The following is a 576716-nucleotide window of genomic DNA, read 5'->3' as shown; positions in this document are numbered from 1 at the left end:
CTCCGGCTTGTAGTAGCCCTTGTTTGCTGATGCCGTCTCAGCTTTGTTAGCGGTCACAAGTTCTCCCTTGCCGCCAAACAATCCCATGGAGCCATGCTCCTTTTGAATTTGGTTACAGACATCATCAAGGCTAGGGAGCTTGTCCGACCGTAGAATATGCTTGATAAGGTCATTGTAGGAGGGGTTCAAGGTCAAGAGAAGGCCGAACACCTTATCTTGTTCACGCCTCTCATTCAGAATGGCCGGATCTATAGTCGCCGGCCGAAGCATCTCTAGTTCAGCCCAAAGGGACCTAAACTTCCCAAAGTGCTTGGTGAACTCCATGTCTTCTTGGTTGAGGTTGTTGATGGCCCTCTTAATCTCAAAAATTCGGTTTACATTTGTAACATTCCCAAAAACATTCTTGAGAGTGTCCCACAAGTCTTTTGCTGTCTCGCAATAAGAGTAAGCTTCAAGTATAGGTGCATCTAGGGAGTTTTGAATGATAGCTAGGACTCCCTGATCTTCTTGAAACCACTTGTTCTTCTCATCGACAAGATCCTTGCCGTCTTTGGTGGTCTCGCCACTAGGAGCTTCGCTCGTTTCAACATGGGACCAAAGTCCTCGGCCGCATAGGGCTGTCTTTGTGGTTCTAGCCCACAGTAAGTAATTCTCTCCCTTGAGAGTAACTGGAACAATGAGAGTTTTGGTAGTTTCCATGGAAAAAGATGAAGAGACCGTTGGTTAAAGCTATTGTCCAACGGTTAAAGAAAGAAGATTCAAGAACAAGAAATTTCAAGAACAAGAAAGAGAATGTGGAAGGGAGTGATGGAAATTTGAGGCAAGAACAGAATCAAATCTGCTCTGATACCATGTAAGATTTAAGGTAGAAAGATTTGAGAAAGAGAAAGAGTTTGAATTCGGTCAAGGGTGAGAGGTGTAGAGTGTATGCGAGTGTAAAGAAGAGTAGAGAGGAGAAAGAGAGTTAAACTCTTTTTCTTACTTCTATTAGTATAATACTTACAAACTATTTAAAGACATATACAAATAGGATATTCTCTTAGGATCCTATGCACACTAATATGAGGAGAAAGCGACATCTCCATATTCTAACATGTGATCTCCTCTTCTCTCTTACAACTTGCTCCAACGGCTACAAAGGAAGGATCGAGATGAATGGCGACCGTTGGAGGATCTCTTTGGTGGATTGGGCTCATGAAGACTTCTATTTGAGGATGGCCCGTTGGTTGGTCGTACGGACGTCCGTACGGTCGTACGGACAAGTGTGTGTGCCGGTTCATAAGCCTGTTTTGGGATAAAATGGGTATAAGTGGCTTTTAAAACTCTCCACATTCATCTCAAACTCTTATAATTAGTTAGTTGCATTGGATTAAGACACATTTTAACCCCATAAACACTAACATAACTGTTTATAGCTTCTAAGCAATGTTTTCTTGGTTTTAGCCTGTTTTGGGACAAAATGGGTATAAGTGGCTTTTAAACTCTCCACATCTATCTCAAACTCTTATACTTAGTTAGTTGCATTGGATTAAGACACATTTTAACCCCATAAACACAAACATAGCTGTTTACAGCTACTAAGCAATTTTTTCTTGCTGTTAGTTTGTTTTGGGACAAAATGGGTATAAGTGGCTTTTAAACTCTCCACATCTATCTCAAACTCTTATAATTAGCTATTTGCATTGGATTAAGACACATTTTAACCCCAGAAACACTAACATAGCTGTTTACAGCTTCTAAGCAATTTTTTTCTTGCTGTTAGCCTTTTTTTGGGACAAAATGGGTATAAGTGGCTTTTAAACTCTCCACATCTATCTCAAAATCTTATAATTAGTTAGTTGCATTGGATTAAGACACATTTTAACCCCAGAAACACTAACATAGCTGTTTACAGCTTCTAAGCAAAGTTTTCTTGGTTTTAGCCTGTTTTGGGACAAAATGGGTATAAGTGGCTTTTAAACTCTCCACACATCTATCTCAAACTCTTATAATAAGTTAGTTGCATTGGATTAAGACACATTTTAACACCATAAACACTAACATAGCTGTTTAGTGCTTCTAAGCAATGTTTTCTTGGTTTTAGCCTGTTTTGGGACAAAATAGGTATAAGTGGCTTTTAAACTCTCCACATCTATCTCAAAGTCTTATAATTAGTTAGTTGCATTGGAATAAGACACATTTTAACCCCATAAACACTAACATAGCTGTTTACAGCTACTAAGCAATGTTTTCTTTGTTTTAGCCTGTTTTGGGACAAAATGGATATAAGTTGCTTTTAAACTCTCCACATCCATCTCAAACACTTATAACTAGTCAGTTGCATTGGATTAAGACACATTTGAACCCCAGAAACACTAACATAGCTATTTACAGCTTCTAAGCAATGTTTTCTTGGTTTTAGCCTGTTTTGGGACAAAATGGATATAAGTGGCTTATAAACTCTCCACATCTATCTCAAAGTCTTATAATTAGTTAGTTGCATTGGACTAAGACACATTTTAACCCCATAAACACTAACATAGCTGTTTACAGCTTCTAAGCAATGTTTTCTTAGTTTTAGCCTGTTTTGGGACAATATGGGTATAAGTGGCTTTTAAACTCTCCACATCTATCTCAAACTCTTATAATTAGTTAGTTGCATTGGATTAAGACACATTTTAACCCCAGAAACACTAACATAGCTATTTACAGCTTCTAAGCAATGTTTTCTTGGTTTTAGCCTGTTTTGGGACAAAATGGGTATAAGTGACTTTTCAACTCTCCACATCTATCTCAAACTCTTATAATTAGTTAGTTGCATTGGATTAAGACACATTTAAATCCCATAAACACTAACATAGCCCTTTACAGCTTCTAAGCAATGTTTTCTTGGTTTTAGCCTGTTTTGGGACAAAATGGGTATAAGTGGCTTTTAAACTCTCCACATCTATCTCAAACTCTTATAATTAGTTAGTTGCATTGGATTAAGACACATTTTAACCCCATAAAAACTAACATAACTGTTTACAGCTTCTAAGCAATGTTTTCTTGGTGTTAGCCTGTTTTGGGATAAAATGGGTATAAGTGGCTTTTAAAACTCTCCACATTCATCTCAAACTCTTATAATTAGTTAGTTGCATTGGATTAAGACACATTTTAACCCCATAAACACTAACATAGCTGTTTATAGCTTCTAAGCAATGTTTTCTTGGTTTTAGCCTGTTTTGGGACAAAATGGGTATAAGTGGCTTATAAACTCTCCACATCTATCTCAAAGTCTTATAATTAGTTAGTTGCATTGGATTAAGACACATTTTAACCCCATAAACACTAACATAGCTGTTTACAGCTACTAAGCAATGTTTTTTTGGTTTTAGCCTGTTTTGGGACAAAATGGATATAAGTGGCTTTTAAACTCTCCACATCCATCTCAAACTCTTATAATTAGTTAGTTGCATTGGATTAAGACACAATTTAACCCCATAAACACTAACATAGCTGTTTACAGCTTCTAAGCAATGTTTTCTTGGTTTTAGCCTGTTTTGGGACAAAATGGGTATATGTGGCTTTTAAACTCTCCACATCTATCTCAAACTCTTATAATTAGTTAGTTGCATTGGATTAAGACACATTTTAACCCCATAAACACTAACATAGCTGTTTACAGCTGCTAAGCAATGTTTTCTAGGTTTTAGCCAGTTTTGGGACAAAATGGATATAAGTTGCTTTTAAACTCTCCATATCCATCTCAAACACTTATAACTATTCAGTTGCATTGGATTAAGAAACATTTGAACCCCAGAAACACTAACATAGCTATTTACAGCTTCTAAGCAATGTTTTCTAGGTTTTAGCCTGTTTTGGGACAAAATGGATATAAGTGGCTTATAAACTCTCCACATCTATCTCAAAGTCTTATAATTAGTTAGTTGCAATTGATTAAGACACATTTTAACCCCATTAACACTAACATAGCTGTTTAAAGCTACTAAGCAATGTTTTCTTGGTTTTAGCCTGTTTTGGGACAAAATGGATATAAGTGGCTTTTAAACTCTCCACATCCATCTCAAACACTTATAACTAGTCAGTTGCATTGGATTAAGACACATTTGAACCCCAGAAACACTAACATAGCTATTTACAGCTTCTAAGCAATGTTTTCTTGGTTTTAGCCTGTTTTGGGACAAAATGGATATAAGTGGCTTATAAACTCTCCACATCTATCTCAAAGTCTTATAATTAGTTAGTTGCATTGGATTAAGACACATTTTAACCCCATAAACACTAACATAGCTGTTTACAGCTTCTAAGCAATGTTTTCTTAGTTTTAGCCTGTTTTGGGACAATATGGGTATAAGTGACTTTTAAACTCTCCACATCTATCTCAAACTCTTATAATTAGTTAGTTGCATTGGATTAAGACACATTTTAACCCCATAAACACTAACATAGCTGTTTAGTGCTTCTAAGCAATGTTTTCTTGGTTTTAGCCTTTTTTGGGACAAAATAGGTATAAGTGGCTTTTAAACTCTCCACATCTATCTCAAAGTCTTATAATTAGTTAGTTGCATTGGATTAAGACACATTTTAACCCCATAAACACTAACATAGCTGTTTATAGCTACTAAGCAATGTTTTCTTGGTTTTAGCCTGTTTTGGGACAAAATGGATATAAGTGGCTTTTAAACTCTCCACATCCATCTCAAACACTTATAACTAGTCAGTTGCATTGGATTAAGACACATTTGAACCCCAGAAACACTAACATAGCTATTTACAGCTTCTAAGCAATGTTTTCTTGGTTTTAGCCTGTTTTGGGACAAAATGGATATAAGTGGCTTTTAAACTCTCCATATCCATCTCAAACACTTATAACTAGTCAGTTGCATTGGATTAAGACACATTTGAACCCCAGAAACACTAACATAGCTGTTACAGCTTCTAAGCAATGTTTTCTTGGTTTTAGCCTGTTTTGGGACAAAATGGGTATAAGTGGCTTTTAAACTCTCCACATCTATCTCAAACTCTTATAATTAGTTAGTTGCATTGGATTAAGACACATTTTAACCCCAGAAACACTAACATAGCTTTTTACAGCTTCTAAGCAATGTTTTCTTGGTTTTAGCCTGTTTTGGGACAAAATGGGTATAAGTGGCTTTTCAACTCTCCACATCTATCTCAAACTCTTATAATTAGTTAGTTGCATTGGATTAAGACACATTTTAACCCCATAAACACTAACATAGCTTTTTACAGCTTCTAAGCAATGTTTTCTTGGTTTTAGTCTGTTTTGGGACAAAATGGGTATAAGTGGCTTTTAAACTCTCCACATCTATCTCAAAGTCTTATAATTAGTTAGTTGCATTGGAATAAGACACATTTTAACCCCATAAACACTAACATAGCTGTTTACAGCTACTAAGCAATGTTTTCTTTGTTTTAGCCTGTTTTGGGACAAAATGGATATAAGTTGCTTTTAAACTCTCCACATCCATCTCAAACACTTATAACTAGTCAGTTGCATTGGATTAAGACACATTTGAACCCCAGAAACACTAACATAGCTATTTACAGCTTCTAAGCAATGTTTTCTTGGTTTTAGCCTGTTTTGGGACAAAATGGATATAAGTGGCTTATAAACTCTCCACATCTATCTCAAAGTCTTATAATTAGTTAGTTGCATTGGATTAAGACACATTTTAACCCCATAAACACTAACATAGCTGTTTACAGCTTCTAAGCAATGTTTTCTTAGTTTTAGCCTGTTTTGGGACAATATGGGTATAAGTGGCTTTTAAACTCTCCACATCTATCTCAAACTCTTATAATTAGTTAGTTGCATTGGATTAAGACACATTTTAACCCCAGAAACACTAACATAGCTATTTACAGCTTCTAAGCAATGTTTTCTTGGTTTTAGCCTGTTTTGGGACAAAATGGGTATAAGTGACTTTTCAACTCTCCACATCTATCTCAAACTCTTATAATTAGTTAGTTGCATTGGATTAAGACACATTTAAATCCCATAAACACTAACATAGCCCTTTACAGCTTCTAAGCAATGTTTTCTTGGTTTTAGCCTGTTTTGGGACAAAATGGGTATAAGTGGCTTTTAAACTCTCCACATCTATCTCAAACTCTTATAATTAGTTAGTTGCGTTGGATTAAGACACATTTTAACCCCATAAAAACTAACATAACTGTTTACAGCTTCTAAGCAATGTTTTCTTGGTGTTAGCCTGTTTTGGGATAAAATGGGTATAAGTGGCTTTTAAAACTCTCCACATTCATCTCAAACTCTTATAATTAGTTAGTTGCATTGGATTAAGACACATTTTAACCCCATAAACACTAACATAGCTGTTTATAGCTTCTAAGCAATGTTTTCTTGGTTTTAGCCTGTTTTGGGACAAAATGGGTATAAGTGGCTTATAAACTCTCCACATCTATCTCAAAGTCTTATAATTAGTTAGTTGCATTGGATTAAGACACATTTTAACCCCATAAACACTAACATAGCTGTTTACAGCTACTAAGCAATGTTTTTTTGGTTTTAGCCTGTTTTGGGACAAAATGGATATAAGTGGCTTTTAAACTCTCCACATCCATCTCAAACTCTTATAATTAGTTAGTTGCATTGGATTAAGACACAATTTAACCCCATAAACACTAACATAGCTGTTTACAGCTTCTAAGCTATTAGAATGTACCAAGGAGGAGAGAGGAGAGGCCGGTAAGGCCGAGCCTTGGAAGAAGAGAAGAAAGGCCGGAAAGGCCATGTAAAGGCCGGTAAGGCCATGTCCGTGTCCGTGAGCTACCATGTACCGTGTCCGGTACCATGTACCGTGTCCGTGAACGGACCCATGTCCGGTGAGCGGCCAGTTAGGCCGTGAACACATTGAAGAGAAGGCCCGTCCGTACAGGCCCGTCCGTACAGGCCCGTCCGTACAATGAAGAGAAGGCCCGTCCGTACGGTCTCGGCCCTTAGGCCTACGCTCGGTCCAGTAGATAGAGAGGCCGAGTTTGAGAGGCTTGGGAGAAAGGAAAACGAGGCCTTACAAGGGAGAGAGGCCCATAAAGAAGAAGAAAGGAAAACCCACAAGGAAAAGGAAGGAAGGGAGAAGATTCACGTGAGCGTTTGGTGAAGGAAGGAAGTCGCTTTCACCAAGTTGAATTGAGAACGTCCCTATCACCTTCTTCTTCTCTCCTTGTGTCTAACGGTCATATGACCTTCTTCTCCTATATTAATGTATAATCTCTCATATGTAAAACATCACAACATTATCTAATAGAAGAGATCCGATTTCCCCTCTTTTACCTTGTGTTCTTGTTCTTAGCTTCAATGTAGATAGTTTAGGGAATCAGTTAGGGGCTGCCCTTTATTAGAATGTACCAAGGAGGAGAGAGGAGAGGCCGGTAAGGCCGAGCCTTGGAAGAAGAGAAGAAAGGCCGGAAAGGCCATGTAAAGGCCGGTAAGGCCATGTACCGTGTCCGTGAACGGACCCATGTCCGGTGAGCGGCCAGTTAGGCCGTGAACACATTGAAGAGAAGGCCCGTCCGTACAGGCCCGTCCGTACAGGCCCGTCCGTACAATGAAGAGAAGGCCCGTCCGTACGGTCTCGGCCCTTAGGCCTACGCTCGGTCCAGTAGATAGAGAGGCCGAGTTTGAGAGGCTTGGGAGAAAGGAAAACGAGGCCTTACAAGGGAGAGAGGCCCATAAAGAAGAAGAAAGGAAAACCCACAAGGAAAAGGAAGGAAGGGAGAAGATTCACGTGAGCGTTTGGTGAAGGAAGGAAGTCGCTTTCACCAAGTTGAATTGAGAACGTCCCTATCACCTTCTTCTTCTCTCCTTGTGTCTAACGGTCATATGACCTTCTTCTCCTATATTAATGTATAATCTCTCATATGTAAAACATCACAACATTATCTAATAGAAGAGATCCGATTTCCCCTCTTTTACCTTGTGTTCTTGTTCTTAGCTTCAATGTAGATAGTTTAGGGAATCAGTTAGGGGCTGCCCTTAAGGCAGCCTATTCTCTTCTCAAATCCCACCTAAACTCTTCTTATTTATTGCTTTACTAAGTCTAGATTATGGGGAGTTCATCACAAGTTGATGTTCTCTCCTCCCCCTTGAGAATGAGTTAGTTTGTTGTGGGTAAAGGGGGATTCATTCACCAAGTGTTTGTCTACCCTCTCTTGTGAGCTTTGTCTCATAAATCCCAACATGGTATCAGAGCAGGTTCTGTTCTTGGTGTTTTAAACTCATTCTCAAAGTCGTTTTCTTAGGAGTTAGCTTAGTTAAAGTTTTAGACTTTGCTTAGGTGTTAAATCGCTTAGCTTAGTTTCTTTAAAGCTTTAATTTTGCTTTTGTTGATTAAATCGATTCTCTAGCAGCTCATTGTTGAGTAAGCTTGGTCTCTTGTCTTGTTAGAATTTGTAGACCAAGTGTGTGGAAAGAAATCGATTTTACAAGCCCCATCCTTAAGCTTTACCGATTTGGTAATAGCTTTGTTTATTTTGGGATGTGTGGTTAGTGATGAACCATTGAGCAAATTGTGTTGTTCATGGTGAGGATTCACGGTTCTTGTGTGCTTGTATGAGCCACGAAATTCTTAGGATTTAGTTCTCTTAGGATTTAGTTAATTTTCCTTTAAAGGTTTAATTTTGCTTTAGTTAATTTTCCTTTAAAGGTTTAGTTGCTAAATCGCTTCTTCTTCTTCTCAATGTTGAGAAAGCTTTGTTTCTGGCCGTGGTGTGTCCAGATTCGAGCTTGAGGAAGAGAGAGGTCTTGTTTTTAGCATATATGGTCCGCTTGGTCAAATAGATTAAAGCTGGTCCAAGATGCAGTCTTTTAACCGATGGACACAAGGGTGTTCCAAAGGTGTTTTTTTTTTTAGCTTTTATTTGAATCTGACCACAAAATCATCTTCAATATGATTTCTTGTGGGATGTGTTCAATTTAAACCATCGAAATACACTTGTTCATGTGATTTCGTGGATCTTGAAGGATTTAATCTTGGAGAACACTCTGTTTAGGTGATTCTTCCATGAATTATGTCATTAAAACCGTGTGGGATTTATTATCCAACGGTTCTTAGAAGTTGCAGCCACTAAAACGCCCATGTTCTTGAGTAAACAAACACCATAGTGTGATACTCTCTAAAGTTCTGGGCTGTTCAAAGCTGTTTAAAGCTTCTTTCAACTCGAGAAAACAGAGTTAAACTCTGTCCATAAGAACTCTTGAGCAAAATCCCCCCAACTCTTCCATAATCTTTAATACTTCATACTCTTGGTTACCCTATACTCTATACTCTTTGGTTACTAATACTCTCGGTTACTCTATACTCTCTAAACTCTCTTTTATTTTTCAGTAATATACTCTACACTCTACACTCTAATCTCTCACAATCTCTTGTTTTAGAATCTGTCCCATTGAATTTGGTTTCAGTTTCAACCTTGAAGATTGTGTGGAGCTCGCTTGCTATCTCTAGAAGAAGTGGCGAGGTTGAAGGCTACAAGAAAGCCATGAGGAGGCGCAGCACAATGCCTGGAGTTAGAACCAAGGGCCACCAAGTCTTTGTTAAGCTGGTGGAAGGTGATGAATCAGCCCAAGAGCATGTGTGTTAGTGCCAAGTTGTTGATCGGATGTGCACAAGACTTTAAGGAAGGCCAAGCACAAGGTTTCAAGTGAAATGATGAGATGTCAGCTCATCATCAAGTCAAGGGTACGGGGGAGATCGACTTTCAAGTGACTTCACCGCACCTCACAGTCTATGGTTTCAAATTCACGGCAACAAACAAAAGCTTTGCCGATGCGTCTCAAAGATCGGCTCGGACGAAAGCCTTCCACTGCGATTCAGCTTCCGCGTTCTTCACAAAAGTTCTAGAACATAAAGTCACCTTGCCAGTGGAAGTGAAATCATACCAATCCGAGCAGCCGTTCGAAAGTTATGTCCGAAACAGTGGGCATATATCATTCTGACGCGTTTTAAAGAAGCGGTCTCAAGAAGAGAGTTCAAACCGCAACAATGATAAACTCTCTTCCTCTTCTCCATCAAAGACACCGAAATAAAAAGGCTGTGCTCTAAACTCTACTCTATTTAAATTATTATCTTAAATTCATTATATTAGCTCCATTACTAGCCTTTACTCTCTCATGTGATCTCTTAAATTGTCACTTTTGAAATTGTCTTTGATATTCCTCATATTGTTTTATGAGAGCCTCAAAGAAATATACTTTGATATTCCTCATACATTGTTTTATGAGAGCCTCAAAGAAATTTACTTTGATATTCCTCATACATTAGATTATGAGAGCCTCAAAGAAATTGTCTTTGATATTCCTCATACATTATTGTTTTATGAGAGCCTCAAAGAAATTTACTTTGATATTCCTCATACATTAGATTATGAGAGCCTCAAAGAAATTGTCTTTGATATTCCTCATACATTATAGACTATGAGAGCCTCAAAGAGATTTGAAAAATTGTCTTTGATATTCCTCATAACATACACTTATTCTTGCTTCTTTATCACTTGTTTCAAGGGTAAAGGAGATTATGAGAGCCTCAAAGAAATTCTAAAGGTGCAAAGATGGAGATCATAAGAAGTGTGCTAAAGGCAAGATGGACTAAGGAGTAGGAGCGGTTCAAATCATGAAGAGAAGGGAGCTAGTTCTTTGCAAACCAAGGTCAAGGGACATCATGGATAGTGGAGTCTATACTCTTTTTCCCTTAACAAAGTTTTATCCCAAGAGGTTTTCTTTGTTGAGGTTTTTTAATGAGGTAGATGACACTAGTCCACCCTTGATCTTTGGTCCCCATGGTGTCCCACCGATCAAGCGTGCGGGGGAGTATTAGAATGTACCAAGGAGGAGAGAGGAGAGGCCGGTAAGGCCGAGCCTTGGAAGAAGAGAAGAAAGGCCGGAAAGGCCATGTAAAGGCCGGTAAGGCCATGTACCGTGTCCGTGAACGGACCCATGTCCGGTGAGCGGCCAGTTAGGCCGTGAACACATTGAAGAGAAGGCCCGTCCGTACAGGCCCGTCCGTACAGGCCCGTCCGTACAATGAAGAGAAGGCCCGTCCGTACGGTCTCGGCCCTTAGGCCTACGCTCGGTCCAGTAGATAGAGAGGCCGAGTTTGAGAGGCTTGGGAGAAAGGAAAACGAGGCCTTACAAGGGAGAGAGGCCCATAAAGAAGAAGAAAGGAAAACCCACAAGGAAAAGGAAGGAAGGGAGAAGATTCACGTGAGCGTTTGGTGAAGGAAGGAAGTCGCTTTCACCAAGTTGAATTGAGAACGTCCCTATCACCTTCTTCTTCTCTCCTTGTGTCTAACGGTCATATGACCTTCTTCTCCTATATTAATGTATAATCTCTCATATGTAAAACATCACAACATTATCTAATAGAAGAGATCCGATTTCCCCTCTTTTACCTTGTGTTCTTGTTCTTAGCTTCAATGTAGATAGTTTAGGGAATCAGTTAGGGGCTGCCCTTAAGGCAGCCTATTCTCTTCTCAAATCCCACCTAAACTCTTCTTATTTATTGCTTTACTAAGTCTAGATTATGGGGAGTTCATCACAAGTTGATGTTCTCTCCTCCCCCTTGAGAATGAGTTAGTTTGTTGTGGGTAAAGGGGGATTCATTCACCAAGTGTTTGTCTACCCTCTCTTGTGAGCTTTGTCTCATAAATCCCAACACCCTTAAGGCAGCCTATTCTCTTCTCAAATCCCACCTAAACTCTTCTTATTTATTGCTTTACTAAGTCTAGATTATGGGGAGTTCATCACAAGTTGATGTTCTCTCCTCCCCCTTGAGAATGAGTTAGTTTGTTGTGGGTAAAGGGGGATTCATTCACCAAGTGTTTGTCTACCCTCTCTTGTGAGCTTTGTCTCATAAATCCCAACATAAGCAATGTTTTCTTGGTTTTAGCCTGTTTTGGGACAAAATGGGTATATGTGGCTTTTAAACTCTCCACATCTATCTCAAAGTCTTATAATTAGTTAGTTGCAATTGATTAAGACACATTTTAACCCCATTAACACTAACATAGCTGTTTATAGCTACTAAGCAATGTTTTCTTGGTTTTAGCCTGTTTTGGGACAAAATGGATATAAGTGGCTTTTAAACTCTCCACATCCATCTCAAACACTTATAACTAGTCAGTTGAATTGGATTAAGACACATTTGAACCCCAGAAACACTAACATAGCTATTTACAGCTTCTAAGCAATGTTTTCTTGGTTTTAGCCTGTTTTGGGACAAAATGGATATAAGTGGCTTTTAAACTCTCCACATCCATCTCAAACTCTTATAATTAGTTAGTTGCATTGGATTAAGACACAATTTAACCCCATAAACACTAACATAGCTGTTTACAGCTTCTAAGCAATGTTTTCTAGGTTTTAGCCTGTTTTGGGACAAAATGGATATAAGTGGCTTATAAACTCTCCACATCTATCTCAAAGTCTTATAATTAGTTAGTTGCAATTGATTAAGACACATTTTAACCCCATTAACACTAACATAGCTGTTTATAGCTACTAAGCAATGTTTTCTTGGTTTTAGCCTGTTTTGGGACAAAATGGATATAAGTGGCTTTTAAACTCTCCACATCCATCTCAAACACTTATAACTAGTCAGTTGAATTGGATTAAGACACATTTGAACCCCAGAAACACTAACATAGCTATTTACAGCTTCTAAGCAATGTTTTCTTGGTTTTAGCCTGTTTTGGGACAAAATGGATATAAGTGGCTTATAAACTCTCCACATCTATCTCAAAGTCTTATAATTAGTTAGTTGCATTGGATTAAGACACATTTTAACCCCATAAACACTAACATAGCTGTTTACAGCTTCTAAGCAATGTTTTCTTAGTTTTAGCTTGTTTTGGGACAATATGGGTATAAGTGACTTTTAAACTCTCCACATCTATCTCAAACTCTTATAATTAGTTAGTTGCATTGGATTAAGACACATTTTAACCCCATAAACACTAACATAGCTGTTTAGTGCTTCTAAGCAATGTTTTCTTGGTTTTAGCCTTTTTTGGGACAAAATAGGTATAAGTGGCTTTTAAACTCTCCACATCTATCTCAAAGTCTTATAATTAGTTAGTTGCATTGGATTAAGACACATTTTAACCCCATAAACACTAACATAGCTGTTTATAGCTACTAAGCAATGTTTTCTTGGTTTTAGCCTGTTTTGGGACAAAATGGATATAAGTGGCTTTTAAACTCTCCACATCCATCTCAAACACTTATAACTAGTCAGTTGCATTGGATTAAGACACATTTGAACCCCAGAAACACTAACATAGCTATTTACAGCTTCTAAGCAATGTTTTCTTGGTTTTAGCCTGTTTTGGGACAAAATGGATATAAGTGGCTTTTAAACTCTCCATATCCATCTCAAACACTTATAACTAGTCAGTTGCATTGGATTAAGACACATTTGAACCCCAGAAACACTAACATAGCTGTTACAGCTTCTAAGCAATGTTTTCTTGGTTTTAGCCTGTTTTGGGACAAAATGGGTATAAGTGGCTTTTAAACTCTCCACATCTATCTCAAACTCTTATAATTAGTTAGTTGCATTGGATTAAGACACATTTTAACCCCAGAAACACTAACATAGCTTTTTACAGCTTCTAAGCAATGTTTTCTTGGTTTTAGCCTGTTTTGGGACAAAATGGGTATAAGTGGCTTTTCAACTCTCCACATCTATCTCAAACTCTTATAATTAGTTAGTTGCATTGGATTAAGACACATTTTAACCCCATAAACACTAACATAGCTTTTTACAGCTTCTAAGCAATGTTTTCTTGGTTTTAGCCTGTTTTGGGACAAAATGGGTATAAGTGGCTTTTAAACTCTCCACATCTATCTCAAACTCTTATAATTAGTTAGTTGCATTGGATTAAGACACATTTTAACCCCATAAAAACTAACATAACTGTTTACAGCTTCTAAGCAATGTTTTCCTGGTGTTAGCCTGTTTTGGGATAAAATGGGTATAAGTGGCTTCTAAGCAATGTTTTCTTGGTTTTAGCCTGTTTTGGGACAAAATGGGTATAAGTGGCTTTTAAACTCTCCACATCTATCTCAAACTCTTATACTTAGTTAGTTGCATTGGATTAAGACACATTTTAACCCCATAAACACAAACATAGCTGTTTACAGCTACTAAGCAATTTTTTCTTGCTGTTAGTTTGTTTTGGGACAAAATGGGTATAAGTGGCTTTTAAACTCTCCACATCTATCTCAAACTCTTATAATTAGCTAGTTGCATTGGATTAAGACACATTTTAACCCCAGAAACACTAACATAGCTGTTTACAGCTTCTAAGCAATTTTTTTCTTGCTGTTAGCCTTTTTTGGGACAAAATGGGTATAAGTGGCTTTTAAACTCTCCACATCTATCTCAAAATCTTATAATTAGTTAGTTGCATTGGATTAAGACATATTTTAACCCCAGAAACACTAACATAGCTGTTTACAGCTTCTAAGCAAAGTTTTCTTGGTTTTAGCCTGTTTTGGGACAAAATGGGTATAAGTGGCTTTTAAACTCTCCACATCTATCTCAAACTCTTATAATTAGTTAGTTGCATTGGATTAAGACACAATTTAACCCCATAAACACTAACATAGCTGTTTACAGCTTCTAAGCAATGTTTTCTTGGTTTTAGCATGTTTTGGGACAAAATGGGTATATGTGGCTTTTAAACTCTCCACATCTATCTCAAACTCTTATAATTAGTTAGTTGCATTGGATTAAGACACATTTTAACCCCATAAACACTAACATAGCTGTTTACAGCTGCTAAGCAATGTTTTCTAGGTTTTAGCCAGTTTTGGGACAAAATGGATATAAGTGGCTTTTAAACTCTCCATATCCATCTCAAACACTTATAACTAGTCAGTTGCATTGGATTAAGACACATTTGAACCCCAGAAACACTAACATAGCTATTTACAGCTTCTAAGCAATGTTTTCTAGGTTTTAGCCTGTTTTGGGACAAAATGGGTATAAGTGGCTTATAAACTCTCCACATCTATCTCAAAGTCTTATAATTAGTTAGTTGCAATTGATTAAGACCCATTTTAACCCCATAAACACTAACATAGCTGTTTATAGCTACTAAGCAATGTTTTCTTGGTTTTAGCCTGTTTTGGGACAAAATGGATATAAGTGGCTTTTAAACTCTCCACATCCATCTCAAACACTTATAACTAGTCAGTTGCATTGGATTAAGACACATTTGAACCCCAGAAACACTAACATAGCTATTTACAGCTTCTAAGCAATGTTTTCTTGGTTTTAGCCTGTTTTGGGACAAAATGGATATAAGTGGCTTATAAACTCTCCACATCTATCTCAAAGTCTTATAATTAGTTAGTTGCATTGGATTAAGACACATTTTAACCCCAGAAACACTAACATAGCTGTTTACAGCTTCTAAGCAATGTTTTCTTGCTGTTAGCCTTTTTTAGGACAAAATGGGTATAAGTGGCTTTTAAACTCTCCACATCTATCTCAAAGTCTTATAATTAGTTATTTGCATTGGATTAAGACACATTTTAACCCCATAAACACTAACATAGCTGTTTACAGCTTCTAAGCAATGTTTTCTTAGTTTTAGCCTGTTTTGGGACAATATGGGTATAAGTGGCTTTTAAACTCTCCACATCTATCTCAAACTCTTATAATTAGTTAGTTGCATTGGATTAAGACACATTTTAACCCCATAAACACTAACATAGCTGTTTAGTGCTTCTAAGCAATGTTTTCTTGGTTTTAGCCTTTTTTGGGACAAAATAGGTATAAGTGGCTTTTAAACTCTCCACATCTATCTCAAAGTCTTATAATTAGTTAGTTGCATTGAATTAAGACACATTTTAACCCCATAAACACTAACATAGCTGTTTATAGCTACTAAGCAATGTTTTCTTGATTTTAGCCTGTTTTGGGACAAAATGGATATAAGTGGCTTTTAAACTCTCCACATCCATCTCAAACACTTATAACTAGTCAGTTGCATTGGATTAAGACACATTTGAACCCCAGAAACACTAACATAGCTATTTACAGCTTCTAAGCAATGTTTTCTTGGTTTTAGCCTGTTTTGGGACAAAATGGATATAAGTGGCTTATAAACTCTCCACATCTATCTCAAAGTCTTATAATTAGTTAGTTGCATTGGATTAAGACACATTTTAACCCCATAAACACTAACATAGCTGTTTACAGCTTCTAAGCAATGTTTTCTTGGTTTTAGCCTGTTTTGGGACAAAATGGGTATAAGTGGCTTTTAAACTCTCCACATCTATCTCAAACTCTTATACTTAGTTAGTTGCATTGGATTAAGTAACATTTTAACCCCATAAACAAAAACATAGCTGTTTACAGCTACTAAGCAATGTTTTCTTGCTGTTAGCCTGTTTTGGGACAAAATGGGTATAAGTGGCTTTTAAACTCTCCACATCTATCTCAAACTCTTATAATTAGTTAGTTGCATTGGATTAAGACACATTTTAACCCCAGAAACACTAACATAGCTATTTACAGCTTCTAAGTAATGTTTTCTTGGTTTTAGCCTGTTTTGGGACAAAATGGGTATAAGTGGCTTTTCAACTCTCCACATCTATCTCAAACTCTTATAATTAGTTAGTTGCATTGGATTAAGACACATTTTAACCCCATAAACACTAACATAGCTTTTTACAGCTTCTAAGCAATGTTTTCTTGGTTTTAGCCTGTTTTGGGACAAAATGGGTATAAGTGGCTTTTAAACTCTCCACATATATCTCAAACTCTTATAATTAGTTAGTTGCATTGGATTAAGACACATTTTAACCCCATAAAAACTAACATAACTGTTTACAGCTTCTAAGCAATGTTTTCCTGGTGTTAGCCTGTTTTGGGATAAAATGGGTATAAGTGGCTTTTAAAACTCTCCACATTCATCTCAAACTCTTATAATTAGTTAGTTGCATTGGATTAAGACACATTTTAACCCCATAAACACTAACATAACTGTTTATAGCTTCTAAGCAATGTTTTCTTGGTTTTAGCCTGTTTTGGGACAAAATGGGTATAAGTGGCTTTTAAACTCTCCACATCTATCTCAAACTCTTATACTTAGTTAGTTGCATTGGATTAAGACACATTTTAACCCCATAAACACAAACATAGCTGTTTACAGCTACTAAGCAATTTTTTCTTGCTGTTAGTTTGTTTTGGGACAAAATGGGTATAAGTGGCTTTTAAACTCTCCACATCTATCTCAAACTCTTATAATTAGCTAGTTGCATTGGATTAAGACACATTTTAACCCCAGAAACACTAACATAGCTGTTTACAGCTTCTAAGCAATTTTTTTCTTGCTGTTAGCCTTTTTTGGGACAAAATGGGTATAAGTGGCTTTTAAACTCTCCACATCTATCTCAAAATCTTATAATTAGTTAGTTGCATTGGATTAAGACACATTTTAACCCCAGAAACACTAACATAGCTGTTTACAGCTTCTAAGCAAAGTTTTCTTGGTTTTAGCCTGTTTTGGGACAAAATGGGTATAAGTGGCTTTTAAACTCTCCACATCTATCTCAAACTCTTATAATAAGTTAGTTGCATTGGATTAAGACACATTTTAACACCATAAACACTAACATAGCTGTTTAGTGCTTCTAAGCAATGTTTTCTTGGTTTTAGCCTGTTTTGGGACAAAATAGGTATAAGTGGCTTTTAAACTCTCCACATCTATCTCAAAGTCTTATAATTAGTTAGTTGCATTGGATTAAGACACATTTTAACCCCATAAACACTAACATAGCTGTTTACAGCTACTAAGCAATGTTTTCTTGGTTTTAGCCTGTTTTGGGACAAAATGGATATAAGTGGCTTTTAAACTCTCCACATCCATCTCAAACACTTATAACTAGTCAGTTGCATTGGATTAAGACACATTTGAACCCCAGAAACACTAACATAGCTATTTACAGCTTCTAAGCAATGTTTTCTTGGTTTTAGCCTGTTTTGGGACAAAATGGATATAAGTGGCTTATAAACTCTCCACATCTATCTAAAAGTCTTATAATTAGTTAGTTGCATTGGATTAAGACACATTTTAACCCCATAAACACTAACATAGCTGTTTACAGCTTCTAAGCAATGTTTTCTTGGTTTTAGCCTGTTTTGGGACAATATGGGTATAAGTGGCTTTTAAACTCTCCACATCTATCTCAAACTCTTATAATTAGTTAGTTGCATTGGATTAAGACACATTTTAACCCCAGAAACACTAACATAGCTATTTACAGCTTCTAAGCAATGTTTTCTTGGTTTTAGCCTGTTTTGGGACAAAATGGGTATAAGTGACTTTTCAACTCTCCACATCTATCTCAAACTCTTATAATTAGTTAGTTGCATTGGATTAAGACACATTTAAATCCCATAAACACTAACATAGCCCTTTACAGCTTCTAAGCAATGTTTTCTTGGTTTTAGCCTGTTTTGGGACAAAATGGGTATAAGTGGCTTTTAAACTCTCCACATCTATCTCAAACTCTTATAATTAGTTAGTTGCATTGGATTAAGACACATTTTAACCCCATAAAAACTAACATAACTGTTTACAGCTTCTAAGCAATGTTTTCCTGGTGTTAGCCTGTTTTGGGATAAAATGGGTATAAGTGGCTTTTAAAACTCTCCACATTCATCTCAAACTCTTATAATTAGTTAGTTGCATTGGATTAAGACACATTTTAACCCCATAAACACTAACATAACTGTTTATAGCTTCTAAGCAATGTTTTCTTGGTTTTAGCCTGTTTTGGGACAAAATGGGTATAAGTGGCTTTTAAACTCTCCACATCTATCTCAAACTCTTATACTTAGTTAGTTGCATTGGATTAAGACACATTTTAACCCCATAAACACAAACATAGCTGTTTACAGCTACTAAGCAATTTTTTCTTGCTGTTAGTTTGTTTTGGGACAAAATGGGTATAAGTGGCTTTTAAACTCTCCACATCTATCTCAAACTCTTATAATTAGCTAGTTGCATTGGATTAAGACACATTTTAACCCCAGAAACACTAACATAGCTGTTTACAGCTTCTAAGCAATTTTTTTCTTGCTGTTAGCCTTTTTTGGGACAAAATGGGTATAAGTGGCTTTTAAACTCTCCACATCTATCTCAAAATCTTATAATTAGTTAGTTGCATTGGATTAAGACACATTTTAACCCCAGAAACACTAACATAGCTGTTTACAGCTTCTAAGCAAAGTTTTCTTGGTTTTAGCCTGTTTTGGGACAAAATGGGTATAAGTGGCTTTTAAACTCTCCACATCTATCTCAAACTCTTATAATAAGTTAGTTGCATTGGATTAAGACACATTTTAACACCATAAACACTAACATAGCTGTTTAGTGCTTCTAAGCAATGTTTTCTTGGTTTTAGCCTGTTTTGGGACAAAATAGGTATAAGTGGCTTTTAAACTCTCCACATCTATCTCAAAGTCTTATAATTAGTTAGTTGCATTGGATTAAGACACATTTTAACCCCATAAACACTAACATAGCTGTTTACAGCTACTAAGCAATGTTTTCTTGGTTTTAGCCTGTTTTGGGACAAAATGGATATAAGTGGCTTTTAAACTCTCCACATCCATCTCAAACACTTATAACTAGTCAGTTGCATTGGATTAAGACACATTTGAACCCCAGAAACACTAACATAGCTATTTACAGCTTCTAAGCAATGTTTTCTTGGTTTTAGCCTGTTTTGGGACAAAATGGATATAAGTGGCTTATAAACTCTCCACATCTATCTAAAAGTCTTATAATTAGTTAGTTGCATTGGATTAAGACACATTTTAACCCCATAAACACTAACATAGCTGTTTACAGCTTCTAAGCAATGTTTTCTTGGTTTTAGCCTGTTTTGGGACAATATGGGTATAAGTGGCTTTTAAACTCTCCACATCTATCTCAAACTCTTATAATTAGTTAGTTGCATTGGATTAAGACACATTTTAACCCCAGAAACACTAACATAGCTATTTACAGCTTCTAAGCAATGTTTTCTTGGTTTTAGCCTGTTTTGGGACAAAATGGGTATAAGTGACTTTTCAACTCTCCACATCTATCTCAAACTCTTATAATTAGTTAGTTGCATTGGATTAAGACACATTTAAATCCCATAAACACTAACATAGCCCTTTACAGCTTCTAAGCAATGTTTTCTTGGTTTTAGCCTGTTTTGGGACAAAATGGGTATAAGTGGCTTTTAAACTCTCCACATCTATCTCAAACTCTTATAATTAGTTAGTTGCATTGGATTAAGACACATTTTAACCCCATAAAAACTAACATAACTGTTTACAGCTTCTAAGCAATGTTTTCTTGGTTTTAGCCTGTTTTGGGACAAAATGGATATAAGTGGCTTATAAACTCTCCACATCTATCTAAAAGTCTTATAATTAGTTAGTTGCATTGGATTAAGACACATTTTAACCCCATAAACACTAACATAGCTGTTTACAGCTTCTAAGCAATGTTTTCTTGGTTTTAGCCTGTTTTGGGACAATATGGGTATAAGTGGCTTTTAAACTCTCCACATCTATCTCAAACTCTTATAATTAGTTAGTTGCATTGGATTAAGACACATTTTAACCCCAGAAACACTAACATAGCTATTTACAGCTTCTAAGCAATGTTTTCTTGGTTTTAGCCTGTTTTGGGACAAAATGGGTATAAGTGACTTTTCAACTCTCCACATCTATCTCAAACTCTTATAATTAGTTAGTTGCATTGGATTAAGACACATTTAAATCCCATAAACACTAACATAGCCCTTTACAGCTTCTAAGCAATGTTTTCTTGGTTTTAGCCTGTTCTGGGACAAAATGGGTATAAGTGGCTTTTAAACTCTCCACATCTATCTCAAACTCTTATAATTAGTTAGTTGCATTGGATTAAGACACATTTTAACCCCATAAAAACTAACATAACTGTTTACAGCTTCTAAGCAATGTTTTCTTGGTGTTAGCCTGTTTTGGGATAAAATGGGTATAAGTGGCTTTTAAAACTCTCCACATTCATCTCAAACTCTTATAATTAGTTAGTTGCATTGGATTAAGACACATTTTAACCCCATAAACACTAACATAGCTGTTTATAGCTTCTAAGCAATGTTTTCTTGGTTTTAGCCTGTTTTGGGACAAAATGGGTATAAGTGGCTTTTAAACTCTCCACATCTATCTCAAACTCTTATAATTAGTTAGTTGCATTGGATTAAGACACATTTTAACCCCAGAAACACAAACATAGCTGTTTACAGCTTCTAAGCAAAGTTTTCTTGCTGTTAGTTTGTTTTGGGACAAAATGGGTATAAGTGGCTTTTAAACTCTCCACATCTATCTCAAACTCTTATAATAAGTTAGTTGCATTGGATTAAGACACATTTTAACACCATAAACACTAACATAGCTGTTTAGTGCTTCTAAGCAATATTTTCTTGGTTTTAGCCTGTTTTGGGACAAAATAGGTATAAGTGGCTTTTAAACTCTCCACATCTATCTCAACGTCTTATAATTAGTTAGTTGCATTGGATTAAGACACATTTTAACCCCATAAACACTAACATAGCTGTTTACAGCTACTAAGCAATGTTTTCTTGGTTTTAGCCTGTTTTGGGACAAAATGGATATAAGTGGCTTTTAAACTCTCCACATCCATCTCAAACACATATAACTAGTCAGTTGCATTGGATTAAGACACATTTGAACCCCAGAAACACTAACATAGCTATTTACAGCTTCTAAGCAATGTTTTCTTGGTTTTAGCCTGTTTTGGGACAAAATGGATATAAGTGGCTTATAAACTCTCCACATCTATCTCAAAGTCTTATAATTAGTTAGTTGCATTGGATTAAGACACATTTTAACCCCAGAAACACAAACATAGCTGTTTACAGCTTCTAAGCAAAGTTTTCTTGCTGTTAGTTTGTTTTGGGACAAAATGGGTATAAGTGGCTTTTAAACTCTCCACATCTATCTCAAACTCTTATAATAAGTTAGTTGCATTGGATTAAGACACATTTTAACACCATAAACACTAACATAGCTGTTTAGTGCTTCTAAGCAATATTTTCTTGGTTTTAGCCTGTTTTGGGACAAAATAGGTATAAGTGGCTTATAAACTCTCCACATCTATCTCAAAGTCTTATAATTAGTTAGTTGCATTGGATTAAGACACATTTTAACCCCATAAACACTAACATAGCTGTTTACAGCTTCTAAGCAATGTTTTCTTGGTTTTAGCCTGTTTTGGGACAATATGGGTATAAGTGGCTTTTAAACACTCCACATCTATCTCAAACTCTTATAATTAGTTAGTTGCATTGGATTAAGACACATTTTAACCCCAGAAACACTAACATAGCTGTTTATAGCTACTAAGCAATGTTTTCTTTGTTTTTGCCTGTTTTGGGACAAAATGGATATAAGTGGCTTTTAAACTCTTCACATCCATCTCAAACACTTATTATTGATCAAGAATAAGCCTATGGCGTCCGTACAGTCCGTACCGTCCGTACGTGCAAGCAATAAGGCCGAGTGAAGCACTAAGGCCGAGTCATCTATGTGTGAGGATAGTGAGGAGGCCTGCTTACCTTCAGCCCATGAGAAGGATCGAGAATCCCTTGTGTAGCCGTTAGGGAGAAAGCGCAAGTGGACAAGAGTGGAAGACTAGGACAAGTCGCTATCACCGATCACCTACCCCCTCTCTCTCCTAATTGTCGATTTCTTTTGTCTCTATTTTAGGTCATGCGGTCGCCCTAGCTGCCTCCCTATTTAAACCTTTGTCATGTGTTGTATTTGGGATAATATACCTAATTCTAATCTATTATCACTCTCTTTCATACTATTCGCCACCAACTCTTCTTCTTCATTCTAAACCTCTCAAATCTCTCTAAGTCTTCCGCTTATTTCAACATGGTATCAGAGCTAGGTTGTCGTTCTTGATAACCTATCTCTTCTATTCTTCCATTCTTCATTCTTGTTCACTCGATTCTCAGTCCTATTTCTCTTTATTCTCCGGGTAAAAGCTTTGTCCATCGGTCCATAGCGGTTAAACCATGGAAAACGCCAAACCCATTGTCATGCCGGTTGTTCTCAAAGGAACAAACTACTTGCTGTGGACTAGAACCACAAGAACTGCCCTTGGAGGTCGTGGTCTTTGGAGTCATGTCGAGAGTGACTATGCTCCAAAACAAAACCTCAAAGGAGAAGATGAAGGCGCTTCCGAGGAGGAAGTAGAAGAAGAGAGCGAGAGGAAGGCCAAGTGGTTCCAAGAAGACCAAGTTGTCCTATCTGTTTTCCAAAACTCTCTTGACACACCAATCCTTGAGGCCTACTCATATTGCGAGACGGCCAAGGAGTTGTGGGAGACACTTAAAGGTGTCTATGGCAATATCTCCAACTTGACTCGGGTCTTTGAGGTCAAGAAGGCCATAAATGAGCTTAACCAAGATGATGTGGAGTTCACTAAACATCTTGGCAAGTTTCGAGCTTTATGGTCCGAGCTTGACATGTTGCGGCCGAGTACACTCGATCCGAGTGTGTTGACTGAAAGAAAGGAGCAAGACAAGATCTTTGGTCTCCTTCTTACTTTAAACCCATCCTTCAACGATCTCTTGAAGCACATCCTCAGGGCAGAGAAACTTCCCTCTTTTGAAGACATTTGTTCACAAATCCAAAGAGAGCAAGGTTCTCTTGACTTGTTTAGCGGTAAGGGGGAGCTTGCTACGGCTAATAAAGGAGTGTACAAGCAAGAGGAGAGGAAGGTGTGGATATGCGACCACTGCAAGAGGCGGGGTCACCTGAAAGACAAGTGCTGGGTCCTCCACCCTCATCTCAAACCGGCCAAGTTCAAAGCAAACCTATCAAAGGAAGCGGTTAGCGACAAGGGAGCCGGGCCGTCAAAGCAAGGAGATGAGGCAGCCATGACCGCAGCCTATGGAGAAGTGGTTAGGAAATCAGACCTTGAGGCGCTCATCCGTTCCATTGCCTCACTCAAGGAGTCTGGTATCTCTTTCTTTACCTCTAAGCCTAGTAAATCTCTTGTCATAGACTCGGGTGCTTCTCACCACATGATTAGTAATCCTAGTCTAATTGACAATATAAAACCGGCTTTAGGAAATGTTATAATTGCAAATGGAGAACAAATACCAGTGAAAGGAATAGGGGACTTGAAACTATTTGATAAAACCACAAAAGCTTTCTTTATGCCTACCTTCACATCTAATCTTCTATCGGTTAAGAGAACCACTAATGATTTGAATTGTTATGCAATCTTTGGTCCTAATAGTGTTCATTTTCAGGATATTGAGACTGGAAAAGTTCTTGGAGAGGGACAAGGGAGTGGAGATCTCTATGTCCTAGAGAAAACCTCGCCAAGTTTATCTACTAAATCTTGTTTTGTTGTTAATTTGGATAGTGTGTGGCATGCTAGATTAGGCCATCCTCATTCTCGTGCCCTTGCTTTAATGTTACCAAGTGTTTCTTTTGATAGTTCAATGTGTGAGTCTTGTATTCTTGGTAAACATTGCAAATCTATTTTTCCCAAGTCTAAAACTATTTATGAGCATTGTTTTGATTTAGTGCACTCGGATGTGTGGACTTCACCATGCCTTTCTAGAGATAATAACAAATATTTTGTGACTTTTATTGATGAAAAATCTAAGTACACATGGATTACTTTGTTGCCTTCAAAGGATAGAGTGTTTGATGCTTTTATAAACTTTCAAAATTATGTTACTAATCATTTCAATGCTAAAATTAAGGTACTTAGATCAGACAATGGTGGAGAGTATACAAGTCACAAATTCAGAGAACACCTAGCAAAACACGGCATACTACACCAAACGAGTTGTCCCTATACGCCCCAACAAAATGGTGTGGCCGAGAGGAAGAACCGACATCTAATGGAGGTGGCACGGTCGATGATGTTCCATTCACACGTTACAAGGCGATATTGGGGTGATGCTGTGATGACAGCATGCTACTTGATCAATCGGACACCAACCAAAGTCCTTAATGACCTATCGCCATTTGAGGTATTGAATGGATTTAAACCATCTCTAGAGCACTTACGGGTCTTTGGGTGTGTTTCTTTTGTACTTGTGCCAGGAGAACAGCGGAGTAAGCTCGATCCCAAAAGCATAAGGTGTATGTTCATCGGCTACTCCACTACTCAAAAGGGATACAAGTGTTTTGACCCAAAGACAAGCCGGCTGTATGTATCAAGAGATGTTCGGTTCTTGGAAAATGTGGGTTATTTTGATAACAAAGACTGGAACAGCTTGAAGGATCTTTCATCATCACCAAATGATAGAGCCTCCAGCCTTAAGTTTCTCCTTGACCATCTCGGAAATCCGCCTACGGCCACAGCCCTTCCTCAGCCAGAACCCAACCCGAGCTCCATTGACCATACGCTCGAGCCGGAAGGTGCTATGCCCGAGATGATATCCCCGGACCATGAGATGCCCGAGCCAAACCAGAGCATGACCGAGGCACATGAGATGCCCGAGCCAAACTCAAGCCTGACCGAGACACGACCTGATGCTGAACCGGTCATCGAAGATGTCACTCAGTCCAGCCAATCAGTGCCGCCAGCTCAACCAGCTCCACGACGAAGCACGCGTGTCCGGTCTCACCCCTCTACATGGAAAGATAAGAGGGTCTACTACAACAGTCAAGCCGTCGCACATCCTATCCAAGCCATATGTTCGCTCGAGCTGCTTCCGACCGAGCACCAAGCCTTCTTCGGCCAAGTTGATGAACACTGGGTTCCCCAAACGTACGAGGAGGCCAAAGAACATAAGGTATGGGTAGATGCTGTGGAGGATGAAGCTGGTGCAATGATCAGAAATCACACATGGGATGAGGCTGACCTCCCCAAAGGGAAGAAGGCCGTAAGTTCAAAGTGGGTATTCACCATCAAGTTCTTGAGCACGGGAGAGATTGAAAGGCATAAGGCACGGCTGGTGGCCCGAGGGTTCACTCAAACCTATGGAGATGACTACACGGCAACGTTTGCTCCCGTGGCCAAATTGCATACCGTGCGAGTAGTGCTATCGGTGGCCGTGAACCTTTCTTGGGACTTATGGCAAATGGATGTGAAGAACGCGTTCCTCCAAGGCGAGCTAGATGAAGAAGTGTACATGACTCCTCCGCCTGGCCTTGAGGACATTGTTGCTCCCGGGAAGGTCTTACGGTTACGCAAGGCCATCTATGGCCTCAAACAGTCACCACGCGCCTGGTACCATAAGCTCAGCTCCACTCTTAAGGCGAATGGCTTTAGACGATCGGAGGCTGACCACACTCTTTTCACTCTCAAGACATCACTTGGCCTGGTTGTGGTGCTGGTTTATGTCGATGACATCATCGTGACTGGCGATGACAAGGCCGGTATTGTTGCCATTAAAGACTCTCTCAAGTCTGCCTTTGACATTAAGGACCTCGGAGAGCTCAAATACTTCCTCGGCATCGAAATCTGCCGTTCCCCGGAGGGTATCTTCCTCTCACAACGCAAGTATGCTCTTGACTTGCTTGCTGAGACAGGCAAACTTGGTACGGTTCCAGCTACTACACCACTGGATGAAGATTACCAGCTCAAGCGAAAGGGGGAGAGCATTCGGGCGAAGGAAGGCAAACCACGCGAACCATTGGACGAGCCGTTCCCGGACGTCACACGCTACCGACGGCTTGTAGGTAAGTTGATCTATTTAACTATCACACGACCTGATATCTCTTATGCTGTGAATCAGGTGAGTCAGCACATGCAAGCTCCAAGCAAGTATCAATGGAGTCAAGTGGAGAGGATTTTGAGCTATCTCAAGGGCAGCCCTGGTCAAGGCATTTGGATGGGTAAAAACGGCAACACTGAGATCGTGGGTTATTGTGATGCGGACTATAATGGAGACACATTGGATAGGCGGTCAACTACTGGATATTGCACCTTTGTTGGAGGAAACCTAGTTACATGGAGGTCTAAGAAGCAAAAGGTGGTGTCATGTTCAAGTGCCGAGGCTGAGTACCGAGCTATGAGGAAGCTAACTAATGAGATGACATGGTTGAAAGGTCTACTTAAGGATCTCGGCATTGAAACAAGACAGCCGATGACAATGCATTGTGACAATGAGGCAGCGATCCACATAGCCACTAACTCAGTCTTCCATGAACGGACCAAGCACATTGAGAGCGACTGCCACAAGGTTAGGGAGAGGATCGAAGAGGGAGCGGTTCTACCATGCCACACAAGGAGTCAAGACCAGCTAGCCGACATCTTCACCAAATCTGCAAGTCCCAAGGTTTGTGATTATATTCATAGCAAACTTGGACTTGTAGACATCACACGGCCGTGATCAACTTTCCTAATCCGTGGACAGCACACTCTTTTTCCCTTGGCTTAGTTTTGTCCCATGAGGTTTTCTAAGTCAAGGTTTTTTTAATGAGGTGCTGCTTCACGGGTTCCAAGCTTAGCCATTTCATCAGGCTAAGCTTGAGGGGGAGTATTGATCAAGAATAAGCCTATGGCGTCCGTACAGTCCGTACCGTCCGTACGTGCAAGCAATAAGGCCGAGTGAAGCACTAAGGCCGAGTCATCTATGTGTGAGGATAGTGAGGAGGCCTGCTTACCTTCAGCCCATGAGAAGGATCGAGAATCCCTTGTGTAGCCGTTAGGGAGAAAGCGCAAGTGGACAAGAGTGGAAGACTAGGACAAGTCGCTATCACCGATCACCTACCCCCTCTCTCTCCTAATTGTCGATTTCTTTTGTCTCTATTTTAGGTCATGCGGTCGCCCTAGCTGCCTCCCTATTTAAACCTTTGTCATGTGTTGTATTTGGGATAATATACCTAATTCTAATCTATTATCACTCTCTTTCATACTATTCGCCACCAACTCTTCTTCTTCATTCTAAACCTCTCAAATCTCTCTAAGTCTTCCGCTTATTTCAACACTTATAACTAGTCAGTTGCATTGGATTAAGACACATTTGAACCCCAGAAACACTAACATAGCTATTTACAGCTTCTAAGCAATGTTTTCTTGGTTTTAGCCTTTTTTGGGACAAAATGGATATAAGTGGCTTATAAACTCTCCACATCTATCTCAAAGTCTTATAATTAGTTAGTTTCATTGGATTAAGACACATTTTAACCCCAGAAACACTAACATAGCTGTTTACAGCTTCTAAGCAATGTTTTCTTGCTGTTAGCCTTTTTTGGGACAAAATGGGTATAAGTGGCTTTTAAACTCTCCACATCTATCTCAAAATCTTATAATTAATTAGTTGCATTGGATTAAGACACATTTTAACCCCAGAAACACTAACATAGCTGTTTACAGCTTCTAAGCAATGTTTTCTTGCTGTTAGCCTTTTTTGGGATAAAATGGGTATAAGTGGCTTTTAAAACTCTCCACATTCATCTCAAACTCTTATAATTAGTTAGTTGCATTGGAAAAAGACACATTTTAACCCCATAAACACTAACATAACTGTTTATAGCTTCTAAGCAATGTTTTCTTGGTTTTAGCCTGTTTTGGGACAAAATGGGTATAAGTGGCTTTTAAACTCTCCACATCTATCTCAAACTCTTATACTTAGTTAGTTGCATTGGATTAAGACACATTTTAACACCATAAACACAGACATAGCTGTTTACAGCTACTAAGCAATTTTTTCTTGCTGTTAGTTTGTTTTGGGACAAAATGGGTATAAGTGGCTTTTAAACTCTCCACATCTATCTCAAACTCTTATAATTAGTTAGTTGCATTGGATTAAGACACATTTTAACCCCAGAAACACTAACATAGCTGTTTACAGCTTCTAAGCAATGTTTTCTTGGTTTTAGCCTATTTTGGGACAAAATAGGTATAAGTGGCTTTTAAACTCTCCACATCTATCTCAAAGTCTTATAATTAGTTAGTTGCATTGGATTAAGACACATTTTAACCCCATAAACACTAACATAGCTGTTTACAGCTACTAAGCAATGTTTTCTTGGTTTTAGCCTGTTTTGGGACAAAATGGATATAAGTGGCTTTTAAACTCTCCACATCCATCTCAAACACTTATAACTAGTCAGTTGCATTGGATTAAGACACATTTGAACCCCAGAAACACTAACATAGCTATTTACAGCTTCTAAGCAATGTTTTCTTGGTTTTAGCCTGTTTTGGGACAAAATGGATATAAGTGGCTTATAAACTCTCCACATCTATCTCAAAGTCTTATAATTAGTTAATTGCATTGGATTAAGACACATTTTAACCCCATAAACACTAACATAGCTGTTTACAGCTTCTAAGCAATGTTTTCTTGGTTTTAGCCTGTTTTGGGACAAAATGGATATAAGTGGCTTTTAAACTCTCCACATCTATCTCAAACTCTTATAATTAGTTAGTTGCATTGGATTAAGACACATTTTAACCCCATAAACACTAACATAGCTGTTTAGTGCTTCTAAGCAATGTTTTCTTGGTTTTAGCCTGTTTTGGGACAAAATAGGTATAAGTGGCTTTTAAACTCTCCACATCTATCTCAAAGTCTTATAATTAGTTAGTTGCATTGGATTAAGACTCATTTGAACCCCATAAACACTAACATAGCTGTTTATAGCTACTAAGCAATGTTTTCTTGGTTTTAGCCTGTTTTGGGACAAAATGGATATAAGTGGCTTTTAAACTCTCCACATCCATCTCAAACACTTATAACTAGTCAGTTGCATTGGATTAAGACACATTTGAACCCCAGAAACACTAACATAGCTATTTACAGCTTCTAAGCAATATTTTCTTGGTTTTAGCCTTTTTTGGGACAAAATGGATATAAGTGGCTTATAATCTCTCCACATCTATCTCAAAGTCTTATAATTAGTTAGTTGCATTGGATTAAGACACATTTTAACCCCATAAACACTAACATAGCTGTTTACAGCTTCTAAGCAATGTTTTCTTGGTTTTAGCCTGTTTTGGGACAAAATGGGTATAAGTGGCTTTTAAACTCTCCACATCTATCTCAAACTCTTATACTTAGTTAGTTGCATTGGATTAAGACACATTTTAACCCCATAAACATAAACATAGCTGTTTACAGCTACTAAGCAATGTTTTCTTGCTGTTAGCCTGTTTTGGGACAAAATGGGTATAAGTGGCTTTTAAACTCTCCACATCTGTCTCAAACTCTTATAATTAGTTAGTTGCATTGGATTAAGACACATTTTAACCCCATAAACACTAACATAGCTGTTTACAGCTACTAAGCAATGTTTTCTTGGTTTTAGCCTGTTTTGGGACAAAATGGATATAAGTGGCTTTTAAACTCTCCACATCCATCTCAAACACTTATAACTAGTCAGTTGCATTGGATTAAGACACATTTGAACCCCAGAAACACTAACATAGCTATTTACAGCTTCTAAGCAATGTTTTCTTGGTTTTAGCCTGTTTTGGGACAAAATGGATATAAGTGGCTTATAAACTCTCCACATCTATCTAAAAGTCTTATAATTAGTTAGTTGCATTGGATTAAGACACATTTTAACCCCATAAACACTAACATAGCTGTTTACAGCTTCTAAGCAATGTTTTCTTGGTTTTAGCCTGTTTTGGGACAATATGGGTATAAGTGGCTTTTAAACTCTCCACATCTATCTCAAACTCTTATAATTAGTTAGTTGCATTGGATTAAGACACATTTTAACCCCAGAAACACTAACATAGCTATTTACAGCTTCTAAGCAATGTTTTCTTGGTTTTAGCCTGTTTTGGGACAAAATGGGTATAAGTGACTTTTCAACTCTCCACATCTATCTCAAACTCTTATAATTAGTTAGTTGCATTGGATTAAGACACATTTAAATCCCATAAACACTAACATAGCCCTTTACAGCTTCTAAGCAATGTTTTCTTGGTTTTAGCCTGTTTTGGGACAAAATGGGTATAAGTGGCTTTTAAACTCTCCACATCTATCTCAAACTCTTATAATTAGTTAGTTGCATTGGATTAAGACACATTTTAACCCCATAAAAACTAACATAACTGTTTACAGCTTCTAAGCAATGTTTTCTTGGTGTTAGCCTGTTTTGGGATAAAATGGGTATAAGTGGCTTTTAAAACTCTCCACATTCATCTCAAACTCTTATAATTAGTTAGTTGCATTGGATTAAGACACATTTTAACCCCATAAACACTAACATAGCTGTTTATAGCTTCTAAGCAATGTTTTCTTGGTTTTAGCCTGTTTTGGGACAAAATGGGTATAAGTGGCTTTTAAACTCTCCACATCTATCTCAAACTCTTATAATTAGTTAGTTGCATTGGATTAAGACACATTTTAACCCCAGAAACACAAACATAGCTGTTTACAGCTTCTAAGCAAAGTTTTCTTGCTGTTAGTTTGTTTTGGGACAAAATGGGTATAAGTGGCTTTTAAACTCTCCACATCTATCTCAAACTCTTATAATAAGTTAGTTGCATTGGATTAAGACACATTTTAACACCATAAACACTAACATAGCTGTTTAGTGCTTCTAAGCAATATTTTCTTGGTTTTAGCCTGTTTTGGGACAAAATAGGTATAAGTGGCTTTTAAACTCTCCACATCTATCTCAAAGTCTTATAATTAGTTAGTTGCATTGGATTAAGACACATTTTAACCCCATAAACACTAACATAGCTGTTTACAGCTACTAAGCAATGTTTTCTTGGTTTTAGCCTGTTTTGGGACAAAATGGATATAAGTGGCTTTTAAACTCTCCACATCCATCTCAAACACATATAACTAGTCAGTTGCATTGGATTAAGACACATTTGAACCCCAGAAACACTAACATAGCTATTTACAGCTTCTAAGCAATGTTTTCTTGGTTTTAGCCTGTTTTGGGACAAAATGGATATAAGTGGCTTATAAACTCTCCACATCTATCTCAAAGTCTTATAATTAGTTAGTTGCATTGGATTAAGACACATTTTAACCCCAGAAACACTAACATAGCTGTTTACAGCTTCTAAGCAATGTTTTCTTGCTGTTAGCCTTTTTTGGGACAAAATGGGTATAAGTGGCTTTTAAACTCTCCACATCTATCTCAAAATCTTATAATTAATTAGTTGCATTGGATTAAGACACATTTTAACCCCAGAAACACTAACATAGCTGTTTACAGCTTCTAAGCAATGTTTTCTTGCTGTTAGCCTTTTTTGGGATAAAATGGGTATAAGTGGCTTTTAAAACTCTCCACATTCATCTCAAACTCTTATAATTAGTTAGTTGCATTGGAAAAAGACACATTTTAACCCCATAAACACTAACATAACTGTTTATAGCTTCTAAGCAATGTTTTCTTGGTTTTAGCCTGTTTTGGGACAAAATGGGTATAAGTGGCTTTTAAACTCTCCACATCTATCTCAAACTCTTATACTTAGTTAGTTGCATTGGATTAAGACACATTTTAACACCATAAACACAGACATAGCTGTTTACAGCTACTAAGCAATTTTTTCTTGCTGTTAGTTTGTTTTGGGACAAAATGGGTATAAGTGGCTTTTAAACTCTCCACATCTATCTCAAACTCTTATAATTAGTTAGTTGCATTGGATTAAGACACATTTTAACCCCAGAAACACTAACATAGCTGTTTACAGCTTCTAAGCAATGTTTTCTTGGTTTTAGCCTATTTTGGGACAAAATAGGTATAAGTGGCTTTTAAACTCTCCACATCTATCTCAAAGTCTTATAATTAGTTAGTTGCATTGGATTAAGACACATTTTAACCCCATAAACACTAACATAGCTGTTTACAGCTACTAAGCAATGTTTTCTTGGTTTTAGCCTGTTTTGGGACAAAATGGATATAAGTGGCTTTTAAACTCTCCACATCCATCTCAAACACTTATAACTAGTCAGTTGCATTGGATTAAGACACATTTGAACCCCAGAAACACTAACATAGCTATTTACAGCTTCTAAGCAATGTTTTCTTGGTTTTAGCCTGTTTTGGGACAAAATGGATATAAGTGGCTTATAAACTCTCCACATCTATCTCAAAGTCTTATAATTAGTTAATTGCATTGGATTAAGACACATTTTAACCCCATAAACACTAACATAGCTGTTTAGTGCTTCTAAGCAATGTTTTCTTGGTTTTAGCCTGTTTTGGGACAAAATAGGTATAAGTGGCTTTTAAACTCTCCACATCTATCTCAAAGTCTTATAATTAGTTAGTTGCATTGGATTAAGACTCATTTGAACCCCATAAACACTAACATAGCTGTTTATAGCTACTAAGCAATGTTTTCTTGGTTTTAGCCTGTTTTGGGACAAAATGGATATAAGTGGCTTTTAAACTCTCCACATCCATCTCAAACACTTATAACTAGTCAGTTGCATTGGATTAAGACACATTTGAACCCCAGAAACACTAACATAGCTATTTACAGCTTCTAAGCAATATTTTCTTGGTTTTAGCCTTTTTTGGGACAAAATGGATATAAGTGGCTTATAATCTCTCCACATCTATCTCAAAGTCTTATAATTAGTTAGTTGCATTGGATTAAGACACATTTTAACCCCATAAACACTAACATAGCTGTTTACAGCTTCTAAGCAATGTTTTCTTGGTTTTAGCCTGTTTTGGGACAAAATGGGTATAAGTGGCTTTTAAACTCTCCACATCTATCTCAAACTCTTATACTTAGTTAGTTGCATTGGATTAAGACACATTTTAACCCCATAAACATAAACATAGCTGTTTACAGCTACTAAGCAATGTTTTCTTGCTGTTAGCCTGTTTTGGGACAAAATGGGTATAAGTGGCTTTTAAACTCTCCACATCTGTCTCAAACTCTTATAATTAGTTAGTTGCATTGGATTAAGACACATTTTAACCCCAGAAACACTAACATAGCTGTTTACAGCTTCTAAGCAATGTTTTCTTGGTTTTAGCCTGTTTTGGGACAAAATGGGTATAAGTGGCTTTTCAACTCTCCACATCTATCTCAAACTCTTATAATTAGTTAGTTGAATTGGATTAAGACACATTTTAACCCCATAAACACTAACATAGCTTTTTACAGCTTCTAAGCAATGTTTTCTTGTTTTTAGCCTGTTTTGGGACAAAATGGGTATAAGTGGCTTTTAAACTCTCCACATCTATCTCAAACTCTTATAATTAGTTAGTCGCATTGGATTAAGACACATTTTAACCCCATAAAAACTAACATAACTGTTTACAGCTTCTAAGCAATGTTTTCTTGGTGTTAGCCTGTTTTGGGATAAAATGGGTATAAGTGGCTTTTAAAACTCTCCACATTCATCTCAAACTCTTATAATTAGTTAGTTGCATTGGATTAAGACACATTTTAACCCCATAAACACTAACATAACTGTTTATAGCTTCTAAGTGTAAGACTTTGTAGAATAAAGAAGAGAATCAAGAGAATGGAGATAGGTTTCGGTAGACAAAGAGAATGAGGAAGGAGAAAAGATTAGGTTTTCTTATTCCATAAGAAGCGATAATACAAGGTGGCTATGAGCCTATTTAAGGAAACACAAACTAGGGCTACACCCTTGACCGAGACACACAAGTGGGATAGGGACATTAGGAGAGAGACACACTACATCCCAAGGTGAAAGCGACAGCCCATCCTTACCAAACATGTGACTATTTCCTTCCCTTCTCTCTAACGGTTATAATGTGCTTCTCGATCCTTCTAGTGGGCTTCAGGCCTCCTCTCCATTCCTTATCACTAGAAGACTCGGCCATTTCACCACACTTGTACGGACAGCCCATATTCAACACTCGTACGGACGGCCATGGCTGCCTTAGGCTTATTCTTTTGATCAATACTCCCCCTCAAGCTTAGCCTAATGAAATGGCTAAGCTTGGAACCCGTGAAGCAGCACCTCATTAAAAACCTTGACTTAGAAAACCTCATGGGACAAAACCAAGTCAAGGGAAAAAGAGTGTGCTGTCCACGGATTAGAGAAGCTTGATCATGGCCGTGTAATGTCTACAAGTCCAAGTTTGCTATAGATGTGATCACAAACCTTGGAGCTTGCAGACTTGGTGAAGATGTCAGCTAGCTGATCTTGACTCCTTGTGTGGCATGGTAACACCACTCCTTCTTCAATCTTCTCTCTCACCTTGTGGCAATCGCTTTCTATGTGCTTGGTCCTCTCATGAAAGACCGAGTTTGTGGCAATGTGGATGGCCGCTTCATTGTCGCAATGCATGGTCATGGGCTGCTTTGTTTCGATGCCTAAGTCCTTGAGTAGACCCTTCAGCCATGTCATCTCGTTAGTGAGCTTCCTCATAGCTCTATACTCGGCCTCGGCGCTAGAGCATGAAACCACCTTTTGTTTCTTAGACCTCCATGTAACCATGTTGCCTCCAACGAACGTGCAGTACCCAGTAGTGGATCTTCTATCCAGCGTGTCGCCATTGTAATCCGCATCACAGTAGCCAACAATCTCGGTGTTGTCATTCTTGCCCATCCAAATACCTTGACCCGGACTGCCCTTGAGATAGCTTAGGATCCTCTCGACTTGACTCCATTGGTACTTGCTTGGTGCCTTCATATGTTGGCTAACCTGATTCACAGCATAACATATGTCAGGTCGTGTGATAGTAAGGTATATTAGCTTACCTACAAGCCGGCGGTAGCGTGTGACGTCTAAGAATGGCTCGTCCATTGGTTCCTTAGGTCGGCCTTCTTTTTCCCGTAAGCTCTCCCCCTTTCGCTTGAGCTGGTAGTCTTCATCAAGTGGCGTAGCGACCGGAGACACACCAAGCTTGCCAGTCTCCTCTAACAAGTCAAGAGTGTACTTGCGTTGTGAGAGGAAGAGTCCTTCCGGTGAGCGACAAATTTCAATACCAAGAAAGTATTTGAGTTCCCCAAGGTCCTTGATGTCAAATGCCGACTTGAGGGAGTCCTTGGTGTCCTGAATGGCCGCCTTATCATCACCAGTCACGATGATGTCGTCGACGTATATGAGCACCACCACCCAACCAATAGAGGTGCGACGTGTGAAGAGAGTATGATCAGCCTCCGATCGCTTAAAACCATAAGTCTTGAGAGTAGAGCTTAGTTTGTGGTACCAAGCTCGTGGGGACTGCTTAAGGCCATAGATGGCCTTACGTAGCCTCAAGACTTTTCCGGGTGTAACCATGTCTTCAAGGCCGGGAGGAGGCGTCATGTACACTTCTTCATCAAGTTCACCTTGAAGAAAGGCGTTCTTCACATCCATCTGCCATAAGTCCCATGATAGGTTGACAGCAAGAGACAGCACAACCCGAACCGTATGGAGCTTGGCCACGGGTGCAAAGGTGTCCGTGTAGTCCGCACCATAGGTTTGGGTGAAGCCACGGGCCACTAACCGGGCTTTATGCCGTTCAATGTCACCATTGCTCAAATACTTTATGGTGAACACCCATTTGGAGCTAACTGCCCGCTTGCCTTGAGGAAGATCCGATTCGTCCCACGTATGATTCCGGATCATGGCGCCGGTTTCATCCTTGACCGCATCTAACCAAACCTGATGCTCCTTGGCTTCATCATATGTCTGCGGGATCCAATTGGCGTCAACTTGGCCAAAGAAAGCTTGGTGATCAGCAGGTAACAGCTCAAGGGAACAAACGGACTGGATGGGATGAGCGACGGCTTGACTGTTGTAATATACACGCTTGTTCTTCCAAGTGGAGGGGTCAGATCGAGGTCTGGTGCTCCGACGCAGGACTGGTGCAGGAGGTGGATCCGTCCTAGGCAACTCCGTTGACGTACCGTCCGTAAGAACCGTCTCCGTGTTTTCCTCGGTAGGAGCCGCTGCCGGAGCATGTGTGTCCGGTGTAGGGCCAGGAACAGGAACACCGGCTATGGGTAGGCCAGACTCAAGGGACACACTATCTTGGGCTGAAACATTGTTATTCGTATCTCCTTGGTCAGACCCACCGTCGGTAGGAGTTTGGCGTAGCATAGGCTGCACGACACCCGTTGGTGGAGACGGGTTGCCAAGGTGATCAAGAAGGAACCTTAGACTTGAAGCTCGGTCATTAGGTGAGTGAGAGAGGTCTTTAAGGTTGTTCCAGTCCTTCTTGTCATAGTAGCCCACATTCTCTAGGAACCGGACATCTCGGGAGACATATAGACGACTTGTGGCCGGATCATAACATTTGTACCCCTTTTGTGTGGTAGAGTAGCCAATGAACATGCACTTTGTACTCTTGTCATCCAGCTTACTCCTTTGTTCTCCTGGTACTAACACAAAACAAACACAACCAAAAACGCGTAAGTGATCAAGGGATGGTTTAAATTTGTTTAGTACTTCAAATGGAGATAAGTCATGAAGAACTCGGGTTGGTGTCCGGTTGATGAGATAGCATGCAGTCATCACAGCATCACCCCAATATCGTTTGGGAACACTAGAGTGGAACATGATTGCCCGCGCCACTTCCATGAGATGCCGGTTCTTTCTCTCGGCCACACCATTTTGTTGTGGCGTGTAGGGACAACTAGTTTGATGGAGAATGCCATGCTTGGAGAGATGTTCTTTGAACTTGCAACTTGTGTATTCTCCACCATTATCAGACCTAAGTACCTTAAGTTTTGCATTAAAATGATTAGTCACATAGTTTTGAAAGTTGACAAAGGCATCAAACACTCTATCTTTAGAAGGCAATAAGGTAATCCAAGTATATTTTGATTTTTCATCAATAAAAGTCACAAAATACTTGTTATTATCTCTAGATAGGCATGGTGAAGTCCAAACATCTGAGTGAACTAAATCAAAACAATTTTCATAAATAGTAGTTGACTTAGGAAAGATAGACTTGCAATGTTTTCCAAGAATACAAGGTTCACAAGTAGAATTATCAAAAGAAATATTAGGAAACATTAGTCCTAAAGCACGCGAATGAGGGTGGCCTAGCCTAGCATGCCACACCATATTCGAATCAACAACAAAACAAGACTTAATAGAAGATAAATTTGGATCGGTTTTCTCTAGGACATAGAGATCTCCACTCCCTTGCCCTTCTCCAAGAACCTTTCCAGTCTCAATATCCTGAAAATGAACACTGTTAGGACCAAAAATTGCATAACAATTCAAATCATTTGTGGCCCTCTTAACCGATAGAAGATTGGAGGTAAATGTAGGCATAAAGAAAGCTTTTGAGGTTTTATCAAAAAGTTTCAAGTCCCCTATCCCTTTTACTGGTATTTGATCTCCATTAGCAATAACAACATTCCCTAAAGCCGGTTTTATGTTGTCAATTAACCTAGGGTTGCTAATCATATGATGTGAAGCCCCCGAGTCAATAACAAGCGATTTACTAGGCTTAGAGGTAAAGAAAGAGATACCAGACTCCTTGAGTGAGGCAATGGAGCGGATGAGAGCCTCAAGGTCTGACTTCCTCACCACATCTCCATAGGCTGCGGTCATGGCCACCTCATCTCCCTGCTTTGATGATCCGGCTCCCTTGTCGCTAACCGCTTCCTTTGAGAAGTTGGCTTTGAACTTGGCCGGCTTGAGATGAGGATGGAGAACCCAGCATTTGTCTTTCAGGTGGCCCCGCTTCTTGCAGTGGTCGCATACCCACACCTTCCTCTCCTCTTGCTTGTACACTCCTTTGTTGGCCGTAGCAAGCTCCCCCTTACCGCTAAACAAATCAAGAGATCCTTGTTCTTTCTGAATTTGGGAGCAAATATCTTCAAAGGAGGGAAGCTTCTCTGCCCTTAGGATGTGCTTCAAGAGGTCATTGAAGGATGGGTTCAAGGTAAGGAGGAGTCCAAAGATCTTGTCTTGCTCCTTCCTTTCGTTTAGCACACTCGCCTCAAGTGTACTTGGCCGCAACATGTCAAGCTCGGACCATAGTGCACGGAACTTACCAAGATGCTTAGTGAACTCCACATCATCTTGGTTAAGGTCGTTTATGGCCTTCTTGACCTCAAAGACTCTAGTCATGTTAGAGACATTACCATACACGCCTTTAAGTGTTTCCCACAGTTCCTTGGCCGTCTCGCAGTATGAGTAGGCCTCAAGGATAGGCGTGTCCAGAGAGTTTTGGAGAACAGATAGGACAACTTGGTCTTCTTGGAACCATTTGGCCTTCCTCTCGCTCTCTTCCTCCGCTTCCGCCTCGGAAGCATCTTCTTCTTTGGGGTTTTGCTTTGGGACATAGTCGGACTCGACATGACTCCAAAGGCCACGACCTCCAAGGGCGGTTCTTGTGGTTCTTGTCCACAGCAAGTAGTTTGTCCCCTTTAGGACAATCGGTGAAACGATGGGCTTGGCGTTTTCCATGGTCGGATTTCTATGGACCGATGGATAAAGCTTTTACCCGGAGAATAAACAAAAGAATGCGAGTGAGAAGAAAAGAAGGAAAGGAGACTAGAGAATAGAAACAAGTAGAAGAATGAGATTAGACTGTAGAGAATCGAACAACTTGCTCTGATACCATGTAAGACTTTGTAGAATAAAGAAGAGAATCAAGAGAATGGATATAGGTTTCGGTAGACAAAGAGAATGAGGAAGGAGAAAAGATTAGGTTTTCTTATTCCATAAGAAGCGATAATACAAGGTGGCTATGAGCCTATTTAAGGAAACACAAACTAGGGCTACACCCTTGACCGAGACACACAAGTGGGATAGGGACATTAGGAGAGAGACACACTACATCCCAAGGTGAAAGCGACAGCCCATCCTTACCAAACATGTGACTATTTCCTTCCCTTCTCTCTAACGGTTACAATGTGCTTCTCGATCCTTCTAGTGGGCTTCAGGCCTCCTCTCCATTCCTTATCACTAGAAGACTCGGCCATTTCACCACACTTGTACGGACAGCCCATATTCAACACTCGTACGGACGGCCATGGCTGCCTTAGGCTTATTCTTTTGATCAATACTAAGCAATGTTTTCTTGGTTTTAGCCTGTTTTGGGACAAAATGGGTATAAGTGGCTTTTAAACTCTCCACATCTATCTCAAACTCTTATACGTAGTTAGTTGCATTGGATTAAGACACATTTTAACCCCATAAACACAAACATAGCTGTTTACAGCTACTAAGCAATTTTTTCTTGCTGTTAGTTTGTTTTGGGACAAAATGGGTATAAGTGGCTTTTAAACTCTCCACATCTATCTCAAACTCTTATAATTAGTTAGTTGCATTGGATTAAGACACATTTTAACCCCAGAAACACTAACATAGCTGTTTACAGCTTCTAAGCAATGTTTTCTTGCTGTTAGCCTTTTTTGGGACAAAATGGGTATAAGTGGCTTTTAAACTCTCCACATCTATCTCAAAATCTTATAATTAGTTAGCTGCATTGGATTAAAACACATTTTAACCCCAGAAACACTAACATAGCTGTTTACAGCTTCTAAGCAAAGTTTTCTTGGTTTTAGCCTGTTTTGGGACAAAATGGGTATAAGTGGCTTTTAAACTCTCCACATCCATCTCAAACTCTTATAATAAGTTAGTTGCATTGGATTAAGACACATTTTAACACCATAAACACTAACATAGCTGTTTAGTGCTTCTAAGCAATGTTTTCTTGGTTTTAGCCTGTTTTGAGACAAAATAGGTATAAGTGGCTTTTAAACTCTCCACATCTATCTCAAAGTCTTATAATTAGTTAGTTGCATTGGATTAAGACACATTTTAACCCCATAAACACTAACATAGCTGTTTACAGCTACTAAGCAATGTTTTCTTGGTTTTAGCCTGTTTTGGGACAAAATGGATATAAGTGGCTTTTAAACTCTCCACATCTATCTCAAAGTCTTATAATTAGTTAGTTGCATTGGATTAAGACACATTTTAACCCCAGAAACACAAACATAGCTGTTTACAGCTTCTAAGCAAAGTTTTCTTGCTGTTAGTTTGTTTTGGGACAAAATGGGTATAAGTGGCTTTTAAACTCTCCACATCTATCTCAAACTCTTATAATAAGTTAATTGCATTGGATTAAGACACATTTTAACACCATAAACACTAACATAGCTGTTTAGTGCTTCTAAGCAATATTTTCTTGGTTTTAGCCTGTTTTGGGACAAAATAGGTATAAGTGGCTTTTAAACTCTCCACATCTATCTCAAAGTCTTATAATTAGTTAGTTGCATTGGATTAAGACACATTTTAACCCCATAAACACTAACATAGCTGTTTACAGCTACTAAGCAATGTTTTCTTGGTTTTAGCCTGTTTTGGGACAAAATGGATATAAGTGGCTTTTAAACTCTCCACATCCATCTCAAACACATATAACTAGTCAGTTGCATTGGATTAAGACACATTTGAACCCCAGAAACACTAACATAGCTATTTACAGCTTCTAAGCAATGTTTTCTTGGTTTTAGCCTGTTTTGGGACAAAATGGATATAAGTGGCTTATAAACTCTCCACATCTATCTCAAAGTCTTATAATTAGTTAGTTGCATTGGATTAAGACACATTTTAACCCCATAAACACTAACATAGCTGTTTACAGCTTCTAAGCAATGTTTTCTTGGTTTTAGCCTGTTTTGGGACAATATGGGTATAAGTGGCTTTTAAACACTCCACATCTATCTCAAACTCTTATAATTAGTTAGTTGCATTGGATTAAGACACATTTTAACCCCAAAAACACTAACATAGCTGTTTATAGCTACTAAGCAATGTTTTCTTTGTTTTAGCCTGTTTTGGGACAAAATGGATATAAGTGGCTTTTAAACTCTCCACATCTATCTCAAAGTCTTATAATTAGTTAGTTGCATTGGATTAAGACACATTTTAACCCCAGAAACACTAACATAGCTGTTTACAGCTTCTAAGCAATGTTTTCTTGCTGTTAGCCTTTTTTGGGACAAAATGGGTATAAGTGGCTTTTAAACTCTCCACATCTATCTCAAAATCTTATAATTAATTAGTTGCATTGGATTAAGACACATTTTAACCCCAGAAACACTAACATAGCTGTTTACAGCTTCTAAGCAATGTTTTCTTGCTGTTAGCCTTTTCTGGGATAAAATGGGTATAAGTGGCTTTTAAAACTCTCCACATTCATCTCAAACTCTTATAATTAGTTAGTTGCATTGGATAAAGACACATTTTAACCCCATAAACACTAACATAACTGTTTATAGCTTCTAAGCAATGTTTTCTTGGTTTTAGCCTGTTTTGGGACAAAATGGGTATAAGTGGCTTTTAAACTCTCCACATCTATCTCAAAGTCTTATAATTAGTTAGTTGCATTGGATTAAGACACATTTTAACCCCAGAAACACTAACATAGCTGTTTACAGCTTCTAAGCAATGTTTTCTAAGTTTTAGCCTGTTTTGGGACAAAATGGGTATAAGTGGCTTTTAAACACTCCACATCTATCTCAAACTCTTATAATTAGTTAGTTGCATTGGATTAAGACACATTTTAACCCCAAAAACACTAACATAGCTGTTTATAGCTACTAAGCAATGTTTTCTTTGTTTTAGCCTGTTTTGGGACAAAATGGATATAAGTGGCTTTTAAACTCTCCACATCTATCTCAAAGTCTTATAATTAGTTAGTTGCATTGGATTAAGACACATTTTAACCCCAGAAACACTAACATAGCTGTTTACAGCTTCTAAGCAATGTTTTCTTGCTGTTAGCCTTTTTTGGGACAAAATGGGTATAAGTGGCTTTTAAACTCTCCACATCTATCTCAAAATCTTATAATTAATTAGTTGCATTGGATTAAGACACATTTTAACCCCAGAAACACTAACATAGCTGTTTACAGCTTCTAAGCAATGTTTTCTTGCTGTTAGCCTTTTCTGGGATAAAATGGGTATAAGTGGCTTTTAAAACTCTCCACATTCATCTCAAACTCTTATAATTAGTTAGTTGCATTGGATAAAGACACATTTTAACCCCATAAACACTAACATAACTGTTTATAGCTTCTAAGCAATGTTTTCTTGGTTTTAGCCTGTTTTGGGACAAAATGGGTATAAGTGGCTTTTAAACTCTCCACATCTATCTCAAACTCTTATACTTAGTTAGTTGCATTGGATTAAGACACATTTTAACCCCATAAACACAGACATAGCTGTTTACAGCTACTAAGCAATTTTTTCTTGCTGTTAGTTTGTTTTGGGACAAAATGGGTATAAGTGGCTTTTAAACTCTCCACATCTATCTCAAACTCTTATAATTAGTTAGTTGCATTGGATTAAGACACATTTTAACCCCAGAAACACTAACATAGCTGTTTACAGCTTCTAAGCAATGTTTTCTTGGTTTTAGCCTATTTTGGGACAAAATAGGTATAAGTGGCTTTTAAACTCTCCACATCTATCTCAAAGTCTTATAATTAGTTAGTTGCATTGGATTAAGACACATTTTAACCCCATAAACACTAACATAGCTGTTTACAGCTACTAAGCAATGTTTTCTTGGTTTTAGCCTGTTTTGGGACAAAATGGATATAAGTGGCTTTTAAACTCTCCACATCTATCTCAAAGTCTTATAATTAGTTAGTTGCATTGGATTAAGACACATTTTAACCCCATAAACACTAACATAGCTGTTTACAGCTTCTAAGCAATGTTTTCTTGGTTTTAGCCTGTTTTGGGACAAAATAGGTATAAGTGGCTTTTAAACTCTCCACATCCATCTCAAACACATATAACTAGTCAGTTGCATTGGATTAAGACACATTTGAACCCCAGAAACACTAACATAGCTATTTACAGCTTCTAAGCAATGTTTTCTTGGTTTTAGCCTGTTTTGGGACAAAATGGATATAAGTGGCTTATAAACTCTCCACATCTATCTCAAAGTCTTATAATTAGTTAGTTGCATTGGATTAAGACACATTTTAACCCCATAAACACTAACATAGCTGTTTACAGCTTCTAAGCAATGTTTTCTTGGTTTTAGCCTGTTTTGGGACAATATGGGTATAAGTGGCTTTTAAACTCTCCACATCTATCTCAAACTCTTATAATTAGTTAGTTGCATTGGATTAAGACACATTTTAACCCCATAAACACTAACATAGCTGTTTATAGCTACTAAGTGTTGGGATTTCAAGAGAGATGGCTCTTGACAAAGGAGAGACAACTCCCAAGGATTGAATCTCCTTATACCCACAACAAACTAGCTCATTCTCAAGGGGGAAGGAGAGGACATCAACTTGTGATGAACTCCCCACAAACAACCTCAATAGACCCCAAATACTAGATATAAATCGGATCTATGAGGAACAAACAGCCTAGTTTGAGACTTATCCTCTTCTAGTATCACAACACTCAAGTTTGTGTACTTAGGAGAAAGAGGATTAAGAATCAGTAATCTAGGCTATATAAAACAGTAAATAAGGAAGATTTTAGGTGGATTTGAGAAGAGAATAGGCTGCCTTAAGGGCAGCCCCTAAATCGTTTACCCTAATCTCTCTACATTGGTGACATGAACAAGAACACAAGGTAGAGAGAGGAAAAATCGTTTCTCTTCTTTTATTCAATATTGTTGTTGTGTTATTTCATATGAGAGTGTATACAATGTAATATATGAGTACAAAATGTTATATGACCGTTAGAGAGAGAAGAAGGGAGATAGGGACATAAAGTGGTCTTCTCTTGGGCAAGACAATGGTGAAAGGGACAGCTCCTTCCTTCACCAACCAAAGGCCACGTGATTCTTCCTTCCCTTCCTTCCTTGTGCGCTTTTCCCTTCTTCTTCTTCCCATTGGCCTCTCTTTTCTTCTCTTCTTCCCATGGGCCTCTCTCTCTTGTAAGGCCTTGTTTTCCTTCTCTCAAACTCGGCCTTTCTCTTGTGAGGCCCCTTGGACCAAGCGCAGGCCGTACGGACGTAACAGGCCGAGACCGTACGGACGGGCCTGTACGGACGGGCCTGTACGGACGGGCCTGTACGGACGGACCTGTACGGACGGGCATCTTCATGGGCCTTCTCTTCCTGGTGTTCACGGCCTACCTGGCCGCTCACCGGACATGGGTCCGTTCACGGACACGGTACATGGTACCGGCCTTTACATGGCCTTTCCGGCCTTTCTTCTCTTCTTCCAAGGTTCGGCCTTACCGGCCTCTCCTCTCTCCTCCTTGGTACATTCTAATACTCCCCCGCACGCTTGATCGGTGGGACACCATGGGGACCAAAGATCAAGGGTGGACTAGTGTCATCTACCTCATTAAAAAACCTCAACAAAGAAAACCTCTTGGGATAAAACTTTGTTAAGGGAAAAAGAGTATAGACTCCACTATCCATGATGTCCCTTGACCTTGGTTTGCAAAGAACTAGCTCCCTTCTCTTCATGATTTGAACCGCTCCTACTCCTTAGCCCACCTTGCCTTTAGCACATTCCTTATGATCTCCATCCTTGCGCCTTTAGAATTTCTTTGAGGCTCTCATAGTCTCCTTTACCCCTTAAACAAGTGATAAAGAAGAAAAGAATAAGGGTTTGCTATGAGGAATATCAAAGAAAATTTCTAAAAGTGTGACCATTTAAGAGAACATATTAAAGACTAAAGACTAGTAATGAAACTAAGGTAATGAATTTATGAATTAAAATAGAGAAGAGTTTAGAGCACAGCCTTTATGGTGTTTTGATGGATAGGAGGGAGAGAGTTGATCACTGTTGCGGTTTGGAATTCCTCCTTGAGACCGCTCCTACTCTAACCATGGTTTTTAAACCTGGTCAGTTTTATTTGTCAGACTGACACATGCCCACTGAATCGGACATAACTTTCGAACGGCTGCTCGGATTGGTATGATTCCACTTCCACTGGCAAGATGACTCTGTGGTCTCGAACTTTAATGAAGAACGCGGAAGCCGAATCGCAGTGGAAGGGTTTCGTCCGAGTCGATCTTTGAGACGCTTCGGCTGAGCTTTAAGTAAAGACTTTTGCTTGTGGCCGAGCAGAATCTGTGAGGTACGGTCTGAAGTCACTTGATCTCCCCCGTAACCTTTACTTGATGATGGGCTGAAACCTCATCACCTCAGTTGAAGCCTTGTGCATCACCTTTCCTAAAGACCATTGTGCACATCCGATCAACAACTTGGCACTAATACACATGTCCTTGGGCTGATTCATCACCTTCCACCAGCTCTCTCCACTAGAACTTCCTCCATAGCTTTATCTCTCTCGGTCAGCCTTAAATAGACCACCTCGCTCAAAAGAGTCTTCTGCTCTCCTCGGATGAGTCTAACCGCCGGAGTTTAATACCCAAAGCTTTATCTCTCTCGGTCAGCTTAATAGGTTACCTCGCTCAAAAGAGTCTTCTGCTCTCCTCGGGTAAACCTGACCGCCGGAGTTTATTACTATGGTGGTGAAACGTGTGGTCTAAGAAGCTTGATGGCCATTGGTTCTAACTCCAAGCATTGTGCTGCGCCTTCTCATGGCTTCTTTGTAGCCTTCAACCTCGCCACTTCTTCTTGAGATAGCAAGTGAGCTCCACACAATCTTCAAGTTTGAAACTGAAACCAAAATTTAATGGGACAGATTCTAAACAAGAGATTGTTAGGGGTTAGAGTATAGAGTGTAGAGTAGAGTATAGAGTGTAAATGGAGAATAAGTAACCAAAGAGAGTATAATAGAGTATATATATAAGAGAATGGGGGGTAGTATAAGATGGATGGAGTGTAGAATTGGACTCAAGAGTTCCAATGGACAGAGTTATACTCTGTTTTCTTGAGTTTGAGACAACTTTGACAGCCAAGAACAACCAACAAGACAATCTCTTTTGGTGCTTTAGTGGCTGAAACACATGGACCGATTGGAAAATTAATCTCTCCAACGGTTTAGACAAATTTCATGGTAGAATCACTTAAACAAAGTGTTCTCCAAGATCTTAAGGCTTTAGATCCACGAAAATAACATAAAGAAGATGCTTTTCGTGGTCACAAGCAAACAAGAAACAAAAGAGCCTTTGGAACACCCTATTGTCCATCGGTTAAAACAAAGCATTCTTGGACCAGCTTTAATCTCTTTGACCAAGCAGACCATATATGCGAAAAACAAGGTCTCTCTCTTCCTCAAGCGTGAATCCTAACCATGAACACAACCGATTTGCTCATTAGTTCATCACTACCTCATTTTGTACCCAACTTTCACCAAATCGGTAAAGCTTAAGAATGAGGCTTTTAAAGCTTAAGGATGGGGCTGTAAAATCGATTTCTCTTTACACACTTGGTCTACAAGTTCTAACAAGACAAGAGACCAAGCTTACTCAACATTGAGCTGTTAGAGAATCGTTTTTAACAACAAAAGCAAAGTTAAAGCTTTAAAGAACAAGGCTAAGCGAATTAACACTTAAGCAAAGTTTAAAACTTTCACTAAGCTATCTCCTAAGAGATTTAAACCTTGAGAACGAGTTTGAATCACCAAGAACAGATCCTGCTCTGATACCATGTTGGGATTTCAAGAGAGATGGCTCTTGACAAAGGAGAGACAACTCCCAAGGATTGAATCTCCTTATACCCACAACAAACTAGCTCATTCTCAAGGGGGAAGGAGAGGACATCAACTTGTGATGAACTCCCCACAAACAACCTCAATAGACCCCAAATACTAGATATAAATCGGATCTATGAGGAACAAACAGCCTAGTTTGAGACTTATCCTCTTCTAGTATCACAACACTCAAGTTTGTGTACTTAGGAGAAAGAGGATTAAGAATCAGTAATCTAGGCTATATAAAACAGTAAATAAGGAAGATTTTAGGTGGATTTGAGAAGAGAATAGGCTGCCTTAAGGGCAGCCCCTAAATCGTTTACCCTAATCTCTCTACATTGGTGACATGAACAAGAACACAAGGTAGAGAGAGGAAAAATCGTTTCTCTTCTTTTATTCAATATTGTTGTTGTGTTATTTCATATGAGAGTGTATACAATGTAATATATGAGTACAAAATGTTATATGACCGTTAGAGAGAGAAGAAGGGAGATAGGGACATAAAGTGGTCTTCTCTTGGGCAAGACAATGGTGAAAGGGACAGCTCCTTCCTTCACCAACCAAAGGCCACGTGATTCTTCCTTCCCTTCCTTCCTTGTGCGCTTTTCCCTTCTTCTTCTTCCCATTGGCCTCTCTTTTCTTCTCTTCTTCCCATGGGCCTCTCTCTCTTGTAAGGCCTTGTTTTCCTTCTCTCAAACTCGGCCTTTCTCTTGTGAGGCCCCTTGGACCAAGCGCAGGCCGTACGGACGTAACAGGCCGAGACCGTACGGACGGGCCTGTACGGACGGGCCTGTACGGACGGGCCTGTACGGACGGACCTGTACGGACGGGCATCTTCATGGGCCTTCTCTTCCTGGTGTTCACGGCCTACCTGGCCGCTCACCGGACATGGGTCCGTTCACGGACACGGTACATGGTACCGGCCTTTACATGGCCTTTCCGGCCTTTCTTCTCTTCTTCCAAGGTTCGGCCTTACCGGCCTCTCCTCTCTCCTCCTTGGTACATTCTAATACTAAGCAATGTTTTCTTGGTTTTAGCCTGTTTTGGGACAAAATGGATATAAGTGGCTTTTAAACTCTCCACATCCATCTCAAACACTTATAACTAGTCAGTTGCATTGGATTAAGACACATTTGAACCCCAGAAACACTAACATAGCTATTTACAGCTTCTAAGCAATGTTTTCTTGGTTTTAGCCTTTTTTGGGACAAAATGGATATAAGTGGCTTATAAACTCTCCACATCTATCTCAAAGTCTTATAATTAGTTAGTTGCATTGGATTAAGACACATTTTAACCCCATAAACACTAACATAGCTGTTTACAGCTTCTAAGCAATGTTTTCTTGGTTTTAGCCTGTTTTGGGACAAAATGGGTATAAGTGGCTTTTAAACTCTCCACATCTATCTCAAAGTCTTATAATTAGTTAGTTGCATTGGATTAAGACACATTTTAACCCCATAAACACTAACATAGCTGTTTACAGCTACTAAGCAATGTTTTCTTGCTGTTAGCCTTTTTTGGGACAAAATGGGTATAAGTGGCTTTTAAACTCTCCACATCTATCTCAAAATCTTATAATTAGTTAGTTGCATTGGATTAAGACACATTTGAACCCCAGAAACACTAACATAGCTATTTACAGCTTCTAAGCAATATTTTCTTGGTTTTAGCCTTTTTTGGGACAAAATGGATATAAGTGGCTTATAAACTCTCCACATCTATCTCAAAGTCTTATAATTAGTTAGTTGCATTGGATTAAGACACATTTTAACCCCATAAACACTAACATAGCTGTTTACAGCTACTAAGCAATGTTTTCTTGCTGTTAGCCTGTTTTGGGACAAAATGGGTATAAGTGGCTTTTAAACTCTCCACATCTGTCTCAATTCTTATAATTAGTTAGTTGCATTGGATTAAGACACATTTTAACCCCAGAAACACTAACATAGCTGTTTACAGCTTCTAAGCAATGTTTTCTTGGTTTTAGCCTGTTTTGGGACAAAATGGGTATAAGTGGCTTTTCAACTCTCCACATCTATCTCAAACTCTTATAATTAGTTAGTTGAATTGGATTAAGACACATTTTAACCCCAGAAACACTAACATAGCTGTTTACAGCTTCTAAGCAAAGTTTTCTTGGTTTTAGCCTGTTTTGGGACAAAATGGGTATAAGTGGCTTTTAAACTCTCCACATCTATCTCAAACTCTTATAATAAGTTAGTTGCATTGGATTAAGACACATTTTAACACCATAAACACTAACATAGCTGTTTAGTGCTTCTAAGCAATGTTTTCTTGGTTTTAGCCTGTTTTGGGACAAAATAGGTATAAGTGGCTTTTAAACTCTCCACATCTATCTCAAAGTCTTATAATTAGTTAGTTGCATTGGATTAAGACACATTTTAACCCCATAAACACTAACATAGCTGTTTACAGCTACTAAGCAATGTTTTCTTGGTTTTAGCCTGTTTTGGGACAAAATGGATATAAGTGGCTTTTAAACTCTCCACATCCATCTCAAACACATATAACTAGTCAGTTGCATTGGATTAAGACACATTTGAACCCCAGAAACACTAACATAGCTATTTACAGCTTCTAAGCAATGTTTTCTTGGTTTTTGCCTGTTTTGGGACAAAATGGATATAAGTGGCTTATAAACTCTCCACATCTATCTCAAAGTCTTATAATTAGTTAGTTGCATTGGATTAAGACACATTTTAACCCCATAAACACTAACATAGCTGTTTACAGCTTCTAAGCAATGTTTTCTTGGTTTTAGCCTGTTTTGGGACAATATGGGTATAAGTGGCTTTTAAACTCTCCACATCTATCTCAAACTCTTATAATTAGTTAGTTGCATTGGATTAAGACACATTTTAACCCCATAAACACTAACATAGCTGTTTATAGCTACTAAGCAATGTTTTCTTGGTTTTAGCCTGTTTTGGGACAAAATGGATATAAGTGGCTTTTAAACTCTCCACATCCATCTCAAACACTTATAACTAGTCAGTTGCATTGGATTAAGACACATTTGAACCCCAGAAACACTAACATAGCTATTTACAGCTTCTAAGCAATGTTTTCTTGGTTTTAGCCTTTTTTGGGACAAAATGGATATAAGTGGCTTATAAACTCTCCACATCTATCTCAAAGTCTTATAATTAGTTAGTTGCATTGGATTAAGACACATTTTAACCCCATAAACACTAACATAGCTGTTTACAGCTTCTAAGCAATGTTTTCTTGGTTTTAGCCTGTTTTGGGACAAAATGGGTATAAGTGGCTTTTAAACTCTCCACATCTATCTCAAAGTCTTATAATTAGTTAGTTGCATTGGATTAAGACACATTTTAACCCCATAAACACTAACATAGCTGTTTACAGCTACTAAGCAATGTTTTCTTGCTGTTAGCCTTTTTTGGGACAAAATGGGTATAAGTGGCTTTTAAACTCTCCACATCTATCTCAAAATCTTATAATTAGTTAGTTGCATTGGATTAAGACACATTTTAACCCCAGAAACACTAACATAGCTGTTTACAGCTTCTAAGCAAAGTTTTCTTGGTTTTAGCCTGTTTTGGGACAAAATGGGTATAAGTGGCTTTTAAACTCTCCACATCCATCTCAAACACTTATAACTAGTCAGTTGCATTGGATTAAGACACATTTGAACCCCATAAACACTAACATAGCTGTTTACAGCTACTAAGCAATGTTTTCTTGGTTTTAGCCTGTTTTGGGACAAAATGGATATAAGTAGCTTTTAAACTCTCCACATCCATCTCAAACACTTATAACTAGTCAGTTGCATTGGATTAAGACACATTTGAACCCCAGAAACACTAACATAGCTATTTACAGCTTCTAAGCAATGTTTTCCTGGTTTTGCCTGTTTTGGGACAAAATGGATATAAGTGGCTTATAAACTCTCCACATCTATCTCAAAGTCTTATAATTAGTTAGTTGCATTGGATTAAGACACATTTTAACCCCATAAACACTAACATAGCTGTTTACAGCTTCTAAGCAATGTTTTCTTGGTTTTAGCCTGTTTTGGGACAATATGGGTATAAGTGGCTTTTAAACTCTCCACATCTATCTCAAAGTCTTATAATTAGTTAGTTGCATTGGATTAAGACACATTTTAACCCCAGAAACACTAACATAGCTGTTTACAGCTTCTAAGCAATGTTTTCTTGCTGTTAGCCTTTTTTGGGACAAAATGGGTATAAGTGGCTTTTAAACTCTCCACATCTATCTCAAAATCTTATAATTAATTAGTTGCATTGGATTAAGACACATTTTAACCCCAGAAACACTAACATAGCTGTTTACAGCTTCTAAGCAATGTTTTCTTGCTGTTAGCCTTTTTTGGGATAAAATGGGTATAAGTGGCTTTTAAAACTCTCCACATTCATCTCAAACTCTTATAATTAGTTAGTTGCATTGGATAAAGACACATTTTAACCCCATAAACACTAACATAACTGTTTATAGCTTCTAAGCAATGTTTTCTTGGTTTTAGCCTGTTTTGGGACAAAATGGGTATAAGTGGCTTTTAAACTCTCCACATCTATCTCAAACTCTTATACTTAGTTAGTTGCATTGGATTAAGACACATTTTAACCCCATAAACACAGACATAGCTGTTTACAGCTACTAAGCAATTTTTTCTTGCTGTTAGTTTGTTTTGGGACAAAATGGGTATAAGTGGCTTTTAAACTCTCCACATCTATCTCAAAGTCTTATAATTAGTTAGTTGCATTGGATTAAGACACATTTTAACCCCAGAAACACTAACATAGCTGTTTACAGCTTCTAAGCAATGTTTTCTTGGTTTTAGCCTATTTTGGGACAAAATAGGTATAAGTGGCTTTTAAACTCTCCACATCCATCTCAAACACTTATAACTAGTCAGTTGCATTGGATTAAGACACATTTGAACCCCAGAAACACTAACATAGCTATTTACAGCTTCTAAGCAATGTTTTCTTGGTTTTAGCCTTTTTTGGGACAAAATGGATATAAGTGGCTTATAAACTCTCCACATCTATCTCAAAGTCTTATAATTAGTTAGTTGCATTGGATTAAGACACATTTTAACCCCATAAACACTAACATAGCTGTTTAAAGCTTCTAAGCAATGTTTTCTTGGTTTTAGCCTGTTTTGGGACAAAATGGGTATAAGTGGCTTTTAAACTCTCCACATCTATCTCAAAGTCTTATAATTAGTTAGTTGCATTGGATTAAGACACATTTTAACCCCATAAACACTAACATAGCTGTTTACAGCTACTAAGCAATGTTTTCTTGCTGTTAGCCTTTTTTGGGACAAAATGGGTATAAGTGGCTTTTAAACTCTCCACATCTATCTCAAAATCTTATAATTAGTTAGTTGCATTGGATTAAGACACATTTGAACCCCAGAAACACTAACATAGCTATTTACAGCTTCTAAGCAATATTTTCTTGGTTTTAGCCTTTTTTGGGACAAAATGGATATAAGTGGCTTATAAACTCTCCACATCTATCTCAAAGTCTTATAATTAGTTAGTTGCATTGGATTAAGACACATTTTAACCCCATAAACACTAACATAGCTGTTTACAGCTACTAAGCAATGTTTTCTTGCTGTTAGCCTGTTTTGGGACAAAATGGGTATAAGTGGCTTTTAAACTCTCCACATCTGTCTCAATTCTTATAATTAGTTAGTTGCATTGGATTAAGACACATTTTAACCCCAGAAACACTAACATAGCTGTTTACAGCTTCTAAGCAATGTTTTCTTGGTTTTAGCCTGTTTTGGGACAAAATGGGTATAAGTGGCTTTTCAACTCTCCACATCTATCTCAAACTCTTATAATTAGTTAGTTGAATTGGATTAAGACACATTTTAACCCCAGAAACACTAACATAGCTGTTTACAGCTTCTAAGCAAAGTTTTCTTGGTTTTAGCCTGTTTTGGGACAAAATGGGTATAAGTGGCTTTTAAACTCTCCACATCTATCTCAAACTCTTATAATAAGTTAGTTGCATTGGATTAAGACACATTTTAACACCATAAACACTAACATAGCTGTTTAGTGCTTCTAAGCAATGTTTTCTTGGTTTTAGCCTGTTTTGGGACAAAATAGGTATAAGTGGCTTTTAAACTCTCCACATCTATCTCAAAGTCTTATAATTAGTTAGTTGCATTGGATTAAGACACATTTTAACCCCATAAACACTAACATAGCTGTTTACAGCTACTAAGCAATGTTTTCTTGGTTTTAGCCTGTTTTGGGACAAAATGGATATAAGTGGCTTTTAAACTCTCCACATCCATCTCAAACACATATAACTAGTCAGTTGCATTGGATTAAGACACATTTGAACCCCAGAAACACTAACATAGCTATTTACAGCTTCTAAGCAATGTTTTCTTGGTTTTAGCCTGTTTTGGGACAAAATGGATATAAGTGGCTTATAAACTCTCCACATCTATCTCAAAGTCTTATAATTAGTTAGTTGCATTGGATTAAGACACATTTTAACCCCATAAACACTAACATAGCTGTTTACAGCTTCTAAGCAATGTTTTCTTGGTTTTAGCCTGTTTTGGGACAATATGGGTATAAGTGGCTTTTAAACTCTCCACATCTATCTCAAACTCTTATAATTAGTTAGTTGCATTGGATTAAGACACATTTTAACCCCATAAACACTAACATAGCTGTTTATAGCTACTAAGCAATGTTTTCTTGGTTTTAGCCTGTTTTGGGACAAAATGGATATAAGTGGCTTTTAAACTCTCCACATCCATCTCAAACACTTATAACTAGTCAGTTGCATTGGATTAAGACACATTTGAACCCCAGAAACACTAACATAGCTATTTACAGCTTCTAAGCAATGTTTTCTTGGTTTTAGCCTTTTTTGGGACAAAATGGATATAAGTGGCTTATAAACTCTCCACATCTATCTCAAAGTCTTATAATTAGTTAGTTGCATTGGATTAAGACACATTTTAACCCCATAAACACTAACATAGCTGTTTACAGCTTCTAAGCAATGTTTTCTTGGTTTTAGCCTGTTTTGGGACAAAATGGGTATAAGTGGCTTTTAAACTCTCCACATCTATCTCAAAGTCTTATAATTAGTTAGTTGCATTGGATTAAGACACATTTTAACCCCATAAACACTAACATAGCTGTTTACAGCTACTAAGCAATGTTTTCTTGCTGTTAGCCTTTTTTGGGACAAAATGGGTATAAGTGGCTTTTAAACTCTCCACATCTATCTCAAAATCTTATAATTAGTTAGTTGCATTGGATTAAGACACATTTTAACCCCAGAAACACTAACATAGCTGTTTACAGCTTCTAAGCAAAGTTTTCTTGGTTTTAGCCTGTTTTGGGACAAAATGGGTATAAGTGGCTTTTAAACTCTCCACATCCATCTCAAACACTTATAACTAGTCAGTTGCATTGGATTAAGACACATTTGAACCCCATAAACACTAACATAGCTGTTTACAGCTACTAAGCAATGTTTTCTTGGTTTTAGCCTGTTTTGGGACAAAATGGATATAAGTAGCTTTTAAACTCTCCACATCCATCTCAAACACTTATAACTAGTCAGTTGCATTGGATTAAGACACATTTGAACCCCAGAAACACTAACATAGCTATTTACAGCTTCTAAGCAATGTTTTCCTGGTTTTGCCTGTTTTGGGACAAAATGGATATAAGTGGCTTATAAACTCTCCACATCTATCTCAATGTCTTATAATTAGTTAGTTGCATTGGATTAAGACACATTTTAACCCCATAAACACTAACATAGCTGTTTACAGCTTCTAAGCAATGTTTTCTTGGTTTTAGCCTGTTTTGGGACAATATGGGTATAAGTGGCTTTTAAACTCTCCACATCTATCTCAAAGTCTTATAATTAGTTAGTTGCATTGGATTAAGACACATTTTAACCCCAGAAACACTAACATAGCTGTTTACAGCTTCTAAGCAATGTTTTCTTGCTGTTAGCCTTTTTTGGGACAAAATGGGTATAAGTGGCTTTTAAACTCTCCACATCTATCTCAAAATCTTATAATTAATTAGTTGCATTGGATTAAGACACATTTTAACCCCAGAAACACTAACATAGCTGTTTACAGCTTCTAAGCAATGTTTTCTTGCTGTTAGCCTTTTTTGGGATAAAATGGGTATAAGTGGCTTTTAAAACTCTCCACATTCATCTCAAACTCTTATAATTAGTTAGTTGCATTGGATAAAGACACATTTTAACCCCATAAACACTAACATAACTGTTTATAGCTTCTAAGCAATGTTTTCTTGGTTTTAGCCTGTTTTGGGACAAAATGGGTATAAGTGGCTTTTAAACTCTCCACATCTATCTCAAACTCTTATACTTAGTTAGTTGCATTGGATTAAGACACATTTTAACCCCATAAACACAGACATAGCTGTTTACAGCTACTAAGCAATTTTTTCTTGCTGTTAGTTTGTTTTGGGACAAAATGGGTATAAGTGGCTTTTAAACTCTCCACATCTATCTCAAACTCTTATAATTAGTTAGTTGCATTGGATTAAGACACATTTTAACCCCAGAAACACTAACATAGCTGTTTACAGCTTCTAAGCAATGTTTTCTTGGTTTTAGCCTATTTTGGGACAAAATAGGTATAAGTGGCTTTTAAACTCTCCACATCTATCTCAAAGTCTTATAATTAGTTAGTTGCATTGGATTAAGACACATTTTAACCCCATAAACACTAACATAGCTGTTTACAGCTACTAAGCAATGTTTTCTTGGTTTTAGCCTGTTTTGGGACAAAATGGATATAAGTGGCTTTTAAACTCTCCACATCTATCTCAAAGTCTTATAATTAGTTAGTTGCATTGGATTAAGACACATTTTAACCCCATAAACACTAACATAGCTGTTTACAGCTTCTAAGCAATGTTTTCTTGGTTTTAGCCTGTTTTGGGACAAAATAGGTATAAGTGGCTTTTAAACTCTCCACATCCATCTCAAACACATATAACTAGTCAGTTGCATTGGATTAAGACACATTTGAACCCCAGAAACACTAACATAGCTATTTACAGCTTCTAAGCAATGTTTTCTTGGTTTTAGCCTGTTTTGGGACAAAATGGATATAAGTGGCTTATAAACTCTCCACATCTATCTCAAAGTCTTATAATTAGTTAGTTGCATTGGATTAAGACACATTTTAACCCCATAAACACTAACATAGCTGTTTACAGCTTCTAAGCAATGTTTTCTTGGTTTTAGCCTGTTTTGGGACAATATGGGTATAAGTGGCTTTTAAACTCTCCACATCTATCTCAAACTCTTATAATTAGTTAGTTGCATTGGATTAAGACACATTTTAACCCCATAAACACTAACATAGCTGTTTATAGCTACTAAGCAAAGTTTTCTTGGTTTTAGCCTGTTTTGGGACAAAATGGATATAAGTGGCTTTTAAACTCTCCACATCCATCTCAAACTCTTATAATAAGTTAGTTGCATTGGATTAAGACACATTTGAACCCCAGAAACACTAACATAGCTATTTACAGCTTCTAAGCAATGTTTTCTTGGTTTTAGCCTTTTTTGGGACAAAATAGGTATAAGTGGCTTATAAACTCTCCACATCTATCTCAAAGTCTTATAATTAGTTAGTTGCATTGGATTAAGACACATTTTAACCCCATAAACACTAACATAGCTGTTTACAGCTTCTAAGCAATGTTTTCTTGGTTTTAGCCTGTTTTGGGACAAAATGGGTATAAGTGGCTTTTAAACTCTCCACATCTATCTCAAAGTCTTATAACTAGTCAGTTGCATTGGATTAAGACACATTTTAACCCCAGAAACACTAACATAGCTATTTACAGCTTCTAAGCAATGTTTTCTTGGTTTTAGCCTGTTTTGGGACAAAATGGGTATAAGTGGCTTATAAACTCTCCACATCTATCTCAAACACTTATAACTAGTTAGTTGCATTGGATTAAGACACATTTTAACCCCATAAACACTAACATAGCTGTTTACAGCTTCTAAGCAATGTTTTCTTGGTTTTAGCCTGTTTTGGGACAATATGGGTATAAGTGGCTTTTAAACTCTCCACATCTATCTCAAACTCTTATAATTAGTTAGTTGCATTGGATTAAGACACATTTTAACCCCATAAACACTAACATAGCTGTTTATAGCTACTAAGCAATGTTTTCTTGGTTTTAGCCTGTTTTGGGACAAAATGGATATAAGTGGCTTTTAAACTCTCCACATCCATCTCAAACACTTATAACTAGTCAGTTGCATTGGATTAAGACACATTTGAACCCCAGAAACACTAACATAGCTATTTACAGCTTCTAAGCAATGTTTTCTTGGTTTTAGCCTTTTTTGGGACAAAATGGATATAAGTGGCTTATAAACTCTCCACATCTATCTCAAAGTCTTATAATTAGTTAGTTGCATTGGATTAAGACACATTTTAACCCCATAAACACTAACATAGCTGTTTACAGCTTCTAAGCAATGTTTTCTTGGTTTTAGCCTGTTTTGGGACAAAATGGGTATAAGTGGCTTTTAAACTCTCCACATCTATCTCAAAGTCTTATAATTAGTTAGTTGCATTGGATTAAGACACATTTTAACCCCATAAACACTAACATAGCTGTTTACAGCTACTAAGCAATGTTTTCTTGCTGTTAGCCTTTTTTGGGACAAAATGGGTATAAGTGGCTTTTAAACTCTCCACATCTATCTCAAAATCTTATAATTAGTTAGTTGCATTGGATTAAGACACATTTTAACCCCAGAAACACTAACATAGCTGTTTACAGCTTCTAAGCAAAGTTTTCTTGGTTTTAGCCTGTTTTGGGACAAAATGGGTATAAGTGGCTTTTAAACTCTCCACATCCATCTCAAACACTTATAACTAGTCAGTTGCATTGGATTAAGACACATTTGAACCCCATAAACACTAACATAGCTGTTTACAGCTACTAAGCAATGTTTTCTTGGTTTTAGCCTGTTTTGGGACAAAATGGATATAAGTAGCTTTTAAACTCTCCACATCCATCTCAAACACTTATAACTAGTTAGTTGCATTGGATTAAGACACATTTTAACCCCATAAACACTAACATAGCTGTTTATAGCTACTAAGCAATGTTTTCTTGGTTTTAGCCTGTTTTGGGACAAAATGGATATAAGTGGCTTTTAAACTCTCCACATCCATCTCAAACACTTATAACTAGTCAGTTGCATTGGATTAAGACACATTTGAACCCCAGAAACACTAACATAGCTATTTACAGCTTCTAAGCAATGTTTTCTTGGTTTTAGCCTTTTTTGGGACAAAATGGATATAAGTGGCTTATAAACTCTCCACATCTATCTCAAAGTCTTATAATTAGTTAGTTGCATTGGATTAAGACACATTTTAACCCCATAAACACTAACATAGCTGTTTACAGCTTCTAAGCAATGTTTTCTTGGTTTTAGCCTGTTTTGGGACAAAATGGGTATAAGTGGCTTTTAAACTCTCCACATCTATCTCAAAGTCTTATAATTAGTTAGTTGCATTGGATTAAGACACATTTTAACCCCATAAACACTAACATAGCTGTTTACAGCTACTAAGCAATGTTTTCTTGCTGTTAGCCTTTTTTGGGACAAAATGGGTATAAGTGGCTTTTAAACTCTCCACATCTATCTCAAAATCTTATAATTAGTTAGTTGCATTGGATTAAGACACATTTTAACCCCAGAAACACTAACATAGCTGTTTACAGCTTCTAAGCAAAGTTTTCTTGGTTTTAGCCTGTTTTGGGACAAAATGGGTATAAGTGGCTTTTAAACTCTCCACATCCATCTCAAACACTTATAAATAGTCAGTTGCATTGGATTAAGACACATTTGAACCCCATAAACACTAACATAGCTGTTTACAGCTACTAAGCAATGTTTTCTTGGTTTTAGCCTGTTTTGGGACAAAATGGATATAAGTAGCTTTTAAACTCTCCACATCCATCTCAAACACTTATAACTAGTCAGTTGCATTGGATTAAGACACATTTGAACCCCAGAAACACTAACATAGCTATTTACAGCTTCTAAGCAATGTTTTCCTGGTTTTGCCTGTTTTGGGACAAAATGGATATAAGTGGCTTATAAACTCTCCACATCTATCTCAAAGTCTTATAATTAGTTAGTTGCATTGGATTAAGACACATTTTAACCCCATAAACACTAACATAGCTGTTTACAGCTTCTAAGCAATGTTTTCTTGGTTTTAGCCTGTTTTGGGACAATATGGGTATAAGTGGCTTTTAAACTCTCCACATCTATCTCAAAGTCTTATAATTAGTTAGTTGCATTGGATTAAGACACATTTTAACCCCAGAAACACTAACATAGCTGTTTACAGCTTCTAAGCAATGTTTTCTTGCTGTTAGCCTTTTTTGGGACAAAATGGGTATAAGTGGCTTTTAAACTCTCCACATCTATCTCAAAATCTTATAATTAATTAGTTGCATTGGATTAAGACACATTTTAACCCCAGAAACACTAACATAGCTGTTTACAGCTTCTAAGCAATGTTTTCTTGCTGTTAGCCTTTTTTGGGATAAAATGGGTATAAGTGGCTTTTAAAACTCTCCACATTCATCTCAAACTCTTATAATTAGTTAGTTGCATTGGATAAAGACACATTTTAACCCCATAAACACTAACATAACTGTTTATAGCTTCTAAGCAATGTTTTCTTGGTTTTAGCCTGTTTTGGGACAAAATGGGTATAAGTGGCTTTTAAACTCTCCACATCTATCTCAAACTCTTATACTTAGTTAGTTGCATTGGATTAAGACACATTTTAACCCCATAAACACAGACATAGCTGTTTACAGCTACTAAGCAATTTTTTCTTGCTGTTAGTTTGTTTTGGGACAAAATGGGTATAAGTGGCTTTTAAACTCTCCACATCTATCTCAAACTCTTATAATTAGTTAGTTGCATTGGATTAAGACACATTTTAACCCCAGAAACTGTTGGTTTAAATTGAGTATGCGGAAGCAAATTAGAGAGAATGTGAGATAAAATGAGAGCTTGTATTAGAATGGCTTTTACAATGTCGGCCAAAGGCCTTAAATAGAATGAAAACTAGGTTAACAATCCCACCAACTCGACAACTTGTAGATAGAGACATGAAGAGAGAGAAGGGAGCGATCCCAAGATAGAAAGCGACGTGACCTTGTCTCCCCAAGGGAAGCTATCTCGTGACTCTTATCCTCCAACGGTCACATTCTTCTTCGAGATCCTTCTAATGGGCTTGGTATTGTTTCCAACCCCAAGCCTTCTCATTTCTCTCAATAGGCCTCAACCTTAAGGGTGGCCATTAGGACGATCGTACGGACGTCCGTACGGACAACCTCCAAGTCTTGAGTAACATGGTCAATACTCCCCCTCAAGCTTAGCCAAGTGAAACGGCTAAGCTTGGAACCCGCACAAGACCACCTCGTTAAAAACCTTAATATGGAAAACCACATGGGACAAAACCATATCAAGGAAAAGAGTGTGCTCTCCACGGGTTAGAGGAGTCTTCTCATGGATGTGTAGGATCGACTAGTCCAAGTTTGCTAGAGATATACTCGCAAATCTGTGGACTAGTGGCTTTTGTGAAAATATCGGCCAGTTGGTCCTTGCTCGGCGTGTGACACGGTAAGACAACCCCTTCTTCAATCTTCTCTCGCACTGTGTGGCAGTCTACTTCGATATGCTTGGTCCTCTCATGGAAAACAGAGTTGGTTGCTATATGTATTGCAGCCTTGTTGTCACAGTGCATAGTGATGGGTTCATCTATCTCCACTCCAAGGTCCTTGAGAAGACCTTTGAGCCAAGTTAGCTCGTTTGTGAGCTTCTTCATGGCCCTATATTCTGACTCGGCACTTGATTGAGACACCACCTTCTGTTTCTTCGACTTCCAAGTGACTAGGTTCCCACCAACAAACGTACAGTATCCTGTTGTAGACCTTCTATCGGTTGTGTCGCCCGCATAATCCGCGTCGCAATAGCCAACAAGCTCGTTATTGTTGTTCTTTCCCATCCAAATGCCGCGGCCAGGGCTTCCCTTTAGATAGCATAGGATCCTCTCAACAGTGTTCCAATCAAAGTTTGTTGGTGCTTTCATGTGCTGGCTTACTTGGTTCACAGCATAGCACAGATCCGGCCGTGTGATGGTGAGGTAAATCAGCTTCCCAACCAGCCGCCTATATCTGCCCACGTCCTCATATGGCTCAGCCAACTTGTTCGGTAACGTCTTCATCTCCCCCTTTCGCTTGACCTGGTAGCCTTCTTCTAGTGGCGTAGAGACCGGTTTAGCCCCCAGCTTACCAGTTTCCTCGAGCAAGTCCAGCGTGTACTTCCGTTGGGAGAGAAAGAGTCCTTCCGGCGATCGGGAGATTTCAATCCCAAGAAAATATTTCAGTTCGCCGAGGTCCTTGATGTCAAAGGCTGAGTGAAGGAGAGTCTTGGTAGTGGAAATACCTTCCTTGTCATCGCCAGTGATGATTATATCATCGACATAGACGAGCACCACGACGCTACCGCCGGCAGTCCGTAGAGTGAACAATGTGTGGTCGGCTTCCGAGCGTCGAAAACCATTGGTGCGAAGTGTCGAGCTGAGTTTGTGGTACCACGCCCGAGGGGATTGTTTGAGGCCGTAGATGGCCTTGCGAAGGCGGAGAACTTTACCCGGAGCCACAAGATGTTCGAAGCCCGGAGGTGGGTGCATATACACTTCTTCTTCAAGCTCCCCCTGAAGGAAGGCATTCTTGACGTCCATCTGCCAAAGGTCCCACGAGAGGTTTGTAGCCAAGGAGAGAATGACACGAACGGTGTGCAGCTTGGCGACCGGGGCAAACGTGTCCGTATAGTCGGTACCGTATGTTTGTGTGAAACCGCGAGCCACAAGGCGAGCCTTATAGCGCTCCACGTCACCATTGCTCAGGTACTTAATTGTGAAGACCCATTTTGAGCTGACCACCTTCTTTCCCTTGGGAAGATCCGCTTCGTCCCAAGTGTGGTTCCGGATCATAGCATCGGTCTCAGCATCAACCGCCGCTAACCACTCTTTGTGCTCTTTGGCTTCATCATAGGTTTGAGGAACGAATTGAGCATCAATCTTGGTGAGGAAGGCAGCGTGTTCCTGAGGAACCAGGTCAAGTGAACACACCGCTTGGATAGGATGGGCCACGGCCTGATTGTTGTAGTAGACCCGCTTATCTTTCCATGTCGAAGGATGAAACTTTAGACGTTGACTTCGCCGGGGAAGAGCAACCATAGATTCCCGTGGGAGAGCATCGGTTGAGGTCACGAGATGATCATTGTCCTCATGAGTAGGCTCGGCACATGGTTCAGCCGGAGGAGGAACAAGCGGCACGGAGGCATTTTCTTGAACTTCTTCTTCTACGGGTGAGATAGCGGGTACATCCGGTTCATGTGAGGTCGGAGTAGGCTGAGCATGGCTCGACGGGCTTGATGGAGTGGTGATGCCGAGGTGATCGAGGAGGAATCGTAGGTTGGCCGAACGATCAGAGTTGGACCGAGAGAGATCCTTGAGACTGTCCCAATCCTTTGTCGCATAGTATCCTTGGTGTTCAAGGAACCGCACTTCTCGAGAGATATGTAGGCGGCCAGCAGCTGGATCATAGCACTTATAGCCCTTCTGACTTGTCGAGTAGCCAATGAACATACATTTGGTGCTTTTGGCGTCGAGCTTAGTCCTTTGTTCCCCTGGAACCAAAACAAAGCATACACACCCGAAAACGCGTAAGTGATCCAAAGATGGTTTAAATTGATTGAGTACCTCATATGGAGATTTGTCGTGTAGAACTTTGGTAGGAGTCCTATTAATCAAGTAGCAAGCCGTCATGACAGCATCTCCCCAGAATCGTTTGGTGACATTGGTTTGGAACATCATCGACCTCGCCACTTCCATAAGGTGCCGGTTCTTCCTCTCGGCCACGCCATTCTGTTGGGGCGTATATGGACAACTCGTTTGTTGTAGAATGCCGTGTTTGGACAAATGATCTTTGAGTCTATGACTGATGTACTCTCCCCCATTATCTGATCTTAGTACCTTTATTTTTGCATTGAAATGATTAGTAACATAATTCTGAAAATTAACAAATGCATCATAAACCCTATCTTTAGATGGTAACAATGTGAGCCAAGTATATTTTGATTTTTCATCAATAAAAGTCACAAAATACTTGTTATTGTCTCTAGATAGGCAGGGTGAGGTCCAAACATCAGAATGTACTAAGTCAAAACAATGTTCATAAATGGTAGTAGATTTAGGGAAAACCGATTTGCAATGTTTGCCAAGAATACAAGGTTCACAACTTGAACTATCAAAAGAAAATTTAGGCAACATTAATTGAAAAGCTCTAGAGTGAGGGTGGCCTAGTCTAGCATGCCACACTTCACTTGAAATACTACTAAGGTCCGATTTAAAAGAAAACATATTAGGTGAACTTGATGAGTTTTTCTCTAGGACATAGAGATCTCCCTTAGCATCTCCACCTCCAAGAATCTTGCCAGTCTCAATATCCTGAAAATGCACACTGTTAGGACCAAATATGGTATAACAATTCAAATCGGTTGTAGCTCTCTTAACCGATAATAGGTTAGAAGTAAAAGTAGGCATAAAGAAGGCCTTTGAGTTCTTATCAAACAACTTTAAATCTCCTACACCTTTAACTGGTATCCTATCCCCATTTGCAATAATCACATTTCCCACCGTCGGCTTTATGTTGTGTATAAGGCTCGGGTTACTTATCATGTGATGAGAAGCACCCGAGTCTACAACAAGCGTTTTACTAGGTTGTGAAGCGAAGAAAGTGATACCAGATTCCTTTAGGGCTGCGATGGACTTGATGAGGGCCTCCAGGTCTGATTTCCTCACAAGATCTCCAAGAGAAGCCGCCATGGCCGTAGCCGCCGCGTTGCCTTGGTTTGCTGCACCGAAACCTTGGCCGCTTGGTCCTTCTTGCGAGATATGCGCCTTGAACTTAGCCGGTTTGAGATGAGGGTGAAGGATCCAGCACTTGTCCTTCATGTGTCCCTTCTTCTTGCAATGGTCGCACACCATTGTTTTCCGGTCATCTTGCTTGTAGACTCCTTTGTTCGCGGTAGCCAAGTCGTCCTTTCCACAAAAGAGACCAAGTGAACCTTGTTCCTTTTGCACTTGAGAACACACGTCTTCAAGAGTAGGTAGCTTGTCTCCACGGAGGATGTGCTTAATCAGGTCATTGAACGCCGGATTGAGAGTGAGCAGGAGACCAAACACCTTGTCTTGCTCCTTTCGTTCATTGAGGATGGCCGGATCGATAGTACTTGGCCGGAGCATCTCCAACTCGGCCCACAATGACCGGAACTTCCCAAAATGCTTGGTAAACTCCAAGTCTTCTTGATGGAGACCGTTGATAGCCTTCTTGACCTCAAATACCCGAGTCAAGTTGGTCACGTTCCCATACACATTCGCTAGCGTCTCCCATAGTTCTTTGGCCGTCTCGCAGTACGAGTAGGCTTCAAGAATCGGTGCGTCTAGCGAGTTTTGGAGAATGGCAAGCACGGTCTGATCTTCTTGGAACCACTTGACTTCCTTCTCGAGATCAGCCTCCTTGTCTTCTTCCGTTCCTTCTTTACCGTCCTCCTTAGTGGCTTTCTTGGGGAGTTGGTCCGTTTCTACATGGATCCAAAGTCCTCGGCCACTGAGAGCGGTCTTTGTGGTTCTTTTCCACAACAGGTAGTTTGCTCCTTTGAGCACCACCGGGGTAACAATAGGCTTGTTGTTGTCCATTGTTAGGTAGAGTAGCGAGAAAAACGATAGAGTAGCGGATAGAATGAAGCGCGAATGAGTGAGTAGAATGAAGAATAGAGTAAAGGAGTAGTATACGAGTAGAGAATGCAAAGTAGAATCAAATAAGAACAAGAAAAAGAAGAGGAGAAAGTTTATAGAACCATGGATCAATAAACTTGCTCTGATACCATGTTGGTTTAAATTGAGTATGCGGAAGCAAATTAGAGAGAATGTGAGATAAAATGAGAGCTTGTATTAGAATGGCTTTTACAATGTCGGCCAAAGGCCTTAAATAGAATGAAAACTAGGTTAACAATCCCACCAACTCGACAACTTGTAGATAGAGACATGAAGAGAGAGAAGGGAGCGATCCCAAGATAGAAAGCGACGTGACCTTGTCTCCCCAAGGGAAGCTATCTCGTGACTCTTATCCTCCAACGGTCACATTCTTCTTCGAGATCCTTCTAATGGGCTTGGTATTGTTTCCAACCCCAAGCCTTCTCATTTCTCTCAATAGGCCTCAACCTTAAGGGTGGCCATTAGGACGATCGTACGGACGTCCGTACGGACAACCTCCAAGTCTTGAGTAACATGGTCAATAGAAACACTAACATAGCTGTTTACAGCTTCTAAGCAATGTTTTCTTGGTTTTAGCCTATTTTGGGACAAAATAGGTATAAGTGGCTTTTAAACTCTCCACATCTATCTCAAAGTCTTATAATTAGTTAGTTGCATTGGATTAAGACACATTTTAACCCCATAAACACTAACATAGCTGTTTACAGCTACTAAGCAATGTTTTCTTGGTTTTAGCCTGTTTTGGGACAAAATGGATATAAGTGGCTTTTAAACTCTCCACATCTATCTCAAAGTCTTATAATTAGTTAGTTGCATTGGATTAAGACACATTTTAACCCCATAAACACTAACATAGCTGTTTACAGCTTCTAAGCAATGTTTTCTTGGTTTTAGCCTGTTTTGGGACAAAATAGGTATAAGTGGCTTTTAAACTCTCCACATCCATCTCAAACACATATAACTAGTCAGTTGCATTGGATTAAGACACATTTGAACCCCAGAAACACTAACATAGCTATTTACAGCTTCTAAGCAATGTTTTCTTGGTTTTAGCCTGTTTTGGGACAAAATGGATATAAGTGGCTTATAAACTCTCCACATCTATCTCAAAGTCTTATAATTAGTTAGTTGCATTGGATTAAGACACATTTTAACCCCATAAACACTAACATAGCTGTTTACAGCTTCTAAGCAATGTTTTCTTGGTTTTAGCCTGTTTTGGGACAATATGGGTATAAGTGGCTTTTAAACTCTCCACATCTATCTCAAACTCTTATAATTAGTTAGTTGCATTGGATTAAGACACATTTTAACCCCATAAACACTAACATAGCTGTTTATAGCTACTAAGCAATGTTTTCTTGGTTTTAGCCTGTTTTGGGACAAAATGGATATAAGTGGCTTTTAAACTCTCCACATCCATCTCAAACACTTATAACTAGTCAGTTGCATTGGATTAAGACACATTTGAACCCCAGAAACACTAACATAGCTATTTACAGCTTCTAAGCAATGTTTTCTTGGTTTTAGCCTTTTTTGGGACAAAATGGATATAAGTGGCTTATAAACTCTCCACATATATCTCAAAGTCTTATAATTAGTTAGTTGCATTGGATTAAGACACATTTTAACCCCATAAACACTAACATAGCTGTTTACAGCTTCTAAGCAATGTTTTCTTGGTTTTAGCCTGTTTTGGGACAAAATGGGTATAAGTGGCTTTTAAACTCTCCACATCTATCTCAAAGTCTTATAATTAGTTAGTTGCATTGGATTAAGACACATTTTAACCCCATAAACACTAACATAGCTGTTTACAGCTACTAAGCAATGTTTTCTTGCTGTTAGCCTTTTTTGGGACAAAATGGGTATAAGTGGCTTTTAAACTCTCCACATCTATCTCAAAATCTTATAATTAGTTAGTTGCATTGGATTAAGACACATTTGAACCCCAGAAACACTAACATAGCTATTTACAGCTTCTAAGCAATATTTTCTTGGTTTTAGCCTTTTTTGGGACAAAATGGATATAAGTGGCTTATAAACTCTCCACATCTATCTCAAAGTCTTATAATTAGTTAGTTGCATTGGATTAAGACACATTTTAACCCCATAAACACTAACATAGCTGTTTACAGCTACTAAGCAATGTTTTCTTGCTGTTAGCCTGTTTTGGGACAAAATGGGTATAAGTGGCTTTTAAACTCTCCACATCTGTCTCAATTCTTATAATTAGTTAGTTGCATTGGATTAAGACACATTTTAACCCCAGAAACACTAACATAGCTGTTTACAGCTTCTAAGCAATGTTTTCTTGGTTTTAGCCTGTTTTGGGACAAAATGGGTATAAGTGGCTTTTCAACTCTCCACATCTATCTCAAACTCTTATACTTAGTTAGTTGCATTGGATTAAGACACATTTTAACCCCATAAACACTAACATAGCTGTTTATAGCTTCTAAGCAATGTTTTCTTAGTTTTAGCCTGTTTTGGGACAAAATGGGTATAAGTGGCTTTTAAACTCTCCACATCTATCTCAAACTCTTATAATTAGTTAGCTGCATTGGATTAAGACACATTTTAACCCCAGAAACACTAACATAGCTGTTTACAGCTTCTAAGCAATGTTTTCTAGGTTTTAGCCTGTTTTGGGACAAAATGGGTATAAGTGGCTTTTAAACTCTCCACATCTATCTCAAACTCTTATAATTAGTCAGTTGCATTGGATTAAGACACATTTTAACCCCATAAACACTAACATAGCTGTTTACAGCTTCTAAGCAATGTTTTCTTAGTTTTAGCCTGTTTTAGGACAAAATGGGTATAAGTGGCTTTTAAACTCTCCACATCTATCTCAAACTCTTATAATTAGTTAGTTGCATTGGATTAAGACACATTTTAACCCCAGAAACACTAACATAGCTATTTACAGCTTCTAAGCAATGTTTTTAAACTCTCCACATCTTATAATTAGTTAGTTGCATTGGATTAAGACACATTTAACCCCAGAAACACTAACATAGCTGTTTACAGCTTCTAAGCAATGTTTTCTTGGTTTTAGCCTGTTTTGGGACAAAATGGATATAAGTGGCTTTTAAACTCTCCACATCTATCTCAAACTCTTATAATTAGTTAGTTGCATTGGATTAAGACACATTTTAACCCCATAAAACACCAACATAGCTGTTTACAGCTTCTAAGCAATGTTTTCTTGGTTCTAGCCTGTTTTGGGACAAAATGGGTATAAGTGGCTTTTAAACTCTCCACATCTATCTCAATCTCTTATACTTAGTTAGTTGCATTGGATTAAGACACATTTTAACCCTATAAACAATAACATAGCTGTTTACAGGTACTAAGCAATGTTTTCTTGCTTTTAGCCTGTTTTGGGACAAAATGGGTATAAGTGGCTTTTAAACTCTCCACATCTATCTCAAACTCTTATAATTAGTTAGCTGCATTGGATTAAGACACATTTTAACCCCAGAAACACTAACATAGCTGTTTACAGCTTCTAAGCAATGTTTTCTAGGTTTTAGCCTGTTTTGGGACAAAATGGGTATAAGTGGCTTTTAAACTCTCCACATCTATCTCAAACTCTTATAATTAGTCAGTTGCATTGGATTAAGACACATTTTAACCCCATAAACACTAACATAGCTGTTTACAGCTTCTAAGCAATGTTTTCTTAGTTTTAGCCTGTTTTAGGACAAAATGGGTATAAGTGGCTTTTAAACTCTCCACATCTATCTCAAACTCTTATAATTAGTTAGTTGCATTGGATTAAGACACATTTTAACCCCAGAAACACTAACATATCTGTTTACAGCTTCTAAGCAATGTTTTCTTGGTTTTAGCCTGTTTTGGGACAAAATCGGTATAAGTGGCTTTTAAACTCTCCACATCTATCTCAAACTCTTACAATTAGTTAGTTGCATTGGATTAAGACACATTTTAACCCCATAAACACTAACATAGCTGTTTATAGCTTCTAAGCAATGTTTTCTTGGTTTTAGCCTGTTTTGGGACAAAAAGGGTATAAGTGGCTTTTAAACTCTCCACATCTATCTTAAACTCTTATAATTAGTTAGTTGTATTGGATTAAGACACATTTTAACCCCATAAACACTAACATAGCTGTTTACAGCTTCTAAGCAATGTTTTCTTAGTTTTAGCCTGTTTTGGGACAAAATGGGTATAAGTGGCTTTTAAACTCTCCACATCTATCTCAAACTCTTATAATTAGTTAGTTGCATTGGATTAAGACACATTTTAACCCCAGAAACACTAACATAGCTGTTTACAGCTTCTAAGCAATGTTTTCTAGGTTTTAGCCTGTTTTGGGACAAAATGGGTATAAGTGGCTTTTAAACTCTCCACATCTATCTCAAACTCTTACAATTAGTTAGTTGCATTGGATTAAGACACATTTTAACCCCATAAACACTAACATAGCTGTTTATAGCTTCTAAGCAATGTTTTCTTGGTTTTAGCCTGTTTTGGGACAAAAAGGGTATAAGTGGCTTTTAAACTCTCCACATCTATCTTAAACTCTTATAATTAGTTAGTTGTATTGGATTAAGACACATTTTAACCCCATAAACACTAACATAGCTGTTTACAGCTTCTAAGCAATGTTTTCTTAGTTTTAGCCTGTTTTGGGACAAAATGGGTATAAGTGGCTTTTAAACTCTCCACATCTATCTCAAACTCTTATAATTAGTTAGTTGCATTGGATTAAGACACATTTTAACCCCAGAAACACTAACATAGCTGTTTACAGCTTCTAAGCAATGTTTTCTAAGTTTTAGCCTGTTTTGGGACAAAATGGGTATAAGTGGCTTTTAAACTCTCCACATCTATCTCAAACTCTTATAATTAGTTAGTTGCATTGGATTAAGACACATTTTAACCCCATAAACACTAACATAGCTGTTTACAGCTTCTAAGCAATGTTTTCTTAGTTTTAGCCTGTTTTATGACAAAATGGGTATAAGTGGCTTTTAAACTCTCCACATCTATCTCAAACTCTTATAATTAGTTAGTTGCATTGGATTAAGACACATTTTAACCCCAGAAACACTAACATAGCTATTTACAGCTTCTAAGCAATGTTTTTAAACTCTCCACATCTTATAATTAGTTAGTTGCATTGGATTAAGACACATTTTAACCCCAGAAACACTAACATAGCTGTTTACAGCTTCTAAGCAATGTTTTCTTGGTTTTAGCCTGTTTTGGGACAAAATGGGTATAAGTGGCTTTTAAACTCTCCACATCTATCTCAATCTCTTATACTTAGTTAGTTGCATTGGATTAAGACACATTTTAACCCCATAAACAATAACATAGCTGTTTACAGGTACTAAGCAATGTTTTCTTGCTTTTAGCCTGTTTTGGGACAAAATGGGTATAAGTGGCTTTTAAACTCTCCACACATCTATCTCAAACCCTTATAATTAGTTAGTTGCATTGGATTAAGACACATTTTTAACCCTAGAAACACTAACATAGCTGTTTACAGCTTCTAAGCAATGTTTTATTGGTTTTAGCCTGTTTTGGGACAAAATGGGAATAAGTGGCTTTTAAACTCTCCACATCTATCTCAAACTCTTACAATTAGTTAGTTGCATTGGATTAAGACACATTTTAACCCCATAAACACTAACATAGCTGTTTATAGCTTCTAAGCAATGTTTTCTTGGTTTTAGCCTGTTTTGGGACAAAAAGGGTATAAGTGGCTTTTAAACTCTCCACATCTATCTTAAACTCTTATAATTAGTTAGTTGTATTGGATTAAGACACATTTTAACCCCATAAACACTAACATACCTGTTTACAGCTTCTAAGCAATGTTTTCTTAGTTTTAGCCTGTTTTGGGACAAAATGGGTATAAGTGGCTTTTAAACTCTCCACATCTATCTCAAACTCTTATAATTAGTTAGTTGCATTGGATTAAGACACATTTTAACCCCAGAAACACTAACATAGCTGTTTACAGCTTCTAAGCAATGTTTTCTAGGTTTTAGCCTGTTTTGGGACAAAATGGGTATAAGTGGCTTTTAAACTCTCCACATCTATCTCAAACTCTTATAATTAGTTAGTTGCATTGGATTAAGACACATTTTAACCCCAGAAACACTAACATAGCTGTTTACAGCTTCTAAGCAATGTTTTCTAAGTTTTAGCCTGTTTTGGGACAAAATGGGTATAAGTGGCTTTTAAACTCTCCACATCTATCTTAAACTCTTATAATTAGTTAGTTGTATTGGATTAAGACACATTTTAACCCCATAAACACTAACATACCTGTTTACAGCTTCTAAGCAATGTTTTCTTAGTTTTAGCCTGTTTTGGGACAAAATGGGTATAAGTGGCTTTTAAACTCTCCACATCTATCTCAAACTCTTATAATTAGTTAGTTGTATTGGATTAAGACACATTTTAACCCCATAAACACTAACATAGCTGTTTACAGCTTCTAAGCAATGTTTTCTTAGTTTTAGCCTGTTCTGGGACAAAATGGGTATAAGTGGCTTTTAAACTCTCCACATCTATCTCAAACTCTTATAATTAGTTAGTTGCATTGGATTAAGACACATTTTAACCCCAGAAACACTAACATAGCTGTTTACAGCTTCTAAGCAATGTTTTCTAAGTTTTAGCCTGTTTTGGGACAAAATGGGTATAAGTGGCTTTTAAACTCTCCACATCTATCTCAAACTCTTATAATTAGTTAGTTGCATTGGATTAAGACACATTTTAACCCCATAAACACTAACATAGCTGTTTACAGCTTCTAAGCAATGTTTTCTTAGTTTTAGCCTGTTTTATGACAAAATGGGTATAAGTGGCTTTTAAACTCTCCACATCTATCTCAAACTCTTATAATTAGTTAGTTGCATTGGATTAAGACACATTTTAACCCCAGAAACACTAACATAGCTATTTACAGCTTCTAAGCAATGTTTTTAAACTCTCCACATCTTATAATTAGTTAGTTGCATTGGATTAAGACACATTTTAACCCCAGAAACACTAACATAGCTGTTTACAGCTTCTAAGCAATGTTTTCTTGGTTTTAGCCTGTTTTGGGACAAAATGGGTATAAGTGGCTTTTAAACTCTCCACATCTATCTCAATCTCTTATACTTAGTTAGTTGCATTGGATTAAGACACATTTTAACCCCATAAACAATAACATAGCTGTTTACAGCTACTAAGCAATGTTTTCTTGCTTTTAGCCTGTTTTGGGACAAAATGGGTATAAGTGGCTTTTAAACTCTCCACACATCTATCTCAAACTCTTATAATTAGTTAGTTGCATTGGATTAAGACACATTTTTAACCCTAGAAACACTAACATAGCTGTTTACAGCTTCTAAGCAATGTTTTATTGGTTTTAGCCTGTTTTGGGACAAAATGGGAATAAGTGGCTTTTAAACTCTCCACATCTATCTCAAACTCTTACAATTAGTTAGTTGCATTGGATTAAGACACATTTTAACCCCATAAACACTAACATAGCTGTTTATAGCTTCTAAGCAATGTTTTCTTGGTTTTAGCCTGTTTTGGGACAAAAAGGGTATAAGTGGCTTTTAAACTCTCCACATCTATCTTAAACTCTTATAATTAGTTAGTTGTATTGGATTAAGACACATTTTAACCCCATAAACACTAACATACCTGTTTACAGCTTCTAAGCAATGTTTTCTATTGATCAAGAGAATAAGCCTAAGGCAGCCATGGCCGTCCGTACAATTATGGGGCCGTCCGTACAACCAAGCAATAAGGCCGAGTCATGTAAGTGTGTAAAGACAATGAGGAGGCCTGCTCTCCTTAGGCCCATGAGAAGGATCTAGAATGTCGCTTGTAGCCGTTAGAGAGGAGGAACAAGTGGAGTCACGGGTTATGTTGTGTTTAAGGAGACTAGGACGGGTCACTATCACCGTTGGGATTAGTTCTATCTCTCTCCTTGTCCCTATCACTTATACGATCGGTTGGTAGAGGGTGTAGCCCTAATTTTCCCTTGATATATATATAGGCTTTAGCCTACATTGTAATAAGTATTCTTATGGAACAATAACCTAATCTTTTCTTCTTCCTCATTCTCTTTGTCTACCGATATCTCTCATCAATCTCTTGATTCTCTTCTTTATTCTACAAAGTCTTACATGGTATCAGAGCAAGTTCTTCGATTCTCTACAGTCTAATCTCATTCTCCTACTCATTTCTACACTCTAGTCTCCTTATCTTCGTTTCTTCTTACTCGCATCTCTTTTATTCTCCGGGTAAAAGCTTTACCCATCGGTCCATAGAAATCCGACCATGGAAAATGCCAAGCCCATTGTTTCACCGGTTGTCCTAAAGGGGACAAACTACTTGCTGTGGACAAGAACCACAAGAACCGCCCTTGGAGGTCGTGGCCTTTGGAGTCATGTCGAGTCCGACTATGTCCCAAAGAAAAACCCCAAAGGAGAGGACGCTTCCGAGGCGGAAGCGGAGGAAGAGAGCGAGAGGAAGGCCAAATGGTTCCAAGAAGACCAAGTTGTCCTATCTGTTCTCCAAAACTCTCTGGACACGCCTATCCTTGAGGCCTACTCATATTGCGAGACGGCCAAGGAACTGTGGGAAACACTTAAAGGCGTGTATGGTAATGTCTCTAACATGACTAGAGTCTTTGAGGTCAAGAAGGCCATAAATGACCTTAACCAAGATGATGTGGAGTTCACTAAGCATCTTGGTAAGTTCCGTGCACTATGGTCCGAGCTTGACATGTTGCGGCCAAGTACACTTGAGGCAAGTGTGCTAAACGAAAGAAAGGAGCAAGACAAAGTCTTCGGACTCCTACTTACCTTGAACCCGTCCTTCAACGACCTCTTGAAGCACATCCTAAGGGCAGAGAAGCTCCCCTCCTTTGAAGATATTTGCTCCCAAATTCAGAAAGAGCAAGGATCCCTTGATTTGTTTAGCGGTAAGGGGGAGCTTGCTTCGGCCAACAAAGGAATGTACAAGCAAGAGGAGAGGAAGTTGTTGGTGTGCGACCACTGCAAGAAGCGGGGTCATCTGAAAGACAAGTGCTGGGTTCTCCATCCTCATCTCAAGCCGGCCAAGTTCAAAGCCAACCTCTCAAAGGAAGCGGTTAGCGATAAAGGAGCCGGATCATCAAAGCAGGGAGATGAGGTGGCCATGACCGCAGCCTACGGAGATGTGGTGAGGAAGTCAGACCTTGAGGCTCTCATCCGCTCCATTGCTTCACTCAAGGAGTCTGGTATCTCTTTCTTTACTTCTAGGCCTAGCAAATCGCTTGTTATTGACTCGGGAGCCTCACATCATATGATTAGTAACCCTAGTTTAATTGACAACATAAAACCGGCCTTAGGAAATGTTGTTATTGCAAATGGAGAACAAATACCAGTAAAGGGAATAGGGGACTTGAAACTATTTGATAAAACCTCAAAAGCTTTCTTTATGCCTACCTTTACCTCCAATTTACTATCGGTTAAGAGGGCCACAAATGATTTGAATTGTTATGCAATCTTTGGTCCTAACAATGTTTATTTTCAGGATATTGAGACTGGAAAGGTTCTTGGAGAAGGGCAAGGGAGTGGAGATCTCTATGTCCTAGAGAAAACCGATCCAAATTTATCCTCTACTAAGTCTTGCTTTGTTGTTGATTCGAATATGGTGTGGCATGCTAGGCTAGGCCACCCACATTCACGTGCTTTAGGGTTGATGTTTCCTAATATTTCTTTTGATAATTCTACTTGTGAACCTTGTATTCTTGGAAAACATTGCAAGTCTATCTTTCCTAAGTCAACTACTATTTATGAGAATTGTTTTGATTTAGTTCACTCAGATGTTTGGACATCACCATGCCTATCTAGAGATAATAACAAGTATTTTGTGACTTTTATTGATGAAAAATCAAAATACACTTGGATTACCTTGTTGCCATCTAAAGATAGAGTATTTGATGCCTTTATCAATTTTCAAAATTATGTGACTAATCACTTCAATGCTAAACTTAAGGTACTTAGGTCTGATAATGGGGGGGAATACACAAGTTGCAAGTTCAAAGAACATCTCTCCAAGCATGGCATTCTCCATCAAACTAGTTGTCCCTACACGCCACAACAAAATGGTGTGGCCGAGAGGAAGAACCGGCACCTCATGGAAGTGGCGCGGGCAATCATGTTCCATTCGAGTGTTCCTAAACGATATTGGGGTGATGCCGTGATGACTGCATGCTACCTAATCAACCGAACACCAACTAGAGTTCTTCATGACTTATCTCCATTTGAAGTACTAAACAAATTTAAACCATCTCTTGATCACTTACGAGTTTTCGGCTGTGTTTGTTTTGTGTTAGTACCAGGAGAACAAAGGAGTAAGCTGGATGCCAAAAGTACAAAGTGTATGTTCATTGGCTACTCCACCACACAAAAGGGGTACAAATGTTATGATCCGGCCACAAGTCGACTATATGTCTCTCGAGATGTCCGGTTTCTAGAACATGTGGGCTACCATGACAAGAGGGATTGGAACAGCCTTAAAGATCTCTCTCACTCACCTAATGACCGAGCTTCGAGTCTACGGTTCCTTCTTGATCACCTTGGCAACCCATCTCCACCAACGGGTGCCGTGCGGCCAACACTAAGTCAAATTTCTACCGATGGTGGGTCTGACCAAGGAGATGCAAATGACAATGGTTCAGCCCAAGATGGTGAATCTCTCGAGTCTGGCCTACCCATAACCGGTGTTCCCGTCCCTGGCCCTACAACGGACACGCATGCTCCGGCGGCGGCCTCTACCGAGGAAAACACGGAGACGGCTCCTACGGACGGTACGTCCACCGTGTTGCCTAGCGTGGATCCACTTCCGGCACCAGTCCTGCGTCGGAGCACCAGACCTCGATCGGATCCCTCCACTTGGAAGAACAAGCGTGTCTATTACAACAGCCAAGCTGTCGCTCATCCCATTCAGTCCGTTTGTTCCCTTGAGCTGTTACCTGCTGATCACCAAGCTTTCTTCGGCCAAGTGGACGCCAATTGGATCCCGCAGACATATGATGAAGCCAAGGAACATCAAGTTTGGTTAGATGCGGTCAAGGATGAAACTGGCGCCATGATCCGGAATCATACGTGGGACGAATCGGATCTTCCTCAAGGCAAGCGGGCAGTTAGCTCCAAATGGGTGTTTACCATAAAGTATTTGAGCAATGGTGACATTGAACGGCATAAAGCCAGGTTAGTGGCCCGTGGCTTCACCCAAACCTATGGCGCGGACTACACGGACACCTTTGCACCCGTGGCCAAGCTCCATACGGTTCGGGTTGTGCTGTCCCTTGCTGTCAACCTCTCATGGGACTTATGGCAGATGGATGTGAAGAACGCCTTCCTTCAAGGTGAACTTGATGAAGAAGTGTACATGACGCCTCCTCCCGGCCTTGAAGACATGGTTACACCCGGAAAAGTCTTGAGGCTACGTAAGGCCATCTATGGCCTTAAGCAGTCCCCACGAGCGTGGTACCACAAACTAAGCTCCACTCTCAAGACTGATGGTTTTACGCGATCGGAGGCTGATCATACTCTCTTCACGCGTCGCACCTCTATTGGTTGGGTGGTGGTGCTCATATACGTCGACGACATCATCGTGACTGGTGATGATAAGGCGGCCATTCAGGACACCAAGGACTCTCTCAAGTCGGTATTTGACATCAAGGACCTTGGGGAACTCAAATACTTTCTTGGTATTGAGATTTGTCGCTCACCGGAAGGACTCTTCCTCTCACAACGCAAGTATACTCTTGACTTGTTAGAGGAGACTGGCAAGCTTGGTGTGTCTCCGGTTGCTACGCCCCTTGATGAAGATTACCAGCTCAAGCGAAAGGGGGAGAGCTTACGGGCAAAAGAAGGCCGACCTAAGGAACCAATGGACGAGCCATTCTTAGACGTCACACGCTACCGCCGGCTTGTAGGTAAGCTGATATACCTTACTATCACACGACCTGACATATCCTATGCTGTGAATCAGGTTAGCCAACATATGAAGGCACCAAGCAAGTACCAATGGAGTCAAGTCGAAAGGATCCTAAGCTATCTCAAGGGCAGTCCGGGTCAAGGTATTTGGATGGGCAAGAATGACAACACCGAAATCGTTGGCTATTGTGATGCGGATTACAATGGCGACACGCTGGATAGGAGATCCACCACTGGGTACTGCACGTTTGTTGGAGGCAACTTGGTTACATGGAGGTCTAAGAAACAAAAGGTGGTTTCATGCTCTAGCGCCGAGGCCGAGTATAGAGCTATGAGGAAGCTCACTAACGAGATGACATGGCTGAAGGGCCTACTCAAGGACTTAGGCATCGAGACAAAGCAGCCCATGACCATGCACTGCGACAATGAAGCGGCTATCCACATTGCCACAAACTCAGTCTTTCATGAGAGGACCAAGCACATAGAAAGCGATTGCCACAAGGTGAGAGAGAAGATTGAAGAAGGAGTGGTGTTACCATGCCACACAAGGAGTCAAGATCAGCTAGCTGACATCTTCACCAAGTCTGCAAGCTCCAAGGTTTGTGATCACATCTACAGCAAACTTGGACTTGTAGACATTACACGGCCATGATCAAGCTTCCCTAATCCGTGGACAGCACACTCTTTTTCCCTTGACTTGGTTTTGTCCCATGAGGTTTTCTAAGTCAAGGTTTTTAATGAGGTGCTGCTTCACGGGTTCCAAGCTTAGCCATTTCACTCGGCTAAGCTTGAGGGGGAGTATTGATCAAGAGAATAAGCCTAAGGCAGCCATGGCCGTCCGTACAATTATGGGGCCGTCCGTACAACCAAGCAATAAGGCCGAGTCATGTAAGTGTGTAAAGACAATGAGGAGGCCTGCTCTCCTTAGGCCCATGAGAAGGATCTAGAATGTCGCTTGTAGCCGTTAGAGAGGAGGAACAAGTGGAGTCACGGGTTATGTTGTGTTTAAGGAGACTAGGACGGGTCACTATCACCGTTGGGATTAGTTCTATCTCTCTCCTTGTCCCTATCACTTATACGATCGGTTGGTAGAGGGTGTAGCCCTAATTTTCCCTTGATATATATATAGGCTTTAGCCTACATTGTAATAAGTATTCTTATGGAACAATAACCTAATCTTTTCTTCTTCCTCATTCTCTTTGTCTACCGATATCTCTCATCAATCTCTTGATTCTCTTCTTTATTCTACAAAGTCTTACATTTTCTTAGTTTTAGCCTGTTTTGGGACAAAATGGGTATAAGTGGCTTTTAAACTCTCCACATCTATCTCAAACTCTTATAATTAGTTAGTTGCATTGGATTAAGACACATTTTAACCCCAGAAACACTAACATAGCTGTTTACAGCTTCTAAGCAATGTTTTCTAGGTTTTAGCCTGTTTTGGGACAAAATGGGTATAAGTGGCTTTTAAACTCTCCATATCTATCTCAAACTCTTACAATTAGTTAGTTGCATTGGATTAAGACACATTTTAACCCCATAAACACTAACATAGCTGTTTACAGCTTCTAAGCAATGTTTTCTTAGTTTTAGCCTGTTTTAGGACAAAATGGGAATAAGTGGCTTTTAAACTCTCCACATCTATCTCAAACTCTTATAATTAGTTAGTTGCATTGGATTAAGACACATTTTAACCCCAGAAACACTAACATATCTGTTTACAGCTTCTAAGCAATGTTTTCTTGGTTTTAGCCTGTTTTGGGACAAAATGGGTATAAGTGGCTTTTAAACTCTCCACATCTATCTCAAACTCTTACAATTAGTTAGTTGCATTGGATTAAGACACATTTTAACCCCATAAACACTAACATAGCTGTTTATAGCTTCTAAGCAATGTTTTCTTGGTTTTAGCCTGTTTTGGGACAAAAAGGGTATAAGTGGCTTTTAAACTCTCCACATCTATCTTAAACTCTTATAATTAGTTAGTTGTATTGGATTAAGACACATTTTAACCCCATAAACACTAACATAGCTGTTTACAGCTTCTAAGCAATGTTTTCTTAGTTTTAGCCTGTTTTGGGACAAAATGGGTATAAGTGGCTTTTAAACTCTCCACATCTATCTCAAACTCTTATAATTAGTTAGTTGCATTGGATTAAGACACATTTTAACCCCAGAAACACTAACATAGCTGTTTACAGCTTCTAAGCAATGTTTTCTAGGTTTTAGCCTGTTTTGGGACAAAATGGGTATAAGTGGCTTTTAAACTCTCCACATCTATCTCAAACTCTTACAATTAGTTAGTTGCATTGGATTAAGACACATTTTAACCTCATAAACACTAACATAGCTGTTTATAGCTTCTAAGCAATGTTTTCTTGGTTTTAGCCTGTTTTGGAACAAAAAGGGTATAAGTGGCTTTTAAACTCTCCACATCTATCTCAAACTCTTACAATTAGTTAGTTGCATTGGATTAAGACACATTTTAACCCCTTAAACACTAACATAGCTGTTTATAGCTTCTAAGCAATGTTTTCTTGGTTTTAGCCTGTTTTGGGACAAAAAGGGTATAAGTGGCTTTTAAACTCTCCACATCTATCTCAAACTCTTATAATTAGTTAGTTGCATTGGATTAAGACACATTTTAACCCCATAAACACTAACATAGCTGTTTACAGCTTCTAAGCAATGTTTTCTTAGTTTTAGCCTGTTTTAGGACAAAATGGGAATAAGTGGCTTTTAAACTCTCCACATCTATCTCAAACTCTTATAATTAGTTAGTTGCATTGGATTAAGACACATTTTAACCCCAGAAACACTAACATATCTGTTTACAGCTTCTAAGCAATGTTTTCTTGGTTTTAGCCTGTTTTGGGACAAAATGGGTATAAGTGGCTTTTAAACTCTCCACATCTATCTCAAACTCTTACAATTAGTTAGTTGCATTGGATTAAGACACATTTTAACCCCATAAACACTAACATAGCTGTTTATAGCTTCTAAGCAATGTTTTCTTGGTTTTAGCCTGTTTTGGGACAAAAAGGGTATAAGTGGCTTTTAAACTCTCCACATCTATCTTAAACTCTTATAATTAGTTAGTTGTATTGGATTAAGACACATTTTAACCCCATAAACACTAACATAGCTGTTTACAGCTTCTAAGCAATGTTTTCTTAGTTTTAGCCTGTTTTGGGACAAAATGGGTATAAGTGGCTTTTAAACTCTCCACATCTATCTCAAACTCTTATAATTAGTTAGTTGCATTGGATTAAGACACATTTTAACCCCAGAAACACTAACATAGCTGTTTACAGCTTCTAAGCAATGTTTTCTAGGTTTTAGCCTGTTTTGGGACAAAATGGGTATAAGTGGCTTTTAAACTCTCCACATCTATCTCAAACTCTTACAATTAGTTAGTTGCATTGGATTAAGACACATTTTAACCTCATAAACACTAACATAGCTGTTTATAGCTTCTAAGCAATGTTTTCTTGGTTTTAGCCTGTTTTGGAACAAAAAGGGTATAAGTGGCTTTTAAACTCTCCACATCTATCTCAAACTCTTACAATTAGTTAGTTGCATTGGATTAAGACACATTTTAACCCCTTAAACACTAACATAGCTGTTTATAGCTTCTAAGCAATGTTTTCTTGGTTTTAGCCTGTTTTGGGACAAAAAGGGTATAAGTGGCTTTTAAACTCTCCACATCTTTCTTAAACTCTTATAATTAGTTAGTTGTATTGGATTAAGACACATTTTAACCCGATAAACACTAACATACCTGTTTACAGCTTCTAAGCAATGTTTTCTTAGTTTTAGCCTGTTTTGGGACAAAATGGGTATAAGTGGCTTTTAAACTCTCCACATCTATCTCAAACTCTTATAATTAGTTAGTTGCATTGGATTAAGACACATTTTAACCCCAGAAACACTAACATAGCTGTTTACAGCTTCTAAGCAATGTTTTCTAGGTTTTAGCCTGTTTTGGGACAAAATGGGTATAAGTGGCTTTTAAACTCTCCATATCTATCTCAAACTCTTACAATTAGTTAGTTGCATTGGATTAAGACACATTTTAACCCCATAAACACTAACATAGCTGTTTACAGCTTCTAAGCAATGTTTTCTTAGTTTTAGCCTGTTTTAGGACAAAATGGGTATAAGTGGCTTTTAAACTCTCCACATCTATCTCAAACTCTTATAATTAGTTAGTTGCATTGGATTAAGACACATTTTAACCCCAGAAACACTAACATATCTGTTTACAGCTTCTAAGCAATGTTTTCTTGGTTTTAGCCTGTTTTGGGACAAAATGGGTATAAGTGGCTTTTAAACTCTCCACATCTATCTCAAACTCTTACAATTAGTTAGTTGCATTGGATTAAGACACATTTTAACCCCATAAACACTAACATAGCTGTTTATAGCTTCTAAGCAATGTTTTCTTGGTTTTAGCCTGTTTTGGGACAAAAAGGGTATAAGTGGCTTTTAAACTCTCCACATCTATCTCAAACTCTTATAATTAGTTAGTTGCATTGGATTAAGACACATTTTAACCCCTTAAACACTAACATAGCTGTTTATAGCTTCTAAGCAATGTTTTCTTGGTTTTAGCCTGTTTTGGGACAAAAAGGGTATAAGTGGCTTTTAAACTCTCCACATCTTTCTTAAACTCTTATAATTAGTTAGTTGTATTGGATTAAGACACATTTTAACCCGATAAACACTAACATACCTGTTTACAGCTTCTAAGCAATGTTTTCTTAGTTTTAGCCTGTTTTGGGACAAAATGGGTATAAGTGGCTTTTAAACTCTCCACATCTATCTCAAACTCTTATAATTAGTTAGTTGCATTGGATTAAGACACATTTTAACCCCAGAAACACTAACATAGCTGTTTACAGCTTCTAAGCAATGTTTTCTAGGTTTTAGCCTGTTTTGGGACAAAATGGGTATAAGTGGCTTTTAAACTCTCCATATCTATCTCAAACTCTTACAATTAGTTAGTTGCATTGGATTAAGACACATTTTAACCCCATAAACACTAACATAGCTGTTTACAGCTTCTAAGCAATGTTTTCTTAGTTTTAGCCTGTTTTAGGACAAAATGGGTATAAGTGGCTTTTAAACTCTCCACATCTATCTCAAACTCTTATAATTAGTTAGTTGCATTGGATTAAGACACATTTTAACCCCAGAAACACTAACATATCTGTTTACAGCTTCTAAGCAATGTTTTCTTGGTTTTAGCCTGTTTTGGGACAAAATGGGTATAAGTGGCTTTTAAACTCTCCACATCTATCTCAAACTCTTACAATTAGTTAGTTGCATTGGATTAAGACACATTTTAACCCCATAAACACTAACATAGCTGTTTATAGCTTCTAAGCAATGTTTTCTTGGTTTTAGCCTGTTTTGGGACAAAAAGGGTATAAGTGGCTTTTAAACTCTCCACATCTATCTTAAACTCTTATAATTAGTTAGTTGTATTGGATTAAGACACATTTTAACCCCATAAACACTAACATAGCTGTTTACAGCTTCTAAGCAATGTTTTCTTAGTTTTAGCCTGTTTTGGGACAAAATGGGTATAAGTGGCTTTTAAACTCTCCACATCTATCTCAAACTCTTATAATTAGTTAGTTGCATTGGATTAAGACACATTTTAACCCCAGAAACACTAACATAGCTGTTTACAGCTTCTAAGCAATGTTTTCTAGGTTTTAGCCTGTTTTGGGACAAAATGGGTATAAGTGGCTTTTAAACTCTCCACATCTATCTCAAACTCTTACAATTAGTTAGTTGCATTGGATTAAGACACATTTTAACCTCATAAACACTAACATAGCTGTTTATAGCTTCTAAGCAATGTTTTCTTGGTTTTAGCCTGTTTTGGGACAAAAAGGGTATAAGTGGCTTTTAAACTCTCCACATCTATCTTAAACTCTTATAATTAGTTAGTTGTATTGGATTAAGACACATTTTAACCCCATAAACACTAACATAGCTGTTTACAGCTTCTAAGCAATGTTTTCTTAGTTTTAGCCTGTTTTATGACAAAATGGGTATAAGTGGCTTTTAAACTCTCCACATCTATCTCAAACTCTTATAATTAGTTAGTTGCATTGGATTAAGACACATTTTAACCCCAGAAACACTAACATAGCTATTTACAGCTTCTAAGCAATGTTTTTAAACTCTCCACATCTTATAATTAGTTAGTTGCATTGGATTAAGACACATTTTAACCCCAGAAACACTAACATAGCTGTTTACAGCTTCTAAGCAATGTTTTCTTGGTTTTAGCCTGTTTTGGGACAAAATGGGTATAAGTGGCTTTTAAACTCTCCACATCTATCTCAATCTCTTATACTTAGTTAGTTGCATTGGATTAAGACACATTTTAACCCCATAAACAATAACATAGCTGTTTACAGGTACTAAGCAATGTTTTCTTGCTTTTAGCCTGTTTTGGGACAAAATGGGTATAAGTGGCTTTTAAACTCTCCACACATCTATCTCAAACTCTTATAATTAGTTAGTTGCATTGGATTAAGAAACATTTTTAACCCTAGAAACACTAACATAGCTGTTTACAGCTTCTAAGCAATGTTTTATTGGTTTTAGCCTGTTTTGGGACAAAATGGGAATAAGTGGCTTTTAAACTCTCCACATCTATCTCAAACTCTTACAATTAGTTATTTGCATTGGATTAAGACACATTTTAACCCCATAAACACTAACATAGCTGTTTATAGTGTTGAAATAAGCGGAAGACTTAGAGAGATTTGAGAGGTTTAGAATGAAGAAGAAGAGTTGGTGGCGAATAGTATGAAAGAGAGTGATAATAGATTAGAATTAGGTAGAATATATCAAATACAACACATGACAAAGGTTTAAATAGGGAGGCAGCTAGGGCGACCACATGACCTAAAATAGAAACAAAAGAAATCGACAATTAGGAGAGAGAGGGGGTAGGTGATCGGTGATAGCGACTTGTCCTAGTCTTCCACTCTTGTCCACTTGCGCTTTCTCCCTAACGGCTACACAAGGGATTCTCGATCCTTCTCATGGGCTGAAGGTAAGCAGGCCTCCTCACTATCCTCACACATAGATGACTCGGCCTTAGTGCTTCACTCGGCCTTATTGCTTGCACGTACGGACGGTACGGACTGTACGGACGCCATAGGCTTATTCTTGATCAATACTCCCCCTCAAGCTTAGCCTGATGAAATGGCTAAGCTTGGAACCCGTGAAGCAGCACCTCATTAAAAACCTTGACTTAGAAAACCTCATGGGACAAAACTAAGCCAAGGGAAAAAGAGTGTGCTGTCCACGGATTAGGAAAGTTGATCACGGCCGTGTGATGTCTACAAGTCCAAGTTTGCTATGAATATAATCACAAACCTTGGGACTTGCAGATTTGGTGAAGATGTCGGCTAGCTGGTCTTGACTCCTTGTGTGGCATGGTAGAACCGCTCCCTCTTCGATCCTCTCCCTAACCTTGTGGCAGTCGCTCTCAATGTGCTTGGTCCGTTCATGGAAGACTGAGTTAGTGGCTATGTGGATCGCTGCCTCATTGTCACAATGCATTGTCATCGGCTGTCTTGTTTCAATGCCGAGATCCTTAAGTAGACCTTTCAACCATGTCATCTCATTAGTTAGCTTCCTCATAGCTCGGTACTCAGCCTCGGCACTTGAACATGACACCACCTTTTGCTTCTTAGACCTCCATGTAACTAGGTTTCCTCCAACAAAGGTGCAATATCCAGTAGTTGACCGCCTATCCAATGTGTCTCCATTATAGTCCGCATCACAATAACCCACGATCTCAGTGTTGCCGTTTTTACCCATCCAAATGCCTTGACCAGGGCTGCCCTTGAGATAGCTCAAAATCCTCTCCACTTGACTCCATTGATACTTGCTTGGAGCTTGCATGTGCTGACTCACCTGATTCACAGCATAAGAGATATCAGGTCGTGTGATAGTTAAATAGATCAACTTACCTACAAGCCGTCGGTAGCGTGTGACGTCCGGGAACGGCTCGTCCAATGGTTCGCGTGGTTTGCCTTCCTTCGCCCGAATGCTCTCCCCCTTTCGCTTGAGCTGGTAATCTTCATCCAGTGGTGTAGTAGCTGGAACCGTACCAAGTTTGCCTGTCTCAGCAAGCAAGTCAAGAGCATACTTGCGTTGTGAGAGGAAGATACCCTCCGGGGAACGGCAGATTTCGATGCCGAGGAAGTATTTGAGCTCTCCGAGGTCCTTAATGTCAAAGGCAGACTTGAGAGAGTCTTTAATGGCAACAATACCGGCCTTGTCATCGCCAGTCACGATGATGTCATCGACATAAACCAGCACCACAACCAGGCCAAGTGATGTCTTGAGAGTGAAAAGAGTGTGGTCAGCCTCCGATCGTCTAAAGCCATTCGCCTTAAGAGTGGAGCTGAGCTTATGGTACCAGGCGCGTGGTGACTGTTTGAGGCCATAGATGGCCTTGCGTAACCGTAAGACCTTCCCGGGAGCAACAATGTCCTCAAGGCCAGGCGGAGGAGTCATGTACACTTCTTCATCTAGCTCGCCTTGGAGGAACGCGTTCTTCACATCCATTTGCCATAAGTCCCAAGAAAGGTTCACGGCCACCGATAGCACTACTCGCACGGTATGCAATTTGGCCACGGGAGCAAACGTTGCCGTGTAGTCATCTCCATAGGTTTGAGTGAACCCTCGGGCCACCAGCCGTGCCTTATGCCTTTCAATCTCTCCCGTGCTCAAGAACTTGATGGTGAATACCCACTTTGAACTTACGGCCTTCTTCCCTTTGGGGAGGTCAGCCTCATCCCATGTGTGATTTCTGATCATTGCACCAGCTTCATCCTCCACAGCATCTACCCATACCTTATGTTCTTTGGCCTCCTCGTACGTTTGGGGAACCCAGTGTTCATCAACTTGGCCGAAGAAGGCTTGGTGCTCGGTCGGAAGCAGCTCGAGCGAACATACGGCTTGGATAGGGTGTGCGACGGCTTGACTGTTGTAGTAGACCCTCTTATCTTTCCATGTAGAGGGGTGAGACCGGACACGCGTGCTTCGTCGTGGAGCTGGTTGAGCTGGCGGCACTGATTGGCTGGACTGAGTGACATCTTCGATGACCGGTTCAGCATCAGGTCGTGTCTCGGTCAGGCTTGAGTTTGGCTCGGGCATCTCATGTGCCTCGGTCATGCTCTGGTTTGGCTCGGGCATCTCATGGTCCGGGGATATTATCTCGGGCATAGCACCTTCCGGCTCGAGCGTATGGTCAATGGAGCTCGGGTTGGGTTCTGGCTGAGGAAGGGCTGTGGCCGTAGGCGGATTTCCGAGATGGTCAAGGAGAAACTTAAGGCTGGAGGCTCTATCATTTGGTGATGATGAAAGATCCTTCAAGCTGTTCCAGTCTTTGTTATCAAAATAACCCACATTTTCCAAGAACCGAACATCTCTTGATACATACAGCCGGCTTGTCTTTGGGTCAAAACACTTGTATCCCTTTTGAGTAGTGGAGTAGCCGATGAACATACACCTTATGCTTTTGGGATCGAGCTTACTCCGCTGTTCTCCTGGCACAAGTACAAAAGAAACACACCCAAAGACCCGTAAGTGCTCTAGAGATGGTTTAAATCCATTCAATACCTCAAATGGCGATAGGTCATTAAGGACTTTGGTTGGTGTCCGATTGATCAAGTAGCATGCTGTCATCACAGCATCACCCCAATATCGCCTTGTAACGTGTGAATGGAACATCATCGACCGTGCCACCTCCATTAGATGTCGGTTCTTCCTCTCGGCCACACCATTTTGTTGGGGCGTATAGGGACAACTCGTTTGGTGTAGTATGCCGTGTTTTGCTAGGTGTTCTCTGAATTTGTGACTTGTATACTCTCCACCATTGTCTGATCTAAGTACCTTAATTTTAGCATTGAAATGATTAGTAACATAATTTTGAAAGTTTATAAAAGCATCAAACACTCTATCCTTTGAAGGCAACAAAGTAATCCATGTGTACTTAGATTTTTCATCAATAAAAGTCACAAAATATTTGTTATTATCTCTAGAAAGGCATGGTGAAGTCCACACATCCGAGTGCACTAAATCAAAACAATGCTCATAAATAGTTTTAGACTTGGGAAAAATAGATTTGCAATGTTTACCAAGAATACAAGACTCACACATTGAACTATCAAAAGAAACACTTGGTAACATTAAAGCAAGGGCACGAGAATGAGGATGGCCTAATCTAGCATGCCACACACTATCCAAATTAACAACAAAACAAGATTTAGTAGATAAACTTGGCGAGGTTTTCTCTAGGACATAGAGATCTCCACTCCCTTGTCCCTCTCCAAGAACTTTTCCAGTCTCAATATCCTGAAAATGAACACTATTAGGACCAAAGATTGCATAACAATTCAAATCATTAGTGGTTCTCTTAACCGATAGAAGATTAGATGTGAAGGTAGGCATAAAGAAAGCTTTTGTGGTTTTATCAAATAGTTTCAAGTCCCCTATTCCTTTCACTGGTATTTGTTCTCCATTTGCAATTATAACATTTCCTAAAGCCGGTTTTATATTGTCAATTAGACTAGGATTACTAATCATGTGGTGAGAAGCACCCGAGTCTACGACAAGAGATTTACTAGGCTTAGAGGTAAAGAAAGAGATACCAGACTCCTTGAGTGAGGCAATGGAACGGATGAGCGCCTCAAGGTCTGATTTCCTAACCACTTCTCCATAGGCTGCGGTCATGGCTGCCTCATCTCCTTGCTTTGACGGCCCGGCTCCCTTGTCGCTAACCGCTTCCTTTGAGAGGTTTGCTTTGAACTTGGCCGGTTTGAGATGAGGGTGGAGGACCCAGCACTTGTCTTTCAGGTGACCCCGCCTCTTGCAGTGGTCGCATATCCACACCTTCCTCTCCTCTTGCTTGTACACTCCTTTATTAGCCGTAGCAAGCTCCCCCTTACCGCTAAACAAGTCAAGAGAACCTTGCTCTCTTTGGATTTGTGAACAAATGTCTTCAAAAGAGGGAAGTTTCTCTGCCCTGAGGATGTGCTTCAAGAGATCGTTGAAGGATGGGTTTAAAGTAAGAAGGAGACCAAAGATCTTGTCTTGCTCCTTTCTTTCAGTCAACACACTCGGATCGAGTGTACTCGGCCGCAACATGTCAAGCTCAGACCATAAAGCTCGAAACTTGCCAAGATGTTTAGTGAACTCCACATCATCTTGGTTAAGCTCATTTATGGCCTTCTTGACCTCAAAGACCCGAGTCAAGTTGGAGATATTGCCATAGACACCTTTAAGTGTCTCCCACAACTCCTTGGCCGTCTCGCAATATGAGTAGGCCTCAAGGATTGGTGTGTCAAGAGAGTTTTGGAGAACAGATAGGACAACTTGGTCTTCTTGGAACCACTTGGCCTTCCTCTCGCTCGCTCTCTTCTTCTACTTCCTCCTTGGAAGCGCCTTCATCTTCTCCTTTGAGGTTTTGTTTTGGAGCATAGTCACTCTCGACATGACTCCAAAGACCACGACCTCCAAGGGCAGTTCTTGTGGTTCTAGTCCACAGCAAGTAGTTTGTTCCTTTGAGAACAACCGGCATGACAATGGGTTTGGCGTTTTCCATGGTTTAACCGCTATGGACCGATGGACAAAGCTTTTACCCGGAGAATAAAGAGAAATAGGACTGAGAATCGAGTGAACAAGAATGAAGAATGGAAGAATAGATGAGATAGGTTATCAAGAACGACAACCTAGCTCTGATACCATGTTGAAATAAGCGGAAGACTTAGAGAGATTTGAGAGGTTTAGAATGAAGAAGAAGAGTTGGTGGCGAATAGTATGAAAGAGAGTGATAATAGATTAGAATTAGGTAGAATATATCAAATACAACACATGACAAAGGTTTAAATAGGGAGGCAGCTAGGGCGACCACATGACCTAAAATAGAAACAAAAGAAATCGACAATTAGGAGAGAGAGGGGGTAGGTGATCGGTGATAGCGACTTGTCCTAGTCTTCCACTCTTGTCCACTTGCGCTTTCTCCCTAACGGCTACACAAGGGATTCTCGATCCTTCTCATGGGCTGAAGGTAAGCAGGCCTCCTCACTATCCTCACACATAGATGACTCGGCCTTAGTGCTTCACTCGGCCTTATTGCTTGCACGTACGGACGGTACGGACTGTACGGACGCCATAGGCTTATTCTTGATCAATATATAGCTTCTAAGCAATGTTTTCTTGGTTTTAGCCTGTTTTGGGACAAAAAGGGTATAAGTGGCTTTTAAACTCTCCACATCTATCTTAAACTCTTATAATTAGTTAGTTGTATTGGATTAAGACACATTTTAACCCCATAAACACTAACATAGCTGTTTACAGCTTCTAAGCAATGTTTTCTTAGTTTTAGCCTGTTTTGGGACAAAATGGGTATAAGTGGCTTTTAAACTCTCCACATCTATCTCAAACTCTTATAATTAGTTAGTTGCATTGGATTAAGACACATTTTAACCCCAGAAACACTAACATAGCTGTTTACAGCTTCTAAGCAATGTTTTCTAGGTTTTAGCCTGTTTTGGGACAAAATGGGTATAAGTGGCTTTTAAACTCTCCATATCTATCTCAAACTCTTACAATTAGTTAGTTGCATTGGATTAAGACACATTTTAACCCCATAAACACTAACATAGCTGTTTATAGCTTCTAAGCAATGTTTTCTTGGTTTTAGCCTGTTTTGGGACAAAAAGGGTATAAGTGGCTTTTAAACTCTCCACATCTATCTTAAACTCTTATAATTAGTTAGTTGTATTGGATTAAGACACATTTTAACCCCATAAACACTAACATAGCTGTTAACAGCTTCTAAGCAATGTTTTCTTAGTTTTAGCCTGTTTTGGGACAAAATGGGTATAAGTGGCTTTTAAACTCTCCACATCTATCTCAAACTCTTATAATTAGTTAGTTGCATTGGATTAAGACACATTTTAACCCCAGAAACACTAACATAGCTGTTTACAGCTTCTAAGCAATGTTTTCTAGGTTTTAGCCTGTTTTGGGACAAAATGGGTATAAGTGGCTTTTAAACTCTCCACATCTATCTCAAACTCTTATAATTAGTTAGTTGCATTGGATTAAGACACATTTTAACCCCATAAACACTAACATAGCTGTTTACAGCTTCTAAGCAATGTTTTCTTAGTTTTAGCCTGTTTTAGGACAAAATGGGTATAAGTGGCTTTTAAACTCTCCACATCTATCTCAAACTCTTATAATTAGTTAGTTGCATTGGATTAAGACACATTTTAACCCCAGAAACACTAACATAGCTATTTACAGCTTCTAAGCAATGTTTTTAAACTCTCCACATCTTATAATTAGTTAGTTGCATTGGATTAAGACACATTTTAACCCCAGAAACACTAACATAGCTGTTTACAGCTTCTAAGCAATGTTTTTTTGGTTTTAGCCTGTTTTGGGACAAAATGGGTATAAGTGGCTTTTAAACTCTCCACATCTATCTCAAACTCTTATAATTAGTTAGTTGCATTGGATTAAGACACATTTTAACCCCATAAAACACCAACATAGCTGTTTACAGCTTCTAAGCAATGTTTTCTTGGTTCTAGCCTGTTTTGGGACAAAATGGGTATAAGTGGCTTTTAAACTCTCCACATCTATCTCAATCTCTTATACTTAGTTAGTTGCATTGGATTAAGACACATTTTAACCCCATAAACAATAACATAGCTGTTTACAGGTACTAAGCAATGTTTTCTTGCTTTTAGCCTGTTTTGGGACAAAATGGGTATAAGTGGCTTTTAAACTCTCCACACATCTATCTCAAACTCTTATAATTAGTTAGTTGCATTGGATTAAGACACATTTTTAACCCTAGAAACACTAACATAGCTGTTTACAGCTTCTAAGCAATGTTTTATTGGTTTTAGCCTGTTTTGGGACAAAATGGGAATAAGTGGCTTTTAAACTCTCCACATCTATCTCAAACTCTTATAATTAGTTAGTTGCATTGGATTAAGACACATTTTAACCCCAGAAACACTAACATATCTGTTTACAGCTTCTAAGCAATGTTTTCTTGGTTTTAGCCTGTTTTGGGACAAAATGGGTATAAGTGGCTTTTAAACTCTCCACATCTATCTCAAACTCTTACAATTAGTTAGTTGCATTGGATTAAGACACATTTTAACCCCATAAACACTAACATAGCTGTTTATAGCTTCTAAGCAATGTTTTCTTGGTTTTAGCCTGTTTTGGGACAAAAAGGGTATAAGTGGCTTTTAAACTCTCCACATCTATCTTAAACTCTTATAATTAGTTAGTTGTATTGGATTAAGACACATTTTAACCCCATAAACACTAACATAGCTGTTTACAGCTTCTAAGCAATGTTTTCTTAGTTTTAGCCTGTTTTGGGACAAAATGGGTATAAGTGGCTTTTAAACTCTCCACATCTATCTCAAACTCTTATAATTAGTTAGTTGCATTGGATTAAGACACATTTTAACCCCAGAAACACTAACATAGCTGTTTACAGCTTCTAAGCAATGTTTTCTAGGTTTTAGCCTGTTTTGGGACAAAATGGGTATAAGTGGCTTTTAAACTCTCCACATCTATCTCAAACTCTTATAATTAGTTAGTTGCATTGGATTAAGACACATTTTAACCCCATAAACACTAACATAGCTGTTTACAGCTTCTAAGCAATGTTTTCTTGGTTTTAGCCTGTTTTAGGACAAAATGGGTATAAGTGGCTTTTAAACTCTCCACATCTATCTCAAACTCTTATAATTAGTTAGTTGCATTGGATTAAGACACATTTTAACCCCAGAAACACTAACATAGCTGTTTACAGCTTCTAAGCAATGTTTTCTTGCTGTTAGCCTGTTTTGGGACAAAATGGGTATAAGTAGCTTTTAAAGTCTCCACATCTATCTCAAACTCTTATAATTAGTTAGTTGCATTGGATTAAGACACATTTTAACCTCAGAAACACTAACATAGCTGTTTACAGCTTCTAAGCAATGTTTTCTTGGTTTAGCCTCTTTTGGGACAAAATGGGTATAAGTGGCTTTTAAACTCTCCACATCTATCTCAAACTCTTATAATTAGTTAGTTGCATTGGATTAAGACACATTTTAACCCCAGAAACACTAAGATAGCTGTTTACAGCTTCTAAGCAATGTTTTCTTGGTTTTAGCCTTTATTGGGACAAAATGGGTATAAGTGGCTTTTAAACTCTCCACATCTATCTTAAACTCTTATAATTAGTTAGTTGCATTGGATTAAGACACATATTAACCCCATAAACACTAACATAGCTGTTTACAGCTTCTAAGCAATGTTTTATTGGTTTTAGCCTGTTTTGGGACAAAATGGGTATAAGTGGCTTTTAAACTCTCCACATCTATCTCAAACTCTTATACTTAGTTAGTTGCATTGGATTAAGACACATTTTAACCCCATAAACACTAACATAGCTGTTTACAGCTACTAAGCAATGTTTTCTTGCTGTTAGCCTGTTTTGGGACAAAATGGGTATAAGTGGCTTTTAAACTCTCCACATCGATCTCAAACTCTTATAATTAGTTAGTTGCATTGGATTAAGACACATTTTTAACCCCAGAAACACTAACATAGCTGTTTACAGCTTCTAAGAAATGTTTTCTAGGTTTTAGCCTGTTTTGGGACAAAATGGGTATAAGTGGCTTTTAAACTCTCCACATCTATCTCAAACTCTTATAATTAGTTAGTTGCATTGGATTAAGACACATTTTCACCACATAAACACTAACATAGCTGTTTACAGCTTCTAAGCAATGTTTTCTTGGTTTTAGCCTGTTTTAGGACAAAATGGGTATAAGTGGCTTTTAAACTCTCCACATCTATCTCAAACTCTTATAATTAGTTAGTTGCATTGGATTAAGACACATTTTAACCCCAGAAACACTAACATAGCTGTTTACAGCTTCTAAGCAATGTTTTCTTGCTGTTAGCCTGTTTTGGGACAAAATTGGTATAAGTGGCTTTTAAACTCGCCACATCCATCTCAAACTCTTATAATTAGTTAGTTGCATTGGATTAAGACACATTTTAACCCCAGAAACACTAACATAGCTGCTTACAGCTTCTAAGCAATGTTTTCTTGGTTTAGCCTGTTTTGGGACAAAATGGGTATAAGTGGCTTTTAAACTCTCCACATATATCTCAAACTCTTATAATTAGTTAGTTGCATTGGATTAAGACACATTTTAACCCCATAAAAACTAACATAGCTGTTTACAGCTTCTAAGCAATGTTTTCTTAGTTTTAGCCTGTTTTGGGACAAAATTGGTATAAGTGGCTTTTAAACTCTCCACATCTATCTCAAACTCTTATAATTAGTTAGTTGCATTGGATTAAGACACATTTTAACCCCAGAAACACTAACATAGCTGTTTACAGCTTCTAAGCAATGTTTTCTTGGTTTTAGCCTTTATTGGGATAAAATGGGTATAAGTGGCTTTTAAACTCTCCACATCTATCTCAAACTCTTATAATTAGTTAGTTGCATTGGATTAAGACACATTTTAACCCCATAAACACTAACATAGCTGTTTACAGCTTCTAAGCAATGTTTTAATGGTTTTAGCCTGTTTTGGGACAAAGTGGGTATAAGTGGCTTTTAAACTCTCCACATCTATCTCAAACTCTTATACTTAGTTAGTTGCATTGGATTAAGACACATTTTAACCCCATAAACACTAACATAGCTGTTTACAGCTACTAAGCAATGTTTTCTTGCTGTTAGCCTGTTTTGGGACAAAATGGGTATAAGTGGCTTTTAAACTCTCCACATCTATCTCAAACTCTTATAATTAGTTAGTTGCATTGGATTAAGACACATTTTTAACCCCAGAAACACTAACATAGCTGTTTACAGCTACTAAGCAATGTTTTCTAAGTTTTAGCCTGTTTTGGGACAAAATGGGTATAAGTGGCTTTTAAACTCTCCACATCTATCTCAAACTCTTATAATTAGTTAGTTGCATTGGATTAAGACACATTTTAACCCCATAAACACTAACATAGCTGTTTACAGCTTCTAAGCAATGTTTTATTGATTTTAGCCTGTTTTGGGACAAAATGGGTGTAAGTGGCTTTTAAACTCTCCACATCTATCTCAAACTCTTATACTTAGTTAGTTGCATTGGATTAAGACACATTTTAACCCCAGAAACACTAACATAGCTGTTTACAGCTTCTAAGCAATGTTTTCTTGGTTTTAGCCTTTTTTGGGACAAAATGGGTATAAGTGGCTTTTAAACTCTCCACATCTATCTCAAACTCTTATAATTAGTTAGTTGCATTGGATTAAGACACATTTTAACCCCATAAACACTAACATAGCTGTTTACACCTTCTAAGCAATGTTTTATTGGTTTTAGCCTGTTTTGGGACAAAATGGGTATAAGTGGCTTTTAAACTCTCCACATCTATCTCAAACTCTTATACTTAGTTAGTTTCATTGGATTAAGACACATTTAAACCCCATAAACACTAACATAGCTGTTTACAGCTACTAAGCAATGTTTTCTTGCTGTTAGCCTGTTTTGGGACAAAATGGGTATAAGTGGCTTTTAAACTCTCCACATCTATCTCAATCTCTTATAATTAGTTAGTTGCATTGGATTAAGACACATTTTTAACCCCAGAAACACTAACATAGCTGTTTACAGCTTCTAAGCAATGTTTTCTTGGTTTTAGCCTGTTTTAGGACAAAATGGGTATAAGTGGCTTTTAAACTCTCCGCATCTATCTCAAACTCTTATAATTAGTTAGTTGCATTGGATTAAGACACATTTTAACCCCAGAAACACTAACATAGCTGTTTACAGCTTCTAAGCAATGTTTTCTTGCTGTTAGCCTGTTTTGGGACAAAATGGGTATAAGTGGCTTTTAAACTCTCCACACATCTATCTCAAACTCTTATAATTAGTTAGTTGCATTGGATTAAGACACATTTTTAACCCTAGAAACACTAACATAGCTGTTTACAGCTTCTAAGCAATGTTTTATTGGTTTTAGCCTGTTTTGGGACAAAATGGGAATAAGTGGCTTTTAAACTCTCCACATCTATCTCAAACTCTTATAATTAGTTAGTTGCATTGGATTAAGACACATTTTAACCCCAGAAACACTAACATATCTGTTTACAGCTTCTAAGCAATGTTTTCTTGGTTTTAGCCTGTTTTGGGACAAAATGGGTATAAGTGGCTTTTAAACTCTCCACATCTATCTCAAACTCTTACAATTAGTTAGTTGCATTGGATTAAGACACATTTTAACCCCATAAACACTAACATAGCTGTTTATAGCTTCTAAGCAATGTTTTCTTGGTTTTAGCCTGTTTTGGGACAAAAAGGGTATAAGTGGCTTTTAAACTCTCCACATCTATCTTAAACTCTTATAATTAGTTAGTTGTATTGGATTAAGACACATTTTAACCCCATAAACACTAACATAGCTGTTTACAGCTTCTAAGCAACGTTTTCTTAGTTTTAGCCTGTTTTGGGACAAAATGGGTATAAGTGGCTTTTAAACTCTCCACATCTATCTCAAACTCTTATAATTAGTTAGTTGCATTGGATTAAGACACATTTTAACCCCAGAAACACTAACATAGCTGTTTACAGCTTCTAAGCAATGTTTTCTTGGTTTTAGCCTTTTTTGGGACAAAATGGGTATAAGTGGCTTTTAAACTCTCCACATCTATCTCAAACTCTTATAATTAGTTAGTTGCATTGGATTAAGACACATTTTAACCCCATAAACACTAACATAGCTGTTTACACCTTCTAAGCAATGTTTTATTGGTTTTAGCCTGTTTTGGGACAAAATGGGTATAAGTGGCTTTTAAACTCTCCACATCTATCTCAAACTCTTATACTTAGTTAGTTTCATTGGATTAAGACACATTTTAACCCCATAAACACTAACATAGCTGTTTACAGCTACTAAGCAATGTTTTCTTGCTGTTAGCCTGTTTTGGGACAAAATGGGTATAAGTGGCTTTTAAACTCTCCACATCTATCTCAATCTCTTATAATTAGTTAGTTGCATTGGATTAAGACACATTTTTAACCCCAGAAACACTAACATAGCTGTTTACAGCTTCTAAGCAATGTTTTCTAGGTTTTAGCCTGTTTTGGGACAAAATGGGTATAAGTGGCTTTTAAACTCTCCACATCTATCTCAAACTCTTATAATTAGTTAGTTGCATTGGATTAAGACACATTTTAACCCCATAAACACTAACATAGCTGTTTACAGCTTCTAAGCAATGTTTTCTTGGTTTTAGCCTGTTTTAGGACAAAATGGGTATAAGTGGCTTTTAAACTCTCCGCATCTATCTCAAACTCTTATAATTAGTTAGTTGCATTGGATTAAGACACATTTTAACCCCAGAAACACTAACATAGCTGTTTACAGCTTCTAAGCAATGTTTTCTTGCTGTTAGCCTGTTTTGGGACAAAATGGGTATAAGTGGCTTTTAAACTCTCCACACATCTATCTCAAACTCTTATAATTAGTTAGTTGCATTGGATTAAGACACATTTTTAACCCTAGAAACACTAACATAGCTGTTTACAGCTTCTAAGCAATGTTTTATTGGTTTTAGCCTGTTTTGGGACAAAATGGGAATAAGTGGCTTTTAAACTCTCCACATCTATCTCAAACTCTTATAATTAGTTAGTTGCATTGGATTAAGACACATTTTAACCCCAGAAACACTAACATATCTGTTTACAGCTTCTAAGCAATGTTTTCTTGGTTTTAGCCTGTTTTGGGACAAAATGGGTATAAGTGGCTTTTAAACTCTCCACATCTATCTCAAACTCTTACAATTAGTTAGTTGCATTGGATTAAGACACATTTTAACCCCATAAACACTAACATAGCTGTTTATAGCTTCTAAGCAATGTTTTCTTGGTTTTAGCCTGTTTTGGGACAAAAAGGGTATAAGTGGCTTTTAAACTCTCCACATCTATCTTAAACTCTTATAATTAGTTAGTTGTATTGGATTAAGACACATTTTAACCCCATAAACACTAACATAGCTGTTTACAGCTTCTAAGCAATGTTTTCTTAGTTTTAGCCTGTTTTGGGACAAAATGGGTATAAGTGGCTTTTAAACTCTCCACATCTATCTCAAACTCTTATAATTAGTTAGTTGCATTGGATTAAGACACATTTTAACCCCAGAAACACTAACATAGCTGTTTACAGCTTCTAAGCAATGTTTTCTAGGTTTTAGCCTGTTTTGGGACAAAATGGGTATAAGTGGCTTTTAAACTCTCCACATCTATCTCAAACTCTTATAATTAGTTAGTTGCATTGGATTAAGACACATTTTAACCCCATAAACACTAACATAGCTGTTTACAGCTTCTAAGCAATGTTTTTTTGGTTTTAGCCTGTTTTAGGACAAAATGGGTATAAGTGGCTTTTAAACTCTCCACATCTATCTCAAACTTTTATAATTAGTTAGTTGCATTGGATTAAGACACATTTTAACCCCAGAAACACTAACATAGCTGTTTACAGCTTCTAAGCAATGTTTTCTTGCTGTTAGCATGTTTTGGGACAAAATGGGTATAAGTAGCTTTTAAAGTCTCCACATCTATCTCAAACTCTTATAATTAGTTAGTTGCATTGGATTAAGACACATTTTAACCTTAGAAACACTAACATAGCTGTTTACAGCTTCTAAGCAATGTTTTCTTGGTTTAGCCTCTTTTGGGACAAAATGGGTATAAGTGGGTTTTAAACTCTCCACATCTATCTCAAACTCTTATAATTAGTTAGTTGCATTGGATTAAGACACAATTTAACCCCATAAACACTAACATAACTGTTTACAGCTTCTAAGCAATGTTTTCTTGGTTTTAGCCTGTTTTGGGACAAAATGGGTATAAGTGGCTTTTAAACTCTCCACATCTATCTCAAACTCTTATAATTAGTTAGTTGCATTGGATTAAGACACATTTTAACCCCAGAAACACTAAGATAGCTGTTTACAGCTTCTAAGCAATGTTTTCTTGGTTTTAGCCTTTATTGGGACAAAATGGGTATAAGTGGCTTTTAAACTCTCCACATCTATCTTAAACTCTTATAATTAGTTAGTTGCATTGGATTAAGACACATATAAACCCCATAAACACTAACATAGCTGTTTACAGCTTCTAAGCAATGTTTTATTGGTTTTAGCCTGTTTTGGGACAAAATGGGTATAAGTGGCTTTTAAACTCTCCACATCTATCTCAAACTCTTATAATTAGTTAGTTGCATTGGATTAAGACACATTTTAACCCCATAAACACTAACATAGCTGTTTACAACTTCTAAGCAATGTTTTCTTGGTTTTAGCCTGTTTTGGGACAAAATGGGTATAAGTGGCTTTTAAACTCTCCGCATCTATCTCAAACTCTTATAATTAGTTAGTTGCATTGGATTAAGACACATTTTAACCCCAGAAACACTAACATAGCTGTTTACAGCTTCTAAGCAATGTTTTCTTGCTGTTAGCCTGTTTTGGGACAAAATGGGTATAAGTGGCTTTTAAACTCTCCACACATCTATCTCAAACTCTTATAATTAGTTAGTTGCATTGGATTAAGACACATTTTTAACCCTAGAAACACTAACATAGCTGTTTACAGCTTCTAAGCAATGTTTTATTGGTTTTAGCCTGTTTTGGGACAAAATGGGAATAAGTGGCTTTTAAACTCTCCACATCTATCTCAAACTCTTATAATTAGTTAGTTGCATTGGATTAAGACACATTTTAACCCCAGAAACACTAACATATCTGTTTACAGCTTCTAAGCAATGTTTTCTTGGTTTTAGCCTGTTTTGGGACAAAATGGGTATAAGTGGCTTTTAAACTCTCCACATCTATCTCAAACTCTTACAATTAGTTAGTTGCATTGGATTAAGACACATTTTAACCCCATAAACACTAACATAGCTGTTTATAGCTTCTAAGCAATGTTTTCTTGGTTTTAGCCTGTTTTGGGACAAAAAGGGTATAAGTGGCTTTTAAACTCTCCACATCTATCTTAAACTCTTATAATTAGTTAGTTGTATTGGATTAAGACACATTTTAACCCCATAAACACTAACATAGCTGTTTACAGCTTCTAAGCAATGTTTTCTTAGTTTTAGCCTGTTTTGGGACAAAATGGGTATAAGTGGCTTTTAAACTCTCCACATCTATCTCAAACTCTTATAATTAGTTAGTTGCATTGGATTAAGACACATTTTAACCCCAGAAACACTAACATAGCTGTTTACAGCTTCTAAGCAATGTTTTCTAGGTTTTAGCCTGTTTTGGGACAAAATGGGTATAAGTGGCTTTTAAACTCTCCACATCTATCTCAAACTCTTATAATTAGTTAGTTGCATTGGATTAAGACACATTTTAACCCCATAAACACTAACATAGCTGTTTACAGCTTCTAAGCAATGTTTTTTTGGTTTTAGCCTGTTTTAGGACAAAATGGGTATAAGTGGCTTTTAAACTCTCCACATCTATCTCAAACTTTTATAATTAGTTAGTTGCATTGGATTAAGACACATTTTAACCCCAGAAACACTAACATAGCTGTTTACAGCTTCTAAGCAATGTTTTCTTGCTGTTAGCATGTTTTGGGACAAAATGGGTATAAGTAGCTTTTAAAGTCTCCACATCTATCTCAAACTCTTATAATTAGTTAGTTGCATTGGATTAAGACACATTTTAACCTTAGAAACACTAACATAGCTGTTTACAGCTTCTAAGCAATGTTTTCTTGGTTTAGCCTCTTTTGGGACAAAATGGGTATAAGTGGGTTTTAAACTCTCCACATCTATCTCAAACTCTTATAATTAGTTAGTTGCATTGGATTAAGACACAATTTAACCCCATAAACACTAACATAACTGTTTACAGCTTCTAAGCAATGTTTTCTTGGTTTTAGCCTGTTTTGGGACAAAATGGGTATAAGTGGCTTTTAAACTCTCCACATCTATCTCAAACTCTTATAATTAGTTAGTTGCATTGGATTAAGACACATTTTAACCCCAGAAACACTAAGATAGCTGTTTACAGCTTCTAAGCAATGTTTTCTTGGTTTTAGCCTTTATTGGGACAAAATGGGTATAAGTGGCTTTTAAACTCTCCACATCTATCTTAAACTCTTATAATTAGTTAGTTGCATTGGATTAAGACACATATTAACCCCATAAACACTAACATAGCTGTTTACAGCTTCTAAGCAATGTTTTATTGGTTTTAGCCTGTTTTGGGACAAAATGGGTATAAGTGGCTTTTAAACTCTCCACATCTATCTCAAACTCTTATAATTAGTTAGTTGCATTGGATTAAGACACATTTTAACCCCATAAACACTAACATAGCTGTTTACAACTTCTAAGCAATGTTTTCTTGGTTTTAGCCTGTTTTGGGACAAAATGGGTATAAGTGGCTTTTAAACTCTCCACATCTATCTCAAACTCTTATAATTAGTTAGTTGCATTGGATTAAGACACATTTTAACCCCAGAAACACTAACATAGCTGTTTACAGCTTCTAAGCAATGTTTTCTTGGTTTTAGCCTTTTTTGGGACAAAATGGGTATAAGTGGCTTTTAAACTCTCCACATCTATCTCAAACTCTTATAATTAGTTAGTTGCATTGGATTAAGACACATTTTAACCCCATAAACACTAACATAGCTGTTTACACCTTCTAAGCAATGTTTTATTGGTTTTAGCCTGTTTTGGGACAAAATGGGTATAAGTGGCTTTTAAACTCTCCACATCTATCTCAAACTCTTATACTTAGTTAGTTTCATTGGATTAAGACACATTTTAACCCCATAAACACTAACATAGCTGTTTACAGCTACTAAGCAATGTTTTCTTGCTGTTAGCCTGTTTTGGGACAAAATGGGTATAAGTGGCTTTTAAACTCTCCACATCTATCTCAATCTCTTATAATTAGTTAGTTGCATTGGATTAAGACACATTTTTAACCCCAGAAACACTAACATAGCTGTTTACAGCTTCTAAGCAATGTTTTCTAGGTTTTAGCCTGTTTTGGGACAAAATGGGTATAAGTGGCTTTTAAACTCTCCACATCTATCTCAAACTGTTATAATTAGTTAGTTGCATTGGATTAAGACACATTTTAACCCCATAAACACTAACATAACTGTTTACAGCTTCTAAGCAATGTTTTCTTGGTTTTAGCCTGTTTTAGGACAAAATGGGTATAAGTGGCTTTTAAACTCTCCGCATCTATCTCAAACTCTTATAATTAGTTAGTTGCATTGGATTAAGACACATTTTAACCCCAGAAACACTAACATAGCTGTTTACAGCTTCTAAGCAATGTTTTCTTGCTGTTAGCCTGTTTTGGGACAAAATGGGTATAAGTAGCTTTTAAAGTCTCCACATCTATCTCAAACTCTTATAATTAGTTAGTTGCATTGGATTAAGACACATTTTAACCTCAGAAACACTAACATAGCTGTTTACAGCTTCTAAGCAATGTTTTCTTGGTTTAGCCTCTTTTGGGACAAAATGGGTATAAGTGGCTTTTAAACTCTCCACATCTATCTCAAACTCTTATAATTAGTTAGTTGCATTGGATTAAGACACATTTTAACCCCATAAACACTAACATAACTGTTTACAGCTTCTAAGCAATGTTTTCTTGGTTTTAGCCTGTTTTGGGACAAAATGGGTATAAGTGGCTTTTAAACTCTCCACATCTATCTCAAACTCTTATAATTAGTTAGTTGCATTGGATTAAGACACATTTTAACCCCAGAAACACTAAGATAGCTGTTTACAGCTTCTAAGCAATGTTTTCTTGGTTTTAGCCTTTATTGGGACAAAATGGGTATAAGTGGCTTTTAAACTCTCCACATCTATCTCAAACTCTTATAATTAGTTAGTTGCATTGGATTAAGACACATTTTAACCCCAGAAACACTAAGATAGCTGTTTACAGCTTCTAAGCAATGTTTTCTTGGTTTTAGCCTTTATTGGGACAAAATGGGTATAAGTGGCTTTTAAACTCTCCACATCTATCTTAAACTCTTATAATTAGTTAGTTGCATTGGATTAAGACACATATTAACCCCATAAACACTAACATAGCTGTTTACAGCTTCTAAGCAATGTTTTATTGGTTTTAGCCTGTTTTGGGACAAAATGGGTATAAGTGGCTTTTAAACTCTCCACATCTATCTCAAACTCTTATAATTAGTTAGTTGCATTGGATTAAGACACATTTTAACCCCATAAACACTAACATAGCTGTTTACAACTTCTAAGCAATGTTTTCTTGGTTTTAGCCTGTTTTGGGACAAAATGGGTATAAGTGGCTTTTAAACTCTCCACATCTATCTCAAACTCTTATAATTAGTTAGTTGCATTGGATTAAGACACATTTTAACCCCAGAAACACTAACATAGCTGTTTACAGCTTCTAAGCAATGTTTTCTTGGTTTTAGCCTTTTTTGGGACAAAATGGGTATAAGTGGCTTTTAAACTCTCCACATCTATCTCAAACTCTTATAATTAGTTAGTTGCATTGGATTAAGACACATTTTAACCCCATAAACACTAACATAGCTGTTTACACCTTCTAAGCAATGTTTTATTGGTTTTAGCCTGTTTTGGGACAAAATGGGTATAAGTGGCTTTTAAACTCTCCACATCTATCTCAAACTCTTATACTTAGTTAGTTTCATTGGATTAAGACACATTTTAACCCCATAAACACTAACATAGCTGTTTACAGCTACTAAGCAATGTTTTCTTGCTGTTAGCCTGTTTTGGGACAAAATGGGTATAAGTGGCTTTTAAACTCTCCACATCTATCTCAATCTCTTATAATTAGTTAGTTGCATTGGATTAAGACACATTTTTAACCCCAGAAACACTAACATAGCTGTTTACAGCTTCTAAGCAATGTTTTCTAGGTTTTAGCCTGTTTTGGGACAAAATGGGTATAAGTGGCTTTTAAACTCTCCACATCTATCTCAAACTGTTATAATTAGTTAGTTGCATTGGATTAAGACACATTTTAACCCCATAAACACTAACATAACTGTTTACAGCTTCTAAGCAATGTTTTCTTGGTTTTAGCCTGTTTTAGGACAAAATGGGTATAAGTGGCTTTTAAACTCTCCGCATCTATCTCAAACTCTTATAATTAGTTAGTTGCATTGGATTAAGACACATTTTAACCCCAGAAACACTAACATAGCTGTTTACAGCTTCTAAGCAATGTTTTCTTGCTGTTAGCCTGTTTTGGGACAAAATGGGTATAAGTAGCTTTTAAAGTCTCCACATCTATCTCAAACTCTTATAATTAGTTAGTTGCATTGGATTAAGACACATTTTAACCTCAGAAACACTAACATAGCTGTTTACAGCTTCTAAGCAATGTTTTCTTGGTTTAGCCTCTTTTGGGACAAAATGGGTATAAGTGGCTTTTAAACTCTCCACATCTATCTCAAACTCTTATAATTAGTTAGTTGCATTGGATTAAGACACATTTTAACCCCATAAACACTAACATAACTGTTTACAGCTTCTAAGCAATGTTTTCTTGGTTTTAGCCTGTTTTGGGACAAAATGGGTATAAGTGGCTTTTAAACTCTCCACATCTATCTCAAACTCTTATAATTAGTTAGTTGCATTGGATTAAGACACATTTTAACCCCAGAAACACTAAGATAGCTGTTTACAGCTTCTAAGCAATGTTTTCTTGGTTTTAGCCTTTATTGGGACAAAATGGGTATAAGTGGCTTTTAAACTCTCCACATCTATCTCAAACTCTTATAATTAGTTAGTTGCATTGGATTAAGACACATATTAACCCCATAAACACTAACATAGCTGTTTACAGCTTCTAAGCAATGTTTTATTGGTTTTAGCCTGTTTTGGGACAAAATGGGTATAAGTGGCTTTTAAACTCTCCACATCTATCTCAAACTCTTATACTTAGTTAGTTGCATTGGATTAAGACACATTTTAACCCCAAAAACACTAACATAGCTGTTTACAGCTACTAAGCAATGTTTTCTTGCTGTTAGCCTGTTTTGGGACAAAATGGGTATAAGTGGCTTTTAAACTCTCCACATCGATCTTAAACTCTTATAATTAGTTAGTTGCATTGGATTAAGACACATTTTTAACCCCAGAAACACTAACATAGCTGTTTACAGCTTCTAAGAAATGTTTTCTAGGTTTTAGCCTGTTTTGGGACAAAATGGGTATAAGTGGCTTTTAAACTCTCCACATCTATCTCAAACTCTTATAATTAGTTAGTTGCATTGGATTAAGACACATTTTAACCCCATAAACACTAACATAGCTGTTTACAGCTTCTAAGCAATGTTTTATTGGTTTTAGCCTGTTTTGGGACAAAGTGGGTATAAGTGGCTTTTAAACTCTCCACATCTATCTCAAACTCTTATACTTAGTTAGTTGCATTGGATTAAGACACATTTTAACCCCATAAACACTAACATAGCTGTTTACAGCTACTAAGCAATGTTTTCTTGCTGTTAGCCTGTTTTGGGACAAAATGGGTATAAGTGGCTTTTCAACTCTCCACATCTATCTCAAACTCTTATAATTAGTTAGTTGCATTGGATTAAGACACATTTTTAACCCCAGAAACACTAACATAGCTGTTTACAGCTACTAAGCAATGTTTTCTAAGTTTTAGCCTATTTTGCGACAAAATGGGTATAAGTGGCTTTTAAACTCTCCACATCTATCTCAAACTCTTATAATTAGTTAGTTGCATTGGATTAAGACACATTTTAACCCCATAAACACTAACATAGCTGTTTACACCTTCTAAGCAATGTTTTATTGGTTTTAGCCTGTTTTGGGACAAAATGGGTATAAGTGGCTTTTAAACTCTCCACATCTATCTCAAACTCTTATACTTAGTTAGTTTCATTGGATTAAGACACATTTTAACCCCATAAACACTAACATAGCTGTTTACAGCTACTAAGCAATGTTTTCTTGCTGTTAGCCTGTTTTGGGACAAAATGGGTATAAGTGGCTTTTAAACTCTCCACATCTATCTCAAACTCTTATAATTAGTTAGTTGCATTGGATTAAGACACATTTTAAGCCCATAAACACTAATATAGCTGTTTACAGCTTCTAAGCAATGTTTTCTTGGTTTTAGCCTGTTTTAGGACAAAATGGGTATAAGTGGCTTTTAAACTCTCCACATCTATCTCAAACTCTTATAATTAGTTAGTTGCATTGGATTAAGAAACATTTTAACCCCAGAAACACTAACATAGCTGTTTACAGCTTCTAAGCAATGTTTTCTTGCTGTTAGCCTGTTTTGGGACAAAATGGGTATAAGTGGCTTTTAAACTCTCCACATCTATCTCAAACTCTTATAATTAGTTAGTTGCATTGGATTAAGACACATTTTAACCCCAGAAACACTAACATAGCTGTTTACAGCTTCTAAGCAATGTTTTCTTGGTTTAGCCTGTTTTGGGACAAAATGGGTATAAGTGGCTTTTAAACTCTCCACATCTATCTCAAACTCTTATAATTAGTTAGATGCATTGGATTAAGACACATTTTAACCCCATAAACACTAACATAGCTGTTTACAGCTTCTAAGCAATGTTTTCTTGGTTTTAGCCTGTTTTGGGACAAAATGGGTGTAAGTGGCTTTTAAACTCTCCACATCTATCTCAAACTCTTATACTTAGTTAGTTGCATTGGATTAAGACACATTTTAACCCCATAAACACTAACATAGCTGTTTACAACTACTAAGCAATGTTTTCTTGCTGTTAGCCTGTTTTGGGACAAAATTGGTATAAGTGGCTTTTAAACTCTCCACATCTATCTCAAACTCTTATAATTAGTTAGTTGCATTGGATTAAGACACATTTTAACCCCATAAACACTAACATAACTGTTTACAGCTTCTAAGCAATGTTTTCTTGGTTTTAGCCTGTTTTGGGACAAAATGGGTATAAGTGGCTTTTAAACTCTCCACATCTATCTCAAACTCTTATAATTAGTTAGTTGCATTGAATTAAGACACATTTAAACCCCAGAAACACTAAGATAGCTGTTTACAGCTTCTAAGCAATGTTTTCTTGGTTTTAGCCTTTATTGGGACAAAATGGGTATAAGTGGCTTTTAAACTCTCCACATCTATCACAAACTCTTATAATTAGTTAGTTGCATTGGATTAAGACACATATTAACCCCATAAACACTAACATAGCTGTTTACAGCTTCTAAGCAATGTTTTATTGGTTTTAGCCTGTTTTGGGACAAAATGGGTATAAGTGGCTTTTAAACTCTCCACATCTATCTCAAACTCTTATACTTAGTTAGTTGCATTGGATTAAGACACATTTTAACCCCATAAACACTAACATAGCTGTTTACAGCTACTAAGCAATGTTTTCTTGCTGTTAGCCTGTTTTGGGACAAAATGGGTATAAGTGGCTTTTAAACTCTCCACATCGATCTCAAACTCTTATAATTAGTTAGTTGCATTGGATTAAGACACATTTTTAACCCCAGAAACACTAACATAGCTGTTTACAGCTTCTAAGAAATGTTTTCTAGGTTTTAGCCTGTTTTGGGACAAAATGGGTATAAGTGGCTTTTAAACTCTCCACATCTATCTCAAACTCTTATAATTAGTTAGTTGCATTGGATTAAGACACATTTTCACCACATAAACACTAACATAGCTGTTTACAGCTTCTAAGCAATGTTTTCTTGGTTTTAGCCTGTTTTAGGACAAAATGGGTATAAGTGGCTTTTAAACTCTCCACATCTATCTCAAACTCTTATAATTAGTTAGTTGCATTGGATTAAGACACATTTTAACCCCAGAAACACTAACATAGCTGTTTACAGCTTCTAAGCAATGTTTTCTTGCTGTTAGCCTGTTTTGGGACAAAATTGGTATAAGTGGCTTTTAAACTCTCCACATCTATCTCAAACTCTTATAATTAGTTAGTTGCATTGGATTAAGACACATTTTTAACCCCAGAAACACTAACATAGCTGTTTACAGCTACTAAGCAATGTTTTCTAGGTTTTAGCCTGTTTTGGGACAAAATGGGTATAAGTGGCTTTTAAACTCTCCACATCTATCTCAAACTCTTATAATTAGTTAGTTGCATTGGATTAAGACACATTTTAACCCCATAAACACTAACATAGCTGTTTACAGCTTCTAAGCAATGTTTTCTTGGTTTTAGCCTGTTTTAGGACAAAATGGGTATAAGTGGCTTTTAAACTCTCCACATCTATCTCATACTCTTATAATTAGTTAGTTGCATTTGATTAAGATACATTTTAACCCCAGAAACACTAACATAGCTGTTTACAGCTTCTAAGCAATGTTTTCTTGCTGTTAGCATGTTTTGGGACAAAATGGGTATAAGTGGCTTTTAAACTCTCCACATCTATCTCAAACTCTTATAATTAGTTAGTTGCATTGGATTAAGACACATTTTAACCCCAGAAACACTAACATAGCTGTTTACAGCTTCTAAGCAATGTTTTCTTGGTTTAGCCTGTTTTGGGACAAAATGGGTATAAGTGGCTTTTAAACTCTCCACATCTATCTCAAACTCTTATAATTAGTTAGTTGCATTGGATTAAGACACATTTTAACCCCATAAACACTAACATAGCTGTTTACAGCTTCTAAGCAATGTTTTCTTGGTTTTAGCCTGTTTTGGGACAAAATGGGTATAAGTGGCTTTTAAACTCTCCACATCTATCTCAAACTCTTATAATTAGTTAGTTGCATTGGATTAAGACACATTTTAACCCCAGAAACACTAACATAGCTGTTTACAGCTTCTAAGCAATGTTTTCTTGGTTTTAGCCTTTTTTGGGACAAAATGGGTATAAGTGGCTTTTAAACTCTCCACATCTATCTCAAACTCTTATAATTAGTTAGTTGCATTGGATTAAGACACATTTTAACCCCATAAACACTAACATAGCTGTTTATAGCTTCTAAGCAATGTGTTATTGGTTTTAGCCTGTTTTGGGACAAAATGGGTATAAGTGGCTTTTAAACTCTCCACATCTATCTCAAACTCTTATAATTAGTTAGTTGCATTGGATTAAGACACATTTTAACCCCATAAACACTAACATAGCTGTTTATAGCTTCTAAGCAATGTGTTATTGGTTTTAGCCTGTTTTGGGACAAAATGGGTATAAGTGGCTTTTAAACTCTCCACATCTATCTCAAACTCTTATACTTAGTTAGTTGCATTGGATTAAGACACATTTAAACCCCATAAACACTAACATAGCTGTTTACAGCTACTAAGCAATGTTTTCTTGCTGTTAGCCTGTTTTGGGACAAAATGGGTATAAGTGGCTTTTAAACTCTCCACATCTATCTCAAACTCTTATACTTAGTTAGTTGCATTGGATTAAGACACATTTTAACCCCATAAACACTAACATAGCTGTTTACAGCTACTAAGCAATGTTTTCTTGCTGTTAGCCTGTTTTGGGACAAAATGGGTATAAGTGGCTTTTAAACTCTCCACATCTATTTCAAACTCTAATAATTAGTTAGTTGCATTGGATTAAGACACATTTTAACCCCATAAACACTAACATAGCTGTTTACAGCTTCTAAGCAATGTTTTCTTGGTTTTAGCCTGTTTTGGGACAAAATGGGTATAAGTGGCTTTTAAACTCTCCAAATCTATCTCAAACTCTTATAATTAGTTAGTTGCATTGGATTAAGACACATTTTAACCCCAGAAACACTAACATAGCTGTTTACAGCTTCTAAGCAATGTTTTCTTGGTTTAGCCTGTTTTGGGACAAAATGGGTATAAGTGGCTTTTAAACTCTCCACATCTATCTCAAACTCTTATAATTAGTTAGATGCATTGGATTAAGACACATTTTAACCCCATAAACACTAACATAGCTGTTTACAGCTTCTAAGCAATGTTTTATTGGTTTTAGCCTGTTTTGGGACAAAATGGGTGTAAGTGGCTTTTAAACTCTCCACATCTATCTCAAACTCTTATACTTAGTTAGTTGCATTGGATTAAGACACATTTTAACCCCATAAACACTAACATAGCTGTTTACAACTACTAAGCAATGTTTTCTTGCTGTTAGCCTGTTTTGGGACAAAATGGGTATAAGTGGCTTTTAAACTCTCCACATCTATCTCAAACTCTTATAATTAGTTAGTTGCATTGGATTAAGACACATTTTTAACCCCAGAAACACTAACATAGCTGTTTACAGCTACTAAGCAATGTTTTCTAGGTTTTAGCCTGTTTTGGGACAAAATGGGTATAAGTGGCTTTTAAACTCTCCACATCTATCTCAAACTCTTATAATTAGTTAGTTGCATTGGATTAAGACACATTTTAACCCCATAAACACTAACATAGCTGTTTACAGCTTCTAAGCAATGTTTTCTTGGTTTTAGCCTGTTTTAGGACAAAATGGGTATAAGTGGCTTTTAAACTCTCCACATCTATCTCATACTCTTATAATTAGTTAGTTGCATTTGATTAAGATACATTTTAACCCCAGAAACACTAACATAGCTGTTTACAGCTTCTAAGCAATGTTTTCTTGCTGTTAGCATGTTTTGGGACAAAATGGGTATAAGTGGCTTTTAAACTCTCCACATCTATCTCAAACTCTTATAATTAGTTAGTTGCATTGGATTAAGACACATTTTAACCCCAGAAACACTAACATAGCTGTTTACAGCTTCTAAGCAATGTTTTCTTGGTTTAGCCTGTTTTGGGACAAAATGGGTATAAGTGGCTTTTAAACTCTCCACATCTATCTCAAACTCTTATAATTAGTTAGTTGCATTGGATTAAGACACATTTTAACCCCATAAACACTAACATAGCTGTTTACAGCTTCTAAGCAATGTTTTCTTGGTTTTAGCCTGTTTTGGGACAAAATGGGTATAAGTGGCTTTTAAACTCTCCACATCTATCTCAAACTCTTATAATTAGTTAGTTGCATTGGATTAAGACACATTTTAACCCCAGAAACACTAACATAGCTGTTTACAGCTTCTAAGCAATGTTTTCTTGGTTTTAGCCTTTTTTGGGACAAAATGGGTATAAGTGGCTTTTAAACTCTCCACATCTATCTCAAACTCTTATAATTAGTTAGTTGCATTGGATTAAGACACATTTTAACCCCATAAACACTAACATAGCTGTTTATAGCTTCTAAGCAATGTGTTATTGGTTTTAGCCTGTTTTGGGACAAAATGGGTATAAGTGGCTTTTAAACTCTCCACATCTATCTCAAACTCATATAATTAGTTAGTTGCATTGGATTAAGACACATTTTAACCCCATAAACACTAACATATCTGTTTATAGCTTCTAAGCAATGTTTTCTTGGTTTTAGCCTGTTTTGGGACAAAATGGATATAAGTGGCTTTTAAACTCTCCACATCTATCTCAAACACTTATAACTAGTCAGTTGCATTGGATTAAGACACATTTAAACCCCATAAACACTAACATAGCTGTTTACAGCTACTAAGCAATGTTTTCTTGGTTTTAGCCTGTTTTGGGACAAAATGGATATAAGTGGCTTTTAAACTCTCCACATCTATCTCAAACTCTTATAATTAGTTAGTTGCATTGGATTAAGACACATTTTAACCCCATAAACACTAACATAGCTGTTTACAGCTACTAAGCAATGTTTTCTTGCTGTTAGCCTGTTTTGGGACAAAATGGGTATAAGTGGCTTTTAAACTCTCCACATCTATTTCAAACTCTAATAATTAGTTAGTTGCATTGGATTAAGACACATTTTAACCCCATAAACACTAACATAGCTGTTTACAGCTTCTAAGCAATATTTTCTTGGTTTTAGCCTGTTTTGGGACAAAATGGGTATAAGTGGCTTTTAAACTCTCCAAATCTATCTCAAACTCTTATAATTAGTTAGTTGCATTGGATTAAGACACATTTTTGTTGGGATTTATGAGACAAAGCTCACAAGAGAGGGTAGACAAACACTTGGTGAATGAATCCCCCTTTACCCACAACAAACTAACTCATTCTCAAGGGGGAGGAGAGAACATCAACTTGTGATGAACTCCCCATAAACAAGCTAGATAGAACCCAAATACTAGAGAGTAAGCGGATCCTAACTAGGAGAAGCACTAGTTTGAGACTTATCCTCTTCTAGTATCACAACACTTAGAGTTTGTGTACTTAGGAGAAGGAGGATTAAGAATCAGTAATCTAGGCTAAGTAAAGCAGTAAATAAGAAGAGTTTAGGTGGATTTGAGAAGAGAATAGGCTGCCTTAAGGGCAGCCCCTAACCGCTAATCACCTAAACAATCTACATTGTGAATATGAACAAGAACACAAGTAGAGAGGGGAAATCGGATTCTCTTATTAGAATAATGTTGTGATATATTACATATGAGAGAATTACAGCTTAATATAGAGAAAACAAAGGCATAGAGCCGTTAGGCACACAAGGGATTCAAAGGAGAGATGAAAGGGACAGCTCCTTGTCTTTGGTTGACTCGCTATGCTTCCCAACCAAAGCCACACGTGATTTCCTTCCCTTCCATGCCTTGTGACCGTTAGATCTCCTTCCCTTATGGCCATTGGATCCTTCTTCCCTTCCTTGTGAGATATTTCCTTCTTCTTGGGCTTCTTCTTCTTATAAGGCCTTTGTTCTTCTTATATTGCACTTATGGCCTTGCTGACCACTCTCCTTGCTCTCACGGCCCACATGGCCTTATTGGCCACTCTTATTGTGCTCACGGCCTTACTGGCCGCTCCCACACCACTCATGGCCTTACCGGCCACACTTCTTGTACTAGCAGCCTTACCGGCCACTCTCTTCTTCCTTGTGCAGCTCGGCCTCACCGGCCTCACTCTCTCTTCTCCTTCATATATACTAATAGTACGGACGGGCCTGTACGGACGGGCCTGTACGGACGGGCCTGTACGGACGGGCCTGTACGGACGGGCCTGCTCTTCAATGTGTTCACGGCCTAACTGGCCGCTCTCCGGACATGGGTCCGTTCACGGACACGGTACATGGTACCGGACACGGTACATGGTCGCTCACGGACACGGACATGGCCTTACCGGCCTTTACATGGCCTTTCCGGCCTTTCTTCTCTTCTTCCAAGGTTCGGCCTTACCGGCCTCTCCTCTCTCCTCCTTGGTACATTCTAATACTCCCCCGCACGCTTGATCGGTGGGACACCATGGGGACCAAAGATCAAGGGTGGACTAGTGTCATCTACCTCATTAAAAAACCTCAACAAAGAAAACCTCTTGGGATAAAACTTTGTTAAGGGAAAAAGAGTATAGACTCCACTATCCATGATGTCCCTTGACCTTGGTTTGCAAAGAACTAGCTCCCTTCTCTTCATGATTTGAACCGCTCCTACTCCTTAGCCCACCTTGCCTTTAGCACATTCCTTATGATCTCCATCCTTGCGCCTTTAGAATTTCTTTGAGGCTCTCATAGTCTCCTTTACCCCTTAAACAAGTGATAAAGAAGAAAAGAATAAGGGTTTGCTATGAGGAATATCAAAGAAAATTTCTAAAAGTGTGACCATTTAAGAGAACATATTAAAGACTAAAGACTAGTAATGAAACTAAGGTAATGAATTTATGAATTAAAATAGAGAAGAGTTTAGAGCACAGCCTTTATGGTGTTTTGATGGATAGGAGGGAGAGAGTTGATCACTGTTGCGGTTTGGAATTCCTCCTTGAGACCGCTCCTCTAACCATGGTTTTAAACCCGGTCAGTTTTATTTGTCAGACTGACATATGCCCACTGAATCGGGCATAACTTTCGAACGGCTGCTCGGATTGGTATGATTCCACTTCCACTGGCAAGATGACTCCATGGTCTAGAACTTTTGTGAAGAACGCGGAAGCTGAATCGCAGTGGAAGGGTTTCGTCCGAGTCGATCTTTGAGACGCTTCGGCTGAGCTTTAAGTAAAGACTTTTGCTTGTGGCCGAGCAGAATCTGTGAGGTACGGTCTGAAGTCACTTGATCTCCCCCGTAACCTTTACTTGATGATGGGCTGAAACCTCATCACCTCAGTTGAAGCCTTGTGCATCACCGTTCTTGTGCACATCCAATCAACAGTTGAAACCTTGTGCATCACCTTTCCTAAAGACCATTGTGCACATCCGATCAACAACTTGGCACTAACACACATGCTCTTGGACTGATTCATCACCTTCCACCAGCTTAACAAAGACTTGGTGGCCCTTGGTTCTAACTCCAGGCATTGTGCTGCGCTCTTACATGGCTATCTTGTAGCCTTCAACCTCGCCACTTCTTCTCCTTGAGATAGTGAGCGAGCTCCACACAATCTTCAATGCTGAAACTGAAACCAAAAAAAAAACAATGGAACAGATTCTAAACAAGAGATTGTTAGAGATTAGAGTATAGAGAATATTACTGAAATTAAATAGAGAATTTAGAGAATTAATAAGAGTATATATGGAGAATAGAAAGTGAGAGTATAAGGGAGAGTATTGGCGGTAGTATAAGATGAATGGAGAGTAGAATAGAGAATCTGCTCAAGAGTTCTTATGGACAGAGTTTAACTCTGTTTTCTTGAGTTGAAAGAAGCTTTGACAGCCAAGAACATCCAAGAAGACAATCTCTTTTGGTGCTTTAATGGCTGAAACACAATGGACCTTATGGAAAATTAGTTTCTCCAAAGGTTTAACAACAAAACTCCTTGTAGAATCACTTAAACAAGTGTTCTACAAGAGATTAAGGCTTTAGATCCACGAAGATAACATATAGAAGATGTTTTTCGTGGTCCCAAGCAAAGAAGAAACAACAAAAGCCTTTGGAACAGCCTATTGTCCAACGGTTAAAAGAATGCATCTTGGACCAACTTGAATCTATTTGACCAAGCGGGCTCTACATGCTAAAACAAAGTCTCTCTCTTCCTCAAACTCGAACCTGGACACACCATATGACCAGAAACAAAGCTTTCTCAACCTTGAGAAGAAGAAGAAGTGATTTAGTAATTAAACTTTAAAGGAAATTTAACAAAAGCAAAATTAAACCTTTAGAGGAAAATTAACTAAATCCTAAGAGAACTAAATCCTAAGAATTTCGTGGCTCATACAAGCACACAAGAACCGTGAATCCTCACCATGAACAACACAATTTGCTCAATGGTTCATCACTTCCCACACATCCCAAAATAAACAAAGCTATTACCAAATCGGTGAAGCTTAAGGATGGGGCTTGTAAAATCGATTTCTTTCCACACACTTGGTCTACAAATTCTAACAAGACAAGAGACCAAGCTTACTCAACAATGAGCTGCTAGAGAATCGATTTAATCAACAACAGCAAAATTAAAGCTTTAAAGAAACTAAGCTAAGCGATTTAACACCTAAGCAAAGTCTAAAACTTTAACTAAGCTAACTCCTAAGAAAACGACTTTGAGAATGAGTTTAAATCACCAAGAACAGAACCTGCTCTGATACCATGTTGGGATTTATGAGACAAAGCTCACAAGAGAGGGTAGACAAACACTTGGTGAATGAATCCCCCTTTACCCACAACAAACTAACTCATTCTCAAGGGGGAGGAGAGAACATCAACTTGTGATGAACTCCCCATAAACAAGCTAGATAGAACCCAAATACTAGAGAGTAAGCGGATCCTAACTAGGAGAAGCACTAGTTTGAGACTTATCCTCTTCTAGTATCACAACACTTAGAGTTTGTGTACTTAGGAGAAGGAGGATTAAGAATCAGTAATCTAGGCTAAGTAAAGCAGTAAATAAGAAGAGTTTAGGTGGATTTGAGAAGAGAATAGGCTGCCTTAAGGGCAGCCCCTAACCGCTAATCACCTAAACAATCTACATTGTGAATATGAACAAGAACACAAGTAGAGAGGGGAAATCGGATTCTCTTATTAGAATAATGTTGTGATATATTACATATGAGAGAATTACAGCTTAATATAGAGAAAACAAAGGCATAGAGCCGTTAGGCACACAAGGGATTCAAAGGAGAGATGAAAGGGACAGCTCCTTGTCTTTGGTTGACTCGCTATGCTTCCCAACCAAAGCCACACGTGATTTCCTTCCCTTCCATGCCTTGTGACCGTTAGATCTCCTTCCCTTATGGCCATTGGATCCTTCTTCCCTTCCTTGTGAGATATTTCCTTCTTCTTGGGCTTCTTCTTCTTATAAGGCCTTTGTTCTTCTTATATTGCACTTATGGCCTTGCTGACCACTCTCCTTGCTCTCACGGCCCACATGGCCTTATTGGCCACTCTTATTGTGCTCACGGCCTTACTGGCCGCTCCCACACCACTCATGGCCTTACCGGCCACACTTCTTGTACTAGCAGCCTTACCGGCCACTCTCTTCTTCCTTGTGCAGCTCGGCCTCACCGGCCTCACTCTCTCTTCTCCTTCATATATACTAATAGTACGGACGGGCCTGTACGGACGGGCCTGTACGGACGGGCCTGTACGGACGGGCCTGTACGGACGGGCCTGCTCTTCAATGTGTTCACGGCCTAACTGGCCGCTCTCCGGACATGGGTCCGTTCACGGACACGGTACATGGTACCGGACACGGTACATGGTCGCTCACGGACACGGACATGGCCTTACCGGCCTTTACATGGCCTTTCCGGCCTTTCTTCTCTTCTTCCAAGGTTCGGCCTTACCGGCCTCTCCTCTCTCCTCCTTGGTACATTCTAATAATTTTAACCCCAGAAACACTAACATAGCTGTTTACAGCTTCTAAGCAATGTTTTCTTGGTTTAGCCTGTTTTGGGACAAAATGGGTATAAGTGGCTTTTAAACTCTCCACATCTATCTCAAACTCTTATAATTAGTTAGATGCATTGGATTAAGACACATTTTAACCCCATAAACACTAACATAGCTGTTTACAGCTTCTAAGCAATGTTTTCTTGCTTTTAGCCTGTTTTGGGACAAAATGGGTATAAGTGGCTTTTAAACTCTCCACATCTATCTCAAACTCTTATAATTAGTTAGTTGCATTGGATTAAGACACATTTTAACCCCAGAAACACTAACATAGCTGTTTACAGCTTCTAAGCAATGTTTTCTTGGTTTTAGCCTTTATTGGGACAAAATGGGTATAAGTGGCTTTTAAACTCTCCACATCTATCTCAAACTCTTATAATTAGTTAGTTGCATTGGATTAAGACACATTTTAACCCCATAAACACTAACATAGCTGTTTACAGCTTCTAAGCAATGTTTTATTGGTTTTAGCCTGTTTTGGGACAAAATGGGTGTAAGTGGCTTTTAAACTCTCCACATCTATCTCAAACTCTTATACTTAGTTAGTTGCATTGGATTAAGACACATTTTAACCCCATAAATGAAAGAATTAATAGGATCGATTATGAGTTTAGTGAGAAGATTTGAATAACAAGAGAGTGAGAATCGTTGAGAGTATAGTAAGAGAGTATAGAGAGAGTATTGTGGAGAAAGAGATATTATCTCTTCTTACCTCATTTAGAACATAATTACAATCTACTTATAGACATATACAAAAGAATATACTAAGATGATCCTAGGCACATTTACATATAAAGATAGCGACATGTCCTTAAGAAGACATGTGATCCTTCCCACTTGCGCACTCTACACTAACGGCTATGAGGAGAAGGATCGAGAAGCTCTTGTGACCGTTGGAGGCTGGTGAACATGGAATGGACTCGTGATCCTCATGGGTTGAGCTTGGTAGGCCTTTAGCTGTACGGACGGCCCAATGGTGATGGTTGTACGGACGGATGTACGGACAAGGTGTGTGTGCGGTTTCATACTCCCCCTCAAGCTTGATCATGAGCATTGATCAAGCTTGGACTCATGCACACCCACCTCATTAAAAAAACCTTAGTATAGAAAACCACTTGGGAAAAACTATACTTAAGGGAAAAAGAGTGTGGGTATCATGTGAAGACAATCATGGCCGAGTAAGATCTTTGAGGCCAAGTTTGGGGTGAATGTACTCACACACTTGTGGACTGGCCGCCTTGGTGAGAACGTCAGCCAATTGTTCAGAGCTCTCGGTGTGACATGGTAGAACAACTCCAAGTTTAATTTGCTCTCGGACTTTGTGGCAGTCGACTTCAATGTGCTTGGTTCTCTCATGGAACACCGAGTTTGTTGCGATGTGAATAGCTGCCTCATTGTCGCAATGCATAGTAATAGGCTTAGGTGACTCGATTCCAAGGTCCTTGATGAGTGCCTTGAGCCACATCAACTCGGTTGTTAACTTTCTCATGGCTCTATACTCCGATTCAGCACTTGATAGGGATACCACCTTTTGTTTCTTGCTCTTCCATGTGATCAAGTTGCCTCCTAGGAACGTGCAGTAGCCTGTAGTGGAGCGACGGTCTCCACGGTCTCCGGCGTAATCCGCATCACAATACCCTACTAGCTCCGTGCTTTCATTTCGACCCATCCATATGCCTTGCCCCGGCGAGCCCTTGAGATATTTGAGGATGCGGTTCACCATACCCCAATGATGCACGGTAGGACTTTGCATGTGTTGGCTCACCTGATTAACAGCAAAGCAAATATCAGGTCTAGTGATAGTAAGGTATATAAGCTTACCTACTAGCCGCCGGTATCGCTTGACGTCTTGAAATGGAGCTGCATCAAACTCCCCCTTTCCTCCGGCCTTATAGTTTTCATCAAGGGGTGTAGATACAGCTTTTGAACCTAGCTTCCCTGCTTCACTCAATAAATCAAGAGCATATTTTCTTTGTGATAAAAACAATCCTTCATTAGTCCTATATACTTCTATACCAAGAAAATATTTAAGTTCTCCTAGGTCTTTGATATCAAAAACTGACTTAAGGTAAGCCTTAGTCTCTTGAATGCCTACCTTGTCACTTCCAGTTATGATGATATCATCAACATAAACTAGAATGACTATAATACCTTTTTCACTTGGTAAGGTGAATAGAGTGTGGTCAGCCTCTGATTTGCGGAAGCCTTTCTCAAGGAGTGTGGTGCTTAACTTGTGATACCAAGCCCTAGGGGACTGTTTGAGTCCATAAATCGCCTTGTTCAGTTTTAATACTTTCCCGGGACCAATGATGTCTTCTAAACCCGGAGGTGGCCTCATATAAACTTCATCCTCGAGCTCTCCTTGTAAGAAGGCGTTCTTAACATCCATTTGCCATAAGTTCCAGTCAAGGTTGGTTGCAAGAGAGAGAACAACTCGAACCGTGTGAAGTTTGGCCACCGGTGCAAACGTATCTTGGTAGTCCTCCCCATACGTTTGAGTGAACCCTCTTGCAACGAGTCTGGCTTTGTAGCGTTCGATCTCCCCATCACTCTTATATTTAATGGTAAAGATCCACCTGGATGTCACAGCCTTCTTGCCTTTGGGTAAGTCAGCCTCGTCCCATGTATGATTGGCCTCCATTGCATTCTTCTCGGCATTGACAGCATCACACCATTCCTTATGATTCTTGGCTTCTTCATAGTCTTTGGGAATCCAATGAGCATCAATCTTGCCAAGAAACACTTGATGGTGTGGAGGAAAATGAGCCAAGGTGCATACCGCTTGAATCGGATGAGCTACAGCAACGTTGTTGTAGTAGACCCGAGTGTTTCGCCAATTGGAGAGGGGAAACTTGAGGCGTTCACTGCGGCGAAGTGGGATAACTTCCTGTGGTGTGGCCTCATCGTCATTGTCTTCCTCGGTGGGCACATAATCCTCATCACCGGAAGCATTGTCCACCGGAACTGAATTTAAACCATTTTCATCATCGGATTGTTCATCAAGTTCAGCCGAGTGTTCATCAAGTGCAGCCGAGGGATCATTGTCTAGAGACTCCGGCGGTGAAGTGGCCGGTGCATTGACTGGGGGTGCAGGTGTTGACGCGGGGGCATTGTCAACACCGAGTCTCTCGAGAAGGATGCGAAGGTTGTTAGCTCGGTCAGATGGTGAGGTGGACAAGTCTCGAAGGCTCTCCCAGTTCTTTTCCTCATAGAAGCCTTTAGACTCCACGAACTTAACATCACGAGAGACAAAAACGCGCTTCATGTTTGGCTCGTAGCACTTGTAGCCTTTTTGAGTCGTCGAGTACCCAAGGAACATGCTCTTAACACTCTTAGTATCAAGCTTGTCGCGTAGTTCTCCTGGCTTCAACACATAACACACGCAGCCAAATACTCTTAAATGATCAAATGAGGGTTTTACCTTGTTTATTACCTCAAACGGTGAACTGTCTTGAAGAACTTTGGTTGGTGTCCGGTTAATGAGGTAGCAAGCCGCAAGAACAGCATCTCCCCAAAACTTCTTTGGAACATTGGTGTGAAACATCATGGATCTTGCCACTTCCATGAGGTGCCTATTCTTCCTTTCAGCAACACCATTTTGTTGGGGTGTATATGGACAGCTTGTTTGATGAATAATCCCATGGTTTGCTAGGTATTGTTTGAAGGCATGGCTTGTATACTCTCCTCCATTATCTGATCTCAAAATTTTAATCTTTGCATTATAATGGTTAGTCACATATTTTTGAAAATTAGTGAAGGCTTCAAGAACTCTATCTTTAGAGGGAAGCAAGGTCAGCCAAGTATATTTTGATTTTTCATCAATAAAGGTCACAAAATATTTTTGATTTTCTCTAGACAAGCAAGGGGAAGTCCAAACATCTGAATGGATTAAATCAAAACAATTTTCATAAATAGTCATAGATTTAGGAAAAACAGCCTTGCAATGTTTACCAAGAATACATGCCTCACACTCATCATTTTTAAAAGAAATATTAGGAAACATTAATGATAAAGCTCTAGTATGAGGATGTCCTAGCCTAGCATGTAAAATAGAATCACTAGGTTTAATAATAACCGAATTAAAACAAGATGCAGTAGAAGAAGATAGATTCAAGTCCTCAAGCACATATAGATCATCCTTGGAACCTCCTTGACCAAGAACTTTACTTGTCTCAATATCCTGAAAATGAACCTTGTTAGGACCAAATATTGCATAACAATTTAAATCAGTGGTGGCCCTCTTAACTGATAGCAAATTAGATGTGAAATTTGGCATATAGAAAGCTTTAGTTTCTTTGTTAAATAACTTTAAATTCCCTATGCCTTTAATTGGAACTTTCTCACCATTAGCTATCACAACATTACCATTAGCAGGCTTAATATCACTCATTAACCTAGAATCACTAATCATGTGATGAGATGCACCAGAATCAACAATAAGAGACTTAGTTTTGTTTGAAGTAAGAAACGCCTTACCGGTGGCCTCCTTGAGGGCTTTGATGAGCGCATCAAGGTCGGACCGCCTTACCAGCTCGGACGATGCTGCAGCAAGAGCAGTTCCACCGGTCACTTGTTGAGGCTGCTCAGAGATCAATGGCTCCCCCACGGCAGTTGCTTGGTGAGCTCTCGGTTGTCCTCCGCGGTTTGGTCGTCCACCTCGGATTGTTCCCGGTGGTGGTGCTAGATGCGGATGTAGGATCCAGCAGCGGCTCTTGAAGTGGCCAAGTTTCTTACAGTGCTCACAAACCGGCGGGTTGTTCTTGTCCTCCGGTCGGTAGTAGCCTTTGTTTGCTGATGCCATCTCAGCTTTGTTAGCGGTCACCAGCTCTCCCTTGCTGCCGAACAATCCCATGGAGCCACGCTCCTTTTGAATTTGGTTACAAACATCATCAAGGCTTGGGAGTTTATCTGACCGCAAGATGTGTTTGATGAGATCATTGTAGGAGGGGTTTAGGGTCAAGAGCAGCCCAAACACTTTGTCTTGTTCACGCCTCTCGTTCAGTATGGCCGGATCAATTGTCGCCGGTCGCAGCATTTCTAGTTCAGCCCAAAGGGACCTAAACTTCCCAAAATGCTTTGTAAACTCCATATCCTCTTGATTGAGGTTATTGATGGCCCTTTTAATCTCGAAGATACGATTGACATTGGTAATATTACCAAAAACGTTCTTGAGGGTGTCCCACAAGTCCTTCGCCGTCTCGCAGTAGGAGTAGGCTTCAAGAATGGGGGCATCTAGAGAGTTTTGAATGATGGCTAAGACCCCTTGGTCTTCTTGGAACCATTTGTTCTTTTCATCTCCGGCAAGTTCCTTGCCGTCCTTGGTGGCCTCACCACTCGGAGCTTCGCTCTTCTCAACGTGAGACCAAAGGCCTCGGCCACAAAGGGCAGTTTTCGTGGTCCTCGCCCACAGCAGATAGTTCTCTCCCTTGAGAGTCACCGGAACAACCATGGTTTTGACACTTTCCATGATGAAGAGACCGTTAGGTAAAGCTATTATCCAACGGTTAAAGAAAATGACTTTCAAGTCAAAACAGAAAATGAGAGAGAAGGAGAAGCGGAAGTAAGTGATGATCAAAAACTTTAGAATGACGAGCAACCAGGCTCTGATACCATGAAAGAATTAATAGGATCGATTATGAGTTTAGTGAGAAGATTTGAATAACAAGAGAGTGAGAATCGTTGAGAGTATAGTAAGAGAGTATAGAGAGAGTATTGTGGAGAAAGAGATATTATCTCTTCTTACCTCATTTAGAACATAATTACAATCTACTTATAGACATATACAAAAGAATATACTAAGATGATCCTAGGCACATTTACATATAAAGATAGCGACATGTCCTTAAGAAGACATGTGATCCTTCCCACTTGCGCACTCTACACTAACGGCTATGAGGAGAAGGATCGAGAAGCTCTTGTGACCGTTGGAGGCTGGTGAACATGGAATGGACTCGTGATCCTCATGGGTTGAGCTTGGTAGGCCTTTAGCTGTACGGACGGCCCAATGGTGATGGTTGTACGGACGGATGTACGGACAAGGTGTGTGTGCGGTTTCATAATAAACACTAACATAGCTGTTTACAACTACTAAGCAATGTTTTCTTGCTGTTAGCCTGTTTTGGGACAAAATGGGTATAAGTGGCTTTTAAACTCTCCACATCTATCTCAAACTCTTATAATTAGTTAGTTGCATTGGATTAAGACACATTTTTAACCCCAGAAACACTAACATAGCTGTTTACAGCTACTAAGCAATGTTTTCTAGGTTTTAGCCTGTTTTGGGACAAAATGGGTATAAGTGGCTTTTAAACTCTCCATATCTATCTCAAACTCTTACAATTAGTTAGTTGCATTGGATTAAGACACATTTAAACCCCATAAACACTAACATAGCTGTTTACAGCTACTAAGCAATGTTTTCTTGGTTTTAGCCTGTTTTGGGACAAAATGGATATAAGTGGCTTTTAAACTCTCCACATCTATCTCAAACTCTTATAATTAGTTAGTTGCATTGGATTAAGACACATTTTAACCCCATAAACACTAACATAGCTGTTTACAGCTACTAAGCAATGTTTTCTTGCTGTTAGCCTGTTTTGGGACAAAATGGGTATAAGTGGCTTTTAAACTCTCCACATCTATTTCAAACTCTAATAATTAGTTAGTTGCATTGGATTAAGACACATTTTAACCCCATAAACACTAACATAGCTGTTTACAGCTACTAAGCAATGTTTTCTTGCTGTTAGCCTGTTTTGGGACAAAATGGGTATAAGTGGCTTTTAAACTCTCCACATCTATCTCAAACTCTTATAATTAGTTAGTTGCATTGGATTAAGACACATTTTAACCCCAGAAACACTAACATAGCTGTTTACAGCTTCTAAGCAATGTTTTCTTGGTTTTAGCCTTTATTGGGACAAAATGGGTATAAGTGGCTTTTAAACTCTCCACATCTATCTCAAACTCTTATAATTAGTTAGTTGCATTGGATTAAGACACATTTTAACCCCATAAACACTAACATAGCTGTTTACAGCTTCTAAGCAATGTTTTATTGGTTTTAGCCTGTTTTGGGACAAAATGGGTGTAAGTGGCTTTTAAACTCTCCACATCTATCTCAAACTCTTATACTTAGTTAGTTGCATTGGATTAAGACACATTTTAACCCCATAAACACTAACATAGCTGTTTACAACTACTAAGCAATGTTTTCTTGCTGTTAGCCTGTTTTGGGACAAAATGGGTATAAGTGGCTTTTAAACTCTCCACATCTATCTCAAACTCTTATAATTAGTTAGTTGCATTGGATTAAGACACATTTTTAACCCCAGAAACACTAACATAGCTGTTTACAGCTACTAAGCAATGTTTTCTAGGTTTTAGCCTGTTTTGGGACAAAATGGGTATAAGTGGCTTTTAAACTCTCCACATCTATCTCAAACTCTTATAATTAGTTAGTTGCATTGGATTAAGACACATTTTAACCCCATAAACACTAACATAGCTGTTTACAGCTTCTAAGCAATGTTTTCTTGGTTTTAGCCTGTTTTAGGACAAAATGGGTATAAGTGGCTTTTAAACTCTCCACATCTATCTCATACTCTTATAATTAGTTAGTTGCATTTGATTAAGATACATTTTAACCCCAGAAACACTAACATAGCTGTTTACAGCTTCTAAGCAATGTTTTCTTGCTGTTAGCATGTTTTGGGACAAAATGGGTATAAGTGGCTTTTAAACTCTCCACATCTATCTCAAACTCTTATAATTAGTTAGTTGCATTGGATTAAGACACATTTTAACCCCAGAAACACTAACATAGCTGTTTACAGCTTCTAAGCAATGTTTTCTTGGTTTAGCCTGTTTTGGGACAAAATGGGTATAAGTGGCTTTTAAACTCTCCACATCTATCTCAAACTCTTATAATTAGTTAGTTGCATTGGATTAAGACACATTTTAACCCCAGAAACACTAACATAGCTGTTTACAGCTTCTAAGCAATGTTTTCTTGGTTTTAGCCTTTATTGGGACAAAATGGGTATAAGTGGCTTTTAAACTCTCCACATCTATCTCAAACTCTTATAATTAGTTAGTTGCATTGGATTAAGACACATTTTAACCCCATAAACACTAACATAGCTGTTTACAGCTTCTAAGCAATGTTTTATTGGTTTTAGCCTGTTTTGGGACAAAATGGGTGTAAGTGGCTTTTAAACTCTCCACATCTATCTCAAACTCTTATACTTAGTTAGTTGCATTGGATTAAGACACATTTTAACCCCATAAACACTAACATAGCTGTTTACAACTACTAAGCAATGTTTTCTTGCTGTTAGCCTGTTTTGGGACAAAATGGGTATAAGTGGCTTTTAAACTCTCCACATCTATCTCAAACTCTTATAATTAGTTAGTTGCATTGGATTAAGACACATTTTTAACCCCAGAAACACTAACATAGCTGTTTACAGCTACTAAGCAATGTTTTCTAGGTTTTAGCCTGTTTTGGGACAAAATGGGTATAAGTGGCTTTTAAACTCTCCACATCTATCTCAAACTCTTATAATTAGTTAGTTGCATTGGATTAAGACACATTTTAACCCCATAAACACTAACATAGCTGTTTACAGCTTCTAAGCAATGTTTTCTTGGTTTTAGCCTGTTTTAGGACAAAATGGGTATAAGTGGCTTTTAAACTCTCCACATCTATCTCATACTCTTATAATTAGTTAGTTGCATTTGATTAAGATACATTTTAACCCCAGAAACACTAACATAGCTGTTTACAGCTTCTAAGCAATGTTTTCTTGCTGTTAGCATGTTTTGGGACAAAATGGGTATAAGTGGCTTTTAAACTCTCCACATCTATCTCAAACTCTTATAATTAGTTAGTTGCATTGGATTAAGACACATTTTAACCCCAGAAACACTAACATAGCTGTTTACAGCTTCTAAGCAATGTTTTCTTGGTTTAGCCTGTTTTGGGACAAAATGGGTATAAGTGGCTTTTAAACTCTCCACATCTATCTCAAACTCTTATAATTAGTTAGTTGCATTGGATTAAGACACATTTTAACCCCATAAACACTAACATAGCTGTTTACAGCTTCTAAGCAATGTTTTCTTGGTTTTAGCCTGTTTTGGGACAAAATGGGTATAAGTGGCTTTTAAACTCTCCACATCTATCTCAAACTCTTATAATTAGTTAGTTGCATTGGATTAAGACACATTTTAACCCCAGAAACACTAACATAGCTGTTTACAGCTTCTAAGCAATGTTTTCTTGGTTTTAGCCTTTTTTGGGACAAAATGGGTATAAGTGGCTTTTAAACTCTCCACATCTATCTCAAACTCTTATAATTAGTTAGTTGCATTGGATTAAGACACATTTTAACCCCATAAACACTAACATAGCTGTTTATAGCTTCTAAGCAATGTGTTATTGGTTTTAGCCTGTTTTGGGACAAAATGGGTATAAGTGGCTTTTAAACTCTCCACATCTATCTCAAACTCTTATAATTAGTTAGTTGCATTGGATTAAGACACATTTTAACCCCATAAACACTAACATAGCTGTTTATAGCTTCTAAGCAATGTGTTATTGGTTTTAGCCTGTTTTGGGACAAAATGGGTATAAGTGGCTTTTAAACTCTCCACATCTATTTCAAACTCTAATAATTAGTTAGTTGCATTGGATTAAGACACATTTTAACCCCATAAACACTAACATAGCTGTTTACAGCTTCTAAGCAATATTTTCTTGGTTTTAGCCTGTTTTGGGACAAAATGGGTATAAGTGGCTTTTAAACTCTCCAAATCTATCTCAAACTCTTATAATTAGTTAGTTGCATTGGATTAAGACACATTTTAACCCCAGAAACACTAACATAGCTGTTTACAGCTTCTAAGCAATGTTTTCTTGGTTTAGCCTGTTTTGGGACAAAATGGGTATAAGTGGCTTTTAAACTCTCCACATCTATCTCAAACTCTTATAATTAGTTAGATGCATTGGATTAAGACACATTTTAACCCCATAAACACTAACATAGCTGTTTACAGCTTCTAAGCAATGTTTTCTTGCTGTTAGCCTGTTTTGGGACAAAATGGGTATAAGTGGCTTTTAAACTCTCCATATCTATCTCAAACTCTTACAATTAGTTAGTTGCATTGGATTAAGACACATTTAAACCCCATAAACACTAACATAGCTGTTTACAGCTACTAAGCAATGTTTTCTTGGTTTTAGCCTGTTTTGGGACAAAATGGATATAAGTGGCTTTTAAACTCTCCACATCTATCTCAAACTCTTATAATTAGTTAGTTGCATTGGATTAAGACACATTTTAACCCCATAAACACTAACATAGCTGTTTACAGCTACTAAGCAATGTTTTCTTGCTGTTAGCCTGTTTTGGGACAAAATGGGTATAAGTGGCTTTTAAACTCTCCACATCTATTTCAAACTCTAATAATTAGTTAGTTGCATTGGATTAAGACACATTTTAACCCCATAAACACTAACATAGCTGTTTACAGCTTCTAAGCAATATTTTCTTGGTTTTAGCCTGTTTTGGGACAAAATGGGTATAAGTGGCTTTTAAACTCTCCAAATCTATCTCAAACTCTTATAATTAGTTAGTTGCATTGGATTAAGACACATTTTAACCCCAGAAACACTAACATAGCTGTTTACAGCTTCTAAGCAATGTTTTCTTGGTTTAGCCTGTTTTGGGACAAAATGGGTATAAGTGGCTTTTAAACTCTCCACATCTATCTCAAACTCTTATAATTAGTTAGATGCATTGGATTAAGACACATTTTAACCCCATAAACACTAACATAGCTGTTTACAGCTTCTAAGCAATGTTTTCTTGGTTTTAGCCTGTTTTGGGACAAAATGGGTATAAGTGGCTTTTAAACTCTCCACATCTATCTCAAACTCTTATAATTAGTTAGTTGCATTGGATTAAGACACATTTTAACCCCAGAAACACTAACATAGCTGTTTACAGCTTCTAAGCAATGTTTTCTTGGTTTTAGCCTTTATTGGGACAAAATGGGTATAAGTGGCTTTTAAACTCTCCACATCTATCTCAAACTCTTATAATTAGTTAGTTGCATTGGATTAAGACACATTTTAACCCCATAAACACTAACATAGCTGTTTACAGCTTCTAAGCAATGTTTTATTGGTTTTAGCCTGTTTTGGGACAAAATGGGTGTAAGTGGCTTTTAAACTCTCCACATCTATCTCAAACTCTTATACTTAGTTAGTTGCATTGGATTAAGACACATTTTAACCCCATAAACACTAACATAGCTGTTTACAACTACTAAGCAATGTTTTCTTGCTGTTAGCCTGTTTTGGGACAAAATGGGTATAAGTGGCTTTTAAACTCTCCACATCTATCTCAAACTCTTATAATTAGTTAGTTGCATTGGATTAAGACACATTTTTAACCCCAGAAACACTAACATAGCTGTTTACAGCTACTAAGCAATGTTTTCTAGGTTTTAGCCTGTTTTGGGACAAAATGGGTATAAGTGGCTTTTAAACTCTCCACATCTATCTCAAACTCTTATAATTAGTTAGTTGCATTGGATTAAGACACATTTTAACCCCATAAACACTAACATAGCTGTTTACAGCTTCTAAGCAATGTTTTCTTGGTTTTAGCCTGTTTTAGGACAAAATGGGTATAAGTGGCTTTTAAACTCTCCACATCTATCTCATACTCTTATAATTAGTTAGTTGCATTTGATTAAGATACATTTTAACCCCAGAAACACTAACATAGCTGTTTACAGCTTCTAAGCAATGTTTTCTTGCTGTTAGCCTGTTTTGGGACAAAATGGGTATAAGTGGCTTTTAAACTCTCCACATCTATCTCAAACTCTTATAATTAGTTAGTTGCATTGGATTAAGACACATTTTAACCCCAGAAACACTAACATAGCTGTTTACAGCTTCTAAGCAATGTTTTCTTGGTTTAGCCTGTTTTGGGACAAAATGGGTATAAGTGGCTTTTAAACTCTCCACATCTATCTCAAACTCTTATAATTAGTTAGTAGCATTGGATTAAGACACATTTTAACCCCATAAACACTAACATAGCTGTTTACAGCTTCTAAGCAATGTTTTCTTGGTTTTAGCCTGTTTTGGGACAAAATGGGTATAAGTGGCTTTTAAACTCTCCACATCTATCTCAAACTCTTATAATTAGTTAGTTGCATTGGATTAAGACACATTTTAACCCCAGGAACACTAACATAGCTGTTTACAGCTTCTAAGCAATGTTTTCTTGGTTTTAGCCTTTTTTGGGACAAAATGGGTATAAGTGGCTTTTAAACTCTCCACATCTATCTCAAACTCTTATAATTAGTTAGTTGCATTGGATTAAGACACATTTTAACCCCATAAACACTAACATAGCTGTTTATAGCTTCTAAGCAATGTGTTATTGGTTTTAGCCTGTTTTGGGACAAAATGGGTATAAGTGGCTTTTAAACTCTCCACATCTATCTCACACTCTTATAATTAGTTAGTTGCATTGGATTAAGACACATTTTAACCCCATAAACACTAACATAGCTGTTTATAGCTTCTAAGCAATGTGTTATTGGTTTTAGCCTGTTTTGGGACAAAATGGGTATAAGTGGCTTTTAAACTCTCCACATCTATCTCAAACTCTTATACTTAGTTAGTTGCATTGGATTAAGACACATTTTAACCCCATAAACACTAACATAGCTGTTTACTGTTGGGATTTATGAGACAAAGCTCACAAGAGAGGGTAGACAAACACTTGGTGAATGAATCCCCCTTTACCCACAACAAACTAACTCATTCTCAAGGGGGAGGAGAGAACATCAACTTGTGATGAACTCCCCATAAACAAGCTAGATAGAACCCAAATACTAGAGAGTAAGCGGATCCTAACTAGGAGAAGCACTAGTTTGAGACTTATCCTCTTCTAGTATCACAACACTTAGAGTTTGTGTACTTAGGAGAAGGAGGATTAAGAATCAGTAATCTAGGCTAAGTAAAGCAGTAAATAAGAAGAGTTTAGGTGGATTTGAGAAGAGAATAGGCTGCCTTAAGGGCAGCCCCTAACCGCTAATCACCTAAACAATCTACATTGTGAATATGAACAAGAACACAAGTAGAGAGGGGAAATCGGATTCTCTTATTAGAATAATGTTGTGATGTGTTACATATGAGAGAATTACAGCTTAATATAGAGAAAACAAAGGCATAGAGCCGTTAGGCACACAAGGGATTCAAAGGAGAGATGAAAGGGACAGCTCCTTGTCTTTGGTTGACTCGCTATGCTTCCCAACCAAAGCCACACGTGATTTCCTTCCCTTCCATGCCTTGTGACCGTTAGATCTCCTTCCCTTATGGCCATTGGATCCTTCTTCCCTTCCTTGTGAGATATTTCCTTCTTCTTGGGCTTCTTCTTCTTATAAGGCCTTTTGTTCTTCTTATATTGCACTTATGGCCTTGCTGACCACTCTCCTTGCTCTCACGGCCCACATGGCCTTATTGGCCACTCTTATTGTGCTCACGGCCTTACTGGCCGCTCCCACACCACTCATGGCCTTACCGGCCACACTTCTTGTACTAGCAGCCTTACCGGCCACTCTCTTCTTCCTTGTGCAGCTCGGCCTCACCGGCCTCACTCTCTCTTCTCCTTCATATATACTAATAGTACGGACGGGCCTGTACGGACGGGCCTGTACGGACGGGCCTGTACGGACGGGCCTGTACGGACGGGCCTGCTCTTCAATGTGTTCACGGCCTAACTGGCCGCTCTCCGGACATGGGTCCGTTCACGGACACGGTACATGGTACCGGACACGGTACATGGTCGCTCATGGACACGGACATGGCCTTACCGGCCTTTACATGGCCTTTCCGGCCTTTCTTCTCTTCTTCCAAGGTTCGGCCTTACCGGCCTCTCCTCTCTCCTCCTTGGTACATTCTAATACTCCCCCGCACGCTTGATCGGTGGGACACCATGGGGACCAAAGATCAAGGGTGGACTAGTGTCATCTACCTCATTAAAAACCTCAACAAAGAAAACCTCTTGGGATAAAACTTTGTTAAGGGAAAAAGAGTATAGACTCCACTATCCATGATGTCCCTTGACCTTGGTTTGCAAAGAACTAGCTCCCTTCTCTTCATGATTTGAACCGCTCCTACTCCTTAGCCCACCTTGCCTTTAGCACATTCCTTATGATCTCCATCCTTGCGCCTTTAGAATTTCTTTGAGGCTCTCATAGTCTCCTTTACCCCTTAAACAAGTGATAAAGAAGAAAAGAATAAGTGTTTGCTATGAGGAATATCAAAGAAAATTTCTAAAAGTGTGACAATTTAAGAGAACATATTAAAGACTAAAGACTAGTAATGAAACTAAGGTAATGAATTTATGAATTAAAATAGAGAAGAGTTTAGAGCACAGCCTTTATGGTGTTTTGATGGATAGGAGGGAGAGAGTTGATCACTGTTGCGGTTTGGAATTCCTCCTTGAGACCGCTCCTCTAACCATGGTTTTAAACCCGGTCAGTTTTATTTGTCAGACTGACACATGCCCACTGAATCGGACATAACTTTCGAACGGCTGCTCGGATTGGTATGATTCCACTTCCACTGGCAAGATGACTCTGTGGTCTCGAACTTTAATGAAGAACGCGGAAGCCGAATCGCAGTGGAAGGGTTTCGTCCGAGTCGATCTTTGAGACGCTTCGGCTGAGCTTTAAGTAAAGACTTTTGCTTGTGGCCGAGCAGAATCTGTGAGGTACGGTCTGAAGTCACTTGATCTCCCCCGTAACCTTTACTTGATGATGGGCTGAAACCTCATCACCTCAGTTGAAGCCTTGTGCATCACCGTTCTTGTGCACATCCAATCAACAGTTGAAACCTTGTGCATCACCTTTCCTAAAGACCATTGTGCACATCCGATCAACAACTTGGCACTAACACACATGCTCTTGGACTGATTCATCACCTTCCACCAGCTTAACAAAGACTTGGTGGCCCTTGGTTCTAACTCCAGGCATTGTGCTGCGCTCTTACATGGCTATCTTGTAGCCTTCAACCTCGCCACTTCTTCTCCTTGAGATAGTGAGCGAGCTCCACACAATCTTCAATGCTGAAACTGAAACCAAAAATCAATGGAACAGATTCTAAACAAGAGATTGTTAGAGATTAGAGTATAGAGAATATTACTGAAAAATAAAATAGAATTTAGAGAATAATTAAGAGTATAAATAGAGAACAGAGAATCAGTAACCAAGAGTATAGAAAGTGAGAGTATAAGGGAGAGTATAGGCGGTAGTATAAGATGAATGGAGAGTAGAATAGAGAATCTGCTCAAGAGTTCTTATGGACAGAGTTTAACTCTGTTTTCTTGAGTTGAAAGAAGCTTTGACAGCCAAGAACATCCAAGAAGACAATCTCTTTTGGTGCTTTAATGGCTGAAACACAATGGACCTTATGGAAAATTAGTTTCTCCAAAGGTTTAACAACAAAACTCCTTGTAGAATCACTTAAACAAGTGTTCTACAAGAGATTAAGGCTTTAGATCCACGAAGATAACATATAGAAGATGTTTTTCGTGGTCCCAAGCAAAGAAGAAACAACAAAAGCCTTTGGAACAGCCTATTGTCCAACGGTTAAAAGAATGCATCTTGGACCAACTTGAATCTATTTGACCAAGCGGGCTCTACATGCTAAAACAAAGTCTCTCTCTTCCTCAAACTCGAACCTGGACACACCATATGACCAGAAACAAAGCTTTCTCAACCTTGAGAAGAAGAAGAAGTGATTTAGTAATTAAACTTTAAAGGAAATTTAACAAAAGCAAAATTAAACCTTTAGAGGAAAATTAACTAAATCCTAAGAGAACTAAATCCTAAGAATTTCGTGGCTCATACAAGCACACAAGAACCGTGAATCCTCACCATGAACAACACAATTTGCTCAATGGTTCATCACTTCCCACACATCCCAAAATAAACAAAGCTATTACCAAATCGGTGAAGCTTAAGGATGGGGCTTGTAAAATCGATTTCTTTCCACACACTTGGTCTACAAATTCTAACAAGACAAGAGACCAAGCTTACTCAACAATGAGCTGCTAGAGAATCGATTTAATCAACAACAGCAAAATTAAAGCTTTAAAGAAACTAAGCTAAGCGATTTAACACCTAAGCAAAGTCTAAAACTTTAACTAAGCTAACTCCTAAGAAAACGACTTTGAGAATGAGTTTAAATCACCAAGAACAGAACCTGCTCTGATACCATGTTGGGATTTATGAGACAAAGCTCACAAGAGAGGGTAGACAAACACTTGGTGAATGAATCCCCCTTTACCCACAACAAACTAACTCATTCTCAAGGGGGAGGAGAGAACATCAACTTGTGATGAACTCCCCATAAACAAGCTAGATAGAACCCAAATACTAGAGAGTAAGCGGATCCTAACTAGGAGAAGCACTAGTTTGAGACTTATCCTCTTCTAGTATCACAACACTTAGAGTTTGTGTACTTAGGAGAAGGAGGATTAAGAATCAGTAATCTAGGCTAAGTAAAGCAGTAAATAAGAAGAGTTTAGGTGGATTTGAGAAGAGAATAGGCTGCCTTAAGGGCAGCCCCTAACCGCTAATCACCTAAACAATCTACATTGTGAATATGAACAAGAACACAAGTAGAGAGGGGAAATCGGATTCTCTTATTAGAATAATGTTGTGATGTGTTACATATGAGAGAATTACAGCTTAATATAGAGAAAACAAAGGCATAGAGCCGTTAGGCACACAAGGGATTCAAAGGAGAGATGAAAGGGACAGCTCCTTGTCTTTGGTTGACTCGCTATGCTTCCCAACCAAAGCCACACGTGATTTCCTTCCCTTCCATGCCTTGTGACCGTTAGATCTCCTTCCCTTATGGCCATTGGATCCTTCTTCCCTTCCTTGTGAGATATTTCCTTCTTCTTGGGCTTCTTCTTCTTATAAGGCCTTTTGTTCTTCTTATATTGCACTTATGGCCTTGCTGACCACTCTCCTTGCTCTCACGGCCCACATGGCCTTATTGGCCACTCTTATTGTGCTCACGGCCTTACTGGCCGCTCCCACACCACTCATGGCCTTACCGGCCACACTTCTTGTACTAGCAGCCTTACCGGCCACTCTCTTCTTCCTTGTGCAGCTCGGCCTCACCGGCCTCACTCTCTCTTCTCCTTCATATATACTAATAGTACGGACGGGCCTGTACGGACGGGCCTGTACGGACGGGCCTGTACGGACGGGCCTGTACGGACGGGCCTGCTCTTCAATGTGTTCACGGCCTAACTGGCCGCTCTCCGGACATGGGTCCGTTCACGGACACGGTACATGGTACCGGACACGGTACATGGTCGCTCATGGACACGGACATGGCCTTACCGGCCTTTACATGGCCTTTCCGGCCTTTCTTCTCTTCTTCCAAGGTTCGGCCTTACCGGCCTCTCCTCTCTCCTCCTTGGTACATTCTAATATTTACAGCTACTGAGCAATGTTTTCTTGCTGTTAGCCTGTTTTGGGACAAAATGGGTATAAGTGGCTTTTAAACTCTCCACATCTATCTCAAACTCTTATAATTAGTTAGTTGCATTGGATTAAGACACATTTTTAACCCCAGAAACACTAACATAGCTGTTTACAGCTACTAAGCAATGTTTTCTAGGTTTTAGCCTGTTTTGGGACAAAATGGGTATAAGTGGCTTTTAAACTCTCAACATCTATCTCAAACTCTTATAATTAGTTAGTTGCATTGGATTAAGACACATTTTAACCCCATAAACACTAACATAGCTGTTTACAGCTTCTAAGCAATGTTTTCTTGCTTTTAGCCTGTTTTAGGACAAAATGGGTATAAGTGGCTTTTAAACTCTCCACATCTATCTCATACTCTTATAATTAGTTAGTTGCATTTGATTAAGACACATTTTAACCCCAGAAACACTAACATAGCTGTTTACAGCTTCTAAGCAATGTTTTCTTGCTGTTAGCCTGTTTTGGGACAAAATGGGTATAAGTGGCTTTTAAACTCTCCACATCTATCTCAAACTCTTATAATTAGTTAGTTGCATTGGATTAAGACACATATTAACTCCAGAAACACTAACATAGCTGTTTACAGCTTCTAAGCAATGTTTTCTTGCTGTTAGCCTGTTTTGGGACAAAATGGGTATAAGTGGCTTTTAAACTCTCCACATCTATCTCAAACTCTTATAATTAGTTAGTTGCATTGGATTAAGACACATTTTAACCCCATAAAAACTAACATAGCTGTTTACAGCTTCTAAGCAATGTTTTCTTGCTGTTAGCCTGTTTTGGGACAAAATGGGTATAAGTGGCTTTTAAACTCTCCACATCTATCTCAAACTCTTATAATTAGTTAGTTGCATTGGATTAAGACACATTTTAACCCCAGAAACACTAACATAGCTGTTTACAGCTTCTAAGCAATGTTTTCTTGGTTTAGCCTGTTTTGGGACAAAATGGGTATAAGTGGCTTTTAAACTCTCCACATCTATCTCAAACTCTTATAATTAGTTAGATGCATTGGATTAAGACACATTTTAACCCCATAAACACTAACATAGCTGTTTACAGCTTCTAAGCAATGTTTTTTTGGTTTTAGCCTGTTTTGGGACAAAATGGGTATAAGTGGCTTTTAAACTCTCCACATCTATCTCAAACTCTTATAATTAGTTAGTTGCATTGGATTAAGACACATTTTAACTCCAGAAACACTAACATAGCTGTTTACAGCTTCTAACCAATGTTTTATTGGTTTTAGCCTTGATTGGGACAAAATGGGTATAAGTGGCTTTTAAACTCTCCACATCTATCTCAAACTCTTATAATTAGTTAGTTGCATTGGATTAAGACACATTTTAACCCCATAAACACTAACATAGCTGTTTACAGCTTCTAAGCAATGTTTTATTGGTTTTAGCCTGTTTTGGGACAAAATGGGTGTAAGTGGCTTTTAAACTCTCCACATCTATCTCAAACTCTTATACTTAGTTAGTATTGACCATGTTACTTAAGACTTGGAGGTTGTCCGTACGGACGTCCGTACGATCGTCCTAATGGCCACCCTTAAGGTTGAGGCCTATTGAGAGAAATGAGAAGGCTTGGGGTTGGAAACAATACCAAGCCCATTAGAAGGATCTCGAAGAAGAATGTGACCGTTGGAGGATAAGAGTCACGAGATAGCTTCCCTTAGGGAGACAAGGTCACGTCGCTTTCTATCTTGGGATCGCTCCCTTCTCTCTCTTCATGTCTCTATCTACAAGTTGTCGAGTTGGTGGGATTGTTAACCTAGTTTTCATTCTATTTAAGGCCTTTGGCCGACATTGTAAAAGCTATTCTAATACAAGCTCTCATTTTATCTCACATTCTCTCTAATTTGCTTCCGCATACTCAATTTAAACCAACATGGTATCAGAGCAAGTTTATTGATCCATGGTTCTATAAACTTTCTCCTCTTCTTTTTCTTGTTCTTATTTGATTCTACTTTGCATTCTCTACTCGTATACTACTCCTTTACTCTATTCTTCATTCTACTCACTCATTCGCGCTTCATTCTATCCGCTAATCTATCGTTTTTCTCGCTACTCTACCTAACAATGGACAACAACAAGCCTATTGTTACCCCGGTGGTGCTCAAAGGAGCAAACTACCTGTTGTGGAAAAGAACCACAAAGACCGCTCTCAGTGGCCGAGGACTTTGGATCCATGTAGAAACGGACCAACTCCCCAAGAAAGCCACTAAGGAGGACGGTAAAGAAGGAACAGAAGAAGACAAGGAGGCTGATCTCGAGAAGGAAGTCAAGTGGTTCCAAGAAGATCAGACCGTGCTTGCCATTCTCCAAAACTCGCTAGACGCACCGATTCTTGTATTGATCAAGAGAATAAGCCTAAGGCAGCCATGGCCGTCCGTACAATTATGGGGCCGTCCGTACAACCAAGCAATAAGGCCGAGTCATGTAAGTGTGTAAAGACAATGAGGAGGCCTGCTCTCCTTAGGCCCATGAGAAGGATCTAGAATGTCGCTTGTAGCCGTTAGAGAGGAGGAACAAGTGGAGTCACGGGTTATGTTGTGTTTAAGGAGACTAGGACGGGTCACTATCACCGTTGGGATTAGTTCTATCTCTCTCCTTGTCCCTATCACTTATACGATCGGTTGGTAGAGGGTGTAGCCCTAATTTTCCCTTGATATATATAGGCTTTAGCCTACATTGTAATAGGTATTCTTATGGAACAATAACCTAATCTTTTCTTCTTCCTCATTCTCTTTGTCTACCGATATCTCTCATCAATCTCTTGATTCTCTCCTTTATTCTACAAAGTCTTACATGGTATCAGAGCAAGTTCTTCGATTCTCTACAGTCTAATCTCATTCTCCTACTCATTTCTACACTCTAGTCTCCTTATCTTCGTTTCTTCTTACTCGCATCTCTTTTATTCTCCGGGTAAAAGCTTTACCCATCGGTCCATAGAAATCCGACCATGGAAAACGCCAAGCCCATTGTTTCACCGGTTGTCCTAAAGGGGACAAACTACTTGCTGTGGACAAGAACCACAAGAACCGCCCTTGGAGGTCGTGGCCTTTGGAGTCATGTCGAGTCCGACTATGTCCCAAAGAAAAACCCCAAAGGAGAGGACGCTTCCGAGGCGGAAGCGGAGGAAGAGAGCGAGAGGAAGGCCAAATGGTTCCAAGAAGACCAAGTTGTCCTATCTGTTCTCCAAAACTCTCTGGACACGCCTATCCTTGAGGCCTACTCATATTGCGAGACGGCCAAGGAACTGTGGGAAACACTTAAAGGCGTGTATGGTAATGTCTCTAACATGACTAGAGTCTTTGAGGTCAAGAAGGCCATAAATGATCTTAACCAAGATGATGTGGAGTTCACTAAGCATCTTGGTAAGTTCCGTGCACTATGGTCCGAGCTTGACATGTTGCGGCCAAGTACACTTGAGGCAAGTGTGCTAAACGAAAGAAAGGAGCAAGACAAAGTCTTCGGACTCCTACTTACCTTGAATCCGTCCTTCAACGACCTCTTGAAGCACATCCTAAGGGCAGAGAAGCTCCCCTCCTTTGAAGATATTTGCTCCCAAATTCAGAAAGAGCAAGGATCCCTTGATTTGTTTAGCGGTAAGGGGGAGCTTGCTTCGGCCAACAAAGGAATGTACAAGCAAGAGGAGAGGAAGTTGTTGGTGTGCGACCACTGCAAGAAGCGGGGTCATCTGAAAGACAAGTGCTGGGTTCTCCATCCTCATCTCAAGCCGGCCAAGTTCAAAGCCAACCTCTCAAAGGAAGCGGTTAGCGATAAAGGAGCCGGATCATCAAAGCAGGGAGATGAGGTGGCCATGACCGCAGCCTACGGAGATGTGGTGAGGAAGTCAGACCTTGAGGCTCTCATCCGCTCCATTGCTTCACTCAAGGAGTCTGGTATCTCTTTCTTTACTTCTAGGCCTAGCAAATCGCTTGTTATTGACTCGGGAGCCTCACATCATATGATTAGTAACCCTAGTTTAATTGACAACATAAAACCGGCCTTAGGAAATGTTGTTATTGCAAATGGAGAACAAATACCAGTAAAGGGAATAGGGGACTTGAAACTATTTGATAAAACCTCAAAAGCTTTCTTTATGCCTACCTTTACCTCCAATTTACTATCGGTTAAGAGGACCACAAATGATTTGAATTGTTATGCAATCTTTGGTCCTAACAATGTTTATTTTCAGGATATTGAGACTGGAAAGGTTCTTGGAGAAGGGCAAGGGAGTGGAGATCTCTATGTCCTAGAGAAAACCGATCCAAATTTATCCTCTACTAAGTCTTGTTTTGTTGTTGATTCGAATATGGTGTGGCATGCTAGGCTAGGCCACCCACATTCACGTGCTTTAGGGTTGATGTTTCCTAATATTTCTTTTGATAATTCTACTTGTGAACCTTGTATTCTTGGAAAACATTGCAAGTCTATCTTTCCTAAGTCAACTACTATTTATGAGAATTGTTTTGATTTAGTTCACTCAGATGTTTGGACATCACCATGCCTATCTAGAGATAATAACAAGTATTTTGTGACTTTTATTGATGAAAAATCAAAATACACTTGGATTACCTTGTTGCCATCTAAAGACAGAGTATTTGATGCCTTTATCAATTTTCAAAATTATGTGACTAATCACTTCAATGCTAAACTTAAGGTACTTAGGTCTGATAATGGGGGGGAATACACAAGTTGCAAGTTCAAAGAACATCTCTCCAAGCATGGCATTCTTCATCAAACTAGTTGTCCCTACACGCCACAACAAAATGGTGTGGCCGAGAGGAAGAACCGGCACCTCATGGAAGTGGCGCGGGCAATCATGTTCCATTCGAGTGTTCCTAAACGATATTGGGGTGATGCCGTGATGACTGCATGCTACCTAATCAACCGAACACCAGCTAGAGTTCTTCATGACTTATCTCCATTTGAAGTACTAAACAAATTTAAACCATCTCTTGATCACTTACGAGTTTTCGGCTGTATTTGTTTTGTGTTAGTACCAGGAGAGCAAAGGAGTAAGCTGGATGCCAAAAGTACAAAGTGTATGTTCATTGGCTACTCCACCACACAAAAGGGGTACAAATGTTATGATCCGGCCACAAGTCGACTATATGTCTCTCGAGATGTCCGGTTTCTAGAACATGTGGGCTACCATGACAAGAGGGATTGGAACAGCCTTAAAGATCTCTCTCACTCACCTAATGACCGAGCTTCGAGTCTACGGTTCCTTCTTGATCACCTTGGTAACCCATCTCCACCAACGGGTGCCGTGCGGCCAACACTAAGTCAAATTTCTACCGATGGTGGGTCTGACCAAGGAGATGCAAATGACAATGGTTCAGCCCAAGATGATGAATCTCTCGAGTCTGGCCTACCCATAACCGGTGTTCTCGTCCCTGGCCCTACAACGGACACGCATGCTCCGGCGGCGGCCTCTACCGAGGAAAACACGGAGACGGCTCCTACGGACGGTACGTCCACCGTGTTGCCTAGCGTGGATCCACTTCCGGCACCAGTCCTGCGTCGGAGCACCAGACCTCGATCGGATCCCTCCACTTGGAAGAACAAGCGTGTCTATTACAACAGCCAAGCTGTCGCTCATCCCATTCAGTCCGTTTGTTCCCTTGAGCTGTTACCTGCTGATCACCAAGCTTTCTTCGGCCAAGTGGACGCCAATTGGATCCCGCAGACATATGATGAAGCCAAGGAACATCAATGTTGGTTAGATGCGGTCAAGGATGAAACTGGCGCCATGATCCGGAATCATACGTGGGACGAATCGGATCTTCCTCAAGGCAAGCGGGCAGTTAGCTCCAAATGGGTGTTTACCATAAAGTATTTGAGCAATGGTGACATTGAACGGCATAAAGCCAGGTTAGTGGCCCGTGGCTTCACCCAAACCTATGGCGCGGACTACACGGACACCTTTGCACCCGTGGCCAAGCTCCATATGGTTCGGGTTGTGCTGTCTCTTGCTGTCAACCTCTCATGGGACTTATGGCAGATGGATGTGAAGAACGCCTTCCTTCAAGGTGAACTTGATGAAGAAGTGTACATGACGCCTCCTCCCGGCCTTGAAGACACGGTTACATCCGGAAAAGTCTTGAGGCTACGTAAGGCCATCTATGGCCTTAAGCAGTCCCCACGAGCGTGGTACCACAAACTAAGCTCCACTCTCAAGACTGATGGTTTTACGCGATCGGAGGCTGATCATACTCTCTTCACGCGTCGCACCTCTATTGGTTGGGTGGTGGTGCTCATATACGTCGATGACATCATCGTGACTGGTGATGATAAGGCGGCAATTCAGGACACCAAGGACTCTCTCAAGTCGGTATTTGACATCAAGGACCTTGGGGAACTCAAATACTTTCTTGGTATTGAGATTTGTCGCTCACCGGAAGGACTCTTCCTCTCACAACGCAAGTATACTCTTGACTTGTTAGAGGAGACTGGCAAGCTTGGTGTGTCTCCGGTTGCTACGCCCCTTGATGAAGATTACCAGCTCAAGCGAAAGGGGGAGAGCTTACGGGCAAAAGAAGGCCGACCTAAGGAACCAATGGACGAGCCATTCTTAGACGTCACACGCTACCGCCGGCTTGTAGGTAAGCTGATATACCTTACTATCACACGACCTGACATATCCTACGCTGTGAATCAGGTTAGCCAACATATGAAGGCACCAAGCAAGTACCAATGGAGTCAAGTCGAAAGGATCCTAAGCTATCTCAAGGGCAGTCCGGGTCAAGGTATTTGGATGGGCAAGAATGACAACACCGAAATCGTTGGCTATTGTGATGCGGATTACAATGGCGACACGCTGGATAGGAGATCCACCACTGGGTACTGCACGTTTGTTGGAGGCAACTTGGTTACATGGAGGTCTAAGAAACAAAAGGTGGTTTCATGCTCTAGCGCCGAGGCCGAGTATAGAGCTATGAGGAAGCTCACTAACGAGATGACATGGCTGAAGGGCCTACTCAAGGACTTAGGCATCGAGACAAAGCAGCCCATGACCATGCACTGCGACAATGAAGCGGCTATCCACATTGCCACAAACTCAGTCTTTCATGAGAGGACCAAGCACATAGAAAGCGATTGCCACAAGGTGAGAGAGAAGATTGAAGAAGGAGTGGTGTTACCATGCCACACAAGGAGTCAAGATCAGCTAGCTGACATCTTCACCAAGTCTGCAAGCTCCAAGGTTTGTGATCACATCTACAGCAAACTTGGACTTGTAGACATTACACGGCCATGATCAAGCTTCCCTAATCCGTGGACAGCACACTCTTTTTCCCTTGACTTGGTTTTGTCCCATGAGGTTTTCTAAGTCAAGGTTTTTAATGAGGTGCTGCTTCACGGGTTCCAAGCTTAGCCATTTCACTCGGCTAAGCTTGAGGGGGAGTATTGATCAAGAGAATAAGCCTAAGGCAGCCATGGCCGTCCGTACAATTATGGGGCCGTCCGTACAACCAAGCAATAAGGCCGAGTCATGTAAGTGTGTAAAGACAATGAGGAGGCCTGCTCTCCTTAGGCCCATGAGAAGGATCTAGAATGTCGCTTGTAGCCGTTAGAGAGGAGGAACAAGTGGAGTCACGGGTTATGTTGTGTTTAAGGAGACTAGGACGGGTCACTATCACCGTTGGGATTAGTTCTATCTCTCTCCTTGTCCCTATCACTTATACGATCGGTTGGTAGAGGGTGTAGCCCTAATTTTCCCTTGATATATATAGGCTTTAGCCTACATTGTAATAGGTATTCTTATGGAACAATAACCTAATCTTTTCTTCTTCCTCATTCTCTTTGTCTACCGATATCTCTCATCAATCTCTTGATTCTCTCCTTTATTCTACAAAGTCTTACATCTTGAAGCCTACTCGTACTGCGAGACGGCCAAAGAACTATGGGAGACGCTAGCGAATGTGTATGGGAACGTGACCAACTTGACTCGGGTATTTGAGGTCAAGAAGGCTATCAACGGTCTCCATCAAGAAGACTTGGAGTTTACCAAGCATTTTGGGAAGTTCCGGTCATTGTGGGCCGAGTTGGAGATGCTCCGGCCATCCTCAATGAACGAAAGGAGCAAGACAAGGTGTTTGGTCTCCTGCTCACTCTCAATCCGGCGTTCAATGACCTGATTAAGCACATCCTCCGTGGAGACAAGCTACCTACTCTTGAAGACGTGTGTTCTCAAGTGCAAAAGGAACAAGGTTCACTTGGTCTCTTTTGTGGAAAGGACGACTTGGCTACCGCGAACAAAGGAGTCTACAAGCAAGATGACCGGAAAACAATGGTGTGCGACCATTGCAAGAAGAAGGGACACATGAAGGACAAGTGCTGGATCCTTCACCCTCATCTCAAACCGGCTAAGTTCAAGGCGCATATCTCGCAAGAAGGACCAAGCGGCCAAGGTTTCGGTGCAGCAAACCAAGGCAACGCGGCGGCTACGGCCATGGCGGCTTCTCTTGGAGATCTTGTGAGGAAATCAGACCTGGAGGCCCTCATCAAGTCCATCGCAGCCCTAAAGGAATCTGGTATCACTTTCTTCGCTTCACAACCTAGTAAAACGCTTGTTGTAGACTCGGGTGCTTCTCATCACATGATAAGTAACCCGAGCCTTATACACAACATAAAGCCGACTGTGGGAAATGTGATTATTGCAAATGGGGATAGGATACCAGTTAAAGGTGTAGGAGATTTAAAGTTGTTTGATAAGAACTCAAAGGCCTTCTTTATGCCTACTTTTACTTCTAACCTATTATCGGTTAAGAGAGCTACAACCGATTTGAATTGTTATACCATATTTGGTCCTAACAGTGTGCATTTTCAGGATATTGAGACTGGCAAGATTCTTGGAGGTGGAGATGCTAAGGGAGATCTCTATGTCCTAGAGAAAAACTCATCAAGTTCACCTAATATGTTTTCTTTTAAATCGGACCTTAGTAGTATTTCAAGTGAAGTGTGGCATGCTAGACTAGGCCACCCTCACTCTAGAGCTTTTCAATTAATGTTGCCTAAATTTTCTTTTGATAGTTCAAGTTGTGAACCTTGTATTCTTGGCAAACATTGCAAATCGGTTTTCCCTAAATCTACTACCATTTATGAACATTGTTTTGACTTAGTACATTCTGATGTTTGGACCTCACCATGCCTATCTAGAGACAATAACAAGTATTTTGTGACTTTTATTGATGAAAAATCAAAATATACTTGGCTCACATTGTTACCATCTAAAGATAGGGTTTATGATGCATTTGTTAATTTTCAGAATTATGTTACTAATCATTTCAATGCAAAAATAAAGGTACTAAGATCAGATAATGGGGGAGAGTACATCAGTCATAGACTCAAAGATCATTTGTCCAAACACGGCATTCTACAACAAACGAGTTGTCCATATACGCCCCAACAGAATGGCGTGGCCGAGAGGAAGAACCGGCACCTTATGGAAGTGGCGAGGTCGATGATGTTCCAAACCAATGTCACCAAACAATTCTGGGGAGATGTTGTCATGACGGCTTGCTACTTGATTAATAGGACTCCTACCAAAGTTCTACAAGACAAATCTCCATATGAGGTACTCAATCAATTTAAACCATCTTTGGATCACTTACGCGTTTTCGGGTGTGTATGCTTTGTTTTGGTTCCAGGGGAACAAAGGACTAAGCTCGACGCCAAAAGCACCAAATGTATGTTCATTGGCTACTCGACAAGTCAGAAGGGCTATAAGTGCTATGATCCAGCTGCTGGCCGCCTACATATCTCTCGAGAAGTGCGGTTCCTTGAACACCAAGGATACTATGCGACAAAGGATTGGGACAGTCTCAAGGATCTCTCTCGGTCCAACTCTGATCGTTCGGCCAACCTACGGTTCCTCCTCGATCACCTCGGCATCACTACTCCATCAAGCCCGTCGAGCCATGCTCAGCCTACTCCGACCTCACATGAACCGGATGTACCCGCTATCTCACCCGTAGAAGAAGAAGTTCAAGAAAATGCCTCCGTGCCGCTTGTTCCTCCTCCGGCTGAACCATGTGCCGAGCCTACTCATGAGGACAATGATCATCTCGTGACCTCAACCGATGCTCTCCCACGGGAATCTATGGTTGCTCTTCCCCGGCGAAGTCAACGTCTAAAGTTTCATCCTTCGACATGGAAAGATAAGCGGGTCTACTACAACAATCAGGCCGTGGCCCATCCTATCCAAGCGGTGTGTTCACTTGACCTGGTTCCTCAGGAACACGCTGCCTTCCTCACCAAGATTGATGCTCAATTCGTTCCTCAAACCTATGATGAAGCCAAAGAGCACAAAGAGTGGTTAGCGGCGGTTGATGCTGAGACCGATGCTATGATCCGGAACCACACTTGGGACGAAGCGGATCTTCCCAAGGGAAAGAAGGTGGTCAGCTCAAAATGGGTCTTCACAATTAAGTACCTGAGCAATGGCGACGTGGAGCGCTATAAGGCTCGCCTTGTGGCTCGCGGTTTCACACAAACATACGGTACCGACTATACGGACACGTTTGCCCCGGTCGCCAAGCTGCACACCGTTCGTGTCGTTCTCTCCTTGGCTACAAACCTCTCGTGGGACCTTTGGCAGATGGACGTCAAGAATGCCTTCCTTCAGGGGGAGCTTGAAGAAGAAGTGTATATGCACCCACCTCCGGGCTTCGAACATCTTGTGGCTCCGGGCAAAGTTCTCCGCCTTCGCAAGGCCATCTACGGCCTCAAACAATCCCCTCGGGCGTGGTACCACAAACTCAGCTCGACACTTCGCACCAATGGTTTTCGACGCTCGGAAGCCGACCACACATTGTTCACTCTACGGACTGCCGGCGGTCGCGTCGTGGTGCTCGTCTATGTCGATGATATAATCATCACTGGCGATGACAAGGAAGGTATTTCCACTACCAAGACTCTCCTTCACTCAGCCTTTGACATCAAGGACCTCGGCGAACTGAAATATTTTCATGGGATTGAAATCTCCCGATCGCCGGAAGGACTCTTTCTCTCCCAACGGAAGTACACGCTGGACTTGCTCAAGGAAACTGGTAAGCTGGGGGCTAAACCGGTCTCTACGCCACTAGAAGAAGGCTACCAGGTCAAGCGAAAGGGGGAGATGAAGACGTTACCGAACAAGTTGGCTGAGCCATATGAGGACGTGGGCAGATATAGGCGGCTGGTTGGGAAGCTGATTTACCTCACCATCACACGGCCGGATCTGTGCTATGCTGTGAACCAAGTAAGCCAGCACATGAAAGCACCAACAAACTTTGATTGGAACACTGTTGAGAGGATCCTATGCTATCTAAAGGGAAGCCCTGGCCGCGGCATTTGGATGGGAAAGAACAACAATACCGAGCTTGTTGGCTATTGCGACGCGGATTATGCGGGCGACACAACCGATAGAAGGTCTACAACAGGATACTGTACGTTTGTTGGTGGGAACCTAGTCACTTGGAAGTCGAAGAAACAGAAGGTGGTGTCTCAATCAAGTGCCGAGTCAGAATATAGGGCCATGAAGAAGCTCACAAACGAGCTAACTTGGCTCAAAGGTCTTCTCAAGGACCTTGGAGTGGAGATAGATGAACCCATCACTATGCACTGTGACAACAAGGCTGCAATACATATAGCAACCAACTCTGTTTTCCATGAGAGGACCAAGCATATCGAAGTAGACTGCCACACAGTGCGAGAGAAGATTGAAGAAGGGGTTGTCTTACCGTGTCACACGCAGGGCAAGGACCAACTGGCCGATATTTTCACAAAAGCCACTAGTCCACAGATTTGCGAGTATATCTCTAGCAAACTTGGACTAGTCGATCCTACACATCCATGAGAAGACTCCTCTAACCCGTGGAGAGCACACTCTTTTCCTTGATATGGTTTTGTCCCATGTGGTTTTCCATATTAAGGTTTTTTAACGAGGTGGTCTTGTGCGGGTTCCAAGCTTAGCCGTTTCACTTGGCTAAGCTTGAGGGGGAGTATTGACCATGTTACTTAAGACTTGGAGGTTGTCCGTACGGACGTCCGTACGATCGTCCTAATGGCCACCCTTAAGGTTGAGGCCTATTGAGAGAAATGAGAAGGCTTGGGGTTGGAAACAATACCAAGCCCATTAGAAGGATCTCGAAGAAGAATGTGACCGTTGGAGGATAAGAGTCACGAGATAGCTATTGATCAAGAATAAGCCTATGGCGTCCGTACAGTCCGTACCGTCCGTACGTGCAAGCAATAAGGCCGAGTGAAGCACTAAGGCCGAGTCATCTATGTGTGAGGATAGTGAGGAGGCCTGCTTACCTTCAGCCCATGAGAAGGATCGAGAATCCCTTGTGTAGCCGTTAGGGAGAAAGCGCAAGTGGACAAGAGTGGAAGACTAGGACAAGTCGCTATCACCGATCACCTACCCCCTCTCTCTCCTAATTGTCGATTTCTTTTGTTTCTATTTTAGGTCATGTGGTCGCCCTAGCTGCCTCCCTATTTAAACCTTTGTCATGTGTTGTATTTGATATATTCTACCTAATTCTAATCTATTATCACTCTCTTTCATACTATTCGCCACCAACTCTTCTTCTTCATTCTAAACCTCTCAAATCTCTCTAAGTCTTCCGCTTATTTCAACATGGTATCAGAGCTAGGTTGTCGTTCTTGATAACCTATCTCTTCTATTCTTCCATTCTTCATTCTTGTTCACTCGATTCTCAGTCCTATTTCTCTTTATTCTCCGGGTAAAAGCTTTGTCCATCGGTCCATAGCGGTTAAACCATGGAAAACGCCAAACCCATTGTCATGCCGGTTGTTCTCAAAGGAACAAACTACTTGCTGTGGACTAGAACCACAAGAACTGCCCTTGGAGGTCGTGGTCTTTGGAGTCATGTCGAGAGTGACTATGCTCCAAAACAAAACCTCAAAGGAGAAGATGAAGGCGCTTCCAAGGAGGAAGTAGAAGAAGAGAGCGAGAGGAAGGCCAAGTGGTTCCAAGAAGACCAAGTTGTCCTATCTGTTCTCCAAAACTCTCTTCACACACCAATCCTTGAGGCCTACTCATATTGCGAGACGGCCAAGGAGTTGTGGGAGACACTTAAAGGTGTCTATGGCAATATCTCCAACTTGACTCGGGTCTTTGAGGTCAAGAAGGCCATAAATGAGCTTAACCAAGATGATGTGGAGTTCACTAAACATCTTGGCAAGTTTCGAGCTTTATGGTCTGAGCTTGACATGTTGCGGCCGAGTACACTCGATCCGAGTGTGTTGACTGAAAGAAAGGAGCAAGACAAGATCTTTGGTCTCCTTCTTACTTTAAACCCATCCTTCAACGATCTCTTGAAGCACATCCTCAGGGCAGAGAAACTTCCCTCTTTTGAAGACATTTGTTCACAAATCCAAAGAGAGCAAGGTTCTCTTGACTTGTTTAGCGGTAAGGGGGAGCTTGCTACGGCTAATAAAGGAGTGTACAAGCAAGAGGAGAGGAAGGTGTGGATATGCGACCACTGCAAGAGGCGGGGTCACCTGAAAGACAAGTGCTGGGTCCTCCACCCTCATCTCAAACCGGCCAAGTTCAAAGCAAACCTCTCAAAGGAAGCGGTTAGCGACAAGGGAGCCGGGCCGTCAAAGCAAGGAGATGAGGCAGCCATGACCGCAGCCTATGGAGAAGTGGTTAGGAAATCAGACCTTGAGGCGCTCATCCGTTCCATTGCCTCACTCAAGGAGTCTGGTATCTCTTTCTTTACCTCTAAGCCTAGTAAATCTCTTGTCGTAGACTCGGGTGCTTCTCACCACATGATTAGTAATCCTAGTCTAATTGACAATATAAAACCGGCTTTAGGAAATGTTATAATTGCAAATGGAGAACAAATACCAGTGAAAGGAATAGGGGACTTGAAACTATTTGATAAAACCACAAAAGCTTTCTTTATGCCTACCTTCACATCTAATCTTCTATCGGTTAAGAGAACCACTAATGATTTGAATTGTTATGCAATCTTTGGTCCTAATAGTGTTCATTTTCAGGATATTGAGACTGGAAAAGTTCTTGGAGAGGGACAAGGGAGTGGAGATCTCTATGTCCTAGAGAAAACCTCGCCAAGTTTATCTACTAAATCTTGTTTTGTTGTTAATTTGGATAGTGTGTGGCATGCTAGATTAGGCCATCCTCATTCTCGTGCCCTTGCTTTAATGTTACCAAGTGTTTCTTTTGATAGTTCAATGTGTGAGTCTTGTATTCTTGGTAAACTTTGCAAATCTATTTTTCCCAAGTCTAAAACTATTTATGAGCATTGTTTTGATTTAGTGCACTCGGATGTGTGGACTTCACCATGCCTTTCTAGAGATAATAACAAATATTTTGTGACTTTTATTGATGAAAAATCTAAGTACACATGGATTACTTTGTTGCCTTCAAAGGATAGAGTGTTTGATGCTTTTATAAACTTTCAAAATTATGTTACTAATCATTTCAATGCTAAAATTAAGGTACTTAGATCAGACAATGGTGGAGAGTATACAAGTCACAAATTCAGAGAACACCTAGCAAAACACGGCATACTACACCAAACGAGTTGTCCCTATACGCCCCAACAAAATGGTGTGGCCGAGAGGAAGAACCGACATCTAATGGAGGTGGCACGGTCGATGATGTTCCATTCACACGTTACAAGGCGATATTGGGGTGATGCTGTGATGACAGCATGCTACTTGATCAATCGGACACCAACCAAAGTCCTTAATGACCTATCGCCATTTGAGGTATTGAATGGATTTAAACCATCTCTAGAGCACTTACGGGTCTTTGGGTGTGTTTCTTTTGTACTTGTGCCAGGAGAACAGCGGAGTAAGCTCGATCCCAAAAGCATAAGGTGTATGTTCATCGGCTACTCCACTACTCAAAAGGGATACAAGTGTTTTGACCCAAAGACAAGCCGGCTGTATGTATCAAGAGATGTTCGGTTCTTGGAAAATGTGGGTTATTTTGATAACAAAGACTGGAACAGCTTGAAGGATCTTTCATCATCACCAAATGATAGAGCCTCCAGCCTTAAGTTTCTCCTTGACCATCTCGGAAATCCGCCTACGGCCACAGCCCTTCCTCAGCCAGAACCCAACCCGAGCTCCATTGACCATACGCTCGAGCCGGAAGGTGCTATGCCCGAGATAATATCCCCGGACCATGAGATGCCCGAGCCAAACCAGAGCATGACCGAGGCACATGAGATGCCCGAGCCAAACTCAAGCCTGACCGAGACACGACCTGATGCTGAACCGGTCATCGAAGATGTCACTCAGTCCAGCCAATCAGTGCCGCCAGCTCAACCAGCTCCACGACGAAGCACGCGTGTCCGGTCTCACCCCTCTACATGGAAAGATAAGAGGGTCTACTACAACAGTCAAGCCGTCGCACACCCTATCCAAGCCGTATGTTCGCTCGAGCTGCTTCCGACCGAGCACCAAGCCTTCTTCGGCCAAGTTGATGAACACTGGGTTCCCCAAACGTACGAGGAGGCCAAAGAACATAAGGTATGGGTAGATGCTGTGGAGGATGAAGCTGGTGCAATGATCAGAAATCACACATGGGATGAGGCTGACCTCCCCAAAGGGAAGAAGGCCGTAAGTTCAAAGTGGGTATTCACCATCAAGTTCTTGAGCACGGGAGAGATTGAAAGGCATAAGGCACGGCTGGTGGCCCGAGGGTTCACTCAAACCTATGGAGATGACTACACGGCAACGTTTGCTCCCGTGGCCAAATTGCATACCGTGCGAGTAGTGCTATCGGTGGCCGTGAACCTTTCTTGGGACTTATGGCAAATGGATGTGAAGAACGCGTTCCTCCAAGGCGAGCTAGATGAAGAAGTGTACATGACTCCTCCGCCTGGCCTTGAGGACATTGTTGCTCCCGGGAAGGTCTTACGGTTACGCAAGGCCATCTATGGCCTCAAACAGTCACCACGCGCCTGGTACCATAAGCTCAGCTCCACTCTTAAGGCGAATGGCTTTAGACGATCGGAGGCTGACCACACTCTTTTCACTCTCAAGACATCACTTGGCCTGGTTGTGGTGCTGGTTTATGTCGATGACATCATCGTGACTGGCGATGACAAGGCCGGTATTGTTGCCATTAAAGACTCTCTCAAGTCTGCCTTTGACATTAAGGACCTCGGAGAGCTCAAATACTTCCTCGGCATCGAAATCTGCCGTTCCCCGGAGGGTATCTTCCTCTCACAACGCAAGTATGCTCTTGACTTGCTTGCTGAGACAGGCAAACTTGGTACGGTTCCAGCTACTACACCACTGGATGAAGATTACCAGCTCAAGCGAAAGGGGGAGAGCATTCGGGCGAAGGAAGGCAAACCACGCGAACCATTGGACGAGCCGTTCCCGGACGTCACACGCTACCGACGGCTTGTAGGTAAGTTGATCTATTTAACTATCACACGACCTGATATCTCTTATGCTGTGAATCAGGTGAGTCAGCACATGCAAGCTCCAAGCAAGTATCAATGGAGTCAAGTGGAGAGGATTTTGAGCTATCTCAAGGGCAGCCCTGGTCAAGGCATTTGGATGGGTAAAAACGGCAACACTGAGATCGTGGGTTATTGTGATGCGGACTATAATGGAGACACATTGGATAGGCGGTCAACTACTGGATATTGCACCTTTGTTGGAGGAAACCTAGTTACATGGAGGTCTAAGAAGCAAAAGGTGGTGTCATGTTCAAGTGCCGAGGCTGAGTACCGAGCTATGAGGAAGCTAACTAATGAGATGACATGGTTGAAAGGTCTACTTAAGGATCTCGGCATTGAAACAAGACAGCCGATGACAATGCATTGTGACAATGAGGCAGCGATCCACATAGCCACTAACTCAGTCTTCCATGAACGGACCAAGCACATTGAGAGCGACTGCCACAAGGTTAGGGAGAGGATCGAAGAGGGAGCGGTTCTACCATGCCACACAAGGAGTCAAGACCAGCTAGCCGACATCTTCACCAAATCTGCAAGTCCCAAGGTTTGTGATTATATTCATAGCAAACTTGGACTTGTAGACATCACACGGCCGTGATCAACTTTCCTAATCCGTGGACAGCACACTCTTTTTCCCTTGGCTTAGTTTTGTCCCATGAGGTTTTCTAAGTCAAGGTTTTTAATGAGGTGCTGCTTCACGGGTTCCAAGCTTAGCCATTTCATCAGGCTAAGCTTGAGGGGGAGTATTGATCAAGAATAAGCCTATGGCGTCCGTACAGTCCGTACCGTCCGTACGTGCAAGCAATAAGGCCGAGTGAAGCACTAAGGCCGAGTCATCTATGTGTGAGGATAGTGAGGAGGCCTGCTTACCTTCAGCCCATGAGAAGGATCGAGAATCCCTTGTGTAGCCGTTAGGGAGAAAGCGCAAGTGGACAAGAGTGGAAGACTAGGACAAGTCGCTATCACCGATCACCTACCCCCTCTCTCTCCTAATTGTCGATTTCTTTTGTTTCTATTTTAGGTCATGTGGTCGCCCTAGCTGCCTCCCTATTTAAACCTTTGTCATGTGTTGTATTTGATATATTCTACCTAATTCTAATCTATTATCACTCTCTTTCATACTATTCGCCACCAACTCTTCTTCTTCATTCTAAACCTCTCAAATCTCTCTAAGTCTTCCGCTTATTTCAACAATAGCTTCCCTTAGGGAGACAAGGTCACGTCGCTTTCTATCTTGGGATCGCTCCCTTCTCTCTCTTCATGTCTCTATCTACAAGTTGTCGAGTTGGTGGGATTGTTAACCTAGTTTTCATTCTATTTAAGGCCTTTGGCCGACATTGTAAAAGCTATTCTAATACAAGCTCTCATTTTATCTCACATTCTCTCTAATTTGCTTCCGCATACTCAATTTAAACCAACAGTTAGTTGCATTGGATTAAGACACATTTTAACCCCATAAACACTAACATAGCTGTTTACAACTACTAAGCAATGTTTTCTTGCTGTTAGCCTGTTTTGGGACAAAATGGGTATAAGTGGCTTTTAAACTCTCCACATCTATCTCAAACTCTTATAATTAGTTAGTTGCATTGGATTAAGACACATTTTTAACCCCAGAAACACTAACATAGCTGTTTACAGCTACTAAGCAATGTTTTCTAGGTTTTAGCCTGTTTTGGGACAAAATGGGTATAAGTGGCTTTTAAACTCTCCACATCTATCTCAAACTCTTATAATTAGTTAGTTGCATTGGATTAAGACACATTTTAACCCCATAAACACTAACATAGCTGTTTACAGCTTCTAAGCAATGTTTTCTTGGTTTTAGCCTGTTTTAGGACAAAATGGGTATAAGTGGCTTTTAAACTCTCCACATCTATCTCAAACTCTTATAATTAGTTAGTTGCATTGGATTAAGACACATTTTAACCCCAGAAACACTAACATAGCTGTTTACAGCTTCTAAGCAATGTTTTCTTGCTGTTAGCCTGTTTTGGGACAAAATGGGTATAAGTGGCTTTTAAACTCTCCACATCTATCTCAAACTCTTATAATTAGTTAGTTGCATTGGATTAAGACACATTTTAACCCCAGAAACACTAACATAGCTGTTTACAGCTTCTAAGCAATGTTTTCTTGGTTTAGCCTGTTTTGGGACAAAATGGGTATAAGTGGCTTTTAAACTCTCCACATCTATCTCAAACTCTTATAATTAGTTAGTTGCATTGGATTAAGACACATTTTAACCCCATAAACACTAACATAGCTGTTTACAGCTTCTAAGCAATGTTTTCTTGGTTTTAGCCTGTTTTGGGACAAAATGGGTATAAGTGGCTTTTAAACTCTCCACATCTATCTCAAACTCTTATAATTAGTTAGTTGCATTGGATTAAGACACATTTTAACCCCAGAAACACTAACATAGCTGTTTACAGCTTCTAAGCAATGTTTTCTTGGTTTTAGCCTTTTTTGGGACAAAATGGGTATAAGTGGCTTTTAAACTCTCCACATCTATCTCAAACTCTTATAATTAGTTAGTTGCATTGGATTAAGACACATTTTAACCCCATAAACACTAACATAGCTGTTTATAGCTTCTAAGCAATGTGTTATTGGTTTTAGCCTGTTTTGGGACAAAATGGGTATAAGTGGCTTTTAAACTCTCCACATCTATCTCAAACTCTTATAATTAGTTAGTTGCATTGGATTAAGACACATTTTAACCCCATAAACACTAACATAGCTGTTTATAGCTTCTAAGCAATGTGTTATTGGTTTTAGCCTGTTTTGGGACAAAATGGGTATAAGTGGCTTTTAAACTCTCCACATCTATCTCAAACTCTTATACTTAGTTAGTTGCATTGGATTAAGACACATTTTAACCCCATAAACACTAACATAGCTGTTTACAGCTACTAAGAAATGTTTTCTTGCTGTTAGCCTGTTTTGGGACAAAATGGGTATAAGTGGCTTTTAAACTCTCCACATCTATCTCAAACTCTTATACTTAGTTAGTTGCATTGGATTAAGACACATTTTAACCCCATAAACACTAACATAGCTGTTTACAGCTACTAAGCAATGTTTTCTTGCTGTTAGCCTGTTTTGGGACAAAATAGGTATAAGTGGCTTTTAAACTCTCCACATCTATTTCAAACTCTTATAATTAGTTAGTTGCATTGGACCACATCTATCTCAAACTCTTATAATTAGTTAGTTGCATTGGATTAAGACACATTTTAACCCATAAACACTAACATAGCTGTTTACAGCTTCTAAGCAATGTTTTCTTGGTTTTAGCCTGTTTTAGGACAAAATGGGTATAAGTGGCTTTTAAACTCTCCACATCTATCTCAAACTCTTATAATTAGTTAGTTGCATTGGATTAAGACACATTTTAACCCCAGAAACACTAACATAGCTTTTTACAGCTTCTAAGCAATGTTTTCTTGCTGTTAGCCTGTTTTGGGACAAAATGGGTATAATTGGCTTTTAAACTCTCCACATCTATCTCAAACTCTTATAATTAGTTAGTTGCATTGGATTAAGACACATTTTAACCCCAGAAACACTAACATAGCTGTTTACAGCTTCTAAGCAATGTTTTCTTGGTTTAGCCTGTTTTGGGACAAAATGGGTATAAGTGGCTTTTAAACTCTCCACATCTATCTCAAACTCTTATAATTAGTTAGTTGCATTGGATTAAGAAACATTTTAACCTCATAAACACTAACATAGCTGTTTACAGCTTCTAAGCAATGTTTTCTAGGTTTTAGCCTGTTTTGGGACAAAATGGGTATAAGTGGCTTTTAAACTCTCCACATCTATCTCAAACTCTTATACTTAGTTAGTTGCATTGGATTAAGACACATTTTAACCCCATAAACACTAACATAGCTGTTTACAGCTTCTAAGCAATGTTTTATTGGTTTTAGCCTGTTTTGGGACAAAATGGGTGTAAGTGACTTTTAAACTCTCCACATCTATCTCAAACTCTTATACTTAGTTAGTTGCATTGGATTAAGACACATTTTAACCCCATAAACACTAACATAGCTGTTTACAGCTACTAAGCAATGTTTTCTTGCTGTTAGCCTGTTTTGGGACAAAATGGGAATAAGTGGCTTTTAAACTCTCCACATCTATCTCAAACTCTTATAATTAGTTAGTTGCATTGGATTAAGACACATTTTAACCCCATAAACACTAACATAGCTGTTTACAGCTTCTAAGCAATGTTTTCTTGGTTTTAGCCTGTTTTAGGACAAAATGGGTATAAGTGGCTTTTAAACTCTCCACATCTATCTCAAACTCTTATAATTAGTTAGTTGCATTGGATTAAGACACATTTTAACCCCAGAAACACTAACATAGCTGTTTACAGCTTCTAAGCAATGTTTTCTTGCTGTTAGCCTGTTTTGGGACAAAATGGGTATAAGTGGCTTTTAAACTCTCCACATCTATCTCAAACTCTTATAATTAGTTAGTTGCATTGGATTAAGACACATTTTAACCCCAGAAACACTAACATAGCTGTTTACAGCTTCTAAGCAATGTTTTCTTGGTTTAGCCTGTTTTGGGACAAAATGGGTATAAGTGGCTTTTAAACTCTCCACATCTATCTTAAACTCTTAAAATTAGTTAGATGCATTGGATTAAGACACATTTTAACCCCATAAACACTAACATAGCTGTTTACAGCTTCTAAGCAATGTTTTCTTGGTTTTAGCCTGTTTTGGGACAAAATGGGTATAAGTGGCTTTTAAACTCTCCACATCTATCTCAAACTCTTATAATTAGTTAGTTGCATTGGATTAAGACACATTTTAACCCCAGAAACACTAACATAGCTGTTTACAGCTTCTAAGCAATGTTTTCTTGGTTTTAGCCTTTATTGGGTCAAAATGGGTATAAGTGGCTTTTAAACTCTCCACATCTATCTCAAACTCTTATAATTAGTTAGTTGCATTGGATTAAGACACATTTTAACCCCATAAACACTAACATAGCTGTTTACAGCTTCTAAGCAATGTTTTATTGGTTTTAGCCTGTTTTGGGACAAAATGGGTGTAAGTGGCTTTTAAACTCTCCACATCTATCTCAAACTCTTATACTTAGTTAGTTGCATTGGATTAAGACACATTTTAACCCCATAAACACTAACATAGCTGTTTACAGCTACTAAGCAATGTTTTCTTGCTGTTAGCCTGTTTTGGGACAAAATGGGAATAAGTGGCTTTTAAACTCTCCACATCTATCTCAAACTCTTATAATTAGTTAGTTGCATTGGATTAAGACACATTTTAACCCCATAAACACTAACATAGCTGTTTACAGCTTCTAAGCAATGATTTATTGGTTTTAGCCTGTTTTGGGACAAAATGGGTGTAAGTGGCTTTTAAACTCTCCACATCTATCTCAAACTCTTATACTTAGTTAGTTGCATTGGATTAAGACACATTTTAACCCCATAAACACTAACATAGCTGTTTACAGCTACTAAGCAATGTTTTCTTGCTGTTAGCCTGTTTTGGGACAAAATGGGAATAAGTGGCTTTTAAACTCTCCACATCTATCTCAAACTCTTATAATTAGTTAGTTGCATTGGATTAAGACACATTTTAACCCCAGAAACACTAACATAGCTGTTTACAGCTTCTAAGCAATGTTTTTAAACTCTCCACATAGCTTTTTACAGCTTCTAAGCAATGTTTTCTTGCTGTTAGCCTGTTTTGGGACAAAATGGGTATAATTGGCTTTCAAACTCTCCACATCTATCTCAAAATCTTATAATTAGTTAGTTGCATTGGATTAAGACACATTTTAACCCCAGAAACACTAACATAGCTGTTTACAGCTTCTAAGCAATGTTTTCTTGGTTTAGCCTGTTTTGGGACAAAATGGGTATAAGTGGCTTTTAAACTCTCCACATCTATCTCAAACTCTTATAATTAGTTAGTTGCATTGGATTAAGAAACATTTTAACCTCATAAACACTAACATAGCTGTTTACAGCTTCTAAGCAATGTTTTCTAGGTTTTAGCCTGTTTTGGGACAAAATGGGTATAAGTGGCTTTTAAACTCTCCACATCTATCTCAAACTCTTATAATTAGTTAGTTGCATTGGATTAAGACACATTTTAACCCCAGAAACACTAACATAGCTGTTTACAGCTTCTAAGCAATGTTTTCTTGGTTTTAGCCTTTATTGGGTCAAAATGGGTATAAGTGGCTTTTAAACTCTCCACATCTATCTCAAACTCTTATAATTAGTTAGTTGCATTGGATTAAGACACATTTTAACCCCATAAACACTAACATAGCTGTTTACAGCTTCTAAGCAATGTTTTATTGGTTTTAGCCTGTTTTGGGACAAAATGGGTGTAAGTGGCTTTTAAACTCTCCACATCTATCTCAAACTCTTATACTTAGTTAGTTGCATTGGATTAAGACACATTTTAACCCCATAAACACTAACATAGCTGTTTACAGCTACTAAGCAATGTTTTCTTGCTGTTAGCCTGTTTTGGGACAAAATGGGAATAAGTGGCTTTTAAACTCTCCACATCTATCTCAAACTCTTATAATTAGTTAGTTGCATTGGATTAAGACACATTTTAACCCCATAAACACTAACATAGCTGTTTACAGCTTCTAAGCAATGATTTATTGGTTTTAGCCTGTTTTGGGACAAAATGGGTGTAAGTGGCTTTTAAACTCTCCACATCTATCTCAAACTCTTATACTTAGTTAGTTGCATTGGATTAAGACACATTTTAACCCCATAAACACTAACATAGCTGTTTACAGCTACTAAGCAATGTTTTCTTGCTGTTAGCCTGTTTTGGGACAAAATGGGAATAAGTGGCTTTTAAACTCTCCACATCTATCTCAAACTCTTATAATTAGTTAGTTGCATTGGATTAAGACACATTTTAACCCCAGAAACACTAACATAGCTGTTTACAGCTTCTAAGCAATGTTTTTAAACTCTCCACATAGCTTTTTACAGCTTCTAAGCAATGTTTTCTTGCTGTTAGCCTGTTTTGGGACAAAATGGGTATAATTGGCTTTCAAACTCTCCACATCTATCTCAAAATCTTATAATTAGTTAGTTGCATTGGATTAAGACACATTTTAACCCCAGAAACACTAACATAGCTGTTTACAGCTTCTAAGCAATGTTTTCTTGGTTTAGCCTGTTTTGGGACAAAATGGGTATAAGTGGCTTTTAAACTCTCCACATCTATCTCAAACTCTTATAATTAGTTAGTTGCATTGGATTAAGAAACATTTTAACCTCATAAACACTAACATAGCTGTTTACAGCTTCTAAGCAATGTTTTCTAGGTTTTAGCCTGTTTTGGGACAAAATGGGTATAAGTGGCTTTTAAACTCTCCACATCTATCTCAAACTCTTATAATTAGTTAGTTGCATTGGATTAAGACACATTTTAACCCCATAAACACTAACATAGCTGTTTACAGCTTCTAAGCAATGTTTTCTTGGTTTTAGCCTGTTTTAGGACAAAATGGGTATAAGTGGCTTTTAAACTCTCCACATCTATCTCAAACTCTTATAATTAGTTAGTTGCATTGGATTAAGACACATTTTAACCCCAGAAACACTAACATAGCTGTTTACAGCTTCTAAGCAATGTTTTTTTGCTGTTAGCCTATTTTGGGACAAAATGGGTATAAGTGGCTTTTAAACTCTCCACATCTATCTCAAACTCTTATAATTAGTTAGTTGCATTGGATTAAGACACATTTTAACCCCAGAAACACTAACATAGCTGTTTACAGCTTCTAAGCAATGTTTTCTTGGTTTAGCCTGTTTTGGGACAAAATGGGTATAAGTGGCTTTTAAACTCTCCACATCTATCTTAAACTCTTAAAATTAGTTAGATGCATTGGATTAAGACACATTTTAACCCCATAAACACTAACATAGCTGTTTACAGCTTCTAAGCAATGTTTTCTTGGTTTTAGCCTGTTTTGGGACAAAATGGGTATAAGTGGCTTTTAAACTCTCCACATCTATCTCAAACTCTTATACTTAGTTAGTTGCATTGGATTAAGACACATTTTAACCCCATAAACACTAACATAGCTGTTTACAGCTACTAAGCAATGTTTTCTTGCTGTTAGCCTGTTTTGGGACAAAATGGGAATAAGTGGCTTTTAAACTCTCCACATCTATCTCAAACTCTTATAATTAGTTAGTTGCATTGGATTAAGACACATTTTAACCCCAGAAACACTAACATAGCTGTTTACAGCTTCTAAGCAATGTTTTTAAACTCTCCACATAGCTTTTTACAGCTTCTAAGCAATGTTTTCTTGCTGTTAGCCTGTTTTGGGACAAAATGGGTATAAGTGGCTTTTAAACTCTCCACATCTATCTCAAACTCTTATAATTAGTTAGTTGCATTGGATTAAGACACATTTTAACCCCATAAACACTAACATAGCTGTTTACAGCTTCTAAGCAATGTTTTCTTGGTTTTAGCCTGTTTTAGGACAAAATGGGTATAAGTGGCTTTTAAACTCTCCACATCTATCTCAAACTCTTATAATTAGTTAGTTGCATTGGATTAAGACACATTTTAACCCCAGAAACACTAACATAGCTGTTTACAGCTTCTAAGCAATGTTTTTTTGCTGTTAGCCTATTTTGGGACAAAATGGGTATAAGTGGCTTTTAAACTCTCCACATCTATCTCAAACTCTTATAATTAGTTAGTTGCATTGGATTAAGACACATTTTAACCCCAGAAACACTAACATAGCTGTTTACAGCTTCTAAGCAATGTTTTCTAGGTTTTAGCCTGTTTTGGGACAAAATGGGTATAAGTGGCTTTTAAACTCTCCACATCTATCTCAAACTCTTATAATTAGTTAGTTGCATTGGATTAAGACACATTTTAACCCCATAAACACTAACATAGCTGTTTACAGCTTCTAAGCAATGTTTTCTTGGTTTTAGCCTGTTTTAGGACAAAATGGGTATAAGTGGCTTTTAAACTCTCCACATCTATCTCAAACTCTTATAATTAGTTAGTTGCATTGGATTAAGACACATTTTAACCCCAGAAACACTAACATAGCTGTTTACAGCTTCTAAGCAATGTTTTTTTGCTGTTAGCCTATTTTGGGACAAAATGGGTATAAGTGGCTTTTAAACTCTCCACATCTATCTCAAACTCTTATAATTAGTTAGTTGCATTGGATTAAGACACATTTTAACCCCAGAAACACTAACATAGCTGTTTACAGCTTCTAAGCAATGTTTTCTTGGTTTAGCCTGTTTTGGGACAAAATGGGTATAAGTGGCTTTTAAACTCTCCACATCTATCTTAAACTCTTAAAATTAGTTAGATGCATTGGATTAAGACACATTTTAACCCCATAAACACTAACATAGCTGTTTACAGCTTCTAAGCAATGTTTTCTTGGTTTTAGCCTGTTTTGGGACAAAATGGGTATAAGTGGCTTTTAAACTCTCCACATCTATCTCAAACTCTTATAATTAGTTAGTTGCATTGGATTAAGACACATTTTAATCCCAGAAACACTAACATAGCTGTTTACAGCTTCTAAGCAATGTTTTCTTGGTTTTAGCCTTTATTGGGTCAAAATGGGTATAAGTGGCTTTTAAACTCTCCACATCTATCTCAAACTCTTATAATTAGTTAGTTGCATTGGATTAAGACACATTTTAACCCCATAAACACTAACATAGCTGTTTACAGCTTCTAAGCAATGTTTTATTGGTTTTAGCCTGTTTTGGGACAAAATGGGTGTAAGTGGCTTTTAAACTCTCCACATCTATCTCAAACTCTTATACTTAGTTAGTTGCATTGGATTAAGACACATTTTAACCCCATAAACACTAACATAGCTGTTTACAGCTACTAAGCAATGTTTTCTTGCTGTTAGCCTGTTTTGGGACAAAATGGGAATAAGTGGCTTTTAAACTCTCCACATCTATCTCAAACTCTTATAATTAGTTAGTTGCATTGGATTAAGACACATTTTAACCCCAGAAACACTAACATAGCTGTTTACAGCTTCTAAGCAATGTTTTTAAACTCTCCACATAGCTTTTTACAGCTTCTAAGCAATGTTTTCTTGCTGTTAGCCTGTTTTGGGACAAAATGGGTATAATTGGCTTTTAAACTCTCCACATCTATCTCAAAATCTTATAATTAGTTAGTTGCATTGGATTAAGACACATTTTAACCCCAGAAACACTAACATAGCTGTTTACAGCTTCTAAGCAATGTTTTCTTGGTTTAGCCTGTTTTGGGACAAAATGGGTATAAGTGGCTTTTAAACTCTCCACATCTATCTCAAACTCTTATAATTAGTTAGTTGCATTGGATTAAGACACATTTTAACCACCTAAACACTAACATAGCTGTTTACAGCTTCTAAGCACTGTTTTCTTGGTTTTAGCCTGTTTTGGGACAAAAAGGGTATAAGTGGCTTTTAAACTCTCCACATCTATCTCAAACTCTTATAATTAGTTAGTTGCATTGGATTAAGACACATTTTAACCCCAGAAACACTAACATAGCTGTTTACAGCTTCTAAGCAATGTTTTTTTGCTGTTAGCCTATTTTGGGACAAAATGGGTATAAGTGGCTTTTAAACTCTCCACATCTATCTCAAACTCTTATAATTAGTTAGTTGCATTGGATTAAGACACATTTTAACCCCAGAAACACTAACATAGCTGTTTACAGCTTCTAAGCAATGTTTTCTTGGTTTAGCCTGTTTTGGGACAAAATGGGTATAAGTGGCTTTTAAACTCTCCACATCTATCTTAAACTCTTAAAATTAGTTAGATGCATTGGATTAAGACACATTTTAACCCCATAAACACTAACATAGCTGTTTACAGCTTCTAAGCAATGTTTTCTTGGTTTTAGCCTGTTTTGGGACAAAATGGGTATAAGTGGCTTTTAAACTCTCCACATCTATCTCAAACTCTTATAATTAGTTAGTTGCATTGGATTAAGACACATTTTAACCCCAGAAACACTAACATAGCTGTTTACAGCTTCTAAGCAATGTTTTCTTGGTTTTAGCCTTTATTGGGTCAAAATGGGTATAAGTGGCTTTTAAACTCTCCACATCTATCTCAAACTCTTATAATTAGTTAGTTGCATTGGATTAAGACACATTTTAACCCCATAAACACTAACATAGCTGTTTACAGCTTCTAAGCAATGTTTTATTGGTTTTAGCCTGTTTTGGGACAAAATGGGTGTAAGTGGCTTTTAAACTCTCCACATCTATCTCAAACTCTTATACTTAGTTAGTTGCATTGGATTAAGACACATTTTAACCCCATAAACACTAACATAGCTGTTTACAGCTACTAAGCAATGTTTTCTTGCTGTTAGCCTGTTTTGGGACAAAATGGGAATAAGTGGCTTTTAAACTCTCCACATCTATCTCAAACTCTTATAATTAGTTAGTGGCATTGGATTAAGACACATTTTAACCCCAGAAACACTAACATAGCTGTTTACAGCTTCTAAGCAATGTTTTTAAACTCTCCACATCTTATAATTAGTTAGTTGCATTGGATTAAGAAACATTTTAACCCCAGAAACACTAACATAGCTGTTTACAGCTTCTAAGCAATGTTTTCTTTGTTTTAGCCTGTTTTGGGACAAAATGGGTATAAGTGGCTTTTAAACTTTCCACATCTATCTCAACCTCTTATAATTAGTTAGTTGCATTGGATTAAGACACATTTTAACCACATAAACACTAACATAGCTGTTTACAGCTTCTAAGCACTGTTTTCTTGGTTTTAGCCTGTTTTGGGACAAAAAGGGTATAAGTGGCTTTTAAACTCTCCACATCTATCTCAAACTCTTATAATTAGTTAGTTGCATTGGATTAAGACACATTTTAACCCCATAAACACTAACATAGCTGTTTACAGCTTCTAAGCAATGTTTTCTTGGTTTTAGCCTGTTTTAGGACAAAATGGGTATAAGTGGCTTTTAAACTCTCCACATCTATCTCAAACTCTTATAATTAGTTAGTTGCATTGGATTAAGACACATTTTAACCCCAGAAACACTAACATAGCTTTTTACAGCTTCTAAGCAATGTTTTCTTGCTGTTAGCCTGTTTTGGGACAAAATGGGTATAATTGGCTTTTAAACTCTCCACATCTATCTCAAACTCTTATAATTAGTTAGTTGCATTGGATTAAGACACATTTTAACCCCAGAAACACTAACATAGCTGTTTACAGCTTCTAAGCAATGTTTTCTTGGTTTAGCCTGTTTTGGGACAAAATGGGTATAAGTGGCTTTTAAACTCTCCACATCTATCTCAAACTCTTATAATTAGTTAGTTGCATTGGATTAAGAAACATTTTAACCTCATAAACACTAACATAGCTGTTTACAGCTTCTAAGCAATGTTTTCTAGGTTTTAGCCTGTTTTGGGACAAAATGGGTATAAGTGGCTTTTAAACTCTCCACATCTATCTCAAACTCTTATAATTAGTTAGTTGCATTGGATTAAGACACATTTTAACCCCATAAACACTAACATAGCTGTTTACAGCTTCTAAGCAATGTTTTCTTGGTTTTAGCCTGTTTTAGGACAAAATGGGTATAAGTGGCTTTTAAACTCTCCACATCTATCTCAAACTCTTATAATTAGTTAGTTGCATTGGATTAAGACACATTTTAACCCCAGAAACACTAACATAGCTGTTTACAGCTTCTAAGCAATGTTTTCTTGGTTTAGCCTGTTTTGGGACAAAATGGGTATAAGTGGCTTTTAAACTCTCCACATCTATCTTAAACTCTTAAAATTAGTTAGATGCATTGGATTAAGACACATTTTAACCCCATAAACACTAACATAGCTGTTTACAGCTTCTAAGCAATGTTTTCTTGGTTTTAGCCTGTTTTGGGACAAAATGGGTATAAGTGGCTTTTAAACTCTCCACATCTATCTCAAACTCTTATAATTAGTTAGTTGCATTGGATTAAGACACATTTTAATCCCAGAAACACTAACATAGCTGTTTACAGCTTCTAAGCAATGTTTTCTTGGTTTTAGCCTTTATTGGGTCAAAATGGGTATAAGTGGCTTTTAAACTCTCCACATCTATCTCAAACTCTTATAATTAGTTAGTTGCATTGGATTAAGACACATTTTTATTAGAATGTAAGGAAGAGAAGAGAGAAGAGGCCGGTAAGGCCGAACCATAGAAGAAGAAGAGAAGTGGCCGGTGAGGCTGCCAACACAAGAAGAACGGCCGGTAAGGCCGTGTGCACCAAGAAGAGTGGCCGTGAGGCCATGAATGGCATGAGAACGGCCGGTTAGGCCGTGAATACAATGAGTAAGGCCATGTGGGCTGAATGAAGAATAAGAGAAGGCCATAAGTGCAATGAGAAGGGCAAAGGCCTTATAAGAAGAAGAAGCCCAAGAGGAAGTCTCACAAAGGAAAGAAGGAAGGAATGAGGCCGAGTGTGAGTGATGAGAAGAAGGAAGACTCGGCCCACCATGTGATCAAGAAGCTGCCAAAGGAAGAAGATGCCAAAGGAAGAAGGAAGGAAGTCGCTTTCAAGGAGGAAGAACCTAACGGTCACAAGAAAAGAATCACATGTGCAAGGAAGGGAAGGATGTCACTATCACCTTCACCAAATCGAGAGAATGTCCCTATCAACACTCTCTTCCTCTCTCTAACGGTCATAAGCATTGTATTCCCTATATTAAGTTGTAATTCACTTCAATATAACAAAATACAACAATCTAATAAGAAGAGAATCCGATTTCCCCTCTCTACTTGTGTTCTTGTTCATATTCACAATGTAGATTGTTTAGGTGATTAGCGGTTAGGGGCTGCCCTTATGGCAGCCTAATTCTCTTCTCAAACCCACCTAAACTCTTCTTTATTTACTGCTTTACTTAGCCTAGATTACTGATTCTAATCCTCCTTCTCCTAAGTACACAAACTCTAAGTGTTGTGATACTAGAAGGGGATAGTCTCAAACTAGTGCTTCTCCTAGGTAGGATCCGCTTACTCTCTAGTATTTGGGTTCTATTTAGCTAGTTTATGGGGAGTTCATCACAAGTTGATGTTCTCTCCTCCCCCTTGAGAATGGGTTAGTTTGTTGTGGGTAAAGGGGGATTCATTCACCAAGTGTTTGTCTACCCTCTCTTGTGAGCTTTGTCTCATAAATCCCAACATGGTATCAGAGCAGGCTCTGTTCTTGGTGACTCAAACTCGTTCTCAAGTTGGTTCTCTTAGGAGTTAGCTTAATTAAAGTTTTAATCCTAGCCTAGGTGTTAAATCGCTTAGCTTAGTTTCTTTAAAACTTTAATTTTGCTTTTGTTGTTAAATCGATTCTCTAGCAGCTCAATGTTGAGTAAGCTTGGTCTTGGGTCTTTGTAGAGTTCATAGACCAAGTGTGTGAAAGAAATCGATTTTAAAACCTCATCCTTAGGCTTCACCGATTGGGTAAAAGCTTGGGTTTAAATTGAGGTGGTGATGAACCAAGGAGCAAATTGTTCTTGTTCTTGGTAAGGATTCACGTGTTTTTAGGCTTGTATAGAGCCACGAAATCCTTAGGATTTTTCCTAGGATTCTCTTAAGATTTAGTTAATTTTCCTTTAAAGGTTTAATTTTGCTTTTGTTAAATTTCCTTTAAAGTTTAATTACTAAATCACTTCTTCTTCTTCTCAAGGTTGAGAAAGCTTTGTTTCTGGTCATATGGTGTGTCCAGGTTCGAGTTTGAGGAAGAGAGAGACTATTTTAGCATGTAGAGCCCGCTTGGTCAAATAGATTCAAGTTGGTCCAAGATGCATTCTTTTAACCGTTGGACAATAGGCTGTTCCAAAGGCTTTTGTTGTTTCTTCTTTGCTTGGGACCACGAAAAACATCTTCTATATGTTATCTTCGTGGATCTAAAGCCTTAATCTCTTGAAGAACACTTGTTTAAGTGATTCTACAAGGAGTTTTGTTGTTAAACCTTTGGAGAAACTAATTTTCCATAAGGTCCATTGTGTTTCAGCCATTAAAGCACCAAAAGAGATTGTCTTCTTGGATGTTCTTGGCTGTCAAAGCTTCTTTCAACTCAAGAAAACAGAGTTAAACTCTGTCCATAAGAACTCTTGAGCAGATTCTCTATTCTACTCTCCATTCATCTTATACTACCGCCAATACTCTCCCTTATACTCTCACTTTCTATTCTCCATATATACTCTTATTAATTCTCTAAATTCTCTATTTAATTTCAGTAATATTCTCTATACTCTAATCTCTAACAATCTCTTGTTTAGAATCTGTTCCATTGATTTTTGGTTTCAGTTTCAGCATTGAAGATTGTGTGGAGCTCGCTCACTATCTCAAGGAGAAGAAGTGGCGAGGTTGAAGGCTACAAGATAGCCATGTAAGAGCGCAGCACAATGCCTGGAGTTAGAACCAAGGGCCACCAAGTCTTTGTTAAGCTGGTGGAAGGTGATGAATCAGTCCAAGAGCATGTGTGTTAGTGCCAAGTTGTTGATCGGATGTGCACAATGGTCTTTAGGAAAGGTGATGCACAAGGTTTCAACCGTTGATTGGATGTGCACAAGAACGGTGATGCACAAGGCTTCAACTGAGGTGATGAGGTTTCAGCCCATCATCAAGTAAAGGTTACGGGGGAGATCAAGTAACTTCAGACCGTACCTCACAGATTCTGCTCGGCCACAAGCAAAAGTTTTTACTTAAAGCTCAGCCGAAGCGTCTCAAAGATCGACTCGGACGAAACCCTTCCACTGCGATTCAGCTTCCGCGTTCTTCAACAAAGTTCGAGACCATGGAGTCATCTTGCCAGTGGAAGTAGAATCATACCAATCCGAGCAGCCGTTCGAAAGTTATGTCCGATTCAGTGGGCATATGTCAGTCTGACGATAAAACTGACCGGGTTAAAAACCATGGTTAGAGAAGCGGTCTCAAGGAGGAATTCCAAACCGCATCAGTGTTCAACCCTCTCCTTCCTATCCATCAAAACACCATAAAGGCTGTGCTCTAAACTCTACTCTATTTAAATTTCTTAAATTCATTATCTTAGCTCTATTACTAGTCTTTACTCTTTAATATGTTCTTTTAAAGTTTTCTTTAGAATTTTCTTTGATATTCCTCATAGCAAACACTTATTCTTTTCTTCTTTATCACTTGTTTCAAGGGTGAAGGAGACTATGAGAGCCTCAAAAGAAAATTCGAGAAGTGCAAGCTTGGAGAGATCATATGAAGTGAGTTCAAGGCAAGAAGGGCTAAGGAGTGTAGCGGTTCAAATAATGAAGAGAAGAGAGCTGGTTCCTTTTAAACCAAGGTCAGGGGACATCATGGATAGTGGAGGCTATACTCTTTTTCCCTTTAACAAAGTTTTATCCCAAGAGGTTTTCTTTGTTGAGGTTTTTAATGAGGTAGACTACACTACTCCACCCTTGATCTTTGGTCCCCATGGTGTCCCACCGATCAAGCGTGCGGGGGAGTATTAGAATGTAAGGAAGAGAAGAGAGAAGAGGCCGGTAAGGCCGAACCATAGAAGAAGAAGAGAAGTGGCCGGTGAGGCTGCCAACACAAGAAGAACGGCCGGTAAGGCCGTGTGCACCAAGAAGAGTGGCCGTGAGGCCATGAATGGCATGAGAACGGCCGGTTAGGCCGTGAATACAATGAGTAAGGCCATGTGGGCTGAATGAAGAATAAGAGAAGGCCATAAGTGCAATGAGAAGGGCAAAGGCCTTATAAGAAGAAGAAGCCCAAGAGGAAGTCTCACAAAGGAAAGAAGGAAGGAATGAGGCCGAGTGTGAGTGATGAGAAGAAGGAAGACTCGGCCCACCATGTGATCAAGAAGCTGCCAAAGGAAGAAGATGCCAAAGGAAGAAGGAAGGAAGTCGCTTTCAAGGAGGAAGAACCTAACGGTCACAAGAAAAGAATCACATGTGCAAGGAAGGGAAGGATGTCACTATCACCTTCACCAAATCGAGAGAATGTCCCTATCAACACTCTCTTCCTCTCTCTAACGGTCATAAGCATTGTATTCCCTATATTAAGTTGTAATTCACTTCAATATAACAAAATACAACAATCTAATAAGAAGAGAATCCGATTTCCCCTCTCTACTTGTGTTCTTGTTCATATTCACAATGTAGATTGTTTAGGTGATTAGCGGTTAGGGGCTGCCCTTATGGCAGCCTAATTCTCTTCTCAAACCCACCTAAACTCTTCTTTATTTACTGCTTTACTTAGCCTAGATTACTGATTCTAATCCTCCTTCTCCTAAGTACACAAACTCTAAGTGTTGTGATACTAGAAGGGGATAGTCTCAAACTAGTGCTTCTCCTAGGTAGGATCCGCTTACTCTCTAGTATTTGGGTTCTATTTAGCTAGTTTATGGGGAGTTCATCACAAGTTGATGTTCTCTCCTCCCCCTTGAGAATGGGTTAGTTTGTTGTGGGTAAAGGGGGATTCATTCACCAAGTGTTTGTCTACCCTCTCTTGTGAGCTTTGTCTCATAAATCCCAACAATTTTAACCCCATAAACACTAACATAGCTGTTTACAGCTTCTAAGCAATGTTTTATTGGTTTTAGCCTGTTTTGGGACAAAATGGGTGTAAGTGGCTTTTAAACTCTCCACATCTATCTCAAACTCTTATACTTAGTTAGTTGCATTGGATTAAGACACATTTTAACCCCATAAACACTAACATAGCTGTTTACAGCTACTAAGCAATGTTTTCTTGCTGTTAGCCTGTTTTGGGACAAAATGGGAATAAGTGGCTTTTAAACTCTCCACATCTATCTCAAACTCTTATAATTAGTTAGTTGCATTGGATTAAGACACATTTTAACCCCAGAAACACTAACATAGCTGTTTACAGCTTCTAAGCAATGTTTTTAAACTCTCCACATAGCTTTTTACAGCTTCTAAGCAATGTTTTCTTGCTGTTAGCCTGTTTTGGGACAAAATGGGTATAATTGGCTTTTAAACTCTCCACATCTATCTCAAAATCTTATAATTAGTTAGTTGCATTGGATTAAGACACATTTTAACCCCAGAAACACTAACATAGCTGTTTACAGCTTCTAAGCAATGTTTTCTTGGTTTAGCCTGTTTTGGGACAAAATGGGTATAAGTGGCTTTTAAACTCTCCACATCTATCTCAAACTCTTATAATTAGTTAGTTGCATTGGATTAAGACACATTTTAACCACCTAAACACTAACATAGCTGTTTACAGCTTCTAAGCACTGTTTTCTTGGTTTTAGCCTGTTTTAGGACAAAAAGGGTATAAGTGGCTTTTAAACTCTCCACATCTATCTCAAACTCTTATAATTAGTTAGTTGCATTGGATTAAGACACATTTTAACCCCAGAAACACTAACATAGCTGTTTACAGCTTCTAAGCAATGTTTTTTTGCTGTTAGCCTATTTTGGGACAAAATGGGTATAAGTGGCTTTTAAACTCTCCACATCTATCTCAAACTCTTATAATTAGTTAGTTGCATTGGATTAAGACACATTTTAACCCCAGAAACACTAACATAGCTGTTTACAGCTTCTAAGCAATGTTTTCTTGGTTTAGCCTGTTTTGGGACAAAATGGGTATAAGTGGCTTTTAAACTCTCCACATCTATCTTAAACTCTTAAAATTAGTTAGATGCATTGGATTAAGACACATTTTAACCCCATAAACACTAACATAGCTGTTTACAGCTTCTAAGCAATGTTTTCTTGGTTTTAGCCTGTTTTGGGACAAAATGGGTATAAGTGGCTTTTAAACTCTCCACATCTATCTCAAACTCTTATAATTAGTTAGTTGCATTGGATTAAGACACATTTTAACCCCAGAAACACTAACATAGCTGTTTACAGCTTCTAAGCAATGTTTTCTTGGTTTTAGCCTTTATTGGGTCAAAATGGGTATAAGTGGCTTTTAAACTCTCCACATCTATCTCAAACTCTTATAATTAGTTAGTTGCATTGGATTAAGACACATTTTAACCCCATAAACACTAACATAGCTGTTTACAGCTTCTAAGCAATGTTTTATTGGTTTTAGCCTGTTTTGGGACAAAATGGGTGTAAGTGGCTTTTAAACTCTCCACATCTATCTCAAACTCTTATACTTAGTTAGTTGCATTGGATTAAGACACATTTTAACCCCATAAACACTAACATAGCTGTTTACAGCTACTAAGCAATGTTTTCTTGCTGTTAGCCTGTTTTGGGACAAAATGGGAATAAGTGGCTTTTAAACTCTCCACATCTATCTCAAACTCTTATAATTAGTTAGTGGCATTGGATTAAGACACATTTTAACCCCAGAAACACTAACATAGCTGTTTACAGCTTCTAAGCAATGTTTTTAAACTCTCCACATCTTATAATTAGTTAGTTGCATTGGATTAAGAAACATTTTAACCCCAGAAACACTAACATAGCTGTTTACAGCTTCTAAGCAATGTTTTCTTTGTTTTAGCCTGTTTTGGGACAAAATGGGTATAAGTGGCTTTTAAACTTTCCACATCTATCTCAACCTCTTATAATTAGTTAGTTGCATTGGATTAAGACACATTTTAACCACATAAACACTAACATAGCTGTTTACAGCTTCTAAGCACTGTTTTCTTGGTTTTAGCCTGTTTTGGGACAAAAAGGGTATAAGTGGCTTTTAAACTCTCCACATCTATCTCAAACTCTTATAATTAGTTAGTTGCATTGGATTAAGACACATTTTAACCCCATAAACACTAACATAGCTGTTTACAGCTTCTAAGCAATGTTTTCTTGGTTTTAGCCTGTTTTAGGACAAAATGGGTATAAGTGGCTTTTAAACTCTCCACATCTATCTCAAACTCTTATAATTAGTTAGTTGCATTGGATTAAGACACATTTTAACCCCAGAAACACTAACATAGCTTTTTACAGCTTCTAAGCAATGTTTTCTTGCTGTTAGCCTGTTTTGGGACAAAATGGGTATAATTGGCTTTTAAACTCTCCACATCTATCTCAAACTCTTATAATTAGTTAGTTGCATTGGATTAAGACACATTTTAACCCCAGAAACACTAACATAGCTGTTTACAGCTTCTAAGCAATGTTTTCTTGGTTTAGCCTGTTTTGGGACAAAATGGGTATAAGTGGCTTTTAAACTCTCCACATCTATCTCAAACTCTTATAATTAGTTAGTTGCATTGGATTAAGAAACATTTTAACCTCATAAACACTAACATAGCTGTTTACAGCTTCTAAGCAATGTTTTCTAGGTTTTAGCCTGTTTTGGGACAAAATGGGTATAAGTGGCTTTTAAACTCTCCACATCTATCTCAAACTCTTATAATTAGTTAGTTGCATTGGATTAAGACACATTTTAACCCCATAAACACTAACATAGCTGTTTACAGCTTCTAAGCAATGTTTTCTTGGTTTTAGCCTGTTTTAGGACAAAATGGGTATAAGTGGCTTTTAAACTCTCCACATCTATCTCAAACTCTTATAATTAGTTAGTTGCATTGGATTAAGACACATTTTAACCCCAGAAACACTAACATAGCTGTTTACAGCTTCTAAGCAATGTTTTCTTGCTGTTAGCCTGTTTTGGGACAAAATGGGTATAAGTGGCTTTTAAACTCTCCACATCTATCTCAAACTCTTATAATTAGTTAGTTGCATTGGATTAAGACACATTTTAACCCCAGAAACACTAACATAGCTGTTTACAGCTTCTAAGCAATGTTTTCTTGGTTTAGCCTGTTTTGGGACAAAATGGGTATAAGTGGCTTTTAAACTCTCCACATCTATCTCAAACTCTTATAATTAGTTAGATGCATTGGATTAAGACACATTTTAACCCCATAAACACTAACATAGCTGTCTACAGCTTCTAAGCAATGTTTTCTTGGTTTTAGCCTGTTTTGGGACAAAATGGGTATAAGTGGCTTTTAAACTCTCCACATCTATCTCAAACTCTTATAATTAGTTAGTTGCATTAGATTAAGACACATTTTAACCCCAGAAACAGTAACATAGCTGTTTACAGCTTCTAAGCAATGTTTTCTTGGTTTTAGCCTTTATTGGGTCAAAATGGGTATAAGTGGCTTTTAAACTCTCCACATCTATCTCAAACTCTTATAATTAGTTAGTTGCATTGGATTAAGACACATTTTAACCCCATAAACACTAACATAGCTGTTTACAGCTTCTAAGCAATGTTTTATTGGTTTTAGCCTGTTTTGGGACAAAATGGGTGTAAGTGGCTTTTAAACTCTCCACATCTATCTCAAACTCTTATACTTAGTTAGTTGCATTGGATTAAGACACATTTTAACCCCATAAACACTAACATAGCTGTTTACAGCTACTAAGCAATGTTTTCTTGCTGTTAGCCTGTTTTGGGACAAAATGGGTATAGGTGGCTTTTAAACTCTCCACATCTATTTCAAACTCTTATAATTAGTTAGTTGCATTGGATTAAGACACATTTTTAACCCCAGAAACACTAACATAGCTGTTTACAGCTTCTAAGCAATGTTTTCTTGGTTTTTGCCTGTTTTGGGACAAAATGGGAATAAGTGGCTTTTAAACTCTCCACATTTATCTCAAACTCTTATAATTAGTTAGTTGCATTGGATTAAGACACATTTTAACCCCAGAAACACTAACATAGCTGTTTACAGCTTCTAAGCAATGTTTTTAAACTCTCCACATCTTATAATTAGTTAGTTGCATTGGATTAAGACACATTTTAACCCCAGAAACACTAACATAGCTGTTTACAGCTTCTAAGCAATGTTTTATTGGTTTTAGCCTGTTTTGGGACAAAATGGGTATAAGTGGCTTTTAAACTTTCCACATCTATCTCAAACTCTTATAATTAGTTAGTTGCATTGGATTAAGACACATTTTAACCACCTAAACACTAACATAGCTGTTTACAGCTTCTAAGCACTGTTTTCTTGGTTTTAGCCTGTTTTGGGACAAAAAGGGTATAAGTGGCTTTTAAACTCTCCACATCTATCTTAAACTCTTATAATTAGTTAGTTGCATTGGATTAAGACACATTTTAACCCCATAAACACTAACATAGCTGTTTACAGCTTCTAAGCAATGTTTTCTTGGTTTTAGCCTGTTTTGGGACAAAATGGGTATAAGTGGGTTTGAAACTCTCCACATCTATCTCAAACTATCTCAAACACTTATAATTAGTTAGTTGCATTGGATTAAGACACATTTTAACCTCAGAAACACTAACATAGCTGTTTACAGCTTCTAAGCAATGTTTTCTTGCTGTTAGCCTGTTTTGGGACAAAATGTGTATAAGTGGCTTTTAAACTCTCCACATCTATCTCAAACTCTTATAATTAGTTAGTTGCATTGGATTAAGACACATTTTAACCCCAGAAACACTAACATAGCTGTCTACAGCTTCTAAGCAATGTTTTCTTGGTTTTAGCCTGTTTTGGGACAAAATGGGTATAAGTGGCTTTTAAACTCTCCACATCTATCTCAAACTCTTATAATTAGTTAGTTGCATTAGATTAAGACACATTTTAACCCCAGAAACACTAACATAGCTGTTTACAGCTTCTAAGCAATGTTTTCTTGGTTTAGCCTGTTTTGGGACAAAATGGGTATAAGTGGCTTTTAAACTCTCCACATCTATCTCAAACTCTTATAATTAGTTAGTTGCATTGGATTAAGAAACATTTTAACCTCATAAACACTAACATAGCTGTTTACAGCTTCTAAGCAATGTTTTCTAGGTTTTAGCCTGTTTTGGGACAAAATGGGTATAAGTGGCTTTTAAACTCTCCACATCTATCTCAAACTCTTATAATTAGTTAGTTGCATTGGATTAAGACACATTTTAACCCCATAAACACTAACATAGCTGTTTACAGCTTCTAAGCAATGTTTTCTTGGTTTTAGCCTGTTTTAGGACAAAATGGGTATAAGTGGCTTTTAAACTCTCCACATCTATCTCAAACTCTTATAATTAGTTAGTTGCATTGGATTAAGACACATTTTAACCCCAGAAATATTAGAATGTACCAAGGAGGAGAGAGGAGAGGCCGGTAAGGCCGAACCTTGGAAGAAGAGAAGAAAGGCCGGAAAGGCCATGTAAAGGCCGGTAAGGCCATGTCCGTGTCCGTGAGCGACCATGTACCGTGTCCGGTACCATGTACCGTGTCCGTGAACGGACCCATGTCCGGAGAGCGGCCAGTTAGGCCGTGAACACATTGAAGAGCAGGCCCGTCCGTACAGGCCCGTCCGTACAGGCCCGTCCGTACTATTAGTATATATGAAGGAGAAGAGAGAGTGAGGCCGGTGAGGCCGAGCTGCACAAGGAAGAAGAGAGTGGCCGGTAAGGCTGCTAGTACAAGAAGTGTGGCCGGTAAGGCCATGAGTGGTGTGGGAGCGGCCAGTAAGGCCGTGAGCACAATAAGAGTGGCCAATAAGGCCATGTGGGCCGTGAGAACAATGAGAGTGGTCAGCAAGGCCATAAGAGCAATGTGAGAAGAATTGTGAAGTAAAGGCCTTATAAGAAGAAGAGGCCCAAGAAGAAGTTAAATGTCTCACAAAGGGAAAAGAAGGGAAGGAAGGAAGCATGTGAGACCTTGGTTGGTGAAGAATGAGACAACCAAGGGAAGGAGCTGTCCCTGTCACCATACACCCACTTGTGCACCAACGGCTATATGTCACTCTCACCTCTCATTTATCTCAAACGGCCATATACATTTGTTCTCCTATATTAAGCATTGTAATCTCTCATTTTGGAACACATCACAATATTATTAAAAGAAGAGAAACCGTTTTCCCTCTCTACTTGTGTTCTTGTTCATATCAACAATGTAGAGTGTTTAGGAGATTAGCGGTTAGAGGCTGCCCTTAAGGCAGCCTATTCTCTTCTCAAATCCACCTAAACTCTTCTTATTTACTGCTTTACTTAGCCTAGATTACTGATTCTTAATCCTCCTTCTCCTAAGTACACAAACTCTAAGTGTTGTGATACTAGAAGAGGATAAGTCTCAAACTAGTGCTTCTCCTAGTTAGGATCCGCTTACTCTCTAGTATTTGGGTTCTATCTAGCTTGTTTATGGGGAGTTCATCACAAGTTGATGTTCTCTCCTCCCCCTTGAGAATGAGTTAGTTTGTTGTGGGTAAAGGGGGATTCATTCACCAAGTGTTTGTCTACCCTCTCTTGTGAGCTTTGTCTCATAAATCCCTACATGGTATCAGAGCAGGTTCTGTTCTTGGTGATTCAAACTCATTCTCAATGTCGTTTTCTTAGGAGTTAGCTTAGTTAAAGTTTTAATCCTAGCTTAGGTGTTAATTCGCTTAGCTTAGTTCTTTAAAGCTTTAATTTTGCTTTTGTTGTTAAATCGATTCTCTAGCAGCTCATTGTTGAGTAAGCTTGGTCTCTTGTCTTGTTAGAATTTGTAGACCAAGTGTGTGAAAGAAATCGATTTTAAAACCTCATCTTTAGGCTTACCGATTTGGTGAAAGCTTGGGTTTAAATGAGGTGGTGATGAACCAAGGAGCAAATCGGTTTTGTTCTTGGTAAGGATTCACGTTTTTGTGTGCTTGTATGAGCCACGAAATTCTTAGGATTTAGTTCTCTTAGGATTTAGTTAATTTTCCTCTAAAGGTTTAATTTTTGCTTTTGTTAAATTTCCTTTAAAGGCTTAATTACTAAATCGCTACTTCTTCTTCTCAATGTTGAGAAAGTTTTGTTTCTGGCCCTATGGTGTGTCCAGATTCAAGCTTGAAGAAGAGAGAGATCTTAATTTTCGCATCTCATGTCCGCTTGGTCAACTAGACTAAAGCTGTTCCAAGATGCATTCTTTTAACCGTTGGACAATAGGCTGTTCCAAAGGCTTTTGTTGTTTCTTCTTTGCTTGGGACCACGAAAAACATCTTCTATATGTTATCTTCGTGGATCTAAAGCCTTAATCTCTTGAAGAACACTTGTTTAAGTGATTCTACAAGGAGTTTTGTTGTTAAACCTTTGGAGAAACTAATTTTCCATAAGGTCCATTGTGTTTCAGCCATTAAAGCACCAAAAGAGATTGTCTTCTTGGATGTTCTTGGCTGTCAAAGCTTCTTTCAACTCAAGAAAACAGAGTTAAACTCTGTCCATAAGAACTCTTGAGCAGATTCTCTATTCTACTCTCCATTCATCTTATACTACCGCCAATACTCTCCCTTATACTCTCACTTTCTATTCTCCATATATACTCTTATTAATTCTCTAAATTCTCTATTTAATTTCAGTATTATTCTCTATACTCTAATCTCTAACAATCTCTTGTTTAGAATCTGTTCCATTGATTTTTGGTTTCAGTTTCAGCACTGAAGATTGTGTGGAGCTCGCTCACTATCTCAAGGAGAAGAAGTGGCGAGGTTGAAGGCTACAAGATAGCCATGAGGAGAGCGCAGCACAATGCCTGGAGTTAGAACCAAGGGCCACCAAGTCTTTGTTAAGCTGGTGGAAGGTGATGAATCAGTCCAAGAGCATGTGTGTTAGTGCCAAGTTGTTGATCGGATGTGCACAATGGTCTTTAGGAAAGGTGATGCACAAGGTTTCAACTGTTGATTGGATGTGCACAAGAACGGTGATGCACAAGGCTTCAACTGAGGTGATGAGGTTTCAGCCCATCATCAAGTAAAGGTTACGGGGGAGATCAAGTGACTTCAGACCGTACCTCACAGATTCTGCTCGGCCACAAGCAAAAGTCTTTACTTAAAGCTCAGCCGAAGCGTCTCAAAGATTGACTCGGACGAAACCCTTCCACTGCGATTCGGCTTCCGCGTTCTTCATTAAAGTTCGAGACCACAGAGTCATCTTGCCAGTGGAAGTGGAATCATACCAATCCGAGCAGCCGTTCGAAAGTTATGTCCGATTCAGTGGGCATGTATCAGTCTGACAGATAAAACTGGCCGGGTTTAAAAACCATGGTTAGAGAAGCGGTCTCAAGGAGGAATTCCAAACCGCATCAGTGATCAACTCTCTCCTTCCTATCCATCAAAACACCATAAAGGCTGTGCTCTAAACCCTTCTCTATTTTAATTCATAAATTCATTACCTTAGCTTCTTTACTAGTCTTTACTCTTTAATATGTTCTCTTAAATTGTCACATTTTTAGAAATTTTCCTTGATATTCCTCATAGCAAACACTTATTCTTTTCTTCGTTATCACTTGTTTAAGGGGTAAAGGAGACTATGAGAGCCTCAAAGAAATTCTAAAGGCGCAAGGATGGAGATCATAAGGAATGTGCTAAAGGCAAGGTGGGCTAAGGAGTAGGAGCGGTTCAATTCATGAAGAGAAGGGAGCTAGTTCTTTGCAAACCAAGGTCAGGGGACATCATGGATAGTGGAGTCTATACTCTTTTTCCCTTAACAAAGTTTTATCCCAAGAGGTTTTCTTTGTTGAGGTTTTTAATGAGGTAGATGACACTAGTCCACCCTTGATCTTTGGTCCCCATGGTGTCCCACCGATCAAGCGTGCGGGGGAGTATTAGAATGTACCAAGGAGGAGAGAGGAGAGGCCGGTAAGGCCGAACCTTGGAAGAAGAGAAGAAAGGCCGGAAAGGCCATGTAAAGGCCGGTAAGGCCATGTCCGTGTCCGTGAGCGACCATGTACCGTGTCCGGTACCATGTACCGTGTCCGTGAACGGACCCATGTCCGGAGAGCGGCCAGTTAGGCCGTGAACACATTGAAGAGCAGGCCCGTCCGTACAGGCCCGTCCGTACAGGCCCGTCCGTACAGGCCCGTCCGTACAGGCCCGTCCGTACTATTAGTATATATGAAGGAGAAGAGAGAGTGAGGCCGGTGAGGCCGAGCTGCACAAGGAAGAAGAGAGTGGCCGGTAAGGCTGCTAGTACAAGAAGTGTGGCCGGTAAGGCCATGAGTGGTGTGGGAGCGGCCAGTAAGGCCGTGAGCACAATAAGAGTGGCCAATAAGGCCATGTGGGCCGTGAGAACAATGAGAGTGGTCAGCAAGGCCATAAGAGCAATGTGAGAAGAATTGTGAAGTAAAGGCCTTATAAGAAGAAGAGGCCCAAGAAGAAGTTAAATGTCTCACAAAGGGAAAAGAAGGGAAGGAAGGAAGCATGTGAGACCTTGGTTGGTGAAGAATGAGACAACCAAGGGAAGGAGCTGTCCCTGTCACCATACACCCACTTGTGCACCAACGGCTATATGTCACTCTCACCTCTCATTTATCTCAAACGGCCATATACATTTGTTCTCCTATATTAAGCATTGTAATCTCTCATTTTGGAACACATCACAATATTATTAAAAGAAGAGAAACCGTTTTCCCTCTCTACTTGTGTTCTTGTTCATATCAACAATGTAGAGTGTTTAGGAGATTAGCGGTTAGAGGCTGCCCTTAAGGCAGCCTATTCTCTTCTCAAATCCACCTAAACTCTTCTTATTTACTGCTTTACTTAGCCTAGATTACTGATTCTTAATCCTCCTTCTCCTAAGTACACAAACTCTAAGTGTTGTGATACTAGAAGAGGATAAGTCTCAAACTAGTGCTTCTCCTAGTTAGGATCCGCTTACTCTCTAGTATTTGGGTTCTATCTAGCTTGTTTATGGGGAGTTCATCACAAGTTGATGTTCTCTCCTCCCCCTTGAGAATGAGTTAGTTTGTTGTGGGTAAAGGGGGATTCATTCACCAAGTGTTTGTCTACCCTCTCTTGTGAGCTTTGTCTCATAAATCCCTACAAGAAACACTAACATAGCTGTTTACAGCTTCTAAGCAATGTTTTCTTGCTGTTAGCCTGTTTTGGGACAAAATGGGTATAAGTGGCTTTTAAACTCTCCACATCTATCTCAAACTCTTATAATTAGTTAGTTGCATTGGATTAAGACACATTTTAACCCCAGAAACACTAACATAGCTGTTTACAGCTTCTAAGCAATGTTTTCTTGGTTTAGCCTGTTTTGGGACAAAATGGGTATAAGTGGCTTTTAAACTCTCCACATCTATCTCAAACTCTTATAATTAGTTAGATGCATTGGATTAAGACACATTTTAACCCCATAAACACTAACATAGCTGTCTACAGCTTCTAAGCAATGTTTTCTTGGTTTTAGCCTGTTTTGGGACAAAATGGGTATAAGTGGCTTTTAAACTCTCCACATCTATCTCAAACTCTTATAATTAGTTAGTTGCATTAGATTAAGACACATTTTAACCCCAGAAACACTAACATAGCTGTTTACAGCTTCTAAGCAATGTTTTCTTGGTTTTAGCCTTTATTGGGTCAAAATGGGTATAAGTGGCTTTTAAACTCTCCACATCTATCTCAAACTCTTATAATTAGTTAGTTGCATTGGATTAAGACACATTTTAACCCCATAAACACTAACATAGCTGTCTACAGCTTCTAAGCAATGTTTTCTTGGTTTTAGCCTGTTTTGGGACAAAATGGGTATAAGTGGCTTTTAAACTCTCCACATCTATCTCAAACTCTTATAATTAGTTAGTTGCATTAGATTAAGACACATTTTAACCCCAGAAACAGTAACATAGCTGTATACAGCTTCTAAGCAATGTTTTCTTGGTTTTAGCCTTTATTGGGTCAAAATGGGTATAAGTGGCTTTTAAACTCTCCACATCTATCTCAAACTCTTATAATTAGTTAGTTGCATTGGATTAAGACACATTTTAACCCCATAAACACTAACATAGCTGTTTACAGCTTCTAAGCAATGTTTTATTGGTTTTAGCCTGTTTTGGGACAAAATGGGTGTAAGTGGCTTTTAAACTCTCCACATCTATCTCAAACTCTTATACTTAGTTAGTTGCATTGGATTAAGACACATTTTAACCCCATAAACACTAACATAGCTGTTTACAGCTACTAAGCAATGTTTTCTTGCTGTTAGCCTGTTTTGGGACAAAATGGGTATAGGTGGCTTTTAAACTCTCCACATCTATTTCAAACTCTTATAATTAGTTAGTTGCATTGGATTAAGACACATTTTTAACCCCAGAAACACTAACATAGCTGTTTACAGCTTCTAAGCAATGTTTTCTTGGTTTTTGCCTGTTTTGGGACAAAATGGGAATAAGTGGCTTTTAAACTCTCCACATTTATCTCAAACTCTTATAATTAGTTAGTTGCATTGGATTAAGACACATTTTAACCCCAGAAACACTAACATAGCTGTTTACAGCTTCTAAGCAATGTTTTTAAACTCTCCACATCTTATAATTAGTTAGTTGCATTGGATTAAGACACATTTTAACCCCAGAAACACTAACATAGCTGTTTACAGCTTCTAAGCAATGTTTTATTGGTTTTAGCCTGTTTTGGGACAAAATGGGTATAAGTGGCTTTTAAACTTTCCACATCTATCTCAAACTCTTATAATTAGTTAGTTGCATTGGATTAAGACACATTTTAACCACCTAAACACTAACATAGCTGTTTACAGCTTCTAAGCACTGTTTTCTTGGTTTTAGCCTGTTTTGGGACAAAAAGGGTATAAGTGGCTTTTAAACTCTCCACATCTATCTTAAACTCTTATAATTAGTTAGTTGCATTGGATTAAGACACATTTTAACCCCATAAACACTAACATAGCTGTTTACAGCTTCTAAGCAATGTTTTCTTGGTTTTAGCCTGTTTTGGGACAAAATGGGTATAAGTGGGTTTGAAACTCTCCACATCTATCTCAAACTATCTCAAACACTTATAATTAGTTAGTTGCATTGGATTAAGACACATTTTAACCTCAGAAACACTAACATAGCTGTTTACAGCTTCTAAGCAATGTTTTCTTGCTGTTAGCCTGTTTTGGGACAAAATGTGTATAAGTGGCTTTTAAACTCTCCACATCTATCTCAAACTCTTATAATTAGTTAGTTGCATTGGATTAAGACACATTTTAACCCCAGAAACACTAACATAGCTGTCTACAGCTTCTAAGCAATGTTTTCTTGGTTTTAGCCTGTTTTGGGACAAAATGGGTATAAGTGGCTTTTAAACTCTCCACATCTATCTCAAACTCTTATAATTAGTTAGTTGCATTAGATTAAGACACATTTTAACCCCAGAAACACTAACATAGCTGTTTACAGCTTCTAAGCAATGTTTTCTTGGTTTAGCCTGTTTTGGGACAAAATGGGTATAAGTGGCTTTTAAACTCTCCACATCTATCTCAAACTCTTATAATTAGTTAGTTGCATTGGATTAAGAAACATTTTAACCTCATAAACACTAACATAGCTGTTTACAGCTTCTAAGCAATGTTTTCTAGGTTTTAGCCTGTTTTGGGACAAAATGGGTATAAGTGGCTTTTAAACTCTCCACATCTATCTCAAACTCTTATAATTAGTTAGTTGCATTGGATTAAGACACATTTTAACCCCATAAACACTAACATAGCTGTTTACAGCTTCTAAGCAATGTTTTCTTGGTTTTAGCCTGTTTTAGGACAAAATGGGTATAAGTGGCTTTTAAACTCTCCACATCTATCTCAAACTCTTATAATTAGTTAGTTGCATTGGATTAAGACACATTTTAACCCCAGAAACACTAACATAGCTGTTTACAGCTTCTAAGCAATGTTTTCTTGCTGTTAGCCTGTTTTGGGACAAAATGGGTATAAGTGGCTTTTAAACTCTCCACATCTATCTCAAACTCTTATAATTAGTTAGTTGCATTGGATTAAGACACATTTTAACCCCAGAAACACTAACATAGCTGTTTACAGCTTCTAAGCAATGTTTTCTTGGTTTAGCCTGTTTTGGGACAAAATGGGTATAAGTGGCTTTTAAACTCTCCACATCTATCTCAAACTCTTATAATTAGTTAGATGCATTGGATTAAGACACATTTTAACCCCATAAACACTAACATAGCTGTCTACAGCTTCTAAGCAATGTTTTCTTGGTTTTAGCCTGTTTTGGGACAAAATGGGTATAAGTGTCTTTTAAACTCTCCACATCTATCTCAAACTCTTATAATTAGTTAGTTGCATTAGATTAAGACACATTTTAACCCCAGAAACACTAACATAGCTGTTTACAGCTTCTAAGCAATGTTTTCTTGGTTTTAGCCTTTATTGGGTCAAAATGGGTATAAGTGGCTTTTAAACTCTCCACATCTATCTCAAACTCTTATAATTAGTTAGTTGCATTGGATTAAGACACATTTTAACCCCATAAACACTAACATAGCTGTTTACAGCTTCTAAGCAATGTTTTATTGGTTTTAGCCTGTTTTGGGACAAAATGGGTGTAAGTGGCTTTTAAACTCTCCACATCTATCTCAAACTCTTATACTTAGTTAGTTGCATTGGATTAAGACACATTTTAACCCCATAAACACTAACATAGCTGTTTACAGCTACTAAGCAATGTTTTCTTGCTGTTAGCCTGTTTTGGGACAAAATGGGTATAAGTGGCTTTTAAACTCTCCACATCTATTTCAAACTCTTATAATTAGTTAGTTGCATTGGATTAAGACACATTTTTAACCCCAGAAACACTAACATAGCTGTTTACAGCTTCTAAGCAATGTTTTCTTGGTTTTTGCCTGTTTTGGGACAAAATGGGAATAAGTGGCTTTTAAACTCTCCACATTTATCTCAAACTCTTATAATTAGTTAGTTGCATTGGATTAAGACACATTTTAACCCCATAAACACTAACATAGCTGTTTACAGCTTCTAAGCAATGTTTTTAAACTCTCCACATCTTATAATTAGTTAGTTGCATTGGATTAAGACACATTTTAACCCCAGAAACACTAACATAGCTGTTTACAGCTTCTAAGCAATGTTTTATTGGTTTTAGCCTGTTTTGGGACAAAATGGGTATAAGTGGCTTTTAAACTTTCCACATCTATCTCAAACTCTTATAATTAGTTAGTTGCATTGGATTAAGACACATTTTAACCACCTAAACACTAACATAGCTGTTTACAGCTTCTAAGCACTGTTTTCTTGGTTTTAGCCTGTTTTGGGACAAAAAGGGTATAAGTGGCTTTTAAACTCTCCACATCTATCTTAAACTCTTATAATTAGTTAGTTGCATTGGATTAAGACACATTTTAACCCCATAAACACTAACATAGCTGTTTACAGCTTCTAAGCAATGTTTTCTTGGTTTTAGCCTGTTTTGGGACAAAATGGGTATAAGTGGGTTTGAAACTCTCCACATCTATCTCAAACTATCTCAAACACTTATAATTAGTTAGTTGCATTGGATTAAGACACATTTTAACCTCAGAAACACTAACATAGCTGTTTACAGCTTCTAAGCAATGTTTTCTTGCTGTTAGCCTGTTTTGGGACAAAATGGGTATAAGTGGCTTTTAAACTCTCCACATCTATCTCAAACTCTTATAATTAGTTAGTTGCATTGGATTAAGACACATTTTAACCCCAGAAACACTAACATAGCTGTTTACAGCTTCTAAGCAATGTTTTCTTGGTTTAGCCTGTTTTGGGACAAAATGGGTATAAGTGGCTTTTAAACTCTCCACATCTATCTCAAACTCTTATAATTAGTTAGTTGCATTAGATTAAGACACATTTTAACCCCAGAAACACTAACATAGCTGTTTATAGCTTCTAAGCAATGTTTTCTTGGTTTTAGCCTTTTTTGGGACAAAAAGGGTATAAGTGGCTTTTAAACTCTCCACATCTATCTTAAACTCTTATAATTAGTTAGTTGCATTGGATTAAGACACATTTTAACCCCATACACACTAACATAGCTGTTTACAGCTTCTAAGCAATGTTTTCTTGGTTTTAGCCTGTTTTGGGACAAAATGGGTATAAGTGGCTTTTAAACTCTCCACATCTATCTCAAACTCTTATAATTAGTTAGTTGCATTAGATTAAGACACATTTTAACCCCAGAAACACTAACATAGCTGTTTACAGCTTCTAAGCAATGTTTTCTTGGTTTTAGCCTTTATTGGGTCAAAATGGGTATAAGTGGCTTTTAAACTCTCCACATCTATCTCAAACTCTTATAATTAGTTAGTTGCATTGGATTAAGACACATTTTAACCCCATAAACACTAACATAGCTGTTTACAGCTTCTAAGCAATGTTTTCTTGGTTTTAGCCTGTTTTAGGACAAAATGGGTATAAGTGGCTTTTAAACTCTCCACATCTATCTCAAACTCTTATAATTAGTTAGTTGCATTAGATTAAGACACATTTTAACCCCAGAAACACTAACATAGCTGTTTACAGCTTCTAAGCAATGTTTTCTTGGTTTAGCCTGTTTTGGGACAAAATGGGTATAAGTGGCTTTTAAACTCTCCACATCTATCTCAAACTCTTATAATTAGTTAGTTGCATTGGATTAAGAAACATTTTAACCTCATAAACACTAACATAGCTGTTTACAGCTTCTAAGCAATGTTTTCTAGGTTTTAGCCTGTTTTGGGACAAAATGGGTATAAGTGGCTTTTAAACTCTCCACATCTATCTCAAACTCTTATAATTAGTTAGTTGCATTGGATTAAGACACATTTTAACCCCATAAACACTAACATAGCTGTTTACAGCTTCTAAGCAATGTTTTCTTGGTTTTAGCCTGTTTTAGGACAAAATGGGTATAAGTGGCTTTTAAACTCTCCACATCTATCTCAAACTCTTATAATTAGTTAGTTGCATTGGATTAAGACACATTTTAACCCCAGAAACACTAACATAGCTGTTTACAGCTTCTAAGCAATGTTTTCTTGCTGTTAGCCTGTTTTGGGACAAAATGGGTATAAGTGGCTTTTAAACTCTCCACATCTATCTCAAACTCTTATAATTAGTTAGCTGCATTGGATTAAGACACATTTTAACCCCAGAAACACTAACATAGCTGTTTACAGCTTCTAAGCAATGTTTTCTTGGTTTAGCCTGTTTTGGGACAAAATGGGTATAAGTGGCTTTTAAACTCTCCACATCTATCTCAAACTCTTATAATTAGTTAGATGCATTGGATTAAGACACATTTTAACCCCATAAACACTAACATAGCTGTCTACAGCTTCTAAGCAATGTTTTCTTGGTTTTAGCCTGTTTTGGGACAAAATGGGTATAAGTGGCTTTTAAACTCTCCACATCTATCTCAAACTCTTATAATTAGTTAGTTGCATTAGATTAAGACACATTTTAACCCCAGAAACACTAACATAGCTGTTTACAGCTTCTAAGCAATGTTTTCTTGGTTTTAGCCTTTATTGGGTCAAAATGGGTATAAGTGGCTTTTAAACTCTCCACATCTATCTCAAACTCTTATAATTAGTTAGTTGCATTGGATTAAGACACATTTTAACCCCATAAACACTAACATAGCTGTTTACAGCTTCTAAGCAATGTTTTATTGGTTTTAGCCTGTTTTGGGACAAAATGGGTGTAAGTGGCTTTTAAACTCTCCACATCTATCTCAAACTCTTATACTTAGTTAGTTGCATTGGATTAAGACACATTTTAACCCCATAAACACTAACATAGCTGTTTACAGCTACTAAGCAATGTTTTCTTGCTGTTAGCCTGTTTTGGGACAAAATGGGTATAAGTGGCTTTTAAACTCTCCACATCTATTTCAAACTCTTATAATTAGTTAGTTGCATTGGATTAAGACACATTTTTAACCCCAGAAACACTAACATAGCTGTTTACAGCTTCTAAGCAATGTTTTCTTGGTTTTTGCCTGTTTTGGGACAAAATGGGAATAAGTGGCTTTTAAACTCTCCACATTTATCTCAAACTCTTATAATTAGTTAGTTGCATTGGATTAAGACACATTTTAACCCCATAAACACTAACATAGCTGTTTACAGCTTCTAAGCAATGTTTTTAAACTCTCCACATCTTATAATTAGTTAGTTGCATTGGATTAAGACACATTTTAACCCCAGAAACACTAACATAGCTGTTTACAGCTTCTAAGCAATGTTTTATTGGTTTTAGCCTGTTTTGGGACAAAATGGGTATAAGTGGCTTTTAAGCTCTCCACATCTATCTCAAACTCTTATAATTAGTTAGTTGCATTGGATTAAGACACATTTTAACCCCAGAAACACTAACATAGCTGTTTACAGCTTCTAAGCAATGTTTTCTTGGTTTAGCCTGTTTTGGGATAAAATGGGTATAAGTGGCTTTTAAACTCTCCACATCTATCTCAAACTCTTATAATTAGTTAGTTGCATTAGATTAAGACACATTTTAACCCCAGAAACACTAACATAGCTGTTTATAGCTTCTAAGCAATGTTTTCTTGGTTTTAGCCTTTTTTGGGACAAAAAGGGTATAAGTGGCTTTTAAACTCTCCACATCTATCTTAAACTCTTATAATTAGTTAGTTGCATTAGATTAAGACACATTTTAACCCCATACACACTAACATAGCTGTTTACAGCTTCTAAGCAATGTTTTCTTGGTTTTAGCCTGTTTTGGGACAAAATGGGTATAAGTGGCTTTTAAACTCTCCACATCTATCTCAAACTCTTATAATTAGTTAGTTGCATTAGATTAAGACACATTTTAACCCCAGAAACACTAACATAGCTGTTTACAGCTTCTAAGCAATGTTTTCTTGGTTTTAGCCTTTATTGGGTCAAAATGGGTATAAGTGGCTTTTAAACTCTCCACATCTATCTCAAACTCTTATAATTAGTTAGTTGCATTGGATTAAGACACATTTTAACCCCATAAACACTAACATAGCTGTCTACAGCTTCTAAGCAATGTTTTCTTGGTTTTAGCCTGTTTTGGGACAAAATGGGTATAAGTGGCTTTTAAACTCTCCACATCTATCTCAAACTCTTATAATTAGTTAGTTGCATTAGATTAAGACACATTTTAACCCCAGAAACACTAACATAGCTGTTTACAGCTTCTAAGCAATGTTTTCTTGGTTTAGCCTGTTTTGGGACAAAATGGGTATAAGTGGCTTTTAAACTCTCCACATCTATCTCAAACTCTTATAATTAGTTAGTTGCATTGGATTAAGAAACATTTTAACCTCATAAACACTAACATAGCTGTTTACAGCTTCTAAGCAATGTTTTCTAGGTTTTAGCCTGTTTTGGGACAAAATGGGTATAAGTGGCTTTTAAACTCTCCACATCTATCTCAAACTCTTATAATTAGTTAGTTGCATTGGATTAAGACACATTTTAACCCCATAAACACTAACATAGCTGTTTACAGCTTCTAAGCAATGTTTTCTTGGTTTTAGCCTGTTTTAGGACAAAATGGGTATAAGTGGCTTTTAAACTCTCCACATCTATCTCAAACTCTTATAATTAGTTAGTTGCATTGGATTAAGACACATTTTAACCCCAGAAACACTAACATAGCTGTTTACAGCTTCTAAGCAATGTTTTCTTGCTGTTAGCCTGTTTTGGGACAAAATGGGTATAAGTGGCTTTTAAACTCTCCACATCTATCTCAAACTCTTATAATTAGTTAGTTGCATTGGATTAAGACACATTTTAACCCCAGAAACACTAACATAGCTGTTTACAGCTTCTAAGCAATGTTTTCTTGGTTTAGCCTGTTTTGGGACAAAATGGGTATAAGTGGCTTTTAAACTCTCCACATCTATCTCAAACTCTTATAATTAGTTAGATGCATTGGATTAAGACACATTTTAACCCCATAAACACTAACATAGCTGTCTACAGCTTCTAAGCAATGTTTTCTTGGTTTTAGCCTGTTTTGGGACAAAATGGGTATAAGTGGCTTTTAAACTCTCCACATCTATCTCAAACTCTTATAATTAGTTAGTTGCATTAGATTAAGACACATTTTAACCCCAGAAACACTAACATAGCTGTTTACAGCTTCTAAGCAATGTTTTCTTGGTTTTAGCCTTTATTGGGTCAAAATGGGTATAAGTGGCTTTTAAACTCTCCACATCTATCTCAAACTCTTATAATTAGTTAGTTGCATTGGATTAAGACACATTTTAACCCCATAAACACTAACATAGCTGTTTACAGCTTCTAAGCAATGTTTTATTGGTTTTAGCCTGTTTTGGGACAAAATGGGTGTAAGTGGCTTTTAAACTCTCCACATCTATCTCAAACTCTTATACTTAGTTAGTTGCAATGGATTAAGACACATTTTAACCCCATAAACACTAACATAGCTGTTTACAGCTACTAAGCAATGTTTTCTTGCTGTTAGCCTGTTTTGGGACAAAATGGGTATAAGTGGCTTTTAAACTCTCCACATCTATTTCAAACTCTTATAATTAGTTAGTTGCATTGGATTAAGACACATTTTTAACCCCAGAAACACTAACATAGCTGTTTACAGCTTCTAAGCAATGTTTTCTTGGTTTTTGCCTGTTTTGGGACAAAATGGGAATAAGTGGCTTTTAAACTCTCCACATTTATCTCAAACTCTTATAATTAGTTAGTTGCATTGGATTAAGACACATTTTAACCCCATAAACACTAACATAGCTGTTTACAGCTTCTAAGCAATGTTTTTAAACTCTCCACATCTTATAATTAGTTAGTTGCATTGGATTAAGACACATTTTAACCCCAGAAACACTAACATAGCTGTTTACAGCTTCTAAGCAATGTTTTATTGGTTTTAGCCTGTTTTGGGACAAAATGGGTATAAGTGGCTTTTAAACTTTCCACATCTATCTCAAACTCTTATAATTAGTTAGTTGCATTGGATTAAGACACATTTTAACCACCTAAACACTAACATAGCTGTTTACAGCTTCTAAGCACTGTTTTCTTGGTTTTAGCCTGTTTTGGGACAAAAAGGGTATAAGTGGCTTTTAAACTCTCCACATCTATCTTAAACTCTTATAATTAGTTAGTTGCATTGGATTAAGACACATTTTAACCCCATAAACACTAACATAGCTGTTTACAGCTTCTAAGCAATGTTTTCTTGGTTTTAGCCTGTTTTGGGACAAAATGGGTATAAGTGGGTTTGAAACTCTCCACATCTATCTCAAACTATCTCAAACACTTATAATTAGTTAGTTGCATTGGATTAAGACACATTTTAACCTCAGAAACACTAACATAGCTGTTTACAGCTTCTAAGCAATGTTTTCTTGCTGTTAGCCTGTTTTGGGACAAAATGGGTATAAGTGGCTTTTAAACTCTCCACATCTATCTCAAACTCTTATAATTAGTTAGTTGCATTGGATTAAGACACATTTTAACCCCAGAAACACTAACATAGCTGTTTACAGCTTCTAAGCAATGTTTTCTTGGTTTAGCCTGTTTTGGGACAAAATGGGTATAAGTGGCTTTTAAACTCTCCACATCTATCTCAAACTCTTATAATTAGTTAGTTGCATTAGATTAAGACACATTTTAACCCCAGAAACACTAACATAGCTGTTTATAGCTTCTAAGCAATGTTTTCTTGGTTTTAGCCTTTTTTGGGACAAAAAGGGTATAAGTGGCTTTTAAACTCTCCACATCTATCTTAAACTCTTATAATTAGTTAGTTGCATTGGATTAAGACACATTTTAACCCCATACACACTAACATAGCTGTTTACAGCTTCTAAGCAATGTTTTCTTGGTTTTAGCCTGTTTTGGGACAAAATGGGTATAAGTGGCTTTTAAACTCTCCACATCTATCTCAAACTCTTATAATTAGTTAGTTGCATTAGATTAAGACACATTTTAACCCCAGAAACACTAACATAGCTGTTTACAGCTTCTAAGCAATGTTTTCTTGGTTTTAGCCTTTATTGGGTCAAAATGGGTATAAGTGGCTTTTAAACTCTCCACATCTATCTCAAACTCTTATAATTAGTTAGTTGCATTGGATTAAGACACATTTTAACCCCATAAACACTAACATAGCTGTTTACAGCTTCTAAACAATGTTTTATTGGTTTTAGCCTGTTTTGGGACAAAATGGGTGTAAGTGGCTTTTAAACTCTCCACATCTATCTCAAACTCTTATACTTAGTTAGTTGCATTGGATTAAGACACATTTTAACCCCATAAACACTAACATAGCTGTTTACAGCTACTAAGCAATGTTTTCTTGCTGTTAGCCTGTTTTGGGACAAAATGGGTATAAGTGGCTTTTAAACTCTCCACATCTATTTCAAACTCTTATAATTAGTTAGTTGCATTGGATTAAGACACATTTTTAACCCCAGAAACACTAACATAGCTGTTTACAGCTTCTAAGCAATGTTTTCTTGGTTTTTGCCTGTTTTGGGACAAAATGGGAATAAGTGGCTTTTAAACTCTCCACATTTATCTCAAACTCTTATAATTAGTTAGTTGCATTGGATTAAGACACATTTTAACCCCAGAAACACTAACATAGCTGTTTACAGCTTCTAAGCAATGTTTTTAAACTCTCCACATCTTATAATTAGTTAGTTGCATTGGATTAAGACACATTTTAACCCCAGAAACACTAACATAGCTGTTTACAGCTTCTAAGCAATGTTTTATTGGTTTTAGCCTGTTTTGGGACAAAATGGGTATAAGTGGCTTTTAAACTTTCCACATCTATCTCAAACTCTTATAATTAGTTAGTTGCATTGGATTAAGACACATTTTAACCACCTTGTTAGACTTTGTAGAATAAAGAAGAGAATCAAGAGATTGATGAGAGATATCGGTAGACAAAGAGAATGAGGAAGAAGAAAAGATTAGGTTATTGTTCCATAAGAATCTATATTACAATGTGGGCTAAAGCCTATATATATCAAGGGAAAATTAGGGCTACACCCTCTACCAACCGATCGTATAAGTGATAGGGACAAGGAGAGAGATAGAACTAATCCCAACGGTGATAGTGACTCGTCCTAGTCTCCTTAAACACAACATAACCCGTGACTCCACTTGTTCCTCCTCTCTAACGGCTACAAGCGACATTCTAGATCCTTCTCATGGGCCTAAGGAGAGCAGGCCCCCTCATTGTCTTTACACACTTACATGACTCGGCCTTATTGCTTGGTTGTACGGACGGCCCCATAATTGTACGGACGGCCATGGCTGCCTTAGGCTTATTCTCTTGATCAATACTCCCCCTCAAGCTTAGCCAAGTGAAATGGCTAAGCTTGGAACCCGTGAAGCAGCACCTCATTAAAAACCTTGACTTAGAAAACCTCATGGGACAAAACCAAGTCAAGGGAAAAAGAGTGTGCCGTCCACGGATTAGGGAAGCTTGATCATGGCCGTGTAATGTCTACAAGTCCAAGTTTGCTGTAGATGTGATCACAAACCTTGGAGCTTGCAGACTTGGTGAAGATGTCAGCTAGCTGATCTTGACTCCTTGTGTGGCATGGTAACACCACTCCTTCTTCAATTTTCTCTCTCACCTTGTGGCAATCGCTTTCTATGTGCTTGGTCCTCTCATGAAAGACTGAGTTTGTGGCAATATGGATGGCCGCTTCATTGTCGCAGTGCATGGTCATGGGCTGCTCTGTCTCGATGCCTAAGTCCTTGAGTAGGCCCTTCAGCCATGTCATCTCGTTAGTGAGCTTCCTCATAGCTCTATACTCGGCCTCGGCGCTAGAGCATGAAACCACCTTTTGTTTCTTAGACCTCCATGTAACCAAGTTGCCTCCAACAAACGTGCAGTACCCAGTGGTGGATCTCCTATCCAGCGTGTCGCCATTGTAATCCGCATCACAATAGCCAACGATTTCGGTGTTGTCATTCTTGCCCATCCAAATACCTTGACCCGGACTGCCCTTGAGATAGCTTAGGATCCTTTCGACTTGACTCCATTGGTACTTGCTTGGTGCCTTCATATGTTGGCTAACCTGATTCACAGCGTAAGATATGTCAGGTCATGTGATAGTAAGGTATATCAGCTTACCTACAAGCCGGCGGTAGCGTGTGACGTCTAAGAATGGCTCGTCCATTGGTTCCTTAGGTCGGCCTTCTTTTGCCCGTAAGCTCTCCCCCTTTCGCTTGAGCTGGTAATCTTCATCAAGGGGCGTAGCAACCGGAGACACACCAAGCTTGCCAGTCTCCTCTAACAAGTCAAGAGTATACTTGCGTTGTGAGAGGAAGAGTCCTTCCGGTGAGCGACAAATCTCAATACCAAGAAAGTATTTGAGTTCCCCAAGGTCCTTGATGTCAAATACCGACTTGAGAGAGTCCTTGGTGTCCTGAATGGCCGCCTTATCATCACCAGTCACGATGATGTCGTCGACGTATATGAGCACCACCACCCAACCAATAGAGGTGCGACGCGTGAAGAGAGTATGATCAGCCTCCGATCGCGTAAAACCATCAGTCTTGAGAGTGGAGCTTAGTTTGTGGTACCACGCTCGTGGGGACTGCTTAAGGCCATAGATGGCCTTACGTAGCCTCAAGACTTTTCCGGGTGTAACCATGTCTTCAAGGCCGGGAGGAGGCGTCATGTACACTTCTTCATCAAGTTCACCTTGAAGGAAGGCGTTCTTCACATCCATCTGCCATAAGTCCCATGAGAGGTTGACAGCAAGAGACAGCACAACCCGAACCGTATGGAGCTTGGCCACGGGTGCAAAGGTGTCCGTGTAGTCCGCGCCATAGGTTTGGGTGAAGCCACGGGCCACTAACCTGGCTTTATGCCGTTCAATGTCACCATTGCTCAAATACTTTATGGTAAACACCCATTTGGAGCTAACTGCCCGCTTGCCTTGAGGAAGATCCGATTCGTCCCACGTATGATTCCGGATCATGGCGCCAGTTTCATCCTTGACCGCATCTAACCAAACTTGATGTTCCTTGGCTTCATCATATGTCTGCGGGATCCAATTGGCGTCCACTTGGCCGAAGAAAGCTTGGTGATCAGCAGGTAACAGCTCAAGGGAACAAACGGACTGAATGGGATGAGCGACAGCTTGGCTGTTGTAATAGACACGCTTGTTCTTCCAAGTGGAGGGATCCGACCGAGGTCTGGTGCTCCGACGCAGGACTGGTGCTGGAAGTGGATCCACGCTAGGCAACACGGTGGACGTACCGTCCGTAGGAGCCGTCTCCGTGTTTTCCTCGGTAGAGGCCGCCGCCGGAGCATGCGTGTCCGTTGTAGGGCCAGGGACGGGAACACCGGTTATGGGTAGGCCAGACTCGAGAGATTCACCATCTTGGGCTGAACCATTGTCATTTGCATCTCCTTGGTCAGACCCACCATCGGTAGAAATTTGACTTAGTGTTGGCCGCACGGCACCCGTTGGTGGAGATGGGTTGCCAAGGTGATCAAGAAGGAACCGTAGACTCGAAGCTCGGTCATTAGGTGAGTGAGAGAGATCTTTAAGGCTGTTCCAATCCCTCTTGTCATGGTAGCCCACATGTTCTAGAAACCGGACATCTCGAGAGACATATAGTCGACTTGTGGCCGGATCATAACATTTGTACCCCTTTTGTGTGGTAGAGTAGCCAATGAACATACACTTTGTACTTTTGGCATCCAGCTTACTCCTTTGTTCTCCTGGTACTAACACAAAACAAACACAGCCGAAAACTCGTAAGTGATCAAGAGATGGTTTAAATTTGTTTAGTACTTCAAATGGAGATAAGTCATGAAGAACTCTAGTTGGTGTTCGGTTGATTAGGTAGCATGCAGTCATCACGGCATCACCCCAATATCGTTTAGGAACACTCGAATGGAACATGATTGCCCGCGCCACTTCCATGAGGTGCCGGTTCTTCCTCTCGGCCACACCATTTTGTTGTGGCGTGTAGGGACAACTCGTTTGATGGAGAATGCCATGCTTGGAGAGATGTTCTTTGAACTTGCAATTTGTGTATTCCCCCCCATTATCAGACCTAAGTACCTTAAGTTTAGCATTGAAGTGATTAGTCACATAATTTTGAAAATTGATAAAGGCATCAAATACTCTATCTTTAGATGGCAACAAGGTAATCCAAGTGTATTTTGATTTTTCATCAATAAAGGTCACAAAATACTTGTTATTATCTCTAGATAGGCATGGTGATGTCCAAACATCTGAGTGAACTAAATCAAAACAATTCTCATAAATAGTAGTTGACTTAGGAAAGATAGACTTGCAATGTTTTCCAAGAATACAAGGTTCACAAGTAGAATTATCAAAAGAAATATTAGGAAACATCAACCCTAAAGCACGTGAATGTGGGTGGCCTAGCCTAGCATGCCACACCATATTCGAATCAACAACAAAACAAGACTTAGTAGAGGATAAATTTGGATCGGTTTTCTCTAGGACATAGAGATCTCCACTCCCTTGCCCTTCTCCAAGAACCTTTCCAGTCTCAATATCCTGAAAATAAACATTGTTAGGACCAAAGATTGCATAACAATTCAAATCATTTGTGGCCCTCTTAACCGATAGTAAATTGGAGGTAAAGGTAGGCATAAAGAAAGCTTTTGAGGTTTTATCAAATAGTTTCAAGTCCCCTATTCCCTTTACTGGTATTTGTTCTCCATTTGCAATAACAACACTTCCTAAGGCCGGTTTTATGTTGTCAATTAAACTAGGGTTACTAATCATATGATGTGAGGCTCCCGAGTCAATAACAAGCGATTTGCTAGGCCTAGAAGTAAAGAAAGAGATACCAGACTCCTTGAGTGAAGCAATGGAGCGGATGAGAGCCTCAAGGTCTGACTTCCTCACCACATCTCCGTAGGCTGCGGTCATGGCCACCTCATCTCCCTGCTTTGATGATCCGGCTCCTTTATCGCTAACCGCTTCCTTTGAGAGGTTGGCTTTGAACTTGGCCGGCTTGAGATGAGGATGGAGAACCCAGCACTTGTCTTTCAGATGACCCCGCTTCTTGCAGTGGTCGCACACCAACCACTTCCTCTCCTCTTGCTTGTACGTTCCTTTGTTGGCCGAAGCAAGCTCCCCCTTACCGCTAAACAAATCAAGGGATCCTTGCTCTTTCTGAATTTGGGAGCAAATATCTTCAAAGGAGGGGAGCTTCTCTGCCCTTAGGATGTGCTTCAAGAGGTCGTTGAAGGACGGGTTCAAGGTAAGTAGGAGTCCGAAGACTTTGTCTTGCTCCTTTCTTTCGTTTAGCACACTTGCCTCAAGTGTACTTGGCCGCAACATGTCAAGCTCGGACCATAGTGCACGGAACTTACCAAGATGCTTAGTGAACTCCACATCATCTTGGTTAAGATCATTTATGGCCTTCTTGACCTCAAAGACTCTAGTCATGTTAGAGACATTACCATACACGCCTTTAAGTGTTTCCCACAGTTCCTTGGCCGTCTCGCAATATGAGTAGGCCTCAAGGATAGGCGTGTCCAGAGAGTTTTGGAGAACAGATAGGACAACTTGGTCTTCTTGGAACCATTTGGCCTTCCTCTCGCTCTCTTCCTCCGCTTCCGCCTCGGAAGCGTCCTCTCCTTTGGGGTTTTTCTTTGGGACATAGTCGGACTCGACATGACTCCAAAGGCCACGACCTCCAAGGGCGGTTCTTGTGGTTCTTGTCCACAGCAAGTAGTTTGTCCCCTTTAGGACAACCGGTGAAACAATGGGCTTGGCGTTTTCCATGGTCGGATTTCTATGGACCGATGGGTAAAGCTTTTACCCGGAGAATAAAAGAGATGTGAGTGAGAAGAAACGAAGATAAGGAGACTAGAGTGTAGAAATGAGTAGGAGAATGAGATTAGACTGTAGAGAATCGAAGAACTCGCTCTGATACCATGTTAGACTTTGTAGAATAAAGAAGAGAATCAAGAGATTGATGAGAGATATCGGTAGACAAAGAGAATGAGGAAGAAGAAAAGATTAGGTTATTGTTCCATAAGAATCTATATTACAATGTGGGCTAAAGCCTATATATATCAAGGGAAAATTAGGGCTACACCCTCTACCAACCGATCGTATAAGTGATAGGGACAAGGAGAGAGATAGAACTAATCCCAACGGTGATAGTGACTCGTCCTAGTCTCCTTAAACACAACATAACCCGTGACTCCACTTGTTCCTCCTCTCTAACGGCTACAAGCGACATTCTAGATCCTTCTCATGGGCCTAAGGAGAGCAGGCCCCCTCATTGTCTTTACACACTTACATGACTCGGCCTTATTGCTTGGTTGTACGGACGGCCCCATAATTGTACGGACGGCCATGGCTGCCTTAGGCTTATTCTCTTGATCAATACACCTAAACACTAACATAGCTGTTTACAGCTTCTAAGCACTGTTTTCTTGGTTTTAGCCTGTTTTGGGACAAAAAGGGTATAAGTGGCTTTTAAACTCTCTACATCTATCTTAAACTCTTATAATTAGTTAGTTGCATTGGATTAAGACACATTTTAACCCCATAAACACTAACATAGCTGTTTACAGCTTCTAAGCAATGTTTTCTTGGTTTTAGCCTGTTTTGGGACAAAATGGGTATAAGTGGGTTTGAAACTCTCCACATCTATCTCAAACTATCTCAAACACTTATAATTAGTTAGTTGCATTGGATTAAGACACATTTTAACCTCAGAAACACTAACATAGCTGTTTACAGCTTCTAAGCAATGTTTTCTTGGTTTTAGCCTTTTTTGGGACAAAATGGGTATAAGTGGCTTTTAAACTCTCCACATCTGTCTCAAACTCTTATAATTAGTTAGTTGCATTGGATTAAGACACATTTTAACCCCATAAACACTAACATAGCTGTTTACAGCTTCTAAGCAATGTTTTATTGGTTTTAGCCTGTTTTGGGACAAAATGGGTATAAGTGGCTTTTAAACTCTCCACATCTATCTCAAACTCTTATACTTAGTTAGTTGCATTGGATTAAGACACATTTTAACCCCATAAACACTAACATAGCTGTTTACAGCTACTAAGTAACGTTTTCTTGCTGTTAGCCTGTTTTGGGACAAAATGGGTATAAGTGGCTTTTAAACTCTCCACATCTTTCTCAAACTCTTATAATTAGTTAGTTGCATTGGATTAAGACACATTTTTAACCCCAGAAACACAAACATAGCTGCTTACAGCTTCTAAGCAATGTTTTTAAACTCTCCACATCTTATAATTAGTTAGTTGCATTGGATTAAGAAACATTTTAACCCCAAAAACACTAACATAGCTGTTTACAGCTTCTAAGCAATGTTTTCTTGGTTTTAGCCTGTTTTGGGACAAAATGGGTATAAGTGGCTTTTAAACTTTCCACATCTATCTCAAACTCTTATAATTAGTTAGTTGCAATGGATTAAGACACATTTTAACCACATAAACACTAACATAGCTGTTTACAGCTTCTAAGCACTGTTTTCTTGGTTTTAGCCTGTTTTCGGACAAAAAGGGTATAAGTGGCTTTTAAACTCTCCACATCTATCTCAAACTCTTATAATTAGTTAGTTGCATTGGATTAAGACACATTTTAACCCCATAAACACTAACATAGCTGTTTACAGCTTCTAAGCAATGTTTTCTTGGTTTTAGCCTGTTTTAGGACAAAATGGGTATAAGTGGCTTTTAAACTCTCCACATCTATCTCAAACTCTTATAATTAGTTAGTTGCATTGGATTAAGACACATTTTAACCCCAGAAACACTAACATAGCTTTTTACAGCTTCTAAGCAATGTTTTCTTGCTGTTAGCCTGTTTTGGGACAAAATGGGTATAATTGGCTTTTAAACTCTCCACATCTATCTCAAACTCTTATAATTAGTTAGTTGCATTGGATTAAGACACATTTTAACCCCATAAACACTAACATAGCTGTTTACAGCTTCTAAGCAATGTTTTCTTGGTTTTAGCCTGTTTTAGGACAAAATGGGTATAAGTGGCTTTTAAACTCTCCACATCTATCTCAAACTCTTATAATTAGTTAGTTGCATTGGATTAAGACACATTTTAACCCCAGAAACACTAACATAGCTTTTTACAGCTTCTAAGCAATGTTTTCTTGCTGTTAGCCTGTTTTGGGACAAAATGGGTATAATTGGCTTTTAAACTCTTCACATCTATCTCAAACTCTTATAATTAGTTAGTTGCATTGGATTAAGACATATTTTAACCCCAGAAACACTAACATAGCTGTTTACAGCTTCTAAGCAATGTTTTCTTGGTTTAGCCTGTTTTGGGACAAAATGGGTATAAGTGGCTTTTAAACTCTCCACATCTATCTCAAACTCTTATAATTAGTTAGTTGCATTGGATTAAGAAACATTTTAACCTCATAAACACTAACATAGCTGTTTACAGCTTCTAAGCAATGTTTTCTAGGTTTTAGCCTGTTTTGGGACAAAATGGGTATAAGTGGCTTTTAAACTCTCCACATCTATCTCAAACTCTTATAATTAGTTAGTTGCATTGGATTAAGACACATTTTAACCCCATAAACACTAACATAGCTGTTTACAGCTTCTAAGCAATGTTTTCTTGGTTTTAGCCTGTTTTAGGACAAAATGGGTATAAGTGGCTTTTAAACTCTCCACATCTATCTCTATTAGAATGTACCAAGGAGGAGAGAGGAGAGGCCGGTAAGGCCGAGCCTTGGAAGAAGAGAAGAAAGGCCGGAAAGGCCATGTAAAGGCCGGTAAGGCCATGTCCGTGTCCGTGAGCGACCATGTACCGTGTCCGGTACCATGTACCGTGTCCGTGAACGGACCCATGTCCGGTGAGCGGCCAGTTAGGCCGTGAACACATTGAAGAGAAGGCCCGTCCGTACAGGCCCGTCCGTACAGGCCCGTCTGTACAGGCCCGTCCGTACAGGCCCGTCCGTACAGGCCCGTCCGTACAGGCCCGTCCGTACGATGAAGAGAAGGCCCGTCCGTACAATGAAGAGAAGGCCCGTCCGTACGGTCGTGCTCTTAGGGCTGCTCTCGGTCCATGTGATGGAAAGGCCGAAGTTTGAGTGGCTTAGGAGAAGGAAAACGAGGCCTTACAAGAGAGAGAGGCCCATCTCACAAGGAAAAGGAAGGAAGAAGGAAAAGGAAGGAAGGGAGATTCACGTGTGCTTTTGGTTAGGTGAAGGAAGAGAGAAGTCGCTCTCTTCTTCCTCTACTCGAGACAAACGGCTACAAGTCACTTTCATACCTTCCCCTTCTCTCTTTGTGTCTAACGGTCATATGACCTTGTTTTTCCTATATTAAGATGTAATCTCTCATATGTAAAACAAAAACATCAACATATTATTCAATAGAAGAGAAACCGATTTCCTCTCTATACTTGTGTTCTTGTTTCATATTAACAATGTAGAGAGTTTAGGATTAGCGGTTAGGGGCTGCCCTTAAGGCAGCCTATTCTCTTCTCAAATCCACCTAAACTCTTCTTATTTACTGCTTTACTTAGCCTAGATTACTGATTCTTAATCCTTCTTCTCCTAAGTACACAAACTCTAAGTGTTGTGATACTAGAAGAGGATAAGTCTCAAACTAGTGCTTCTCCTAGTTAGGATCCGCTTACTCTCTAGTATTTGGGTTCTATCTAGCTTGTTTATGGGGAGTTCATCACAAGTTGATGTTCTCTCCTCCCCCTTGAGAATGAGTTAGTTTGTTGTGGGTAAAGGGGGATTCATTCACCAAGTGTTTGTCTACCCTCTCTTGTGAGCTTTGTCTCATAAATCCCAACATGGTATCAGAGCAGGTTCTGTTCTTGGTGATTTAAACTCATTCTCAAAGTCGCTTTCTTAGGAGTTAGCTTAGTTAAAGTTTTAGACTTTGCTTAGGTGTTAAATCGCTTAGCTTAGTTTCTTTAAAGCTTTAATTTTGCTTTTGTTGATTAAATCGATTCTCTAGCAGCTCATTGTTGAGTAAGCTTGGTCTCTTGTCTTGTTAGAATTTGTAGACCAAGTGTGTGGAAAGAAATCGATTTTACAAGCCCCATCCTTAAGCTTTACCGATTTGGTAATAGCTTTGTTTATTTTGGGATGTGTGGGAAGTGATGAACCATTGAGCAAATTGTGTTGTTCATGGTGAGGATTCACGGTTCTTGTGTGCTTGTATGAGCCACGAAATTCTTAGGATTTAGCTCTCTTAGGATTTAGTTAATTTTCCTCTAAAGGTTTGATTTTGCTTTTGTTAAATTTCCTTTAAAGGCTTAATTACTAAATCACTACTTCTTCTTCTCAATGTTGAGAAAGCTTTGTTTCTGGCCCTATGGTGTGTCCAGATTCAAGCTTGAAGAAGAGAGAGATCTTAATTTTCGCATCTCATGTCCGCTTGGTCAACTAGACTAAAGCTGTTCAAAGATGCATTCTTTTAACCGTTGGACAATAGGTTGTTCCAAAGGCTTTTGTTGTTTCTTCTTTGCTTGGGACCACGAAAAACATCTTCTATATGTTATTTTCGTGGATCTAAAGCCTTAAGATCTTGGAGAACACTTTGTTTAAGTGATTCTACCATGAGTTAGGTCCAAACCGTTGGAGAAATTAATTTTCCAAACGGTCCATGTGTTTCAGCCATTAAAGCACCAAAGTCTTGTTGAATGTTGGATGCTCTTGGCTGTCAAAGCTTCTGCAAACTCAAGAAAACAGAGTATAACTCTGTCCATAAGAACTCTTGAGCAAATTCTCTATTCTACTCTCCACTCACCTTATACTTCCGCCCATATACTCTACTATACTCTATTCTCTCTGGTTACTTATTCTCTAAATTCTATTTTATTTTCAGTAATATTCTATATTCTCTATTCTCTAATCTCTAACAATCTCCTGTTTAGAATCTGTTCCATTGAATTTGGTTTCAGCTTCAGCCTTGAAGATTGTGTGGAGCTCGCCTACTATCTCAAGAAGAAGAAGTGGCGAGGTTGAAGGCTATAAGATAGCCATGAGGAGAGCGCAGCACAATGCCTGGAGTTAGAACCAAGGGCCACCAAGTCTTTGTTAAGCTGGTGGAAGGTGATGAATCAGTCCAAGAGCATGTGTGTTAGTGCCAAGTTGTTGATCGGATGTGCACAATGGTCTTTAGGAAAGGTGATGCACAAGGTTTCAACTGTTGATTGGATGTGCACAAGAACGGTGATGCACAAGGCTTCAACTGAGGTGATGAGGTTTCAGCCCATCATCAAGTAAAGGTTACGGGGGAGATCAAGTGACTTCAGACCGTACCTCACAGATTCTGCTCGGCCACAAGCAAAAGTCTTTACTTAAAGCTCAGCCGAAGCGTCTCAAAGATCGACTCGGACGAAACCCTTCCACTGCGATTCAGCTTCCGCGTTCTTCACAAAAGTTCTAGACCATGGAGTCATCTTGCCAGTGGAAGTGGAATCATACCAATCCGAGCAGCCGTTCGAAAGTTATGCCCGATTCAGTGGGCATATGTCAGTCTGACGAATAAAGCTAGCCGGGTTTAAAACCATGGTTAGAGAAGCGGTCTCAAGGAGGAATTCCAAACCGCATCAGTGATCAACTCTCTCCTTCCTATCCATCAAAACACCATAAAGGCTGTGCTCTAAACCCTTCTCTATTTTAATTCATAAATTCATTACCTTAGCTTCATTACTAGTCTTTAGTCTTTAATATGATTCTTCTTAAATTGTCACACTTTTAGAATTTTTCTTTGATATTCCTCATAGCAAACACTTATTCTTTTCTTCTTTATCACTTGTTTAAGGGTAAAGGAGACTATGAGAGCCTCAAAGAAACTCTAAAGGCGCAAGGATGGAGATCATAAGGAATGTGCTAAAGGCAAGGTGGGCTAAGGAGTAGGAGCGGTTCAAATCATGAAGAGAAGGGAGCTAGTTCGTTGCAAACCAAGGTCAAGGGACATCATGGATAGTGGAGTCTATACTCTTTTTCCCTTAACAAAGTTTTATCCCAAGAGGTTTTCTTTGTTGAGGTTTTTAATGAGGTAGATGACACTAGTCCACCCTTGATCTTTGGTCCCCATGGTGTCCCACCGATCAAGCGTGCGGGGGAGTATTAGAATGTACCAAGGAGGAGAGAGGAGAGGCCGGTAAGGCCGAGCCTTGGAAGAAGAGAAGAAAGGCCGGAAAGGCCATGTAAAGGCCGGTAAGGCCATGTCCGTGTCCGTGAGCGACCATGTACCGTGTCCGGTACCATGTACCGTGTCCGTGAACGGACCCATGTCCGGTGAGCGGCCAGTTAGGCCGTGAACACATTGAAGAGAAGGCCCGTCCGTACAGGCCCGTCCGTACAGGCCCGTCTGTACAGGCCCGTCCGTACAGGCCCGTCCGTACAGGCCCGTCCGTACGATGAAGAGAAGGCCCGTCCGTACAATGAAGAGAAGGCCCGTCCGTACGGTCGTGCTCTTAGGGCTGCTCTCGGTCCATGTGATGGAAAGGCCGAAGTTTGAGTGGCTTAGGAGAAGGAAAACGAGGCCTTACAAGAGAGAGAGGCCCATCTCACAAGGAAAAGGAAGGAAGAAGGAAAAGGAAGGAAGGGAGATTCACGTGTGCTTTTGGTTAGGTGAAGGAAGAGAGAAGTCGCTCTCTTCTTCCTCTACTCGAGACAAACGGCTACAAGTCACTTTCATACCTTCCCCTTCTCTCTTTGTGTCTAACGGTCATATGACCTTGTTTTTCCTATATTAAGATGTAATCTCTCATATGTAAAACAAAAACATCAACATATTATTCAATAGAAGAGAAACCGATTTCCTCTCTATACTTGTGTTCTTGTTTCATATTAACAATGTAGAGAGTTTAGGATTAGCGGTTAGGGGCTGCCCTTAAGGCAGCCTATTCTCTTCTCAAATCCACCTAAACTCTTCTTATTTACTGCTTTACTTAGCCTAGATTACTGATTCTTAATCCTTCTTCTCCTAAGTACACAAACTCTAAGTGTTGTGATACTAGAAGAGGATAAGTCTCAAACTAGTGCTTCTCCTAGTTAGGATCCGCTTACTCTCTAGTATTTGGGTTCTATCTAGCTTGTTTATGGGGAGTTCATCACAAGTTGATGTTCTCTCCTCCCCCTTGAGAATGAGTTAGTTTGTTGTGGGTAAAGGGGGATTCATTCACCAAGTGTTTGTCTACCCTCTCTTGTGAGCTTTGTCTCATAAATCCCAACAATCTCAAACTCTTATAATTAGTTAGTTGCATTGGATTAAGACACATTTTAACCCCAGAAACACTAACATAGCTGTTTACAGCTTCTAAGCAATGTTTTCTTGCTGTTAGCCTGTTTTGGGACAAAATGGGTATAAGTGGCTTTTAAACTCTCCACATCTATCTCAAACTCTTATAATTAGTTAGTTGCATTGGATTAAGACACATTTTAACCCCAGAAACACTAACATAGCTGTTTACAGCTTCTAAGCAATGTTTTCTTGGTTTAGCCTGTTTTGGGACAAAATGGGTATAAGTGGCTTTTAAACTCTCCACATCTATCTCAAACTCTTATAATTAGTTAGATGCATTGGATTAAGACACATTTTAACCCCATAAACACTAACATAGCTGTCTACAGCTTCTAAGCAATGTTTTCTTGGTTTTAGCCTGTTTTGGGACAAAATGGGTATAAGTGGCTTTTAAACTCTCCACATCTATCTCAAACTCTTATAATTAGTTAGTTGCATTAGATTAAGACACATTTTAACCCCAGAAACACTAACATAGCTGTTTACAGCTTCTAAGCAATGTTTTCTTGGTTTTAGCCTTTATTGGGTCAAAATGGGTATAAGTGGCTTTTAAACTCTCCACATCTATCTCAAACTCTTATAATTAGTTAGTTGCATTGGATTAAGACACATTTTAACCCCATAAACACTAACATAGCTGTTTACAGCTTCTAAGCAATGTTTTATTGGTTTTAGCCTGTTTTGGGACAAAATGGGTGTAAGTGGCTTTTAAACTCTCCACATCTATCTCAAACTCTTATACTTAGTTAGTTGCATTGGATTAAGACACATTTTAACCCCATAAACACTAACATAGCTGTTTACAGCTACTAAGCAATGTTTTCTTGCTGTTAGCCTGTTTTGGGACAAAATGGGTATAAGTGGCTTTTAAACTCTCCACATCTATTTCAAACTCTTATAATTAGTTAGTTGCATTGGATTAAGACACATTTTTAACCCAGAAACACTAACATAGCTGTTTACAGCTTCTAAGCAATGTTTTCTTGGTTTTTGCCTGTTTTGGGACAAAATGGGAATAAGTGGCTTTTAAACTCTCCACATTTATCTCAAACTCTTATAATTAGTTAGTTGCATTGGATTAAGACACATTTTTAACCCCAGAAACACTAACATAGCTGTTTACAGCTTCTAAGCAATGTTTTTAAACTCTCCACATCTTATAATTAGTTAGTTGCATTGGATTAAGAAACATTTTAACCCCAGAAACACTAACATAGCTGTTTACAGCTTCTAAGCAATGTTTTCTTGGTTTTAGCCTGTTTTGGGACAAAATGGGTATAAGTGGCTTTTAAACTTTCCACATCTATCTCAAACTCTTATAATTAGTTAGTTGCATTGGATTAAGACACATTTTAACCACATAAACACTAACATAGCTGTTTACAGCTTCTAAGCACTGTTTTCTTGGTTTTAGCCTGTTTTGGGACAAAAAGGGTATAAGTGGCTTTTAAACTCTCCACATCTATCTCAAACTCTTATAATTAGTTAGTTGCATTGGATTAAGACACATTTTAACCCCATAAACACTAACATAGCTGTTTACAGCTTCTAAGCAATGTTTTCTTGGTTTTAGCCTGTTTTAGGACAAAATGGGTATAAGTGGCTTTTAAACTCTCCACATCTATCTCAAACTCTTATAATTAGTTAGTTGCATTGGATTAAGACACATTTTAACCCCAGAAACACTAACATAGCTTTTTACAGCTTCTAAGCAATGTTTTCTTGCTGTTAGCCTGTTTTGGGACAAAATGGGTATAATTGGCTTTTAAACTCTCCACATCTATCTCAAACTCTTATAATTAGTTAGTTGCATTGGATTAAGACACATTTTAACCCCAGAAACACTAACATAGCTGTTTACAGCTTCTATGCAATGTTTTCTTTGTTTAGCCTGTTTTGGGACAAAATGGGTATAAGTGGCTTTTAAACTCTCCACATCTATCTCAAACTCTTATAATTAGTTAGTTGCATTGGATTAAGAAACATTTTAACCTCATAAACACTAACATAGCTGTTTACAGCTTCTAAGCAATGTTTTCTAGGTTTTAGCCTGTTTTGGGACAAAATGGGTATAAGTGGCTTTTAAACTCTCCACATCTATCTCAAACTCTTATAATTAGTTAGTTGCATTGGATTAAGACACATTTTAACCCCATAAACACTAACATAGCTGTTTACAGCTTCTAAGCAATGTTTTCTTGGTTTTAGCCTGTTTTAGGAAAAAATGGGTATAAGTGGCTTTTAAACTCTCCACATCTATCTCAAACTCTTATAATTAGTTAGTTGCATTGGATTAAGACACATTTTAACCCCAGAAACACTAACATAGCTGTTTACAGCTTCTAAGCAATGTTTTCTTGCTGTTAGCCTGTTTTGGGACAAAATGGGTATAAGTGGCTTTTAAACTCTCCACATCTATCTCAAACTCTTATAATTAGTTAGATGCATTGGATTAAGACACATTTTAACCCCATAAACACTAACATAGCTGTCTACAGCTTCTAAGCAATGTTTTCTTGGTTTTAGCCTGTTTTGGGACAAAATGGGTATAAGTGGCTTTTAAACTCTCCACATCTATCTCAAACTCTTATAATTAGTTAGTTGCATTAGATTAAGACACATTTTGACCCCAGAAACACTAACATAGCTGTTTACAGCTTCTAAGCAATGTTTTCTTGGTTTTAGCCTTTATTGGGTCAAAATGGGTATAAGTGGCTTTTAAACTCTCCACATCTATCTCAAACTCTTATAATTAGTTAGTTGCATTGGATTAAGACACATTTTAACCCCATAAACACTAACATAGCTGTTTACAGCTTCTAAGCAATGTTTTATTGGTTTTAGCCTGTTTTGGGACAAAATGGGTGTAAGTGGCTTTTAAACTCTCCACATCTATCTCAAACTCTTATACTTAGTTAGTTGCATTGGATTAAGACACATTTTAACCCCATAAACACTAACATAGCTGTTTACAGCTACTAAGCAATGTTTTCTTGCTGTTAGCCTGTTTTGGGACAAAATGGGTATAAGTGGCTTTTAAACTCTCCACATCTATTTCAAACTCTTATAATTAGTTAGTTGCATTGGATTAAGACACATTTTTAACCCCAGAAACACTAACATAGCTGTTTACAGCTTCTAAGCAATGTTTTCTTGGTTTTTGCCTGTTTTGGGACAAAATGGGAATAAGTGGCTTTTAAACTCTCCACATTTATCTCAAACTCTTATAATTAGTTAGTTGCATTGGATTAAGACACATTTTAACCCCAGAAACACTAACATAGCTGTTTACAGCTTCTAAGCAATGTTTTTAAACTCTCCACATCTTATAATTAGTTAGTTGCATTGGATTAAGACACATTTTAACCCCAGAAACACTAACATAGCTGTTTACAGCTTCTAAGCAATGTTTTATTGGTTTTAGCCTGTTTTGGGACAAAATGGGTATAAGTGGCTTTTAAACTTTCCACATCTATCTCAAACTCTTATAATTAGTTAGTTGCATTGGATTAAGACACATTTTAACCACATAAACACTAACATAGCTGTTTACAGCTTCTAAGCACTTATTTCTTGGTTTTAGCCTGTTTTGGGACAAAAAGGGTATAAGTGGCTTTTAAACTCTCCACATCTATCTTAAACTCTTATAATTAGTTAGTTGCATTGGATTAAGACACATTTTAACCCCATAAACACTAACATAGCTGTTTACAGCTTCTAAGCAATGTTTTCTTGGTTTTAGCCTGTTTTGGGACAAAATGGGTATAAGTGGGTTTGAAACTCTCCACATCTATCTCAAACTATCTCAAACACTTATAATTAGTTAGTTGCATTGGATTAAGACACATTTTAACCCCAGAAACACTAACATAGCTGTTTACAGCTTCTAAGCAATGTTTTCTTGGTTTTAGCCTTTTTTGGGACAAAATGGGTATAAGTGGCTTTTAAACTCTCCACATCTGTCTCAAACTCTTATAATTAGTTAGTTGCATTGGATTAAGACACATTTTAACCCCATAAACACTAACATAGCTGTTTACAGCTTCTAAGCAATGTTTTATTGGTTTTAGCCTGTTTTGGGACAAAATGGGTATAAGTGGCTTTTAAACTCTCCACATCTATCTCAAACTCTTATACTTAGTTAGTTGCATTGGATTAAGACACATTTTAACCCCATAAACACTAACATAGCTGTTTACAGCTACTAAGTAACGTTTTCTTGCTGTTAGCCTGTTTTGGGACAAAATGGGTATAAGTGGCTTTTAAACTCTCCACATCTTTCTCAAACTCTTATAATTAGTTAGTTGCATTGGATTAAGACACATTTTTAACCCCAGAAACACAAACATAGCTGTTTACAGCTTCTAAGCAATGTTTTTAAACTCTCCACATCTTATAATTAGTTAGTTGCATTGGATTAAGAAACATTTTAACCCCAGAAACACTAACATAGCTGTTTACAGCTTCTAAGCAATGTTTTCTTGGTTTTAGCCTGTTTTGGGACAAAATGGGTATAAGTGGCTTTTAAACTTTCCACATCTATCTCAAACTCTTATAATTAGTTAGTTGCATTGGATTAAGACACATTTTAACCACATAAACACTAACATAGCTGTTTACAGTGTTGGGATTTATGAGACAAAGCTCACAAGAGAGGGTAGACAAACACTTGGTGAATGAATCCCCCTTTACCCACAACAAACTAACTCATTCTCAAGGGGGAGGAGAGAACATCAACTTGTGATGAACTCCCCATAAACAAGCTAGATAGAACCCAAATACTAGAGAGTAAGCGGATCCTAACTAGGAGAAGCACTAGTTTGAGACTTATCCTCTTCTAGTATCACAACACTTAGAGTTTGTGTACTTAGGAGAAGGAGGATTAAGAATCAGTAATCTAGGCTAAGTAAAGCAGTAAATAAGAAGAGTTTAGGTGGATTTGAGAAGAGAATAGGCTGCCTTAAGGGCAGCCCCTAACCGCTAATCCTAAACTCTCTACATTGTTAATATGAAACAAGAACACAAGTATAGAGAGGAAATCGGTTTCTCTTCTATTGAATAATAATGTTGATGTGTTGATATATTGAAGTGAATTACAACTTAATATAGGGAATACAATGCTTATGACCGTTAGAGAGAGGAAGAGAGTGTTGATAGGGACATTCTCTCGATTTGGTGAAGGTGATAGTGACATCCTTCCCTTCCTTGCACATGTGATTCTTTTCTTGTGACCGTTAGGTTCTTCCTCCTTGAAAGCGACTTCCTTCCTTCTTCCTTTGGCATCTTCTTCCTTTGGCAGCTTCTTGATCACATGGTGGGCCGAGTCTTCCTTCTTCTCATCACTCACACTCGGCCTCTCTATCTACTGGACCGAGCGCAGGCCTAAGGGCCGAGACTGTACGGACGGGCCTTCTCTTCATCGTACGGACGGGCCTTCTCTTCATCGTACGGACGGGCCTGTACGGACGGGCCTTCTCTTCATCGTGTTCACGGCCTAACTGGCCGCTCACCGGACATGGGTCCGTTCACGGACACGGTACATGGTACCGGACACGGTACATGGTCGCTCACGGACACGGACATGGCCTTACCGGCCTTTACATGGCCTTTCCGGCCTTTCTTCTCTTCTTCCAAGGCTCGGCCTTACCGGCCTCTCCTCTCTCCTCCTTGGTCCATTCTAATACTCCCCCGCACGCTTGATCGGTGGGACACCATGGGGACCAAAGATCAAGGGTGGACTAGTGTCATCTACCTCATTAAAAACCTCAACAAAGAAAACCTCTTGGGATAAAACTTTGTTAAGGGAAAAAGAGTATAGACTCCACTATCCATGATGTCCCTTGACCTTGGTTTGCAAAGAACTAGCTCCCTTCTCTTCATGATTTGAACCGCTCCTACTCCTTAGCCCACCTTGCCTTTAGCACATTCCTTATGATCTCCATCCTTGCGCCTTTAGAGTTTCTTTGAGGCTCTCATAGTCTCCTTTACCCCTTAAACAAGTGATAAAGAAGAAAAGAATAAGTGTTTGCTATGAGGAATATCAAAGAAAATTTCTAAAAGTGTGACAATTTAAGAAGAATCATATTAAAGACTAAAGACTAGTAATGAAGCTAAGGTAATGAATTTATGAATTAAAATAGAGAAGGGTTTAGAGCACAGCCTTTATGGTGTTTTGATGGATAGGAGGGAGAGAGTTGATCACTGTTGCGGTTTGGAATTCCTCCTTGAGACCGCTCCTCTAACCATGGTTTTAAACCTGGTCAGTTTTATTTGTCAGACTGACACATGCCCACTGAATCGGACATAACTTTCGAACGGCTGCTCGGATTGGTATGATTCCACTTCCACTGGCAAGATGACTCTGTGGTCTCGAACTTTAATGAATAACGCGGAAGCCGAATCGCAGTGGAAGGGTTTCGTCCGAGTCGATCTTTGAGACGCTTCGGCTGAGCTTTAAGTAAAGACTTTTGCTTGTGGCCGAGCAGAATCTGTGAGGTACGGTCTGAAGTCACTTGATCTCCCCCGTAACCTTTACTTGATGATGGGCTGAAACCTCATCACCTCAGTTGAAGCCTTGTGCATCACCGTTCTTGTGCACATCCAATCAACAGTTGAAACCTTGTGCATCACCTTTCCTAAAGACCATTGTGCACATCCGATCAACAACTTGGCACTAACACACATGCTCTTGGACTGATTCATCACCTTCCACCAGCTTAACAAAGACTTGGTGGCCCTTGGTTCTAACTCCAGGCATTGTGCTGCGCTCTTACATGGCTATCTTGTAGCCTTCAACCTCGCCACTTCTTCTCCATGAGATAGTGAGCGAGCTCCACACACTTAGAGTTTGTGTACCAACCGATTTCCTCTCTATACTTGTGTTCTTGTTTCATATTAACAATGTAGAGAGTTTAGGATTAGCGGTTAGGGGCTGCCCTTAAGGCAGCCTATTCTCTTCTCAAATCCACCTAAACTCTTCTTATTTACTGCTTTACTTAGCCTAGATTACTGATTCTTAATCCTCCTTCTCCTAAGTACACAAACTCTAAGTGTTGTGATACTAGAAGAGGATAAGTCTCAAACTAGTGCTTCTCCTAGTTAGGATCCGCTTACTCTCTAGTATTTGGGTTCTATCTAGCTTGTTTATGGGGAGTTCATCACAAGTTGATGTTCTCTCCTCCCCCTTGAGAATGAGTTAGTTTGTTGTGGGTAAAGGGGGATTCATTCACCAAGTGTTTGTCTACCCTCTCTTGTGAGCTTTGTCTCATAAATCCCAACATGGTATCAGAGCAGGTTCTGTTCTTGGTGATTTAAACTCATTCTCAAAGTCGTTTTCTTAGGAGTTAGCTTAGTTAAAGTTTTAGACTTTGCTTAGGTGTTAAATCGCTTAGCTTAGTTTCTTTAAAGCTTTAATTTTGCTTTTGTTGATTAAATCGATTCTCTAGCAGCTCATTGTTGAGTAAGCTTGGTCTCTTGTCTTGTTAGAATTTGTAGACCAAGTGTGTGGAAAGAAATCGATTTTACAAGCCCCATCCTTAAGCTTTACCGATTTGGTAATAGCTTTGTTTATTTTGGGATGTGTGGGAAGTGATGAACCATTGAGCAAATTGTGTTGTTCATGGTGAGGATTCACGGTTCTTGTGTGCTTGTATGAGCCACGAAATTCTTAGGATTTAGCTCTCTTAGGATTTAGTTAATTTTCCTCTAAAGGTTTAATTTTGCTTTTGTTAAATTTCCTTTAAAGGCTTAATTACTAAATCGCTACTTCTTCTTCTCAATGTTGAGAAAGCTTTGTTTCTGGCCCTATGGTGTGTCCAGATTCAAGCTTGAAGAAGAGAGAGATCTTATTTTTCGCATCTCATGTCCGCTTGGTCAACTAGACTAAAGCTGTTCAAAGATGCATTCTTTTAACCGTTGGACAATAGGTTGTTCCAAAGGCTTTTGTTGTTTCTTCTTTGCTTGGGACCACGAAAAACATCTTCTATATGTTATTTTCGTGGATCTAAAGCCTTAAGATCTTGGAGAACACTTTGTTTAAGTGATTCTACCATGAGTTAGGTCCAAACCGTTGGAGAAATTAATTTTCCAAACGGTCCATGTGTTTCAGCCATTAAAGCACCAAAGTCTTGTTGAATGTTGGATGCTCTTGGCTGTCAAAGCTTCTGCAAACTCAAGAAAACAGAGTCTAACTCTGTCCATAGGAACTCTTGAGCTCTATTCTACTCTCCATTCATCTTATACTACCGCCAATACTCTCCCTTATACTCTCACTTTCTATTCTCCATATATACTCTTATTAATTCTCTAAATTCTCTATTTAATTTCAGTAATATTCTCTATACTCTAATCTCTAACAATCTCTTGTTTAGAATCTGTTCCATTGATTTTTGGTTTCAGTTTCAGCATTGAAGATTGTGTGGAGCTCGCTCACTATCTCATGGAGAAGAAGTGGCGAGGTTGAAGGCTACAAGATAGCCATGTAAGAGCGCAGCACAATGCCTGGAGTTAGAACCAAGGGCCACCAAGTCTTTGTTAAGCTGGTGGAAGGTGATGAATCAGTCCAAGAGCATGTGTGTTAGTGCCAAGTTGTTGATCGGATGTGCACAATGGTCTTTAGGAAAGGTGATGCACAAGGTTTCAACTGTTGATTGGATGTGCACAAGAACGGTGATGCACAAGGCTTCAACTGAGGTGATGAGGTTTCAGCCCATCATCAAGTAAAGGTTACGGGGGAGATCAAGTGACTTCAGACCGTACCTCACAGATTCTGCTCGGCCTCATTCCTTCCTTCTTTCCTTTGTGAGACTTCCTCTTGGGCTTCTTCTTCTTATAAGGCCTTTGCCCTTCTCATTGCACTTATGGCCTTCTCTTATTCTTCATTCAGCCCACATGGCCTTACTCATTGTATTCACGGCCTAACCGGCCGTTCTCATGCCATTCATGGCCTCACGGCGACTCTTCTTGGTGCACACGGCCTTACCGGCCGTTCTTCTTGTGTTGGCAGCCTCACCGGCCACTTCTCTTCTTCTTCTTGGTTTTCAACTCAAGAAAACCTCTCAAAAAAAAAAAAAAAAAAAAAAAAAAAAAAAAAAAAAAAAAAAAAAAAAAAAAAAAAAAAAAAAAAAAAAAAATGTTGGGATTTATGAGACAAAGCTCACAAGAGAGGGTAGACAAACACTTGGTGAATGAATCCCCCTTTACCCACAACAAACTAACTCATTCTCAAGGGGGAGGAGAGAACATCAACTTGTGATGAACTCCCCATAAACAAGCTAGATAGAACCCAAATACTAGAGAGTAAGCGGATCCTAACTAGGAGAAGCACTAGTTTGAGACTTATCCTCTTCTAGTATCACAACACTTAGAGTTTGTGTACTTAGGAGAAGGAGGATTAAGAATCAGTAATCTAGGCTAAGTAAAGCAGTAAATAAGAAGAGTTTAGGTGGATTTGAGAAGAGAATAGGCTGCCTTAAGGGCAGCCCCTAACCGCTAATCCTAAACTCTCTACATTGTTAATATGAAACAAGAACACAAGTATAGAGAGGAAATCGGTTTCTCTTCTATTGAATAATAATGTTGATGTGTTGATATATTGAAGTGAATTACAACTTAATATAGGGAATACAATGCTTATGACCGTTAGAGAGAGGAAGAGAGTGTTGATAGGGACATTCTCTCGATTTGGTGAAGGTGATAGTGACATCCTTCCCTTCCTTGCACATGTGATTCTTTTCTTGTGACCGTTAGGTTCTTCCTCCTTGAAAGCGACTTCCTTCCTTCTTCCTTTGGCATCTTCTTCCTTTGGCAGCTTCTTGATCACATGGTGGGCCGAGTCTTCCTTCTTCTCATCACTCACACTCGGCCTCTCTATCTACTGGACCGAGCGCAGGCCTAAGGGCCGAGACTGTACGGACGGGCCTTCTCTTCATCGTACGGACGGGCCTTCTCTTCATCGTACGGACGGGCCTGTACGGACGGGCCTTCTCTTCATCGTGTTCACGGCCTAACTGGCCGCTCACCGGACATGGGTCCGTTCACGGACACGGTACATGGTACCGGACACGGTACATGGTCGCTCACGGACACGGACATGGCCTTACCGGCCTTTACATGGCCTTTCCGGCCTTTCTTCTCTTCTTCCAAGGCTCGGCCTTACCGGCCTCTCCTCTCTCCTCCTTGGTCCATTCTAATATACAGCTTCTAAGCACTGTTTTCTTGGTTTTAGCCTGTTTTGGGACAAAAAGGGTATAAGTGGCTTTTAAACTCTCCACATCTATCACAAACTCTTATAATTAGTTAGTTGCATTGGATTAAGACACATTTTAACCCCATAAACACTAACATAGCTGTTTACAGCTTCTAAGCAATGTTTTCTTGGTTTTAGCCTGTTTTAGGACAAAATGGGTATAAGTGGCTTTTAAACTCTCCACATCTATCTCAAACTCTTATAATTAGTTAGTTGCATTGGATTAAGACACATTTTAACCCCAGAAACACTAACATAGCTTTTTACAGCTTCTAAGCAATGTTTTCTTGCTGTTAGCCTGTTTTGGGACAAAATGGGTATAATTGGCTTTTAAACTCTCCACATCTATCTCAAACTCTTATAATTAGTTAGTTGCATTGGATTAAGACACATTTTAACCCCAGAAACACTAACATAGCTGTTTACAGCTTCTATGCAATGTTTTCTTGGTTTAGCCTGTTTTGGGACAAAATGGGTATAAGTGGCTTTTAAACTCTCCACATCTATCTCAAACTCTTATAATTAGTTAGTTGCATTGGATTAAGAAACATTTTAACCTCATAAACACTAACATAGCTGTTTACAGCTTCTAAGCAATGTTTTCTAGGTTTTAGCCTGTTTTGGGACAAAATGGGTATAAGTGGCTTTTAAACTCTCCACATCTATCTCAAACTCTTATAATTAGTTAGTTGCATTGGATTAAGACACATTTTAACCCCATAAACACTAACATAGCTGTTTACAGCTTCTAAGCAATGTTTTCTTGGTTTTAGCCTGTTTTAGGACAAAATGGGTATAAGTGGCTTTTAAACTCTCCACATCTATCTCAAACTCTTATAATTAGTTAGTTGCATTGGATTAAGACACATTTTAACCCCAGAAACACTAACATAGCTGTTTACAGCTTCTAAGCAATGTTTTCTTGCTGTTAGCCTGTTTTGGGACAAAATGGGTATAAGTGGCTTTTAAACTCTCCACATCTATCTCAAACTCTTATAATTAGTTAGTTGCATTGGATTAAGACACATTTTAACCCCAGAAACACTAACATAGCTGTTTACAGCTTCTAAGCAATGTTTTATTGGTTTTAGCCTGTTTTGGGACAAAATGGGTATAAGTGGCTTTTAAACTCTCCACATCTATCTCAAACTCTTATAATTAGTTAGATGCATTGGATTAAGACACATTTTAACCCCATAAACACTAACATAGCTGTCTACAGCTTCTAAGCAATGTTTTCTTGGTTTTAGCCTGTTTTGGGACAAAATGGGTATAAGTGGCTTTTAAACTCTCCACATCTATCTCAAACTCTTATAATTAGTTAGTTGCATTAGATTAAGACACATTTTGACCCCAGAAACACTAACATAGCTGTTTACAGCTTCTAAGCAATGTTTTCTTGGTTTTAGCCTTTATTGGGTCAAAATGGGTATAAGTGGCTTTTAAACTCTCCACATCTATCTCAAACTCTTATAATTAGTTAGTTGCATTGGATTAAGACACATTTTAACCCCATAAACACTAACATAGCTGTTTACAGCTTCTAAGCAATGTTTTATTGGTTTTAGCCTGTTTTGGGACAAAATGGGTGTAAGTGGCTTTTAAACTCTCCACATCTATCTCAAACTCTTATCCTTAGTTAGTTGCATTGGATTAAGACACATTTTAACCCCATAAACACTAACATAGCTGTTTACAGCTACTAAGCAATGTTTTCTTGCTGTTAGCCTGTTTTGGGACAAAATGGGTATAAGTGGCTTTTAAACTCTCCACATCTATTTCAAACTCTTATAATTAGTTAGTTGCATTGGATTAAGACACATTTTTAACCCCAGAAACACTAACATAGCTGTTTACAGCTTCTAAGCAATGTTTTCTTGGTTTTTGCCTGTTTTGGGACAAAATGGGAATAAGTGGCTTTTAAACTCTCCACATTTATCTCAAACTCTTATAATTAGTTAGTTGCATTGGATTAAGACACATTTTAACCCCATAAACACTAACATAGCTGTTTACAGCTTCTAAGCAATGTTTTATTGGTTTTAGCCTGTTTTGGGACAAAATGGGTGTAAGTGGCTTTTAAACTCTCCACATCTATCTCAAACTCTTATCCTTAGTTAGTTGCATTGGATTAAGACACATTTTAACCCCATAAACACTAACATAGCTGTTTACAGCTACTAAGCAATGTTTTCTTGCTGTTAGCCTGTTTTGGGACAAAATGGGTATAAGTGGCTTTTAAACTCTCCACATCTTTCTCAAACTCTTATAATTAGTTAGTTGCATTGGATTAAGACACATTTTTAACCCCAGAAACACAAACATAGCTGTTTACAGCTTCTAAGCAATGTTTTTAAACTCTCCACATCTTATAATTAGTTAGTTGCATTGGATTAAGACACATTTTAACCCCAGAAACACTAACATAGCTGTTTACAGCTTCTAAGCAATGTTTTATTGGTTTTAGCCTGTTTTGGGACAAAATGGGTATAAGTGGCTTTTAAACTTTCCACATCTATCTCAAACTCTTATAATTAGTTAGTTGCATTGGATTAAGACACATTTTAACCACATAAACACTAACATAGCTGTTTACAGCTTCTAAGCACTTATTTCTTGGTTTTAGCCTGTTTTGGGACAAAAAGGGTATAAGTGGCTTTTAAACTCTCCACATCTATCTTAAACTCTTATAATTAGTTAGTTGCATTGGATTAAGACACATTTTAACCCCATAAACACTAACATAGCTGTTTACAGCTTCTAAGCAATGTTTTCTTGGTTTTAGCCTGTTTTGGGACAAAATGGGTATAAGTGGGTTTGAAACTCTCCACATCTATCTCAAACTATCTCAAACACTTATAATTAGTTAGTTGCATTGGATTAAGACACATTTTAACCCCAGAAACACTAACATAGCTGTTTACAGCTTCTAAGCAATGTTTTCTTGGTTTTAGCCTTTTTTGGGACAAAATGGGTATAAGTGGCTTTTAAACTCTCCACATCTGTCTCAAACTCTTATAATTAGTTAGTTGCATTGGATTAAGACACATTTTAACCCCATAAACACTAACATAGCTGTTTACAGCTTCTAAGCAATGTTTTATTGGTTTTAGCCTGTTTTGGGACAAAATGGGTATAAGTGGCTTTTAAACTCTCCACATCTATCTCAAACTCTTATACTTAGTTAGTTGCATTGGATTAAGACACATTTTAACCCCATAAACACTAACATAGCTGTTTACAGCTACTAAGTAACGTTTTCTTGCTGTTAGCCTGTTTTGGGACAAAATGGGTATAAGTGGCTTTTAAACTCTCCACATCTTTCTCAAACTCTTATAATTAGTTAGTTGCATTGGATTAAGACACATTTTTAACCCCAGAAACACAAACATAGCTGTTTACAGCTTCTAAGCAATGTTTTTAAACTCTCCACATCTTATAATTAGTTAGTTGCATTGGATTAAGAAACATTTTAACCCCAGAAACACTAACATAGCTGTTTACAGCTTCTAAGCAATGTTTTCTTGGTTTTAGCCTGTTTTGGGACAAAATGGGTATAAGTGGCTTTTAAACTTTCCACATCTATCTCAAACTCTTATAATTAGTTAGTTGCATTGGATTAAGACACATTTTAACCACATAAACACTAACATAGCTGTTTACAGCTTCTAAGCACTGTTTTCTTGGTTTTAGCCTGTTTTGGGACAAAAAGGGTATAAGTGGCTTTTAAACTCTCCACATCTATCTCAAACTCTTATAATTAGTTAGTTGCATTGGATTAAGACACATTTTAACCCCATAAACACTAACATAGCTGTTTACAGCTTCTAAGCAATGTTTTCTTGGTTTTAGCCTGTTTTAGGACAAAATGGGTATAAGTGGCTTTTAAACTCTCCACATCTATCTCAAACTCTTATAATTAGTTAGTTGCATTGGATTAAGACACATTTTAACCCCAGAAACACTAACATAGCTTTTTACAGCTTCTAAGCAATGTTTTCTTGCTGTTAGCCTGTTTTGGGACAAAATGGGTATAATTGGCTTTTAAACTCTCCACATCTATCTCAAACTCTTATAATTAGTTAGTTGCATTGGATTAAGACACATTTTAACCCCAGAAACACTAACATAGCTGTTTACAGCTTCTAAGCAATGTTTTCTTGGTTTAGCCTGTTTTGGGACAAAATGGGTATAAGTGGCTTTTAAACTCTCCACATCTATCTCAAACTCTTATAATTAGTTAGTTGCATTGGATTAAGACACATTTTAACCTCATAAACACTAACATAGCTGTTTACAGCATCTAAGCAATGTTTTCTAGGTTTTAGCCTGTTTTGGGACAAAATGGGTATAAGTGGCTTTTAAACTTTCCACATCTATCTCAAACTCTTATAATTAGTTAGTTGCATTGGATTAAGACACATTTTAACCACATAAACACTAACATAGCTGTTTACAGCTTCTAAGCACTTATTTCTTGGTTTTAGCCTGTTTTGGGACAAAAAGGGTATAAGTGGCTTTTAAACTCTCCACATCTATCTTAAACTCTTATAATTAGTTAGTTGCATTGGATTAAGACACATTTTAACCCCATAAACACTAACATAGCTGTTTACAGCTTCTAAGCAATGTTTTCTTGGTTTTAGCCTGTTTTGGGACAAAATGGGTATAAGTGGGTTTGAAACTCTCCACATCTATCTCAAACTATCTCAAACACTTATAATTAGTTAGTTGCATTGGATTAAGACACATTTTAACCCCAGAAACACTAACATAGCCGTTTACAGCTTCTAAGCAATGTTTTCTTGGTTTTAGCCTTTTTTGGGACAAAATGGGTATAAGTGGCTTTTAAACTCTCCACATCTGTCTCAAACTCTTATAATTAGTTAGTTGCATTGGATTAAGACACATTTTAACCCCATAAACACTAACATAGCTGTTTACAGCTTCTAAGCAATGTTTTATTGGTTTTAGCCTGTTTTGGGACAAAATGGGTATAAGTGGCTTTTAAACTCTCCACATCTATCTCAAACTCTTATACTTAGTTAGTTGCATTGGATTAAGACACATTTTAACCCCATAAACACTAACATAGCTGTTTACAGCTACTAAGTAACGTTTTCTTGCTGTTAGCCTGTTTTGGGACAAAATGGGTATAAGTGGCTTTTAAACTCTCCACATCTTTCTCAAACTCTTATAATTAGTTAGTTGCATTGGATTAAGACACATTTTTAACCCCAGAAACACAAACATAGCTGTTTACAGCTTCTAAGCAATGTTTTTAAACTCTCCACATCTTATAATTAGTTAGTTGCATTGGATTAAGAAACATTTTAACCCCAGAAACACTAACATAGCTGTTTACAGCTTCTAAGCAATGTTTTCTTGGTTTTAGCCTGTTTTGGGACAAAATGGGTATAAGTGGCTTTTAAACTTTCCACATCTATCTCAAACTCTTATAATTAGTTAGTTGCATTGGATTAAGACACATTTTAACCACATAAACACTAACATAGCTGTTTACAGCTTCTAAGCACTGTTTTCTTGGTTTTAGCCTGTTTTGGGACAAAAAGGGTATAAGTGGCTTTTAAACTCTCCACATCTATCTCAAACTCTTATAATTAGTTAGTTGCATTGGATTAAGACACATTTTAACCCCATAAACACTAACATAGCTGTTTACAGCTTCTAAGCAATGTTTTCTTGGTTTTAGCCTGTTTTAGGACAAAATGGGTATAAGTGGCTTTTAAACTCTCCACATCTATCTCAAACTCTTATAATTAGTTAGTTGCATTGGATTAAGACACATTTTAACCCCAGAAACACTAACATAGCTTTTTACAGCTTCTAAGTGTAAGTTTGAGAGTAGAGTAATCAAGAGATTATGGAAGAGAGTGAAATCGTGTAAAGAGTGAGGAGAGTGAACGATTGAGAGAGAGAGTGTTGGAGAAAGAGAATAAACTCTTTTCTTACTTCTATTAGTATGATACTTACAAACTATTTAAAGACATATACAAATAGGATATTCTCTTAGGATCCTATGCACACTAATATGAGGAGAAAGCGACATCTCCTTATTCTAACATGTGATCTCCTCTTCTCTCTTACAACTTGCTCCAACGGCTACAAAGGAAGGATCGAGATGAATGGCGACCGTTGGAGGATCTCTTTGGTGGATTGGGCTCATGAAGACTTCTATTTGAGGATGGCCCGTTGGTTGGTCGTACGGACGTCCGTACGGTCGTACGGACAAGTGTGTGTGCCGGTTCATACTCCCCCTCAAGCTTGACTTGGGGAACTAGTCAAGCTTGACAACATAGGCACCCACCTCATTAAAAACCTTAGTATAGAAAAACCTCTTGGGAAAACTATACTTAAGGGAAAAAGAGTGTAGGCGCCAAAACAAAGCAAGTCATGGCCGAGTGAGGTTTAGGAGGCCAAGCTTAGGATGGATGTATTCACACACTTGGTGGCTCGCAGCTTTAGTCAGGACGTCTGCAAGTTGTTCTTTGCTTTCGGTATGGCAAGGTAAGACAACTCCAAGCTTGATTTGTTCTCGGACCTTATGGCAATCCACTTCAATGTGCTTGGTCCGCTCATGGAACACTGAATTGGTTGCTATATGAATGGCTGCTTCGTTATCACAGTGCATGGTGATCGGCTTTGTTGATTCTATTCCAAGATCCTTGAGTAACATCTTCAGCCACATTAGCTCCGTCGTTAGCTTCCTCATAGCTCTATACTCGGATTCGGCACTTGAGAGTGAGACGACCTTTTGCTTCTTGCTCTTCCATGTGACCAGGTTCCCTCCAAGGAACGTGCAATAGCCTGTGGTTGAGCGTCGGTCCCCACGATCTCCGGCATAGTCAGCGTCGCAGTAGCCTACCAACTCAGTGCTCTTGTTGCGTCCCATCCATATGCCTTGGCCGGGTGAGCCCTTGATGTACTTGAGGATCCGTGTCAGCATGTTCCAATGGTGCACGGTGGGGTTCTTCATATGCTGGCTTACCTGGTTCACGGCAAAGCAAATGTCAGGCCGTGTGATAGTCAAATAAATGAGCTTACCGACTAGCCGCCGGTAGAGGCTAACGTCCTCGAATGGAGCGGTGTCAAGCTCCCCCTGTCCTCCATCCTTGTAATTCTCTTCTAGGGGCGTTGTTACTGCCTTAGCTCCTAGTTTTCCTGTTTCACTCAATAAGTCTAGTGCATACTTTCTTTGAGACAACAATAACCCTTCATTTGATCTATAAACTTCTATCCCAAGAAAGTATTTCAACTCTCCAAGATCTTTAATATCAAAAACTGATTTCAAGAATGTTTTAGAGTCTTGAATACCTACCGAGTCACTTCCAGTGATGATGATATCATCAACATACACTAGAATGACTACTATACCTTTGGCGCTTGGTAAGGTGAACAAGGTGTGGTCAGCTTCGGATTTGCGAAAGCCTTTGTCAAGGAGTGTGGTGCTAAGCTTGTGATACCAAGCCCTTGGTGACTGCTTCAAGCCATAGATAGCTTTGTTGAGTTTCAAGACCTTTCCCGGACCAATAGTATCCTCCAAACCCGGTGGTGGTCGCATATACACTTCATCCTCCAGTTCTCCTTGCAAGAAGGCGTTCTTCACGTCCATTTGCCAAAGTTCCCAGTCGAGGTTGGTGGCGAGAGAGAGTACAACTCGAACCGTGTGAAGCTTAGCCACCGGAGCAAACGTATCAAGATAGTCCTCCCCATACGTTTGCGTGAACCCTCGTGCGACTAGGCGGGCTTTGTGGCGTTCAATCTCCCCATTGCTCTTATATTTGATTGTGAAGATATACCGAGAGGTGACAGCCTTCTTGCCCTTGGGTAAGTCAGCCTCGTCCCATGTATGATTTTGCACCATGGCCGTATTCTCGGCATCCACTGCATCTCTCCATACTTTGTGCTGCTTAGCCTCATCATAGGTCTTGGGGATCCAATCCTCATCAATATGGCCAAGAAACACTTGATGCTCTATCGGAAAATGAGCCAAGGTGCACACGGCCTGAATCGGATGAGCAACGGCCATGTTGTTGTAGTACACACGGGTGTTCTTCCAATGACTAGGAGGATACCTAATACGTTGGCTGCGCCGAAGAGGAACTATAGCCCCAGCTTCGGAGTTGGCTCGTCCTGGAGTAATGATCTCCTCAAGCTGTTCAGCCGTCTCCTCGGTTGTTTCGGCCGTGTTGTCCGCGAGTGACTCGGGTGCTTCCTCATGCTGCTCAGTATGGTCATCGGCATGTGTAGCAGGCTCAGGCTCAGTAAATGGCTCAGGTTGCTCTGGTGATGCTGGTCTGGCTGACTCGGTAGTGATCCGATCGTTTTCAAGACCTAGTCGCTCAAGGATTACTCGGAGGTTGCGCGTCCGATCAGATGGTGAATCAGAGAGGTTACGGAGCTCATCCCAATTCTTCTCATCGTAAAAACCTTGTGTCTCCATGAACTTGACATCACGAGATACTAGAACCCTCCTTGTTGTAGGTTCATAGCACTTATACCCCTTTTGTGTGGTAGAGTAGCCAAGAAACATAGCCTTTGTACTCTTTGCATCAAGCTTGTCTCTTAGCTCACCTGGTCGCAACACATAGCACACACAACCACACACTCGTAAGTGATCAAATGTAGGTTTGTCATTCGTTAATACCTCAAATGGAGACACATCCTTTAGGATCTTTGTTGGTGTGCGGTTAATAAGATAACAAGCGGCTAGCACAGCATCTCCCCAAAACCTCTTTGGAACCCTTGTGTGAAACATCATAGACCTTGCTACTTCCATGAGATGCCTATTCTTTCTCTCAGCCACTCCATTTTGTTGTGGTGTGTAAGGACAGCTAGTTTGATGAAGAATTCCATGTTTGGCTAGATATTGCTTAAAGGCATGGCTTGTGTATTCTCCACCATTATCTGATCTCAAAATTTTAATCTTGGCATGAAAGTGGTTAGTGACATAATTTTGAAAATTAGTAAAGGCCTCAAGGACTCTATCCTTAGAGGGAAGTAAAGTTATCCAAGTATATTTTGATTTTTCATCAATAAAAGTCACAAAATACTTTTGATTATCTCTAGATAAGCAAGGAGATGTCCAAACATCAGAATGAATTAAATCAAAACATTTTTCATAAATAGTAATAGATTTAGGAAAAACAGCCTTGCAATGTTTACCAAGAATACAAGCCTCACACTCATCATTTTGAAAAGAAACATTAGGAAATATTAAAGATAAAGCTCTTGTGTGAGGGTGTCCTAGCCTAGCATGTAAAATAGAATCACTAGGTTTCATAATAACCGAATTAAAACAAGATGCATTAGAAGATAAGTTCAAGTCCTCAAGCACATAGAGGTCATCCTTGGATCCTCCTTGACCAAGAACCTTACTTGTCTCAATATCCTGAAAATGAACATTGTTAGGACCAAATATAGCATAACAATTTAAATCAGTAGTGGCTCTCTTAACTGATAGCAAGTTAGAAGTAAAGTTTGGCATATAAAATGCCTTAGTCTCCTTATCAAATAGTTTCAAGTTTCCAATGCCTTTAACTGGTACTTTCTCACCATTTGCTATTATCACATTACCATTAGCAGGTTTAATATCACTAATTAGCCTAGAATCACTAATCATGTGATGGGATGCACCAGAATCAACTATGAGGGGTTTAATTTTGTTTGAGGCAAGAAACGCCTTACCGGTGGCCTCTTTGATGGCTTTGATGAGCGCATCAAGGTCGGACCGCCTTACCAGCTCGGACGATGCTGCAGCAAGAGCAGTTCCACTGGTCACTTGTTGAGGTTGCTCAGAGATTGATGACTCCCCCATGGCTACTGCTTGATGAGCTCTCGGTGGTCCTCCGCGGTTTGGTCGTCCACCTCGGATGGTACCCGGCGGTGGTGCTAGATGAGGGTGTAGAATCCAGCAGCGGCTCTTGAAGTGACCAAGCTTCTTACAATGCTCACAAAATGGCGGGTTGTTCTTGTCCTCCGGCTTGTAGTAGCCCTTGTTTGCTGATGCCGTCTCAGCTTTGTTAGCGGTCACAAGTTCTCCCTTGCCGCCAAACAATCCCATGGAGCCATGCTCCTTTTGAATTTGGTTACAGACATCATCAAGGCTAGGGAGCTTGTCCGACCGTAGAATATGCTTGATAAGGTCATTGTAGGAGGGGTTCAAGGTCAAGAGAAGGCCGAACACCTTATCTTGTTCACGCCTCTCATTCAGAATGGCCGGATCTATAGTCGCCGGCCGGAGCATCTCTAGTTCAGCCCAAAGGGACCTAAACTTCCCAAAGTGCTTGGTGAACTCCATGTCTTCTTGGTTGAGGTTGTTGATGGCCCTCTTAATCTCAAAAATTCGGTTTACATTTGTAACATTCCCAAAAACATTCTTGAGAGTGTCCCACAAGTCTTTTGCTGTCTCGCAATAAGAGTAAGCTTCAAGTATAGGTGCATCTAGGGAGTTTTGAATGATAGCTAGGACTCCCTGATCTTCTTGAAACCACTTGTTCTTCTCATCGACAAGATCCTTGCCGTCTTTGGTGGTCTCGCCACTAGGAGCTTCGCTCGTCTCAACATGGGACCAAAGTCCTCGGCCGCATAGGGCTGTCTTTGTGGTTCTAGCCCACAGTAAGTAATTCTCTCCCTTGAGAGTAACTGGAACAATGAGAGTTTTGGTAGTTTCCATGGAAAAAGATGAAGAGACCGTTGGTTAAAGCTATTGTCCAACGGTTAAAGAAAGAAGATTCAAGAACAAGAAATTTCAAGAACAAGAAAGAGAATGCGGAAGGGAGTGATGGAGATTTGAGGCAAGAACAGAATCAAATCTGCTCTGATACCATGTAAGTTTGAGAGTAGAGTAATCAAGAGATTATGGAAGAGAGTGAAATCGTGTAAAGAGTGAGGAGAGTGAACGATTGAGAGAGAGAGTGTTGGAGAAAGAGAATAAACTCTTTTCTTACTTCTATTAGTATGATACTTACAAACTATTTAAAGACATATACAAATAGGATATTCTCTTAGGATCCTATGCACACTAATATGAGGAGAAAGCGACATCTCCTTATTCTAACATGTGATCTCCTCTTCTCTCTTACAACTTGCTCCAACGGCTACAAAGGAAGGATCGAGATGAATGGCGACCGTTGGAGGATCTCTTTGGTGGATTGGGCTCATGAAGACTTCTATTTGAGGATGGCCCGTTGGTTGGTCGTACGGACGTCCGTACGGTCGTACGGACAAGTGTGTGTGCCGGTTCATACTAAGCAATGTTTTCTTGCTGTTAGCCTGTTTTGGGACAAAATGGGTATAATTGGCTTTTAAACTCTCCACATCTATCTCAAACTCTTATAATTAGTTAGTTGCATTGGATTAAGACACATTTTAACCCCAGAAACACTAACATAGCTGTTTACAGCTTCTAAGCAATGTTTTCTTGGTTTAGCCTGTTTTGGGACAAAATGGGTATAAGTGGCTTTTAAACTCTCCACATCTATCTCAAACTCTTATAATTAGTTAGTTGCATTGGATTAAGACACATTTTAACCTCATAAACACTAACATAGCTGTTTACAGCTTCTAAGCAATGTTTTCTAGGTTTTAGCCTGTTTTGGGACAAAATGGGTATAAGTGGCTTTTAAACTCTCCACATCTATCTCAAACTCTTATAATTAGTTAGTTGCATTGGATTAAGACACATTTTAACCCCATAAACACTAACATAGCTGTTTACAGCTTCTAAGCAATGTTTTATTGGGTTTAGCCTGTTTTGGGACAAAATGGGTATAAGTGGCTTTTAAACTCTCCACATCTATCTCAAACTCTTATACTTAGTTAGTTGCATTGGATTAAGACACATTTTAACCCCATAAACACTAACATAGCTGTTTACAGCTACTAAGTAACGTTTTCTTGCTGTTAGCCTGTTTTGGGACAAAATGGGTATAAGTGGCTTTTAAACTCTCCACATCTTTCTCAAACTCTTATAATTAGTTAGTTGCATTGGATTAAGACACATTTTTAACCCCAGAAACACAAACATAGCTGTTTACAGCTTCTAAGCAATGTTTTTAAACTCTCCACATCTTATAATTAGTTAGTTGCATTGGATTAAGAAACATTTTAACCCCAGAAACACTAACATAGCTGTTTACAGCTTCTAAGCAATGTTTTCTTGGTTTTAGCCTGTTTTGGGACAAAATGGGTATAAGTGGCTTTTAAACTTTCCACATCTATCTCAAACTCTTATAATTAGTTAGTTGCATTGGATTAAGACACATTTTAACCACATAAACACTAACATAGCTGTTTACAGCTTCTAAGCACTGTTTTCTTGGTTTTAGCCTGTTTTGGGACAAAAAGGGTATAAGTGGCTTTTAAACTCTCCACATCTATCTCAAACTCTTATAATTAGTTAGTTGCATTGGATTAAGACACATTTTAACCCCATAAACACTAACATAGCTGTTTACAGCTTCTAAGCAATGTTTTCTTGGTTTTAGCCTGTTTTAGGACAAAATGGGTATAAGTGGCTTTTAAACTCTCCACATCTATCTCAAACTCTTATAATTAGTTAGTTGCATTGGATTAAGACACATTTTAACCCCAGAAACACTAACATAGCTTTTTACAGCTTCTAAGCAATGTTTTCTTGCTGTTAGCCTGTTTTGGGACAAAATGGGTATAATTGGCTTTTAAACTCTCCACATCTATCTCAAACTCTTATAATTAGTTAGTTGCATTGGATTAAGACACATTTTAACCCCAGAAACACTAACATAGCTGTTTACAGCTTCTAAGCAATGTTTTCTTGGTTTAGCCTGTTTTGGGACAAAATGGGTATAAGTGGCTTTTAAACTCTCCACATCTATCTCAAACTCTTATAATTAGTTAGTTGCATTGGATTAAGACACATTTTAACCTCATAAACACTAACATAGCTGTTTACAGCTTCTAAGCAATGTTTTCTAGGTTTTAGCCTGTTTTGGGACAAAATGGGTATAAGTGGCTTTTAAACTCTCCACATCTATCTCAAACTCTTATAATTAGTTAGTTGCATTGGATTAAGACACATTTTAACCCCATAAACACTAACATAGCTGTTTACAGCTTCTAAGCAATGTTTTATTGGTTTTAGCCTGTTTTGGGACAAAATGGGTATAAGTGGCTTTTAAACTCTCCACATCTATCTCAAACTCTTATACTTAGTTAGTTGCATTGGATTAAGACACATTTTAACCCCATAAACACTAACATAGCTGTTTACAGCTACTAAGTAACGTTTTCTTGCTGTTAGCCTGTTTTGGGACAAAATGGATATAAGTGGCTTTTAAACTCTCCACATCTTTCTCAAACTCTTATAATTAGTTAGTTGCATTGGATTAAGACACATTTTTAACCCCAGAAACACAAACATAGCTGTTTACAGCTTCTAAGCAATGTTTTTAAACTCTCCACATCTTATAATTAGTTAGTTGCATTGGATTAAGAAACATTTTAACCCCAGAAACACTAACATAGCTGTTTACAGCTTCTAAGCAATGTTTTCTTGGTTTTAGCCTGTTTTGGGACAAAATGGGTATAAGTGGCTTTTAAACTTTCCACATCTATCTCAAACTCTTATAATTAGTTAGTTGCATTGGATTAAGACACATTTTAACCCCAGAAACACTAACATAGCTGTTTACAGCTTCTAAGCACTGTTTTCTTGGTTTTAGCCTGTTTTGGGACAAAAAGGGTATAAGTGGCTTTTAAACTCTCCACATCTATCTCAAACTCTTATAATTAGTTAGTTGCATTGGATTAAGACACATTTTAACCCCATAAACACTAACATAGCTGTTTACAGCTTCTAAGCAATGTTTTATTGGGTTTGGCCTGTTTTGGGACAAAATGGGTATAAGTGGCTTTTAAACTCTCCACATCTATCTAAAACTCTTATACTTAGTTAGTTGCATTGGATTAAGACACATTTTAACCCCATAAACACTAACATAGCTGTTTACAGCTTCTAAGCAATGTTTTCTTGGTTTTAGCCTGTTTTAGGACAAAATGGGTATAAGTGGCTTTTAAACTCTCCACATCTATCTCAAACTCTTATAATTAATTAGTTGCATTGGATTAAGACACATTTTAACCCCAGAAACACTAACATAGCTTTTTACAGCTTCTAAGCAATGTTTTCTTGCTGTTAGCCTGTTTTGGGACAAAATGGGTATAATTGGCTTTTAAACTCTCCACATCTATCTCAAACTCTTATAATTAGTTAGTTGCATTGGATTAAGACACATTTTAACCCCAGAAACACTAACATAGCTGTTTACAGCTTCTAAGCAATGTTTTCTTGCTGTTAGCCTGTTTTGGGACAAAATGGGTATAAGTGGCTTTTAAACTCTCCACATCTATCTCAAACTCTTATAATTAGTTAGTTGCATTGGATTAAGACACATTTTTAACCCCAGAAACACTAACATAGCTGTTTACAGCTACTAAGCAATGTTTTCTAGGTTTTAGCCTGTTTTGGGACAAAATGGGTATAAGTGGCTTTTAAACTCTCCACATCTATCTCAAACTCTTATAATTAGTTAGTTGCATTGGATTAAGACACATTTTAACCCCATAAACACTAACATAGCTGTTTACAGCTTCTAAGCAATGTTTTCTTGGTTTTAGCCTGTTTTAAGACAAAATGGGTATAAGTGGCTTTTAAACTCTCCACATCTATCTCATACTCTTATAATTAGTTAGTTGCATTTGATTAAGACACATTTTAACCCCAGAAACACTAACATAGCTGTTTACAGCTTCTAAGCAATGTTTTCTTGCTGTTAGCCTGTTTTGGGACAAAATCGGTATAAGTGGCTTTTAAACTCTCCACATCTATCTCAAACTCTTATAATTAGTTAGTTGCATTGGATTAAGACACATTTTAACCCCAGAAACACTAACATAGCTGTTTACAGCTTCTAAGCAATGTTTTCTTGGTTTAGCCTGTTTTGGGACAAAATGGGTATAAGTGGCTTTTAAACTCTCCACATCTATCTCAAACTCTTATAATTAGTTAGTTGCGTTGGATTAAGACACATTTTAACCCCATAAACACTAACATAGCTGTTTACAGCTTCTAAGCAATGTTTTCTTGGTTTTAGCCTATTTTGGGACAAAATGGGTATAAGTGGCTTTTAAACTCTCCACATCTATCTCAAACTCTTATAATTAGTTAGTTGCATTGGATTAAGACACATTTTAACCCCAGAAACACTAACATAGCTGTTTACAGCTTCTAAGCAATGTTTTCTTGGTTTTAGCCTGTTTTGGGACAAAATGGGTATAAGTGGCTTTTAAACTCTCCACATCTATCTCAAACTCTTATAATTAGTTAGTTGCATTGGATTAAGACACATTTTAACCCCATAAACACTAACATAGCTGTTTACAGCTTCTAAGCAATGTTTTCTTGGTATAGCCTGTTTTGGGACAAAATGGGTATAAGTGGCTTTTAAACTCTCCACATCTTTCTCAAACTCTTATAATTAGTTAGTTGCATTGGATTAAGACACATTTTTAACCCCAGAAACACAAACATAGCTGTTTACAGCTTCTAAGCAATGTTTTTAAACTCTCCACATCTTATAATTAGTTAGTTGCATTGGATTAAGAAACATTTTAACCCCAGAAACACTAACATAGCTGTTTACAGCTTCTAAGCAATGTTTTCTTGGTTTTAGCCTGTTTTGGGACAAAATGGGTATAAGTGGCTTTTAAACTTTCCACATCTATCTCAAACTCTTATAATTAGTTAGTTGCATTGGATTAAGACACATTTTAACCACATAAACACTAACATAGCTGTTTACAGCTTCTAAGCACTGTTTTCTTGGTTTTAGCCTGTTTTGGGACAAAAAGGGTATAAGTGGCTTTTAAACTCTCCACATCTATCTCAAACTCTTATAATTAGTTAGTTGCATTGGATTAAGACACATTTTAACCCCATAAACACTAACATAGCTGTTTACAGCTTCTAAGCAATGTTTTCTTGGTTTTAGCCTGTTTTAGGACAAAATGGGTATAAGTGGCTTTTAAACTCTCCACATCTATCTCAAACTCTTATAATTAATTAGTTGCATTGGATTAAGACACATTTTAACCCCAGAAACACTAACATAGCTTTTTACAGCTTCTAAGCAATGTTTTCTTGCTGTTAGCCTGTTTTGGGACAAAATGGGTATAATTGGCTTTTAAACTCTCCACATCTATCTCAAACTCTTATAATTAGTTAGTTGCATTGGATTAAGACACATTTTAACCCCAGAAACACTAACATAGCTGTTTACAGCTTCTAAGCAATGTTTTCTTGGTTTAGCCTGTTTTGGGACAAAATGGGTATAAGTGGCTTTTAAACTCTCCACATCTATCTCAAACTCTTATAATTAGTTAGTTGCATTGGATTAAGACACATTTTAACCTCATAAACACTAACAAAGCTGTTTACAGCTTCTAAGCAATGTTTTCTAGGTTTTAGCCTGTTTTGGGACAAAATGGGTATAAGTGGCTTTTAAACTCTCCACATCTATCTTAAACTCTTATAATTAGTTAGTTGCATTGGATTAAGACACATTTTAACCCCATAAACACTAACATAGCTGTTTACAGCTTCTAAGCAATGTTTTCTTGGTTTTAGCCTGTTTTAGGACAAAATGGGTATAAGTGGCTTTTAAACTCTCCACATCTATCTCAAACTCTTATAATTAGTTAGTTGCATTGGATTAAGACACATTTTAACCCCAGAAACACTAACATAGCTGTTTACAGCTTCTAAGCAATGTTTTCTTGCTGTTAGCCTGTTTTGGGACAAAATGGGTATAAGTGGCTTTTAAACTCTCCACATCTATCTCAAACTCTTATAATTAGTTAGTTGCATTGGATTAAGACACATTTTAACCCCAGAAACACTAACATAGCTGTTTACAGCTTCTAAGCAATGTTTTCTTGGTTTAGCCTGTTTTGGGACAAAATGGGTATAAGTGGCATTTAAACTCTCCACATCTATCTCAAACTCTTATAATTAGTTAGATGCATTGGATTAAGACACATTTTAACCCCATAAACACTAACATAGCTGTTTACAGCTTCTAAGCAATGTTTTCTTGGTTTTAGCCTGTTTTGGAACAAAATGGGTATAAGTGGCTTTTAAACTCTCCACATCTATCTAAAACTCTTATAATTAGTTAGTTGCATTGGATTAAGACACATTTTAACCCCAGAAACACTAACATAGCTGTTTACAGCTTCTAAGCAATGTTTTCTTGGTTTTAGCCTTTATTGGGACAAAATGGGTATAAGTGGCTTTTAAACTCTCCACATCTATCTCAAACTCTTATAATTAGTTAGTTGCATTGGATTAAGACACATTTTAACCCCATAAACACTAACATAGCTGTTTACAGCTTCTAAGCAATGTTTTATTGGTTTTAGCCTGTTTTGGGACAAAATGGGTGTAAGTGGCTTTTAAACTCTCCACATCTATCTCAAACTCTTATATTTAGTTAGTTGCATTGGATTAAGACACATTTTAACCCCATAAACACTAACATAGCTGTTTACAGCTACTAAGCAATGTTTTCTTGCTGTTAGCCTGTTTTGGGACAAAATGGGTATAAGTGGCTTTTAAACTCTCCACATCTATCTCAAACTCTTATAATTAGTTAGTTGCATTGGATTAAGACACATTTTTAACCCCAGAAACACTAACATAGCTGTTTACAGCTACTAAGCAATGTTTTCTAGGTTTTAGCCTGTTTTGGGACAAAATGGGTATAAGTGGCTTTTAAACTCTCCACATCTATCTCAAACTCTTATAATTAGTTAGTTGCATTGGATTAAGACACATTTTAACCCCATAAACACTAACATAGCTGTTTACAGCTTCTAAGCAATGTTTTCTTGGTTTTAGCCTGTTTTAAGACAAAATGGGTATAAGTGGCTTTTAAACTCTCCACATCTATCTCATACTCTTATAATTAGTTAGTTGCATTTGATTAAGACACATTTTAACCCCAGAAACACTAACATAGCTGTTTACAGCTTCTAAGCAATGTTTTCTTGCTGTTAGCCTGTTTTGGGACAAAATGGGTATAAGTGGCTTTTAAACTCTCCACATCTATCTCAAACTCTTATAATTAGTTAGTTGCATTGGATTAAGACACATTTTAACCCCAGAAACACTAACATAGCTGTTTACAGCTTCTAAGCAATGTTTTCTTGGTTTAGCCTGTTTTGGGACAAAATGGGTATAAGTGGCTTTTAAACTCTCCACATCTATCTCAAACTCTTATAATTAGTTAGTTGCGTTGGATTAAGACACATTTTAACCCCATAAACACTAACATAGCTGTTTACAGCTTCTAAGCAATGTTTTCTTGGTTTTAGCCTATTTTGGGACAAAATGGGTATAAGTGGCTTTTAAACTCTCCACATCTATCTCAAACTCTTATAATTAGTTAGTTGCATTGGATTAAGACACATTTTAACCCCAGAAACACTAACATAGCTGTTTACAGCTTCTAAGCAATGTTTTCTTGGTTTTAGCCTGTTTTGGGACAAAATGGGTATAAGTGGCTTTTAAACTCTCCACATCTATCTCAAACTCTTATAATTAGTTAGTTGCATTGGATTAAGACACATTTTAACCCCATAAACACTAACATAGCTGTTTATAGCTTCTAAGCAATGTGTTATTGGTTTTAGCCTGTTTTGGGACAAAATGGATATAAGTGGCTTTTAAACTCTCCACATCTATCTCAAACTCTTATACTTAGTTAGTTGCATTGGATTAAGACACATTTTAACCCCATAAACACTTACATAGCTGTTTACAGCTACTAAGCAATGTTTTCTTGCTGTTAGCCTGTTTTGGGACAAAATGGGTATAAGTGGCTTTTAAACTCTCCACATCTATCTCAAACTCTTATAATTAGTTAGTTGCATTGGATTAAGACACATTTTAACCCCATAAACACTAACATAGCTGTTTACAGCTTCTAAGCAATGTTTTCTTGGTTTTAGCCTGTTTTGGGACAAAATGGGTATAAGTGGCTTTTAAACTCTCCACATCTATCTAAAACTCTTACAATTAGTTAGTTGCATTGGATTAAGACACATTTTAACCCCAGAAACACTAACATAGCTGTTTACAGCTTCTAAGCAATGTTTTCTTGGTTTTAGCCTTTATTGGGACAAAATGGGTATAAGTGGCTTTTAAACTCTCCACATCTATCTCAAACTCTTATAATTAGTTAGTTGCATTGGATTAAGACACATTTTAACCCCATAAACACTAACATAGCTGTTTACAGCTTCTAAGCAATGTTTTATTGGTTTTAGCCTGTTTTGGGACAAAATGGGTGTAAGTGGCTTTTAAACTCTCCACATCTATCTCAAACTCTTATATTTAGTTAGTTGCATTGGATTAAGACACATTTTAACCCCATAAACACTAACATAGCTGTTTACAGCTACTAAGCAATGTTTTCTTGCTGTTAGCCTGTTTTGGGACAAAATGGGTATAAGTGGCTTTTAAACTCTCCACATCTATCTCAAACTCTTATAATTAGTTAGTTGCATTGGATTAAGACACATTTTTAACCCCAGAAACACTAACATAGCTGTTTACAGCTTCTAAGCAATGTTTTCTTGGTTTTAGCCTGTTTTGGGACAAAATGGGTATAAGTGGCTTTTAAACTCTCCACATCTATCTCAAACTCTTATAATTAGTTAGTTGCATTGGATTAAGACACATTTTAACCCCATAAACACTAACATAGCTGTTTACAGCTTCTAAGCAATGTTTTATTGGTTTTAGCCTGTTTTGGGACAAAATGGGTGTAAGTGGCTTTTAAACTCTCCACATCTATCTCAAACTCTTATATTTAGTTAGTTGCATTGGATTAAGACACATTTTAACCCCATAAACACTAACATAGCTGTTTACAGCTACTAAGCAATGTTTTCTTGCTGTTAGCCTGTTTTGGGACAAAATGGGTATAAGTGGCTTTTAAACTCTCCACATCTATCTCAAACTCTTATAATTAGTTAGTTGCATTGGATTAAGACACATTTTTTGTTGGGATTTATGAGACAAAGCTCACAAGAGAGGGTAGACAAACACTTGGTGAATGAATCCCCCTTTACCCACAACAAACTAACTCATTCTCAAGGGGGAGGAGAGAACATCAACTTGTGATGAACTCCCCATAAACAAGCTAGATAGAACCCAAATACTAGAGAGTAAGCGGATCCTAACTAGGAGAAGCACTAGTTTGAGACTTATCCTCTTCTAGTATCACAACACTTAGAGTTTGTGTACTTAGGAGAAGGAGGATTAGGAATCAGTAATCTAGGCTAAGTAAAGCAGTAAATAAGAAGAGTTTAGGTGGATTTGAGAAGAGAATAGGCTGCCTTAAGGGCAGCCCCTAACCGCTAATCCTAAACTCTCTACATTGTTAATATGAAACAAGAACACAAGTATAGAGAGGAAATCGGTTTCTCTTCTATTGAATAATATTGTGATGTGTTACATATGAGAGTGTATACAAAGCTTAATATAGAGATACAAATGCCATATGACCGTTGGAGAGAAGAAGAGAGTGATGAAAGTGACATTCTCGATTTGGTGTTGGTGAGAGTGACCTTTCCTTCCTTCACCAACCAAGGGCACATGTGATCTTCCCATAAGCCTCTCTCTCTTGTAGGGCCTCGCTTTCCTCCTCTCAAACTCGGCCTCTCTATCTACTGGACCGAGCGCAGGCCTAAGGGCCGAGACTGTACGGACGGGCCTTCTCTTCATCGTACGGACGGGCCTTCTCTTCATCGTACGGACGGGCCTGTACGGACGGGCCTGTACGGACGGGCCTGTACGGACGGGCCTTCTCTTCATCGTGTTCACGGCCTAACTGGCCGCTCACCGGACATGGGTCCGTTCACGGACACGGTACATGGTACCGGACACAGTACATGGTCGCTCACGGACACGGACATGGCCTTACCGGCCTTTACATGGCCTTTCCGGCCTTTCTTCTCTTCTTCCAAGGCTCGGCCTTACCGGCCTCTCCTCTCTCTTCCTCCTTACTCTCTAATACTCCCCCGCACGCTTGATCTGCAGGGCACCATGGGGACCAAAGATCAAGGGTGGACTAGTGTCATCTACCTCATTAAAAACCTCAACAAAGAAAACCTCTTGGGATAAAACTTTGTTAAGGGAAAAAGAGTATAGACTCCACTATCCATGATGTCCCTTGACCTTGGTTTGCAACGAACTAGCTCCCTTCTCTTCATGATTTGAACCGCTCCTACTCCTTAGCCCACCTTGCCTTTAGCACATTCCTTATGATCTCCATCCTTGCGCCTTTAGAGTTTCTTTGAGGCTCTCATAGTCTCCTTTACCCTTAAACAAGTGATAAAGAAGAAAAGAATAAGTGTTTGCTATGAGGAATATCAAAGAAAAATTCTAAAAGTGTGACAATTTAAGAAGAATCATATTAAAGACTAAAGACTAGTAATGAAGCTAAGGTAATGAATTTATGAATTAAAATAGAGAAGGGTTTAGAGCACAGCCTTTATGGTGTTTTGATGGATAGGAAGGAGAGAGTTGATCACTGATGCGGTTTGGAATTCCTCCTTGAGACCGCTCCTCTAACCATGGTTTTAAACCTGGTCAGTTTTATTTGTCAGACTGACACATGCCCACTGAATCGGACATAACTTTCGAACGGCTGCTCGGATTGGTATGATTCCACTTCCACTGGCAAGATGACTCTGTGGTCTCGAACTTTAATGAATAACGCGGAAGCCGAATCGCAGTGGAAGGGTTTCGTCCGAGTCGATCTTTGAGACGCTTCGGCTGAGCTTTAAGTAAAGACTTTTGCTTGTGGCCGAGCAGAATCTGTGAGGTACGGTCTGAAGTCACTTGATCTCCCCCGTAACCTTTACTTGATGATGGGCTGAAACCTCATCACCTCAGTTGAAACCTTGTGCATCACCGTTCTTGTGCACATCCAATCAACAGTTGAAACCTTGTGCATCACCTTTCCTAAAGACCATTGTGCACATCCGATCAACAACTTGGCACTAACACACATGCTCTTGGACTGATTCATCACCTTCCACCAGCTTAACAAAGACTTGGTGGCCCTTGGTTCTAACTCCAGGCATTGTGCTGCGCTCTTACATGGCTATCTTGTAGCCTTCAACCTCGCCACTTCTTCTCCATGAGATAGTGAGCGAGCTCCACACAATCTTCAATGCTGAAACTGAAACCAAAAATCAATGGAACAGATTCTAAACAAGAGATTGTTAGAGATTAGAGTATAGAGAATATTACTGAAATTAAATAGAGAATTTAGAGAATTAATAAGAGTATATATGGAGAATAGAAAGTGAGAGTATAAGGGAGAGTATTGGTGGTAGTATAAGATGAATGGAGAGTAGAATAGAGAATCTGCTCAAGAGTTCTTATGGACAGAGTTTAACTCTATTAGAGAGTAAGGAGGAAGAGAGAGGAGAGGCCGGTAAGGCCGAGCCTTGGAAGAAGAGAAGAAAGGCCGGAAAGGCCATGTAAAGGCCGGTAAGGCCATGTCCGTGTCCGTGAGCGACCATGTACCGTGTCCGGTACCATGTACCGTGTCCGTGAACGGACCCATGTCCGGTGAGCGGCCAGTTAGGCCGTGAACACGATGAAGAGAAGGCCCGTCCGTACAGGCCCGTCCGTACAGGCCCGTCCGTACAGGCCCGTCCGTACAGGCCCGTCCGTACGATGAAGAGAAGGCCCGTCCGTACGATGAAGAGAAGGCCCGTCCGTACAGTCTCGGCCCTTAGGCCTGCGCTCGGTCCAGTAGATAGAGAGGCCGAGTTTGAGAGGAGGAAAGCGAGGCCCTACAAGAGAGAGAGGCTTATGGGAAGATCACATGTGCCCTTGGTTGGTGAAGGAAGGAAAGGTCACTCTCACCAACACCAAATCGAGAATGTCACTTTCATCACTCTCTTCTTCTCTCCAACGGTCATATGGCATTTGTATCTCTATATTAAGCTTTGTATACACTCTCATATGTAACACATCACAATATTATTCAATAGAAGAGAAACCGATTTCCTCTCTATACTTGTGTTCTTGTTTCATATTAACAATGTAGAGAGTTTAGGATTAGCGGTTAGGGGCTGCCCTTAAGGCAGCCTATTCTCTTCTCAAATCCACCTAAACTCTTCTTATTTACTGCTTTACTTAGCCTAGATTACTGATTCCTAATCCTCCTTCTCCTAAGTACACAAACTCTAAGTGTTGTGATACTAGAAGAGGATAAGTCTCAAACTAGTGCTTCTCCTAGTTAGGATCCGCTTACTCTCTAGTATTTGGGTTCTATCTAGCTTGTTTATGGGGAGTTCATCACAAGTTGATGTTCTCTCCTCCCCCTTGAGAATGAGTTAGTTTGTTGTGGGTAAAGGGGGATTCATTCACCAAGTGTTTGTCTACCCTCTCTTGTGAGCTTTGTCTCATAAATCCCAACATGGTATCAGAGCAGGTTCTGTTCTTGGTGTCTCAAACTCGGCCTCTCTATCTACTGGACCGAGCGCAGGCCTAAGGGCCGAGACTGTACGGACGGGCCTTCTCTTCATCGTACGGACGGGCCTTCTCTTCATCGTACGGACGGGCCTGTACGGACGGGCCTGTACGGACGGGCCTGTACGGACGGGCCTTCTCTTCATCGTGTTCACGGCCTAACTGGCCGCTCACCGGACATGGGTCCGTTCACGGACACGGTACATGGTACCGGACACGGTACATGGTCGCTCACGGACACGGACATGGCCTTACCGGCCTTTACATGGCCTTTCCGGCCTTTCTTCTCTTCTTCCAAGGCTCGGCCTTACCGGCCTCTCCTCTCTCTTCCTCCTTACTCTCTAATATTTTTAACCCCAGAAACACTAACATAGCTGTTTACAGCTACTAAGCAATGTTTTCTAGGTTTTAGCCTGTTTTGGGACAAAATGGGTATAAGTGGCTTTTAAACTCTCCACATCTATCTCAAACTCTTATAATTAGTTAGTTGCATTGGATTAAGACACATTTTAACCCCATAAACACTAACATAGCTGTTTACAGCTTCTAAGCAATGTTTTCTTGGTTTTAGCCTGTTTTAAGACAAAATGGGTATAAGTGGCTTTTAAACTCTCCACATCTATCTCATACTCTTATAATTAGTTAGTTGCATTTGATTAAGACACATTTTAACCCCAGAAACACTAACATAGCTGTTTACAGCTTCTAAGCAATGTTTTCTTGCTGTTAGCCTGTTTTGGGACAAAATGGGTATAAGTGGCTTTTAAACTCTCCACATCTATCTCAAACTCTTATAATTAGTTAGTTGCATTGGATTAAGACACATTTTAACCCCAGAAACACTAACATAGCTGTTTACAGCTTCTAAGCAATGTTTTCTTGGTTTAGCCTGTTTTGGGACAAAATGGGTATAAGTGGCTTTTAAACTCTCCACATCTATCTCAAACTCTTATAATTAGTTAGTTGCGTTGGATTAAGACACATTTTAACCCCATAAACACTAACATAGCTGTTTACAGCTTCTAAGCAATGTTTTCTTGGTTTTAGCCTATTTTGGGACAAAATGGGTATAAGTGGCTTTTAAACTCTCCACATCTATCTCAAACTCTTATAATTAGTTAGTTGCATTGGATTAAGACACATTTTAACCCCAGAAACACTAACATAGCTGTTTACAGCTTCTAAGCAATGTTTTCTTGGTTTTAGCCTGTTTTGGGACAAAATGGGTATAAGTGGCTTTTAAACTCTCCACATCTATCTCAAACTCTTATAATTAGTTAGTTGCATTGGATTAAGACACATTTTAACCCCATAAACACTAACATAGCTGTTTATAGCTTCTAAGCAATGTGTTATTGGTTTTAGCCTGTTTTGGGACAAAATGGATATAAGTGGCTTTTAAACTCTCCACATCTATCTCAAACTCTTATACTTAGTTAGTTGCATTGGATTAAGACACATTTTAACCCCATAAACACTTACATAGCTGTTTACAGCTACTAAGCAATGTTTTCTTGCTGTTAGCCTGTTTTGGGACAAAATGGGTATAAGTGGCTTTTAAACTCTCCACATCTATCTCAAACTCTTATAATTAGTTAGTTGCATTGGATTAAGACACATTTTAACCCCATAAACACTAACATAGCTGTTTACAGCTTCTAAGCAATGTTTTCTTGGTTTTAGCCTGTTTTGGGACAAAATGGGTATAAGTGGCTTTTAAACTCTCCACATCTATCTAAAACTCTTATAATTAGTTAGTTGCATTGGATTAAGACACATTTTAACCCCAGAAACACTAACATAGCTGTTTACAGCTTCTAAGCAATGTTTTCTTGGTTTTAGCCTTTATTGGGACAAAATGGGTATAAGTGGCTTTTAAACTCTCCACATCTATCTCAAACTCTTATAATTAGTTAGTTGCATTGGATTAAGACACATTTTAACCCCATAAACACTAACATAGCTGTTTACAGCTTCTAAGCAATGTTTTATTGGTTTTAGCCTGTTTTGGGACAAAATGGGTGTAAGTGGCTTTTAAACTCTCCACATCTATCTCAAACTCTTATATTTAGTTAGTTGCATTGGATTAAGACACATTTTAACCCCATAAACACTAACATAGCTGTTTACAGCTACTAAGCAATGTTTTCTTGCTGTTAGCCTGTTTTGGGACAAAATGGGTATAAGTGGCTTTTAAACTCTCCACATCTATCTCAAACTCTTATAATTGTTGGGATTTATGAGACAAAGCTCACAAGAGAGGGTAGACAAACACTTGGTGAATGAATCCCCCTTTACCCACAACAAACTAACTCATTCTCAAGGGGAAGAAGAGAACATCAACTTGTGATGAACTCCTCATAAACTAGGCTAGATAGAACCCAAATACTAGAGAGTAAGCGGATCCTATCAAGGAGAAGCACTAGTTTGAGACTTATCCTTGTTCTAGTAACACAACACTAAGAGTTTGTGTACTTAGGAGAGGAGGATTAAGAATCAGTAATCTAGGCTATATGAAAGAGTAAATAAGAAGACTTTAGGTGAGATTTGGGAAGAGAATAGGCTACCTTAAGGGCAGCCTCTAACCGATTCCCTAAACTATCTACATTGAAGCTAGAACAAGAACACAAGGTAAAAGAGGGGAAATCGGATTCTCTTATTGAATAATGTTGTGATGTGTTACAAAATGAGAGATTACAATGCTTAATATAGGAGAACAAATGTATATGGCCGTTTGAGATAAATGAGAGGTGAGAGTGACATATAGCCGTTGGTGCACAAGTGGGTGTATGGTGAAAGGGACAGCTCCTTCCCTTGGTTGTCTCATTCTTCACCAACCAAGGTCTCACATGCTTCCTTCCTTCCCTTCTTTTCCCTTTGTGAGACATTTAACTTCTTCTTGGGCCTCTTCTTCTTATAAGGCCTTTACTTCACAATTCTTCTCACATTGCTCTTATGGCCTTGCTGACCACTCTCATTGTTCTCACGGCCCACATGGCCTTATTGGCCACTCTTATTGTGCTCACGGCCTTACTGGCCGCTCCCACACCACTCATGGCCTTACCGGCCACACTTCTTGTACTAGCAGCCTTACCGGCCACTCTCTTCTTCCTTGTGCAGCTCGGCCTCACCGGCCTCACTCTCTCTTCTCCTTCATATATACTAATACTCCCCCGCACGTTTGATCTGCAGGGCACCATGGGGACCAAAGATCAAGCGTGGACACGTGAGGACTACCTCATTAAAAACCTTAACAAAGAAAACCACTTGGGAGAAAACTTTGTTAAGTAAAAAGAGTGTAGTCTCCACGTTCCTTGATGTCGCAATGATCTTGGTTTGTCAAGAACCAGCTCTCTTCGCTTTAAGCCTTTGAACCGCTACACTTCCTTAGCCCTCCTTGCCTTTAGCACATTCCTTATGATCTCCATCCTTGTTCCTTTAGAATTCCTTTGAGGCTCTCATAGTCTCCTTTACCCTTAAACAAGTGATAAAGAAGAAAAGAATAAGTGTTTGCTATGAGGAATATCAAAGAAAATTTCTAAAAGTGTGACAATTTAAGGAGAATCATATTAAAGACTAAAGACTAGTAATGAAGCTAAGGTAATGAATTTATGAATTAAAATAGAGAAGAGTTTAGAGCACAGCCTTTATGGTGTTTTGATGGATAGGAGGGAGAGAGTTGATCACTGTTGCGGTTTGGAATTCCTCCTTGAGACCGCTCCTCTAACCATGGTTTTAAACCCGGTCAGTTTTATTTGTCAGACTGACACATGCCCACTGAATCGGACATAACTTTCGAACGGCTGCTCGGATTGGTATGATTCCACTTCCACTGGCAAGATGACTCTGTGGTCTCGAACTTTAATGAAGAACGCGGAAGCCGAATCGCAGTGGAAGGGTTTCGTCCGAGTCGATCTTTGAGACGCTTCGGCTGAGCTTTAAGTAAAGACTTTTGCTTGTGGCCGAGCAGAATCTGTGAGGTACGGTCTGAAGTCACTTGATCTCCCCCGTAACCTTTACTTGATGATGGGCTGAAACCTCATCACCTCAGTTGAAGCCTTGTGCATCACCGTTCTTGTGCACATCCAATCAACAGTTGAAACCTTGTGCATCACCTTTCCTAAAGACCATTGTGCACATCCGATCAACAACTTGGCACTAACACACATGCTCTTGGACTGATTCATCACCTTCCACCAGCTTAACAAAGACTTGGTGGCCCTTGGTTCTAACTCCAGGCATTGTGCTGCGCTCTTACATGGCTATCTTGTAGCCTTCAACCTCGCCACTTCTTCTCCTTGAGATAGTGAGCGAGCTCCACACAATCTTCAATGCTGAAACTGAAACCAAAAATCAATGGAACAGATTCTAAACAAGAGATTGTTAGAGATTAGAGTATAGAGAATATTACTGAAATTAAATAGAGAATTTAGAGAATTAATAAGAGTATATATGGAGAATAGAAAGTGAGAGTATAAGGGAGAGTATTGGCGGTAGTATAAGATGAATGGAGAGTAGAATAGAGAATCTGCTCAAGAGTTCTTATGGACAGAGTTTAACTCTGTTTTCTTGAGTTGAAAGAAGCTTTGACAGCCAAGAACATCCAAGAAGACAATCTCTTTTGGTGCTTTAATGGCTGAAACACAATGGACCTTATGGAAAATTAGTTTCTCCAAAGGTTTAACAACAAAACTCCTTGTAGAATCACTTAAACAAGTGTTCTTCAAGAGATTAAGGCTTTAGATCCACGAAGATAACATATAGAAGATGTTTTTCGTGGTCCCAAGCAAAGAAGAAACAACAAAAGCCTTTGGAACAGCCTATTGTCCAACGGTTAAAAGAATGCATCTTGGACCAACTTGAATCTATTTGACCAAGCGGGCTCTACATGCTAAAATAGTCTCTCTCTTCCTCAAACTCGAACCTGGACACACCATATGACCAGAAACAAAGCTTTCTCAACCTTGAGAAGAAGAAGAAGTGATTTAGTAATTAAACTTTAAAGGAAATTTAACAAAAGCAAAATTAAACCTTTAAAGGAAAATTAACTAAATCTTAAGAGAATCCTAGGAAAAATCCTAAGGATTTCGTGGCTCTATACAAGCCTAAAAACACGTGAATCCTTACCAAGAACAAGAACAATTTGCTCCTTGGTTCATCACCACCTCAATTTAAACCCAAGCTTTTACCCAATCGGTGAAGCCTAAGGATGAGGTTTTAAAATCAATTTCTTTCACACACTTGGTCTATGAACTCTACAAAGACCCAAGACCAAGCTTACTCAACATTGAGCTGCTAGAGAATCGATTTAACAACAAAAGCAAAATTAAAGTTTTAAAGAAACTAAGCTAAGCGATTTAACACCTAGGCTAGGATTAAAACTTTAATTAAGCTAACTCCTAAGAGAACCAACTTGAGAACGAGTTTGAGTCACCAAGAACAGAGCCTGCTCTGATACCATGTTGGGATTTATGAGACAAAGCTCACAAGAGAGGGTAGACAAACACTTGGTGAATGAATCCCCCTTTACCCACAACAAACTAACTCATTCTCAAGGGGAAGAAGAGAACATCAACTTGTGATGAACTCCTCATAAACTAGGCTAGATAGAACCCAAATACTAGAGAGTAAGCGGATCCTATCAAGGAGAAGCACTAGTTTGAGACTTATCCTTGTTCTAGTAACACAACACTAAGAGTTTGTGTACTTAGGAGAGGAGGATTAAGAATCAGTAATCTAGGCTATATGAAAGAGTAAATAAGAAGACTTTAGGTGAGATTTGGGAAGAGAATAGGCTACCTTAAGGGCAGCCTCTAACCGATTCCCTAAACTATCTACATTGAAGCTAGAACAAGAACACAAGGTAAAAGAGGGGAAATCGGATTCTCTTATTGAATAATGTTGTGATGTGTTACAAAATGAGAGATTACAATGCTTAATATAGGAGAACAAATGTATATGGCCGTTTGAGATAAATGAGAGGTGAGAGTGACATATAGCCGTTGGTGCACAAGTGGGTGTATGGTGAAAGGGACAGCTCCTTCCCTTGGTTGTCTCATTCTTCACCAACCAAGGTCTCACATGCTTCCTTCCTTCCCTTCTTTTCCCTTTGTGAGACATTTAACTTCTTCTTGGGCCTCTTCTTCTTATAAGGCCTTTACTTCACAATTCTTCTCACATTGCTCTTATGGCCTTGCTGACCACTCTCATTGTTCTCACGGCCCACATGGCCTTATTGGCCACTCTTATTGTGCTCACGGCCTTACTGGCCGCTCCCACACCACTCATGGCCTTACCGGCCACACTTCTTGTACTAGCAGCCTTACCGGCCACTCTCTTCTTCCTTGTGCAGCTCGGCCTCACCGGCCTCACTCTCTCTTCTCCTTCATATATACTAATAATAATTAGTTAGTTGCATTGGATTAAGACACATTTTTAACCCCAGAAACACTAACATAGCTGTTTACAGCTTCTAAGCAATGTTTTCTTGGTTTTAGCCTGTTTTGGGACAAAATGGGTATAAGTGGCTTTTAAACTCTCCACATCTATCTCAAACTCTTATAATTAGTTAGTTGCATTGGATTAAGACACATTTTAACCCCATAAACACTAACATAGCTGTTTATAGCTTCTAAGCAATGTGTTATTGGTTTTAGCCTGTTTTGGGACAAAATGGATATAAGTGGCTTTTAAACTCTCCACATCTATCTCAAACTCTTATACTTAGTTAGTTGCATTGGATTAAGACACATTTTAACCCCATAAACACTTACATAGCTGTTTACAGCTACTAAGCAATGTTTTCTTGCTGTTAGCCTGTTTTGGGACAAAATGGGTATAAGTGGCTTTTAAACTCTCCACATCTATCTCAAACTCTTATAATTAGTTAGTTGCATTGGATTAAGACACATTTTAACCCCATAAACACTAACATAGCTGTTTACAGCTTCTAAGCAATGTTTTCTTGGTTTTAGCCTGTTTTGGGACAAAATGGGTATAAGTGGCTTTTAAACTCTCCACATCTATCTAAAACTCTTATAATTAGTTAGTTGCATTGGATTAAGACACATTTTAACCCCAGAAACACTAACATAGCTGTTTACAGCTTCTAAGCAATGTTTTCTTGGTTTTAGCCTTTATTGGGACAAAATGGGTATAAGTGGCTTTTAAACTCTCCACATCTATCTCAAACTCTTATAATTAGTTAGTTGCATTGGATTAAGACACATTTTAACCCCATAAACACTAACATAGCTGTTTACAGCTTCTAAGCAATGTTTTATTGGTTTTAGCCTGTTTTGGGACAAAATGGGTGTAAGTGGCTTTTAAACTCTCCACATCTATCTCAAACTCTTATAATTAGTTAGTTGCATTGGATTAAGACACATTTTAACCCCAGAAAAACTAACATAGCTGTTTACAGCTTCTAAGCAATGTTTTCTTGGTTTTAGCCTTTATTGGGACAAAATGGGTATAAGTGGCTTTTAAACTCTCCACATCTATCTCAAACTCTTATAATTAGATAGTTGCATTGGATTAAGACACATTTTAACCCCATAAACACTAACATAGCTGTTTACAGCTACTAAGCAATGTTTTCTTGCTGTTAGCCTGTTTTGGGACAAAATGGGTATAAGTGGCTTTTAAACTCTCCACATCTATCTCAAACTCTTATAATTAGTTAGTTGCATTGGATTAAGACACATTTTTAACCCCAGAAACACTAACATAGCTGTTTACAGCTTCTAAGCAATGTTTTCTTGGTTTTAGCCTGTTTTGGGACAAAATGGGTATAAGTGGCTTTTAAACTCTCCACATCTATCTCAAACTCTTATAATTAGTTAGTTGCATTGGATTAAGACACATTTTAACCCCATAAACACTAACATAGCTGTTTATAGCTTCTAAGCAATGTGTTATTGGTTTTAGCCTGTTTTGGGACAAAATGGATATAAGTGGCTTTTAAACTCTCCACATCTATCTCAAACTCTTATACTTAGTTAGTTGCATTGGATTAAGACACATTTTAACCCCATAAACACTTACATAGCTGTTTACAGCTACTAAGCAATGTTTTCTTGCTGTTAGCCTGTTTTGGGACAAAATGGGTATAAGTGGCTTTTAAACTCTCCACATCTATCTCAAACTCTTATAATTAGTTAGTTGCATTGGATTAAGACACATTTTAACCCCATAAACACTAACATAGCTGTTTACAGCTTCTAAGCAATGTTTTCTTGGTTTTAGCCTGTTTTGGGACAAAATGGGTATAAGTGGCTTTTAAACTCTCCACATCTATCTAAAACTCTTATAATTAGTTAGTTGCATTGGATTAAGACACATTTTAACCCCAGAAACACTAACATAGCTGTTTACAGCTTCTAAGCAATGTTTTCTTGGTTTTAGCCTTTATTGGGACAAAATGGGTATAAGTGGCTTTTAAACTCTCCACATCTATCTCAAACTCTTATAATTAGTTAGTTGCATTGGATTAAGACACATTTTAACCCCATAAACACTAACATAGCTGTTTACAGCTTCTAAGCAATGTTTTATTGGTTTTAGCCTGTTTTGGGACAAAATGGGTGTAAGTGGCTTTTAAACTCTCCACATCTATCTCAAACTCTTATAATTAGTTAGTTGCATTGGATTAAGACACATTTTAACCCCAGAAAAACTAACATAGCTGTTTACAGCTTCTAAGCAATGTTTTCTTGGTTTTAGCCTTTATTGGGACAAAATGGGTATAAGTGGCTTTTAAACTCTCCACATCTATCTCAAACTCTTATAATTAGATAGTTGCATTGGATTGAGACACATTTTAACCCCATAAACACTAACATAGCTGTTTACAGCTTCTAAGCAATGTTTTTTTGGTTTTAGCCTGTTTTGGGACAAAATGGGTATAAGTGGCTTTTAAACTCTCCACATCTATCTCAAACTCTTATAATTAGTTAGTTGCATTGGATTAAGACACATTTTAACCCCAAAAACACTAACATAGCTGTTTACCTAAGCAATGTTTTCTTGCTGTTAGCCTGTTTTGGGACAAAATGGGTATAAGTGGCTTTTAAACTCTCCACATCTATCTCAAACTCTTATAATTAGTTAGTTGCATTGGATTAAGACACATTTTAACCCCAGAAACACTAACATAGCTGTTTACAGCTTCTAAGCAATGTTTTCTTGGTTTAGCCTGTTTTGGGACAAAATGGGTATAAGTGGCTTTTAAACTCTCCACATCTATCTGAAACTCTTATAATTAGTTAGTTGCATTGGATTAAGACACATTTTAACCCCATAAACACTAACATAGCTGTTTACAGCTTCTAAGGAATGTTTTCTTGGTTTTAGCCTGTTTTGGGACAAAATGGGTGTAAGTGGCTTTTAAACTCTCCACATCTATCTCAAACTCTTAGTATGAGTTAGTTGCATTGGATTAAGACACATTTTAACCCCAGAAACACTAACATAGCTGTTTACAGCTTCTAAGCAATGTTTTCTTGGTTTTAGCCTTTTTTGGGACAAAATGGGTATAAGTGGCTTTTAAACTCTCCACATCTATCTCAAACTCTTATAATTAGTTAGTTGCATTGGATTAAGACACATTTTAACCCCATAAACACTAACATAGCTGTTTACAGCTTCTAAGCAATGTTTTATTGCTTTTAGCCTGTTTTGGGACAAAATGCGTATAAGTGGCTTTTAAACTCTCCACATCTATCTCAAACTCTTATACTTAGTTAGTTGCATTGGATTAAGACACATTTTAACCCCATAAACACTAACATATCTGTTTACAGCTACTAAGCAATGTTTTCTTGCTGTTAGCCTGTTTTGGGACAAAATGGGTATAAGTGGCTTTTAAACTCTCCACATCTATCTCAAACTCTTATAATTAGTTAGTTGCATTGGATTAAGACACATTTTTAACCCCAGAAACACTAACATAGCTGTTTACAGCTTCTAAGCAATGTTTTCTTGGTTTTAGCCTGTTTTGGGACAAAATGGGAATAAGTGGCTTTTAAACTCTCCACATATATCTCAAACTCTTATAATTAGTTAGTTGCATTGGATTAAGACCCATTTTAACCCCAGAAACACTAACATAGCTGTTTACAGCTTCTAAGCAATGTTTTTAAACTCACCACATCTTATAATTAGTTAGTTGCATTGGATTAAGACACATTTTAACCCCAGAAACACTAACATAGCTGTTTACAGCTTCTAAGCAATGTTTTCTTGGTTTTAGCCTGTTTTGGGACAAAATGGGTATAAGTGGCTTTTAAACTTTCCACATCTATCTCAAACTCTTATAATTAGTTAGTTGCATTGGATTAAGACACATTTTAACCACATAAACACTAACATAGCTGTTTACAGCTTCTAAGCACTGTTTTCTTGGTTTTAGCCTGTTTTGAGACAAAATGGGTATAAGTGGCTTTTAAACTCTCCACATCTATCTCAAACTCTTATAATTGGTTAGTTGCATTGGATTAAGACACATATTAACCCCATAAACACTAACATAGCTGTTTACACCTTCTAAGCAATGTTTTCTTTGTTTTAGCCCGTTTTAGGACAAAATGGGTATAAGTGGCTTTTAAACTCTCCACATCTATCTCAAACTCATATAATTAGTTAGTTGCATTGGATTAAGACACATTTTAACCCCAGAAACACTAACATAGCTTTTTACAGCTTCTAAGCAATGTTTTCTTGCTGTTAGCCTGTTTTGGGACAAAATGGGTATAATTGGCTTTTAACCTCTCCACATCTATCTCAAACTCTTATAATTAGTTAGTTGCATTGGATTAAGACAGATTTTAACCCCAGAAACACTAACATAGCTGTTTACAGCTTCTAAGCAATGTTTTCTTGGTATAGTCTGTTTTGGGACAAAATGGGTATAAGTGGCTTTTAAACTCTCCACATCTATCTCAAACTCTTATAATTAGTTAGTTGCATTGGATTAAGACACATTTTAACCCCATAAACACTAACATAGCTGTTTACAGCTTCTAAGCAATGTTTTCTTGGTTTTAGCCTATTTTGGGACAAAATGGGTATAAGTGGGTTTTAAACTCTCCACATCTATCTCAAACTCTTATAATTAGTTAGTTGCATTGGATTAAGACACATTTTAACCCCAGAAAAACTAACATAGCTGTTTACAGCTTCTAAGCAATGTTTTCTTGGTTTTAGCCTTTATTGGGACAAAATGGGTATAAGTGGCTTTTAAACTCTCCACATCTATCTCAAACTCTTATAATTAGATAGTTGCATTGGATTGAGACACTTTTTAACCCCATAAACACTAACATAGCTGTTTACAGCTTCTAAGCAATGTTTTCTTGGTTTTAGCCTGTTTTAGGACAAAATGGGTATAAGTGGCTTTTAAACTCTCCACATCTATCTCAAACTCTTATAATTAGTTAGTTGCATTGGATTAAGACACATTTTAACCCCAAAAACACTAACATAGCTGTTTACCTAAGCAATGTTTTCTTGCTGTTAGCCTGTTTTGGGACAAAATGGGTATAAGTGGCTTTTAAACTCTCCACATCTATCTCAAACTCTTATAATTAGTTAGTTGCATTGGATTAAGACACATTTTAACCCCTGAAACACTAACATAGCTGTTTACAGCTTCTAAGCAATGTTTTCTTGGTTTAGCCTGTTTTGGGACAAAATGGGTATAAGTGGCTTTTAAACTCTCCACATCTATCTGAAACTCTTATAATTAGTTAGTTGCATTGGATTTATTAGAATATAAGGAAGAGAAGAGAGGAGAGGCCGGTAAGGCCGAGCCATAGAAGAAGAAGAGAAGTGGCCGGTAAGGCCGTGTGCACCAAGAGGAGTGGCCGTAAGGCCATGAGTGGTGTGTGAGCGGCCAGTTAGGCCGTGAACACAATAAGAGAAGCCATGTGGGCTGTGTGAGCAAGGAAAGAGGTTAATAAGGCCATAAGTGCAATGAGAAGAGCAAAGGCCTTATAAGAAGAAGAAGCCCAAGAGAAAGTCTCACAAAGGAAAGAAGGAAGGAATAAGGCCGAGTATGAGTGATGAGAAGAAGGAAGACTCGGCCCACCATGTGATCAAGAAGCTGCCAAAGGGAAGAAGATGCCAAAGGAAGAAGGAAGGAAGTCGCTTTCAAGGAAGAAGGCTCCAACGGTCAAAAGGAAGGGAAGAAGAGAAGAATCACGTGTGCAAAGAAGGGAAGGATGTCACTATCACCTTCACCTCCCTCTCTCTAACGGTCATAAGCATTGTATTCCCTATATTAAGTTGTAATTCACTTCAATGTAAGATATCACATTCTATTCAATAACAAAGAGAAACCGTTTCCCATCTTCTCCTCTCTACACAAGTGTTTATGTTCTTATTTGCAATGTAGAGAGCTTAGGGATTTCGGTTAGAGGCTGCCCTTAAGGCAGCCTATTCTCTTTCTAAATCCACCTAAACTCTTCTTTATTTACTCTCTTTACTAAGCCTAGATTACTGATTCTAATCCTCCTTCTCCTAAGTACACAAACTATAAGTGTTGTGATACTAGAAGGGGATAGTCTCAAACTAGTGCTTCTCCTTGATAGGATCCGCTTACTCACTAGTATTTGGGTTCTATCTAGCTGTTCTATGGGGAGTTCATCACAAGTTGATGTTCTCTCCTCCCCCTTGAGAATGAGTTAGTTTGTTGTGGGTAAAGGGGGATTCATTCACCAAGTGTTTGTCTACCCTCTCTTGTGAGCTTTGTCTCATAAATCCCAACATGGTATCAGAGCAGGTTCTGCTCTTGGTGATTCAAACTCGTTCTCAATTCAATTCATCTTTGGATTCGCTAAGTTAAAGTTTTTAAATTTCGCTTAAGTGTTAATTCGCTTAGCTTAGTTCTTTAAAGCTTTAATTTTGGCTTTTGTCGTTAAATCGATTCTCTAAACAGCTCAATGTTGAGTAAGCTTGGTCTCTTGTCTTGTTAGAATTTGTAGACCAAGTGAGTGAAGAGAAATCGAGTTTAAAAGCCCCATCCTTAAGCTTTACCGATTTGGTAATAGCTTTGTTTAATTTGGGATGGTGGGGAAGTGATGAACCATTGAGCAACTTGTTTTGTTCATGGTGAGGATTCACGGTTCTTGTGTGCTTGTATGAGCCACGAAATTCTTAGGATTTTCTTAGGATTCTCTTAGGATTTAGTTAATTTTCCTTTAAAGGTTTAATTTTGCTTTAGTTAATTTTCCTTTAAAGGTTTAGTTGCTAAATCGCTTCTTCTTCATCTCAATGTTGAGAAAGCTTTGTTTCTGGCCATATGGTGTGTCCAAATTCGAGCTTGAGGAAGAGAGAGACTTTATTTTAGCATGTATGGCCCGCTTGGTCAAATAGATTCAAGGTGGTCCAAGATGCATTCTTTTAACCAATGGACAAAAGGTTGTTCCAAAGGTGGTTCTTCTTTTATTTTGATTTTTGACCATGGAAAGCATCTTCTATATGCTAATTCGTGGTTCTTGAAGGCTTTTAATCTTGGAGAACACTTTGTTTAAGTGATGCTACCATGAGATATGCCTAAACCTTTGGAGAAACTAATTTTCCATAAGGTCCATGTGTTTCAGCCATTAAAGCACCAAAAGAGATTGTCTTCTTGGTTGTTCTTGGCTGTCAAAGCTTCTGCAAACTCAAGAAAACAGAGTCTAACTCTGTCCATAGGAACTCTTGAGCTCTATTCTACTCTCCATTCACCTTATACTATCGCCCATATTCTCTCTTATACTCTCTTATACTTTATTCTCTTGGTTACTTATACTTGGTTACTAATTCTCTATTTATACTCTTATTAATTCTCTAAATTCTCTATTTATTTTCAGTCTATACTCTATACTCTAATCTCTCACAATCTCTTGTTTAGAAACTGTCCCATTGAGTTTTGGTTTCAGTTTCAACCTTGAAGATATGTGGAGCTCGCTGGCTATCTCTAGAAGAAGTGGCGAGGTTGAAGGCTACAAGATAGCCATGAGGAGAGCGCAGCACAATGCCTGGAGTTAGAACCAAGGGCCACCAAGTCTTTGTTAAGCTGGTGGAATGTGATGAATCAGTCCAAGAGCATGTGTGTTAGTGCCAAGTTGTTGATCGGATGTGCACAATGGTCTTTAAGAAAGGTGATGCACAAGGTTTCAACTGTTGATCGGATGTGCACAAGAACGGTGATGCACAAGGTTTCAACTGAGGTGATGAGGTTTCAGCCCATCATCAAGTAAAGGTTACGGGGGAGATCAACTATCAAGTGACTTCAGACCGTACCTCACAGATTCTGCTCGGCCACAAGCAAAAGTTTTTACTTAAAGCTCAGCCGAAGCGTCTCAAAGATCGACTCGGACGAAACCCTTCCACTGCAATTCAGCTTCCGCGTTCTTCAACAAAGTTCGAGACCATGGAGTCATCTTGCCAGTGGAAGTGGAATCATACCAATCCGAGCAGCCGTTCAAAAGTTATGTCCGATTCAGTGGGCATATGTCAGTCTGACGATAAAACTGGCCGGGTTTAAAAACCATGGTTAGAGAAGCGGTCTCAAGGAGGAATTCCAAACCACATCAGTGATCAACTCTCTCCTTCCTATCCATCAAAACACCATAAAGGCTGTGCTCTAAACTCTACTCTATTTAAATTTCTTAAATTCATTACCTTAGCTTCATTACTAGTCTTTACTCTTTAATATGTTCTCTTAAATTGTCACACTTTTAGAAATTTTCTTTGATATTCCTCATAGCAAACACTTATTCTTTTCTTCTTTATCACTTGTTTAAGGGTAAAGGAGACTATGAGAGCCTCAAAGGAATTCTAAAGGAACAAGGATGGAGATCATAAGGAATGTGCTAAAGGCAAGGTGGGCTAAGGAGTAGGAGCAGTTCAAATTATGAAGAGAAGGAAGCAAGTTCTTTCCAAACCAAGGTCAAGGGACATCATGGATAGTGAAGTCTATACTCTTTTTCCCTTAACAAAGTTTTATCCCAAGAGGTTTTCTTTGTTGAGGTTTTTAATGAGGTAGATGACACTAGTCCACCCTTGATCTTTGGTCCTCATGGTGTACCGCCGATCAAGCGTGCGGGGGAGTATTAGAATATAAGGAAGAGAAGAGAGGAGAGGCCGGTAAGGCCGAGCCATAGAAGAAGAAGAGAAGTGGCCGGTAAGGCCGTGTGCACCAAGAGGAGTGGCCGTAAGGCCATGAGTGGTGTGTGAGCGGCCAGTTAGGCCGTGAACACAATAAGAGAAGCCATGTGGGCTGTGTGAGCAAGGAAAGAGGTTAATAAGGCCATAAGTGCAATGAGAAGAGCAAAGGCCTTATAAGAAGAAGAAGCCCAAGAGAAAGTCTCACAAAGGAAAGAAGGAAGGAATAAGGCCGAGTATGAGTGATGAGAAGAAGGAAGACTCGGCCCACCATGTGATCAAGAAGCTGCCAAAGGGAAGAAGATGCCAAAGGAAGAAGGAAGGAAGTCGCTTTCAAGGAAGAAGGCTCCAACGGTCAAAAGGAAGGGAAGAAGAGAAGAATCACGTGTGCAAAGAAGGGAAGGATGTCACTATCACCTTCACCTCCCTCTCTCTAACGGTCATAAGCATTGTATTCCCTATATTAAGTTGTAATTCACTTCAATGTAAGATATCACATTCTATTCAATAACAAAGAGAAACCGTTTCCCATCTTCTCCTCTCTACACAAGTGTTTATGTTCTTATTTGCAATGTAGAGAGCTTAGGGATTTCGGTTAGAGGCTGCCCTTAAGGCAGCCTATTCTCTTTCTAAATCCACCTAAACTCTTCTTTATTTACTCTCTTTACTAAGCCTAGATTACTGATTCTAATCCTCCTTCTCCTAAGTACACAAACTATAAGTGTTGTGATACTAGAAGGGGATAGTCTCAAACTAGTGCTTCTCCTTGATAGGATCCGCTTACTCACTAGTATTTGGGTTCTATCTAGCTGTTCTATGGGGAGTTCATCACAAGTTGATGTTCTCTCCTCCCCCTTGAGAATGAGTTAGTTTGTTGTGGGTAAAGGGGGATTCATTCACCAAGTGTTTGTCTACCCTCTCTTGTGAGCTTTGTCTCATAAATCCCAACAGGATTAAGACACATTTTAACCCCATAAACACTAACATAGCTGTTTACAGCTTCTAAGCAATGTTTTCTTGGTTTTAGCCTGTTTTGGGACAAAATGGGTGTAAGTGGCTTTTAAACTCTCCACATCTATCTCAAACTCTTATAATTAGTTAGTTGCATTGGATTAAGACACATTTTAACCCCATAAATATTGATCAAGAATAAGCCTATGGCGTCCGTACAGTCCGTACCGTCCGTACGTGCAAGCAATAAGGCCGAGTGAAGCACTAAGGCCGAGTCATCTATGTGTGAGGATAGTGAGGAGGCCTGCTTACCTTCAGCCCATGAGAAGGATCGAGAATCCCTTGTGTAGCCGTTAGGGAGAAAGCGCAAGTGGACAAGAGTGGAAGACTAGGACAAGTCGCTATCACCGATCACCTACCCCCTCTCTCTCCTAATTGTCGATTTCTTTTGTTTCTATTTTAGGTCATGTGGTCGCCCTAGCTGCCTCCCTATTTAAACCTTTGTCATGTGTTGTATTTGATATATTCTACCTAATTCTAATCTATTATCACTCTCTTTCATACTATTCGCCACCAACTCTTCTTCTTCATTCTAAACCTCTCAAATCTCTCTAAGTCTTCCGCTTATTTCAACATGGTATCAGAGCTAGGTTGTCGTTCTTGATAACCTATCTCTTCTATTCTTCCATTCTTCATTCTTGTTCACTCGATTCTCAGTCCTATTTCTCTTTATTCTCCGGGTAAAAGCTTTGTCCATCGGTCCATAGCGGTTAAACCATGGAAAACGCCAAACCCATTGTCATGCCGGTTGTTCTCAAAGGAACAAACTACTTGCTGTGGACTAGAACCACAAGAACTGCCCTTGGAGGTCGTGGTCTTTGGAGTCATGTCGAGAGTGACTATGCTCCAAAACAAAACCTCAAAGGAGAAGATGAAGGCGCTTCCAAGGAGGAAGTAGAAGAAGAGAGCGAGAGGAAGGCCAAGTGGTTCCAAGAAGACCAAGTTGTCCTATCTGTTCTCCAAAACTCTCTTGACACACCAATCCTTGAGGCCTACTCATATTGCGAGACGGCCAAGGAGTTGTGGGAGACACTTAAAGGTGTCTATGGCAATATCTCCAACTTGACTCGGGTCTTTGAGGTCAAGAAGGCCATAAATGAGCTTAACCAAGATGATGTGGAGTTCACTAAACATCTTGGCAAGTTTCGAGCTTTATGGTCTGAGCTTGACATGTTGCGGCCGAGTACACTCGATCCGAGTGTGTTGACTGAAAGAAAGGAGCAAGACAAGATCTTTGGTCTCCTTCTTACTTTAAACCCATCCTTCAACGATCTCTTGAAGCACATCCTCAGGGCAGAGAAACTTCCCTCTTTTGAAGACATTTGTTCACAAATCCAAAGAGAGCAAGGTTCTCTTGACTTGTTTAGCGGTAAGGGGGAGCTTGCTACGGCTAATAAAGGAGTGTACAAGCAAGAGGAGAGGAAGGTGTGGATATGCGACCACTGCAAGAGGCGGGGTCACCTGAAAGACAAGTGCTGGGTCCTCCACCCTCATCTCAAACCGGCCAAGTTCAAAGCAAACCTCTCAAAGGAAGCGGTTAGCGACAAGGGAGCCGGGCCGTCAAAGCAAGGAGATGAGGCAGCCATGACCGCAGCCTATGGAGAAGTGGTTAGGAAATCAGACCTTGAGGCGCTCATCCGTTCCATTGCCTCACTCAAGGAGTCTGGTATCTCTTTCTTTACCTCTAAGCCTAGTAAATCTCTTGTCGTAGACTCGGGTGCTTCTCACCACATGATTAGTAATCCTAGTCTAATTGACAATATAAAACCGGCTTTAGGAAATGTTATAATTGCAAATGGAGAACAAATACCAGTGAAAGGAATAGGGGACTTGAAACTATTTGATAAAACCACAAAAGCTTTCTTTATGCCTACCTTCACATCTAATCTTCTATCGGTTAAGAGAACCACTAATGATTTGAATTGTTATGCAATCTTTGGTCCTAATAGTGTTCATTTTCAGGATATTGAGACTGGAAAAGTTCTTGGAGAGGGACAAGGGAGTGGAGATCTCTATGTCCTAGAGAAAACCTCGCCAAGTTTATCTACTAAATCTTGTTTTGTTGTTAATTTGGATAGTGTGTGGCATGCTAGATTAGGCCATCCTCATTCTCGTGCCCTTGCTTTAATGTTACCAAGTGTTTCTTTTGATAGTTCAATGTGTGAGTCTTGTATTCTTGGTAAACATTGCAAATCTATTTTTCCCAAGTCTAAAACTATTTATGAGCATTGTTTTGATTTAGTGCACTCGGATGTGTGGACTTCACCATGCCTTTCTAGAGATAATAACAAATATTTTGTGACTTTTATTGATGAAAAATCTAAGTACACATGGATTACTTTGTTGCCTTCAAAGGATAGAGTGTTTGATGCTTTTATAAACTTTCAAAATTATGTTACTAATCATTTCAATGCTAAAATTAAGGTACTTAGATCAGACAATGGTGGAGAGTATACAAGTCACAAATTCAGAGGACACCTAGCAAAACACGGCATACTACACCAAACGAGTTGTCCCTATACGCCCCAACAAAATGGTGTGGCCGAGAGGAAGAACCGACATCTAATGGAGGTGGCACGGTCGATGATGTTCCATTCACACGTTACAAGGCGATATTGGGGTGATGCTGTGATGACAGCATGCTACTTGATCAATCGGACACCAACCAAAGTCCTTAATGACCTATCGCCATTTGAGGTATTGAATGGATTTAAACCATCTCTAGAGCACTTACGGGTCTTTGGGTGTGTTTCTTTTGTACTTGTGCCAGGAGAACAGCGGAGTAAGCTCGATCCCAAAAGCATAAGGTGTATGTTCATCGGCTACTCCACTACTCAAAAGGGATACAAGTGTTTTGACCCAAAGACAAGCCGGCTGTATGTATCAAGAGATGTTCGGTTCTTGGAAAATGTGGGTTATTTTGATAACAAAGACTGGAACAGCTTGAAGGATCTTTCATCATCACCAAATGATAGAGCCTCCAGCCTTAAGTTTCTCCTTGACCATCTCGGAAATCCGCCTACGGCCACAGCCCTTCCTCAGCCAGAACCCAACCCGAGCTCCATTGACCATACGCTCGAGCCGGAAGGTGCTATGCCCGAGATAATATCCCCGGACCATGAGATGCCCGAGCCAAACCAGAGCATGACCGAGGCACATGAGATGCCCGAGCCAAACTCAAGCCTGACCGAGACACGACCTGATGCTGAACCGGTCATCGAAGATGTCACTCAGTCCAGCCAATCAGTGCCGCCAGCTCAACCAGCTCCACGACGAAGCACGCGTGTCCGGTCTCACCCCTCTACATGGAAAGATAAGAGGGTCTACTACAACAGTCAAGCCGTCGCACACCCTATCCAAGCCGTATGTTCGCTCGAGCTGCTTCCGACCGAGCACCAAGCCTTCTTCGGCCAAGTTGATGAACACTGGGTTCCCCAAACGTACGAGGAGGCCAAAGAACATAAGGTATGGGTAGATGCTGTGGAGGATGAAGCTGGTGCAATGATCAGAAATCACACATGGGATGAGGCTGACCTCCCCAAAGGGAAGAAGGCCGTAAGTTCAAAGTGGGTATTCACCATCAAGTTCTTGAGCACGGGAGAGATTGAAAGGCATAAGGCACGGCTGGTGGCCCGAGGGTTCACTCAAACCTATGGAGATGACTACACGGCAACGTTTGCTCCCGTGGCCAAATTGCATACCGTGCGAGTAGTGCGATCGGTGGCCGTGAACCTTTCTTGGGACTTATGGCAAATGGATGTGAAGAACGCGTTCCTCCAAGGCGAGCTAGATGAAGAAGTGTACATGACTCCTCCGCCTGGCCTTGAGGACATTGTTGCTCCCGGGAAGGTCTTACGGTTACGCAAGGCCATCTATGGCCTCAAACAGTCACCACGCGCCTGGTACCATAAGCTCAGCTCCACTCTTAAGGCGAATGGCTTTAGACGATCGGAGGCTGACCACACTCTTTTCACTCTCAAGACATCACTTGGCCTGGTTGTGGTGCTGGTTTATGTCGATGACATCATCGTGACTGGCGATGACAAGGCCGGTATTGTTGCCATTAAAGACTCTCTCAAGTCTGCCTTTGACATTAAGGACCTCGGAGAGCTCAAATACTTCCTCGGCATCGAAATCTGCCGTTCCCCGGAGGGTATCTTCCTCTCACAACGCAAGTATGCTCTTGACTTGCTTGCTGAGACAGGCAAACTTGGTACGGTTCCAGCTACTACACCACTGGATGAAGATTACCAGCTCAAGCGAAAGGGGGAGAGCATTCGGGCGAAGGAAGGCAAACCACGCGAACCATTGGACGAGCCGTTCCCGGACGTCACACGCTACCGACGGCTTGTAGGTAAGTTGATCTATTTAACTATCACACGACCTGATATCTCTTATGCTGTGAATCAGGTGAGTCAGCACATGCAAGCTCCAAGCAAGTATCAATGGAGTCAAGTGGAGAGGATTTTGAGCTATCTCAAGGGCAGCCCTGGTCAAGGCATTTGGATGGGTAAAAACGGCAACACTGAGATCGTGGGTTATTGTGATGCGGACTATAATGGAGACACATTGGATAGGCGGTCAACTACTGGATATTGCACCTTTGTTGGAGGAAACCTAGTTACATGGAGGTCTAAGAAGCAAAAGGTGGTGTCATGTTCAAGTGCCGAGGCTGAGTACCGAGCTATGAGGAAGCTAACTAATGAGATGACATGGTTGAAAGGTCTACTTAAGGATCTCGGCATTGAAACAAGACAGCCGATGACAATGCATTGTGACAATGAGGCAGCGATCCACATAGCCACTAACTCAGTCTTCCATGAACGGACCAAGCACATTGAGAGCGACTGCCACAAGGTTAGGGAGAGGATCGAAGAGGGAGCGGTTCTACCATGCCACACAAGGAGTCAAGACCAGCTAGCCGACATCTTCACCAAATCTGCAAGTCCCAAGGTTTGTGATTATATTCATAGCAAACTTGGACTTGTAGACATCACACGGCCGTGATCAACTTTCCTAATCCGTGGACAGCACACTCTTTTTCCCTTGGCTTAGTTTTGTCCCATGAGGTTTTCTAAGTCAAGGTTTTTAATGAGGTGCTGCTTCACGGGTTCCAAGCTTAGCCATTTCATCAGGCTAAGCTTGAGGGGGAGTATTGATCAAGAATAAGCCTATGGCGTCCGTACAGTCCGTACCGTCCGTACGTGCAAGCAATAAGGCCGAGTGAAGCACTAAGGCCGAGTCATCTATGTGTGAGGATAGTGAGGAGGCCTGCTTACCTTCAGCCCATGAGAAGGATCGAGAATCCCTTGTGTAGCCGTTAGGGAGAAAGCGCAAGTGGACAAGAGTGGAAGACTAGGACAAGTCGCTATCACCGATCACCTACCCCCTCTCTCTCCTAATTGTCGATTTCTTTTGTTTCTATTTTAGGTCATGTGGTCGCCCTAGCTGCCTCCCTATTTAAACCTTTGTCATGTGTTGTATTTGATATATTCTACCTAATTCTAATCTATTATCACTCTCTTTCATACTATTCGCCACCAACTCTTCTTCTTCATTCTAAACCTCTCAAATCTCTCTAAGTCTTCCGCTTATTTCAACAATAAACACTAACATAGCTGTTTACAGCTTCTAAGCAATGTTTTCTTGGTTTTAGCCTTTTTTGGGACAAAATGGGTATAAGTGGCTTTTAAACTCTCCACATCTATCTCAAACTCTTATAATTAGTTAGTTGCATTGGATTAAGACACATTTTAACCCCATAAACACTAACATAGCTGTTTACAGCTTCTAAGCAATGTTTTATTGCTTTTAGCCTGTTTTGGGACAAAATGGGTATAAGTGGCTTTTAAACTCTCCACATCTATCTCAAACTCTTATACTTAGTTAGTTGCATTGGATTAAGACACATTTTAACCCCATAAACACTAACATATCTGTTTACAGCTACTAAGCAATGTTTTCTTGCTGTTAGCCTGTTTTGGGACAAAATGGGTATAAGTGGCTTTTAAACTCTCCACATCTATCTCAAACTCTTATAATTAGTTAGTTGCATTGGATTAAGACACATTTTAACCCCAGAAACACTAACATAGCTGTTTACAGCTTCTAAGCAATGTTTTCTTGGTATAGTCTGTTTTGGGACAAAATGGGTATAACTGGCTTTTAAACTCTCCACATCTATCTCAAACTCTTATAATTAGTTAGTTGCATTGGATTAAGACACATTTTAACCCCATAAACACTAACATAGCTGTTTACAGCTTCTAAGCAATGTTTTCTTGGTTTTAGCCTGTTTTGGGACAAAATGGGTATAAGTGGGTTTTAAACTCTCCACATCTATCTCAAACTCTTATAATTAGTTAGTTGCATTGGATTAAGACACATTTTAACCCCAGAAAAACTAACATAGCTGTTTACAGCTTCTAAGCAATGTTTTCTTGGTTTTAGCCTTTATTGGGACAAAATGGGTATAAGTGGCTTTTAAACTCTCCACATCTATCTCAAACTCTTATAATTAGATAGTTGCATTGGATTGAGACACATTTTAACCCCATAAACACTAACATAGCTGTTTACAGCTTCTAAGCAATGTTTTCTTGGTTTTAGCCTGTTTTAGGACAAAATGGGTATAAGTGGCTTTTAAACTCTCCACATCTATCTCAATCTCTTATAATTAGTTAGTTGCATTGGATTAAGACACATTTTAACCCCAAAAACACTAACATAGCTGTTTACCTAAGCAATGTTTTCTTGCTGTTAGCCTGTTTTGGGACAAAATGGGTATAAGTGGCTTTTAAACTCTCCACATCTATCTCAAACTCTTATAATTAGTTAGTTGCATTGGATTAAGACACATTTTAACCCCTGAAACACTAACATAGCTGTTTACAGCTTCTAAGCAATGTTTTCTTGGTTTAGCCTGTTTTGGGACAAAATGGGTATAAGTGGCTTTTAAACTCTCCACATCTATCTGAAACTCTTATAATTAGTTAGTTGCATTGGATTAAGACACATTTTAACCCCATAAACACTAACATAGCTGTTTACAGCTTCTAAGCAATGTTTTCTTGGTTTTAGCCTGTTTTGGGACAAAATGGGTGTAAGTGGCTTTTAAACTCTCCACATCTATCTCAAACTCTTATAATTAGTTAGTTGCATTGGATTAAGACACATTTTAACCCCATAAACACTAACATAGCTGTTTACAGCTTCTAAGCAATGTTTTCTTGGTTTTAGCCTTTTTTGGGACAAAATGGGTATAAGTGGCTTTTAAACTCTCCACATCTATCTCAAACTCTTATAATTAGTTAGTTGCATTGGATTAAGACACATTTTAACCCCATAAACACTAACATAGCTGTTTACAGCTTCTAAGCAATGTTTTATTGCTTTTAGCCTGTTTTGGGACAAAATGGGTATAAGTGGCTTTTAAACTCTCCACATCTATCTCAAACTCTTATACTTAGTTAGTTGCATTGGATTAAGACACATTTTAACCCCATAAACACTAACATATCTGTTTACAGCTACTAAGCAATGTTTTCTTGCTGTTAGCCTGTTTTGGGACAAACTGGGTATAAGTGGCTTTTAAACTCTCCACATCTATCTCAAACTCTTATAATTAGTTAGTTGCATTGGATTAAGACACATTTTTAACCCCAGAAACACTAACATAGCTGTTTACAGCTTCTAAGCAATGTTTTCTTGGTTTTAGCCTGTTTTGGGACAAAATGCGAATAAGTGGCTTTTAAACTCTCCACATCTATCTCAAACTCTTATAATTAGTTAGTTCCATTGGATTAAGACACATTTTAACCCCAGAAACACTAACATAGCTGTTTACAGCTTCTAAGCAATGTTTTTAAACTCTCCACATCTTATAATTAGTTAGTTGCATTGGATTAAGACACATTTTAACCCCAGAAACACTAACATAGCTGTTTACAGCTTCTAAGCAATGTTTTCTTGGTTTTAGCCTGTTTTGGGACAAAATGGGTATAAGTGGCTTTTAAACTTTCCACATCTATCTCAAACTCTTATAATTAGTTAGTTGCATTGGATTAAGACACATTTTAACCACATAAACACTAACATAGCTGTTTACAGCTTCTAAGCACTATTTTCTTGGTTTTAGCCTGTTTTGGGACAAAATGGGTATAAGTGGGTTTGAAACTCTCCACATCTATCTCAAACTATCTCAAACACTTATCATTAGTTAGTTGCATTGGATTAAGACACATTTTAACCCCATAAACACTAACATAGCTGTTCACAGCTTCTAAGCAATGTTTTCTTGGTTTTAGCCTGTTTTGGGACAAAATGGGTATAAGTGGCTTTTAAACTCTCCACATCTATCTTAAACTCTTATAATTAGTTAGTTGCATTGGATTAAGACACATTTTAACCTCAGAAACACTAACATAGCTGTTTACAGCTTCTAAGCAATGTTTTCTTGGTTTAGCCTCTTTTGGGACAAAATGGGTATAAGTGGCTTTTAAACTCTCCACATCTATCTCAAACTCTTATAATTAGTTAGTTGCATTGGATTAAGACACATTTTAACCCCATAAACACTAACATAGCTGTTTACAGCTTCTAAGCAATGTTTTCTTGGTTTTAGCCTGTTTTGGGACAAAATGGGTGTAAGTGGCTTTTAAACTCTCCACATCTATCTCAAACTCTTATAATTAGTTAGTTGCATTGGATTAAGACACATTTTAACCCCAGAAACACTAACATAGCTGTTTACAGCTTCTAAGCAATGTTTTCTTGGTTTAGCCTGTTTTGGGACAAAATGGGTATAAGTGGCTTTTAAACTCTCCACATCTATCTGAAACTCTTATAATTAGTTAGTTGCATTGGATTAAGACACATTTTAACCCCATAAACACTAACATAGCTGTTTACAGCTTCTAAGCAATGTTTTCTTGGTTTTAGCCTGTTTTGAGACAAAATGGGTGTAAGTGGCTTTTAAACTCTCCACATCTATCTCAAACTCTTATAATTAGTTAGTTGCATTGGATTAAGACACATTTTAACCCCAGAAACACTAACATAGCTGTTTACAGCTTCTAAGCAATGTTTTCTTGGTTTTAGCCTTTTTTGGGACAAAATGGGTATAAGTGGCTTTTAAACTCTCCACATCTATCTCAAACTCTTATAATTAGTTAGTTGCATTGGATTAAGACACATTTTAACCACATAAACACTAACATAGCTGTTTACAGCTTCTAAGCACTGTTTTCTTGGTTTTAGCCTGTTTTGGGACAAAAAGGGTATAAGTGGCTTTTAAACTCTCCACATCTATCTCAGACTCTTAATTGGTTAGTTGCATTGGATTAAGACACATTTTAACCCCATAAACACTAACATAGCTGTTTACAGCTTCTAAGCAATGTTTTCTTGGTTTTAGCCTGTTTTGGGACAAAATGGGTGTAAGTTGCTTTTAAACTCTCCACATCTATCTCAAACTCTTATAATTAGTTAGTTGCATTGGATTAAGACACATTTTAAACCCAGAAACACTAACATAGCTGTTTACAGCTTCTAAGCAATGTTTTCTTGGTTTTAGCCTTTTTTGGGACAAAATGGGTATAAGTGGCTTTTAAACTCTCCACATCTATCTCAACTCTTATAATTAGTTAGTTGCATTGGATTAAGACACATTTTAACCCCATAAACACTAACATAGCTGTTTACAGCTTCTAAGCAATGTTTTATTGCTTTTAGCCTGTTTTGGGACAAAATGGGTATAAGTGGCTTTTAAACTCTCCACATCTATCTCAAACTCTTATACTTAGTTAGTTGCATTGGATTAAGACACATTTTAACCCCATAAACACTAACATATCTGTTTACAGCTTCTAAGCAATGTTTTCTTGGTTTTAGCCTGTTTTGGGACAAAATGGGTATAAGTGGCTTTTAAACTCTCCACATCTATCTCAAACTCTTATAATTAGTTAGTTGCATTGGATTAAGACACATTTTAACCCCAGAAACACTAACATAGCTGTTTACAGCTTCTAAGCAATATTTTTAAACTCTCCACATCTTATAATTAGTTAGTTGCATGGGATTAAGACACATTTTAACCCCAGAAACACTAACATAGCTGTTTACAGCTTCTAAGCAATGTTTTCTTGGTTTTAGCCTGTTTTGGGACAAAATGGGTATAAGTGGCTTTTAAACTTTCCACATCTATCTCAAACTCTTATAATTAGTTAGTTGCATTGGATTAAGACACATTTTAACCACATAAACACTAACATAGCTGTTTACAGCTTCTAAGCACTATTTTCTTGGTTTTAGCCTGTTTTGGGACAAAATGGGTATAAGTGGGTTTGAAACTCTCCACATCTATCTCAAACTATCTCAAACTCTTATAATTAGTTAGTTGCATTGGATTAAGACACATTTTAACCCCAGAAACACTAACATAGCTGTTTACAGCTTCTAAGCAATGTTTTCTTGGTTTTAGCCTTTTTTGGGACAAAATGGGTATAAGTGGCTTTTAAACTCTCCACATCTATCTCAACTCTTATAATTAGTTAGTTGCATTGGATTAAGACACATTTTAACCCCATAAACACTAACATAGCTGTTTACAGCTTCTAAGCAATGTTTTCTTGGTTTTAGCCTGTTTTAGGACAAAATGGGTATAAGTGGCTTTTAAACTCTCCACATCTATCTCATACTCTTATAATTAGTTAGTTGCATTTGATTAAGACACATTTTAACCCCATAAACACTAACATAGCTGTTTACAGCTTCTAAGCAATGTTTTATTGCTTTTAGCCTCTTTTGGGACAAAATGAGTATAAGTGGCTTTTAAACTCTCCACATCTATCTCAAACTCTTATACTTAGTTAGTTGCATTGGATTAAGACACATTTTAACCCCATAAACACTAACATATCTGTTTACAGCTTCTAAGCAATGTTTTCTTGGTTTTAGCCTGTTTTGGGACAAAATGGGTATAAGTGGCTTTTAAACTCTCCACGTCTATCTCAAACTCTTATAATTAGTTAGTTGCATTGGATTAAGACACATTTTAACCCCAGAAACACTAACATAGCTGTTTACAGCTTCTAAGCAATGTTTTCTTGGTTTTAGCCTTTATTGGGACAAAATGGGTATAAGTGGCTTTTAAACTCTCCACATCTATCTCAAACTCTTATAATTAGTTAGTTGCATTGGATTAAAACACATTTTAACCCCATAAACACTAACATAGCTGTTTACAGCTTCTAAGCAATGTTTTATTGGTTTTAGCCTTTTTTGGGACAAAATGGGTGTAAGTGGCTTTTAAACTCTCCACATCTATCTCAAACTCTTATACTTAGTTAGTTGCATTGGATTAAGACACATTTTAACCCCATAAACACTAACATAGCTGTTTACAGCTACTAAGCAATGTTTTCTTGCTGTTAGGCTGTTTTGGGACAAAATGGGTATAAGTGGCTTTTAAACTCTCCACATCTATCTCAAACTCTTATAATTAGTTAGTTGCATTGGATTAAGACACATTTTTAACCCCAGAAACACTAACATAGCTGTTTACAGCTACTAAGCAATGTTTTCTAGGTTTTAGCCTGTTTTGGGACAAAATGGGTATAAGTGGCTTTTAAACTCTCCACATCTATCTCAAACTCTTATAATTAGTTAGTTGCTTTGGATTAAGAAACATTTTTAACCCCAGAAACACTAACATAGCTGTTTACAGCTTCTAAGCAATGTTTTCTTGGTTTTAGCCTGTTTTAGGACAAAATGGGTATAAGTGGCTTTTAAACTCTCCACATCTATCTCAAACTCTTATAATTAGTTAGTTGCATTGGATTAAGACACATTTTTAACCCCAGAAACACTAACATAGCTGTTTACAGCTACTAAGCAATGTTTTCTTGGTTTTAGCCTTTTTTGGGACAAAATGGGTATAAGTGGCTTTTAAACTCTCCACATCTATCTCAAACTCTTATAATTAGTTAGTTGCATTGGATTGAGACACATTTTAACCCCATAAACACTAACATAGCTGTTTACAGCTTCTAAACAATGTTTTCTTGGTTTTAGCCTGTTTTAGGACAAAATGGGTATAAGTGGCTTTTAAACTCTCCACATCTATCTCAAACTCTTATAATTAGTTAGTTGCATTGGATTAAGACACATTTTAACCCCATAAACACTAACATAGCTGTTTACAGCTTCTAAGCAATGTTTTCTTGGTTTTAGCCTGTTTTAGGACAAAATGGGTATAAGTGGCTTTTAAACTCTCCACATCTATCTCATACTCTTATAATTAGTTAGTTGCATTTGATTAAGACACATTTTAACCCCAGAAACACTAACATAGCTGTTTACAGCTTCTAAGCAATGTTTTCTTGCTGTTAGCCTGTTTTGGGACAAAATGGGTATAAGTGGCTTTTAAACTCTCCACATCTATCTCAAACCCTTATAATTAGTTAGTTGCATTGGATTAAGACACATTTTAACCCCAGAAACACTAACATAGTTGTTTACAGCTTCTAAGCAATGTTTTCTTGGTTTTAGCCTATTTTGGGACAAAATGGGTATAAGTGGCTTTTAAACTCTCCACATCTATCTCAAACTCTTATAATTAGTTAGTTGCATTGGATTAAGACACATTTTAACCCCAGAAACACTAACATAGCTGTTTACAGCTTCTAAGCAATGTTTTCTTGGTTTTAGCCTTTTTTGGGACAAAATGGGTATAAGTGGCTTTTAAACTCTCCACATCTATCTCAAACTCTTATAATTAGTTAGTTGCATTGGATTAAGACACATTTTAACCCCATAAACACTAACATAGCTGTTTATAGCTTCTAAGCAATGTGTTATTGGTTTTAGTCTGTTTTGGGACAAAATGGATATAAGTGGCTTTTAAACTCTCCACATCTATCTCAAACTCTTATACTTAGTTAGTTGCATTGGATTAAGACACATTTTAACCCCATAAACACTAACATAGCTGTTTACAGCTACTAAGCAATGTTTTCTTGCTGTTAGCCTGTTTTGGGACAAAATGGGTATAAGTGGCTTTTAAACTCTCCACATCTATCTCAAACTCTTATAATTAGTTAGTTGCATTGGATTAAGACACATTTTTAACCCCAGAAACACTAACATAGCTGTTTACAGCTTCTAAGCAATGTTTTCTTGGTTTTAGCCTGTTTTGGGACAAAATGGGAATAAGTGGCTTTTAAACTCTCCACATCTATCTCAAACTCTTATAATTAGTTAGTTGCATTGGATTAAGACACATTTTAACCCCAGAAACACTAACATAGCTGTTTACAGCTTCTAAGCAATGTTTTTAAACTCTCCACATCTTATAATTAGTTAGTTGCATTGGATTAAGACACATTTTAACCACATAAACACTAACATAGCTGTTTACAGCTATTAGTATATATGAAGGAGAAGAGAGAGTGAGGCCGGTGAGGCCGAGCTGCACAAGGAAGAAGAGAGTGGCCGGTAAGGCTGCTAGTACAAGAAGTGTGGCCGGTAAGGCCATGAGTGGTGTGGGAGCGGCCAGTAAGGCCGTGAGCACAATAAGAGTGGCCAATAAGGCCATGTGGGCCGTGAGAACAATGAGAGTGGTCAGCAAGGCCATAAGAGCAATGTGAGAAGAATTGTGAAGTAAAGGCCTTATAAGAAGAAGAGGCCCAAGAAGAAGTTAAATGTCTCACAAAGGGAAAAGAAGGGAAGGAAGGAAGCATGTGAGACCTTGGTTGGTGAAGAATGAGACAACCAAGGGAAGGAGCTGTCCCTTTCACCATACACCCACTTGTGCACCAACGGCTATATGTCACTCTCACCTCTCATTTATCTCAAACGGCCATATACATTTGTTCTCCTATATTAAGCATTGTAATCTCTCATTTTGTAACACATCACAACATTATTCAATAAGAGAATCCGATTTCCCCTCTTTTACCTTGTGTTCTTGTTCTAGCTTCAATGTAGATAGTTTAGGGAATCGGTTAGAGGCTGCCCTTAAGGCAGCCTATTCTCTTCCCAAATCTCACCTAAAGTCTTCTTATTTACTCTTTCATATAGCCTAGATTACTGATTCTTAATCCTCCTCTCCTAAGTACACAAACTCTTAGTGTTGTGTTACTAGAACAAGGATAAGTCTCAAACTAGTGCTTCTCCTTGATAGGATCCGCTTACTCTCTAGTATTTGGGTTCTATCTAGCCTAGTTTATGAGGAGTTCATCACAAGTTGATGTTCTCTTCTTCCCCTTGAGAATGAGTTAGTTTGTTGTGGGTAAAGGGGGATTCATTCACCAAGTGTTTGTCTACCCTCTCTTGTGAGCTTTGTCTCATAAATCCCAACATTTTTTTTTTTTTTTTTTTTTGAGAGGTGGTATCAAAATATGTAACACAACACAACATATTATTCAATAGAAGAGAAACCGATTTCCCAACATGGTATCAGAGGGATTCATTCCAACATGTGGGTAAAGGGGGATTCATTCACCAAGTGTTTGTCTACCCTCTCTTGTGAGCTTTGTCTCATAAATCCCAACATGGTATCAGAGCAGGCTCTGTTCTTGGTGACTCAAACTCGTTCTCAAGTTGGTTCTCTTAGGAGTTAGCTTAATTAAAGTTTTAATCCTAGCCTAGGTGTTAAATCGCTTAGCTTAGTTTCTTTAAAACTTTAATTTTGCTTTTGTTGTTAAATCGATTCTCTAGCAGCTCAATGTTGAGTAAGCTTGGTCTTGGGTCTTTGTAGAGTTCATAGACCAAGTGTGTGAAAGAAATCGATTTAAAAACCTCATCCTTAGGCTTCACCGATTGGGTAAAAGCTTGGGTTTAAATTGAGGTGGTGATGAACCAAGGAGCAAATTGTTCTTGTTCTTGGTAAGGATTCACGTGTTTTTAGGCTTGTATAGAGCCACGAAATCCTTAGGATTTTTCCTAGGATTCTCTTAAGATTTAGTTAATTTTCCTTTAAAGGTTTAATTTTGCTTTTGTTAAATTTCCTTTAAAGTTTAATTACTAAATCACTTCTTCTTCTTCTCAAGGTTGAGAAAGCTTTGTTTCTGGTCATATGGTGTGTCCAGGTTCGAGTTTGAGGAAGAGAGAGACTTTATTTTAGCATGTAGAGCCCGCTTGGTCAAATAGATTCAAGTTGGTCTAAGATGCATTCTTTTAACCGTTGGACAATAGGCTGTTCCAAAGGCTTTTGTTGTTTCTTCTTTGCTTGGGACCACGAAAAACATCTTCTATATGTTATCTTCGTGGATCTAAAGCCTTAATCTCTTGAAGAACACTTGTTTAAGTGATTCTACAAGGAGTTTTGTTGTTAAACCTTTGGAGAAACTAATTTTCCATAAGGTCCATTGTGTTTCAGCCATTAAAGCACCAAAAGAGATTGTCTTCTTGGATGTTCTTGGCTGTCAAAGCTTCTTTCAACTCAAGAAAACAGAGTTAAACTCTGTCCATAAGAACTCTTGAGCAGATTCTCTATTCTACTCTCCATTCATCTTATACTACCGCCAATACTCTCCCTTATACTCTCACTTTCTATTCTCCATATATACTCTTATTAATTCTCTAAATTCTCTATTTAATTTCAGTAATATTCTCTATACTCTAATCTCTAACAATCTCTTGTTTAGAATCTGTTCCATTGATTTTTGGTTTCAGTTTCAGCATTGAAGATTGTGTGGAGCTCGCTCACTATCTCAAGGAGAAGAAGTGGCGAGGTTGAAGGCTACAAGATAGCCATGTAAGAGCGCAGCACAATGCCTGGAGTTAGAACCAAGGGCCACCAAGTCTTTGTTAAGCTGGTGGAAGGTGATGAATCAGTCCAAGAGCATGTGTGTTAGTGCCAAGTTGTTGATCGGATGTGCACAATGGTCTTTAGGAAAGGTGATGCACAAGGTTTCAACTGTTGATTGGATGTGCACAAGAACGGTGATGCACAAGGCTTCAACTGAGGTGATGAGGTTTCAGCCCATCATCAAGTAAAGGTTACGGGGGAGATCAAGTGACTTCAGACCGTACCTCACAGATTCTGCTCGGCCACAAGCAAAAGTCTTTACTTAAAGCTCAGCCGAAGCGTCTCAAAGATCGACTCGGACGAAACCCTTCCACTGCGATTCGGCTTCCGCGTTATTCATTAAAGTTCGAGACCACAGAGTCATCTTGCCAGTGGAAGTGGAATCATACCAATCCGAGCAGCCGTTCGAAAGTTATGTCCGATTCAGTGGGCATGTGTCAGTCTGACAAATAAAACTGACCGGGTTTAAAACCATGGTTAGAGGAGCGGTCTCAAGGAGGAATTCCAAACCGCAACAGTGATCAACTCTCTCCCTCCTATCCATCAAAACACCATAAAGGCTGTGCTCTAAACTCTTCTCTATTTTAATTCATAAATTCATTACCTTAGCTTCATTACTAGTCTTTAGTCTTTAATATGATTCTTCTTAAATTGTCACACTTTTAGAAATTTTCTTTGATATTCCTCATAGCAAACACTTATTCTTTTCTTCTTTATCACTTGTTTAAGGGTAAAGGAGACTATGAGAGCCTCAAAGGAATTCTAAAGGAACAAGGATGGAGATCATAAGGAATGTGCTAAAGGCAAGGAGGGCTAAGGAAGTGTAGCGGTTCAAAGGCTTAAAGAGAAAGAGAGCTGGTTCTTGACAAACCAAGATCAATGCGACATCAAGGAACGTGGAGACTACACTCTTTTTACTTAACAAAGTTTTCTCCCAAGTGGTTTTCTTTGTTAAGGTTTTTAATGAGGTAGTCCTCACGTGTCCACGCTTGATCTTTGGTCCCCATGGTGCCCTGCAGATCAAACGTGCGGGGGAGTATTAGTATATATGAAGGAGAAGAGAGAGTGAGGCCGGTGAGGCCGAGCTGCACAAGGAAGAAGAGAGTGGCCGGTAAGGCTGCTAGTACAAGAAGTGTGGCCGGTAAGGCCATGAGTGGTGTGGGAGCGGCCAGTAAGGCCGTGAGCACAATAAGAGTGGCCAATAAGGCCATGTGGGCCGTGAGAACAATGAGAGTGGTCAGCAAGGCCATAAGAGCAATGTGAGAAGAATTGTGAAGTAAAGGCCTTATAAGAAGAAGAGGCCCAAGAAGAAGTTAAATGTCTCACAAAGGGAAAAGAAGGGAAGGAAGGAAGCATGTGAGACCTTGGTTGGTGAAGAATGAGACAACCAAGGGAAGGAGCTGTCCCTTTCACCATACACCCACTTGTGCACCAACGGCTATATGTCACTCTCACCTCTCATTTATCTCAAACGGCCATATACATTTGTTCTCCTATATTAAGCATTGTAATCTCTCATTTTGTAACACATCACAACATTATTCAATAAGAGAATCCAATTTCCCCTCTTTTACCTTGTGTTCTTGTTCTAGCTTCAATGTAGATAGTTTAGGGAATCGGTTAGAGGCTGCCCTTAAGGCAGCCTATTCTCTTCCCAAATCTCACCTAAAGTCTTCTTATTTACTCTTTCATATAGCCTAGATTACTGATTCTTAATCCTCCTCTCCTAAGTACACAAACTCTTAGTGTTGTGTTACTAGAACAAGGATAAGTCTCAAACTAGTGCTTCTCCTTGATAGGATCCGCTTACTCTCTAGTATTTGGGTTCTATCTAGCCTAGTTTATGAGGAGTTCATCACAAGTTGATGTTCTCTTCTTCCCCTTGAGAATGAGTTAGTTTGTTGTGGGTAAAGGGGGATTCATTCACCAAGTGTTTGTCTACCCTCTCTTGTGAGCTTTGTCTCATAAATCCCAACAACAGCTTCTAAGCACTGTTTTCTTGGTTTTAGCCTGTTTTGGGACAAAAAGGGTATAAGTGGCTTTTAAACTCTCCACATCTATCTTAAACTCTTATAATTAGTTAGTTGCATTGGATTAAGACACATTTTAACCCCATAAACACTAACATAGCTGTTTACAGCTTCTAAGCAATGTTTTCTTGGTTTTAGCCTGTTTTGGGACAAAATGGGTATAAGTGGGTTTGAAACTCTCCACATCTATCTCAAACTATCTCAAACACTTATAATTAGTTAGTTGCATTGGATTAAGACACATTTTAACCCCAGAAACACTAACATAGCTGTTTACAGCTTCTAAGCAATGTTTTCTTGGTTTTAGCCTTTTTTGGGACAAAATGGGTATAAGTGGCTTTTAAACTCTCCACATCTATCTCAAACTCTTATAATTAGTTAGTTGCATTGGATTAAGACACATTTTAACCCCATAAACACTAACATAGCTGTTTACCGCTTCTAAGCAATGTTTTATTGGTTTTAGCCTGTTTTGGGACAAAATGGGTATAAGTGGCTTTTAAACTCTCCACATCTATCTCAAACTCTTATACTTAGTTAGTTGCATTGGATTAAGACACATTTTAACCCCATAAACACTAACATAGCTGTTTACAGCTACTAAGTAACGTTTTCTTGCTGTTAGCCTGTTTTGGGACAAAATGGGTATAAGTGGCTTTTAAACTCTCCACATCTATCTCAAACTCTTATAATTAGTTAGTTGCATTGGATTAAGACACATTTTTAACCCCAGAAACACTAACATAGCTGTTTACAGCTTCTAAGCAATGTTTTCTTGGTTTTAGCCTGTTTTGGGACAAAATGGGAATAAGTGGCTTTTAAACTCTCCACATATATCTCAAACTCTTATAATTAGTTCGTTGCATTGGATTAAGACACATTTTAACCCCAGAAACACTAACATAGCTGTTTACAGCTTCTAAGCAATGTTTTTAAACTCACCACATCTTATAATTAGTTAGTTGCATTGGATTAAGACACATTTTAACCCCAGAAACACTAACATAGCTGTTTACAGCTTCTAAGCAATGTTTTCTTGGTTTTAGCCTGTTTTGGGACAAAATGGGTATAAGTGGCTTTTAAACTTTCCACATCTATCTCAAACTCTTATAATTAGTTAGTTGCATTGGATTAAGACACATTTTAACCACATAAACACTAACATAGCTGTTTACAGCTTCTAAGCACTGTTTTCTTGGTTTTAGCCTGTTTTGGGACAAAAAGGGTATAAGTGGCTTTTAAACTCTCCACATCTATCTCAAACTCTTATAATTGGTTAGTTGCATTGGATTAAGACACATTTTAACCCCATAAACACTAACATAGCTGTTTACACCTTCTAAGCAATGTTTTCTTGGTTTTAGCCCGTTTTAGGACAAAATGGGTATAAATGGCTTTTAAACTCTCCACATCTATCTCAAACTCTTATAATTAGTTAGTTGCATTGGATTAAGACACATTTTAACCCCAGAAACACTAACATAGCTTTTTACAGCTTCTAAGCAATGTTTTCTTGCTGTTAGCCTGTTTTGGGACAAAATGGGTATAATTGGCTTTTAAACTCTCCACATCTATCTCAAACTCTTATAATTAGTTAGTTGCATTGGATTAAGACACATTTTAACCCCAGAAACACTAACATAGCTGTTTACAGCTTCTAAGCAATGTTTTCTTGGTATAGCCTGTTTTGGGACAAAATGGGTATAAGTGGCTTTTAAACTCTCCACATCTATCTCAAACTCTTATAATTAGTTAGTTGCATTGGATTAAGACACATTTTAACCCCATAAACACTAACATAGCTGTTTACAGCTTCTAAGCAATGTTTTCTGTAAGTTTGAGAGTAGAGTAATCAAGAGATTATGGAAGAGAGTGAAATCGTGTAAAGAGTGAGGAGAGTGAACGATTGAGAGAGAGAGTGTTGGAGAAAGAGAATAAACTCTTTTCTTACTTCTATTAGTATGATACTTACAAACTATTTAAAGACATATACAAATAGGATATTCTCTTAGGATCCTATGCACACTAATATGAGGAGAAAGCGACATCTCCTTATTCTAACATGTGATCTCCTCTTCTCTCTTACAACTTGCTCCAACGGCTACAAAGGAAGGATCGAGATGAATGGCGACCGTTGGAGGATCTCTTTGGTGGATTGGGCTCATGAAGACTTCTATTTGAGGATGGCCCGTTGGTTGGTCGTACGGACGTCCGTACGGTCGTACGGACAAGTGTGTGTGCCGGTTCATACTCCCCCTCAAGCTTGACTTGGGGAACTAGTCAAGCTTGACAACATAGGCACCCACCTCATTAAAAACCTTAGTATAGAAAAACCTCTTGGGAAAACTATACTTAAGGGAAAAAGAGTGTAGGCGCCAAAACAAAGCAAGTCATGGCCGAGTGAGGTTTAGGAGGCCAAGCTTAGGATGGATGTATTCACACACTTGGGGGCTCGCAGCTTTAGTCAGGACGTCTGCAAGTTGTTCTTTGCTTTCGGTATGGCAAGGTAAGACAACTCCAAGCTTGATTTGTTCTCGGACCTTATGGCAATCCACTTCAATGTGCTTGGTCCGCTCATGGAACACTGAATTGGTTGCTATATGAATGGCTGCTTCGTTATCACAGTGCATGGTGATCGGCTTTGTTGATTCTATTCCAAGATCCTTGAGTAACATCTTCAGCCACATTAGCTCCGTCGTTAGCTTCCTCATAGCTCTATACTCGGATTCGGCACTTGAGAGTGAGACGACCTTTTGCTTCTTGCTCTTCCATGTGACCAGGTTCCCTCCAAGGAACGTGCAATAGCCTGTGGTTGAGCGTCGGTCCCCACGATCTCCGGCATAGTCAGCGTCGCAGTAGCCTACCAACTCAGTGCTCTTGTTGCGTCCCATCCATATGCCTTGGCCGGGTGAGCCCTTGATGTACTTGAGGATCCGTGTCAGCATGTTCCAATGGTGCACGGTGGGGTTCTTCATATGCTGGCTTACCTGGTTCACGGCAAAGCAAATGTCAGGCCGTGTGATAGTCAAATAAATGAGCTTACCGACTAGCCGCCGGTAGAGGCTAACGTCCTCGAATGGAGCGGTGTCAAGCTCCCCCTGTCCTCCATCCTTGTAATTCTCTTCTAGGGGCGTTGTTACTGCCTTAGCTCCTAGTTTTCCTGTTTCACTCAATAAGTCTAGTGCATACTTTCTTTGAGACAACAATAACCCTTCATTTGATCTATAAACTTCTATCCCAAGAAAGTATTTCAACTCTCCAAGATCTTTAATATCAAAAACTGATTTCAAGAATGTTTTAGAGTCTTGAATACCTACCGAGTCACTTCCAGTGATGATGATATCATCAACATACACTAGAATGACTACTATACCTTTGGCGCTTGGTAAGGTGAACAAGGTGTGGTCAGCTTCGGATTTGCGAAAGCCTTTGTCAAGGAGTGTGGTGCTAAGCTTGTGATACCAAGCCCTTGGTGACTGCTTCAAGCCATAGATAGCTTTGTTGAGTTTCAAGACCTTTCCCGGACCAATAGTATCCTCCAAACCCGGTGGTGGTCGCATATACACTTCATCCTCCAGTTCTCCTTGCAAGAAGGCGTTCTTCACGTCCATTTGCCAAAGTTCCCAGTCGAGGTTGGTGGCGAGAGAGAGTACAACTCGAACCGTGTGAAGCTTAGCCACCGGAGCAAACGTATCAAGATAGTCCTCCCCATACGTTTGCGTGAACCCTCGTGCGACTAGGCGGGCTTTGTGGCGTTCAATCTCCCCATTGCTCTTATATTTGATTGTGAAGATATACCGAGAGGTGACAGCCTTCTTGCCCTTGGGTAAGTCAGCCTCGTCCCATGTATGATTTTGCACCATGGCCGTATTCTCGGCATCCACTGCATCTCTCCATACTTTGTGCTGCTTAGCCTCATCATAGGTCTTGGGGATCCAATCCTCATCAATATGGCCAAGAAACACTTGATGCTCTATCGGAAAATGAGCCAAGGTGCACACGACCTGAATCGGATGAGCAACGGCCATGTTGTTGTAGTACACACGGGTGTTCTTCCAATGACTAGGAGGATACCTAATACGTTGGCTGCGCCGAAGAGGAACTATAGCCCCAGCTTCGGAGTTGGCTCGTCCTGGAGTAATGATCTCCTCAAGCTGTTCAGCCGTCTCCTCGGTTGTTTCGGCCGTGTTGTCCGCGAGTGACTCGGGTGCTTCCTCATGCTGCTCAGTATGGTCATCGGCATGTGTAGCAGGCTCAGGCTCAGTAAATGGCTCAGGTTGCTCTGGTGATGCTGGTCTGGCTGACTCGGTAGTGATCCGATCGTTTTCAAGACCTAGTCGCTCAAGGATTACTCGGAGGTTGCGCGTCCGATCAGATGGTGAATCAGAGAGGTTACGGAGCTCATCCCAATTCTTCTCATCGTAAAAACCTTGTGTCTCCATGAACTTGACATCACGAGATACTAGAACCCTCCTTGTTGTAGGTTCATAGCACTTATACCCCTTTTGTGTGGTAGAGTAGCCAAGAAACATAGCCTTTGTACTCTTTGCATCAAGCTTGTCTCTTAGCTCACCTGGTCGCAACACATAGCACACACAACCAAACACTCGTAAGTGATCAAATGTAGGTTTGTCATTCGTTAATACCTCAAATGGAGACACATCCTTTAGGATCTTTGTTGGTGTGCGGTTAATAAGATAACAAGCGGCTAGCACAGCATCTCCCCAAAACCTCTTTGGAACCCTTGTGTGAAACATCATAGACCTTGCTACTTCCATGAGATGCCTATTCTTTCTCTCAGCCACTCCATTTTGTTGTGGTGTGTAAGGACAGCTAGTTTGATGAAGAATTCCATGTTTGGCTAGATATTGCTTAAAGGCATGGCTTGTGTATTCTCCACCATTATCTGATCTCAAAATTTTAATCTTGGCATGAAAGTGGTTAGTGACATAATTTTGAAAATTAGTAAAGGCCTCAAGGACTCTATCCTTAGAGGGAAGTAAAGTTATCCAAGTATATTTTGATTTTTCATCAATAAAAGTCACAAAATACTTTTGATTATCTCTAGATAAGCAAGGAGATGTCCAAACATCAGAATGAATTAAATCAAAACATTTTTCATAAATAGTAATAGATTTAGGAAAAACAGCCTTGCAATGTTTACCAAGAATACAAGCCTCACACTCATCATTTTGAAAAGAAACATTAGGAAATATTAAAGATAAAGCTCTTGTGTGAGGGTGTCCTAGCCTAGCATGTAAAATAGAATCACTAGGTTTCATAATAACCGAATTAAAACAAGATGCATTAGAAGATAAGTTCAAGTCCTCAAGCACATAGAGGTCATCCTTGGATCCTCCTTGACCAAGAACCTTACTTGTCTCAATATCCTGAAAATGAACATTGTTAGGACCAAATATAGCATAACAATTTAAATCAGTAGTGGCTCTCTTAACTGATAGCAAGTTAGAAGTAAAGTTTGGCATATAAAATGCCTTAGTCTCCTTATCAAATAGTTTCAAGTTTCCAATGCCTTTAACTGGTACTTTCTCACCATTTGCTATTATCACATTACCATTAGCAGGTTTAATATCACTAATTAGCCTAGAATCACTAATCATGTGATGGGATGCACCAGAATCAACTATGAGGGGTTTAATTTTGTTTGAGGCAAGAAACGCCTTACCGGTGGCCTCTTTGATGGCTTTGATGAGCGCATCAAGGTCGGACCGCCTTACCAGCTCGGACGATGCTGCAGCAAGAGCAGTTCCACTGGTCACTTGTTGAGGTTGCTCAGAGATTGATGACTCCCCCATGGCTACTGCTTGATGAGCTCTCGGTGGTCCTCCGCGGTTTGGTCGTCCACCTCGGATGGTACCCGGCGGTGGTGCTAGATGAGGGTGTAGAATCCAGCAGCGGCTCTTGAAGTGACCAAGCTTCTTACAATGCTCACAAAATGGCGGGTTGTTCTTGTCCTCCGGCTTGTAGTAGCCCTTGTTTGCTGATGCCGTCTCAGCTTTGTTAGCGGTCACAAGTTCTCCCTTGCCGCCAAACAATCCCATGGAGCCATGCTCCTTTTGAATTTGGTTACAGACATCATCAAGGCTAGGGAGCTTGTCCGACCGTAGAATATGCTTGATAAGGTCATTGTAGGAGGGGTTCAAGGTCAAGAGAAGGCCGAACACCTTATCTTGTTCACGCCTCTCATTCAGAATGGCCGGATCTATAGTCGCCGGCCGGAGCATCTCTAGTTCAGCCCAAAGGGACCTAAACTTCCCAAAGTGCTTGGTGAACTCCATGTCTTCTTGGTTGAGGTTGTTGATGGCCCTCTTAATCTCAAAAATTCGGTTTACATTTGTAACATTCCCAAAAACATTCTTGAGAGTGTCCCACAAGTCTTTTGCTGTCTCGCAATAAGAGTAAGCTTCAAGTATAGGTGCATCTAGGGAGTTTTGAATGATAGCTAGGACTCCCTGATCTTCTTGAAACCACTTGTTCTTCTCATCGACAAGATCCTTGCCGTCTTTGGTGGTCTCGCCACTAGGAGCTTCGCTCGTCTCAACATGGGACCAAAGTCCTCGGCCGCATAGGGCTGTCTTTGTGGTTCTAGCCCACAGTAAGTAATTCTCTCCCTTGAGAGTAACTGGAACAATGAGAGTTTTGGTAGTTTCCATGGAAAAAGATGAAGAGACCGTTGGTTAAAGCTATTGTCCAACGGTTAAAGAAAGAAGATTCAAGAACAAGAAATTTCAAGAACAAGAAAGAGAATGCGGAAGGGAGTGATGGAGATTTGAGGCAAGAACAGAATCAAATCTGCTCTGATACCATGTAAGTTTGAGAGTAGAGTAATCAAGAGATTATGGAAGAGAGTGAAATCGTGTAAAGAGTGAGGAGAGTGAACGATTGAGAGAGAGAGTGTTGGAGAAAGAGAATAAACTCTTTTCTTACTTCTATTAGTATGATACTTACAAACTATTTAAAGACATATACAAATAGGATATTCTCTTAGGATCCTATGCACACTAATATGAGGAGAAAGCGACATCTCCTTATTCTAACATGTGATCTCCTCTTCTCTCTTACAACTTGCTCCAACGGCTACAAAGGAAGGATCGAGATGAATGGCGACCGTTGGAGGATCTCTTTGGTGGATTGGGCTCATGAAGACTTCTATTTGAGGATGGCCCGTTGGTTGGTCGTACGGACGTCCGTACGGTCGTACGGACAAGTGTGTGTGCCGGTTCATATTTTCTTGGTTTTAGCCTGTTTTGGGACAAAATGGGTATAAGTGGGTTTTAAACTCTCCACATCTATCTCAAACTCTTATAATTAGTTAGTTGCATTGGATTAAGACACATTTTAACCCCAGAAACACTAACATAGCTGTTTACAGCTTCTAAGCAATGTTTTCTTGGTTTTAGCCTTTATTGGGACAAAATGGGTATAAGTGGCTTTTAAACTCTCCACATCTATCTCAAACTCTTATAATTAGTTAGTTGCATTGGATTGAGACACATTTTAACCCCATAAACACTAACATAGCTGTTTACAGCTTCTAAGCAATGTTTTCTTGGTTTTAGCCTGTTTTAGGACAAAATGGGTATAAGTGGCTTTTAAACTCTCCACATCTATCTCAAACTCTTATAATTAGTTAGTTGCATTGGATTAAGACACATTTTAACCCCAAAAACACTAACATAGCTGTTTACCGAAGCAATGTTTTCTTGCTGGTAGCCTGTTTTGGGACAAAATGGGTATAAGTTGCTTTTAAACTCTCCACATCTATCTCAAACTCTTATAATTAGTTAGTTGCATTGGATTAAGACACATTTTAACCCCAGAAACACTAACATAGCTGTTTACAATGTTTTCTTGGTTTAGCCTGTTTTGGGACAAAATGGGTATAAGTGGCTTTTAAACTCTCCACATCTATCTGAAACTCTTATAATTAGTTAGTTGCATTGGATTAAGACACATTTTAACCCCATAAACACTAACATAGCTGTTTACAGCTTCTAAGCAATGCTTTCTTGGTTTTAGCCTGTTTTGGGACAAAATGGGTGTAAGTGGCTTTTAAACTCTCCACATCTATCTCAAACTCTTATAATTAGTTAGTTGCATTGGATTAAGATACATTTTAACCCCAGAAACACTAACATAGCTGTTTACAGCTTCTAAGCAATGTTTTCTTGGTTTTAGCCTTTTTTGGGACAAAATGGGTATAAGTGGCTTTTAAACTCTCCACATCTATCTCAAACTCTTATAATTAGTTAGTTGCATTGGATTAAGACACATTTTAACCCCATAAACACTAACTTAGCTGTTTACAGCTTCTAAGCAATGTTTTCTTGGTTTTAGCCTGTTTTGGGACAAAATGGGTATAAGTGGCTTTTAAACTCTCCACATCTATCTCAAACTCTTATACTTAGTTAGTTGCATTGGATTAAGACACATTTTAACCCCATAAACACTAACATATCTGTTTACAGCTACTAAGCAATGTTTTCTTGCTGTTAGCCTGTTTTGGGACAAAATGGGTATAAGTGGCTTTTAAACTCTCCACATCTATCTCAAACTCTTATAATTAGTTAGTTGCATTGGATTAAGACACATTTTAACCCCATAAACACTAACATAGCTGTTTACCGCTTCTAAGCAATGTTTTATTGGTTTTAGCCTGTTTTGGGACAAAATGGGTATAAGTGGCTTTTAAACTCTCCACATCTATCTCAAACTCTTATACTTAGTTAGTTGCATTGGATTAAGACACATTTTAACCCCATAAACACTAACATAGCTGTTTACAGCTACTAAGTAACGTTTTCTTGCTGTTAGCCTGTTTTGGGACAAAATGGGTATAAGTGGCTTTTAAACTCTCCACATCTATCTCAAACTCTTATAATTAGTTAGTTGCATTGGATTAAGACACATTTTTAACCCCAGAAACACTAACATAGCTGTTTACAGCTTCTAAGCAATGTTTTCTTGGTTTTAGCCTGTTTTGGGACAAAATGGGAATAAGTGGCTTTTAAACTCTCCACATATATCTCAAACTCTTATAATTAGTTAGTTGCATTGGATTAAGACACATTTTAACCCCAGAAACACTAACATAGCTGTTTACAGCTTCTAAGCAATGTTTTTAAACTCACCACATCTTATAATTAGTTAGTTGCATTGGATTAAGACACATTTTAACCCCAGAAACACTAACATAGCTGTTTACAGCTTCTAAGCAATGTTTTCTTGGTTTTAGCCTGTTTTGGGACAAAATGGGTATAAGTGGCTTTTAAACTTTCCACATCTATCTCAAACTCTTATAATTAGTTAGTTGCATTGGATTAAGACACATTTTAACCACATAAACACTAACATAGCTGTTTACAGCTTCTAAGCACTGTTTTCTTGGTTTTAGCCTGTTTTGGGACAAAAAGGGTATAAGTGGCTTTTAAACTCTCCACATCCATCTCAAACTCTTATAATTGGTTAGTTGCATTGGATTAAGACACATTTTAACCCCATAAACACTAACATAGCTGTTTACACCTTCTAAGCAATGTTTTCTTGGTTTTAGCCCGTTTTAGGACAAAATGGGTATAAATGGCTTTTAAACTCTCCACATCTATCTCAAACTCTTATAATTAGTTAGTTGCATTGGATTAAGACACATTTTAACCCCAGAAACACTAACATAGCTTTTTACAGCTTCGAAGCAATGTTTTCTTGCTGTTAGCCTGTTTTGGGACAAAATGGGTATAATTGGCTTTTAAACTCTCCACATCTATCTCAAACTCTTATAATTAGTTAGTTGCATTGGATTAAGACACATTTTAACCCCAGAAACACTAACATAGCTGTTTACAGCTTCTAAGCAATGTTTTCTTGGTATAGCCTGTTTTGGGACAAAATGGGTATAAGTGGCTTTTAAACTCTCCACATCTATCTCAAACTCTTATAATTAGTTAGTTGCATTGGATTAAGACACATTTTAACCCCATAAACACTAACATAGCTGTTTACAGCTTCTAAGCAATGTTTTCTTGGTTTTAGCCTGTTTTGGGACAAAATGGGTATAAGTGGGTTTTAAACTCTCCACATCTATCTCAAACTCTTATAATTAGTTAGTTGCATTGGATTAAGACACATTTTAACCCCAGAAACACTAACATAGCTGTTTACAGCTTCTAAGCAATGTTTTCTTGGTTTTAGCCTTTATTGGGACAAAATGGGTATAAGTGGCTTTTAAACTCTCCACATCTATCTCAAACTCTTATAATTAGTTAGTTGCATTGGATTGAGACACATTTTAACCCCATAAACACTAACATAGCTGTTTACAGCTTCTAAGCAATGTTTTCTTGGTTTTAGCCTGTTTTAGGACAAAATGGGTATAAGTGGCTTTTAAACTCTCCACATCTATCTCAAACTCTTATAATTAGTTAGTTGCATTGGATTAAGACACATTTTAACCCCAAAAACACTAACATAGCTGTTTACCGAAGCAATGTTTTCTTGCTGGTAGCCTGTTTTGGGACAAAATGGGTATAAGTTGCTTTTAAACTCTCCACATCTATCTCAAACTCTTATAATTAGTTAGTTGCATTGGATTAAGACACATTTTAACCCCAGAAACACTAACATAGCTGTTTACAATGTTTTCTTGGTTTAGCCTGTTTTGGGACAAAATGGGTATAAGTGGCTTTTAAACTCTCCACATCTATCTGAAACTCTTATAATTAGTTAGTTGCATTGGATTAAGACACATTTTAACCCCATAAACACTAACATAGCTGTTTACAGCTTCTAAGCAATGTTTTCTTGGTTTTAGCCTCTATTGGGACAAAATGGGAATAAGTGGCTTTTAAACTCTCGACATCTATCTCAAACTCTTATAATTAGTTAGTTGCATTGGATTAAGACACATTTTAACCCCATAAACACTAACATAGCTGTTTACAGCTTCTAAGCAATGTTTTCTTGGTTTTAGCCTGTTTTGGGACAAAATGGGTATAAGTGGGTTTTAAACTCTCCACATCTATCTCAAACTCTTATAATTAGTTAGTTGCATTGGATTAAGACACATTTTAACCCCAGAAACACTAACATAGCTGTTTACAGCTTCTAAGCAATGTTTTCTTGGTTTTAGCCTTTATTGGGACAAAATTGGTATAAGTGGCTTTTAAACTCTCCACATCTATCTCAAACTCTTATAATTAGTTAGTTGCATTGGATTGAGACACATTTTAACCCCATAAACACTAACATAGCTGTTTACAGCTTCTAAGCAATGTTTTCTTGGTTTTAGCCTGTTTTAGGACAAAATGGGTATAAGTGGCTTTTAAACTCTCCACATCTATCTCAAACTCTTATAATTAGTTAGTTGCATTGGATTAAGACACATTTGAACCCCAAAAACACTAACATAGCTGTTTACCAAAGCAATGTTTTCTTGCTGGTAGCCTGTTTTGGGACAAAATGGGTATAAGTGGCTTTTAAACTCTCCACATCTATCTCAAACTCTTATAATTAGTTAGTTGCATTGGATTAAGACACATTTTAACCCCAGAAACACTAACATAGCTGTTTACAATGTTTTCTTGGTTTAGCCTGTTTTGGGACAAAATGGGTATAAGTGGCTTTTAAACTCTCCACATCTATCTGAAACTCTTATAATTAGTTAGTTGCATTGGATTAAGACACATTTTAACCCCATAAACACTAACATAGCTGTTTACAGCTTCTATGCAATGTTTTCTTGGTTTTAGCCTGTTTTGGGACAAAATGGGTGTAAGTGGCTTTTAAACTCTCCACATCTATCTCAAACTCTTATAATTAGTTAGTTGCATTGGATTAAGACACATTTTAACCCCAGAAACACTAACATATCTGTTTACAGCTTCTAAGCAATGTTTTCTTGGTTTTAGCCTTTTTTGGGACAAAATGGGTATAAGTGGCTTTTAAACTCTCCACATCTATCTCAAACTCTTATACTTAGTTAGTTGCATTGGATTAAGACACATTTTAACCCCATAAACACTAACATAGCTGTTTACAGCTACTAAGTAACGTTTTCTTGCTGTTAGCCTGTTTTGGGACAAAATGGGTATAAGTGGCTTTTAAACTCTCCACATCTATCTCAAACTCTTATAATTAGTTAGTTGCATTGGATTAAGACACATTTTTAACCCCAGAAACACTAACATAGCTGTTTACAGCTTCTAAGCAATGTTTTCTTGGTTTTAGCCTGTTTTGGGACAAAATGGGAATAAGTGGCTTTTAAACTCTCCACATATATCTCAAACTCTTATAATTAGTTAGTTGCATTGGATTAAGACACATTTTAACCCCAGAAACACTAACATAGCTGTTTACAGCTTCTAAGCAATGTTTTTAAACTCACCACATCTTATAATTAGTTAGTTGCATTGGATTAAGACACATTTTAACCCCAGAAACACTAACATAGCTGTTTACAGCTTCTAAGCAATGTTTTCTTGGTTTTAGCCTGTTTTGGGACAAAATGGGTATAAATGGCTTTTAAACTCTCCACATCTATCTCAAACTCTTATAATTAGTTAGTTGCATTGGATTAAGACACATTTTAACCCCAGAAACACTAACATAGCTTTTTACAGCTTCGAAGCAATGTTTTCTTGCTGTTAGCCTGTTTTGGGACAAAATGGGTATAATTGGCTTTTAAACTCTCCACATCTATCTCAAACTCTTATAATTAGTTAGTTGCATTGGATTAAGACACATTTTAACCCCAGAAACACTAACATAGCTGTTTACAGCTTCTAAGCAATGTTTTCTTGGTATAGCCTGTTTTGGGACAAAATGGGTATAAGTGGCTTTTAAACTTTCCACATCTATCTCAAACTCTTATAATTAGTTAGTTGCATTGGATTAAGACACATTTTAACCCCATAAACACTAACATAGCTGTTTACAGCTTCTAAGCAATGTTTTCTTGGTTTTAGCCTGTTTTGGGACAAAATGGGTATAAGTGGGTTTTAAACTCTCCACATCTATCTCAAACTCTTATAATTAGTTAGTTGCATTGGATTAAGACACATTTTAACCCCAGAAACACTAACATAGCTGTTTACAGCTTCTAAGCAATGTTTTCTTGGTTTTAGCCTTTATTGGGACAAAATGGGTATAAGTGGCTTTTAAACTCTCCACATCTATCTCAAACTCTTATAATTAGTTAGTTGCATTGGATTGAGACACATTTTAACCCCATAAACACTAACATAGCTGTTTACAGCTTCTAAGCAATGTTTTCTTGGTTTTAGCCTGTTTTAGGACAAAATGGGTATAAGTGGCTTTTAAACTCTCCACATCTATCTCAAACTCTTATAATTAGTTAGTTGCATTGGATTAAGACACATTTTAACCCCAAAAACACTAACATAGCTGTTTACCGAAGCAATGTTTTCTTGCTGGTAGCCTGTTTTGGGACAAAATGGGTATAAGTTGCTTTTAAACTCTCCACATCTATCTCAAACTCTTATAATTAGTTAGTTGCATTGGATTAAGACACATTTTAACCCCAGAAACACTAACATAGCTGTTTACAATGTTTTCTTGGTTTAGCCTGTTTTGGGACAAAATGGGTATAAGTGGCTTTTAAACTCTCCACATCTATCTGAAACTCTTATAATTAGTTAGTTGCATTGGATTAAGACACATTTTAACCCCATAAACACTAACATAGCTGTTTACAGCTTCTAAGCAATGTTTTCTTGGTTTTAGCCTCTATTGGGACAAAATGGGAATAAGTGGCTTTTAAACTCTCGACATCTATCTCAAACTCTTATAATTAGTTAGTTGCATTGGATTAAGACACATTTTAACCCCATAAACACTAACATAGCTGTTTACAGCTTCTAAGCAATGTTTTCTTGGTTTTAGCCTGTTTTGGGACAAAATGGGTATAAGTGGGTTTTAAACTCTCCACATCTATCTCAAACTCTTATAATTAGTTAGTTGCATTGGATTAAGACACATTTTAACCCCAGAAACACTAACATAGCTGTTTACAGCTTCTAAGCAATGTTTTCTTGGTTTTAGCCTTTATTGGGACAAAATTGGTATAAGTGGCTTTTAAACTCTCCACATCTATCTCAAACTCTTATAATTAGTTAGTTGCATTGGATTGAGACACATTTTAACCCCATAAACACTAACATAGCTGTTTACAGCTTCTAAGCAATGTTTTCTTGGTTTTAGCCTGTTTTAGGACAAAATGGGTATAAGTGGCTTTTAAACTCTCCACATCTATCTCAAACTCTTATAATTAGTTAGTTGCATTGGATTAAGACACATTTGAACCCCAAAAACACTAACATAGCTGTTTACCAAAGCAATGTTTTCTTGCTGGTAGCCTGTTTTGGGACAAAATGGGTATAAGTGGCTTTTAAACTCTCCACATCTATCTCAAACTCTTATAATTAGTTAGTTGCATTGGATTAAGACACATTTTAACCCCAGAAACACTAACATAGCTGTTTACAATGTTTTCTTGGTTTAGCCTGTTTTGGGACAAAATGGGTATAAGTGGCTTTTAAACTCTCCACATCTATCTGAAACTCTTATAATTAGTTAGTTGCATTGGATTAAGACACATTTTAACCCCATAAACACTAACATAGCTGTTTACAGCTTCTAAGCAATGTTTTCTTGGTTTTAGCCTGTTTTGGGACAAAATGGGTGTAAGTGGCTTTTAAACTCTCCACATCTATCTCAAACTCTTATAATTAGTTAGTTGCATTGGATTAAGACACATTTTAACCCCAGAAACACTAACATAGCTGTTTACAGCTTCTAAGCAATGTTTTCTTGGTTTTAGCCTTTTTTGGGACAAAATGGGTATAAGTGGCTTTTAAACTCTCCACATCTATCTCAAACTCTTATACTTAGTTAGTTGCATTGGATTAAGACACATTTTAACCCCATAAACACTAACATAGCTGTTTACAGCTACTAAGTAACGTTTTCTTGCTGTTAGCCTGTTTTGGGACAAAATGGGTATAAGTGGCTTTTAAACTCTCCACATCTATCTCAAACTCTTATAATTAGTTAGTTGCATTGGATTAAGACACATTTTTAACCCCAGAAACACTAACATAGCTGTTTACAGCTTCTAAGCAATGTTTTCTTGGTTTTAGCCTGTTTTGGGACAAAATGGGAATAAGTGGCTTTTAAACTCTCCACATATATCTCAAACTCTTATAATTAGTTAGTTGCATTGGATTAAGACACATTTTAACCCCAGAAACACTAACATAGCTGTTTACAGCTTCTAAGCAATGTTTTTAAACTCACCACATCTTATAATTAGTTAGTTGCATTGGATTAAGACACATTTTAACCCCAGAAACACTAACATAGCTGTTTACTATTAGTATATATGAAGGAGAAGAGAGAGTGAGGCCGGTGAGGCCGAGCTGCACAAGGAAGAAGAGAGTGGCCGGTAAGGCTGCTAGTACAAGAAGTGTGGCCGGTAAGGCCATGAGTGGTGTGGGAGCGGCCAGTAAGGCCGTGAGCACAATAAGAGTGGCCAATAAGGCCATGTGGGCCGTGAGCACAATGAGAGTGGTTAGCAAGGCCATAGGTGCAATGTGAGAAGAATTGTGAAGTAAAGGCCTTATAAGAAGAAGAGGCCCAAGAAGAAGTTAAATGTCTCACAAAGGGAAAAGAAGGGAAGGAAGGAAGCATGTGAGACCTTGGTTGGTGAAGAATGAGACAACCAAGGGAAGGAGCTGTCCCTTTCACCATACACCCACTTGTGCACCAACGGCCATATGTCCCTTTCATCTCTCATTTGTGTCTAACGGTCATGTGCATTTTGTATTCTCTATATTAAGCTGTAATTCTCTCATATGTAATATATCACAACATTATCTAATACTAAGAGAATCCGTTTCCCATCTTCTCCTCTCTACACAAGTGTTTATGTTCTTATTAGCAATGTAGAGAGCCTAGGGGTAAACGGTTAGAGGCTGCCCTTAAGGCAGCCTATTCTCTTCCCAAATCTCACCTAAAGTCTTCTTATTTACTCTTTACTAAGCCTTGTTTATGGGGAGTTCATCACAAGTTGATGTTCTCTCCTCCCCCTTGAGAATGAGTTAGTTTGTTGTGGGTAAAGGGGGATTCATTCACCAAGTGTTTGTCTACCCTCTCTTGTGAGCTTTGTCTCATAAATCCCAACATGGTATCAGAGCAGGTTCTGTTCTTGGTGTTTTAAACTCATTCTCAAAGTCGTTTTCTTAGGAGTTAGCTTAGTTAAAGTTTTAGACTTTGCTTAGGTGTTAAATCGCTTAGCTTAGTTTCTTTAAAGCTTTAATTTTGCTTTTGTTGATTAAATCGATTCTCTAGCAGCTCATTGTTGAGTAAGCTTGGTCTCTTGTCTTGTTAGAATTTGTAGACCAAGTGTGTGGAAAGAAATCGATTTTACAAGCCCCATCCTTAAGCTTCACCGATTTGGTAATAGCTTTGTTTATTTTGGGATGTGTGGGAAGTGATGAACCATTGAGCAAATTGTGTTGTTCAGGGTGAGGATTCACGGTTCTTGTGTGCTTGTATGAGCCACGAAATTCTTAGGATTTAGTTCTCTTAGGATTTAGTTAATTTTCCTCTAAAGGTTTAATTTTGCTTTTGTTAAATTTCCTTTAAAGTTTAATTACTAAATCACTTCTTCTTCTTCTCAAGGTTGAGAAAGCTTTGTTTCTGGTCATATGGTGTGTCCAGGTTCGAGTTTGAGGAAGAGAGAGACTTTATTTTAGCATGTAGAGCCCGCTTGGTCAAATAGATTCAAGTTGGTCCAAGATGCATTCTTTTAACCGTTGGACAATAGGCTGTTCCAAAGGCTTTTGTTGTTTCTTCTTTGCTTGGGACCACGAAAAACATCTTCTATATGTTATCTTCGTGGATCTAAAGCCTTAATCTCTTGTAGAACACTTGTTTAAGTGATTCTACAAGGAGTTTTGTTGTTAAACCTTTGGAGAAACTAATTTTCCATAAGGTCCATTGTGTTTCAGCCATTAAAGCACCAAAAGAGATTGTCTTCTTGGATGTTCTTGGCTGTCAAAGCTTCTTTCAACTCAAGAAAACAGAGTTAAACTCTGTCCATAAGAACTCTTGAGCAGATTCTCTATTCTACTCTCCATTCATCTTATACTACCGCCTATACTCTCCCTTATACTCTCACTTTCTATACTCTTGGTTACTGATTCTCTGTTCTCTATTTATACTCTTAATTATTCTCTAAATTCTATTTTATTTTTCAGTAATATTCTCTATACTCTAATCTCTAACAATCTCTTGTTTAGAATCTGTTCCATTGTTTTTTTGGTTTCAGTTTCAGCATTGAAGATTGTGTGGAGCTCGCTCACTATCTCAAGGAGAAGAAGTGGCGAGGTTGAAGGCTACAAGATAGCCATGTAAGAGCGCAGCACAATGCCTGGAGTTAGAACCAAGGGCCACCAAGTCTTTGTTAAGCTGGTGGAAGGTGATGAATCAGTCCAAGAGCATGTGTGTTAGTGCCAAGTTGTTGATCGGATGTGCACAATGGTCTTTAGGAAAGGTGATGCACAAGGTTTCAACTGTTGATTGGATGTGCACAAGAACGGTGATGCACAAGGCTTCAACTGAGGTGATGAGGTTTCAGCCCATCATCAAGTAAAGGTTACGGGGGAGATCAAGTGACTTCAGACCGTACCTCACAGATTCTGCTCGGCCACAAGCAAAAGTCTTTACTTAAAGCTCAGCCGAAGCGTCTCAAAGATCGACTCGGACGAAACCCTTCCACTGCGATTCGGCTTCCGCGTTCTTCATTAAAGTTCGAGACCACAGAGTCATCTTGCCAGTGGAAGTGGAATCATACCAATCCGAGCAGCCGTTCGAAAGTTATGTCCGATTCAGTGGGCATGTGTCAGTCTGACAAATAAAACTGACCGGGTTTAAAACCATGGTTAGAGGAGCGGTCTCAAGGAGGAATTCCAAACCGCATCAGTGATCAACTCTCTCCTTCCTATCCATCAAAACACCATAAAGGCTGTGCTCTAAACCCTTCTCTATTTTAATTCATAAATTCATTACCTTAGCTTCATTACTAGTCTTTAGTCTTTAATATGATTCTTCTTAAATTGTCACACTTTTAGAATTTTTCTTTGATATTCCTCATAGCAAACACTTATTCTTTTCTTCTTTATCACTTGTTTAAGGGTAAAGGAGACTATGAGAGCCTCAAAGGAATTCTAAAGGAACAAGGATGGAGATCATAAGGAATGTGCTAAAGGCAAGGAGGGCTAAGGAAGTGTAGCGGTTCAAAGGCTTAAAGAGAAGAGAGCTGGTTCTTGACAAACCAAGATCATTGCGACATCAAGGAACGTGGAGACTACACTCTTTTTACTTAACAAAGTTTTCTCCCAAGTGGTTTTCTTTGTTAAGGTTTTTAATGAGGTAGTCCTCACGTGTCCACGCTTGATCTTTGGTCCCCATGGTGCCCTGCAGATCAAACGTGCGGGGGAGTATTAGTATATATGAAGGAGAAGAGAGAGTGAGGCCGGTGAGGCCGAGCTGCACAAGGAAGAAGAGAGTGGCCGGTAAGGCTGCTAGTACAAGAAGTGTGGCCGGTAAGGCCATGAGTGGTGTGGGAGCGGCCAGTAAGGCCGTGAGCACAATAAGAGTGGCCAATAAGGCCATGTGGGCCGTGAGCACAATGAGAGTGGTTAGCAAGGCCATAGGTGCAATGTGAGAAGAATTGTGAAGTAAAGGCCTTATAAGAAGAAGAGGCCCAAGAAGAAGTTAAATGTCTCACAAAGGGAAAAGAAGGGAAGGAAGGAAGCATGTGAGACCTTGGTTGGTGAAGAATGAGACAACCAAGGGAAGGAGCTGTCCCTTTCACCATACACCCACTTGTGCACCAACGGCCATATGTCCCTTTCATCTCTCATTTGTGTCTAACGGTCATGTGCATTTTGTATTCTCTATATTAAGCTGTAATTCTCTCATATGTAATATATCACAACATTATCTAATACTAAGAGAATCCGTTTCCCATCTTCTCCTCTCTACACAAGTGTTTATGTTCTTATTAGCAATGTAGAGAGCCTAGGGGTAAACGGTTAGAGGCTGCCCTTAAGGCAGCCTATTCTCTTCCCAAATCTCACCTAAAGTCTTCTTATTTACTCTTTACTAAGCCTTGTTTATGGGGAGTTCATCACAAGTTGATGTTCTCTCCTCCCCCTTGAGAATGAGTTAGTTTGTTGTGGGTAAAGGGGGATTCATTCACCAAGTGTTTGTCTACCCTCTCTTGTGAGCTTTGTCTCATAAATCCCAACATTTACAGCTTCTAAGCAATGTTTTCTTGGTTTTAGCCTGTTTTGGGACAAAATGGGTATAAGTGGCTTTTAAACTTTCCACATCTATCTCAAACTCTTATAATTAGTTAGTTGCATTGGATTAAGACACATTTTAACCACATAAACACTAACATAGCTGTTTACAGCTTCTAAGCACTGTTTTCTTGGTTTTAGCCTGTTTTGGGACAAAAAGGGTATAAGTGGCTTTTAAACTCTCCACATCCATCTCAAACTCTTATAATTGGTTAGTTGCATTGGATTAAGACACATTTTAACCCCATAAACACTAACATAGCTGTTTACACCTTCTAAGCAATGTTTTCTTGGTTTTAGCCCGTTTTAGGACAAAATGGGTATAAATGGCTTTTAAACTCTCCACATCTATCTCAAACTCTTATAATTAGTTAGTTGCATTGGATTAAGACACATTTTAACCCCATAAACACTAACATAGCTGTTTACAGCTACTAAGTAACGTTTTCTTGCTGTTAGCCTGTTTTGGGACAAAATGGGTATAAGTGGCTTTTAAACTCTCCACATCTATCTCAAACTCTTATAATTAGTTAGTTGCATTGGATTAAGACACATTTTTAACCCCAGAAACACTAACATAGCTGTTTACAGCTTCTAAGCAATGTTTTCTTGGTTTTAGCCTGTTTTGGGACAAAATGGGAATAAGTGGCTTTTAAACTCTCCACATATATCTCAAACTCTTATAATTAGTTAGTTGCATTGGATTAAGACACATTTTAACCCCAGAAACACTAACATAGCTGTTTACAGCTTCTAAGCAATGTTTTTAAACTCACCACATCTTATAATTAGTTAGTTGCATTGGATTAAGACACATTTTAACCCCAGAAACACTAACATAGCTGTTTACAGCTTCTAAGCAATGTTTTCTTGGTTTTAGCCTGTTTTGGGACAAAATGGGTATAAGTGGCTTTTAAACTTTCCACATCTATCTCAAACTCTTATAATTAGTTAGTTGCATTGGATTAAGACACATTTTAACCCCATAAACACTAACATAGCTGTTTACAGCTTCTAAGCAATGTTTTCTTGGTTTTAGCCTGTTTTGGGACAAAATGGGTGTAAGTGGCTTTTAAACTCTCCACATCTATCTCAAACTCTTATAATTAGTTAGTTGCATTGGATTAAGACACATTTTAACCCCAGAAACACTAACATAGCTGTTTACAGCTTCTAAGCAATGTTTTCTTGGTTTTAGCCTTTTTTGGGACAAAATGGGTATAAGTGGCTTTTAAACTCTCCACATCTATCTCAAACTCTTATACTTAGTTAGTTGCATTGGATTAAGACACATTTTAACCCCATAAACACTAACATAGCTGTTTACAGCTACTAAGTAACGTTTTCTTGCTGTTAGCCTGTTTTGGGACAAAATGGGTATAAGTGGCTTTTAAACTCTCCACATCTATCTCAAACTCTTATAATTAGTTAGTTGCATTGGATTAAGACACATTTTTAACCCCAGAAACACTAACATAGCTGTTTACAGCTTCTAAGCAATGTTTTCTTGGTTTTAGCCTGTTTTGGGACAAAATGGGAATAAGTGGCTTTTAAACTCTCCACATATATCTCAAACTCTTATAATTAGTTAGTTGCATTGGATTAAGACACATTTTAACCCCAGAAACACTAACATAGCTGTTTACAGCTTCTAAGCAATGTTTTTAAACTCACCACATCTTATAATTAGTTAGTTGCATTGGATTAAGACACATTTTAACCCCAGAAACACTAACATAGCTGTTTACAGCTTCTAAGCAATGTTTTCTTGGTTTTAGCCTGTTTTGGGACAAAATGGGTATAAGTGGCTTTTAAACTTTCCACATCTATCTCAAACTCTTATAATTAGTTAGTTGCATTGGATTAAGACACATTTTAACCACATAAACACTAACATAGCTGTTTACAGCTTCTAAGCACTGTTTTCTTGGTTTTAGCCTGTTTTGGGACAAAAAGGGTATAAGTGGCTTTTAAACTCTCCACATCCATCTCAAACTCTTATAATTGGTTAGTTGCATTGGATTAAGACACATTTTAACCCCATAAACACTAACATAGCTGTTTACACCTTCTAAGCAATGTTTTCTTGGTTTTAGCCCGTTTTAGGACAAAATGGGTATAAATGGCTTTTAAACTCTCCACATCTATCTCAAACTCTTATAATTAGTTAGTTGCATTGGATTAAGACACATTTTAACCCCAGAAACACTAACATAGCTTTTTACAGCTTCTAAGCAATGTTTTCTTGCTGTTAGCCTGTTTTGGGACAAAATGGGTATAATTGGCTTTTAAACTCTCCACATCTATCTCAAACTCTTATAATTAGTTAGTTGCATTGGATTAAGACACATTTTAACCCCAGAAACACTAACATAGCTGTTTACAGCTTCTAAGCAATGTTTTCTTGGTATAGCCTGTTTTGGGACAAAATGGGTATAAGTGGCTTTTAAACTCTCCACATCTATCTCAAACTCTTATAATTAGTTAGTTGCATTGGATTAAGACACATTTTAACCCCATAAACACTAACATAGCTGTTTACAGCTTCTAAGCAATGTTTTCTTGGTTTTAGCCTGTTTTGGGACAAAATGGGTATAAGTGGGTTTTAAACTCTCCACATCTATCTCAAACTCTTATAATTAGTTAGTTGCATTGGATTAAGACACATTTTAACCCCAGAAACACTAACATAGCTGTTTACAGCTTCTAAGCAATGTTTTCTTGGTTTTAGCCTTTATTGGGACAAAATGGGTATAAGTGGCTTTTAAACTCTCCACATCTATCTCAAACTCTTATAATTAGTTAGTTGCATTGGATTGAGACACATTTTAACCCCATAAACACTAACATAGCTGTTTACAGCTTCTAAGCAATGTTTTCTTGGTTTTAGCCTGTTTTGGGACAAAATGGGTATAAGTGGGTTTGAAACTCTCCACATCTATCTCAAACTATCTCAAACACTTATAATTAGTTAGTTGCATTGGATTAAGACACATTTTAACCCCAGAAACACTAACATAGCTGTTTACAGCTTCTAAGCAATGTTTTCTTGGTTTTAGCCTTTTTTGGGACAAAATGGGTATAAGTGGCTTTTAAACTCTCCACATCTATCTCAAACTCTTATAATTAGTTAGTTGCATTGGATTAAGACACATTTTAATCCCATAAACACTAACATAGCTGTTTACAGCTTCTAAGCAATGTTTTCTTGGTTTTAGCCTCTATTGGGACAAAATGGGAATAAGTGGCTTTTAAACTCTCGACATCTATCTCAAACTCTTATAATTAGTTAGTTGCATTGGAATAAGACACATTTTAACCCCATAAACACTAACATAGCTGTTTACAGCTTCTAAGCAATGTTTTCTTGGTTTTAGCCTGTTTTGGGACAAAATGGGTATAAGTGGGTTTTAAACTCTCCACATCTATCTCAAACTCTTATAATTAGTTAGTTGCATTGGATTAAGACACATTTTAACCCCAGAAACACTAACATAGCTGTTTACAGCTTCTAAGCAATGTTTTCTTGGTTTTAGCCTTTATTGGGACAAAATGGGTATAAGTGGCTTTTAAACTCTCCACATCTATCTCAAACTCTTATAATTAGTTAGTTGCATTGGATTGAGACACATTTTAACCCCATAAACACTAACATAGCTGTTTACAGCTTCTAAGCAATGTTTTCTTGGTTTTAGCCTGTTTTAGGACAAAATGGGTATAAGTGGCTTTTAAACTCTCCACATCTATCTCAAACTCTTATAATTAGTTAGTTGCATTGGATTAAGACACATTTTAACCCCAAAAACACTAACATAGCTGTTTACCAAAGCAATGTTTTCTTGGTTTTAGCCTTTTTTGGGACAAAATGGGTATAAGTGGCTTTTAAACTCTCCACATCTATCTCAAACTCTTATAATTAGTTAGTTGCATTGGATTAAGACACATTTTAACCCCAGAAACACTAACATAGCTGTTTACAATGTTTTCTTGGTTTAGCCTGTTTTGGGACAAAATGGGTATAAGTGGCTTTTAAACTCTCCACATCTATCTGAAACTCTTATAATTAGTTAGTTGCATTGGATTAAGACACATTTTAACCCCATAAACACTAACATAGCTGTTTACAGCTTCTAAGCAATGTTTTCTTGGTTTTAGCCTGTTTTGGGACAAAATGGGTGTAAGTGGCTTTTAAACTCTCCACATCTATCTCAAACTCTTATAATTAGTTAGTTGCATTGGATTAAGACGCATTTTAACCCCAGAAACACTAACATAGCTGTTTACAGCTTCTAAGCAATGTTTTCTTGGTTTTAGCCTTTTTTGGGACAAAATGGGTATAAGTGGCTTTTAAACTCTCCACATCTATCTCAAACTCTTATAATTAGTTAGTTGCATTGGATTAAGACACATTTTAACCCCATAAACACTAACTTAGCTGTTTACAGCTTCTAAGCAATGTTTTATTGCTTTTAGCCTGTTTTGGGACAAAATGGGTATAAGTGGCTTTTAAACTCTCCACATCTATCTCAAACTCTTATACTTAGTTAGTTGCATTGGATTAAGACACATTTTAACCCCATAAACACTAACATATCTGTTTACAGCTACTAAGCAATGTTTTCTTGCTGTTAGCCTGTTTTGGGACAAAATGGGTATAAGTGGCTTTTAAACTCTCCACATCTATCTCAAACTCTTATAATTAGTTAGTTGCATTGGATTAAGACACATTTTTAACCCCAGAAACACTAACATAGCTGTTTACAGCTTCTAAGCAATGTTTTCTTGGTTTTAGCCTGTTTTGGGACAAAATGGGAATAAGTGACTTTTAAACTCTCCACATCTATCTCAAACTCTTATAATTAGTTAGTTGCATTGGATTAAGACACATTTTAACCCCAGAAACACTAACATAGCTGTTTACAGCTTCTAAGCAATGTTTTTAAACTCTCCACATCTTATAATTAGTTAGTTGCATTGGATTAAGACACATTTTAACCACATAAACACTAACATAGCTGTTTACAGCTTCTAAGCACTGTTTTCTTGGTTTTAGCCTGTTTTGGGACAAAAAGGGTATAAGTGGCTTTTAAACTCTCCACATCTATCTTAAACTCTTATAATTAGTTAGTTGCATTGGATTAAGACACATTTTAACCCCATAAACACTAACATAGCTGTTTACAGCTTCTAAGCAATGTTTTCTTGGTTTTAGCCTGTTTTGGGACAAAATGGGTATAAGTGGGTTTGAAACTCTCCACATCTATCTCAAACTATCTCAAACACTTATAATTAGTTAGTTGCATTGGATTAAGACACATTTTAACCCCAGAAACACTAACATAGCTGTTTACAGCTTCTAAGCAATGTTTTCTTGGTTTTAGCCTTTTTTGGGACAAAATGGGTATAAGTGGCTTTTAAACTCTCCACATCTATCTCAAACTCTTATAATTAGTTAGTTGCATTGGATTAAGACACATTTTAACCCCATAAACACTAACATAGCTGTTTACCGCTTCTAAGCAATGTTTTATTGGTTTTAGCCTGTTTTGGGACAAAATGGGTATAAGTGGCTTTTAAACTCTCCACATCTATCTCAAACTCTTATACTTAGTTAGTTGCATTGGATTAAGACACATTTTAACCCCAGAAACACTAACATAGCTGTTTACAGCTTCTAAGCAATGTTTTTAAACTCTCCACATCTTATAATTAGTTAGTTGCATTGGATTAAGACACATTTTAACCACATAAACACTAACATAGCTGTTTACAGCTTCTAAGCACTGTTTTCTTGGTTTTAGCCTGTTTTGGGACAAAAAGGGTATAAGTGGCTTTTAAACTCTCCACATCTATCTTAAACTCTTATAATTAGTTAGTTGCATTGGATTAAGACACATTTTAACCCCATAAACACTAACATAGCTGTTTACAGCTTCTAAGCAATGTTTTCTTGGTTTTAGCCTGTTTTGGGACAAAATGGGTATAAGTGGGTTTGAAACTCTCCACATCTATCTCAAACTATCTCAAACACTTATAATTAGTTAGTTGCATTGGATTAAGACACATTTTAACCCCAGAAACACTAACATAGCTGTTTACAGCTTCTAAGCAATGTTTTCTTGGTTTTAGCCTTTTTTGGGACAAAATGGGTATAAGTGGCTTTTAAACTCTCCACATCTATCTCAAACTCTTATAATTAGTTAGTTGCATTGGATTAAGACACATTTTAACCCCATAAACACTAACATAGCTGTTTACAGCTTCTAAGCAATGTTTTCTTGGTTTTAGCCTCTATTGGGACAAAATGGGAATAAGTGGCTTTTAAACTCTCGACATCTATCTCAAACTCTTATAATTAGTTAGTTGCATTGGAATAAGACACATTTTAACCCCATAAACACTAACATAGCTGTTTACAGCTTCTAAGCAATGTTTTCTTGGTTTTAGCCTGTTTTGGGACAAAATGGGTATAAGTGGGTTTTAAACTCTCCACATCTATCTCAAACTCTTATAATTAGTTAGTTGCATTGGATTAAGACACATTTTAACCCCAGAAACACTAACATAGCTGTTTACAGCTTCTAAGCAATGTTTTCTTGGTTTTAGCCTTTATTGGGACAAAATGGGTATAAGTGGCTTTTAAACTCTCCACATCTATCTCAAACTCTTATAATTAGTTAGTTGCATTGGATTGAGACACATTTTAACCCCATAAACACTAACATAGCTGTTTACAGCTTCTAAGCAATGTTTTCTTGGTTTTAGCCTGTTTTAGGACAAAATGGGTATAAGTGGCTTTTAAACTCTCCACATCTATCTCAAACTCTTATAATTAGTTAGTTGCATTGGATTAAGACACATTTTAACCCCAAAAACACTAACATAGCTGTTTACCAAAGCAATGTTTTCTTGCTGGTAGCCTGTTTTGGGACAAAATGGGTATAAGTGGCTTTTAAACTCTCCACATCTATCTCAAACTCTTATAATTAGTTAGTTGCATTGGATTAAGACACATTTTAACCCCAGAAACACTAACATAGCTGTTTACAATGTTTTCTTGGTTTAGCCTGTTTTGGGACAAAATGGGTATAAGTGGCTTTTAAACTCTCCACATCTATCTGAAACTCTTATAATTAGTTAGTTGCATTGGATTATTACACATTTTAACCCCATAAACACTAACATAGCTGTTTACAGCTTCTAAGCAATGTTTTCTTGGTTTTAGCCTGTTTTGGGACAAAATGGGTGTAAGTGGCTTTTAAACTCTCCACATCTATCTCAAACTCTTATAATTAGTTAGTTGCATTGGATTAAGACACATTTTAACCCCAGAAACACTAACATAGCTGTTTACAGCTTCTAAGCAATGTTTTCTTGGTTTTAGCCTTTTTTGGGACAAAATGGGTATAAGTGGCTTTTAAACTCTCCACATCTATCTCAAACTCTTATAATTAGTTAGTTGCATTGGATTAAGACACATTTTAACCCCATAAACACTAACATAGCTGTTTACCGCTTCTAAGCAATGTTTTATTGGTTTTAGCCTGTTTTGGGACAAAATGGGTATAAGTGGCTTTTAAACTCTCCACATCTATCTCAAACTCTTATACTTAGTTAGTTGCATTGGATTAAGACACATTTTAACCCCATAAACATTAACATAGCTGTTTACAGCTACAAAGTAACGTTTTCTTGCTGTTAGCCTGTTTTGGGACAAAATGGGTATAAGTGGCTTTTAAACTCTCCACATCTATCTCAAACTCTTATAATTAGTTAGTTGCATTGGATTAAGACACATATTTAACCCCAGAAACACTAACATAGCTGTTTACAGCTTCTAAGCAATGTTTTCTTGGTTTTAGCCTGTTTTGGGACAAAATGGGAATAAGTGGCTTTTAAACTCTCCACATATATCTCAAACTCTTATAATTAGTTAGTTGCATTGGATTAAGACACATTTTAACCCCAGAAACACTAACATAGCTGTTTACAGCTTCTAAGCAATGTTTTTAAACTCACCACATCTTATAATTAGTTAGTTGCATTGGATTAAGACACATTTTAACCCCAGAAACACTAACATAGCTGTTTACAGCTTCTAAGCAATGTTTTCTTGGTTTTAGCCTTTTTTGGGACAAAATGGGTATAAGTGGCTTTTAAACTCTCCACATCTATCTCAAACTCTTATAATTAGTTAGTTGCATTGGATTAAGACACATTTTAACCCCATAAACACTAACATAGCTGTTTACCGCTTCTAAGCAATGTTTTATTGGTTTTAGCCTGTTTTGGGACAAAATGGGTATAAGTGGCTTTTAAACTCTCCACATCTATCTCAAACTCTTATACTTAGTTAGTTGCATTGGATTAAGACACATTTTATATTAGAGAGTAAGGAGGAAGAGAGAGGAGAGGCCAGTAAGGCCGAGCCATGGAAGATGAAGAGGAGTGGCCGGTGAGGCTGCCAACACAAGAAGGATGGCCGGTAAGGCCGTGTGCACCAAGAAGAGTGGCTGTGAGGCCATGAGTGGTGTGTGAGCGGCCAGTAAGGCCGTGAGCACAATGAGAGAGGCTGGTAAGGAAGTGTGGGCCGTGTGAGCAAGGAGAGAGGCCAGCAAGGCCATAAGTGCAATATAAGAAGAACAAAGGCCTTATAAGAAGAACAAAGGCCTTATAAGAAGAAGAAGCCCAAGAAGAAGGAAATATCTCACAAGGAAGGGAAGAAGGATCCAATGGCCATAAGGGAAGGAGATCTAACGGTCACAAGGCATGGAAGGGAAGGAAATCACGTGTGGCTTTGGTTGGGAAGCATAGCGAGTCAACCAAAGACAAGGAGCTGTCCCTTTCATCTCTCCTTTGAATCCCTTGTGTGCCTAACGGCTCTATGCCTTTGTTTTCTCTATATTAAGCTGTAATTCTCTCATATGTACAACAACACAACATTATTCAATAAGAGAAACCGATTCCCTCTCTACACCTCTTGTTCTTGTTCTTATCAACAATGTAGAGTGGTGTAGGATTAGCGGTTAGAGGCTGCCCTTAAGGCAGCCTATTCTCTTATCAAATCCCACCTAAACTCTTCTTATTTACTGCTTTACTTAGCCTAGATTACTGATTCTTAATCCTCCTTCTCCTAAGTACACAAACTCTAAGTGTTGTGATACTAGAAGAGGATAAGTCTCAAACTAGTGCTTCTCCTAGTTAGGATCCGCTTACTCTCTAGTATTTGGGTTCTATCTAGCTTGTTTATGGGGAGTTCATCACAAGTTGATGTTCTCTCCTCCTCCTTGAGAATGAGTTAGTTTGTTGTGGGTAAAGGGGGATTCATTCACCAAGTGTTTGTCTACCCTCTCTTGTGAGCTTTGTCTCATAAATCCCAACATGGTATCAGAGCAGGTTCTGTTCTTGGTGATTCAAACTCATTCTCAATGTCGTTTTCTTAGGAGTTAGCTTAGTTAAAGTTTTAATCCTAGCTTAGGTGTTAATTCGCTTAGCTTAGTTCTTTAAAGCTTTAATTTTGCTTTTGTTGTTAAATCGATTCTCTAGCAGCTCATTGTTGAGTAAGCTTGGTCTCTTGTCTTGTTAGAATTTGTAGACCAAGTGTGTGAAAGAAATCGATTTTAAACCTCATCTTTAGGCTTACCGATTTGGTGAAAGCTTGGGTTTAAATGAGGTGGTGATGAACCAAGGAGCAAATCGGTTTTGTTCTTGGTAAGGATTCACGTTTTTGTGTGCTTGTATGAGCCACGAAATTCTTAGGATTTAGTTCTCTTAAGATTTAGTTAATTTTTCCTTTAAAGGTTTAATTTTGCTTTTGTTAAATTTCCTTTAAAGTTTAATTACTAAACTTCTTCTTCTTCTTCTTCTTCTCAAGGTTGAGAAAGCTTTGTTTCTGGTCATATGGTGTGTCCAGGTTCGAGTTTGAGGAAGAGAGAGACTTATTTTAGCATGTAGAGCCTGCTTGGTCAAATAGATTCAAGTTGGTCCAAGATGCATTCTTTTAACCGTTGGACAATAGGCTGTTCCAAAGGCTTTTGTTGTTTCTTCTTTGCTTGGGACCACGAAAAACATCTTCTATATGTTATCTTCGTGGATCTAAAGCCTTAATCTCTTGAAGAACACTTGTTTAAGTGATTCTACAAGGAGTTTTGTTGTTAAACCTTTGGAGAAACTAATTTTCCATAAGGTCCATTGTGTTTCAGCCATTAAAGCACCAAAAGAGATTGTCTTCTTGGATGTTCTTGGCTGTCAAAGCTTCTTTCAACTCAAGAAAACAGAGTTAAACTCTGTCCATAAGAACTCTTGAGCAGATTCTCTATTCTACTCTCCATTCATCTTATACTACCGCCAATACTCTCCCTTATACTCTCACTTTCTATTCTCCATATATACTCTTATTAATTCTCTAAATTCTCTATTTAACTTCAGTAATATTCTCTATACTCTAATCTCTAACAATCTCTTGTTTAGAATCTGTTCCATTGATTTTTGGTTTCAGTTTCAGCATTGAAGATTGTGTGGAGTTCGCTCACTATCTCAAGGAGAAGAAGTGGCGAGGTTGAAGGCTACAAGATAGCCATGTAAGAGCGCAGCACAATGCCTGGAGTTAGAACCAAGGGCCACCAAGTCTTTGTTAAGCTGGTGGAATGTGATGAATCAGTCCAAGAGCATGTGTGTTAGTGCCAAGTTGTTGATCGGATGTGCACAATGGTCTTTAAGAAAGGTGATGCACAAGGTTTCAACTGTTGATCGGATGTGCACAAGAACGGTGATGCACAAGGTTTCAACTGAGGTGATGAGGTTTCAGCCCATCATCAAGTAATGGTTACGGGGGAGATCAACTATCAAGTGACTTCAGACCGTACCTCACAGATTCTGCTCGGCCACAAGCAAAAGTTTTTACTTAAAGCTCAGCCGAAGCGTCTCAAAGATCGACTCGGACGAAACCCTTCCACTGCGATTCAGCTTCCGCGTTCTTCAACAAAGTTCGAGACCATGGAGTCATCTTGCCAGTGGAAGTGGAATCATACCAATCCGAGCAGCCGTTCAAAAGTTATGTCCGATTCAGTGGGCATATGTCAGTCTGACGATAAAACTGGCCGGGTTTAAAAACCATGGTTAGAGAAGCGGTCTCAAGGAGGAATTCCAAACCGCATCAGTGATCAACTCTCTCCTTCCTATCCATCAAAACACCATAAAGGCTGTGCTCTAAACTCTACTCTATTTAAATTTCTTAAATTCATTACCTTAGCTTCATTACTAGTCTTTACTCTTTAATATGTTCTCTTAAATTGTCACACTTTTAGAAATTTTCTTTGATATTCCTCATAGCAAACACTTATTCTTTTCTTCTTTATCACTTGTTTAAGGGTAAAGGAGACTATGAGAGCCTCAAAGAAATTCTAAAGGAACAAGGATGGAGATCATAAGGAATGTGCTAAAGGCAAGGAGGGCTAAGGAAGTGTAGCGGTTCAAAGGCTTAAAGAGAAGAGAGCTGGTTCTTGACAAACCAAGATCAATGGAACATCAAGGACCGTGGAAACTACACTCTTTTTACTTAACAAAGTTTTTCCCAAGTGGTTTTCTTTGTTAAGGTTTTTAATGAGGTAGTCGACACGAGTCCACCCTTGATCTTTGGTCCCCATGGTGCCCTGCAGATCAAGCGTGCGGGGGAGTATTAGAGAGTAAGGAGGAAGAGAGAGGAGAGGCCAGTAAGGCCGAGCCATGGAAGATGAAGAGGAGTGGCCGGTGAGGCTGCCAACACAAGAAGGATGGCCGGTAAGGCCGTGTGCACCAAGAAGAGTGGCTGTGAGGCCATGAGTGGTGTGTGAGCGGCCAGTAAGGCCGTGAGCACAATGAGAGAGGCTGGTAAGGAAGTGTGGGCCGTGTGAGCAAGGAGAGAGGCCAGCAAGGCCATAAGTGCAATATAAGAAGAACAAAGGCCTTATAAGAAGAACAAAGGCCTTATAAGAAGAAGAAGCCCAAGAAGAAGGAAATATCTCACAAGGAAGGGAAGAAGGATCCAATGGCCATAAGGGAAGGAGATCTAACGGTCACAAGGCATGGAAGGGAAGGAAATCACGTGTGGCTTTGGTTGGGAAGCATAGCGAGTCAACCAAAGACAAGGAGCTGTCCCTTTCATCTCTCCTTTGAATCCCTTGTGTGCCTAACGGCTCTATGCCTTTGTTTTCTCTATATTAAGCTGTAATTCTCTCATATGTACAACAACACAACATTATTCAATAAGAGAAACCGATTCCCTCTCTACACCTCTTGTTCTTGTTCTTATCAACAATGTAGAGTGGTGTAGGATTAGCGGTTAGAGGCTGCCCTTAAGGCAGCCTATTCTCTTATCAAATCCCACCTAAACTCTTCTTATTTACTGCTTTACTTAGCCTAGATTACTGATTCTTAATCCTCCTTCTCCTAAGTACACAAACTCTAAGTGTTGTGATACTAGAAGAGGATAAGTCTCAAACTAGTGCTTCTCCTAGTTAGGATCCGCTTACTCTCTAGTATTTGGGTTCTATCTAGCTTGTTTATGGGGAGTTCATCACAAGTTGATGTTCTCTCCTCCTCCTTGAGAATGAGTTAGTTTGTTGTGGGTAAAGGGGGATTCATTCACCAAGTGTTTGTCTACCCTCTCTTGTGAGCTTTGTCTCATAAATCCCAACATTTTAACCCCAGAAACACTAACATAGCTGTTTACAGCTTCTAAGCAATGTTTTTAAACTCTCCACATCTTATAATTAGTTAGTTGCATTGGATTAAGACACATTTTAACCACATAAACACTAACATAGCTGTTTACAGCTTCTAAGCACTGTTTTCTTGGTTTTAGCCTGTTTTGGGACAAAAAGGGTATAAGTGGCTTTTAAACTCTCCACATCTATCTTAAACTCTTATAATTAGTTAGTTGCATTGGATTAAGACACATTTTAACCCCATAAACACTAACATAGCTGTTTACAGCTTCTAAGCAATGTTTTCTTGGTTTTAGCCTGTTTTGGGACAAAATGGGTATAAGTGGGTTTGAAACTCTCCACATCTATCTCAAACTATCTCAAACACTTATAATTAGTTAGTTGCATTGGATTAAGACACATTTTAACCCCAGAAACACTAACATAGCTGTTTACAGCTTCTAAGCAATGTTTTCTTGGTTTTAGCCTTTTTTGGGACAAAATGGGTATAAGTGGCTTTTAAACTCTCCACATCTATCTCAAACTCTTATAATTAGTTAGTTGCATTGGATTAAGACACATTTTAACCCCATAAACACTAACATAGCTGTTTACAGCTTCTAAGCAATGTTTTCTTGGTTTTAGCCTCTATTGGGACAAAATGGGAATAAGTGGCTTTTAAACTCTCGACATCTATCTCAAACTCTTATAATTAGTTAGTTGCATTGGAATAAGACACATTTTAACCCCATAAACACTAACATAGCTGTTTACAGCTTCTAAGCAATGTTTTCTTGGTTTTAGCCTGTTTTGGGACAAAATGGGTATAAGTGGGTTTTAAACTCTCCACATCTATCTCAAACTCTTATAATTAGTTAGTTGCATTGGATTAAGACACATTTTAACCCCAGAAACACTAACATAGCTGTTTACAGCTTCTAAGCAATGTTTTCTTGGTTTTAGCCTTTATTGGGACAAAATGGGTATAAGTGGCTTTTAAACTCTCCACATCTATCTCAAACTCTTATAATTAGTTAGTTGCATTGGATTGAGACACATTTTAACCCCATAAACACTAACATAGCTGTTTACAGCTTCTAAGCAATGTTTTCTTGGTTTTAGCCTGTTTTAGGACAAAATGGGTATAAGTGGCTTTTAAACTCTCCACATCTATCTCAAACTCTTATAATTAGTTAGTTGCATTGGATTAAGACACATTTTAACCCCAAAAACACTAACATAGCTGTTTACCAAAGCAATGTTTTCTTGCTGGTAGCCTGTTTTGGGACAAAATGGGTATAAGTGGCTTTTAAACTCTCCACATCTATCTCAAACTCTTATAATTAGTTAGTTGCATTGGATTAAGACACATTTTAACCCCAGAAACACTAACATAGCTGTTTACAATGTTTTCTTGGTTTAGCCTGTTTTGGGACAAAATGGGTATAAGTGGCTTTTAAACTCTCCACATCTATCTGAAACTCTTATAATTAGTTAGTTGCATTGGATTATTACACATTTTAACCCCATAAACACTAACATAGCTGTTTACAGCTTCTAAGCAATGTTTTCTTGGTTTTAGCCTGTTTTGGGACAAAATGGGTGTAAGTGGCTTTTAAACTCTCCACATCTATCTCAAACTCTTATAATTAGTTAGTTGCATTGGATTAAGACACATTTTAACCCCAGAAACACTAACATAGCTGTTTACAGCTTCTAAGCAATGTTTTCTTGGTTTTAGCCTTTTTTGGGACAAAATGGGTATAAGTGGCTTTTAAACTCTCCACATCTATCTCAAACTCTTATAATTAGTTAGTTGCATTGGATTAAGACACATTTTAACCCCATAAACACTAACATAGCTGTTTACCGCTTCTAAGCAATGTTTTATTGGTTTTAGCCTGTTTTGGGACAAAATGGGTATAAGTGGCTTTTAAACTCTCCACATCTATCTCAAACTCTTATACTTAGTTAGTTGCATTGGATTAAGACACATTTTAACCCCATAAACATTAACATAGCTGTTTACAGCTACAAAGTAACGTTTTCTTGCTGTTAGCCTGTTTTGGGACAAAATGGGTATAAGTGGCTTTTAAACTCTCCACATCTATCTCAAACTCTTATAATTAGTTAGTTGCATTGGATTAAGACACATTTTTAACCCCAGAAACACTAACATAGCTGTTTACAGCTTCTAAGCAATGTTTTCTTGGTTTTAGCCTGTTTTGGGACAAAATGGGAATAAGTGGCTTTTAAACTCTCCACATATATCTCAAACTCTTATAATTAGTTAGTTGCATTGGATTAAGACACATTTTAACCCGAGAAACACTAACATAGCTGTTTACAGCTTCTAAGCAATGTTTTTAAACTCACCACATCTTATAATTAGTTAGTTGCATTGGATTAAGACACATTTTAACCCCAGAAACACTAACATAGCTGTTTACAGCTTCTAAGCAATGTTTTCTTGGTTTTAGCCTGTTTTGGGACAAAATGGGTATAAGTGGCTTTTAAACTTTCCACATCTATCTCAAACTCTTATAATTAGTTAGTTGCATTGGATTAAGACACATTTTAACCACATAAACACTAACATAGCTGTTTACAGCTTCTAAGCACTGTTTTCTTGGTTTTAGCCTGTTTTGGGACAAAAAGGGTATAAGTGGCTTTTAAACTCTCCACATCTATCTCAAACTCTTATAATTGGTTAGTTGCATTGGATTAAGACACATTTTAACCCCATAAACACTAACATAGCTGTTTACACCTTCTAAGCAATGTTTTCTTGGTTTTAGCCCGTTTTAGGACAAAATGGGTATAAGTGGCTTTTAAACTCTCCACATCTATCTCAAACTCTTATAATTAGTTAGTTGCATTGGATTAAGACACATTTTAACCCCAGAAACACTAACATAGCTTTTTACAGCTTCTAAGCAATGTTTTCTTGCTGTTAGCCTGTTTTGGGACAAAATGGGTATAATTGGCTTTTAAACTCTCCACATCTATCTCAAACTCGTATAATTAGTTAGTTGCATTGGATTGAGACACATTTTAACCCCAGAAACACTAACATAGCTGTTTACAGCTTCTAAGCAATGTTTTCTTGGTATAGCCTGTTTTGGGACAAAATGGGTATAAGTGGCTTTTAAACTCTCCACATCTATCTCAAACTCTTATAATTAGTTAGTTGCATTGGATTAAGACACATTTTAACCCCATAAACACTAACATAGCTGTTTACAGCTTCTAAGCAATGTTTTCTTGGTTTTAGCCTGTTTTGGGACAAAATGGGTATAAGTGGGTTTTAAACTCTCCACATCTATCTCAAACTCTTATAATTAGTTAGTTGCATTGGATTAAGACACATTTTAACCCCAGAAACACTAACATAGCTGTTTACAGCTTCTAAGCAATGTTTTCTTGGTTTTAGCCTTTATTGGGACAAAATGGGTATAAGTGGCTTTTAAACTCTCCACATCTATCTCAAACTCTTATAATTAGTTAGTTGCATTGGATTGAGACACATTTTAACCCCATAAACACTAACATAGCTGTTTACAGCTTCTAAGCAATGTTTTCTTGGTTTTAGCCTGTTTTAGGACAAAATGGGTATAAGTGGCTTTTAAACTCTCCACATCTATCTCAAACTCTTATAATTAGTTAGTTGCATTGGATTAAGACACATTTTAACCCCATAAACACTAACATAGCTGTTTACAGCTTCTAAGCAATGTTTTCTTGGTTTTAGCCTGTTTTAGGACAAAATGGGTATAAGTGGCTTTTAAACTCTCCACATCTATCTCAAACTCTTATAATTAGTTAGTTGCATTGGATTAAGACACATTTTAACCCCAAAAACACTAACATAGCTGTTTACCAAAGCAATGTTTTCTTGCTGGTAGCCTGTTTTGGGACAAAATGGGTATAAGTGGCTTTTAAACTCTCCACATCTATCTCAAACTCTTATAATTAGTTAGTTGCATTGGATTAAGACACATTTTAACCCCAGAAACACTAACATAGCTGTTTACAATGTTTTCTTGGTTTAGCCTGTTTTGGGACAAAATGGGTATAAGTGGCTTTTAAACTCTCCACATCTATCTGAAACTCTTATAATTAGTTAGTTGCATTGGATTATTACACATTTTAACCCCATAAACACTAACATAGCTGTTTACAGCTTCTAAGCAATGTTTTCTTGGTTTTAGCCTGTTTTGGGACAAAATGGGTGTAAGTGGCTTTTAAACTCTCCACATCTATCTCAAACTCTTATAATTAGTTAGTTGCATTGGATTAAGACACATTTTAACCCCAGAAACACTAACATAGCTGTTTACAGCTTCTAAGCAATGTTTTCTTGGTTTTAGCCTTTTTTGGGACAAAATGGGTATAAGTGGCTTTTAAACTCTCCACATCTATCTCAAACTCTTATAATTAGTTAGTTGCATTGGATTAAGACACATTTTAACCCCATAAACACTAACATAGCTGTTTACCGCTTCTAAGCAATGTTTTATTGGTTTTAGCCTGTTTTGGGACAAAATGGGTATAAGTGGCTTTTAAACTCTCCACATCTATCTCAAACTCTTATACTTAGTTAGTTGCATTGGATTAAGACACATTTTAACCCCATAAACATTAACATAGCTGTTTACAGCTACAAAGTAACGTTTTCTTGCTGTTAGCCTGTTTTGGGACAAAATGGGTATAAGTGGCTTTTAAACTCTCCACATCTATCTCAAACTCTTATAATTAGTTAGTTGCATTGGATTAAGACACTTTTTTAACCCCAGAAACACTAACATAGCTGTTTACAGCTTCTAAGCAATGTTTTCTTGGTTTTAGCCTGTTTTGGGACAAAATGGGAATAAGTGGCTTTTAAACTCTCCACATATATCTCAAACTCTTATAATTAGTTAGTTGCATTGGATTAAGACACATTTTAACCCCAGAAACACTAACATAGCTGTTTACAGCTTCTAAGCAATGTTTTTAAACTCACCACATCTTATAATTAGTTAGTTGCATTGGATTAAGACACATTTTAACCCCAGAAACACTAACATAGCTGTTTACAGCTTCTAAGCAATGTTTTCTTGGTTTTAGCCTGTTTTGGGACAAAATGGGTATAAGTGGCTTTTAAACTTTCCACATCTATCTCAAACTCTTATAATTAGTTAGTTGCATTGGATTAAGACACATTTTAACCACATAAACACTAACATAGCTGTTTACAGCTTCTAAGCACTGTTTTCTTGGTTTTAGCCTGTTTTGGGACAAAAAGGGTATAAGTGGCTTTTAAACTCTCCACATCTATCTCAAACTCTTATAATTGGTTAGTTGCATTGGATTAAGACACATTTTAACCCCATAAACACTAACATAGCTGTTTACACCTTCTAAGCAATGTTTTCTGTTGGGATTTATGAGACAAAGCTCACAAGAGAGGGTAGACAAACACTTGGTGAATGAATCCCCCTTTACCCACAACAAACTAACTCATTCTCAAGGGGGAGGAGAGAACATCAACTTGTGATGAACTCCCCATAAACAAGCTAGATAGAACCCAAATACTAGAGAGTAAGCGGATCCTAACTAGGAGAAGCACTAGTTTGAGACTTATCCTCTTCTAGTATCACAACACTTAGAGTTTGTGTACTTAGGAGAAGGAGGATTAAGAATCAGTAATCTAGGCTAAGTAAAGCAGTAAATAAGAAGAGTTTAGGTGGATTTGAGAAGAGAATAGGCTGCCTTAAGGGCAGCCCCTAACCGCTAATCCTAAACTCTCTACATTGTTAATATGAAACAAGAACACAAGTATAGAGAGGAAATCGGTTTCTCTTCTATTAGATTGTTGTATTGTGTTACAAAATGAGAGATTACAATGCTTAATATAGGAGAACAAATGTATATGGCCGTTTGAGATAAATGAGAGGTGAGAGTGACATATAGCCGTTGGTGCACAAGTGGGTGTATGGTGAAAGGGACAGCTCCTTCCCTTGGTTGTCTCATTCTTCACCAACCAAGGTCTCACATGCTTCCTTCCTTCCCTTCTTTTCCCTTTGTGAGACATTTAACTTCTTCTTGGGCCTCTTCTTCTTATAAGGCCTTTACTTCACAATTCTTCTCACATTGCTCTTATGGCCTTGCTGACCACTCTCATTGTTCTCACGGCCCACATGGCCTTATTGGCCACTCTTATTGTGCTCACGGCCTTACTGGCCGCTCCCACACCACTCATGGCCTTACCGGCCACACTTCTTGTACTAGCAGCCTTACCGGCCACTCTCTTCTTCCTTGTGCAGCTCGGCCTCACCGGCCTCACTCTCTCTTCTCCTTCATATATACTAATAGTACGGACGGGCCTGTACGGACGGGCCTGTACGGACGGGCCTGTACGGACGGGCCTGTACGGACGGGCCTGCTCTTCAATGTGTTCACGGCCTAACTGGCCGCTCTCCGGACATGGGTCCGTTCACGGACACGGTACATGGCCTTACCGGCCTTTACATGGCCTTTCCGGCCTTTCTTCTCTTCTTCCAAGGTTCGGCCTTACCGGCCTCTCCTCTCTCCTCCTTGGTACATTCTAATACTCCCCCGCACGCTTGATCGGTGGGACACCATGGGGACCAAAGATCAAGGGTGGACTAGTGTCATCTACCTCATTAAAAAACTCAACAAAGAAAACCTCTTGGGATAAAACTTTGTTAAGGGAAAAAGAGTATAGACTCCACTATCCATGATGTCCCTTGACCTTGGTTTGCAAAGAACTAGCTCCCTTCTCTTCATGATTTGAACCGCTCCTACTCCTTAGCCCACCTTGCCTTTAGCACATTCCTTATGATCTCCATCCTTGCGCCTTTAGAATTTCTTTGAGGCTCTCATAGTCTCCTTTACCCCTTAAACAAGTGATAAAGAAGAGAAGAATAAGTGTTTGCTATGAGGAATATCAAAGAAAATTTCTAAAAGTGTGACAATTTAAGAGAACATATTAAAGAGTAAAGACTAGTAATGAAGCTAAGGTAATGAATTTAAGAAATTTAAATAGAGTAGAGTTTAGAGCACAGCCTTTATGGTGTTTTGATGGATAGGAAGGAGAGAGTTGATCACTGATGCGGTTTGGAATTCCTCCTTGAGACCGCTTCTCTAACCATGGTTTTAAACCCGGTCAGTTTTATTTGTCAGACTGACACATGCCCACTGAATCGGACATAACTTTCGAACGGCTGCTCGGATTGGTATGATTCTACTTCCACTGGCAAGATGACTCGGTGGTCTCGAACTTTAATGAAGAACGCGGAAGCCGAATCGCAGTGGAAGGGTTTCGTCCGAGTCGATCTTTGAGACGCTTCGGCTGAGCTTTAAGTAAAGACTTTTGCTTGTGGCCGAGCAGAATCTGTGAGGTACGGTCTGAAGTCACTTGATCTCCCCCGTAACCTTTACTTGATGATGGGCTGAAACCTCATCACCTCAGTTGAAGCCTTGTGCATCACCGTTCTTGTGCACATCCAATCAACAGTTGAAACCTTGTGCATCACCTTTCCTAAAGACCATTGTGCACATCCGATCAACAACTTGGCACTAACACACATGCTCTTGGACTGATTCATCACCTTCCACCAGCTTAACAAAGGCTTGGTGGCCCTTGGTTCTAACTCCAGGCATTGTGCTGCGCTCTTACATGGCTATCTTGTAGCCTTCAACCTCGCCACTTCTTCTCCTTGAGATAGTGAGCGAGCTCCACACAATCTTCAATGCTGAAACTGAAACCAAAAATCAATGGAACAGATTCTAAACAAGAGATTGTTAGAGATTAGAGTATAGAGAATATTACTGAAATTAAATAGAGAATTTAGAGAATTAATAAGAGTATATATGGAGAATAGAAAGTGAGAGTATAAGGGAGAGTATTGGCGGTAGTATAAGATGAATGGAGAGTAGAATAGAGAATCTGCTCAAGAGTTCTTATGGACAGAGTTTAACTCTGTTTTCTTGAGTTGAAAGAAGCTTTGACAGCCAAGAACATCCAAGAAGACAATCTCTTTTGGTGCTTTAATGGCTGAAACACAATGGACCTTATGGAAAATTAGTTTCTCCAAAGGTTTAACAACAAAACTCCTTGTAGAATCACTTAAACAAGTGTTCTTCAAGAGATTAAGGCTTTAGATCCACGAAGATAACATATAGAAGATGTTTTTCGTGGTCCCAAGCAAAGAAGAAACAACAAAAGCCTTTGGAACAACCTATTGTCCATTGGTTAAAAGAATGCATCTTGGACCAACTTGAATCTATTTGACCAAGCGGGCCATACATGCTAAAAACAAGAACTCTCTCTTCCCCAAACTCGAATCTGGACACACCATATGGCCAGAAACAAAGCTTTCTCAACCTTGAGAAGAAGAAGAATCGATTTAGTAATTAAGCCTTTAAAGGAAATTTAACAAAAGCAAAATTAAACCTTTAGAGGAAAAATTAACTAAATCCTAAGAGAACTAAATCCTAAGAATTTCGTGGCTCATTCAAGCACACAAGAACCGTGAATCCTCACCATGAACAACACAATTTGCTCAATGGTTCATCACTTCCCACACATCCCAAAATAAACAAAGCTATTACCAAATCGGTAAAGCTTAAGGATGGGGCTTGTAAAATCGATTTCTTTCCACACACTTGGTCTACAAATTCTAACAAGACAAGAGACCAAGCTTACTCAACAATGAGCTGCTAGAGAATCGATTTAATCAACAAAAGCAAAATTAAAGCTTTAAAGAAACTAAGCTAAGCGATTTAACACCTAAGCAAAGTCTAAAACTTTAACTAAGCTAACTCCTAAGAAAACGACTTTGAGAATGAGTTTAAATCACCAAGAACAGAACCTGCTCTGATACCATGTTGGGATTTATGAGACAAAGCTCACAAGAGAGGGTAGACAAACACTTGGTGAATGAATCCCCCTTTACCCACAACAAACTAACTCATTCTCAAGGGGGAGGAGAGAACATCAACTTGTGATGAACTCCCCATAAACAAGCTAGATAGAACCCAAATACTAGAGAGTAAGCGGATCCTAACTAGGAGAAGCACTAGTTTGAGACTTATCCTCTTCTAGTATCACAACACTTAGAGTTTGTGTACTTAGGAGAAGGAGGATTAAGAATCAGTAATCTAGGCTAAGTAAAGCAGTAAATAAGAAGAGTTTAGGTGGATTTGAGAAGAGAATAGGCTGCCTTAAGGGCAGCCCCTAACCGCTAATCCTAAACTCTCTACATTGTTAATATGAAACAAGAACACAAGTATAGAGAGGAAATCGGTTTCTCTTCTATTAGATTGTTGTATTGTGTTACAAAATGAGAGATTACAATGCTTAATATAGGAGAACAAATGTATATGGCCGTTTGAGATAAATGAGAGGTGAGAGTGACATATAGCCGTTGGTGCACAAGTGGGTGTATGGTGAAAGGGACAGCTCCTTCCCTTGGTTGTCTCATTCTTCACCAACCAAGGTCTCACATGCTTCCTTCCTTCCCTTCTTTTCCCTTTGTGAGACATTTAACTTCTTCTTGGGCCTCTTCTTCTTATAAGGCCTTTACTTCACAATTCTTCTCACATTGCTCTTATGGCCTTGCTGACCACTCTCATTGTTCTCACGGCCCACATGGCCTTATTGGCCACTCTTATTGTGCTCACGGCCTTACTGGCCGCTCCCACACCACTCATGGCCTTACCGGCCACACTTCTTGTACTAGCAGCCTTACCGGCCACTCTCTTCTTCCTTGTGCAGCTCGGCCTCACCGGCCTCACTCTCTCTTCTCCTTCATATATACTAATAGTACGGACGGGCCTGTACGGACGGGCCTGTACGGACGGGCCTGTACGGACGGGCCTGTACGGACGGGCCTGCTCTTCAATGTGTTCACGGCCTAACTGGCCGCTCTCCGGACATGGGTCCGTTCACGGACACGGTACATGGCCTTACCGGCCTTTACATGGCCTTTCCGGCCTTTCTTCTCTTCTTCCAAGGTTCGGCCTTACCGGCCTCTCCTCTCTCCTCCTTGGTACATTCTAATATTTTCTTGGTTTTAGCCCGTTTTAGGACAAAATGGGTATAAGTGGCTTTTAAACTCTCCACATCTATCTCAAACTCTTATAATTAGTTAGTTGCATTGGATTAAGACACATTTTAACCCCAGAAACACTAACATAGCTTTTTACAGCTTCTAAGCAATGTTTTCTTGCTGTTAGCCTGTTTTGGGACAAAATGGGTATAATTGGCTTTTAAACTCTCCACATCTATCTCAAACTCGTATAATTAGTTAGTTGCATTGGATTGAGACACATTTTAACCCCAGAAACACTAACATAGCTGTTTACAGCTTCTAAGCAATGTTTTCTTGGTATAGCCTGTTTTGGGACAAAATGGGTATAAGTGGCTTTTAAACTCTCCACATCTATCTCAAACTCTTATAATTAGTTAGTTGCATTGGATTAAGACACATTTTAACCCCATAAACACTAACATAGCTGTTTACAGCTTCTAAGCAATGTTTTCTTGGTTTTAGCCTGTTTTGGGACAAAATGGGTATAAGTGGGTTTTAAACTCTCCACATCTATCTCAAACTCTTATAATTAGTTAGTTGCATTGGATTAAGACACATTTTAACCCCAGAAACACTAACATAGCTGTTTACAGCTTCTAAGCAATGTTTTCTTGGTTTTAGCCTTTATTGGGACAAAATGGGTATAAGTGGCTTTTAAACTCTCCACATCTATCTCAAACTCTTATAATTAGTTAGTTGCATTGGATTGAGACACATTTTAACCCCATAAACACTAACATAGCTGTTTACAGCTTCTAAGCAATGTTTTCTTGGTTTTAGCCTGTTTTAGGACAAAATGGGTATAAGTGGCTTTTAAACTCTCCACATCTATCTCAAACTCTTATAATTAGTTAGTTGCATTGGATTAAGACACATTTTAACCCCATAAACACTAACATAGCTGTTTACAGCTTCTAAGCAATGTTTTCTTGGTTTTAGCCTGTTTTAGGACAAAATGGGTATAAGTGGCTTTTAAACTCTCCACATCTATCTCAAACTCTTATAATTAGTTAGTTGCATTGGATTAAGACACATTTTAACCCCAAAAACACTAACATAGCTGTTTACCAAAGCAATGTTTTCTTGCTGGTAGCCTGTTTTGGGACAAAATGGGTATAAGTGGCTTTTAAACTCTCCACATCTATCTCAAACTCTTATAATTAGTTAGTTGCATTGGATTAAGACACATTTTAACCCCAGAAACACTAACATAGCTGTTTACAATGTTTTCTTGGTTTAGCCTGTTTTGGGACAAAATGGGTATAAGTGGCTTTTAAACTCTCCACATCTATCTGAAACTCTTATAATTAGTTAGTTGCATTGGATTATTACACATTTTAACCCCATAAACACTAACATAGCTGTTTACAGCTTCTAAGCAATGTTTTCTTGGTTTTAGCCTGTTTTGGGACAAAATGGAAGTAAGTGGCTTTTAAACTCTCCACATCTATCTCAAACTCTTATAATTAGTTAGTTGCATTGGATTAAGACACATTTTAACCCCAGAAACACTAACATAGCTGTTTACAGCTTCTAAGCAATGTTTTCTTGGTTTTAGCCTTTTTTGGGACAAAATGGGTATAAGTGGCTTTTAAACTCTCCACATCTATCTCAAACTCTTATAATTAGTTAGTTGCATTGGATTAAGACACATTTTAACCCCATAAACACTACTAACATAGCTGTTTACCGCTTCTAAGCAATGTTTTATTGGTTTTAGCCTGTTTTGGGACAAAATGGGTATAAGTGGCTTTTAAACTCTCCACATCTATCTCAAACTCTTATACTTAGTTAGTTGCATTGGATTAAGACACATTTTAACCCCATAAACATTAACATAGCTGTTTACAGCTACAAAGTAACGTTTTCTTGCTGTTAGCCTGTTTTGGGACAAAATGGGTATAAGTGGCTTTTAAACTCTCCACATCTATCTCAAACTCTTATAATTAGTTAGTTGCATTGGATTAAGACACATTTTTAACCCCAGAAACACTAACATAGCTGTTTACAGCTTCTAAGCAATGTTTTCTTGGTTTTAGCCTGTTTTGGGACAAAATGGGAATAAGTGGCTTTTAAACTCTCCACATATATCTCAAACTCTTATAATTAGTTAGTTGCATTGGATTAAGACACATTTTAACCCCAGAAACACTAACATAGCTGTTTACAGCTTCTAAGCAATGTTTTTAAACTCACCACATCTTATAATTAGTTAGTTGCATTGGATTAAGACACATTTTAACCCCAGAAACACTAACATAGCTGTTTACAGCTTCTAAGCAATGTTTTCTTGGTTTTAGCCTGTTTTGGGACAAAATGGGTATAAGTGGCTTTTAAACTTTCCACATCTATCTCAAACTCTTATAATTAGTTAGTTGCATTGGATTAAGACACATTTTAACCACATAAACACTAACATAGCTGTTTACAGCTTCTAAGCACTGTTTTCTTGGTTTTAGCCTGTTTTGGGACAAAAAGGGTATAAGTGGCTTTTAAACTCTCCACATCTATCTCAAACTCTTATAATTGGTTAGTTGCATTGGATTAAGACACATTTTAACCCCATAAACACTAACATAGCTGTTTACACCTTCTAAGCAATGTTTTCTTGGTTTTAGCCCGTTTTAGGACAAAATGGGTATAAGTGGCTTTTAAACTCTCCACATCTATCTCAAACTCTTATAATTAGTTAGTTGCATTGGATTAAGACACATTTTAACCCCAGAAACACTAACATAGCTTTTTACAGCTTCTAAGCAATGTTTTCTTGCTGTTAGCCTGTTTTGGGACAAAATGGGTATAATTGGCTTTTAAACTCTCCACATCTATCTCAAACTCGTATAATTAGTTAGTTGCATTGGATTGAGACACATTTTAACCCCAGAAACACTAACATAGCTGTTTACAGCTTCTAAGCAATGTTTTCTTGGTATAGCCTGTTTTGGGACAAAATGGGTATAAGTGGCTTTTAAACTCTCCACATCTATCTCAAACTCTTATAATTAGTTAGTTGCATTGGATTAAGACACATTTTAACCCCATAAACACTAACATAGCTGTTTACAGCTTCTAAGCAATGTTTTCTTGGTTTTAGCCTGTTTTGGGACAAAATGGGTATAAGTGGGTTTTAAACTCTCCACATCTATCTCAAACTCTTATAATTAGTTAGTTGCATTGGATTAAGACACATTTTAACCCCAGAAACACTAACATAGCTGTTTACAGCTTCTAAGCAATGTTTTCTTGGTTTTAGCCTTTATTGGGACAAAATGGGTATAAGTGGCTTTTAAACTCTCCACATCTATCTCAAACTCTTATAATTAGTTAGTTGCATTGGATTGAGACACATTTTAACCCCATAAACACTAACATAGCTGTTTACAGCTTCTAAGCAATGTTTTCTTGGTTTTAGCCTGTTTTAGGACAAAATGGGTATAAGTGGCTTTTAAACTCTCCACATCTATCTCAAACTCTTATAATTAGTTAGTTGCATTGGATTAAGACACATTTTAACCCCAAAAACACTAACATAGCTGTTTACCTAAGCAATGTTTTCTTGCTGGTAGCCTGTTTTGGGACAAAATGGGTATAAGTGGCTTTTAAACTCTCCACATCTATCTCAAACTCTTATAATTAGTTAGTTGCATTGGATTAAGACACATTTTAACCCCAGAAACACTAACATAGCTGTTTACAGCTTCTAAGCAATGTTTTCTTGGTTTAGCCTGTTTTGGGACAAAATGGGTATAAGTGGCTTTTAAACTCTCCACATCTATCTGAAACTCTTATAATTAGTTAGTTGCATTGGATTAAGACACATTTTAACCCCATAAACACTAACATAGCTGTTTACAGCTTCTAAGCAATGTTTTCTTGGTTTTAGCCTGTTTTGGGACAAAATGGGTGTAAGTGGCTTTTAAACTCTCCACATCTATCTCAAACTCTTATAATTGGTTAGTTGCATTGGATTAAGACACATGTTAACCCCATAAACACTAACATAGCTGTTTACACCTTCTAAGCAATGTTTTCTTGGTTTTAGCCCGTTTTAGGACAAAATGGGTATAAGTGGCTTTTAAACTCTCCACATCTATCTCAAACTCTTATAATTAGTTAGTTGCATTGGATTAAGACACATTTTAACCCCAGAAACACTAACATAGCTGTTTACAGCTTCTAAGCAATGTTTTCTTGGTTTTAGCCCGTTTTAGGACAAAATGGGTATAAGTGGCTTTTAAACTCTCCACATCTATCTCAAACTCTTATAATTAGTTAGTTGCATTGGATTAAGACACATTTTAACCCCAGAAACACTAACATAGATTTTTACAGCTTCTAAGCAATGTTTTCTTGCTGTTAGCCTGTTTTGGGACAAAATGGGTATAATTGGCTTTTAAACTCTTCACATCTATCTCAAACTCTTATAATTAGTTAGTTGCATTGGATTAAGACACATTTTAACCCCAGAAACACTAACATAGCTGTTTACAGCTTCTAAGCAATGTTTTCTTGGTATAGCCTGTTTTGGGACAAAATGGGTATAAGTGGCTTTTAAACTCTCCACATCTATCTCAAACTCTTATAATTAGTTAGTTGCATTGGATTAAGACACATTTTAACCCCATAAACACTAACATAGCTGTTTACAGCTTCTAAGCAATGTTTTCTTGGTTTTAGCCTGTTTTGGGACAAAATGGGTATAAGTGGGTTTTAAACTCTCCACATCTATCTCAAACTCTTATAATTAGTTAGTTGCTTTGGATTAAGACACATTTTAACCCCAGAAACACTAACATAGCTGTTTACAGCTTCTAAGCAATGTTTTCTTGGTTTTAGCCTTTATTGGGACAAAATGGGTATAAGTGGCTTTTAAACTCTCCACATCTATCTCAAACTCTTATAATTAGTTAGTTGCATTGGATTGAGACACATTTTAACCCCATAAACACTAACATAGCTGTTTACAGCTTCTAAGCAATGTTTTCTTGGTTTTAGCCTGTTTTAGGACAAAATGGGTATAAGTGGCTTTTAAACTCTCCACATCTATCTCAAACTCTTATAATTGGTTAGTCGCATTGGATTAAGACACATTTTAACCCCATAAACACTAACATAGCTGTTTACACCTTCTAAGCAATGTTTTCTTGGTTTTAGCCCGTTTTAGGACAAAATGGGTATAAGTGGCTTTTAAACTCTCCACATCTATCTCAAACTCTTATAATTAGTTAGTTGCATTGGATTAAGACACATTTTAACCCCAGAAACACTAACATAGCTTTTTACAGCTTCTAAGCAATGTTTTCTTGCTGTTAGCCTGTTTTGGGACATAATGGGTATAATTGGCTTTTAAACTCTCCACATCTATCTCAAACTCTTATAATTAGTTAGTTGCATTGGATTGAGACACATTTTAACCCCAGAAACACTAACATAGCTGTTTACAGCTTCTAAGCAATGTTTTCTTGGTATAGCCTGTTTTGGGACAAAATGGGTATAAGTGGCTTTTAAACTCTCCACATCTATCTCAAACTCTTATAATTAGTTAGTTGCATTGGATTAAGACACATTTTAACCCCATAAACACTAACATAGCTGTTTACAGCTTCTAAGCAATGTTTTCTTGGTTTTAGCCTGTTTTGGGACAAAATGGGTATAAGTGGGTTTTAAACTCTCCACATCTATCTCAAACTCTTATAATTAGTTAGTTGCATTGGATTAAGACACATTTTAACCCCAGAAACACTAACATAGCTGTTTACAGCTTCTAAGCAATGTTTTCTTGGTTTTAGCCTTTATTGGGACAAAATGGGTATAAGTGGCTTTTAAACTCTCCACATCTATCTCAAACTCTTATAATTAGTTAGTTGCATTGGATTGAGACACATTTTAACCCCATAAACACTAACATAGCTGTTTACAGCTTCTAAGCAATGTTTTCTTGGTTTTAGCCTGTTTTAGGACAAAATGGGTATAAGTGGCTTTTAAACTCTCCACATCTATCTCAAACTCTTATAATTAGTTAGTTGCATTGGATTAAGACACATTTTAACCCCAAAAACACTAACATAGCTGTTTACCTAAGCAATGTTTTCTTGCTGGTAGCCTGTTTTGGGACAAAATGGGTATAAGTGGCTTTTAAACTCTCCACATCTATCTCAAACTCTTATAATTAGTTAGTTGCATTGGATTAAGACACATTTTAACCCCAGAAACACTAACATAGCTGTTTACAGCTTCTAAGCAATGTTTTCTTGGTTTAGCCTGTTTTGGGACAAAATGGGTATAAGTGGCTTTTAAACTCTCCACATCTATCTGAAACTCTTATAATTAGTTAGTTGCATTGGATTAAGACACATTTTAACCCCATAAACACTAACATAGCTGTTTACAGCTTCTAAGCAATGTTTTCTTGGTTTTAGCCTGTTTTGGGACAAAATGGGTGTAAGTGGCTTTTAAACTCTCCACATCTATCTCAAACTCTTATAATTGGTTAGTTGCATTGGATTAAGACACATTTTAACCCCATAAACACTAACATAGCTGTTTACACCTTCTAAGCAATGTTTTCTTGGTTTTAGCCCGTTTTAGGACAAAATGGGTATAAGTGGCTTTTAAACTCTCCACATCTATCTCAAACTCTTATAATTAGTTAGTTGCATTGGATTAAGACACATTTTAACCCCAGAAACACTAACATAGCTGTTTACAGCTTCTAAGCAATGTTTTCTTGGTTTTAGCCCGTTTTAGGACAAAATGGGTATAAGTGGCTTTTAAACTCTCCACATCTATCTCAAACTCTTATAATTAGTTAGTTGCATTGGATTAAGACACATTTTAACCCCAGAAACACTAACATAGATTTTTACAGCTTCTAAGCAATGTTTTCTTGCTGTTAGCCTGTTTTGGGACAAAATGGGTATAATTGGCTTTTAAACTCTTCACATCTATCTCAAACTCTTATAATTAGTTAGTTGCATTGGATTAAGACACATTTTAACCCCAGAAACACTAACATAGCTGTTTACAGCTTCTAAGCAATGTTTTCTTGGTATAGCCTGTTTTGGGACAAAATGGGTATAAGTGGCTTTTAAACTCTCCACATCTATCTCAAACTCTTATAATTAGTTAGTTGCATTGGATTAAGACACATTTGAACCCCATAAACACTAACATAGCTGTTTACAGCTTCTAAGCAATGTTTTCTTGGTTTTAGCCTGTTTTGGGACAAAATGGGTATAAGTGGGTTTTAAACTCTCCACATCTATCTCAAACTCTTATAATTAGTTAGTTGCTTTGGATTAAGACACATTTTAACCCCAGAAACACTAACATAGCTGTTTACAGCTTCTAAGCAATGTTTTCTTGGTTTTAGCCTTTATTGGGACAAAATGGGTATAAGTGGCTTTTAAACTCTCCACATCTATCTCAAACTCTTATAATTAGTTAGTTGCATTGGATTGAGACACATTTTAACCCCATAAACACTAACATAGCTGTTTACAGCTTCTAAGCAATGTTTTCTTGGTTTTAGCCTGTTTTAGGACAAAATGGGTATAAGTGGCTTTTAAACTCTCCACATCTATCTCAAAGTCTTATAATTAGTTAGTTGCATTGGATTAAGACACATTTTAACCCCAAAAACACTGACATAGCTGTTTACCTAAGCAATGTTTTCTTGCTGGTAGCCTGTTTTGGGACAAAATGGGTATAAGTGGCTTTTAAACTCTCCACATCTATCTCAAACTCTTATAATTAGTTAGTTGCATTGGATTAAGACACATTTTAACCCCAGAAACACTAACATAGCTGTTTACAGCTTCTAAGCAATGTTTTCTTGGTTTAGCCTGTTTTGGGACAAAATGGGTATAAGTGGCTTTTAAACTCTCCACATCTATCTGAAACTCTTATAATTAGTTAGTTGCATTGGATTAAGACACATTTTAACCCCATAAACACTAACATAGCTGTTTACAGCTTCTAAGCAATGTTTTCTTGGTTTTAGCCTGTTTTGGGACAAAATGGGTGTAAGTGGCTTTTAAACTCTCCACATCTATCTCAAACTCTTATAATTAGTTAGTTGCATTGGATTAAGACACATTGTAACCCCAGAAACACTAACATAGCTGTTTACAGCTTCTAAGCAATGTTTTCTTGGTTTTAGCCTTTTTTGGGACAAAATGGGTATAAGTGGCTTTTAAACTCTCCACATCTATCTCAAACTCTTATAATTAGTTAGTTGCATTGGTTTAAGACACATTTTAACCCCATAAACACTAACTTAGCTGTTTACAGCTTCTAAGCAATGTTTTATTGCTTTTAGCCTGTTTTTGGACAAAATGGGTATAAGTGGCTTTTAAACTCTCCACATCTATCTCAAACTCTTATACTTAGTTAGTTGCATTGGATTAAGACACATTTTAACCCCATAAACACTAACATATCTGTTTACAGCTACTAAGCAATGTTTTCTTGCTGTTAGCCTGTTTTGGGACAAAATGGGTATAAGTGGCTTTTAAACTCTCCACATCTATCTCAAACTCTTATAATTAGTTAGTTGCATTGGATTAAGACACATTTTTAACCCCAGAAACACTAACATAGCTGTTTACAGCTTCTAAGCAATGTTTTCTTGGTTTTAGCCTGTTTTGGGACAAAATGGGAATAAGTGGCTTTTAAACTCTCCACATCTATCTCAAAGTCTTATAATTAGTTAGTTGCATTGGATTAAGACACATTTTAACCCCAGAAACACTAACATAGCTGTTTACAGCTTCTAAGCAATGTTTTTAAACTCTCCACATCTTATAATTAGTTAGTTGCATTGGATTAAGACACATTTTAACCCCAGAAACACTAACATAGCTGTTTACAGCTTCTAAGCAATGTTTTCTTGGTTTTAGCCTGTTTTGGGACAAAATTGGTATAAGTGGCTTTTAAACTTTCCACATCTATCTCAAACTCTTATAATTAGTTAGTTGCATTGGATTAAGACACATTTTAACCACATAAACACTAACATAGCTGTTTACAGCTTCTAAGCACTATTTTCTTGGTTTTAGCCTGTTTTGGGACAAAATGGGTATAAGTTGGTTTGAAACTCTCCACATCTATCTCAAACTATCTCAAGCACTTATCATTAGTTAGTTGCATTGGATTAAGACACATTTTAACCCCATAAACACTAACATAGCTGTTCACAGCTTCTAAGCAATGTTTTCTTGGTTTTAGCGTGTTTTGGGACAAAATGGGTATAAGTGGCTTTTAAACTCTCCACATCTATCTTAAACTCTTATAATTAGTTAGTTGCATTGGATTAAGACACATTTTAACCTCAGAAACACTAACATAGCTGTTTACAGCTTCTAAGCAATGTTTTCTTGGTTTAGCCTCTTTTGGGACAAAATGGGTATAAGTGGCTTTTAAACTCTCCACATCTATCTCAAACTCTTATAATTAGTTAGTTGCATTGGATTAAGACACATTTTAACCCCATAAACACTAACATAACTGTTTACAGCTTCTAAGCAATGTTTTCTTGGTTTTAGCCTGTTTTGGGACAAAATGGGTATAAGTGGCTTTTAAACTCTCCACATCTATCTCAAACTCTTATAATTAGTTAGTTGCATTGGATTAAGACACATTTTAACCCCAGAAACACTAAGATAGCTGTTTACAGCTTCTAAGCAATGTTTTCTTGGTTTTAGCCTTTATTGGGACAAAATGGGTATAAGTGGCTTTTAAACTCTCCACATCTATGTCAAACTCTTATAATTAGTTAGTTGCATTGGATTAAGACACATTTTAACCCCATAAACACTAACATAGCTGTTTACAGCTTCTAAGCAATGTTTTATTGGTTTTAGCCTGTTTTGGGACAAAATGGGTATAAGTGGCTTTTAAACTCTCCACATCTATCTCAAACTCTTATACTTAGTTAGTTGCATTGGATTAAGACACATTTTAACCCCATAAACACTAACATATACAGCTACTAAGCAATGTTTTCTTGCTGTTAGCCTGTTTTGGGACAAAATGGGTATAAGTTGCTTTTAAACTCTCCACATCTATCTCAAACTCTTATAATTAGTTAGTTGCTTTGGATTAAGACACATTTTTAACCCCAGAAACACTAACATAGCTGTTTACAGCTTCTAAGCAATGTTTTCTAGGTTTTAGCCTGTTTTGGGACAAAATGGGTATAAGTGGCTTTTAAACTGTCCACATCTATCTCAAACTCTTATAATTAGTTAGTTGCATTGGATTAAGACACATTTTAACCCCATAAACACTAACATAGCTGTTTACAGCTTCTAAGCAATGTTTTCTTGGTTTTAGCCTTTATTGGGACAAAATGGGTATAAGTGGCTTTTAAACTCTCCACATCTATCTCAAACTCTTATAATTAGTTAGTTGCATTGGATTGAGACACATTTTAACCCCATAAACACTAACATAGCTGTTTACAGCTTCTAAGCAATGTTTTCTTGGTTTTAGCCTGTTTTAGGACAAAATGGGTATAAGTGGCTTTTAAACTCTCCACATCTATCTCAAACTCTTATAATTAGTTAGTTGCATTGTATTAAGACACATTTTAACCCCATAAACACTAACATAGCTGTTTACAGCTTCTAAGCAATGTTTTCTTGGTTTTAGCCTGTTTTGGGACAAAATGGGTGTAAGTGGCTTTTAAACTCTCCACATCTATCTCAAACTCTTATAATTAGTTAGTTGCATTGGATTAAGACACATTTTAACCCCAGAAACACTAACATAGCTGTTTTTAGCTTCTAAGCAATGTTTTCTTGGTTTTAGCCTTTTTTGGGACAAAATGGGTATAAGTGGCTTTTAAACTCTCCACATCTATCTCAAACTCTTATAATTAGTTAGTTGCATTGGATTAAGACACATTTTAACCCCATAAACACTAACATATCTGTTTACAGCTTCTAAGCAATGTTTTATTGCTTTTAGCCTGTTTTGGGACAAAATGGGTATAAGTGGCTTTTAAACTCTCCACATCTATCTCAAACTCTTATACTTAGTTAGTTGCATTGGATTAAGACACATTTTAACCCCATAAACACTAACATATCTGTTTACAGCTACTAAGCAATGTTTTCTTGCTGTTAGCCTGTTTTGGGACAAAATGGGTATAAGTGGCTTTTAAACTCTCCACATCTATCTCAAACTCTTATAATTAGTTAGTTGCATTGGATTAAGACACATTTTTAACCCCAGAAACACTAACATAGCTGTTTACAGCTTCTAAGCAATGTTTTCTTGGTTTTAGCCTGTTTTGGGACAAAATGGGAATAAGTGGCTTTTAAACTCTCCACATCTATCTCAAACTCTTATAATTAGTTAGTTGCATTGGATTAAGACACATTTTAACCCCAGAAACACTAACATAGCTGTTTACAGCTTCTAAGCAATGTTTTAAAACTCTCCACATCTTATAATTAGTTAGTTGCATTGGATTAAGACACATTTTAACCCCAGAAAACCTAACATAGCTGTTTACAGCTTCTAAGCAATGTTTTCTTGGTTTTAGCCTGTTTTGGGACAAAATGGGTATAAGTGGCTTTTAAACTTTCCACATCTATCTCAAACTCTTATAATTAGTTAGTTGCATTGGATTAAGACACATTTTAACCACATAAACACTAACATAGCTGTTTACAGCTTCTAAGCACTATTTATTGATCAAAAGAATAAGCCTAAGGCAGCCATGGCCGTCCGTACGAGTATTGAATATGGGCTGTCCGTACAAGTGTGGTGAAATGGCCGAGTCTTCTAGTGATAAGGAATGGAGAGGAGGCCTGCTCATCCTAAGCCCATTAGAAGACTCTAGAATTCCCAAGATAGCCGTTGGAGGGAAAGCGCAAGTGGAGCAAGAAGAGTCACGGGTGATGTTTGGTTTAAGGAGACTAAGACGGGTCGCTATCAACCTTGGGATTAGTCTCTTCTCTCTTCCTGTCCCTATCACTTAGCTGTGCGGTTTGTAAAGGGTGTAGCCCTAGAGTTTCTCATGATATAAATAGGCATTAGCCTACATTGTAATCGACATTCTTATGGAACAATAACCTAATCTTTTCTTCTTCCTCATTCTCTTTGTCTACCGACATCTCTCATCACTCTCTTGATTCTCTTCTTTATTCTACAAAGTCTAACATGGTATCAGAGCAAGTTCTTCGATTCTCTACAGTCTAATCTCATTCTCCTACTCATTTCTACACTCTAGTCTCCTTATCTTCGTTTCTTCTCACTCACATCTCTTTTATTCTCCGGGTAAAAGCTTTACCCATCGGTCCATAGAAATCCGACCATGGAAAACGCCAAGCCCATTGTTTCACCGGTTGTCCTAAAGGGGACAAACTACTTGCTGTGGACAAGAACCACAAGAACCGCCCTTGGAGGTCGTGGCCTTTGGAGTCATGTCGAGTCCGACTATGTCCCAAAGAAAAACCCCAAAGGAGAGGACGCTTCCGAGGCGGAAGCGGAGGAAGAGAGCGAGAGGAAGGCCAAATGGTTCCAAGAAGACCAAGTTGTCCTATCTGTTCTCCAAAACTCTCTGGACACGCCTATCCTTGAGGCCTACTCATATTGCGAGACGGCCAAGGAACTGTGGGAAACACTTAAAGGCGTGTATGGTAATGTCTCTAACATGACTAGAGTCTTTGAGGTCAAGAAGGCCATAAATGATCTTAACCAAGATGATGTGGAGTTCACTAAGCATCTTGGTAAGTTCCGTGCACTATGGTCCGAGCTTGACATGTTGCGGCCAAGTACACTTGAGGCAAGTGTGCTAAACGAACGAAAGGAGCAAGACAAAGTCTTCGGACTCCTACTTACCTTGAACCCGTCCTTCAACGATCTCTTGAAGCACATCCTAAGGGCCGAGAAGCTCCCCTCCTTTGAAGATATTTGCTCCCAAATTCAGAAAGAGCAAGGATCCCTTGATTTGTTTAGCGGTAAGGGGGAGCTTGCTTCGGCCAACAAAGGAACGTACAAGCAAGAGGAGAGGAAGTGGTTGGTGTGCGACCACTGCAAGAAGCGGGGTCATCTGAAAGACAAGTGCTGGGTTCTCCATCCTCACCTCAAGCCGGCCAAGTTCAAAGCCAACCTCTCAAAGGAAGCGGTTAGCGATAAAGGAGCCGGATCATCAAAGCAGGGAGATGAGGTGGCCATGACCGCAGCCTACGGAGATGTGGTGAGGAAGTCAGACCTTGAGGCTCTCATCCGCTCCATTGCTTCACTCAAGGAGTCTGGTATCTCTTTCTTTACTTCTAGGCCTAGCAAATCGCTTGTTATTGACTCGGGAGCCTCACATCATATGATTAGTAACCCTAGTTTAATTGACAACATAAAACCGGCCTTAGGAAATGTTGTTATTGCAAATGGAGAACAAATACCAGTAAAGGGAATAGGGGACTTGAAACTATTTGATAAAACCTCAAAAGCTTTCTTTATGCCTACCTTTACCTCCAATTTACTATCGGTTAAGAGGGCCACAAATGATTTGAACTGTTATGCAATCTTTGGTCCTAACAATGTTTATTTTCAGGATATTGAGACTGGAAAGGTTCTTGGAGAAGGGCAAGGGAGTGGAGATCTCTATGTCCTAGAGAAAACCGATCCAAATTTATCCTCTACTAAGTCTTGTTTTGTTGTTGATTCGAATATGGTGTGGCATGCTAGGCTAGGCCACCCACATTCACGTGCTTTAGGGTTGATGTTTCCTAATATTTCTTTTGATAATTCTACTTGTGAACCTTGTATTCTTGGAAAACATTGCAAGTCTATCTTTCCTAAGTCAACTACTATTTATGAGGATTGTTTTGATTTAGTTCACTCAGATGTTTGGACATCACCATGCCTATCTAGAGATAATAACAAGTATTTTGTGACCTTTATTGATGAAAAATCAAAATACACTTGGATTACCTTGTTGCCATCTAAAGATAGAGTATTTGATGCCTTTATCAATTTTCAAAACTATGTGACTAATCACTTCAATGCTAAACTTAAGGTACTTAGGTCTGATAATGGGGGGGAATACACAAGTTGCAAGTTCAAAGAACATCTCTCCAAGCATGGCATTCTCCATCAAACTAGTTGTCCCTACACGCCACAACAAAATGGTGTGGCCGAGAGGAAGAACCGGCACCTCATGGAAGTGGCGCGGGCAATCATGTTCCATTCGAGTGTTCCTAAACGATATTGGGGTGATGCCGTGATGACTGCATGCTACCTAATCAACCGAACACCAACTAGAGTTCTTCATGACTTATCTCCATTTGAAGTACTAAACAAATTTAAACCATCTCTTGATCACTTACGAGTTTTCGGCTGTGTTTGTTTTGTGTTAGTACCAGGAGAACAAAGGAGTAAGCTGGATGCCAAAAGTACAAAGTGTATGTTCATTGGCTACTCCACCACACAAAAGGGGTACAAATGTTATGATCCGGCCACAAGTCGACTATATGTCTCTCGAGATGTCCGGTTTCTAGAACATGTGGGCTACCATGACAAGAGGGATTGGAACAGCCTTAAAGATCTCGCTCACTCACCTAATGACCGAGCTTCGAGTCTACGGTTCCTTCTTGATCACCTTGGCAACCCATCTCCACCAACGGGTGCCGTGCGGCCAACACTAAGTCAAATTTCTACCGATGGTGGGTCTGACCAAGGAGATGCAAATGACAATGGTTCAGCCCAAGATGGTGAATCTCTCGAGTCTGGCCTACCCATAACCGGCGTTCCCGTCCCTGGCCCTACAACGGACACGCATGCTCCGGCGGCGGCCTCTACCGAGGAAAACACGGAGACGGCTCCTACGGACGGTACGTCCACCGTGTTGCCTAGCGTGGATCCACTTCCGGCACCAGTCCTGCGTCGGAGCACCAGACCTCGGTCGGATCCCTCCACTTGGAAGAACAAGCGTGTCTATTACAATAGCCAAGCTGTCGCTCATCCCATTCAGTCCGTTTGTTCCCTTGAGCTGTTACCTGCGGATCACCAAGCTTTCTTCGGCCAAGTGGACGCCAATTGGATCCCGCAGACATATGATGAAGCCAAGGCACATCAAGTTTGGTTAGATGCGGTCAAGGATGAAACTGGCGCCATGATCCGGAATCATACGTGGGACGAATCGGATCTTCCTCAAGGCAAGCGGGCAGTTAGCTCCAAATGGGTGTTTACCATAAAATATTTGAGCAATGGTGACATTGAACGGCATAAAGCCAGGTTAGTGGCCCGTGGCTTCACCCAAACCTATGGCGCGGACTACACGGACACCTTTGCACCCGTGGCCAAGCTCCATACGGTTCGGGTTGTGCTGTCACTTGCTGTCAACCTCTCATGGGACTTATGGCAGATGGATGTGAAGAACGCCTTCCTTCAAGGTGAACTTGATGAAGAAGTTTACATGACGCCTCCTCCCGGCCTTGAAGACATGGTTACACCCGGAAAAGTCTTGAGGCTACGTAAGGCCATCTATGGCCTTAAGCAGTCCCCACGAGCGTGGTACCACAAACTAAGCGCCACTCTCAAGACTGATGGTTTTACGCGATCGGAGGCTGATCATACTCTCTTCACGCGTCGCACCTCTATTGGTTGGGTGGTGGTGCTCATATACGTCGACGACATCATCGTGACTGGTGATGATAAGGCGGCCATTCAGGACACCAAGGACTCTCTCAAGTCGGTATTTGACATCAAGGACCTTGGGGAACTCAAATACTTTCTTGGTATTGAGATTTGTCGCTCACCGGAAGGACTCTTCCTCTCACAACGCAAGTATACTCTTGACTTGTTAGAGGAGACTGGCAAGCTTGGTGTGTCTCCGGTTGCTACGCCCCTTGATGAAGATTACCAGCTCAAGCGAAAGGGGGAGAGCTTACGGGCAATGGAAGGCCGACCTAAGGAACCAATGGACGAGCCATTCTTAGACGTCACACGCTATCGCCGGCTTGTAGGTAAGCTGATATACCTTACTATCACACGACCTGACATATCTTATGCTGTGAATCAGGTTAGCCAACATATGAAGGCACCAAGCAAGTACCAATGGAGTCAAGTCGAGAGGATCCTAAGCTATCTCAAGGGCAGTCCGGGTCAAGGTATTTGGATGGGCAAGAATGACAACACCGAAATCGTTGGCTATTGTGATGCGGATTACAATGGCGACACGCTGGATAGGAGATCCACCACTGGGTACTGCACGTTTGTTGGAGGCAACTTGGTTACATGGAGGTCTAAGAAACAAAAGGTGGTTTCATGCTCTAGCGCCGAGGCCGAGTATAGAGCTATGAGGAAGCTCACTAACGAGATGACATGGCTGAAGGGCCTACTCAAGGATTTAGGCATCGAGACAAAGCAGCCCATGACCATGCACTGCGACAATGAAGCGGCCATCCACATTGCCACAAACTCAGTCTTTCATGAGAGGACCAAGCACATAGAAAGCGATTGCCACAAGGTGAGAGAGAAGATTGAAGAAGGAGTGGTGTTACCATGCCACACAAGGAGTCAAGATCAGCTAGCTGACATCTTCACCAAGTCTGCAAGCTCCAAGGTTTGTGATCACATCTATAGCAAACTTGGACTTGTAGACATTACACGGCCATGATCAAGCTTCTCTAATCCGTGGACAGCACACTCTTTTTCCCTCGACTTGGTTTTGTCCCATGAGGTTTTCTAAGTCAAGGTTTTTAATGAGGTGCTGCTTCACGGGTTCCAAGCTTAGCCATTTCATTAGGCTAAGCTTGAGGGGGAGTATTGATCAAAAGAATAAGCCTAAGGCAGCCATGGCCGTCCGTACGAGTATTGAATATGGGCTGTCCGTACAAGTGTGGTGAAATGGCCGAGTCTTCTAGTGATAAGGAATGGAGAGGAGGCCTGCTCATCCTAAGCCCATTAGAAGACTCTAGAATTCCCAAGATAGCCGTTGGAGGGAAAGCGCAAGTGGAGCAAGAAGAGTCACGGGTGATGTTTGGTTTAAGGAGACTAAGACGGGTCGCTATCAACCTTGGGATTAGTCTCTTCTCTCTTCCTGTCCCTATCACTTAGCTGTGCGGTTTGTAAAGGGTGTAGCCCTAGAGTTTCTCATGATATAAATAGGCATTAGCCTACATTGTAATCGACATTCTTATGGAACAATAACCTAATCTTTTCTTCTTCCTCATTCTCTTTGTCTACCGACATCTCTCATCACTCTCTTGATTCTCTTCTTTATTCTACAAAGTCTAACACTATTTTCTTGGTTTTAGCCTGTTTTGGGACAAAATGGGTATAAGTGGGTTTGAAACTCTCCACATCTATCTCAAACTATCTCAAACACTTATCATTAGTTAGTTGCATTGGATTAAGACAAATTTTAACCCCATAAACACTAACATAGCTGTTCACAGCTTCTAAGCAATGTTTTCTTGGTTTTAGCCTGTTTTGGGACAAAATGGGTATAAGTGGCTTTTAAACTCTCCACATCTATCTTAAACTCTTATAATTAGTTAGTTGCATTGGATTAAGACACATTTTAACCCCATAAACACTAACATAACTGTTTACAGCTTCTAAGCAATGTTTTCTTGGTTTTAGCCTGTTTTGGGACAAAATGGGTATAAGTGGCTTTTAAACTCTCCACATCTATCTCAAACTCTTATAATTAGTTAGTTGCATTGGATTAAGACACATTTTAACCCCAGAAACACTAAGATAGCTGTTTACAGCTTCTAAGCAATGTTTTCTTGGTTTTAGCCTTTATTGGGACAAAATGGGTATAAGTGGCTTTTAAACTCTCCACATCTATCTCAAACTCTTATAATTAGTTAGTTGCATTGGATTAAGACACATTTTAACCCCGAAAACACTAACATAGCTGTTTACAGCTTCTAAGCAATGTTTTATTGGTTTTAGCCTGTTTTGGGACAAAATCGGTATAAGTGGCTTTTAAACTCTCCACATCTATCTCAAACTCTTATACTTAGTTAGTTGCATTGGATTAAGACACATTTTAACCCCATAAAAACTAACATATACAGCTACTAAGCAATGTTTTCTTGCTGTTAGCCTGTTTTGGGACAAAATGGGTATAAGTGGCTTTTAAACTCTCCACATCTATCTCAAACTCTTATAATTAGTTAGTTGCATTGGATTAAGACACATTTTTAACCCCAGAAACACTAACAAAGCTGTTTACAGCTTCTAAGCAATGTTTTCTTGGTTTTAGCCTGTTTTAGGACAAAATGGGTATAAGTGGCTTTTAAACTCTCCACATCTATCTCAAACTCTTATAATTAGTTAGTTGCATTGGATTAAGACACATTTTAACCCCATAAACACTAACATAGCTGTTTACAGCTTCTAAGCAATGTTTTCTTGGTTTTAGCCTGTGTTGGGACAAAATGGGTATAAGTGGCTTTTAAACTCTCCACATCTATCTCAAACTCTTATAATTAGTTAGTTGCATTGGATTAAGACACATTTTAACCCCATAAACACTAACAAAGCTGTTTACAGCTTCTAAGCAATGTTTTCTTGGTTTTAGCCGGTTTTAGGACAAAATGGGTATAAGTGGCTTTTAAACTCTCCACATCTATCTCAAACTCTTATAATTAGTTAGTTGCATTGGATTAAGACACATTTTAACCCCATAAACACTAACATAGCTGTTTACAGCTACTAAGCAATGTTTTCTTGGTTTTAGCCTGTTTTGGGACAAAATGGATATAAGTGGCTTTTAAACTCTCCACATCTATCTCAAACTCTTATAATTAGTTAGTTGCATTGGATTAAGACACATTTTAACCCCAGAAACACTAACATAGCTGTTTACAGCTTCTAAGCAATGTTTTCTTGCTGTTAGCCTGTTTTGGGACAAAATGGGTATAAGTGGCTTTTAAACTCTCCACATCTATCTCAAACTCTTATAATTAGTTAGTTGCATTGGATTAAGACACATTTTAACCCCAGAAACACTAACATAGCTGTTTACAGCTTCTAAGCAATGTTTTCTTGGTTTAGCCTGTTTTGGGACAAAATGGGTATAAGTGGCTTTTAAACTCTCCACATCTATCTCAAACTCTTATAATTAGTTAGTTGCATTGGATTAAGACACATTTTAACCCCATAAAAACTAACATAGCTGTTTACAGCTTCTAAGCAATGTTTTCTTGGTTTTAGCCTGTTTTGGGACAAAATGGGTATAAATGTTTTTTAAACTCTCCACATCTATCTCAAACTCTTATAATTAGTTAGTTGCATTGGATTAAGACACATTTTAACCCCAGAAACACTAACATAGCTGTTTACAGCTTCTAAGCAATGTTTTCTTTGTTTTAGCCTTTATTGGGACAAAATGGGTATAAGTGGCTTTTAAACTCTCCACATCTATCTCAAACTCTTATAATTAGTTAGTTGCATTGGATTAAGACACATTTTAACCCCATAAACACTAACATAGCTGTTTACAGCTTCTAAGCAATGTTTTATTGGTTTTAGCCTGTTTTGGGAGAAAATGGGTATAAGTGGCTTTTAAACTCTCCACATCTATCTCAAACTCTTATACTTAGTTAGTTGCATTGGATTAAGACACATTTTAACCCCATAAACACTAACATAGCTGTTTACAGCTACTAAGCAATGTTTTCTTGCTGTTAGCCTGTTTTGGGACAAAATGGGTATAAGTGGCTTTTAAACTCTCCACATCTATCTCAAACTCTTATAATTAGTTAGTTGCATTGGATTAAGACACATTTTAACCCCAGAAACACTAACATAGCTGTTTACAGCTTCTAAGCAATGTTTTCTTGGTTTTAGCCTTTATTGGGACAAAATGGGTATAAGTGGCTTTTAAACTCTCCACATCTATCTCAAACTCTTATAATTAGTTAGATGCATTGGATTAAGACACATTTTAACCCCATAAACACTAACATAGCTGTTTACAGCTTCTAAGCAATGTTTTATTGGTTTTAGCCTGTTTTGGGACAAAATGGGTATAAGTGGCTTTTAAACTCTCCACATCTATCTCAAACTCTTATACTTAGTTAGTTGCATTGGATTAAGACACATTTTAACCCTATAAACACTAACATATACAGCTACTAAGCAATGTTTTCTTGCTGTTAGCCTGTTTTGGGACAAAATGGGTATAAGTGGCTTTTAAACTCTCCACATCTATCTCAAACTCTTATAATTAGTTAGTTGCATTGGATTAAGACACATTTTTAACCCCAGAAACACTAACATAGCTGTTTACAGCTTCTAAGCAATGTTTGTTGAAATAAGCGGAAGACTTAGAGAGATTTGAGAGGTTTAGAATGAAGAAGAAGAGTTGGTGGCTAATAGTATGAAAGAGAGTGATAATAGATTAGAATTAGGTAGAATATCTCAAATACAACACATGACAAGGGTTTAAATAGGGAGGCAGCTAGGGCGACCACATGACCTAAAGTAGAAACAAGAGAAATCGACAATTAGGAGAGAGAGGGGGTAGGTGATCGGTGATAGCGACTTGTCCTAGTCTTCCACTCTTGTCCACTTGCGCTTTCTCCCTAACGGCTACACAAGGGATTCTCGATCCTTCTCATGGGCCGGAGGTGAGCAGGCCTCCTCACTATCCTCACACATAGATGACTCGGCCTTAGTGCTTCACTCGGCCTTATTGCTTGCACGTACGGACGGTACGGACTGTACGGACGCCATAGGCTTATTCTTGATCAATACTCCCCCTCAAGCTTAGCCTGATGAAATGGCTAAGCTTGGAACCCGTGAAGCAGCACCTCATTAAAAAAACCTTGACTTAGAAAACCTCATGGGACAAAACTAAGCCAAGGGAAAAAGAGTGTGCTGTCCACGGATTAGGAAAGTTGATCACGGCCGTGTGATGTCTACAAGTCCAAGTTTGCTATGAATATAATCACAAACCTTGGGACTTGCAGATTTGGTGAAGATGTCGGCTAGCTGGTCTTGACTCCTTGTGTGGCATGGTAGAACCGCTCCCTCTTCGATCCTCTCCCTAACCTTGTGGCAGTCGCTCTCGATGTGCTTGGTCCGTTCATGGAAGACTGAGTTAGTGGCTATGTGGATCGCTGCCTCATTGTCACAATGCATTGTCATCGGCTGTCTTGTTTCAATGCCGAGATCCTTAAGTAGACCTTTCAACCATGTCATCTCATTAGTTAGCTTCCTCATAGCTCGGTACTCAGCCTCGGCACTTGAACATGACACCACCTTTTGCTTCTTGGACCTCCATGTAACTAGGTTTCCTCCAACAAAGGTGCAATATCCAGTAGTTGACCGCCTATCCAATGTGTCTCCATTATAGTCCGCATCACAATAACCCACGATCTCAGTGTTGCCGTTTTTACCCATCCAAATGCCTTGACCAGGGCTGCCCTTGAGATAGCTCAAAATCCTCTCCACTTGACTCCATTGATACTTGCTTGGAGCTTGCATGTGCTGACTCACCTGATTCACAGCATAAGAGATATCAGGTCGTGTGATAGTTAAATAGATCAACTTACCTACAAGCCGTCGGTAGCGTGTGACGTCCGGGAACGGCTCGTCCAATGGTTCGCGTGGTTTGCCTTCCTTCGCCCGAATGCTCTCCCCCTTTCGCTTGAGCTGGTAATCTTCATCCAGTGGTGTAGTAGCTGGAACCGTACCAAGTTTGCCTGTCTCAGCAAGCAAGTCCAGAGCATACTTGCGTTGTGAGAGGAAGATACCCTCCGGGGAACGGCAGATTTCGATGCCGAGGAAGTATTTGAGCTCTCCGAGGTCCTTAATGTCAAAGGCAGACTTGAGAGAGTCTTTAATGGCAACAATACCGGCCTTGTCATCGCCAGTCACGATGATGTCATCGACATAAACCAGCACCACAACCAGGCCAAGTGATGTCTTGAGAGTGAAAAGAGTGTGATCAGCCTCCGATCGTCTAAAGCCATTCGCCTTAAGAGTGGAGCTGAGCTTATGGTACCAGGCGCGTGGTGACTGTTTGAGGCCATAGATGGCCTTGCGTAACCGTAAGACTTTCCCGGGAGCAACAATGTCCTCAAGACCAGGCGGAGGAGTCATGTACACTTCTTCATCTAGCTCGCCTTGGAGGAACGCGTTCTTCACATCCATTTGCCATAAATCCCAAGAAAGGTTCACGGCCAACGATAGCACTACTCGCACGGTATGCAATTTGGCCACGGGAGCAAACGTTGCCATGTAGTCATCTCCATAGGTTTGAGTGAACCCTCGGGCCACCAGTCGTGCCTTATGCCTTTCAATCTCTCCCGTGCTCAAGAACTTGATGGTGAATACCCATTTTGAACTTACGGCCTTCTTCCCTTTGGGGAGGTCAGCCTCATCCCATGTGTGATTTCTGATCATTGCACCAGCTTCATCCTCCACAGCATCTACCCATACCTTATGTTCTTTGGCCTCCTCGTACGTTTGGGGAACCCAGTGTTCATCAACTTGGCCGAAGAAGGCTTGGTGCTCGGTCGGAAGCAGCTCGAGCGAACATACGGCTTGGATAGGATGTGCGACGGCTTGACTGTTGTAGTAGACCCTCTTATCTTTCCATGTAGAGGGGTGAGACCGGACACGCGTGCTTCGTCGTGGAGCTGGTTGAGCTAGCGGCACTGATTGGCTGGACTGAGTGACATCTTCGATGACCGGTTCAGCATCAGGTCGTGTCTCGGTCAGGCTTGAGTTTGGCTCGGGCATCTCATGTGCCTCGGTCATGCTCTGGTTTGACTCGGGCATCTCATGGTCCGGGGATATCATCTCGGGCATAGCACCTTCCGGCTCGAGCGTATGGTCAATGGAGCTCGGGTTGGGTTCTGGCTGAGGAAGGGCTGTGGCCGTAGGCAGATTTCCGAGATGGTCAAGGAGAAACTTAAGGCTGGAGGCTCTATCATTTGGTGATGATGAAAGATCCTTCAAGCTGTTCCAGTCTTTGTTATCAAAATAACCCACATTTTCCAAGAACCGAACATCTCTTGATACATACAGCCGGCTTGTCTTTGGGTCGAAACACTTGTATCCCTTTTGAGTAGTGGAGTAGCCGATGAACATACACCTTATGCTTTTGGGATCGAGCTTACTCCGCTGTTCTCCTGGCACAAGTACAAAAGAAACACACCCAAAGACCCGTAAGTGCTCTAAAGATGGTTTAAATCCATTCAATACCTCAAATGGCGATAGGTCATTAAGGACTTTGGTTGGTGTCCGATTGATCAGGTAGCATGCTGTCATCACAGCATCACCCCAATATCGCCTTGTAACGTGTGAATGGAACATCATCGACCGTGCCACCTCCATTAGATGTCGGTTCTTCCTCTCGGCCACACCATTTTGTTGGGGCGTATAGGGACAACTTGTTTGGTGTAGTATGCCGTGTTTTGCTAGGTGTTCTCTGAATTTGTGACTTGTATACTCTCCACCATTGTCTGATCTAAGTACCTTAATTTTAGCATTGAAATGATTAGTAACATAATTTTGAAAGTTTATAAAAGCATCAAACACTCTATCCTTTGAAGGCAACAAAGTAATCCATGTGTACTTAGATTTTTCATCAATAAAAGTCACAAAATATTTGTTATTATCTCTAGAAAGGCATGGTGAAGTCCACACATCCGAGTGCACTAAATCAAAACAATGCTCATAAATAGTTTTAGACTTGGGAAAAATAGATTTGCAATGTTTACCAAGAATACAAGACTCACACATTGAACTATCAAAAGAAACACTTGGTAACATTAAAGCAAGGGCACGAGAATGAGGATGGCCTAATCTAGCATGCCACACACTATCCAAATTAACAACAAAACAAGATTTAGTAGATAAACTTGGCGAGGTTTTCTCTAGGACATAGAGATCTCCACTCCCTTGTCCCTCTCCAAGAACTTTTCCAGTCTCAATATCCTGAAAATGAACACTATTAGGACCAAAGATTGCATAACAATTCAAATCATTAGTGGTTCTCTTAACCGATAGAAGATTAGATGTGAAGGTAGGCATAAAGAAAGCTTTTGTGGTTTTATCAAATAGTTTCAAGTCCCCTATTCCTTTCACTGGTATTTGTTCTCCATTTGCAATTATAACATTTCCTAAAGCCGGTTTTATATTGTCAATTAGACTGGGATTACTAATCATGTGGTGAGAAGCACCCGAGTCTATGACAAGAGATTTACTAGGCTTAGAGGTAAAGAAAGAGATACCAGACTCCTTGAGTGAGGCAATGGAACGGATGAGCGCCTCAAGGTCTGATTTCCTAACCACTTCTCCATAGGCTGCGGTCATGGCTGCCTCATCTCCTTGCTTTGACGGCCCGGCTCCCTTGTCGCTAACCGCTTCCTTTGAGAGGTTTGCTTTGAACTTGGCCGGTTTGAGATGAGGGTGGAGGACCCAGCACTTGTCTTTCAGGTGACCCCGCCTCTTGCAGTGGTCGCATATCCACACCTTCCTCTCCTCTTGCTTGTACACTCCTTTATTAGCCGTAGCAAGCTCCCCCTTACCGCTAAACAAGTCAAGAGAACCTTGCTCTCTTTGGATTTGTGAACAAATGTCTTCAAAAGAGGGAAGTTTCTCTGCCCTGAGGATGTGCTTCAAGAGATCGTTGAAGGATGGGTTTAAAGTAAGAAGGAGACCAAAGATCTTGTCTTGCTCCTTTCTTTCAGTCAACACACTCGGATCGAGTGTACTCGGCCGCAACATGTCAAGCTCGGACCATAAAGCTCGAAACTTGCCAAGATGTTTAGTGAACTCCACATCATCTTGGTTAAGCTCATTTATGGCCTTCTTGACCTCAAAGACCCGAGTCAAGTTGGAGATATTGCCATAGACACCTTTAAGTGTCTCCCACAACTCCTTGGCCGTCTCGCAATATGAGTAGGCCTCAAGGATTGGTGTGTCAAGAGAGTTTTGGAGAACAGATAGGACAACTTGGTCTTCTTGGAACCACTTGGCCTTCCTCTCGCTCTCTTCTTCTACTTCCTCCTCGGAAGCACCTTCATCTTCTCCTTTTAGGTTTTGTTTTGGAGCATAGTCACTCTCGACATGACTCCAAAGACCACGACCTCCAAGGGCAGTTCTTGTGGTTCTAGTCCACAGCAAGTAGTTTGTTCCTTTGAGAACAACCGGCATGACAATGGGTTTGGCGTTTTCCATGGTTTAACCGCTATGGACCGATGGACAAAGCTTTTACCCGGAGAATAAAGAGAAATAGGACTGAGAATCGAGTGAACAAGAATGAAGAATGGAAGAATAGAAGAGATAGGTTATCAAGAACGACAACCTGGCTCTGATACCATGTTGAAATAAGCGGAAGACTTAGAGAGATTTGAGAGGTTTAGAATGAAGAAGAAGAGTTGGTGGCTAATAGTATGAAAGAGAGTGATAATAGATTAGAATTAGGTAGAATATCTCAAATACAACACATGACAAGGGTTTAAATAGGGAGGCAGCTAGGGCGACCACATGACCTAAAGTAGAAACAAGAGAAATCGACAATTAGGAGAGAGAGGGGGTAGGTGATCGGTGATAGCGACTTGTCCTAGTCTTCCACTCTTGTCCACTTGCGCTTTCTCCCTAACGGCTACACAAGGGATTCTCGATCCTTCTCATGGGCCGGAGGTGAGCAGGCCTCCTCACTATCCTCACACATAGATGACTCGGCCTTAGTGCTTCACTCGGCCTTATTGCTTGCACGTACGGACGGTACGGACTGTACGGACGCCATAGGCTTATTCTTGATCAATAATGTTTTCTTGGTTTTAGCCTTTATTAGGACAAAATGGGTATAAGTGGCTTTTAAACTCTCCACATCTATCTCAAACTCTTATAATTAGTTAGTTGCATTGGATTAAGACACATTTTAACCCCATAAACACTAACATAGCTGTTTACAGTTTCTAAGCAATGTTTTATTGGTTTTAGCCTGTTTTGGGACAAAATGGGTATAAGTGGCTTTTAAACTCTCCACATCTATCTCAAACTCTTATACTTAGTTAGTTGCATTGGATTAAGACACATTTTAACCCCATAAACACTGACATAGCTGTTTACAGCTTCTAAGCAATGTTTTCTAGGTTTTAGCCTGTTTTGGGACAAAATGGGTATAAGTGGCTTTTAAACTTTCCACATCTATCTCAAACTCTTATAATTAGTTAGTTGCATTGGATTAAGACACATTTTAACCACATAAACACTAACATAGCTGTTTAACGCTACTAAGCACTGTTTTCTTGGTTTTAGCCTGTTTTGGGACAAAATGGGTATAAGTGGGTTTGAAACTCTCCACATCTATCTCAAACTATCTCAAACACTTATCATTAGTTTGTTTCATTGGATTAAGACACATTTTAACCCCATAAACACTAACATAGCTGTTCACAGCTTCTAAGCAATGTTTTCTTCGTTTTAGCCTGTTTTGGGACAAAATGGGAATAAGTGGCTTTTAAACTCTCCACATCTAACTCAAAGTCTTATAATTAGTTAGTTGCATTGGATTAAGACACATTTTAACCCCAGAAACACTAACATAGCTGTTTACAGCTTCTAAGCAATGTTTTCTTGGTTTTAGCCTGTTTTGGGACAAAATGGGTATAAGTGGCTTTTAAACTCTCCACATCTTATAATTAGTTAGTTGCATTGGATTAAGACACATTTTAACCCCAAAAACACTAACATAGCTGTTTACAGTTTCTAAGCAATGTTTTATTCGTTTTAGCCTGTTTTGGGACAAAATGGGTATAAGTGGCTTTTAAACTCTCCACATCTATCTCAAACTCTTATACTTAGTTAGTTGCATTGGATTAAGACACATTTTAACCCCATAAACACTAACATAGCTGTTTACAGCTTCTAAGCAATGTTTTCTAGGTCTTAGCCTGTTTTGGGACAAAATGGGTATAAGTGGCATTGGATTAAGACACATTTTTAACCCCAGAAACACTAACATAGCTGTTTACAGCTTCTAAGCAATGTTTTCTATGTTTTAGCCTGTTTTGGGACAAAATGGGTATAAGTGGCTTTTAAACTGTCCACATCAATCTCAAACTCTTATAATTAGTTAGTTGCATTGGATTAAGACACATTTTAACCCCATAAACACTAACATAGCTGTTTACAGCTACTAAGCAATGTTTTCTTGCTGTTAGCCTGTTTTGGGACAAAATGGGTATAAGTGGCTTTTAAACTCTCCACATCTATCTCAAACTCTTATAATTAGTTAGTTGCATTGGATTAAGACACATTTTTAACCCCAGAAACACTAACATAGCTGTTTACAGCTACTAAGCAATGTTTTCTAGGTTTTAGCCTGTTTTGGGACAAAATGGGTATAAGTGGCTTTTAAACTCTCCACATCTATCTCAAACTCTTATAATTAGTTAGTTGCATTGGATTAAGACACATTTTAACCCCAGAAACACTAACATAGCTGTTTACAGCTTCTAAGCAATGTTTTCTTGGTTTAGCCTGTTTTGGGACAAAATGGGTATAAGTGGCTTTTAAACTCTCCACATCTATCTCAAACTCTTATAATTAGTTAGTTGCATTGGATTAAGACACATTTTAACCCCATAAAAACTAACATAGCTGTTTACAGCTTCTAAGCAATGTTTTCTTGGTTTTAGCCTGTTTTGGGACAAAATGGGTATAAATGGCTTTTAAACTCTCCACATCTATCTTAAACTCTTATAATTAGTTAGTTGCATTGGATTAAGACACATTTTAACCCCGTAAACACTAACATAGCTGTTTACAGCTTCTAAGCAATGTTTTCTTGGTTTTAGCCTGTTTTGGGACAAAATGGGTATAAGTGGCTTTTAAACTCTCCACATCTATCTCAAACTCTTATAATTAGTTAGTTGCATTGGATTAAGACACATTTTAACCCCATAAACACTAACATAGCTGTTTACAGCTTCTAAGCAATGTTTTATTAGTTTTAGCCTGTTTTGGGACAAAATGGGTATAAGTGGCTTTTAAACTCTCCACATCTATCTCAAACTCTTATACTTAGTTAGTTGATTTGGATTAAGACACATTTTAACCCCATAAACACTAACATAGCTGTTTACAGCTACTAAGCAATGTTTTCTTGCTGTTAGCCTGTTTTGGGACAAAATGGGTATAAGTGGGTTTTAAACTCTCCACATCTATCTCAAACTCTTATAATTAGTTAGTTGCATTGGATTAAGACACATTTTTAACCCCAGAAACACTAACATAGCTGTTTACAGCTACTAAGCAATGTTTTCTAGGTTTTAGCCTGTTTTGGGACAAAATGGGTATAAATGGCTTTTAAACTCTCCACATCTATCTCAAACTCTTATAATTAGTTAGTTGCATTGGATTAAGACACATTTTAATCCCAGAAACACTAACATAGCTGTTTACAGCTTCTAAGCAATGTTTTCTTGGTTTTAGCCTGTTTTGGGACAAAATGGGTATAAGTGGCTTTTAAACTCTCCACATCTATCTCAAACTCTTATAATTAGTTAGTTGCATTGGATTAAGACACATTTTAACCCCATAAACACTAACATAGCTGTTTACAGCTTCTAAGCAATGTTTTCTTGGTTTTAGCCTGTTTTGGGACAAAATGGGTATAAATGGCTTTTAAACTCTCCACATCTATCTCAAACTCTTATAATTAGTTAGTTGCATTGGATTAAGACACATTTTAACCCCAGAAACACTAACATAGCTGTTTACAGCTTCTAAGCAATGTTTTCTTGGTTTTAGCCTGTTTTGGGACAAAATGGGTATAAGTGGCTTTTAAACTCTCCACATCTATCTCAAACTCTTATAATTAGTTAGTTGCATTGGATTAAGACACATTTTAACCCCATAAACACTAACATAGCTGTTTACAGCTTCTAAGCAATGTTTTATTAGTTTTAGCCTGTTTTGGGACAAAATGGGTATAAGTGGCTTTTAAACTCTCCACATCTATCTCAAACTCTTATACTTAGTTAGTTGATTTGGATTAAGACACATTTTAACTCCATAAACACTAACATAGCTGTTTACAGCTACTAAGCAATGTTTTCTTGCTGTTAGCCTGTTTTGGGACAAAATGGGTATAAGTGGCTTTTAAACTCTCCACATCTATCTCAAACTCTTATAATTAGTTAGTTGCATTGGATTAAGACACATTTTTAACCCCAGAAACACTAACATAGCTGTTTACAGCTACTAAGCAATGTTTTCTAGGTTTTAGCCTGTTTTGGGACAAAATGGGTATAAATGGCTTTTAAACTCTCCACATCTATCTCAAACTCTTATAATTAGTTAGTTGCATTGGATTAAGACACATTTTAACCCCAGAAACACTAACATAGCTGTTTACAGCTTCTAAGCAATGTTTTCTTGGTTTTAGCCTGTTTTGGGACAAAATGGGTATAAGTGGCTTTTAAACTCTCCACATCTATCTCAAACTCTTATAATTAGTTAGTTGCATTGGATTAAGACACATTTTAACCCCATAAACACTAACATAGCTGTTTACAGCTTCTAAGCAATGTTTTCTTGGTTTTAGCCTGTTTTGGGACAAAATGGGTATAAATGGCTTTTAAACTCTCCACATCTATCTCAAACTCTTATAATTAGTTAGTTGCATTGGATTAAGACACATTTTAACCCCAGAAACACTAACATAGCTGTTTACAGCTTCTAAGCAATGTTTTCTTGGTTTTAGCCTGTTTTGGGACAAAATGGGTATAAGTGGCTTTTAAACTCTCCACATCTATCTCAAACTCTTATAATTAGTTAGTTGCATTGGATTAAGACACATTTTAACCCCATAAACACTAACATAGCTGTTTACAGCTTCTAAGCAATGTTTTATTAGTTTTAGCCTGTTTTGGGACAAAATGGGTATAAGTGGCTTTTAAACTCTCCACATCTATCTCAAACTCTTATACTTAGTTAGTTGATTTGGATTAAGACACATTTTAACTCCATAAACACTAACATAGCTGTTTACAGCTACTAAGCAATGTTTTCTTGCTGTTAGCCTGTTTTGGGACAAAATGGGTATAAGTGGGTTTTAAACTCTCCACATCTATCTCAAACTCTTATAATTAGTTAGTTGCATTGGATTAAGACACATTTTTAACCCCAGAAACACTAACATAGCTGTTTACAGCTACTAAGCAATGTTTTCTAGGTTTTAGCCTGTTTTGGGACAAAATGGGTATAAGTGGCTTTTAAACTCTCCACATCTATCTCAAACTCTTATAATTAGTTAGTTGCATTGGATTAAGACACATTTTAACCCCATAAACACTAACATAGCTGTTTACAGCTTCTAAGCAATGTTTTCTTGGTTTAGCCTCTTTTGGGACAAAATGGGTATAAGTGGCTTTTAAACTCTCCACATCTATCTCAAACTCTTATAATTAGTTAGTTGCATTGGATTAAGACACATTTTAACCCCATAAACACTAACATAACTGTTTACAGCTTCTAAGCAATGTTTTCTTGGTTTTAGCCTGTTTTGGGACAAAATGGGTATAAGTGGCTTTTAAACTCTCCACATCTATCTCAAACTCTTATAATTAGTTAGTTGCATTGGATTAAGACACATTTTAACCCCATAAAAACTAACATAGCTGTTTACAGCTTCTAAGCAATGTTTTCTTGGTTTTAGCCTGTTTTGGGACAAAATGGGTATAAATGGCTTTTAAACTCTCCACATCTATCTCAAACTCTTATAATTGGTTAGTTGCATTGGATTAAGACACATTTTAACCCCAGAAACACTAACATAGCTGTTTACAGCTTCTAAGCAATGTTTTCTTGGTTTTAGCCTGTTTTGGGACAAAATGGGTATAAGTGGCTTTTAAACTCTCCACATCTATCTCAAACTCTTATAATTAGTTAGTTGCATTGGATTAAGACACATTTTAACCCCATAAACACTAACATAGCTGTTTACAGCTTCTAAGCAATGTTTTATTAGTTTTAGCCTGTTTTGGGACAAAATGGGTATAAGTGGCTTTTAAACTCTCCACATCTATCTCAAACTCTTATACTTAGTTAGTTGATTTGGATTAAGACACATTTTAACCCCATAAACACTAACATAGCTGTTTACAGCTACTAAGCAATGTTTTCTTGCTGTTAGCCTGTTTTGGGACAAAATGGGTATAAGTGGGTTTTAAACTCTCCACATCTATCTCAAACTCTTATAATTAGTTAGTTGCATTGGATTAAGACACATTTTTAACCCCAGAAACACTAACATAGCTGTTTACAGCTACTAAGCAATGTTTTCTAGGTTTTAGCCTGTTTTGGGACAAAATGGGTATAAATGGCTTTTAAACTCTCCACATCTATCTCAAACTCTTATAATTAGTTAGTTGCATTGGATTAAGACACATTTTAACCCCAGAAACACTAACATAGCTGTTTACAGCTTCTAAGCAATGTTTTCTTGGTTTTAGCCTGTTTTGGGACAAAATGGGTATAAGTGGCTTTTAAACTTTCCACATCTATCTCAAACTCTTATAATTAGTTAGTTGCATTGGATTAAGACACATTTTAACCCCATAAACACTAACATAGCTGTTTACAGCTTCTAAGCAATGTTTTCTTGGTTTTAGCCTGTTTTGGGACAAAATGGGTATAAATGGCTTTTAAACTCTCCACATCTATCTCAAACTCTTATAATTAGTTAGTTGCATTGGATTAAGACACATTTTAACCCCAGAAACACTAACATAGCTGTTTACAGCTTCTAAGCAATGTTTTCTTGGTTTTAGCCTGTTTTGGGACAAAATGGGTATAAGTGGCTTTTAAACTCTCCACATCTATCTCAAACTCTTATAATTAGTTAGTTGCATTGGATTAAGACACATTTTAACCCCATAAACACTAACATAGCTGTTTACAGCTTCTAAGCAATGTTTTATTAGTTTTAGCCTGTTTTGGGACAAAATGGGTATAAGTGGCTTTTAAACTCTCCACATCTATCTCAAACTCTTATACTTAGTTAGTTGATTTGGATTAAGACACATTTTAACCCCATAAACACTAACATAGCTGTTTACAGCTACTAAGCAATGTTTTTTTGCTGTTAGCCTGTTTTGGGACAAAATGGGTATAAGTGGGTTTTAAACTCTCCACATCTATCTCAAACTCTTATAATTAGTTAGTTGCATTGGATTAAGACACATTTTTAACCCCAGAAACACTAACATAGCTGTTTACAGCTACTAAGCAATGTTTTCTAGGTTTTAGCCTGTTTTGGGACAAAATGGGTATAAGTGGCTTTTAAACTCTCCACATCTATCTCAAACTCTTATAATTAGTTAGTTGCATTGGATTAAGACACATTTTAACCCCATAAACACTAACATAGCTGTTTACAGCTTCTAAGCAATGTTTTCTTGGTTTAGCCTCTTTTGGGACAAAATGGGTATAAGTGGCTTTTAAACTCTCCACATCTATCTCAAACTCTTATAATTAGTTAGTTGCATTGGATTAAGACACATTTTAACCCCATAAACACTAACATAACTGTTTACAGCTTCTAAGCAATGTTTTCTTGGTTTTAGCCTGTTTTGGGACAAAATGGGTATAAGTGGCTTTTAAACTCTCCACATCTATCTCAAATTCTTATAATTAGTTAGTTGCATTGGATTAAGACACATTTTAACCCCAGAAACACTAAGATAGCTGTTTACAGCTTCTAAGCAATGTTTTCTTGGTTTTAGCCTTTATTGGGACAAAATGGGTATAAGTGGCTTTTAAACTCTCCACATCTATCTCAAACTCTTATAATTAGTTAGTTGCATTGGATTAAGACACATTTTAACCCCATAAACACTAACATAGCTGTTTACAGTTTCTAAGCAATGTTTTATTGGTTTTAGCCTGTTTTGGGACAAAATGGGTATAAGTGGCTTTTAAACTCTCCACATCTATCTCAAACTCTTATACTTAGTTAGTTGCATTGGATTAAGACACATTTTAACCCCATAAACACTAACATAGCTGTTTACAGCTACTAAGCAATGTTTTCTTGCTGTTAGCCTGTTTTGGGAAAAAATGGGTATAAGTGGCTTTTAAACTCTCCACATCTATCTCAAACTCTTATAATTAGTTAGTTGCATTGGATTAAGACACATTTTTAGCCCCAGAAACACTAACATAGCTGTTTACAGCTTCTAAGCAATGTTTTCTAGGTTTTAGCCTGTTTTGGGACAAAATGGGTATAAGTGGCTTTTAAACTGTCCACATCTATCTCAAACTCTTATAATTAGTTAGTTGCATTGGATTAAGACACATTTTAACCCCATAAACACTAACATAGCTGTTTACAGCTTCTAAGCAATGTTTTCTTGGTTTTAGCCTGTTTTAGGACAAAATGGGTATAAGTGGCTTTTAAACTCTCCACATCTATCTCAAACTCTTATAATTAGTTAGTTGCATTGGATTAAGACACATTTTAACCCCAGAAACACTAACATAGCTGTTTACAGCTTCTAAGCAATGTTTTCTTGCTGTTAGCCTGTTTTGGGACAAAATGGGTATAAGTGGCTTTTAAACTCTCCACATCTATCTCAAACTCTTATAATTAGTTAGTTGCATTGGATTAAGACACATTTTAACCCCAGAAACACTAACATAGCTGTTTACAGCTTCTAAGCAATGTTTTCTTGGTTTTAGCCTTTATTGGGACAAAATGGGTATAAGTGGCTTTTAAACTCTCCACATCTATCTCAAACTCTTATAATTAGTTAGTTGCATTGGATTAAGACACATTTTAACCCCATAAAAACTAACATAGCTGTTTACAGCTTCTAAGCAATGTTTTCTTGGTTTTAGCCTGTTTTGGGACAAAATGGGTATAAATGGCTTTTAAACTCTCCACATCTATCTCAAACTCTTATAATTAGTTAGTTGCATTGGATTAAGACACATTTTAACCCCAGAAACACTAACATAGCTGTTTACAGCTTCTAAGCAATGTTTTCTTGGTTTTAGCCTGTTTTGGGACAAAATGGGTATAAGTGGCTTTTAAACTCTCCACATCTATCTCAAACTCTTATAATTAGTTAGTTGCATTGGATTAAGACACATTTTAACCCCATAAACACTAACATAGCTGTTTACAGCTTCTAAGCAATGTTTTATTAGTTTTAGCCTGTTTTGGGACAAAATGGGTATAAGTGGCTTTTAAACTCTCCACATCTATCTCAAACTCTTATACTTAGTTAGTTGATTTGGATTAAGACACATTTTAACCCCATAAACACTAACATAGCTGTTTACAGCTACTAAGCAATGTTTTCTTACTGTTAGCCTGTTTTGGGACAAAATGGGTATAACTGGCTTTTAAACTCTCCACATCTATCTCAAACTCTTATAATTAGTTAGTTGCATTGGATTAAGACACATTTTTAACCCCAGAAACACTAACATAGCTGTTTACAGCTACTAAGCAATGTTTTCTAGGTTTTAGCCTGTTTTGGGACAAAATGGGTATAAGTGGCTTTTAAACTCTCCACATCTATCTCAAACTCTTATAATTAGTTAGTTGCATTGGATTAAGACACATTTTAACCCCATAAACACTAACATAGCAGTTTACAACTTCTAAGCAATGTTTTCTTGGTTTTAGCCTGTTTTGGGACAAAATGGGTATAAGTGGCTTTTAAACTCTCCACATCTATCTCAAACTCTTATAATTAGTTAGTTGCATTGGATTAAGACACATTTTAACCCCAGAAACACTAACATAGCTGTTTACAGCTTCTAAGCAATGTTTTCTTGGTTTAGCCTTTTTTGGGACAAAATGGGTATAAGTGGCTTTTAAACTCTCCACATCTATCTCAAACTCTTATAATTAGTTAGTTGCATTGGATTAAGACACATTTTAACCCCATAAACACTAACATAGCTATTTACACCTTCTAAGCAATGTTTTATTGGTTTTAGCCTGTTTTGGGACAAAATGGGTATAAGTGGCTTTTAAACTCTCCACATCTATCTCAAACTCTTATACTTAGTTAGTTGCATTGGATTAAGACACATTTTAACCCCATAAACACTAACATAGCTGTTTACAGCTACTAAGCAATGTTTTCTTGCTGTTAGCCTGTTTTGGGAAAAAATGGGTATAAGTGGCTTTTAAACTCTCCACATCTATCTCAAACTCTTATAATTAGTTAGTTGCATTGGATTAAGACACATTTTTAGCCCCAGAAACACTAACATAGCTGTTTACAGCTTCTAAGCAATGTTTTCTAGGTTTTAGCCTGTTTTGGGACAAAATGGGTATAAGTGGCTTTTAAACTCTCCACATCTATCTCAAACTCTTATAATTAGTTAGTTGCATTGGATTAAGACACATTTTTAACCCCAGAAACACTAACATAGCTGTTTACAGCTACTAAGCAATGTTTTCTAGGTTTTAGCCTGTTTTGGGACAAAATGGGTATAAGTGGCTTTTAAACTCTCCACATCTATCTCAAACTCTTATAATTAGTTAGTTGCATTGGATTAAGACACATTTTAACCCCATAAACACTAACATAGCAGTTTACAACTTCTAAGCAATGTTTTCTTGGTTTTAGCCTGTTTTGGGACAAAATGGGTATAAGTGGCTTTTAAACTCTCCACATCTATCTCAAACTCTTATAATTAGTTAGTTGCATTGGATTAAGACACATTTTAACCCCAGAAACACTAACATAGCTGTTTACAGCTTCTAAGCAATGTTTTCTTGGTTTAGTCTTTTTTGGGACAAAATGGGTATAAGTGTCTTTTAAACTCTCCACATCTATCTCAAACTCTTATAATTAGTTAGTTGCATTGGATTAAGACACATTTTAACCCCATAAACACTAACATAGCTATTTACACCTTCTAAGCAATGTTTTATTGGTTTTAGCCTGTTTTGGGACAAAATGGGTATAAGTGGCTTTTAAACTCTCCACATCTATCTCAAACTCTTATACTTAGTTAGTTGCATTGGATTAAGACACATTTTAACCCCATAAACACTAACATAGCTGTTTACAGCTACTAAGCAATGTTTTCTTGCTGTTAGCCTGTTTTGGGACAAAATGGGTATAAGTGGCTTTTAAACTCTCCACATCTATCTCAAACTCTTATAATTAGTTAGTTGCATTGGATTAAGACACATTTTTAGCCCCAGAAACACTAACATAGCTGTTTACAGCTTCTAAGCAATGTTTTCTAGGTTTTAGCCTGTTTTGGGACAAAATGGGTATAAGTGGCTTTTAAACTCTCCACATCTATCTCAAACTCTTATACTTAGTTAGTTGCATTGGATTAAGACACATTTTAACCCCATAAACACTAACATAACTGTTTACAGCTACTAAGCAATGTTTTCTTGCTGTTAGCCTGTTTTGGGACAAAATGGGTATAAGTGGCTTTTAAACTCTCCACATCTATCTCAAACTCTTATAATTAGTTAGTTGCATTGGATTAAGACACATTTTTAGCCCCAGAAACACTAACATAGCTGTTTACAGCTTCTAAGCAATGTTTTCTAGGTTTTAGCCTGTTTTGGGACAAAATGGGTATAAGTGGCTTTTAAACTCTCCACATCTATCTCAAACTCTTATAATTAGTTAGTTGCATTGGATTAAGACACATTTTTAACCCCAGAAACACTAACATAGCTGTTTACAGCTACTAAGCAATGTTTTCTAGGTTTTAGCCTGTTTTGGGACAAAATGGGTATAAGTGTTGGTTTAAATTGAGTATGCGGAAGCAAATTAGAGAGAATGTGAGATAAAATGAGAGCTTGTATTAGAATGGCTTTTACAATGTCGGCCAAAGGCCTTAAATAGAATGAAAACTAGGTTAACAATCCCACCAACTCGACAACTTGTAGATAGAGACATGAAGAGAGAGAAGGGAGCGATCCCAAGATAGAAAGCGACGTGACCTTGTCTCCCCAAGGGAAGCTATCTCGTGACTCTTATCCTCCAACGGTCACATTCTTCTTCGAGATCCTTCTAATGGGCTTGGTATTGTTTCCAACCCCAAGCCTTCTCATTTCTCTCAATAGGCCTCAACCTTAAGGGTGGCCATTAGGACGATCGTACGGACGTCCGTACGGACAACCTCCAAGTCTTGAGTAACATGGTCAATACTCCCCCTCAAGCTTAGCCAAGTGAAACGGCTAAGCTTGGAACCCGCACAAGACCACCTCGTTAAAAACCTTAATATGGAAAACCACATGGGACAAAACCATATCAAGGAAAAGAGTGTGCTCTCCACGGGTTAGAGGAGTCTTCTCATGGATGTGTAGGATCGACTAGTCCAAGTTTGCTAGAGATATACTCGCAAATCTGTGGACTAGTGGCTTTTGTGAAAATATCGGCCAGTTGGTCCTTGCTCGGCGTGTGACACGGTAAGACAACCCCTTCTTCAATCTTCTCTCGCACTGTGTGGCAGTCTACTTCGATATGCTTGGTCCTCTCATGGAAAACAGAGTTGGTTGCTATATGTATTGCAGCCTTGTTGTCACAGTGCATAGTGATGGGTTCATCTATCTCCACTCCAAGGTCCTTGAGAAGACCTTTGAGCCAAGTTAGCTCGTTTGTGAGCTTCTTCATGGCCCTATATTCTGACTCGGCACTTGATTGAGACACCACCTTCTGTTTCTTCGACTTCCAAGTGACTAGGTTCCCACCAACAAACGTACAGTATCCTGTTGTAGACCTTCTATCGGTTGTGTCGCCCGCATAATCCGCGTCGCAATAGCCAACAAGCTCGTTATTGTTGTTCTTTCCCATCCAAATGCCGCGGCCAGGGCTTCCCTTTAGATAGCATAGGATCCTCTCAACAGTGTTCCAATCAAAGTTTGTTGGTGCTTTCATGTGCTGGCTTACTTGGTTCACAGCATAGCACAGATCCGGCCGTGTGATGGTGAGGTAAATCAGCTTCCCAACCAGCCGCCTATATCTGCCCACGTCCTCATATGGCTCAGCCAACTTGTTCGGTAACGTCTTCATCTCCCCCTTTCGCTTGACCTGGTAGCCTTCTTCTAGTGGCGTAGAGACCGGTTTAGCCCCCAGCTTACCAGTTTCCTCGAGCAAGTCCAGCGTGTACTTCCGTTGGGAGAGAAAGAGTCCTTCCGGCGATCGGGAGATTTCAATCCCAAGAAAATATTTCAGTTCGCCGAGGTCCTTGATGTCAAAGGCTGAGTGAAGGAGAGTCTTGGTAGTGGAAATACCTTCCTTGTCATCGCCAGTGATGATTATATCATCGACATAGACGAGCACCACGACGCTACCGCCGGCAGTCCGTAGAGTGAACAATGTGTGGTCGGCTTCCGAGCGTCGAAAACCATTGGTGCGAAGTGTCGAGCTGAGTTTGTGGTACCACGCCCGAGGGGATTGTTTGAGGCCGTAGATGGCCTTGCGAAGGCGGAGAACTTTACCCGGAGCCACAAGATGTTCGAAGCCCGGAGGTGGGTGCATATACACTTCTTCTTCAAGCTCCCCCTGAAGGAAGGCATTCTTGACGTCCATCTGCCAAAGGTCCCACGAGAGGTTTGTAGCCAAGGAGAGAATGACACGAACGGTGTGCAGCTTGGCGACCGGGGCAAACGTGTCCGTATAGTCGGTACCGTATGTTTGTGTGAAACCGCGAGCCACAAGGCGAGCCTTATAGCGCTCCACGTCACCATTGCTCAGGTACTTAATTGTGAAGACCCATTTTGAGCTGACCACCTTCTTTCCCTTGGGAAGATCCGCTTCGTCCCAAGTGTGGTTCCGGATCATAGCATCGGTCTCAGCATCAACCGCCGCTAACCACTCTTTGTGCTCTTTGGCTTCATCATAGGTTTGAGGAACGAATTGAGCATCAATCTTGGTGAGGAAGGCAGCGTGTTCCTGAGGAACCAGGTCAAGTGAACACACCGCTTGGATAGGATGGGCCACGGCCTGATTGTTGTAGTAGACCCGCTTATCTTTCCATGTCGAAGGATGAAACTTTAGACGTTGACTTCGCCGGGGAAGAGCAACCATAGATTCCCGTGGGAGAGCATCGGTTGAGGTCACGAGATGATCATTGTCCTCATGAGTAGGCTCGGCACATGGTTCAGCCGGAGGAGGAACAAGCGGCACGGAGGCATTTTCTTGAACTTCTTCTTCTACGGGTGAGATAGCGGGTACATCCGGTTCATGTGAGGTCGGAGTAGGCTGAGCATGGCTCGACGGGCTTGATGGAGTGGTGATGCCGAGGTGATCGAGGAGGAATCGTAGGTTGGCCGAACGATCAGAGTTGGACCGAGAGAGATCCTTGAGACTGTCCCAATCCTTTGTCGCATAGTATCCTTGGTGTTCAAGGAACCGCACTTCTCGAGAGATATGTAGGCGGCCAGCAGCTGGATCATAGCACTTATAGCCCTTCTGACTTGTCGAGTAGCCAATGAACATACATTTGGTGCTTTTGGCGTCGAGCTTAGTCCTTTGTTCCCCTGGAACCAAAACAAAGCATACACACCCGAAAACGCGTAAGTGATCCAAAGATGGTTTAAATTGATTGAGTACCTCATATGGAGATTTGTCGTGTAGAACTTTGGTAGGAGTCCTATTAATCAAGTAGCAAGCCGTCATGACAGCATCTCCCCAGAATCGTTTGGTGACATTGGTTTGGAACATCATCGACCTCGCCACTTCCATAAGGTGCCGGTTCTTCCTCTCGGCCACGCCATTCTGTTGGGGCGTATATGGACAACTCGTTTGTTGTAGAATGCCGTGTTTGGACAAATGATCTTTGAGTCTATGACTGATGTACTCTCCCCCATTATCTGATCTTAGTACCTTTATTTTTGCATTGAAATGATTAGTAACATAATTCTGAAAATTAACAAATGCATCATAAACCCTATCTTTAGATGGTAACAATGTGAGCCAAGTATATTTTGATTTTTCATCAATAAAAGTCACAAAATACTTGTTATTGTCTCTAGATAGGCAGGGTGAGGTCCAAACATCAGAATGTACTAAGTCGAAACAATGTTCATAAATGGTAGTAGATTTAGGGAAAACCGATTTGCAATGTTTGCCAAGAATACAAGGTTCACAACTTGAACTATCAAAAGAAAATTTAGGCAACATTAATTGAAAAGCTCTAGAGTGAGGGTGGCCTAGTCTAGCATGCCACACTTCACTTGAAATACTACTAAGGTCCGATTTAAAAGAAAACATATTAGGTGAACTTGATGAGTTTTTCTCTAGGACATAGAGATCTCCCTTAGCATCTCCACCTCCAAGAATCTTGCCAGTCTCAATATCCTGAAAATGCACACTGTTAGGACCAAATATGGTATAACAATTCAAATCGGTTGTAGCTCTCTTAACCGATAATAGGTTAGAAGTAAAAGTAGGCATAAAGAAGGCCTTTGAGTTCTTATCAAACAACTTTAAATCTCCTACACCTTTAACTGGTATCCTATCCCCATTTGCAATAATCACATTTCCCACCGTCGGCTTTATGTTGTGTATAAGGCTCGGGTTACTTATCATGTGATGAGAAGCACCCGAGTCTACAACAAGCGTTTTACTAGGTTGTGAAGCGAAGAAAGTGATACCAGATTCCTTTAGGGCTGCGATGGACTTGATGAGGGCCTCCAGGTCTGATTTCCTCACAAGATCTCCAAGAGAAGCCGCCATGGCCGTAGCCGCCGCGTTGCCTTGGTTTGCTGCACCGAAACCTTGGCCGCTTGGTCCTTCTTGCGAGATATGCGCCTTGAACTTAGCCGGTTTGAGATGAGGGTGAAGGATCCAGCACTTGTCCTTCATGTGTCCCTTCTTCTTGCAATGGTCGCACACCATTGTTTTCCGGTCATCTTGCTTGTAGACTCCTTTGTTCGCGGTAGCCAAGTCGTCCTTTCCACAAAAGAGACCAAGTGAACCTTGTTCCTTTTGCACTTGAGAACACACGTCTTCAAGAGTAGGTAGCTTGTCTCCACGGAGGATGTGCTTAATCAGGTCATTGAACGCCGGATTGAGAGTGAGCAGGAGACCAAACACCTTGTCTTGCTCCTTTCGTTCATTGAGGATGGCCGGATCGATAGTACTTGGCCGGAGCATCTCCAACTCGGCCCACAATGACCGGAACTTCCCAAAATGCTTGGTAAACTCCAAGTCTTCTTGATGGAGACCGTTGATAGCCTTCTTGACCTCAAATACCCGAGTCAAGTTGGTCACGTTCCCATACACATTCGCTAGCGTCTCCCATAGTTCTTTGGCCGTCTCGCAGTACGAGTAGGCTTCAAGAATCGGTGCGTCTAGCGAGTTTTGGAGAATGGCAAGCACGGTCTGATCTTCTTGGAACCACTTGACTTCCTTCTCGAGATCAGCCTCCTTGTCTTCTTCCGTTCCTTCTTTACCGTCCTCCTTAGTGGCTTTCTTGGGGAGTTGGTCCGTTTCTACATGGATCCAAAGTCCTCGGCCACTGAGAGCGGTCTTTGTGGTTCTTTTCCACAACAGGTAGTTTGCTCCTTTGAGCACCACCGGGGTAACAATAGGCTTGTTGTTGTCCATTGTTAGGTAGAGTAGCGAGAAAAACGATAGAGTAGCGGATAGAATGAAGCGCGAATGAGTGAGTAGAATGAAGAATAGAGTAAAGGAGTAGTATACGAGTAGAGAATGCAAAGTAGAATCAAATAAGAACAAGAAAAAGAAGAGGAGAAAGTTTATAGAACCATGGATCAATAAACTTGCTCTGATACCATGTTGGTTTAAATTGAGTATGCGGAAGCAAATTAGAGAGAATGTGAGATAAAATGAGAGCTTGTATTAGAATGGCTTTTACAATGTCGGCCAAAGGCCTTAAATAGAATGAAAACTAGGTTAACAATCCCACCAACTCGACAACTTGTAGATAGAGACATGAAGAGAGAGAAGGGAGCGATCCCAAGATAGAAAGCGACGTGACCTTGTCTCCCCAAGGGAAGCTATCTCGTGACTCTTATCCTCCAACGGTCACATTCTTCTTCGAGATCCTTCTAATGGGCTTGGTATTGTTTCCAACCCCAAGCCTTCTCATTTCTCTCAATAGGCCTCAACCTTAAGGGTGGCCATTAGGACGATCGTACGGACGTCCGTACGGACAACCTCCAAGTCTTGAGTAACATGGTCAATAATAAGTGGCTTTTAAACTCTCCACATCTATCTCAAACTCTTATAATTAGTTAGTTGCATTGGATTAAGACACATTTTAACCCCAGAAACACTAACATAGCTGTTTACAGCTTCTAAGCAATGTTTTCTTGCTGTTAGCCTGTTTTGGGACAAAATGGGTATAAGTGGCTTTTAAACTCTCCACATCTATCTCAAACTCTTATAATTAGTTAGTTGCATTGGATTAAGACACATTTTAACCCCAGAAACACTAACATAGCTGTTTACAGCTTCTAAGCAATGTTTTCTTGGTTTTAGCCTGTTTTGGGACAAAATGGGTATAAGTGGCTTTTAAACTCTCCACATCTATCTCAAACTCTTATAATTAGTTAGTTGCATTGGATTAAGACACATTTTAACCCCATAAAAACTAACATAGCTGTTTACAGCTTCTAAGCAATGTTTTCTTGGTTTTAGCCTGTTTTGGGACAAAATGGGTATAAATGGCTTTTAAACTCTCCACATCTATCTCAAACTCTTATAATTAGTTAGTTGCATTGGATTAAGACACATTTTAACCCCAGAAACACTAACATAGCTGTTTACAGCTTCTAAGCAATGTTTTCTTGGTTTTAGCCTGTTTTGGGACAAAATGGGTATAAGTGGCTTTTAAACTCTCCACATCTATCTCAAACTCTTATAATTAGTTAGTTGCATTGGATTAAGACACATTTTAACCCCATAAACACTAACATAGCTGTTTACAGCTTCTAAGCAATGTTTTATTAGTTTTAGCCTGTTTTGGGACAAAATGGGTATAAGTGGCTTTTAAACTCTCCACATCTATCTCAAACTCTTATACTTAGTTAGTTGATTTGGATTAAGACACATTTTAACCCCATAAACACTAACATAGCTGTTTACAGCTACTAAGCAATGTTTTCTTACTGTTAGCCTGTTTTGGGACAAAATGGGTATAACTGGCTTTTAAACTCTCCACATCTATCTCAAACTCTTATAATTAGTTAGTTGCATTGGATTAAGACACATTTTTAACCCCAGAAACACTAACATAGCTGTTTACAGCTACTAAGCAATGTTTTCTAGGTTTTAGCCTGTTTTGGGACAAAATGGGTATAAGTGGCTTTTAAACTCTCCACATCTATCTCAAACTCTTATAATTAGTTAGTTGCATTGGATTAAGACACATTTTAACCCCATAAACACTAACATAGCAGTTTACAACTTCTAAGCAATGTTTTCTTGGTTTTAGCCTGTTTTGGGACAAAATGGGTATAAGTGGCTTTTAAACTCTCCACATCTATCTCAAACTCTTATAATTAGTTAGTTGCATTGGATTAAGACACATTTTAACCCCAGAAACACTAACATAGCTGTTTACAGCTTCTAAGCAATGTTTTCTTGGTTTAGCCTTTTTTGGGACAAAATGGGTATAAGTGGCTTTTAAACTCTCCACATCTATCTCAAACTCTTATAATTAGTTAGTTGCATTGGATTAAGACACATTTTAACCCCATAAACACTAACATAGCTATTTACACCTTCTAAGCAATGTTTTATTGGTTTTAGCCTGTTTTGGGACAAAATGGGTATAAGTGGCTTTTAAACTCTCCACATCTATCTCAAACTCTTATACTTAGTTAGTTGCATTGGATTAAGACACATTTTAACCCCATAAACACTAACATAGCTGTTTACAGCTACTAAGCAATGTTTTCTTGCTGTTAGCCTGTTTTGGGACAAAATGGGTATAAGTGGCTTTTAAACTCTCCACATCTATCTCAAACTCTTATAATTAGTTAGTTGCATTGGATTAAGACACATTTTTAGCCCCAGAAACACTAACATAGCTGTTTACAGCTTCTAAGCAATGTTTTCTAGGTTTTAGCCTGTTTTGGGACAAAATGGGTATAAGTGGCTTTTAAACTCTCCACATCTATCTCAAACTCTTATAATTAGTTAGTTGCATTGGATTAAGACACATTTTTAACCCCAGAAACACTAACATAGCTGTTTACAGCTACTAAGCAATGTTTTCTAGGTTTTAGCCTGTTTTGGGACAAAATGGGTATAAGTGGCTTTTAAACTCTCCACATCTATCTCAAACTCTTATAATTAGTTAGTTGCATTGGATTAAGACACATTTTAACCCCATAAACACTAACATAGCAGTTTACAACTTCTAAGCAATGTTTTCTTGGTTTTAGCCTGTTTTGGGACAAAATGGGTATAAGTGGCTTTTAAACTCTCCACATCTATCTCAAACTCTTATAATTAGTTAGTTGCATTGGATTAAGACACATTTTAACCCCAGAAACACTAACATAGCTGTTTACAGCTTCTAAGCAATGTTTTATTAGTTTTAGCCTGTTTTGGGACAAAATGGGTATAAGTGTCTTTTAAACTCTCCACATCTATCTCAAACTCTTATAATTAGTTAGTTGCATTGGATTAAGACACATTTTAACCCCAGAAACACTAACATAGCTGTTTACAGCTTCTAAGCAATGTTTTCTTGGTTTTAGCCTGTTTTGGGACAAAATGGGTATAAGTGGCTTTTAAACTCTCCACATCTATCTCAAACTCTTATACTTAGTTAGTTGCATTGGATTAAGACACATTTTAACCCCATAAAAACTAACATAGCTGTTTACAGCTTCTAAGCAATGTTTTCTTGCTGTTAGTCTGTTTTGGGACAAAATGGGTATAAGTGGCTTTTAAACTCTCCACATCTATCTCAAACTCTTATAATTAGTTAGTTGCATTGGATTAAGACACATTTTAACCCCAGAAACACTAACATAGCTGTTTACAGCTTCTAAGCAATGTTTTCTAGGTTTTAGCCTGTTTTGGGACAAAATGGGTATAAGTGGCTTTTAAACTCTCCACATCTATCTCAAACTCTTATACTTAGTTAGTTGCATTGGATTAAGACACATTTTAACCCCATAAACACTAACATAGCTGTTTACAGCTACTAAGCAATGTTTTCTTGCTGTTAGCCTGTTTTGGGACAAAATGGGTATAAGTGGCTTTTAAACTCTCCACATCTATCTCAAACTCTTATAATTAGTTAGTTGCATTGGATTAAGACACATTTTTAGCCCCAGAAACACTAACATAGCTGTTTACAGCTTCTAAGCAATGTTTTCTAGGTTTTAGCCTGTTTTGGGACAAAATGGGTATAAGTGGCTTTTAAACTCTCCACATCTATCTCAAACTCTTATAATTAGTTAGTTGCATTGGATTAAGACACATTTTTAACCCCAGAAACACTAACATAGCTGTTTACAGCTACTAAGCAATGTTTTCTAGGTTTTAGCCTGTTTTGGGACAAAATGGGTATAAGTGGCTTTTAAACTCTCCACATCTATCTCAAACTCTTATAATTAGTTAGTTGCATTGGATTAAGACACATTTTAACCCCAGAAACACTAACATAGCTGTTTACAGCTTCTAAGCAATGTTTTCTTGCTGTTAGCCTGTTTTGGGACAAAATGGGTATAAGTGGCTTTTAAACTCTCCACATCTATCTCAAACTCTTATAATTAGTTAGTTGCATTGGATTAAGACACATTTTAACCCCAGAAACACTAACATAGCTGTTTACAGCTTCTAAGCAATGTTTTCTTGGTTTAGCCTGTTTTGGGACAAAATGGGTATAAGTGGCTTTTAAACTCTCCACATCTATCTCAAACTCTTATAATTAGTTAGTTGCATTGGATTAAGACACATTTTAACCCCATAAAAACTAACATAGCTGTTTACAGCTTCTAAGCAATGTTTTCTTGGTTTTAGCCTGTTTTGGGACAAAATGGGTATAAATGGCTTTTAAACTCTCCACATCTATCTCAAACTCTTATAATTAGTTAGTTGCATTGGATTAAGACACATTTTAACCCCAGAAACACTAACATAGCTGTTTACAGCTTCTAAGCAATGTTTTCTTGGTTTTAGCCTGTTTTGGGACAAAATGGGTATAAGTGGCTTTTAAACTCTCCACATCTATCTCAAACTCTTATAATTAGTTAGTTGCATTGGATTAAGACACATTTTAACCCCATAAACACTAACATAGCTGTTTACAGCTTCTAAGCAATGTTTTATTAGTTTTAGCCTGTTTTGGGACAAAATGGGTATAAGTGGCTTTTAAACTCTCCACATCTATCTCAAACTCTTATACTTAGTTAGTTGATTTGGATTAAGACACATTTTAACCCCATAAACACTAAAATAGCTGTTTACAACTACTAAGCAATGTTTTCTTACTGTTAGCCTGTTTTGGGACAAAATGGGTATAAGTGGCTTTTAAACTCTCCACATCTATCTCAAACTCTTATAATTAGTTAGTTGCATTGGATTAAGACACATTTTTAACCCCAGAAACACTAACATAGCTGTTTACAGCTACTAAGCAATGTTTTCTAGGTTTTAGCCTGTTTTGGGACAAAATGGGTATAAATGGCTTTTAAACTCTCCACATCTATCTCAAACTCTTATAATTAGTTAGTTGCATTGGATTAAGACACATTTTAACCCCAGAAACACTAACATAGCTGTTTACAGCTTCTAAGCAATGTTTTCTTGGTTTTAGCCTGTTTTGGGACAAAATGGGTATAAGTGGCTTTTAAACTCTCCACATCTATCTCAAACTCTTATAATTAGTTAGTTGCATTGGATTAAGACACATTTTAACCCCATAAACACTAACATAGCTGTTTACAGTGTTGGGATTTATGAGACAAAGCTCACAAGAGAGGGTAGACAAACACTTGGTGAATGAATCCCCCTTTACCCACAACAAACTAACTCATTCTCAAGGAGGAGGAGAGAACATCAACTTGTGATGAACTCCCCATAAACAAGCTAGATAGAACCCAAATACTAGAGAGTAAGCGGATCCTAACTAGGAGAAGCACTAGTTTGAGACTTATCCTCTTCTAGTATCACAACACTTAGAGTTTGTGTACTTAGGAGAAGGAGGATTAAGAATCAGTAATCTAGGCTAAGTAAAGCAGTAAATAAGAAGAGTTTAGGTGGGATTTGATAAGAGAATAGGCTGCCTTAAGGGCAGCCTCTAACCGCTAATCCTACACCACTCTACATTGTTGATAAGAACAAGAACAAGAGGTGTAGAGAGGGAATCGGTTTCTCTTATTGAATAATGTTGTGTTGTGTTACATATGAGATAAATTACACCTTAATATAGAGAATACAAAATGCACATGACCGTTAGACACAAATGAGAGATGAAAGGGACATATGGCCGTTGGTGCACAAGTGGGTGTATGGTGAAAGGGACAGCTCCTTCCCTTGGTTGTCTCATTCTTCACCAACCAAGGTCTCACATGCTTCCTTCCTTCCCTTCTTTTCCCTTTGTGAGACATTTAACTTCTTCTTGGGCCTCTTCTTCTTATAAGGCCTTTACTTCACAATTCTTCTCACATTGCACCTATGGCCTTGCTAACCACTCTCATTGTGCTCACGGCCCACATGGCCTTATTGGCCACTCTTATTGTGCTCACGGCCTTACTGGCCGCTCCCACACCACTCATGGCCTTACCGGCCACACTTCTTGTACTAGCAGCCTTACCGGCCACTCTCTTCTTCCTTGTGCAGCTCGGCCTCACCGGCCTCACTCTCTCTTCTCCTTCATATATACTAATACTCCCCCGCACGTTTGATCTGCAGGGCACCATGGGGACCAAAGATCAAGCGTGGACACGTGAGGACTACCTCATTAAAAACCTTAACAAAGAAAACCACTTGGGAGAAAACTTTGTTAAGTAAAAAGAGTGTAGTCTCCACGTTCCTTGATGTCGCAATGATCTTGGTTTGTCAAGAACCAGCTCTCTTCTCTTTAAGCCTTTGAACCGCTACACTTCCTTAGCCCTCCTTGCCTTTAGCACATTCCTTATGATCTCCATCCTTGTTCCTTTAGAATTCCTTTGAGGCTCTCATAGTCTCCTTTACCCTTAAACAAGTGATAAAGAAGAAAAGAATAAGTGTTTGCTATGAGGAATATCAAAGAAAAATTCTAAAAGTGTGACAATTTAAGAAGAATCATATTAAAGACTAAAGACTAGTAATGAAGCTAAGGTAATGAATTTATGAATTAAAATAGAGAAGGGTTTAGAGCACAGCCTTTATGGTGTTTTGATGGATAGGAAGGAGAGAGTTGATCACTGATGCGGTTTGGAATTCCTCCTTGAGACCGCTCCTCTAACCATGGTTTTAAACCCGGTCAGTTTTATTTGTCAGACTGACACATGCCCACTGAATCGGACATAACTTTCGAACGGCTGCTCGGATTGGTATGATTCCACTTCCACTGGCAAGATGACTCTGTGGTCTCGAACTTTAATGAAGAACGCGGAAGCCGAATCGCAGTGGAAGGGTTTCGTCCGAGTCGATCTTTGAGACGCTTCGGCTGAGCTTTAAGTAAAGACTTTTGCTTGTGGCCGAGCAGAATCTGTGAGGTACGGTCTGAAGTCACTTGATCTCCCCCGTAACCTTTACTTGATGATGGGCTGAAACCTCATCACCTCAGTTGAAGCCTTGTGCATCACCGTTCTTGTGCACATCCAATCAACAGTTGAAACCTTGTGCATCACCTTTCCTAAAGACCATTGTGCACATCCGATCAACAACTTGGCACTAACACACATGCTCTTGGACTGATTCATCACCTTCCACCAGCTTAACAAAGACTTGGTGGCCCTTGGTTCTAACTCCAGGCATTGTGCTGCGCTCTTACATGGCTATCTTGTAGCCTTCAACCTCGCCACTTCTTCTCCTTGAGATAGTGAGCGAGCTCCACACAATCTTCAATGCTGAAACTGAAACCAAAAAAAAACAATGGAACAGATTCTAAACAAGAGATTGTTAGAGATTAGAGTATAGAGAATATTACTGAAAAATAAAATAGAATTTAGAGAATAATTAAGAGTATAAATAGAGAACAGAGAATCAGTAACCAAGAGTATAGAAAGTGAGAGTATAAGGGAGAGTATAGGCGGTAGTATAAGATGAATGGAGAGTAGAATAGAGAATCTGCTCAAGAGTTCTTATGGACAGAGTTTAACTCTGTTTTCTTGAGTTGAAAGAAGCTTTGACAGCCAAGAACATCCAAGAAGACAATCTCTTTTGGTGCTTTAATGGCTGAAACACAATGGACCTTATGGAAAATTAGTTTCTCCAAAGGTTTAACAACAAAACTCCTTGTAGAATCACTTAAACAAGTGTTCTACAAGAGATTAAGGCTTTAGATCCACGAAGATAACATATAGAAGATGTTTTTCGTGGTCCCAAGCAAAGAAGAAACAACAAAAGCCTTTGGAACAGCCTATTGTCCAACGGTTAAAAGAATGCATCTTGGACCAACTTGAATCTATTTGACCAAGCGGGCTCTACATGCTAAAACAAAGTCTCTCTCTTCCTCAAACTCGAACCTGGACACACCATATGACCAGAAACAAAGCTTTCTCAACCTTGAGAAGAAGAAGAAGTGATTTAGTAATTAAACTTTAAAGGAAATTTAACAAAAGCAAAATTAAACCTTTAGAGGAAAATTAACTAAATCCTAAGAGAACTAAATCCTAAGAATTTCGTGGCTCATACAAGCACACAAGAACCGTGAATCCTCACCATGAACAACACAATTTGCTCAATGGTTCATCACTTCCCACACATCCCAAAATAAACAAAGCTATTACCAAATCGGTAAAGCTTAAGGATGGGGCTTGTAAAATCGATTTCTTTCCACACACTTGGTCTACAAATTCTAACAAGACAAGAGACCAAGCTTACTCAACAATGAGCTGCTAGAGAATCGATTTAATCAACAAAAGCAAAATTAAAGCTTTAAAGAAACTAAGCTAAGCGATTTAACACCTAAGCAAAGTCTAAAACTTTAACTAAGCTAACTCCTAAGAAAACGACTTTGAGAATGAGTTTAAAACACCAAGAACAGAACCTGCTCTGATACCATGTTGGGATTTATGAGACAAAGCTCACAAGAGAGGGTAGACAAACACTTGGTGAATGAATCCCCCTTTACCCACAACAAACTAACTCATTCTCAAGGAGGAGGAGAGAACATCAACTTGTGATGAACTCCCCATAAACAAGCTAGATAGAACCCAAATACTAGAGAGTAAGCGGATCCTAACTAGGAGAAGCACTAGTTTGAGACTTATCCTCTTCTAGTATCACAACACTTAGAGTTTGTGTACTTAGGAGAAGGAGGATTAAGAATCAGTAATCTAGGCTAAGTAAAGCAGTAAATAAGAAGAGTTTAGGTGGGATTTGATAAGAGAATAGGCTGCCTTAAGGGCAGCCTCTAACCGCTAATCCTACACCACTCTACATTGTTGATAAGAACAAGAACAAGAGGTGTAGAGAGGGAATCGGTTTCTCTTATTGAATAATGTTGTGTTGTGTTACATATGAGATAAATTACACCTTAATATAGAGAATACAAAATGCACATGACCGTTAGACACAAATGAGAGATGAAAGGGACATATGGCCGTTGGTGCACAAGTGGGTGTATGGTGAAAGGGACAGCTCCTTCCCTTGGTTGTCTCATTCTTCACCAACCAAGGTCTCACATGCTTCCTTCCTTCCCTTCTTTTCCCTTTGTGAGACATTTAACTTCTTCTTGGGCCTCTTCTTCTTATAAGGCCTTTACTTCACAATTCTTCTCACATTGCACCTATGGCCTTGCTAACCACTCTCATTGTGCTCACGGCCCACATGGCCTTATTGGCCACTCTTATTGTGCTCACGGCCTTACTGGCCGCTCCCACACCACTCATGGCCTTACCGGCCACACTTCTTGTACTAGCAGCCTTACCGGCCACTCTCTTCTTCCTTGTGCAGCTCGGCCTCACCGGCCTCACTCTCTCTTCTCCTTCATATATACTAATATACAGCTTCTAAGCAATGTTTTATTAGTTTTAGCCTGTTTTGGGACAAAATGGGTATAAGTGGCTTTTAAACTCTCCACATCTATCTCAAACTCTTATAATTAGTTAGTTGCATTGGATTAAGACACATTTTAACCCCATAAACACTAACATAGCAGTTTACAACTTCTAAGCAATGTTTTCTTGGTTTTAGCCTGTTTTGGGACAAAATGGGTATAAGTGGCTTTTAAACTCTCCACATCTATCTCAAACTCTTATAATTAGTTAGTTGCATTGGATTAAGACACATTTTAATCCCAGAAACACTAACATAGCTGTTTACAGCTTCTAAGCAATGTTTTCTTGGTTTAGCCTTTTTTGGGACAAAATGGGTATAAGTGGCTTTTAAACTCTCCACATCTATCTCAAACTCTTATAATTAGTTAGTTGCATTGGATTAAGACACATTTTAACCCCATAAACACTAACATAGCTATTTACACCTTCTAAGCAATGTTTTATTGGTTTTAGCCTGTTTTGGGACAAAATGGGTATAAGTGGCTTTTAAACTCTCCACATCTATCTCAAACTCTTATACTTAGTTAGTTGCATTGGATTAAGACACATTTTAACCCCATAAACACTAACATAGCTGTTTACAGCTACTAAGCAATGTTTTCTTGCTGTTAGCCTGTTTTGGGACAAAATGGGTATAAGTGGCTTTTAAACTCTCCACATCTATCTCAAACTCTTATAATTAGTTAGTTGCATTGGATTAAGACACATTTTTAGCCCCAGAAACACTAACATAGCTGTTTACAGCTACTAAGCAATGTTTTCTAGGTTTTAGCCTGTTTTGGGACAAAATGGGTATAAGTGGCTTTTAAACTCTCCACATCTATCTCAAACTCTTATAATTAGTTAGTTGCATTGGATTAAGACACATTTTAACCCCATAAACACTAACATAGCAGTTTACAACTTCTAAGCAATGTTTTCTTGGTTTTAGCCTGTTTTGGGACAAAATGGGTATAAGTGGCTTTTAAACTCTCCACATCTATCTCAAACTCTTATAATTAGTTAGTTGCATTGGATTAAGACACATTTTAACCCCAGAAACACTAACATAGCTGTTTACAGCTTCTAAGCAATGTTTTCTTGGTTTAGCCTTTTTTGGGACAAAATGGGTATAAGTGTCTTTTAAACTCTCCACATCTATCTCAAACTCTTATAATTAGTTAGTTGCATTGGATTAAGACACATTTTAACCCCATAAACACTAACATAGCTATTTACACCTTCTAAGCAATGTTTTATTGGTTTTAGCCTGTTTTGGGACAAAATGGGTATAAGTGGCTTTTAAACTCTCCACATCTATCTCAAACTCTTATACTTAGTTAGTTGCATTGGATTAAGACACATTTTAACCCCATAAACACTAACATAGCTGTTTACAGCTACTAAGCAATGTTTTCTTGCTGTTAGCCTGTTTTGGGACAAAATGGGTATAAGTGGCTTTTAAACTCTCCACATCTATCTCAAACTCTTATAATTAGTTAGTTGCATTGGATTAAGACACATTTTTAGCCCCAGAAACACTAACATAGCTGTTTACAGCTTCTAAGCAATATTTTCTAGGTTTTAGCCTGTTTTGGGACAAAATGGGTATAAGTGGCTTTTAAACTCTCCACATCTATCTCAAACTCTTATAATTAGTTAGTTGCATTGGATTAAGACACATTTTAACCCCATAAACACTAACATAGCTGTTTACAGCTTCTAAGCAATGTTTTCTTGGTTTTAGCCTGTTTTAGGACAAAATGGGTATAAGTGGCTTTTAAACTCTCCACATCTATCTCAAACTCTTATAATTAGTTAGTTGCATTGGATTAAGACACATTTTAACCCCAGAAACACTAACATAGCTGTTTACAGCTTCTAAGCAATGTTTTCTTGCTGTTAGCCTGTTTTGGGACAAAATGGGTATAAGTGGCTTTTAAACTCTCCACATCTATCTCAAACTCTTATAATTAGTTAGTTGCATTGGATTAAGACACATTTTAACCCCAGAAACACTAACATAGCTGTTTACAGCTTCTAAGCAATATTTTCTTGGTTTTAGCCTTTATTGGGACAAAATGGGTATAAGTGGCTTTTAAACTTTCCACATCTATCTCAAACTCTTATAATTAGTTAGATGCATTGGATTAAGACACATTTTAACCCCATAAACACTAACATAGCTGTTTACAGCTTCTAAGCAATGTTTTATTGGTTTTAGCCTGTTTTGGGACAAAATGGGTATAAGTGGCTTTTAAACTCTCCACATCTATCTCAAACTCTTATACTTAGTTAGTTGCATTGGATTAAGACACATTTTAACCCCATAAACATTAACATATACAGCTACTAAGCAATGTTTTCTTGCTGTTAGCCTGTTTTGGGACAAAATGGGTATAAGTGGCTTTTAAACTCTCCACATCTATCTCAAACTCTTATAATTAGTTAGTTGCATTGGATTAAGACACATTTTTAACCCCAGAAACACTAACATAGCTGTTTACAGCTTCTAAGCAATGTTTTCTTGGTTTTAGCCTTTATTGGGACAAAATGGGTATAAGTGGCTTTTAAACTCTCCACATCTATCTCAAACTCTTATACTTAGTTAGTTGCATTGGATTAAGACACATTTTAACCCCATAAACACTAACATAGCTGTTTACAGCTACTAAGCAATGTTTTCTTGCTGTTAGCCTGTTTTGGGACAAAATGGGTATAAGTGGCTTTTAAACTCTCCACATCTATCTCAAACTCTTATAATTAGTTAGTTGCATTGGATTAAGACACATTTTTAGCCCCAGAAACACTAACATAGCTGTTTACAGCTTCTAAGCAATGTTTTCTAGGTTTTAGCCTGTTTTGGGACAAAATGGGTATAAGTGGCTTTTAAACTCTCCACATCTATCTCAAACTCTTATAATTAGTTAGTTGCATTGGATTAAGACACATTTTTAACCCCAGAAACACTAACATAGCTGTTTACAGCTACTAAGCAATGTTTTCTAGGTTTTAGCCTGTTTTGGGACAAAATGGGTATAAGTGGCTTTTAAACTCTCCACATCTATCTCAAACTCTTATACTTAGTTAGTTGCATTGGATTAAGACACATTTTAACCCCATAAACACTAACATATACAGCTACTACGCAATGTTTTCTTGCTGTTAGCCTGTTTTGGGACAAAATGGGTATAAGTGGCTTTTAAACTCTCCACATCTATCTCAAACTCTTATAATTAGTTAGTTGCATTGGATTAAGACACATTTTTAACCCCAGAAACACTAACATAGCTGTTTACAGCTTCTAAGCAATGTTTTCTTGGTTTTAGCCTTTATTGGGACAAAATGGGTATAAGTGGCTTTTAAACTCTCCACATCTATCTCAAACTCTTATAATTAGTTAGTTGCATTGGATTAAGACACATTTTTAGCCCCAGAAACACTAACATAGCTGTTTACAGCTTCTAAGCAATGTTTTCTAGGTTTTAGCCTGTTTTGGGACAAAATGGGTATAAGTGGCTTTTAAACTCTCCACATCTATCTCAAACTCTTATAATTAGTTAGTTGCATTGGATTAAGACACATTTTAACCCCATAAACACTAACATAGCTGTTTACAGCTTCTAAGCAATGTTTTCTTGGTTTTAGCCTTTATTGGGACAAAATGGGTATAAGTGGCTTTTAAACTCTCCACATCTATCTCAAACTCTTATACTTAGTTAGTTGCATTGGATTAAGACACATTTTAACCCCATAAACACTAACATAGCTGTTTACAGCTACTAAGCAATGTTTTCTTGCTGTTAGCCTGTTTTGGGACAAAATGGGTATAAGTGGCTTTTAAACTCTCCACATCTATCTCAAACTCTTATAATTAGTTAGTTGCATTGGATTAAGACACATTTTTAGCCCCAGAAACACTAACATAGCTGTTTACAGCTTCTAAGCAATGTTTTCTAGGTTTTAGCCTGTTTTGGGACAAAATGGGTATAAGTGGCTTTTAAACTCTCCACATCTATCTCAAACTCTTATAATTAGTTAGTTGCATTGGATTAAGACACATTTTTAACCCCAGAAACACTAACATAGCTGTTTACAGCTACTAAGCAATGTTTTCTAGGTTTTAGCCTGTTTTGGGACAAAATGGGTATAAGTGGCTTTTAAACTCTCCACATCTATCTCAAACTCTTATAATTAGTTAGTTGCATTGGATTAAGACACATTTTAACCCCAGAAACACTAACATAGCTGTTTACAGCTTCTAAGCAATGTTTTCTTGCTGTTAGCCTGTTTTGGGACAAAATGGGTATAAGTGGCTTTTAAACTCTCCACATCTATCTCAAACTCTTATAATTAGTTAGTTGCATTGGATTAAGACACATTCTAACCCCAGAAACACTAACATAGCTGTTTACAGCTTCTAAGCAATGTTTTCTTGGTTTTAGCCTGTTTTGGGACAAAATGGGTATAAGTGGCTTTTAAACTCTCCACATCTATCTCAAACTCTTATAATTAGTTAGTTGCATTGGATTAAGACACATTTTAACCCCATAAACACTAACATAGCTGTTTACAGCTTCTAAGCAATGTTTTATTAGTTTTAGCCTGTTTTGGGACAAAATGGGTATAAGTGGCTTTTAAACTCTCCACATCTATCTCAAACTCTTATAATTAGTTAGTTGCATTGGATTAAGACACATTTTAACCCCATAAACACTAACATAGCAGTTTACAACTTCTAAGCAATGTTTTCTTGGTTTTAGCCTGTTTTGGGACAAAATGGGTATAAGTGGCTTTTAAACTCTCCACATCTATCTCAAACTCTTATAATTAGTTAGTTGCATTGGATTAAGACACATTTTAATCCCAGAAACACTAACATAGCTGTTTACAGCTTCTAAGCAATGTTTTCTTGGTTTAGCCTTTTTTGGGACAAAATGGGTATAAGTGGCTTTTAAACTCTCCACATCTATCTCAAACTCTTATAATTAGTTAGTTGCATTGGATTAAGACACATTTTAACCCCATAAACACTAACATAGCTATTTACACCTTCTAAGCAATGTTTTATTGGTTTTAGCCTGTTTTGGGACAAAATGGGTATAAGTGGCTTTTAAACTCTCCACATCTATCTCAAACTCTTATACTTAGTTAGTTGCATTGGATTAAGACACATTTTAACCCCATAAACACTAACATAGCTGTTTACAGCTACTAAGCAATGTTTTCTTGCTGTTAGCCAGTTTTGGGACAAAATGGGTATAAGTGGCTTTTAAACTCTCCACATCTATCTCAAACTCTTATAATTAGTTAGTTGCATTGGATTAAGACACATTTTTAGCCCCAGAAACACTAACATAGCTGTTTACAGCTTCTAAGCAATGTTTTCTAGGTTTTAGCCTGTTTTGGGACAAAATGGGTATAAGTGGCTTTTAAACTCTCCACATCTATCTCAAACTCTTATAATTAGTTAGTTGCATTGGATTAAGACACATTTTTAACCCCAGAAACACTAACATAGCTGTTTACAGCTACTAAGCAATGTTTTCTAGGTTTTAGCCTGTTTTGGGACAAAATGGGTATAAGTGGCTTTTAAACTCTCCACATCTATCTCAAACTCTTATAATTAGTTAGTTGCATTGGATTAAGACACATTTTAACCCCATAAACACTAACATAGCAGTTTACAACTTCTAAGCAATGTTTTCTTGGTTTTAGCCTGTTTTGGGACAAAATGGGTATAAGTGGCTTTTAAACTCTCCACATCTATCTCAAACTCTTATAATTAGTTAGTTGCATTGGATTAAGACACATTTTAACCCCAGAAACACTAACATAGCTGTTTACAGCTTCTAAGCAATGTTTTCTTGGTTTAGCCTTTTTTGGGACAAAATGGGTATAAGTGTCTTTTAAACTCTCCACATCTATCTCAAACTCTTATAATTAGTTAGTTGCATTGGATTAAGACACATTTTAACCCCATAAACACTAACATAGCTATTTACACCTTCTAAGCAATGTTTTATTGGTTTTAGCCTGTTTTGGGACAAAATGGGTATAAGTGGCTTTTAAACTCTCCACATCTATCTCAAACTCTTATACTTAGTTAGTTGCATTGGATTAAGACACATTTTAACCCCATAAACACTAACATAGCTGTTTACAGCTACTAAGCAATGTTTTCTTGCTGTTAGCCTGTTTTGGGACAAAATGGGTATAAGTGGCTTTTAAACTCTCCACATCTATCTCAAACTCTTATAATTAGTTAGTTGCATTGGATTAAGACACATTTTTAGCCCCAGAAACACTAACATAGCTGTTTACAGCTTCTAAGCAATATTTTCTAGGTTTTAGCCTGTTTTGGGACAAAATGGGTATAAGTGGCTTTTAAACTCTCCACATCTATCTCAAACTCTTATAATTAGTTAGTTGCATTGGATTAAGACACATTTTAACCCCATAAACACTAACATAGCTGTTTACAGCTTCTAAGCAATGTTTTCTTGGTTTTAGCCTGTTTTAGGACAAAATGGGTATAAGTGGCTTTTAAACTCTCCACATCTATCTCAAACTCTTATAATTAGTTAGTTGCATTGGATTAAGACACATTTTAACCCCAGAAACACTAACATAGCTGTTTACAGCTTCTAAGCAATGTTTTCTTGCTGTTAGCCTGTTTTGGGACACAATGGGTATAAGTGGCTTTTAAACTCTCCACATCTATCTCAAACTCTTATAATTAGTTAGTTGCATTGGATTAAGACACATTTTAACCCCAGAAACACTAACATAGCTGTTTACAGCTTCTAAGCAATGTTTTCTTGGTTTTAGCCTTTATTGGGACAAAATGGGTATAAGTGGCTTTTAAACTCTCCACATCTATCTCAAACTCTTATAATTAGTTAGATGCATTGGATTAAGACACATTTTAACCCCATAAACACTAACATAGCTGTTTACAGCTTCTAAGCAATGTTTTATTGGTTTTAGCCTGTTTTGGGACAAAATGGGTATAAGTGGCTTTTAAACTCTCCACATCTATCTCAAACTCTTATACTTAGTTAGTTGCATTGGATTAAGACACATTTTAACCCCATAAACACTAACATATACAGGTACTAAGCAATGTTTTCTTGCTGTTAGCCTGTTTTGGGACAAAATGGGTATAAGTGGCTTTTAAACTCTCCACATCTATCTCAAACTCTTATAATTAGTTAGTTGCATTGGATTAAGACACATTTTTAACCCCAGAAACACTAACATAGCTGTTTACAGCTTCTAAGCAATGTTTTCTTGGTTTTAGCCTTTATTGGGACAAAATGGGTATAAGTGGCTTTTAAACTCTCCACATCTATCTCAAACTCTTATACTTAGTTAGTTGCATTGGATTAAGACACATTTTAACCCCATAAACACTAACATAGCTGTTTACAGCTACTAAGCAATGTTTTCTTGCTGTTAGCCTGTTTTGGGACAAAATGGGTATAAGTGGCTTTTAAACTCTCCACATCTATCTCAAACTCTTATAATTAGTTAGTTGCATTGGATTAAGACACATTTTTAGCCCCAGAAACACTAACATAGCTGTTTACAGCTTCTAAGCAATGTTTTCTAGGTTTTAGCCTGTTTTGGGACAAAATGGGTATAAGTGGCTTTTAAACTCTCCACATCTATCTCAAACTCTTATAATTAGTTAGTTGCATTGGATTAAGACACATTTTTAACCCCAGAAACACTAACATAGCTGTTTACAGCTACTAAGCAATGTTTTCTAGGTTTTAGCCTGTTTTGGGACAAAATGGGTATAAGTGGCTTTTAAACTCTCCACATCTATCTCAAACTCTTATAATTAGTTAGTTGCATTGGATTAAGACACATTTTAACCCCAGAAACACTAACATAGCTGTTTACAGCTTCTAAGCAATGTTTTCTTGCTGTTAGCCTGTTTTGGGACAAAATGGGTATAAGTGGCTTTTAAACTCTCCACATCTATCTCAAACTCTTATAATTAGTTAGTTGCATTGGATTAAGACACATTTTAACCCCAGAAATATTGACCATGTTACTCAAGACTTGGAGGTTGTCCGTACGGACGTCCGTACGATCGTCCTAATGGCCACCCTTAAGGTTGAGGCCTATTGAGAGAAATGAGAAGGCTTGGGGTTGGAAACAATACCAAGCCCATTAGAAGGATCTCGAAGAAGAATGTGACCGTTGGAGGATAAGAGTCACGAGATAGCTTCCCTTGGGGAGACAAGGTCACGTCGCTTTCTATCTTGGGATCGCTCCCTTCTCTCTCTTCATGTCTCTATCTACAAGTTGTCGAGTTGGTGGGATTGTTAACCTAGTTTTCATTCTATTTAAGGCCTTTGGCCGACATTGTAAAAGCCATTCTAATACAAGCTCTCATTTTATCTCACATTCTCTCTAATTTGCTTCCGCATACTCAATTTAAACCAACATGGTATCAGAGCAAGTTTATTGATCCATGGTTCTATAAACTTTCTCCTCTTCTTTTTCTTGTTCTTATTTGATTCTACTTTGCATTCTCTACTCGTATACTACTCCTTTACTCTATTCTTCATTCTACTCACTCATTCGCGCTTCATTCTATCCGCTACTCTATCGTTTTTCTCGCTACTCTACCTAACAATGGACAACAACAAGCCTATTGTTACCCCGGTGGTGCTCAAAGGAGCAAACTACCTGTTGTGGAAAAGAACCACAAAGACCGCTCTCAGTGGCCGAGGACTTTGGATCCATGTAGAAACGGACCAACTCCCCAAGAAAGCCACTAAGGAGGACGGTAAAGAAGGAACGGAAGAAGACAAGGAGGCTGATCTCGAGAAGGAAGTCAAGTGGTTCCAAGAAGATCAGACCGTGCTTGCCATTCTCCAAAACTCGCTAGACGCACCGATTCTTGAAGCCTACTCGTACTGCGAGACGGCCAAAGAACTATGGGAGACGCTAGCGAATGTGTATGGGAACGTGACCAACTTGACTCGGGTATTTGAGGTCAAGAAGGCTATCAACGGTCTCCATCAAGAAGACTTGGAGTTTACCAAGCATTTTGGGAAGTTCCGGTCATTGTGGGCCGAGTTGGAGATGCTCCGGCCAAGTACTATCGATCCGGCCATCCTCAATGAACGAAAGGAGCAAGACAAGGTGTTTGGTCTCCTGCTCACTCTCAATCCGGCGTTCAATGACCTGATTAAGCACATCCTCCGTGGAGACAAGCTACCTACTCTTGAAGACGTGTGTTCTCAAGTGCAAAAGGAACAAGGTTCACTTGGTCTCTTTTGTGGAAAGGACGACTTGGCTACCGCGAACAAAGGAGTCTACAAGCAAGATGACCGGAAAACAATGGTGTGCGACCATTGCAAGAAGAAGGGACACATGAAGGACAAGTGCTGGATCCTTCACCCTCATCTCAAACCGGCTAAGTTCAAGGCGCATATCTCGCAAGAAGGACCAAGCGGCCAAGGTTTCGGTGCAGCAAACCAAGGCAACGCGGCGGCTACGGCCATGGCGGCTTCTCTTGGAGATCTTGTGAGGAAATCAGACCTGGAGGCCCTCATCAAGTCCATCGCAGCCCTAAAGGAATCTGGTATCACTTTCTTCGCTTCACAACCTAGTAAAACGCTTGTTGTAGACTCGGGTGCTTCTCATCACATGATAAGTAACCCGAGCCTTATACACAACATAAAGCCGACGGTGGGAAATGTGATTATTGCAAATGGGGATAGGATACCAGTTAAAGGTGTAGGAGATTTAAAGTTGTTTGATAAGAACTCAAAGGCCTTCTTTATGCCTACTTTTACTTCTAACCTATTATCGGTTAAGAGAGCTACAACCGATTTGAATTGTTATACCATATTTGGTCCTAACAGTGTGCATTTTCAGGATATTGAGACTGGCAAGATTCTTGGAGGTGGAGATGCTAAGGGAGATCTCTATGTCCTAGAGAAAAACTCATCAAGTTCACCTAATATGTTTTCTTTTAAATCGGACCTTAGTAGTATTTCAAGTGAAGTGTGGCATGCTAGACTAGGCCACCCTCACTCTAGAGCTTTTCAATTAATGTTGCCTAAATTTTCTTTTGATAGTTCAAGTTGTGAACCTTGTATTCTTGGCAAACATTGCAAATCGGTTTTCCCTAAATCTACTACCATTTATGAACATTGTTTTGACTTAGTACATTCTGATGTTTGGACCTCACCATGCCTATCTAGAGACAATAACAAGTATTTTGTGACTTTTATTGATGAAAAATCAAAATATACTTGGCTCACATTGTTACCATCTAAAGATAGGGTTTATGATGCATTTGTTAATTTTCAGAATTATGTTACTAATCATTTCAATGCAAAAATAAAGGTACTAAGATCAGATAATGGGGGAGAGTACATCAGTCATAGACTCAAAGATCATTTGTCCAAACACGGCATTCTACAACAAACGAGTTGTCCATATACGCCCCAACAGAATGGCGTGGCCGAGAGGAAGAACCGGCACCTTATGGAAGTGGCGAGGTCGATGATGTTCCAAACCAATGTCACCAAACGATTCTGGGGAGATGCTGTCATGACGGCTTGCTACTTGATTAATAGGACTCCTACCAAAGTTCTACACGACAAATCTCCATATGAGGTACTCAATCAATTTAAACCATCTTTGGATCACTTACGCGTTTTCGGGTGTGTATGCTTTGTTTTGGTTCCAGGGGAACAAAGGACTAAGCTCGACGCCAAAAGCACCAAATGTATGTTCATTGGCTACTCGACAAGTCAGAAGGGCTATAAGTGCTATGATCCAGCTGCTGGCCGCCTACATATCTCTCGAGAAGTGCGGTTCCTTGAACACCAAGGATACTATGCGACAAAGGATTGGGACAGTCTCAAGGATCTCTCTCGGTCCAACTCTGATCGTTCGGCCAACCTACGATTCCTCCTCGATCACCTCGGCATCACCACTCCATCAAGCCCGTCGAGCCATGCTCAGCCTACTCCGACCTCACATGAACCGGATGTACCCGCTATCTCACCCGTAGAAGAAGAAGTTCAAGAAAATGCCTCCGTGCCGCTTGTTCCTCCTCCGGCTGAACCATGTGCCGAGCCTACTCATGAGGACAATGATCATCTCGTGACCTCAACCGATGCTCTCCCACGGGAATCTATGGTTGCTCTTCCCCGGCGAAGTCAACGTCTAAAGTTTCATCCTTCGACATGGAAAGATAAGCGGGTCTACTACAACAATCAGGCCGTGGCCCATCCTATCCAAGCGGTGTGTTCACTTGACCTGGTTCCTCAGGAACACGCTGCCTTCCTCACCAAGATTGATGCTCAATTCGTTCCTCAAACCTATGATGAAGCCAAAGAGCACAAAGAGTGGTTAGCGGCGGTTGATGCTGAGACCGATGCTATGATCCGGAACCACACTTGGGACGAAGCGGATCTTCCCAAGGGAAAGAAGGTGGTCAGCTCAAAATGGGTCTTCACAATTAAGTACCTGAGCAATGGTGACGTGGAGCGCTATAAGGCTCGCCTTGTGGCTCGCGGTTTCACACAAACATACGGTACCGACTATACGGACACGTTTGCCCCGGTCGCCAAGCTGCACACCGTTCGTGTCATTCTCTCCTTGGCTACAAACCTCTCGTGGGACCTTTGGCAGATGGACGTCAAGAATGCCTTCCTTCAGGGGGAGCTTGAAGAAGAAGTGTATATGCACCCACCTCCGGGCTTCGAACATCTTGTGGCTCCGGGTAAAGTTCTCCGCCTTCGCAAGGCCATCTACGGCCTCAAACAATCCCCTCGGGCGTGGTACCACAAACTCAGCTCGACACTTCGCACCAATGGTTTTCGACGCTCGGAAGCCGACCACACATTGTTCACTCTACGGACTGCCGGCGGTAGCGTCGTGGTGCTCGTCTATGTCGATGATATAATCATCACTGGCGATGACAAGGAAGGTATTTCCACTACCAAGACTCTCCTTCACTCAGCCTTTGACATCAAGGACCTCGGCGAACTGAAATATTTTCTTGGGATTGAAATCTCCCGATCGCCGGAAGGACTCTTTCTCTCCCAACGGAAGTACACGCTGGACTTGCTCGAGGAAACTGGTAAGCTGGGGGCTAAACCGGTCTCTACGCCACTAGAAGAAGGCTACCAGGTCAAGCGAAAGGGGGAGATGAAGACGTTACCGAACAAGTTGGCTGAGCCATATGAGGACGTGGGCAGATATAGGCGGCTGGTTGGGAAGCTGATTTACCTCACCATCACACGGCCGGATCTGTGCTATGCTGTGAACCAAGTAAGCCAGCACATGAAAGCACCAACAAACTTTGATTGGAACACTGTTGAGAGGATCCTATGCTATCTAAAGGGAAGCCCTGGCCGCGGCATTTGGATGGGAAAGAACAACAATAACGAGCTTGTTGGCTATTGCGACGCGGATTATGCGGGCGACACAACCGATAGAAGGTCTACAACAGGATACTGTACGTTTGTTGGTGGGAACCTAGTCACTTGGAAGTCGAAGAAACAGAAGGTGGTGTCTCAATCAAGTGCCGAGTCAGAATATAGGGCCATGAAGAAGCTCACAAACGAGCTAACTTGGCTCAAAGGTCTTCTCAAGGACCTTGGAGTGGAGATAGATGAACCCATCACTATGCACTGTGACAACAAGGCTGCAATACATATAGCAACCAACTCTGTTTTCCATGAGAGGACCAAGCATATCGAAGTAGACTGCCACACAGTGCGAGAGAAGATTGAAGAAGGGGTTGTCTTACCGTGTCACACGCCGAGCAAGGACCAACTGGCCGATATTTTCACAAAAGCCACTAGTCCACAGATTTGCGAGTATATCTCTAGCAAACTTGGACTAGTCGATCCTACACATCCATGAGAAGACTCCTCTAACCCGTGGAGAGCACACTCTTTTCCTTGATATGGTTTTGTCCCATGTGGTTTTCCATATTAAGGTTTTTAACGAGGTGGTCTTGTGCGGGTTCCAAGCTTAGCCGTTTCACTTGGCTAAGCTTGAGGGGGAGTATTGACCATGTTACTCAAGACTTGGAGGTTGTCCGTACGGACGTCCGTACGATCGTCCTAATGGCCACCCTTAAGGTTGAGGCCTATTGAGAGAAATGAGAAGGCTTGGGGTTGGAAACAATACCAAGCCCATTAGAAGGATCTCGAAGAAGAATGTGACCGTTGGAGGATAAGAGTCACGAGATAGCTTCCCTTGGGGAGACAAGGTCACGTCGCTTTCTATCTTGGGATCGCTCCCTTCTCTCTCTTCATGTCTCTATCTACAAGTTGTCGAGTTGGTGGGATTGTTAACCTAGTTTTCATTCTATTTAAGGCCTTTGGCCGACATTGTAAAAGCCATTCTAATACAAGCTCTCATTTTATCTCACATTCTCTCTAATTTGCTTCCGCATACTCAATTTAAACCAACAAGAAACACTAACATAGCTGTTTATAGCTTCTAAGCAATGTTTTCTTGGTTTAGCCTGTTTTGGGACAAAATGGGTATAAGTGGCTTTTAAACTCTCCACATCTATCTCAAACTCTTATAATTAGTTAGTTGCATTGGATTAAGACACATTTTAACCCCATAAAAACTAACATAGCTGTTTACAGCTTCTAAGCAATGTTTTCTTGGTTTTAGCCTGTTTTGGGACAAAATGGGTATAAATGGCTTTTAAACTCTCCACATCTATCTCAAACTCTTATAATTAGTTAGTTGCATTGGATTAAGACACATTTTAACCCCAGAAACACTAACATAGCTGTTTACAGCTTCTAAGCAATGTTTTCTTGGTTTTAGCCTGTTTTGGGACAAAATGGGTATAAGTGGCTTTTAAACTCTCCACATCTATCTCAAACTCTTATAATTAGTTAGTTGCATTGGATTAAGACACATTTTAACCCCATAAACACTAACATAGCTGTTTACAGCTTCTAAGCAATGTTTTATTAGTTTTAGCCTGTTTTGGGACAAAATGGGTATAAGTGGCTTTTAAACTCTCCACATCTATCTCAAACTCTTATACTTAGTTAGTTGATTTGGATTAAAACACATTTTAACCCCATAAACACTAACATAGCTGTTTACAGCTACTAAGCAATGTTTTCTTACTGTTAGCCTGTTTTGGGACAAAATGGGTATAAGTGGCTTTTAAACTCTCCACATCTATCTCAAACTCTTATAATTAGTTAGTTGCATTGGATTAAGACACATTTTTAACCCCAGAAACACTAACATAGCTGTTTACAGCTACTAAGCAATGTTTTCTAGGTTTTAGCCTGTTTTGGGACAAAATGGGTATAAGTGGCTTTTAAACTCTCCACATCTATCTCAAACTCTTATAATTAGTTAGTTGCATTGGATTAAGACACATTTTAACCCCATAAACACTAACATAGCAGTTTACAACTTCTAAGCAATGTTTTCTTGGTTTTAGCCTGTTTTGGGACAAAATGGGTATAAGTGGCTTTTAAACTCTCCACATCTATCTCAAACTCTTATAATTAGTTAGTTGCATTGGATTAAGACACATTTTAACCCCAGAAACACTAACATAGCTGTTTACAGCTTCTAAGCAATGTTTTCTTGGTTTAGCCTTTTTTGGGACAAAATGGGTATAAGTGTTGGGATTTATGAGACAAAGCTCACAAGAGAGGGTAGACAAACACTTGGTGAATGAATCCCCCTTTACCCACAACAAACTAACTCATTCTCAAGGGGGAGGAGAGAACATCAACTTGTGATGAACTCCCCATAAACAAGCTAGATAGAACCCAAATACTAGAGAGTAAGCGGATCCTAACTAGGAGAAGCACTAGTTTGAGACTTATCCTCTTCTAGTATCACAACACTTAGAGTTTGTGTACTTAGGAGAAGAAGGATTAAGAATCAGTAATCTAGGCTAAGTAAAGCAGTAAATAAGAAGAGTTTAGGTGGATTTGAGAAGAGAATAGGCTGCCTTAAGGGCAGCCCCTAACCGCTAATCCTAAACTCTCTACATTGTTAATATGAAACAAGAACACAAGTATAGAGAGGAAATCGGTTTCTCTTCTATTGAATAATATGTTGATGTTTTTTGTTTTACATATGAGAGATTACATCTTAATATAGGAAAAACAAGGTCATATGACCGTTAGACACAAAGAGAGAAGGGGAAGGTATGAAAGTGACTTGTAGCCGTTTGTCTCGAGTAGAGGAAGAAGAGAGCGACTTCTCTCTTCCTTCACCTAACCAAAAGCACACGTGAATCTCCCTTCCTTCCTTTTCCTTCTTCCTTCCTTTTCCTTGTGAGATGGGCCTCTCTCTCTTGTAAGGCCTCGTTTTCCTTCTCCTAAGCCACTCAAACTTCGGCCTTTCCATCACATGGACCGAGAGCAGCCCTAAGAGCACGACCGTACGGACGGGCCTTCTCTTCATTGTACGGACGGGCCTTCTCTTCATCGTACGGACGGGCCTGTACGGACGGGCCTGTACAGACGGGCCTGTACGGACGGGCCTGTACGGACGGGCCTTCTCTTCAATGTGTTCACGGCCTAACTGGCCGCTCACCGGACATGGGTCCGTTCACGGACACGGTACATGGTACCGGACACGGTACATGGTCGCTCACGGACACGGACATGGCCTTACCGGCCTTTACATGGCCTTTCCGGCCTTTCTTCTCTTCTTCCAAGGCTCGGCCTTACCGGCCTCTCCTCTCTCCTCCTTGGTACATTCTAATACTCCCCCGCACGCTTGATCGGTGGGACACCATGGGGACCAAAGATCAAGGGTGGACTAGTGTCATCTACCTCATTAAAAACCTCAACAAAGAAAACCTCTTGGGATAAAACTTTGTTAAGGGAAAAAGAGTATAGACTCCACTATCCATGATGTCCCTTGACCTTGGTTTGCAACGAACTAGCTCCCTTCTCTTCATGATTTGAACCGCTCCTACTCCTTAGCCCACCTTGCCTTTAGCACATTCCTTATGATCTCCATCCTTGCGCCTTTAGAGTTTCTTTGAGGCTCTCATAGTCTCCTTTACCCTTAAACAAGTGATAAAGAAGAAAAGAATAAGTGTTTGCTATGAGGAATATCAAAGAAAAATTCTAAAAGTGTGACAATTTAAGAAGAATCATATTAAAGACTAAAGACTAGTAATGAAGCTAAGGTAATGAATTTATGAATTAAAATAGAGAAGGGTTTAGAGCACAGCCTTTATGGTGTTTTGATGGATAGGAAGGAGAGAGTTGATCACTGATGCGGTTTGGAATTCCTCCTTGAGACCGCTTCTCTAACCATGGTTTTAAACCCGGCTAGCTTTATTCGTCAGACTGACATATGCCCACTGAATCGGGCATAACTTTCGAACGGCTGCTCGGATTGGTATGATTCCACTTCCACTGGCAAGATGACTCCATGGTCTAGAACTTTTGTGAAGAACGCGGAAGCTGAATCGCAGTGGAAGGGTTTCGTCCGAGTCGATCTTTGAGACGCTTCGGCTGAGCTTTAAGTAAAGACTTTTGCTTGTGGCCGAGCAGAATCTGTGAGGTACGGTCTGAAGTCACTTGATCTCCCCCGTAACCTTTACTTGATGATGGGCTGAAACCTCATCACCTCAGTTGAAGCCTTGTGCATCACCGTTCTTGTGCACATCCAATCAACAGTTGAAACCTTGTGCATCACCTTTCCTAAAGACCATTGTGCACATCCGATCAACAACTTGGCACTAACACACATGCTCTTGGACTGATTCATCACCTTCCACCAGCTTAACAAAGACTTGGTGGCCCTTGGTTCTAACTCCAGGCATTGTGCTGCGCTCTCCTCATGGCTATCTTATAGCCTTCAACCTCGCCACTTCTTCTTCTTGAGATAGTAGGCGAGCTCCACACAATCTTCAAGGCTGAAGCTGAAACCAAATTCAATGGAACAGATTCTAAACAGGAGATTGTTAGAGATTAGAGAATAGAGAATATAGAATATTACTGAAAATAAAATAGAATTTAGAGAATAAGTAACCAGAGAGAATAGAGTATAGTAGAGTATATGGGCGGAAGTATAAGGTGAGTGGAGAGTAGAATAGAGAATTTGCTCAAGAGTTCTTATGGACAGAGTTATACTCTGTTTTCTTGAGTTTGCAGAAGCTTTGACAGCCAAGAGCATCCAACATTCAACAAGACTTTGGTGCTTTAATGGCTGAAACACATGGACCGTTTGGAAAATTAATTTCTCCAACGGTTTGGACCTAACTCATGGTAGAATCACTTAAACAAAGTGTTCTCCAAGATCTTAAGGCTTTAGATCCACGAAAATAACATATAGAAGATGTTTTTCGTGGTCCCAAGCAAAGAAGAAACAACAAAAGCCTTTGGAACAACCTATTGTCCAACGGTTAAAAGAATGCATCTTTGAACAGCTTTAGTCTAGTTGACCAAGCGGACATGAGATGCGAAAATTAAGATCTCTCTCTTCTTCAAGCTTGAATCTGGACACACCATAGGGCCAGAAACAAAGCTTTCTCAACATTGAGAAGAAGAAGTAGTGATTTAGTAATTAAGCCTTTAAAGGAAATTTAACAAAAGCAAAATCAAACCTTTAGAGGAAAATTAACTAAATCCTAAGAGAGCTAAATCCTAAGAATTTCGTGGCTCATACAAGCACACAAGAACCGTGAATCCTCACCATGAACAACACAATTTGCTCAATGGTTCATCACTTCCCACACATCCCAAAATAAACAAAGCTATTACCAAATCGGTAAAGCTTAAGGATGGGGCTTGTAAAATCGATTTCTTTCCACACACTTGGTCTACAAATTCTAACAAGACAAGAGACCAAGCTTACTCAACAATGAGCTGCTAGAGAATCGATTTAATCAACAAAAGCAAAATTAAAGCTTTAAAGAAACTAAGCTAAGCGATTTAACACCTAAGCAAAGTCTAAAACTTTAACTAAGCTAACTCCTAAGAAAGCGACTTTGAGAATGAGTTTAAATCACCAAGAACAGAACCTGCTCTGATACCATGTTGGGATTTATGAGACAAAGCTCACAAGAGAGGGTAGACAAACACTTGGTGAATGAATCCCCCTTTACCCACAACAAACTAACTCATTCTCAAGGGGGAGGAGAGAACATCAACTTGTGATGAACTCCCCATAAACAAGCTAGATAGAACCCAAATACTAGAGAGTAAGCGGATCCTAACTAGGAGAAGCACTAGTTTGAGACTTATCCTCTTCTAGTATCACAACACTTAGAGTTTGTGTACTTAGGAGAAGAAGGATTAAGAATCAGTAATCTAGGCTAAGTAAAGCAGTAAATAAGAAGAGTTTAGGTGGATTTGAGAAGAGAATAGGCTGCCTTAAGGGCAGCCCCTAACCGCTAATCCTAAACTCTCTACATTGTTAATATGAAACAAGAACACAAGTATAGAGAGGAAATCGGTTTCTCTTCTATTGAATAATATGTTGATGTTTTTTGTTTTACATATGAGAGATTACATCTTAATATAGGAAAAACAAGGTCATATGACCGTTAGACACAAAGAGAGAAGGGGAAGGTATGAAAGTGACTTGTAGCCGTTTGTCTCGAGTAGAGGAAGAAGAGAGCGACTTCTCTCTTCCTTCACCTAACCAAAAGCACACGTGAATCTCCCTTCCTTCCTTTTCCTTCTTCCTTCCTTTTCCTTGTGAGATGGGCCTCTCTCTCTTGTAAGGCCTCGTTTTCCTTCTCCTAAGCCACTCAAACTTCGGCCTTTCCATCACATGGACCGAGAGCAGCCCTAAGAGCACGACCGTACGGACGGGCCTTCTCTTCATTGTACGGACGGGCCTTCTCTTCATCGTACGGACGGGCCTGTACGGACGGGCCTGTACGGACGGGCCTGTACAGACGGGCCTGTACGGACGGGCCTGTACGGACGGGCCTTCTCTTCAATGTGTTCACGGCCTAACTGGCCGCTCACCGGACATGGGTCCGTTCACGGACACGGTACATGGTACCGGACACGGTACATGGTCGCTCACGGACACGGACATGGCCTTACCGGCCTTTACATGGCCTTTCCGGCCTTTCTTCTCTTCTTCCAAGGCTCGGCCTTACCGGCCTCTCCTCTCTCCTCCTTGGTACATTCTAATAATAAGTGGCTTTTAAACTCTCCACATCTATCTCAAACTCTTATAATTAGTTAGTTGCATTGGATTAAGACACATTTTAACCCCATAAACACTAACATAGCTATTTACACCTTCTAAGCAATGTTTTATTGGTTTTAGCCTGTTTTGGGACAAAATGGGTATAAGTGGCTTTTAAACTCTCCACATCTATCTCAAACTCTTATACTTAGTTAGTTGCATTGGATTAAGACACATTTTAACCCCATAAACACTAACATAGCTGTTTACAGCTACTAAGCAATGTTTTCTTGCTGTTAGCCTGTTTTGGGACAAAATGGGTATAAGTGGCTTTTAAACTCTCCACATCTATCTCAAACTCTTATAATTAGTTAGTTGCATTGGATTAAGACACATTTTTAACCCCAGAAACACTAACATAGCTGTTTACAGCTACTAAGCAATGTTTTCTAGGTTTTAGCCTGTTTTGGGACAAAATGGGTATAAGTGGCTTTTAAACTCTCCACATCTATCTCAAACTCTTATAATTAGTTAGTTGCATTGGATTAAGACACATTTTAACCCCATAAACACTAACATAGCAGTTTACAACTTCTAAGCAATGTTTTCTTGGTTTTAGCCTGTTTTGGGACAAAATGGGTATAAGTGGCTTTTAAACTCTCCACATCTATCTCAAACTCTTATAATTAGTTAGTTGCATTGGATTAAGACACATTTTAACCCCAGAAACACTAACATAGCTGTTTACAGCTTCTAAGCAATGTTTTCTTGGTTTAGCCTTTTTTGGGACAAAATGGGTATAAGTGTCTTTTAAACTCTCCACATCTATCTCAAACTCTTATAATTAGTTAGTTGCATTGGATTAAGACACATTTTAACCCCATAAACACTAACATAGCTATTTACACCTTCTAAGCAATGTTTTATTGGTTTTAGCCTGTTTTGGGACAAAATGGGTATAAGTGGCTTTTAAACTCTCCACATCTATCTCAAACTCTTATACTTAGTTAGTTGCATTGGATTAAGACACATTTTAACCCCATAAACACTAACATAGCTGTTTACAGCTACTAAGTGTTGGGATTTATGAGACAAAGCTCATAAGAGAGGGTAGACAAACACTTGGTGAATGAATCCCCCTTTACCCACAACAAACTAACTCATTATCAAGGGGGAGGAGAGGACATCAACTTGTGATGAACTCCCCATAATCTAGGCTTAGTAAAGAGTAAATAAGAAGAGTTTAGGTGGGATTTGATAAGAGAATAGGCTGCCTTAAGGGCAGCCTCTAACCGCTAATCCTACACCACTCTACATTGTTGATAAGAACAAGAACAAGAGGTGTAGAGAGGGAATCGGTTTCTCTTATTGAATAATGTTGTGTTGTGTTACATATGAGGTGAAATACAAAGCTTAATATAGGAGAATACAAGGTCATATGACCGTTAGAGAGAAGAAGAAGGTGATAGAGACTTGTAGCCGTTTGTCTCGAGTAAAGGATGGTGAAAGCGACTCCTTCTTTCTTTCTCCTACCAAAGGCACGAGATTCTCCTTCCCTTCCATTCCTTGTGACCGTTAGATCCTCCCTTCTTTCCTTTCTTTGTGGCCATTAGATCCTTCTTCCTTTTCCTTGTGAGATATTTAACTTCCTCTTGGGCCTCTTCTTCTTATAAGGCCTTTACTTCACAATTCTTCTCACATTGCACCTATGGCCTTGCTAACCACTCTCATTGTGCTCACGGCCCACATGGCCTTATTGGCCACTCTTATTGTGCTCACGGCCTTACTGGCCGCTCCCACACCACTCATGGCCTTACCGGCCACACTTCTTGTACTAGCAGCCTTACCGGCCACTCTCTTCTTCCTTGTGCAGCTCGGCCTCACCGGCCTCACTCTCTCTTCTCCTTCATATATACTAATACTCCCCCGCACGTTTGATCTGCAGGGCACCATGGGGACCAAAGATCAAGCGTGGACACGTGAGGACTACCTCATTAAAAACCTTAACAAAGAAAACCACTTGGGAGAAAACTTTGTTAAGTAAAAAGAGTGTAGTCTCCACGTTCCTTGATGTCGCAATGATCTTGGTTTGTCAAGAACCAGCTCTCTTCTCTTTAAGCCTTTGAACCGCTACACTTCCTTAGCCCTCCTTGCCTTTAGCACATTCCTTATGATCTCCATCCTTGTTCCTTTAGAATTACTTTGAGGCTCTCATAGTCTCCTTTACCCTTAAACAAGTGATAAAGAAGAAAAGAATAAGTGTTTGCTATGAGGAATATCAAAGAAAAATTCTAAAAGTGTGACAATTTAAGAAGAATCATATTAAAGACTAAAGACTAGTAATGAAGCTAAGGTAATGAATTTATGAATTAAAATAGAGAAGGGTTTAGAGCACAGCCTTTATGGTGTTTTGATGGATAGGAAGGAGAGAGTTGATCACAGTTGCGGTTTGGAATTCCTCCTTGAGACCGCTCCTCTAACCATGGTTTTAAACCCGGTCAGTTTTATTTGTCAGACTGACACATGCCCACTGAATCGGACATAACTTTCGAACGGCTGCTCGGATTGGTATGATTCCACTTCCACTGGCAAGATGACTCTGTGGTCTCGAACTTTAATGAAGAACGCGGAAGCCGAATCGCAGTGGAAGGGTTTCGTCCGAGTCGATCTTTGAGACGCTTCGGCTGAGCTTTAAGTAAAGACTTTTGCTTGTGGCCGAGCAGAATCTGTGAGGTACGGTCTGAAGTCACTTGATCTCCCCCGTAACCTTTACTTGATGATGGGCTGAAACCTCATCACCTCAGTTGAAGCCTTGTGCATCACCGTTCTTGTGCACATCCAATCAACAGTTGAAACCTTGTGCATCACCTTTCCTAAAGACCATTGTGCACATCCGATCAACAACTTGGCACTAACACACATGCTCTTGGACTGATTCATCACCTTCCACCAGCTTAACAAAGACTTGGTGGCCCTTGGTTCTAACTCCAGGCATTGTGCTGCGCTCTTACATGGCTATCTTGTAGCCTTCAACCTCGCCACTTCTTCTCCTTGAGATAGTGAGCGAGCTCCACACAATCTTCAATGCTGAAACTGAAACCAAAAATCAATGGAACAGATTCTAAACAAGAGATTGTTAGAGATTAGAGTATAGAGAATATTACTGAAATTAAATAGAGAATTTAGAGAATTAATAAGAGTATATATGGAGAATAGAAAGTGAGAGTATAAGGGAGAGTATTGGCGGTAGTATAAGATGAATGGAGAGTAGAATAGAGAATCTGCTCAAGAGTTCTTATGGACAGAGTTTAACTCTGTTTTCTTGAGTTGAAAGAAGCTTTGACAGCCAAGAACATCCAAGAAGACAATCTCTTTTGGTGCTTTAATGGCTGAAACACAATGGACCTTATGGAAAATTAGTTTCTCCAAAGGTTTAACAACAAAACTCCTTGTAGAATCACTTAAACAAGTGTTCTTCAAGAGATTAAGGCTTTAGATCCACGAAGATAACATATAGAAGATGTTTTTCGTGGTCCCAAGCAAAGAAGAAACAACAAAAGCCTTTGGAACAGCCTATTGTCCAACGGTTAAAAGAATGCATCTTAGACCAACTTGAATCTATTTGACCAAGCGGGCTCTACATGCTAAAATAAAGTCTCTCTCTTCCTCAAACTCGAACCTGGACACACCATATGACCAGAAACAAAGCTTTCTCAACCTTGAGAAGAAGAAGAAGTGATTTAGTAATTAAACTTTAAAGGAAATTTAACAAAAGCAAAATTAAACCTTTAAAGGAAAATTAACTAAATCTTAAGAGAATCCTAGGAAAAATCCTAAGGATTTCGTGGCTCTATACAAGCCTAAAAACACGTGAATCCTTACCAAGAACAAGAACAATTTGCTCCTTGGTTCATCACCACCTCAATTTAAACCCAAGCTTTTACCCAATCGGTGAAGCCTAAGGATGAGGTTTTTAAATCGATTTCTTTCACACACTTGGTCTATGAACTCTACAAAGACCCAAGACCAAGCTTACTCAACATTGAGCTGCTAGAGAATCGATTTAACAACAAAAGCAAAATTAAAGTTTTAAAGAAACTAAGCTAAGCGATTTAACACCTAGGCTAGGATTAAAACTTTAATTAAGCTAACTCCTAAGAGAACCAACTTGAGAACGAGTTTGAGTCACCAAGAACAGAGCCTGCTCTGATACCATGTTGGGATTTATGAGACAAAGCTCATAAGAGAGGGTAGACAAACACTTGGTGAATGAATCCCCCTTTACCCACAACAAACTAACTCATTATCAAGGGGGAGGAGAGGACATCAACTTGTGATGAACTCCCCATAATCTAGGCTTAGTAAAGAGTAAATAAGAAGAGTTTAGGTGGGATTTGATAAGAGAATAGGCTGCCTTAAGGGCAGCCTCTAACCGCTAATCCTACACCACTCTACATTGTTGATAAGAACAAGAACAAGAGGTGTAGAGAGGGAATCGGTTTCTCTTATTGAATAATGTTGTGTTGTGTTACATATGAGGTGAAATACAAAGCTTAATATAGGAGAATACAAGGTCATATGACCGTTAGAGAGAAGAAGAAGGTGATAGAGACTTGTAGCCGTTTGTCTCGAGTAAAGGATGGTGAAAGCGACTCCTTCTTTCTTTCTCCTACCAAAGGCACGAGATTCTCCTTCCCTTCCATTCCTTGTGACCGTTAGATCCTCCCTTCTTTCCTTTCTTTGTGGCCATTAGATCCTTCTTCCTTTTCCTTGTGAGATATTTAACTTCCTCTTGGGCCTCTTCTTCTTATAAGGCCTTTACTTCACAATTCTTCTCACATTGCACCTATGGCCTTGCTAACCACTCTCATTGTGCTCACGGCCCACATGGCCTTATTGGCCACTCTTATTGTGCTCACGGCCTTACTGGCCGCTCCCACACCACTCATGGCCTTACCGGCCACACTTCTTGTACTAGCAGCCTTACCGGCCACTCTCTTCTTCCTTGTGCAGCTCGGCCTCACCGGCCTCACTCTCTCTTCTCCTTCATATATACTAATACTAAGCAATGTTTTCTTGCTGTTAGCCTGTTTTGGGACAAAATGGGTATAAGTGGCTTTTAAACTCTCCACATCTATCTCAAACTCTTATAATTAGTTAGTTGCATTGGATTAAGACACATTTTTAGCCCCAGAAACACTAACATAGCTGTTTACAGCTTCTAAGCAATATTTTTTAGGTTTTAGCCTGTTTTGGGACAAAATGGGTATAAGTGGCTTTTAAACTCTCCACATCTATCTCAAACTCTTATAATTAGTTAGTTGCATTGGATTAAGACACATTTTAACCCCATAAACACTAACATAGCTGTTTACAGCTTCTAAGCAATGTTTTCTTGGTTTTAGCCTGTTTTAGGACAAAATGGGTATAAGTGGCTTTTAAACTCTCCACATCTATCTCAAACTCTTATAATTAGTTAGTTGCATTGGATTAAGAAACATTTTAACCCCAGAAACACTAACATAGCTGTTTACAGCTTCTAAGCAATGTTTTCTTGCTGTTAGCCTGTTTTGGGACAAAATGGGTATAAGTGGCTTTTAAACTCTCCACATCTATCTCAAACTCTTATAATTAGTTAGTTACATTGGATTAAGACACATTTTAACCCCAGAAACACTAACATAGCTGTTTACAGCTTCTAAGCAATGTTTTCTTGGTTTTAGCCTTTATTGGGACAAAATGGGTATAAGTGGCTTTTAAACTCTCCACATCTATCTCAAACTCTTATAATTAGTTAGATGCATTGGATTAAGACACATTTTAACCCCATAAACACTAACATAGCTGTTTACAGCTTCTAAGCAATGTTTTATTGGTTTTAGCCTGTTTTGGGACAAAATGGGTATAAGTGGCTTTTAAACTCTCCACATCTATCTCAAACTCTTATACTTAGTTAGTTGCATTGGATTAAGACACATTTTAACCCCATAAACACTAACATATACAGCTACTAAGCAATGTTTTCTTGCTGTTAGCCTGTTTTGGGACAAAATGGGTATAAGTGGCTTTTAAACTCTCCACATCTATCTCAAACTCTTATAATTAGTTAGTTGCATTGGATTAAGACACATTTTTAACCCCAGAAACACTAACATAGCTGTTTACAGCTTCTAAGCAATGTTTTCTTGGTTTTAGCCTTTATTGGGACAAAATGGGTATAAGTGGCTTTTAAACTCTCCACATCTATCTCAAACTCTTATACTTAGTTAGTTGCATTGGATTAAGACACATTTTAACCCCATAAACACTAACATAGCTGTTTACAGCTACTAAGCAATGTTTTCTTGCTGTTAGCCTGTTTTGGGACAAAATGGGTATAAGTGGCTTTTAAACTCTCCACATCTATCTCAAACTCTTATAATTAGTTAGTTGCATTGGATTAAGACACATTTTTAGCCCCAGAAACACTAACATAGCTGTTTACAGCTTCTAAGCAATGTTTTCTAGGTTTTAGCCTGTTTTGGGACAAAATGGGTATAAGTGGCTTTTAAACTCTCCACATCTATCTCAAACTCTTATAATTAGTTAGTTGCATTGGATTAAGACACATTTTTAACCCCAGAAACACTAACATAGCTGTTTACAGCTACTAAGCAATGTTTTCTAGGTTTTAGCCTGTTTTGGGACAAAATGGGTATAAGTGGCTTTTAAACTCTCCACATCTATCTCAAACTCTTATAATTAGTTAGTTGCATTGGATTAAGACACATTTTAACCCCAGAAACACTAACATAGCTGTTTATAGCTTCTAAGCAATGTTTTCTTGGTTTAGCCTGTTTTGGGACAAAATGGGTATAAGTGGCTTTTAAACTCTCCACATCTATCTCAAACTCTTATAATTAGTTAGTTGCATTGGATTAAGACACATTTTAACCCCATAAAAACTAACATAGCTGTTTACAGCTTCTAAGCAATGTTTTCTTGGTTTTAGCCTGTTTTGGGACAAAATGGGTATAAATGGCTTTTAAACTCTCCACATCTATCTCAAACTCTTATAATTAGTTAGTTGCATTGGATTAAGACACATTTTAACCCCAGAAACACTAACATAGCTGTTTACAGCTTCTAAGCAATGTTTTCTTGGTTTTAGCCTGTTTTGGGACAAAATGGGTATAAGTGGCTTTTAAACTCTCCACATCTATCTCAAACTCTTATAATTAGTTAGTTGCATTGGATTAAGACACATTTTAACCCCATAAACACTAACATAGCTGTTTACAGCTTCTAAGCAATGTTTTATTAGTTTTAGCCTGTTTTGGGACAAAATGGGTATAAGTGGCTTTTAAACTCTCCACATCTATCTCAAACTCTTATACTTAGTTAGTTGATTTGGATTAAAACACATTTTAACCCCATAAACACTAACAATGCTGTTTACAGCTACTAAGCAATGTTTTCTTACTGTTAGCCTGTTTTGGGACAAAATGGGTATAAGTGGCTTTTAAACTCTCCACATCTATCTCAAACTCTTATAATTAGTTAGTTGCATTGGATTAAGACACATTTTTAACCCCAGAAACACTAACATAGCTGTTTACAGCTACTAAGCAATGTTTTCTAGGTTTTAGCCTGTTTTGGGACAAAATGGGTATAAGTGGCTTTTAAACTCTCCACATCTATCTCAAACTCTTATAATTAGTTAGTTGCATTGGATTAAGACACATTTTAACCCCATAAACACTAACATAGCAGTTTACAACTTCTAAGCAATGTTTTCTTGGTTTTAGCCTGTTTTGGGACAAAATGGGTATAAGTGGCTTTTAAACTCTCCACATCTATCTCAAACTCTTATAATTAGTTAGTTGCATTGGATTAAGACACATTTTAACCCCAGAAACACTAACATAGCTGTTTACAGCTTCTAAGCAATGTTTTCTTGGTTTAGCCTTTTTTGGGACAAAATGGGTATAAGTGGCTTTTAAACTCTCCACATCTATCTCAAACTCTTATAATTAGTTAGTTGCATTGGATTAAGACACATTTTAACCCCATAAACACTAACATAGCTATTTACACCTTCTAAGCAATGTTTTATTGGTTTTAGCCTGTTTTGGGACAAAATGGGTATAAGTGGCTTTTAAACTCTCCACATCTATCTCAAACTCTTATACTTAGTTAGTTGCATTGGATTAAGACACATTTTAACCCCATAAACACTAACATAGCTGTTTACAGCTACTAAGCAATGTTTTCTTGCTGTTAGCCTGTTTTGGGACAAAATGGGTATAAGTGGCTTTTAAACTCTCCACATCTATCTCAAACTCTTATAATTAGTTAGTTGCATTGGATTAAGACACATTTTTAGCCCCAGAAACACTAACATAGCTGTTTACAGCTTCTAAGCAATGTTTTCTAGGTTTTAGCCTGTTTTGGGACAAAATGGGTATAAGTGGCTTTTAAACTCTCCACATCTATCTCAAACTCTTATAATTAGTTAGTTGCATTGGATTAAGACACATTTTTAACCCCAGAAACACTAACATAGCTGTTTACAGCTACTAAGCAATGTTTTCTAGGTTTTAGCCTGTTTTGGGACAAAATGGGTATAAGTGGCTTGTAAACTCTCCACATCTATCTCAAACTCTTATAATTAGTTAGTTGCATTGCATTAAGACACATTTTAACCCCATAAACACTAACATAGCAGTTTACAACTTCTAAGCAATGTTTTCTTGGTTTTAGCCTGTTTTGGGACAAAATGGGTATAAGTGGCTTTTAAACTCTCCACATCTATCTCAAACTCTTATAATTAGTTAGTTGCATTGGATTAAGACACATTTTAACCCCAGAAACACTAACATAGCTGTTTACAGCTTCTAAGCAATGTTTTCTTGGTTTAGCCTTTTTTGGGACAAAATGGGTATAAGTGTCTTTTAAACTCTCCACATCTATCTCAAACTCTTATAATTAGTTAGTTGCATTGGATTAAGACACATTTTAACCCCATAAACACTAACATAGCTATTTACACCTTCTAAGCAATGTTTTATTGGTTTTAGCCTGTTTTGGGACAAAATGGGTATAAGTGGCTTTTAAACTCTCCACATCTATCTCAAACTCTTATACTTAGTTAGTTGCATTGGATTAAGACACATTTTAACCCCATAAACACTAACATAGCTATTTACAGCTACGAAGCAATGTTTTCTTGCTGTTAGCCTGTTTTGGGACAAAATGGGTATAAGTGGCTTTTAAACTCTCCACATCTATCTCAAACTCTTATAATTAGTTAGTTGCATTGGATTAAGACACATTTTTAGCCCCAGAAACACTAACATAGCTGTTTACAGCTTCTAAGCAATGTTTTCTAGGTTTTAGCCTGTTTTGGGACAAAATGGGTATAAGTGGCTTTTAAACTCTCCACATCTATCTCAAACTCTTATAATTAGTTATTTGCATTGGATTAAGACACATTTTAACCCCATAAACACTAACATAGCTGTTTACAGCTTCTAAGCAATGTTTTCTTGGTTTTAGCCTGTTTTAGGACAAAATGGGTATAAGTGGCTTTTAAACTCTCCACATCTATCTCAAACTCTTATAATTAGTTAGTTGCATTGGATTAAGACACATTTTAACCCCATAAACACTAACATAGCTATTTACACCTTCTAAGCAATGTTTTATTGGTTTTAGCCTGTTTTGGGACAAAATGGGTATAAGTGGCTTTTAAACTTTCCACATCTATCTCAAACTCTTATACTTAGTTAGTTGCATTGGATTAAGACACATTTTAACCCCATAAACACTAACATAGCTATTTACAGCTACTAAGCAATGTTTTCTTGCTGTTAGCCTGTTTTGGGACAAAATGGGTATAAGTGGCTTTTAAACTCTCCACATCTATCTCAAACTCTTATAATTAGTTAGTTGCATTGGATTAAGACACATTTTTAGCCCCAGAAACACTAACATAGCTGTTTACAGCTTCTAAGCAATGTTTTCTAGGTTTTAGCCTGTTTTGGGACAAAATGGGTATAAGTGGCTTTTAAACTCTCCACATCTATCTCAAACTCTTATAATTAGTTAGTTGCATTGGATTAAGACACATTTTAACCCCATAAACACTAACATAGCTATTTACACCTTCTAAGCAATGTTTTATTGGTTTTAGCCTGTTTTGGGACAAAATGGGTATAAGTGGCTTTTAAACTCTCCACATCTATCTCAAACTCTTATACTTAGTTAGTTGCATTGGATTAAGACACATTTTAACCCCATAAACACTAACATAGCTGTTTACAGCTACTAAGCAATGTTTTCTTGCTGTTAGCCTGTTTTGGGACAAAATGGGTATAAGTGGCTTTTAAACTCTCCACATCTATCTCAAACTCTTATAATTAGTTAGTTGCATTGGATTAAGACACATTTTTAGCCCCAGAAACACTAACATAGCTGTTTACAGCTTCTAAGCAATGTTTTCTAGGTTTTAGCCTGTTTTGGGACAAAATGGGTATAAGTGGCTTTTAAACTCTCCACATCTATCTCAAACTCTTATAATTAGTTAGTTGCATTGGATTAAGACACATTTTTAACCCCAGAAACACTAACATAGCTGTTTACAGCTACTAAGCAATGTTTTCTAGGTTTTAGCCTGTTTTGGGACAAAATGGGTATAAGTGGCTTGTAAACTCTCCACATCTATCTCAAACTCTTATAATTAGTTAGTTGAATTGCATTAAGACACATTTTAACCCCATAAACACTAACATAGCAGTTTACAACTTCTAAGCAATGTTTTCTTGGTTTTAGCCTGTTTTGGGACAAAATGGGTATAAGTGGCTTTTAAACTCTCCACATCTATCTCAAACTCTTATAATTAGTTAGTTGCATTGGATTAAGACACATTTTAACCCGAGAAACACTAACATAGCTGTTTACAGCTTCTAAGCAATGTTTTCTTGGTTTAGCCTTTTTTGGGACAAAATGGGTATAAGTGTCTTTTAAACTCTCCACATCTATCTCAAACTCTTATAATTAGTTAGTTGCATTGGATTAAGACACATTTTAACCCCATAAACACTAACATAGCTATTTACACCTTCTAAGCAATGTTTTATTGGTTTTAGCCTGTTTTGGGACAAAATGGGTATAAGTGGCTTTTAAACTCTCCACATCTATCTCAAACTCTTATACTTAGTTAGTTGCATTGGATTAAGACACATTTTAACCCCATAAACACTAACATAGCTATTTACAGCTACGAAGCAATGTTTTCTTGCTGTTAGCCTGTTTTGGGACAAAATGGGTATAAGTGGCTTTTAAACTCTCCACATCTATCTCAAACTCTTATAATTAGTTAGTTGCATTGGATTAAGACACATTTTTAGCCCCAGAAACACTAACATAGCTGTTTACAGCTTCTAAGCAATGTTTTCTAGGTTTTAGCCTGTTTTGGGACAAAATGGGTATAAGTGGCTTTTAAACTCTCCACATCTATCTCAAACTCTTATAATTAGTTATTTGCATTGGATTAAGACACATTTTAACCCCATAAACACTAACATAGCTGTTTACAGCTTCTAAGCAATGTTTTCTTGGTTTTAGCCTGTTTTAGGACAAAATGGGTATAAGTGGCTTTTAAACTCTCCACATCTATCTCAAACTCTTATAATTAGTTAGTTGCATTGGATTAAGACACATTTTAACCCCATAAACACTAACATAGCTATTTACACCTTCTAAGCAATGTTTTATTGGTTTTAGCCTGTTTTGGGACAAAATGGGTATAAGTGGCTTTTAAACTCTCCACATCTATCTCAAACTCTTATACTTAGTTAGTTGCATTGGATTAAGACACATTTTAACCCCATAAACACTAACATAGCTGTTTACAGCTACTAAGCAATGTTTTCTTGCTGTTAGCCTGTTTTGGGACAAAATGGGTATAAGTGGCTTTTAAACTCTCCACATCTATCTCAAACTCTTATAATTAGTTAGTTGCATTGGATTAAGACACATTTTTAGCCCCAGAAACACTAACATAGCTGTTTACAGCTTCTAAGCAATGTTTTCTAGGTTTTAGCCTGTTTTGGGACAAAATGGGTATAAGTGGCTTTTAAACTCTCCACATCTATCTCAAACTCTTATAATTAGTTAGTTGCATTGGATTAAGACACATTTTTAACCCCATAAACACTAACATAGCTATTTACAGCTACTAAGCAATGTTTTCTTGCTGTTAGCCTGTTTTGGGACAAAATGGGTATAAGTGGCTTTTAAACTCTCCACATCTATCTCAAACTCTTATAATTAGTTAGTTGCATTGGATTAAGACACATTTTTAGCCCCAGAAACACTAACATAGCTGTTTACAGCTTCTAAGCAATGTTTTCTAGGTTTTAGCCTGTTTTGGGACAAAATGGGTATAAGTGGCTTTTAAACTCTCCACATCTATCTCAAACTCTTATAATTAGTTAGTTGCATTGGATTAAGACACATTTTAACCCCATAAACACTAACATAGCTATTTACACCTTCTAAGCAATGTTTTATTGGTTTTAGCCTGTTTTGGGACAAAATGGGTATAAGTGGCTTTTAAACTCTCCACATCTATCTCAAACTCTTATACTTAGTTAGTTGCATTGGATTAAGACACATTTTAACCCCATAAACACTAACATAGCTGTTTACAGCTACTAAGCAATGTTTTCTTGCTGTTAGCCTGTTTTGGGACAAAATGGGTATAAGTGGCTTTTAAACTCTCCACATCTATCTCAAACTCTTATAATTAGTTAGTTGCATTGGATTAAGACACATTTTTAGCCCCAGAAACACTAACATAGCTGTTTACAGCTTCTAAGCAATGTTTTCTAGGTTTTAGCCTGTTTTGGGACAAAATGGGTATAAGTGGCTTTTAAACTCTCCACATCTATCTCAAACTCTTATAATTAGTTAGTTGCATTGGATTAAGACACATTTTTAACCCCAGAAACACTAACATAGCTGTTTACAGCTACTAAGCAATGTTTTCTAGGTTTTAGCCTGTTTTGGGACAAAATGGGTATAAGTGGCTTGTAAACTCTCCACATCTATCTCAAAATCTTATAATTAGTTAGTTGAATTGCATTAAGACACATTTTAACCCCATAAACACTAACATAGCAGTTTACAACTTCTAAGCAATGTTTTCTTGGTTTTAGCCTGTTTTGGGACAAAATGGGTATAAGTGGCTTTTAAACTCTCCACATCTATCTCAAACTCTTATAATTAGTTAGTTGCATTGGATTAAGACACATTTTAACCCCAGAAACACTAACATAGCTGTTTACAGCTTCTAAGCAATGTTTTCTTGGTTTAGCCTTTTTTGGGACAAAATGGGTATAAGTGTCTTTTAAACTCTCCACATCTATCTCAAACTCTTATAATTAGTTAGTTGCATTGGATTAAGACACATTTTAACCCCATAAACACTAACATAGCTATTTACACCTTCTAAGCAATGTTTTAATGGTTTTAGCCTGTTTTGGGACAAAATGGGTATAAGTGGCTTTTAAACTCTCCACATCTATCTCAAACTCTTATACTTAGTTAGTTGCATTGGATTAAGACACATTTTAACCCCATAAACACTAACATAGCTATTTACAGCTACGAAGCAATGTTTTCTTGCTGTTAGCCTGTTTTGGGACAAAATGGGTATAAGTGGCTTTTAAACTCTCCACATCTATCTCAAACTCTTATAATTAGTTAGTTGCATTGGATTAAGACACATTTTTAGCCCCAGAAACACTAACATAGCTGTTTACAGCTTCTAAGCAATGTTTTCTAGGTTTTAGCCTGTTTTGGGACAAAATGGGTATAAGTGGCTTTTAAACTCTCCACATCTATCTCAAACTCTTATAATTAGTTATTTGCATTGGATTAAGACACATTTTAACCCCATAAACACTAACATAGCTGTTTACAGCTTCTAAGCAATGTTTTCTTGGTTTTAGCCTGTTTTAGGACAAAATGGGTATAAGTGGCTTTTAAACTCTCCACATCTATCTCAAACTCTTATAATTAGTTAGTTGCATTGGATTAAGACACATTTTAACCCCATAAACACTAACATAGCTATTTACACCTTCTAAGCAATGTTTTATTGGTTTTAGCCTGTTTTGGGACAAAATGGGTATAAGTGGCTTTTAAACTCTCCACATCTATCTCAAACTCTTATACTTAGTTAGTTGCATTGGATTAAGACACATTTTAACCCCATAAACACTAACATAGCTGTTTATAGCTACTAAGCAATGTTTTCTTGCTGTTAGCCTGTTTTGGGACAAAATGGGTATAAGTGGCTTTTAAACTCTCCACATCTATCTCAAACTCTTATAATTAGTTAGTTGCATTGGATTAAGACACATTTTTAGCCCCAGAAACACTAACATAGCTGTTTACAGCTTCTAAGCAATGTTTTCTAGGTTTTAGCCTGTTTTGGGACAAAATGGGTATAAGTGGCTTTTAAACTCTCCACATCTATCTCAAACTCTTATAATTAGTTAGTTGCATTGGATTAAGACACATTTTTAACCCCAGAAACACTAACATAGCTGTTTACAGCTACTAAGCAATGTTTTCTAGGTTTTAGCCTGTTTTGGGACAAAATGGGTATAAGTGGCTTGTAAACTCTCCACATCTATCTCAAACTCTTATAATTAGTTAGTTGCATTGCATTAAGACACATTTTAACCCCATAAACACTAACATAGCAGTTTACAACTTCTAAGCAATGTTTTCTTGGTTTTAGCCTGTTTTGGGACAAAATGGGTATAAGTGGCTTTTAAACTCTCCACATCTATCTCAAACTCTTATAATTAGTTAGTTGCATTGGATTAAGACACATTTTAACCCCAGAAACACTAACATAGCTGTTTACAGCTTCTAAGCAATGTTTTCTTGGTTTAGCCTTTTTTGGGACAAAATGGGTATAAGTGTCTTTTAAACTCTCCACATCTATCTCAAACTCTTATAATTAGTTAGTTGCATTGGATTAAGACACATTTTAACCCCATAAACACTAACATAGCTATTTACACCTTCTAAGCAATGTTTTATTGGTTTTAGCCTGTTTTGGGACAAAATGGGTATAAGTGGCTTTTAAACTCTCCACATCTATCTCAAACTCTTATACTTAGTTAGTTGCATTGGATTAAGACACATTTTAACCCCATAAACACTAACATAGCTATTTACAGCTACGAAGCAATGTTTTCTTGCTGTTAGCCTGTTTTGGGACAAAATGGGTATAAGTGGCTTTTAAACTCTCCACATCTATCTCAAACTCTTATAATTAGTTAGTTGCATTGGATTAAGACACATTTTTAGCCCCAGAAACACTAACATAGCTGTTTACAGCTTGTAAGCAATGTTTTCTAGGTTTTAGCCTGTTTTGGGACAAAATGGGTATAAGTGGCTTTTAAACTCTCCACATCTATCTCAAACTCTTATAATTAGTTATTTGCATTGGATTAAGACACATTTTAACCCCATAAACACTAACATAGCTGTTTACAGCTTCTAAGCAATGTTTTCTTGGTTTTAGCCTGTTTTAGGACAAAATGGGTATAAGTGGCTTTTAAACTCTCCACATCTATCTCAAACTCTTATAATTAGTTAGTTGCATTGGATTAAGACACATTTTAACCCCATAAACACTAACATAGCTATTTACACCTTCTAAGCAATGTTTTATTGGTTTTAGCCTGTTTTGGGACAAAATGGGTATAAGTGGCTTTTAAACTTTCCACATCTATCTCAAACTCTTATACTTAGTTAGTTGCATTGGATTAAGACACATTTTAACCCCATAAACACTAACATAGCTATTTACAGCTACTAAGCAATGTTTTCTTGCTGTTAGCCTGTTTTGGGACAAAATGGGTATAAGTGGCTTTTAAACTCTCCACATCTATCTCAAACTCTTATAATTAGTTAGTTGCATTGGATTAAGACACATTTTTAGCCCCAGAAACACTAACATAGCTGTTTACAGCTTCTAAGCAATGTTTTCTAGGTTTTAGCCTGTTTTGGGACAAAATGGGTATAAGTGTCTTTTAAACTCTCCACATCTATCTCAAACTCTTATAATTAGTTAGTTGCATTGGATTAAGACACATTTTAACCCCATAAACACTAACATAGCTATTTACACCTTCTAAGCAATGTTTTATTGGTTTTAGCCTGTTTTGGGACAAAATGGGTATAAGTGGCTTTTCAACTCTCCACATCTATCTCAAACTCTTATACTTAGTTAGTTGCATTGGATTAAGACACATTTTAACCCCATAAACACTAACATAGCTATTTACAGCTACTAAGCAATGTTTTCTTGCTGTTAGCCTGTTTTGGGACAAAATGGGTATAAGTGGCTTTTAAACTCTCCACATCTATCTCAAACTCTTATAATTAGTTAGTTGCATTGGATTAAGACACATTTTTAGCCCCAGAAACACTAACATAGCTGTTTACAGCTTCTAAGCAATGTTTTCTAGGTTTTAGCCTGTTTTGGGACAAAATGGGTATAAGTGGCTTTTAAACTCTCCACATCTATCTCAAACTCTTATAATTAGTTAGTTGCATTGGATTAAGACACATTTTAACCCCATAAACACTAACATAGCTGTTTACAGTTTCTAAGCAATGTTTTCTTGGTTTTAGCCTGTTTTAGGACAAAATGGGTATAAGTGGCTTTTAAACTCTCCACATCTATCTCAAACTCTTATAATTAGTTAGTTGCATTGGATTAAGACACATTTTAACCCCAGAAACACTAACATAGCTGTTTACAGCTTCTAAGCAATGTTTTCTTGCTGTTAGCCTGTTTTGGGACAAAATGGGTATAAGTGGCTTTTAAACTCTCCACATCTATCTCTATTAGTATATATGAAGGAGAAGAGAGAGTGAGGCCGGTGAGGCCGAGCTGCACAAGGAAGAAGAGAGTGGCCGGTAAGGCTGCTAGTACAAGAAGTGTGGCCGGTAAGGCCATGAGTGGTGTGGGAGCGGCCAGTAAGGCCGTGAGCACAATAAGAGTGGCCAATAAGGACATGTGGGCCGTGAGAACAATGAGAGTGGTCAGCAAGGCCATAAGAGCAATGTGAGAAGAATTGTGAAGTAAAGGCCTTATAAGAAGAAGAGGCCCAAGAAGAAGTTAAATGTCTCACAAAGGGAAAAGAAGGGAAGGAAGGAAGCATGTGAGACCTTGGTTGGTGAAGAATGAGACAACCAAGGGAAGGAGCTGTCCCTTTCACCATACACCCACTTGTGCACCAACGGCTATATGTCACTCTCACCTCTCATTTATCTCAAACGGCCATATACATTTGTTCTCCTATATTAAGCATTGTAATCTCTCATTTTGTAACACAACACAACATTATTCAATAAGAGAAACCGATTCCCTCTCTACACCTCTTGTTCTTGTTCTTATCAACAATGTAGAGTGGTGTAGGATTAGCGGTTAGAGGCTGCCCTTAAGGCAGCCTATTCTCTTATCAAATCCCACCTAAACTCTTCTTATTTACTCTTTACTAAGCCTAGATTATGGGGAGTTCATCACAAGTTGATGTCCTCTCCTCCCCCTTGATAATGAGTTAGTTTGTTGTGGGTAAAGGGGGATTCATTCACCAAGTGTTTGTCTACCCTCTCTTATGAGCTTTGTCTCATAAATCCCAACATGGTATCAGAGCAGGCTCTGTTCTTGGTGACTCAAACTCGTTCTCAAGTTGGTTCTCTTAGGAGTTAGCTTAATTAAAGTTTTAATCCTAGCCTAGGTGTTAAATCGCTTAGCTTAGTTTCTTTAAAACTTTAATTTTGCTTTTGTTGTTAAATCGATTCTCTAGCAGCTCAATGTTGAGTAAGCTTGGTCTTGGGTCTTTGTAGAGTTCATAGACCAAGTGTGTGGAAAGAAATCGATTTTACAAGCCCCATCCTTAAGCTTTACCGATTTGGTAATAGCTTTGTTTATTTTGGGATGTGTGGGAAGTGATGAACCATTGAGCAAATTGTGTTGTTCATGGTGAGGATTCACGGTTCTTGTGTGCTTGTATGAGCCACGAAATTCTTAGGATTTAGCTCTCTTAGGATTTAGTTAATTTTCCTCTAAAGGTTTGATTTTGCTTTTGTTAAATTTCCTTTAAAGGCTTAATTACTAAATCACTACTTCTTCTTCTCAATGTTGAGAAAGCTTTGTTTCTGGCCCTATGGTGTGTCCAGATTCAAGCTTGAAGAAGAGAGAGATCTTAATTTTCGCATCTCATGTCCGCTTGGTCAACTAGACTAAAGCTGTTCAAAGATGCATTCTTTTAACCGTTGGACAATAGGTTGTTCCAAAGGCTTTTGTTGTTTCTTCTTTGCTTGGGACCACGAAAAACATCTTCTATATGTTATTTTCGTGGATCTAAAGCCTTAAGATCTTGGAGAACACTTTGTTTAAGTGATTCTACCATGAGTTAGGTCCAAACCGTTGGAGAAATTAATTTTCCAAACGGTCCATGTGTTTCAGCCATTAAAGCACCAAAGTCTTGTTGAATGTTGGATGCTCTTGGCTGTCAAAGCTTCTGCAAACTCAAGAAAACAGAGTATAACTCTGTCCATAAGAACTCTTGAGCAAATTCTCTATTCTACTCTCCACTCACCTTATACTTCCGCCCATATACTCTACTATACTCTATTCTCTCTGGTTACTTATTCTCTAAATTCTATTTTATTTTCAGTAATATTCTATATTCTCTATTCTCTAATCTCTAACAATCTCCTGTTTAGAATCTGTTCCATTGATTTTTGGTTTCAGTTTCAGCATTGAAGATTGTGTGGAGCTCGCTCACTATCTCAAGGAGAAGAAGTGGCGAGGTTGAAGGCTACAAGATAGCCATGTAAGAGCGCAGCACAATGCCTGGAGTTAGAACCAAGGGCCACCAAGTCTTTGTTAAGCTGGTGGAAGGTGATGAATCAGTCCAAGAGCATGTGTGTTAGTGCCAAGTTGTTGATCGGATGTGCACAATGGTCTTTAGGAAAGGTGATGCACAAGGTTTCAACTGTTGATTGGATGTGCACAAGAACGGTGATGCACAAGGCTTCAACTGAGGTGATGAGGTTTCAGCCCATCATCAAGTAAAGGTTACGGGGGAGATCAAGTGACTTCAGACCGTACCTCACAGATTCTGCTCGGCCACAAGCAAAAGTCTTTACTTAAAGCTCAGCCGAAGCGTCTCAAAGATCGACTCGGACGAAACCCTTCCACTGCGATTCGGCTTCCGCGTTCTTCATTAAAGTTCGAGACCACAGAGTCATCTTGCCAGTGGAAGTGGAATCATACCAATCCGAGCAGCCGTTCGAAAGTTATGTCCGATTCAGTGGGCATGTGTCAGTCTGACAAATAAAACTGACCGGGTTTAAAACCATGGTTAGAGGAGCGGTCTCAAGGAGGAATTCCAAACCGCAACAGTGATCAACTCTCTCCCTCCTATCCATCAAAACACCATAAAGGCTGTGCTCTAAACTCTTCTCTATTTTAATTCATAAATTCATTACCTTAGCTTCATTACTAGTCTTTAGTCTTTAATATGATTCTCCTTAAATTGTCACACTTTTAGAAATTTTCTTTGATATTCCTCATAGCAAACACTTATTCTTTTCTTCTTTATCACTTGTTTAAGGGTAAAGGAGACTATGAGAGCCTCAAAGGAATTCTAAAGGAACAAGGATGGAGATCATAAGGAATGTGCTAAAGGCAAGGAGGGCTAAGGAAGTGTAGCGGTTCAAAGGCTTAAAGAGAAGAGAGCTGGTTCTTGACAAACCAAGATCATTGCGACATCAAGGAACGTGGAGACTACACTCTTTTTACTTAACAAAGTTTTCTCCCAAGTGGTTTTCTTTGTTAAGGTTTTTAATGAGGTAGTCCTCACGTGTCCACGCTTGATCTTTGGTCCCCATGGTGCCCTGCAGATCAAACGTGCGGGGGAGTATTAGTATATATGAAGGAGAAGAGAGAGTGAGGCCGGTGAGGCCGAGCTGCACAAGGAAGAAGAGAGTGGCCGGTAAGGCTGCTAGTACAAGAAGTGTGGCCGGTAAGGCCATGAGTGGTGTGGGAGCGGCCAGTAAGGCCGTGAGCACAATAAGAGTGGCCAATAAGGCCATGTGGGCCGTGAGAACAATGAGAGTGGTCAGCAAGGCCATAAGAGCAATGTGAGAAGAATTGTGAAGTAAAGGCCTTATAAGAAGAAGAGGCCCAAGAAGAAGTTAAATGTCTCACAAAGGGAAAAGAAGGGAAGGAAGGAAGCATGTGAGACCTTGGTTGGTGAAGAATGAGACAACCAAGGGAAGGAGCTGTCCCTTTCACCATACACCCACTTGTGCACCAACGGCTATATGTCACTCTCACCTCTCATTTATCTCAAACGGCCATATACATTTGTTCTCCTATATTAAGCATTGTAATCTCTCATTTTGTAACACAACACAACATTATTCAATAAGAGAAACCGATTCCCTCTCTACACCTCTTGTTCTTGTTCTTATCAACAATGTAGAGTGGTGTAGGATTAGCGGTTAGAGGCTGCCCTTAAGGCAGCCTATTCTCTTATCAAATCCCACCTAAACTCTTCTTATTTACTCTTTACTAAGCCTAGATTATGGGGAGTTCATCACAAGTTGATGTCCTCTCCTCCCCCTTGATAATGAGTTAGTTTGTTGTGGGTAAAGGGGGATTCATTCACCAAGTGTTTGTCTACCCTCTCTTATGAGCTTTGTCTCATAAATCCCAACAATCTCAAACTCTTATAATTAGTTAGTTGCATTGGATTAAGACACATTTTAACCCCAGAAACACTAACATAGCTGTTTACAGCTTCTAAGCAATGTTTTCTTGGTTTTAGCCTTTATTGGGACAAAATGGGTATAAGTGGCTTTTAAACTCTCCACATCTATCTCAAACTCTTATAATTAGTTAGATGCATTGGATTAAGCCACATTTTAACCCCATAAACACTAACATAGCTGTTTACAGCTTCTAAGCAATGTTTTATTGGTTTTAGCCTGTTTTGGGACAAAATGGGTATAAGTGGCTTTTAAACTCTCCACATCTATCTCAAACTCTTATACTTAGTTAGTTGCATTGGATTAAGACACATTTTAACCCCATAAACACTAACATATTCAGCTACTAAGCAATGTTTTCTTGCTGTTAGCCTGTTTTGGGACAAAATGGGTATAAGTGGCTTTTAAACTCTCCACATCTATCTCAAACTCTTATAATTAGTTAGTTGCATTGGATTAAGACACATTTTTAGCCCCAGAAACACTAACATAGCTGTTTACAGCTTCTAAGCAATGTTTTCTAGGTTTTAGCCTGTTTTGGGACAAAATGGGTATAAGTGGCTTTTAAACTCTCCACATCTATCTCAAACTCTTATAATTAGTTAGTTGCATTGGATTAAGACACATTTTTAACCCCAGAAACACTAACATAGCTGTTTACAGCTACTAAGCAATGTTTTCTAGGTTTTAGCCTGTTTTGGGACAAAATGGGTATAAGTGGCTTTTAAACTCTCCACATCTATCTCAAACTCTTATAATTAGTTAGTTGCATTGGATTAAGACACATTTTAACCCCATAAACACTAACATAGCAGTTTACAACTTCTAAGCAATGTTTTCTTGGTTTTAGCCTGTTTTGGGACAAAATGGGTATAAGTGGCTTTTAAACTCTCCACATCTATCTCAAACTCTTATAATTAGTTAGTTGCATTGGATTAAGACACATTTTAACCCCAGAAACACTAACATAGCTGTTTACAGCTTCTAAGCAATGTTTTCTTGGTTTAGCCTTTTTTGGGACAAAATGGGTATAAGTGTCTTTTAAACTCTCCACATCTATCTCAAACTCTTATAATTAGTTAGTTGCATTGGATTAAGACACATTTTAACCCCATAAACACTAACATAGCTATTTACACCTTCTAAGCAATGTTTTATTGGTTTTAGCCTGTTTTGGGACAAAATGGGTATAAGTGGCTTTTAAACTCTCCACATCTATCTCAAACTCTTATACTTAGTTAGTTGCATTGGATTAAGACACATTTTAACCCCATAAACACTAACATAGCTATTTACAGCTACTAAGCAATGTTTTCTTGCTGTTAGCCTGTTTTGGGACAAAATGGGTATAAGTGGCTTTTAAACTCTCCACATCTATCTCAAACTCTTATAATTAGTTAGTTGCATTGGATTAAGACACATTTTTAGCCCCAGAAACACTAACATAGCTGTTTACAGCTTCTAAGCAATGTTTTCTAGGTTTTAGCCTGTTTTGGGACAAAATGGGTATAAGTGGCTTTTAAACTCTCCACATCTATCTCAAACTCTTATAATTAGTTAGTTGCATTGGATTAAGACACATTTTAACCCCATAAACACTAACATAGCTGTTTACAGCTTCTAAGCAATGTTTTCTTGGTTTTAGCCTGTTTTAGGACAAAATGGGTATAAGTGGCTTTTAAACTCTCCACATCTATCTCAAACTCTTATAATTAGTTAGTTGCATTGGATTAAGACACATTTTAACCCCAGAAACACTAACATAGCTGTTTACAGCTACTAAGCAATGTTTTCTAGGTTTTAGCCTGTTTTGGGACAAAATGGGTATAAGTGGCTTTTAAACTCTCCACATCTATCTCAAACTCTTATAATTAGTTAGTTGCATTGGATTAAGACACATTTTAACCCCATAAACACTAACATAGCAGTTTACAACTTCTAAGCAATGTTTTCTTGGTTTTAGCCTGTTTTGGGACAAAATGGGTATAAGTGGCTTTTAAACTCTCCACATCTATCTCAAACTCTTATACTTAGTTAGTTGCATTGGATTAAGACACATTTTAACCCCATAAACACTAACATAGCTATTTACAGCTACTAAGCAATGTTTTCTTGCTGTTAGCCTGTTTTGGGACAAAATGGGTATAAGTGGCTTTTAAACTCTCCACATCTATCTCAAACTCTTATAATTAGTTAGTTGCATTGGATTAAGACACATTTTTAGCCCCAGAAACACTAACATAGCTGTTTACAGCTTCTAAGCAATGTTTTCTAGGTTTTAGCCTGTTTTGGGACAAAATGGGTATAAGTGGCTTTTAAACTCTCCACATCTATCTCAAACTCTTATAATTAGTTAGTTGCATTGGATTAAGACACATTTTAACCCCATAAACACTAACATAGCTGTTTACAGCTTCTAAGCAATGTTTTCTTGGTTTTAGCCTGTTTTTGGACAAAATGGGTATAAGTGGCTTTTAAACTCTCCACATCTATCTCAAACTCTTATAATTAGTTAGTTGCATTGGATTAAGACACATTTTAACCCCATAAACACTAACATAGCTATTTACAGCTACTAAGCAATGTTTTCTTGCTGTTAGCCTGTTTTGGGACAAAATGGGTATAAGTTGTAAGACTTTGTAGAATAAAGAAGAGAATCAAGAGATTGATGAGAGATATCGGTAGACAAAGAGAATGAGGAAGAAGAAAAGATTAGGTTATTGTTCCATAAGAATACATATTACAATGTAGGCTAAAGCCTATATATATCAAGGGAAAATTAGGGCTACACCCTCTACCAACCGATCGTATAAGTGATAGGGACAAGGAGAGAGATAGAACTAATCCCAACGGTGATAGTGACCCGTCCTAGTCTCCTTAAACACAACATAACCCGTGACTCCACTTGTTCCTCCTCTCTAACGGCTACAAGCGACATTCTAGATCCTTCTCATGGGCCTAAGGAGAGCAGGCCTCCTCATTGTCTTTACACACTTACATGACTCGGCCTTATTGCTTGGTTGTACGGACGGCCCCATAATTGTACGGACGGCCATGGCTGCCTTAGGCTTATTCTCTTGATCAATACTCCCCCTCAAGCTTAGCCGAGTGAAATGGCTAAGCTTGGAACCCGTGAAGCAGCACCTCATTAAAAACCTTGACTTAGAAAACCTCATGGGACAAAACCAAGTCAAGGGAAAAAGAGTGTGCTGTCCACGGATTAGGGAAGCTTGATCATGGCCGTGTAATGTCTACAAGTCCAAGTTTGCTGTAGATGTGATCACAAACCTTGGAGCTTGCAGACTTGGTGAAGATGTCAGCTAGCTGATCTTGACTCCTTGTGTGGCATGGTAACACCACTCCTTCTTCAATCTTCTCTCTCACCTTGTGGCAATCGCTTTCTATGTGCTTGGTCCTCTCATGAAAGACTGAGTTTGTGGCAATGTGGATAGCCGCTTCATTGTCGCAGTGCATGGTCATGGGCTGCTTTGTCTCGATGCCTAAGTCCTTGAGTAGGCCCTTCAGCCATGTCATCTCGTTAGTGAGCTTCCTCATAGCTCTATACTCGGCCTCGGCGCTAGAGCATGAAACCACCTTTTGTTTCTTAGACCTCCATGTAACCAAGTTGCCTCCAACAAACGTGCAGTACCCAGTGGTGGATCTCCTATCCAGCGTGTCGCCATTGTAATCCGCATCACAATAGCCAACGATTTCGGTGTTGTCATTCTTGCCCATCCAAATACCTTGACCCGGACTGCCCTTGAGATAGCTTAGGATCCTTTCGACTTGACTCCATTGGTACTTGCTTGGTGCCTTCATATGTTGGCTAACCTGATTCACAGCATAGGATATGTCAGGTCGTGTGATAGTAAGGTATATCAGCTTACCTACAAGCCGGCGGTAGCGTGTGACGTCTAAGAATGGCTCGTCCATTGGTTCCTTAGGTCGGCCTTCTTTTGCCCGTAAGCTCTCCCCCTTTCGCTTGAGCTGGTAATCATCATCAAGGGGCGTAGCAACCGGAGACACACCAAGCTTGCCAGTCTCCTCTAACAAGTCAAGAGTATACTTGCGTTGTGAGAGGAAGAGTCCTTCCGGTGAGCGACAAATCTCAATACCAAGAAAGTATTTGAGTTCCCCAAGGTCCTTGATGTCAAATACCGACTTGAGAGAGTCCTTGGTGTCCTGAATGGCCGCCTTATCATCACCAGTCACGATGATGTCGTCGACGTATATGAGCACCACCACCCAACCAATAGAGGTGCGACGCGTGAAGAGAGTATGATCAGCCTCCGATCGCGTAAAACCATCAGTCTTGAGAGTGGAGCTTAGTTTGTGGTACCACGCTCGTGGGGACTGCTTAAGGCCATAGATGGCCTTACGCAGCCTCAAGACTTTTCCGGGTGTAACCATGTCTTCAAGGCCGGGAGGAGGCGTCATGTACACTTCTTCATCAAGTTCACCTTGAAGGAAGGCGTTCTTCACATCCATCTGCCATAAGTCCCATGAGAGGTTGACAGCAAGAGACAGCACAACCCGAACCGTATGGAGCTTGGCCACGGGTGCAAAGGTGTCCGTGTAGTCCGCGCCATAGGTTTGGGTGAAGCCACGGGCCACTAACCTGGCTTTATGCCGTTCAATGTCACCATTGCTCAAATACTTTATGGTAAACACCCATTTGGAGCTAACTGCCCGCTTGCCTTGAGGAAGATCCGATTCGTCCCACGTATGATTCCGGATCATGGCGCCAGTTTCATCCTTGACCGCATCTAACCAAACTTGATGTTCCTTGGCTTCATCATATGTCTGCGGGATCCAATTGGTGTCCACTTGGCCGAAGAAAGCTTGGTGATCAGCAGGTAACAGCTCAAGGGAACAAACGGACTGAATGGGATGAGCGACAGCTTGGCTGTTGTAATAGACACGCTTGTTCTTCCAAGTGGAGGGATCCGATCGAGGTCTGGTGCTCCGACGCAGAACTGGTGCCGGAAGTGGATCCACGCTAGGCAACACGGTGGACGTACCGTCCGTAGGAGCCGTCTCCGTGTTTTCCTCGGTAGAGGCCGCCGCCGGAGCATGCGTGTCCGTTGTAGGGCCAGGGACGGGAACACCGGTTATGGGTAGGCCAGACTCGAGAGATTCACCATCTTGGGCTGAACCATTGTCATTTGCATCTCCTTGGTCAGACCCACCATCGGTAGAAATTTGACTTAGTGTTGGCCGCACGGCACCCGTTGGTGGAGATGGGTTGCCAAGGTGATCAAGAAGGAACCGTAGACTCGAAGCTCGGTCATTAGATGAGTGAGAGAGATCTTTAAGGCTGTTCCAATCCCTCTTGTCATGGTAGCCCACATGTTCTAGAAACCGGACATCTCGAGAGACATATAGTCGACTTGTGGCCGGATCATAACATTTGTACCCCTTTTGTGTGGTGGAGTAGCCAATGAACATACACTTTGTACTTTTGGCATCCAGCTTACTCCTTTGTTCTCCTGGTACTAACACAAAACAAACACAGCCGAAAACTCGTAAGTGATCAAGAGATGGTTTAAATTTGTTTAGTACTTCAAATGGAGATAAGTCATGAAGAACTCTAGTTGGTGTTCGGTTGATTAGGTAGCATGCAGTCATCACGGCATCACCCCAATATCGTTTAGGAACACTCGAATGGAACATGATTGCCCGCGCCACTTCCATGAGGTGCCGGTTCTTCCTCTCGGCCACACCATTTTGTTGTGGCGTGTAGGGACAACTAGTTTGATGGAGAATGCCATGCTTGGAGAGATGTTCTTTGAACTTGCAACTTGTGTATTCCCCCCCATTATCAGACCTAAGTACCTTAAGTTTAGCATTGAAGTGATTAGTCACATAATTTTGAAAATTGATAAAGGCATCAAATACTCTATCTTTAGATGGCAACAAGGTAATCCAAGTGTATTTTGATTTTTCATCAATAAAAGTCACAAAATACTTGTTATTATCTCTAGATAGGCATGGTGATGTCCAAACATCTGAGTGAACTAAATCAAAACAATTCTCATAAATAGTAGTTGACTTAGGAAAGATAGACTTGCAATGTTTTCCAAGAATACAAGGTTCACAAGTAGAATTATCAAAAGAAATATTAGGAAACATCAACCCTAAAGCACGTGAATGTGGGTGGCCTAGCCTAGCATGCCACACCATATTCGAATCAACAACAAAACAAGACTTAGTAGAGGATAAATTTGGATCGGTTTTCTCTAGGACATAGAGATCTCCACTCCCTTGCCCTTCTCCAAGAACCTTTCCAGTCTCAATATCCTGAAAATAAACATTGTTAGGACCAAAGATTGCATAACAATTCAAATCATTTGTGGCCCTCTTAACCGATAGTAAATTGGAGGTAAAGGTAGGCATAAAGAAAGCTTTTGAGGTTTTATCAAATAGTTTCAAGTCCCCTATTCCCTTTACTGGTATTTGTTCTCCATTTGCAATAACAACATTTCCTAAGGCCGGTTTTATGTTGTCAATTAAACTAGGGTTACTAATCATATGATGTGAGGCTCCCGAGTCAATAACAAGCGATTTGCTAGGCCTAGAAGTAAAGAAAGAGATACCAGACTCCTTGAGTGAAGCAATGGAGCGGATGAGAGCCTCAAGGTCTGACTTCCTCACCACATCTCCGTAGGCTGCGGTCATGGCCACCTCATCTCCCTGCTTTGATGATCCGGCTCCTTTATCGCTAACCGCTTCCTTTGAGAGGTTGGCTTTGAACTTGGCCGGCTTGAGATGAGGATGGAGAACCCAGCACTTGTCTTTCAGATGACCCCGCTTCTTGCAGTGGTCGCACACCAACAACTTCCTCTCCTCTTGCTTGTACATTCCTTTGTTGGCCGAAGCAAGCTCCCCCTTACCGCTAAACAAATCAAGGGATCCTTGCTCTTTCTGAATTTGGGAGCAAATATCTTCAAAGGAGGGGAGCTTCTCTGCCCTTAGGATGTGCTTCAAGAGGTCGTTGAAGGACGGGTTCAAGGTAAGTAGGAGTCCGAAGACTTTGTCTTGCTCCTTTCTTTCGTTTAGCACACTTGCCTCAAGTGTACTTGGCCGCAACATGTCAAGCTCGGACCATAGTGCACGGAACTTACCAAGATGCTTAGTGAACTCCACATCATCTTGGTTAAGATCATTTATGGCCTTCTTGACCTCAAAGACTCTAGTCATGTTAGAGACATTACCATACACGCCTTTAAGTGTTTCCCACAGTTCCTTGGCCGTCTCGCAATATGAGTAGGCCTCAAGGATAGGCGTGTCCAGAGAGTTTTGGAGAACAGATAGGACAACTTGGTCTTCTTGGAACCATTTGGCCTTCCTCTCGCTCTCTTCCTCCGCTTCCGCCTCGGAAGCGTCCTCTCCTTTGGGGTTTTTCTTTGGGACATAGTCGGACTCGACATGACTCCAAAGGCCACGACCTCCAAGGGCGGTTCTTGTGGTTCTTGTCCACAGCAAGTAGTTTGTCCCCTTTAGGACAACCGGTGAAACAATGGGCTTGGCGTTTTCCATGGTCGGATTTCTATGGACCGATGGGTAAAGCTTTTACCCGGAGAATAAAAGAGATGCGAGTAAGAAGAAACGAAGATAAGGAGACTAGTGTGTAGAAATGAGTAGGAGAATGAGATTAGACTGTAGAGAATCGAAGAACTTGCTCTGATACCATGTAAGACTTTGTAGAATAAAGAAGAGAATCAAGAGATTGATGAGAGATATCGGTAGACAAAGAGAATGAGGAAGAAGAAAAGATTAGGTTATTGTTCCATAAGAATACATATTACAATGTAGGCTAAAGCCTATATATATCAAGGGAAAATTAGGGCTACACCCTCTACCAACCGATCGTATAAGTGATAGGGACAAGGAGAGAGATAGAACTAATCCCAACGGTGATAGTGACCCGTCCTAGTCTCCTTAAACACAACATAACCCGTGACTCCACTTGTTCCTCCTCTCTAACGGCTACAAGCGACATTCTAGATCCTTCTCATGGGCCTAAGGAGAGCAGGCCTCCTCATTGTCTTTACACACTTACATGACTCGGCCTTATTGCTTGGTTGTACGGACGGCCCCATAATTGTACGGACGGCCATGGCTGCCTTAGGCTTATTCTCTTGATCAATATAAGTGGCTTTTAAACTCTCCACATCTATCTCAAACTCTTATAATTAGTTAGTTGCATTGGATTAAGACACATTTTTAGCCCCAGAAACACTAACATAGCTGTTTACAGCTTCTAAGCAATGTTTTCTAGGTTTTAGCCTGTTTTGGGACAAAATGGGTATAAGTGGCTTTTAAACTCTCCACATCTATCTCAAACTCTTATAATTAGTTAGTTGCATTGGATTAAGACACATTTTAACCCCATAAACACTAACATAGCTGTTTACAGCTTCTAAGCAATGTTTTCTTGGTTTTAGCCTGTTTTAGGACAAAATGGGTATAAGTGGCTTTTAAACTCTCCACATCTATCTCAAACTCTTATAATTAGTTAGTTGCATTGGATTAAGACACATTTTAACCCCATAAACACTAACATAGCTATTTACAGCTACTAAGCAATGTTTTCTTGCTGTTAGCCTGTTTTGGGACAAAATGGGTATAAGTGGCTTTTAAACTCTCCACATCTATCTCAAACTCTTATAATTAGTTAGTTGCATTGGATTAAGACACATTTTTAGCCCCAGAAACACTAACATAGCTGTTTACAGCTTCTAAGCAATGTTTTCTAGGTTTTAGCCTGTTTTGGGACAAAATGGGTATAAGTGGCTTTTAAACTCTCCACATCTATCTCAAACTCTTATAATTAGTTAGTTGCATTGGATTAAGACACATTTTTAACCCCAGAAACACTAACATAGCTGTTTACAGCTACTAAGCAATGTTTTCTAGGTTTTAGCCTGTTTTGGGACAAAATGGGTATAAGTGGCTTTTAAACTCTCCACATCTATCTCAAACTCTTATAATTAGTTAGTTGCATTGGATTAAGACACATTTTAACCCCATAAACACTAACATAGCTGTTTACAGCTACTAAGCAATGTTTTCTTGGTTTTAGCCTGTTTTGGGACAAAATGGGTATAAGTGGCTTTTAAACTCTCCACATCTATCTCAAACTCTTATAATTAGTTAGTTGCATTGGATTAAGACACATTTTAACCCCAGAAACACTAACATAGCTGTTTACAGCTTCTAAGCAATGTTTTCTTGGTTTAGCCTTTTTTGGGACAAAATGGGTATAAGTGTCTTTTAAACTCTCCACATCTATCTCAAACTCTTATAATTAGTTAGTTGCATTGGATTAAGACACATTTTAACCCCATAAACACTAACATAGCTATTTACACCTTCTAAGCAATGTTTTCTTGGTTTTAGCCTGTTTTGGGACAAAATGGGTATAAGTGTCTTTTAAACTCTCCACATCTATCTCAAACTCTTATACTTAGTTAGTTGCATTGGATTAAGACACATTTTAACCCCATAAACACTAACATAGCTATTTACACCTTCTAAGCAATGTTTTCTTGCTGTTAGCCTGTTTTGGGACAAAATGGGTATAAGTGGCTTTTAAACTCTCCACATCTATCTCAAACTCTTATAATTAGTTAGTTGCATTGGATTAAGACACATTTTAACCCCCAGAAACACTAACATAGCTGTTTACAGCTTCTAAGCAATGTTTTCTTGCTGTTAGCCTGTTTTGGGACAAAATGGGTATAAGTGGCTTTTAAACTCTCCACATCTATCTCAAACTCTTATAATTAGTTAGTTGCATTGGATTAAGACACATTTTTAGCCCCAGAAACACTAACATAGCTGTTTACAGCTTCTAAGCAATGTTTTCTAGGTTTTAGCCTGTTTTGGGACAAAATGGGTATAAGTGGCTTTTAAACTCTCCACATCTATCTCAAACTCTTATAATTAGTTAGTTGCATTGGATTAAGACACATTTTAACCCCATAAACACTAACATAGCTGTTTACAGCTTCTAAGCAATGTTTTCTTGGTTTTAGCCTGTTTTAGGACAAAATGGGTATAAGTGGCTTTTAAACTCTCCACATCTATCTCAAACTCTTATAATTAGTTAGTTGCATTGGATTAAGACACATTTTAACCCCAGAAACACTAACATAGCTGTTTACAGCTACTAAGCAATGTTTTCTAGGTTTTAGCCTGTTTTGGGACAAAATGGGTATAAGTGGCTTTTAAACTCTCCACATCTATCTCAAACTCTTATAATTAGTTAGTTGCATTGGATTAAGACACATTTTAACCCCATAAACACTAACATAGCAGTTTACAACTTCTAAGCAATGTTTTCTTGGTTTTAGCCTGTTTTGGGACAAAATGGGTATAAGTGGCTTTTAAACTCTCCACATCTATCTCAAACTCTTATACTTAGTTAGTTGCATTGGATTAAGACACATTTTAACCCCATAAACACTAACATAGCTATTTACAGCTACTAAGCAATGTTTTCTTGCTGTTAGCCTGTTTTGGGACAAAATGGGTATAAGTGGCTTTTAAACTCTCCACATCTATCTCAAACTCTTATAATTAGTTAGTTGCATTGGATTAAGACACATTTTTAGCCCCAGAAACACTAACATAGCTGTTTACAGCTTCTAAGCAATGTTTTCTAGGTTTTAGCCTGTTTTGGGACAAAATGGGTATAAGTGGCTTTTAAACTCTCCACATCTATCTCAAACTCTTATAATTAGTTAGTTGCATTGGATTAAGACACATTTTAACCCCATAAACACTAACATAGCTGTTTACAGCTTCTAAGCAATGTTTTCTTGGTTTTAGCCTGTTTTAGGACAAAATGGGTATAAGTGGCTTTTAAACTCTCCACATCTATCTCAAACTCTTATAATTAGTTAGTTGCATTGGATTAAGACACATTTTAACCCCATAAACACTAACATAGCTATTTACAGCTACTAAGCAATGTTTTCTTGCTGTTAGCCTGTTTTGGGACAAAATGGGTATAAGTGGCTTTTAAACTCTCCACATCTATCTCAAACTCTTATAATTAGTTAGTTGCATTGGATTAAGACACATTTTTAGCCCCAGAAACACTAACATAGCTGTTTACAGCTTCTAAGCAATGTTTTCTAGGTTTTAGCCTGTTTTGGGACAAAATGGGTATAAGTGGCTTTTAAACTCTCCACATCTATCTCAAACTCTTATAATTAGTTAGTTGCATTGGATTAAGACACATTTTTAACCCCAGAAACACTAACATAGCTGTTTACAGCTACTAAGCAATGTTTTCTAGGTTTTAGCCTGTTTTGGGACAAAATGGGTATAAGTGGCTTTTAAACTCTCCACATCTATCTCAAACTCTTATAATTAGTTAGTTGCATTGGATTAAGACACATTTTAACCCCATAAACACTAACATAGCAGTTTACAACTTCTAAGCAATGTTTTCTTGGTTTTAGCCTGTTTTGGGACAAAATGGGTATAAGTGGCTTTTAAACTCTCCACATCTATCTCAAACTCTTATAATTAGTTAGTTGCATTGGATTAAGACACATTTTAACCCCAGAAACACTAACATAGCTGTTTACAGCTTCTAAGCAATGTTTTCTTGGTTTAGCCTTTTTTGGGACAAAATGGGTATAAGTGTCTTTTAAACTCTCCACATCTATCTCAAACTCTTATAATTAGTTAGTTGCATTGGATTAAGACACATTTTAACCCCATAAACACTAACATAGCTATTTACACCTTCTAAGCAATGTTTTATTGGTTTTAGCCTGTTTTGGGACAAAATGGGTATAAGTGGCTTTTAAACTCTCCACATCTATCTCAAACTCTTATACTTAGTTAGTTGCATTGGATTAAGACACATTTTAACCCCATAAACACTAACATAGCTATTTACAGCTACTAAGCAATGTTTTCTTGCTGTTAGCCTGTTTTGGGACAAAATGGGTATAAGTGGCTTTTAAACTCTCCACATCTATCTCAAACTCTTATAATTAGTTAGTTGCATTGGATTAAGACACATTTTTAGCCCCAGAAACACTAACATAGCTGTTTACAGCTTCTAAGCAATGTTTTCTTGCTGTTAGCCTGTTTTGGGACAAAATGGGTATAAGTGGCTTTTAAACTCTCCACATCTATCTCAAACTCTTATAATTAGTTAGTTGCATTGGATTAAGACACATTTTAACCCCATAAACACTAACATAGCTGTTTACAGCTTCTAAGCAATGTTTTCTTGGTTTTAGCCTGTTTTGGGACAAAATGGGTATAAGTGGCTTTTAAACTCTCCACATCTATCTCAAACTCTTATAATTAGTTAGTTGCATTGGATTAAGACACATTTTTAACCCCAGAAACACTAACATAGCTGTTTACAGCTACTAAGCAATGTTTTCTAGGTTTTAGCCTGTTTTGGGACAAAATGGGTATAAGTGGCTTTTAAACTCTCCACATCTATCTCAAACTCTTATAATTAGTTAGTTGCATTGGATTAAGACACATTTTAACCCCATAAACACTAACATAGCAGTTTACAACTTCTAAGCAATGTTTTCTTGGTTTTAGCCTGTTTTGGGACAAAATGGGTATAAGTGGCTTTTAAACTCTCCACATCTATCTCAAACTCTTATAATTAGTTAGTTGCATTGGATTAAGACACATTTTAACCCCAGAAACACTAACATAGCTGTTTACAGCTTCTAAGCAATGTTTTCTTGGTTTAGCCTTTTTTGGGACAAAATGGGTATAAGTGTCTTTTAAACTCTCCACATCTATCTCAAACTCTTATAATTAGTTAGTTGCATTGGATTAAGACACATTTTAACCCCATAAACACTAACATAGCTATTTACACCTTCTAAGCAATGTTTTATTGGTTTTAGCCTGTTTTGGGACAAAATGGGTATAAGTGGCTTTTAAACTCTCCACATCTATCTCAAACTCTTATACTTAGTTAGTTGCATTGGATTAAGACACATTTTAACCCCATAAACACTAACATAGCTATTTACAGCTACTAAGCAATGTTTTCTTGCTGTTAGCCTGTTTTGGGACAAAATGGGTATAAGTGGCTTTTAAACTCTCCACATCTATCTCAAACTCTTATAATTAGTTAGTTGCATTGGATTAAGACACATTTTTAGCCCCAGAAACACTAACATAGCTGTTTACAGCTTCTAAGCAATGTTTTCTAGGTTTTAGCCTGTTTTGGGACAAAATGGGTATAAGTGGCTTTTAAACTCTCCACATCTATCTCAAACTCTTATAATTAGTTAGTTGCATTGGATTAAGACACATTTTAACCCCATAAACACTAACATAGCTGTTTACAGCTTCTAAGCAATGTTTTCTTGGTTTTAGCCTGTTTTAGGACAAAATGGGTATAAGTGGCTTTTAAACTCTCCACATCTATCTCAAACTCTTATAATTAGTTAGTTGCATTGGATTAAGACACATTTTAACCCCATAAACACTAACATAGCTATTTACAGCTACTAAGCAATGTTTTCTTGCTGTTAGCCTGTTTTGGGACAAAATGGGTATAAGTGGCTTTTAAACTCTCCACATCTATCTCAAACTCTTATAATTAGTTAGTTGCATTGGATTAAGACACATTTTTAGCCCCAGAAACACTAACATAGCTGTTTACAGCTTCTAAGCAATGTTTTCTAGGTTTTAGCCTGTTTTGGGACAAAATGGGTATAAGTGGCTTTTAAACTCTCCACATCTATCTCAAACTCTTATAATTAGTTAGTTGCATTGGATTAAGACACATTTTTAACCCCAGAAACACTAACATAGCTGTTTACAGCTACTAAGCAATGTTTTCTAGGTTTTAGCCTGTTTTGGGACAAAATGGGTATAAGTGGCTTTTAAACTCTCCACATCTATCTCAAACTCTTATAATTAGTTAGTTGCATTGGATTAAGACACATTTTAACCCCATAAACACTAACATAGCAGTTTACAACTTCTAAGCAATGTTTTCTTGGTTTTAGCCTGTTTTGGGACAAAATGGGTATAAGTGGCTTTTAAACTCTCCACATCTATCTCAAACTCTTATAATTAGTTAGTTGCATTGGATTAAGACACATTTTAACCCCAGAAACACTAACATAGCTGTTTACAGCTTCTAAGCAATGTTTTCTTGGTTTAGCCTTTTTTGGGACAAAATGGGTATAAGTGTCTTTTAAACTCTCCACATCTATCTCAAACTCTTATAATTAGTTAGTTGCATTGGATTAAGACACATTTTAACCCCATAAACACTAACATAGCTATTTACACCTTCTAAGCAATGTTTTATTGGTTTTAGCCTCTTTTGGGACAAAATGGGTATAAGTGGCTTTTAAACTCTCCACATCTATCTCAAACTCTTATACTTAGTTAGTTGCATTGGATTAAGACACATTTTAACCCCATAAACACTAACATAGCTATTTACAGCTACTAAGCAATGTTTTCTTGCTGTTAGCCTGTTTTGGGACAAAATGGGTATAAGTGGCTTTTAAACTCTCCACATCTATCTCAAACTCTTATAATTAGTTAGTTGCATTGGATTAAGACACATTTTTAGCCCCAGAAACACTAACATAGCTGTTTACAGCTTCTAAGCAATGTTTTCTAGGTTTTAGCCTGTTTTGGGACAAAATGGGTATAAGTGGCTTTTAAACTCTCCACATCTATCTCAAACTCTTATAATTAGTTAGTTGCATTGGATTAAGACACATTTTAACCCCATAAACACTAACATAGCTGTTTACAGCTTCTAAGCAATGTTTTCTTGGTTTAGCCTGTTTTGGGACAAAATGGGTATAAGTGGCTTTTAAACTCTCCACATCTATCTCAAACTCTTATAATTAGTTAGTTGCATTGGATTAAGACACATTTTAACCCCATAAACACTAACATAGCTATTTACAGCTACTAAGCAATGTTTTCTTGCTGTTAGCCTGTTTTGGGACAAAATGGGTATAAGTGGCTTTTAAACTCTCCACATCTATCTCAAACTCTTATAATTAGTTAGTTGCATTGGATTAAGACACATTTTTAGCCCCAGAAACACTAACATAGCTGTTTACAGCTTCTAAGCAATGTTTTCTAGGTTTTAGCCTGTTTTGGGACAAAATGGGTATAAGTGGCTTTTAAACTCTCCACATCTATCTCAAACTCTTATAATTAGTTAGTTGCATTGGATTAAGACACATTTTTAACCCCAGAAACACTAACATAGCTGTTTACAGCTACTAAGCAATGTTTTCTAGGTTTTAGCCTGTTTTGGGACAAAATGGGTATAAGTGGCTTTTAAACTCTCCACATCTATCTCAAACTCTTATAATTAGTTAGTTGCATTGGATTAAGACACATTTTAACCCCATAAACACTAACATAGCAGTTTACAACTTCTAAGCAATGTTTTCTTGGTTTTAGCCTGTTTTGGGACAAAATGGGTATAAGTGGCTTTTAAACTCTCCACATCTATCTCAAACTCTTATAATTAGTTAGTTGCATTGGATTAAGACACATTTTAACCCCAGAAACACTAACATAGCTGTTTACAGCTTCTAAGCAATGTTTTCTTGGTTTAGCCTTTTTTGGGACAAAATGGGTATAAGTGTCTTTTAAACTCTCCACATCTATCTCAAACTCTTATAATTAGTTAGTTGCATTGGATTAAGACACATTTTAACCCCATAAACACTAACATAGCTATTTACAGCTACTAAGCAATGTTTTCTTGCTGTTAGCCTGTTTTGGGACAAAATGGGTATAAGTGGCTTTTAAACTCTCCACATCTATCTCAAACTCTTATAATTAGTTAGTTGCATTGGATTAAGACACATTTTTAGCCCCAGAAACACTAACATAGCTGTTTACAGCTTCTAAGCAATGTTTTCTAGGTTTTAGCCTGTTTTGGGACAAAATGGGTATAAGTGGCTTTTAAACTCTCCACATCTATCTCAAACTCTTATAATTAGTTAGTTGCATTGGATTAAGACACATTTTAACCCCATAAACACTAACATAGCTGTTTACAGCTTCTAAGCAATGTTTTCTTGGTTTAGCCTGTTTTGGGACAAAATGGGTATAAGTGGCTTTTAAACTCTCCACATCTATCTCAAACTCTTATAATTAGTTAGTTGCATTGGATTAAGACACATTTTAACCCCATAAACACTAACATAGCTATTTACAGCTACTAAGCAATGTTTTCTTGCTGTTAGCCTGTTTTGGGACAAAATGGGTATAAGTGGCTTTTAAACTCTCCACATCTATCTCAAACTCTTATAATTAGTTAGTTGCATTGGATTAAGACACATTTTTAGCCCCAGAAACACTAACATAGCTGTTTACAGCTTCTAAGCAATGTTTTCTAGGTTTTAGCCTGTTTTGGGACAAAATGGGTATAAGTGGCTTTTAAACTCTCCACATCTATCTCAAACTCTTATAATTAGTTAGTTGCATTGGATTAAGACACATTTTAACCCCATAAACACTAACATAGCTGTTTACAGCTTCTAAGCAATGTTTTCTTGGTTTTAGCCTGTTTTAGGACAAAATGGGTATAAGTGGCTTTTAAACTCTCCACATCTATCTCAAACTCTTATAATTAGTTAGTTGCATTGGATTAAGACACATTTTAACACCATAAACACTAACATAGCTATTTACAGCTACTAAGCAATGTTTTCTTGCTGTTAGCCTGTTTTGGGACAAAATGGGTATAAGTGGCTTTTAAACTCTCCACATCTATCTCAAACTCTTATAATTAGTTAGTTGCATTGGATTAAGACACATTTTTAGCCCCAGAAACACTAACATAGCTGTTTACAGCTTCTAAGCAATGTTTTCTAGGTTTTAGCCTGTTTTGGGACAAAATGGGTATAAGTGGCTTTTAAACTCTCCACATCTATCTCAAACTCTTATAATTAGTTAGTTGCATTGGATTAAGACACATTTTTAACCCCAGAAACACTAACATAGCTGTTTACAGCTACTAAGCAATGTTTTCTAGGTTTTAGCCTGTTTTGGGACAAAATGGGTATAAGTGGCTTTTAAACTCTCCACATCTATCTCAAACTCTTATAATTAGTTAGTTGCATTGGATTAAGACACATTTTAACCCCATAAACACTAACATAGCAGTTTACAACTTCTAAGCAATGTTTTCTTGGTTTTAGCCTGTTTTGGGACAAAATGGGTATAAGTGGCTTTTAAACTCTCCACATCTATCTCAAACTCTTATAATTAGTTAGTTGCATTGGATTAAGACACATTTTAACCCCAGAAACACTAACATAGCTGTTTACAGCTTCTAAGCAATGTTTTCTTGGTTTAGCCTTTTTTGGGACAAAATGGGTATAAGTGTCTTTTAAACTCTCCACATCTATCTCAAACTCTTATAATTAGTTAGTTGCATTGGATTAAGACACATTTTAACCCCATAAACACTAACATAGCTATTTACACCTTCTAAGCAATGTTTTATTGGTTTTAGCCTGTTTTGGGACAAAATGGGTATAAGTGGCTTTTAAACTCTCCACATCTATCTCAAACTCTTATACTTAGTTAGTTGCATTGGATTAAGACACATTTTAACCCCATAAACACTAACATAGCTATTTACAGCTACTAAGCAATGTTTTCTTGCTGTTAGCCTGTTTTGGGACAAAATGGGTATAAGTGGCTTTTAAACTCTCCACATCTATCTCAAACTCTTATAATTAGTTAGTTGCATTGGATTAAGACACATTTTTAGCCCCAGAAACACTAACATAGCTGTTTACAGCTTCTAAGCAATGTTTTCTAGGTTTTAGCCTGTTTTGGGACAAAATGGGTATAAGTGGCTTTTAAACTCTCCACATCTATCTCAAACTCTTATAATTAGTTAGTTGCATTGGATTAAGACACATTTTAACCCCATAAACACTAACATAGCTGTTTACAGCTTCTAAGCAATGTTTTCTTGGTTTTAGCCTGTTTTAGGACAAAATGGGTATAAGTGGCTTTTAAACTCTCCACATCTATCTCAAACTCTTATAATTAGTTAGTTGCATTGGATTAAGACACATTTTAACCCCAGAAACACTAACATAGCTGTTTACAGCTACTAAGCAATGTTTTCTAGGTTTTAGCCTGTTTTGGGACAAAATGGGTATAAGTGGCTTTTAAACTCTCCACATCTATCTCAAACTCTTATAATTAGTTAGTTGCATTGGATTAAGACACATTTTAACCCCAGAAACACTAACATAGCTGTTTACAGCTTCTAAGCAATGTTTTCTTGGTTTAGCCTTTTTTGGGACAAAATGGGTATAAGTGTCTTTTAAACTCTCCACATCTATCTCAAACTCTTATAATTAGTTAGTTGCATTGGATTAAGACACATTTTAACCCCATAAACACTAACATAGCTATTTACACCTTCTAAGCAATGTTTTATTGGTTTTAGCCTGTTTTGGGACAAAATGGGTATAAGTGGCTTTTAAACTCTCCACATCTATCTCAAACTCTTATACTTAGTTAGTTGCATTGGATTAAGACACATTTTAACCCCATAAACACTAACATAGCTATTTACAGCTACTAAGCAATGTTTTCTTGCTGTTAGCCTGTTTTGGGACAAAATGGGTATAAGTGGCTTTTAAACTCTCCACATCTATCTCAAACTCTTATAATTAGTTAGTTGCATTGGATTAAGACACATTTTTAGCCCCAGAAACACTAACATAGCTGTTTACAGCTTCTAAGCAATGTTTTCTAGGTTTTAGCCTGTTTTGGGACAAAATGGGTATAAGTGGCTTTTAAACTCTCCACATCTATCTCAAACTCTTATAATTAGTTAGTTGCATTGGATTAAGACACATTTTAACCCCATAAACACTAACATAGCTGTTTACAGCTTCTAAGTGTTGGTTTAAATTGAGTATGCGGAAGCAAATTAGAGAGAATGTGAGATAAAATGAGAGCTTGTATTAGAATGGCTTTTACAATGTCGGCCAAAGGCCTTAAATAGAATGAAAACTAGGTTAACAATCCCACCAACTCGACAACTTGTAGATAGAGACATGAAGAGAGAGAAGGGAGCGATCCCAAGATAGAAAGCGACGTGACCTTGTCTCCCCAAGGGAAGCTATCTCGTGACTCTTATCCTCCAACGGTCACATTCTTCTTCGAGATCCTTCTAATGGGCTTGGTATTGTTTCCAACCCCAAGCCTTCTCATTTCTCTCAATAGGCCTCAACCTTAAGGGTGGCCATTAGGACGATCGTACGGACGTCCGTACGGACAACCTCCAAGTCTTGAGTAACATGGTCAATACTCCCCCTCAAGCTTAGCCAAGTGAAACGGCTAAGCTTGGAACCCGCACAAGACCACCTCGTTAAAAACCTTAATATGGAAAACCACATGGGACAAAACCATATCAAGGAAAAGAGTGTGCTCTCCACGGGTTAGAGGAGTCTTCTCATGGATGTGTAGGATCGACTAGTCCAAGTTTGCTAGAGATATACTCGCAAATCTGTGGACTAGTGGCTTTTGTGAAAATATCGGCCAGTTGGTCCTTGCTCGGCGTGTGACACGGTAAGACAACCCCTTCTTCAATCTTCTCTCGCACTGTGTGGCAGTCTACTTCGATATGCTTGGTCCTCTCATGGAAAACAGAGTTGGTTGCTATATGTATTGCAGCCTTGTTGTCACAGTGCATAGTGATGGGTTCATCTATCTCCACTCCAAGGTCCTTGAGAAGACCTTTGAGCCAAGTTAGCTCGTTTGTGAGCTTCTTCATGGCCCTATATTCTGACTCGGCACTTGATTGAGACACCACCTTCTGTTTCTTCGACTTCCAAGTGACTAGGTTCCCACCAACAAACGTACAGTATCCTGTTGTAGACCTTCTATCGGTTGTGTCGCCCGCATAATCCGCGTCGCAATAGCCAACAAGCTCGTTATTGTTGTTCTTTCCCATCCAAATGCCGCGGCCAGGGCTTCCCTTTAGATAGCATAGGATCCTCTCAACAGTGTTCCAATCAAAGTTTGTTGGTGCTTTCATGTGCTGGCTTACTTGGTTCACAGCATAGCACAGATCCGGCCGTGTGATGGTGAGGTAAATCAGCTTCCCAACCAGCCGCCTATATCTGCCCACGTCCTCATATGGCTCAGCCAACTTGTTCGGTAACGTCTTCATCTCCCCCTTTCGCTTGACCTGGTAGCCTTCTTCTAGTGGCGTAGAGACCGGTTTAGCCCCCAGCTTACCAGTTTCCTCGAGCAAGTCCAGCGTGTACTTCCGTTGGGAGAGAAAGAGTCCTTCCGGCGATCGGGAGATTTCAATCCCAAGAAAATATTTCAGTTCGCCGAGGTCCTTGATGTCAAAGGCTGAGTGAAGGAGAGTCTTGGTAGTGGAAATACCTTCCTTGTCATCGCCAGTGATGATTATATCATCGACATAGACGAGCACCACGACGCTACCGCCGGCAGTCCGTAGAGTGAACAATGTGTGGTCGGCTTCCGAGCGTCGAAAACCATTGGTGCGAAGTGTCGAGCTGAGTTTGTGGTACCACGCCCGAGGGGATTGTTTGAGGCCGTAGATGGCCTTGCGAAGGCGGAGAACTTTACCCGGAGCCACAAGATGTTCGAAGCCCGGAGGTGGGTGCATATACACTTCTTCTTCAAGCTCCCCCTGAAGGAAGGCATTCTTGACGTCCATCTGCCAAAGGTCCCACGAGAGGTTTGTAGCCAAGGAGAGAATGACACGAACGGTGTGCAGCTTGGCGACCGGGGCAAACGTGTCCGTATAGTCGGTACCGTATGTTTGTGTGAAACCGCGAGCCACAAGGCGAGCCTTATAGCGCTCCACGTCACCATTGCTCAGGTACTTAATTGTGAAGACCCATTTTGAGCTGACCACCTTCTTTCCCTTGGGAAGATCCGCTTCGTCCCAAGTGTGGTTCCGGATCATAGCATCGGTCTCAGCATCAACCGCCGCTAACCACTCTTTGTGCTCTTTGGCTTCATCATAGGTTTGAGGAACGAATTGAGCATCAATCTTGGTGAGGAAGGCAGCGTGTTCCTGAGGAACCAGGTCAAGTGAACACACCGCTTGGATAGGATGGGCCACGGCCTGATTGTTGTAGTAGACCCGCTTATCTTTCCATGTCGAAGGATGAAACTTTAGACGTTGACTTCGCCGGGGAAGAGCAACCATAGATTCCCGTGGGAGAGCATCGGTTGAGGTCACGAGATGATCATTGTCCTCATGAGTAGGCTCGGCACATGGTTCAGCCGGAGGAGGAACAAGCGGCACGGAGGCATTTTCTTGAACTTCTTCTTCTACGGGTGAGATAGCGGGTACATCCGGTTCATGTGAGGTCGGAGTAGGCTGAGCATGGCTCGACGGGCTTGATGGAGTGGTGATGCCGAGGTGATCGAGGAGGAATCGTAGGTTGGCCGAACGATCAGAGTTGGACCGAGAGAGATCCTTGAGACTGTCCCAATCCTTTGTCGCATAGTATCCTTGGTGTTCAAGGAACCGCACTTCTCGAGAGATATGTAGGCGGCCAGCAGCTGGATCATAGCACTTATAGCCCTTCTGACTTGTCGAGTAGCCAATGAACATACATTTGGTGCTTTTGGCGTCGAGCTTAGTCCTTTGTTCCCCTGGAACCAAAACAAAGCATACACACCCGAAAACGCGTAAGTGATCCAAAGATGGTTTAAATTGATTGAGTACCTCATATGGAGATTTGTCGTGTAGAACTTTGGTAGGAGTCCTATTAATCAAGTAGCAAGCCGTCATGACAGCATCTCCCCAGAATCGTTTGGTGACATTGGTTTGGAACATCATCGACCTCGCCACTTCCATAAGGTGCCGGTTCTTCCTCTCGGCCACGCCATTCTGTTGGGGCGTATATGGACAACTCGTTTGTTGTAGAATGCCGTGTTTGGACAAATGATCTTTGAGTCTATGACTGATGTACTCTCCCCCATTATCTGATCTTAGTACCTTTATTTTTGCATTGAAATGATTAGTAACATAATTCTGAAAATTAACAAATGCATCATAAACCCTATCTTTAGATGGTAACAATGTGAGCCAAGTATATTTTGATTTTTCATCAATAAAAGTCACAAAATACTTGTTATTGTCTCTAGATAGGCAGGGTGAGGTCCAAACATCAGAATGTACTAAGTCAAAACAATGTTCATAAATGGTAGTAGATTTAGGGAAAACCGATTTGCAATGTTTGCCAAGAATACAAGGTTCACAACTTGAACTATCAAAAGAAAATTTAGGCAACATTAATTGAAAAGCTCTAGAGTGAGGGTGGCCTAGTCTAGCATGCCACACTTCACTTGAAATACTACTAAGGTCCGATTTAAAAGAAAACATATTAGGTGAACTTGATGAGTTTTTCTCTAGGACATAGAGATCTCCCTTAGCATCTCCACCTCCAAGAATCTTGCCAGTCTCAATATCCTGAAAATGCACACTGTTAGGACCAAATATGGTATAACAATTCAAATCGGTTGTAGCTCTCTTAACCGATAATAGGTTAGAAGTAAAAGTAGGCATAAAGAAGGCCTTTGAGTTCTTATCAAACAACTTTAAATCTCCTACACCTTTAACTGGTATCCTATCCCCATTTGCAATAATCACATTTCCCACCGTCGGCTTTATGTTGTGTATAAGGCTCGGGTTACTTATCATGTGATGAGAAGCACCCGAGTCTACAACAAGCGTTTTACTAGGTTGTGAAGCGAAGAAAGTGATACCAGATTCCTTTAGGGCTGCGATGGACTTGATGAGGGCCTCCAGGTCTGATTTCCTCACAAGATCTCCAAGAGAAGCCGCCATGGCCGTAGCCGCCGCGTTGCCTTGGTTTGCTGCACCGAAACCTTGGCCGCTTGGTCCTTCTTGCGAGATATGCGCCTTGAACTTAGCCGGTTTGAGATGAGGGTGAAGGATCCAGCACTTGTCCTTCATGTGTCCCTTCTTCTTGCAATGGTCGCACACCATTGTTTTCCGGTCATCTTGCTTGTAGACTCCTTTGTTCGCGGTAGCCAAGTCGTCCTTTCCACAAAAGAGACCAAGTGAACCTTGTTCCTTTTGCACTTGAGAACACACGTCTTCAAGAGTAGGTAGCTTGTCTCCACGGAGGATGTGCTTAATCAGGTCATTGAACGCCGGATTGAGAGTGAGCAGGAGACCAAACACCTTGTCTTGCTCCTTTCGTTCATTGAGGATGGCCGGATCGATAGTACTTGGCCGGAGCATCTCCAACTCGGCCCACAATGACCGGAACTTCCCAAAATGCTTGGTAAACTCCAAGTCTTCTTGATGGAGACCGTTGATAGCCTTCTTGACCTCAAATACCCGAGTCAAGTTGGTCACGTTCCCATACACATTCGCTAGCGTCTCCCATAGTTCTTTGGCCGTCTCGCAGTACGAGTAGGCTTCAAGAATCGGTGCGTCTAGCGAGTTTTGGAGAATGGCAAGCACGGTCTGATCTTCTTGGAACCACTTGACTTCCTTCTCGAGATCAGCCTCCTTGTCTTCTTCCGTTCCTTCTTTACCGTCCTCCTTAGTGGCTTTCTTGGGGAGTTGGTCCGTTTCTACATGGATCCAAAGTCCTCGGCCACTGAGAGCGGTCTTTGTGGTTCTTTTCCACAACAGGTAGTTTGCTCCTTTGAGCACCACCGGGGTAACAATAGGCTTGTTGTTGTCCATTGTTAGGTAGAGTAGCGAGAAAAACGATAGAGTAGCGGATAGAATGAAGCGCGAATGAGTGAGTAGAATGAAGAATAGAGTAAAGGAGTAGTATACGAGTAGAGAATGCAAAGTAGAATCAAATAAGAACAAGAAAAAGAAGAGGAGAAAGTTTATAGAACCATGGATCAATAAACTTGCTCTGATACCATGTTGGTTTAAATTGAGTATGCGGAAGCAAATTAGAGAGAATGTGAGATAAAATGAGAGCTTGTATTAGAATGGCTTTTACAATGTCGGCCAAAGGCCTTAAATAGAATGAAAACTAGGTTAACAATCCCACCAACTCGACAACTTGTAGATAGAGACATGAAGAGAGAGAAGGGAGCGATCCCAAGATAGAAAGCGACGTGACCTTGTCTCCCCAAGGGAAGCTATCTCGTGACTCTTATCCTCCAACGGTCACATTCTTCTTCGAGATCCTTCTAATGGGCTTGGTATTGTTTCCAACCCCAAGCCTTCTCATTTCTCTCAATAGGCCTCAACCTTAAGGGTGGCCATTAGGACGATCGTACGGACGTCCGTACGGACAACCTCCAAGTCTTGAGTAACATGGTCAATACTAAGCAATGTTTTCTTGGTTTTAGCCTGTTTTAGGACAAAATGGGTATAAGTGGCTTTTAAACTCTCCACATCTATCTCAAACTCTTATAATTAGTTAGTTGCATTGGATTAAGACACATTTTAACCCCAGAAACACTAACATAGCTGTTTACAGCTTCTAAGCAATGTTTTCTTGCTGTTAGCCTGTTTTGGGACAAAATGGGTATAAGTGGCTTTTAAACTCTCCACATCTATCTCAAACTCTTATAATTAGTTAGTTGCATTGGATTAAGACACATTTTAACCCCAGAAACACTAACATAGCTGTTTACAGCTTCTAAGCAATGTTTTCTTGGTTTTAGCCTTTATTGGGACAAAATGGGTATAAGTGGCTTTTAAACTCTCCACATCTATCTCAAACTCTTATAATTAGTTAGATGCATTGGATTAAGCCACATTTTAACCCCATAAACACTAACATAGCTGTTTCCAGCTTCTAAGCAATGTTTTATTGGTTTTAGCCTGTTTTGGGACAAAATGGGTATAAGTGGCTTTTAAACTCTCCACATCTATCTCAAACTCTTATACTTAGTTAGTTGCATTGGATTAAGACACATTTTAACCCCATAAACACTAACATATTCAGCTACTAAGCAATGTTTTCTTGCTGTTAGCCTGTTTTGGGACAAAATGGGTATAAGTGGCTTTTAAACTCTCCACATCTATCTCAAACTCTTATAATTAGTTAGTTGCATTGGATTAAGACACATTTTTAGCCCCAGAAACACTAACATAGCTGTTTACAGCTTCTAAGCAATGTTTTCTAGGTTTTAGCCTGTTTTGGGACAAAATGGGTATAAGTGGCTTTTAAACTCTCCACATCTATCTCAAACTCTTATAATTAGTTAGTTGCATTGGATTAAGACACATTTTAACCCCATAAACACTAACATAGCTGTTTACAGCTTCTAAGCAATGTTTTCTTGGTTTTAGCCTGTTTTAGGACAAAATGGGTATAAGTGGCTTTTAAACTCTCCACATCTATCTCAAACTCTTATAATTAGTTAGTTGCATTGGATTAAGACACATTTTAACCCCAGAAACACTAACATAGCTGTTTACAGCTTCTAAGCAATGTTTTCTTGCTGTTAGCCTGTTTTGGGACAAAATGGGTATAAGTGGCTTTTAAACTCTCCACATCTATCTCAAACTCTTATAATTAGTTAGTTGCATTGGATTAAGACACATTTTAACCCCAGAAACACTAACATAGCTGTTTACAGCTTCTAAGCAATGTTTTCTTGGTTTTAGCCTTTATTGGGACAAAATGGGTATAAGTGGCTTTTAAACTCTCCACATCTATCTCAAACTCTTATAATTAGTTAGATGCATTGGATTAAGCCACATTTTAACCCCATAAACACTAACATAGCTGTTTACAGCTTCTAAGCAATGTTTTATTGGTTTTAGCCTGTTTTGGGACAAAATGGGTATAAGTGGCTTTTAAACTCTCCACATCTATCTCAAACTCTTATACTTAGTTAGTTGCATTGGATTAAGACACATTTTAACCCCATAAACACTAACATATTCAGCTACTAAGCAATGTTTTCTTGCTGTTAGCCTGTTTTGGGACAAAATGGGTATAAGTGGCTTTTAAACTCTCCACATCTATCTCAAACTCTTATAATTAGTTAGTTGCATTGGATTAAGACACATTTTTAGCCCCAGAAACACTAACATAGCTGTTTACAGCTTCTAAGCAATGTTTTCTAGGTTTTAGCCTGTTTTGGGACAAAATGGGTATAAGTGGCTTTTAAACTCTCCACATCTATCTCAAACTCTTATAATTAGTTAGTTGCATTGGATTAAGACACATTTTTAACCCCTTAAACACTAACATAGCTGTTTACAGCTTCTAAGCAATGTTTTCTTGGTTTTAGCCTGTTTTAGGACAAAATGGGTATAAGTGGCTTTTAAACTCTCCACATCTATCTCAAACTCTTATAATTAGTTAGTTGCATTGGATTAAGACACATTTTAACCCCAGAAACACTAACATAGCTGTTTACAGCTACTAAGCAATGTTTTCTAGGTTTTAGCCTGTTTTGGGACAAAATGGGTATAAGTGGCTTTTAAACTCTCCACATCTATCTCAAACTCTTATAATTAGTTAGTTGCATTGGATTAAGACACATTTTAACCCCATAAACACTAACATAGCAGTTTACAACTTCTAAGCAATGTTTTCTTGGTTTTAGCCTGTTTTGGGACAAAATGGGTATAAGTGGCTTTTAAACTCTCCACATCTATCTCAAACTCTTATAATTAGTTAGTTGCATTGGATTAAGACACATTTTAACCCCAGAAACACTAACATAGCTGTTTACAGCTTCTAAGCAATGTTTTCTTGGTTTAGCCTTTTTTGGGACAAAATGGGTATAAGTGTCTTTTAAACTCTCCACATCTATCTCAAACTCTTATAATTAGTTAGTTGCATTGGATTAAGACACATTTTAACCCCATAAACACTAACATAGCTATTTACACCTTCTAAGCAATGTTTTATTGGTTTTAGCCTGTTTTGGGACAAAATGGGTATAAGTGGCTTTTAAACTCTCCACATCTATCTCAAACTCTTATACTTAGTTAGTTGCATTGGATTAAGACACATTTTAACCCCATAAACACTAACATAGCTATTTACAGCTACTAAGCAATGTTTTCTTGCTGTTAGCCTGTTTTGGGACAAAATGGGTATAAGTGGCTTTTAAACTCTCCACATCTATCTCAAACTCTTATAATTAGTTAGTTGCATTGGATTAAGACACATTTTTAGCCCCAGAAACACTAACATAGCTGTTTACAGCTTCTAAGCAATGTTTTCTAGGTTTTAGCCTGTTTTGGGACAAAATGGGTATAAGTGGCTTTTAAACTCTCCACATCTATCTCAAACTCTTATAATTAGTTAGTTGCATTGGATTAAGACACATTTTAACCCCATAAACACTAACATAGCTGTTTACAGCTTCTAAGCAATGTTTTCTTGGTTTTAGCCTGTTTTAGGACAAAATGGGTATAAGTGGCTTTTAAACTCTCCACATCTATCTCAAACTCTTATAATTAGTTAGTTGCATTGGATTAAGACACATTTTAACCCCAGAAACACTAACATAGCTGTTTACAGCTTCTAAGCAATGTTTTCTTGCTGTTAGCCTGTTTTGGGACAAAATGGGTATAAGTGGCTTTTAAACTCTCCACATCTATCTCAAACTCTTATAATTAGTTAGTTGCATTGGATTAAGACACATTTTAACCCCAGAAACACTAACATAGCTGTTTACAGCTTCTAAGCAATGTTTTCTTGGTTTTAGCCTTTATTGGGACAAAATGGGTATAAGTGGCTTTTAAACTCTCCACATCTATCTCAAACTCTTATAATTAGTTAGATGCATTGGATTAAGCCACATTTTAACCCCATAAACACTAACATAGCTGTTTACAGCTTCTAAGCAATGTTTTATTGGTTTTAGCCTGTTTTGGGACAAAATGGGTATAAGTGGCTTTTAAACTCTCCACATCTATCTCAAACTCTTATACTTAGTTAGTTGCATTGGATTAAGACACATTTTAACCCCATAAACACTAACATATTCAGCTACTAAGCAATGTTTTCTTGCTGTTAGCCTGTTTTGGGACAAAATGGGTATAAGTGGCTTTTAAACTCTCCACATCTATCTCAAACTCTTATAATTAGTTAGTTGCATTGGATTAAGACACATTTTTAGCCCCATAAACACTAACATAGCTGTTTACAGCTTCTAAGCAATGTTTTCTAGGTTTTAGCCTGTTTTGGGACAAAATGGGTATAAGTGGCTTTTAAACTCTCCACATCTATCTCAAACTCTTATAATTAGTTAGTTGCATTGGATTAAGACACATTTTTAACCCCAGAAACACTAACATAGCTGTTTACAGCTACTAAGCAATGTTTTCTAGGTTTTAGCCTGTTTTGGGACAAAATGGGTATAAGTGGCTTTTAAACTCTCCACATCTATCTCAAACTCTTATAATTAGTTAGTTGCATTGGATTAAGACACATTTTAACCCCATAAACACTAACATAGCAGTTTACAACTTCTAAGCAATGTTTTCTTGGTTTTAGCCTGTTTTGGGACAAAATGGGTATAAGTGGCTTTTAAACTCTCCACATGTATCTCAAACTCTTATAATTAGTTAGTTGCATTGGATTAAGACACATTTTAACCCCAGAAACACTAACATAGCTGTTTACAGCTTCTAAGCAATGTTTTCTTGGTTTAGCCTTTTTTGGGACAAAATGGGTATAAGTGTCTTTTAAACTCTCCACATCTATCTCAAACTCTTATAACTAGTTAGTTGCATTGGATTAAGACACATTTTAACCCCATAAACACTAACATAGCTATTTACACCTTCTAAGCAATGTTTTATTGGTTTTAGCCTGTTTTGGGACAAAATGGGTATAAGTGGCTTTTAAACTCTCCACATCTATCTCAAACTCTTATACTTAGTTAGTTGCATTGGATTAAGACACATTTTAACCCCATAAACACTAACATAGCTATTTACAGCTACTAAGCAATGTTTTCTTGCTGTTAGCCTGTTTTGGGACAAAATGGGTATAAGTGGCTTTTAAACTCTCCACATCTATCTCAAACTCTTATAATTAGTTAGTTGCATTGGATTAAGACACATTTTTAGCCCCAGAAACACTAACATAGCTGTTTACAGCTTCTAAGCAATGTTTTCTAGGTTTTAGCCTGTTTTGGGACAAAATGGGTATAAGTGGCTTTTAAACTCTCCACATCTATCTCAAACTCTTATAATTAGTTAGTTGCATTGGATTAAGACACATTTTAACCCCATAAACACTAACATAGCTGTTTACAGCTTCTAAGCAATGTTTTCTTGGTTTTAGCCTGTTTTAGGACAAAATGGGTATAAGTGGCTTTTAAACTCTCCACATCTATCTCAAACTCTTATAATTAGTTAGTTGCATTGGATTAAGACACATTTTAACCCCATAAACACTAACATAGCTGTTTACAGCTTCTAAGCAATGTTTTATTAGTTTTAGCCTGTTTTGGGACAAAATGGGTATAAGTGGCTTTTAAACTCTCCACATCTATCTCAAACTCTTATAATTAGTTAGTTGCATTGGATTAAGACACATTTTAACCCCAGAAACACTAACATAGCTGTTTACAGCTTCTAAGCAATGTTTTCTTGGTTTTAGCCTTTATTGGGACAAAATGGGTATAAGTGGCTTTTAAACTCTCCACATCTATCTCAAACTCTTATAATTAGTTAGATGCATTGGATTAAGCCACATTTTAACCCCATAAACACTAACATAGCTGTTTACAGCTTCTAAGCAATGTTTTATTGGTTTTAGCCTGTTTTGGGACAAAATGGGTATAAGTGGCTTTTAAACTCTCCACATCTATCTCAAACTCTTATAGTTAGTTAGTTGCATTGGATTAAGACACATTTTAACCCCATAAACACTAACATATTCAGCTACTAAGCAATGTTTTCTTGCTGTTAGCCTGTTTTGGGACAAAATGGGTATAAGTGGCTTTTAAACTCTCCACATCTATCTCAAACTCTTATAATTAGTTAGTTGCATTGGATTAAGACACATTTTTAACCCCAGAAACACTAACATAGCTGTTTACAGCTTCTAAGCAATGTTTTCTTGGTTTTAGCCTTTATTGGGACAAAATGGGTATAAGTGGCTTTTAAACTCTCCACATCTATCTCAAACTCTTATAATTAGTTAGTTGCATTGGATTAAGACACATTTTAACCCCAGAAACACTAACATAGCTGTTTACAGCTTCTAAGCAATGTTTTCTTGGTTTAGCCTGTTTTGGGACAAAATGGGTATAAGTGGCTTTTAAACTCTCCACATCTATCTCAAACTCTTATAATTAGTTAGATGCATTGGATTAAGACACATTTTAACCCCATAAAAACTAACATAGCTGTTTACAGCTTCTAAGCAATGTTTTCTTGGTTTTAGCCTTTATTGGGACAAAATGGGTATAAGTGGCTTTTAAACTCTCCACATCTATCTCAAACTCTTATAATTAGTTAGTTGCATTGGATTAAGACACATTTTAACCCCAGAAACACTAACATAGCTGTTTACAGCTTCTAAGCAATGTTTTCTTGGTTTTAGCCTTTATTGGGACAAAATGGGTATAAGTGGCTTTTAAACTCTCCACATCTATCTCAAACTCTTATAATTAGTTAGATGCATTGGATTAAGACACATTTTAACCCCATAAACACTAACATAGCTGTTTACAGCTTCTAAGCAATGTTTTATTGGTTTTAGCCTGTTTTGGGACAAAATGGGTATAAGTGGCTTTTAAACTCTCCACATCTATCTCAAACTCTTATACTTAGTTAGTTGGATTGGATTAAGACACATTTTAACCCCATAAACACTAACATACACAGCTACTAAGCAATGTTTTTTTGCTGTTAGCCTGTTTTGGGACAAAATGGGTATAAGTGGCTTTTAAACTCTCCACATCTATCTCAAACTCTTATAATTAGTTAGTTGCATTGGATTAAGACACATTTTTAACCCCAGAAACACTAACATAGCTGTTTACAGCTTCTAAGCAATGTTTTCTTGGTTTTAGCCTTTATTGGGACAAAATGGGTATAAGTGGCTTTTAAACTCTCCACATCTATCTCAAACTCTTATAATTAGTTAGTTGCATTGGATTAAGACACATTTTAACCCCAGACACACTAACATAGCTGTTTACAGTTTCTAAGCAATGTTTTCTTGGTTTAGCCTGTTTTGGGACAAAATGGGTATAAGTGGCTTTTAAACTCTCCACATCTATCTCAAACTCTTATAATTAGTTAGATGCATTGGATTAAGACACATTTTAACCCCATAAACACTAACATAGCTGTTTACAGCTTCTAAGCAATGTTTTCTTGGTTTTAGCCTGTTTTGGGACAAAATGGGTATAAGTGGCTTTTAAACTCTCCACATCTATCTCAAACTCTTATAATTAGTTAGTTGCATTGGATTAAGACACATTTTAACCCCAGAAACACTAACATAGCTGTTTACAGCTTCTAAGCAATGTTTTCTTGGTTTTAGCCTTTATTGGGACAAAATGGGTATAAGTGGCTTTTAAACTCTCCACATCTATCTCAAACTCTTATAATTAGTTAGTTGCATTGGATTAAGACACATTTTAACCCCATAAACACTAACATAGCTGTTTACAGCTTCTAAGCAATGTTTTATTGGTTTTAGCCTGTTTTGGGACAAAATGGGTGTAAGTGGCTTTTAAACTCTCCACATCTATCTCAAACTCTTATAATTAGTTAGATGCATTGGATTAAGACACATTTTAACCCCAGAAACACTAACATAGCTGTTTACAGCTTCTAAGCAATGTTTTCTTGGTTTTAGCCTTTATTGGGACAAAATGGGTATAAGTGGCTTTTAAACTCTCCACATCTATCTCAAACTCTTATAATTAGTTAGTTGCATTGGATTAAGACACATTTTAACCCCATAAACACTAACATAGCTGTTTACAGCTTCTAAGCAATGTTTTATTAGTTTTAGCCTGTTTTGGGACAAAATGGGTATAAGTGGCTTTTAAACTCTCCACATCTATCTCAAACTCTTATAATTAGTTAGATGCATTGGATTAAGACACATTTTAACCCCATAAACACTAACATAGCTGTTTACAGCTTCTAAGCAATGTTTTCTTGGTTTTAGCCTGTTTTGGGACAAAATGGGTATAAGTGGCTTTTAAACTCTCCACATCTATCTCAAACTCTTATAATTAGTTAGTTGCATTGGATTAAGACACATTTTAACCCCAGAAACACTAACATAGCTGTTTACAGCTTCTAAGCAATGTTTTCTTGGTTTTAGCCTTTATTGGGACAAAATGGGTATAAGTGGCTTTTAAACTCTCCACATCTATCTCAAACTCTTATAATTAGTTAGTTGCATTGGATTAAGACACATTTTAACCCCATAAACACTAACATAGCTGTTTACAGCTTCTAAGCAATGTTTTATTGGTTTTAGCCTGTTTTGGGACAAAATGTTGAAATAAGCGGAAGACTTAGAGAGATTTGAGAGGTTTAGAATGAAGAAGAAGAGTTGGTGGCGAATAGTATGAAAGAGAGTGATAATAGATTAGAATTAGGTAGAATATATCAAATACAACACATGACAAAGGTTTAAATAGGGAGGCAGCTAGGGCGACCACATGACCTAAAATAGAAACAAAAGAAATCGACAATTAGGAGAGAGAGGGGGTAGGTGATCGGTGATAGCGACTTGTCCTAGTCTTCCACTCTTGTCCACTTGCGCTTTCTCCCTAACGGCTACACAAGGGATTCTCGATCCTTCTCATGGGCTGAAGGTAAGCAGGCCTCCTCACTATCCTCACACATAGATGACTCGGCCTTAGTGCTTCACTCGGCCTTATTGCTTGCACGTACGGACGGTACGGACTGTACGGACGCCATAGGCTTATTCTTGATCAATACTCCCCCTCAAGCTTAGCCTGATGAAATGGCTAAGCTTGGAACCCGTGAAGCAGCACCTCATTAAAAACCTTGACTTAGAAAACGTCATGGGACAAAACTAAGCCAAGGGAAAAAGAGTGTGCTGTCCACGGATTAGGAAAGTTGATCACGGCCGTGTGATGTCTACAAGTCCAAGTTTGCTATGAATATAATCACAAACCTTGGGACTTGCAGATTTGGTGAAGATGTCGGCTAGCTGGTCTTGACTCCTTGTGTGGCATGGTAGAACCGCTCCCTCTTCGATCCTCTCCCTAACCTTGTGGCAGTCGCTCTCAATGTGCTTGGTCCGTTCATGGAAGACTGAGTTAGTGGCTATGTGGATCGCTGCCTCATTGTCACAATGCATTGTCATCGGCTGTCTTGTTTCAATGCCGAGATCCTTAAGTAGACCTTTCAACCATGTCATCTCATTAGTTAGCTTCCTCATAGCTCGGTACTCAGCCTCGGCACTTGAACATGACACCACCTTTTGCTTCTTAGACCTCCATGTAACTAGGTTTCCTCCAACAAAGGTGCAATATCCAGTAGTTGACCGCCTATCCAATGTGTCTCCATTATAGTCCGCATCACAATAACCCACGATCTCAGTGTTGCCGTTTTTACCCATCCAAATGCCTTGACCAGGGCTGCCCTTGAGATAGCTCAAAATCCTCTCCACTTGACTCCATTGATACTTGCTTGGAGCTTGCATGTGCTGACTCACCTGATTCACAGCATAAGAGATATCAGGTCGTGTGATAGTTAAATAGATCAACTTACCTACAAGCCGTCGGTAGCGTGTGACGTCCGGGAACGGCTCGTCCAATGGTTCGCGTGGTTTGCCTTCCTTCGCCCGAATGCTCTCCCCCTTTCGCTTGAGCTGGTAATCTTCATCCAGTGGTGTAGTAGCTGGAACCGTACCAAGTTTGCCTGTCTCAGCAAGCAAGTCAAGAGCATACTTGCGTTGTGAGAGGAAGATACCCTCCGGGGAACGGCAGATTTCGATGCCGAGGAAGTATTTGAGCTCTCCGAGGTCCTTAATGTCAAAGGCAGACTTGAGAGAGTCTTTAATGGCAACAATACCGGCCTTGTCATCGCCAGTCACGATGATGTCATCGACATAAACCAGCACCACAACCAGGCCAAGTGATGTCTTGAGAGTGAAAAGAGTGTGGTCAGCCTCCGATCGTCTAAAGCCATTCGCCTTAAGAGTGGAGCTGAGCTTATGGTACCAGGCGCGTGGTGACTGTTTGAGGCCATAGATGGCCTTGCGTAACCGTAAGACCTTCCCGGGAGCAACAATGTCCTCAAGGCCAGGCGGAGGAGTCATGTACACTTCTTCATCTAGCTCGCCTTGGAGGAACGCGTTCTTCACATCCATTTGCCATAAGTCCCAAGAAAGGTTCACGGCCACCGATAGCACTACTCGCACGGTATGCAATTTGGCCACGGGAGCAAACGTTGCCGTGTAGTCATCTCCATAGGTTTGAGTGAACCCTCGGGCCACCAGCCGTGCCTTATGCCTTTCAATCTCTCCCGTGCTCAAGAACTTGATGGTGAATACCCACTTTGAACTTACGGCCTTCTTCCCTTTGGGGAGGTCAGCCTCATCCCATGTGTGATTTCTGATCATTGCACCAGCTTCATCCTCCACAGCATCTACCCATACCTTATGTTCTTTGGCCTCCTCGTACGTTTGGGGAACCCAGTGTTCATCAACTTGGCCGAAGAAGGCTTGGTGCTCGGTCGGAAGCAGCTCGAGCGAACATACGGCTTGGATAGGGTGTGCGACGGCTTGACTGTTGTAGTAGACCCTCTTATCTTTCCATGTAGAGGGGTGAGACCGGACACGCGTGCTTCGTCGTGGAGCTGGTTGAGCTGGCGGCACTGATTGGCTGGACTGAGTGACATCTTCGATGACCGGTTCAGCATCAGGTCGTGTCTCGGTCAGGCTTGAGTTTGGCTCGGGCATCTCATGTGCCTCGGTCATGCTCTGGTTTGGCTCGGGCATCTCATGGTCCGGGGATATTATCTCGGGCATAGCACCTTCCGGCTCGAGCGTATGGTCAATGGAGCTCGGGTTGGGTTCTGGCTGAGGAAGGGCTGTGGCCGTAGGCGGATTTCCGAGATGGTCAAGGAGAAACTTAAGGCTGGAGGCTCTATCATTTGGTGATGATGAAAGATCCTTCAAGCTGTTCCAGTCTTTGTTATCAAAATAACCCATATTTTCCAAGAACCGAACATCTCTTGATACATACAGCCGGCTTGTCTTTGGGTCAAAACACTTGTATCCCTTTTGAGTAGTGGAGTAGCCGATGAACATACACCTTATGCTTTTGGGATCGAGCTTACTCCGCTGTTCTCCTGGCACAAGTACAAAAGAAACACACCCAAAGACCCGTAAGTGCTCTAGAGATGGTTTAAATCCATTCAATACCTCAAATGGCGATAGGTCATTAAGGACTTTGGTTGGTGTCCGATTGATCAAGTAGCATGCTGTCATCACAGCATCACCCCAATATCGCCTTGTAACGTGTGAATGGAACATCATCGACCGTGCCACCTCCATTAGATGTCGGTTCTTCCTCTCGGCCACACCATTTTGTTGGGGCGTATAGGGACAACTCGTTTGGTGTAGTATGCCGTGTTTTGCTAGGTGTTCTCTGAATTTGTGACTTGTATACTCTCCACCATTGTCTGATCTAAGTACCTTAATTTTAGCATTGAAATGATTAGTAACATAATTTTGAAAGTTTATAAAAGCATCAAACACTCTATCCTTTGAAGGCAACAAAGTAATCCATGTGTACTTAGATTTTTCATCAATAAAAGTCACAAAATATTTGTTATTATCTCTAGAAAGGCATGGTGAAGTCCACACATCCGAGTGCACTAAATCAAAACAATGCTCATAAATAGTTTTAGACTTGGGAAAAATAGATTTGCAATGTTTACCAAGAATACAAGACTCACACATTGAACTATCAAAAGAAACACTTGGTAACATTAAAGCAAGGGCACGAGAATGAGGATGGCCTAATCTAGCATGCCACACACTATCCAAATTAACAACAAAACAAGATTTAGTAGATAAACTTGGCGAGGTTTTCTCTAGGACATAGAGATCTCCACTCCCTTGTCCCTCTCCAAGAACTTTTCCAGTCTCAATATCCTGAAAATGAACACTATTAGGACCAAAGATTGCATAACAATTCAAATCATTAGTGGTTCTCTTAACCGATAGAAGATTAGATGTGAAGGTAGGCATAAAGAAAGCTTTTGTGGTTTTATCAAATAGTTTCAAGTCCCCTATTCCTTTCACTGGTATTTGTTCTCCATTTGCAATTATAACATTTCCTAAAGCCGGTTTTATATTGTCAATTAGACTAGGATTACTAATCATGTGGTGAGAAGCACCCGAGTCTACGACAAGAGATTTACTAGGCTTAGAGGTAAAGAAAGAGATACCAGACTCCTTGAGTGAGGCAATGGAACGGATGAGCGCCTCAAGGTCTGATTTCCTAACCACTTCTCCATAGGCTGCGGTCATGGCTGCCTCATCTCCTTGCTTTGACGGCCCGGCTCCCTTGTCGCTAACCGCTTCCTTTGAGAGGTTTGCTTTGAACTTGGCCGGTTTGAGATGAGGGTGGAGGACCCAGCACTTGTCTTTCAGGTGACCCCGCCTCTTGCAGTGGTCGCATATCCACACCTTCCTCTCCTCTTGCTTGTACACTCCTTTATTAGCCGTAGCAAGCTCCCCCTTACCGCTAAACAAGTCAAGAGAACCTTGCTCTCTTTGGATTTGTGAACAAATGTCTTCAAAAGAGGGAAGTTTCTCTGCCCTGAGGATGTGCTTCAAGAGATCGTTGAAGGATGGGTTTAAAGTAAGAAGGAGACCAAAGATCTTGTCTTGCTCCTTTCTTTCAGTCAACACACTCGGATCGAGTGTACTCGGCCGCAACATGTCAAGCTCAGACCATAAAGCTCGAAACTTGCCAAGATGTTTAGTGAACTCCACATCATCTTGGTTAAGCTCATTTATGGCCTTCTTGACCTCAAAGACCCGAGTCAAGTTGGAGATATTGCCATAGACACCTTTAAGTGTCTCCCACAACTCCTTGGCCGTCTCGCAATATGAGTAGGCCTCAAGGATTGGTGTGTCAAGAGAGTTTTGGAGAACAGATAGGACAACTTGGTCTTCTTGGAACCACTTGGCCTTCCTCTCGCTCTCTTCTTCTACTTCCTCCTTGGAAGCGCCTTCATCTTCTCCTTTGAGGTTTTGTTTTGGAGCATAGTCACTCTCGACATGACTCCAAAGACCACGACCTCCAAGGGCAGTTCTTGTGGTTCTAGTCCACAGCAAGTAGTTTGTTCCTTTGAGAACAACCGGCATGACAATGGGTTTGGCGTTTTCCATGGTTTAACCGCTATGGACCGATGGACAAAGCTTTTACCCGGAGAATAAAGAGAAATAGGACTGAGAATCGAGTGAACAAGAATGAAGAATGGAAGAATAGAAGAGATAGGTTATCAAGAACGACAACCTAGCTCTGATACCATGTTGAAATAAGCGGAAGACTTAGAGAGATTTGAGAGGTTTAGAATGAAGAAGAAGAGTTGGTGGCGAATAGTATGAAAGAGAGTGATAATAGATTAGAATTAGGTAGAATATATCAAATACAACACATGACAAAGGTTTAAATAGGGAGGCAGCTAGGGCGACCACATGACCTAAAATAGAAACAAAAGAAATCGACAATTAGGAGAGAGAGGGGGTAGGTGATCGGTGATAGCGACTTGTCCTAGTCTTCCACTCTTGTCCACTTGCGCTTTCTCCCTAACGGCTACACAAGGGATTCTCGATCCTTCTCATGGGCTGAAGGTAAGCAGGCCTCCTCACTATCCTCACACATAGATGACTCGGCCTTAGTGCTTCACTCGGCCTTATTGCTTGCACGTACGGACGGTACGGACTGTACGGACGCCATAGGCTTATTCTTGATCAATACAAAATGGGTGTAAGTGGCTTTTAAACTCTCCACATCTATCTCAAACTCTTATAATTAGTTAGATGCATTGGATTAAGACACATTTTAACCCCAGAAACACTAACATAGCTGTTTACAGCTTCTAAGCAATGTTTTCTTGGTTTTAGCCTTTATTGGGACAAAATGGGTATAAGTGGCTTTTAAACTCTCCACATCTATCTCAAACTCTTATAATTAGTTAGTTGCATTGGATTAAGACACATTTTAACCCCATAAACACTAACATAGCTGTTTACAGCTTCTAAGCAATGTTTTATTAGTTTTAGCCTGTTTTGGGACAAAATGGGTATAAGTGGCTTTTAAACTCTCCACATCTATCTCAAACTCTTATAATTAGTTAGTTGCATTGGATTAAGACACATTTTAACCCCAGAAACACTAACATAGCTGTTTACAGCTTCTAAGCAATGTTTTCTTGGTTTTAGCCTTTATTGGGACAAAATGGGTATAAGTGGCTTTTAAACTCTCCACATCTATCTCAAACTCTTATAATTAGTTAGTTGCATTGGATTAAGACACATTTTAACCCCATAAACACTAACATAGCTGTTTACAGCTTCTAAGCAATGTTTTCTTGGTTTTAGCCTGTTTTAGGACAAAATGGGTATAAGTGGCTTTTAAACTCTCCACATCTATCTCAAACTCTTATAATTAGTTAGTTGCATTGGATTAAGACACATTTTAACCCCATAAACACTAACATATACAGCTACTAAGCAATGTTTTCTTGCTGTTAGCCTGTTTTGGGACAAAATGGGTATAAGTGGCTTTTAAACTCTCCACATCTATCTCAAACTCTTATAATTAGTTAGTTGCATTGGATTAAGACACATTTTTAACCCCAGAAACACTAACATAGCTGTTTACAGCTTCTAAGCAATGTTTTCTTGGTTTTAGCCTTTATTGGGACAAAATGGGTATAAGTGGCTTTTAAACTCTCCACATCTATCTCAAACTCTTATAATTAGTTAGTTGCATTGGATTAAGACACATTTTAACCCCAGAAACACTAACATAGCTGTTTACAGCTTCTAAGCAATGTTTTCTTGGTTTAGCCTGTTTTGGGACAAAATGGGTATAAGTGGCTTTTAAACTCTCCACATCTATTTCAAACTCTTATAATTAGTTAGATGCATTGGATTAAGACACATTTTAACCCCATAAAAACTAACATAGCTGTTTACAGCTTCTAAGCAATGTTTTCTTGGTTTTAGCCTTTATTGGGACAAAATGGGTATAAGTGGCTTTTAAACTCTCCACATCTATCTCAAACTCTTATAATTAGTTAGTTGCATTGGATTAAGACACATTTTAACCCCAGAAACACTAACATAGCTGTTTACAGCTTCTAAGCAATGTTTTCTTGGTTTTAGCCTTTATTGGGACAAAATGGGTATAAGTGGCTTTTAAACTCTCCACATCTATCTCAAACTCTTATAATTAGTTAGATGCATTGGATTAAGACACATTTTAACCCCATAAACACTAACATATACAGCTACTAAGCAATGTTTTCTTGCTGTTAGCCTGTTTTGGGACAAAATGGGTATAAGTGGCTTCTAAACTCTCCACATCTATCTCAAACTCTTATAATTAGTTAGTTGCATTGGATTAAGACACATTTTTAACCCCAGAAACACTAAACATTTTTAACATAGCTGTTTACAGCTTCTAAGCAATGTTTTATTGGTTTTAGCCTGTTTTGGGACAAAATGGGTATAAGTGGCTTTTAAACTCTCCACATCTATCTCAAACTCTTATACTTAGTTAGTTGGATTGGATTAAGACACATTTTAACCCCATAAACACTAACATATACAGCTACTAAGCAATGTTTTCTTGCTGTTAGCCTGTTTTGGGACAAAATGGGTATAAGTGGCTTTTAAACTCTCCACATCTATCTCAAACTCTTATAATTAGTTAGTTACATTGGATTAAGACACATTTTTAACCCCAGAAACACTAACATAGTTGTTTACAGCTACTAAGCAATGTTTTCTAGGTTTTAGCCTGTTTTGGGACAAAATGGGTATAAGTGGCTTTTAAACTCTCCACATCTATCTCAAACTCTTATACTTAGTTAGTTGCATTGGATTAAGACACATTTTAACCCCATAAACACTAACATATACAGCTACTAAGCAATGTTTTCTTGCTGTTAGCCTGTTTTGGGACAAAATGGGTATAAGTGGCTTCTAAACTCTCCACATCTATCTCAAACTCTTATAATTAGTTAGTTGCATTGGATTAAGACACATTTTTAACCCCAGAAACACTAACATAGCTGTTTACAGCTTCTAAGCAATGTTTTCTTGGTTTTAGCCTTTATTGGGACAAAATGGGTATAAGTGGCTTTTAAACTCTCCACATCTATCTCAAACTCTTATAATTAGTTAGTTGCATTGGATTAAGACACACTTTAACCCCAGAAACACTAACATAGCTGTTTACAGCTTCTAAGCAATGTTTTCTTGGTTTTAGCCTTTATTGGGACAAAATGGGTATAAGTGGCTTTTAAACTCTCCACATCTATCTCAAACTCTTATAATTAGTTAGATGCATTGGATTAAGACACATTTTAACCCCATAAAAACTAACATAGCTGTTTACAGCTTCTAAGCAATGTTTTATTGGTTTTAGCCTGTTTTGGGACAAAATGGGTATAAGTGGCTTTTAAACTCTCCACATCTATCTCAAACACTTATACTTAGTTAGTTGGATTGGATTAAGACACATTTTAACCCCATAAACACTAACATATACAGCTACTAAGCAATGTTTTCTTCCTGTTAGCCTGTTTTGGGACAAAATGGGTATAAGTGGCTTGGATGTGCACAAGAACGGTGATGCACAAGGCTTCAACTGAGGTGATGAGGTTTCAGCCCATCATCAAGTAAAGGTTACGGGGGAGATCAAGTGACTTCAGACCGTACCTCACAGATTCTGCTCGGCCACAAGCAAAAGTCTTTACTTAAAGCTCAGCCGAAGCGTCTCAAAGATCGACTCGGACGAAACCCTTCCACTGCGATTCGGCTTCCGCGTTATTCATTAAAGTTCGAGACCACAGAGTCATCTTGCCAGTGGAAGTGGAATCATACCAATCCGAGCAGCCGTTCGAAAGTTATGTCCGATTCAGTGGGCATGTGTCAGTCTGACAAATAAAACTGACCGGGTTTAAAACCATGGTTAGAGGAGCGGTCTCAAGGAGGAATTCCAAACCGCAACAGTGATCAACTCTCTCCCTCCTATCCATCAAAACACCATAAAGGCTGTGCTCTAAACTCTTCTCTATTTTAATTCATAAATTCATTACCTTAGCTTCATTACTAGTCTTTAGTCTTTAATATGATTCTTCTTAAATTGTCACACTTTTAGAAATTTTCTTTGATATTCCTCATAGCAAACACTTATTCTTTTCTTCTTTATCACTTGTTTAAGGGTAAAGGAGACTATGAGAGCCTCAAAGGAATTCTAAAGGAACAAGGATGGAGATCATAAGGAATGTGCTAAAGGCAAGGAGGGCTAAGGAAGTGTAGCGGTTCAAAGGCTTAAAGAGAAAGAGAGCTGGTTCTTGACAAACCAAGATCAATGCGACATCAAGGACCGTGGAGACTACACTCTTTTTACTTAACAAAGTTTTCTCCCAAGTGGTTTTCTTTGTTAAGGTTTTTAATGAGGTAGTCCTCACGTGTCCACGCTTGATCTTTGGTCCCCATGGTGCCCTGCAGATCAAACGTGCGGGGGAGTATTAGTATATAAGAAGGAGAAGAGAGAGGGAGGCCGGTGAGGCCGAGCTGCACAAGGAAGAAGAGAGTAGCCGGTAAGGCTGCTAGTACAAGAAGTGTGGCCGGTAAGGCCATGAGTGGTGTGGGAGCGGCCAGTAAGGCCGTGAGCACAATAAGAGTGGCCAGTAAGGCCATATGGGCCGTGAGAACAATGAGAGTGGTCAGCAAGGCCATAAGAGCAATGTGAGAAGAATTGTGAAGTAAAGGCCTTATAAGAAGAAGAGGCCCAAGAAGAAGTTAAATGTCTCACAAAGGGAAAAGAAGGGAAGGAAGGAAGCATGTGAGACCTTGGTTGGTGAAGAATGAGACAACCAAGGGAAGGAGCTGTCCCTTTCACCATACACCCACTTGTGCACCAACGGCTATATGTCACTCTCACCTCTCATTTATCTCAAACGGCCATATACATTTGTTCTCCTATATTAAGCATTGTAATCTCTCATTTTGTAACATATTACAACATTATTCAATAGAAGAGAAACCGTTTTCCATCTCTACACTTGTGTTCTTGTTCATATCAACAATGTAGTGTGTGTAGGAGATTAGGGGTTAGAGGCTGCCCTTAAGGCAGCCTATTCTCTTCTCAAACCCACCTAAACTCTTCTTTATTTACTGCTTTACTAAGCCTAGATTACTGATTCTAATCCTCCTTCTCCTAAGTACTCAAACTCTAAGTGTTGTGATACTAGAAGGGGATAGTCTCAAACTAGTGCTTCTCCTAGGTAGGATCCGCTTACTCTCTAGTATTTGGGTTCTATCTAGCTGTTCTATGGTGAGTTCATCACAAGTTGATGTCCTCTCCTCCTCCTTGAGAATGAGTTAGTTTGTTGTGGGTAAAGAGGGATTTATTCACCAAGTGTTTATCTTCCCTCTCTTGTGAGCTTAGTCTCATAAATCCCAACACAGCTTCTAAGCAATGTTTTCTTGGTTTTAGCCTTTATTGGGACAAAATGGGTATAAGTGGCTTTTAAACTCTCCACATCTATCTCAAACTCTTATAATTAGTTAGTTGCATTGGATTAAGACACATTTTAACCCCAGAAACACTAACATAGCTGTTTACAGCTTCTAAGCAATGTTTTCTTGGTTTAGCCTGTTTTGGGACAAAATGGGTATAAGTGGCTTTTAAACTCTCCACATCTATCTCAAACTCTTATAATTAGTTAGATGCATTGGATTAAGACACATTTTAACCCCATAAACACTAACATAGCTGTTTACAGCTTCTAAGCAATGTTTTCTTGGTTTTAGCCTGTTTTGGGACAAAATGGGTATAAGTGGCTTTTAAACTCTCCACATCTATCTCAAACTCTTATAATTAGTTAGTTGCACTGGATTAAGACACATTTTAACCCCAGAAACACTAACATAGCTGTTTACAGCTTCTAAGCAATGTTTTCTTGGTTTTAGCCTTTATTGGGACAAAATGGGTATAAGTGGCTTTTAAACTCTCCACATCTATCTCAAACTCTTACAATTAGTTAGTTGCATTGGATTAAGACACATTTTAACCCCATAAACACTAACATAGCTGTTTACAGCTTCTAAGCAATGTTTTATTGGTTTTAGCCTGTTTTGAGACAAAATGGGTGTAAGTGGCTTTTAAACTCTCCACATCTATCTCAAACTCTTATAATTAGTTAGATGCATTGGATTAAGACACATTTTAACCCCAGAAACACTAACATAGCTGTTTACAGCTTCTAAGCAATGTTTTCTTGGTTTTAGCCTTTATTGGGACAAAATGGGTATAAGTGGCTTTTAAACTCTCCACATCTATCTCAAACTCTTATAATTAGTTAGTTGCATTGGATTAAGACACATTTTAACCCCATAAACACTAACATAGCTGTTTACAGCTTCTAAGCAATGTTTTATTAGTTTTAGCCTGTTTTGGGACAAAATGGGTATAAGTGGCTTTTAAACTCTCCACATCTATCTCAAACTCTTATACTTAGTTAGTTGCATTGGATTAAGACACATTTTAACCCCATAAACACTAACATAGCTGTTTACAGCTACTAAGCAATGTTTTCTTGCTGTTAGCCTGTTTTGGGACAAAATGGGTATAAGTGGCTTTTAAACTCTCCACATCTATCTCAAACTCTTATAATTAGTTAGTTACATTGGATTAAGACACATTTTTAACCCCAGAAACACTAACATAGCTGTTTACAGCTACTAAGCAATGTTTTCTAGGTTTTAGCCTGTTTTGGGACAAAATGGGTATAAGTGGCTTTTAAACTCTCCACATCTATCTCAAACTCTTATAATTAGTTAGTTGCATTGGATTAAGACACATTTTAACCCCATAAACACTAACATAGCTGTTTACACCTTCTAAGCAATGTTTTATTGGTTTTAGCCTGTTTTGGGACAAAATGGGTATAAGTGGCTTTTAAACTCTCCACATCTATCTCAAACTCTTATACTTAGTTAGTTGCATTGTATTAAGACACATTTTAACCCCATAAACACTAACATAGCTGTTTACAGCTACTTATTAGAATGTACCAAGGAGGAGAGAGGAGAGGCCGGTAAGGCCGAACCTTGGAAGAAGAGAAGAAAGGCCGGAAAGGCCATGTAAAGGCCGGTAAGGCCATGTCCGTGTCCATGAGCGACCATGTACCGTGTCCGGTACCATGTACCGTGTCCGTGAACGGACCCATGTCCGGAGAGCGGCCAGTTAGGCCGTGAACACATTGAAGAGCAGGCCCGTCCGTACAGGCCCGTCCGTACAGGCCCGTCCGTACAGGCCCGTCCGTACAGGCCCGTCCGTACTATTAGTATATATGAAGGAGAAGAGAGAGTGAGGCCGGTGAGGCCGAGCTGCACAAGGAAGAAGAGAGTGGCCGGTAAGGCTGCTAGTACAAGAAGTGTGGCCGGTAAGGCCATGAGTGGTGTGGGAGCGGCCAGTAAGGCCGTGAGCACAATAAGAGTGGCCAATAAGGCCATGTGGGCCGTGAGAGCAAGGAGAGTGGTCAGCAAGGCCATAAGTGCAATATAAGAAGAACAAAAGGCCTTATAAGAAGAAGAAGCCCAAGAAGAAGGAAATATCTCACAAGGAAGGGAAGAAGGATCCAATGGCCATAAGGGAAGGAGATCTAACGGTCACAAGGCATGGAAGGGAAGGAAATCACGTGTGGCTTTGGTTGGGAAGCATAGCGAGTCAACCAAAGACAAGGAGCTGTCCCTTTCATCTCTCCTTTGAATCCCTTGTGTGCCTAACGGCTCTATGCCTTTGTTTTCTCTATATTAAGCTGTAATTCTCTCATATGTAACACATCACAACATTATTCTAATAAGAGAATCCGATTTCCCCTCTCTACTTGTGTTCTTGTTCATATTCACAATGTAGATTGTTTAGGTGATTAGCGGTTAGGGGCTGCCCTTAAGGCAGCCTATTCTCTTCTCAAATCCACCTAAACTCTTCTTATTTACTGCTTTACTTAGCCTAGATTACTGATTCTTAATCCTCCTTCTCCTAAGTACACAAACTCTAAGTGTTGTGATACTAGAAGAGGATAAGTCTCAAACTAGTGCTTCTCCTAGTTAGGATCCGCTTACTCTCTAGTATTTGGGTTCTATCTAGCTTGTTTATGGGGAGTTCATCACAAGTTGATGTTCTCTCCTCCCCCTTGAGAATGAGTTAGTTTGTTGTGGGTAAAGGGGGATTCATTCACCAAGTGTTTGTCTACCCTCTCTTGTGAGCTTTGTCTCATAAATCCCAACATGGTATCAGAGCAGGTTCTGTTCTTGGTGATTTAAACTCATTCTCAAAGTCGTTTTCTTAGGAGTTAGCTTAGTTAAAGTTTTAGACTTTGCTTAGGTGTTAAATCGCTTAGCTTAGTTTCTTTAAAGCTTTAATTTTGCTGTTGTTGATTAAATCGATTCTCTAGCAGCTCATTGTTGAGTAAGCTTGGTCTCTTGTCTTGTTAGAATTTGTAGACCAAGTGTGTGGAAAGAAATCGATTTTACAAGCCCCATCCTTAAGCTTCACCGATTTGGTAATAGCTTTGTTTATTTTGGGATGTGTGGGAAGTGATGAACCATTGAGCAAATTGTGTTGTTCATGGTGAGGATTCACGGTTCTTGTGTGCTTGTATGAGCCACGAAATTCTTAGGATTTAGTTCTCTTAGGATTTAGTTAATTTTCCTCTAAAGGTTTAATTTTGCTTTTGTTAAATTTCCTTTAAAGTTTAATTACTAAATCACTTCTTCTTCTTCTCAAGGTTGAGAAAGCTTTGTTTCTGGTCATATGGTGTGTCCAGGTTCGAGTTTGAGGAAGAGAGAGACTTTGTTTTAGCATGTAGAGCCCGCTTGGTCAAATAGATTCAAGTTGGTCCAAGATGCATTCTTTTAACCGTTGGACAATAGGCTGTTCCAAAGGCTTTTGTTGTTTCTTCTTTGCTTGGGACCACGAAAAACATCTTCTATATGTTATCTTCGTGGATCTAAAGCCTTAATCTCTTGTAGAACACTTGTTTAAGTGATTCTACAAGGAGTTTTGTTGTTAAACCTTTGGAGAAACTAATTTTCCATAAGGTCCATTGTGTTTCAGCCATTAAAGCACCAAAAGAGATTGTCTTCTTGGATGTTCTTGGCTGTCAAAGCTTCTTTCAACTCAAGAAAACAGAGTTAAACTCTGTCCATAAGAACTCTTGAGCAGATTCTCTATTCTACTCTCCATTCATCTTATACTACCGCCTATACTCTCCCTTATACTCTCACTTTCTATACTCTTGGTTACTGATTCTCTGTTCTCTATTTATACTCTTAATTATTCTCTAAATTCTATTTTATTTTTCAGTAATATTCTCTATACTCTAATCTCTAACAATCTCTTGTTTAGAATCTGTTCCATTGATTTTTGGTTTCAGTTTCAGCATTGAAGATTGTGTGGAGCTCGCTCACTATCTCAAGGAGAAGAAGTGGCGAGGTTGAAGGCTACAAGATAGCCATGTAAGAGCGCAGCACAATGCCTGGAGTTAGAACCAAGGGCCACCAAGTCTTTGTTAAGCTGGTGGAAGGTGATGAATCAGTCCAAGAGCATGTGTGTTAGTGCCAAGTTGTTGATCGGATGTGCACAATGGTCTTTAGGAAAGGTGATGCACAAGGTTTCAACTGTTGATTGGATGTGCACAAGAACGGTGATGCACAAGGCTTCAACTGAGGTGATGAGGTTTCAGCCCATCATCAAGTAAAGGTTACGGGGGAGATCAAGTGACTTCAGACCGTACCTCACAGATTCTGCTCGGCCACAAGCAAAAGTCTTTACTTAAAGCTCAGCCGAAGCGTCTCAAAGATCGACTCGGACGAAACCCTTCCACTGCGATTCGGCTTCCGCGTTCTTCATTAAAGTTCGAGACCACAGAGTCATCTTGCCAGTGGAAGTGGAATCATACCAATCCGAGCAGCCGTTCGAAAGTTATGTCCGATTCAGTGGGCATGTGTCAGTCTGACAAATAAAACTGACCGGGTTTAAAACCATGGTTAGAGGAGCGGTCTCAAGGAGGAATTCCAAACCGCAACAGTGATCAACTCTCTCCCTCCTATCCATCAAAACACCATAAAGGCTGTGCTCTAAACTCTTCTCTATTTTAATTCATAAATTCATTACCTTAGTTTCATTACTAGTCTTTAGTCTTTAATATGTTCTCTTAAATTGTCACACTTTTAGAAATTTTCTTTGATATTCCTCATAGCAAACACTTATTCTTTTCTTCTTTATCACTTGTTTAAGGGGTAAAGGAGACTATGAGAGCCTCAAAGAAATTCTAAAGGCGCAAGGATGGAGATCATAAGGAATGTGCTAAAGGCAAGGTGGGCTAAGGAGTAGGAGCGGTTCAAATCATGAAGAGAAGGGAGCTAGTTCTTTGCAAACCAAGGTCAAGGGACATCATGGATAGTGGAGTCTATACTCTTTTTCCCTTAACAAAGTTTTATCCCAAGAGGTTTTCTTTGTTGAGGTTTTTAATGAGGTAGATGACACTAGTCCACCCTTGATCTTTGGTCCCCATGGTGTCCCACCGATCAAGCGTGCGGGGGAGTATTAGAATGTACCAAGGAGGAGAGAGGAGAGGCCGGTAAGGCCGAACCTTGGAAGAAGAGAAGAAAGGCCGGAAAGGCCATGTAAAGGCCGGTAAGGCCATGTCCGTGTCCATGAGCGACCATGTACCGTGTCCGGTACCATGTACCGTGTCCGTGAACGGACCCATGTCCGGAGAGCGGCCAGTTAGGCCGTGAACACATTGAAGAGCAGGCCCGTCCGTACAGGCCCGTCCGTACAGGCCCGTCCGTACAGGCCCGTCCGTACAGGCCCGTCCGTACTATTAGTATATATGAAGGAGAAGAGAGAGTGAGGCCGGTGAGGCCGAGCTGCACAAGGAAGAAGAGAGTGGCCGGTAAGGCTGCTAGTACAAGAAGTGTGGCCGGTAAGGCCATGAGTGGTGTGGGAGCGGCCAGTAAGGCCGTGAGCACAATAAGAGTGGCCAATAAGGCCATGTGGGCCGTGAGAGCAAGGAGAGTGGTCAGCAAGGCCATAAGTGCAATATAAGAAGAACAAAAGGCCTTATAAGAAGAAGAAGCCCAAGAAGAAGGAAATATCTCACAAGGAAGGGAAGAAGGATCCAATGGCCATAAGGGAAGGAGATCTAACGGTCACAAGGCATGGAAGGGAAGGAAATCACGTGTGGCTTTGGTTGGGAAGCATAGCGAGTCAACCAAAGACAAGGAGCTGTCCCTTTCATCTCTCCTTTGAATCCCTTGTGTGCCTAACGGCTCTATGCCTTTGTTTTCTCTATATTAAGCTGTAATTCTCTCATATGTAACACATCACAACATTATTCTAATAAGAGAATCCGATTTCCCCTCTCTACTTGTGTTCTTGTTCATATTCACAATGTAGATTGTTTAGGTGATTAGCGGTTAGGGGCTGCCCTTAAGGCAGCCTATTCTCTTCTCAAATCCACCTAAACTCTTCTTATTTACTGCTTTACTTAGCCTAGATTACTGATTCTTAATCCTCCTTCTCCTAAGTACACAAACTCTAAGTGTTGTGATACTAGAAGAGGATAAGTCTCAAACTAGTGCTTCTCCTAGTTAGGATCCGCTTACTCTCTAGTATTTGGGTTCTATCTAGCTTGTTTATGGGGAGTTCATCACAAGTTGATGTTCTCTCCTCCCCCTTGAGAATGAGTTAGTTTGTTGTGGGTAAAGGGGGATTCATTCACCAAGTGTTTGTCTACCCTCTCTTGTGAGCTTTGTCTCATAAATCCCAACACTACTAAGCAATGTTTTCTTGCTGTTAGCCTGTTTTGGGACAAAATGGGTATAAGTGGCTTTTAAACTCTCCACATCTATCTCAAACTGTTATATTTAGTTATTTGCATTGGCTTAAGACACATTTTTAGCCCCAGAAACACTAAAATAGCTGTTTACAGCTTCTAAGCAATGTTTTCTAGGTTTTAGCCTGTTTTGGGACAAAATGGGTATAAGTGGCTTTTAAACTCTCCACATCTATCTCAAACTCTTATAATTAGTTAGTTGCATTGGATTAAGACACATTTTAACCCCATAAACACTAACATAGCTGTTTACAGCTTCTAAGCAATGTTTTCTTGGTTTTAGCCTGTTTTAGGACAAAATGGGTATAAGTGGCTTTTAAACTCTCCACATCTATCTCAAACTCTTATAATTAGTTAGTTGCATTGGATTAAGACACATTTTAACCCCAGAAACACTAACATAGCTGTTTACAGCTTCTAAGCAATGTTTTCTTGCTGTTAGCCTGTTTTGGGACAAAATGGGTATAAGTGTCTTTTAAACTCTCCACATCTATCTCAAACTCTTATAATTAGTTAGTTGCATTGGATTAAGACACATTTTAACCCCATAAACACTAACATAGCTGTTTACAGCTTCTAAGCAATGTTTTATTGGTTTTAGCCTGTTTTGAGACAAAATGGGTGTAAGTGGCTTTTAAACTCTCCACATCTATCTCAAACTCTTATAATTAGTTAGATGCATTGGATTAAGACACATTTTAACCCCAGAAACACTAACATAGCTGTTTACAGCTTCTAAGCAATGTTTTCTTGGTTTTAGCCTTTATTGGGACAAAATGGGTATAAGTGGCTTTTAAACTCTCCACATCTATCTCAAACTCTTATAATTAGTTAGTTGCATTGGATTAAGACACATTTTAACCCCATAAACACTAACATAGCTGTTTACAGCTTCTAAGCAATGTTTTATTAGTTTTAGCCTGTTTTGGGACAAAATGGGTATAAGTGGCTTTTAAACTCTCCACATCTATCTCAAACTCTTATACTTAGTTAGTTGCATTGGATTAAGACACATTTTAACCCCATAAACACTAACATAGCTGTTTACAGCTACTAAGCAATGTTTTCTTGCTGTTAGCCTGTTTTGGGACAAAATGGGTATAAGTGGCTTTTAAACTCTCCACATCTATCTCAAACTCTTATAATTAGTTAGTTACATTGGATTAAGACACATTTTTAACCCCAGAAACACTAACATAGCTGTTTACAGCTACTAAGCAATGTTTTCTAGGTTTTAGCCTGTTTTGGGACAAAATGGGTATAAGTGGCTTTTAAACTCTCCACATCTATCTCAAACTCTTATAATTAGTTAGTTGCATTGGATTAAGACACATTTTAACCCCATAAACACTAACATAGCTGTTTACACCTTCTAAGCAATGTTTTATTGGTTTTAGCCTGTTTTGGGACAAAATGGGTATAAGTGGCTTTTAAACTCTCCACATCTATCTCAAACTCTTATACTTAGTTAGTTGCATTGTATTAAGACACATTTTAACCCCATAAACACTAACATAGCTGTTTACAGCTACTAAGCAATGTTTTCTTGCTGTTAGCCTGTTTTGGGACAAAATGGGTATAAGTGGCTTTTAAACTCTCCACATCTATCTCAAACTGTTATAATTAGTTATTTGCATTGGCTTAAGACACATTTTTAGCCCCAGAAACACTAAAATAGCTGTTTACAGCTTCTAAGCAATGTTTTCTAGGTTTTAGCCTGTTTTGGGACAAAATGGGTATAAGTGGCTTTTAAACTCTCCACATCTATCTCAAACTCTTATAATTAGTTAGTTGCATTGGATTAAGACACATTTTAACCCCATAAACACTAACATAGCTGTTTACAGCTTCGAAGCAATGTTTTCTTGGTTTTAGCCTGTTTTAGGACAAAATGGGTATAAGTGGCTTTTAAACTCTCCACATCTATCTCAAACTCTTATAATTAGTTAGTTGCATTGGATTAAGACACATTTTAACCCCAGAAACACTAACATAGCTGTTTACAGCTTCTAAGCAATGTTTTCTTGCTGTTAGCCTGTTTTGGGACAAAATGGGTATAAGTGGCTTTTAAACTCTCCACATCTATCTCAAACTCTTATAATTAGTTAGTTGCATTGGATTAAGACACATTTTAACCCCAGAAACACTAACATAGCTGTTTACAGCTTCTTGTTAGACTTTGTAGAATAAAGAAGAGAATCAAGAGATTGATGAGAGATATCGGTAGACAAAGAGAATGAGGAAGGAGAAAAGATTAGGTTCTTGTTCCATAAGAATACATATTACAATGTAGGCTAAAGCCTATAAATATCAAGGGAAAATTAGGGCTACACCCTCTACCAACCGATCGTATAAGTGATAGGGACAAGGAGAGAGATAGAACTAATCCCAACGGTGATAGTGACCCGTCCTAGTCTCCTTAAACACAACATAACCCGTGACTCCACTTGTTCCTCCTCTCTAACGGCTACAAGCGACATTCTAGATCCTTCTCATGGGCTTAAGGAGAGCAGGCCTCCTCATTGTCTTTACACACTTACATGACTCGGCCTTATTGCTTGGTTGTACGGACGGCCCCATAATTGTACGGACGGCCATGGCTGCCTTAGGCTTATTCTCTTGATCAATACTTCTAAGCAATGTTTTCTTGGTTTTAGCCTTTATTGGGACAAAATGGGTATAAGTGGCTTTTAAACTCTCCACATCTATCTCCAACTCTTATAATTAGTTAGATGCATTGGATTAAGACACATTTTAACCCCATAAACACTAACATAGCTGTTTACAGCTTCTAAGCAATGTTTTATTGGTTTTAGCCTGTTTTGGGACAAAATGGGTATAAGTGGCTTTTAAACTCTCCACATCTATCTCAAACTCTTATACTTAGTTAGTTGCATTGGATTAAGACACATTTTAACCCCATAAACACTAACATATACAGCTACTAAGCAATGTTTTCTTGCTGTTAGCCTGTTTTGGGACAAAATGGGTATAAGTGGCTTTTAAACTCTCCACATCTATCTCAAACTCTTATAATTAGTTAGTTGCATTGGATTAAGACACATTTTTAACCCCAGAAACACTAACATAGCTGTTTACAGCTTCTAAGCAATGTTTTCTTGGTTTTAGCCTTTATTGGGACAAAATGGGTATAAGTGGCTTTTAAACTCTCCACATCTATCTCAAACTCTTATAATTAGTTAGTTGCATTGGATTAAGACACATTTTAACCCCAGAAACACTAACATAGCTGTTTACAGCTTCTAAGCAATGTTTTTAAACTCTCCACATCTTATAATTAGTTAGTTGCATTGGATTAAGACACATTTTAACCCCAGAAACACTAACATAGCTGTTTACAGCTTCTAAGCAATGTTTTCTTGGTTTTAGCCTGTTTTGGGACAAAATGGGTATAAGTGGCTTTTAAACTTTCCACATCTATCTCAAACTCTTATAATTAGTTAGTTGCATTGGATTACGACACATTTTAACCACATAAACACTAACATAGCTGTTTACAGCTTCTAAGCACTGTTTTCTTGGTTTTAGCCTGTTTTGGGACAAAAAGGGTATAAGTGGCTTTTAAACTCTCCACATCTATCTCAAACTCTTATAATTAGTTAGTTGCATTGGATTAAGACACATTTTAACCCCAGAAACACTAACATAGCTGTTTACAGCTTCTAAGCAATGTTTTCTTGGTTAGGCTGTTTTGGGACAAAATGGGTATATGTGGCTTTTAAACTCTCCACATCTATCTCAAACTCTTATAATTAGTTAGTTGCATTGGATTAAGACACATTTTAACCCCAGAAACACTAACATAGCTTTTTACAGCTTCTAAGCAATGTTTTCTTGCTGTTAGCCTGTTTTGGGACAAAATGGGAATAAGTGGCTTTTAAACTCTCCACATCTATCTCAAACTCTTATAATTAGTTAGTTGCATTGGATTAAGACACATTTTAACCCCAGAAACACTAACATAGCTGTTTACAGCTTCTAAGCAATGTTTTCTTGGTTTTAGCCTGTTTTGGGACAAAATGGGTATAAGTGGCTTTTAAACTTTCCACATCTATCTCAAACTCTTATAATTAGTTAGTTGCATTGGATTAAGACACATTTTAACCACATAAACACTAACATAGCTGTTTACAGCTTCTAAGCACTGTTTTCTTGGTTTTAGCCTGTTTTGGCACAAAAAGGGTATAAGTGGCTTTTAAACTCTCCACATCTATCTCAAACTCTTATAATTAATTAGTTGCATTGGATTAAGACACATTTTAACCCCATAAACACTAACATAGCTGTTTACAGCTTTTAAGCAATGTTTTCTTGGTTTTAGCCTGTTTTAGGACAAAATGGGTATAAGTGGCTTTTAAACTCTCCACATCTATCTCAAACTCTTATAATTAGTTAGTTGCATTGGATTAAGACACATTTTAACCCCAGAAACACTAACATAGCTTTTTACAGCTTCTAAGCAATGTTTTCTTGCTGTTAGCCTGTTTTGGGACAAAATGGGTATAATTGGCTTTTAAACTCTCCACATCTATCTCAAACTCGTATAATTAGTTAGTTGCATTGGATTAAGACACATTTTAACCCCAGAAACACTAACATAGCTGTTTACAGCTTCTAAGCACTGTTTTCTTGGTTTTAGCCTGTTTTGGGACAAAAAGGGTATAAGTGGCTTTTAAACTCTCCACATCTATCTCAAACTCTTATAATTAGTTAGTTGCATTGGATTAAGACACATTTTAACCCCAGAAACACTAACATAGCTGTTTACAGCTTCTAAGCAATGTTTTCTTGGTTTAGCCTGTTTTGGGACAAAATGGGTATATGTGGCTTTTAAACTCTCCACATCTATCTCAAACTCTTATAATTAGTTAGTTGCATTGGATTAAGACACATTTTAACCCCAGAAACACTAACATAGCTTTTTACAGCTTCTAAGCAATGTTTTCTTGCTGTTAGCCTGTTTTGGGACAAAATGGGAATAAGTGGCTTTTAAACTCTCCACATCTATCTCAAACTCTTATAATTAGTTAGTTGCATTGGATTAAGACACATTTTAACCCCAGAAACACTAACATAGCTGTTTACAGCTTCTAAGCAATGTTTTTAAACTCTCCACATCTTATAATTAGTTAGTTGCATTGGATTAAGACACATTTTAACCCCAGAAACACTAACATAGCTGTTTACAGCTTCTAAGCAATGTTTTCTTGGTTTTAGCCTGTTTTGGGACAAAATGGGTATAAGTGGCTTTTAAACTTTCCACATCTATCTCAAACTCTTATAATTAGTTAGTTGCATTGGATTAAGACACATTTTAACCACATAAACACTAACATAGCTGTTTACAGCTTCTAAGCACTGTTTTCTTGGTTTTAGCCTGTTTTGGCACAAAAAGGGTATAAGTGGCTTTTAAACTCTCCACATCTATCTCAAACTCTTATAATTAATTAGTTGCATTGGATTAAGACACATTTTAACCCCATAAACACTAACATAGCTGTTTACAGCTTCTAAGCAATGTTTTCTTGGTTTTAGCCTGTTTTAGGACAAAATGGGTATAAGTGGCTTTTAAACTCTCAACATCTATCTCAAACTCTTATAATTAGTTAGTTGCATTGGATTAAGACACATTTTAACCCCAGAAACACTAACATAGCTTTTTACAGCTTCTAAGCAATGTTTTCTTGCTGTTAGCCTGTTTTGGGACAAAATGGGTATAATTGGCTTTTAAACTCTCCACATCTATCTCAAACTCGTATAATTAGTTAGTTGCATTGGATTAAGACACATTTTAACCCCAGAAACACTAACATAGCTGTTTACAGCTTCTAAGCAATGTTTTCTTGGTTTAACCTGTTTTGGGACAAAATGGGTATAAGTGGCTTTTAAACTCTCCACATCTATCTCAAACTCTTATAATTAGTTAGTTGCATTGGATTAAGACACATTTTTAACCCCAGAAACACTAACATAGCTGTTTACAGCTTCTAAGCAATATTTTCTTGGTTTTAGCCTGTTTTGGGACAAAATGGGAATAAGTGGCTTTTAAACTCTCCACATCTATCTCAAACTCTTATAATTAGTTAGTTGCATTGGATTAAGACACATTTTAACCCCAGAAACACTAACATAGCTGTTTACAACTTCTAAGCAATGTTTTTAAACTCTCCACATCTTATAATTAGTTAGTTGCATTGGATTAAGACACATTTTAACCCCAGAAACACTAACATAGCTGTTTACAGCTTCTAAGCAATGTTTTCTTGGTTTAGCCTGTTTTGGGACAAAATGGGTATAAGTGGCCTTTATAATCTCCACATCTATCTCAAACTCTTATAATTAGTTAGTTGCATTGGATTAAGACACATTTTAACCCCAGAAACACTAACATAGTTTTTTACAGCTTCTAAGCAATGTTTTCTTGCTGTTAGCCTGTTTTGGGACAAAATGGGAATAAGTGGCTTTTAAACTCTCCACATCTATCTCAAACTCTTATAATTAGTTAGTTGCATTGGATTAAGACACATTTTAACCCCAGAAACACTAACATAGCTGTTTACAGCTTCTAAGCAATGTTTTTAAACTCTCCACATCTTATAATTAGTTAGTTGCATTGGATTAAGACACATTTTAACCCCAGAAACACTAACATAGCTGTTTACAGCTTCTAAGCAATGTTTTCTTGGTTTTAGCCTGTTTTGGGACAAAATGGGTATAAGTGGCTTTTAAACTTTCCACATCTATCTCAAACTCTTATAATTAGTTAGTTGGTTTGGATTAGGACACATTTTAACCACATAAACACTAACATAGCTGTTTACAGCTTCTAAGCACTGTTTTCTTGGTTTTAGCCTGTTTTGGGACAAAAAGGGTATAAGTGGCTTTTAAACTCTCCACATCTATCTCAAACTCTTATAATTAGTTAGTTGCATTGGATTAAGACACATTTTAACCCCAGAAACACTAACATAGCTGTTTATAGCTTCTAAGCAATGTTTTCTTGGTTTAGCCTGTTTTGGGACAAAATGGGTATATGTGGCTTTTAAACTCTCCACATCTATCTCAAACTCTTATAATTAGTTAGTTGCATTGGATTAAGACACATTTTAACCCCAGAAACACTAACATAGCTTTTTACAGCTTCTAAGCAATGTTTTCTTGCTATTAGCCTGTTTTGGGACAAAATGGGAATAAGTGGCTTTTAAACTCTCCACATATATCTCAAACTCTTATAATTAGTTAGTTGCATTGGATTAAGACACATTTTAACCTCAGAAACACTAACATAGCTGTTTACAGCTTCTAAGCAATGTTTTTAAACTCTCCACATCTTATAATTAGTTAGTTGCATTGGATTAAGACACATTTTAACCCCAGAAACACTAACATAGCTGTTTACAGCTTCTAAGCAATGTTTTCTTGGTTTTAGCATGTTTTGGGACAAAATGGGTATAAGTGGCTTTTAAACTTTCCACATCTATCTCAAACTCTTATAATTAGTTAGTTGCATTGGATTAAGACACATTTTAACCACATAAACACTAACATAGCTGTTTACAGCTTCTAAGCACTGTTTTCTTGGTTTTAGCCTGTTTTGGGACAAAAAGGGTATAAGTGGCTTTTAAACTCTCCACATCTATCTCAAACTCTTATAATTAATTAGTTGCATTGGATTAAGACACATTTTAACCCCATAAACACTAACATAGCTGTTTACAGCTTCTAAGCAATGTTTTCTTGGTTTTAGCCTGTTTTAGGACAAAATGGGTATAAGTGGCTTTTAAACTCTCCACATCTATCTCAAACTCTTATAATTAGTTAGTTGCATTGGATTATGACACATTTTAACCCCAGAAACACTAACATAGCTTTTTACAGCTTCTAAGCAATGTTTTCTTGCTGTTAGCCTGTTTTGGGACAAAATGGGAATAAGTGGCTTTTAAACTCTCCACATCTATCTCAAACTCTTATAATTAGTTAGTTGCATTGGATTAAGACACATTTTAACCCCAGAAACACTAACATAGCTGTTTACAGCTTCTAAGCAATGTTTTCTTGGTTTTAGCCTGTTTTGGGACAAAATGGGTATAAGTGGCTTTTAAACTTTCCACATCTATCTCAAACTCTTATAATTAGTTAGTTGCATTGGATTAAGACACATTTTAACCACATAAACACTAACATAGCTGTTTACAGCTTCTAAGCACTGTTTTCTTGGTTTTAGCCTGTTTTGGCACAAAAAGGGTATAAGTGGCTTTTAAACTCTCCACATCTATCTCAAACTCTTATAATTAGTTAGTTGCATTGGATTAAGACACATTTTAACCCCAGAAACACTAACATAGCTGTTTACAGCTTCTAAGCAATGTTTTCTTGGTTAGGCTGTTTTGGGACAAAATGGGTATATGTGGCTTTTAAACTCTCCACATCTATCTCAAACTCTTATAATTAGTTAGTTGCATTGGATTAAGACACATTTTAACCCCAGAAACACTAACATAGCTTTTTACAGCTTCTAAGCAATGTTTTCTTGCTGTTAGCCTGTTTTGGGACAAAATGGGAATAAGTGGCTTTTAAACTCTCCACATCTATCTCAAACTCTTATAATTAGTTAGTTGCATTGGATTAAGACACATTTTAACCCCAGAAACACTAACATAGCTGTTTACAGCTTCTAAGCAATGTTTTCTTGGTTTTAGCCTGTTTTGGGACAAAATGGGTATAAGTGGCTTTTAAACTTTCCACATCTATCTCAAACTCTTATAATTAGTTAGTTGCATTGGATTAAGACACATTTTAACCACATAAACACTAACATAGCTGTTTACAGCTTCTAAGCAATGTTTTCTTGGTTTTAGCCTGTTTTAGGACAAAATGGGTATAAGTGGCTTTTAAACTCTCCACATCTATCTCAAACTCTTATAATTAGTTAGTTGCATTGGATTAAGACACATTTTAACCCCAGAAACACTAACATAGCTTTTTACAGCTTCTAAGCAATGTTTTCTTGCTGTTAGCCTGTTTTGGGACAAAATGGGTATAATTGGCTTTTAAACTCTCCACATCTATCTCAAACTCGTATAATTAGTTAGTTGCATTGGATTAAGACACATTTTAACCCCAGAAACACTAACATAGCTGTTTACAGCTTCTAAGCACTGTTTTCTTGGTTTTAGCCTGTTTTGGGACAAAAAGGGTATAAGTGGCTTTTAAACTCTCCACATCTATCTCAAACTCTTATAATTAGTTAGTTGCATTGGATTAAGACACATTTTAACCCCAGAAACACTAACATAGCTGTTTACAGCTTCTAAGCAATGTTTTCTTGGTTTAGCCTGTTTTGGGACAAAATGGGTATATGTGGCTTTTAAACTCTCCACATCTATCTCAAACTCTTATAATTAGTTAGTTGCATTGGATTAAGACACATTTTAACCCCAGAAACACTAACATAGCTTTTTACAGCTTCTAAGCAATGTTTTCTTGCTGTTAGCCTGTTTTGGGACAAAATGGGAATAAGTGGCTTTTAAACTCTCCACATCTATCTCAAACTCTTATAATTAGTTAGTTGCATTGGATTAAGACACATTTTAACCCCAGAAACACTAACATAGCTGTTTACAGCTTCTAAGCAATGTTTTTAAACTCTCCACATCTTATAATTAGTTAGTTGCATTGGATTAAGACACATTTTAACCCCAGAAACACTAACATAGCTGTTTACAGCTTCTAAGCAATGTTTTCTTGGTTTTAGCCTGTTTTGGGACAAAATGGGTATAAGTGGCTTTTAAACTTTCCACATCTATCTCAAACTCTTATAATTAGTTAGTTGCATTGGATTAAGACACATTTTAACCACATAAACACTAACATAGCTGTTTACAGCTTCTAAGCACTGTTTTCTTGGTTTTAGCCTGTTTTGGCACAAAAAGGGTATAAGTGGCTTTTAAACTCTCCACATCTATCTCAAACTCTTATAATTAATTAGTTGCATTGGATTAAGACACATTTTAACCCCATAAACACTAACATAGCTGTTTACAGCTTCTAAGCAATGTTTTCTTGGTTTTAGCCTGTTTTAGGACAAAATGGGTATAAGTGGCTTTTAAACTCTCAACATCTATCTCAAACTCTTATAATTAGTTAGTTGCATTGGATTAAGACACATTTTAACCCCAGAAACACTAACATAGCTTTTTACAGCTTCTAAGCAATGTTTTCTTGCTGTTAGCCTGTTTTGGGACAAAATGGGTATAATTGGCTTTTAAACTCTCCACATCTATCTCAAACTCGTATAATTAGTTAGTTGCATTGGATTAAGACACATTTTAACCCCAGAAACACTAACATAGCTGTTTACAGCTTCTAAGCAATGTTTTCTTGGTTTAACCTGTTTTGGGACAAAATGGGTATAAGTGGCTTTTAAACTCTCCACATCTATCTCAAACTCTTATAATTAGTTAGTTGCATTGGATTAAGACACATTTTTAACCCCAGAAACACTAACATAGCTGTTTACAGCTTCTAAGCAATATTTTCTTGGTTTTAGCCTGTTTTGGGACAAAATGGGAATAAGTGGCTTTTAAACTCTCCACATCTATCTCAAACTCTTATAATTAGTTAGTTGCATTGGATTAAGACACATTTTAACCCCAGAAACACTAACATAGCTGTTTACAACTTCTAAGCAATGTTTTTAAACTCTCCACATCTTATAATTAGTTAGTTGCATTGGATTAAGACACATTTTAACCCCAGAAACACTAACATAGCTGTTTACAGCTTCTAAGCAATGTTTTCTTGGTTTAGCCTGTTTTGGGACAAAATGGGTATAAGTGTTGGGATTTATGAGACAAAGCTCACAAGAGAGGGTAGACAAACACTTGGTGAATGAATCCCCCTTTACCCACAACAAACTAACTCATTCTCAAGGGGAAGAAGAGAACATCAACTTGTGATGAACTCCTCATAAACTAGGCTAGATAGAACCCAAATACTAGAGAGTAAGCGGATCCTATCAAGGAGAAGCACTAGTTTGAGACTTATCCTTGTTCTAGTAACACAACACTAAGAGTTTGTGTACTTAGGAGAGGAGGATTAAGAATCAGTAATCTAGGCTATATGAAAGAGTAAATAAGAAGACTTTAGGTGAGATTTGGGAAGAGAATAGGCTGCCTTAAGGGCAGCCTCTAACCGATTCCCTAAACTATCTACATTGAAGCTAGAACAAGAACACAAGGTAAAAGAGGGGAAATCGGATTCTCTTATTGAATAATGTTGTGATGTGTTACAAAATGAGAGATTACAATGCTTAATATAGGAGAACAAATGTATATGGCCGTTTGAGATAAATGAGAGGTGAGAGTGACATATAGCCGTTGGTGCACAAGTGGGTGTATGGTGAAAGGGACAGCTCCTTCCCTTGGTTGTCTCATTCTTCACCAACCAAGGTCTCACATGCTTCCTTCCTTCCCTTCTTTTCCCTTTGTGAGACATTTAACTTCTTCTTGGGCCTCTTCTTCTTATAAGGCCTTTACTTCACAATTCTTCTCACATTGCTCTTATGGCCTTGCTGACCACTCTCATTGTTCTCACGGCCCACATGGCCTTATTGGCCACTCTTATTGTGCTCACGGCCTTACTGGCCGCTCCCACACCACTCATGGCCTTACCGGCCACACTTCTTGTACTAGCAGCCTTACCGGCCACTCTCTTCTTCCTTGTGCAGCTCGGCCTCACCGGCCTCACTCTCTCTTCTCCTTCATATATACTAATACTCCCCCGCACGTTTGATCTGCAGGGCACCATGGGGACCAAAGATCAAGCGTGGACACGTGAGGACTACCTCATTAAAAACCTTAACAAAGAAAACCACTTGGGAGAAAACTTTGTTAAGTAAAAAGAGTGTAGTCTCCACGTTCCTTGATGTCGCATTGATCTTGGTTTGTCAAGAACCAGCTCTCTTTCTCTTTAAGCCTTTGAACCGCTACACTTCCTTAGCCCTCCTTGCCTTTAGCACATTCCTTATGATCTCCATCCTTGTTCCTTTAGAATTCCTTTGAGGCTCTCATAGTCTCCTTTACCCTTAAACAAGTGATAAAGAAGAAAAGAATAAGTGTTTGCTATGAGGAATATCAAAGAAAATTTCTAAAAGTGTGACAATTTAAGAAGAATCATATTAAAGACTAAAGACTAGTAATGAAGCTAAGGTAATGAATTTATGAATTAAAATAGAGAAGAGTTTAGAGCACAGCCTTTATGGTGTTTTGATGGATAGGAGGGAGAGAGTTGATCACTGTTGCGGTTTGGAATTCCTCCTTGAGACCGCTCCTCTAACCATGGTTTTAAACCCGGTCAGTTTTATTTGTCAGACTGACACATGCCCACTGAATCGGACATAACTTTCGAACGGCTGCTCGGATTGGTATGATTCCACTTCCACTGGCAAGATGACTCTGTGGTCTCGAACTTTAATGAATAACGCGGAAGCCGAATCGCAGTGGAAGGGTTTCGTCCGAGTCGATCTTTGAGACGCTTCGGCTGAGCTTTAAGTAAAGACTTTTGCTTGTGGCCGAGCAGAATCTGTGAGGTACGGTCTGAAGTCACTTGATCTCCCCCGTAACCTTTACTTGATGATGGGCTGAAACCTCATCACCTCAGTTGAAGCCTTGTGCATCACCGTTCTTGTGCACATCCAATCAACAGTTGAAACCTTGTGCATCACCTTTCCTAAAGACCATTGTGCACATCCGATCAACAACTTGGCACTAACACACATGCTCTTGGACTGATTCATCACCTTCCACCAGCTTAACAAAGACTTGGTGGCCCTTGGTTCTAACTCCAGGCATTGTGCTGCGCTCTTACATGGCTATCTTGTAGCCTTCAACCTCGCCACTTCTTCTCCTTGAGATAGTGAGCGAGCTCCACACAATCTTCAATGCTGAAACTGAAACCAAAAATCAATGGAACAGATTCTAAACAAGAGATTGTTAGAGATTAGAGTATAGAGAATATTACTGAAATTAAATAGAGAATTTAGAGAATTAATAAGAGTATATATGGAGAATAGAAAGTGAGAGTATAAGGGAGAGTATTGGCGGTAGTATAAGATGAATGGAGAGTAGAATAGAGAATCTGCTCAAGAGTTCTTATGGACAGAGTTTAACTCTGTTTTCTTGAGTTGAAAGAAGCTTTGACAGCCAAGAACATCCAAGAAGACAATCTCTTTTGGTGCTTTAATGGCTGAAACACAATGGACCTTATGGAAAATTAGTTTCTCCAAAGGTTTAACAACAAAACTCCTTGTAGAATCACTTAAACAAGTGTTCTTCAAGAGATTAAGGCTTTAGATCCACGAAGATAACATATAGAAGATGTTTTTCGTGGTCCCAAGCAAAGAAGAAACAACAAAAGCCTTTGGAACAGCCTATTGTCCAACGGTTAAAAGAATGCATCTTGGACCAACTTGAATCTATTTGACCAAGCGGGCTCTACATGCTAAAATAGTCTCTCTCTTCCTCAAACTCGAACCTGGACACACCATATGACCAGAAACAAAGCTTTCTCAACCTTGAGAAGAAGAAGAAGTGATTTAGTAATTAAACTTTAAAGGAAATTTAACAAAAGCAAAATTAAACCTTTAAAGGAAAATTAACTAAATCTTAAGAGAATCCTAGGAAAAATCCTAAGGATTTCGTGGCTCTATACAAGCCTAAAAACACGTGAATCCTTACCAAGAACAAGAACAATTTGCTCCTTGGTTCATCACCACCTCAATTTAAACCCAAGCTTTTACCCAATCGGTGAAGCCTAAGGATGAGGTTTTAAAATCAATTTCTTTCACACACTTGGTCTATGAACTCTACAAAGACCCAAGACCAAGCTTACTCAACATTGAGCTGCTAGAGAATCGATTTAACAACAAAAGCAAAATTAAAGTTTTAAAGAAACTAAGCTAAGCGATTTAACACCTAGGCTAGGATTAAAACTTTAATTAAGCTAACTCCTAAGAGAACCAACTTGAGAACGAGTTTGAGTCACCAAGAACAGAGCCTGCTCTGATACCATGTTGGGATTTATGAGACAAAGCTCACAAGAGAGGGTAGACAAACACTTGGTGAATGAATCCCCCTTTACCCACAACAAACTAACTCATTCTCAAGGGGAAGAAGAGAACATCAACTTGTGATGAACTCCTCATAAACTAGGCTAGATAGAACCCAAATACTAGAGAGTAAGCGGATCCTATCAAGGAGAAGCACTAGTTTGAGACTTATCCTTGTTCTAGTAACACAACACTAAGAGTTTGTGTACTTAGGAGAGGAGGATTAAGAATCAGTAATCTAGGCTATATGAAAGAGTAAATAAGAAGACTTTAGGTGAGATTTGGGAAGAGAATAGGCTGCCTTAAGGGCAGCCTCTAACCGATTCCCTAAACTATCTACATTGAAGCTAGAACAAGAACACAAGGTAAAAGAGGGGAAATCGGATTCTCTTATTGAATAATGTTGTGATGTGTTACAAAATGAGAGATTACAATGCTTAATATAGGAGAACAAATGTATATGGCCGTTTGAGATAAATGAGAGGTGAGAGTGACATATAGCCGTTGGTGCACAAGTGGGTGTATGGTGAAAGGGACAGCTCCTTCCCTTGGTTGTCTCATTCTTCACCAACCAAGGTCTCACATGCTTCCTTCCTTCCCTTCTTTTCCCTTTGTGAGACATTTAACTTCTTCTTGGGCCTCTTCTTCTTATAAGGCCTTTACTTCACAATTCTTCTCACATTGCTCTTATGGCCTTGCTGACCACTCTCATTGTTCTCACGGCCCACATGGCCTTATTGGCCACTCTTATTGTGCTCACGGCCTTACTGGCCGCTCCCACACCACTCATGGCCTTACCGGCCACACTTCTTGTACTAGCAGCCTTACCGGCCACTCTCTTCTTCCTTGTGCAGCTCGGCCTCACCGGCCTCACTCTCTCTTCTCCTTCATATATACTAATAATAAGTGGCCTTTATAATCTCCACATCTATCTCAAACTCTTATAATTAGTTAGTTGCATTGGATTAAGACACATTTTAACCCCAGAAACACTAACATAGTTTTTTACAGCTTCTAAGCAATGTTTTCTTGCTGTTAGCCTGTTTTGGGACAAAATGGGAATAAGTGGCTTTTAAACTCTCCACATCTATCTCAAACTCTTATAATTAGTTAGTTGCATTGGATTAAGACACATTTTAACCCCAGAAACACTAACATAGCTGTTTACAGCTTCTAAGCAATGTTTTTAAACTCTCCACATCTTATAATTAGTTAGTTGCATTGGATTAAGACACATTTTAACCCCAGAAACACTAACATAGCTGTTTACAGCTTCTAAGCAATGTTTTCTTGGTTTTAGCCTGTTTTGGGACAAAATGGGTATAAGTGGCTTTTAAACTTTCCACATCTATCTCAAACTCTTATAATTAGTTAGTTGGTTTGGATTAGGACACATTTTAACCACATAAACACTAACATAGCTGTTTACAGCTTCTAAGCACTGTTTTCTTGGTTTTAGCCTGTTTTGGGACAAAAAGGGTATAAGTGGCTTTTAAACTCTCCACATCTATCTCAAACTCTTATAATTAGTTAGTTGCATTGGATTAAGACACATTTTAACCCCAGAAACACTAACATAGCTGTTTATAGCTTCTAAGCAATGTTTTCTTGGTTTAGCCTGTTTTGGGACAAAATGGGTATATGTGGCTTTTAAACTCTCCACATCTATCTCAAACTCTTATAATTAGTTAGTTGCATTGGATTAAGACACATTTTAACCCCAGAAACACTAACATAGCTGTTTACAGCTTCTAAGCAATGTTTTCTTGGTTTTAGCATGTTTTGGGACAAAATGGGTATAATTGGCTTTTAAACTCTCCACATCTATCTCAAACTCGTATAATTAGTTAGTTGCATTGGATTAAGACACATTTTAACCCCAGAAACACTAACATAGCTGTTTACAGCTTCTAAGCACTGTTTTCTTGGTTTTAGCCTGTTTTGGGACAAAAAGGGTATAAGTGGCTTTTAAACTCTCCACATCTATCTCAAACTCTTATAATTAGTTAGTTGCATTGGATTAAGACACATTTTAACCCCAGAAACACTAACATAGCTGTTTACAGCTTCTAAGCAATGTTTTCTTGGTTTAGCCTGTTTTGGGACAAAATGGGTATATGTGGCTTTTAAACTCTCCACATCTATCTCAAACTCTTATAATTAGTTAGTTGCATTGGATTAAGACACATTTTAACCCCAGAAACACTAACATAGCTTTTTACAGCTTCTAAGCAATGTTTTCTTGCTGTTAGCCTGTTTTGGGACAAAATGGGAATAAGTGGCTTTTAAACTCTCCACATCTATCTCAAACTCTTATAATTAGTTAGTTGCATTGGATTAAGACACATTTTAACCCCAGAAACACTAACATAGCTGTTTACAGCTTCTAAGCAATGTTTTTAAACTCTCCACATCTTATAATTAGTTAGTTGCATTGGATTAAGACACATTTTAACCCCAGAAACACTAACATAGCTGTTTACAGCTTCTAAGCAATGTTTTCTTGGTTTTAGCCTGTTTTGGGACAAAATGGGTATAAGTGGCTTTTAAACTTTCCACATCTATCTCAAACTCTTATAATTAGTTAGTTGCATTGGATTAAGACACATTTTAACCACATAAACACTAACATAGCTGTTTACAGCTTCTAAGCACTGTTTTCTTGGTTTTAGCCTGTTTTGGCACAAAAAGGGTATAAGTGGCTTTTAAACTCTCCACATCTATCTCAAACTCTTATAATTAATTAGTTGCATTGGATTAAGACACATTTTAACCCCATAAACACTAACATAGCTGTTTACAGCTTCTAAGCAATGTTTTCTTGGTTTTAGCCTGTTTTAGGACAAAATGGGTATAAGTGGCTTTTAAACTCTCAACATCTATCTCAAACTCTTATAATTAGTTAGTTGCATTGGATTAAGACACATTTTAACCCCAGAAACACTAACATAGCTTTTTACAGCTTCTAAGCAATGTTTTCTTGCTGTTAGCCTGTTTTGGGACAAAATGGGTATAATTGGCTTTTAAACTCTCCACATCTATCTCAAACTCGTATAATTAGTTAGTTGCATTGGATTAAGACACATTTTAACCCCAGAAACACTAACATAGCTGTTTACAGCTTCTAAGCAATGTTTTCTTGGTTTAACCTGTTTTGGGACAAAATGGGTATAAGTGGCTTTTAAACTCTCCACATCTATCTCAAACTCTTATAATTAGTTAGTTGCATTGGATTAAGACACATTTTTAACCCCAGAAACACTAACATAGCTGTTTACAGCTTCTAAGCAATATTTTCTTGGTTTTAGCCTGTTTTGGGACAAAATGGGAATAAGTGGCTTTTAAACTCTCCACATCTATCTCAAACTCTTATAATTAGTTAGTTGCATTGGATTAAGACACATTTTAACCCCAGAAACACTAACATAGCTGTTTACAACTTCTAAGCAATGTTTTTAAACTCTCCACATCTTATAATTAGTTAGTTGCATTGGATTAAGACACATTTTAACCCCAGAAACACTAACATAGCTGTTTACAGCTTCTAAGCAATGTTTTCTTGGTTTAGCCTGTTTTGGGACAAAATGGGTATAAGTGGCCTTTATAATCTCCACATCTATCTCAAACTCTTATAATTAGTTAGTTGCATTGGATTAAGACACATTTTAACCCCAGAAACACTAACATAGTTTTTTACAGCTTCTAAGCAATGTTTTCTTGCTGTTAGCCTGTTTTGGGACAAAATGGGAATAAGTGGCTTTTAAACTCTCCACATCTATCTCAAACTCTTATAATTAGTTAGTTGCATTGGATTAAGACACATTTTAACCCCAGAAACACTAACATAGCTGTTTACAGCTTCTAAGCAATGTTTTTAAACTCTCCACATCTTATAATTAGTTAGTTGCATTGGATTAAGACACATTTTAACCCCAGAAACACTAACATAGCTGTTTACAGCTTCTAAGCAATGTTTTCTTGGTTTTAGCCTGTTTTGGGACAAAATGGGTATAAGTGGCTTTTAAACTTTCCACATCTATCTCAAACTCTTATAATTAGTTAGTTGGTTTGGATTAAGACACATTTTAACCACATAAACACTAACATAGCTGTTTACAGCTTCTAAGCACTGTTTTCTTGGTTTTAGCCTGTTTTGGGACAAAAAGGGTATAAGTGGCTTTTAAACTCTCCACATCTATCTCAAACTCTTATAATTAGTTAGTTGCATTGGATTAAGACACATTTTAACCCCAGAAACACTAACATAGCTGTTTATAGCTTCTAAGCAATGTTTTCTTGGTTTAGCCTGTTTTGGGACAAAATGGGTATATGTGGCTTTTAAACTCTCCACATCTATCTCAAACTCTTATAATTAGTTAGTTGCATTGGATTAAGACACATTTTAACCCCAGAAACACTAACATAGCTTTTTACAGCTTCTAAGCAATGTTTTCTTGCTATTAGCCTGTTTTGGGACAAAATGGGAATAAGTGGCTTTTAAACTCTCCACATATATCTCAAACTCTTATAATTAGTTAGTTGCATTGGATTAAGACACATTTTAACCTCAGAAACACTAACATAGCTGTTTACAGCTTCTAAGCAATGTTTTTAAACTCTCCACATCTTATAATTAGTTAGTTGCATTGGATTAAGACACATTTTAACCCCAGAAACACTAACATAGCTGTTTACAGCTTCTAAGCAATGTTTTCTTGGTTTTAGCATGTTTTGGGACAAAATGGGTATAAGTGGCTTTTAAACTTTCCACATCTATCTCAAACTCTTATAATTAGTTAGTTGCATTGGATTAAGACACATTTTAACCACATAAACACTAACATAGCTGTTTACAGCTTCTAAGCACTGTTTTCTTGGTTTTAGCCTGTTTTGGGACAAAAAGGGTATAAGTGGCTTTTAAACTCTCCACATCTATCTCAAACTCTTATAATTAATTAGTTGCATTGGATTAAGACACATTTTAACCCCATAAACACTAACATAGCTGTTTACAGCTTCTAAGCAATGTTTTCTTGGTTTTAGCCTGTTTTAGGACAAAATGGGTATAAGTGGCTTTTAAACTCTCCACATCTATCTCAAACTCTTATAATTAGTTAGTTGCATTGGATTAAGACACATTTTAACCCCAGAAACACTAACATAGCTTTTTACAGCTTCTAAGCAATGTTTTCTTGCTGTTAGCCTGTTTTGGGACAAAATGGGAATAAGTGGCTTTTAAACTCTCCACATCTATCTCAAACTCTTATAATTAGTTAGTTGCATTGGATGAAGACACATTTTAACCCCAGAAACACTAACATAGCTGTTTACAGCTTCTAAGCAATGTTTTTAAACTCTCCACATCTTATAATTAGTTAGTTGCATTGGATTAAGACACATTTTAACCCCAGAAACACTAGCATAGCTGTTTACAGCTTCTAAGCAATGTTTTCTTGGTTTTAGCCTGTTTTGGGACAAAATGGGTATAAGTGGCTTTTAAACTTTCCACATCTATCTCAAACTCTTATAATTAGTTAGTTGCATTGGATTAAGACACATTTTAACCACATAAACACTAACATAGCTGTTTACAGCTTCTAAGCACTGTTTTCTTGGTTTTAGCCTGTTTTGGGACAAAAAGGGTATAAGTGGCTTTTAAACTCTCCACATCTATCTCAAACTCTTATAATTAGTTAGTTGCATTGGATTAAGACACATTTTAACCCCAGAAACACTAACATAGCTGTTTACAGCTTCTAAGCAATGTTTTCTTGGTTTAGCCTGTTTTGGGACAAAATGGGTATATGTGGCTTTTAAACTCTCCACATCTATCTCAAACTCTTATAATTAGTTAGTTGCATTGGATTAAGACACATTTTAACCCCAGAAACACTAACATAGCTTTTTACAGCTTCTAAGCAATGTTTTCTTGCTGTTAGCCTGTTTTGGGACAAAATGGGAATAAGTGGCTTTTAAACTCTCCACATCTATCTCAAACTCTTATAATTAGTTAGTTGCATTGGATTAAGACACATTTTAACCCCAGAAACACTAACATAGCTGTTTACAACTTCTAAGCAATGTTTTTAAACTCTCCATATTAGTATATATGAAGGAGAAGAGAGAGTGAGGCCGGTGAGGCCGAGCTGCACAAGGAAGAAGAGAGTGGCCGGTAAGGCTGCTAGTACAAGAAGTGTGGCCGGTAAGGCCATGAGTGGTGTGGGAGCGGCCAGTAAGGCCGTGAGCACAATAAGAGTGGCCAATAAGGCCATGTGGGCCGTGAGCACAATGAGAGTGGTTAGCAAGGCCATAGGTGCAATGTGAGAAGAATTGTGAAGTAAAGGCCTTATAAGAAGAAGAGGCCCAAGAAGAAGTTAAATGTCTCACAAAGGGAAAAGAAGGGAAGGAAGGAAGCATGTGAGACCTTGGTTGGTGAAGAATGAGACAACCAAGGGAAGGAGCTGTCCCTTTCACCATACACCCACTTGTGCACCAACGGCCATATGTCCCTTTCATCTCTCATTTGTGTCTAACGGTCATGTGCATTTTGTATTCTCTATATTAAGGTGTAATTTATCTCATATGTAACAACACACAATATTATCTAATAGAAGAGAATCCGATTTCCCCTCTCTACTTGTGTTCTTGTTCATATTCACAATGTAGATTGTTTAGGTGATTAGCGGTTAGGGGCTGCCCTTAAGGCAGCCTATTCTCTTCTCAAATCCACCTAAACTCTTCTTATTTACTGCTTTACTTAGCCTAGATTACTGATTCTTAATCCTCCTTCTCCTAAGTACACAAACTCTAAGTGTTGTGATACTAGAAGAGGATAAGTCTCAAACTAGTGCTTCTCCTAGTTAGGATCCGCTTACTCTCTAGTATTTGGGTTCTATCTAGCTTGTTTATGGGGAGTTCATCACAAGTTGATGTTCTCTCCTCCCCCTTGAGAATGAGTTAGTTTGTTGTGGGTAAAGGGGGATTCATTCACCAAGTGTTTGTCTACCCTCTCTTGTGAGCTTTGTCTCATAAATCCCAACATGGTATCAGAGCAGGCTCTGTTCTTGGTGACTCAAACTCGTTCTCAAGTTGGTTCTCTTAGGAGTTAGCTTAATTAAAGTTTTAATCCTAGCCTAGGTGTTAAATCGCTTAGCTTAGTTTCTTTAAAACTTTAATTTTGCTTTTGTTGTTAAAAACGATTCTCTTACAGCTCAATATTGAGTAAGCTTGGTCTCTTATCTTGTTAGAATTTGTAGACCAAGTGAGTGAAGAGAAATCGAGTTTAAAAGCCTCATCCTTATGCTTTACCGATTTGGTAATAGTTTTGTCTAAATGGGGAAGTGATGAACCGATGAACAAATTATGTTGTTCAGGGTGAGGATTCACGGTTCTTGTGTGCTTATATGTGCCACAGGATCCTCTTTGGATTTGGCTTTAGATGCTAAAGCTTAGTTCCTTGTAAAGGTTTAATTTTGCTTTAGATGCTAAATCGCTTCTTCTTCATCTCTTGGTTGAGAAAGCTTTGTTTCTGGCCATATGGTGTGTCCAGATTCGAGTTTGGGGAAGAGAGAGTTCTTGTTTTTAGCATGTATGGCCCGCTTGGTCAAATAGATTCAAGTTGGTCCAAGATGCATTCTTTTAACCAATGGACAAAAGGTTGTTCCAAAGGTGTTTCTTCTTTTATTTGAATTTTGAACATGGAAAGCATCTTCTATATGCTCTTTCGTGATCCTTGAAGGCATTAGACTCTTGGAGAACACCTGTTTAAGTGATTCTACCATGAGAAGTGTCCCAAACCGTTGGAGAAATTAATTTTCCAAACGGTCCATGTGTTTCAGCCATTAAAGCACCAAAGTCTTGTTGAATGTTGGATGCTCTTGGCTGTCAAAGCTTCTGCAAACTCAAGAAAACAGAGTATAACTCTGTCCATAAGAACTCTTGAGCAGATTCTCTATTCTACTCTCCATTCATCTTATACTACCGCCAATACTCTCCCTTATACTCTCACTTTCTATACTCTTGGTTACTGATTCTCTGTTCTCTATTTATACTCTTACTTATTCTCTAAATTCTATTTTATTTTTCAGTAATATTCTCTATACTCTAATCTCTAACAATCTCTTGTTTAGAATCTGTTCCATTGAATTTTGGTTTCAGTTTCAGCATTGAGGATTGTGTGGAGCTCGCTCACTATCTCAAGAAGAAGAAGTGGCGAGGTTGAAGGCTACAAGATAGCCATGAGGAGAGCGCAGCACAATGCCTGGAGTTAGAACCAAGGGCCACCAAGTCTTTGTTAAGCTGGTGGAAGGTGATGAATCAGTCCAAGAGCATGTGTGTTAGTGCCAAGTTGTTGATCGGATGTGCACAATGGTCTTTAGGAAAGGTGATGCACAAGGTTTCAACTGTTGATTGGATGTGCACAAGAACGGTGATGCACAAGGCTTCAACTGAGGTGATGAGGTTTCAGCCCATCATCAAGTAAAGGTTACGGGGGAGATCAAGTGACTTCAGACCGTACCTCACAGATTCTGCTCGGCCACAAGCAAAAGTTTTTACTTAAAGCTCAGCCGAAGCGTCTCAAAGATTGACTCGGACGAAACCCTTCCACTGCGATTCAGCTTCCGCGTTCTTCACAAAAGTTCTAGACCATGGAGTCATCTTGCCAGTGGAAGTGGAATCATACCAATCCGAGCAGCCGTTCGAAAGTTATGCCCGATTCAGTGGGCATATGTCAGTCTGACGAATAAAGCTAGCCGGGTTTAAAACCATGGTTAGAGAAGCGGTCTCAAGGAGGAATTCCAAACCGCATCAGTGATCAACTCTCTCCTTCCTATCCATCAAAACACCATAAAGGCTGTGCTCTAAACCCTTCTCTATTTTAATTCATAAATTCATTACCTTAGCTTCATTACTAGTCTTTAGTCTTTAATATGATTCTTCTTAAATTGTCACACTTTTAGAATTTTTCTTTGATATTCCTCATAGCAAACACTTATTCTTTTCTTCTTTATCACTTGTTTAAGGGTAAAGGAGACTATGAGAGCCTCAAAGGAATTCTAAAGGAACAAGGATGGAGATCATAAGGAATGTGCTAAAGGCAAGGAGGGCTAAGGAAGTGTAGCGGTTCAAAGGCTTAAAGAGAAGAGAGCTGGTTCTTGACAAACCAAGATCATTGCGACATCAAGGAACGTGGAGACTACACTCTTTTTACTTAACAAAGTTTTCTCCCAAGTGGTTTTCTTTGTTAAGGTTTTTAATGAGGTAGTCCTCACGTGTCCACGCTTGATCTTTGGTCCCCATGGTGCCCTGCAGATCAAACGTGCGGGGGAGTATTAGTATATATGAAGGAGAAGAGAGAGTGAGGCCGGTGAGGCCGAGCTGCACAAGGAAGAAGAGAGTGGCCGGTAAGGCTGCTAGTACAAGAAGTGTGGCCGGTAAGGCCATGAGTGGTGTGGGAGCGGCCAGTAAGGCCGTGAGCACAATAAGAGTGGCCAATAAGGCCATGTGGGCCGTGAGCACAATGAGAGTGGTTAGCAAGGCCATAGGTGCAATGTGAGAAGAATTGTGAAGTAAAGGCCTTATAAGAAGAAGAGGCCCAAGAAGAAGTTAAATGTCTCACAAAGGGAAAAGAAGGGAAGGAAGGAAGCATGTGAGACCTTGGTTGGTGAAGAATGAGACAACCAAGGGAAGGAGCTGTCCCTTTCACCATACACCCACTTGTGCACCAACGGCCATATGTCCCTTTCATCTCTCATTTGTGTCTAACGGTCATGTGCATTTTGTATTCTCTATATTAAGGTGTAATTTATCTCATATGTAACAACACACAATATTATCTAATAGAAGAGAATCCGATTTCCCCTCTCTACTTGTGTTCTTGTTCATATTCACAATGTAGATTGTTTAGGTGATTAGCGGTTAGGGGCTGCCCTTAAGGCAGCCTATTCTCTTCTCAAATCCACCTAAACTCTTCTTATTTACTGCTTTACTTAGCCTAGATTACTGATTCTTAATCCTCCTTCTCCTAAGTACACAAACTCTAAGTGTTGTGATACTAGAAGAGGATAAGTCTCAAACTAGTGCTTCTCCTAGTTAGGATCCGCTTACTCTCTAGTATTTGGGTTCTATCTAGCTTGTTTATGGGGAGTTCATCACAAGTTGATGTTCTCTCCTCCCCCTTGAGAATGAGTTAGTTTGTTGTGGGTAAAGGGGGATTCATTCACCAAGTGTTTGTCTACCCTCTCTTGTGAGCTTTGTCTCATAAATCCCAACACTCCACATCTTATAATTAGTTAGTTGCATTGGATTAAGACACATTTTAACCCCAGAAACACTAACATAGCTGTTTACAGCTTCTAAGCAATGTTTTCTTGGTTTAGCCTGTTTTGGGACAAAATGGGTATAAGTGGCTTTTATAATCTCCACATCTATCTCAAACTCTTATAATTAGTTAGTTGCATTGGATTAAGACACATTTTAACCCCAGAAACACTAACATAGTTTTTTACAGCTTCTAAGCAATGTTTTCTTGCTGTTAGCCTGTTTTGGGACAAAATGGGAATAAGTGGCTTTTAAACTCTCCACATCTATCTCAAACTCTTATAATTAGTTAGTTGCATTGGATTAAGACACATTTTAACCCCAGAAACACTAACATAGCTATTTACAGCTTCTAAGCAATGTTTTTAAACTCTCCACATCTTATAATTAGTTAGTTGCATTGGATTAAGACACATTTTAACCCCAGAAACACTAACATAGCTGTTTACAGCTTCTAAGCAATGTTTTCTTGGTTTTAGCCTGTTTTGGGACAAAATGGGTATAAGTGGCTTTTAAACTTTCCACATCTATCTCAAACTCTTATAATTAGTTAGTTGGTTTGGATTAAGACACATTTTAACCACATAAACACTAACATAGCTGTTTACAGCTTCTAAGCACTGTTTTCTTGGTTTTAGCCTGTTTTGGGATAAAAAGGGTATAAGTGGCTTTTAAACTCTCCACATCTATCTCAAACTCTTATAATTAGTTAGTTGCATTGGATTAAGACACATTTTAACCCCAGAAACACTAACATAGCTGTTTATAGCTTCTAAGCAATGTTTTCTTGGTTTAGCCTGTTTTGGGACAAAATGGGTATATGTGGCTTTTAAACTCTCCACATCTATCTCAAACTCTTATAATTAGTTAGTTGCATTGGATTAAGACACATTTTAACCCCAGAAACACTAACATAGCTTTTTACAGCTTCTAAGCAATGTTTTCTTGCTATTAGCCTGTTTTGGGACAAAATGGGAATAAGTGGCTTTTAAACTCTCCACATATATCTCAAACTCTTATAATTAGTTAGTTGCATTGGATTAAGACACATTTTAACCTCAGAAACACTAACATAGCTGTTTACAGCTTCTAAGCAATGTTTTTAAACTCTCCACATCTTATAATTAGTTAGTTGCATTGGATTAAGACACATTTTAACCCCAGAAACACTAACATAGCTGTTTACAGCTTCTAAGCAATGTTTTCTTGGTTTTAGCATGTTTTGGGACAAAATGGGTATAAGTGGCTTTTAAACTTTCCACATCTATCTCAAACTCTTATAATTAGTTAGTTGCATTGGATTAAGACACATTTTAACCACATAAACACTAACATAGCTGTTTACAGCTTCTAAGCACTGTTTTCTTGGTTTTAGCCTGTTTTGGGACAAAAAGGGTATAAGTGGCTTTTAAACTCTCCACATCTATCTCAAACTCTTATAATTAATTAGTTGCATTGGATTAAGACACATTTTAACCCCATAAACACTAACATAGCTGTTTACAGCTTCTAAGCAATGTTTTCTTGGTTTTAGCCTGTTTTAGGACAAAATGGGTATAAGTGGCTTTTAAACTCTCCACATCTATCTCAAACTCTTATAATTAGTTAGTTGCATTGGATTAAGACACATTTTAACCCCAGAAACACTAACATAGCTTTTTACAGCTTCTAAGCAATGTTTTCTTGCTGTTAGCCTGTTTTGGGACAAAATGGGAATAAGTGGCTTTTAAACTCTCCACATCTATCTCAAACTCTTATAATTAGTTAGTTGCATTGGATGAAGACACATTTTAACCCCAGAAACACTAACATAGCTGTTTACAGCTTCTAAGCAATGTTTTTAAACTCTCCACATCTTATAATTAGTTAGTTGCATTGGATTAAGACACATTTTAACCCCAGAAACACTAGCATAGCTGTTTACAGCTTCTAAGCAATGTTTTCTTGGTTTTAGCCTGTTTTGGGACAAAATGGGTATAAGTGGCTTTTAAACTTTCCACATCTATCTCAAACTCTTATAATTAGTTAGTTGCATTGGATTAAGACACATTTTAACCACATAAACACTAACATAGCTGTTTACAGCTTCTAAGCACTGTTTTCTTGGTTTTAGCCTGTTTTGGGACAAAAAGGGTATAAGTGGCTTTTAAACTCTCCACATCTATCTCAAACTCTTATAATTAGTTAGTTGCATTGGATTAAGACACATTTTAACCCCAGAAACACTAACATAGCTGTTTACAGCTTCTAAGCAATGTTTTCTTGGTTTAGCCTGTTTTGGGACAAAATGGGTATATGTGGCTTTTAAACTCTCCACATCTATCTCAAACTCTTATAATTAGTTAGTTGCATTGGATTAAGACACATTTTAACCCCAGAAACACTAACATAGCTTTTTACAGCTTCTAAGCAATGTTTTCTTGCTGTTAGCCTGTTTTGGGACAAAATGGGAATAAGTGGCTTTTAAACTCTCCACATCTTATAATTAGTTAGTTGCATTGGATTAAGACACATTTTAACCCCAGAAACACTAACATAACTGTTTACAGCTTCTAAGCAATGTTTTCTTGGTTTTAGCCTGTTTTGGGACAAAATGGGTATAAGTGGCTTTTAAACTTTCCACATCTATCTCAAACTCTTATAATTAGTTAGTTGCATTGGATTAAGACACATTTTAACCACATAAACACTAACATAGCTGTTTACAGCTTCTAAGCACTGTTTTCTTGGTTTTAGCCTGTTTTGGGACAAAAAGGGTATAAGTGGCTTTTAAACTCTCCACATCTATCTCAAACTCTTATAATTAATTAGTTGCATTGGATTAAGACACATTTTAACCCCATAAACACTAACATAGCTGTTTACAGCTTCTAAGCAATGTTTTCTTGGTTTTAGCCTGTTTTAGGACAAAATGGGTATAAGTGGCTTTTAAACTCTCCACATCTATCTCAAACTCTTATAATTAGTTAGTTGCATTGGATTAAGACACATTTTAACCCCAGAAACACTAACATAGCTTTTTACAGCTTCTAAGCAATGTTTTCTTGGTGTTAGCCTATTTTGGGACAAAATGGGTATAAGTGGCTTTTAAACTCTCCACATCTATCTCAAACTCTTATAATTAGTTAGTTGCATTGGATTAAGACACATTTTAACCCCAGAAACACTAACATAGCTGTTTACAGCTTCTAAGCAATGTTTTTAAACTCTCCACATCTTATAATTAGTTAGTTGCATTGGATTAAGACACATTTTAACCCCAGAAACACTAACATAGCTGTTTACAGCTTCTAAGCAATGTTTTCTTGGTTTTAGCCTGTTTTGGGACAAAATGGGTATAAGTGGCTTTTAAACTTTCCACATCTATCTCAAACTCTTATAATTAGTTAGTTGCATTGGATTAAGACACATTTTAACCACATAAACACTAACATAGCTGTTTACAGCTTCTAAGCACTGTTTTCTTGGTTTTAGCCTGTTTTGGGACAAAAAGGGTATAAGTGGCTTTTAAACTCTCCACATCTATCTCAAACTCTTATAATTAGTTAGTTGCATTGGATTAAGACACATTTTAACCCCAGAAACACTAACATAGCTGTTTACAGCTTCTAAGCAATGTTTTCTTGGTTTAGCCTGTTTTGGGACAAAATGGGTATATGTGGCTTTTAAACTCTCCACATCTATCTCAAACTCTTATAATTAGTTAGTTGCATTGGATTAAGACACATTTTAACCCCAGAAACACTAACATAGCTTTTTACAGCTTCTAAGCAATGTTTTCTTGCTGTTAGCCTGTTTTGGGACAAAATGGGAATAAGTGGCTTTTAAACTCTCCACATCTATCTCAAACTCTTATAATTAGTTAGTTGCATTGGATTAAGACACATTTTAACCCCAGAAACACTAACATAGCTGTTTACAGCTTCTAAGCAATGTTTTTAAACTCTCCACATCTTATAATTAGTTAGTTGCATTGGATTAAGACACATTTTAACCCCAGAAACACTAACATAGCTTTTTACAGCTTCTAAGCAATGTTTTCTTGCTGTTAGCCTGTTTTGGGACAAAATGGGAATAAGTGGCTTTTAAACTCTCCACATCTATCTCAAACTCTTATAATTAGTTAGTTGCATTGGATTAAGACACATTTTAACCCCAGAAACACTAACATAGCTGTTTACAGCTTCTAAGCAATGTTTTTAAACTCTCCACATCTTATAATTAGTTAGTTGCATTGGATTAAGACACATTTTAACCCCCGAAACACTAACATAACTGTTTACAGCTTCTAAGCAATGTTTTCTTGGTTTTAGCCTGTTTTGGGACAAAATGGGTATAAGTGGCTTTTAAACTTTCCACATCTATCTCAAACTCTTATAATTAGTTAGTTGCATTGGATTAAGACACATTTTAACCACATAAACACTAACATAGCTGTTTACAGCTTCTAAGCACTGTTTTCTTGGTTTTAGCCTGTTTTGGCACAAAAAGGGTATAAGTGGCTTTTAAACTCTCCACATCTATCTCAAACTCTTATAATTAATTAGTTGCATTGGATTAAGACACATTTTAACCCCTTCAACACTAACATAGCTGTTTACAGCTTCTAAGCAATGTTTTCTTGGTTTTAGCCTGTTTTAGGACAAAATGGGTATAAGTGGCTTTTAAACTCTCCACATCTATCTCAAACTCTTATAATTAGTTAGTTGCATTGGATTAAGACACATTTTAACCCCAGAAACACTAACATAGCTTTTTACAGCTTCTAAGCAATGTTTTCTTGCTGTTAGCCTGTTTTGGGACAAAATGGGTATAATTGGCTTTTAAACTCTCCACATCTATCTCAAACTCGTATAGTTAGTTAGTTGCATTGGATTAAGACACATTTTAACCCCAGAAACACTAACATAGCTGTTTACAGCTTCTAAGCAATGTTTTCTTGGTTTAGCCTGTTTTGGGACAAAATGGGTATAAGTGGCTTTTAAACTCTCCACATCTATCTCAAACTCTTATAATTTGTTAGTTGCATTGGATTAAGACACATTTTAACCCCAGAAACACTAACATAGCTTTTTACAGCTTCTAAGCAATGTTTTCTTGGTTTTAGCCTGTTTTGGGACAAAATGGGTATAAGTGGGTTTTAAACTCTCCACATCTATCTCAAACTCTTATAATTAGTTAGTTGCATTGGATTAAGACACATTTTAACCCCAGAAACACTAACATAGCTGTTTACAGCTTCTAATCAATGTTTTCTTGGTTTTAGCCTTTATTGGTATTAGAATGTACCAAGGAGGAGAGAGGAGAGGCCGGTAAGGCCGAGCCTTGGAAGAAGAGAAGAAAGGCCGGAAAGGCCATGTAAAGGCCGGTAAGGCCATGTCCGTGTCCGTGAGCGACCATGTACCGTGTCCGGTACCATGTACCGTATCCGTGAACGGACCCATGTCCGGTGAGCGGCCAGTTAGGCCGTGAACACATTGAAGAGAAGGCCCGTCCGTACAGGCCCGTCCGTACAGGCCCGTCCGTACAGGCCTGTCCGTACGATGAAGAGAAGGCCCGTCCGTACAATGAAGAGAAGGCCCGTCCGTACGGTCTCGGCCCTTAGGCCTGCGCTCGGTCCAGTAGATAGAGAGGCCGAGTTTGAGAGGAGGAAAGCGAGGCCCTACAAGAGAGAGAGGCTTATGGGAAGATCACATGTGCCCTTGGTTGGTGAAGGAAGGAAAGGTCACTCTCACCAACACCAAATCGAGAATGTCACTTTCATCACTCTCTTCTTCTCTCTAACGGTCATATGACCTTGTATTCTCCTATATTAAGCTTTGTATTTCACCTCATATGTAATATAAAAATATCACAATATATTATTCAATATAAGAGAAACCGATTTCCTCTCTATACTTGTGTTCTTGTTTCATATTAACAATGTAGAGAGTTTAGGATTAGCGGTTAGGGGCTGCCCTTAAGGCAGCCTATTCTCTTCTCAAATCCACCTAAACTCTTCTTATTTACTGCTTTACTTAGCCTAGATTACTGATTCTTAATCCTCCTTCTCCTAAGTACACAAACTCTAAGTGTTGTGATACTAGAAGAGGATAAGTCTCAAACTAGTGCTTCTCCTAGTTAGGATCCGCTTACTCTCTAGTATTTGGGTTCTATCTAGCTTGTTTATGGGGAGTTCATCACAAGTTGATGTTCTCTCCTCCCCCTTGAGAATGAGTTAGTTTGTTGTGGGTAAAGGGGGATTCATTCACCAAGTGTTTGTCTACCCTCTCTTGTGAGCTTTGTCTCATAAATCCCAACATGGTATCAGAGCAGGTTCTGTTCTTGGTGATTTAAACTCATTCTCAAAGTCGTTTTCTTAGGAGTTAGCTTAGTTAAAGTTTTAGACTTTGCTTAGGTGTTAAATCGCTTAGCTTAGTTTCTTTAAAGCTTTAATTTTGCTTTTGTTGATTAAATCGATTCTCTAGCAGCTCATTGTTGAGTAAGCTTGGTCTCTTGTCTTGTTAGAATTTGTAGACCAAGTGTGTGGAAAGAAATCGATTTTACAAGCCCCATCCTTAAGCTTTACCGATTTGGTAATAGCTTTGTTTATTTTGGGATGTGTGGGAAGTGATGAACCATTGAGCAAATTGTGTTGTTCATGGTGAGGATTCACGGTTCTTGTGTGCTTGTATGAGCCACGAAATTCTTAGGATTTAGCTCTCTTAGGATTTAGTTAATTTTCCTCTAAAGGTTTGATTTTGCTTTTGTTAAATTTCCTTTAAAGGCTTAATTACTAAATCGCTACTTCTTCTTCTCAATGTTGAGAAAGCTTTGTTTCTGGCCCTATGGTGTGTCCAGATTCAAGCTTGAAGAAGAGAGAGATCTTAATTTTCGCATCTCATGTCCGCTTGGTCAACTAGACTAAAGCTGTTCAAAGATGCATTCTTTTAACCGTTGGACAATAGGTTGTTCCAAAGGCTTTTGTTGTTTCTTCTTTGCTTGGGACCACGAAAAACATCTTCTATATGTTATTTTCGTGGATCTAAAGCCTTAAGATCTTGGAGAACACTTTGTTTAAGTGATTCTACCATGAGTTAGGTCCAAACCGTTGGAGAAATTAATTTTCCAAACGGTCCATGTGTTTCAGCCATTAAAGCACCAAAGTCTTGTTGAATGTTGGATGCTCTTGGCTGTCAAAGCTTCTGCAAACTCAAGAAAACAGAGTATAACTCTGTCCATAAGAACTCTTGAGCAAATTCTCTATTCTACTCTCCACTCACCTTATACTTCCGCCCATATACTCTACTATACTCTATACTCTTGGTTACTAATTCTCTGGTTACTTATTCTCTAAATTCTATTTTATTTTCAGTAATATTCTATATTCTCTATCCTCTAATCTCTAACAATCTCTTGTTTAGAATCTGTTCCATTGAATTTGGTTTCAGCTTCAGCCTTGAAGATTGTGTGGAGCTCGCCTACTATCTCAAGAAGAAGAAGTGGCGAGGTTGAAGGCTACAAGATAGCCATGAGGAGAGCGCAGCACAATGCCTGGAGTTAGAACCAAGGGCCACCAAGTCTTTGTTAAGCTGGTGGAATGTGATGAATCAGTCCAAGAGCATGTGTGTTAGTGCCAAGTTGTTGATCGGATGTGCACAATGGTCTTTAGGAAAGGTGATGCACAAGGTTTCAACTGTTGATTGGATGTGCACAAGAACGGTGATGCACAAGGCTTCAACTGAGGTGATGAGGTTTCAGCCCATCATCAAGTAAAGGTTACGGGGGAGATCAAGTGACTTCAGACCGTACCTCACAGATTCTGCTCGGCCACAAGCAAAAGTTTTTACTTAAAGCTCAGCCGAAGCGTCTCAAAGATTGACTCGGACGAAACCCTTCCACTGCGATTCAGCTTCCGCGTTCTTCACAAAAGTTCTAGACCATGGAGTCATCTTGCCAGTGGAAGTGGAATCATACCAATCCGAGCAGCCGTTCAAAAGTTATGTCCGATTCAGTGGGCATATGTCAGTCTGACGATAAAACTGGCCGGGTTTAAAAACCATGGTTAGAGTAGGAGCGGTCTCAAGGAGGAATTCCAAACCGCATCAGTGATCAACCCTCTCCTTCCTATCCATCAAAACACCAAAAAGGCTGTGCTCTAAACTCTACTCTATTTAAATTTCTTAAATTCATTATCTTAGCTCTATTACTAGTCTTTACTCTTTAATATGTTCTTTTAAAGTTTTCTTTAGAATTTTCTTTGATATTCCTCATAGCAAACACTTATTCTTTTCTTCTTTATCACTTGTTTCAAGGGTGAAGGAGACTATGAGAGCCTCAAAAGAAAATTCGAGAAGTGCAAGCTTGGGGAGATCATAAGGAATGTGCTAAAGGCAAGGTGGGCTAAGGAGTAGGAGCGGTTCAATTCATGAAGAGAAGGGAGCTAGTTCTTTGCAAACCAAGGTCAGGGGACATCATGGATAGTGGAGTCTATACTCTTTTTCCCTTAACAAAGTTTTATCCCAAGAGGTTTTCTTTGTTGAGGTTTTTAATGAGGTAGATGACACTAGTCCACCCTTGATCTTTGGTCCCCATGGTGTCCCACCGATCAAGCGTGCGGGGGAGTATTAGAATGTACCAAGGAGGAGAGAGGAGAGGCCGGTAAGGCCGAGCCTTGGAAGAAGAGAAGAAAGGCCGGAAAGGCCATGTAAAGGCCGGTAAGGCCATGTCCGTGTCCGTGAGCGACCATGTACCGTGTCCGGTACCATGTACCGTGTCCGTGAACGGACCCATGTCCGGTGAGCGGCCAGTTAGGCCGTGAACACATTGAAGAGAAGGCCCGTCCGTACAGGCCCGTCCGTACAGGCCCGTCCGTACAGGCCTGTCCGTACGATGAAGAGAAGGCCCGTCCGTACAATGAAGAGAAGGCCCGTCCGTACGGTCTCGGCCCTTAGGCCTGCGCTCGGTCCAGTAGATAGAGAGGCCGAGTTTGAGAGGAGGAAAGCGAGGCCCTACAAGAGAGAGAGGCTTATGGGAAGATCACATGTGCCCTTGGTTGGTGAAGGAAGGAAAGGTCACTCTCACCAACACCAAATCGAGAATGTCACTTTCATCACTCTCTTCTTCTCTCTAACGGTCATATGACCTTGTATTCTCCTATATTAAGCTTTGTATTTCACCTCATATGTAATATAAAAATATCACAATATATTATTCAATATAAGAGAAACCGATTTCCTCTCTATACTTGTGTTCTTGTTTCATATTAACAATGTAGAGAGTTTAGGATTAGCGGTTAGGGGCTGCCCTTAAGGCAGCCTATTCTCTTCTCAAATCCACCTAAACTCTTCTTATTTACTGCTTTACTTAGCCTAGATTACTGATTCTTAATCCTCCTTCTCCTAAGTACACAAACTCTAAGTGTTGTGATACTAGAAGAGGATAAGTCTCAAACTAGTGCTTCTCCTAGTTAGGATCCGCTTACTCTCTAGTATTTGGGTTCTATCTAGCTTGTTTATGGGGAGTTCATCACAAGTTGATGTTCTCTCCTCCCCCTTGAGAATGAGTTAGTTTGTTGTGGGTAAAGGGGGATTCATTCACCAAGTGTTTGTCTACCCTCTCTTGTGAGCTTTGTCTCATAAATCCCAACAATTGGGACAAAATGGGTATAAGTGGCTTTTAAACTCTCCACATCTATCTCAAACTCTTATAATTAGTTATTTGTATTGGATTAAGACACATTTTAACCCCATAAACACTAACATAGCTGTTTACAGCTTCTAAGCAATGTTTTCTTGGTTTTAGCCTGTTTTAGGACAAAATGGGTATAAGTGGCTTTTAAACTCTCCACATCTATCTCAAACTCTTATAATTAGTTAGTTGCATTGGATTAAGACACATTTTAACCCCAGAAACACTAACATAGCTTTTTACAGCTTCTAAGCAATGTTTTCTTGCTGTTAGCCTGTTTTGGGACAAAATGGGAATAAGTGGCTTTTAAACTCTCCACATCTATCTCAAACTCTTATAATTAGTTAGTTGCATTGGATTAAGACATATTTTAACCCCAGAAACACTAACATAGCTGTTTACAGCTTCTAAGCAATGTTTTCTTGTTTTAGCCTGTTTTGGGACAAAATGGGTATAAGTGGCTTTTAAACTCTCCACATCTATCTGAAACTCTTATAATTAGTTAGTTGCATTGGATTAAGACACATTTTAACCCCATAAACACTAACATAGCTGTTTACAGCTTCTAAGCAATGTTTTCTTGGTTTTAGCCTGTTTTGGGACAAAATGGGTGTAAGTGGCTTTTAAACTCTCCACATCTATCTCAAACTCTTATAATTAGTTAGTTGCATTGGATTAATACATATTTTAACCCCAGAAACACTAACATAGCTGTTTACAGCTTCTAAGCAATGTTTTCTTGGTTTTAGCCTTTTTTGGGACAAAATGGGTATAAGTGGCTTTTAAACTCTCCACATCTATCTCAAACTCTTATAATTAGTTAGTTGCATTGGATTAAGACACATTTTAACCCCATAAACACTAACATAGTTGTTTACAGCTTCTAAGCAATGTTTTATTGCTTTGAGCTTGTTTTGGGACAAAATTATTGATCAAGAATAAGCCTATGGCGTCCGTACAGTCCGTACCGTCCGTACGTGCAAGCAATAAGGCCGAGTGAAGCACTAAGGCCGAGTCATCTATGTGTGAGGATAGTGAGGAGGCCTGCTTACCTTCAGCCCATGAGAAGGATCGAGAATCCCTTGTGTAGCCGTTAGGGAGAAAGCGCAAGTGGACAAGAGTGGAAGACTAGGACAAGTCGCTATCACCGATCACCTACCCCCTCTCTCTCCTAATTGTCGATTTCTTTTGTTTCTATTTTAGGTCATGTGGTCGCCCTAGCTGCCTCCCTATTTAAACCTTTGTCATGTGTTGTATTTGATATATTCTACCTAATTCTAATCTATTATCACTCTCTTTCATACTATTCGCCACCAACTCTTCTTCTTCATTCTAAACCTCTCAAATCTCTCTAAGTCTTCCGCTTATTTCAACATGGTATCAGAGCTAGGTTGTCGTTCTTGATAACCTATCTCTTCTATTCTTCCATTCTTCATTCTTGTTCACTCGATTCTCAGTCCTATTTCTCTTTATTCTCCGGGTAAAAGCTTTGTCCATCGGTCCATAGCGGTTAAACCATGGAAAACGCCAAACCCATTGTCATGCCGGTTGTTCTTAAAGGAACAAACTACTTGCTGTGGACTAGAACCACAAGAACTGCCCTTGGAGGTCGTGGTCTTTGGAGTCATGTCGAGAGTGACTATGCTCCAAAACAAAACCTCAAAGGAGAAGATGAAGGCGCTTCCAAGGAGGAAGTAGAAGAAGAGAGCGAGAGGAAGGCCAAGTGGTTCCAAGAAGACCAAGTTGTCCTATCTGTTCTCCAAAACTCTCTTGACACACCAATCCTTGAGGCCTACTCATATTGCGAGACGGCCAAGGAGTTGTGGGAGACACTTAAAGGTGTCTATGGCAATATCTCCAACTTGACTCGGGTCTTTGAGGTCAAGAAGGCCATAAATGAGCTTAACCAAGATGATGTGGAGTTCACTAAACATCTTGGCAAGTTTCGAGCTTTATGGTCTGAGCTTGACATGTTGCGGCCGAGTACACTCGATCCGAGTGTGTTGACTGAAAGAAAGGAGCAAGACAAGATCTTTGGTCTCCTTCTTACTTTAAACCCATCCTTCAACGATCTCTTGAAGCACATCCTCAGGGCAGAGAAACTTCCCTCTTTTGAAGACATTTGTTCACAAATCCAAAGAGAGCAAGGTTCTCTTGACTTGTTTAGCGGTAAGGGGGAGCTTGCTACGGCTAATAAAGGAGTGTACAAGCAAGAGGAGAGGAAGGTGTGGATATGCGACCACTGCAAGAGGCGGGGTCACCTGAAAGACAAGTGCTGGGTCCTCCACCCTCATCTCAAACCGGCCAAGTTCAAAGCAAACCTCTCAAAGGAAGCGGTTAGCGACAAGGGAGCCGGGCCGTCAAAGCAAGGAGATGAGGCAGCCATGACCGCAGCCTATGGAGAAGTGGTTAGGAAATCAGACCTTGAGGCGCTCATCCGTTCCATTGCCTCACTCAAGGAGTCTGGTATCTCTTTCTTTACCTCTAAGCCTAGTAAATCTCTTGTCGTAGACTCGGGTGCTTCTCACCACATGATTAGTAATCCTAGTCTAATTGACAATATAAAACCGGCTTTAGGAAATGTTATAATTGCAAATGGAGAACAAATACCAGTGAAAGGAATAGGGGACTTGAAACTATTTGATAAAACCACAAAAGCTTTCTTTATGCCTACCTTCACATCTAATCTTCTATCGGTTAAGAGAACCACTAATGATTTGAATTGTTATGCAATCTTTGGTCCTAATAGTGTTCATTTTCAGGATATTGAGACTGGAAAAGTTCTTGGAGAGGGACAAGGGAGTGGAGATCTCTATGTCCTAGAGAAAACCTCGCCAAGTTTATCTACTAAATCTTGTTTTGTTGTTAATTTGGATAGTGTGTGGCATGCTAGATTAGGCCATCCTCATTCTCGTGCCCTTGCTTTAATGTTACCAAGTGTTTCTTTTGATAGTTCAATGTGTGAGTCTTGTATTCTTGGTAAACATTGCAAATCTATTTTTCCCAAGTCTAAAACTATTTATGAGCATTGTTTTGATTTAGTGCACTCGGATGTGTGGACTTCACCATGCCTTTCTAGAGATAATAACAAATATTTTGTGACTTTTATTGATGAAAAATCTAAGTACACATGGATTACTTTGTTGCCTTCAAAGGATAGAGTGTTTGATGCTTTTATAAACTTTCAAAATTATGTTACTAATCATTTCAATGCTAAAATTAAGGTACTTAGATCAGACAATGGTGGAGAGTATACAAGTCACAAATTCAGAGAACACCTAGCAAAACACGGCATACTACACCAAACGAGTTGTCCCTATACGCCCCAACAAAATGGTGTGGCCGAGAGGAAGAACCGACATCTAATGGAGGTGGCACGGTCGATGATGTTCCATTCACACGTTACAAGGCGATATTGGGGTGATGCTGTGATGACAGCATGCTACTTGATCAATCGGACACCAACCAAAGTCCTTAATGACCTATCGCCATTTGAGGTATTGAATGGATTTAAACCATCTCTAGAGCACTTACGGGTCTTTGGGTGTGTTTCTTTTGTACTTGTGCCAGGAGAACAGCGGAGTAAGCTCGATCCCAAAAGCATAAGGTGTATGTTCATCGGCTACTCCACTACTCAAAAGGGATACAAGTGTTTTGACCCAAAGACAAGCCGGCTGTATGTATCAAGAGATGTTCGGTTCTTGGAAAATGTGGGTTATTTTGATAACAAAGACTGGAACAGCTTGAAGGATCTTTCATCATCACCAAATGATAGAGCCTCCAGCCTTAAGTTTCTCCTTGACCATCTCGGAAATCCGCCTACGGCCACAGCCCTTCCTCAGCCAGAACCCAACCCGAGCTCCATTGACCATACGCTCGAGCCGGAAGGTGCTATGCCCGAGATAATATCCCCGGACCATGAGATGCCCGAGCCAAACCAGAGCATGACCGAGGCACATGAGATGCCCGAGCCAAACTCAAGCCTGACCGAGACACGACCTGATGCTGAACCGGTCATCGAAGATGTCACTCAGTCCAGCCAATCAGTGCCGCCAGCTCAACCAGCTCCACGACGAAGCACGCGTGTCCGGTCTCACCCCTCTACATGGAAAGATAAGAGGGTCTACTACAACAGTCAAGCCGTCGCACACCCTATCCAAGCCGTATGTTCGCTCGAGCTGCTTCCGACCGAGCACCAAGCCTTCTTCGGCCAAGTTGATGAACACTGGGTTCCCCAAACGTACGAGGAGGCCAAAGAACATAAGGTATGGGTAGATGCTGTGGAGGATGAAGCTGGTGCAATGATCAGAAATCACACATGGGATGAGGCTGACCTCCCCAAAGGGAAGAAGGCCGTAAGTTCAAAGTGGGTATTCACCATCAAGTTCTTGAGCACGGGAGAGATTGAAAGGCATAAGGCACGGCTGGTGGCCCGAGGGTTCACTCAAACCTATGGAGATGACTACACGGCAACGTTTGCTCCCGTGGCCAAATTGCATACCGTGCGAGTAGTGCTATCGGTGGCCGTGAACCTTTCTTGGGACTTATGGCAAATGGATGTGAAGAACGCGTTCCTCCAAGGCGAGCTAGATGAAGAAGTGTACATGACTCCTCCGCCTGGCCTTGAGGACATTGTTGCTCCCGGGAAGGTCTTACGGTTACGCAAGGCCATCTATGGCCTCAAACAGTCACCACGCGCCTGGTACCATAAGCTCAGCTCCACTCTTAAGGCGAATGGCTTTAGACGATCGGAGGCTGACCACACTCTTTTCACTCTCAAGACATCACTTGGCCTGGTTGTGGTGCTGGTTTATGTCGATGACATCATCGTGACTGGCGATGACAAGGCCGGTATTGTTGCCATTAAAGACTCTCTCAAGTCTGCCTTTGACATTAAGGACCTCGGAGAGCTCAAATACTTCCTCGGCATCGAAATCTGCCGTTCCCCGGAGGGTATCTTCCTCTCACAACGCAAGTATGCTCTTGACTTGCTTGCTGAGACAGGCAAACTTGGTACGGTTCCAGCTACTACACCACTGGATGAAGATTACCAGCTCAAGCGAAAGGGGGAGAGCATTCGGGCGAAGGAAGGCAAACCACGCGAACCATTGGACGAGCCGTTCCCGGACGTCACACGCTACCGACGGCTTGTAGGTAAGTTGATCTATTTAACTATCACACGACCTGATATCTCTTATGCTGTGAATCAGGTGAGTCAGCACATGCAAGCTCCAAGCAAGTATCAATGGAGTCAAGTGGAGAGGATTTTGAGCTATCTCAAGGGCAGCCCTGGTCAAGGCATTTGGATGGGTAAAAACGGCAACACTGAGATCGTGGGTTATTGTGATGCGGACTATAATGGAGACACATTGGATAGGCGGTCAACTACTGGATATTGCACCTTTGTTGGAGGAAACCTAGTTACATGGAGGTCTAAGAAGCAAAAGGTGGTGTCATGTTCAAGTGCCGAGGCTGAGTACCGAGCTATGAGGAAGCTAACTAATGAGATGACATGGTTGAAAGGTCTACTTAAGGATCTCGGCATTGAAACAAGACAGCCGATGACAATGCATTGTGACAATGAGGCAGCGATCCACATAGCCACTAACTCAGTCTTCCATGAACGGACCAAGCACATTGAGAGCGACTGCCACAAGGTTAGGGAGAGGATCGAAGAGGGAGCGGTTCTACCATGCCACACAAGGAGTCAAGACCAGCTAGCCGACATCTTCACCAAATCTGCAAGTCCCAAGGTTTGTGATTATATTCATAGCAAACTTGGACTTGTAGACATCACACGGCCGTGATCAACTTTCCTAATCCGTGGACAGCACACTCTTTTTCCCTTGGCTTAGTTTTGTCCCATGAGGTTTTCTAAGTCAAGGTTTTTAATGAGGTGCTGCTTCACGGGTTCCAAGCTTAGCCATTTCATCAGGCTAAGCTTGAGGGGGAGTATTGATCAAGAATAAGCCTATGGCGTCCGTACAGTCCGTACCGTCCGTACGTGCAAGCAATAAGGCCGAGTGAAGCACTAAGGCCGAGTCATCTATGTGTGAGGATAGTGAGGAGGCCTGCTTACCTTCAGCCCATGAGAAGGATCGAGAATCCCTTGTGTAGCCGTTAGGGAGAAAGCGCAAGTGGACAAGAGTGGAAGACTAGGACAAGTCGCTATCACCGATCACCTACCCCCTCTCTCTCCTAATTGTCGATTTCTTTTGTTTCTATTTTAGGTCATGTGGTCGCCCTAGCTGCCTCCCTATTTAAACCTTTGTCATGTGTTGTATTTGATATATTCTACCTAATTCTAATCTATTATCACTCTCTTTCATACTATTCGCCACCAACTCTTCTTCTTCATTCTAAACCTCTCAAATCTCTCTAAGTCTTCCGCTTATTTCAACAAAAATGGGTATAAGTGGCTTTTAAACTCTCCACATCTATCTCAAACTCTTATACTTAGTTAGTTTCATTGGATTAAGACACATTTTAACCCCATAAACACTAACATATCTGTTTACAGCTACTAAGCAATGTTTTCTTGCTGTTAGCCTGTTTTGGGACAAAATGGGTATAAGTGGCTTTTAAACTCTCCACATCTATCTGAAACTCTTATAAATAGTTAGTTGCATTGGATTAAGACACATTTTAACCCCATAAACACTAACATAGCTGTTTACAGCTTCTAAGCAATGTTTTCTTGGTTTTAGCCTGTTTTGGGACAAAATGGGTGTAAGTGGCTTTTAAACTCTCCACATCTATCTCAAACTCTTATAATTAGTTAGTTGCATTGGATTAAGACATATTTTAACCCCAGAAACACTAACATAGCTGTTTACAGCTTCTAAGCAATGTTTTCTTGGTTTAGCCTGTTTTGGGACAAAATGGGTATAAGTGGCTTTTAAACTCTCCACATCTATCTGAAACTCTTATAATTAGTTAGTTGCATTGGATTAAGACACATTTTAACCCCATAAACACTAACATAGCTGTTTACAGCTTCTAAGCAATGTTTTCTTGGTTTTAGCCTGTTTTGGGACAAAATGGGTGTAAGTGGCTTTTAAACTCTCCACATCTATCTCAAACTCTTATAATTAGTTAGTTGCATTGGATTAAGACATATTTTAACCCCAGAAACACTAACATAGCTGTTTACAGCTTCTAAGCAATGTTTTCTTGGTTTAGCCTGTTTTGGGACAAAATGGGTATAAGTGGCTTTTAAACTCTCCACATCTATCTGAAACTCTTATAATTAGTTAGTTGCATTGGATTAAGACACATTTTAACCCCATAAACACTAACATAGCTGTTTACAACTTCTAAGCAATGTTTTTGTTGGGATTTATGAGACAAAGCTCACAAGAGAGGGTAGACAAACACTTGGTGAATGAATCCCCCTTTACCCACAACAAACTAACTCATTCTCAAGGGGAAGAAGAGGACATCAACTTGTGATGAACTCCTCATAATCTAGGCTTAGTAAAGAGTAAATAAGAAGACTTTAGGTGAGATTTGGGAAGAGAATAGGCTGCCTTAAGGGCAGCCTCTAACCGATTCCCTAAACTATCTACATTGAAGCTAAGAACAAGAACACAAGGTAAAAGAGGGGAAATCGGATTCTCTTCTTATTAGAATGTGTTATATTGTTTTACATATGAGAGATTATACATTAATATAGGAGAAGAAGGTCATATGACCGTTAGACACAAAGAGAGAAGAAGAAGGTGATAGGGACGTTCTCAATTCAACTTGGTGAAAGCGACTTCCTTCCTTCACCAAACGCTCACGTGAATCTTCTCCCTTCCTTCCTTTTCCTTGTGGGTTTTCCTTTCTTCTTCTTTATGGGCCTCTCTCCCTTGTAAGGCCTCGTTTTCCTTTCTCCCAAGCCTCTCAAACTCGGCCTTTCTATCTCATGGACCAAGAGCAGCCCTTTCTTCTCTTGTTCGCGGCCTAACTGGCCGCTCTCATGCCTCCCATGGCCTCACCGGCCATTCTCTTGGTGTACACGACCTTACCGGCCGTTTCTCCTCTTCCTTCAAGGCTCGGCCTTACCGGCCTCTCCTCTCTCTTCCTCCTTACTCTCTAATACTCCCCCGCACGCTTGATCTGCAGGGCACCATGGGGACCAAAGATCAAGGGTGGACTCGTGTCGACTACCTCATTAAAAACCTTAACAAAGAAAACCACTTGGGAAAAAACTTTGTTAAGTAAAAAGAGTGTAGTTTCCACGGTCCTTGATGTCCCATTGATCTTGGTTTGTCAAGAACCAGCTCTCTCCTCTTCAGGCCTTTGAACCGCTACACTCCTTAGCCCTTCTTGCCTTGAACTCACTTCATATGATCTCTCCAAGCTTGCACTTCTCGAATTTTGTTTTGAGGCTCTCATAGTCTCCTTCACCCTTGAAACAAGTGATAAAGAAGAAAAGAATAAGTGTTTGCTATGAGGAATATCAAAGAAAATTCTAAAGAAAATTTTAAAAGAACATATTAAAGAGTAAAGACTAGTAATAGAGCTAAGATAATGAATTTAAGAAATTTAAATAGAGTAGAGTTTAGAGCACAGCCTTTATGGTGTTTTGATGGATAGGAAGGAGAGGGTTGAACACTGATGCGGTTTGGAATTCCTCCTTGAGACCGCTTCTCTAACCATGGTTTTTAACCCGGTCAGTTTTATCGTCAGACTGACATATGCCCACTGAATCGGACATAACTTTCGAACGGCTGCTCGGATTGGTATGATTTCACTTCCACTGGCAAGATGACTCCATGGTCTAGAACTTTTGTGAAGAACGCGGAAGCTGAATCGCAGTGGAAGGGTTTCGTCCGAGTCGATCTTTGAGACGCTTCGGCTGAGCTTTAAGTAAAAACTTTTGCTTGTGGCCGAGCAGAATCTGTGAGGTACGGTCTGAAGTCACTTGATAGTTGATCTCCCCCGTAACCTTTACTTGATGATGGGCTGAAACCTCATCACCTCAGTTGAAACCTTGTGCATCACCGTTCTTGTGCACATCCGATCAACAGTTGAAACCTTGTGCATCACCTTTCTTAAAGACCATTGTGCACATCCGATCAACAACTTGGCACTAACACACATGCTCTTGGACTGATTCATCACATTCCACCAGCTTAACAAAGACTTGGTGGCCCTTGGTTCTAACTCCAGGCATTGTGCTGCGCTCTCCTCATGGCTATCTTGTAGCCTTCAACCTCGCCACTTCTTCTTCTTGAGATAGTAGGCGAGCTCCACACAATCTTCAAGGCTGAAGCTGAAACCAAATTCAATGGAACAGATTCTAAACAAGAGATTGTTAGAGATTAGAGAATAGAGAATATAGAATATTACTGAAAATAAAATAGAATTTAGAGAATAAGTAACCAAGAATTAGAGAATTAAAGAGAATAATGGCGGAAGTATAAGAGAATGGTGAGTAGAATAGAGAATTTGCTCAAGAGTTCTTATGGACAGAGATTAACTCTGTTTTTCTTGAGTTGAAACAAGCTTTGAAAACAGCCTTGAACAACCCAGAACTTTAGGGAGTATCACACTATGGTGTTTGTTTACTCAAGAACATGGGAGTTTAGCGGCTGCAACTTCTAAGGACCATGGGATTTTGAGTTTCCCACGGTTTAACAACAAAACTCATGGTAGAATCACCTAAAACAGAGTGTTCTCCAAGAGATTCAGGCTTTAGATCCACGAAGATAACATATAGAAGATGTTTTTCGTGGTCCCAAGCAAAGAAGAAACAACAAAAGCCTTTGGAACAACCTATTGTCCAACGGTTAAAAGAATGCATCTTGAACCAACTTGAATCTATTTGACCAAGCGGGCTATACATGCTAAAATAAAGTCTCTCTCTTCCTCAAACTCGAATCTGGACACACCATATGGCCAGAAACAAAGCTTTCTCAACCTTGAGAAGAAGAAGAAGCGATTTAGTAATTAAGCCTTTAAAGGAAATTTAACAAAAGCAAAATTAAACCTTTAGAGGAAAATTAACTAAATCCTAAGAGAACTAAATCCTAAGAATTTCGTGGCTCATACAAGCACACAAGAACCGTGAATCCTCACCATGAACAACACAATTTGCTCAATGGTTCATCACTTCCCACACATCCCAAAATAAACAAAGCTATTACCAAATCGGTAAAGCTTAAGGATGGGGCTTGTAAAATCGATTTCTTTCCACACACTTGGTCTACAAATTCTAACAAGACAAGAGACCAAGCTTACTCAACAATGAGCTGCTAGAGAATCGATTTAATCAACAAAAGCAAAATTAAAGCTTTAAAGAAACTAAGCTAAGCGATTTAACACCTAAGCAAAGTCTAAAACTTTAACTAAGCTAACTCCTAAGAAAACGACTTTGAGAATGAGTTTAAAACACCAAGAACAGAACCTGCTCTGATACCATGTTGGGATTTATGAGACAAAGCTCACAAGAGAGGGTAGACAAACACTTGGTGAATGAATCCCCCTTTACCCACAACAAACTAACTCATTCTCAAGGGGAAGAAGAGGACATCAACTTGTGATGAACTCCTCATAATCTAGGCTTAGTAAAGAGTAAATAAGAAGACTTTAGGTGAGATTTGGGAAGAGAATAGGCTGCCTTAAGGGCAGCCTCTAACCGATTCCCTAAACTATCTACATTGAAGCTAAGAACAAGAACACAAGGTAAAAGAGGGGAAATCGGATTCTCTTCTTATTAGAATGTGTTATATTGTTTTACATATGAGAGATTATACATTAATATAGGAGAAGAAGGTCATATGACCGTTAGACACAAAGAGAGAAGAAGAAGGTGATAGGGACGTTCTCAATTCAACTTGGTGAAAGCGACTTCCTTCCTTCACCAAACGCTCACGTGAATCTTCTCCCTTCCTTCCTTTTCCTTGTGGGTTTTCCTTTCTTCTTCTTTATGGGCCTCTCTCCCTTGTAAGGCCTCGTTTTCCTTTCTCCCAAGCCTCTCAAACTCGGCCTTTCTATCTCATGGACCAAGAGCAGCCCTTTCTTCTCTTGTTCGCGGCCTAACTGGCCGCTCTCATGCCTCCCATGGCCTCACCGGCCATTCTCTTGGTGTACACGACCTTACCGGCCGTTTCTCCTCTTCCTTCAAGGCTCGGCCTTACCGGCCTCTCCTCTCTCTTCCTCCTTACTCTCTAATAGTTTTCTTGGTTTTAGCCTGTTTTGGGACAAAATGGGTGTAAGTGGCTTTTAAACTCTCCACATCTATCTCAAACTCTTATAATTAGTTAGTTGCATTGGATTAAGACATATTTTAACCCCAGAAACACTAACATAGCTGTTTACAGCTTCTAAGCAATGTTTTCTTGGTTTTAGCCTTTTTTGGGACAAAATGGGTATAAGTGGCTTTTAAACTCTCCACATCTATCTCAAACTCTTATAATTAGTTAGTTGCATTGGATTAAGACACATTTTAACCCCAGAAACACTAACATAGCTGTTTACAGCTTCTAAGCAATGTTTTTAAACTCTCCACATCTTATAATTAGTTAGTTGCATTGGATTAAGACACATTTTAACCCCAGAAACACTAACATAGCTGTTTACAGCTTCTAAGCAATGTTTTCTTGGTTTTAGCCTGTTTTGGGACAAAATGGGTATAAGTGGCTTTTAAACTTTCCACATCTATCTCAAACTCTTATAATTAGTTAGTTGCATTGGATTAAGACACATTTTAACCACATAAACACTAACATAGCTGTTTACAGCTTCTAAGCACTGTTTTCTTGGTTTTAGCCTGTTTTGGGACAAAAAGGGTATAAGTGGCTTTTAAACTCTCCACATCTATCTCAAACTCTTATAATTAGTTAGTTGCATTGGATTAAGACGCATTTTAACCCCAGAAACACTAACATAGCTGTTTACAGCTTCTAAGCAATGTTTTCTTGGTTTAGCCTGTTTTGGGACAAACTGGGTATATGTGGCTTTTAAACTCTCCACATCTATCTCAAACTCTTATAATTAGTTAGTTGCATTGGATTAAGACACATTTTAACCCCATAAACACTAACATAGCTGTTTACAGCTTCTAAGCAATGTTTTCTTGGTTTTAGCCTGTTTTGGGACAAAATGGGTGTAAGTGGCTTTTAAACTCTCCACATCTATCTCAAACTCTTATAATTAGTTAGTTGCATTGGATTAAGACATATTTTAACCCCAGAAACACTAACATAGCTGTTTACAGCTTCTAAGCAATGTTTTCTTGGTTTAGCCTGTTTTGGGACAAAATGGGTATAAGTGGCTTTTAAACTCTCCACATCTATCTGAAACTCTTATAATTAGTTAGTTGCATTGGATTAAGACACATTTTAACCCCATAAACACTAACATAGCTGTTTACAGCTTCTAAGCAATGTTTTCTTGGTTTTAGCCTGTTTTGGGACAAAATGGGTGTAAGTGGCTTTTAAACTCTCCACATCTATCTCAAACTCTTATAATTAGTTAGTTGCATTGGATTAAGACATATTTTAACCCCAGAAACACTAACATAGCTGTTTACAGCTTCTAAGCAATGTTTTCTTGGTTTTAGCCTTTTTTGGGACAAAATGGGTATAAGTGGCTTTTAAACTCTCCACATCTATCTCAAACTCTTATAATTAGTTAGTTGCATTGGATTAAGACACATTTTAACCCCATAAACACTAACATAGTTGTTTACAGCTTCTAAGCAATGTTTTATTGCTTTGAGCTTGTTTTGGGACAAAATGGGTATAAGTGGCTTTTAAACTCTCCACATCTATCTCAAACTCTTATACTTAGTTAGTTTCATTGGATTAAGACACATTTTAACCCCATAAACTATAACATATCTGTTTACAGCTACTAAGCAATGTTTTCTTGCTGTTAGCCTGTTTTGGGACAAAATGGGTATAAGTGGCTTTTAAACTCTCCACATCTATCTGAAACTCTTATAAATAGTTAGTTGCATTGGATTAAGACACATTTTAACCCCATAAACACTAACATAGCTGTTTACAGCTTCTAAGCAATGTTTTCTTGGTTTTAGCCTGTTTTGGGACAAAATGGGTGTAAGTGGCTTTTAAACTCTCCACATCTATCTCAAACTCTTATAATTAGTTAGTTGCATTGGATTAAGACATATTTTAACCCCAGAAACACTAACATAGCTGTTTACAGCTTCTAAGCAATGTTTTCTTGGTTTAGCCTGTTTTGGGACAAAATGGGTATAAGTGGCTTTTAAACTCTCCACATCTATCTGAAACTCTTATAATTAGTTAGTTGCATTGGATTAAGACACATTTTAACCCAATAAACACTAACATAGCTGTTTACAGCTTCTAAGCAATGTTTTCTTGGTTTTAGCCTGTTTTGGGACAAAATGGGTGTAAGTGGCTTTTAAACTCTCCACATCTATCTCAAACTCTTATAATTAGTTAGTTGCATTGGATTAAGACATATTTTAACCCCAGAAACACTAACATAGCTGTTTACAGCTTCTAAGCAATGTTTTCTTGGTTTTAGCCTTTTTTGGGACAAAATGGGTATAAGTGGCTTTTAAACTCTCCACATCTATCTCAAACTCTTATAATTAGTTAGTTGCATTGGATTAAGACACATTTTAACCCCATAAACACTAACATAGTTGTTTACAGCTTCTAAGCAATGTTTTATTGCTTTGAGCTTGTTTTGGGACAAAATGGGTATAAGTGGCTTTTAAACTCTCCACATCTATCTCAAACTCTTATAGTTAGTTAGTTTCATTGGATTAAGACACATTTTAACCCCATAAACACTAACATATCTGTTTACAGCTACTAAGCAATGTTTTCTTGCTGTTAGCCTGTTTTGGGACAAAATGAGTATAAGTGGCTTTTAAACTCTCCACATCTATCTCAAACTCTTATAATTAGTTAGTTGCATTGGATTAAGACACATTTTTAACCCCAGAAACACTAACATAGCTGTTTACAGCTTCTAAGCAATGTTTTCTTGGTTTTAGCCTGTTTTGGGACAAAATGGGAATAAGTGGCTTTTAAACTCTCCACATCTATCTCAAACTCTTATAATTAGTTAGTTGCATTGGATTAAGACACATTTTAACCCCAAAAACACTAACATAGCTGTTTACAGCTTCTAAGCAATGTTTTCTTGGTTTTAGCCTGTTTTAGGACAAAATGGGTATAAGTGGCTTTTAAACTCTCCACATCTATCTCAAACTCTTATAATTAGTTAGTTGCATTGGATTAAGACACATTTCAACCCCAGAAACACTAACATAGCTGTTTACAGCTTCTAAGCAATGTTTTCTTGGTTTTAGCCTGTTTTAGGACAAAATGGGTATAAGTGGCTTTTAAACTCTCCACATCTATCTCAAACTCTTATAATTAGTTAGTTGCATTGGATTAAGACACATTTTAACCCCAGAAACACTAACATAGCTTTTTACAGCTTCTAAGCAATGTTTTCTTGCTGTTAGCCTGTTTTGGGACAAAATGGGAATAAGTGGCTTTTAAACTCTCCACATCTATCTCAAACTCTTATAATTAGTTAGTTGCATTGGATTAAGACACATTTTAACCCCAGAAACACTAACATAGCTGTTTACAGCTTCTAAGCAATGTTTTTAAACTCTCCACATCTTATAATTAGTTAGTTGCATTGGATTAAGACACATTTTAACCCCAGAAACACTAACATAGCTGTTTACTGCTTCTAAGCAATGTTTTCTTGGTTTTAGCCTGTTTTGGGACAAAATGGGTATAAGTGGCTTTTAAACTTTCCACATCTATCTCAAACTCTTATAATTAGTTAGTTGCATTGGATTAAGACACATTTTAACCACATAAACACTAACATAGCTGTTTACAGCTTCTAAGCACTGTTTTCTTGGTTTTAGCCTGTTTTGGGACAAAAAGGGTATAAGTGGCTTTTAAACTCTCCACATCTATCTCAAACTCTTATAATTAGTTAGTTGCATTGGATTAAGACACATTTTAACCCCAGAAACACTAACATAGCTGTTTACAGCTTCTAAGCAATGTTTTCTTGGTTTAGCCTGTTTTGGGACAAAATGGGTATATGTGGCTTTTAAACTCTCCACATCTATCTCAAACTCTTATAATTAGTTAGTTGCATTGGATTAAGACACATTTTAACCCCAGAAACACTAACATAGCTGTTTACAGCTTCTAAGCAATGTTTTTAAACTCTCCACATCTTATAATTAGTTAGTTGCATTGGATTAAGACACATTTTAACCCCATAAACACTAAGATAGCTGTTTACAGCTTCTAAGCAATGTTTTCTTGGTTTTAGCCTGTTTTGGACAAAATGGGTATAAGTGGCTTTTAAACTTTCCACATCTATCTCAAACTCTTATAATTAGTTAGTTGCATTGGATTAAGACACATTTTAACCACATAAACACTAACATAGCTGTTTACAGCTTCTAAGCACTGTTTTCTTGGTTTTAGCCTGTTTTGGCACAAAAAGGGTATAAGTGGCTTTTAAACTCTCCACATCTATCTCAAACTCTTATAATTAATTAGTTGCATTGGATTAAGACACATTTTAACCCCATAAACACTAACATAGCTGTTTACAGCTTCTAAGCAATGTTTTCTTGGTTTTAGCTTGTTTTAGGACAAAATGGGTATAAGTGGCTTTTAAACTCTCCACATCTATCTCAAACTCTTATAATTAGTTAGTTGCATTGGATTAAGACACATTTTAACCCCAGAAACACTAACATAGCTTTTTACAGCTTCTAAGCAATGTTTTCTTGCTGTTAGCCTGTTTTGGGACAAAATGGGTATAATTGGCTTTTAAACTCTCCACATCTATCTCAAACTCGTATAGTTAGTTAGTTGCATTGGATTAAGACACATTTTAACCCCAGAAACACTAACATAGCTGTTTACAGCTTCTAAGCAATGTTTTCTTGGTTTAGCCTGTTTTGGGACAAAATGGGTATAAGTGGCTTTTAAACTCTCCACATCTATCTCAAACTCTTATAATTAGTTAGTTGCATTGGATTAAGACACATTTTAACCCCATAAACACTAACATAGCTGTTTACAGGTTATAAGCAATGTTTTCTTGGTTTTAGCCTGTTTTGGGACAAAATGGGTATAAGTGGGTTTTAAATTCTCCACATCTATCTCAAACTCTTATAATTAGTTAGTTGCATTGGATTAAGACACATTTTAACCCCAGAAACACTAACATAGCTGTTTACAGCTTCTAATCAATGTTTTCTTGGTTTTAGCCTTTATTGGGACAAAATGGGTATAAGTGGCTTTTAAACTCTCCACATCTATCTCAAACTCTTATAAATAGTTATTTGCATTGGATTAAGACACATTTTAACCCCATAAACACTAACATAGCTGTTTACAGCTTCTAAGCAATGTTTTTAAACTCTCCACATCTTATAATTAGTTAGTTGCATTGGATTAAGACACATTTTAACCCCAGAAACACTAACATAGCTGTTTACTGCTTCTAAGCAATGTTTTCTTGGTTTTAGCCTGTTTTGGGACAAAATGGGTATAAGTGGCTTTTAAACTTTCCACATCTATCTCAAACTCTTATAATTAGTTAGTTGCATTGGATTAAGACACATTTTAACCACATAAACACTAACATAGCTGTTTACAGCTTCTAAGCACTGTTTTCTTGGTTTTAGCCTGTTTTGGGACAAAAAGGGTATAAGTGGCTTTTAAACTCTCCACATCTATCTCAAACTCTTATAATTAGTTAGTTGCATTGGATTAAGACACATTTTAACCCCAGAAACACTAACATAGCTGTTTACAGCTTCTAAGCAATGTTTTCTTGGTTTAGCCTGTTTTGGGACAAAATGGGTATATGTGGCTTTTAAACTCTCCACATCTATCTCAAACTCTTATAATTAGTTAGTTGCATTGGATTAAGACACATTTTAACCCCAGAAACACTAACATAGCTTTTTACAGCTTCTAAGCAATGTTTTCTTGCTGTTAGCCTGTTTTGGGACAAAATGGGAATAAGTGGCTTTTAAACTCTCCACATCTATCTCAAACTCTTATAATTAGTTAGTTGCATTGGATTAAGACACATTTTAACCCCAGAAACACTAACATAGCTGTTTACAGCTTCTAAGCAATGTTTTTAAACTCTCCACATCTTATAATTAGTTAGTTGCATTGGATTAAGACACATTTTAACCCCATAAACACTAAGATAGCTGTTTACAGCTTCTAAGCAATGTTTTCTTGGTTTTAGCCTGTTTTGGACAAAATGGGTATAAGTGGCTTTTAAACTTTCCACATCTATCTCAAACTCTTATAATTAGTTAGTTGCATTGGATTAAGACACATTTTAACCACATAAACACTAACATAGCTGTTTACAGCTTCTAAGCACTGTTTTCTTGGTTTTAGCCTGTTTTGGCACAAAAAGGGTATAAGTGGCTTTTAAACTCTCCACATCTATCTCAAACTCTTATAATTAATTAGTTGCATTGGATTAAGACACATTTTAACCCCATAAACACTAACATAGCTGTTTACAGCTTCTAAGCAATGTTTTCTTGGTTTTAGCTTGTTTTAGGACAAAATGGGTATAAGTGGCTTTTAAACTCTCCACATCTATCTCAAACTCTTATAATTAGTTAGTTGCATTGGATTAAGACACATTTTAACCCCAGAAACACTAACATAGCTTTTTACAGCTTCTAAGCAATGTTTTCTTGCTGTTAGCCTGTTTTGGGACAAAATGGGTATAATTGGCTTTTAAACTCTCCACATCTATCTCAAACTCGTATAGTTAGTTAGTTGCATTGGATTAAGACACATTTTAACCCCAGAAACACTAACATAGCTGTTTACAGCTTCTAAGCAATGTTTTCTTGGTTTAGCCTGTTTTGGGACAAAATGGGTATAAGTGGCTTTTAAACTCTCCACATCTATCTCAAACTCTTATAATTAGTTAGTTGCATTGGATTAAGACACATTTTAACCCCATAAACACTAACATAGCTGTTTACAGGTTATAAGCAATGTTTTCTTGGTTTTAGCCTGTTTTGGGACAAAATGGGTATAAGTGGGTTTTAAACTCTCCACATCTATCTCAAACTCTTATAATTAGTTAGTTGCATTGGATTAAGACACATTTTAACCCCAGAAACACTAACATAGCTGTTTACAGCTTCTAATCAATGTTTTCTTGGTTTTAGCCTTTATTGGGACAAAATGGGTATAAGTGGCTTTTAAACTCTCCACATCTATCTCAAACTCTTATAATTAGTTATTTGCATTGGATTAAGACACATTTTAACCCCATAAACACTAACATAGCTGTTTACAGCTTCTAAGCAATGTTTTTAAACTCTCCACATCTTCTAATTAGTTAGTTGCATTGGATTAAGACACATTTTAACCCCAGAAACACTAACATAGCTGTTTACAGCTTCTAAGCAATGTTTTCTTGGTTTTAGCCTGTTTTGGGACAAAATGGGTATAAGTGGCTTTTAAACTCTTCACATCTATCTTAAACTCTTATAATTAGTTAGTTGCATTGGATTAAGACACATTTTAACCCCATAAACACTAACATAGCTGTTTACAGCTTCTAAGCAAAGTTTTCTTGGTTTTAGCCTGTTTTGGAACAAAATGGGTATAAGTGGCTTTTAAACTCTCCACATCTATCTCAAACTCTTATAATTAGATAGTTGCATTGGATTAAGACACATTTTAACCCCAGAAACACTAACATAGCTGTTTACAGCTTCTAAGCAATGTTTTCTTTGTTTTAGCCTGTTTTGGGACAAAATGGGTATAAGTGGCTTTTAAACTCTTCACATCTATCTCAAACTCTTATAATTAGTTAGTTGCATTGGATTAAGACACATTTTAACCCCATAAACACTAACATAGCTGTTTTCAGCTTCTAAGCAATGTTTTCTTGGTTTTAGCCTCTTTTGGGACAAAAAGGGTATAAGTGGCTTTTAAACTCTCCACATCTATCTTAAACTCTTATAATTAGTTAGTTGCATTGGATTAAGACACATTTTAACCCCATAAACACTAACATAGCTGTTTACAGCTTCTAAGCAATGTTTTCTTGGTGTTAGCCTGTTTTAGGACAAAAAGGGTATAATATTAGAATGTACCAAGGAGGAGAGAGGAGAGGCCGGTAAGGCCGAGCCTTGGAAGAAGAGAAGAAAGGCCGGAAAGGCCATGTAAAGGCCGGTAAGGCCATGTCCGTGTCCGTGAGCGACCATGTACCGTGTCCGGTACCATGTACCGTGTCCGTGAACGGACCCATGTCCGGTGAGCGGCCAGTTAGGCCGTGAACACATTGAAGAGAAGGCCCGTCCGTACAGGCCCGTCCGTACAGGCCCGTCCGTACAGGCCCGTCCGTACGATGAAGAGAAGGCCCGTCCGTACAATGAAGAGAAGGCCCGTCCGTACGGTCTCGGCCCTTAGGCCTGCGCTCGGTCCAGTAGATAGAGAGGCCGAGTTTGAGAGGAGGAAAGCGAGGCCCTACAAGAGAGAGAGGCTTATGGGAAGATCACATGTGCCCTTGGTTGGTGAAGGAAGGAAAGGTCACTCTCACCAACACCAAATCGAGAATGTCACTTTCATCACTCTCTTCTTCTCTCCAACGGTCATATGGCATTTGTATCTCTATATTAAGCTTTGTATACACTCTCATATGTAACAAAATACAACAATCTAATAAGAAGAGAATCCGATTTCCCCTCTCTACTTGTGTTCTTGTTCATATTCACAATGTAGATTGTTTAGGTGATTAGCGGTTAGGGGCTGCCCTTATGGCAGCCTAATTCTCTTCTCAAACCCACCTAAACTCTTCTTTATTTACTGCTTTACTTAGCCTAGATTACTGATTCTAATCCTCCTTCTCCTAAGTACACAAACTCTAAGTGTTGTGATACTAGAAGGGGATAGTCTCAAACTAGTGCTTCTCCTAGGTAGGATCCGCTTACTCTCTAGTATTTGGGTTCTATTTAGCTAGTTTATGGGGAGTTCATCACAAGTTGATGTTCTCTCCTCCCCCTTGAGAATGGGTTAGTTTGTTGTGGGTAAAGGGGGATTCATTCACCAAGTGTTTGTCTACCCTCTCTTGTGAGCTTTGTCTCATAAATCCCAACATGGTATCAGAGCAGGTTCTGTTCTTGGTGATTTAAACTCATTCTCAAAGTCGTTTTCTTAGGAGTTAGCTTAGTTAAAGTTTTAGACTTTGCTTAGGTGTTAAATCGCTTAGCTTAGTTTCTTTAAAGCTTTAATTTTGCTTTTGTTGATTAAATCGATTCTCTAGCAGCTCATTGTTGAGTAAGCTTGGTCTCTTGTCTTGTTAGAATTTGTAGACCAAGTGTGTGGAAAGAAATCGATTTTACAAGCCCCATCCTTAAGCTTTACCGATTTGGTAATAGCTTTGTTTATTTTGGGATGTGTGGGAAGTGATGAACCATTGAGCAAATTGTGTTGTTCATGGTGAGGATTCACGGTTCTTGTGTGCTTGTATGAGCCACGAAATTCTTAGGATTTAGCTCTCTTAGGATTTAGTTAATCTTCCTCTAAAGGTTTAATTTTGCTTTTGTTAAATTTCCTTTAAAGGCTTAATTACTAAATCGCTACTTCTTCTTCTCAATGTTGAGAAAGCTTTGTTTCTGGCCCTATGGTGTGTCCAGATTCAAGCTTGAAGAAGAGAGAGATCTTAATTTTCGCATCTCATGTCCGCTTGGTCAACTAGACTAAAGCTGTTCAAAGATGCATTCTTTTAACCGTTGGACAATAGGTTGTTCCAAAGGCTTTTGTTGTTTCTTCTTTGCTTGGGACCACGAAAAACATCTTCTATATGTTATCTTCGTGGATCTAAAGCCTTAATCTCTTGAAGAACACTTGTTTAAGTGATTCTACAAGGAGTTTTGTTGTTAAACCTTTGGAGAAACTAATTTTCCATAAGGTCCATTGTGTTTCAGCCATTAAAGCACCAAAAGAGATTGTCTTCTTGGATGTTCTTGGCTGTCAAAGCTTCTTTCAACTCAAGAAAACAGAGTATAACTCTGTCCATAAGAACTCTTGAGCAAATTCTCTATTCTACTCTCCACTCACCTTATACTTCCGCCCATATACTCTACTATACTCTATACTCTTGGTTACTAATTCTCTGGTTACTTATTCTCTAAATTCTATTTTATTTTCAGTAATATTCTATATTCTCTATACTCTAATCTCTAACAATCTCTTGTTTAGAATCTGTTCCATTGAATTTGGTTTCAGCTTCAGCCTTGAAGATTGTGTGGAGCTCGCCTACTATCTCAAGAAGAAGAAGTGGCGAGGTTGAAGGCTACAAGATAGCCATGAGGAGAGCGCAGCACAATGCCTGGAGTTAGAACCAAGGGTCACCAAGTCTTTGTTAAGCTGGTGGAAGGTGATGAATCAGTCCAAGAGCATGTGTGTTAGTGCCAAGTTGTTGATCGGATGTGCACAATGGTCTTTAGGAAAGGTGATGCACAAGGTTTCAACTGTTGATTGGATGTGCACAAGAACGGTGATGCACAAGGCTTCAACTGAGGTGATGAGGTTTCAGCCCATCATCAAGTAAAGGTTACGGGGGAGATCAAGTGACTTCAGACCGTACCTCACAGATTCTGCTCGGCCACAAGCAAAAGTCTTTACTTAAAGCTCAGCCGAAGCGTCTCAAAGATCGACTCGGACGAAACCCTTCCACTGCGATTCGGCTTCCGCGTTCTTCATTAAAGTTCGAGACCACAGAGTCATCTTGCCAGTGGAAGTGGAATCATACCAATCCGAGCAGCCGTTCGAAAGTTATGTCCGATTCAGTGGGCATGTATTAGTCTGACAGATAAAACTGGCCGGGTTTAAAAACCATGGTTAGAGAAGCGGTCTCAAGGAGGAATTCCAAACCGCATCAGTGATCAACTCTCTCCTTCCTATCCATCAAAACACCATAAAGGCTGTGCTCTAAACTCTACTCTATTTAAATTTCTTAAATTCATTACCTTAGCTTCATTACTAGTCTTTACTCTTTAATATGTTCTCTTAAATTGTCACACTTTTAGAAATTTTCTTTGATATTCCTCATAGCAAACACTTATTCTTCTCTTCTTTATCACTTGTTTAAGGGGTAAAGGAGACTATGAGAGCCTCAAAGGAATTCTAAAGGAACAAGGATGGAGATCATAAGGAATGTGCTAAAGGCAAGGAGGGCTAAGGAAGTGTAGCGGTTCAAAGGCTTAAAGAGAAAGAGAGCTGGTTCTTGACAAACCAAGATCAATGCGACATCAAGGACCGTGGAGACTACACTCTTTTTACTTAACAAAGTTTTCTCCCAAGTGGTTTTCTTTGTTAAGGCTTTTAATGAGGTAGTCCTCACGTGTCCACCCTTGATCTTTGGTCCCCATGGTGTCCCACCGATCAAGCGTGCGGGGGAGTATTAGAATGTACCAAGGAGGAGAGAGGAGAGGCCGGTAAGGCCGAGCCTTGGAAGAAGAGAAGAAAGGCCGGAAAGGCCATGTAAAGGCCGGTAAGGCCATGTCCGTGTCCGTGAGCGACCATGTACCGTGTCCGGTACCATGTACCGTGTCCGTGAACGGACCCATGTCCGGTGAGCGGCCAGTTAGGCCGTGAACACATTGAAGAGAAGGCCCGTCCGTACAGGCCCGTCCGTACAGGCCCGTCCGTACAGGCCCGTCCGTACGATGAAGAGAAGGCCCGTCCGTACAATGAAGAGAAGGCCCGTCCGTACGGTCTCGGCCCTTAGGCCTGCGCTCGGTCCAGTAGATAGAGAGGCCGAGTTTGAGAGGAGGAAAGCGAGGCCCTACAAGAGAGAGAGGCTTATGGGAAGATCACATGTGCCCTTGGTTGGTGAAGGAAGGAAAGGTCACTCTCACCAACACCAAATCGAGAATGTCACTTTCATCACTCTCTTCTTCTCTCCAACGGTCATATGGCATTTGTATCTCTATATTAAGCTTTGTATACACTCTCATATGTAACAAAATACAACAATCTAATAAGAAGAGAATCCGATTTCCCCTCTCTACTTGTGTTCTTGTTCATATTCACAATGTAGATTGTTTAGGTGATTAGCGGTTAGGGGCTGCCCTTATGGCAGCCTAATTCTCTTCTCAAACCCACCTAAACTCTTCTTTATTTACTGCTTTACTTAGCCTAGATTACTGATTCTAATCCTCCTTCTCCTAAGTACACAAACTCTAAGTGTTGTGATACTAGAAGGGGATAGTCTCAAACTAGTGCTTCTCCTAGGTAGGATCCGCTTACTCTCTAGTATTTGGGTTCTATTTAGCTAGTTTATGGGGAGTTCATCACAAGTTGATGTTCTCTCCTCCCCCTTGAGAATGGGTTAGTTTGTTGTGGGTAAAGGGGGATTCATTCACCAAGTGTTTGTCTACCCTCTCTTGTGAGCTTTGTCTCATAAATCCCAACATATAAGTGGCTTTTAAACTCTCCACATCTATCATAAACTCTTATAATTAGTTAGTTGCATTGGATTAAGACACATTTTAACCCCATAAACACTAACATAGCTGTTTACAGCTTCTAAGCAATGTTTTCTTGGTGTTAGCCTGTTTTGGGACAAAATGGGTATAAGTGGCTTTTAAACTCTCCACATTCATCTCAAACTCTTATACTTAGTTAGTTGCATTGGATTAAGACACATTTTAACTCCATAAACACTAACATAACTGTTTACAGCTTCTAAGCAATGTTTTCTTGGTTTTAGCCTGTTTTGGGACAAAATGGGTATAAGTGGCTTTTAAACTCTCCACATCTATCTCAAACTCTTATAATTAGTTAGTTGCATTGGATTAAGACACATTTTAACCCCATAAACACTAACATAGCTGTTTACAGCTTCTAAGCAATGTTTTCTTGGTTTTAGCCTGTTTTGGAACAAAATGAGTATAAGTGGCTTTTAAACTCTCCACATCTATCTAAAACTCTTATAATTAGTTAGTTGCATTGGATTAAGACACATTTTAACCCCATAAACACTAACATAGCTGTTTACAGCTTCTAAGCAATGTTTTCTTGGTTTTAGCCTGTTTTGGAACAAAATGAGTATAAGTGGCTTTTAAACTCTTCACATCTATCTCAAACTCTTATAATTAGTTAGTTGCATTGGATTAAGACACATTTTAACCCCATAAACACTAACATAGCTGTTTACAGCTTCTAAGCAATGTTTTCTTGGTGTTAGCCTGTTTTGGGACAAAAAGGGTATAAGTGGCTTTTAAACTCTCCACATCTATCATAAACTCTTATAATTAGTTAGTTGCATTGGATTAAGACACATTTTAACCCCATAAACACTAACATAGCTGTTTACAGCTTCTAAGCAATGTTTTCTTGGTGTTAGCCTGTTTTGGGACAAAATGGGTATAAGTGGCTTTTAAACTCTCCACATTCATCTCAAACTCTTATACTTAGTTAGTTGCATTGGATTAAGACACATTTTAACTCCATAAACACTAACATAACTGTTTACAGCTTCTAAGCAATGTTTTCTTGGTTTTAGCCTGTTTTGGGACAAAATGGGTATAAGTGGCTTTTAAACTCTCCACATCTATCTCAAACTCTTATAATTAGTTAGTTGCATTGGATTAAGACACATTTTAACCCCATAAACACTAACATAGCTGTTTTCAGCTTCTAAGCAATGTTTTCTTGGTTTTAGCCTGTTTTGGGACAAAAAGGGTATAAGTGGCTTTTAAACTCTCCACATCTATCTTAAACTCTTATAATTAGTTAGTTGCATTGGATTAAGACACATTTTAACCCCATAAACACTAACATAGCTGTTTATAGCTTCTAAGCAATGTTTTCTTGGTGTTAGCCTGTTTTGGGACAAAATGGGTATAAGTGGCTTTTAAACTCTCCACATTCATCTCAAACTCTTATACTTAGTTAGTTGCATTGGATTAAGACACATTTTAACACCATAAACACTAACATAACTGTTTACAGCTTCTAAGCAAAGTTTTCTTGGTTTTAGCCTGTTTTGGAACAAAATGAGTATAAGTGGCTTTTAAACTCTCCACATATATCTAAAACTCTTATACTTAGTTAGTTGCATTGGATTAAGACACATTTTAACCCCATAAACACAAACATAGCTGTTTACAGCTACTAAGCAATGTTTTCTTGCTGTTAGCTTGTTTTGGAACAAAATGGGTATAAGTGGCTTTTAAACTCTCCACATCTATCTCAAACTCTTATAATTAGATAGTTGCATTGGATTAAGACACATTTTAACCCCAGAAACACTAACATAGCTGTTTACAGCTTCTAAGCAATGTTTTCTTTGTTTTAGCCTGTTTTGGGACAAAATGGGTATAAGTGGCTTTTAAACTCTTCACATCTATCTCAAACTCTTATAATTAGTTAGTTGCATTGGATTAAGACACATTTTAACCCCATAAACACTAACATAGCTGTTTTCAGCTTCTAAGCAATGTTTTCTTGGTTTTAGCCTCTTTTGGGACAAAAAGGGTATAAGTGGCTTTTAAACTCTCCACATCTATCTTAAACTCTTATAATTAGTTAGTTGCATTGGATTAAGACACATTTTAACCCCATAAACACTAACATAGCTGTTTACAGCTTCTAAGCAATGTTTTCTTGGTGTTAGCCTGTTTTGGGACAAAAAGGGTATAAGTGGCTTTTAAACTCTCCACATCTATCATAAACTCTTATAATTAGTTAGTTGCATTGGATTAAGACACATTTTAACCCCATAAACACTAACATAGCTGTTTACAGCTTCTAAGCAATGTTTTCTTGGTGTTAGCCTGTTTTGGGACAAAATGGGTATAAGTGGCTTTTAAACTCTCCACATTCATCTCAAACTCTTATACTTAGTTAGTTGCATTGGATTAAGACACATTTTAACTCCATAAACACTAACATAACTGTTTACAGCTTCTAAGCAATGTTTTCTTGGTTTTAGCCTGTTTTGGGACAAAATGGGTATAAGTGGCTTTTAAACTCTCCACATCTATCTCAAACTCTTATAATTAGTTAGTTGCATTGGATTAAGACACATTTTAACCCCATAAACACTAACATAGCTGTTTTCAGCTTCTAAGCAATGTTTTCTTGGTTTTAGCCTGTTTTGGGACAAAAAGGGTATAAGTGGCTTTTAAACTCTCCACATCTATCTTAAACTCTTATAATTAGTTAGTTGCATTGGATTAAGACACATTTTAACCCCATAAACACTAACATAGCTGTTTATAGCTTCTAAGCAATGTTTTCTTGGTGTTAGCCTGTTTTGGGACAAAATGGGTATAAGTGGCTTTTAAACTCTCCACATTCATCTCAAACTCTTATACTTAGTTAGTTGCATTGGATTAAGACACATTTTAACACCATAAACACTAACATAACTGTTTACAGTTTCTAAGCAATGTTTTCTTGGTTTTAGCCTGTTTTGGGACAAAATGGGTATAAGTGGCTTTTAAACTCTCCACATCTATCTCAAACTCTTATAATTAGTTAGTTGCATTGGATTAAGACACATTTTAACCCCATAAACACTAACATAGCTGTTTTCAGCTTCTAAGCAATGTTTTCTTGGTTTTAGCCTGTTTTGGGACAAAAAGGGTAGAAGTGGCTTTTAAACTCTCCACATCTATCCTAAACTCTTATAATTAGTTAGTTGCATTGGATTAAGACACATTTTAACCCCATAAACACTAACATAGCTGTTTACAGCTTCTAAGCAATGTTTTCTTGGTTTTAGCCTGTTTTGGGACAAAATGGGTATAAGTGGCTTTTAAACTCTCCACATTTATCTTAAAGTCTTATAATTAGTTAGTTTCAATGGCTTAAGACACATTTTAACCCCAGAAACACTAACATAGCTGTTTACAGCTTCTAAGCAATGTTTTCTTGGTTTTAGCCTGTTTTGGGACAAAATGGCTATAAGTGGCTTTTAAACTCTCCACATCTATCTCAAACTCCTATAATTAGTTAGTTGCATTGGATTAATACACATTTTAACCCCATAAAAACTAACATAGCTGTTTACAGCTACTAAGCAATGTTTTCTTGGTTTTAGCCTCTATTGGGACAAAATGGGAATAAGTGGCTTTTAAACTCTCCACATCTATCTCAAACTCTTATAATTAGTTAGTTGCATTTTATTAAGACACATTTTAACCCCAGAAACACTAACATAGCTGTTTGCAGCTTCTAAGCAATATTTTCTTGGTTTTAGCCTGTTTTGGGACAAAATGGGTATAAGTGGCTTTTAAACTCTCCACATCTATCTCAAACTCTTATAATTAGTTAGTTGCATTGGATTAAGACACATTTTAACCCCATAAACACTAACATAGCTGTTTACAGCTTCTAATCAATGTTTTCTTAGTTTTAGCCTGTTTTGGGACAAAATGGGTATAAGTGGCTTTTAAACTCTGCACATCTATCTTAAACTCTTATAATTAGTTAGTTGCATTGGATTAAGGCACATTTTAACCCCATAAACACTAACATAGCTGTTTACAGCTTCTAAGCAATGTTTTCTTGGTTTTAGCCTGTTTTGGGACAAAATGGGTATAAGGGGCTTTTAAACTCTCCACATCTATCTCAAACTCTTATACTTAGTTAGTTGCATTGGATTAAGGCACATTTTAACCCCATAAACACTAACATAGCTGTTTACAGCTTCTAAGCAATGTTTTCTTGGTTTTAGCCTGTTTTGGGACAAAATGGGTATAAGGGGCTTTTAAACTCTCCACATCTATCTCAAACTCTTATACTTAGTTAGTTGCATTGGATTAAGACACATTTTAACCATATAAACACTAACATAGCTGTTTACAGCTTCTAAGCAATGTTTTCTTGGTTTTAGCCTGTTTTGGGACAAAATGGGTATAAGTGGCTTTTAAACTCTTCACATCTATCTTAAACTCTTATAATTAGTTAGTTGCATTGGATTAAGACACATTTTAACCCCATAAACACTAACATAGCTGTTTACAGCTTCTAAGCAATGTTTTCTTGGTTTTAGCCTGTTTTGGAACAAAATGAGTATAAGTGGCTTTTAAACTCTCCACATCTATCTAAAACTCTTATAATTAGTTAGTTGCATTGGATTAAGACACATTTTAACCCCATAAACACTAACATAGCTGTTTACAGCTTCTAAGCAATGTTTTCTTGGTTTTAGCCTGTTTTGGAACAAAATGAGTATAAGTGGCTTTTAAACTCTTCACATCTATCTCAAACTCTTATAATTAGTAAGTTGCATTGGATTAAGACACATTTTAACCCCATAAACACTAACATAGCTGTTTTCAGCTTCTAAGCAATGTTTTCTTGGTTTTAGCCTGTTTTGGGACAAAAAGGGTATAAGTGGCTTTTAAACTCTCCACATCTATCTCAAACTCTTATAATTAGTTAGTTGCATTGGATTAAGACACATTTTAACCCCATAAACACTAACATAGCTGTTTTCAGCTTCTAAGCAATGTTTTCTTGGTTTTAGCCTCTTTTGGGACAAAAAGGGTATAAGTGGCTTTTAAACTCTCCACATCTATCTTAAACTCTTATAATTAGTTAGTTGCATTGGATTAAGACACATTTTAACCCCATAAACACTAACATAGCTGTTTACAGCTTCTAAGCAATGTTTTCTTGGTGTTAGCCTGTTTTGGGACAAAAAGGGTATAAGTGGCTTTTAAACTCTCCACATCTATCTTAAACTCTTATAATTAGTTAGTTGCATTGGATTAAGACACATTTTAACCCCATAAACACTAACATAGCTGTTTACAGCTTCTAAGCAATGTTTTCTTGGTGTTAGCCTGTTTTGGGACAAAATGGGTATAAGTGGCTTTTAAACTCTCCACATTCATCTCAAACTCTTATACTTAGTTAGTTGCATTGGATTAAGACACATTTTAACTCCATAAACACTAACATAGCTGTTTACAGCTTCTAAGCAATGTTTTCTTGGTTTTAGCCTGTTTTGGGACAAAATGGGTATAAGTGGCTTTTAAACTCTCCACATCTATCTCAAACTCTTATAATTAGTTAGTTGCATTGGATTAAGACACATTTTAACCCCATAAACACTAACATAGCTGTTTACAGCTTCTAAGCAATGTTTTCTTGGTTTTAGCCTGTTTTGGGACAAAATGGGTATAAGTGGCTTTTAAACTCTCCACATCTATCTCAAACTCTTATAATTAGTTAGTTGCATTGGATTAAGACACATTTTAACCCCATAAACACTAACATAGCTGTTTACAGCTTCCAAGCAATGTTTTCTTGGTTTTAGCCTGTTTTGGAACAAAATGAGTATAAGTGGCTTTTAAACTCTCCACATCTATCTTAAACTCTTATAATTAGTTAGTTGCATTTTATTAAGACACATTTTAACCCCAGAAACACTAACATAGCTGTTTGCAGCTTCTAAGCAATATTTTCTTGGTTTTAGCCTGTTTTGGGACAAAATGGGTATAAGTGGCTTTTAAACTCTCCACATCTATCTCAAACTCTTATAATTAGTTAGTTGCATTGGATTAAGACACATTTTAACCCCATAAACACTAACATAGCTGTTTACAGCTTCTAATCAATGTTTTCTTAGTTTTAGCCTGTTTTGGGACAAAATGGGTATAAGTGGCTTTTAAACTCTGCACATCTATCTTAAACTCTTATAATTAGTTAGTTGCATTGGATTAAGGCACATTTTAACCCCATAAACACTAACATAGCTTTTTACAGCTTCTAAGCAATGTTTTCTTGGTTTTAGCCTGTTTTGGGACAAAATGGGTATAAGTGGCTTTTAAACTCTCCACATCTATCTCAAACTCTTATACTTAGTTAGTTGCATTGGATTAAGACACATTTTAACCCCATAAACACTAACATAGCTGTTTACAGCTTCTAAGCAATGTTTTCTTGGTTTTAGCCTGTTTTGGGACAAAATGGGTATAAGTGGCTTTTAAACTCTTCACATCTATCTTAAACTCTTATAATTAGTTAGTTGCATTGGATTAAGACACATTTTAACCCCATAAACACTAACATAGCTGTTTACAGCTACTAAGCAATGTTTTCTTGGTTTTAGCCTCTATTGGGACAAAATGAGTATAAGTGGCTTTTAAACTGTCCACATCTATCTAAAACTCTTATAATTAGTTAGTTGCATTGGATTAAGACACATTTTAACCCCATAAACACTAACATAGCTGTTTACAGCTTCTAAGCAATGTTTTCTTGGTTTTAGCCTGTTTTGGAACAAAATGAGTATAAGTGGCTTTTAAACTCTTCACATCTATCTCAAACTCTTATAATTAGTTAGTTGCATTGGATTAAGACACATTTTATTAGAATGTACCAAGGAGGAGAGAGGAGAGGCCGGTAAGGCCGAGCCTTGGAAGAAGAGAAGAAAGGCCGGAAAGGCCATGTAAAGGCCGGTAAGGCCATGTTCGTGTCCGTGAGCGACCATGTACCGTGTCCGGTACCATGTACCGTGTCCGTGAACGGACCCATGTCCGGTGAGCGGCCAGTTAGGCCGTGAACACATTGAAGAGAAGGCCCGTCCGTACAGGCCCGTCCGTACAGGCCCGTCCGTACAGGCCTGTCCGTACGATGAAGAGAAGGCCCGTCCGTACAATGAAGAGAAGGCCCGTCCGTACGGTCTCGGCCCTTAGGCCTGCGCTCGGTCCAGTAGATAGAGAGGCCGAGTTTGAGAGGAGGAAAGCGAGGCCCTACAAGAGAGAGAGGCTTATGGGAAGATCACATGTGCCCTTGGTTGGTGAAGGAAGGAAAGGTCACTCTCACCAACACCAAATCGAGAATGTCACTTTCATCACTCTCTTCTTCTCTCTAACGGTCATATGACCTTGTATTCTCCTATATTAAGCTTTGTATTTCACCTCATATGTAATATAAAAATATCACAATATATTATTCAATATAAGAGAAACCGATTTCCTCTCTATACTTGTGTTCTTGTTTCATATTAACAATGTAGAGAGTTTAGGATTAGCGGTTAGGGGCTGCCCTTAAGGCAGCCTATTCTCTTCTCAAATCCACCTAAACTCTTCTTATTTACTGCTTTACTTAGCCTAGATTACTGATTCTTAATCCTCCTTCTCCTAAGTACACAAACTCTAAGTGTTGTGATACTAGAAGAGGATAAGTCTCAAACTAGTGCTTCTCCTAGTTAGGATCCGCTTACTCTCTAGTATTTGGGTTCTATCTAGCTTGTTTATGGGGAGTTCATCACAAGTTGATGTTCTCTCCTCCCCCTTGAGAATGAGTTAGTTTGTTGTGGGTAAAGGGGGATTCATTCACCAAGTGTTTGTCTACCCTCTCTTGTGAGCTTTGTCTCATAAATCCCAACATGGTATCAGAGCAGGTTCTGTTCTTGGTGATTTAAACTCATTCTCAAAGTCGTTTTCTTAGGAGTTAGCTTAGTTAAAGTTTTAGACTTTGCTTAGGTGTTAAATCGCTTAGCTTAGTTTCTTTAAAGCTTTAATTTTGCTTTTGTTGATTAAATCGATTCTCTAGCAGCTCATTGTTGAGTAAGCTTGGTCTCTTGTCTTGTTAGAATTTGTAGACCAAGTGTGTGGAAAGAAATCGATTTTACAAGCCCCATCCTTAAGCTTTACCGATTTGGTAATAGCTTTGTTTATTTTGGGATGTGTGGGAAGTGATGAACCATTGAGCAAATTGTGTTGTTCATGGTGAGGATTCACGGTTCTTGTGTGCTTGTATGAGCCACGAAATTCTTAGGATTTAGCTCTCTTAGGATTTAGTTAATTTTCCTCTAAAGGTTTGATTTTGCTTTTGTTAAATTTCCTTTAAAGGCTTAATTACTAAATCGCTACTTCTTCTTCTCAATGTTGAGAAAGCTTTGTTTCTGGCCCTATGGTGTGTCCAGATTCAAGCTTGAAGAAGAGAGAGATCTTAATTTTCGCATCTCATGTCCGCTTGGTCAACTAGACTAAAGCTGTTCAAAGATGCATTCTTTTAACCGTTGGACAATAGGTTGTTCCAAAGGCTTTTGTTGTTTCTTCTTTGCTTGGGACCACGAAAAACATCTTCTATATGTTATTTTCGTGGATCTAAAGCCTTAAGATCTTGGAGAACACTTTGTTTAAGTGATTCTACCATGAGTTAGGTCCAAACCGTTGGAGAAATTAATTTTCCAAACGGTCCATGTGTTTCAGCCATTAAAGCACCAAAGTCTTGTTGAATGTTGGATGCTCTTGGCTGTCAAAGCTTCTGCAAACTCAAGAAAACAGAGTATAACTCTGTCCATAAGAACTCTTGAGCAAATTCTCTATTCTACTCTCCACTCACCTTATACTTCCGCCCATATACTCTACTATACTCTATACTCTTGGTTACTAATTCTCTGGTTACTTATTCTCTAAATTCTATTTTATTTTCAGTAATATTCTATATTCTCTATCCTCTAATCTCTAACAATCTCTTGTTTAGAATCTGTTCCATTGAATTTGGTTTCAGCTTCAGCCTTGAAGATTGTGTGGAGCTCGCCTACTATCTCAAGAAGAAGAAGTGGCGAGGTTGAAGGCTACAAGATAGCCATGAGGAGAGCGCAGCACAATGCCTGGAGTTAGAACCAAGGGCCACCAAGTCTTTGTTAAGCTGGTGGAATGTGATGAATCAGTCCAAGAGCATGTGTGTTAGTGCCAAGTTGTTGATCGGATGTGCACAATGGTCTTTAGGAAAGGTGATGCACAAGGTTTCAACTGTTGATTGGATGTGCACAAGAACGGTGATGCACAAGGCTTCAACTGAGGTGATGAGGTTTCAGCCCATCATCAAGTAAAGGTTACGGGGGAGATCAAGTGACTTCAGACCGTACCTCACAGATTCTGCTCGGCCACAAGCAAAAGTTTTTACTTAAAGCTCAGCCGAAGCGTCTCAAAGATTGACTCGGACGAAACCCTTCCACTGCGATTCAGCTTCCGCGTTCTTCACAAAAGTTCTAGACCATGGAGTCATCTTGCCAGTGGAAGTGGAATCATACCAATCCGAGCAGCCGTTCAAAAGTTATGTCCGATTCAGTGGGCATATGTCAGTCTGACGATAAAACTGGCCGGGTTTAAAAACCATGGTTAGAGTAGGAGCGGTCTCAAGGAGGAATTCCAAACCGCATCAGTGATCAACCCTCTCCTTCCTATCCATCAAAACACCAAAAAGGCTGTGCTCTAAACTCTACTCTATTTAAATTTCTTAAATTCATTATCTTAGCTCTATTACTAGTCTTTACTCTTTAATATGTTCTTTTAAAGTTTTCTTTAGAATTTTCTTTGATATTCCTCATAGCAAACACTTATTCTTTTCTTCTTTATCACTTGTTTCAAGGGTGAAGGAGACTATGAGAGCCTCAAAAGAAAATTCGAGAAGTGCAAGCTTGGGGAGATCATAAGGAATGTGCTAAAGGCAAGGTGGGCTAAGGAGTAGGAGCGGTTCAATTCATGAAGAGAAGGGAGCTAGTTCTTTGCAAACCAAGGTCAGGGGACATCATGGATAGTGGAGTCTATACTCTTTTTCCCTTAACAAAGTTTTATCCCAAGAGGTTTTCTTTGTTGAGGTTTTTAATGAGGTAGATGACACTAGTCCACCCTTGATCTTTGGTCCCCATGGTGTCCCACCGATCAAGCGTGCGGGGGAGTATTAGAATGTACCAAGGAGGAGAGAGGAGAGGCCGGTAAGGCCGAGCCTTGGAAGAAGAGAAGAAAGGCCGGAAAGGCCATGTAAAGGCCGGTAAGGCCATGTTCGTGTCCGTGAGCGACCATGTACCGTGTCCGGTACCATGTACCGTGTCCGTGAACGGACCCATGTCCGGTGAGCGGCCAGTTAGGCCGTGAACACATTGAAGAGAAGGCCCGTCCGTACAGGCCCGTCCGTACAGGCCCGTCCGTACAGGCCTGTCCGTACGATGAAGAGAAGGCCCGTCCGTACAATGAAGAGAAGGCCCGTCCGTACGGTCTCGGCCCTTAGGCCTGCGCTCGGTCCAGTAGATAGAGAGGCCGAGTTTGAGAGGAGGAAAGCGAGGCCCTACAAGAGAGAGAGGCTTATGGGAAGATCACATGTGCCCTTGGTTGGTGAAGGAAGGAAAGGTCACTCTCACCAACACCAAATCGAGAATGTCACTTTCATCACTCTCTTCTTCTCTCTAACGGTCATATGACCTTGTATTCTCCTATATTAAGCTTTGTATTTCACCTCATATGTAATATAAAAATATCACAATATATTATTCAATATAAGAGAAACCGATTTCCTCTCTATACTTGTGTTCTTGTTTCATATTAACAATGTAGAGAGTTTAGGATTAGCGGTTAGGGGCTGCCCTTAAGGCAGCCTATTCTCTTCTCAAATCCACCTAAACTCTTCTTATTTACTGCTTTACTTAGCCTAGATTACTGATTCTTAATCCTCCTTCTCCTAAGTACACAAACTCTAAGTGTTGTGATACTAGAAGAGGATAAGTCTCAAACTAGTGCTTCTCCTAGTTAGGATCCGCTTACTCTCTAGTATTTGGGTTCTATCTAGCTTGTTTATGGGGAGTTCATCACAAGTTGATGTTCTCTCCTCCCCCTTGAGAATGAGTTAGTTTGTTGTGGGTAAAGGGGGATTCATTCACCAAGTGTTTGTCTACCCTCTCTTGTGAGCTTTGTCTCATAAATCCCAACACATTTTAACCCCATAAACACTAACATAGCTGTTTTCAGCTTCTAAGCAATGTTTTCTTGGTTTTAGCCTGTTTTGGGACAAAAAGGGTATAAGTGGCTTTTAAACTCTCCACATCTATCTTAAACTCTTATAATTAGTTAGTTGCATTGGATTAAGACACATTTTAACCCCATAAACACTAACATAGCTGTTTACAGCTTCTAAGCAAAGTTTTCTTGGTTTTAGCTTGTTTTGGAACAAAATGAGTATAAGTGGCTTTTAAACTCTCCACATATATCTAAAACTCTTATACTTAGTTAGTTGCATTGGATTAAGACACATTTTAACCCCATAAACACAAACATAGCTGTTTACAGCTACTAAGCAATGTTTTCTTGGTTTTAGCCTGTTTTGGGACAAAATGGGTATAAGTGGCTTTTAAACTCTCCACATCTATCTCAAACTCTTATAATTAGTTAGTTGCATTGGATTAAGACACATTTTAACCCCATAAACACTAACATAGCTGTTTACAGCTTCTAATCAATGTTTTCTTGGTTTTAGCCTGTTTTGGGACAAAATGGGTATAAGTGGCTTTTAAACTCTCCACATATATCTAAAACTCTTATACTTAGTTAGTTGCATTGGATTAAGACACATTTTAACCCCATAAACACAAACATAGCTGTTTACAGCTACTAAGCAATGTTTTCTTGCTGTTAGCTTGTTTTGGAACAAAATGGGTATAAGTGGCTTTTAAACTCTCCACATCTATCTCAAACTCTTATAATTAGATAGTTGCATTGGATTAAGACACATTTTAACCCCAGAAACACTAACATAGCTGTTTACAGCTTCTAAGCAATGTTTTCTTTGTTTTAGCCTGTTTTGGGACAAAATGGGTATAAGTGGCTTTTAAACTCTTCACATCTATCTCAAACTCTTATAATTAGTTAGTTGCATTGGATTAAGACACATTTTAACCCCATAAACACTAACATAGCTGTTTTCAGCTTCTAAGCAATGTTTTCTTGGTTTTAGCCTCTTTTGGGACAAAAAGGGTATAAGTGGCTTTTAAACTCTCCACATCTATCTTAAACTCTTATAATTAGTTAGTTGCATTGGATTAAGACACATTTTAACCCCATAAACACTAACATAGCTGTTTACAGCTTCTAAGCAATGTTTTCTTGGTGTTAGCCTGTTTTGGGACAAAAAGGGTATAAGTGGCTTTTAAACTCTCCACATCTATCTTAAACTCTTATAATTAGTTAGTTGCATTGGATTAAGACACATTTTAACCCCATAAACACTAACATAGCTGTTTACAGCTTCTAAGCAATGTTTTCTTGGTGTTAGCCTGTTTTGGGACAAAATGGGTATAAGTGGCTTTTAAACTCTCCACATTCATCTCAAACTCTTATACTTAGTTAGTTGCATTGGATTAAGACACATTTTAACTCCATAAACATTAACATAACTGTTTACAGCTTCTAAGCAATGTTTTCTTGGTTTTAGCCTGTTTTGGGACAAAATGGGTATAAGTGGCTTTTAAACTCTCCACATCTATCTCAAACTCCTATAATTAGTTAGTTGCATTGGATTAAGACACATTTTAACCCCATAAACACTAACATAGCTGTTTTCAGCTTCTAAGCAATGTTTTCTTGGTTTTAGCCTGTTTTGGGACAAAAAGGGTATAAGTGGCTTTTAAACTCTCCACATCTATATTAGAATGTACCAAGGAGGAGAGAGGAGAGGCCGGTAAGGCCGAGCCTTGGAAGAAGAGAAGAAAGGCCGGAAAGGCCATGTAAAGGCCGGTAAGGCCATGTCCGTGTCCGTGAGCGACCATGTACCGTGTCCGGTACCATGTACCGTGTCCGTGAACGGACCCATGTCCGGTGAGCGGCCAGTTAGGCCGTGAACACATTGAAGAGAAGGCCCGTCCGTACAGGCCCGTCCGTACAGGCCCGTCCGTACAGGCCCGTCCGTACAGGCCCGTCCGTACGATGAAGAGAAGGCCGTGTGCACCAAGAAGAGTGGCCGTGAGGCCATGAATGGCATGAGAACGGCCGGTTAGGCCGTGAATACAATGAGTAAGGCCATGTGGGCTGAATGAAGAATAAGAGAAGGCCATAAGTGCAATGAGAAGGGCAAAGGCCTTATAAGAAGAAGAAGCCCAAGAGGAAGTCTCACAAAGGAAAGAAGGAAGGAATGAGGCCGAGTGTGAGTGATGAGAAGAAGGAAGACTCGGCCCACCATGTGATCAAGAAGCTGCCAAAGGAAGAAGATGCCAAAGGACGAAGGAAGGAAGTCGCTTTCAAGGAGGAAGAACCTAACGGTCACAAGAAAAGAATCACATGTGCAAGGAAGGGAAGGATGTCACTATCACCTTCACCAAATCGAGAGAATGTCCCTATCAACACTCTCTTCCTCTCTCTAACGGTCATAAGCATTGTATTCCCTATATTAAGTTGTAATTCACTTCAATATAACACATCAACATATTATCTAATAGAAGAGAATCCGATTTCCCCTCTCTACTTGTGTTCTTGTTCATATTAACAATGTAGAGAGTTTAGGATTAGCGGTTAGGGGCTGCCCTTAAGGCAGCCTATTCTCTTCTCAAATCCACCTAAACTCTTCTTATTTACTGCTTTACTTAGCCTAGATTACTGATTCTTAATCCTCCTTCTCCTAAGTACACAAACTCTAAGTGTTGTGATACTAGAAGAGGATAAGTCTCAAACTAGTGCTTCTCCTAGTTAGGATCCGCTTACTCTCTAGTATTTGGGTTCTATCTAGCTTGTTTATGGGGAGTTCATCACAAGTTGATGTTCTCTCCTCCCCCTTGAGAATGAGTTAGTTTGTTGTGGGTAAAGGGGGATTCATTCACCAAGTGTTTGTCTACCCTCTCTTGTGAGCTTTGTCTCATAAATCCCAACATGGTATCAGAGCAGGCTCTGTTCTTGGTGACTCAAACTCATTCTCAAAGTCGTTTTCTTAGGAGTTAGCTTAGTTAAAGTTTTAGACTTTGCTTAGGTGTTAAATCGCTTAGCTTAGTTTCTTTAAAGCTTTAATTTTGTTTTTGTTGATTAAATCGATTCTCTAGCAGCTCATTGTTGAGTAAGCTTGGTCTCTTGTCTTGTTAGAATTTGTAGACCAAGTGTGTGGAAAGAAATCGATTTTACAAGCCCCATCCTTAAGCTTTACCGATTTGGTAATAGCTTTGTTTATTTTGGGATGTGTGGGAAGTGATGAACCATTGAGCAAATTGTGTTGTTCATGGTGAGGATTCACGGTTCTTGTGTGCTTGTATGAGCCACGAAATTCTTAGGATTTAGCTCTCTTAGGATTTAGTTAATTTTCCTCTAAAGGTTTAATTTTGCTTTTGTTAAATTTCCTTTAAAGGCTTAATTACTAAATCGCTACTTCTTCTTCTCAATGTTGAGAAAGCTTTGTTTCTGGCCCTATGGTGTGTCCAGATTCAAGCTTGAAGAAGAGAGAGATCTTAATTTTCGCATCTCATGTCCGCTTGGTCAACTAGACTAAAGCTATTCAAAGATGCATTCTTTTAACCGTTGGACAATAGGTTGTTCCAAAGGCTTTTGTTGTTTCTTCTTTGCTTGGGACCACGAAAAACATCTTCTATATGTTATTTTCGTGGATCTAAAGCCTTAAGATCTTGGAGAACACTTTGTTTAAGTGATTCTACCATGAGTTAGGTCCAAACCGTTGGAGAAATTAATTTTCCAAACGGTCCATGTGTTTCAGCCATTAAAGCACCAAAGTCTTGTTGAATGTTGGATGCTCTTGGCTGTCAAAGCTTCTGCAAACTCAAGAAAACAGAGTATAACTCTGTCCATAAGAACTCTTGAGCAAATTCTCTATTCTACTCTCCACTCACCTTATACTTCCGCCCATATACTCTACTATACTCTATACTCTTGGTTACTAATTCTCTGGTTACTTATTCTCTAAATTCTATTTTATTTTCAGTAATATTCTATATTCTCTATTCTCTAATCTCTAACAATCTCTTGTTTAGAATCTGTTCCATTGAATTTGGTTTCAGCTTCAGCCTTGAAGATTGTGTGGAGCTCGCCTACTATCTCAAGAAGAAGAAGTGGCGAGGTTGAAGGCTACAAGATAGCCATGTAAGAGCGCAGCACAATGCCTGGAGTTAGAACCAAGGGCCACCAAGTCTTTGTTAAGCTGGTGGAAGGTGATGAATCAGTCCAAGAGCATGTGTGTTAGTGCCAAGTTGTTGATCGGATGTGCACAATGGTCTTTAGGAAAGGTGATGCACAAGGTTTCAACCGTTGATTGGATGTGCACAAGAACGGTGATGCACAAGGCTTCAACTGAGGTGATGAGGTTTCAGCCCATCATCAAGTAAAGGTTACGGGGGAGATCAAGTGACTTCAGACCGTACCTCACAGATTCTGCTCGGCCACAAGCAAAAGTTTTTACTTAAAGCTCAGCCGAAGCGTCTCAAAGATCGACTCGGACGAAACCCTTCCACTGCGATTCAGCTTCCGCGTTCTTCAACAAAGTTCGAGACCATGGAGTCATCTTGCCAGTGGAAGTAGAATCATACCAATCCGAGCAGCCGTTCGAAAGTTATGTCCGATTCAGTGGGCATATGTCAGTCTGACGATAAAACTGACCGGGTTAAAAACCATGGTTAGAGAAGCGGTCTCAAGGAGGAATTCCAAACCGCATCAGTGTTCAACCCTCTCCTTCCTATCCATCAAAACACCATAAAGGCTGTGCTCTAAACTCTACTCTATTTAAATTTCTTAAATTCATTATCTTAGCTCTATTACTAGTCTTTACTCTTTAATATGTTCTTTTAAAGTTTTCTTTAGAATTTTCTTTGATATTCCTCATAGCAAACACTTATTCTTTTCTTCTTTATCACTTGTTTCAAGGGTGAAGGAGACTATGAGAGCCTCAAAAGAAAATTCGAGAAGTGCAAGCTTGGAGAGATCATATGAAGTGAGTTCAAGGCAAGAAGGGCTAAGGAGTGTAGCGGTTCAAATAATGAAGAGAAGAGAGCTGGTTCCTTGCAAACCAAGGTCAAGGGACATCATGGATAGTGGAGTCTATACTCTTTTTCCCTTAACAAAGTTTTATCCCAAGAGGTTTTCTTTGTTAAGGTTTTTTTAATGAGGTAGATGACACTAGTCCACCCTTGATCTTTGGTCCCCATGGTGTCCCACCGATCAAGCGTGCGGGGGAGTATTAGAATGTACCAAGGAGGAGAGAGGAGAGGCCGGTAAGGCCGAGCCTTGGAAGAAGAGAAGAAAGGCCGGAAAGGCCATGTAAAGGCCGGTAAGGCCATGTCCGTGTCCGTGAGCGACCATGTACCGTGTCCGGTACCATGTACCGTGTCCGTGAACGGACCCATGTCCGGTGAGCGGCCAGTTAGGCCGTGAACACATTGAAGAGAAGGCCCGTCCGTACAGGCCCGTCCGTACAGGCCCGTCCGTACAGGCCCGTCCGTACGATGAAGAGAAGGCCGTGTGCACCAAGAAGAGTGGCCGTGAGGCCATGAATGGCATGAGAACGGCCGGTTAGGCCGTGAATACAATGAGTAAGGCCATGTGGGCTGAATGAAGAATAAGAGAAGGCCATAAGTGCAATGAGAAGGGCAAAGGCCTTATAAGAAGAAGAAGCCCAAGAGGAAGTCTCACAAAGGAAAGAAGGAAGGAATGAGGCCGAGTGTGAGTGATGAGAAGAAGGAAGACTCGGCCCACCATGTGATCAAGAAGCTGCCAAAGGAAGAAGATGCCAAAGGACGAAGGAAGGAAGTCGCTTTCAAGGAGGAAGAACCTAACGGTCACAAGAAAAGAATCACATGTGCAAGGAAGGGAAGGATGTCACTATCACCTTCACCAAATCGAGAGAATGTCCCTATCAACACTCTCTTCCTCTCTCTAACGGTCATAAGCATTGTATTCCCTATATTAAGTTGTAATTCACTTCAATATAACACATCAACATATTATCTAATAGAAGAGAATCCGATTTCCCCTCTCTACTTGTGTTCTTGTTCATATTAACAATGTAGAGAGTTTAGGATTAGCGGTTAGGGGCTGCCCTTAAGGCAGCCTATTCTCTTCTCAAATCCACCTAAACTCTTCTTATTTACTGCTTTACTTAGCCTAGATTACTGATTCTTAATCCTCCTTCTCCTAAGTACACAAACTCTAAGTGTTGTGATACTAGAAGAGGATAAGTCTCAAACTAGTGCTTCTCCTAGTTAGGATCCGCTTACTCTCTAGTATTTGGGTTCTATCTAGCTTGTTTATGGGGAGTTCATCACAAGTTGATGTTCTCTCCTCCCCCTTGAGAATGAGTTAGTTTGTTGTGGGTAAAGGGGGATTCATTCACCAAGTGTTTGTCTACCCTCTCTTGTGAGCTTTGTCTCATAAATCCCAACAATCTATCTTAAACTCTTATAATTAGTTAGTTGCATTGAATTAAGACACATTTTAACCCCATAAACACTAACATAGCTGTTTACAGCTTCTAAGCAATGTTTTCTTGGTGTTAGCCTGTTTTGGGACAAAATGGGTATAAGTGGCTTTTAAACTCTCCACATTCATCTCAAACTCTTATACTTAGTTAGTTGCATTGGATTAAGACACATTTTAACACCATAAACACTAACATAACTGTTTACAGTTTCTAAGCAATGTTTTCTTGGTTTTAGCCTGTTTTGGGACAAAATGGGTATAAGTGGCTTTTAAACTCTCCACATCTATCTCAAACTCTTATAATTAGTTAGTTGCATTGGATTAAGACACATTTTAACCCCATAAACACTAACATAGCTGTTTTCAGCTTCTAAGCAATGTTTTCTTGGTTTTAGCCTGTTTTGGGACAAAAAGGGTAGAAGTGGCTTTTAAACTCTCCACATCTATCCTAAACTCTTATAATTAGTTAGTTGCATTGGATTAAGACACATTTTAACCCCATAAACACTAACATAGCTGTTTACAGCTTCTAATCAATGTTTTCTTAGTTTTAGCCTGTTTTGGGACAAAATGGGTATAAGTGGCTTTTAAACTCTGCACATCTATCTTAAACTCTTATAATTAGTTAGTTTCAATGGCTTAAGACACATTTTAACCCCAGAAACACTAACATAGCTGTTTACAGCTTCTAAGCAATGTTTTCTTGGTTTTAGCCTGTTTTGGGACAAAATGGCTATAAGTGGCTTTTAAACTCTCCACATCTATCTCAAACTCCTATAATTAGTTAGTTGCATTGGATTAATACACATTTTAACCCCATAAAAACTAACATAGCTGTTTACAGCTACTAAGCAATGTTTTCTTGGTTTTAGCCTCTATTGGGACAAAATGGGAATAAGTGGCTTTTAAACTCTCCACATCTATCTCAAACTCTTATAATTAGTTAGTTGCATTTTATTAAGACACATTTTAACCCCAGAAACACTAACATAGCTGTTTACAGCTTCTAAGCAATATTTTCTTGGTTTTAGCCTGTTTTGGGACAAAATGGGTATAAGTGGCTTTTAAACTCTCCACATCTATCTCAAACTCTTATAATTAGTTAGTTGCATTGGATTAAGACACATTTTAACCCCATAAACACTAACATAGCTGTTTACAGCTTCTAAGCAATGTTTTCTTGGTTTTAGCCTGTTTTGGGACAAAATGGGTATAAGTGGCTTTTAAACTCTCCACATCTATCTCAAACTCTTATACTTAGTTAGTTTCATTGGATTAAGACACATTTTAACCCCATAAACACTAACATAGCTGTTTACAGCTTCTAATCAATGTTTTCTTAGTTTTAGCCTGTTTTGGGACAAAATGGGTATAAGTGGCTTTTAAACTCTGCACATCTATCTTAAACTCTTATAATTAGTTAGTTGCATTGGATTAAGGCACATTTTAACCCCATAAACACTAACATAGCTGTTTACAGCTTCTAAGCAATGTTTTCTTGGTTTTAGCCTGTTTTGGGACAAAATGGGTATAAGTGGCTTTTAAACTCTCCACATCTATCTCAAACTCTTATACTTAGTTAGTTGCATTGGATTAAGACACATTTTAACCCCATAAACACTAACATAGCTGTTTACAGCTTCTAAACAATGTTTTCTTGGTTTTAGCCTGTTTTGGGACAAAATGGGTATAAGTGGCTTTTAAACTCTTCACATCTATCTTAAACTCTTATAATTAGTTAGTTGCATTGGATTAAGACACATTTTAACCCCATAAACACTAACATAGCTGTTTACAGCTTCTAAGCAATGTTTTCTTGGTTTTAGCCTGTTTTGGAACAAAATGAGTATAAGTGGCTTTTAAACTCTCCACATCTATCTAAAACTCTTATACTTAGTTAGTTGCATTGGATTAAGACACATTTTAACCCCATAAACACAAACATAGCTGTTTACAGCTACTAAGCAATGTTTTCTTGCTGTTAGCTTGTTTTGGAACAAAATGGGTATAAGTGGCTTTTAAACTCTCCACATCTATCTCAAACTCTTATAATTAGATAGTTGCATTGGATTAAGACACATTTTAACCCCAGAAACACTAACATAGCTGTTTACAGCTTCTAAGCAATGTTTTCTTGGTTTTAGCCTGTTTTGGGACAAAATGGGTATAAGTGGCTTTTAAACTCTCCACATCTATCTCAAACTCTTATAATTAGTTAGTTGCATTGGATTAAGACACATTTTAACCCCATAAACACTAACATAGCGGTTTTCAGCTTCTAAGCAATGTTTTCTTGGTTTTAGCCTGTTTTGGGACAAAAAGGGTATAAGTGGCTTTTAAACTCTCCACATCTATCTTAAACTCTTATAATTAGTTAGTTGCATTGGATTAAGACACATTCTAACCCCATAAACACTAACATAGCTGTTTACAGCTTCTAAGCAATGTTTTCTTGGTTTTAGCCTGTTTTGGGACAAAATGGGTATAAGTGGCTTTTAAACTCTTCACATCTATCTTAAACTCTTATCATTAGTTAGTTGCATTGGATTAAGACACATTTGAACCCCATAAACACTAACATAGCTGTTTACAGCTTCTAAGCAATGTTTTCTTGGTTTTAGCCTGTTTTGGAGCAAAATGAGTATAAGTGGCTTTTAAACTCTCCACATCTATCTAAAACTCTTATAGTTAGTTAGTTGCATTGGATTTATACACATTTTTATTAGAGAGTAAGGAGGAAGAGAGAGGAGAGGCCGGTAAGGCCGAGCCTTGAAGGAAGAGGAGAAACGGCCGGTAAGGTCGTGTACACCAAGAGAGTGGCCGGTTTAACAAAGTTTTAAACTCTGCACATCTATCTTAAACTCTTATAATTAGTTAGTTTCAATGGCTTAAGACACATTTTAACCCCAGAAACACTAACATAGCTGTTTACAGCTTCTAAGCAATATTTTCTTGGTTTTAACCTGTTTTGGGACAAAATGGGTATAAGTGGCTTTTAAACTCTCCACATCTATCTAAAACTCTTATAATTAGTTAGTTGCATTGGATTAAGACACATTTTAACCCCATAAACACTAACATAGCTGTTTACAGCATCTAATCAATGTTTTCTTGGTTTTAGCCTGTTTTGGGACAAAATGGGTATAAGTGGCTTTTAAACTCTGCACATCTATCTTAAACTCTTATAATTAGTTAGTTGCATTGGATTAAGATACATTTTAACCCCATAAACACTAACATAGCTGTTTACAGCTTCTAAGCAATGTTTTCTTGGTTTTAGCCTGTTTTGGGACAAAATGGGTATAAGTGGCTTTTAAACTCTCCACATCTATCTCAAACTCTTATACTTAGTTAGTTGCATTGGATTAAGACACATTTTAACCCCATAAACACTAACATAGCTGTTTACAGCTTCTAAGCAATGTTTTCTTGGTGTTAGCCTGTTTTGGGACAAAAAGGGTATAAGTGGCTTTTAAACTCTCCACATCTATCTCAAACTCTTATAATTAGTTAGTTGCATTGGATTAAGACACATTTTAACCCCATAAACACTAACATAGCGGTTTTCAGCTTCTAAGCAATGTTTTCTTGGTTTTAGCCTGTTTTGGGACAAAAAGGGTATAAGTGGCTTTTAAACTCTCCACATCTATCTTAAACTCTTATAATTAGTTAGTTGCATTGGATTAAGACACATTCTAACCCCATAAACACTAACATAGCTGTTTACAGCTTCTAAGCAATGTTTTCTTGGTTTTAGCCTGTTTTGGGACAAAATGGGTATAAGTGGCTTTTAAACTCTTCACATCTATCTTAAACTCTTATCATTAGTTAGTTGCATTGGATTAAGACACATTTGAACCCCATAAACACTAACATAGCTGTTTACAGCTTCTAAGCAATGTTTTCTTGGTTTTAGCCTGTTTTGGAGCAAAATGAGTATAAGTGGCTTTTAAACTCTCCACATCTATCTAAAACTCTTATAGTTAGTTAGTTGCATTGGATTTATACACATTTTTATTAGAGAGTAAGGAGGAAGAGAGAGGAGAGGCCGGTAAGGCCGAGCCTTGAAGGAAGAGGAGAAACGGCCGGTAAGGTCGTGTACACCAAGAGAGTGGCCGGTTTAACAAAGTTTTAAACTCTGCACATCTATCTTAAACTCTTATAATTAGTTAGTTTCAATGGCTTAAGACACATTTTAACCCCAGAAACACTAACATAGCTGTTTACAGCTTCTAAGCAATATTTTCTTGGTTTTAACCTGTTTTGGGACAAAATGGGTATAAGTGGCTTTTAAACTCTCCACATCTATCTAAAACTCTTATAATTAGTTAGTTGCATTGGATTAAGACACATTTTAACCCCATAAACACTAACATAGCTGTTTACAGCTTCTAATCAATGTTTTCTTGGTTTTAGCCTGTTTTGGGACAAAATGGGTATAAGTGGCTTTTAAACTCTGCACATCTATCTTAAACTCTTATAATTAGTTAGTTGCATTGGATTAAGATACATTTTAACCCCATAAACACTAACATAGCTGTTTACAGCTTCTAAGCAATGTTTTCTTGGTTTTAGCCTGTTTTGGGACAAAATGGGTATAAGTGGCTTTTAAACTCTCCACATCTATCTCAAACTCTTATACTTAGTTAGTTGCATTGGATTAAGACACATTTTAACCCCATAAACACTAACATAGCTGTTTACAGCTTCTAAGCAATGTTTTCTTGGTGTTAGCCTGTTTTGGGACAAAAAGGGTATAAGTGGCTTTTAAACTCTCCACATCTATCTTAAACTCTTATAATTAGTTAGTTGCATTGGATTAAGACACATTTTAACCCCATAAACACTAACATAGCTGTTTACAGCTTCTAAGCAATGTTTTCTTGGTGTTAGCCTGTTTTGGGACAAAATAGGTATAAGTGGCTTTTAAACTCTCCACATTCATCTCAAACTCTTATACTTAGTTAGTTGCATTGGATTAAGACACATTTTAACCCCATAAACACTAACATAACTGTTTACAGCTTCTAAGCAATGTTTTCTTGGTTTTAGCCTGTTTTGAGACAAAATGGGTATAAGTGGCTTTTAAACTCTCCATATCTATCTCAAACTCTTATAATTAGTTAGTTGCATTGGATTAAGACACATTTTAACCCCATAAACACTAACATAGCTGTTTTCAGCTTCTAAGCAATGTTTTCTTGGTTTTAGCCTGTTTTGTGACAAAAAGGGTATAAGTGGCTTTTAAACTCTCCACATCTATCTTAAACTCTTATAATTAGTTAGTTGCATTGGATTAAGACACATTTTAACCCCATAAACACTAACATAGCTGTTTACAGCTTCTAAGCAATGTTTTCTTGGTGTTAGCCTGTTTTGGGACAAAATGGGTATAAGTGGCTTTTAAACTCTCCACATTCATCTCAAACTCTTATACTTAGTTAGTTGCATTGGATTAAGACACATTTTAACACCATAAACACTAACATAACTGTTTACAGTTTCTAAGCAATGTTTTCTTGGTTTTAGCCTGTTTTGGGACAAAATGGGTATAAGTGGCTTTTAAACTCTCCACATCTATCTCAAACTCTTATAATTAGTTAGTTGCATTGGATTAAGACACATTTTAACCCCATAAACACTAACATAGCTGTTTTCAGCTTCTAAGCAATGTTTTCTTGGTTTTAGCCTGTTTTGGGACAAAAAGGGTAGAAGTGGCTTTTAAACTCTCCACATCTATCCTAAACTCTTATAATTAGTTAGTTGCATTGGATTAAGACACATTTTAACCCCATAAACACTAACATAGCTGTTTACAGCTTCTAATCAATGTTTTCTTAGTTTTAGCCTGTTTTGGGACAAAATGGGTATAAGTGGCTTTTAAACTCTGCACATCTATCTTAAACTCTTATAATTAGTTAGTTTCAATGGCTTAAGACACATTTTAACCCCAGAAACACTAACATAGCTGTTTACAGCTTCTAAGCAATGTTTTCTTGGTTTTAGCCTAATTTGGGACAAAATGGCTATAAGTGGCTTTTAAACTCTCCACATCTATCTCAAACTCCTATAATTAGTTAGTTGCATTGGATTAATACACATTTTAACCCCATAAAAACTAACATAGCTGTTTGCAGCTACTAAGCAATGTTTTCTTGGTTTTAGCCTCTATTGGGACAAAATGGGAATAAGTGGCTTTTAAACTCTCCACATCTATCTCAAACTCTTATAATTAGTTAGTTGCATTTTATTAAGACACATTTTAACCCCAGAAACACTAACATAGCTGTTTACAGCTTCTAAGCAATATTTTCTTGGTTTTAGCCTGTTTTGGGACAAAATGGGTATAAGTGGCTTTTAAACTCTCCACATCTATCTCAAACTCTTATAATTAGTTAGTTGCATTGGATTAAGACACATTTTAACCCCATAAACACTAACATAGCTGTTTACAGCTTCTAAGCAATGTTTTCTTGGTTTTAGCCTGTTTTGGGACAAAATGGGTATAAGTGGCTTTTAAACTCTCCACATCTATCTCAAACTCTTATAATTAGTTAGTTCCATTGGATTAAGACACATTTTAACCCCATAAACACTAACATAGCTGTTTACAGCTTCTAAGCAATGTTTTCTTGGTTTTAGCCTGTTTTGGGACAAAATGGGTATAAGTGGCTTTTAAACTCTCCACATCTATCTCAAACTCTTATAATTAGTTAGTTGCATTGGATTAAGACACATTTTAACCCCATAAACACTAACATAGCGGTTTTCAGCTTCTAAGCAATGTTTTCTTGGTTTTAGCCTGTTTTGGGACAAAAAGGGTATAAGTGGCTTTTAAACTCTCCACATCTATCTTAAACTCTTATAATTAGTTAGTTGCATTGGATTAAGACACATTTTAACCCCATAAACACTAACATAGCTGTTTACAGCTTCTAAGCAATGTTTTCTTGGTTTTAGCCTGTTTTGGGACAAAATGGGTATAAGTGGCTTTTAAACTCTTCACATCTATCTTAAACTCTTATAATTAGTTAGTTGCATTGGATTAAGACACATTTTAACCCCATAAACACTAACATAGCTGTTTACAGCTTCTAAGCAATGTTTTCTTGGTTTTAGCCTGTTTTGGAGCAAAATGAGTATAAGTGGCTTTTAAATATTGATCAAGAATAAGCCTATGGCGTCCGTACAGTCCGTACCGTCCGTACGTGCAAGCAATAAGGCCGAGTGAAGCACTAAGGCCGAGTCATCTATGTGTGAGGATAGTGAGGAGGCCTGCTTACCTTCAGCCCATGAGAAGGATCGAGAATCCCTTGTGTAGCCGTTAGGGAGAAAGCGCAAGTGGACAAGAGTGGAAGACTAGGACAAGTCGCTATCACCGATCACCTACCCCCTCTCTCTCCTAATTGTCGATTTCTTTTGTTTCTATTTTAGGTCATGTGGTCGCCCTAGCTGCCTCCCTATTTAAAACCTTTGTCATGTGTTGTATTTGATATATTCTACCTAATTCTAATCTATTATCACTCTCTTTCATACTATTCGCCACCAACTCTTCTTCTTCATTCTAAACCTCTCAAATCTCTCTAAGTCTTCCGCTTATTTCAACATGGTATCAGAGCTAGGTTGTCGTTCTTGATAACCTATCTCTTCTATTCTTCCATTCTTCATTCTTGTTCACTCGATTCTCAGTCCTATTTCTCTTTATTCTCCGGGTAAAAGCTTTGTCCATCGGTCCATAGCGGTTAAACCATGGAAAACGCCAAACCCATTGTCATGCCGGTTGTTCTCAAAGGAACAAACTACTTGCTGTGGACTAGAACCACAAGAACTGCCCTTGGAGGTCGTGGTCTTTGGAGTCATGTCGAGAGTGACTATGCTCCAAAACAAAACCTCAAAGGAGAAGATGAAGGCGCTTCCAAGGAGGAAGTAGAAGAAGAGAGCGAGAGGAAGGCCAAGTGGTTCCAAGAAGACCAAGTTGTCCTATCTGTTCTCCAAAACTCTCTTGACACACCAATCCTTGAGGCCTACTCATATTGCGAGACGGCCAAGGAGTTGTGGGAGACACTTAAAGGTGTCTATGGCAATATCTCCAACTTGACTCGGGTCTTTGAGGTCAAGAAGGCCATAAATGAGCTTAACCAAGATGATGTGGAGTTCACTAAACATCTTGGCAAGTTTCGAGCTTTATGGTCTGAGCTTGACATGTTGCGGCCGAGTACACTCGATCCGAGTGTGTTGACTGAAAGAAAGGAGCAAGACAAGATCTTTGGTCTCCTTCTTACTTTAAACCCATCCTTCAACGATCTCTTGAAGCACATCCTCAGGGCAGAGAAACTTCCCTCTTTTGAAGACATTTGTTCACAAATCCAAAGAGAGCAAGGTTCTCTTGACTTGTTTAGCGGTAAGGGGGAGCTTGCTACGGCTAATAAAGGAGTGTACAAGCAAGAGGAGAGGAAGGTGTGGATATGCGACCACTGCAAGAGGCGGGGTCACCTGAAAGACAAGTGCTGGGTCCTCCACCCTCATCTCAAACCGGCCAAGTTCAAAGCAAACCTCTCAAAGGAAGCGGTTAGCGACAAGGGAGCCGGGCCGTCAAAGCAAGGAGATGAGGCAGCCATGACCGCAGCCTATGGAGAAGTGGTTAGGAAATCAGACCTTGAGGCGCTCATCCGTTCCATTGCCTCACTCAAGGAGTCTGGTATCTCTTTCTTTACCTCTAAGCCTAGTAAATCTCTTGTCGTAGACTCGGGTGCTTCTCACCACATGATTAGTAATCCTAGTCTAATTGACAATATAAAACCGGCTTTAGGAAATGTTATAATTGCAAATGGAGAACAAATACCAGTGAAAGGAATAGGGGACTTGAAACTATTTGATAAAACCACAAAAGCTTTCTTTATGCCTACCTTCACATCTAATCTTCTATCGGTTAAGAGAACCACTAATGATTTGAATTGTTATGCAATCTTTGGTCCTAATAGTGTTCATTTTCAGGATATTGAGACTGGAAAAGTTCTTGGAGAGGGACAAGGGAGTGGAGATCTCTATGTCCTAGAGAAAACCTCGCCAAGTTTATCTACTAAATCTTGTTTTGTTGTTATTTTGGATAGTGTGTGGCATGCTAGATTAGGCCATCCTCATTCTCGTGCCCTTGCTTTAATGTTACCAAGTGTTTCTTTTGATAGTTCAATGTGTGAGTCTTGTATTCTTGGTAAACATTGCAAATCTATTTTTCCCAAGTCTAAAACTATTTATGAGCATTGTTTTGATTTAGTGCACTCGGATGTGTGGACTTCACCATGCCTTTCTAGAGATAATAACAAATATTTTGTGACTTTTATTGATGAAAAATCTAAGTACACATGGATTACTTTGTTGCCTTCAAAGGATAGAGTGTTTGATGCTTTTATAAACTTTCAAAATTATGTTACTAATCATTTCAATGCTAAAATTAAGGTACTTAGATCAGACAATGGTGGAGAGTATACAAGTCACAAATTCAGAGAACACCTAGCAAAACACGGCATACTACACCAAACGAGTTGTCCCTATACGCCCCAACAAAATGGTGTGGCCGAGAGGAAGAACCGACATCTAATGGAGGTGGCACGGTCGATGATGTTCCATTCACACGTTACAAGGCGATATTGGGGTGATGCTGTGATGACAGCATGCTACTTGATCAATCGGACACCAACCAAAGTCCTTAATGACCTATCGCCATTTGAGGTATTGAATGGATTTAAACCATCTCTAGAGCACTTACGGGTCTTTGGGTGTGTTTCTTTTGTACTTGTGCCAGGAGAACAGCGGAGTAAGCTCGATCCCAAAAGCATAAGGTGTATGTTCATCGGCTACTCCACTACTCAAAAGGGATACAAGTGTTTTGACCCAAAGACAAGCCGGCTGTATGTATCAAGAGATGTTCGGTTCTTGGAAAATGTGGGTTATTTTGATAACAAAGACTGGAACAGCTTGAAGGATCTTTCATCATCACCAAATGATAGAGCCTCCAGCCTTAAGTTTCTCCTTGACCATCTCGGAAATCCGCCTACGGCCACAGCCCTTCCTCAGCCAGAACCCAACCCGAGCTCCATTGACCATACGCTCGAGCCGGAAGGTGCTATGCCCGAGATAATATCCCCGGACCATGAGATGCCCGAGCCAAACCAGAGCATGACCGAGGCACATGAGATGCCCGAGCCAAACTCAAGCCTGACCGAGACACGACCTGATGCTGAACCGGTCATCGAAGATGTCACTCAGTCCAGCCAATCAGTGCCGCCAGCTCAACCAGCTCCACGACGAAGCACGCGTGTCCGGTCTCACCCCTCTACATGGAAAGATAAGAGGGTCTACTACAACAGTCAAGCCGTCGCACACCCTATCCAAGCCGTATGTTCGCTCGAGCTGCTTCCGACCGAGCACCAAGCCTTCTTCGGCCAAGTTGATGAACACTGGGTTCCCCAAACGTACGAGGAGGCCAAAGAACATAAGGTATGGGTAGATGCTGTGGAGGATGAAGCTGGTGCAATGATCAGAAATCACACATGGGATGAGGCTGACCTCCCCAAAGGGAAGAAGGCCGTAAGTTCAAAGTGGGTATTCACCATCAAGTTCTTGAGCACGGGAGAGATTGAAAGGCATAAGGCACGGCTGGTGGCCCGAGGGTTCACTCAAACCTATGGAGATGACTACACGGCAACGTTTGCTCCCGTGGCCAAATTGCATACCGTGCGAGTAGTGCTATCGGTGGCCGTGAACCTTTCTTGGGACTTATGGCAAATGGATGTGAAGAACGCGTTCCTCCAAGGCGAGCTAGATGAAGAAGTGTACATGACTCCTCCGCCTGGCCTTGAGGACATTGTTGCTCCCGGGAAGGTCTTACGGTTACGCAAGGCCATCTATGGCCTCAAACAGTCACCACGCGCCTGGTACCATAAGCTCAGCTCCACTCTTAAGGCGAATGGCTTTAGACGATCGGAGGCTGACCACACTCTTTTCACTCTCAAGACATCACTTGGCCTGGTTGTGGTGCTGGTTTATGTCGATGACATCATCGTGACTGGCGATGACAAGGCCGGTATTGTTGCCATTAAAGACTCTCTCAAGTCTGCCTTTGACATTAAGGACCTCGGAGAGCTCAAATACTTCCTCGGCATCGAAATCTGCCGTTCCCCGGAGGGTATCTTCCTCTCACAACGCAAGTATGCTCTTGACTTGCTTGCTGAGACAGGCAAACTTGGTACGGTTCCAGCTACTACACCACTGGATGAAGATTACCAGCTCAAGCGAAAGGGGGAGAGCATTCGGGCGAAGGAAGGCAAACCACGCGAACCATTGGACGAGCCGTTCCCGGACGTCACACGCTACCGACGGCTTGTAGGTAAGTTGATCTATTTAACTATCACACGACCTGATATCTCTTATGCTGTGAATCAGGTGAGTCAGCACATGCAAGCTCCAAGCAAGTATCAATGGAGTCAAGTGGAGAGGATTTTGAGCTATCTCAAGGGCAGCCCTGGTCAAGGCATTTGGATGGGTAAAAACGGCAACACTGAGATCGTGGGTTATTGTGATGCGGACTATAATGGAGACACATTGGATAGGCGGTCAACTACTGGATATTGCACCTTTGTTGGAGGAAACCTAGTTACATGGAGGTCTAAGAAGCAAAAGGTGGTGTCATGTTCAAGTGCCGAGGCTGAGTACCGAGCTATGAGGAAGCTAACTAATGAGATGACATGGTTGAAAGGTCTACTTAAGGATCTCGGCATTGAAACAAGACAGCCGATGACAATGCATTGTGACAATGAGGCAGCGATCCACATAGCCACTAACTCAGTCTTCCATGAACGGACCAAGCACATTGAGAGCGACTGCCACAAGGTTAGGGAGAGGATCGAAGAGGGAGCGGTTCTACCATGCCACACAAGGAGTCAAGACCAGCTAGCCGACATCTTCACCAAATCTGCAAGTCCCAAGGTTTGTGATTATATTCATAGCAAACTTGGACTTGTAGACATCACACGGCCGTGATCAACTTTCCTAATCCGTGGACAGCACACTCTTTTTCCCTTGGCTTAGTTTTGTCCCATGAGGTTTTCTAAGTCAAGGTTTTTAATGAGGTGCTGCTTCACGGGTTCCAAGCTTAGCCATTTCATCAGGCTAAGCTTGAGGGGGAGTATTGATCAAGAATAAGCCTATGGCGTCCGTACAGTCCGTACCGTCCGTACGTGCAAGCAATAAGGCCGAGTGAAGCACTAAGGCCGAGTCATCTATGTGTGAGGATAGTGAGGAGGCCTGCTTACCTTCAGCCCATGAGAAGGATCGAGAATCCCTTGTGTAGCCGTTAGGGAGAAAGCGCAAGTGGACAAGAGTGGAAGACTAGGACAAGTCGCTATCACCGATCACCTACCCCCTCTCTCTCCTAATTGTCGATTTCTTTTGTTTCTATTTTAGGTCATGTGGTCGCCCTAGCTGCCTCCCTATTTAAAACCTTTGTCATGTGTTGTATTTGATATATTCTACCTAATTCTAATCTATTATCACTCTCTTTCATACTATTCGCCACCAACTCTTCTTCTTCATTCTAAACCTCTCAAATCTCTCTAAGTCTTCCGCTTATTTCAACATTAAACTCTCCACATCTATCTAAAACTCTTATAGTTAGTTAGTTGCATTGGATTTATACACATTTTAACCCAATAAAAACTAACATAGCTGTTTACAGCTACTAAGCAATGTTTTCTTGGTTTTAGCCTCTATTGGGACAAAATGGGAATAAGTGGCTTTTAAACTCTCCACATCTATCTCAAACTCTTATAATTAGTTAGTTGCATTTTATTAAGACACATTTTAACCCCAGAAACACTAACATAGCTGTTTACAGCTTCTAAGCAATATTTTCTTGGTTTTAGCCTGTTTTAGGACAAAATGGGTATAAGTGGCTTTTAAACTCTCCACATCTATCTAAAACTCTTATAATTAGTTAGTTGCGTTGGATTAAGACACATTTTAACCCCATAAACACTAACATAGCTGTTTACAGCTTCTAATCAATGTTTTCTTGGTTTTAGCCTGTTTTGGGACAAAATGGGTATAAGTGGCTTTTAAACTCTGCACATCTATCTTAAACTCTTATAATTAGTTAGTTGCATTGGATTAAGACACATTTTAACCCCATAAACACTAACATAGCTGTTTACAGCTTCTAAGCAATGTTTTCTTGGTTTTAGCCTGTTTTGGGACAAAATGGGTATAAGTGGCTTTTAAACTCTCCACATCTATCTCAAACTCTTATACTTAGTTAGTTGCATTGGATTAAGACACATTTTAACCCCATAAACACTAACATAGCTGTTTACAGCTTCTAAGCAATGTTTTCTTGGTGTTAGCTTGTTTTGGGACAAAAAGGGTATAAGTGGCTTTTAAACTCTCCACATCTATCTTAAACTCTTATAATTAGTTATTTGCATTGGATTAAGACACATTTTAACCCCATAAACACTAACATAGCTGTTTACAGCTTCTAAGCAATGTTTTCTTGGTGTTAGCCTGTTTTGGGACAAAATGGGTATAAGTGGCTTTTAAACTCTCCACATTCATCTCAAACTCTTATACTTAGTTAGTTGCATTGGATTAAGACACATTTTAACCCCATAAACACTAACATAACTGTTTATAGCTTCTAAGCAATGTTTTCTTGGTTTTAGCCTGTTTTGGGACAAAATGGGTATAAGTGGCTTTTAAACTCTCCACATCTATCTCAAACTCTTATAATTAGTTAGTTGCATTGGATTAAGACACATTTTAACCCCATAAACACTAACATAGCTGTTTTCAGCGTCTAAGCAATGTTTTCTTGGTTTTAGCCTGTTTTGGGACAAAAAGGGTATAAGTGGCTTTTAAACTCTCCACATCTATCTTAAACTCTTATAATTAGTTAGTTGCATTGGATTAAGACACATTTTAACCCCATAAACACTAACATAGCTTCTAAGCAATGTTTTCTTGGTGTTAGCCTGTTTTGGGACAAAATGGGTATAAGTGGCTTTTAAACTCTCCCTATTCATCTCAAACTCTTATACTTAGTTAGTTGCATTGGATTAAGACACATTTTAACCCCATAAACACTAACATAGCTGTTTACAGCTACTAAGCAATGTTTTCTTGCTGTTAGCCTGTTTTGGGACAAAATGGGTATAAGTGGCTTTTAAACTCTCCACATCTATCTCAAACTTTTATAATTAGTTAGTTGCATTGGATTAAGACACATTTTAACCCCAGAAACACTAACATAGCTGTTTACAGCTTCTAAGAAATGTTTTCTTGGTTTTAGCCTGTTTTGGGACAAAATGGGTATAAGTGGCTTTTAAACTCTCCACATCTATCTCAAACTCTTATAATTAGTTAGTTGCATTGGATTAAGACACATTTTAACCCCATAAACACTAACATAGCTGTTTACAGCTTCTAAGCAATGTTTTCTTGGTTTTAGCCTGTTTTGGGACAAAATGGATATAAGTGGGTTATAAACTCTCCACATCTATCTCAAAGTCTTATAATTAGTTAGTTGCATTGGATTAAGACACATTTTAACCCCATAAACACTAACATAGTTGTTTAGTGCTTCTAAGCAATATTTTCTTGGTTTTAGCCTGTTTTGGGACAAAATAGGTATAAGTGGCTTTTAAACTCTCCACATCTGTCGCAAAGTCTTAGAATTAGTTAGTTGCATTGGATTAAGACACATTTTAACCCCATAAACACTAACATAGATGTTTACAGCTTCTAAGCAATGTTTTCTTGGTGTTAGCCTGTTTTGGGACAAAATGGGTATAACTGGCTTTTAAATTCTCCACATCTATCTCAAACTCTTATAACTAGTCTGCATTGGATTAAGACACATTTTAACCCCAGAAACACTAACATAGCTATTTACAGCTTCTAAGCAATGTTTCCTTTGTTTTAGCCTGTTTTGGGACAAAATGGATATAAGTGGCTTATCAACTCTCCACATCTATCTCAAAGTCTTATAATTAGTTAGTTGCATTGGATTAAGACACATTTTAACCTTATAAACACTAACATAGCTTTTTACAGCTTCTAAGCAATGTTTTCTTGGTTTTAGCCTGTTTTGGGACAAAAAGGGTATAAGTGGCTTTTAAACTCTCCACATCTATCTTAAACTCTTATAATTAGTTAGTTGCATTGGATTAAGACACATTTTAACCCCATAAACACTAACATAGCTGTTTACAGCTTCTAAGCAATGTTTTCTTGGTTTTAGCCTGTTTTGGGACAAAATGGGTATAAGTGGCTTTTAAACTCTCCACATCTATCCTAAACTCTTATAATTAGTTAGTTGCATTGGATTAAGACACATTTTAACCCCATAAACACTAACATAGCTGTTTACAGCTTCTAAGCAATGTTTTCTTGGTTTTAGCCTGTTTTGGGACAAAATGGGTATAAGTGGCTTTTAAACTCTCCACATCTATCTCAAAGTCTTATACTTAGTTAGTTGCATTGGATTAATACACATTTTAACCCCATAAAAACTAACATAGCTGTTTACAGCTACTAAGCAATGTTTTCTTGGTTTTAGCCTCTATTGGGACAAAATGGGAATAAGTGGCTTTTAAACTCTCCACATCTATCTCAAACTCTTATAATTAGTTAGTTGCATTGGATTAAGACACATTTTAACCCCATAAACACTAACATAGCTGTTTACAGCTTCTAAGCAATGTTTTCTTGGTTTTAGCCTGTTTTGGGACAAAATGGGTATAAGTGGCTTTTAGACTCTCCACATCTATCTAAAACTCCTATACTTAGTTAGTTGCATTGGATTAAGACACATTTTAACCCCATAAACACTAACATAGCTGTTTACAGCTTCTAAGCAATGTTTTCTTGGTTTTAGCCTGTTTTGGGACAAAATGGGTATAAGTGGCTTTTAAACTCTTCACATCTATCTTAAACTCTTAAAATTAGTTAGTTGCATTGGATTAAGACACATTTTAACCCCATAAACACTAACATAGCTGTTTACAGCTTCTAAGCAATGTTTTCTTGGTTTTAGCCTGTTTTGGAGCAAAATGAGTATAAGTGGCTTTTAAACTCTCCACATCTATCTTAAACTCTTATACTTAGTTAGTTGCATTGGATTAAGACACATTTTAACCCCATAAAAACAAACATAGCTGTTTACAGCTACTAAGCAATGTTTTCTTGCTGTTAGCTTGTTTTGGGACAAAAAGGGTATAAGTGGCTTTTAAACTCTCCACATCTATCTCAAACTCTTATAATTAGATAGTTGCATTGGATTAAGACACATTTTAACCCCAGAAACACTAACATAGCTGTTTACAGCTTCTAAGCAATGTTTTCTTGGTTTTAGCCTGTTTTGGAGCAAAATGAGTATAAGTGGCTTTTAAACTCTCCACATCTATCTAAAACTCTTATACTTAGTTAGTTGCATTGGATTAAGACACATTTTAACCCCATAAACACAAACATAGCTGTGTACAGCTACTAAGCAATGTTTTCTTGCTGTTAGCTTGTTTTGGAACAAAATGGGTATAAGTGGCTTTTAAACTCTCCACATCTATCTCAAACTCTTATAATTAGATAGTTGCATTGGATTAAGACACATTTTAACCCCAGAAACACTAACATAGCTGTTTACAGCTTCTAAGCAATGTTTTCGTGGTTTTAGCCTGTTTTGGGACAAAATGGGTATAAGTGGCTTTTAAACTCTCCACATCTATCTCAAACTCTTATAATTAGTTAGTTGCATTGGATTAAGACACATTTTAACCCCATAAACACTAACATAGCTGTTTTCATCTTCTAAGCAATGTTTTCTTGGTTTTAGCCTGTTTTGGGACAAAAAGGGTATAAGTTGCTTTTAAACTCTCCACATCTATCCTAAACTCTTATAATTAGTTAGTTGCATTGGATTAAGACACATTTTAACCCCATAAACACTAACATAGCTTCTAAGCAATGTTTTCTTGGTGTTAGCCTGTTTTGGGACAAAATGGGTATAAGTGGCTTTTAAACTCTCCACATTCATCTCAAACTCTTATACTTAGTTAGTTGCATTGGATTAAGACACATTTTAACCCCATAAACACTAACATAGCTGTTTACAGCTACTAAGCAATGTTTTCTTGCTGTTAGCCTGTTTTGGGACAAAATGGGTATAAGTGGCTTTTAAACTCTCCACATCTATCTCAAACTCTTATAATTAGTTAGTTGCATTGGATTAAGACACATTTTAACCCCAGAAACACTAACATAGCTGTTTACAGCTTCTAAGCAAAGTTTTCTTGGTTTTAGCCTGTTTTGGGACAAAATGGGTATAAGTGGCATTTAAACTCTCCACATCTATCTCAAACTCTTATAATTAGTTAGTTGCATTGGATTAAGACACATTTTAACCCCATAAACACTAACATAGCTGTTTACAGCTTCTAAGCAATGTTTTCTTGGTTTTAGCCTGTTTTGGGACAAAATGGATATAAGTGGGTTATAAACTCTCCACATCTATCTCAAAGTCTTATAATTAGTTAGTTGCATTGGATTAAGACACATTTTAACCCCATAAACACTAACATAGCTGTTTAGTGCTTCTAAGCAATATTTTCTTGGTTTTAGCCTGTTTTGGGACAAAATAGGTATAAGTGGCTTTTAAACTCTCCACATCTGTCGCAAAGTCTTAGAATTAGTTAGTTGCATTGGATTAAGACACATTTTAACCCCATAAACACTAACATAGCTGTTTACAGCTTCTAAGCAATGTTTTCTTGGTGTTAGCCTGTTTTGGGACAAAATGGGTATAAGTGGCTTTTAAATTCTCCACATCTATCTCAAACTCTTATAACTAGTCTGCATTGGATTAAGACACATTTTAACCCCAGAAACACTAACATAGCTATTTACAGCTTCTAAGCAATGTTTCCTTTGTTTTAGCCTGTTTTGGGACAAAATGGATATAAGTGGCTTATCAACTCTCCACATCTATCTCAAAGTCTTATAATTAGTTAGTTGCATTGGATTAAGACACATTTTAACCTTATAAACACTAACATAGCTGTTTACAGCTTCTAAGCAATGTTTTCTTGGTTTTAGCCTGTTTTGGGACAAAAAAGGTATAAGTGGCTTTTAAACTCTCCACATCTATCTTAAACTCTTATAATTAGTTAGTTGCATTGGATTAAGACACATTTTAACCCCGTAAACACTAACATAGCTGTTTACAGCTTCTAAGCAATGTTTTCTTGGTTTTAGCCTGTTTTGGGACAAAATGGGTATAAGTGGCTGTTAAACTCTCCACATCTATCTCAAACTCTTATACTTAGTTAGTTGCATTGGATTAATACACATTTTAACCCCATAAACACTAACATAGCTGTTTACAGCTACTAAGCAATGTTTTCTTGGTTTTAGCCTCTATTGGGACAAAATGGGAATAAGTGGCTTTTAAACTCTCCACATCTATCTCAAACTCTTATAATTAGTTAGTTGCATTGGATTAAGACACATTTTAACCCCATAAACACTAACATAGCTGTTTACAGCTTCTAAGCAATGTTTTCTTGGTGCTAGCCTGTTTTGGGACAAAATGGGTATAAGTGGCTTTTAAACTCTCCACATTCATCTCAAACTCTTATACTTAGTTAGTTGCATTAGATTAAGACACATTTTAACCCCATAAACACTAACATAGCTGTTTAGTGCTTCTAAGTATTGACCATGTTACTTAAGACTTGGAGGTTGTCCGTACGGACGTCCGTACGATCGTCCTAATGGCCACCCTTAAGGTTGAGGCCTATTGAGAGAAATGAGAAGGCTTGGGGTTGGAAACAATACCAAGCCCATTAGAAGGATCTCGAAGAAGAATGTGACCGTTGGAGGATAAGAGTCACGAGATAGCTTCCCTTAGGGAGACAAGGTCACGTCGCTTTCTATCTTGGGATCGCTCCCTTCTCTCTCTTCATGTCTCTATCTACAAGTTGTCGAGTTGGTGGGATTGTTAACCTAGTTTTCATTCTATTTAAGGCCTTTGGCCGACATTGTAAAAGCTATTCTAATACAAGCTCTCATTTTATCTCACATTTTCTCTAATTTGCTTCCGCATACTCAATTTAAACCAACATGGTATCAGAGCAAGTTTATTGATCCATGGTTCTATAAACTTTCTCCTCTTCTTTTTCTTGTTCTTATTTGATTCTACTTTGCATTCTCTACTCGTATACTACTCCTTTACTCTATTCTTCATTCTACTCACTCATTCGCGCTTCATTCTATCCGCTACTCTATCGTTTTTCTCGCTACTCTACCTAACAATGGACAACAACAAGCCTATTGTTACCCCGGTGGTGCTCAAAGGAGCAAACTACCTGTTGTGGAAAAGAACCACAAAGACCGCTCTCAGTGGCCGAGGACTTTGGATCCATGTAGAAACGGACCAACTCCCCAAGAAAGCCACTAAGGAGGACGGTAAAGAAGGAACGGAAGAAGACAAGGAGGCTGATCTCGAGAAGGAAGTCAAGTGGTTCCAAGAAGATCAGACCGTGCTTGCCATTCTCCAAAACTCGCTAGACGCACCGATTCTTGAAGCCTACTCGTACTGCGAGACGGCCAAAGAACTATGGGAGACGCTAGCGAATGTGTATGGGAACGTGACCAACTTGACTCGGGTATTTGAGGTCAAGAAGGCTATCAACGGTCTCCATCAAGAAGACTTGGAGTTTACCAAGCATTTTGGGAAGTTCCGGTCATTGTGGGCCGAGTTGGAGATGCTCCGGCCAAGTACTATCGATCCGGCCATCCTCAATGAACGAAAGGAGCAAGACAAGGTGTTTGGTCTCCTGCTCACTCTCAATCCGGCGTTCAATGACCTGATTAAGCACATCCTCCGTGGAGACAAGCTACCTACTCTTGAAGACGTGTGTTCTCAAGTGCAAAAGGAACAAGGTTCACTTGGTCTCTTTTGTGGAAAGGACGACTTGGCTACCGCGAACAAAGGAGTCTACAAGCAAGATGACCGGAAAACAATGGTGTGCGACCATTGCAAGAAGAAGGGACACATGAAGGACAAGTGCTGGATCCTTCACCCTCATCTCAAACCGGCTAAGTTCAAGGCGCATATCTCGCAAGAAGGACCAAGCGGCCAAGGTTTCGGTGCAGCAAACCAAGGCAACGCGGCGGCTACGGCCATGGCGGCTTCTCTTGGAGATCTTGTGAGGAAATCAGACCTGGAGGCCCTCATCAAGTCCATCGCAGCCCTAAAGGAATCTGGTATCACTTTCTTCGCTTCACAACCTAGTAAAACGCTTGTTGTAGACTCGGGTGCTTCTCATCACATGATAAGTAACCCGAGCCTTATACACAACATAAAGCCGACTGTGGGAAATGTGATTATTGCAAATGGGGATAGGATACCAGTTAAAGGTGTAGGAGATTTAAAGTTGTTTGATAAGAACTCAAAGGCCTTCTTTATGCCTACTTTTACTTCTAACCTATTATCGGTTAAGAGAGCTACAACCGATTTGAATTGTTATACCATATTTGGTCCTAACAGTGTGCATTTTCAGGATATTGAGACTGGCAAGATTCTTGGAGGTGGAGATGCTAAGGGAGATCTCTATGTCCTAGAGAAAAACTCATCAAGTTCACCTAATATGTTTTCTTTTAAATCGGACCTTAGTAGTATTTCAAGTGAAGTGTGGCATGCTAGACTAGGCCACCCTCACTCTAGAGCTTTTCAATTAATGTTGCCTAAATTTTCTTTTGATAGTTCAAGTTGTGAACCTTGTATTCTTGGCAAACATTGCAAATCGGTTTTCCCTAAATCTACTACCATTTATGAACATTGTTTTGACTTAGTACATTCTGATGTTTGGACCTCACCATGCCTATCTAGAGACAATAACAAGTATTTTGTGACTTTTATTGATGAAAAATCAAAATATACTTGGCTCACATTGTTACCATCTAAAGATAGGGTTTATGATGCATTTGTTAATTTTCAGAATTATGTTACTAATCATTTCAATGCAAAAATAAAGGTACTAAGATCAGATAATGGGGGAGAGTACATCAGTCATAGACTCAAAGATCATTTGTCCAAACACGGCATTCTACAACAAACGAGTTGTCCATATACGCCCCAACAGAATGGCGTGGCCGAGAGGAAGAACCGGCACCTTATGGAAGTGGCAAGGTCGATGATGTTCCAAACCAATGTCACCAAACGATTCTGGGGAGATGCTGTCATGACGGCTTGCTACTTGATTAATAGGACTCCTACCAAAGTTCTACAAGACAAATCTCCATATGAGGTACTCAATCAATTTAAACCATCTTTGGATCACTTACGCGTTTTCGGGTGTGTATGCTTTGTTTTGGTTCCAGGGGAACAAAGGACTAAGCTCGACGCCAAAAGCACCAAATGTATGTTCATTGGCTACTCGACAAGTCAGAAGGGCTATAAGTGCTATGATCCAGCTGCTGGCCGCCTACATATCTCTCGAGAAGTGCGGTTCCTTGAACACCAAGGATACTATGCGACAAAGGATTGGGACAGTCTCAAGGATCTCTCTCGGTCCAACTCTGATCGTTCGGCCAACCTACGGTTCCTCCTCGATCACCTCGGCATCACCACTCCATCAAGCCCGTCGAGCCATGCTCAGCCTACTCCGACCTCACATGAACCGGATGTACCCGCTATCTCACCCGTAGAAGAAGAAGTTCAAGAAAATGCCTCCGTGCCGCTTGTTCCTCCTCCGGCTGAACCATGTGCCGAGCCTACTCATGAGGACAATGATCATCTCGTGACCTCAACCGATGCTCTCCCACGGGAATCTATGGTTGCTCTTCCCCGGCGAAGTCAACGTCTAAAGTTTCATCCTTCGACATGGAAAGATAAGCGGGTCTACTACAACAATCAGGCCGTGGCCCATCCTATCCAAGCGGTGTGTTCACTTGACCTGGTTCCTCAGGAACACGCTGCCTTCCTCACCAAGATTGATGCTCAATTCGTTCCTCAAACCTATGATGAAGCCAAAGAGCACAAAGAGTGGTTAGCGGCGGTTGATGCTGAGACCGATGCTATGATCCGGAACCACACTTGGGACGAAGCGGATCTTCCCAAGGGAAAGAAGGTGGTCAGCTCAAAATGGGTCTTCACAATTAAGTACCTGAGCAATGGCGACGTGGAGCGCTATAAGGCTCGCCTTGTGGCTCGCGGTTTCACACAAACATACGGTACCGACTATACGGACACGTTTGCCCCGGTTGCCAAGCTGCACACCGTTCGTGTCGTTCTCTCCTTGGCTACAAACCTCTCGTGGGACCTTTGGCAGATGGACGTCAAGAATGCCTTCCTTCAGGGGGAGCTTGAAGAAGAAGTGTATATGCACCCACCTCCGGGCTTCGAACATCTTGTGGCTCCGGGCAAAGTTCTCCGCCTTCGCAAGGCCATCTACGGCCTCAAACAATCCCCTCGGGCGTGGTACCACAAACTCAGCTCGACACTTCGCACCAATGGTTTTCGACGCTCGGAAGCCGACCACACATTGTTCACTCTACGGACTGCCGGCGGTCGCGTCGTGGTGCTTGTCTATGTCGATGATATAATCATCACTGGCGATGACAAGGAAGGTATTTCCACTACCAAGACTCTCCTTCACTCAGCCTTTGACATCAAGGACCTCGGCGAACTGAAATATTTTCTTGGGATTGAAATCTCCCGATCGCCGGAAGGACTCTTTCTCTCCCAACGGAAGTACACGCTGGACTTGCTCAAGGAAACTGGTAAGCTGGGGGCTAAACCGGTCTCTACGCCACTAGAAGAAGGCTACCAGGTCAAGCGAAAGGGGGAGATGAAGACGTTACCGAACAAGTTGGCTGAGCCATATGAGGACGTGGGCAGATATAGGCGGCTGGTTGGGAAGCTGATTTACCTCACCATCACACGGCCGGATCTATGCTATGCTGTGAACCAAGTAAGCCAGCACATGAAAGCACCAACAAACTTTGATTGGAACACTGTTGAGAGGATCCTATGCTATCTAAAGGGAAGCCCTGGCCGCGGCATTTGGATGGGAAAGAACAACAATACCGAGCTTGTTGGCTATTGCGACGCGGATTATGCGGGCGACACAACCGATAGAAGGTCTACAACAGGATACTGCACGTTTGTTGGTGGGAACCTAGTCACTTGGAAGTCGAAGAAACAGAAGGTGGTGTCTCAATCAAGTGCCGAGTCAGAATATAGGGCCATGAAGAAGCTCACAAACGAGCTAACTTGGCTCAAAGGTCTTCTCAAGGACCTTGGAGTGGAGATAGATGAACCCATCACTATGCACTGTGACAACAAGGCTGCAATACATATAGCAACCAACTCTGTTTTCCATGAGAGGACCAAGCATATCGAAGTAGACTGCCACACAGTGCGAGAGAAGATTGAAGAAGGGGTTGTCTTACCGTGTCACACGCCGAGCAAGGACCAACTGGCCGATATTTTCACAAAAGCCACTAGTCCACAGATTTGCGTGTATATCTCTAGCAAACTTGGACTAGTCGATCCTACACATCCATGAGAAGACTCCTCTAACCCGTGGAGAGCACACTCTTTTCCTTGATATGGTTTTGTCCCATGTGGTTTTCCATATTAAGGTTTTTAACGAGGTGGTCTTGTGCGGGTTCCAAGCTTAGCCGTTTCACTTGGCTAAGCTTGAGGGGGAGTATTGACCATGTTACTTAAGACTTGGAGGTTGTCCGTACGGACGTCCGTACGATCGTCCTAATGGCCACCCTTAAGGTTGAGGCCTATTGAGAGAAATGAGAAGGCTTGGGGTTGGAAACAATACCAAGCCCATTAGAAGGATCTCGAAGAAGAATGTGACCGTTGGAGGATAAGAGTCACGAGATAGCTTCCCTTAGGGAGACAAGGTCACGTCGCTTTCTATCTTGGGATCGCTCCCTTCTCTCTCTTCATGTCTCTATCTACAAGTTGTCGAGTTGGTGGGATTGTTAACCTAGTTTTCATTCTATTTAAGGCCTTTGGCCGACATTGTAAAAGCTATTCTAATACAAGCTCTCATTTTATCTCACATTCTCTCTAATTTGCTTCCGCATACTCAATTTAAACCAACACTAAGCAATGTTTTCTTGGTTTTAGCCTGTTTTGGGACAAAATAGGTATAAGTGGCTTTTAAACTCTCCACATCTATCTCAAAGTCTTATAATTAGTTAGTTGCATTGGATTAAGACACATTCTAACCCCATAAACACTAACATAGCTGTTTACAGCTTCTAAGCAATGTTTTCTTGGTGTTAGCCTATTTTGGGACAAAATGGGTATAAGTGGCTTTTAAACTCTCCACATCTATCTCAAACTCTTATAATTAGTTAGTTGCATTGGATTAAGACACATTTTAACCCCATAAATACTAACATAGCTGTTTACAGCTTCTAAGCAATGTTTTCTTGGTTTTAGCCTGTTTTGGGACAAAATGGATATAAGTGGCTTATAAACTCTCCACATCTATCTCAAAGTCTTATAATTAGTTAGTTGCATTGGATTAAGACACATTTTAACCCCATAAACACTAACATAGCTGTTTAGTGCTTCTAAGCAATGTTTTCTTGGTTTTAGCCTGTTTTGGGACAAAATGGATATAAGTGGGTTATAAACTCTCCACATCTATCTCAAATTCTTATAATTAGTTAGTTGCATTGGATTAAGACACATTTTAACCCCATAAACACTAACATAGCTGTTTAGTGCTTCTAAGCAATATGTTCTTGGTTTTAGCCTGTTTTGGGACAAAATAGGTATAAGTGGCTTTTAAACTCTCCACATCTGTCGCAAACTCTTATAATTAGTTAGTTGCATTGGATTAAGACACATTTTAACCCCATAAACACTAACATAGCTGTTTACAGCTTCTAAGCAATGTTTTCTTGGTTTTAGCCTGTTTTGGGACAAAATGGGTATAAGTGGCTTTTAAACTCTCCACATCTATCTCAAACTCTTATAATTAGTTAGTTGCATTGGATTAAGACACATTTTAACCCCATAAAAACTAACATAGCTGTTTAGTGTTTCTAAGCAATGTTTTCTTGGTTTTAGCCTGTTTTGGGACAAAATAGGTATAAGTGGCTTTTAAACTCTCCACATCTATCTCAAAGTCTTATAATTAGTTAGTTGCATTGGATTAAGACACATTCTAACCCCATAAACACTAACATAGCTGTTTACAGCTTCTAAGCAATGTTTTCTTGGTGTTAGCCTATTTTGGGACAAAATGGGTATAAGTGGCTTTTAAACTCTCCACATCTATCTCAAACTCTTATAATTAGTTAGTTGCATTGGATTAAGACACATTTTAACCCCATAAATACTAACATAGCTGTTTACAGCTTCTAAGCAATGTTTTCTTGGTTTTAGCCTGTTTTGGGACAAAATGGATATAAGTGGCTTATAAACTCTCCACATCTATCTCAAGGTCTTATAATTAGTTAGTTGCATTGGATTAAGACACATTTTAACCCCATAAACACTAACATAGCTGTTTAGTGCTTCTAAGCAATGTTTTCTTGGTTTTAGCCTGTTTTGGGACAAAATGGATATAAGTGGGTTATAAACTCTCCACATCTATCTCAAATTCTTATAATTAGTTAGTTGCATTGGATTAAGACACATTTTAACCCCATAAACACTAACATAGCTGTTTAGTGCTTCTAAGCAATATGTTCTTGGTTTTAGCCTGTTTTGGGACAAAATAGGTATAAGTGGCTTTTAAACTCTCCACATCTGTCGCAAACTCTTATAATTAGTTAGTTGCATTGGATTAAGACACATTTTAACCCCATAAACACTAACATAGCTGTTTACAGCTTCTAAGCAATGTTTTCTTGGTTTTAGCCTGTTTTGGGACAAAATGGGTATAAGTGGCTTTTAAACTCTCCACATCTATCTCAAACTCTTATAATTAGTTAGTTGCATTGGATTAAGACACATTTTAACCCCATAAAAACTAACATAGCTGTTTAGTGTTTCTAAGCAATGTTTTCTTGGTTTTAGCCTGTTTTGGGACAAAATAGGTATAAGTGGCTTTTAAACTCTCCACATCTATCTCAAAGTCTTATAATTAGTTAGTTGCATTGGATTAAGACACATTCTAACCCCATAAACACTAACATAGCTGTTTACAGCTTCTAAGCAATGTTTTCTTGGTGTTAGCCTGTTTTGGGACAAAATGGGTATAAGTGGCTTTTAAATTCTCCACATCTATCTCAAACTCTTATAACTAGTCTGCATTGGATTAAGACACATTTTAACCCCAGAAACACTAACATAGCTATTTACAGCTTCTAAGCAATGTTTTCTTTGTTTTAGCCTGTTTTGGGACAAAATGGATATAAGTGGCTTATCAACTCTCCACATCTATCTCAAAGTCTTATAATTAGTTAGTTGCATTGGATTAAGACACATTTTAACCTTATAAACACTAACATAGCTGTTTACAGCTTCTAAGCAATGTTTTCTTGGTTTTAGCCTGTTTTAGGACAAAAAGGGTATAAGTGGCTTTTAAACTCTCCACATCTATCTTAAACTCTTATAATTAGTTAGTTGCATTGGATTAAGACATATTTTAACCCCGTAAACACTAACATAGCTGTTTACAGCTTCTAAGCAATGTTTTCTTGGTTTTAGCCTGTTTTGGGACAAAATGGGTATAAGTGGCTTTTAAACTCTCCACATCTATCTCAAAGTCTTATAATTAGTTAGTTGCATTGGATTAAGACACATTCTAACCCCATAAACACTAACATAGCTGTTTACAGCTTCTAAGCAATGTTTTCTTGGTGTTAGCCTATTTTGGGACAAAATGGGTATAAGTGGCTTTTAAACTCTCCACATCTATCTCAAACTCTTATAATTAGTTAGTTGCATTGGATTAAGACACATTTTAACCCCATAAATACTAACATAGCTGTTTACAGCTTCTAAGCAATGTTTTCTTGGTTTTAGCCTGTTTTGGGACAAAATGGATATAAGTGGCTTATAAACTCTCCACATCTATCTCAAAGTCTTATAATTAGTTAGTTGCATTGGATTAAGACACATTTTAACCCCATAAACACTAACATAGCTGTTTAGTGCTTCTAAGCAATGTTTTCTTGGTTTTAGCCTGTTTTGGGACAAAATAGGTATAAGTGGCTTTTAAACTCTCCACATCTATCTCAAAGTCTTATAATTAGTTAGTTGCATTGGATTAAGACACATTCTAACCCTATAAACACTAACATAGCTGTTTACAGCTTCTAAGCAATGTTTTCTTGGTGTTAGCCTATTTTGGGACAAAATGGGTATAAGTGGCTTTTAAACTCTCCATATCTATCTCAAACTCTTACAATTAGTTAGTTGCATTGGATTAAGACACATTTTAACCCCATAAATACTAACATAGCTGTTTACAGCTTCTAAGCAATGTTTTCTTGGTTTTAGCCTGTTTTGGGACAAAATGGATATTAGTGGCTTATAAACTCTCCACATCTATCTCAAAGTCTTATAATTAGTTAGTTGCATTGGATTAAGACACATTTTAACCCCATAAACACTAACATAGCTGTTTAGTGCTTCTAAGCAATGTTTTCTTGGTTTTAGCCTGTTTTGGGACAAAATGGATATAAGTGGGTTATAAACTCTCCACATCTATCTCAAAGTCTTATAATTAGTTAGTTGCATTGGATTAAGACACATTTTAACCCCATAAACACTAACATAGCTGTTTAGTGCTTCTAAGCAATATGTTCTTGGTTTTAGCCTGTTTTGGGACAAAATAGGTATAAGTGGCTTTTAAACTCTCCACATCTGTCGCAAACTCTTATAATTAGTTAGTTGCATTGGATTAAGACACATTTTAACCCCATAAACACTAACATAGCTGTTTACAGCTTCTAAGCAATGTTTTCTTGGTTTTAGCCCGTTTTGGGACAAAATGGATATAAGTGGGTTATAAACTCTCCACATCTATCTCAAAGTCTTATAATTAGTTAGTTGCATTGGATTAAGACACATTTTAACCCCATAAACACTAACATAGCTGTTTAGTGCTTCTAAGCAATATTTTCTTGGTTTTAGCCTGTTTTGGGACAAAATAGGTATAAGTGGCTTTTAAACTCTCCACATCTGTCGCAAAGTCTTAGAATTAGTTAGTTGCATTGGATTAAGACACATTTTAACCCCATAAACACTAACATAGCTGTTTACAGCTTCTAAGCAATGTTTTCTTGGTGTTAGCCTGTTTCGGGACAAAATGGGTATAAGTGGCTTTTAAATTCTCCACATCTATCTCAAACTCTTATAACTAGTCTGCATTGGATTAAGACACATTTTAACCCCAGAAACACTAACATAGCTATTTACAGCTTCTAAGCAATGTTTCCTTTGTTTTAGCCTGTTTTGGGACAAAATGGATATAAGTGGCTTATCAATTCTCCACATCTATCTCAAAGTCTTATAATTAGTTAGTTGCATTGGATTAAGACACATTTTAACCTTATAAACACTAACATAGCTGTTTACAGCTTCTAAGCAATGTTTTCTTGGTTTTAGCCTGTTTTGGGACAAAAAAGGTATAAGTGGCATTTAAACTCTCCACATCTATCTTAAACTCTTATAATTAGTTAGTTGCATTGGATTAAGACACATTTTAACCCCATAAACACTAACATAGCTGTTTACAGCTTCTAAGCAATGTTTTCTTGGTTTTAGCCTGTTTTGGGACAAAATGGGTATAAGTGGCTTTTAAACTCTCCACATCTATCTCAAACTCTTATACTTAGTTAGTTGCATTGGATTAATACACATTTTAACCCCATAAACACTAACATAGCTGTTTACAGCTACTAAGCAATGTTTTCTTGGTTTTAGCCTCTATTGGGACAAAATGGGAATAAGTGGCTTTTAAACTCTCCACATCTATCTCAAACTCTTATAATTAGTTAGTTGCATTGGATTAAGACACATTTTAACCCCATAAACACTAACATAGCTGTTCACAGCTTCTAAGCAATGTTTTCTTGGTGCTAGCCTGTTTTGGGACAAAATGGGTATAAGTGGCTTTTAAACTCTCCACATTCATCTCAAACTCTTATACTTAGTTAGTTGCATTAGATTAAGACACATTTTAACCCCATAAATACTAACATAGCTGTTTACAGCTACTAAGCAATGTTTTCTTGCAGTTAGCCTGTTTTGGGACAAAATGGGTATAAGTGGCTTTTAAACTCTCCACATCTATCTCAAACTCTTATAATTAGTTAGTTGCATTTTATTAAGACACATTTTAACCCTAGAAACACTAACATAGCTGTTTACAGCTTCTAAGCAATATTTTCTTGGTTTTAGCCTGTTTTGGGACAAAATGGGTATAAGTGGCTTTTAAACTCTCCACATCTATCTCAAACTCTTATAATTAGTTAGTTGCATTGGATTAAGACACATTTTAACCCCATAAACACTAACATAGCTATTTACAGCTTCTAATCAATGTTTTCTTGGTTTTAGCCTGTTTTGGGACAAAATGGGTATAAGTGGCTTTTAAACTCTGCACATCTATCTCAAACTCTTATAATTAGTTAGTTGCATTGGATTAAGACACATTTTAACCCCATAAACACTAACATAGCTGTTTACAGCTTCTAAGCAATGTTTTCTTGGTTTTAGCGTGTTTTGGGACAAAATGGGTATAAGTGGCTTTTAAACTCTCCACATCTATCTCAAACTCTTATACTTAGTTAGTTGCATTGGATTAAGACACATTTTAACCCCATAAACACTAACATAGCTGTTTACAGCTTCTAAGCAATGTTTTCTTGGTTTTAGCCTGTTTTGGGACAAAATGGGTATAAGTGGCTTTTAAACTCTTCACATCTATCTTAACCTCTTATAATTAGTTATTTGCATTGGATTAAGACACATTTTAACCCCATAAACACTAACATAGCTGTTTACAGCCTCTAAGCAATGTTTTCTTGGTTTTAGCCTGTTTTGGAGCAAAATGAGTATAAGTGGCTTTTAAACTCTCCACATCTATCTAAAACTCTTATACTTAGTTAGTTGCATTGAATTAAGACACATTTGAACCCCATAAACACAAACATAGCTGTTTACAGCTACTAAGTAATGTTTTCTTGCTGTTAGCTTGTTTTGGAACAAAATGGGTATAAGTGGCTTTTAAACTCTCCACATCTATCTCAAACTCTTATCATTAGATAGTTGCATTGGATTAAGACACATTTTAACCCCAGAAACACTAACATAGCTGTTTACAGCTTCTAAGCAATGTTTTCTTGGTTTTAGCCTGTTTTGGGACAAAATGGATATAAGTGGCTTATCAACTCTCCACATCTATCTTAAAGTCTTATAATTAGTTAGTTGCATTGGATTAAGACACATTTTAACCCCATAAACACTAACATAGCTGTTTTCAGCTTCTAAGCAATGTTTTCTTGGTTTTAGCCTGTTTTGGGACAAAATGGGTATAAGTGGCTTTTAAACTCTCCACATCTATCTCAAACTCTTATACTTAGTTAGTTGCATTGGATTAAGACACATTTTAACCCCATAAACACTAACATAGCTGTTTACAGCTTCTAAGCAATGTTTTCTTGGTGTTAGCCTGTTTTGGGACAAAATGGGTATAAGTGGCTTTAAAACTCTCCACATCTATCTCAAACTCTTATAATTAGTTAGTTGCATTGGATTAAGACACATTTTAACCCCAGAAACACTAACATAGCTGTTTACAGCTTCTAAGAAATGTTTTCTTGGTTTTAGCCTGTTTTGGGACAAAATGGGTATAAGTGGCTTTTAAACTCTCCACATCTATCTCAAACTCTTATAATTAGTTAGTTGCATTGGATTAAGACACATTTTAACCCCATAAACACTAACATAGCTGTTTACAGCTTCTAAGCAATGTTTTCTTGGTTTTAGCCTGTTTTGGGACAAAATGGATATAAGTGGGTTATAAACTCTCCACATCTATCTCAAAGTCTTATAATTAGTTAGTTGCATTGGATTAAGACACATTTTAACCCCATAAACACTAACATAGCTGTTTAGTGCTTCTAAGCAATATTTTCTTGGTTTTAGCCTGTTTTGGGACAAAATAGGTATAAGTGGCTTTTAAACTCTCCACATCTGTCGCAAAGTCTTAGAATTAGTTAGTTGCATTGGATAAAGACACATTTTAACCCCATAAACACTAACATAGCTGTTTACAGCTTCTAAGCAATGTTTTCTTGGTGTTAGCCCGTTTTGGGACAAAATGGGTATAAGTGGCTTTTAAATTCTCCACATCTATCTCGGACTCTTATAACTAGTCTCCATTGGATTAAGACACATTTTAACCCCAGAAACACTAACATAGCTATTTACAGCTTCTAAGCAATGTTTTCTTTGTTTTAGCCTGTTTTGGGACAAAATGGATATAAGTGGCTTATCAACTCTCCACATCTATCTCAAAGTCTTATAATTAGTTAGTTGCATTGGATTAAGACACATTTTAACCTTATAAACACTAACATAGCTGTTTACAGCTTCTAAGCAATGTTTTCTTGGTTTTAGCCTGTTTTGGGACAAAAAGGGTATAAGTGGCTTTTAAACTCTCCACATCTATCTTAAACTCTTATAATTAGTTAGTTGCATTGGATTAAGACACATTTTAACCCCGTAAACACTAACATAGCTGTTTACAGCTTCTAAGCAATGTTTTCTTGGTTTTAGCCTGTTTTGGGACAAAATGGGTATAAGTGGCTTTTAAACTCTCCACATCTATCTCAAACTCTTATACTTAGTTAGTTGCATTGGATTAATACACATTTTAACCCCATAAACACTAACATAGCTGTTTACAGCTACTAAGCAATGTTTTCTTGGTTTTAGCCTCTATTGGGACAAAATGGGAATAAGTGGCTTTTAAACTCTCCACATCTATCTCAAACTCTTATAATTAGTTAGTTGCATTGGATTAAGACACATTTTAACCCCATAAACACTAACATAGCTGTTTACAGCTTCTAAGCAATGTTTTCTTGGTGCTAGCCTGTTTTGGGACAAAATGGGTATAAGTGGCTTTTAAACTCTCCACATTCATCTCAAACTCTTATACTTAGTTAGTTGCATTAGATTAAGACACATTTTAACCCCATAAACACTAACATAGCTGTTTAGTGCTTCTAAGCAATGTTTTCTTGGTTTTAGCCTGTTTTGGGACAAAATAGGTATAAGTGGCTTTTAAACTCTCCACATCTATCTCAAAGTCTTATAATTAGTTAGTTGCATTGGATTAAGACACATTCTAACCCCATAAATACTAACATAGCTGTTTACAGCTTCTAAGCAATGTTTTCTTGGTGTTAGCCTATTTGGGGACAAAATGGGTATAAGTGGCTTTTAAACTCTCCACATCTATCTCAAACTCTTATAATTAGTTAGTTGCATTGGATTAAGACACATTTTAACCCCATAAATACTAACATAGCTGTTTACAGCTTCTAAGCAATGTTTTCTTGGTTTTAGCCTGTTTTGGGACAAAATGGGTATAAGTGGCTTTTAAACTCTCCACATCTATCTCAAACTCTTATACTTAGTTAGTTGCATTGGATTAAGACACATTCTAACCCCATAAACACTAACATAGCTGTTTACAGCTTCTAAGCAATGTTTTCTTGGTGTTAGCCTGTTTTGGGACAAAATGGGTATAAGTGGCTTTTAAATTCTCCACATCTATCTCAAACTCTTATAACTAGTCTGCATTGGATTAAGACACATTTTAACCCCAGAAACACTAACATAGCTATTTACAGCTTCTAAGCAATGTTTTCTTTGTTTTAGCCTGTTTTGGGACAAAATGGATATAAATGGCTTATCAACTCTCCACATCTATCTCAAAGTCTTATAATTAGTTAGTTGCATTGGATTAAGACACATTTTAACCTTATAAACACTAACATAGCTGTTTACAGCTTCTAAGCAATGTTTTCTTGGTTTTAGCCTGTTTTGGGACAAAAAGGGTATAAGTGGCTTTTAAACTCTCCACATCTATCTTAAACTCTTATAATTAGTTAGTTGCATTGGATTAAGACACATTTTAACCCCGTAAACACTAACATAGCTGTTTACAGCTTCTAAGCAATGTTTTCTTGGTTTTAGCCTGTTTTGGGACAAAATGGGTATAAGTGGCTTTTAAACTCTCCACATCTATCTCAAACTCTTATACTTAGTTAGTTGCATTGGATTAATACACATTTTAACCCCATAAACACTAACATAGCTGTTTACAGCTACTAAGCAATGTTTTCTTGGTTTTAGCCTCTATTGAGACAAAATGGGAATAAGTGGCTTTTAAACTCTCCACATCTATCTCAAACTCTTATAATTAGTTAGTTGCATTGGATTAAGACACATTTTAACCCCATAAACACTAACATAGCTGTTTACAGCTTCTAAGCAATGTTTTCTTGGTGCTAGCCTGTTTTGGGACAAAATGGGTATAAGTGGCTTTTAAACTCTCCACATTCATCTCAAACTCTTATACTTAGTTAGTTGCATTAGATTAAGACACATTTTAACCCCATAAACACTAACATAGCTGTTTAGTGCTTCTAAGCAATGTTTTCTTGGTTTTAGCCTGTTTTGGGACAAAATAGGTATAAGTGGCTTTTAAACTCTCCACATCTATCTCAAAGTCTTATAATTAGTTAGTTGCATTGGATTAAGACACATTCTAACCCTATAAACACTAACATAGCTGTTTACAGCTTCTAAGCAATGTTTTCTTGGTGTTAGCCTATTTTGGGACAAAATGGGTATAAGTGGCTTTTAAACTCTCCATATCTATCTCAAACTCTTACAATTAGTTAGTTGCATTGGATTAAGACACATTTTAACCCCATAAATACTAACATAGCTGTTTACAGCTTCTAAGCAATGTTTTCTTGGTTTTAGCCTGTTTTGGGACAAAATGGATATAAGTGGCTTATAAACTCTCCACATCTATCTCAAAGTCTTATAATTAGTTAGTTGCATTGGATTAAGACACATTTTAACCCCATAAACACTAACATAGCTGTTTAGTGCTTCTAAGCAATGTTTTCTTGGTTTTAGCCTGTTTTGGGACAAAATGGATATAAGTGGGTTATAAACTCTCCACATCTATCTCAAAGTCTTATAATTAGTTAGTTGCATTGGATTAAGACACATTTTAACCCCATAAACACTAACATAGCTGTTTAGTGCTTCTAAGCAATATGTTCTTGGTTTTAGCCTGTTTTGGGACAAAATAGGTATAAGTGGCTTTTAAACTCTCCACATCTGTCGCAAACTCTTATAATTAGTTAGTTGCATTGGATTAAGACACATTTTAACCCCATAAACACTAACATAGCTGTTTACAGCTTCTAAGCAATGTTTTCTTGGTTTTAGCCCGTTTTGGGACAAAATGGATATAAGTGGGTTATAAACTCTCCACATCTATCTCAAAGTCTTATAATTAGTTAGTTGCATTGGATTAAGACACATTTTAACCCCATAAACACTAACATAGCTGTTTAGTGCTTCTAAGCAATATTTTCTTGGTTTTAGCCTGTTTTGGGACAAAATAGGTATAAGTGGCTTTTAAACTCTCCACATCTGTCGCAAAGTCTTAGAATTAGTTAGTTGCATTGGATTAAGACACATTTTAACCCCATAAACACTAACATAGCTGTTTACAGCTTCTAAGCAATGTTTTCTTGGTGTTAGCCTGTTTTGGGACAAAATGGGTATAAGTGGCTTTTAAATTCTCCACATCTATCTCAAACTCTTATAACTAGTCTGCATTGGATTAAGACACATTTTAACCCCAGAAACACTAACATAGCTATTTACAGCTTCTAAGCAATGTTTCCTTTGTTTTAGCCTGTTTTGGGACAAAATGGATATAAGTGGCTTATCAATTCTCCACATCTATCTCAAAGTCTTATAATTAGTTAGTTGCATTGGATTAAGACACATTTTAACCTTATAAACACTAACATAGCTGTTTACAGCTTCTAAGCAATGTTTTCTTGGTTTTAGCCTGTTTTGGGACAAAAAAGGTATAAGTGGCATTTAAACTCTCCACATCTATCTTAAACTCTTATAATTAGTTAGTTGCATTGGATTAAGACACATTTTAACCCCATAAACACTAACATAGCTGTTTACAGCTTCTAAGCAATGTTTTCTTGGTTTTAGCCTGTTTTGGGACAAAATGGGTATAAGTGGCTTTTAAACTCTCCACATCTATCTCAAACTCTTATACTTAGTTAGTTGCATTGGATTAATACACATTTTAACCCCATAAACACTAACATAGCTGTTTACAGCTACTAAGCAATGTTTTCTTGGTTTTAGCCTCTATTGGGACAAAATGGGAATAAGTGGCTTTTAAACTCTCCACATCTATCTCAAACTCTTATAATTAGTTAGTTGCATTGGATTAAGACACATTTTAACCCCATAAACACTAACATAGCTGTTTACAGCTTCTAAGCAATGTTTTCTTGGTGCTAGCCTGTTTTGGGACAAAATGGGTATAAGTGGCTTTTAAACTCTCCACATTCATCTCAAACTCTTATACTTAGTTAGTTGCATTAGATTAAGACACATTTTAACCCCATAAATACTAACATAGCTGTTTACAGCTACTAAGCAATGTTTTCTTGCAGTTAGCCTGTTTTGGGACAAAATGGGTATAAGTGGCTTTTAAACTCTCCACATCTATCTCAAACTCTTATAATTAGTTAGTTGCATTTTATTAAGACACATTTTAACCCTAGAAACACTAACATAGCTGTTTACAGCTTCTAAGCAATATTTTCTTGGTTTTAGCCTGTTTTGGGACAAAATGGGTATAAGTGGCTTTTAAACTCTCCACATCTATCTCAAACTCTTATAATTAGTTAGTTGCATTGGATTAAGACACATTTTAACCCCATAAACACTAACATAGCTATTTACAGCTTCTAATCAATGTTTTCTTGGTTTTAGCCTGTTTTGGGACAAAATGGGTATAAGTGGCTTTTAAACTCTGCACATCTATCTCAAACTCTTATAATTAGTTAGTTGCATTGGATTAAGACACATTTTAACCCCATAAACACTAACATAGCTGTTTACAGCTTCTAAGCAATGTTTTCTTGGTTTTAGCGTGTTTTGGGACAAAATGGGTATAAGTGGCTTTTAAACTCTCCACATCTATCTCAAACTCTTATACTTAGTTAGTTGCATTGGATTAAGACACATTTTAACCCCATAAACACTAACATAGCTGTTTACAGCTTCTAAGCAATGTTTTCTTGGTTTTAGCCTGTTTTGGGACAAAATGGGTATAAGTGGCTTTTAAACTCTTCACATCTATCTTAAACTCTTATAATTAGTTATTTGCATTGGATTAAGACACATTTTAACCCCATAAACACTAACATAGCTGTTTACAGCCTCTAAGCAATGTTTTCTTGGTTTTAGCCTGTTTTGGAGCAAAATGAGTATAAGTGGCTTTTAAACTCTCCACATCTATCTAAAACTCTTATACTTAGTTAGTTGCATTGAATTAAGACACATTTTAACCCCATAAACACAAACATAGCTGTTTACAGCTACTAAGTAATGTTTTCTTGCTGTTAGCTTGTTTTGGAACAAAATGGGTATAAGTGGCTTTTAAACTCTCCACATCTATCTCAAACTCTTATCATTAGATAGTTGCATTGGATTAAGACACATTTTAACCCCAGAAACACTAACATAGCTGTTTACAGCTTCTAAGCAATGTTTTCTTGGTTTTAGCCTGTTTTGGGACAAAATGGATATAAGTGGCTTATCAACTCTCCACATCTATCTTAAAGTCTTATAATTAGTTAGTTGCATTGGATTAAGACACATTTTAACCCCATAAACACTAACATAGCTGTTTACAGCTTCTAAGCAATGTTTTCTTGGTGTTAGCCTGTTTTGGGACAAAATGGGTATAAGTGGCTTTAAAACTCTCCACATCTATCTCAAACTCTTATAATTAGTTAGTTGCATTGGATTAAGACACATATTAACCCCAGAAACACTAACATAGCTGTTTACAGCTTCTAAGAAATGTTTTCTTGGTTTTAGCCTGTTTTGGGACAAAATGGGTATAAGTGGCTTTTAAACTCTCCACATCTATCTCAAACTCTTATAATTAGTTAGTTGCATTGGATTAAGACACATTTTAACCCCATAAACACTAACATAGCTGTTTACAGCTTCTAAGCAATGTTTTCTTGGTTTTAGCCTGTTTTGGGACAAAATGGATATAAGTGGGTTATAAACTCTCCACATCTATCTCAAAGTCTTATAATTAGTTAGTTGCATTGGATTAAGACACATTTTAACCCCATAAACACTAACATAGCTGTTTAGTGCTTCTAAGCAATATTTTCTTGGTTTTAGCCTGTTTTGGGACAAAATAGGTATAAGTGGCTTTTAAACTCTCCACATCTGTCGCAAAGTCTTAGAATTAGTTAGTTGCATTGGATAAAGACACATTTTAACCCCATAAACACTAACATAGCTGTTTACAGCTTCTAAGCAATGTTTTCTTGGTGTTAGCCTGTTTTGGGACAAAATGGGTATAAGTGGCTTTTAAATTCTCCACATCTATCTCGGACTCTTATAACTAGTCTGCATTGGATTAAGACACATTTTAACCCCAGAAACACTAACATAGCTATTTACAGCTTCTAAGCAATGTTTTCTTTGTTTTAGCCTGTTTTGGGACAAAATGGATATAAGTGGCTTATCAACTCTCCACATCTATCTCAAAGTCTTATAATTAGTTAGTTGCATTGGATTAAGACACATTTTAACCTTATAAACACTAACATAGCTGTTTACAGCTTCTAAGCAATGTTTTCTTGGTTTTAGCCTGTTTTGGGACAAAAAGGGTATAAGTGGCTTTTAAACTCTCCACATCTATCTTAAACTCTTATAATTAGTTAGTTGCATTGGATTAAGACACATTTTAACCCCGTAAACACTAACATAGCTGTTTACAGCTTCTAAGCAATGTTTTCTTGGTTTTAGCCTGTTTTGGGACAAAATGGGTATAAGTGGCTTTTAAACTCTCCACATCTATCTCAAACTCTTATACTTAGTTAGTTGCATTGGATTAATACACATTTTAACCCCATAAACACTAACATAGCTGTTTACAGCTACTAAGCAATGTTTTCTTGGTTTTAGCCTCTATTGGGACAAAATGGGAATAAGTGGCTTTTAAACTCTCCACATCTATCTCAAACTCTTATAATTAGTTAGTTGCATTGGATTAAGACACATTTTAACCCCATAAACACTAACATAGCTGTTTACAGCTTCTAAGCAATGTTTTCTTGGTGCTAGCCTGTTTTGGGACAAAATGGGTATAAGTGGCTTTTAAACTCTCCACATTCATCTCAAACTCTTATACTTAGTTAGTTGCATTAGATTAAGACACATTTTAACCCCATAAACACTAACATAGCTGTTTACAGCTTCTAAGCAATGTTTTCTTGGTGTTAGCCTATTTGGGGACAAAATGGGTATAAGTGGCTTTTAAACTCTCCACATCTATCTCAAACTCTTATAATTAGTTAGTTGCATTGGATTAAGACACATTTTAACCCCATAAATACTAACATAGCTGTTTACAGCTTCTAAGCAATGTTTTCTTGGTTTTAGCCTGTTTTGGGACAAAATGGATATAAGTGGCTTATAAACTCTCCACATCTATCTCAAAGTCTTATAATTAGTTAGTTGCATTGGATTAAGACACATTTTAACCCCATAAACACTAACATAGCTGTTTAGTGCTTCTAAGCAATGTTTTCTTGGTTTTAGCCTGTTTTGGGACAAAATGGATATAAGTGGGTTATAAACTCTCCACATCTATCTCAAAGTCTTATAATTAGTTAGTTGCATTGGATTAAGACACATTTTAACCCCATAAACACTAACATAGCTGTTTAGTGCTTCTAAGCAATATGTTCTTGGTTTTAGCCTGTTTTGGGACAAAATAGGTATAAGTGGCTTTTAAACTCTCCACATCTGTCGCAAAGTCTTAGAATTAGTTAGTTGCATTGGATTAAGACACATTTTAACCCCATAAACACTAACATAGGCTTTTACAGCTTCTAAGCAATGTTTTCTTGGTGTTAGCCTGTTTTGGGACAAAATGGGTATAAGTGGCTTTTAAATTCTCCACATCTATCTCAAACTCTTATAACTAGTCTGCATTGGATTAAGACACATTTTAACCCCAGAAACAATAACATAGCTATTTACAGCTTCTAAGCAATGTTTTCTTGGTTTTAGCCTGTTTTGGGACAAAATGGATATAAGTGGCTTTTAAACTCTCCACATCTATCTTAAACTCTTATAATTAGTTAGTTGCATTGGATTTAGACACATTTTAACCCCATAAACACTAACATAGCTGTTTACAGCTTCTAAGCAATGTTTTCTTGGTTTTAGCCTGTTTTGGGACAAAATGGGTATAAGTGGCTTTTAAACTCTCCACATCTATCTCAAACTCTTATACTTAGTTAGTTGCATTGGATTAATACACATTTTAACCCCATAAACACTAACATAGCTGTTTACAGCTACTAAGCAATGTTTTTTTGGTTTTAGCCTCTATTGGGACAAAATGGGAATAAGTGGCTTTTAAACTCTCCACATCTATCTCAAACTCTTATAATTAGTTAGTTGCATTGGATTAAGACACATTTTAACCCCATAAACACTAACATAGCTGTTTACAGCTTCTAAGCAATATTTTCTTGGTTTTAGCCTGTTTTGGGACAAAATGGGTATAAGTGGCTTTTAAACTCTCCACATCTATCTCAAACTCTTATAATTAGTTAGTTGCATTGGATTAAGACACATTTTAACCCCATAAACCCTAACATAGCTATTTACAGCTTCTAATCAATGTTTTCTTGGTTTTAGCCTGTTTTGGGACAAAATGGGTATAAGTGGCTTTTAAACTCTGCACATCTATCTTAAACTCTTATAATTAGTTAGTTGCATTGGATTAAGACACATTTTAACCCCATAAACACTAACATAGCTGTTTACAGCTTCTAAGCAATGTTTTCTTGGTTTTAGCGTGTTTAGGGACAAAATGGGTATAAGTGGCTTTTAAACTCTCCACATCTATCTCAAACTCTTATACTTAGTTAGTTGCATTGGATTAAGACACATTTTAACCCCATAAACACTAACATAGCTGTTTACAGCTTCTAATCAATGTTTTCTTCGTTTTAGCCTGTTTTGGGACAAAATGGGTATAAGTGGCTTTTAAACTCTTCACATCTATCTTAAACTCTTATAATTAGTTAGTTGCATTGGATTAAGACACATTTAAACCCCATAAACACTAACATAGCTGTTTACAGCTTCTAAGCAATGTTTTCTTGGTTTTAGCCTGTTTTGGAGCAAAATGAGTATAAGTGGCTTTTAAACTCTCCACATCTATCTAAAACTCTTATACTTAGTTAGTTGCATTGGATTAAGACACATTTTAACCCCATAAACACAAACATAGCTGTTTACAGCTACTAAGCAATGTTTTCTTGCTGTTAGCTTGTTTTGGAACAAAATGGGTATAAGTGGCTTTTAAACTCTCCACATCTATCTCAAACTCTTATCATTAGATAGTTGCATTGGATTAAGACACATTTTAACCCCAGAAACACTAACATAGCTGTTTACAGCTTCTAAGCAATGTTTTCTTGGTTTAGCCTGTTTTGGGACAAAATGGATATAAGTGGCTTATCAACTCTCCACATCTATCTTAAAGTCTTATAATTAGTTAGTTGCATTGGATTAAGACACATTTTAACCCCATAAACACTAACATAGCTGTTTTCAGCTTCTAAGCAATGTTTTCTTGGTTTTAGCCTGTTTTGGGACAAAAAGGGTATAAGTGGCTTTTAAACTCTCCACATCTATCTTAAACTCTTATAATTAGTTAGTTGCATTGGATTAAGACACATTTTAACCCCATAAACACTAACATAGCTGTTTACAGCTTCTAAGCAATGTTTTCTTGGTGTTAGCCTGTTTTGGGACAAAATGGGTATAAGTGGCTTTTAAACTCTCCACATTCATCTCAAACTCTTATACTTAGTTAGTTGCATTGGATTAAGACACATTTTAACCCCATAAACACTAACATAGCTGTTTACAGCTACTAAGCAATCTTTTCTTGCTGTTAGCCTGTTTTGGGACAAAATGGGTATAAAAGGCTTTTAAACTCTCCACATCTATCTCAAACTCTTATAATTAGTTAGTTGCATTGGATTAAGACACATTTTAACCCCAGAAACACTAACATAGCTGTTTACAGTTTCTAAGAAATGTTTTCTTGGTTTTAGCCTGTTTTGGGACAAAATGGGTATAAGTGGCTTTTAAACTCTCCACATCTATCTCAAACTCTTATAATTAGTTAGTTGCATTGGATTAAGACACATTTTAACCCCATAAACACTAACATAGCTGTTTACAGCTTCTAAGCAATGTTTTCTTGGTTTTAGCCTGTTTTGGGACAAAATGGATATAAGTGGGTTATAAACTCTCCACATCTATCTCAAAGTCTTATAATTAGTTAGTTGCATTGAATTAAGACACATTTTAACCCCATAAACACTAACATAGCTGTTTACAGCTTCTAAGCAATGTTTTCTTGGTGTTAGCCTGTTTTGGGACAAAATGGGTATAAGTGGCTTTTAAACTCTCCACATTCATCTCAAACTCTTATGCTTAGGTAGTTGCATTGGATTAAGACACATTTTAACCCCATAAACACTAACATAGCTGTTTACAGCTACTAAGCAATCTTTTCTTGCTGTTAGCCTGTTTTGGGACAAAATGGGTATAAGTGGCTTTTAAACTCTCCACATCTATCTCAAACTCTTATAATTAGTTAGTTGCATTGGATTAAGACACATTTTAACCCCAGAAACACTAACATAACTGTTTACAGCTTCTAAGAAATGTTTTCTTGGTTTTAGCCTGTTTTGGGACAAAATGGGTATAAGTGGCTTTTAAACTCTCCACATCTATCTCAAACTCTTATAATTAGTAAGTTGCATTGGATTAAGACACATTTTAACCCCATAAACACTAACATAGCTGTTTACAGCTTCTAAGCAATGTTTTCTTGGTTTTAGCCTGTTTTGGGACAAAATGGATATCAGTGGGTTATAAACTCTCCACATCTATCTCAAAGTCTTATAATTAGTTAGTTGCATTGGATTAAGACACATTTTAACCCCATAAACACTAACATAGCTGTTTAGTGCTTCTAAGCAATATTTTCTTGGTTTTAGCCTGTTTTGGGACAAAATAGGTATAAGAGGCTTTTAAACTCTCCACATCTGTCGCAAAGTCTTAGAATTAGTTAGTTGCATTGGATAAAGACACATTTTAACCCCATAAACACTAACATAGCTGTTTACAGCTTCTAAGCAATGTTTTCTTGGTGTTAGCCTGTTTTGGGACAAAATGGGTATAAGTGGCTTTTAAATTCTCCACATCTATCTCAAACTCTTATAACTAGTCTGCATTGGATTAAGACACATTTTAACCCCAGTAACACTAACATAGCTATTTACAGCTTCTAAGCAATGTTTTCTTTGTTTTAGCCTGTTTTGGGACAAAATGGGTATAAGTGGCTTTTAAACTCTCCACATCTATCTTAAACTCTTATAATTAGTTAGTTGCATTGGATTTAGACACATTTTAACCCCATAAACACTAACATAGCTGTTTACAGCTTCTAAGCAATGTTTTCTTGGTTTTAGCCTGTTTTGGGACAAAATGGGTATAAGTGGCTTTTAAACTCTCCACATCTATCTCAAACTCTTATACTTAGTTAGTTGCATTGGATTAATACACATTTTAACCCCATAAACACTAACATAGCTGTTTACAGCTACTAAGCAATGTTTTTTTGGTTTTAGCCTCTATTGGGACAAAATGGGAATAAGTGGCTTTTAAACTCTCCACATCTATCTCAAACTCTTATAATTAGTTAGTTGCATTGGATTAAGACACATTTTAACCCCATAAACACTAACATAGCTGTTTACAGCTTCTAAGCAATATTTTCTTGGTTTTAGCCTGTTTTGGGACAAAATGGGTATAAGTGGCTTTTAAACTCTCCACATCTATCTCAAACTCTTATAATTAGTTAGTTGCATTGGATTAAGACACATTTTAACCCCATAAACCCTAACATAGCTATTTACAGCTTCTAATCAATGTTTTCTTGGTTTTAGCCTGTTTTGGGACAAAATGGGTATAAGTGGCTTTTAAACTCTGCACATCTATCTTAAACTCTTATAATTAGTTAGTTGCATTGGATTAAGACACATTTTAACCCCATAAACACTAACATAGCTGTTTACAGCTTCTAAGCAATGTTTTCTTGGTTTTAGCGTGTTTAGGGACAAAATGGGTATAAGTGGCTTTTAAACTCTCCACATCTATCTCAAACTCTTATACTTAGTTAGTTGCATTGGATTAAGACACATTTTAACCCCATAAACACTAACATAGCTGTTTACAGCTTCTAATCAATGTTTTCTTCGTTTTAGCCTGTTTTGGGACAAAATGGGTATAAGTGGCTTTTAAACTCTTCACATCTATCTTAAACTCTTATAATTAGTTAGTTGCATTGGATTAAGACACATTTAAACCCCATAAACACTAACATAGCTGTTTACAGCTTCTAAGCAATGTTTTCTTGGTTTTAGCCTGTTTTGGAGCAAAATGAGTATAAGTGGCTTTTAAACTCTCCACATCTATCTAAAACTCTTATACTTAGTTAGTTGCATTGGATTAAGACACATTTTAACCCCATAAACACAAACATAGCTGTTTACAGCTACTAAGCAATGTTTTCTTGCTGTTAGCTTGTTTTGGAACAAAATGGGTATAAGTGGCTTTTAAACTCTCCACATCTATCTCAAACTCTTATCATTAGATAGTTGCATTGGATTAAGACACATTTTAACCCCAGAAACACTAACATAGCTGTTTACAGCTTCTAAGCAATGTTTTCTTGGTTTAGCCTGTTTTGGGACAAAATGGATATAAGTGGCTTATCAACTCTCCACATCTATCTTAAAGTCTTATAATTAGTTAGTTGCATTGGATTAAGACACATTTTAACCCCATAAACACTAACATAGCTGTTTTCAGCTTCTAAGCAATGTTTTCTTGGTTTTAGCCTGTTTTGGGACAAAAAGGGTATAAGTGGCTTTTAAACTCTCCACATCTATCTTAAACTCTTATAATTAGTTAGTTGCATTGGATTAAGACACATTTTAACCCCATAAACACTAACATAGCTGTTTACAGCTTCTAAGCAATGTTTTCTTGGTGTTAGCCTGTTTTGGGACAAAATGGGTATAAGTGGCTTTTAAACTCTCCACATTCATCTCAAACTCTTATACTTAGTTAGTTGCATTGGATTAAGACACATTTTAACCCCATAAACACTAACATAGCTGTTTACAGCTACTAAGCAATCTTTTCTTGCTGTTAGCCTGTTTTGGGACAAAATGGGTATAAAAGGCTTTTAAACTCTCCACATCTATCTCAAACTCTTATAATTAGTTAGTTGCATTGGATTAAGACACATTTTAACCCCAGAAACACTAACATAGCTGTTTACAGTTTCTAAGAAATGTTTTCTTGGTTTTAGCCTGTTTTGGGACAAAATGGGTATAAGTGGCTTTTAAACTCTCCACATCTATCTCAAACTCTTATAATTAGTTAGTTGCATTGGATTAAGACACATTTTAACCCCATAAACACTAACATAGCTGTTTACAGCTTCTAAGCAATGTTTTCTTGGTTTTAGCCTGTTTTGGGACAAAATGGATATAAGTGGGTTATAAACTCTCCACATCTATCTCAAAGTCTTATAATTAGTTAGTTGCATTGAATTAAGACACATTTTAACCCCATAAACACTAACATAGCTGTTTACAGCTTCTAAGCAATGTTTTCTTGGTGTTAGCCTGTTTTGGGACAAAATGGGTATAAGTGGCTTTTAAACTCTCCACATTCATCTCAAACTCTTATGCTTAGGTAGTTGCATTGGATTAAGACACATTTTAACCCCATAAACACTAACATAGCTGTTTACAGCTACTAAGCAATCTTTTCTTGCTGTTAGCCTGTTTTGGGACAAAATGGGTATAAGTGGCTTTTAAACTCTCCACATCTATCTCAAACTCTTATAATTAGTTAGTTGCATTGGATTAAGACACATTTTAACCCCAGAAACACTAACATAACTGTTTACAGCTTCTAAGAAATGTTTTCTTGGTTTTAGCCTGTTTTGGGACAAAATGGGTATAAGTGGCTTTTAAACTCTCCACATCTATCTCAAACTCTTATAATTAGTAAGTTGCATTGGATTAAGACACATTTTAACCCCATAAACACTAACATAGCTGTTTACAGCTTCTAAGCAATGTTTTCTTGGTTTTAGCCTGTTTTGGGACAAAATGGATATCAGTGGGTTATAAACTCTCCACATCTATCTCAAAGTCTTATAATTAGTTAGTTGCATTGGATTAAGACACATTTTAACCCCATAAACACTAACATAGCTGTTTAGTGCTTCTAAGCAATATTTTCTTGGTTTTAGCCTGTTTTGGGACAAAATAGGTATAAGAGGCTTTTAAACTCTCCACATCTGTCGCAAAGTCTTAGAATTAGTTAGTTGCATTGGATAAAGACACATTTTAACCCCATAAACACTAACATAGCTGTTTACAGCTTCTAAGCAATGTTTTCTTGGTGTTAGCCTGTTTTGGGACAAAATGGGTATAAGTGGCTTTTAAATTCTCCACATCTATCTCAAACTCTTATAACTAGTCTGCATTGGATTAAGACACATTTTAACCCCAGTAACACTAACATAGCTATTTACAGCTTCTAAGCAATGTTTTCTTTGTTTTAGCCTGTTTTGGGACAAAATGGATATAAGTGGCTTATCAACTCTCCACATCTATCTCAAAGTCTTATAATTAGTTAGTTGCATTGGATTAAGACACATTTTAACCTTATAAACACTAACATAGCTGTTTACAACTTCTAAGCAATGTTTTCTTGGTTTTAGCCTGTTTTGGGACAAAAAGGATATAAGTGGCTTTTAACCTCTCCACATCTATCTTAAACTCTTATAATTAGTTAGTTGCATTGGATTAAGACACATTTTAACCCCGTAAACACTAACATAGCTGTTTACAGCTTCTAAGCAATGTTTTCTTGGTTTTAGCCTGTTTTGGGACAAAATGGGTATAAGTGGCTTTTAAACTCTCCACATCTATCTCAAACTCTTATACTTAGTTAGTTGCATTGGATAAATACACATTTTAACCCCATAAACACTAACATAGCTGTTTACAGCTACTAAGCAATGTTTTCTTGGTTTTAGCCTCTATTGGGACAAAATGGGAATAAGTGGCTTTTAAACTCTCCACATCTATCTCAAACTCTTATAATTAGTTAGTTGCATTGGATTAAGACACATTTTAACCCTATAAACACTAACATAGCTGTTTACAGCTTCTAAGCAATGTTTTCTTGGTGTTAGCCTGTTTTGGGACAAAATGGGTATAAGTGGCTTTTAAACTCTCCACATTCATCTCAAACTCATATACTTAGTTAGTTGCATTAGATTAAGACACATTTTAACCCCATAAACCCTAACATAGCTATTTACAGCTTCTAATCAATGTTTTCTTGGTTTTAGCCTGTTTTGGGACAAAATGGGTATAAGTGGCTTTTAAACTCTGCACATCTATCTTAAACTCTTATAATTAGTTAGTTGCATTGGATTAAGACACATTTTAACCCCATAAACACTAACATAGCTGTTTACAGCTTCTAAGCAATGTTTTCTTGGTTTTAGCGTGTTTTGGGACAAAATGGGTATAAGTGGCTTTTAAACTCTCCACATCTATCTCAAACTCTTATACTTAGTTAGTTGCATTGGATTAAGACACATTTTAACCCCATAAACACTAACATAGCTGTTTACAGCTTCTAATCAATGTTTTCTTCGTTTTAGCCTGTTTTGGGACAAAATGGGTATAAGTGGCTTTTAAACTCTTCACATCTATCTTAAACTCTTATAATTAGTTAGTTGCATTGGATTAAGACACATTTAAACCCCATAAACACTAACATAGCTGTTTACAGCTTCTAAGCAATGTTTTCTTGGTTTTAGCCTGTTTTGGAGCAAAATGAGTATAAGTGGCTTTTAAACTCTCCACATCTATCTAAAACTCTTATACTTAGTTAGTTGCATTGGATTAAGACACATTTTAACCCCATAAACACAAACATAGCTGTTTACAGCTACTAAGCAATGTTTTCTTGCTGTTAGCTTGTTTTGGAACAAAATGGGTATAAGTGGCTTTTAAACTCTCCACATCTATCTCAAACTCTTATCATTAGATAGTTGCATTGGATTAAGACACATTTTAACCCCAGAAACACTAACATAGCTGTTTACAGCTTCTAAGCAATGTTTTCTTGGTTTAGCCTGTTTTGGGACAAAATGGATATAAGTGGCTTATCAACTCTCCACATCTATCTTAAAGTCTTATAATTAGTTAGTTGCATTGGATTAAGACACATTTTAACCCCATAAACACTAACATAGCTGTTTTCAGCTTCTAAGCAATGTTTTCTTGGTTTTAGCCTGTTTTGGGACAAAAAGGGTATAAGTGGCTTTTAAACTCTCCACATCTATCTTAAACTCTTATAATTAGTTAGTTACATTGGATTAAGACACATTTTAACCCCATAAACACTAACATAGCTGTTTACAGCTTCTAAGCAATGTTTTCTTGGTCTTAGCCTGTTTTGGGACAAAATGGGTATAAGTGGCTTTTAAACTCTCCACATTCATCTCAAACTCTTATACTTAGTTAGTTGCATTGGATTAAGACACATTTTAACCCCATAAACACTAACATAGCTGTTTACAGCTACTAAGCAATCTTTTCTTGCTGTTAGCCTGTTTTGGGACAAAATGGGTATAAAAGGCTTTTAAACTCTCCACATCTATCTCAAACTCTTATAATTAGTTAGTTGCATTGGATTAAGACACATTTTAACCCCAGAAACACTAACATAGCTGTTTACAGCTTCTAAGAAATGTTTTCTTGGTTTTAGCCTGTTTTGGGACAAAATGGGTATAAGTGGCTTTTAAACTCTCCACATCTATCTCAAACTCTTATAATTAGTTAGTTGCATTGGATTAAGACACATTTTAACCCCATAAACACTAACATAGCTGTTTACAGCTTCTAAGCAATGTTTTCTTGGTTTTAGCCTGTTTTGGGACAAAATGGATATAAGTGGGTTATAAACTCTCCACATCTATCTCAAAGTCTTATAATTAGTTAGTTGCATTGAATTAAGACACATTTTAACCCCATAAACACTAACATAGCTGTTTAGTGCTTCTAAGCAATATTTTCTTGGTTT

This window comes from Camelina sativa, chromosome 9 (genome assembly GCF_030686135.1).
Source record: "Camelina sativa cultivar CO46 ecotype springtype chromosome 9, ASM3068613v1".
Taxonomy (NCBI): Eukaryota; Viridiplantae; Streptophyta; class Magnoliopsida; order Brassicales; family Brassicaceae; genus Camelina; species Camelina sativa.
The sequence above is the reverse complement of the archived record's forward strand: the minus strand, read 5'-3'. Positions refer to the sequence as shown.